This window comes from Rana temporaria, chromosome 1, assembly GCF_905171775.1.
Source record: "Rana temporaria chromosome 1, aRanTem1.1, whole genome shotgun sequence".
Taxonomy (NCBI): domain Eukaryota; kingdom Metazoa; phylum Chordata; class Amphibia; order Anura; family Ranidae; genus Rana; species Rana temporaria.
The window spans coordinates 428,176,270-428,752,985 of record NC_053489.1 but is presented as its reverse complement, the minus strand read 5'-3'; the positions used below and the strand labels follow the sequence as shown (position 1 = coordinate 428,752,985).

At 43.5% G+C, this 576,716-nt stretch overlaps 2 protein-coding genes and 1 non-coding gene across 4 annotated transcripts; 2 read left to right on the top strand and 1 right to left on the bottom strand.

Moving 5' to 3' along the window:
- Window positions 1-74,892: 74,892 nt before the first annotated feature.
- LOC120925371 lies at window positions 74,893-75,001 on the top strand. Its single transcript, XR_005746652.1, has one exon. It is a non-coding gene; the product is annotated as a U6 spliceosomal RNA (small nuclear RNA).
- A 141,406-nt stretch (window positions 75,002-216,407) lies between these two features.
- On the top strand, window positions 216,408-456,192 carry TNKS (tankyrase). Of its 2 annotated transcripts, none has more exons than XM_040325353.1 (27): window positions 216,408-217,129; window positions 236,532-236,756; window positions 269,945-270,040; window positions 323,217-323,253; window positions 324,942-325,017; window positions 364,220-364,314; window positions 369,587-369,653; window positions 370,277-370,463; window positions 372,762-372,883; window positions 376,770-376,861; window positions 382,915-382,993; window positions 394,140-394,311; window positions 397,377-397,456; window positions 406,993-407,135; window positions 407,928-408,093; window positions 411,996-412,215; window positions 415,446-415,555; window positions 420,221-420,409; window positions 421,681-421,918; window positions 425,130-425,212; window positions 426,944-427,064; window positions 435,188-435,285; window positions 441,422-441,496; window positions 442,692-442,797; window positions 451,049-451,235; window positions 452,333-452,489; window positions 455,855-456,192. In XM_040325353.1, exons 1-27 carry the CDS (start codon window positions 216,604-216,606, stop codon window positions 455,939-455,941), a joined length of 3,834 nt encoding a protein of 1,277 aa, XP_040181287.1. In that variant the 5' UTR covers window positions 216,408-216,603; the 3' UTR covers window positions 455,942-456,192. The 2 variants fall into 2 exon arrangements, with proteins under 2 accessions (XP_040181287.1, XP_040181286.1); XM_040325352.1 differs by having other exon boundaries at window positions 406,990-407,135.
- A 79,061-nt stretch (window positions 456,193-535,253) lies between these two features.
- On the bottom strand, window positions 535,254-560,308 carry DUSP4 (dual specificity phosphatase 4). Its single transcript, XM_040325351.1, has 4 exons — window positions 559,626-560,308; window positions 540,733-540,869; window positions 539,168-539,387; window positions 535,254-537,410 (listed from the first exon to the last, which is right to left on the bottom strand). The coding sequence occupies exons 1-4, from the start codon at window positions 560,119-560,121 to the stop codon at window positions 537,034-537,036; spliced, it is 1,230 nt and encodes a 409-aa protein (XP_040181285.1). The 5' UTR covers window positions 560,122-560,308; the 3' UTR covers window positions 535,254-537,033.
- Window positions 560,309-576,716: the final 16,408 nt, after the last annotated feature.

Sequence of the window (576,716 nt, the reverse complement as noted above, 5' to 3'; positions counted from 1 at the left end):
AATAAAAAAAAAAAAAAAAAACACTGACACCATCTACCCCCCCCCCCCCCCAAAAAAAAAAGCATTGAAAAAAATAACAAAATAAATGTAAATTGTAAAAAATAATAAAAAAAAATGTACAAAAAAATTGTAAACAAGAAAAACTACTGACACAGTCCACGCCTCTTCAGTGCCCACCAGTGCCACCTATCAGTGCTGCATATCAGTGCCACTCTCACATGACATTAAAAACTAATTGGGGTAATCGGTATCGGTGAGTACTTGAAAAAAGGTATCTGTACTTGTATCAGTGCAACTCAAACAATTATATATAAAAAGTATTCATACCATACCATATATGTTGTTAGTTTGTATGTTGTTGTTATGGTATATTTATTGTATTGTCTTGGAAAAAAGTAATAAAATAAAATTGTAAAAAAAAAAAAAAAGTATTCATACTGTATTTTGTTTTTAAAGCTGTCCATTTTGGTGTTGGTTTTCGGCCAAGTGCATAGTGAATTTTCGATTTCAGTCCAGAATTGTAATCTCGGTGCACCATAATTGCGATGTCTCACATTAGAAAAGATAGCAGGCATTTACAAATGTTAATATTTTGGTAAGCCCTCTACAGTATCATAAGGCAGTATTGATTATGACTAGATTCTCTTGAAAGCAGAAATAAAATATTTAATGCAGTTGTGTATTATTTAAAAAAAAAAATTCAAATGTATCTAAAGCTATTTACATATTGTTTTTTTTTTCCTAGAGTGGGGAAGAGTTAGAACCTTCATTCTGTTTTTATTTACCTCTATTTGTCCTAGTGATCTAGTCTGGCTAGGAGCCAGTCAGACTCGGGTGCATACAAACAGTATGTGCTGACAGGGAATGTACAGAGAGCAGAGCAAGCAGAGGTGATGACTTATGACCAAATCTTGTGACATTCCAGTACTGAGCAAGCACGTACATTTCTGGGATTTGGGATCCTCAGCTTTCCATTGATCCAGTAAGAAAGCCCATTTATATCACCCACCATTGCTTAGGTAGGCCAGGGTGTAAGATGAATATTTTTGTTTTTATTTTGCATTTTTTTTTTAAAGCTGAGTAGCACCCACATCTTTTTTTTTTTTTTCAATAACTAGTACTCTTTCATATTGCATATCAATCACATCTAATTATTGTCATTAGCTCTGCCTTTAGATAGATAATTATCTTAAAATATACCTAATATTTTTCATTCTTGGGGATTCCCACCTTACTTGTGGGCAGGAGAAGCCCACAAGCATATTCTTCCGGGAGACGGCGCTGCTGTATTCCCAGCATGTACCGCCCATTCTCACGCATGCGCAGTAATAGCACGTAGTGGCGCTGGAAAATATACAGGTTGCCATTCCAATGGACATCGTCCCCGTTGTGATGGAACAAAGCCCTCGTCGCTGACCCACAGATTCCTGGGAAATTATGACACACATCTTTCAGAAGGTTTACCCCCCTTAGTTTAATATGTATTCTGCTACATGTTTTTGGTATAAAAAAAAACAATAAGCGTATATTGATTGGTTTGCGCAAAAGTTATAGCGTCTACAAACTATGGGATATTTTTAAGACATTTCTTTTTTTTTTTTACTAGTACTGACAGCAATCAGAGTTTTATAGCAGGACTGTGACATTGCAGCGGACAAATCGGACACTAGGGGGGTGATCAAAGGGTTAAATGTGTCCCTAGGGGGTGCTTTCTAACTATGTGAGGGATGGTTGCACTGTGGGAAGACAGAGATCAGTGTTCCTGCTTAGCAGAAACACATGATTTCTGTCTTCCCTTATCACAGAATAGTGATCTGCCTTGTTTATACAGGCAGACCTCTGTTCTGCCTCTGTCAGGAACAATCGGCGGGTCCCGGCAGACATCGGGTCCACCGGACCCACTGATTGGCTCCCGCTGTGTCCAATCACAGCGGGACCTGGCCACCAGCGGCACGCGTGCATGCTGCAAACCCGGACGAGGCAATCACGTACATATACAGTACGTGGAGCGATCGGCAAGTGGTTAACCATGGGCACTGATAGGCGGCACGGATAGGCGACACTGATGAGCACTAAAAGGCAGCACTGACTGGCATTACTGATGGGCATTGGATGGCATCACTGCTGGGCACCGATTGGCATCACTGCTGGGCACCCATTGGCATTACTGCTAGGCACTGTTGAGGCTGCACTGATAATGATGATCAGTGCCCTGATTATTTGTGCAGGTCTTCCTTGTGAGAAAATGCAGCTGATCGGCTCTCCTCTCACAATTTCATGGTATACATGTAATCAGCTGTGATTGGACACATCATCAGCTCTTTTCCGAGATTGGTGATGCGCTGTGTTCAGGGGTGGACTGGGACAAAAATTTGGCCCTGGACTTCATCCAGACCGGCCCACTTAATTTTTGCAAACACACACACAAAAAAAGTAAACTATACGCAATTGTCAGAGGTAAAAATAGCGGCGTTTTACCGCCGACGCTATGGGCGGCTCAGTGTGAAAGGGGTCTAATACATCAGTTACTATGACCAGCGGCAGTGCATTTACCCCCCCCCCCCCCGCCTTGCTGCATATTAAAAAAATCACAGACACATACACTGACCCCCCTCCTGACACAAACCCTGTCCCCCCCCCTCCTGACACATACACTGACCCCCCTCCTTACACATACACTGACCCCCCTCCTTACACATACACTGACCCCCCCTCCTTACACATACACTGACCCCCCCCCCCCTCCTACACATACACTGACCCCCCCTCCTTACATATACACTGACCCCCCCTCCTTACACATACACTGACCCCCCCCCCTCCTTACACATACCGCCTCACCAGCGCCCATCAAATGCAGCGTCACCAGCGCCCATCAAATACAGCCTCATTAGCGCCCATCAAATGCAGTGTCACCAGCGCCCATCAAATACAGCCTCACCAGCGCCCATCAAATGCAGCGTCACCAGCGCCCATCAAATACATCCTCACCAGCGCCCATCAAATGCAGCGTCACCAGTGCCCATCAAATACATCCTCACCAGCGCCCATCAAATGCAGCGTCACCAGCGCCCATCAAATACATCCTCACCAGCGCCCATCAAATGCAGCGTCACCAGCGCCCATCAAATACATCCTCACCAGCGCCCATCAAATGCAGCGTCACCAGCGCCCATCAAATGCAGCGTCACCAGCGCCCATCAAATACATCCTCACCAGCGCCCATCAAATGCAGCGTCACCAGTGCCCATCAAATGCAGGCTCACCAGCACCCATCAAAAACAGTGTCACCAGCGCCCATGAAATGCAGTGTGGGGTGGGGGATATTTTAATACACATACACATTTTAAAATTTCATGTCAATGATCATGAGGAGGGTTCAGGGATCAGGATACTCCAAAATGACACGATTAACATAGTGAATAACAGGAGGACAATCTTCAACCTAAATCCTCATAAATGCAGTTACACAAGAAGTTGTCATCACATATATACAATATACAATAGTTTTTATTCACCACATCAGTGTCACCAGGTGACAGTCTTGGGCTCAGCAAACTTCTGACAATATGACAGGTGACCCTGTAATTGCTGCCTGTTCCTCGCTCGCATTATCAACTCTGCTGTACTGTGTGTAAGTGTACCTGCTGTTTGCTTCCTCTGTGTTTGTGCCTCTTCCAGGCTCCACCTGTCCCCAAACCCGGGAGCCGCTGCCAGGTGCCAGTGCCATGCTATATCCCATGATGCACCATCCATGGCCGCTCCAGACATGGGGGGGGGGGGAGGGGGCGCTGTGCTGCTGGACACTGTAGAGAGAAGTGAGGGAGTCATGTGGACACAGAGGGAGGGGGGGGGGGGGGCGCGGCTGCCTTGTTCTGAACGGACAGTGTAAAGGGGGATTGCTGGACACATGTGAGTCACAGAGTCAGATTCAGAACAAGGCAGCCGCGCCCCCCCCCCCCCTGCTCTCTGTCACAGTGTCAGAGCGGAGAGCTCAAGCCAGGGGGAGAGCGCTGCTGCATGACATGTCAGGGCGGCAGCCCTGGTGGATAGTGCAAGCTCCGTGGAGGACAGTGCGGCCGGTCCTGACCCCCTCCAGCAGCAATACTCTGCAGCCTGCGTGCAGTAGTTACAACGAGTGCGGCCACCACCACCTTCCTCCCCAGCCAGCAGTCAGACTCTGCAGCCGCACGACCCGATACCAATGTGCGGGGCCCTTTCGTCCAGTACATGGCAAACACTGCCTGTATACACTCTGACTGTCAGTCAGAGTGTATACAGGCAGTGTTTGCAAATGTACTGGACGAAAGGGGCCCGCACATTGGTATCGGGCTTGCTGCTGCAGTGCCAGTGAGAGTGGAGCTGTCAAATCTAAGCACTGATGTCAGGGATGGGGGTGCCCCCGCATATTGGCCCCGCCCATCCCCGACATCAGTGCTTCGTTTTGACAGCTCCACTCTCACTGTGGCCGCATGCCCCCGCTTGCCCACCAATCATCACTGGATGTTTACACTCAGGGCGGACTCCGGGCTTTTTGGGGACCCATTCGGGGCTTTAGCCACCCCCTCCCGACGCCCCTGAGTGACAACTGGCCCACTGAGCCATCGGCCCACCGGGAAACTCCCGGTAGTCCCAATGGCCAGTCCAACCCTGGCTGTGTTCCAGGGACACTACAAATTCTAGATGCAGCGCACCACTGATCGCCAAGCTGTGTGCCAGAATGGCAAGAGTGGGACCGTCATTTCACAATACCCACCGTATTGCAGGAGGTGGTTAAAGACAAAGTTTCATTGTAAAGGTATGAAATAAGCAGTAGGGTTTGTTTTTTTTTACTCTATCAATGTGCTACTATCCCTTGAAGCATATCCAAATATAAAAACAAAAATTTAATATGCTGTATTTCAGCTTACCAGTCCTTAGATTTGCATTTGTTTTCCTTTTTTCATGCTTACTTTTCTTTACTTTCTAATTGTGAGACACACTTCCTGTTCTAGGGTGACTATGCTCACTCCTCTATTGTACTGTATTGAGGGAGTGATGGATGTCACCTAGGTTGAAGTTGAAACATGTCTTCCTTTCCATCTCCATTACATTACGTGTGTGGGCTACACATCATTTTTTAGGTTCTGAAAAACGACCAAAAAAAAAAAATTCGAACATGCTGCATTTTTAAACGTCGTTTTAAACAATGTCATTTTTCGGGTTGTAAAAAATGATCGTGTGTGGGCTAAAACTACATAAAATACCCGCGCATGCTCAGAAGAAAGTTATGAGACAGGAGCGCTCGTTCGGGTAAAACTACCGTTCATAATGGAGTAAGCACATTTATCACGCTGTAACAGACAAAAAAGCGCGAATCGTCTTTTACTAACACGGAATCAGCTAAAGCAGCCCAAAGGCGAATGGAACTTCCCCTTTACAGTGCCGTCGTACGTGTTGTACGTCACCGCGCTTTGCTAGATCATTTTTTAAAAACGATGGTGTGTAGGCAACGTCGTTTCAATGATGAAGTTGGGAAAACTTCGTTTTTTGGACATGCTGAAAAACAACGTTTTTTTTCATGCATAAAAATGATCGTGTGTACGCGGCATAACATTTTTTTTTTATAGAAACACAATGATTAAAAAGAAAGGCACTCAAAAGGGTTAATGTAGTGCAGGCAGATCATTTGTTTCTTACGAAAGCTGGTGGCTTGGCCCAGGTCCAGGAGGGATGGATGGATGAGTAATCAGTCACCGCTGCTGTACAGGGGTGCATGTGAGTGTCACCTTGACATCCTATCTGGATAAACTGGCAGGCTGTGGGTAGTCAGATGTCCACAGTTCCAAAAGGGAATGGAGGATGGTAATTGTCAGGCAAGTGGACAAGTGAGGGAAGCCATCATGGTGACACTTACCTGCGCCTCTGTACAGCAACGGTGACTGATCACTCATCCATCCATCCCTCCTGGACCTGTGCCAAGCCACCAGCTTTCGTAAGAAACAGATGATCTGCCTGCACCACATTAACCCTTGTGGGTTTCTTCTTTTTAATCATTGTGTTTTTATAAATTTTATTGTTACACTTAGATGGCAGCGCTTCAAGACCAGGCCTTTTTCTGACACTTGCTTACAAGTTAAAATGTTTATTTTTTGCTACTAAATTACCGTATTTATCGGCGTATACCGCGCACTTTTTTGTCCTGAAATTCAGGGCAAAATCGTGGGTGCGCGATATACGCCGATACCCGCGCCGAGTTTGAACTACTGCGCCGGCATATACCGAGCGCAGTACACTCTTGTATAGTCGGGCAGGCTCGGGTTCTCTCGCATTCACGTCCTGGACGTACAGGACGCACAGGACGTGACCGCGAGAGGAGCCGAGCCTGCCCGACTATACACGAGTGTACTGCGCTCGGTATATGCCGGCGCAGTAGTTCAAACTCAGCGCGGGAAGCGGGGAGGACACCGCAGAAGGACGCCAAACCCGACGAGGAGGACACCACCGAAGCCGCAGATGGAAGCCGGACCCGACGAGGCCGCCGATGGACGCCGCGCAAGACACCAAAACTGTAAGTACTAAAATCTTTTTTTTTTTACAGGAATGCGGGCCCACTTTAGGGGTGCGCGTTATACGCCGGAGCGCGCAATACCCCGATAAATACGGTACTTAGAGCCACCAAAAATTACAATGGCAGTTGTTGCAATATTTTATGCCACGCTGTATTTGCACAGCGGTCTTTCAAACACATTTTTTTTTTAAAAACACACTTTCATGAATTGGTGAAAGATGATGTTACACCAAGTAAATAGATACCTAACACATTACGCTTTAAAATGGCGCACACTCTTGGATTGGTGATAAACGACAGTACTTAAAAAATCTCCATAGGTGACGCTTTAAACATTTTTAACGGTTACCAGTTTGGAGTTACAGAGGGGATCTAGTGCTAGAATTATTGCTCTCGCTCTAGCGATCACCACATGTGTGGTTTGAACACTGTTTACATTTGCGGCCACGATTTACGTATGCGTTCACTTCTGCTCACAAACACTGAGGCCCCGTACACACGGCCGAGGAACTCGACGTGCCAAGCACGTCGAGTTCCTCGTCGAGTTCTGGGATGAAGCCGCCGAGGAGCTCGGCGGGCCGCCTTCTCCCATAGAACAACGAGAAAATAAAGAACATGTTCTCTATTTTCTCGTCGAGCTCCTCGGCGGCTCCATCGAGCCAAAACTGTACAGACGACAGAGTTTCTCGGCAGAATCCGGGTTTTGACCGAGTTTCTCGGTGAATTCTGCCGAGAAACTCTGTCGTGTGTACGGGGCCTGAGGGATAGGGGGGTTTAAAGAGGAATTGCAGGCTGCTCACATAATTTGTAATAAAACCATCTTTGCCATTCTGAAGCTTCCCTCCAACCACTTTTCATATTATTTTATATACTGTATACTGTGATTCTGTACTTGCCAAATATGCTTCAGAAATCTCCCTCCACTGAGTCTGGCTGCAATAATTTTAACTGTGGACAGCTGAAGCTGCTGCCTGTTCACTTCCTGGATTAACACAGACCCTAGAGGCACACCTCCAGCTCTGCAGCTTCCATTGGCCCTCTTATGACTCATCCCCCCCTCCCTTCTTGGCAAACTCTTACGAGAGAGACAGAGAGAGAGAGAGAGAGAGAGAGAGAGAGAGAGAGAGAGAGCTGTGCATGATGTCATAAGCAAAGGCTTTTTTCCAGACAAGAAACAGGAAGTGGACTGTATAAGGTACTAGCAGAAAAAATATGTTTTACTATCCAAAGTGAAAGTAACAAGGGCAGAGGATTTATTAGATGAAAAAAAATGACTGAAGTTCTGCTTTTTATAAAAAAAAAATCTTATTTTTAAAAAAAAAATGTTTTATCACTTTTCAAACGCCAAGTTTTTCTGTTTTGAATACTGAAATTTTTCAAATCTGGCGCCTTTAATTGCCCCATACACACGAGCGGAAATTCCGCCAGCAAAAGTCTGATGTGAGCATTTCATGGGAAATTTTCCAACTGTGTGTATGCTCCATCAGACTTTTGCTGTTGGAATTTTTGCCAGCAAAAGTTTGAGAGCAGGTTCTCAACTTTTCAGATGGATGGAAAATCCGACGGGGAAAAAAAAACACGCATGCTCGGAAACAATTTGACGCATGCTTGGAAGCATTGAACTTCTTTTTCTCGCCTCATCATAGTGTTGTATGTCACTGTGTTCTTTTTTTTTTTGTAATTCCTTTTTTTTTTCAAAAAGAAAAAATTGTACGGCTATCAACCCGTACAAAATACATACAGCATCAGCACTCAGTAGCGGTCATACAGAAAGATAAAAAGGGGTCGTCAGACTAGATAAAAATAGCAAATACTCCAGCAGTATACTGTTAATAAGGCACAAAGGGCAAGGCAATAAAACAGGAGCAGCGTATAAAGCCATAGAGGCAACCAAACAGATGGGTATGTGACCAAAAACCTCTAGTAGTGCATATGGTGCTATACAATACAGTACATTTTAATAGCAGTTTGGGGGGCAGAGCAATCCAACAACTAGATGGGCCTGAACATGGGGCACACAGAGTGATCAGTAAAAATGGGTGAAAACTCCTGCGCTGTGTAGGATACGGGGAGAGGGACGTAGCAAAAAGAAATGGGGGGGGGGAGGGGAAATGAGCTAAGGAATAGGTGCAATATAGTGAGCACTGCAGCAAACAAATGGAAAGTCTATCCTTAGTAGACAAAAAAGTATATGCAACAGGTGGTGATTGTCTGCGCTGTGATATGGCTTAATCAAATGAGTGGAATGGGGAAACAGTGAGTGAACGGGCTAAGGGAGTGACAGGTGATGCAGACACATATTAGCCTTGCCGGTTTGAAACTAGGTATAGTCCTGTCTGGACTGTAAAATGATACAGTGAAATTTTACACATAAGGATGTAAGTGAAAATCAAAACAAAAAACTGAAAAAACTGAACGTGAACATAAAATCTTGAATAGGTGCAAAACCAAAAAAAAAAAGGAAAGAGAGCCCAGTTCAACACTGGAACTGGTGCAGCAGTAAGGAAATGGTAAGGGTGAAAAGGGTTCCAAATACTGCAAAGAGGATACAGTCCTAACCAATCCAAACAAACGCATGCAGCCCACACCTCAGTGATAAGTGCAGCTTACCTTCCAGCTGACATAAAGGGCCAGACACATAGGATATAAACGTTACCAGTTTTCAGTTGGGTGAAAATCTTCCTGCCAGTTCTCAGTAATTGGTCACACATAGAGAGACAAAGATAATAGAGAAAAAATGTTGTAGCCTTGTACTCCTGATACTAATAGGATTTGATTGGCAAGGTGGTAGATATAGTCTCCACTTACACAACTTACACAGTGTGTAGGGAAAAATTGCACATCTCCACGAGTGCCGAACTCGTCTCCTGGTACTTTTCACTGTTGACAGCTTGTGGCTCTTAATCTTGTGTCAGGCTGTCCACTCGTGTCAGGATAAGGAGAGCAAGGGACAGAGGGAAGAGACAGTGCACATAGCATAAAACTGTACAGAAACTTTAATAGCTAAAATCATAAAGTAAAAAACTCACATGGAGCAGTGAGGTGGCGATCATGTATCCACGAGCGCCGCGCTCGTCTGCCGTCCGTTCGGTACTGCTCACGGTTAGTGCTCTGAGTCCCGACGCGTATTCGTCACACCACGTGACTTCATCAGGGGATCATCCCCTGATGAAGTCACGTGGTGTGACGAATACGCGTCGGGACCCAGAGCACTAACCGGGAGCAGTACCGAACGGACGGCAGACGAGCGCGGCGCTCGTGGATACATGATCGCCACCTCACTGCTCCATGTGAGTTTTTTACTTTATGATTTTAGCTATTAAAGTTTCTGTACAGTTTTATGCTATGTGCACTGTCTCTTCCCTCCGTCCCTTGCTCTCCTTATCCTGACACGAGTGGACAGCCTGACACAAGATTAAGAGCCACAAGCTGTCAACAGTGAAAAGTACCAGGAGACGAGTTCGGCACTCGTGGAGATGTGCAATTTTTCCCTACACACTGTGTAAGTTGTGTAAGTGGAGACTATATCTACCACCTTGCCAATCAAATCCTATTAGTATCAGGAGTACAAGGCTACAACATTTTTTCTCTATTATCTTTGTCTCTCTATGTGTGACCAATTACTGAGAACTGGCAGGAAGATTTTCACCCAACTGAAAACTGGTAACGTTTATATCCTATGTGTCTGGCCCTTTATGTCAGCTGGAAGGTAAGCTGCACTTATCACTGAGGTGTGGGCTGCATGCGTTTGTTTGGATTGGTTAGGACTGTATCCTCTTTGCAGTATTTGGAACCCTTTTCACCCTTACCATTTCCTTACTGCTGCACCAGTTCCAGTGTTGAACTGGGCTCTCTTTCCTTTTTTTTTTTTTTTTTTTTTTTTTGGTTTTGCACCTATTCAAGATTTTATGTTCACGTTCAGTTTTTTCAGTTTTTTGTTTTGATTTTCACTTACATCCTTATGTGTAAAATTTCACTGTATCATTTTACAGTCCAGACAGGACTATACCTAGTTTCAAACCGGCAAGGCTAATATGTGTCTGCATCACTTGTCACTCCCTTAGCCCGTTCACTCACTGTTTCCCCATTCCACTCATTTGATTAAGCCATATCACAGCGCAGACAATCACCACCTGTTGCACAGAGTGATCAGTGCTCATGGGAATAAAACAGTTTCTAATCGGGAGAGCCCATGACTGGTTGACAGCTATGGGGAAGGAGCATCAGCTAAAAAGGGAGGGAGGGGAAGGGGGAAGGGTCCGGGAACCGGCCATAAAAGAGGAGAGGAGGGGCCAGAGAAAGGAGGGGGAAGAACGAGAGAATAAAGAAGAGTGGGAGAGCGTCCCCCGACCAGGAGGCAAGGCAAGCCTTGTGGTTCAGCCAGACCGTGCTACTTCACAGAGATACTCGTCCGTGTAAATAAAATGCTGCCAGGGTCTCCAAGGTCACCACGTTCTTAACGCTCGAAAGTTCCTTTGTGTGACCGTGTGTGTGCAAACCAAGCTTGAGCAGGATTCCGTCGAAAAACCATCCAACTTTTTTCCGACGAAAATTCCGCTCATGTGTACAGGGCATAAAATCGGAAGTGACGTTGTGATGTCGCTTCCTGGTTCCTACACCCGAGACCCAATCAAAGCCAATTTCGGCTTTGTGCAGGTCTCCAGCCATCTGCTGGAGGTGCCGGCTGGCCGCTTGGTCCTCCCAGTGGAACGCGAGAGGCTGGGCAGAGCAGGGGAAGCCTCATCGGTTGTTTTCACTAGAAAGCCGACTGTCATCTCTAAAAGACGGAAGCAGCAGGCATTACCCCAGTACAACCACTTGAAGTAGAATGGTGTACAGCTACGTGATTTTACAGAAAGTGGGTAAATGTTTGGTCTTTTGTTTAGAAATCATTGTCAATTAAGCACAACTTGAATACCAAAATCGATGCCACCCTCCTGGCTTTACTGTCTGGCAAAGTTGCACAAAGCACAAAAATTATTTGGCAAAAAAGGCAGTTCAAATTTACTATGTGGATTTTAAAATGTTATCTGTTTGCCTGGATTTCAGCTGTTGTGCCGCATACACATGATCGGAATTTCCAATAAGAAATGTTTGATGTGAACTTTTGGTCTTAAATTCAGACAGTGTGTAGGCCCCATCGGACATTTTCTGTCAGAATTTCCGACAGAAAAAATTGAGAGCTGGTTCTCAAATTTTCCGACGGCAAAATTACTTGTCGGAAATTTCGATTGTCTGTATGCAATTCCGACGCACAAAAATCCTGGGCCAGATTCACAAAAGAGATACGACAGCGTATCTCCTGATACGCCGTCATATCTCTGTGATCTGCCCGTCCTAACTATGCGGCTGATTCATAGAATCAGTTACGCATAGCTAGCCCTAAGATCTGACAGGTGTAATTGACTTACATTGTCGGATATTAAGGATGCAATTCTATGCCGGCCGCTAGCTGGCGAGGCCATTGCGGTCGGCGTAGAATATGCAAATGACTAGTTACGGCGATCCACGAACGTTCGCGTTACCCGTCGCTCTAACTTTACGTCATTTCCGTCGAGATGCTTGTCGTAAAATTAGGGCTGAGCCCTAGTTGTTCTAAGCCATGTTAAGTATGGCCATCGTTCCCGCGTCGAAATTTAAAAAATCACGTCGTTTGCGTAAGTCATCCGTGAGTGGCGCTGGACGCATTTACGTTAACGTCTAAACAAATGACGTCCGTGCGACGTCATTTAGCGCAATGCACGTCGGGTAATTTTCCCGACGGAGCATGCGCAGTATGTTCGGCGCGGGAACGTGCCTAATTTAAATGGTGCCCGCCCCATTTGAATTAGGCGGGCTTGCGCCGAGCAGATTTACGTTACACCGCCACAAGTTTACAGGTAAGAGCTTTGTGAATCAGGCACTTACGCTGTAAACCTGCGGCGGTGTAACGTAAATCAGATACGTTATGCTGCCGTGGAGCAACGTAATTCTTTCAGAATCTGGCCCCCTATGCATGCTAGCTATCATTGAACTTCATTTTTCTCAGCTCGTCGTAGTGTTGTACGTCACCGTGTTCTTGACGTTGGGAATTTCCAAAAACATTTGTGTGACCGTGTGTATGCAACACAAGTTTGAGACAAGATTCCTTCAGAAAAAAATCCACGGTTTTGCTGTCGGAAATTCCAATCGTGTGTACGCGGCATAAGAGAAACTATGAGAGTCGCTTTTGGGACTTGCTGGATGTGTACGTACAGAGATGGCCATTGTTTGATTCCCAAAAGCAGTGCTAAACTGGCCATAGATGGATCAAAATTTAGCTGGTTCAGCAGGGACTGACTGAATATCGATAAATGTGTGGCAGGCTGTTTCTGCTCAAGAGAAAGTAATATGTCAATCAAATTCTGTCAAACAGACTTGTTGGAAAAATGTTCTCACTCAGCGGCTACAAACAATGTATAGGACGGGATCATGTAGGTCCTATGCAATTTATCGGGATCCTCCAGAACCTCTAGAGCAGGGGTGGCCAACCAGTGACCTGGGGGCCACATGTGGCCTGCGGAGCCCTCTGATGTGGCCCGTGACCACCTTCTCTGGAATGGAGGGTTGGCAAGCCCAGATTGCAGGTTGGCGAACCCGCCATACCACAGCATCAGTGTTATGAATGAAGCTGGTGATAGAGGAAGAAAGCAACTGCAGAGCTCCATAAGCCGATGCTTCCTCTACAACGCTGGCTTTTGCCACCGGTGGAGTCTATGGCAAGGTTCAGCTAACCTGCAGGATAGACAAAGCTGCACTATGCTGTACCCATGGTGTGGGTAAACCGCAGCACATCAGTCTGAAAGCAGTCTTAGGCCCTTTTCACACAATCGGCCTGACTAAATGGGACCCTCAATTCACCTCTATAGAGCGCCAAATGTCCGTTTACGCCTGCCTACCTCCAATCCGAAAAACAGAAGAGAATTCACCCCCTTTCATCTGGGCGGATAGGAGGGCCTATAGAGTAGCCGTGACCTGTCAGCCACCTGCTCCACTTATTGTGGCCCTCAACTGGTTACCAAGTTGCTTAAGTGGCCCTCGCTCTTCAAAAGGTTGGGCACCCCTGCTCTAGAGCAAGGATCTTCAAACTTCAGCCCTCCAGCTATTGCGGAACTACACATCCCATGAGGCATTGCAAAACTCTGACATTCACAGACATGATAGGAATTGTAGTTCCTGAACAACTGGAGGGCCGTAGTTTGAAGACCCCTGCTCTAGAGGCTCCCTTTTCCCTAGAAAGGATATATATAGGACTGTGAAGTAGGTGTGGGTGGAGTCAGGTTCCAGAGTAGGAAGAAGAGGGGTTGCCCCTGTGGCAAACTTGGGCTTTCCCCAACTGTGGATTGTTCTAAATACCAGTGTTGGTCGGTGGTTTTTTTTTGAGGGGGTGGAAAACAACCAGCCCCCCCGGTCGGCCAGCAGCTGTGAGCTGGAGTTTGGCTTCAATTTGTTAGTGTATTTAAATCTTCTAGTACGTCTACATACCTCCCAAATTTTTGAGGTGGGAATGAGGGACACCTACAGTATTAGCAAAAGTATGTGGGCATAGGACACACACCCCTGCCACACCCCCTTAAAGGGGAATTATACAAAAAAAGATTAGTTAAATCCACAAGTCCTTTTTTTAACACTGCTATTCCTTTATGAATCTCTAACCTCTTCCAGACTAATGAGAACCTTTGAGGCCACAGACCGCTGACATTATTCAATATGTGGTGGGTTGTGAGGCATAGTGGGTGCAAAGGTGGTAAAAGTCATTGGGTGCCAGACACTTCTTGGATGCAAAAGAGGTTTTATTTATTTTATCAGTCCTTTTTATAGTTTGCATGGGAAAGGGGGTTAGGGTCAGGACACCCTAGAGTAGTTGCAATTTCAATTGGCAGACTCCAAGACTTTAATAGGAGGACAGCTGTACAGGGAAAAGCCCCAGTAAGGTGCCACTTCTGCACGTGCAGGATTGCTGTCTCCTATGGCAACAGCACTTAACAGTTCCTAACGCAAAGTTCAACAATTCTCTCAGCTTCACTGCAATGTCCACTTGTAGCTCTTCCGCCCCTTGAGCTCCTAGTCTCTCACTGGACTCTCATTCACTGACTCTGAATCCTGTGAGCTCCTCAAGGCTTTTGCGGTGGTATCTTCCTCAAGCGTCACCCACACTTCCCTCATAGGTCCCTAGCTTGGCACTCCAGATACCTTTCAAGCTTCACCCCTGCTGACCAGCTCAGTCCCTGTCTTGACCCACAAGGCTGCTCTGCAAGCGTCACCTCCACTAGTTGGGTCCCTGACTTGATCACTGCCTGAAGTTTCCCTATTCTCCATTGTGCCCATTTGGTGAGAATGTTGCTCTGGTACTTGCTTCAGTTACTCACTGTGGTCCCTGGTAAAGGTGGTTGGTCCCTTAATGGCGATAGCTTCCCTTCTACCTCCGACCACAACAGTTTCTCCGGCTGGCAGAACCGTCACTTTTGGTTGGACTGCAAGCCCCAGTCCCAACCCTGCGCTGCTCTCTTACTTCTGGATAGGCCCTTACATAACCTGGCAGCCAGATGCCCAATCTCCAGCCTAGCAGCCCGGGGCTGACGACACACGTCCACCCAGACAGCGGTGGCACAGAACACAGATCACCGACCCCACTTGAATATATAGGTTCTCCCAGCAGGCCAAGGGATTCAAGAAAACCCCTGCCCATTGGCTGGGACATCCCATATACCCATATACCCATAACTTGACCTTGAAGTGTCCTTCTCACATCTAATGACACCAAGTGCCTGGCCACCTAGTGGCAGAAGACAAAGGTACAACAAGGCCAAACTTAGGGAGAAATCAATGGACAACTATCTACAGTAGCTACTCCTGACATTTGAAAAAATGACAGTTTCAATTTATTTTTATTTTTTGCATTTAAGTCTAAACATGAGATCTGACGTCTTTTTGACCCCAGATCTCATATTTAAGAGGACCTGTCATGCTTTTTTCTATTACAAGGGATGTTTACATTCCTTGTAATAGGAATAAAAGTGATCAATTTTTTTTTTATTTCAGTGTAAAAAATTCTAAACTAAATAAAAATAAATAAGAAAACAACATTTTTTTTTAAAGCGCCCCATCCCGACGAGCTCGCGCACAGAAGCGAACGCATACGCGAGTAGCGCCCGCATATGAAAACGGTGTTCAAACAACTCAAGTGAGGTATAGCCCTAGACCTCCTCTGCAACTCAAAAAATGCAACCTGTAGAATTTTTTAAACGTCGCCTATCAAGATTTTTAAGGGTAAAAGTTTGACGCCATGCCACAAGCGGGCGCAATTTTTAAGCGTGACATGTTGGGTATCATTTTACTTGGCGTAACATTATCTTTCACAATATATAAAAAAATTGGGCAAAATTTATTGTTGTCTTATTTTTTAATTCAAAAAAGTGATTTTTTCCAAAAAAAGTGCGCTTGTAAGACCACTGCGCAAATACGGTGTGACAAAAAGTTTTGCAATGACTGCCATTTTATTCTCGAGGGTGTTAGAAAAAAAAATATATAATGTTTGGGGGTTTTAAGTAATTTTCTAGCAAAAAATACTGTTTTAGTCTCGGAAACACCGAATCTGAAAAACAAGCCCGGTGGGAAAGAGGTTAACAAAGGGGAAACACTTTTTGAAAGCTAAATAGTGTATTTTATATACAACTATACAGAATATATCAGACCAAAATATGGGACAAATAAAGAGGAAAAAGGGACCAAGGGACTTTGTACCAAATAAGGGACAATCCCTCAAAATCAGGGACAGTTGGGAGCTATGCATCTAACACTCCCCTCACCCAGACTGACAATGCTACTGTCCAAAGGTGCCCCTGTGCTCCTTCATCCATAGTTGGGGTCGCTCTTATACAGGTGGTGTGTTACTGGCCAGATCACCAGGTGAAAACACAGAGAGAAAAGCAAAACAGAAGAAAATTAATACAGCCACCACATCAAATGATTGGTACGCTGCAATATATTACAGTTTTGGGTCTAATACCGATTTAAAGGGTCACTAAAGAAAAAAATAAATTCACTGAAATGACTGTTTACAGGGTATAGAGACATAATAGTTAACTGATTCCTTTTAAAAATGATTACAAATAGATAAAAAACAATCATATAATGTGCCTGCAGTTTAGTTTCGTTTTTGCTGTTGTTTGCTGGTTCTCTGATGTACAGAGAGCCAATAGAGGGCAGTGAGCCAATAGTGGGCAGTGATACTTTGTCTAAAACTCCTCAGCACCAATCCAGTTTCGTTTTACACACAGTAATCACACCTCCCTGATTAGTCACCACAGAGAGAAATCTCCCAGTACTGTGGTGATCAGGAAACAGACAACCAGGAAGTGTCCAGAACAGAGAGGATTTACAGCAACATCAAAGCAAAAACGAACAATGAGGACATGAAACCAGTACTGCAGTAAGATAAAGGAAGCTATTTAGCTAAAAAAAAAAATTTCTTTAGTGACCCTTTAAGTTTCCATTTCTGTTCAGTTAAGATAATAAGAAATAATGTTTGGACTGGACTTACTTTATTTCTACAGTGGTAGCCTGTAGCTGGAATCGAGAGTAAGGCCCCTTTCACACAAATGGACCAATCTGATCCACCTGTCAGTTTTTTTTAGGCAGATCCAATCGGACCATCTATTGTCCTATATGGAGTGGTGGATGTAAATGGACATGTGTCTGTTTACACCCACCGACATCTGATTGGATCCGCTAAAAGCAGATGGATGAGGATCTGTTCCCCATCAGTTTAGTAGTGGATTGGATCAGATGGCAGTTGGGTGTAAATAGACAGGCGGTCCGTTTACACCTGACTGGACATAGAAGAGAGCAGACTGTGTCTGTGTCCGCTCTGCATAAGCGGAGCAGACACAGACCAGCCATCTCATTTGCCTGCTTAGCGTGCATCAGCAGATAGATTCCCCGTTGAATAGGTAGACCCCCTGGCAGATTCCACTCCATGTGTAAAGGGGCCTAAAGTAGGCCCCTGGATCCTGCACAGGCGGGGCAGAAGAAGTTAATGCTTTATTATGTGTTACAGGGGCATAAGGAACAACTCCCTCTGGGTTAGGGCATAAGTGGGGTACTTTTGAGTTGGGTATATTTAGAATTTAGTGAAAGTTACATTTCAGTTACCATTTGTTCTCAGTGCTGAGAGCCTCACATTGAGCTTTCCGGGCTGCTGACGCTGAATACTAGTGTACCAGTGATGGCAGGTTCCCTTTAACATTATTTGATGTAATGAAAATGCTTTTATATTTTGTTATTGTAAAATCTGTCTGTGCACTTCCCAGAACCCTGCCTTATCAGTCACATACAACTGTAAACCCTACCTCTTGTATGGGTCACTTATGCACAGATAACATTCTTAGCAAGCTGCTATCTGATTTTATTTAGGGATGAGTGTGCCACCTAGTGGACCAATGGCAGAGTTTTGAAAGAAAGTTGTACTTTTTTTTTTATTTCATGCTGAGCAGCAATACAAAGTATCACATAAGTCCCTCATTTCAAGGGACTGTCCCTCTTTTGGGACCAAATCCCTTGTGCCTCTGGTGCAGTTTCAGTTTTCCCTCTATTTGGTCTAAGATGTACATCTCTATACAAAGTGTTCTATTTTACTACCGAAAATGTTATGCTGCACTAAACTCTTTATCCATCCTATATATTACTGAATTTGTTGTTTTGAAAAGCCAATATAAAGTAAAAAATTTAAGTAAAAAACAAAACAAAAACATGTGTGTAGTTTAGCTACCGTAATTGATTTCTACATATCAGGAGTTCATGGTGTGTATATAACAGGGGCTGTGGCAGAGACATGTCCTTGCTTACATGGAATTGCAGACCCCTCAAATCAAATAGAAACAAATTCCCTGAAATAGAAAAGGCAATTAAATAAGACAATGACAAACCAACTGCTAGCAGATTTTAGGATACAGTCCTATTATTGGGGTTAATAATAAGCATATAAGTAAGACCCCTTTCACACTGGGGAGGTGCGGGCGTTAGCGGTAAAGCGATGCTAGTTTTATCAGCACTTTACTGCTGTTATAGCGGCGCTTTTCGGCCTCTGGTGGGGCACTTTTAACCCCCACAAGTGGCCGAAGAAATGGTTACGGGCACTTGTGTTGCGGCGCTGCCGAATTGCTTTGCAGGGAGTTTTGGGAGCTCCTGCACTGCCCCAAAGATGCTGCTTGCAGGACTGCAAGCGCACTGCCCCAGTGTGAAAGTACTCTGACTTTCACACTGGGGTGGCTTGAGCGGCACCTTACAGGCACTATTTTTAGCGCTAAAACGCCTAAAAAGCATCCATGTGAAAGGGGTCTAAAAATCAATAGATTTTCTGTAAACTTTAAAAAAAGAATTGCTTTTGAAATAAATGTCAAACACCAAAGCTTAGTCACCAAGACTCAAGCTGAACGTAACAGTCCACCCATAATAGTAGGCAACAATACCCCCATAAAAGCACAGCTGCGTCAATGTAAAGGGAGGGCAGGATAGCTGGTCTTGATTGAAGATCTATCTGCTGAATATCGTCTTAATATTTAAAGGTAGGTGAGAATCCTGATTAGTGGATACGTTTTCCCTCAAACAGTCCGTAGCCAATCAAGGAAGGGTCTGAAACGAACTAACCTGCCAAGTGATAGTTTATAGCAGCTGCTTGGATATATCAAACGGGAGCCTGAAACAGACAAAAAAGAAAGGCAGGAAACTTCCCAGTACAAAAATCACTAAATAGGTATTTTTTTTAAATAACTTTTAGCAATGGGTGCCAGGGGCTTACAATCCCATGGGGGCACTTAATAATACCTGTGGCCATGACATACTATGTGCTAAAAGCAATGGCGGCTGGTGCTCAGTATTTTGGGGGGCACAAACAAACCCCCCACACACACTCGCGGCGCCGCCACCAACCAGAGTTGCAACATTCCCACAACGCCTCTCCTCTACTCTCTGGGCCAGCCGCCTTCTATACTTAGAAATCCCCATCAGACATGTCTTCACCCATTAGTGCGATGTGTTTCGATCACAGCTGCTCCTATCCCCACCGATCTGATTCCCGGAGAAGTCCCAGCACGCCCCGCACCACACACCGCAGCCACCACACACTGCTGCTGAGCTTGCCCCGTCATTCTTGCTCTGCTCATAGCCATCCTCGTTTTCCCGGTCTGCTCTAAGACTCCCAACCAATCGGGTCTCAGGAGCTGCTTACTGATTGGCTGGGAGTAGAAACAGGAGGACAATAGCAAATATTAATTTGCTAATGTCACATAACTGGGTGGGCTCAGAGCGCAGTGCTCTGCGCCCTGAGCCTGTCCTTTTTTAAGCCAATTATTATGATAATGTGCCAATAATAATTATTCCAATCATGTGCTTAAAAACAAAACAACAAAAAAAAACATTGAAATTCATGCGTCCATGGATTATAGATGGGCTGCCATTGGCTAAAAAGTATCTCTCTTTATCATTTCAGAAAGTTGGGATACAGTATGAGTATTGAGTAAGTAGAAAAAATATATAAAAAACAAACTTGGCTTACACGTTTACATTTGGACCTTATTCCGGGAAAGCTGTTGCTCCCAATTCTCATGTCAGTCAAGCACAGTGCACTTTTGTAGAATTTGGGATCTGCAGTTTCTGGTGTACATACCTTGCCAATGTATGTACACCAGTAGCTGAGGATTAAGGTGAGTGTTTTTATTTTTCTTTAATTATTCTTCTGATTATTTTTTTATTTATGCATTTTTTATTGCTTTCAGTTGTCATTTCTATTTAAGAGTTAAGGCAAAAGAAGCGCACTCAGGGACGCTTGGGCTAAAATGTTGGAAGGTTTGTAGTTATACCATGATAAAAAAGTGAAATTGCTTCTTATTCCTCATGCCTGAGCATAAAAATCAAATGTATGGGTAGCGATATGTACTGTCAGCAGAAAGCATACCTCCCAACTTTTTGAGATGGGAATGAAGGACACCTATCAGCAAAAGTATGCAGGCACAGGACACACCCCTTGCCACGCCCCCTTAAAGGAGCATTGTACAAAAAAAAAAGGTTTGTTAAACCCACAAGTGCTTTTTTACCACTACTTTTCCTTTATTTTGTTTTTTGGAATTTAAAAATGCAGCAACTTAGAAATCAAAGTTTAGCACTGGTAAACACTTTGATAAATAAAAAGTGCATTTTATATACATCTATATAGATCAGACCAAAATGAGGGACAAATGGAGGGAATGAGGGACATTTCTCCAAATCAGGGACAGTCCCTCGAAATCAGGGACAGTTGAGAGCTATGCAGAAAGCACCGTACCTTTCAGTGTTTCTAGACATTGCTTGTTCCCTTTGTAATCAGTGCAATCAGTGACCACATATCTGTGCATCCAACAGAGTGAATTATGGGACATAAAGTTCTCCTTCAGACTATTACCATGTAACCATGTACCCTAAGGCCGGGTACTAACGAGCAAACATGTACGATGAAACCGGTCCGTCGGACCGTTTTCACCGTACATGTCTGCCAGAGGGCTTCTGTACGATGGCTGTACTAACCATCGTACAGAAGTCCGCGCGTAAACAATACACGGGGCGTGTCCGCGTCGCCGCCGCGACGATGACGCCGCGATGACGTGGCGACGTGGGCGGGCCTGCCATTTAAAGGCTTCCACGCATGCGTCAAAGTCATTCGACGCATGCGAGGGACGGCGGGCGCTCGGACATGTACGGTATGTCTGTACTGACGACCGTACATGTCCGAGTGGGCAGGATTCCAGCGGACGGTTTTAAAACACGTCCAGGAATATTTGTCTGCTGGGAAAAGCCCCGGCGGGCAAATGTTTGCTGGAATTCGGCCCGCTCGCGCCTACACACGACCGAACATGTATGCTGAAACTGGTCCGTGGACCAGTTTCAGCATACATGTTTGGTCGTGTGTACGGGGCCTAAGACTACACATCCCAGGAATCTTTGCAGTGACATGAAGTTTGTTGGGAGTGACTATATAAGGAGCAAGAAGCCCGCGCAGACGTCTTTTCCTCCTGGGCCTGACACGAGACGGACCTCTCTGTGTAACAGGGATAGAGAGACCGCGGCCTACCATGTGGAGCCTTACTTCCAACCCGAGGCCTAAGGGGCCTAGCTCTGTTATCCACATCCTGTCGCTAACATCACTTGGATCGCCTGCTTGTAGGTGTGGGTGCGTGGGGCAAGTTTCACTTCGGAAGACTGTGACAGCGGATCCACTGCCCGAGTGCTGCTACACGTGTTCCTGTCCAGAAGACGTCGGATCGATTTGGTAGTTGGTGAGAGGGCAAATTGCTTGACCCTTTATCTATTCATTGCCACTATTATAGAACACTGTGCACAGACATCTTTGCACCAAAAACACTTTACTGCATTGCTTGAACACTGTGCTCAGACGCCTTAGATCTTCACCACTAGGAACTTATTGTTTTATCTACAACCAAACGGATTACAGTTAACGAGCTCCAACTTGCTAGCGAAAAACATCAGATCTGCAACAGGGAACTCTTTTGTCATTACTTATAGGAAAGCCTATATATTACCTTCAGTAGACCTGCTCTTTTAGTAGGATAGCATAGGCTATAGTAGCCACATAAGTAGTTAAATTAAACATCTGCTAGGAGGTGACTTTGGATCTAAATATAGTGTACATATATGTATATAACATTGTTCGTTGTTGAACCATTGATTGTGTCTTTGGGAAGAATTTGTTTGCAGAGTTGGTACTGTTATCCCGGCTCTAAAATATTTCAGAACCTAATATTACTGAGTTCACATCCAAGCCATGGACAATGCCATAATGGACTCTCACTTCATGGGTATGCCTGGGCCACTTCAACATCTTAAGTAGGGTTAGGGACAGGACATATTCATATTGAACTTTATGCTGCATCATGTTCAGTAAAGTTATTTTAACTGTTATGAGCCTGGTCTGAAGTTACTCAAAGGGGTGCATGTTGGTTCAGGCGTGTTCCAAAGAACTTCAGTCTGTAAATGCACTTTGGGGTATGAAGTAATACTACTACAAAAAGTTAACAAGAAGAAGAATGTAGTTGCTATGGGTAACCAAGTGAAGGAACAAGTTACCAGAAACTAGGTGTGGTACCTGGTAAGGTGACAAGTCCTCCGGTAGAGAGGGGGGGGCGATGTACTGGCTCCCTCCCTAGCGGTCGGTATCCGGTGGAAACCAGATCTGAACCCGCATTATGGAGATCTATGGCCTGGTCACAAGGTAGGGGAGGGGAAGAGTCAGTAATAGCACGCATGAGGTCTGCACCTGGTGCTTGGCAGGACACCATTCTGTTAATGTGAGTGAGGTAACAGAGGTTGGCTGGACCGATGGAGTGTGCGCAGGCCTGGCACATCCCACCCAATGGAAACATACACGTTAGTGTGTAGTGACATGGAACAAGTTGCTTTTCAGGGGAACTCTGCACTTTATTAATGCACACAATGAAAGCTCATCTCTAAGTCAGGGAACTGCCTTAATGTTTCATTCTTCATATGACCGCAGTCTCAGCTGGGTCCTGGAATTTGATGAGCGTGCTCCACCCGAGAGGTACCTCCACATGTACAGGTGCAGATGAGCCCGCCCAACATACTCATTATTTTCTCTTGTACACACCCCCTTCCCCAATTTATTTGGAATAGGGAAAATATACTCTTGAGCTGTACCTGTACTACATCTGCTTCACAATCGGCAGTACAGCTCTCTTATCCGATTCTCTGACACAATCTGAAAAGAGAGGGGAGGGCTGGCTTCTCAGTACTGCTGTGTTTACACATGTGGTAGCTGGAAAATGTGAATAAGAGCCCATTTAACACAGGGGCGGCATGACTTTGGGGGCAACTTGGCAAGGCGACCTGAAGACGACTTCAGAGGTGACTTGCAAAATGACTTCTGTATAGAAGTCAATGCAAGTCACCCCAAGTCGCCCCCAAAGTCATACAAGAACCTTTTTCTATGTCGGAGCGACTTGAGTCGCTCCTATTAGAACGGTTCTATTGAACAGAGCAGGACGCGACTTGTCAGGCGGCTGTCGCCCCTGACGAGTCGCCCCTGTGTGAATGGGCTCTAAGTGCTGCACTAATGTATAAACAACAAAAAAAGTAAATTTATATAATGAATAAATCAAGCATGATTTAGCTAAGCTGAATCACAATCTCTCTTTTGTTCCAGTGAATCCACTCCCCCCACAGTTAGAAACACCTCCCAGGGAACACATTTAACCCCTTGATCACCCCTGTAGTTAACCCCTTCCTTGCCATTATTATTTATACAGGGATCAGTGCAATTATTTGACACTGTATTGGTGTTACTGGTCCCCAAAAAGTGTCACTTAGGGTCAGATTAGTCTGCTGTAATGCCGCAGTCCCACAAAAAATCGCAGATCGCCACCATTACCAGTAAAAACAATAAAAAAAAAGGAATGCTTTATTTCAGACAAAAGCAAAATACAGCATAACAGAACACAATCTGTGGCCTAGCACAGTATTCAACAAAGGGGTGTATATGCAGAATATAGTTATGACATGCAATCAAAAGCATTAAGGAACAGGTACACAGCAGAAGTAAGTTAAATATAACAAATCATGAACATGATACACACTAAAGTACCATAGAGAAAAAAAAAACTCCTACATTAGAAGAAGAGTCATCTTTTACACAGGAGCATAGCATGGTGGAGATAAAAGGGGAAGGAAGGGGGGTGGAGGGTGGGGGGAGTATGGAGAAGAAGGAGGGTAAATGGAAAAGGGAGGGAAGCAGGAGAAAAAAATCAAAGAAACCTTTGGGGAAGGATAAAGGAATAAATCTATCCAATACCAGGTCCTGCACACAACTAGGAGATCATAGATATACCACCTCAGGTCACGGTCCAGGCGGACCATACCTTATCAAACATGTAAGGGCATCCCCTATTCATATAAGTTATTTTATATAAAGGAAGAGCCACATTCACCATAGCCTCCCATGAGGACACTTCAGGTAGGGCTGAGGACGACCATTCCATCAGAATTTATTTTCTTATAGTAAAGGACATAGGATATTATAAGGATGGGGTGGGCGATAGAGCTAGCTGTAATCTAAGATTAATTTCTTCAAAAATGTCAGCCCAATATGTCACAATAGAAGGGCATTCCCAGAACAGTATCTCGGTTAAAGTCTACAATGGGGAGAGAGGGGGCCCCACTCTGGGAACCTTCTATGAGAGCAGAAATAACAAGGATGTGTTTCTGGACAGCCGCACTTTTCAACAATAGTTGCCTTTATTAAAAATTCGGACAGCACTACAAGCCACAGCAAACAAAAACTTTGGACAGCTGACGCGTTTCACACTATATCAAGTGTTTAGTCATAGCTACAATGGGGACAGAGGCTGCCCCAACATTCTATGAGAGGGTATAATACATCCAGTGGAGGAATTTAACTTGAATTGATTTTTCTTTTAGAGGAAACAGCAAGCCTATAGTCCTATTACAGGCAGTACTCCCTGTCCAAAGAGGAAATATCCCCCTTTCAGTACTTCCACAGTTTTTCTATCTTAGATGAATCAACACAAATAAGAGCACCTTTAAGGGTTGAGAGAGGTTTATCCAAAGTCTCCAGGGGTCAATAGTTCCTCAATGGGATCAGCTTGGAGGGTGTGTAACTGTGGGAACTGGGACATAAATGGTGTAGCTGAAAGTACCAGAACAGCATCCAGCCCGATGGAAGAAGTCAGATGGACTTTTTCCATTGGATTTCCTGATCATGTGTAGCCCCATCTGAGTTTTTTCATCGGAAATTCTGATGAATTCCATCGGAGTTTAGAACATGTTCGAATTTTTTACGATGGAATTCCGTCTGAATTCCGATGTGATTTGGCCGGGCAAAAGCCTGATCGTGTGTACGCGGAATTAGAGTCTTAATAACATAGCACGCCCATAGCTGAGGGTCTGTAATAGTACAGAGGTAAGGAAATGTAGGGTTACCCCAAGGGGCTTAAGCAGGTGACAACTAACCAGGGCTAAGAAATCTCCGCTTTGCAGCCTTACAAACCACTAGTTGGTATGCGTTTGCACGGAATAAAACAGTATGCCCTTGGACCCCGGTATATTACATTAAGCAGGTTCAATAGGAACCCCAAAAAAGCCACCACTAGATAAGTAGCCGCATTAGACCTAGAGCTTTGAAACCACCAATAAACAGACATCAGAATCACCGCCCCCAAAAATAGACCTGGGGAGACACCATTCAAAATAAAAGAACCCACACAGCAATCTATTTCTTTGAAAAGGGAATTAGGGACCCAGACTAGACAGTTTCTAAATATACAGTAAATTGCAGAATGAGCATCAAGAACCATGAAGAACATTTCGTTTTAAGCAATCATAATAAAGGGAGAAGGTTTCGGTTAAAATATTCGGACATGCGTCTAGTGACCTGAACCCCCAGATACATAAATTCATCAACCCAATGTAATGTGGAGGGGGGTCCCAAGCTCACAACCTGATCATCGATCAGGGAAGAGGTTCGATTTGGACCAGTTTTTCCTAATACAGGAAAATTAGCCAAATGTGTTCAAGATTGATAGGGCTGCCAGGAGTGATGGACCCACATCATTAGGATAGAGTAGATCATCGTCCACATATAGGGACAATTTATCTTCCAACTGCCCCACCCGCAAGCCCCTAACCTCGGAAGAATCCCTAAATTAAAATGACCAGGGGCTCGAATGGATAATGAATACCCCCTGCCATGTACCACCGTAAAGGGGAAATCATGGGAGGTGGTAGAAGTGAACATATTTGTGGGTAGAAGTGAAGATGGAACTATTATTTTTGATTCATATCTGCTGTGCATCATGGGAGGGGGTAGAAGTGAACATATTTGTGGGTAGAAGTGAAGATGGAACTATTATTTTTGATTCATATCTGCTGTGCATCATGGGAGGGGGTAGAAGTGAACATATTTGTGGGTAGAAGTGAAGATGGAACTATTATTTTTGATTCATATCTGCTGTGCATCATGGGAGGGGGTAGAAGTGAACATATTTGTGGGTAGAAGTGAAGATGGAACTATTATTTTTGATTCATATCTGCTGTGCATCATGGGAGGGGGTAGAAGTGAACATGTGAGCAGTGTGTTGCACCAGCAAAATCTTTCGTTTTGGTGTCATCCACAGGTGGTGATGAGGATGATGAAGCTGGGCCGTCTTCGGCTGCGGGGCGACCCACGCCATCCATACCTGAGCCAGGGGTCCAGTCAGGCCCCATGGACATTATGGCAATGCTGGTCCAGGAGGAGATCCTACCGGGGCCAAGTATGGTGGAGGAAGTGGTTTTGGAGGAGGATTCCTTTTTCCTCATCCAGGAGGACTCTGGCTCCCTCCAGGAGGATACCACCATCCCTGATCAACCCACCACCCCCCGGCCAGCACGTCATCCCCCTCCAGGGCAAGCCCCTCCATTGTGGACCCCTCCCCTTCTCCCTCTGTCCGTGCCCGAGCCTCTCCTCCCAGGAAGGCTCTGTCCAAAACCAGGCATATATCCTCCAGCCTCCGTGACGGTCTGCTGGAGGAGCAGGCCCTGCAGACCCGCCATATAGGGGCCATGGTGGGAGATGTTAGACGTCTGGCGGTGTCACGGAACCATGAACCAGACGTACAACAAGAGATAAGTGAAAATAAGAAGGCTTTATTGAAAATCAAGCTGTAAAGCAAAAGTCCAGACGGATGGTTAAACAGAGTCTTGCGAAGCCAGAGGTCAGGAACCAGAAGGGTAGTCGGACGAAGCCAGGATCAGGAACCAGCAGGGAAGTCAGACGAAGCCAGGATCAGGAACCAGCAGGGAAGTCAGACGAAGCCAGGATCGGAACCAGAAGCAGCAGCAGTCTTAGAAGCATGTGAACACAGGAGGACCAAGCAAGGAACTGAAGCCACAGACCTCCTAATATATGAGCCAGGCATCCAGCTCCTCCCAGTGGGAAGGAGGAGCCGCAGGGTGGGAGGCTACAAGAGTCCCAGAAACCAAGATGGCCGCCAGCACATGTCAAACGAAGGAGACAGGAGAGAGGTAAGACCATGACAGTACCTCCCCCTCAAGGGCCCCTCCTCCGCGGTGCAAAAAACGGTTTCTGAGGGAAACGTGCGTGGAAGGCTCGGAGCAAGGCAGGAGCATGGACATCTGCGGAGGGAACCCAGGAACGCTCCTCTGGACCGTAACCACGCCAGTGGACCAAAAACTGCACCCGACCGCGGACCAGGCGTGAGTCCAGGATATTGCTCACCTCATACTCCTCATGATTGCCCACTTGGACCGGACGAGGCCGAGGAACCGAGGAAGTGAAGCGATTGCACACCAGTGGCTTCAACAGGGAGACATGAAACACGTTGGAGATCCGCATGCCAGGAGGAAGCGCAAGGGCATAGGCTACCGGGTTTACCCTGCGAAGCACTCGGAAGGGACCAACAAAGCGAGGAGCCAGCTTGGGAGTGGGCACTCGAAGGTTGAGGTTGCGAGTGGACAACCATACACGGTCTCCGGCCTGGTAGGAAGGAGCAGGCGCTCGTCTGCGATCAGCCTGGAGTTTCTGGCGCTGCGCAGAGACCTCAAGGGACTTCTGGATCTGTACCCAAGAGGCGCGTAGGACGGAAAGGTGATCCTCCACAGCCGGAATATCCTGGGGAGAGAATGCCTCCGGTAACACGGCAGGCTGGAACCCATAATTGGCCATGAAGGGAGACGTCCCAGAGGAAGAGTTCACCGCCGTGTTCCTGGCAAACTCAGCCCAAGGCAGGAGGTCAACCCAATTGTCCTGGTGATCGGAGACATAGCAACGAAGGAATTGCTCCAAGGCCTGATTGGATCGTTCTGCGGCCCCATTGGACTGAGGGTGGTAGGCCGAGGAGAAGGAGAGATGAATCCCCAACTGGGAGCAAAAGGCGCGCCAGAACCTGGACACAAACTGACTCCCCCGATCCGACACTATCTCCTTGGGCAAACCGTGCAACCGGAAGACCTCCCAGGCAAAAATTGTGGCCAATTCTTGTGCAGAGGGTAACTTCTTGAGAGGAACACAGTGGCACATTTTGGAAAACCGATCCACAATCATGAGAATGACCGTATGGCCTCGGGATGCAGGGAGGTCCACAATGAAATCCATCCCCAGGTGTGACCATGGGCGCTCCCCGGTGGCTATGGGTTGCAGCAGGCCCAACGGAAGGTGCCGAGGGGACTTACTCTGGGCACAAACGGAGCATGCCGCTACATATGCGGCGATGTCGGAGCGTAGGGAAGGCCACCAGAACAGACGTGAAACAGCCCAGGACAGCTGATTCTTACCAGGATGCCCCGCGGTCTTGGAGTTATGGTAGGTTCGCAACAACCGAGTGCGCAACTCCTCAGGCACAAAACATCTGCCGTTGGGTCTCCCAGAGGGAGCACCAGATTGAGCCGCCAAAATCTGCTCACCAAGGGGAGAGGTCAGACTGGTGCGAATGGCGGCCAGGATCTGATTCGGAGGTATGACCGAAGTCGGTATAGATTCCTCCCTGGACAGCTCGGAGTACTGCCGTGATAAGGCATCCGCCCTGATGTTCTTGGAACCGGGTAGGTAGGAGACCACGTAATTAAAACGTGACAAGAACAGAGCCCATCTGGCCTGACGTGGTGTCAATCTCTTGGCCTCAGAAAGGTAGGTCAGATTCTTGTGGTCCGTCAGGATGAGAACCGGAACCACGGAGCCCTCGAGCAAGTGCCTCCACTCTTTGAGAGCCTGTACTATGGCCAATAACTCCCTGTCACCAATCTGATAGTTGCACTCCGCGGGTGACAGTTTCCGGGAGTAAAACCCACAAGGAAGCAGCGGACCCTCTGGTGTTCTACGCTGAGACAGAAGGGCGCCTACTCCCGTCTCAGATGCGTCCACCTCGAGGACAAAGGGCAACCCAGGGTTGGGATGAGACAGAATCGGGGCCGACACAAAGGCGGATTTTAGGGCCTCAAAAGCCCGAATGGCCTCGAGCGGCCAGACCTGGGAATTACTGCCCTTCCTGGTCAGATCCGTGAGAGGCTTGGCCAGCATGGAGAAGTCCCTGATGAACTTCCGATAATAATTGGCGAAGCCCAAAAAGCGCTGCAAGGAACGAAGACCACTGGGCTGAGGCCACTGTAAGACAGCCGAAACCTTCTCAGGGTCCATGGAGAACCCCTCAGCGGAAATGATGTAACCTAAGAAGGTTACCTGGGATCGGTGAAATTCGCATTTCTCAAGCTTACCGAACAGCTTGTTCTCTCGTAACCGTTGCAACACTCGCTTGACATCCAGAATGTGGGCCTCCATGGATTCAGAGTATACCAAGATGTCATCCAAATAGACCACCACACACTGCTGCAACAGGTCACGGAAAACATCGTTGATGAATTCCTGAAAGACTGCGGGCGCATTGCACAACCCAAAAGGCATAACCAAGGATTCATAATGACCGGTCCTGGTGTTAAACGCGGTCTTCCACTCATCGCCCGCCTTGATCCTTACCAGGTTATATGCCGCCCTCAAGTCGAGTTTGGTAAAGACCGTGGCCCCCTTAAGGCGATCGAACAGCTCGGAAATCAAGGGTATCGGGTAAGCGTTCTTGATCGTGATGCGATTAAGGCCCCTGTAATCGATGCAAGGCCTCAACTCACCGCCCTTCTTTTTCACAAAGAAAAATCCAGCCCCTGCCGGGGACGAGGATTTGCGAATGTGACCACGGGACAGCGCCTCCCTCACGTACTCCTCCATAGCCTCATTCTCCGCAACCGACAGTGGATAGACCCTGCCGCGAGGAGGAACGGCACCAGGTTGTAACTCTATGGCACAATCGTATGGGCGGTGCGGAGGTAGGGCAACTGCGCGCACCTTATCGAATACATCCCGGTACTCCTCGTAATCAGGAGGCAACAGAGAGTCCGAGGAAGTACACAGCAACTTGACAGGCCCATGGATGCAACTAGCCCCACACTGTGGTGACCATGAGAGGATCTCGGCCGATCTCCAGTCAAAAGTCGGATTATGCTTCTGGAGCCAGGGGTACCCCAAGACCACCGAGTAGTGTGGAGACGAAATAACCTGGAAGCAGACCGACTCTCTGTGAACGGCACCAATGGCTATCCCCACTGGAAGGGTCTCATGGGTCACGTGTGGCGGCTGGAGGGGTCTGCCGTCTATCGCCTCTAGAGCCAGCGGGGAACCTCGAGCCTGCAGAGGAATGGAATTGGCGGCAGCGAACTCACTATCAATGAAAAAACCACCAGCACCAGAGTCCACCAACGCCTGGGTCGTCACCGAGCCCCCGACCCAGGAGAGGACAACAGTGATCAGTGGTTTATCAACACGGGAAACCGGGGACGAGGAGACTCCACCCAAGATCTGCCCCCGACAGGATCTCAGGTGCGAGCGTTTCCCGGACGGTTCGGACATGCCAACCGAAAATGCCCACCGAGACCACAGTACGTGCATCGGCCCTCGCGTCTCCGGAGTACCCTCTCCCCCTCGGACAAGCGAGCAAACCCCAGCTGCATGGGTTCACCCCCAGACAAGTCAACCCCAGGAGGCGTGGGAGGAGAGGGAGGCACGGGTGGGACAGCAAACGTAGGCGCCAAACTGTTAGGAGGCCTCCGCAGGCTCTCCTTAAAGGAAGGTCTCTCCCTGAGTCTGGTGTCAATCAAAATCAGGAAAGAAATAAGAGCCTCGAGCTCCACTGGTAGGTCCTTAGCTGCAACCTCATCCTTCAAGGCATCCGAGAGACCATGAGAGAAAGCAGCGACCAGAGCCTCATCATTCCAGCCCACCTCTGCTGCCAGGGTACGAAACTCAATGGCGTATTCGGCTACGGATCGTGAACCCTGTCTGACGGACATAAGGAGCTTCGCAGCAGAGGCGGCGCGAGCCGGCACATCGAATACCTTCCGAAGAGAAGCAACAAAACCGGAAAACTCGGCAACCACCGGATTGTTGTTCTCCCATAAAGGGCTGGCCCAGGCCAAGGCCTTGTCCGAGAGCAGCGAGATCAAGAAGCCCACCTTTGATCTCTCAGTGGGAAAGGCATGTGGCAGCAACTCGAAATAAATGCCCACTTGGTTAAGGAAACCTCGGCACTGAGTTGGCTCTCCCCCAAATCGCTGTGGAAGGGGGGCAGAACCGGTCATACCCCGAAACACCGCAGGCGCAACAACAGGTGTCGGGGTAGACTCTGGCGCAACAACCGGAGCGGCAGTAGGAGCGGGCCCAGGAGCGACAACCGACCCATCGGCAACGGGAGCGAAATGAGCCGTGCGTTCAAGCAGGGTTTGCAACGCCACGGCGAACTGACCCAACAAGTAATCCTGCTGATCAAGTCTGGCAACCAGCGTGGGTAGCGAGGATGGCCCTGTACCGTCAAAATTCATGGCTTGGTCCTAATGTCACGGAACCATGAACCAGACGTACAACAAGAGATAAGTGAAAATAAGAAGGCTTTATTGAAAATCAAGCTGTAAAGCAAAAGTCCAGACGGATGGTTAAACAGAGTCTTGCGAAGCCAGAGGTCAGGAACCAGAAGGGTAGTCGGACGAAGCCAGGATCAGGAACCAGCAGGGAAGTCAGACGAAGCCAGGATCAGGAACCAGCAGGGAAGTCAGACGAAGCCAGGATCGGAACCAGAAGCAGCAGCAGTCTTAGAAGCATGTGAACACAGGAGGACCAAGCAAGGAACTGAAGCCACAGACCTCCTAATATATGAGCCAGGCATCCAGCTCCTCCCAGTGGGAAGGAGGAGCCGCAGGGTGGGAGGCTACAAGAGTCCCAGAAACCAAGATGGCCGCCAGCACATGTCAAACGAAGGAGACAGGAGAGAGGTAAGACCATGACAGGCGGACAGCATGGCATCCACCTCCACCTCTGTGCAGCATGCCCTCACCCTGCATGCAGACCGGGACAAACATGTCTCACAGAGCCTGGCTGAAATAAGTGGCAACTCCAAGGCCATAGTCACCTGCTTGGTGGCTCAGGAGAACGCCCCCGCTTTATTAAGCAGGATGGCAGCTGCGGTGGAGGCCAACACCGCTGCTGTGCAGGCCAACACCGCTGCAGTGCGGGAGGAGGGGAGAGTTACCCGCCGTCATCAGCGGGACACCACCACCCGCCAAATGCGGATGTTGGCCCAGACCAACACCATCCTCGCCCGTCTGGCCAACGCCATGGAGGGCATGCAGCCACCACCTGCGAGGAGTCTGGAAGTAGGGGTTGATGCTCCTCCCCCCCTCCATCCCCACCCCATGCCTCCTCCGCACCACGGAGATTGAGGAGCCAGAGCCGGGGCACCCTTGGCCCAAAGAAGAAATCAAAAAAATGATATAATTTGAACAATTATTATATGCTCAGAATATGAGTTTTATTTTTTTTGTTAGATGCTCAGAATATGAGCTTTTATATTTATTTGTAGTCCCTACACACGGTGAGGAGTGTATACTACAGTGTGACTGGTGTGTGAATGGGGGGGGTGGCACTCCTGCTGGAAAAGGGGTGTCACCCTCTGCCATGTGAAAGGTGTATGAATGGACAGCAACATAATTGGAGCCTTGACGCGGCGTTGCTGCTCCCTAATACCATGGGGTATTGTTGGGTCTAATCCAATTTGGGGTGCATGTGTCGTGTGTGTGCTAGGGACTACAGTGGTGTGCATACATGCATTATACTTGTGACAAGATCAGGGTGTGTTTAATGTGCAAAGAGACGTTCCACAAGACCATTCCGGATTGCTCTTCCCTCAGAAGATCCGGTAGTGTTTATTGGGGGGGGGGGTTTCGTGGTTCGGGGGTAAGGTCATTGCGTAGCTCAATGTGCATGCCCCTTCTCTCAGCAAAATTGTGGAGAATACAACATGCCCCGACGATTTGGCACACAAAGTTGGGTGAATACAACAGGGTCCCCCCTGATTTATCCAGACATCTGAATCGAGATTTAAGGATGCCAAATGTGCGCTCCACCACCGCACGGGTACGTGCATGGGCTTCGTTAAATCTTTCCTCTCCTGGTGTTTGAGGGTTACGAAATGGGGTCATCATGTGAGGTCCCAGGGCATATGCAGAGTCACCTGGAAGGGAAAAGACAGGAGGATGTTAGTCGTGCATGTGCCCCTTGTGATGTCTGCATCATGGGGGGGGGGGCAGTCATACCTGACACCCATGTCACTCACCAATCAGCCAGCTGTCTCCATACATGTTCTGGTCAAACTCGGTTGGGATGGGGCTGTGTCGGTAAATAAAACTGTCATGGCTTGACCCTGGGTGTTTGGCACGGACATGCCATATGAGGCCATGTGCATCCACAATCACCTGCACATTTATCGAATGCCAATGCTTCCTGTTGCAGTAGATATGCTCGAGGAGCCGGGGGGGGGGGCGTAGTGCCACATGGGTACAATCTATTGCACCCACAGTGCGTGGGAATCTGGCTATTTCATAAAAATCACTGATTGCCTTCTGCCGCAGGTCAGCCGTGGTTGGTTTGATAAATTGTGTGCCCATGCGTCTGAGTATTGCAGGGATCACTTGGTGCACACACCTGCTCATGCTGGATTGGGACATCCCTGGCACCATTCCACCTGTGCGCTGAAATGAGCCACTTGCCAAAAAATGAAGGGTTGCCACTACCTTCACCAGTGGCTGCACTGCCTGTCCCCGATGGGTCGGGCTGCTGATGTCATCCTGCAGGATTGTTACCAACTCAAGGATGACTTCAGGGCTGAAGCGAAACATGCGATACACCTCATTATCACTCATCTCGAAAAGGTTGTAGCGCCCTCTGTAAATCCTCTCCCGTGCCCTCCTACGAGTCGGCTCAGTCAATAGAATATCAAGAACCATAGCTGCCCCTGGCATGTTGGTGCACAGATGTGAGGTCCCGAAAATGTGGGTGCTCTGCTTGTTCAGCTCGTCTGTCTAGGTGCTGCTGAAGTTGCGCGCTCCTGCAGATGACATTTGGCCATCTTTTGCTAACTTGCCCCTGCTTTTAGCAGGAGCAAGTTTGCCCGGGGAAAAAAGCTTGCGCGCTTCCAGCGCAAGATGCGCATCACACGCGCATGTTTCTGAATCATCGGCAGTGCCTAATTTGCATATTCGCTGAGGGAATACCATGAAGGCGCAACTTACACCCCGCGCAAAATTGCGCAATAATTGCGCCGGAGCAGCGAGGCTGCGTGCGCGGGAAAATGGCAGGATTTCAGGCTTAACTGGTTTACAGAATCAGCCGCAAATTTGCCTGGGAGCAAATCAGTACTTGCGCGGCGCAAATCACACTTGCTCCCACGCAAGTGCTTCTTGAATCTGGGCCAATGAAGATATTTGGGACCAAATCCATAACGCTGCATAACTTCCCATAAATAGACCCACTCAACTAAGTCAAATGCCTTCTCAGCGTCAAGTGAAAAAAATGGCATGGGGTTCCCCCAAAATCTATACCAGACCCTTATCCGAGCATGCAACCTGGCAGGTCAGGATGGGGGGGACGAGCGAGCACTCCCCTCTCCCCCTAAACCATATCAGGCCGCTTGCCCTCAACATGAGGAGGGTGCTTTGGGGTCCCCCCCCCAAAGCACCTTGTCCCCATGTTGATGGGGAAAAGGGCCTCATCCCCACAACCCTTGCCCGGTGGTAGTGGGGGGCTTATCAGAATCTGGAAGCCCCTTTAACAAGGGGGCCCCCAGATCCATCCCCCCATGTGAATGAATATGGGGGTTCCCCTACCCATTCTTCCCAATAAAAGATGGTTTTTGGCAATTCCTTTATTAAAGCGGAGTTCCGCTGAAATATATATATATATTTCAGCAGCTACAAATACTGCAGCTGCTGACTTTTAATATTAGGACACTTATCTTCACAGCCTGGTTCCCTACTGTGCATGTGTGAGTTGCGCTGTGCGTCCTTACTGGTCCCTGTTGTCTTCTGGGACCTGTGTGTCTCCCAGAAGACAGCGGGGGGACGGAGGAAGGGCCAGACATGGCATAGATCGCTGCGGAATCTGCTGCGATCTATCGCCAGAAGTGGGGGCAAATACCTGTATTATACAGGTATCTGCCCCCCCCTAAAAGGTGCAAAATGGGACACCGGAGGGGGAGAGGAACTGGAAAGGCAGAAGTTCCATTTTTTTAAAGATTTGGCCTGGTATGGTTTAGAAGGGGGGGTGGCGCTCGCTCGCCCCCTCCCCCCATCCTGTCCTCCAGGCTGCATGCTCGGATAAGGGTCTGTTATGGATTGGGGGGGGGGGGCCCACACTGTTTTTGTTTTTTTTTGGTGTGAAGTTCCCAATAAAATCTATACCAGACCCAAAGTATGGACTGGGGGGGGGGGACCCACACCGTGTTTTTTTTCCTTGATTTTTATCTATATTACTGGGAGCCGGTGTTCTATCGATTTGTGCCCTCCGTCATAAAGTGCACGTCACCATAGCGCATGCGTACATCGCAGGAGTTTTTTTTTTCAACGGGAGATATCATTTCACGGCCACATAGAAATAGTACACCACGGAATGCACTGTAGGTTATAGGCTACACTGGATTCAGGGGAGTATATATATATATATATATATATATATATATATATATATATTGTAAGGGGTTAGCTCGTTAGCGGGGTGTGTGACCCCTTGGATGGGTTCACCACACACTGAATTTATACAGACTGGCAGTCGAAGACGGTTGAAAACAACGTTTTTGGTTTATTTTTCCATCTTGCTGGAAAACAAACAAAATCAAACATAAAATAAACCCTAGCCGCTCTAGGCGTCTACCTATCTATGGAGTCTGACTCAGCCTAGCGCTGGGCAGACAGTGCTGGTTGTACAGCACAAAACAATAGTCTTTTGATTTTTTATCACACAGAAAAATCACTCCTCTCCTCACCTCCTCAGGAGACTTTCAGTACGCTGCTCTCCTACTCACAAAGCCTTAGGAATGATGCAGCCATTCAGTGGTAATCCTTTGGACTACTTATAGAGGCCTTAATTGCCTCATTCTGAACAGCTGAAGTCTTCCAACACCCTCCAATCTTTCCTGGCTATTTCTCGCAGCCGACGCCTAATAATGATTAGTGTATTGTCTAAGCAAGGCAGAAATGTATGTCCCGTTTGTGACAACACCCACAGATTTACCTGACTTCCTGTCACAATATATATATATATATATATATATATACACACACACACAAGACTATATATATATATATATATATATATATATATATATATATATATATATATATATATATATATATATATTTTAATACATGGCCTGAAGTGTATTAGAAAAAGTATGCCACGGAATGCACTGTAGATATAGGCTACACTGGATGCAGAGTATATATATATATATATATATATATATATATATATATTCATATATTCATTTACTAGACTGACCATGTATATATATCAAATACACTGCCACTAACTGAATAACCTGCCTGCTTCTGTCCACACCAACAACACTACACAGGGCCGCCGTGTAGGCAGCCTTATCTAGTGTGGGGCGTGGACTTAGTCCCCCTGAGCCATGATTGGCCAAGAGCACCCTGTCTTTGGCCAATTATGGCTCTCTTAGCAGAGGGCACTTGGATTGGCCAAAGCATGCAGGTCAGGTCACATTTTCCGCGGACGCCCCATAATGTTTGCTGTTCGGCGAACGGGCAAACACCCGATGTTCGAGTCCAACTTATGTTTGACCCAAACATCGAGCTCATCCCTAGTGCATAACAGTCTGTAAAGATTCTACCCATGCTGTAGATTTATTTATCCAGTTGAGTATTGAAAGTAATACATGTTAAGCAATGTATCAGAAAGCAAGGGACAAAGTTGCATTGACTCCCAAATACCATATATGGTCAATTGGTCATGTACTAATTTGATAGACATTACGTAACTTTTGAAATATATGAATGTGAAACATCATAGGTTGTTGCTATAGCATTAATTGAGAATATACTGTATACTTGCATACTATGGTGCTTATTTTAAAGGCACAGTATGATAGGCAGTATTCAGCTGGGTTGTAAAAACTGAGTTGCATCTTCTAATAGATACAGAGCCCTTAATTCTGGATAATGAGGTATATCTATTTTTGGGAGGACTGGTCAAGGGGAAAGAGGTGCACGGGACAGAAACGGCCTTACTCAAAATATGGGACGATGCCCTCGAGGCCGCAGACGAAGGAGAATCTTGTCTCCTGGTTCTGCTGGACCTAAGCGCAGCCTTTGACACGGTAGACCACAAACTGTTACTGATGCGACTAGCCAAGGTAGCAGAAGTCGCAGAAGGTGATTTACCATGGTTTTCTTCCTTTCTTGAAAACCGATCACAAACAGTTAAATTGGGTTGTTTCACGTCGGAAAAGCGCACGGTGTCATGTGGAGTCCCCCAAGGATCCCCCCTGTCACCGGTGCTTTTCAACATCTATCTTCGCCCTCTCTTTGATATTATCAGTAGCCAAGAACTACTCTATCACTCTTATGCAGACGATACGCAACTGTATTTTCGCATCTGCAACAAAAAGGATCATCATCTCAGTTTAGAGAAATGTCTCTCTTTGATAGAAAACTGGATGACTAAGAGTTATCTTAAACTCAACAGTTCAAAAACAGAACTCCTTATGTTTCACGCCAGCCGAAAGAGTCAACTGGCAACAACCTGGACACCCCCGCCCATTCTGGGCCAAATCATCACCCCTAGCTCCAAAGTCAAAAGTCTCGGGGTCATCTTCGACACCTTCATGACAATGGACGCACAAATAGGGTCAGTAGTCAGCGGAGCGCACCATCTGTTGCGCCTACTACGCAGACTTATTCCATTTATCCCCAAAGAAGACGTAGCAGTCGTGGTGGGAACAATCGTGAATTCCAGACTGGACTATGCAAATGCCCTTTACCTCGGACTCCCAAAGTACCAAATCTCTCGTCTGCAAGTCGTACAGAATACGGCCGCCAGACTTGTGACTGGAAAAAAAAAATGGGAATCAATCTCACCTTCGTTGAGAACCCTTCACTGGCTGCCAGTAAAAGACAGAATTGCATTTAAAGCACTCTGCCTGACACATAAGTGCATCCATGGGAAGGCTCCGCAATATCTTTGCGACAAGATAGAACCTCACAATTCGAATCGCGTTCTGCGATCCACCGACCAAAATCTGGTCAGGGTACCAAAAACCAAATACAAGTCCAAAGGAGAAAGAAGGTTTGCTTTTCAGGGTCCTAGACTATGGAACGCTTTACCAACCAGCATTCGGTTGGAGGAAAACCACCTGACTTTCAGAAGACGAATCAAAACTCTGCTCTTTTGATGACATGAGACACGAACAACTAGCGCCCAGAAGCGATTCAGTTCGCATGCGCCGCGCTTTATAAGTTTTTCATTCATTCATTCATTCATTCATTCATTTTCCCAGGGCCAGAAAATACTTCCCAGTTCAGATCAATCAGAGCAAGACCTGCAAAGATTAACCAATGCTACAAAATCTTCACTGTTAGCGATCCTATAGAATATCGTAATTTCTTAGAGAAATATCACTGTAACAAAAGAAGAGTAGTCGCTGTGAAAAAAAACACTTGTGAGTCATCAGCCCGCAACAACACTCCATGGCTACCAACCACTGCGTCACTGCAAAATATTTTGGCCCGGATTCACAAAGGAGTTACGACAGCGTATCTCCAGATACACCGTCGTAACTCTGAGTGCGGGCTGTCGTAACTCGGCGCCTGATTCATAGAATCAGATACGCCTCACAGTTGCCTAGATACGAGCGGCGTAAGTCTCCTACGCCGTTGTATCTTAGGGTGCATATTTAGGCTGGCCGCTAGGTGGCGCTTCCGTAGATTTCCGCGTCGAATATGCTAATTAGCTAGATACGCCGATTCACAAACGTACGTGCGCCCGGCGTATCAAGATACATTGTTTACGTAAGACATACGCCGGCGTAAAGTTACCCCTCATAAAGCAGGGGTAAGTCATGTTAGGTATGGATGTCGGAAACGTACGAACAGCGTCATATTTTACGTCGTTTGCGTAAGTCGTCCGTGAATGGGGCTGTGCGTAGGTTACATTTACGTCGACTAAGCATTGAGCGGGCGTAATTTACTTTCAAAATTCGACGTGATACTGAGCATGCGCGCGCATGCGCCGTTTGTTCGGAACGTCATTTACGTGGGGTCATGATTAGTTTGCATAAAACACGCCCACCTCTTCCTCATTTGATTTAGGCGCGCTTACGCCGGCACATTTACGCTACGCCGCCGTAAATTTAGACGCAATTGCTTTGTGAATACTGCACTTGCCTCTCTAAGTGGCGGCGTCGTAGCGTAAATACGATACGCTACGCCCGCTTAAATTTACGCCGCCCTACGTGAATCTGGGCCTTTATGTACATTTTAAACCCAGGAGAACCTGCCCCTATTATGAAAGGGGCAGTTGGCTGTGTATGCATCTCAAGCCAAAACTCTTGGTCCCCTTCTGTTTATACTGTTACACGAATTATATTAATGTCATTTATATTGTTTTTTTGTTTGTGCATCAGTAATCTCTTTTCCTGCAGATATTAGCATATGATCCTTTTATACAGTATGTAATATTCACAATGACATATTAGGATATAATGATAATCTGCACACTTTAGTGTATTCAAAGACAACATATTTGTCATTCCCCTTTATATTTAATTTTTTGGGGTTTCAGTTGGAAAATATGTTTCTCCAGATTCAGTGACAGAGCATTAATAAATGTTACATCTGCTATCTATTCGCATAGTACATAATGTTAGTGCATTTTTCTGGAGGAAATTTTAGTCAGCAGAGTCCTAAGATGAACCCTGGAACATACTGAGCAATAAATCTGGTTTCACTTATCAGTTAATCGGTACAAAGCTGTTTTGTGCAGCCAGACGTAATGCATGTGTATATATATATATATATATATATATATATATATATATATATATATATATATATATATTGTAAGGGGTTAGCTTGGTAGCGGGGTGTGTGACCCCCTGGATGGGTTCACTACACACTGAATTTATACAGACAGGCAGTCGAAGACGCTTGAAAACACGGATTTTGGTTTGTTCTTCCATCTTGCTGGAAACAAGTGCAAGCATCCAAACAGCATAAACAAAATCAAACATAAAATAACCCCTGGCCACTTGGGGCGTCTACCTTCACCACACAGGAACCTATCTAGGAATCTGGCACAGCCTAGTGCTGGTCAGACACTGCTGGTCATACAGCAGAAAAACAATAGTCTTTTGATTTTTATCACACAGAAAAATCAATCCTCTCCTCACCTTCTCAGAAGACTCTCAGTACGCTGCTCTCCTTACTCACAAAGCCTCAGGAGGCAGCAATTCAGTTGTAATCCTCTGGATTACTTATAGAGGCCTTAATTGCCTCATTCTGAACAGCTGAAGTCTTCCAACGCCCTCAAACCTTTACTGGCTACATTTGCAGCCGATGCCTAATAACAATTGGTGTATTGTCTAAACAAGGCAGAAATGTATGTCCCGTCTGTGACAACACCCACAGATTTACCTGACTTCCTGTCACAATATACATATATATATAGGTATGGGCTAAGTGTGGGCAGTGAAGCTTCCCCCCTAGTTTCATCTGCCCTCACTCCCCCATGCCCAGCATACTGGTGCTTCCCTCAGGCCCCACATACATCTCTCCTCTACCACCAAGGATGGCAATGCCTTTTATCAGGCTCTGCTACATTCACTCTACTACCACTAAGGGTGGCAATGACTCTATTCAGGCTCTGCTACACACACACATCTACCACAAAGGGTGGCAATGCCTCCTATCAGGCTCTGCTACACACACTCATCTATTACCAAGAGAGGCAATGTCTTTTCCAGGCTCGGATACCTCACCTACCACAAAGAGGGGGTGCAACTACCTTAGGTAGGAGGTGAGGGTGGGCAGTGGAGCTTCCCCTGAAGTTTCAACTGCCCTCACCCCCCAACACCCAGCTTACCAAGACTTCCTTCAGGCCCCACCAAACTGCACTCATCTACCACCAAGGGTGGCAATGTCTCTTATCAGGCTCTGCTAACTGCCTGGGGTTGGGGTGAGTGTGGGCAGTGGATCTTCCCCCCCCCCCCAAGTTTCATCTGTCCTTACCCCCCCAACACCCAGCGTACTGGTGCCTCCTTCAGACCCCACCAAACTCAACTCATCTACCACCAAGGGTGGCAAATCCTCTTATCAGGCTCCGCTTCATGCACTCATCTACCACAAAGGGTGGTAATGCCTCTTATCAGGCTCAGCTACACATGCTTTTCTATCACCAAGCGTGGCAATGCCTTTTCCAGGCTCTGCTACCTCACCTACCACCAAGAGAGGGTGGGTAGTGGAGCTTCCACCCAAGTATCATCTACCCTCACTCCACAACACTCAGCGTACTGGTGCTCCCTCAGGCTCCACCAAACTGCACTCATCTTCCATCAAGGATGGCAATGCCTGTTTTCAGATCTGCTACACGCACTCATCTACCACAAAGGGTGACAATGCCTCTTTTGAGGCTCCGCTACACACACTCATCACCAAGAGTGACAATGCCATTTCCAAACTCTGCTACTTCACCTGCCACCAAGAGGGGGTGCTACCACCCTGGGTATGGGGTGAGTGTGGGTAGAGGAGCTTTCCCCCAAGTTTCATCTGCCCTAGGGCTCTTTCACACGTCCGTTCCGTTCGTCCGTTTTTTGGACGTCCGTTAACGGACCGCAATGCTTCCCTATGGGTTAACGTCCGTTAGCGGATGAGCATCCGCTAACGTCCGTTAGCATCCGTCTGCGTTAAGTTCCGTTTTTTTGGACGGAAGAAAACCCTATTTTTCTTCCGTCAAAAAAAACGGAACGGACGAAAAACGGATGATCCGTTTACCATCCGATCCGTGTGCGGCGTTTGGTATGAATCCTGAGGGGGAAGTCCCCGCCGGATTTTAAATAAAAATCCGGCATGGGTTCCCCCCCCCTTGGGAGCATACCGGGCCCTTAGGTCTGGTATGGGTTGTAAGGAGACCCCCCTACGCCGAAAAAACGGCGTAGGGGGTCCCCCTACAATCCATACCAGACCCGTATCCAAAGCACGCTACCCGGCCGGCCAGGAAAGGAGTGAGGACGAGCGAGCGCCCCCCCTCCTGAGCCATACCGGGCTGCATGCCCTCAACATGGGGGGGTTGGGTGCTCTGGGGCATGGGGGGCGCACTGCGGCCCCCCCACCCCAGAGCACCCTGTCCCCATGTTGATGAGGACAGGGCCCCTTCCCGACAACCCTGGCCGTTGGTTGTCGGGGTATGCGGGCGGGAGGCTTATCGGAATCTGGGAGCCCCCTTTAAAAAGGCGGCCCCCAGATACCAGCCCCGACCCTAAGTGAATGGATATGGGGTACATCGTACCCCTACCCATTCACCTGGAGGCAAAAATTTAAAGTTAATAAACACGACACAAGGGTTTTTAAAATAATTTATTAGTCTGCTCCGGAGGCCCCCCCTGTCTTCTTTATTAGCTCTTTCACCAGGGGGGGCTTCTTCTTTGACGTCTTCGGGTGGGGGCCGCTCTTCTTCGCCGTCTGGTTCTCTTCCACTGCTGGGGGGGGGTCGCTTTTATAAAAGCGCCCCCCCGGCGGGTTTCCTCCGACGTCTTCGGTGAGGGGTGGTGTGCTTCTTCTTCCGCTATCCGGGGGTCTTCTCTGCTCTCCGGGGGTCTTCTTCTATGTTTGCCGCTCTCCGCTGTTGACTCGGCGCACCCCGGTTCTTCCTCCCGCTGTCCGGTGCCTTCTCCTTCAGCGCTGAACGTCTTCTTCTTCCGTGCTGTGACGTCGTCTTCTTCTTCTTCTCTTCTCCCGATGTTGACACGTCGCCTCTTCTCGCTGCAATGACGGGTGCGCGGCTTGCATCTTACTTATATAGGCCTCACAGTCCCATCATGCTCCGTACCTACCCATGTGATACCTACCCACGTGGGTAGGTACCAGAGCATGATGGGACTGTGAGGCCTATATAAGTCCGATGCAAGCCGCGCACCCGTCATTACAGCAAGAAGAGGCGACGTGTCAACATCGGGAGAAGAGAAGAAGAAGACGACGTCACAGCACGGAAGAAGAAGACGCTCAGCGCTGAAGGAGAAGGCACCGGACAGCGGGAGGAAGAACCTGGGTGCGCCGAGTCAACAGCGGAGAGCGGCAAACATAGAAGAAGACCCCCGGAGAGCGGAGAAGACCCCCGGATAGCGGAAGAAGAAGCACACCACCCCCCGCCGAAGACGTCGGAGGAAACCCGCCGGGGGGGGGGCGCTTTTATAAAAGCGACCCCCCCCCGGCGGTGGAAGTGAACCAGACGGCGTCAAAGAAGAGCGGCCACCACCCGAAGACGTCAAAGAAGAAGCCCCCCCCTGGTGAAAGAGCTAATAAAGAAGACAGGGGGGGCCTCCGGAGCAGACTAATAAATTATTTTAAAAACCCTTGTGTCGTGTTTATTAACTTTTAACTTTTTGCCTCCAGGTGAATGGGTAGGGGTACGATGTACCCCATATCCATTCACTTAGGGTGGGGGGCCAGTATCTGGGGGCCCCCTTATTAAAGGGGGCTCCCAGATTCCGATAAGCCTCCCGCCCGCATACCCTGACAACCAACGTCCAGGGTTGTCGGGAAGGGGCCCTGTCCTCATCAACATGGGGACAGGGTGCTGTGGGGGGGGGGGCGCAGTGCCGTTTTTTCGGCGTAGAGGGGGGGGTCTCCTTACAACCCATACCAGACCTAAGGCCCGGTATGCTCCTGAGGGGGGAACCCATGCCGGATTTTTATTTAAAATCCGGCGGGGACTTTCCCCTCAGGATTCATACCAAACGCCACACACGTGTAGAATTGGCGGGAATCCAAGTCGGATCTCCCGTCGCTTCTATGACGTGCTTGCTGGAATGTGCTTTTACTATTCCAGCGAGTGTGAGATGTCGGCACCCTGTCGCCGAAAATCACCGCGATGCCGTCGTGCTAAAAACACATTCTCAGCGGCAGGCACTGTATGTAAAAAGCCCCCCCAAAAAAAAAAAAAAAAAACGGATGAAAAAACGGATGGAAAAACTAATGGAAAAACTGATGAAAAACTGACAAAAAACGGACGAAAAACTGATGGAAAAACGGATCAACTGATGAAAATAAAACTGATCTAAAAAACTGAACTGACGTGTGAAAGAGCCCCTACTCTGGATCAACTGCCTCTCCCCAGAACCCAATACCTGCGTTCATCTACCACCAAGGGTGGCAGTGCCTCTTATCAGGCTCCGCTACATCCACTCATCTATCACCAAGTGTGTCAATGCCTCTTAGGCTCTGCTACATGCACTCATCTACCAAGGGTGGCAATGCCTTTTATCAGGCTTTGCTACACACACTCAATTATTACCAAGAGTGGCAATGTCTTGTTTCAGGTTCTGCTTCTTGCACACATCTACCACAAAGAGTGGCAATGTCTCATATCAGGATCCGCTACACACACTCATTTATTACCAAGAGTGGAAATGCCTTTTCCCGGCTCTGCAACCTCACCTACCACCAAGAGGGGGTGCTACCACCCTGGGTATGGGGTGAGTGGGGACAGTGGAGCTTCCCCCCAAGTTTCATCTGCCCTCACTCCCCCACACCCAGCGTACTGGTGTTTCCCTCAGGCCCCACAAACTGCACTCCTCTACCACCAAGGATGGCAATGCCTTTTATCAGGCTCTGTTACATCCACTCATTTACCACCAAGGGTGGCAATGCCTCTTTTCTGGCTCTGCTACACACACTTATCTACCACAGAGAGTGGCAATGCCTCTTATCAGGCTCAGCTACACCCACTCATTTACCAAGAGTGCCAATGCCTCTTTTCAGGCTCTGCTACTTGCACACAGCTACCACAAATGGTGGCACTGTCTCTTATCAGGCTCCGCTACACACACTTATCTATCACCAAGAGTGGCAATGCCTTTTCCAGGCTTTGCTACCTCAACTACCACCCTGGGTATGGTGTGAGTGTGGGCAGTGGAGCGTCCCTCCCAACTTTCATCTGCCCTCACTCTTCCATGCCCAGCATACTTGTACTTTCCTCAGGCCCCACCAAACTGCACTCCTCTACCACTAAGGATGAGCCGAACATCCCCCCCCCCCCGTTCAGTTTGCACCAGAACCTGCGAACAGACCAAAAGTTTGTGTGAACTTTAGAACCCCATTAAAGTCTATGGGACTCGAACGTTTGAAATCTAAAGTGCTCATTTTAAAGGCTAATATGCAAGTTATTGTCCTAAAAAGTGTTTGGGGACCGGGTCCTGCCTCTGGGGACATGTATCAATGCAAAAAAAAGGTTTTCAAATTGCATTTTGTTTCGGGAGCAGTGATTTTAAATGACTTTTTATCCTTCAGAAATGACACTTTGTGCAGGGACAGTTCTAAGCACGGGAACAAGCGCTGCTTTACAGGCATACTATACACCCCCCCTAGGTATGAAATTTAAAGGAATATTTCACTTTTATTGTTTCACTTTAAGCATAATTAAAATCACTGCTCCCAAAAAAACTTTTTTTGCATTGATACATGTCCCCTGGGGTAGGACCCAGGTCCCCAAACACTTTTTATGACAATAACTTGCATATAAGCCTTTAAAATTAGCACTTTAGATTCCTTGCATAGACTTTTCCAGGGTGTTCTGCGGCTTTTCCAATTTGCCGCGAACACCCAAAATTGTTCGCTGTTCGGCGAACAGGCAATGTTCGAGTCGAACATGAGTTCGACTCGAACTTAAAGCTCATCCCTATCTACCACCAAGGGTGGCACTGCCTTTTTTCAGGCTTTGCTGTATGCACCCATCTACCACCAAGGGTGGCAATGCCTCTTATCAGGCTCTGCTACACCAACTTATCTAGCATCAATGGAGGCAGTGCTTTTTATCAGGCTCTGCTACACCCACTCATCTACCACCAAGGGTGACAATGCCTTTTCCCAGGCTCTGCTACCTGCCTCACCTACCACCAAGAGGGGTTTATCATCCCATAGATTAACATATTTTTCGCTCCATAAGATGCACTTTTCCCCCATAAAAATAAGGGGAAATGTCTGTGCATTTTATGGAGCGAATATTGAACAGGCCAACTGTTCCCCCCCCCCTGTTTCCGTGTTAGAATACTGGGCCGGAAGCCCAGTGCCAGGCCAGCCTTTCAGTGAATGAGCACGGCCTAGCTGCATGACGCACGAATGAAGAGGTCCACTATCGGCGGGACTGAGACATACACTCTGGCCCAGATTCACAAAGCACTTAAGCCGACGTAAATCACGTTACGCTGACGTAAGTGCAAATGTGCGCCGGTGTATGTGTGCGCCATAACCAAAAACCAATATGCGCCTAAAAACAGGCTACACCCCGCCGACGTATCTTGCACACGCCGGCGTAGCGTGGGCGCAAATATGGGCTGGACGCACGGTGCTGCTCCCATTGATTAGCCATTCAAACATGCAAATAAGGGAGATACGGCGATTCACTACTGAATCAACAGGCACGGAGGAGGGCACAGTAGAGGATATACCGAACGTGCATGAACGTCTTTGGCATGCGGGAATCGGAGGTGTACCTTATCTTCAGCTTCAGCCCTGATGCCATCCTGGAATTAGCCACAGCCCTGCATGATGAAATCTCCAGCCAGACAGAACGCTTACATGCAGTGCAGTCACTGGTCAAGGTACTGGCAACACTCCATTTCCTCGCCAGTGGATCTTTCCAACGTACAAGTGGAGTCATGTCTGGGATGTCATAATCCACCATAAGCATATGCGTGCACCAGGTTGTCCCCGCAATCCTCACACGCATGTCCCACCACATCATTAAACCCACCCATGAGCACCAGCGGCAGAAGGCAATGCAGGATTTCTACAGCATTGCCAGATTCCCACGCACCGTGGGGGCCATTGATTGCACACATGTGGCACTACGGCCCCCCGTGCCACAGAGCACATATACCGCAATCGTAAGCAGTGGCATTCCATCAACATACAGGTGATAGCTGATGTCCAATGCCTCATATGGCACGTCCATGCCAAACACCCCGGGGCCAGCCACGACAGCTACATATACCGTCAAAGCAACATCCCAACAGAATTTGAACAGAACGTGTACAGGGACAGCTGGCTGGTTGGTGAGTGACATGGGAGTCAGGCATGACTGTCCGACCCCATGATGCAGACATCACGAGGGGCACATGCATGGCTAACATCCTCCTGTCTTTTCCCTTCCAGGTGACTCGGCATATGCACTTGGGCCCCATCTCCTGACTCCATACCGGAATCCCCAAACCAGAGGCGAGAGAAGATACAATGCTGCACACATACGCACCCGTGCAGTGGTGGAGCGCACATTTGACATCCTGAAGTCCCGTTTCCGATGCCTGGATAAGTCCGGGGGGGCCCTGTTGTATTCCCCAAACTTTGTGTGCCAGATCATCGGTGCATGTTGCGTGCTGCACAACTACGCCATGAGAAATGGCCTGGAGATTGACATGTGATGACCTGACCCCCGAGCCACACAGTCCCCCCCTGCCCGAGGCTACCCCGTCTGCTGAAGAAAAAGCAGTCAGGAGTTGCCTCGTGGAACACATCTTTGCACGTTAAACACACACATTCATCATGGCACACAGACAATGCACGCATGCACACCACTGTGATCCCTAGCTCACACACCACATCCACCTCACAGTGGTTTAGCCCAAGTCCACCGCGCGGGACTTGGGAGCTGCAATGCCACGCCAAGGCCCCAATGATGTTGCTGTCCATTCATACCACATTCACACGGTCGTGGGGATAACCTCTCCCCAACGATCCAAGGTGACACGCCTTGCTGGCAGAAATGTCACACATTGGCCACACACACTCACACACCAGTCACACAGTAGCATCACCGGGCAAACCCTGCCCCTGCAAACCGGTGTCCAGTCACCACTCCTGACGGGGTGCAGTCTGATGGTGCTGTGACATCCGTGAAAAAAATAAATAAATTTGGGATCATTCCATTGTCTGCCATGGCATGCCCTTACAGGTGCACGGCACATGCATCTGTGCACGTCACCAAAATAAAAAAAAAAGCTCAGACTCTGAGCTGCAATCGTTGTCCTCAGGACAGTCATTTGTCCCTTTGCGGGCCAGGCCTCGTGCCCAGGGTTCTGCTCCTCAGTTGTCATGGCGATGACTCGGGTGGGGGGGGGCTGGGGCATAATGTGGAGGTTCATCCCCTGGGCTGTCGCTCCTGGAGCTGGTTGCAGATGTTGCCTGCATCCCCTCCAAGGCAATGGCAATGCGTGTCAGCACGCCATTTGTCTCAGCCTGCAATTGCCTCTGCCTGGCATTGTGCTGGCGCTGTAGGCGCCTGTTCTGGCGACCCTCGGACTGGATGGTGACAGTGTTGGCCTGCACTATCACACCCAGGCTCCTCACCTCCGCCACAATCCCTGCTGCTGTGGCCTGCAGCTCCCCAATTGCCGCGGTGTGACGCTCCTGGGTCGCCTGCATGTCCGATTCCTGGTCCCCAGATGTTAAAGGACCCCCCGCTATCATATGTTGATGCATGGCATCCAGGGTCTGTGACTGGTCACAGAGGCATGTGGCCATGGCTGGGCAATTGGCATTCACCTCCTGCAGGCAGTCAGAGATGGCCATGGTATGTTCAGCCTGTTGGTTGAGGCACTGCTGCATTGCGGCTGTGGTGCCCTGCTAAGCCACTGTGCACTCAGCCTGTGTCTTTGCCGAGGACCCGACAAAGGAGGGCAGGCTGTCAGCCACACAGTGGAGGTCGCTGGCTATTTCTGCCATGTGGCATGTCTGGCGTGCCTGTTCCCTCTCCAGCCCTTCTTGGATGGATCCGGCTACACCCCTGGTCTTGGTCAGAGCCTTTCTGGGAGATGTAGACGGTTGTGTCCGTCTGGACGGGGTGGCCCTCGGGGGGGTTCCTCTGGTCGGGGTAGCCCTTGAAGGGGTACCTCTGAACAGGGTAGCCTTCGGGGGGTTCCCCTGATGGGGGTTCCCCTGATGGGCGTCGAGGTGGTCAGGAGGTCCACCATCTCGGAGGGTCCGGCGAAGATGGTATCCTCATCGAGGTACAGGCATTCCTCCTGTCGGATGTCCACCTGCTCCTCCACAACGACCTCTGGATCACATGTGTGTGTACTCCCCTCCACTGTTGTTTCGTGGCTTCCCAGGGGGTCAGACTGAGGAAGATGTTCCTTGGATGGCGTAGGTCGTCCAGGGGCAGAAGATGGCCCAGCTCCCTCCAGCACATCTGTGGATGACACACAGCATTCACATGTTGGTGGACCCACACACTTGTCACATGTTCCCTTGCATCCCCTCACATGCTCCACACCGGATGGGGGATGAAACACACCTACCTCTCCTCAAGTCCTGTTCGCTGGAGTCAAATCCCTCCAGGCCCTCCACCTTCTCCTGCTCCAGGCAGCTGGCGATGACCTCCTTTTCAGCTGTCAGCTTTACAGTACTGGCTGATCCGCCTCCCGTGGCCCTGAGGTGCATTTTCATCTTGGCCAGCTTCTCCCTGACACGCCAACGCATGTCGTTGATTTTTTTTTGGACCTCCTTCCAGGTCCTGGTTTTATGGCCAAGGGTGTTTATCTCCAGGGTCACCTTCTGAAGGATCTCCATCTTCCTGGCCTTGCTAGTCCTCCCGCTCTGTGCGCCATGGAGGTAGGTGTCATATTTTGATATTGCAGAGGTCAGGATCGCCCTCTTATCCACAGAGAAATTCTTCTTCCTCTTCTCCCTGTCAAAATCTAACATGTTGGCTCAGATCACAAAAGCACGTCTGCACCAGGGAACACAAGCGGGCGTACTTTTGCGCTGAACGTGCGTCTGGCTGGGCGTACTTATGTTCTCGGCGTACGCGGTGGGCCGGCGTATCTTAGGCGGTTGTGCCGGCGTGGGTGTGAGCAGGCGCAGAGGGGTGCTGTGCATGCGTCTACGTCACGGCGCATGCGCAGTTCGTGATACGCCGGGCGTAAAACACTGCGCGGACCATCATTTGCATGGGGTCACACCCACTTCCACCTACGCCGGCCTGCGTCCTCCAAACCTACGGCACGCTGATGCAGCGTTAGGAGCAATAGCTTGCTTAATGCAATGCTTGCCTCTCCACGCTACGGCGTGGCGTACGGCGTTTGCGCTATGGCGCTGTAATGTGCGCCCACACTCTGTGAATCTGGGCCTCTGTGTCTATCGATGCAGAGTGTATGAGACGGGAGGGTGCCCACAAGGTAACCCCCTTGGGGAAGAGCTTCCCGAGGGGGTAAGCTATTGCGGGTGGAGCCGAGACAGCCACGAGGGACCCCAGAAGAGGACCAAAGGACCAAAATCCTTTTCTCTGTCGTCCATGGACAGACACAGCTCCTTAAATTTTGACATTTGGGTTATGTTCCTGTTCATAGGAGAGGACTAGGCAGAACATGTTAGTTATCTTAAAACATGTAACTTTAACAGAGTTGAACAGCACCGCCCAGGGGGCGGTCCCTCTGGTCATAACCCCTCATGCTGCAGTATGCAGCTCAGTTCATCAAAAAGCAGTACAAACTTAAAAAGGAGGGATGGGTGCTGTGTCCCTCCATGGACGACAGAGAAAAAGATTTTACGGTGAGTACAATAAATCCTATTTTCTATTTTTGTCCATGGACGGACACAGCTCCTTAAATCTTGACATTTGGGACATCCCCAAGCACTGTCAGAAAAACATGGGGTGGGAACAGCAAACAAAAACAAACTTCACCCCAAACAAGCAGAGCTCCTCAACGGAGGAGTTGCAAACTCAAGCAGCCGCCTGCAAAACCTTGTAAAATGTGTAAATTTTAAAATTTGGAAGTGTGAACGGACGACTAAGTCGTCGCCTTGCACACCTGTGAAACAGACGCTTGATGTCGGAAAGCCCAGGAAGCACCAATAGCCCTGGTCAAATGTGATGTGACAGGGAAAGAAGGCGCCCACCCCTTAAGGGCGTAAGCCTGGATGACGGTCTGCCTGATCCACCGAGAAATGGTGGCCGGCAAGACCACCAGGCCCTTCTGCGGACCATATACCACCACAAACAGTGAGTCCGAACTCCGGAACGAAGCCGTGGCAGACAGGTACTCCCGCAGAGCACATACCACATCCAAGGTATGTAGCGCAGCCTCTTTTGAATGCGACGGTCGAGGACACAAGGACGGAAGTACAATGTTCTCGTTCAGGTGAAAAGCAGAAACTACCTTCGGAAGAAAAGAAAGTTGCGGGCGTAGCACCGCTTTATCCTTGTGGAGGACCAAGTATGGAGACTTGCAAGACAAGGCCGCCAACTCAGAAACACGTCTGACAGATGTAATGGCTACTAGAAAAGCCACTTTCTGAGAGAGCATCAAGAGAGGAATTTCTCTGATGTTCTCAAAGGGAGGCTCCTAAAGAGCTGAGAGCACCAGATTCAAATCCCATGGAGGAAGTGGCGGTCTAATCGGGGGAAGCACATGTTGAGCCCCCAACACAAAAGTACCTACCAGGGAGTGGGCTGCCAAGGGACGTTGAAAGAAAACAGCCAAGGCTGAAATCTGACCCTTAATGGTGCTTAAAGCAAGTTTCTGATCCACTCTACGCTGTAAAAACAGCAGGACTCTGGAAACCGAATACGTCCGTGGCCGCCACTCCATCTCCACATGGAGATGTAGGCCTTCCAAGTGTGATGGTAGATTTTCCGTGAAGAAGACTTCCGTGCCCTCTGCATGGTTGAAATGACCGAATCCGACAGACCTCGGTCCCTTAACACCTGACTTTCAATAGCCATGCCGTTAAAGCCAGTGACTGTAAAGCAGGATGAAGATTGGGACCTTAAGAAAGATGGTCCTCCCTCTTTGGCATCCGTCAGGGTGCATCCGCCACCAGGCGGAGCGATTAGAATCACCGGGATCCCCTCTGTGTCCTCTTTGCGGAGCAGACGAGGAATCAACTTTAGTGGATGAAAGGCATAAATTAGCCGATACTGACCCCACGGGGCCACCAACGCGTCTGAGGCCTCGTACACACGACAGAGTTTCTCGGCAGAATTTGGCGAGAAACTCGGTCAAAGCCGGATTCTGCCGAGAAACTCTGTCGTCTGTACACTTTTGGCCCGATGGAGCCGCCGAGGAACTCGTCGAGAAAATAGAGAACATGTTCTCTATTTTCTCGTTGTTCTATGGGAGAAGGCGGCCCGCCAAGCTCCTCGGTGGCTTCATCCCTGAACTCGACGAGGAACTCGACGTGTTTGGCACGTCGAGTTCCTCGGCCGTGTGTACGAGGCCTCACACGTCTGCCCAGGGATCTCTGGACCTGGCCACGAACCTCGACACCTTGCGATTGAGTCGAGAAGCCAGGAGATCCACGTCCGGCGTGTCCCACTTCCGGCAAAGCAGTTGAAACACTTCTGGATGTAACGACCATTCCCCTTGATCCAGCATCTGGCAACTTAGGTAGTCCACCTGCCATTTTTCTACGCCCGGAATGTAAACGGCTGACAGAGCGGCACGCTCCTTTCCGCCAACCGCAGGATGTGAGCGACCGCCGAAGCCGCAGCCGAGCTCCTTGTTTCCCCCTGATGGTTGACATAAGCCACTGCGTGGCGTTGTCCCACTGGATCCTGATCAGACGGTCCTGTAGCCTCTGCGACCACAAGGAGAGGCATAGCCTGAAAGTTCTAGTACATTGATCGGTAGGCGAGATTCGTCCAGAGTCCAGCGACCCTGGGCCGTCTAGCCCCCCAGACTCCCCCCCAACCTGTGAGGCTGGTGTCCGTCGTGATCACAGTCCAATGGAAAGGAAGGAACGGACTAAAGAGCCGGGGATCTCAGCCACCAACTCAGGGAAGCCCTGACCAGGTGACTTACCTGAACCTGACAATCCAGAGACAATGGAGATCTGTTCCATTAGGACAGGATCTCCTTCTGCAATACTGGAGTGTGGAATTGGGCATACGGTATTGCCTCGAAGGAGGCCACCATGAGGCCCAGAACTCGTATGCAAAAACGGAGCGACGAGCATTTGCGGGATGCTAACAATTTCACCGCCGACTGGAGTGTCTGCAACTTCTCCAAAGGAAGGAAGACCATTTTTTCCGAGGAGTCCAGGATCAACCCTAGGTACTCCAGATGCTGAGTCGGTACCAACACTGACTTCTGAATGTTCAGTACCCAACCAAATTTCCGGAGGGTCTGACTGGCTATAGACACGTCATCCTCTAATTCTGAGCCAGAAACAGCTCTCAGAAGAATATTGTCTAGGTAGCCCACGATAGCAATGCCTCGCTGTCTCAGCAAAGCCATAATTGGGGCGAGCACTTTGGTGAAAACTCTTGGTGCTGACGCTAGGCCAAAGGGAAGAGCTACAAATTGATAGTGGTCTTCGCCGATCGCAAAGTGCAGAAACCTCTGATGTCTGGTGCAGATGGGGACATGCAAATCCCCCCACCCTTGAGTCGGGCGGGGGCAAAACTTCATGCAGTAGAAGACTTGTTAGCCGCCATGTTCGGCTTAGGCCCCCATTGACGCTTCTGTCCCCCAGCTGGAGCTTTGTCAGTCTGGGGAGGTCTGCCAGCTGACCCTGACTGCCAAAAATACCGCTTCTGCGTAGAATAGGAGGGCCCCGGCTTATGGCGCAGCTCCTTCCCCTTAGAGGACTGCAGAAGAAGTGTGCTCTTACCTCCAGTGACATCCTTAATAATGTCGTCCAGCGAGGTACCAAAAGCCTACCACCTTTGAAGGGCAAATCTGCCAGAGCTTTTATGGATGCTTGGTCAGCGGACCAGCATTTCAGCCAAATCAGACGGCACAGTACCACCACAGATACAGAGGCTCTGGAGATCAAGGGGGCTGCATCCAGAGTGGCATCACAGACATACACAAGGCCCTGTACAAATTGGTCAGCCAGCCTTACGCACTCTGGAGGAAGCTGATGCTCCTCTACTGTCTGTTGCAAAATCTTTGCCCATTCAGTGAGTGTCTGAGACACCAAAGTTGCAGCCAATATAGGTCGCAACGCTGACCCCAGCATGGTGAACATGGAGCGGGTCACCGCTTCGGACCTCCTATCAGTAGGATCCTTAAAGGCTGGTGTCCCCTCTACCGGGAGAGTGGTTACCTTATTTAGCCGAGAGACCGGGGGTCTACGACCGGAGGAGAGACCCATTTTTTCAAAAGGCTCTCCTCAAAAGGATAACGGACCGCCATGTGCTGAGGGACCACAAAAGACTTCTGCGGCCGTTCCCATTCCTTATCTATGAACTTATCAAATAAAGTAACATAAGGAAAAACTTTCACAGAGCGGTTAGATTTGTGTGACCCAAAGGAGACAGACCCCTCTGTGGAAGTCACAGCTGCATTTTCCAGCTTGAAAGAGTCCCTCACAGCATCAAAAAGTGCACTCACAAGTGCCCTGTCTTGCACTGACCTGGATGAGGGGTCCTCCTCACCAGGGAGGTCCTGGTCCGCATCCTCTGACATACCAGAACCGGGGTCCTAAGCCACAGCCAGGCCTGAATCTGAGTCAGAGCATTGTCCAGAAGGCAGGGGAGGGGGAGCTTTTTACCCCCCTTATGCCCGCACGCCGCTTCCACCCTGGCAACAAATGATTCCAGGACTGCCGACAGTGTATCCATGGGAACCGCAGGTGCAGGGGCACAGTTTGCTGCCTCTGGTAATTCAGCATCTAGGATCTCCTTCAGGTAGTTTTGAATTAGGGTACCGATTGAGCCTTTCAGTGTCTGGTACCCCTGGTCCCCAATGGATAGTCAGGCCCCTATCGGAACACCAGCCTCTCTTGGTACTCCTCAGGCAGACTCTCCACCGTACGGCCTCCTCCAACTGGACAGAGGACCTTCTTAGGTGGGACCCAGTCAATTACTGAGTCCCCAATCGGCAGATCAATTGCCCTGGGCCAACGTGGTCCCGAAGCCAGGATCCTTGCGTTGCATGCGCAACCCCTGGCCCATAAGGCCATTCGTCGGGGCGGCGTGAATTAGCTACCCTAAAGGTGGGCGCCACACAAGGAGAGACCCAGAAAAATGTCGTCTGCCTCATAAACACTCTCTCCCAGCATGCACTGCAAGGCCAAACCCTCCTGATAGGCTGTTGGGCAAGAGCACCCAATCCTTGACTCCACTGCTGCCACCTGCAGACCTGGGGTGAGATTAGCACCCCAGAAACAACAGAATGGACCCACAGCACAGCCAAAGCTGAGACAGAGACCCAAATTTACACAAATCAACATGGTCAGAGTTAACTAACTCTCTGACCCCACTCTAAATTTAACATAGCACCGTTACCGGAAAGTAACCAGGCACTACATGTGTATGTATGAATGTGAGTTAGGGACTTTAGATTGTAAGCACCTAGAGGGCAGAGACTGATGTGAAAGTAAATTATATATGTAGCGCTACCCCCGGAGGAGCCGCTAAATGATTTGGGACCGGCCTACCAAGTCACCCTGGCAGTGTCTAAGGGTGCAATTGTGGCCTGGCAGCCGGAGCGTCACTTCTAAATAGTACTGGGAGGAACAGATCTACCACACGGACCTGTCTCTAGGGCCCCCGCCACAGGCCAATCTCAATAGAGAACTTAAAGTAAATAAGGACAGAGAATCCTCCCAGTAAACTTCTTTTGCAAATGGTCCCCGGATGACAGCAAGCATACCTGTCAGTGGTCCGGACACCCGATCCCAAACTAGGATCCTTTCAATAGGCTTCGGAACCCAGTGGAGCACTGGGGTCCCTTCTCTCTTAAGGAAGAGGTTCGCTGCAGAGTTCAGCTCTGGCCAGGTGGAAAGTGGAAAGTGGAAAGTTTTTCGACACATGACCTCTCTCACAGATATACCCTCCCCCAGCATGCCCCACGAGGGAAAACATCCTCTAATTGGCTGCTGGGAGAAGATCTGTTCTGCCAGAACCCCTCTAGCGCCAGCTGCCGGCCAGGGGTGGCACTGCACTCCCTGACCACAGTCTGACCCAGTGGAACTTCCAGAATGACAAAGATCATCAAATTTGGGCAAACATTGAATGGGAGCAAGGTAACTCTCCCGTTCCCCACTAAATTAAAGTGTAGCGCCCATGCTGAAAGCAATGCTACATATATGTAAAGCTCTGCATGAGTTGTCAGTGCTATAAAAGTACGGTACCTCAAATAAATAAATAAAACAATAAACACATACGTCAGTCAGCATTTTATTATCTCCAGGCACAAGAGCACACACAGAAAGGTTTAGAACTAGTTTTATGAACTGTTATCTGTCAGTCACAAATAACACTTTCTAAGAATGAAAAATAATAATGATGAAGATGCCAGAATGTGCAAAACTCACACAGCTCTAAATAAATAATCTCTTGGTAAAATTAAATCCTTTGCTTTCTTTGTTCAGTCGAGCATTACAAATAATGCACTGCAGGTGACTAGTGTAGGGCAAAGTATGGAAATGTTCTCATACATGGGAAGGTACCTTTTGGCTGGGATCTCTGTTGTAATTCAATAAATCCCACACAACGTACTCAAGCTGGGAAAATCCACAACAAGCATCGCAAATAATGCACCACAGGTGACTGCTATACTGCAAAATATAGAGTGTCTCCATGCATGTGAAAGTATGTATCATTTGACTGTGATCTTCATTGTAATTCAGTAATTCCTTCACAATGTGCTCATGCTAAGAGAATTCACAACAAGGAAACTATTATACCACTGAGGTTCGAGATATGTACTGTATGTACTTAAAAACAGAGTTGCTAGCTAACACATCCGCAGTACATGCACAGAGTTTCAACAGCCCTATGAGTCATATACTGTATATAGAAGTAGATATAGAGAACACACAGTATGCCCAAATTACAGGCAAGTATCACTGTATATAAACACCAAGTCTCCATGGAAGAACAATTAAATATCAGCAGAATCACAGTCTGGGAAATTGAATTTAATTGAATGTGGTATTAGTGCTGAATGAGAGCACTGTTATCCAATGTAAGTGTGGCATACTTGTGGCACAATACCGTGTTTCCCCAAAAACAAGCCAGGGTCTTATATTAATTTTGCCAACAAAAGACACAGTAGGGCTTATCTTTGGGGTAGGTCTTACCATGTATCATGCTGTCTTCTCTCCCCCTCTCTCTCTCCCTGACAGTAATCCCCAATGTGAACTGAGATAAAATGATTGTAAAATCCTATAATCCACTCTATTACAGTAGTATATAATCTACAATGTGTGTGTTTCTGTAATATAATTGTGCCAAATACCTTCGTTATAGCACCGCTCTGTGCTTCTGTGACCCGCCAGAGCTCTCTTCGACCGCAATTATATTTCAGAAATACACACATTGTACATTATATACTTTTGTAATAGAGTAGATTATGGGATTTTACAAGCGTTTTAAACTAGAGCTTATTTTTGGAGTAGGGCTTATATCGCAGCCCTCCTGGAAAATAATGCTAGGTCTTATTTTCAGGGTAGGTCTTATTTGCGGGGAAACACAATATAAAGTACGTATGTACCCTATGCAACAGTAGCCTCAAATATGCGCTAAATAGGTCTCCAATAAAGAAAGCATTGGATATTAAATGTTATTATACAGTACTATCATCATCCGTCCAAAATCTGAACACTAAAGCCTCGTACACGCGCTCGGTTTTCTTGGCAAAACCGTGCATGTGTATGTAGCGCTACCCCCGAAGGAGCCGCTGTTTGATTTGGGATCTGCCTATTAAGTTACCCTGGCATTGTCTAGGGGTGCAATTGTAGAGAAAAACAGTGAGCAAAGGTCCAGACAGTGAATAAAGGTTTTTTCCAATGCTTTATTTTCCAGGCCAACACGGCCAATATCAACATCAATTGGGAAAGGCAAAGTTGATGAATAGAGAGAGAGGAATAACCTTGCAGTAGCAGGCCTAGATATTAAATAGAACAGTCAGTACTGCTCTGCGTAGTACCAATTTGTAACTCGTCGCCACTCCAACTGAGTGGGTAAAGTGCCCCCGGACAGACCCTTTTTTACAGGCCTGGCAGCCGAGATGTCACTTAGGATTTCTGGGAGGAACAGGCCTCTCTCACAGACCCGGCTCGGGCCTCAGGCCAATTACAATAACTGAGCTAGATAGATAGATGGAGCGAATCCTCCCAGCAGATTTCTGCATCGGTCACCAGATGACAGCAAACATACCTGTCGATACTCTGGTCACCGGATCCCCAATTGGTTTGTTCAGGCTCTGTTGGACGACCTGCCTCCGGGTCCCCCTCAAACCGACTCCCCAATCGAACGGCACCCAGCCTGGGATCCTCTCAATAGAACCGGGAACCCAGCCAGTCACTGGGGTCCCATTGTACCTCCGGATGAGGTTCCAAGTGGTCTGCAACTATGGCCAGGTGGGCCACGCCGGCGGGGTCCATGGATGCGCGCACCCTGAAGGTGGATGCCGCACCTGGAACGGGGACCCAGTGAAGATTTTAGGACACATGACACCTGTCACAGATATACTCCTCTCCAGCACGCCCCGTGAGGGGAAAACTCCTCTGATTGGCTGCTGGAGAAACTTACTCTGCCAGAACCCCTCTGGCGCCAACTGCTGGCCAGGGATGACATTGCATCCCTGGACCACAGACTGACCCAGTGGACATTTTTGGAATGACAGAAGTCCCACAAATCTCGACGAGAAAAATAGAGAACCTGCTCTCTATTTTCTTGTTGTGATTCTCGGCAGTGTTTTCCTGCCGAGAAACCCGAGAGTGTGTATACTTACCTGTCGCTGTGGAAACCCACGCATGCTCGAAATTACTTTGACACATGCGCGGTAGCTTCCTAGGCATAGGTAGGGTATAGCAAGATGGTGACGACAGCATCGAATGTGACGAGCGCATTCTCGTCGTAGTCGATGAAGTAACGCATTTGTTCCATTCAAAAGAACGGCGGTTCTTTTGAATGGGATATCTGTACACTCGTCCAGCAAGAGATTCTTTCCCAAGAATCTCGTCAGGAAAAACAACGTTTTTTTCCTGACGAGATTCTGGCCTGTGTGTACAGGGCTTGAGAATTAAAAACTTTAAAGGCACTCTTTACCTCCACATAGTCTGTAGGGGGAATAGCAAACTCCCCACTTGATAATGTTATTTGAAGTTCACATGTATCTGTATTAAGAGTTCATCATACTACACTGTGGGGGTGATTTACTAAAAATGGAGAGTGTAAACTCTGGTGCAGCTGTGCAAAGAAACCAATCTGCTGCCATTTTTTTAGGTCAATGGGTAATTGCAAATAAAAAAAATAATATAGCATATACAATTACGACACAAGTCATATTTTAATTGATTGTTATTAAGTGCAATGCAATGCGATATGGCTACCTGGAGGTGTTCTGTATGCAGAGGGGTTTATTTACTAAGACTAGAGAGGGCAAAATGAATCACAATTCTGCAGAGAAACCAATCAGCTTCTAACCTCAGCTTGTGTAATTAGGCTTTAGCAATAAAACCTGGAAGCTGATTGGTTTCTCTACAGAATTGTGACACATTTTGTCATCTCTAACTTTAGAAAATAAACCCCAGAATGTGTACAGAACAACCCCCATATATGCAATTTTCTGCTTGTGTGATTGGCTCACTAATTTTCCCAAGCAGTTTGCACTAAAAGTCAGATTTCAGCCATTCCCTGCAACAAAAATTTCATTTTTCGCAAGATACTCCCAATAGGAAATCACATCTAAAGGAATGCAAACCCTGCAATTTTCCTTATTAGAGCTTTACCCATGCAGCAGCTGCACCACAGTTTTAGTAAATCAACCCCTGTGTGTTCATACACTGCAAAACCAGGTTCTGCAAACCTAAATCCTCAGAGAAGTCTTTATGTGTAAACCAAATCTTTTTTACCCACTGTCAGTATGTGTCTCAAGAATATGTGCACGGGCATAAGAAATGTGTGCCAGTCTGATGTGTTTCATCTGCAGTGGACATCCTCAGAGGTATGGCAAGTTGTCTCTGATGCTCAGTGAATCCTGTATTAATGGGGCTCAGGTCAACCAGGGCCTCACTACCGCCCAATAATCCTTCCAACTGCGTAGGCCGCAAACTTTTGGTCTGGTGCTCTACCGGGAAACTTCTGGTTAGTGGACTACTGTTGTGTCTTAGGTGCCATTATCTGGGAATCTCAAGTGCACAGGCAGCTTATAAATACCAAAATCAAACATCAGAAAAGAGAATTTATGTAAAGAAAAGAGAATTTGTTTAACAGTTACATGTGCATGGTAGTCAATCAGCTTCTAACTTCAGCTAGTTCAATTAAGAGTTGACAAAAAGGCCGGGTTGACACTGGTACAATACGATTGTTGTACAACTGTTGATCCGACTTTACCCTGCGACATCGGTTCTACATCGGTCCTACTTACATCCAACTTAAATGAACAGCATACGATTTTGCTCTTACTTTGAGATAGTCTGGTTTGTCTTTTGACCAATCAAACTATCCTAATGTGACATAAATTACCTTTCCTGCTGCTGTAATGACCCCGTCGGATGTCACAAGTCAGATGGGTAGGACAAGGATACTACTTTAGTGATATTGAATGGGCTGAAAAGGACCAAAGTTGGACCAAAGTAGTGAAGGAACCTTTTTCAAAGTCGGCTTGTGTCGGACCAGTTAGGACGGCTCTCATAAGGAACCGTTGATATGTACATGTCATGCGGCATGTGCTCCCAAAGTCGAAGCCTAAGGCCTCGTACACACGACCGAGTTTCTCTGCAAAAAGTTTCTTGCTGGGAGATATTTTTTTGCCGAGGAAACCGGTCGTGTGTACATTTTCGTTGAGGAAACTGTCGAGAAACCACGACGAGCCAAAAAGAGAGCAAGTTCTCTATTTCCTCAACGGGAATGGAGAAACTTGCCTTGTCGAGTTCCTCGACAGCCTAACAAGGAACTCGACGAGGAAAACTATGTGTTTCACCCATCGAGTTCCTCGGTCGTGTGTACGAGGCTTCAGTCGCACCAGTGTGAACCCAGCCTAAACCTGTAAACTCATTGCTTTCTGCACACAGCTGCACCAGATTTTGCACTTTCCAGTTTTAGTAAATGAACCCCTCTGTGCCTCTCAGTTTGCAAAATGTTTGGATGAGAATCTTTTTCTAGTTGGTAAATTAATTCTTGTTCTCATTTGCAAATATTCACATTTTAGTCAAGGGTAAGTATCCACATATCTGCTGCACTGGTTTGATTTAGCACAATCTTATTTACAGCAACTCAATACATCTTTATGTGATTTGGTATTCCTATATTTTGACTTAAGGAAAATCATGCACATTTTTGGAGATGGAATCATCGGGCTAGATTCACGTAGATCGGCGCATCTTTAGAGCGGCGTAGCGCATCTCATATGCGCTACGCCGACGTAACATAGAGAGGCAAGAACAGTATTCACAAAGCACTTGCTCCCTTTGTTGTGCCGGCGTAATGTAATGTAAATGGGCCGGCGTAAGCCCGCCTAATTTAAAGTAGGCAGGTAGTGGGCGTGATGTATTACAATGAAGCGTGACCCCATGTAAATGAAGGGCCAAATGAACGGCGCATGCGCGCGCATGCTCAGAATCACGTCGCATATACTCCCTAAGATACGACGGCTCAATGCCTTCGACGTGAACGTAACCTACGCCCAGCCCCATTCACGTAGGACTTACGCAAACGACATAAAATCTGACGGCTGTTCCGACATCCATACCCTAACATGACTTACCCCTGCTTTATGTGGGTTAACTTTATGCCGGACGTACGCCTTACATAAACGGCGTAGACTACTGCGACGGGCGTAAGTACTTTCGTGAATCAGCGTATCTAGCTCATTTACAAATTCGACGCGTAAATCAATGGAAGCACCCCTTGCGGCCAGCGTAAATATGCGCCCAAGATACGATGGCGTAGGAGACTTACGTTGGTCGTATGAAGCCCAAATTCAGGCGTATCTTGTTTGCTGAATAAGGCGCATAGATACGACGACGCATCCGTGGACTTATGCGGCGTATCAGACGATACGTCGGCGTAAGTCCTTTCTGAATCCCGGCCTTACTTCTTTGTTCTCAGTGAAAGGAGGAGTTATCTGTTTCATGCCCTAGACAGATCATGTGACCTAGCTTTCCTCCTCCTAGCACTTGTTTCCCCAGTTATTAAAATAATGCCAAAGCAAGCAAACGTGTTTCAGTGTGGATTCCGTTTCAGTGTGGATCTGTGACAAACTTCTACATGCAGGTGTGTTATTAAAATCAGGTGAAACAAACTTTTTACCAAATCTATATGTAGGCCCCTCTGCTTATATATTTTGATTATGTGTTAGCATCCAGTATACATATTTCAGACAGTATCTGAGATCTGCAATACAGCAACACTGTTGTCCAGTGGTTAGTACTTCCTGGATTTGTATGTCTTCATGACAGGGTAGCAAGCATATTTGTAACTGAAAAATAATAAAATAAACTTGAAACAGTCTAAATCTAACACCTGTCTGCGCCTTCCCATACTTTTTTATACCCCTTGTACATACCTCAGATCAGCAGGCAATCCCGTTAAGGATCCACTGTCTATGCTGGGTCCAGTTCCAAACATGTGTGACTTATAGACTATGCGCTATAAAACTGTGGAAAAGCCATCTCCCTGCAGGCTAATGTTGGTGTAACCACAAAGATTTAGTTAAATATGCTAGCATTGGGAAAGGATCATACGAATCTCCCAGAAACCCAAGGACCAACCACTGAAACTCTATTGGCTGGAAGCTCTAAAACCCAATCCTGGTCAAACAAATCTGCCCCTTCATATTTTTAACACAAATACAGTGAGTAAATCGGTCATTTATGAATTGGTGAACAAGTGAGAGGATTATTATTTAGCGTAAACTTTGCTAATGGGGGTGGCAGATATACTGCATTTAATACTCTACATTGTCCACCTTCTGAGATACCCATGTAAAAACAATTGCCCAAAAGGGGGTGGTTTGGGCATTATAGACATGTGAGCAGGGCTACTCGCCCTGCACATGGGGGTACATTCCTTGTGTATGTGCTCACCAATGCCAGGGACCAGGTAGGGCTACGTTCATGTGGAAGTTAACAATAAGGGGGAACTTCCATTCTGTGTAACTCTTTTCCCATATGATTGCATACCTTATCTTCCAGTATGTAGCATTAAGAGGGGGACACCAATGAGCCTGTGTCCTGTATAACAATTCCAGCTTTCCTCTACCACCTCTTGCCCAGTGACATAATGGGGTCCTGCCGTGCACCAAGCATGGACCTCTTGAGAGCACTTAATGAACTCTTTCAGCTCTCCTGTACCATGCGGCTAGGTCCTTGGGGTCTCCGTACCATAGGTTTGGTCCCAATCGCTTTTGGGGAACCAACTGCTAGGGAGGAGCCAGATCACTGGCCCTCTCGCTACTAGAGGACCAGTCACCCATTCCTGGTACCACTCTTTGCTGTGTGGCTGTTGTTACATTCCCACCAGTTCATTGTTACCCATAGCAACTACTTCATTGAGTAAATCTAAATTCCGGATGGGAATCTTGTGACGTCACCCGCAACCATCGTACCTATTGAATGTTTTCATGCTGTTTTACCAGGCACTGTTCATAGTGTCTTGTTTGTAAGTGAATCTTTATTTTTACATATTAAAATGTCTTTATATGGCAGAGAGCACTTTGTATCTTCTTTATGCTTCCATGATCCACACTGCATTGGAGTAACTTGCGAGTTCATTAGCTGCTGCCATCCTGGGATTTTGGATTTCCTGGTCACACGTCTAAATCATTTCTAACGGGGGGGCGTGGCTTGGCGCATGGAGGAGTAGGACGTCTGTGCCTGGAGCTACCGCACACACCGCCAGACTAACAGCTTTAATCGCGGCCCTGACACGCCAAACAGGTCAGTGATGGGACGGAAGGGAGGGAGAAAGACTCACTACAACATCAATCCAGGCAGGGATGGTGAAATCGACCGCTTCTTCCCGTGGCACCCCCTCGTCCAAGATGGCGGTGGCTCGCTCCTCGGAATCACATGCGGTCTCACACGGAGCCTCCTCACAGCGCTCCACTTCTGGCATGAAGACCAGGCAGAGGGCCAGCTCTCCCCCAGATTCCGACACAGGCTCCATCCGTTCTGCTGGTCACTCCCCAGATTCTCACCGCTCCTATGCTGGCTGGGACTTGAAGGCCTACATTAAGGCCCTGCCTACTAGGCATGATTTTGAGGCCTGCGTTCAGAGGATGGAACGATCCTACAAACAGGAGATCTCTGAGCTGCGCAGGGATGTCACAGACAGGCTGGAGAAGGTGAAAAAAAGTGTGGAAGAGACTGTCTCTACCCTGCAAACTCATGAAGCTATCTTAAATGACCACACTGTGCAGATCCAACAGCTCATGCTATCCCAGGACGACCAAGAGAACAGGGCCAGACGCAATAATATTCGCATCCGTGGCCTTCCCGAGGCGGTTGACGCCAAGGATTTGGTCCCGGTGGTCATTGCCATATTTACTGACCTACTTCAGAAAGATAAGGAGGTTGCTTTAGAACTTGATCGGGTCCACAGGACTCTGGGTCCCAAAAATTCCAACCCGGATCATCCCAGGGATGTGATTTGCAGGGTTCACTTTTATGCCATTAAAGATGCCATCATGCAAGCTGCTCACACACAGGAATCCATCCACTTTAATGAAATCCGTATCCATCTGCTGCCTGATGTTTCCAAGCTAACTTTGGACCTGCAAGCCAAGCATATCAAGTACCATTGGGGTTTCCCCTTTCAACTGTCTGCCTCTCATGATGGAAAGTCGGCGGTTTTACGCACGCTGGGTGACCTCCCCAAATTCCTAGGGACATTGGAGCTTCCTCAGATACCTATACTGGACTGGCCACTGCAAGCTGCCACCCCTGTGTTTCAACTCTCCTCAGGCTGGAAGAGACAATCCAAGAAACCTAGACGTTCCAGGTCGGAGGTCTCCAAGTCACCCGCTGGATGATTGGACTTAACCCGTCCTGTGTCTTTGTCTTTCTTTTTTTTACAGATTTAAGTCCGCTGAGATCTTCTCCGGTTGAGATATATGGTTAAGATGGGACACTATGCTGAGGGCTGTTGCCTGGTTGGTCATGACGGGGAGATGCCTGCCCCTTTATTTGGGGGGGGGGTGGTTTCCCTGTTTTTCCTGTTTCTGGCCCTTTCCAGCACGGTGGTTCCTAGTTGTTCAGTTCTCATTTGTAATGCATAGTTCATACTCTCCCAATTGAGGCGGCTCCCCCCGCCCTTCCCTGTTCTCTGGGTAACTTCCCCTGGCATGTTCAGATGTTTTTCACGCGACCCTTTGGGATGCTGGGATTCTAGAGTACATGTTGGGGGTTCACCCCCCCTGACTTGTGCGCACCTTATATTTTATCACACAGCCCCATTGGGTCTCAGGTTGTTCAGTTTATTTTTCTCTGTTTATAGATCTGTCACGGTGTGTGCGGGTATCCCCCTATGCAATGACTGTGACACCCCACTTAGGAATTTCAGCTCCCCTTGTGGTACTAGCTAAAATGTTGCCAGCAACATTGTTAGTGTGGCTGTTCTTTTTTATACTTCCTCCTAATTTCCTTTGGGCTCTGTGCCCGGTGCTGTCCCTCTCCCCTTTCCCTCCCCCTGGAGACGGTGTGCTCACTCCTGGAAGGTAGCTACTCATCTCTTGTGCAGTTTCTTCCATGGCTACTCCCGCTTTCTTGACAGTTTTCTCCCTGAACTGCAGGGGTCTCAATATCCCGGAGAAGCAGGGGCATATTGTATTTCATTTTAACCTCCCTGGCGGTATGATTTTGTCTGGAATTACATACCAAAAGCGGTACAATTATTTTGCAAGGAAATTTGGCGTTTTATACTGTAGGCCTGCAATTCTTAGGAATAACTCATTTAAATCTGACCAAACAAGAGTCTAGTAGGCATCCCGGGTATGAATTTTTAAAAAAACAAAATTATAAATTATAATATAATAAATAATTATAAATAATTATAACAAATAATAATATAATTATAATAAAAATTATTCAATAATGTAATCAACTCAAAATTTACTGAAATTTGCTCAGTTGCAGAATTGTCGCTGTCATTACTTTTATTTTTTTATGACGAATGTCCCCACAATTCGCTATTGCACAATTCTGCAAGTGATTATAATTTATTATCGCTGTTTTCTAGCTGCTCTAAAACAATTTTTGACATAAAGGGACACTTTTGGTTGCTATGGACAATCTACAGTTTGCAGTCAGAAAGAACAGTTTTTATTATATAAAAGAACATGTAGGGCACTGGGCAGACCACTAGGGACAAGGGGGGTGTGTATTTTTTACATACAGTACTGTAATCTATAAGATTACAGTATACTGTATGTAATGTTTTTGTTTATTTTTTTTAATTTGGCGCTGTTATCCGCCCCCGTGCGTCGTAACGTCACAGGGAACGGTAATCGGCGGCACACGGGGACACTGTGAATCGAGCGAGGACCCTCTGGCTGTGAGCCAGCGGGGATGCATCGCAGGATCCAGGGACAAGGTGAGTAACTTGTCTGTGGATGCTGCGAGAAGGTAAGCCGCGCCCCTGCACACTCTGCACATCTACCCCGAGCGTGACTCGGGGATACTGATCTTAGCATAGAAAAACAACCCCGAGTCACGCTCGGGGATACCGCCAGGGAGGTTAATAAATTACGTACCCAAATTCTTCTCCTCCAAGAAATCCATTTTAGGTCCGATTCTATCCCCAAGCTTCTTCACAAACATCCCACTTGGTTTCACAGTACTAACCCTTCCGCAAAATCTAAAGGGGTTTCCATCGCATTTCATGCCTCATTCACGCCAGATGTTCTAGATACTTATGTAGATACTGCAGGGAAATTTATCTTTCCTAAATTGTCATATAAAAATGTGATTTATACTGTAATTAGCGTATATTCTCTGACCAAGCTGCGTACCCTATTCTCTGATCTCTCCCTAATAGATGTGTGAAGGATCTTACACCCCACTGCTAGGGACTACACTATTCCCCTGCACACTCTTCATATAGCAGACTGGACTATATACTCATCTCACAATCACTGTTGGGCCTCTCCCCTAGTGCCTCTATTGGCCTCACGCTTTGGTCGGACCATGCTCCTATACATGTATGTTTGGGGAAGGTTCCCGCCCCCAAATCCAGATCTTCCTGGAGATTAAAAAGACAACTTACTCTCAGACCTGACCTGCACTGACAAAATCATTCAGACCATCACACACTTCAATATAGATCACGCTCATGATGTCACCAATCCGCTAACGAAGTGGGAGGCTCTCAAATGTGTCCTTAGGGGCAAATTCATTCAGCATGACTCCAGACACGCGGCGGATTTCACTCGTCTTCTTGCCACTATCGCAACCCTAGAGGACTCCCACAAGCGCTCTCCTAACGATGCCAAGTTGGTAGATCTGGCTAACGCTCGGAGGGACCTCTTGCAAATTTTTGCTGACCGCTCCTTGGTGGCGAGGGATAAGGGGCGTTTTACGCACTACTCCCAAGCCAACAAATGCGGCAGACTCCTGGCGAATACACTTCAACCATGTCAGGCTAAGAAACATATACCTTTCATTGACTCCCCCAGCAAGGGCAAGTTATTAACTAACTCTGCCATCGCTGAAGAGTTTCGTCAATATTATTCGGGCCTTTATGATCTTCCCCCTCAAACTCCTATGTCCCCATCCCAGTCGGGTGACTCCTTATGCGATATGTTGTCAATGTCCTACATTAGAGACACCGCTCTTCCGTCTATCCCAGCCTCTGCTGTTGAGGAACTGAAATCCCCCCTAACTGATGCTGACTTTCAACTGGCCATTAAAAAACTCAAAAATGGCAAAAGCCCTGGCCCAGGTGGGTTCACCTCACGTTTTTATAAGATGTTTGCACCCCAGTTGGCCCCTCTCCTTGCAAAGGCTTTTAATGCCATTGATCTAAATGTTTCTCCTTCCTCTACTCTCCTCTTAGCCCAGATAGTAGTCCTCCCCAAACCCGGTAAAGACCCAACTCAATGCTCCAATTATAGGTCGATATCTCTTTTAAATATTGATTTGAAGCTTTTTACGAAAAACACTACCAAGACTCTGCACCTTATAGCTTATGCCCAACGCAACCGCATACCGACCTGCCTTCTCTCCTGTGATGCGGAGAAGGCCTTTGATAGGGTCAGTTGGCCGTTCTTGCAGTCTACCCTTGCTCAAATAGGTCTAGGTCTGAAAATGCTCTCGTGTATCTTGTCCCTGTATTCCACTCCCTCTGCCTCCATCTTAGTTAACAGCGTCCAATCGAGTTTGCTGTCGATTAAGAATGGCACTAGGCAGGGATGCCCTCTTTCCCCCCTCCTTTTTGCACTGGTAATAGAGCACTTAGAGTGAACCCGAGCATACACGGGATCCAAACACCTTCATCCCATTGTAAACTTTCCCTATACGCGGACGACCTGCTTCTTTATGTCACTCAACCCCACATTAGTATCCCGTCTATATTGTCCGAGATTGATAGGTTCGACAGACTTAGTAATTATAAATTACATTTATCCAAAACAGAAGCGTTGAACCTATCCTTACCGCAGTCTGTCCTTACCACCTTCGAATCTAATTTCTCCTTCCAATGGCGGGAGAAATCCATCTCCTATTTGGGAACAGCCATTCCAGCACAGCTATCGAAGATCTATGCTCTGAAATATAGCCCACTCCTGACTAGACTTAGACGTCTTACTGAGGACCACTTGGATCTACCAGTGTTGTGGTTTGGACGTATGAATACTCTAAAAATTGATATCCTACCCAAGCTATTATACGTGTTCCAATCACTCCCAATAGCTCTCCCATACGCTTTTTTTCTCACGTTACGCTCTATGGCCATACGGTTTGTATGGAAGGCTAAAACAAGGCTGAAACACAAACTCCTTGGCTCACCCATCACTAACTGTGGAACGGTCTCCCCGACTTTGAGCTCTACCATGCGTCGGCGGTGCTTTCTCGGATCTTGGAGTGGTTCCCTCGCCCACTGGAGAAAAATTGCCACTCTAGTTGAACAGGATTTGTCCTCAGTTGACCTTCGGGACACGTTGGGTTACATTGGTCTCTCTCGGAGCTGTCCCCCCTCACTAGAGATGCCTTGGCGATTTGGTACCGAAAGAGGGAGGTTTCCGCTCTCTCAACTGACCCAAGCCCCCTGACTCCCCTATTTGACAACCCAGCTCTCCCGGAGAGCAGATTAATCCAATTTATTGACGACTACAATAGAGCTTCCTGGCCTACTGCACAACATTTCTTGAACGTCTCCTCTGGCTCCTTCGTAATGACCGAGACTGCTGCATCCTCTAGAGTGACCTGGCTCACCCATTTGCATTTGACAGCTTACTGTAAGACGCTTCATGACTCTGGACAGGTTCATAGACCCCTAACCGGTTTTAAACAACTTTTCTTATTTTTAGACACCCCGCGGCATACTCTTTCTCTGATTTATAAAATGATTTTAGGCCACACCCATGGTTCCTTTCCTAAATTCACCACAGCTTGGTCGGAGGACCTCGGGAGAGACATTAGCGAGGCAGAGTGGCGCAAAGCTTTTTTCTATACTCACAAATCCTCTATATCAAGTTATGCTCAGGAAAAAAATTATAAAGTGATATCACGTTGGTATCGAGTGCCGACCACCCTCAGGATCATGTTTCCATCAGCTTCTGACTCTTGCTGGAGATGTACCTTAGCTACAGGTACATACTGTCATATCTGGTGGGATTGTGATATGATTCGCCCATTCTGGAACCAAATTTTCCAAATATATTCTGAACTTTATGATGAACCTCTCACCCCCTCTCCTTCTATAGCCCTCCTCTCCATTCTCCCTGGTACTATCAAATTCCAAAAACATACCCTCCTAAAATTTTGTCTTAGCGCTGGTCGACAATTGATTTCTAGACACTGTAAATCATCTTTCCCCCGACTCTAGTCGAATGGGTTAGCGAAATGAATGGCATTATGCTTATGGAAGAGTTGCATGCCAAATCCCTTGATAAATACGCAAAATTCTCCTTCACTTGGAGTGTTTGGAGGCACTACTCCACCTCAGATAAACTCAAGAACAGACTCCCGTCCAAAATGATTCCATAAATCTCTGTTGGGTTCTGGCCTACGTCCTCGCACATTGTGGGGGAATTTGATGTAATTTAATTTGAATGGATTTAATTGAATTTTAAATAATATATTCTGTGGTGGATTTGAGCACACCGTCTCCTTTTCCCACCCTTTACCCCTTCCCCCCTCCTTTTCTTTCTTGAACTTTTCTTTTTCTCCTTCCTCTTTGTCTTCTCGTCCTTTTTCTGGTCCACTCTATCTGGCCACACCGTTTACTCATATGCACTCCGTTAGTTTTATGTGTCAATTGTGATTTTTGGGTGTTGTACAAACCTTTTGATGTCTTGATGCTATCTGCACTGCTGCCTTAGTTTTCTTCCTTTTACTCCCCTGGGCCCTGGACACAGCAGGATCCCATAGGGGCATCCAGGCCGGGGGTAGTCTTTGTTGGATGCAGGTTAGCACTGTATACTTATGTATATTGTTTGTCCAGACGCTTAAGGAATCACGATTAGAGTAAGGCACCTAATCCCATAGAGAAGTATTAAATTAAGAACAGAGAAGGGAAAAGGGATATTTTACGGTGCAAGGGGTATGGCAGTAATGATGAGAAAGAACGAGTTTTTACAAAAATACAAAATATATTTATTAAATATGAGTTAAAACAGAAATCAATCAATTTAGAGATACATAGTGGTCATTAAAAAAATATGATTATGGTTTAAACAACACATGGAAAACGCATGTTCCCTACATGTTTTGCGATTTGCTTCATCAGGGGGAAAAACACAGTCCATGCATAAATGTTTGTAACTAGACAACAAAAAAATATACATAAGATTAGCCACGTACATTACACAGAAATGCAATATATATTTTTCTATAAGTAGGTATGATACAGATCTGACTGGAGGCCAAGTAATATTCCAAAAGAAGGAAGGGTAAACTGAGAAAATGCTTACCAACCACAAACCACAGAGCTGGATGCTCAACAGCTCTCTGGGACAAGGATGGAGAGGTAGACCCTGAAAGGGGTCGACACCAGGTTCCGAATAGTGTATCAAATAGTTGCTAAATGCTCAAACCAAGCGACTAGGACTGGGAAAAATAAGAAAAAATGGGAAAAAATAAAAATAAAGAAAGCCAGAAAAGTAAAAAACAAACACGAATTAATTAATTACTTTGAAAGATAAATGAATATGAAAAAAAATGAGTTGAAAAATAGAAAAATAAATAAATGAATGGCTAAATTGAACCCATAAGGATTAATAAATCAACCTAGGGTTAAAGTTTTAGGACTTTGACAAAGCGTCTGGCACGCGAAACATGTCAGTCACGGCTCACCCCCATCTCGTTTTATGCCCCCACTTGTCTACAAGAAGCCAGTGTTGAGATATTGACACTCTGGGAATTCCCCCAGTGACGCCAGCACGTTGATTTACACTGCTCGTCCATCTCTTCCACCGATTGGCCCCTGGAGTCACATGATCCCTGAGGGACGGAGTCCGGACTTCATTCCCTTCATTTTCATGTGACGCAGCGGTGATACCGCCCCTCCCTCCTCGCCTTTGACTGACGCGGTGGCGTCCTTGTACTGGCTCGGTGGTTCCCATCCAGGATCTTCCCCGCTGCCCTACATCTCTTGTTGCGAGGAGTGATCCCGCTCCCACCGGTCTCCCTGTTGGTCCAGATCCACAAGTCATATCTCCCTCGGCAGGTGAACAGCATTTATGTTTACTTTCAGCGTGGATATCTTCCTCCCACTGCTTGTTTTTCATCTCCCTGCTTAGAGGTATACAAACGGCTGCACCATCTCCACATACTACAGAGTGTACATTGGTCGGAAGCTTTTTACTACATTCTCCAAGTAGTGATTTCAGGTTGCTATCTCACCATTACCATACGGCTTCTGTTCATGTGTTGGGGACTTTACAATTGGATTCGATTGTTAAACTTTTTGCCATCAGCGCAGTTATTAATATTTTTTACAGTTCATGTATATACATTGTATTCTAAGACTATAAAGTGATTTTTACTCCACCCTTGAGCGCTGTATTTTTTGTTTCAGTTTGTTGCCCATGTTCTCAGGTGGTTGACAGCTGCACGGGATGGTTTTTGTTTTATCTTTTTTACTACACAGAACACTGTGTCCTATTGTCTTTATGTTGTAGCGCTATTAGTGGGAATTTTTTTCTTGTATCATTAAAGTTTAAATATAAATTGCCAAAATGAATACTTACGAAAAACAGTAAGTTATTTAGAGGACAGAAAAAGGAAGACGTCCAACAAGGCGTTACGTGGTTCTCAATAGCAAAATGGCTGACAATGTTCCTCCCTGATGGCAAAATGTAAAGATAGAAAAAATATATATAAAAAAATGAATAGATAAAAAGTAAAAAATAGGGGACTGAGATGGTGAGGGTAATAAACCATGCAAATAAAGGTGAACTGTATACTTATATTTGTACTACTACTATACCTGGGAGGTAACTGTCTGTACACACTTGCTTGTATGTTATGGAATGCGTGTGTTTTGCATCTTGCGGATCAGGCTGCCCTTTGTCGGGCGTTTGGTCCGATTTCTTTTGCTTTCTGTTCAAACTTGTCTAACAAAATACAATAAAATTGTATTGAACCTAAATAATTTCTAACATTACCCACAAGGGAAGGTGTATGTGACCCTCTCTAACATAAGGGTCTATAGTGCAAGGTGAGCGGCCAATCTTATTACTGTGGAAGGTCCCTCACTATTCACATTATCACCTGCATGTTACATCTATATATCACCATAAAGCACACACAGAGGGTCTTTTCGATATTTTGATATATGGACTGGAAATAGCGCTGGACTGTCTTTTATAATATAAATAACTTCAGACCAGACTTTTGAACGTTTAACAGCTTTACTTATCACGCTGCAACAATACACGTCTAAGTACACTTGGTACTTCCCTAACTATCTAGTCTCAGGCTTCCCAGGAATAGCTTTTCAGGTAGTATTCCACAACTGGTAGAGTCCTTATGAGGTAGGCTCTCATGTGGTGGAATTGTACATCTTCATAGGCAGACGTCTTGCTTCTTTCCCATGCAGTCCCTACTCCTGACTCCTTGAGCCCAGCCGTCTCCCTATTTATATGTAGCACATGGAGAAGGGCAGAACCCAGATAAGCCTATGAAGAATGCAGAACCTGCATTAACCCTCCCCCCCTGGCAACCAGCACTATAGTTGGCACCTGTCTACAGACAGGCTGTACAGTAGTGGTTTTGCCAACGTGGGAATGCAAGCCAATATGTTTGGTTATGTTTGAGTATGTTTGAGTATACAACATTTTTTTTAAACTACTGCACATTTATATGGTACGGGGATGTGCTTTACAAATGTGCATCTTGCAAGCCAGCAGAGCACAATTACCATGAATGGAGGAAAAAATATAAAAATAGAGCAAGGAGAGAGTTATGTCCTAACCTGTGAAAGTCTATGAAAGACTCTTCTTCATTTAGGAAGATTTCTCTGCATTTCATTGGGCACTGCAGAATCCACACTGCATCCTGCGTTTTATGGAGGGCTATGTTGTGGATTAACCATGTGGAGTATATAACAGTGAGTGGATATTAATATTAACTCTTCATTATAAATGGACCTCTTTGTTCTAGCTGTTGGAGCAGGGGCTAGGTGTATAGATACAGAGCCATACCTTCCAACTTTCTGAAATTATAAATTTTAAGTACTCAATAAGGTTGATTTACTAAAGCTGGAGAGTACAAAATCTGGTGCAGCTCTGCATAGAAACCAATCAGCTTTTAGCTCTTGTCAAAGCCTAATTAAACAACCTGACGTTAGAAACTGAATGGCTACCATGCACAGCTACACCAGATTTTGCACTCTCCAGTTTTAGTTAATCAACCTCATTATGTAAGCAAAAGACACATACCTGCCACGGCTCCAGTTACATGGACGACCAACATCTAATATGCAGAAACCCCACAAGTGCATTTTTGACCTCTATTTTTCCTTTTATATTGGCTTTTCAAAATAAAAAAATCAGTAATATAGAGGTTGGATAAAAAGTTTAGTGCAGCGTGCTTGCTTCGGCAGCACATATACTAAAAGAAAAAAAAATTGCAACGATACAGGGAAGATTAGCATGGCCCTTGCGCAAGGATGACATGAAAATTCGTGAAGCGTTCCATATTAAAAAAAAAAAAAGTATTTTTTTTTTAGAGGTGTACACATACCAAAAAAACATGCATGAGGGATAACAGGATTTGGTCTCAAAAGAGGAACAGTCCCTTCAAATGAGGGTCAGTTGGGAGCTATGTATACCCTGGAAATGGTGTCTTCTTATTTCTGTCTTAATTGTCTGGAAAGGATCTTATGTGAGTATGTGACATACTCATAAGTACACCTTGCTTCGGTATTTAATGACCTTTCGACATTGGATTTGCTAAGTCACAGATGCACATATATGCCGTAAGGATTTAGTAAGGAAAATTTGGATAAAAAAATAGTAAGGTAGGCGAGGGGTGGGGGGCGGAGAGGAAGGAAGAAGGATAAGGGCAAGAAAAAAAAAGGGTGTCTAGAGCTACACCCACAGATGCCGCTGTATAGATGGGTCCTTCTGCCATTTCCAGTGATTACCTGGCCTAACTGAACACAAACTCACAGACATAACTATAGTCCAAAGGAGACTTTTTTTTAAAGAACAGCCAACCCTACAGAAACAATGGGTTAAATAGTTTGCCAACAATAGCACAAGATCAATAGCAAATTCTGGACTAAATACAAACATACAAGAAAGGAAGCCACTTCCCCCACCTATACCTGGCCATTGCAGCAAGCAGCTTTGGAAGGCAACATGTTAGAAAAAAGCCAAGGATAAATCCAAGAAAAACTCCAAGTTCACTTACCGACCAGCCCACGGACAACCAAATAGTATGCGTTCAAAACAGGGGTACACATTTGCAAATACATGCCTAAGCTAGAGACCCGCCAAGGCGCCCTGGTATCTGTAGTCCTATCACTAACTCATGAGTGGCTCCACAATAGAAACACATGCATACTGATGGATAGATGGAGGGCAGATGGACTGAAGGGAGCCCACCCCATCTTAAAGGTACAGGGGCACACTGAACATCCAGCACATAGCACAATGGCTGCAAAGGTGTCAGTGCATTGTTGACCTTTAACCCCAGTTATAACCCTGAAAATGACCTAGATCAATTCCTGACCTAGCTATTTTTTCTTTATTTTTTTATTATTTTTTGTGCACGCTTTTCTTTGTTTACATTTTTCTTCTCTAGTAAGGAGAAAAAAGATACAGTGAAGCTTTTTCTCAATTTAAGAGGAGGAAAAAAAAACACAAGGGTGGGCAGTACACTAACTGATTATGGTGATAGCCAATCAGTAGCTATCACAGCAATCAAGTAATCTGGGACCAGGATCTGAGAACTTTCCATAATCAGGGGTTTTATGCCTGTTACTCTGGTATGTCAATGATGTTTAACTTATAAATAAGCCATTTAATATTTTTGGGTCACGCTATGTTTATGTCTAGCTTGAAATTTGACATTCCTGATCCTCTCCACACAGGACAATACACCAAGTTCACTATATCCCTTTCTATCAGCACATGCTGATTTTCTTATCTCTCCCTTGTGCTCCATTCGGCCATCAAGAGCCAAAGAAAAGTCATAGATATGCATGAGCCTTTGTAGTGGTGGCCTACACATGGCTATGGACTTCCTGTCTGACAGTTCTGATTAGCTCAGCAATAAAACATGGAGTGATTCACTTGCTCCTTCATAACTAAAAGTACTGGGTATGTCCTTTGGTTTATTGCACTAAACAAGGCCACTTGGAAGAGAAGGTAAAGTAAGTATATGCTAGAGAGTGCAAACCCTTTGCTCTGTCTTGAATGTGAGATGTGTACTTACAGACAAAAACATAAAAGCTACTGTGCATGGATAAAGATTTACATAAATGCATTGTCCCTGAGCAAGCGTATAACTCTAGGCCAGTGTTAATATTGACATCAAATTTCGATTTAGTTTTAGTTATAGTCTTTTGACTAAAATGCCATTTTAATTTTAGTCGCATTTTAGTAATCTAAGTTGTTTTAGTAGTATTTTAGTAGACTAAAATGTTTTTAATTTATTCGACACAATTATTTTAGTCAACAAAATTAACACTGCTCCAGGCAGTAGATCTACACCTAAGATGATGCCTGAACAAAAGATGACACTTTCTGGTGAGGGAACAGATGAAGACCTTGTCAGGAGGCATACTGTTAAGCATGGGCTTAAAATAAAAAATAAAATTAATGCTTGATCTGCTTTAGTAAGCAATTTTACCGTTTTACATTTTGTATAGATACACTGTAATGAAACTTTATATTTGTATTTTGTCTCTTCTGAGGCCTTACAATTTATATTATTAATCAGATTTTTGCAAGAGCCAAGGGTTTGTTGGAAGAGAATTGGTCAATCTACCATATAAATGATCTGCTATACTAAAGGCAGCCAACCTTTAATAAGACCGCAATTCACAGTAAAGGTCATACAACTCTTCTATGCTGGGCCCCAGGGAGCAATTAGCTTGAACAAAATGTATAGAAAGCCTAAGAAAAAAATAGGATGGTGTTGCTTTTTAAGTCATATTAAGACACTTTAACTCTGTCTCCAAGGGCCATCAAAATGCCAAAATCAGCAGTCCACTTATTCATAAGTGCAAGTCACATTTTCAGACAATGAGTTCTAATAAAATATAATATACAGGAGTCCTTGAGAGACTAAAATCCCATATACGATGGAAGGATTTTAAGGTGAAAATCTGATATAATTTGCAAATCTTAAAGTGCATGACATAAAAAGAAAGTATGCTTGAATGCAGTTTTAAAAGTCTACGTAAATTGTCCTCTAGGTAGTCATATTCATGGTTCCAATAAAAAAATGGGCACATATAAATCATACAGTGTATAGTGTAAAATGTTATTTTTGAAATGTCAACGTCTAGATCTCTATTTTTATGTAAATTTCATTATTTATGATCAAAGTTTGTCGTTATCCATTAACCACTTCAATACTTGGCACTTTCACACCCCTCCAATATTCGCTATCACACTTTGATTGAGAATTGCACGGTCATGTAACACTGTACCCAAGTTTTATCATTTTTTTCACACAAATAGAGCTTTTTTTTGTGTTATTTTTGGTGGGGTTTTTATTTTTTACGCTACAAATAAAAAAAGACCGTTTAAAAAAAAAAAAAAAAAAGCATCTTTCTTAGTTTCTGTTTTGCAAATAAGTAATTTCTCTTGATAAATTTTGACAAAAAAAGATGCTGCTGCATTTCTTTGGTAAAAATAACCCAAATCAGTGTTTATTTGGTGTTGGCAGTGATGGGGGACAGACAGATGTTTTATGGGGACCAGTGGCGGCCCGTCCATAGTGGGCGCAGGGGCGCCGCCCCCCCAAAGCTACTCATCAACAAAAAAAAAAAAAATGAAAAAAAAAATATTAAAAAAAAATGACATTTTTTTTTTTTTTTATAACATGTCCCTTTAAGTGTGTGTGTGTGGGGGGGGGGGGGCGGAGCGCCGGCCACCGAGGTGCTGTGGGAAGCATGATGTCATCGAAATCGTGAGATTGGGCAAGCCGCAAGCAAATCTATCGGCTGGCTTTTATACTGCCCACGGAGCGCAAAGCTCCGCGCTCGCACAACCACTCTGTGCTGGATGTGTCCTGTTGGTGGTTAGTGATTGGCTGGTCCATAGGACTTAGGGCGGTGCTTTTATCGGACCAGCCAATCACTTCCGGTTTTCTCAGTGACTCATCCTCGCTAGTGTGAACATCGGGACATCTCACTGAGCTGCTAGCAGGTAATTAGGCAGAGAACTCTTGTGTTGTGCTCTCAGAACGTGCAGCAGCAGTGTCCTTTGTGTAGTGGATCTGGGAGGTAGAAGGAGGGGGAGAGTACAGTGAAGGGCTGAGAAGCTTTTAGCACATTTCCTGGGGACAGTAATCTGGATGGGGCTGCTAGTGTTATTACACATCTCCAGTATGTGTAACACGAGGGTTCCCAGCTCTGCAACCTCCTAGAGTCATGCAGCTCATGCTGTGTGTATAGGTCTGTATTCTCTCATCTCTCTCTCTCTTCTATATCTCTCTCTTTCTATTCTAAATCTATCTATCTATCTATCTATCTATCTATCTATCTATCTATCTATCTATCTATCTATCTATCTATTATATCTCTATCTATCTATCTATCTATCTATCTATATATCTATCTATTATCTATCTATCTATCTATCTATCTATTATATCTCTATCTATCTATCTATCTATTATATCTCTATCTATCTATCTATCTATCTATCTATCTATCTATCTATTATATCTCTATCTATCTATCTATCTATCTATTATATCTCTATCTATCTATCTATCTATCTATCTATCTATCTATCTATCTATCTATCTATCTATCTATCTATCTATCTATCTATCTCTATCTATCTATTATATCTCTATCTATCTATCTATCTATCTATCTATCTATCTATCTATCTATCTATCTATCTATCTATCTATCTATCTATCTATCTATCTATTGATTATATATCTATAGCTATCTATCTTTCTATCTATCTATCTATCTATCTATCTATCTATCTATCTATCTATCTATATATTTATCTATTATATCTCTATATATCTATTATCTTAATCTATCTATTCTATATCTATCTATCTATCTATCTATCTATCTATCTATCTATCTATCTATCTATCTATCTATCTATCTATCTATCTATCTATCTATCTATCTATCTATCTATTCTATATCTCTGTCCGTCTGTCTGTAAGCCCAATCACGGGTGAGTGACGTTGGGGGGGGGGGGGGGTGTTTGTGATTTTGTTTGCACCCCCCTAAAAAAATGGAGCACCAGCCGCCACTGATGGGGACACTAAAATGTGTATAGGGACAGGGGTACCAGTGGTGCTTGCTGTTTGTGGGGTGATCTGTAACAGCTCTCTGTGTAAAATATTCCTCACACAGAGAGCTGTCACAGATCTGCAGACCCCCCCCCCCCCCGCACTGGGCTCTCACTGAGCTCAACGGGGAGAACTGTCACTGTTTACATTGTGGCGGCTGTGATTGGACACAGCCGTCACGTGATCAGAAGGGCCAATCACAGCACTGATCACAGGATCAAGCTGCAGCGCGCCTCGTGGCCATGCTGCGAGCACTTGTTCTGAGGGTCGTTTATGTGCAGTGGTCGGGTGGAAGGTGGTTACGGAACAAAGAAAGTCAAACTGGGTGCCATTTTTATATAGCACATAAGCTGCTATATTTTAACCGATTCCTTACCGAGTCATTGCAAAAAGGACGTCGGGACCTGGTGCACGTGCCCGGCTGGCCGCAATGTCCGCCAGGCACCCACGATTGCCCGCGATCACAGCAGGACCGTCAACACACAGATCCATGTCCTGTCAGAGGAGAGGAGACCGATGTGTGTTCCCAGTACAGAGGAACACAGATCGCTCTCCTCCACTTGTAAGTCCCCTCCCCCTACAGTTAGAATCACTCCCTAGGGAACATATTAACCCCTTGATCACGCCCTAGTGTTAACCCCTTCCCTGCCAGTCACATTTACACAGTAAACAGTGCATTTTTATAGCACTAATCAGTGTATAAATGTGAATGGTCCCAAAAACGTGTCAAAAGTGTCCGATATGTCCGTCGCAATGTCACGGTCACATTGAAAATCGCAGATTGCCGCCATTACTAGTAAAGAAAAAAAAAACATGCCATAAATCTATCCCCTATTTTGTAGATGCTATAACTTTTGCGCAAACCAATCAATATATGCTTATTGCGTTTTTTGTTTTGTTTTTTACCAAAAATATGTAGAAGAATACATATCAGCCTAAACTCAGGAAAAAAATGTTTTTTTTTAAAAAAATTGTGATATTTAATAAGTCAAAAAGTAAAAAATATTGATTTTTTTTTCAAAATTGTCTCTCTTCTTTTGTTTATAGCACAAAAAATAAAGACTGCAGAGGTGATCAAATAGCACCAAACGAAAGCTCTATTTGTGGGAAAAAAAACATTAACATTTCATTTGGGTACAGTGTTGCATGACCGCGCAATTGTCATTCAAATTGCGACAGCGCTGAAAACTAAAAATTGGTCTGGGCAGGAAGGGGGTGAAAATGCCCTGTATTGAAGTGGTTAAATGCATAAATATCTCAAGAGCAACGATGCTCCTGAACTACAAAGGTCAAATTATTTTCGCGTGCGGTATACTTGGGGTTGATTTACTAAAACTGGAGAGTGCAAAATCTGGTTCAGCTGTGCATGGTGGCCAATTACAATTAGCTTGTTCAATAAAGTGGTTGTAAACCTCAGACATGAAATGTGAACAAACCATACCCCTCCATAGTGTGTACTTGTCTCAATTAGGAGCACTAAGTGTAATTTCTGTTTGCTGCTTTGTTCTGCTATCTGCATCAATCACTTCTGATCAGTTTTTCTGAGAAAAGAGAAAAAAGGTGACAGTTGATGGATACCCATCACACAGCTTGTGCCTGACAGCCTCGGCTCTGTTCCTGTGTGCTGTTTGAAGGGGTTTGTGTCCCTTCCCTCCATCCAGCTGTCAGAGCCCTCCCCACTGATCTCTGCAGAGTGTACGTTCAGTTCTCTTCCCCTTTCTTTCTGACAGCTCAGACAAGCTTTAAAAATTCTTGCCTTTGAACTGCTGTAGAGAAAAGAAGACAACAGATCGACAGGGACAATGTATGTAGGAGGATTTATTTCATTGCTGTGTATTACCTGAGGATAGTAATTTCACTGGGTATATGTAAGAATTTACAACCACTTTAAGCTTTGAACTCGCCATTTTTAGTAAATCAACCCCAATATAATTTTTTCCTTTTCAGATAGGCAGCCCATTGGTCCCTTCTGTGGGAAAAAGTCAATGCAAGGCAACCTATGTAGCAGGGAGAAAATGTAAACTAGCAGGATTTATTTATAATAACATACAAAAACTTAAAAGTGCAGCACTTTTTGATATATATAGAGATGTAAATGTGACAACTTAAACAATAATTTCAAAGTGATATTATGTAAGTCCCAATTTTTTAGATGAAACAATATCCCTGAACAAGTGATGAATCTCCACAGAGTGTACAAATTTATGATCAGTGAGTAAATACCACTTATGCACTCACCAGAAGCTTGTGCAATAACAGTGCTGAAAACCAGTGTGTTCCACCAAGTGTAATAAAACCAGATCAGCACTGGTGAGCCTCCACAAGCAGATGCACTCACCAGAAGTTAGATGAATATAATCCTTAATGTTCACCTTTAGAGTAGGGTCCCTTCCGATTCTTCAGAAGTTAGATAAATGTACGGTAAGTCTTAATGGTCTCCCTTATGGGCCGTACACACGACCGAACATGTCTGCTGAAACTGGTCCGCGGACCAGTTTCAGCAGACATGTTCGGTCGTGTGTAGGCCCGAGCGGACAGGATTCCAGCATACATTTGCCCGCCGGGCCTTTTCCCAGCGGGCAAATATTTCCGGACTTGTTTTAAAACAGCCCGCTGGAATCCTGTCCCCTCGGACATGTTCGGTCGTCTGTACAGACCTACCGTACATGTCCGAGCGCCCGCCATCCCTCGCATGCGTCGAATGACTTCGACGCATGCGTGGAAGCATTGAACTGGCAGGGCCGCCCACGTCGCCGCGTCATCGTCGCGGCGACGGCGCGGCCACGCCCCTTGTATTGTTTACGCGCAGATTTCTGTATGATGGTGAGTACAGCCACCATACAGAAATCCCCGGGCAGACATGTACGGTGAAAACGGTCAGGCGGACCGGTTTCATCGTACATGTATGCTCGTCTGTACGCGGCCTTAGAGTGAAGTCCCTCCCAATTCCTCTTGTCGTTTAAACAAAGGGGTCAGCTAGAATAACAATAAGCTATTTAATGTGAAACTTGTGCTTGCATCATTCTGCGCAGATGCTCGATTCTGGGTCAAACATTCAGAGTAGTGCGGGAAGCATTGGAATTAGACCTCTAGTGGCGCGTTCTTCTCAGCAGCCACTTGGTGGAAAGTTGCACACGCTTTTGGTGAGTGAATAATTGAGGAGTAATTACTCACTGATCATAAATTTGTACACACGGTGGAGATCCATCCCTTGTTCAGGACTATTGATCCATCTAAAATATTGGGACTTATAATATCACTTTGAAATTGTGGTTTCAATTGTCATGTTTATATCTTTATATATATATATATATATATATATATATATATATATATATATATATATATATATATATATATATATATATATTGTGTATGTATGTATATATATATATATATATATATATATATATATATATCTCACAAAGCGCTGCACTTTTAAGTTTTGTTGCTTACTTATGAGTTGTATGTTTACGCTTTTTGTAACGCTCACTTACCTATTTTCTTGATTTATATATACATTGGGGTTGCTGATGAATTTTGTTATGCATAAAGTGATAAGTGGATGTGAAGGTGTTTTTTCCAACTAACAGATGCAAATCCAGTGTTAGTTCCGTATGAAGAATCTTATCTAGCACTGTGTTTAACATGTAGCAGCTATTTTGTAACCAAGTATAATGAAGGACTTCTGTCTTGAACAGCAATTATCCTGTGTTCAACTTCTCTTAGGACATTTCTTCATATAATTGAAATATTTTACAAATGTGTGGATGGTGTTTTTAAGTGCTTTCAATTTTCTGTTAGAGTCCTGCACAGCTTTACTCTATTTTATTGTGATTATTGCTTTTAAGGCCCCTTTCAGACGTACGGACGAACGGTCCGTTTATTACAAGTCCGTTTATGATGCATCCGCTAACGTCCGCAACCATCCGCGTCCGCAAAGATACGCTTTTGCGGACGGAAGAAAACCCTATTTTTCTTTCGTCCGGCGGAACGGATCGGATGAATACGGACACACGGTCCGCATTAATCTGATTCCCCATAGGGGAGAGCGGAGGAGAGACAGGGCCATCTCTGCACTGTGTGCGGGGACCGCCCTGTCCGCCGACAGCTCAGTGGGGATCCCCGCTGAGCCGACGGACACACACGGATCGGATCAATTACGGACCCGCTCCGTGTGAAAGAGGCCTTATGTTTATCTTCTGACTCCCAGCTATCTTAGGTCCTCATTGTTAATTTCTTGGTTGGTTTATTGGTTGGTTTGTCTCTATGGTTTTGTCCTGTTCTTTCTTGCACCCTTTTTTCAATTAAACCAATGCGCGAGATTCTTTCACCCAACTTTAAAGTGGCTGTAAACCCTGTTACACCACGTGTACCTACAGATAAGCCTACAATAAGGCTTACCTGTAAGTACTGTAAATATCTCATAAACCTATACAGTTTCGAAGATATTTACCTTATACGCTTGCGCCGATGTCATTGGCGCATGTGCACTAAAGAAACGGCTTGATCATGTCGTTTCTAAAGGGCATGTGCCGTCATCCGGACAATCACAGCACGGCAGCACGCAAAGCCGAAAATAACTCCGGGAGACATGACGCTGGTGACAGCAGTGTACAATGACCACTGCAACAGCTTTGATCTAGGGTATCGTATTTGCCGGCGTATAAGACGACTGGGCGTATGAGATGACCTCCTAATTTTCCAGCTAAAAGGTTCATTTTAGGATATACTCGCCGTATCGGATGACCGCCCTTCCGACACACCTCACTGTGCCCATTGCATACCTCACCGTTCTCACTGCATACTCACTGTGCCCACTGTATACCTCACTGTGCCCACTGCATACCTCACTGCCCCCACTGTATACCTCACTGTGCCCATTGCCTACCTCACTGTGTCGATCTCCATACCTTATCCCTGTATGCAGTCAGAGTCAGACTTCAGGCATCCATTGTTCAAAAGCCACACCTCCTCCTCGTCCTGTTCCGTGATAGGCGGAGAGCCTGTGTTCAGTTTTCCGTCTATCACGGAGGTCCTCTCATCTGAGGCCAAGGATGAGAGGACCTCCGTGATAGGCGGAACACTGAACACAGGCTCTGCTGGGAAACTGAGTGTTCCGCCTACCACGGAACAGGACGAGGAGGAGGCGCGGCTTTTTTTTATTTTTTTATTTAAGCATAAGACACAGATACAAGCATAAAAAGCAACTTCACAGTACTGATAGATTGCAATGAGCATATGAGATATAATGACCATTCAAAACCCTTACATGTGGGTAAGGATCACCATTCAGCCAGCGTCCTACTACTCGCTGAAGTCTAATACAGGGTAATCATAAACATCTGTGCTCATCACAGTTTTTTTTTCATTGAGAGAAACGATAAGAAAGAAAGAAGAAGAGAAGTAAAGAAGAGAGAGAGAGAGAAATAAGAAGAGAAGGAAAGAAAAGAGAGAGAGAGAGAGAGAGAGAGAAAAAAAAAACAGGGGGGGGGCGACAGGAGGGGGGGTGGTAATTACCCCCCGGGAGCCCAGATCGGTAACGCTGAACCACTGATCCAGCCATGTATTGGTTGAATTCGTCAGAGAAGCGAAAGAGGTTCCAGTGAATCCATCTGGCCCTATGTTCCTCTGATTTGTCTCGCAGCGCAGAGGTCAGATCTTACATTTGCTCAATGTCCCTCACCCTTGCGAACCAATGGGCCACCGTGGGCACAGACTGTTGCTTCCAGAGAGGTGGGATGCTGGCCCGGGCAGCATTAAGGAGATGTTTGAGGAGGGATTTATGGTAACTTTTCCGTGATAAGGTTAAGGAGAACTGGAGGCGCGGCTTTTGAACAATGGATTCCCGCAATCTGACTCTGAATCTGCATACAGGTACCGGCGTATATAAGACGACCCCCGACTTTTGGGGGATATTTTTAAGTACAAAAGGTCGTCTTATACACCGGAAAATACGGTAAGTATATCATCATGAGATAGTATGTGATGTATACTAGCTCATTATGCCTTTGTCTTGCAGGTTTTTTTTAATGGGTTTACAACTACTTTAAGGCTTAATTCACACCTATGTAGGTTGCAGTTTGCATATTCCAGGTGCATTTTGCATTTTTTTCAATAAACGTTTTTGATCCATTGAAGTCTATAGAACCAAAAAACAGAAAAGAGTCCCTGGCCCTTTCCATAAAATGCAGAGATGTGAACATGACCCATAGGAAACCACGTTAAATGGACTATATGGTGTTTATGCAAAACTGAAAATGCACTAAAAAATGCATAGGTGTGAACATGACCCATAGGAAACCACGTTAAATGGACTACATGGTGTTTATGCAAAACTGAAAATGCACTAAAAAATGCATAGGTGTGAACCAAGCCTAAAACATGGCTGAGCCATCTAAGATGTTGACTTCCTATTGTGGCATGTCCATACAGTTTTTTGCATATATTTTTTCTCTTTCAGAGAAAAGAGACTCTACGCTATGGTAGACATGTGCACTGCCTAAGTTTCAAGAATCTTTAAATGCCTTTTTCCCACCTTATAAGTCTGCCTACATTTGATTTTGTTAATACCAAGGTCTCTGTTAAATATTTTTCAACAGCTTTTAGAATCGTTCTTTTTGTCTGATTTTCAGATTTCTGTGACACAATCCTTGATCTCTAAATGTGTTTTAGTGAATAACATAACTAATCTTGCTTTTATTTCCTGGGGTAGATTGCTGCCATCATTTACTGAAAATTTTTGATGTGTAATCACAATTACAGAGTTTTTATTTTTCATATTTTATCACTGCACGGTATATTTCTCTTTTATATTTTCAGGTTTTTTTTTTTATTTATGTTTTTAGGTTTCTATAAATGTATATTCAAACTAACTTTTAAGGATTCGTCCTTTTACAAAAAGTTTATTTCTACTGCCACAGTATCAATAACAGTCTGGTATTCTCAGAGTGGATTAGATATTTTGTTCCCTACCTATATAGCTTTTCAAGAATAATTTGTATTTTTTTAACTTCCTTAGCGTTAATCCCGAGTGTGGCTCGGGGTGAATTTTCAGTACCAAAAGCGGTAACCCCGAGCCACACTCGGAATCGCATCGCAGGATCCAGGCAAAGTTACTTACCTTGTCCCCAGGATCCTGCGATGTCCTCCCGCTGTGTATGCGGGCTGTCTCCTCTGCACGATTCACAGTGCCGAGCTCCGTTGCCTGCGAGCGTTACGACGCACGGCGCCAAATTCAAAAAGTTAAAAAAATATTACACATACAAAAATCCTAGACCTTGAGGACCAGGAAAACAGTTTGAATTGCATAATTGAGTGAGTAAATAGAAGTAGGTAAATATACTAAACATTTCAGCTTAAAGGCTTTGCTAGCTGATTGTAAAAATTTGGGTAAACATCGGGTTGTAATAGAGATTGGCTTTGTTTTGGCAACGCCGTGCAAAGAGCAATCTGCAAGGTGCATAGCAGCCAATTAGATTTTAGTTTGAGTAGTCAGATCAGTGGAAAAATAATTTTAACTGGTTACTGAGGCCCTCTGAAGCTTGCACACTGCCTTTATTGAATCAATAGATATGAAAAAGTTTGATTGATTTGAAAATGTTGCCGTTTGATTTTAAGAACTCTTTAAAAGCTATAGAAAACTTTTGATTGAAAATGTCTCATTTAAAGCTATACTCAAGGATAAACAACTATTGTCTAAAGCAGTCTTTTTCAACCAGGGTATATTATTATTACCCCAAATTTGACAAATATTGTCAACAAGCCGGCGAATGGATCATGCCTGCCTTTTTGTTACACAAAGCCACAGGTTTTTATTGTGCAGCGTTGGGCAGGTCTTGGGCACCATGCGGGCCAGCTTCTGGCATCAGGTCAACCGATGAGGTCATTGGTTGATATAGAGGACATCAGGCCCCTGCATCATGGTTCGCCCCTCCCCTTCCCTTCTGTTAGCAATGGGGTCACATTAGCTTAGTGAGGGAGAAAAACAAGAGAAATACTGCAATACTAGTCAGTACCGGTGTGCAAAGGTGTATTTGCTTTAAAATTATAAGTCACCTCCAATGTTGGGTGGCCTACATGTGTTGATGCCACTGCATCATGTAAAACTATTAGTTTATTTTTTGCATTTTAGAGTGGGGTGCCTCAAGATTTTTCCAAATTTTTAAATGGTGCCTTGACTCTAGTTAAAATACAGGAGGCATGTTTATTCTTTTTTTTTAAGTCTCAGTGTGCTATGTTTCTAATTTCCATATCTGTACAGTAATCCAGTGTTAAACTGGTCACTGCTGCTTTCTCTTCTTGTGCAGGGTGATTGGTCTTTTATACACTTTTCCTGTAGCTATCTGTAGGCAGGCTGGACCTGCTAGGCCCCTCCCACTGCTCCGCCCTCTGTACAGGCCCTGTGAACCACAGTGGTGATGCCAACGCTACTTTCATAAGGTAATAACTCGCTTTCGAAAGGCATTTGGTTCACGTAACGTGGATTTATATCCTTTTGTGGAATATATTTAAATGAACATTTTTTGTGTCCAGAATGAAGCTTTAACCCTTTTTCCACCACCAACATATACCTTATGTTGGTGGTGGCAGGGGGGCCTTACACAAACTCAAAGCAGCTGTAGTCATTGCAAGTATGTGTAAGTCTGACAAACTGACTGTTGGATGTCAGATAAAAGTGATCCGGATGGAAGTGATTGCACCACACACCTCTGTACAGTGCCTTGAAAAAGTATTCATACCCCTTAAAATTCTCCACATTTTGTCATGTTACAACCAAAAACATAAATGTATTTAATTGGGATTTTATGTGATAGACCAACACAAACTCGTACATAATTGTGAAGTGGAAGGAAAATGATAAATGGTTTTAAATTTTTTTTTACAAAAAAAAATGTGAAATGTGTGGTGTGCATTTGTATTCAGCCCCCCTGAATCAATACTTTGAAGAACCACCTTTCACTGCAATAACAGCTGCAAGTCTTTTTGGGGATGTCTCTACCAGCTTTGCACATCTAGAGAGTGACATTTTTGCCCATTCTTCTTTGCAAAATAGCTCAAGCTCTGTCAGATTGGATGGAGAGTGTCTGTGAATAGCAATTTTCAGGTCTTGCCAAAGATTCTCAATTGGATTTAGGTCTGGACTTTGACTGGGCCATTCTAACACATGACTATTCTTTGATCTAAACAATTCTATTGTAGCTCTGGATGTATGTTTAGGGTCGTTGTCCTGCTGGATAGTAAACCTCTGCCCCAGTCTCAAGTCTTTTGCAGACTCTAAGGCCCCGTACTCACGACCAAACATGTCTGCTGAAACTGGTCCGCGGACCAGTTTCAGCGGACATGTTCGTTCGTGTGTAGGCAGTAACGGACAGAATTCCAGCAAACAATCGTCGGCCAGACCGTTTTCCAACGAACAACTGTTTCCTGGTCTTGCTTTAAAACAGTCTGCTGGAATCGTGTCCGCCAGACATGTTCGGTCGTCTGTACACAAAAGCAGCGTACAAAAACCCCGCGCATGCTCAGTCCAAATGAGGAGACGGGAGCGCTCGTTCAGGTAAAACTCGCGTTTGTTTGGGATATGGCACATTCGTCATTAGAAACCTTTTATTCTAGCAAGAGAACAATGTCTTAAAAAGGCGCACTAAACCACATTTTCTTGCCTCGTTTTATTAATTCTTCTCTTGCTAGAATAACCCCGTTCTCTTGCTGATGCAATTTCAATAGAGTTGTCCCATACTGAAATGTCACATTTCTTGCTTGTGATGTAATCCTTTAATAATGTTTTCTATGCCAGACGTGTGTTTTGGTTGGTGGTCCTCCATAATTTATAGTAGTCATTTTTGTAAAGGAATGTGCATTTTTTTTTGGTTTTTTGTTGTTTCTAGTTATGTCACCATTTAAAATATTTTTTTTTTACATTTTTTTTTTTTTTTTTTTTTTTTTTTTTTTTGTTTCATTAGAGAATATTAAACCATGTTGGCACACCAAATGTCCCCCCCCCCCAAGGAGTGTGTCCTTTGTAAATTACCCATTGTATATTTATTAAATGTTTGCTGCCTAATAATCCCCACAGTATAACAAACAATAGACATGTTTTCAAATGAAAGCAAAAAGCCTTTTATTCAGGCAAATGTCATCACAAAAAATAAACAGAACGGCAGCACTAGAATAGATAGCAAACTATATGCAAACTTGCATTTCCAACATGGTGAAGGATAAACTTCCAAGCCTCAGGAGCCAAACACAAAAATATGAAGCAGCAGCACACAAACAAAGGAACCCAAACTGTGGTAGTACAAACAATATGTCCTTTATGTGGAAGGAAATGGAAGGCAGAAAATCAACGTTTCCTCCTCTTTCCAGCCTTCCCTCCAGGCAGCCTTCCAGCGGATCTAACACGGGGTCTTGCAGGTGGGGTCGATGTGGCAGCAGGAGGATGGTGTTCCGCAAGCCGGGCCGGGTCACATAGCCCAGTCTCTGGGGTCAGCAGGCCCCTCTGCATCCACCAAAGGACCTGGTTCATCAGGGCCTTTGCCAGTCTTCTCTGGTCCTCCTCCCCTTCATTTAAATCGTGGGCCAATGAGGCACTGAAGGCCTCTGTGGGGTTGAGGGGGGCCCTCATGATGACGCTTGCCTCCTGTATCATGCGGAGGCTTGCCTCCTCCACAGGCCTCAACTGCCTCCTTCGGCCTGATGGCCTCACCTGGGGGGGAGAAGACTGGCTGGTGGTGGTTCTCCTGGCCGGGGGGACCTGCTGCAGGCCACTGGGCCCAGCCTCCTCCTGGCTGCCACTGACCCCGGCCTCCTCCTGGCTGCCACTGACCCCGGCCTCCTCCTGGCTGCCACTGACCCCGGCCTCCTCCTGGCTGACAGACACCTGAGGATCTGCCACCTCCTGGCTGATCTCTTCTTCCTGTGTGGAAAAAAAAGGACATTTTTTACAATTTCGCTAAATAAAACCACACTCATTTTCATGTTTTTCATTTAGTATTTTCTGTTCATTATTACTTGAATACACTCTACTTCTGACCCCTGCAGTTGTCATCCCTGACACCTATTTGTCTGTACACCTTTTTGTTTGCTTTTTCCCAGCTTGGCTTTTTTTTTACAATATCAAATCATTAATCCACCAAGAATTATTTACGCCAGAAATATAGAGGAAACTACTATACCTCCTCATCGAAGGGTGGCAGATCTGCATCTCTGTCAGCCAGGCCCTCTTCCTCCGACTCTGCAGGGCTGTGGTCATCTGGGGAATGTCCGCTGGAAGGTAGCATGGAGGAAAGGTTGGAAGAAAGACTCGACATCGTTTTCCTGCCTTCCATTTCGTCCCGCAAAAAAGCCATCTGTTTATAATACCACAGTTTGGGTTCCTTTGCTTGTCTTGCTGCTGCTCCCGATTTTTTGCTTTTATTAGCTTTGTATGCTCTCCTGTATGTGCTTCTGAGGTTGGCAAGTTTATCCTTCACCATGTTGGCAGTGCATCCTGGCACCCAAGTTTGCATATAGTTTGCTAGCTCTTCTAGTGCTGCCGCTCGTACCTCTTTATTGCAATATAATGCGTGTTTTGAATTCCACAGGATGGGCGTGTCCTGATATTTTTGAAGTAAGGGCTCTATAGCTTCCTTGGTTTGTAGTTGGTCCATTGAATTTTTTTAAAAATTATATTTCTTTTTGAGTCTAGATTCCAAAAACATAAACCACAGAAAAAAAAATATTCAAAAGGATCAGCGTTGACCTTGATCTAATATGTGTCTTCAAATTTATTACCTATATCTAATTACAAACGTCTCTCTTGTTTAAACAATGATTGGCAGCTCGGCCGCATTGCTTGTACCAAACATTGATTTGCTAGATGCAGAGCCATTGTTAACATTGCAGTAAATATTTTTAATATAGAAAAATAAACAATGCTTACAAATGACAGTATTCATCTAGGCACTCTTTCATGTGTAAATCTCATGCCCCTGACAATGGATGACATAAAAGACACTTCCTAATGACCTCTGTACAACCAACACTTGAACAATACTTTGCCTGATCTGAATTCAAAAACTTGTCAATGAGGTACAGCATTGTTCACATCTCTATTTTGTGAGGTGTCCAAAAGCATTTGGATACCAAAATAACATTGTGGTACCCCATAGACAGAATAGCTTAAAAAGGGTGCAACCAACAGCCCAAACCCCCATCCCATGTGTCTACATTTTCAAGGCCTCTGCTGATCACATTTTTAATTTCCTTACCTTCCTGTCTCTCGCTCCTCGTTTCTCACGCTCGCCTAATTACCGCGTAAGATGCGTAATCACGGCGTGCACCTTTTAAACACTCCGCGTATTTATTAAACCCCGCCCTCGTCACCTTTGCGAGGCCCCTAATCAATGAGTTTAGGAAATATGGCGTTAACTGTGTATGTTCTGGATGTGATCGAAGATTCTCCGCGTAAACGACGTAAACACGTTATTTGCATTCTCTACACTCCGCGTATGTATTAAACGCCGCCCTCTTCTCCGCCCATGGCGTAAGAATTCATCTTTTCCACGCCCATAATCTCTGTGGGAAAGGAAAGATGGCGATGTCACACGAGCGGGCACGATGCTCTCATGCCACAAGTGAAGGGACAGAGGCAGGGACGTCCCGATCAAGGCCAAGAAGATACAAAGCCACTAATATGCGGTTCCAGGAAATGGTGGAGTTAGTTTACATCATGCGAAAGAAGGACTATGATGGTGAATTAGGGCCATACAAGACCCCTAACCGCCGAAAGGCACATATTATGGATAAGGTGGCGAGGAGAATGCAGAGGATGTTTGGGATCACCAGGTCCAAGGAACAGCTGAGGAAACGATGGTCAGACTTAAAATTGAGGGAGCCACATCAGATGAAGAAAATACTTAAAATTCTGCGTAAAAGTAAGTAAATATATATTGGGGTTGGGGGGGGGGGGGGGGGTGGGTGATTGTCTGCAATAATGTGTTGCCATGTATATTTCACCATCTGCCTCCTTGGCCTGCTTGTAATTTTAAAGACATGTTGTCATTTATTTTTTATGACATAAATACCTACATATTTACAAATAGTGTTCTTAGTAAACCACGTAACATCACATAGTTTCTCAGAAAGGCTCGGTTATTCCAGGAACAACACACCTGGACATGGCTCACTGGCCAAAAACTTTGTTTGTAAACATTGTTTAAAAGCTAGTTCTAGAAAAAAAAAGTATGAGAATGGGAAAGGCAAACAGGATTCATTCTAAAAACAGTGGTAATAAAGCAGATGTTTTCACATCTGCAATGCAGAGCACCTGTGTCTCCCCAAACCAAAAAAGGGTTTTGGTAGGGTCTCCCAGAAATACTGTGTAGGGGGGACATCCATGTGTGTCACTTTGCTAAAAAGGGGCAGGATCAGAGCTTGCCATATAGAAGTAATTGCAAAATGTAGGTTTGGTGAAAGATAAAAGTAACTAAATGAAAGCATCTTCTAAGCAATGTGTGCGATTTATGCTCTCCAATATCTGTGTGCTGATGAGTCTACATTTTTTTTTGTTTATTTCAGGGGAAAGAAGTCGCCAGCATTTGGAGGAGGCAGAGAGGGCCAGACAAGGCCAAAATCTGCCATCTCAACATGTGGAGGAGGAGGAGGATGTGGAAGGAGAAGAGGATGTGGTAGGAGAAGAGGATGTGGAAGGAGAAGAGGATGTGGAAGGAGAAGAGGATGTGGAAGGAGAAGAGGATGTGGAAGGAGAGGAGGAAGGAAGAAAGGAGGAAGAAGTAATTTTGGACTTAGAATTTATAGCAGATGAAGGGCAAGTGGCGGAAGAACAATTTGGCGAATTGAAAGAAGGTGGATTGATGGATGAAGGAGGAGTCCAAGATGATGGGGAAGTGGTGGAAGAAGGAGGAGTGATAGAAGATGATGGGGAGGTGGTGGAAGAAGGAGGAGTGATAGAAGATGTCGAAGAGGTGGAAAGGAGAAGCCCATCAGGTCAGTGTCACCCTAGCTTGATTAAAAAAAACATATGTAGATAGGCCTCATCGAAAAATAATGTTGTAAATGACAATTTTTATTTATTTTTTAGGGGAGGAGGATGGTGTGCCAATATTTTCACGTGCAAGTGCTGCTATAATTATTCAGCAGGTAATGGAGTGCAGCACTGAAATGCACAATATGCGTGAAAGGATGGTTGTCATGGAAGAGAATTTAACAAATGTCCTTTTGGAATGCTGCACGGAAATGGACAATATGCGGCAAAGAATGATGGTCATCGAATCTAATTTTAAAAATATTATTGACATGATGGGCCGTGTCAAAGACTGAAACACCCCCCGCCCATCCCCCGCCCCCACAAACATTTTTACTGTTTTAATAATGAATACGCCAAAATTTGAAGATACACACACAGTGTGCCAACATGTGCTATCTGCCATCACAGAATATCTAGTGTCTGTGCTTTGTGGGTCCAACCCCCTCCTCCATCCTCAAGTAGTTGAGAGGAAGGGTTTGCTCCCACAGAACACAGACCTTGATCACCCATGATGTCAGATAGCACATGTGGCCATTTGTCTGTTGAACCAATGACATTTGGCGAGTTTGCACTGAATGTGTGTATCTTCAAATTTTGGCGTGTTCCAGTGTGAAAGCACACCATGACTGACTGCTGTTGTGATTTTTTATATTTTTTGATTTGGATTTTGTTAGTTTTTGACCATGTTGAACATTTTGGGATACTATAAAGTTTAGACCATAAAGAATAAACAACGCCAAAAAATAAAAAAGCTATATATATAGAATTATAAATCTCTCTAATCACTGAATTTAGTGAAGTCGAGATTTGACTCCAAAATCTCACGAAAAAATTTGCTTACTGAAAAACACACCAAAAAAAAATGGTTAAAAAAATATTGGTTTTTGTGCATAAAAAATATGCAGAAAAAAAAAAAAAAAAAGGCGGTAAACACCCCACCAAAAATAGTCTATATATATATATATATATGTAAACAATAAATCTAACTATATTTGATAAAAAAAAATGTGAAAAAATGTATAATCTGCATAATATTTTTGGTTGAATTACCTGAAAAAAAAAAAAAAAAAAAAAAATTTTTGTAGACTCCTAAGTACAAAAGCAGGGAGTAATGAAAAAAATATAAACTAATTTTTGGGGTCATGAACAAGCAAAAATTAAAATACTTGACCTCAAAATTTAAAAATGGAGTTGCTTCTTATTTCTAGACTCAATACCCTGTTTGTAGATGAGTGAATACTGTGCAAAATGTGGTTAGTTACTAAAAGTGGAGAAATCAATTATGCATTAAAATGGCAGAAGTTAGTTAGAGAACCAGGAAGACAGATAAAAAGAGAAAAAGCATTAATGACAAACAACTGTATAAAGTCCAATGGTCTAATTATTTTTTATTTGAGAGAATATTCCTTTCTTTGGGGGCCGAATTAGAAAGAAATATGATCTGGCATAGCAATGGCCCCCCGACCCATGAAGTACTCAACATATTTGTCGCGTACCTCACGAGCTGATTGGGGGGCCAAGCCAGCGCGACCAGTGTCCAGCCCGGGAAGGGGATCTGAGGGTAGTCTTGCCTCAGAACCGATGTCGGGTAGGTACGTCTGGGAGTGCCTGCGTAAAAAGTTGTGCAAAATGCAGCAGGCAAATACAACGGTGTCCAATTTATATTCCGCCAGATGTATCGATGTCCTGAACAGGCGGAACCGGTTGGTGAGTATCCCAAAGGCATTCTCGACTACCCTCCGAGCCCTGGCCAACCGAAAATTAAACACACTCCTCTCTGAGGTGAGGGTCCTCTGGGGAAAAGGCCGCATGAGGTGAGGACCAAGCCCGAAAGCCTCGTCCGCTAGGAACACAAACGGAAGTCCTTCCACATTATCTTCATCTGGTGGCAATGCCAGACCACCAGCTTGGAGACGATCATAGAAATCAGTCCGTGCGAACACTCCCCCATCAGACATCTGGCCATTCTTCCCCACGTCCACATATAGAAACTCATACTGTGCCGACACCACCGCCATCAACACAATACTATGATAACCCTTGTAATTATAATAGTAGGACCCCGAGCGGGGTGGGGGCACAATGCGGACGTGTTTCCCATCTATTGCTCCACCGCAGTTTGGAAAATCCCACCGCTGGGCAAATTGGGAAGCCACAGACTGCCATTCCTGTGGTGTGGAGGGTAGCTGTGGGGACAAACAAAAAAAGAGATTTAGTACTTTGTAACAAAAACATCCTACAAGCATCCTTGTGACACTTCAAAGTATTAAAATTGCATTTGAAAAATGTGCATGGAGAATTTGGGAAATGAAATATATAGGGCCACTTCATTAAGAGACTCCACAGCCCTCTGATGGGGACAATAAAAGTTTGAAGGGGGGGGGGGGGACACAAAAACCAAAAAGTCCTGTTTTAAAAAATGGCAAGGTGGGTTTGTCCCTAGGATAGCATGCTGGACAGGTTAATATTGGGTAAGGGACAAATATGCAGGTAGGTCAAGAATAAAACATGTAAAGCTTATATCAACATGCATAGGGAGAAAAGGGAACGTTAGTTAAACACACAGCATATCTGGGAAATTAAAAAAAAAGTTAGTTGGCCACATTATTACAGCCAGGAAACTTACCTTAATATACTCCTCATGCATAACTTTGATGATGGCAGCACACGTGTCCGGTATGATGACCCCAAGCGCCTGCGGAGAGATGCCTGTCGAGAACTTGAGGTCCTGCAGGCTCCTCCCAGTCGCCAGGTACCGCAACGTGGCAATAAGCCTCTGCTCGGCCGTGATGGCTTGGCGCATCACAGTGTCCTGCCTCGTGATATAGGGGGACAGAAGATCCAGCAGACGGTTGAATACGGGGTCCGTCATGCGGAGAAAATTCCTAAAGTCATTAGGATTATTCTCCTGGAGTTCCCTAAGCAGAGGCATATGTGAGAACTGGTCACGCTGGCGCAACCAATTCTTGGTCCAGAAACGCCTCCGCCCCCTGTTTCTGGCCAAAGTACTGGACAAATGAACATATCCAGCAGCCATCCCATAAACAGCACCAACTCGCGAAAATTGACGCTGCTGCTCCATCATGGCTTCAAACCGGCCGGCTGGTCAGTCAAGAACACACTGAAACAGAAAGCACTCGCAAATCCAGCACTACCTGCGACAAACGCGTGACAAACAGATACGAGCGCACAGGATGCAACTGCTAAAGCAGAAACAACCTGCTAGCCTATAGCCGAATGACAACTACGTTACCGCAAGCACACGCACTGAACCCGTGAATACACGCTGTCAAAGCCTGGAGACCGAGAAGCGCGAATCAGCTCTAACCAAACCTTCACTAACACGAGCAAACCCGTAACTAGCAAAAGAGGAACAGAGGGCGGCGCCATTAAGTTTGGTCTTCCCCTTTATAGTGACGTCGTACGTAGTTTACGTGCACGCGTTCCGGTACGACGGTAATTTGGTCCGCTGGTGTGTACACGCCAGCGGAACAAAACACAAATCAGCCTTGTACGCCGGAAACTGTCGGGCAGACAGTTTCCAGCGCACAGATCCGGTCGTGAGTACAAGGCCTCACAGACTCTAATGCCGCGTACACACGATCGGTTTGTCTGATGAAAACAGTCTGATGGACCGTTTTCATCAGACTAACCGATCGTGTGTGGGCCCCATCGGTTTTTTATCCATCGGTTAAAAAACTAGGAACTTGTTTTTAAATTATCTGATGGTTAACTAACTGATAGAAAAAAACGATCGTCTGTGGGCACGTCCATCGTTTAAAAATCCACGCATGCTCAGAATCAAGTCGACGCATGCTTGGAAGCATTGAACTTCATTTTTCTCAGCACGCCGTTGTGTTTTACGTCACCGCGTTCTGACACGATCGCTTTTTTAACTCAAGGTGTTTAGGCACGACTGATGAAAGTCAGCTTCACCGGATATCTGATGAAAAAATCCATCAGTCCGTTTTCATCGGATGAACCGATCTTGTGTACAGGGCATAAGATTGCCCTGTATTTGGCTCCATCCACCTTCCCATCAACTCTGACCAGCTTCCCTGTCCCTGCTGAAGAGTGGGTGTGTTCAGGGTGTCAGTGTTAGTTAGCATTTTACTTTAGGGCCAAAAACTCATCTGAACAGAGCACCTTCTTCCACATGTTTGCTGTGTCCCCCGCATGGCTTCTTGCAAACTGCAAACGGGACTTCTTATGGCTTTCTTTCAACAATGGCTTTCTTCTTGCCACTCTTCCAGATTTGTGAAGGGCACGACTAAGGCCTCGTACACACGATCAGTTTTCCCAATGGGAAAACTGTGAGGAGAGCTTTTGGCCGGGAATCCCGGCCGTGTGTATGCTCCTCGCAGTTTTTCCGACGGGAAAACTGCACAAAAACCGCCAGACAAAAAAAGAGAAAAACTGGCAGGCTTTTGCCCGGAGGATTTTGGCAGTTTTCCTATGGGAAAAACTGGGATGGAGCATACACACGGCCAGGATCCCCGGCCAAAGCTCCATCACAGTTTTCCTGTCGGGAAAACAGGCTGTGTGTAGAGGAAAGACTGAACCGAGCAGGTTCTCGGCTTTCCGCTCGGGATTTCTGACGGGAACTTTTCCTGTCGGAAATTCCGTATGTGTGTATGAGGCATAAAAGTTGCCCTGTGAACAGATTCTCCCACCTGAGCTGCAGCTCCTCCAGAGTTACCATGGGCCTCTTGGCTGCTTCTCTGATTAAAACTCTCCTTGACCAGCCTGTCAGTTTAAGTGGACGGGCTTGTTTGGGTAGGTTTGCAGTTGTGCCATACGTTTTCCATTTTTGGATGATGGATTAAATAGTGCTCTGTGAGATGTTCAAAGCTTGGGATATGTTTGTATAACCTAACCCTGCTTTAAACTTCTCCACAACGTTCTCCCTGACCTGTCTGGTGTGTTCCTTGACATTCATGATACTGTTTATTCACTAAGATTCTCCAACAAACCTCTGAGAGCTTCACAGAACAGCTGACAGCGTGAATGGAAAAAATGAGCGGGTAACCGGCGTCTGTTTACTTGCGTAATCAGCTGTCATTGGTTGAGTCCAAAGGAGTGAGTGCATGTATGTGAGCTATGAATAAGCAATGCTGTATCCTGGCCTAGGCCTACAAGGCCCAGGCCTAGGGCAGCACTTTGCAGGGGGGCAGCACGAAAAGAGTCCCTGCTGGCTTGTGCTACACTGTTAGTGTAACGCAAGCTGCTTCTAATTTTGACTGTCCTCTCAGCCTGGACCGCAAACCTTCCTCACTGTGCTATATGTTTTCTGCTGCACCATTGGCATGGTTATATCTTCTTAGTCCTCTCCATAAAATTATCAGAAATTTGTGCTTAAAGTTGAACTATAGGCAACACTTTTTTTTTTCATTTTGGATAGAGTAAGGGAGGGTTATAGCTCCTGTCAGTTTATTTTTTACCATCCCTGTCCCATTGCAGAGATTTCCCTTCACTTCCTGCCCCATAGTCAAACAGGACGTGAGGAGGAAATCTATGCAAATTAAGGGAATCCACTGCCCCCCCCCCCCCCCCCATGCCCTCAGAACTAGTGTCCCCAATTTCAGGGTGGATCTTAAACAAAAAGTGGTGTGACGTTGACAGGAAGGGGTGGGTCATATTTAAATTAGGGGGTGCACGAGTTTAGTCAGGCCTAGGGCAGCACAAACCCTAAATACACTACTGACGATAAGGGAGCGCAAAATGCGTTAGCTGGTGATGCTGTTCCCCTCTATTTGTGTTTTTCAAAATGCTTTTATGGACTTGCTGAAATAAAGGTGATTTTACTGGACGTGCGGCCAACCAGAATTATTTTTGCTCATTAGAGAGTGCAGTTCCACTTGCCCCCACATTGGGTGAAAAGCCCTGCCTATAACTAGGCAACGAAAACTTTTTTCAGCAATGACATCGCATTAGTGTTTTTTAACACTGTGGAACTGGATGGTCTCAGTATTGCTGTGCATGTGCAAGGAAAGTTAGACATTGCTTATGCAGTGAGAATGACAATGCTGGGGGGGGGGTGTCGAACATTTGTCTTGAGGCTTCATAGTACCATCAGAACAGAGACTGAAATAGTGCCAGAATTATGAAAATGGGAGGATCACCAGGTGATTTAGTGGAGTTACAAAAGGAGAATTATAAAGAGCTTTTTGAGTTTTTGTTTGGAGAGATAGTTTAAGCAGTTGCTGCCTCTGAGGTTATCTATGAAATATACTTTAGTTTTAATGCAACCATGACAATAATAAATCTGGGGGTTGAAATTGCTTGGCTTCAAAAAATATGATAACGGCGTAAACAACTGCTAGAAAAATAACAGATATGTTTATTCGACATGAGACCTTGAAAACTTGTCAGCCAGCAGCATTTGAAAGGAGAGATAAATACATTTTACAGTAAATATTTTTTTTTATGGGGACCTTGATAGAAAGGCAGTTGTATTCATCAATAGCCTGATGTTTCATATAGTGTGTATCTTATTAAAGTGGTAGTAAACCGCTGAAAAAAAACCCCCAAAAAACCCTGCAAGACAATAGCATAATTATGACTTTAGAACGAAGCTCCCGCAGCGTGCCCGGTTGCTGTTGAGGGAGCTGACATGTTCCCTCAGTGTTTCTTCCAGGATCGCTGACTCCGGTGCTGTAAGTTGACTGGGGCCGCGATGACATCTCTCCACGCAAGCGCGCGGGAGCCCTTCATTCTGGCAAGTTCTGGCAGGATACGCCGGACCTTCAGAGCGCATACGCCGCTGACATCAGCGGCTGCATGCAGGGTCAATATCTCCTAAACCTTGTTTAACCACTTAAGGACCGGACAAATATGCTGCTAAATGACCCAAGGGGTTTTTACAATTCGGCACTGCGTCGCTTTAACAGACAATTGCGCGGTCGTGCGACGTGGCTCCCAAACAAAATTTGCGTCCTTTTCTTCCCACAAATAGAACTTTCTTTTGGTGGTATTTGATCGCCTCTGCGATTTTTATTTTTTGCGCTATATACAAAAATATAGTGAAATTTTTGAAAAAAAAACAATATTTTTTACTTTTTGTTATAAGAAAAATCAAATAAACTAAATTTTAGTGAAACATTTAGGCCAAAATGTATTCAGCCACATGTCTTTAGTAAAAAAAAATCACAATAAAAAAAAAAATAGCTACCTAGCGGGAACAGCGACACTAATACAGCGATCAGAAAAATGATCGCTTAGTGACACTGGCAATAGGGAGTAAAAGGGTTAACTAGGGCGGTGATCAAGGGGTTAAAACTTTATTAGGGGAGGTACGAGCGCTACCCTGAACCTAACACTAACTGCCTGTCACACTGACACTAAATGCAGTGATCAGTACATATATGATCACTGCATTCAGTGACATTGTGACAGGGGGGTAGGGGGGGGTGATCGGGGGGGGGGGGTTAATGTGCCTGTGTGTAGTGTGTGTCAGTGTAGTGTTGGTGCGACTTACTGGTGATGTGATCTCTCCTCAGCGGCGGTTGAAAATACCGCCGAGAGGAGAGATCACATCACTTCCTCCTCCTTTACACAGGAGGAGGAACTGACACGCAGGGGGAGTGCGAGGATTGGCTGAGAGGGGGCGGGGGGCGGAAAAAAACAAACAGCCGCCCCCTCATCCCGGATCGCTCGGACAGCCACGGGGACCGCCGCAGGTACCGGGGGGGTCCCGATCGAACCCCCGACCCACATCTAGGCAGGGACGTACAGGTACGCCAATGTGCCTGTACGTGCCATTCTGCCGACGTATATGTACATTTGATTAAAAAAAAAGAGTGCTAGGCTCCACCTCCATGCTGACACAATCCTCCTCCTCATCCTCTTCCTGTCTGATTGGCGGGCCCGCAGGAAAACTGTCTGGATAAAGGGGGCCTTGAGACCCACTGGCATGGCGGAAAAAAAACAAGCTCCTTTCACCCTGTCCTGGTGCCATAGTCGCACAGGTACTCATTGATGGCCCTCTTAGGCATGTTAAATTCCTTTTGTCAGCCAGCCGAGCACTGGCATTATATGACCGGCGGAAATGCACACAGACTTTCCTGGCCTGCCTCAGGAGATCCTGTAAGCCTGGGTACCTGCCCAAGAACTGTTGCACCACCAAGTTAAGGACGTGAGCCAAACAGGGCACATGGGTCAGGTATCCCTGTCGGAGGGCAGAGAGGAGGTTGGTGCCATTGTTGCAAATCACCATTCCTGGCTGAAGCTGGCGTGGGCGTCAACCACCTCTGAGCCTGCCCCTGCAGAGCTGACAGAACCTCTGCCCCAGTGTGGCTCCTGTCCCCCAAGCACACCAGCTCAAGCACCGCATGGCTTCTCTTTGCTGCGTGTTTGCGTAGCCCCTTGAACGCCTACGGAGCACCGCTGGTTCCGAGGACAAATCAGCAAAGGAAGAGGCCATGGAGAAAGAAGAAGAGGAGGGGGTGGAGGAGAGAGGTTTGGCAGAATCACCACTAGTAGCATTTTGGAGGCGTGGTGGTGGAACAACCTCCAACACTACTGCACCCTGTTTTGCATCCTTCCCAGCTGCCAGCAGAGTCACCTAGTGCGCCGTGAAAGATAGGTAACGTCCCTGTCCATGCCTGCTGGACCATAAGTCAGCGGTAATATGCACCTTACCACTGACCACCCGTCCAGTGAGGCCAAGACATTGCCTTCCAGTAGAGAGCCGGAATAGCCTTCTGTGAAAAAAAGTGGCATTTGGGAACTGCACTGAGGTACCGCACTTTTCACAAATTTACGGAACGGGGCAGAGTCTACCAACTGAAAAGGCAGCCAGTTGAAGTGCTAGCAATTTAGTCAAGCTAGCATTCAACCGCTGGGCATGTGGATGGCTGTGGGTGAATTTCTTTTGCCCATGGAGCAACTGGGGCAGGGAAATTTGCCTGCTACAATCGGACGTTGGTGTACTGATCGCAGATTGGCCGCAAGTATTTGGCAGTGGCACATCTAATTCTACACCTTCATTCCTCTCAGTGCAGGTTTCTGAGAGGATTGAAGGTATAGTGGGGTTGGAGATCCCAGCTGATGAGGAGCAAGGAGAGGTCCGCCTTTTTCTTTGGTGTGAGTCTTTTAAGTACGCTTGCCAATGGACTGCATGGAACTTCAACACGTGTCTGGTCAAGCATGTGGTGCTCAAGTGGCTGGTGTTTTGGCCACGCTTGATACACTTCAGACATATGTTGAAAATAGCAACAGTGCGATCTGCTGCACACGTATCAAAAAAGTCCCACACCAAAGAACTTTTGGAAAAACGCACGATAGCAGCGACCTGCACATGCGGAGCTCTGCGGTGTGATTAAATCGGTTGGCTACCCTTACGCTGGCCCCTGGAGGGCATCCTGCCTCGTTGGAGATGTACCTCCTGCTCCTCCTCCTCCTCTCTCCTATCAGGCACCCATGTAGAGTCAGTGACCTCATCATCCCCTCCCTCCTCGTCACTGGAGCAAACCTGGCAGTATGCTGCAGCTGGGGGAACATGACTGCCAGTTTGTTGTGCTTCTTGGGCACCCCCTCTCTCTGGTCTCACGTTACTGCCTTCCTCAAGCTGGGTACCATCATCGGAGCCTTCAAAACGCTGCGCATCCTCCTGCAGCATGTACCCGACAGTTCAAGGGAGTCCTCCGTCCATGATGGTGGGGCTAGGGAAGAAGTAACTGATGATGACCTCGAGCCGATGGAATAGGCCGCTTTGGCACCTGCAATGGCAGGCAAGGTAGCCTCGGTGACAGAGGATGAGAAGGATGAGGACGGCTTGGTCATCCACTCTACCAACACTTCTTCATGTTGTGGCTCAACACAGCCAGCTGCCGAAAAAAAGGAAAAGCATGCTCCACGGCCACGTGCTGATGAGGATGCACCGTGTCCACGACCAGCACTGTTGCCTCTAGATACCTGCTTGCCCTCTTTTATTGGCCTGTGAGTGTCTGCCTCTCCTTGTTGGCCTTCCAGACATACTGCATTTGATGTATTGGAATAGGTACACAAGGAATGGCCTGCAGTGAGATGTAGCGGCACAAAACTGGGATATATATATATATATATATATATATATATATATACTGATTATACTGCAGCTAACTAAATCAACTGCCTGCCTGTAGTATTATTAGGAAGAGAATAACAGGAAATGTCTGCAGTGAGTTTTAGATGCACACTGTGCCCAGTATACAGTACATTGACTGAATATACTGCAGCTAGCTGAATCAACTTCTTGCCTGTAGTATTATTAGGAAGAGAATAACAGGAACGCTCTACAGTGAGGTTTAGCTGCACACTGTGCCCAGGATACAGTACACTGACTGAATATACTGCAGCTAGCTGAATCAACTGCCTGCCTGTAGCATTAATAGAAAAAGAATAACATGAATTGTCTGCAGTGAGTTTTAGCTGCACACTGTGCCCAGTATACAGTACACTGACTTAATATACTGCAGCTACCTGAATCATCTGCCTGCCTGTAGTGTTATTAGGAAGAGAATAACAGGAACTTTCTGCAGTGAGGTTTAGCTGCACACTGTCCCCACAATACAGTACACTGACTGAATGTACTGCAGCTAGCTGAATCAACTGCCTGCCTGTAGCATTAGTAGAAAGAGAATAACAGGAATTGTCTGCAGTGAGTTTTAGCTGCACACTGTGCCCAGTATACAGTACACTGACTGAATATACTGCAGCTACCTGAATCAACTGCCTGCCTGTAGCATTATTAGGAAGAGAATAACAGGAACGCTCTGCAGTGAGATCTAGCTAAACTGAATACAGTATATATATATATATATATATATATATATATATGTACACAAACCCTGCAATGTATACTGTATTTATCGGCGTATACGCGCACTTTTTTGCCCTGAAATTCAGGGCAAAATCGTGGGTGCGCGATATACGTCGATACCCGCTTTCCCGCGCCGAGTTTGAACTACTGCGCCGGCATATACCGAACGCAGTACACTCGTGTATAGTCGGGCAGGCTCGGCTCCTCTCGCAGTCACGTCCTGGACGTACAGGACGCACAGGACGTGACCGCGAGAGGAGCCGAGCCTGCCCAACTATACACGAGTGTACTGCGCTCGGTATATGCCGGCGCAGTAGTTCAAACTCAGCGCGGGAAGCAGGGATCGAGCTGGGTGGACACCGCAAATGAACGCCGGACCCGACGAGGAAGACACCACCGAAGCCGCAGACGGACGCCGGACTCGACGAGGCCGCCGATGGACGCCGCGCAAGACACCAAAACTGTAAGTACTAAAATGTTTTTTTTACAGGAATGCGGGTCCACTTTAGGGGTGCGCACTATAAGCCGGAGCACGCAATACCCCGATAAATACGGTATATATATATATATATATATATATATATATATATATACTAAATATACTGGAATACTGGATCTGACTAAATCAACTGCCTGCTCAATCTAGCTAACTGAAATTAAATGACACTCTATCTCTATGTCTCTATCTCTCCGCCGCTGCAACACACTACACAAGGCCGACGCGCAGGTGGCCTTATATAGCGTGGAGCGTGTACTTAGTCCCCCTGAGCCATGATTGGCCAAAGGCATAAAGTTCGATCTTCGTCGAACGATCGAACAGCCGATGTTTGAGCCGAACTCATGTTCGACTCGAACTCGAAGCTTATCCCTATCTTTGAACATCAACAAGTAATAAATAGTGACTAGAATAGAACTGTGAGATGTAACACTAACAGTTATATTTCTATTGTACTTTTCGCAGAACAATAAATTAGTAAGTTGACAAACATAATAAGCTTGACAGGGTAAAGGTACAATAGACCCAATGTATATTTATATTCATGATTTTTGCACTTGCTGTCCTCATTATTCTTTTTAGCAGAATGTGCTATTTTCTAGGAAATCTTCCAAGATTTGCCTTTCTGTTTGTTTATTAAAATGAGAAGCTGTTTTATTAGCTTAAAAGCATGTTTTCCAATAAATTTTGCTTGTTTTGATGTTAAAATCTTAATTACATAAACTGGAAGCCAAAGGTAATGTTAAATTGGTTTGTAGTGGAAACTGAATTATCAGTTTGAAGGCAGTTAAAGGTAAATAGGACAACAGTAGTTTTATAAATGGTAGCTCTATGAGGCTGAGAAGGAGGATTTTTTTAATTGATGCACTTTTCTTAAATAGGAATAAATACATTTCTGCTTGAATACTGTACTATAGTACCCAAAAATGTTCAACAATTCTACAATTGGTAAGTCCAATAAGTGAGCTTGTACTTTGCTTATTGTAATTTTTCTGCTTTAGACCCCTTTCACACTGAGGCGCTTTACAGGCGCTAAAGAACTAAAAATAACTTGAAATCTTAAACTTGAAATCAATGGGCAGCTGCGCTTTGCGGGCGCTTTCAACCCTTTTTCGGCCGCTAGCGGGGGTTAAAAGCGCCCCGCTAGTGGCTGAAAAGCGCCACTAAAACAATGGCAAAGCGCCGCTAATAATAGCGCCGCTTTACCTCCGACGCTCACAACGCCCCAGTGTGAAAGGGCTCTTAAGCCCAGAATAACCAATTCCTGTAACTATTTTTCCAGTATTCCCCCACCAATTGATCTGTTGTCTGAGCCAAATACAAATACCACGTATCTTCAGGTAGAGGTGAACTTATGACATTCCCCCTGCTTTTCCATATCGCAACACTTAGGCCTTGTACACATGACTGAACATGTCTGCTGAAACTGGTCCGCGGACCAGTTTCAGCAGACATGTTCGGTCGTGTGTACGTCTGACCGGACAGGTTTCCAGCGGACATTTGTCCAGCCGACCGTTTTGCAGCGGACAAATGTTTCTTAGCATGCTAAGAAACATGTCCGCTGGAAGCCTGTCCGTCGGACATGTTCGGTCGTCTGTACAGTGGAAGCTTAGAACTTCCAGGGGCGCGCACGTCGCCGCGTCATCGTCGTGGCGACGGTGCGGCCACGTGTATTGTTCTATCTAAGCTTCAAGTTCTCAAAACATCCAAACCTACAAAGGCATTTTTAGGAACCCAAGCAGTAGATATGGGTTGAATGGGACTATAGGGAAGGTAAATATAGTGTAGCGCTGTGTTGCCACTAGTTACTAACATCATATTCAATCTGCTGCCAGACATCCATACGTCACACTTGTAGACAATTACATTTTATCTGGGGGATTGAACTTGGTTGGGGGAAAGGGAGATGAGATGACCATAGAACAATTGGTATTTGCAATGCTGGAGCTGATCTGGCTTCACATTGGCACATGGTTACTCTTTATCTTCACAGAACAAAAATGGTGGACTCTAATCTTGACAGACTTTTTCACCTCAGAATTTCTCCTGCCTCTGCACTCTCCCTGCAGACTTCTACCTCAAGGACTCTTCATCTCCAGCGCAACACTTCCCTGTCACAGCATTAGACATCCTGTAGTACCCCTTCTTGATGGCCCTGAACATTTAATTATTAAAGCATACTTGACATTGGACTACTGAATCCAGCAAATCCTGAGTCCTCAGACTGCAGCGACTTGACACAAAACCCCACAGTTGGCCAGATCACAAAGCGCTGCGCTTCTTTACGGCCGGCGTAGTGTATGTCAGATACACTGCGCCGCCGTAACTTACAGCGTATTTCCTGTATTCTCAAAGAATTTGCGCCGTAAGTTACGGTGGCGTAGTGTAACTGTGTCGGCGTAAGGGCGCGCAATTCAAATGGATGAGATGGGGGCGTGTTTTATGGTAATACGTCTTGACCCGACGTAAATTACGTTTTTTCTGAACGGCGCATGCGCCGTCCGTGGGGGTATCCCAGTGCGCATGCTCGAAATTAACCCGCAGCAAGCCAATGCTTACGACATGAACGTCATTCTACGCAAAGCCCTATTCGCGAACGACATACGCAAACGACGTAAAATTTTCAAAATTCGACGCAGGAACGACGTCCATACTTAACATAGGATACGCCTCATATAGCAGGGGTAACTATACGCCGAAAAAAGCCTTACGGAAACGACGTAAAAAAATGCGCTGGCCGGACTTACGTTCGTGGATCGCCGTATCTAGCTAATTTGCATACTCAACGTGGAAATCGACGGAAAAGCCACCTAGCGGCCAGCGTAAATATGCACCTTAGATCCGACGGCGTACTAAGACGTACGCCAGTCGGATCTAGCCCAGCTTCAGGCGTATCTTGTTTTGTGGATACAAAACAAAGATACGCTGGAGCAAACTAGAAGTTACGCGGCGTATCAATAGATACGCCAGCGTAAACGCTTCGTGGATCTGGCCCAGTCTCTCCTCTGGCTCTGCACCCAGCTCCCCTGGCATGCCTCTTCCAGATCTCCACTGTGCCTCACTCACTGACTCCTGTCCTGAGTCCTTCTTGAAAGATTTACCCGGAAACAAAATTGTGTAGCACTATGGCAAATTAATATCTAGAATGGTAGTTCCTCATGGAAAAAATGGGAACATAAATAAAGTAACAAATGCAATAAAGAAGTTCTCGTGAAAGATAAAGTCCAATGGTTGTAAACACAAAGTCCATATATCTGTAGACACCACGTGCAAAATGAGGGAACTTGATTAGAATCCCATCGAGACAAATTGTGTAGTAAGTGATCACCGCCACCAGTGGTAGTAAATGGAGGCTTACCGAAGATGGTGGACCTGAAATGACGTACGTCAATCAAGTCATAACAAGCTTCAAGTACCAGACAGGGTACACAAAGTAGCAATCACCAAGAAACTTGCTAGAAGTAATCAATCAGTGTATGATCATAAATGGATAACCTTGAATCTTTGCAGCTCAGCAAGGGGTTAAATAGTTGAAAGAAAATGGAAAGAGAAGGGCCACATAGTGTAAACCGGTATAAAACTGGGTATTTATTGTAAAAAGATAGCAAGTGCACTCACATGTATCTGGATAAAAACTTGCATATTCTATAGTATGAGGCGGCAGTGGAGGCGACCCGACGGCGTTTCGTGTTATTCACCAGATGGATAAAAACTTGCATATTCTATAGTATGAGGCGGCAGTGGAGGCGACCCGACGGCGTTTCGTGTTATTCACCAGATGATGTGTGAATAACACGAAACGCCGTCGGGTCGCCTCCACTGCCGCCTCATTGCTACTTTGTGTACCCTGTCTGGTACTTGAAGCTTGTTATGACTTGATTGACGTACGTCATTTCAGGTCCACCATCTTCGGTAAGCCTCCATTTACTACCACTGGTGGCGGTGATCACTTACTACACAATTTGTCTCGATGGGATTCTAATCAAGTTCCCTCATTTTGCACGTGGTGTCTACAGATATATGGACTTTGTGTTTACAACCATTGGACTTTATCTTTCACGAGAACTTCTTTATTGCATTTGCTACTTTATTTATGTTCCCATTCTAGATATTAATTTGCCATAGCGCTACACAATTTTGTTTCTGTTTGTTCCAGCTAATGTGTCTTTGTTAGCAGTGTGAGCAGCTGGTCTTATTAATTAGTGGGTTTTAAGCAGCGCAGTATAATCACCCTTTTTTGAAAGATTTACCCGGACCGGTCAGACCAACTGGTCCTCCAGCTCCTGTTCCAGGACACCTCTCTATGGTCGTATAAGGAGAGGCTCCCTCCCAGCTCCCAAGCTCCTCCATAGAATCCACCCCCCCCCCCAGATGGGGGTGTCTCTCCAGTACACAGTCTAGCACTCCATCTTCCAATTCACCCAGCGGACAACTCCCCCCAGCAGGCTGACTGTGAGTATATGTAGGAGGCATGCCCCCTGCCAATCCGAGTGTTGGGGATTGGTTAGGGCTCCTCACATGTACTCCATGCCACTCCAACTCTCAGCCCTATACCTCTTCTAGAACATTCTCACTGAAAGCAGGGGAGGCGCCCAAGAGCTGAAGCACATGTCAGTCACACCCACTGCTACACTAACCACTCCCTGCCCCCAGATCAAAAACAAACAGGCCTAGCTCACAACATTAGGCCTGTTTAAATTTACCTGCACTGACAGAACCTCAAACACTACACATCTAGCACATACCTATGGTAGAGGGTTCTACATAGGATGCTTGTCTGCTAACGTAAAGGGTTAGTATAGGTTAACGTCTATACACAAATTTTTCAAACCAGGCAAAAAAATTCCAGTAAAGGCACCTGCTTCCAACATGGTCAGTGGTAGTCTGGCATAGCTTGAAGGTTTTATATTATGTGGTTATATTTTACAACCTACTTTCAGACTAGAAATGATGAATAAATCATTAGCAACAGTGACAGATGTGACAAAATTAATTGACTGGTATCTTCTTATGTTAAAATGACCTACATGATAGGCACCTTGCATGCTGGATCAAGCAGAAATAAAGGAAATAATACTAAGGCTCCATGCACACAGAAGCTGATAAACTGCAGTTTATTGGCTTTATGGCGTTTTTTTTAAAAAAGCCCATAAACTGAACACTATGTTAGCCTATGTGCCCATGCACACATGGGCATTTTTTTGTGATAATGAGCTTTGAAGTTTATTGGCTTTTTTCTCAACGCCCGAAATTTGCGTTTAAAGTGCCGTTTTTCGGCGGGGAAAAAACACTAAAAAAGCGCAAAATGCAAAAAAAAACACTAAAAAAGGCTAAAAAAGGCTACACTAAAAAACGCTAATAAACGCTATTGCAAAAACGCTAGAAAACGTTGAAAGGCTCCCTGCAAAGCTACTGGCGTTTTTTATAGCTTTTTTTTAGCTTCTGTGTGCATGGAGTCTTAAAGTGTATTTACAGACAAACCATCCTCATCCCATAAGGCCAGCCCTCCTACACTATAGCCACTCATGACGCTGATCTAGGGCAAACTGGTCCCATGCTCGTGGAACCCAGACATAAGCTCAGGATGTCATGAAACCCTGGTTGAGAAACACTGGTAGGAGGAAGAAAACATGATGATTGGTAGGTAATAAGTATGAGCCAATCTGTCCTGGGTTATGGTAGGTAGATCAGAAAGAGTATAACTATCTTCAGAAATTCAAATTTGAATAGAATAAATTAAGATTTGAATATAAAATAATAGAATAGAATAGGATAAAGTAGAAAAGAATAGCATATAATAGAAAATAAAATAATAGAATAGAAAAGAATAGAATAGGACAAAAAAAATGAAAAATAGAATTATAAAAACAATAGAATAGAATGAATATAACCATTTCCCAAAATTCAAATAGAATCAATTTGAATTTCAATAGAATAGAAACGAATAGATTCGATTTTTGTTCTATTCTAAAGTTTTTTCTATTCTATTATTTTCTATTCTATTTAAATTGATAAAAGAACAGAAGAGCTCAGGTCTGGGGACTGGACCATTGGTTTACATAGTATTGTACCCATACTATAAAATAACAGAAAATAAAATAATAAAATATAATAGAGTAAAACAGAACAAAATAGAACAAAAAATAAAAGAACAGAATAAAATGGAATAGATTACAATAGAAAAGAATATGATAGACTAGAATAAAAAAAAAGTATAGAATAAAATAGAATATCATTTAAAAAACGATAGAATAGAAACTCAAATTTGTATAGAATATACAATAATAGATTAGAATATGAAGATAGTTATATTCTTTCTATTCTGTTGTTTTTTTCTATACTATTCTGTTATTTTCTATTCCTTTCTATTCTATACAAATTTGAGTTTCTATTCTATCGTTTTTTTAATTATACTCCATTTTATCCTATTCTTTTTTATTATATTGTATTCTATTATTTTCTATTGTAATCTATTCCATTCTAATCTGTTCTTTTATTTTTTTATTCTATTTTGTTCTGTTTTACTCTATTATATTTTATTATTTTATTTTCTGTTATTTTATAGTATGGGTACAATACTATGTAAACCAATGGTCCAGTGCCCAGACCTGAGCTCTCATTTATAGATTTCCAGGATAAGATGTTGGCATACTTTCTCTAGAACCCACAGCCAAAATAAAGTTATCAGTTTATGATTGACTGTCACGATGAGAACAAAGTGCTATTGTCTGCCTTTTTCTATGATGCCAATTACAGTATTTGTAGAGCCACTGTAACTGCCAAATATAATCAAAAATATTGCAACATTTTACAAATGTTATTCAACCAAGTATTTTGTTTTTAAAAAGTTTTCATTCAATCTATAAAAAGAATCCTGCTGATACCAAGCCTTAAACGTTATTAGCAATTGCATCTAACTCACGTCACAATGTGCAATAAAATGTATTTTGAAAGCTAGCAGAGAGCAGGACATGGTGCTTACAGTGCTCATTAGTGCAATTTATGCCTCTTCATTTGCCATTTTAGAATTTACATTTGAAATTAACTAAGGATTCGAACTATAGGTCTTGTATCTGGCCAATATATAATAAAAGCTTGTAACTGCATCCTAAAATATGTTTTATTTTAAATGTTGCTGCTTAATGGATAGAACACAGTGTGCTCTTTTACCCTTGCAATTTTAATTAAACAAATAAATAATTTTTGTTAGAGGATAACATAGGTGCATCCATTTTGCTGTTTGTCTTGCATTTGTCAGATGAAAAATATACCGCAATTACTTAGATGATTTCATAATACAACATGAATGAATCCGCCTTTGTAAAACTATTAAGCTTTGTTAACACTGTGCATGTGAACATTACAGATGTGTGTCATTATAGTCTATAGATGTGTTCACATTTCTGCATTTATTTCATGTTGTTCCAGTGCCACTTACTTTATATCTAACTTTTTTATTTAAAAGACTAACACGTAGCGTGATGTGTCACATAAGTATACAGGTTTCAAAAATAAAATGCAACTCTCTACTTTACGACCTTAAGGTAGTACACATAACAGTAGTTTAGAGTACCAAATATGGCACAGTCTACTTTAATACAATTGGCCATCAAAAATTGAATAGTGGATTGGTATCACCCACATTAACTACTCCTGCTGCTTATGTTCTCTGTGTTGGATGGATCGGGAAGTGTTACCAAAAGTGGTAAGAGAAAAATAAGGAGTCCCAGGTGTAGGTAGTATAGAACAAACAGGAGAGTATAGGTGAGATGGAGTGGACTTACTGTATCAAGAGTTTATAAGTGTATCGAGAAGGAAAAAAAAAGAAAACTATGTACCGTATTTTCCGGTGTATAAGACGACTGGACGTATAAGATGACCCCCTAATGCTACTGTATTTCCTACGTATTTGCCTATACTCACTGTATAGGACAACCCCCCTTCTGAGGCAGGATGATCCCCCTTCTGAGGCAGGACGATCCTCCTTCTGAGACTTCATATTGCTTCTCAATCGAAGTCGAAGCCATGCGGCGCTAAGCCAATCATGGCGAGCGATGTATTCTATTGAATACAAAGCCTGCTCGGATTGGCAGAGGCCGTGACATCATCAGCCCACGCCACTCTGACTCACTGTAATGTAAAAAAATGCACGGAAATCAGTGCAAATAATGCAAAGAAATATATATTAGTGACAAACAGTGATTGAATCGTGAGCATATATGAAATTATAAGTCTTGTGAACAGTTATGGGTTAACCATAATCCACCATAAAGTCCAAAAACATAAAGCTGATTGTCACATTCCAGTGTAAAGATTCCCCAATTTCCTGGAGAGAGTGATGATAGAAGCATCTCCACCACAGTCACACACTGCCTCTTACCGAAACTATGTGATCTCTTAATTACAGGAGATCATAGACAGCATATACTGATGATATCCTTGAAGCGTGTCTCCAGAGAGGGACAGTCACAGTATTGGATTGCCTCAAACAATGTACCAATGCGGGAGAAGGAAAGAAAGAACTTGCATAGCGTAAAATCCTCGAGATTTATTGTAAGATAAAAAGATGTGCACTTACATCATAGCTGTAGATATAAAAGCATCAAAGAAAAACAACTTGGCCGGCTCCTCGAACATGCAGCCCGTATCTTCCGGGTCTGATCACTTGACGCGGTGGCGTCAGATCGTCGCCTCCCAACGTTTCGTCTCGATGGGGAGGTGGTCACGGGATACAGGCGGCGTTCTAAATCACTGCATTTAAACACAAATGGTATAGTGCGGCCTCGCTGTGAGTCCCGGAACAGCCGCACCAGCGCCATTTTAACTGAGGGAAAGGATGTGTCTCTGAGTGAGTTAACACTGGTTATCCTGCCAAAAACAGAGGACAAAGAAAAAAAACACCCAGCAATCTCACGCAGACAACCATAATCCCCTGACATCACCATGCAACGCTGCATCTAATGTCGAGCATAAACATTAAATAATGCATATATATGACAAATTTAAAAATCTATAAGGGATGGCATGTCATCTTGAGGTCTGCCAACCTATATTCGATATCCTTAATATATGGATCCACATGAAATATGAATATTCAACCATATGGATCGTAACATGCCTTATAAAGTCAGGCAGATCCGAATAGACTTCGGCAACTGCCAAACACTTCTGAGACAATGAAAACAATAAAAATAGTAAAAGGAAAAAGGGTGGGGAGCACAAAGGGGTATATGAATTAAATGGTTGCACTCAACACCCATCCCCTCAAAAAAGGGTCCCAAGGGATACCATCAAACCAATGGCATCGCGTGGTCACATGCAACTTCATGTACTAATATATTGAGTATAATAAATCTATTACACTAACGGCTGGAAGGGACTCACATCGAGTTCACAAATTATAACATTATTGGCTCATAAAATTCTCTCCTATACCATTGGGTGTCATCGGAAGGCCCAAACAAGGGGGAATCAATATATATGCCAAACAATATCAACACACAATCAAAAAAAGTCAGACAAAAAAAATATATGAATGAACCCTAAGAATTATCAATAAAACAATTGATATTGACCTCTATGTTTAGGCCAAAAGGTGTATAACATTTAAGTTTGTACACCCATGACATTTCTAATTTAGAAATATTTCGTACTAAATTGCTACCCCTCCAATGAGGGCTAAACTTGTCGATACCCAAAAAAATGGTGTTAGTTTAGCTCTATGTGTACGTTTAGCTCTATGTGTACTTCAAAAAGCTATTCCATTGAGCCATTCATTACCTGCTCTACCACTGGGGTAGTCTATATGCTCCAGTGTCCGTGCAGCCTGCAGTACGTGGTCAGAACTAAACGCCCTCTGCAGGTACACCTAAACTAACATATTAATAACATTAGAAGAGGGTATACCAAACATTCAGGCCCAGATTCACGTAGATAGGCGTAAATATAAGTGGGTAGCGTATCCTAGTTACGCTACGCCGCCACGACTTAGAGAGGCAAGTGCTGTATTCACAAAGCACTTGCGTCTAAAGTTACGGCGGCGTAGCGTAAATGTGCCGGCGTAAGCGCCCCTAAATCAAATGAGGAACGGGGGCGTGTTTTATGTAAACTACGCATGACCCCACGTAAATGACGCTTTTTTCGAACGTATCACGTCGAATTTTCAAATTAAATTACGCCCGCTCAATACCTAGACGACGTGAACGTAACTTACGCAAAGCCCTATTCGCGAACGTTTTACGCAAACGTCGTAAACAACAGAAAATTCAACGTTGTCCCGACGTCCATACTTAACATTGCGTACGCCTCACTATAGCAGGGGTAACTTTACGCCGGTCCGACACCTTTATGCAAACGACGCATATAGATACGACGGGCACACATACGTTCGTGAATCGGCGTATCTACCTAATTTGCATATTCTACGCGGAAATCTACAGAAGCGCCACCTAGCGGCCAGCATAAATATGCAACAAAGATACGACGGTGTAAGAGACTTAAGTTAGTCGTATCTAAGCAAAATTCCGCCGTATCTTGCTTTCTGGATACAGAAAAAAGATACGCCGGCGCATCCTAGAAGTTACGCGGCGTATCAATAGATACGCCGACGTAACTTCTTTGTGGATCTGGCCCTCAGTGTCTAAGCACTATTTAGCTGTACATAAAAGGGATCCGACTAACACAATTTTTTTGGGTATCGACAAGTTTAGCCCTCATTGAAGGGGTTGCAATTTAGTGCGAAATATTTCTAAATTAGAAATGTCATGGGTGTACAAACTTAAATGTTATACACCCTTTGGCCTAAACATAGAGGTCAATATCAATTGTTTTATTGATAATTCTTAGGGTTCATTCATATATTTTTTTTGTCTGACTTTTTTTGATTGTGTGTTGATATTGTTTGGCATATATATTGATTCCCCCTTGTTTGGGCCTTCCGATGCCACCCACTGGTATAGGAGAGAATTTTATGAGCCAACAATGTTATAATTTGTGAACTCGATGTGAGTCCCTTCCAGCCGTTAGTGTAATAGATTTATTATACTCAATATATTAGTACATGAAGTTGCATGTGACCACGCGATGCCATTGGTTTTATGGTATCCCTTGGGACCCTTTTTTGAGGGGATGGTTGTTGAGCGCAACCATTTAATTCATATACCCCTTTGTGCCCCCCCCCCCTTTCCCTTTTACTATTTTTATTGTTTTTATTGTCTCAGAAGTGATTGGCAGTTTCCGAAGTCTATTCGAAAATGCCTGACTTTATAAGGTATGTTACGATCCATATCGTTGAATATTCATATTCCATGTGGATCCATATATTAAAGATATTGAATATAGGTTGGCAGACCTCAATATGACATGCCATCCCTTATAGATTTTTAAATTTGTCATATATATGCATTATTTAATGTTTTTGCTCGACATTAGATGCAGCGGTACATGGTGATGTCAGGGGATTATGGTTGTCTGTGTGAGATTGCTGGGTGTTTTTTTTCTTTGCCCCAGTGTTAACTTACTCAGAGACATATCCTTTCCCTCAGTTAAAATGGCACTGGTGCGGCTGTTCCGGGACTCACAGCGAGGCTGCACTATACCATTTGTGTTTAAAATCATGTGATTCAGAACGCCGCCTGTATCCTGTGACCGCGTCCCCATCGAGACGAAACGTTGATCAGACCCGGAAGATACGGGCTGCATGTTCGAGGAGCCGGCCGGCTAATTTTTCTTTGATGCTTTTATATCTACAGCTTTGATGTAAGTGCACATATTTTTATCTTACAATAAATCTCGAGGATTTAATGCTATGCAAGTTCTTTCTTTCCTTCTCCCGCATAGGTACATTGTTTGAGGCAATCCAATACTGTGACTGTCCCTCTCTGATGACACACTTCAAGGATATCATCAGTATATGCTGTCTATGATCTCCTGTAATTAAAAGATCACATAGTTTCGGTAAGAGGCAGTGTGTGACTGTGGTGGAGGTGCTTCTATCATCACTCTTTCCAGGAAATTGGGGAATCTTTACACTGGAATGTGACCATCAGCTTTATGTTTTTGGACTTAATGGTGGATTATGGTTAACCCATAACTGTTCACAAGACTTATAATTTCATATATGCTCACGGTTCAATCACTGTTTGTAACTAATATATATTTCTCTGCATTATTTGCACTGGTTTCAGTGCATTTATTTATATGCACATTAGCGCAACTTTTTTTCCTTGTATGTTTTGTTTGATGTTGTATAACATTTTTTAGTTGCAGCTTTTTTTCTTTTTATGCCAATTTAGAATAAGCGCAGTATCTTTTTTCCATCACTGTAATGTAGCCTGCTCGGATTGGCAGAGGTTGTCTCCAATCCGAGCAGGCTTAGCAGGCTCTGTGTTCATCACAGGCTGCATCGCCCGCCTGGGATTTGCTGAGTGGTGCAAACTGTATGCATACAGTATTACCGAGCATCCCGTCGGCGCTGACATCATTCTGGCGGCTGCTTCACCCGACGTATAAGACGACCCCCGGTTTTTGGATGTGAAATTTAGATGCGAAAGGCTGTCTTATACACCGGAAAAGATGGTAAGGAGGAATAAAAGGGAAGGGAGGAACATACATAGCTGAGAACATAGGAGCATCGCTAGTTCAGGTATGCGTATATGGTCATGGTGGCCTGTTATTAGGGGATTGAAGTGGTCTCTGAGTGTCACTGATAGGCTGGAGATGTCCCTGTATTTTTTGGAATTAGTGAACTCAACCCAATAAAACCAGGTCTTGTATATATTTTTGGGGATGTTTCCTTTATAGAACTTGTAAAGTTTTACATCTGTTTAATGTAATTTATCCACTTTGGGAGGACTTGGCCAGGTAAAAAATAAAAAAGGTAAATACAGTGCAAAAAAATCTGTTAAAGGTCTACTTTAATCCTTTCATATGCACGTATGAAGTGCTTAGGATAAGTTCACATTTTGGAGCATGTTAAATGCTTCATTCATATATAGGATATAATATGTAACCTGCTCCAGCACCTCCTTCTGCACCCCGCACCCCTTGACAGTGGGGCCAGGGGTTTCTCTCCTCCACAGCCACATCCTTCATGTGCAGCCATCTGTGAATAAAGAAACTTAAAGTCCTGTCTGCCACAGCGGCAGACGGCTTGTAGTTCTTGATTTCTCTGATGATTGACCTCATAGTCTATTGACATTTCCTCCAGCTTTCAAGCAAAAAATCCTGTACAAAGGCAAGAAAGCTAGAGGATGTGTTTACAGGAGCATGACATTGTACCAGTCAACCAGTGATCGCAGGCTCCAGGGGGAAAAAATATAAAATGCACATTGGTTGAACTAGATGGACCTTTTTCAAGCAGACCAACAATGTAACTAGGTAACTTTTGTTGTTTTTTCAAAAGTGTGTGCATTTATTTTTTCTCCAAATGTGAACTTTAATCAATGTGCAGTCCCATATTCATATAGTGATACCCCTGAGAAAGTCAGTGAATGTAACACATAGGGTGGAGCTTTGATGATGGCACTATATTGGGAGGCGTCTGGGTGTGCACTAGGAAATATCAATACAGTCAAACTTGAATCCCTCATTTGTCACCACTGTCTCGGATGTGGGAATACACGCTGATTGCAGGCAGCAACAGCTTACATTACACATCAGTAGCACAGGAGATGTCCAATCCAGGATGTTTAATTGTAAGATACCAATGTCACAAAAAAACATCTTAAAGGATCTTACACTATGAGGAGTTCTTTCTTCATATATTGCATGTCTGTATACCCTGGCCCTGGAGTGCTGGAGGCTTAGTAGGAGGCAAGTTGCACAAGTTGGAGTACCCAGTGAACATCATGGTGGGACAGATCCACCCCCCAAGAGACCTAAAAGCACAGCAAACTTCTTTTTACCATAAGGTAGAGGAGTCCAACCTATCTGCAGAACCACATAGCCCCAAAAGAGGTTGATGCACAGTAACCGTTGAAGCACAGAGCACAAAAGCACTTTAACCACTTAAGACCCGGACCTTTATGCAGGTAAAGGACCTGGCCAGTTTTTGCGATTCGGCACTGCGTCGCTTTAACTGACAATTGCGCGGTCGTGCGATGTGGCTCCCAAACAAGATTGGCGTCCTTTTTTTCCCACAAATAGAGCTTTCTTTTGGTGGTATTTGATCACCTCTGCGTTTTTTATTTTTTGCGCTATAAACAAAAATAGAGCGACAATTTTGAAAAAAAAAAACAATATTTTTTACTTTTTGCTATAATAAATACCCCCAAAAAAGATATACATTTTTTTTTCTCAGTTTAGGTCAATACGTATTCTTCTACATATTTTTGGTAAAAAAAATCGCAATAAGCGTTTACACACACCTCTCCCCATTCTTCAGCTCCTGTGACCGATCACGGGACACCGGCGGCGATCGGGTCCGCGGGTCCCGCGGTCACGGAGCTTTGGCCCGGGTTGCGGGCACGCGCAACCCACGGCTGGGCACTTAAAGGGGACGTACAGGTACGTGCCTGTGCCCAGCCGTGACATTCTGCCGACGTATATCTGCAGGAGGCTAATAGAGGTTAATAGACTTTGTTCACACGTTATTTTACATGTCACTTAATTAATAAAGTTATATATCACCAGTCACTATTTATTTATTTTATTTATTTTATTTTCCAACAACTATATATATATATATATATATAGCATGTGATTATTTTATTTTTAATTCATATAGCACCAACTGATTTTGAGGTATGTTATCAGTCCAGATATAGACATAGAAGTAATCATGCATAGTTAATTGGTAAAATCCAAGGTATGGTTAGGCAAGCGCAGTTTAGATATGTTTTCTAATAAACTAGATGGACTTGTGTCTTTTTTCAAGCGGACCAACAATGTAACTATGTAACTTGTTTTTTCTTTGCAAAGGTGATACATATATTTTTTTTCCAAAGGTGAATTTAGCCTTTAATCAATGTTTAGTCCAATATTCATATAGTGATATAGTTGAGAAAGTCAATAAATGTAACACATAGGCATGGGCGTCCGCTCCATAGGGCAAGGGAGGGCATTTGCCCCCCCTTGAAATCAGTGCCATGATTCTCGGGAAGGAAAACTGTGGGCAGGAAGCAAGGCGGCGGCACGACAAATTCAATTTGAGCCGCTCTCTCTTCTAGCTTCAGCTGACAGAGAGGGGGAGGGGCAATCAGGGGAGATATACAGTACAGACAGCCCGCGGCTCTCCTCTCCCTGTCACAGCGCCGCTGCTCCATTTACCAGAAAACTCGGCAGTGGCGCTGTGACAGGGAGAGGAGAGCCACGGGCTGTCTGTACTGTATATACAGTTGTGTTGAAAATTATTCAACCCCCCAATGCTGTAAAGGGTTTTAGTGAATTTAGTGTACATTTGTAATTGTATTTAGAATGAAATCCTACAAGGACTTCTTAAAGAACCACATGCAACTAAAATGACATCAATTGGTTTTGTAATACAGTAGAAAATGTTTATTTTGTGAATTCTTCATTTACACAATTATTCAACACCTTAAAGACTACTACTCTGAAGAACAGAGGTTCATTGAAGTGTTTTCAATCAGGTATTGAAAACACCGGTGGATGTCAGGGAGCTGCAATAAAGCCTAATAAGCACCAATCAAGGAAAGCTTTCAAATGACTTTGATACTCGGCTCCTTCTAGACATTTACTAGTGTGGTTACAAACATGGTGAAGTCAAGGGAATGGTCCGGGAAGACAAGAGAAGAGGTGATTACTCTTCACAGGAAGGGCAATGGCTATACGAAGATTGCAAAGATGTTAAACATACCAAGAGACACCATAGGAAGCATCATTCGCAAATTAAAGGCAAAGGGCACTGTTGAAACGCTACCTGGTCGTGGCAGAAAGAAGATGCTGACTTCGACTGCTGTGCGCTACCTGAAGCGTACAGTGGAGAAAAGTCCCCTTGTGACTGCTGAGGAACTGAGAAAAGATTTGTCAGATGTGGGTACTGAAGTTTCTGCTCAGACAATACGGCGCACACTGCGTAATGAAGGCCTCCATGCCAGAACTCCCAGGCGCACCCCCTTGCTATCTCCAAAGAATAAGAAGATTCGACTGCAGTATGCAAAAATCATGTGGACAAACCACAGAAGTTTCGGGATTGCGTTCTCTGTACTGATGAAACAAAATTAGAAGTGTTTGGGCCCATGGATCAACGCTATGTTTGGAGGAGGAAGAACAAGGCCTATGATGAAAAGAACACCTTGCCTACTGTGAAGCATGGCGGGGGGTCAATCATGCTTTGAGGCTGTTTTGCTTCTGCAGGTACAGGGAAGCTTCAGCGTCTGCAAGGTACCATGAATTCTCTTCAGTAACAGGAGATAGTGGATAACAATGTGATGCAGTCCGTCACAAACCTGAGGCTTGGGAGACGTTGGTCCTTTCAACAGGACAATGATCCCAAGCATACCTCCAAGTCCACTAGAGCATGGTTGCAGATTAAAGGCTGGAATATTTGGGAGTGGCCATCGCAGTCACCAGACTTAAATCCAATTGAGAACCTCTGGTGGGACTTAAAGAAAGCAGTTGCAGTGCGCAAGCCTAAGAATGTGACTGAACTGGAGGCTTTTGCCCATGACGAATGGGCGAAGATACCCGTAGATCGCTGCAAGACACTTGTGTCAAGCTATGCTTCAAGTTTAACAGCTGTTATAACTGTAAAAGGATGTTGTACTAAGTACTAAGATTGAATGTCAATTGGGGGTTGAATAAAACTGATAATGATGTGAGCACAGAAAAGACATTTGTGGTAATTTCATTATAAATGTTATGTTATATTTGTTTGACCTACACGTGCCTCTTTGATTTAATTGTAAGCAGGATGACAGGATGATCAAAATCAGTGTCAAACTGGGCAAAACAATCAATTTCAGTGGGGGTTGAATAATTTTGAATACAACTGTATCCCCCGATCGCCCCCTCTCTGTCAGCTGGAGCTAGAAGAAAGAGAGCGTCTCTAATTGGATTTGCCTTGCTTCCTGCTTTCCTCACCATGATTGGCCACAGCAGAGGGCCAATCAGAAGACTCTGGGGACTGGGGGCATCATGGGAAATGTAGTCCCTTAAGAGTGGCGGCCCCAGCATGTCCACAGACACCATGCTAAAGCCCCCAGCATGCAAGGACTCTGCTGGGGGGGGGTTTACAAAAGAAAAAAAAGAGAATACTGTGCGCATGCTGCGGGAAGCCAGAGAGAGCCACGTTGTGCCCGCACCAACCAGAGAGCCACGCTGTACCCGCACCAACCAGAGAGCCACGCTGTACCCGCACCAACCAGAGAGTCACGCTGTACCCGCACCAACCAGAGAGCCATGCTGTACCCGCACCAACAAGAGAGCCACGCTGTACCCGCACTAACCAGAGAGCCACGCTGTACTCGCACTAACCAGAGGGCCATGCTGTACCCGCACAACCAGAGAGGGAGTCACGCTGTACCCGCACCACCAGAGAGGGAGCCCCACTGTACCCACACCACCAGAGACACTGTATCTACACCACCAGAGAAGGAGCCACGCTGTACCCGCACCACCAGAGAGGGAGAAAGACCGAGCCACTGCCAGGGTACAGGCATGCTACACTACTGACTAGAGTCACCGACACAGAGGGATCACTGTTGTGGTTTCACCAGGTCTGTTGGCCGTTATCCTTTACTTATCCTAGGGACTGAGTCATTAGGAAGTGTCTAACCTGATATCCCCCCATCTATGCTGGGGGCAATTATTTCAGAAAATTACACCAAATGCTGGGAGTTTTGAGGGAGGAAACTGACACTAGTGCTGAGGGTCATTATTATGTACATTGGTACACATGCTGAAGTTTTTATTCTAGAAATCTGCACCGATGTGGGGGGATATTATTGTTGCTACTGACACCAATGCTGGCGATTTTTATTGCGGAAACTGACAGCAAAGCTGGAGATTGTTATTGCAGAAACTGGCACTGATCCTGGGGGTTGTTATTTCCTTAGGGGGGAGGGGGACTTCATTTTTTGTGATATTGTTATTCAAAGTTCCTAGTTGCTTGATAGTTGCATCAGGTTTCTCAAACCTTTGCATGCCTGCACTTTATGTGATAATGACTAAGCCCCTCCCCTTCATGACATTGTCAAAAAGGGACCAAGCATGGATGACCTTAAAATTATGCCCCCCCATTAAAAAAGTTCAGCGGACGCCCATGCACATAGGTGTCCTTTTATGAAAGTGAGATCTGCGGCGATCCCAAGTCTCACCGCTGATCTCAGTTTATAAACAGTTTATGAAGCTGGGGTAATCAGCGGAGAACATGTTCTCCACTGATTATCTCAGCACAGTGAGAATCTGTAAATGACTGTCACAGAAACGGCCGATTCTCACTTTCTGATTCACCATCTCAGAGGTTGAGAATCAGAGAGAGAAGCAGGAAGCTGGCTGAGTATTGTGGAGGAAGAAGGAAGTGTTTTGACTTCCATCCTTCACACACGACCCCCCTACAGTCAGAACACATCTTCCCCACTTATTACACAACCCAAAATGAGCAGGTTAGGAATTTATAGTGTATGTATATATATCATCATATAGCATATATATGTGTGTGTGTTATATATATATATATATATATATATATATATATATATATATATATATATATATATATATATATATTATTCTACCTGCATTAAAATGCTATTATTAAAGTCATTTTTATATACATTTTCATTTATTAGAAAAAAAAATTGTAAACCCTAAAATATGGTTTTACCCATGGACTTTTCTATTACAGTTATACAGGTTTATATTTGAATACTTTATTAAAAAAAATTTAATGATTATAAATGTATTTTTCATTTATATGAATGGTGTATAGCTGCATTACATATGTGGGATTCCATTCATTTACTATACACCATTCACATTTAAATAGGAACATGTATGAGCTTTAAATATTGATAAAAACAATGGGGTAGACCTACAAAGAAATTACGCCGGCGTATCTATTGATACGCCGGCGTAATTTCAAAATTCCCACGTCGTATCTTTGTTTTGAATCCTCAAAACAAGATACGACGGCATCTCGGCTAGATCCGACAGGCGTACGTCTTCGTACGCCTTCGGATCTTAGATGCAATTTTTCGGTGGCTGCTAGGTGGGAGTTTCCGTCGAAATCCGCGTCGAGTATGCAAATGAGCTATTTACGGCGATCCACGAACGTACGTCGGCCTGGCGCATTTTTTTCCGTTGTTTGCGTTCGGCTTTTTCCGGCGTATAGTTAAAGCTGCTGTTCTGAGGCGTACTCAATGTTAAGTATGGCCATCCTTCCCGCGTACAATTTAGAATTTTTTGCGGCGTTTGTGTAAGTCGTTCGCGAATAGGAATTTGCGTAGAATGACATCACCGTCGTAAGCATTGGCTGGTTCCACCATCACTTCCATTTGAATTCCGCGCCCTTACGCCGCAACAGATACACTACGCCGCCGTAACTTACGGAGCGAATTCGTTGAGGATTCAAACCAAACAAAAGTAAGTTACAGCGGCGTAGCGTATCTTAGATACGCTGCGCCCAGGGCAGATGTATGTGGATCTACCCCAATGTTTTTTAATAATTAGATTAATGTATATTGTTTGATGGGAATGTAACTTTATTATTTTATTAACCCCCTTAGCGGTAAACCCGAGCGTGACTCAGGGTGGATTTTTTATGCTAAGAACGATATCCCCGAGTCACGCTCGGGGTGGATATGCAGAGCGTGCAGCGGCTTACCTTTCGCTGAATCCACAGGCAAGTTACTCACCTTGTCCCTGGATCCTGCGATGCATCCCCGCTGTGTGAGCGAGCGGGTCCTCCTCGCTCGATTCACAGTGTCCCAGTGTGCCGCCGATCTCCGTTCCCTGCGACGTTACGACGCACGGGGGTGGAGAACGGCGCCAAATTCAAAAAAGTAAACAAACACATTACATACAGTATACTGTAATCTTATAGATTACAGTACTGTATGTAAAAAATACACACCCCCCTTGTCCCTAGTCAGGGCTGCTGTTAGAAATCACGGGGGCCCTTTACAGCCTACCTGGCAGGGCCCCCCAATATATCAAAACAATATTTTCACAAAAAAATATACTAAAATAATTATTAGCAGACACAAACATAAAATAGAACCTGTGTGAATTAACCCTTTTTTAATTGTTTTCCTAATTTGTTGTTATTTAAATGCATATTTTTTTTAAAAATGTATACAATTAAAAAATGTTTTATTATTATTATATTTTTTTTTACAATTTATTTATTTACAGGACATGGAAGCTGGCAGTGCCACGTGAGGGGGGCAGCAAAGTGACAGTGGGGCACACTGGGGGGGGGATCAGAAGTGAGCAGAACATGGAGGGGGATTGGTGCGGGGGAAGCAATTGCAGGAACGATGCCCTGTGTCTGTGTCTCTCCCTGCAGCAGCTGAAACTGGCGGGAGGGAGAGAAACTGTCTTTTTAGCTGCTGCAGAGAGCATCTTTCTGTAATTGGCCCTCCACCCAACCACACCGATTCCTACTGCTGTTGGGCCCCCCTGTGTGCTCGGGCCCCCTACAGGAGGGCTGGTGGTCCCCCCCTATCAGCGGCCCTGTCCCTAGTGGTCTGCCCAGTGCCCTACATGTACTTTTATATAATAAAAACTGTTCTTTCTGCCTGCAAACTGTAGATTGTCCAAAAGTGTCCCTTTATGTCAAAAATGGTTTTAGATCAGCTAGAAAACAGCGATAATAAATTATAATCACTTGCAGAAATGTGCGATAGCGATTTGTGGGGAAATACGTCATAAAAAAATAAAAGTAATGACAGCGACAATTCTGCAACTGAGCAAATTTCAGTGATTTTGAGTTGATTACATTATTGAATAATTTTTTTTATAATTATATTATTATTTGTTATAATTATTTATAACTATTTATTATATTATAATTTATAATTTTGTTTTAAAAAAAAATCATACCCGGGATGCCTACAAGACTCTTGTTTGGTCAGATTTAAGTGAGTTATTCTTAAGAATTACAGGCCTACAGTATAAAACGCCAAATTTCCTTGCAAAATAATTGTACCGCTTTTGGTACGTAATTCCAGACAGAATCATACCGCCAGGGAGGTTAATATGTGGTGTATAATGTGTGCTGATTCGTGTTCAACTTTTGTATTTTTCACTTCCTCGTACTGTAATCCCGCTACATCACGCGAGATTATAGTGAGAGAAGCCGTATTCAGGAGTTTCCAGGCGTTTGTAGATCGCTTCTCATCTCAACATGAGAACCGATCTACAGAGCTTCATAAACAGGCACTCAGAGGAGAGCGATCTCCCCTGAGAATGCCTGAGAACTGAATAGCGGTATTTTATCGCACTTTCATAAAAGGACAAGATGGAGCCTTGGGGTTGACACTATATTGGGAGGGGCCTAGGTGTGAACTTGGATATATCAATACAGTAAAATTCTGGCTCAGTTCTTTTAAATGTTTTTTTAATAAAGTTATTGTTTTTAATGTAAAATACTATAGATTCCTTCTATGGTTTCTCCTAAGCATTTTTCCCTGGGAAAGCTTGAGCTTGACCAAAGTGCTTATTGGCCTTACTGTTCAAACAATGCCCATGGTTTCAGGTGAGAGTTCATTCACTGTGGGTGGAGAGGAGTTCACACATGGCGACATATTAGAAGAAGATCGGTTGTGGTCACTCGGAGGATTAAAATTGTTGATGAAGATATGAGGATTGCTGCAGAATCGCTATATGAGCTTTTGCACATCAACTGTGCTTTGATTGATTAAGCACTTCATACTTTCTTATAAGCAGCTTAAAGGAGTTGTAAAGGAAAAATGTTTTTTTTTGCTGAAATGACTGTTTACAGGGTATAGAGACATAATAGTTAACTGATTACTTTTAAAAATGATTAAAAATAGAAAAAAATTAATCATATAATGTACCTGCAGTTTCTAGTTTCGTTTTTGCATGTTGTTTCCTGCTTCTGTGATGTACAGAGCCACAGAGCCAATACAGGGCAGTGATGGTTTGGAAAACGAAACTGATTGGCAGATTCAGATAGAGATACGACGGCGTATCTCCTGATACGCCATCGTATCTCTGAGATCCGACGGTCGGATCTATGCGGCTGATTCATAGAATCAGGTTCCGCATAGATCTCCCTAAGATCCGACAGGTGTAAGTGACTTACACCGTCGGATCTTAGGCTGCAATTCCCCGCCGGCCGCTAGGTGGCGCTTCAGTTTTTTACGCGACGAATATGCAAATGCCAATTTCCGCCGATTCAGAAACGAACGCCCGCCCGTCGCTTTTTTTTTACGTCGCTTGCGTTCGTCTTTTTCTGCCGTATAGTTACCCCTGCTATGTGAGGCGTATCCTAAGTAATCCTTAAGTATGGCCGTCGTTCCCGCGCCGAGTTTTGAATTTTTACGTCGTTTGCGGAAGTCGATTCAGAAAAGCGCTGGACGCAAGTTACGCTCACGCCGAAACCAATGACGTCCTAGCGACGTCATTGGGAGCAATGCACGCCGGGAAAATTCGCGGACGGCGCATGCGCAGTTAAATCGGCGCGGGGGCGTGCCTGATTTAAATACTACACTCCCCCTAGCCGTGGAATTTGAATTCCGCCGGGGGATTTACGATACGCCGCCGCAAGTTTTGAGGTAAGTGCTTTCTGAATACAGCACTAGCCTCTCAAACTTGCGCCGGCGTATCGTAAATGAGATAGATTACGCGGATCTAAAGATCTACCCCACAGTAATCACACCTCCTTGATTAGTGACCACAGAGAGAAAGCACTGCGGTTATCAGGAAACAGACAACCAGGAAAAGTGGAGATCAGAGAAGAATTACAGCAACTTGAGAGCAAAAACTAACAATGAGGACATGAAAACAGCACTGCATTAAGGTAAAGGAAGCTATTAAGATTAAAAAAAAAATCCCTTTACAAACCCTTTAAGTCAAATATGTTTTATTATATTTATTGCACTAGCACTTTACATATTGATTTGTGCACTGAATTTGTTGTTTTTTTTTTTTTTTTGCTTCTACTATACCATGTCTTTTGCAAGATTGTTTCTTTATAGTTTGAGCTTTTTGGAAAATGTGATTGCGCTCTGCAAGGGCCTTTGCTCCAGAGCTTAGTAAATGAGGTGAAGTTTTAATTTGAAAAGAATACCCAATGAGCATCCCCTCATTTACTAAGCTCGGGAGCAAACTTCCTTGCAGAATGCAACTGTACTTGTAAAGTGCACATTCTTTTTGGCCTTAGTACATTAAGCCCTATGTGTTTTAATCCTTTCGCTGTCAGGCCCTGTGCTCCACTTTTAAAGGCCATTTTTGCAATTTTTCCATTGCTTTTTTATTTTCCCCCTCATAGGTTTCAGAGTTTGTGGTACTATAGAGATTAATAGGTTCACTTGTGTAAGCACAATGCTGCAATGCTGCAAGTGATATTTGAGCATTATTTCCTCAATTTGAGAATTGATTTCTGACCAGTAGTATATATTTTTAGTATCTGATTTTAGATTTCATGCCTTGATATGTTTGTTTCATCATTTCAGTTCTCATAGATTTTGGAAAAAACAGCCCTTTACCTTTGCAAATGTCACCATTCATAATGAACTTCTGTCGCTGCCAGAGAGCATTGATGCAGTGTTTTCAATCAGCAATTTATTATGACTCTTTTCAATGGTAAGAGCTTATTATTAAGAGCTTTTATTTTTAAAACAGATCACATCCTAGTGATCTCCATCGACGTCTAAAAGCATTGCTGGTATGATTAGAGACCCTGGGCCGAGTAGCTAAGCTGAGGCGATCCTTTTATGTTGCCGAATATTCGCAATCGCGAATATTCGATTTCCGAATATTCGCGAATACTTTCTCCGCCCTTCTTTTGCATCAGAGCCAATCAGAGTTCTCCTACCACAGTTGTCATAGGAGAGAGTGGAGTGTTTCTGTGCGTTTTTCCAGTGTATCACATCTTCAAAGAATTTTCCATCTTTTGTCCCGTGTCATCATCATTTGCATTTCACCTCTTTAATGAGAATAATAACTGTTTAACATAAAGACATTTAAGAGATGTCAACGTAAACGGTTTACTTGTATTTTCCAAATCTATGGTTATTCAATATTTATTAAACTAATCAATATACAAATTGGTCAAAGTAAACCCTCAAATCTATATAATAATGTATTTATTTTATTAATACCTTGTTAGTTGCAGGGTCCATTACGTAAAACCACACTTTTTTCAAAGGGCAGGTGAAATTGAATGTTTCAAAATTTCGCAATCAGTTTCGCATTGGCATTAGCGAAATTTCGCAAATTTGTTTTTTGATAAAATATCACGAATATTCGATTTTAGCGAATATTTCACGAATATTCGGCTATATATTGGTGATATATCGCGAAATCGAATATGGCGTATTCCGCTCAACATTAATATCCATTGTAGGCTACCAAGAACAGATGCAAAACTACTAAGGTTACCTGGAAAAGAATACCGCTCCAAGCCCTGCGACCTATGCTGTGCTCCCGCCCTGTTGTACTGACAGGTGCAGACTCTGCGCTGATCCGTGGAAAAAAGAAATGTTCCTGGACTGCCGCACTCTGATAGGCGATTTATTGAAACAAAATGAACAAAGGATAAAATCCAAAGCTGTATAACATCCAAGAATTCATGCAACACTGCAATCAATGGTAGAAAGTGGACATAGGGGACAAAAAAGCTAACATGTTTCACATCATGGATAGATGCTTAGTCATGGCTTACCTCCAAGGATCTGTGATCTGATTGCACAATTACTTGTCACCTATATATTTAATAATAAAAAACAAAAAAATCAACTACAATTGCATACGTCATCTTTTCTGTTTGTGCATATTTGATCACTATCTCTGTCACTGATTAGATGCATAAATGATTGTCTTTTCCATCTTGAAGCAAAGCAGCATTAATACCTTGTTTGAAGGCATCATTCTGAATTGTTGCTGCTTTTAAGTCGCTCGTCATATAATGCTAATGCTCTAGCATCGACAACGGGCTGCTTCATTTTCTTAAATATACTTTTTCGTTTGAAATTGTGAGTGAAAGTCAAGCAATTTCTTTTAAAACCTCTCTTTTTTAGAGGTTACTGTGTGAGCGATAGCTGAAATATTATTCAATTTTGTTCTAGGAATTTCAAATGTGGTCAAAGCTCTTGCATTCACTTGCCCACAGTCATATGCATGTTTATGTTTAACTATCACATTTAGTTTGGGATCTGTAGTCTTGTGCTGTCTCATTATAATTAGCTGTCTCATTATATATAGTAAGAAGGGTTGAAATGTAAGTGCCACGCCACTGCTAAGAGGTCCAGATTCAACGCTATTCAATTAAAGGTTAGGGGTACAGATCAAGAAATAGTCAATGCATTTTGGGGGTCTATGTGCCCCCTTCATCAGGATTGACTGGCAACCAAGTGAACAAACCAATAGGGAACTGGACCTACAATGGTATTTATTCCACTGTGCGTTGAATGCACAGGCCTAATCAGCAACTTGTTTGGCAGTGGTGTGGTGCTAACATTTTCACCCCTCTTACATTACACTACAAGCCAAGGAGACTGTGGAGATTCTCTAAGGGTGTAGAAGCCACCTGCCCAGGAACCAGATCATTTACACCAAAATTGATACCTTAAGATAACAATAACAGTAAAATAAACCTACAGGTCCAGCACTATCTTTCCACTTTCTTTATTATATATAGAACTAAATGAGTTACTTTCTTATGATATGGGATGTGGCTTCCAAAGTACAAAGTGTGAACTGAAGTATAATCCTATGGGGAAAAAAACACAGCATTAGCCAATTTATTTCCCGAATCAGAACTGTAGCACAGTTATATTCTTCTATCACATTTTAAAAAGGTTAGCCAACAACATGTACTTCGGGGACTTCGGGGACTTCCAAATGAGACAGGTAGTACCAAAATTTCACACAGTAACAGTCTCAACAAACTTATTATTGTCTTACAGCAAAGTAGAGCTTTTAGAAACCATATATGTATTCTACAAATACATTTTCTATATTCTGGTGTTGCAAAGTTGGCAAGTGTCAAAAATAACCATTTGAAAAACAGATTATTAAACCCTAATCTATATTTTTTTTGTAAAACTTTGTTTATTGCTGGGTATGGTCACATGTCTTTACATACAATCTTTATATCAGTGTAATAGTGACACAAACATTTATAATTTCGTTAGGAAATACAGTAACATATAACAAGCAGAAACAGGTAAGGTGTGAGAAGAGTTCCTCTTATTAAAAGGTTGCATGTCTCCTTTGGTGCCATCAGCCCATTGCTTAGGGTAGGTTTAGAGTTGCAACTGCCAACTGTGTACCAGCCTACAGGGGACGGGTCGCCGAGCTCAGAACCAGCCTCCTGTCTCGAATCGGCTGTAGTTAATGGAGAGGTCCGCAATGACTCAGACGCTGCCGGGCCCAAGGCTCATACGGGGAGAATGGGGTAGCCAGTACCTCCAACTAACCTCCTCCAGCATTCCGCCCAGGCCTAGGCCACAACTGAGCCACACCAGAACTCCAGGTCCCAAAACATTATTAACTTCAAAAAGAGAGGGGGGAATAAGAGGGGTATAGGAGAAGAAGAAAAGAGAAATAGGACGGAAAACAGGATCTTACCAATAATCTCTTGAGAATTTCCATCACTCGCACCGGGCTCCCACCCGCCGGGCGTCCACGGCTGCCTCCAAAGCAAAAGTAGACAATGGTTCCTGGCAATGCTCAGGTCAAGGAGGAATCAGCTCCCCTACTACTAAGGCCAGTTACGGTGTCTAAGAGCTAGCTCTGCCAGCGCTACATCTAGGCTCTAGGGAACTTGGGTGGAACCAAAAGGGTGATCCAGCCACAAGGACCATATATTAGCAAGCTTATATCTGGGGCCCTTACATGTAGCTATCCAGTCTTCCACCTCTCTGGTCTCATTCACTTTGCTTACCCACTCCTCCCGGTTCAAAACTTGTGCTCTCTTCAAGTAAATAGGAAGCAGTCTCTTGGCTGCATTCAATAAGTCAGGCAGTGCACTCTTTTTATAGTGACTGGTAGGCATGGGAGGAATGTGTAGAAGGAAATGGACTGGAGAGAAGGGAATGTCCAAACCTCGAATTTCTTTAACCTGTTCTTTAATGTGTTTCCAGAAATGTATGATCAACAGGCAATCCCACCATAGGTGTAATAGCGTTCCTCGGCCTCCATAGCCCTGCCAACATAACTCAGAGTTGGAAGGGTATATCCGTGCCAGGTTGGCAGGCACCCTATACCAGCGTGACAGGAACTTATAGTTAGTTTCTTGCATTTTAGAGTCCATAGAACTTGAATGGGTAAGCTGGTATAAGTATGTCAATTGAGACTTAGTGAATTCCAAACCCAAGTCTCTTTTCCAGGCCCGGATATATCTGGACATGGCGGCCGAGTAGGAGGACCCCAGCAGTTGGTAAAGATCTGAGACCATGTGTGGGGCCGGTTTCTCTGCTCCTTAAAATATTTTAAACAAATTAAACATAATTATAAGTAAACTGCTCATTTTTATCCAGGGTTTAGAAGGGTCGAGACATACTTACCTAACTGCAGATCTTCCGTATGCAAGACTGGTCCCCGCCGATTTTTAACCCCCCACATGCTAGCAGTTCATAGCACCATCAGGACATAGCACCATTACAATAATTATTTTGTTGTGCTTTTTAACCACTTAAGGACCGGCTAATGTACATATACATCATCACTTTAAAAATTAATATCTCGGTAACGGCAGCAGCTGCTGCCACAACCGAGATATTCATCTTTAACGTGGCCCGTCCTGTAAATGATAACGGTGGTCTCCGCAGTCTTTTTGACCCCAGATCTCACATTTAAGAGGACCTGTCATGCTTTTTTCTATTACAAGGGATGTTTACATTCCCTGTAATAGGAATAAAAGTCACCCATTTTTTTTTAAACAGTGTAAAAATGAATAAAATCTATTAAAATAAATAAGAAAACAAAAATTTTTTTTTTAAAGAGCCACGTCCTGACAAGCTCGCACGCAGAAGTGAACGCATACGTGAGTAGCGCCTGCATATGAAAACGGTGTTCAAACCGCACAAGTGAGTTATCGCCGCAATCGTTAGAGCGAGAGCAATAATTCTAGCACTAGACCTTCTCTGTAACTTAAAAGATGCAACCTATAGAATTTTTTCAATGTCGCCTATGGAGATTTTTAAGGGTAAAAGTTTGACGCCATTCCACGAGCGGGCGCAATTTTGAAGCGTGACATGTTGGGTATCATTTTACTCGGCGTAACATTATCGTTCACAATATAAAAAAACATTGGGCTAACTTTACTGTTGTCTAATTTTTTTATAAAAAAAAGTGTTTTTTTTTTCCCCAAAAAAGTGTGCTTGTAACACTGCTGCGCAAATACGGTGTGACAAAAAGTATTGCAATGACCGCCATTTTATTCTCTAGGGTGTTAGAAAAAAAATATATCATGTTTGGGGGTTCTAAGTAATTTTCTAGCAAAAAAAAAAACTGTTTTAAACACCGAGACTGAAAAACAGGCAAGGTCCTTAAGTGGTTAAAGTGGTTGCAAATCCTTTACAACCACTTTAACCTACAGGTAAGCCTAGATTAAGGCTTACCTGTAGGTGCTTGAAATATCTCCCAGACCTGCACTGTCTAGGAGATATTTGCATATCGCCGTACAGCGATTTGTTCTGTGCATGCGCCAGAGTTAGAAAGGGCCCGCTGTGCCGTTTCTAACTCGGGTCAAGCCGTGAGTGGAGGCTCCCGCGTGCATGCCATCACGCGACTCCAGCCACTCACAGAGAAAGGAAGAGGGGTGAAGAATGGCCGCTCGCTACTCGCGAGGTAGATGGGGTCATCACGGGGTTCTGCTGCAGGTAAGTGTCACATAATGGGCTACTATGCAATGGATAGTAGCCCATTATTCTTTACCTTTGCAGGGAAACAAAGAGGAAGTAACACCCATCAGGGTTTACTTCCTTTTTAATACTAGATCCAAAAAAAATGATGTTGTCTTCTTTTTACTACATGAAATCTCTACCCAAGCAAAATGCAATATGATGAAAATGGAATCATAGGTGCCATAACTATTTCAATTTCATTTAAATTCAGTGGCTAAAGATCATTTCATCTTTACAGCAAAGTGATTAAGGCTTATTGCCTGAGCAATAAGCCCTTGGATTTAAACCATGATTTGTTTGACTCCTTTCATAAAAAGCAATTATTTTTCTAGAAGCTTAAATAAACATGGACACAGTTCTGCTGATGCTTTTTAATGGGATCGTCCATTGGCTTCTCAAGTAGAGACAATCAATAGATTGCAATTAAATGTTTAAATAGGATGCAGATAGTGTTATTTGTTTACTTTAGCAGTGTTCACTCTCTATATGTCCTTTGGCTACAGAATTAAAGAAAGCCTAAATACCATTTTTATCTTTTTTTTTTATTATTATTAAATGTAGTCTACACAATTAGAATTGCAAGCCAATTTGAAATATATTCACTTTTCTGTATCATTTTAGTATAAAGGAGCAGAGTCAGATTGGTAGCACAAAGTTATTGATTCCATGTTATGGTAAACTGTGTTATGTAATGTGATCTTGTTTTTGGGATTTCCTGTGAGCTCTGGTGGCCATCTTTAAACAATAGAGCACCATTGCTTGCTCATGACAATGAACTATAGACAACTGCTATTAATGATCTGTTTCTGCAGTTACAAACAATGTAAAAAAAATAAAGGCGGAAAAAAATAAAAAATGTTTCCCCACCCTAATAATCCTCATGTCCGAAGTACTGAATCCTCTGCTTGACAAGCATCTGCAATGGCATTCAGAATTTTTGGGAACACCAGTAAAAATAGTGCCATTGTGTCAATTTCACTTACCAAAAAACCCAACTTCATCTTAGTTTATTACAACATTATGAATTTATGCCAGCATATCAGAAAATATGAAACTTCAGGGGGGCTATTTACGAAAGGCAAATCCACTTTGCAATACAAGTGCAAAGTGCACTTGAAATTGCACTGAAAGTGCACTTGGAAGTGCAGTCGCTGTAAATCTGAGGGATATTTCTGAAATGAGGGGAAGATCTGCTGATTTTATCATCCAATCATGTGCAAGCTAAAATTCTGTTTTTTATTTTCCTTGCATGTCCCCCTCAGATCTACAGCGACTGCACTTCCAGTGCAATTTTAGGTGCACTTTGCACTTGTAGTGCAAAGTAGATTTTCCTTTCGTAAATAACCCCCCAAGTGTCTGCACTTCATACTTGTAGCATTTTATTCTAGAGACATTGGGGACAATAGACTGAGCACTTTGCCTGGGCAGTTGCACTAATTTTCTCCAGAGCTTAGTAAATGTGGTAAAGATTCACTTTGTATGGAATACCCGATAAGGTGCAAGGGAAAGGAAAAAAATGCATTTTTCCTGGCCAGCCTCACGTCAGCACACCATAGGTTAATCCCTCCTCCGGTCCTCCAATACCACCTTCTTCTTAGCTGATAAATAGGGGGCCCCTCCTCCCTTGCCCTTGTTCCTTTTTTTTGGTCGGACTCCAGGCCACCAGACACGCTGAAAGAAAGAAGCTGCAGACAAGAAAAAAAACCCTGCCGAACCAACCCACCCAGGTTCAAGCCTCTCCTGGGACTGGAAGGTCCAGAACAATAAAGGTAGTTCCTTTTTATTACACTGGACGCTCCATGTGCAGGAGCAATGCGGGCAGATTAAGGCTTAAAGAGCTTACCATTTCCTGGGCTGTGGTGCTGCTGTATTATCATGCTCTCTAGATATCCGCGCCTTAGGAGCGCGCTGGCTGCCTTCCCTGTGTTTTTCTGTTGGGGGGTGTTAGGTATAGCCTGAATATAAAACTTAGAGAGCCAGAGGATTCAGTGCTGTTTGCTACAGCTAGTAAGAAGAGTTTTTCTGATGAGTCTCCTTCACAGAGAGGGAGGGGTGGCTGGGCTGTGTCAGTGTGCACTAGGCTGTCTCCACTAAATGATTCACCTCATTTGTTCACACCTGCTAAACAGATATTCTCACAAATCCACTGCCACCCCAAGAGATTCCGTTACCAATGCAAGGTAAAATTACAAAAAAAAAAGCTTATTGGCTATGTCCTGTCTTTCATCAATACAGCATGAGCTCACCACAGCCCCAAAATGCACGAAGATCGTCGGAAAGGTAGGAGGGGTTTACAGGGGCCACAAAACAAAAGAGTGCAACACCAGGAGATGTTTTGTCTTTATAGGAGCAGAAGTCCTAAAACAAGACATTCGCGGAAGAAAAAGTCCAGCCACTGTTCAAAATCTCTGCATGAGTCTAGGTCACGCACAGTACATAGATCCCAATCAATGGCCAGTCCAGGCCGCAAAGCTGATCAGACCGTGATGGCGGCAGAACCAAACACGACAAGAGGCCGTCCTGACGAGGGCCGCTGCTGGGCATGTTTAGCGCCATCTGACGCTGAAAAACTCTGATACGCAGATCCACAGATGATTCTATGTTTCCGGCATCACTGTCATGATGGTCTTGTAGCAGTATGAACATCTTGCAAACTTTTATTTTTATCTTCTGGAGATTTGGTGAACATAAAGTGGATGAATTAAGTGGTCAACTTTGGAATTCTCCACTGTGATCTGTTAAATCCGCAGCCTAGCACCTTCTGATGTTCGGTGGGCTTGAGTGTAGGATGGCGGCTTCCTTTTACTAGTCTGTGGCCATTGCCACCTGGACTTTTCCTCCTGTAAGTCGCTTAATTGCTTTGTTCAGTGTTTGGCCAAACAATAACCTCCCATTATAAGAAATGTCGAGGGCTTGGGTAGAGGTTCAGCCTGCCCTCCAGTGGCATAGCCATAAGGCTCTCATAGCAGTGACTGAGTGCGCCAGCGCTTGCAACAGGTTTACCAAAAGCATCGGCCAGAAGTCCGTTGCTAGATTCAGCTCTTTCTGAAAACTATGCCAAATCTTGTAGTTTCCTGTGTTGAATGCAATACCATTCCTGAAGTATATATAGCTAGTTTTTCTCTGTTGTTGATTGGTTGGCAAAACCTGTCACTGCATAGATTTGGTGCAAGTCTAATGGCCAGATTGCCACAATTACTGTTTTCCAGATGTGTTTCTGCATGAGTGTTTTTGATGCATTTTCAATGCGTTTTTTGCCACTTTCCAGATGTGTTCCATACAGAAACAAGGCAACATTCTTCTTTTGTTGACTGCACTAGAATGAGCTGTACTGGTGTGAACTAAGTAAATGGAATCAAAGTTGCCACTGTTAATGCGTTTCTTGATGCAGAATAAAAACTGCACTGGACTGCATCCGGTGTGAGCAAGTCCATTTTTTTTATCCATAGGATCTCTGGAAGACACTTGCTGGCAGCATCCACCCTGGAAGTGCAATGCATAAACATACGTCAGCCATCTTATTTGGATAAAGTTCAAAGAACTTGTTGCTGTAAATTGGTCTTCTGATGAGGTCTTGGTCATCCTTCATCAACGAGCGATTTACGCTCTGCCAGTATGGGAAAGGACCATCATTCACGAACGAGTGATTTACGCTCTGCCAGTATGGCAAAGGATCATCCTTCATGAACGAGCGATTTACGCTCTACCAGTATGGCAAAGGACCATCCTTCATGAACGAGCGATTTACGCTCTGCCAGTATGGGAAAAGACCATCCTTCATGAACGAGCGATTTACGCTCTGCCAGGATGGGAAAAGACCATCCTTCATGAATGAGCGATTTACGCTCTGCCAGTATGGGAAAAAGAGAAGGGTTTGGGACTTTAAATGAGATGGGTTTGAATGCAAACAGTAAGTATAAATAAATAAGGTTGTATGCGTAATAACCAGGCTAAAACTTACCAACCAAACAGCAGGCCAAATTCAACTGTCTAACTTTGTATGTTAAAAGCAGAGGATTGGTTGCACACATTTGCAAATATATGGTTAAGCTACAGGCTTCGTCAAGGCTCTCTGCATTCCTGTAGTCCTAACTAATGGGAGTATGGGAAAAGACCAGTATGGGAAAAGACCATCCTTCATGAACAAGCGATTTGCGCTCTGCCATTATGGGAAGAAACCATCCTTCATGAACGAGCGATTTACGCTCTGCCATTATGGAAAAGGATCATCCTTTATGAATGAGCGATTTACGCTCGACCGTTAGGGGTGTATGCTTGTTGCGTGGATATTTGGCAGCATACGTTCTGTTATAGCTGCTTTAATATGCCTTAGAATTTTGCACAACCACATACTTGTGAGGTAACCTGTGCGATTTCATTTCTCTGCCACTGCAGACTGCATGCAGGCCCAAAATGCACCCTGAGCTTGGCAAGGCATCTTCTATCATGCTGGTATAAACGCATGGGCCAATCTCCTTTACCTGGCAGGACTGCACAGGGAGAGAAGCCTTCCCAACTGCAGACCTCCAATATCATTTACCCTATTGCATGGGGTCTGGCAATTCATGATACGGGATGACCATTTCCAATTCAAATGTCTACCCTTCAGGATCAGCACAGCACCTCGAGTCTCTCCAAGATCTTGCCAGCTATCATCGCCGTTATACGTTTGAGGGGCATAAAGATCTTCCACTACCTAGATGACGTTTTTGTAGTGGCCCATGCAAGCAAGGAGTGGACAGCACAAGGTGGTGTGGAAGATTCTATCCGAGTTTAGCTGGATTGTCAACAAGTCCCTCCCAGGAGATGGAATACCTAGGGCTTGTTTTCGATACAAGCAAAAGGCCATGTGTCGCTACTAAGATGCAAAACAGCCGAGCTAGTAGCCTGTGTAAACAGCTTGAGGGAGTCCTCATTGCTGTCGGCAAGGGACTGTATGACGCTTCTGGGAATGTTCACCGCAGCGATCCCAGCTATTCCCTGGGCAAGATTCCATACAAGGGCATTCCAGGCAGCTTTTCTGAGCCAGTGGGATGGCGTATCACTTCACCAAAAAGTCTGCATACCAAGAAGGATTCGCCAGGGCTTAGCATGGTGAACAACACCAGAAAATCTGTCGCGGGACATGCCCCTCAGCCCCGAAAGGCTGGTTTTAGATAACCTTGGGTGCCAGTCTCCGGGGCTGGGGCGCTCACTGCCTCGGCAGACCGGTACAATGGGGAAGGGGCAAGATGGAAACCAGACACTCCAACCTCTTAGAATTGCAAGCAACATATCTGGCCCTGCGGGCCTTTGAGGATCTGGTTCAAGAGGCCCGTGTCAAACTGATGTTAGACAACAGAACGGCGTGGCATATATAGCCAAACAAGGTGGAACCAAGAGCTTGCTGCTATTGCAAGTGGTGACCAAGATATTTGTCTGTGCCGAAGCGCATTTGGAGGCCCTGACAGCAGCCTACATTCCAAGCAGCCAAAATTGCATTGCAGATCGCCTGAGTTGGGAGTTCCCCAACAAGAACGAGTGGGCACTGAGCGAAAAGGTCCTGGAAACAATCTTTTGCAAATGGGGGACACCCTCGATGGATCTAATGGCGACCCCAGACAATGCGAAGACACCCCATTTTGTCTCAAGGTTCCACTGCAACGAAGCGATAGCCCAAGATGCCTTCTCTATTGCGTGGGATTTTCCCCTAGTCTACCTTTTTCCACCTGTACCGCTGGTAATGAAAACCCTGTTGAAAATTACCATACAATTGTAATTCTACCCTTTTGGCCATGGAGACGATGGTCCCCTCTGCTCCTACAGATGACGGCAGTTCCCCCAATACGTCTGCCACTGAAGAGAGACCTCCTGCAGCAGGGCCAGTGGTATCATCCCAATCCGGGTAGGTTGCAATTGACGGCCTGGTTGCTGAATCAGCCAGACTACAGGTGCAAGGCATCTCAGAAGAAGAAATCTCAACTTTACTGAAATCTAGGAAGGCCACGACCAATGTTACTTACAACAGAATTTGGAGAAAATTCACATTTCCTTTACAACAAAATTTCTCCCCATTGGACCCAAACGTCGCACAAGTGCTGGACTTTTTACAATCGGCTCTAAAAATGGGCTTAGCCTATAACACAATACAAGTACAAGTGTCAGCCTTAACATGCTTCACAGGGCACAGATGGGCAGACCAACCACTAATAAGACAATTTTTTAAAGGCGGCCACCAAGTTGAATCCACCAAGAAAATCTCTGTTCCCAGCCTGGGACCTAGGCACGGTACTAAAAGCTCTTCTCCTACATCCATTCATGCCAGCGCAGACATGTCCACTTTGGTTCCTAACAGTCAAGCTGATTTTTCACACAGCCATAATGTCAGCAAGGAGAGTCTCCAAGCTAGCAGCTCTATCCTGCAAGGACCCATATTGCATCATTCTCCCGAATAGAGTAATCCTAAGGCCCTCATTGGCCATAACTTCTAAAGTGGTTTCCAAGTTTCATGTGAATTGGGAGGCAGTTCTACCTAGCTTCACACAACCGTCAAGGCAAGAAGAGGAGCTAGACCTCAGACCCTTAGACATGGTCAACCTGTTTTCAATGTATCTACACCGCTCTCTACAGGTGCGCAAAACGGATTCCCTTTTTGTCTTGCCATCAGGACCAAAAAGAGGACAAGCCACCTCAACAAGAATCATATCTACCTGGATCACCTATCAGTCTTACGTATGAGAAACAGGGGCTGATGCCTCCACAGGCAATAAGAGCTCATTCTACCAGAGGGCTGGCAGCCTCGTGGGCAGCGTCTGCTAAGATACCAGTCGAAGACATATGCAGGACCGCTAGCTGGAGTTCCTGCAAGACCTTTGCGAGGTATTACAGTTTAGATGTTACAACGGCTAATGCATCGAATTTCGGGAATGCTGTAGTATCGGCACCTTTTCAAGCAAAATAAAAGATTCACTAAAGCAGCATTTCCAGTTGTTGTCCGAGTCTTATATATATTTTCCCCACCCTAGTTGAGCTAAATTAAATCCCATGGTGTGCTGACGTGGGGCTGGCCAGGAAAACGGAAAATTGTTATTAATACCTATGGTAATTTTCCTTTCCTGGCCTGTCCTCACGTAAGCACAGCTCTTTTCCCTCCCTATAGGCCTGTTGTCCGCCAGTTAAGTGGAACAAGGGCAAGGGAGGAGGGGCCCCCTATTTATCAGCTAAGAAGAAGGTGGTACTGGAGGACCAGAGGAGAGATTAACCCATGGTGTGCTGACGTGAGGACAGGCCAGGAAAGGAAAATTACTGTAGGTATTAATAACAATTTTCCGTTATTTGTTTGCACATGATTGGATGATGGAAATCAGCAGAGCTTTACCACATTTACTAAGCTATGGGGAAAATGTGTGCAACTACATTTGCAAAGTGCAAAGTATATTAGCCTTTAGTAAACTCACCCCTGAGTGAAAAAACGGACTCTACAGTGAAGCACTTCCGCCCACTCCTGGTGTTCCCCTTGGATGGCTAAGATGCACTGCTGAACTGGCCGAATTTCGATCTGTCTATGGGCGGCTCAACTGAGAATTAGCTAGAGGCCTGTTGTTTTCTTTTGTCCCCCTTCACCATAAGCTAACTGGCTGTGTTAATTCTTTTGTTAATTCAAGTTTTTTCTTTCATAATTTTTTTCCTGCACTGGGCAGACTCACTTTTTCTATCATTGTATAAATCACATTTATAATATCAGTGGATATAATACACATCCACTAAAATATTTTATAAGCTTCAACTCAAGAACTAAGCTAATTCATTACGGAAACCCTGAAGAAATATGAAGGCTGCTTTTCCAATCAAACCACTTAAAAATATTTGCCACATCTCCAAAGAAAAACCATTAATATTAGTGTGGTACGTCTTCCCCACGAATTGTACAAAGTGCCCAAAACATATGAAATATTATGGGGAATTACTAAGTGCTACTAAGAACTCAAATTATCTAATACATTTTATTAATGTTAAATACCCTTATTCTCCTTTAATCTTCCTTTACTGTGACATGACATTTAAAACAAACAATTGTCTATTTTCCCCGTAGACTCACATCAGTTTGTAAGCTATGCAAGAAGTGACATACACATCCAAAAGGCTGTATAGATCCATAAATAAAAAATATCAATATATATTTGATCAAACACAGCTCTCTAGGCAAATGTCTTGCAATGATGCACTTACATTTGCTTAAAAATTAGCTATAGACAGTTCAATCGGACAACCGTCTCCCATTTCATATGTAGCTTTTCTATTTTAGGTGGTTGTAAACTTCTGATGTGAAATGTGAACAAATCATATCCCTCTATAGTGTGTACTTGTCTTTATCCTGAGCAAGTGTAATTTCTGTCTGTTGCCTCACTCCTCTGCTATCTGCATTATTTCTTCTGACAAGTATTCCTGACACTAGGAGAAAAAAGTTGACAGGGGAGGGAGCGCCAGCACACAACCTGTGATTGACAGCCTCATCTCTGTTCCTGTGTGCTATGTGGGGGTTTGCCAGAACAAAACATTTATCTTCCACGCAGTGGTGGTGCGTCCATAGAGGGCGCAGGAGCACTGCCCCCTCTCGATCCTGCACCACCACTGAAAACTAGTGATGCGCCGATATATCCGTGGCCGATACATATCGGCCGAAAATAGCAATTTGGGGTACATGCCGAAACACATTTAAAATTACCGATAATGACCGCCCTCAGTGGGCGGTACCATTTCATATAGGAGGGGGCGCAGTTCATAAACACATGCAGCCGCGGCCGCCAGACCAGTTCAGAGCGCGGGCAGCGGCAGTGGCACTGTACAAATTGTGTGCCGACTGCCGAGTACGCTCCACCGGAGTCACCTCCTAGCTCTATTTTCTGTTTTTTTTACTCCCCCTACAGGGGAGTCTCTTGGTGCAGTCCAGCGGCGTGAGCCGCGTGACGTCATGGCCGGAGGTGAGGGAGGACTCGGAGCGCTAGGCAGGGAGCTGTGTCGGAGGTCACACTGAACCTATCAGTGTGCTGCTAAAAAAGTAAGCAGAACAACAGAACCTGTTAGAAGTTAGAACTTAGATAGAACAAACTAAATGGCTGGATTGGGGGGGGGTTAATACTGACTGAGGTGACCAGTAGTGATGTACAGAACTGTTTGCTGGCGATTAGTTCCCGGCGAACGTCGCTTGTTCGCGTCCGCCGCCGCGGGCGAACATATGCGATGTTCGATCCGCCCCCTATTCGTCATCATTGAGCAAACTTTGACCCTGTACCTCACAGTCAGCAGACACATTCCAGCCAATCAGCAGTATACCCTCCCTCCCAGACCCTCCCACCTCCTGGACAGCATCCATTTTAGAATCATTCGGAACCTGCCGTCTTAGTGAGAGGAGGGACAGTGTAGCTGCTGCTGTTTTAATAGGGAAATCTATAGCTAGACCAGTGTTTTCAGTATCCACTCCAGTCCTGAAAGACTCATCTGATCTCTGCTGTAAGGACAGCGTCCTGACAGCATCCCAAACAGCCCTTTTTAGGGCTAGCATATCAGTCTGCTTTTTTTTTTTTTCTCTGTAATCTAATGCAGTTGCCTGCCAGGCAGCGTGTGTGTGTCTCAGGCTCACAGCGTATACTACTGTGCCCAGGGCTGCACCCACCACTCATATATCTAGTGGCACAGTAGATAACATTTAAAAAAATAATAATAATTTTGGCTGCAATAGAGAATAGTAGTCAGTTGTTTGCCATTGTGTGTCAGGCTCACAGCGTATACTACTGTGCCCAGTGCCACTCACCACTCATATATCTGGTGGCACAGTAGATAACATTTAAAAAAAATAATAATAATTTTGGCTGCAATAGAGAATAGTAGTCAGTTGTTTGCCATTGTGTGTCAGGCTCACAGCGTATACTACTGTGCCCAGTGCCACTCACCACTCATATATCTGGTGGCACAGTAGATAACATTTAAAAAAAAATAATAATAATAATTTTGGCTGCAAGAGAGAATAGTAGTCAGTTGTTTGCCATTGCCAGCGTGTGTCAGGCTCACAGCGTATACTACTGTGCCCAGTACCACTCACCACTCATACATCTAGTGGCACAGTAGATAACATTTAAAAAAAAATAGTAATAGTTTTGGCTGCAATAGAGTAGTCAGTTGTTTGCCATTGCCAGCGTGTGTCAGGCTCACAGCTTATACTGTGCCCAGTGCCACTCACCACTCATATATCTGGTGGTACAGTAGATAACATTAAAAAAAAAAATTGACTGCAATAGAATAGTAGTCAGTTGCCTGGCTGCCAGCGTGTGTCAGGCTCACAGCGTATACTGTGCCCACTTGCCCAGTGCCACCACTCATATATCTGGTGGCACAGTAGATTATTCTTTTAAAAAAAAAAACAATTTTGACTGCAATAGAATAGCAGTTAGTTGTCTGCAGGCATGTGTGTCAGGCCTACAGCGTCTACTCTGCCAACTTCTGCCAGTGCACAGTGCCACTCATATCTGGTGTTACAGTAGCTTGCACGCATAGTACAACTAAACCAGGGATATGCAATTAGCGGACCTCAAGCTGTTGCCAAACTACAAGTCCCATCATGCCTCTGCCTCTGGGTGTCATGCTTGATGCTGTCAGAGTCTTGCTATGCCTCATGGGACTTGTAGTTTGGCAACAGCTGGAGGTCCGCTAATTGCATATCCCTGAACTAAACAAATAAAAAAAAATGACAGGCAGAGGCAGGCCACCCCGCAGGGGCCGTCGTGGATGTGGTGCTGTGATTCCCTTTGGCCCTAGAATAATGCCCAGTGTTCAGAGGCCACGTACCCTGAACTCGAAAAGTTCTGAGGACATAGTGGACTGGCTAACACAGGACACCCAATCTTCTACAGCTTCCGCTTGGAACCTTGATGCACCATCCTCCTCCAGCTCAGCTTCGGGCACCTCTCAAGTTACCACTCGCCTGCATGCCGCCACCACCAACACTAGCATCAAAGCTGCTTCACTTGATCTGTCAGAGGAGTTATTTACACATCAGTTGGAAGAAATGAGTGATGCGCAACCATTATTGCCAGAGGATGTAGATAAAAGGGATATGACTCAGTCAGGCAGCATTACACACATGGACGTATGGTGTAATGATGATGATGTACCCGCTGCTGCTTCCTTTGCTGAGTTGTCAGATACAAGTGAAGCAGTTGATGATGACGATGTGTCCGGGGATGTCACGTGGGTGCCCGCTCGAAGAGAAGAAGAACAGGGGGAAAGTTCAGATGGGGAGACAGAGAGGAGGAGGAGACGAGTTGGAAGCAGGGGGAGGTTGTCGCAAGGAGCTAGTGGCACAGTCAGACAGCATGTATCAGCACCTGGGGTCAGCCAGACAGCACGCCAATCAACGCATGCTGTTGCCACCACCAGAATGCCGTCATTGCAAAGCTCAGCAGTGTGGCTTTTTTTTGTGTGTCTGCCTCTGATAACAGCGATGCCATTTGCAACCTGTGCCAAAAGAAACTGAGTCATGGGAAATCCAACACCCACCTAGGTACAACTGCTTTGCGAAGGCACATGATCGCACATCACAAACGCCTATGGGATCAACACATGATGACGAGTACAAGCAGCACACAAGCTCAAAGCCACCATCCTCCTCCTGGTGCAGCATCTTTAGTCACGTCAACCACTGCTGTCCTCCTTGCCCCCTCTCAACCATCCACCACTCCGTCTCTCACCTTGAGCAGTTCCTGCTCATCTGCCCACAGTCAGGTGTCTGTCAAGGACATGTTTGAGCGTAAGAAGCCAATGTCACAGAGTCAACCTCTTGCCCGGCGTCTGACAGCTGGCTTGTCGGAACTATTAGCCCGCCAGCTTTTACTATACAAGCTGGTGGAGTCTGAGGCCTTCAAAAAATTTGTAGCTATTGGGACACCGCAGTGGAAAGTACCCGGACAAAATTTATTTTCACAAAAGGCAATCCCCAACCTGTACTCTATTGTGCAAAAGGAGGTCATGGCATCCCTGGCACACAGTGTTGGGCCAAGAGTCCATCTGACCACTGATACCTGGTCTGCAAAGCACGGTCAGGGCAGGTATATCACTTACACTGCGCATTGGGTAAACCTGCTGACGGCTGCCAAGCATGTAATACGTGGCTCTGCAGAGGGGTTGGTGACACTACCATGACTTGCAGGCAGGTCTACTGCCACCTCCTCTACTCCTCCTACTCCATCCTCTTCGATAACCTCCTCGGCTGAGTCCTCTTCTGCTGCTGCGTCTTGCTCCACATCAACTGCACCCCCCCCCCTAGCTCCCCCGGAGGTATTCCCCATCCCGGATAAGACAGTGTCACGCCGTCTTGGGGTTGACTTGCCTAAAAGCAGAGAGTCACAGCGGACCAGCACTCCTGTCCGCCCTGAACGCACAGGTGGATCAGTGGCTGACTCCGCACCAACTAGAGATAGGCAAAGTGGTGTGTGACAACGGAAGCAATTTGTTGGTGGCATTGAATTTGGGCAAGTTGACACATGTCCCGTGCATGGTACATGTGTTGAATCTGATTGTACAACGCTTTGTGCATAAGTACCCAGACTTACAGGACGTCCTCAAGCAGGCCAGGAAGGTGTGTGGCCATTTCAGGCGTTCCTACACAGCCATGGCGCACTTTTCAGATATCCAGCAGCGAAACAACATGCCAGTGAGGCGCTTGATTTGCGACAGCCCGACACGTTGGAATTCAACACTCCTAATGTTCTACCGCCTGCTCCAACAAGAAAAAGCCGTCAACGAGTATTTGTATGACCGGGGTGCTAGGACAGCCTCTGTGTAGCTGGGAATTTTTTTGCCACGTTACTGGACGCTCATGCGCAATGCCTGTAGGCTTATGTGTCCTTTTGAGGAGGTGACAAACCTAGTTAGTCGCACTGAAGGCACCATCGGCGACATCATCCCATTTGTTTTCTTCCTGGAACGTGCCCTGCGAAGAGTGCTGGATCAGGCCGTAGATGAGCGTGAAGAGGAAGAGGAAGAGTTGTGGTCACCATCACCACCAGAAACAGCCTTATCAGCATCGCTTGCTGGACCTGCAGAAACGCTTTAAGAGGAGTGTGAGGAAGAGGAGTCAGAGGAGGAATGTGGCTTTGAGAAGGAGGAAGAAGACCAACAACAGCAGGCATCCCAGGGTGCTCGTTGTCACCCATCTGGTACCCGTGGTGTTGTACGTGGCTGGGAGGAAGAACAGACCTTCAGTGAGATCAGTGAGGATGAGGAACGGGACATGAGTAGCTCGGCATCCAACCTTGTGCAAATGGGGTCTTTCATGCTGTCGTGCCTGTTGAGGGACCCTCGTATAAAAAGGCTGAAGGAGAACGACCTGTACTGGGTGGCCATGCTACTAGACCCCCGGTATAAGCAGAAAGTGCCTGAAATGTTACCAAATTACCGGAAGTCGGAAAGGATGCAGCAGTTCCAAAATAAATTGAAAAGTATGCTTTACACAGCATACAAGGGTGATGTCACAGGAGGAAGAAGACCAACAGCAGCAGGCATCCCAGGGTGCTCGTTGTCACCCATCTGGTACCCGTGGTGTTGTACGTGGCTGGGAGGAAGAACAGACCTTCAGTGAGATCAGTGAGGATGAGGAACGGGACATGAGTAGCTCGGCATCCAACCTTGTGCAAATGGGGTCTTTCATGCTGTCGTGCCTGTTGAGGGACCCTCGTATAAAAAGGCTGAAGGAGAACGACCTGTACTGGGTGGCCATGCTACTAGACCCCCGGTATAAGCAGAAAGTGCCTGAAATGTTACCAAATTACCGGAAGTCGGAAAGGATGCAGCAGTTCCAAAATAAATTGAAAAGTATGCTTTACACAGCATACAAGGGTGATGTCACAGCACAACGGGAATCTAACAGTGGAAGAGGTGAAAATAATCCTCCTCCTACCATGACCATGCCGGCAAGGACAGGACGCTATACATACGTGTTGTTGATGGAGGACATGCGGAGCTTTTTAAGTCCTACGCATCGCCACAGCCCTTCGGGGTCCACCCTCAGAGAACGACTTGAACGACAGGTAGCAGACTACCTCGCCTTAACTGCAGATATCGACACTCTGAGGAGCGATGAACCCCTTGACTACTGGGTGTGCAGGCTTGACCTGTGGCCTTAGCTATCCCAATTTGCTATAGAACTTCTGGCCTGCCCCGCTTCAAGTGTCCTTTCAGAAAGGACCTTCAGTGCAGCAGGAGGTATTGTCACTGAGAAGAGAAGTCGCCTAGGTCAAAAAAGTCTAGATTGCCTCACCTTTTTTAAGATGAATGAGGCATGGATCCCGAAGGGACTGACAGTGGGCGATACATTTGACTAAAGGCCTGATGAGATGAGCTTCCTTGGGCTAAAAATGGTCCACACGCTGCTGTATTTTATCTCTGCATGCCGGATGACTTGCGTGACTTATCCGCCACCAACTAGGGTTCAAGCCACAATGTTTTAGTGCACTTTCTGCCTGGAAAACATAATCTTTTCTTGCAGCAGCGGCTGCAACAATACCTACTTTTTCAGGCATGTGTACATGCCTAATTTTTCTGGCCTCTGGTGCTGCACTGTGGCTGCTAAAACAAAACCCCCAAAAAAAGGCACATACATGTGTCAATTCCCCTTCGTGAATGTTACCTTTTTGTGGTAAAGGGGCTTGCGTATCACAATGAAGCGACCACCTCTATGAGTGTGTTGGCAATGGCAATGTTGGCACACACCAGATGATAAGGTCGTTGCTTCATTGTGAACAGACCAAAAGCGATCGGCTGGATAATTTTGCATAGAAAAAACATTAATTTTCTTTGTGATCATCTAAGGTGATCATTAAAGCCTACTAGGCCAACAATGGGCCCACACTGCAGAATCATTGTTTTCTGGGTCACTTAACTGTCACTGAACTACTTCAACACAACCATAGGCTTTGAAAAAACCCCATGGCCTGCAATCTCCAAAACGTGCGCATGAGCACAGTCATCCCTATACCAAGATTGACGCATAGAGGAATATTTTATGTCATGAGTGTGTCAACTATTGACAACTCTTTGCGGTTGTCTAAATTCTATTCCATACACGTCTCCTGATAGGGGACGTAACAGGGATTAAACTGATAGGAATAGTACTACTTAACATACCACTCATATTGGGATTGCACAGTACATTACACGGCGCACGCACAGATTTTTGTTAATTTAAAAAAAAAGAGCACAGCCTCTGCGGAGCTGGATATTTTTTGGCGCGTTACTGAATGCTCATGCACAATTGCTATAAGCTCATGCGTCCTTTTGCGGAGGTGACAAACCTGGTCAGTCAACAAGGCAACATCATCGACCTCATCCCATATGCGATTTTTCTGGATTGTGCCCTGCGAAGAGTGCTGGATCAGGCCATAGATGAGCATGAAGAGGAAGAGTTGTGCTCACCATCACCACCAGAAGCAGCCTTGTCGTCGTCGATTGCTGGACCTGCGGCAACGCACAGTGAGTGAGTGAGTGAGAAACTTATATAGCGCAGCAACATGCGAACTGAATCGCCTCTGGGCGCTCGTTGTCCCTTTCTCCTTTGTCCTCAAAAGAGATGGGTTTTGATCTTTCTCCTAAAGGCCAAGTGATTCTCCTACAACCGAATGCTGGTTAATAAAGCGTTCCATAGTCTAGGTCCTTGGACCGCAAATCTTCTTTCTGAGAGAGAGGAGTCTGAAGAAGAGGAGTCAGAGGAGGAAGGTGGCTTTGAGGAAGTGGAAGACCAACCATAGCAGGCGTCCCAGGGGGCTTGTTGTCACCTTTCAGGGACCCTTGGTGTTGTACGTGGCTGGGTGGAGGAAGAGACATTCAATGACGTCAGTGAGGACAAGGAACGGGACATGGCTAGCTTGGTATCCAACCTTGTGTAAATGGGGAGTTTGCGGTTGTGCAAATGGACTGTTTGCGGTTGTTTGCTGTTTGCTGTTAAGCGGGGAGTTTGGTCTTTCAGAGATTGGTCTGTCACTGTGAACCCTAACCCTGTTACAGACAGGGTTAGGGTTACAGATAGGGTTAGGGTTACAGATAGGGTTAGGGTTACAGATAGGGTTAGGGTTACAGACAGGGTTAGGGTTAGGGTTACAGATAGGATTAGGGTTACAGACAGGGTTAGGGGTAGGGTTACAGACTGTAACCCTAACCCTATCTGTAACCCTAACCCTGTCTGTAACCCTAACCCTAACCCTGTCTGTAACCCTAACCCTATCTGTAACCCTAACCCTAACCCTATCTGTTACCCTAACCCTAACCCTAACCCTGTCTGTAACCCTAACCCTATCTGTAACTCTAACCCTAACCCTGTCTGTAACCCTAACCCTAACCCTATCTGTAACCCTAACCCTGTCTGTAACCCTAACCCTAACCCTAACCCTAACCCTTACACTACCTGATCGATACAACATCATACCTGATGTTTTAAAGCACGTTATTCCAAACAATTTATGAATGTTAGGTTTTTTATGCCCTTCATGGATTAAAGGAACACTAAAGGTTCGTTTTTTATTAGATCAATTGATTGCTGTAAGCTAGAGCATTTAAACATCACTTACCTCGTTTTTCCTTTTGACCTTCAAAATACAGTAATCCAGGTTTGAAAATGCCATTTCCTGTCTCTCCTCTTCTTGCTTTCCACCAGCATCTGAGCCGTTTTGCATGGTGGAAAGCAGAATTTGCTCACCCCCTCCCTATGACTACAGCCCTGCGTGAAGATGCTCTCTCATCCCTCACAGGCATGGAGGCTAAGCCTAATGGGAACTGTAGTTCCCATTAGGCCGTGATGTAGCAAGAATGAATGCGCACCGCAAACCAGGAAGTCAGTGAGAATAACGATTCAGGAGTGACGGAGGTGAATAAAACAGCTCGATTTCCACAGGTATCAAACTAGTTATAATGCAAAACATTACTTTTTACTTTATCAGCTACTGTCAGACTTTAATTTAAGAGGAAAATATTTTTGTCTTTACAACCCCTTTAAAAACAGACTCTGCGACAACTACGTAATTTTCCATGGGAGTTTTGCCATGGATCCCCCTCCGGCATGCCACAGTCCAGGTGTTAGTCCCCTTGAAACAACTTTTCCATCACTATTGTGGCCAGAAAGAGTCCCTGTGGGTTTTAAAATTCGCCTGCCCATTGAAGTCTATGGCAGTTCGCCCAGTTTGCCCGTTCGCGAACATTTGCGGAAGTTCGCGTTCGCCGTTCGCGAACCGAAAATTTTAGGTTCGCGACATCACTAGTGACCAGCACTTTCCTAATGAAAAAATGGCAGATAAAAAAAAAGTTGTATCTGCCATTTTTTCACAGTGGCACAGTGAGGCTGCAATTGATGTTTTTTTTGGTAGTCAGAGAAGGCAAACATGGCTCAATAACACACAAACGTTGTTTTTTTAAAAAAACGTTTGTGTGTTATTGAGCCATGCTTGCCTTCTCTGACTACCAAAAAAAACATCAATTGCAGCCTCACTGTGCCATCACATGCAGCCACTGTGCCAACACACGTCGTCACTGTGCCCATCAAACGCAGCCACTGTGCCAATCAAACGCAGCCACTGTACCATCACATGCAGCCACTGTGCCAACACACGTCGCCACTGTGCCCATCAGATATTTTGCTAATTTTTGATTGACGCTTACAAACTGCCTTAACACTGTGCTGCTGTCTTCTTAACAAAATAGTTAAAATGTCTCATGTAATACATACAATTAATAAAAAAAAAATTAAATGGGGGAAAAAAAGAAAAGTCATTTTCGGTTTCGGTTTTGGATTGATTTTTTTTTTCGGTTTCGTTTCGGTTCTGAAATTTCCATTTCGGTGCACCCCTACTGAAAACAATACCTAGATTCATGCATTGCATGAATCTATGTATTGCACCGCTGCCGCCCACTATTCAGATGGCCGGCTGCCTGGCGAGCGCCAGCCATCTGAATAACGGCAGCTGGTTTGCCTTTGGAAGTGTCTATCAGAGCCAGCGGCTCTGATAGGCTTTCCGATTACAGCCCGTAATCGGCTTCTAAATAGTTAACCAGGTGACGCACAGGGTGTGCGTTCCCTGGTTAACACTGACACGGATCTCAGCCAATCAGGTTCACCGGATCTGGTTACCAGTAACCTGATTGGCTGAAGCGACATCGAGGGCGGGACTACATCGAGGGATCGTGGAGGAGGATCTGAGGATGGCTGACTGAGAAAGGTAAGTGGCGGGCGGGCCAATCTGGCGGCATTTTAGGGGCAAACTGGCAGCAATTGATGGGCACAGTGGCGACAATGGCATGGCACAGTGGCTGCGTTTGGCCTAGCACAGTGGTGACAATTGATGGGCACAGTGACGACAATGGCATGGCACAGTGGCTGCGTTTGGCATGGCATAGTGGCGATAATTGATGGGCACAGTGGCGACAATGGCATGGCACAGTGGCTGCGTTTGGCATGGCACAGTGGTGACAATTGATGGGCACAGTGGTGACAATTGATGGCATGGCACAGTGGCAACAATTGATGGCATGGCACATTGGCGACAATTGATGGCACAGTGGCTGCGTTTGATGGGCACAGTGGGGGCAAATCATGGGCACAGTGGCGGCAATTGGTGGGCACAGTGAGGCTGCAATTGATGGGGTTTTTTTTCGTTTGTTTGCGCCCCACAAAAAATTTTGAGCACCAGAGGCCACTGCTTCCATGCGATTGTTCTTTGCAAATGTAGCACTGCATGGAACACTGTAGTGAATAGCCCTCATTTGCCTCTTAAAAGTAAGCAATTTGTTTCTTTGATATATCCAGTTATAATGATCAGACACAGTGTAGCACTTTACAGCAGCATGACCAGCAGTAAAGGATACCAGTGGAGGGATTATCTTCCACCTGTTCCCATTTGAGAGTGAGATAACTGGAAATTAACCTACTCCTGGGGAACCAGGATAGCACACACAGTTTGATCAACCCTTTCACATACATGCACCGATAGCAATTATAGAGATCATATAGAGGTATGGACAGCAAACTGTATACTCAAATGTCACTTAAACAATAAGGAGGAGATTTACTAAAGGAACATAGCAAGTGAAGTTGCTACAGAGCTTAGTAAATGAGGGGGAGCTTTGCTGACTTCTGTCATCCAATCATGTGCAAGCAAAAAAAAATTTTTTTTTATTTCCTTGCATGTGATTGGGTATTCTTTGTAAAGTGAAGCTTTACCTCATTTACTAAGATTCAGAGCAACTGCACTTGCAAAGTACAGCTGCAAGTCTATTTGCCTTTAGTAAATCAATCTCTTAGTCTCTGTCTCTCCTTATGATAGATGGTACTGTATGAGGCAGAGGGAAATGCCAGCCAACTTCACATGCAAACATATCCATGCAGCTGAGTCTCACTCCAGGAAAGATGCTACATTAATGCATTTTGTTCCGGTCCGCAAACTCCTCAGGTTGGGTCTTCCCCATATCCACTATTGCTTTTATACAGCCTTCTCCTTGTCTTTCCATATGAAAAAAATCAACACTTTTTGCATCTATAGGGTTGAATTTGATTTTGCTTGCCTCACAAATTGACCACCCCATAGGGGGTCAAATTAAACACATAACCATTATACAAACAGAACAGGTATATTCTCCAAACTTTTTTTCAAATAAATACCCCCAATGTTAATTTTTTTTTAACCCTTTGTACCACAAGTGTAAATAGCCACTGACCAATCAATGCTACATGCTTGTTCTGAGATGGTAACACAGAACCGTCCTTAGATTTTTTTTGGGGGGGGGGGTTTATGGGCAGTGTCTGATCAGCCATAACTGTATGACCTTACCTAATTATGTAGAAATGACGCCACCTATAGTGTCTACTTTTCTTTATGCAGCTGCCATCCTTTTATAGTGTTAATGTCAGCGAACCAATGGTAGGAGAAGGACTCTAGGACCCAGCGTCTGTCAAGTCACCAACAGCAGGAGAAGGGCTCTAGGACCCAGCATCTCTACCAGCACATCACAGGGGTCTTTATAAGGAAGTCTATTAGTGGTTGAAGTTGATATTCTTTGGAGCCTCCTGTGTCTGACTTCGGCTTCCCCTCTGACCCTGCCTGCTCTGTTACCCTCCTAGCTCTGAACTCTGGCTTGAACTTACTTCCCTTTATGTCAGTGCTACTACAGACCTACCGCGCCTCACAGTTGCCACCTGTCTGCTGCCACTACTTAGCACATCAGAAACCCTTCTGAGTACTTCTGCAAACAACATCACTGGTGACCTGTGCTTCTTTGAGCCTGTTCTCACTTTCAGGGGAGTCTGGAACTGGAGAGTCTGGAAGCCCTCTCTCCATTGGCCTCCAGCAACAGGTACGTGATAGGTAACTACCTAAAAAAAAAAAAAATGGAGTAAGGCACTCCATAACTTATGTTCAAATAGTCTATGTACAAAATGTATGGAACTGGGTGGTACTCCTGCGCTGTGATGGATAGGTGTGGGGACAATGGAGTGGCAAGGGAAAATGTTAAACTAGGGGTGGGAACTGCAGCAAACAGAAAGGGAAGTCTTTCCAATGAAGGACAAAAGTAAATGCAATAGTTGTGAGTGTTTGCGCTGTGATTAAACTAGTGGAGAATGGACAGGGAAGCAGTGGTGGTGGAAAAGGGGGGGGGAGAGGGGGGTGTTTGAATCGGGGAAATCAAACGTGTTCAGATGCAACAGAAAGTGACCTACAAAAAGGGGAATCTGATCCTAGCTGGACTGGGTGATAAAACACAAAATAGACAATGAATAGGTAAAATGAGTGATATACCTATTGTGTGCTACACATGACTGTGAAATGCATGCAATTGCAGTGAGTGGGAACCCAAATCAATGGGAATCACAGTAAAGGTGCAAAAGTGACTTGAATAAACAATAAGTTGGGTGCCAAAGTCCAATAAGTGAAGGAGTGCAACCCAATTCAATCCACGGATCGTGCAACCCGCACCGTTGGGTGAAATAAACGGCTTACCTCCTGGTTATCACTCACAAATAAGGTAAATTGCTGGTACTTCAGCCTCTTGTTTATTGAATATCCTCTTAACAGATCACAATATTTGACCATACATGTAGAGAAAAAGATATATGTATATTGTAGCTTGGCCTCCTGCCACTCAAAGGAAAAAGAAAGTGTTTCTCAAAAATGCAGTGGGTAAGTGTACACTTACACAACTCACACTGTGTGTAAGGGGAAGGTGCCTGTCTCCACGAGCGCCGCGCTCGTATCCTGATCTTCTCGCTGTCAGCACTCAGCTCCTCAGATATCCGTGGAAGCGGCCGCTCATAATCGGGTAAAGGAGCAGAGAGGGGAGAGGAGAAGGAGGAGAGGGGGCGTATCGCGTGAGACTGCACAGCACAGCAAAACTTTTAATAACCAATAAAATGAAAAACTCACATTGAGCAGGGAAAAAACGGTCGCATCTCCTACGAGCACCGCACTCGTCTGCCGTCCGTTAGGTGTTGCTCCCAATCAGTACTCTAGTGTCCCGACGCGTGTTCGTCACATCACGTGACTTCATCAGGGGATTGGGAGCAACACCTAACGGACGGCAGACGAGTGCGGTGCTCGTAGGAGATGCGACTGTTTTTTCCCTGCTCAATGTGAGTTTTTCATTTTATTGGTTATTAAAAGTTTTGCTGTGCTGTGCAGTCTCACGCGATACGCCCCCTCTCCTCCTTCTCCTCTCCCCTCTCTGCTCCTTTACCCGATTATGAGCGGCCGCTTCCACGGGTATCTGAGGAGCTGAGTGCTGACAGCGAGAAGATCAGGATACGAGCGCGGCGCTCGTGGAGACAGGCACCTTCCCCTTACACACAGTGTGAGTTGTGTAAGTGTACACTTACCCACTGCATTTTTGAGAAACACTTTCTTTTTCCTTTGAGTGGCAGGAGGCCAAGCTACAATATACATATATCTTTTTCTCTACATGTATGGTCAAATATTGTGATCTGTTAAGAGGATATTCAATAAACAAGAGGCTGAAGTACCAGCAATTTACCTTATTTGTGAGTGATAACCAGGAGGTAAGCCGTTTATTTCACCCAACGGTGCGGGTTGCACGATCCGTGGATTGAATTGGGTTGCACTCCTTCACTTATTGGACTTTGGCACCCAACTTATTGTTTATGGTCGTTACCCTCTGACCGAGAGAGATGTGGATCACATAAACACGCGACAAGACTTACAACATAAATAGACCTGAAGTGTGCCTTGGTGGTCTGGTCAGTATGCCAAGAAAAGGGGGCAAAAGACTCAGATAGGGAAATAGTTTATATTGATTTCTTGTAATTATTGAGCCAGCTTGGTAAAGGCTTGTGCCATTCCTTCATGAGGATTTGGGATGTATGTGGCAAAACAAGGAGACTTCCATCAGCCTGGTATCTTGATTATGTGGTCTGGTACTCCCTGTTGGGAGACAACTGAGGCTGCTCTAATTCAGAAAGAATGTCCAGAGAACTGACTGGGGTTTGAAGCCGAAGTTACTTAGGAGGATTCTGACATGCTTGACACACTGGCTGGCACTCAGGGAGCTGGTTTAGAAAGGGTAGCAACGAGCTACCATCAGATTGGCTGGGAAGATGGAGCAGTAGTGGGTCGAGCACCGTCACTGGGCGTCAGGCGTTGTTAGTCTGAAACAGGTTGATGTCAACCCCAGGGGCTGGTTTGTTGCGTTTGCAGACTGAGAGTGTAGTGGTTCGAAAGCGAGTCGGGTGGCGTCGGAGCAGTGTCTGACTGCCGGAGCCGCTGACTAAATTCACAAGGTTGTAAGGAACCGTAGAAGGCCTGGTAGATGGCTGTTTGGGTGACTATTCTGGGCAAAGCCCTAAACAGGGAACGAGTAAGGATTTTAGACATGTCCCTAAAGAGGGGACTCTTGAAAGGTAGGCGCTTGCCACTGACTACAGGTTGGTGCTTCTGTATGCCCTGTAGGAGGGACTTGACTGCATGGGCTCGAGAATACTGACGGTTTACTGGGGTCCTGCAGGGACAGGAAATGCTGGATGCCATCTAGATATGGCACGATAGTATTGTGAGAAATGGTCAGCTGCATGTGGCAATACGATATGAAGGCTAGGATGTGTCCAACGTTGCCTATTGCTGCTCCGGGGCAAGGGGCCAAAAATTTGCGATTAGTGTTCCAAGCAGCGCGATAGGCCTTCAGTGTGTTGCGTGCCAAGTAGTGGTTAATAAGTTGGACTGCCTTGGTGAGATGCGACTTCAGTCCATCGTCAGCAATGTCCATGGTGGGACAGGGATAGTTGTTGGGTCGGCTCCAGGCTCTTGCTGGAAAAAAAACATCCATTCCAAGGTTGGAATAGGAAAGCGCATCAGCTGCTTTTTGCATTTGCCTGGAAAAGGTCTACATAAGATATTAACTGGTGACGGAGTGACAGCTGCGCGAGCCTGCGCAGGAAGTGATGGGGAGTGACTTAGATCTACCTTAATTGATGATGTCGGCTGTGGTCTGATTGTCTGTGGTGAAGAACAGTGTCTGTCCTGTTCAAGTGTGGTCCCAGACCTGGGCAGCTGCCACGATGGGGTGCAGCATGAGGCGTGATGAAGACTGGGTGAAGCAAAAATTTAAGAGAATTTCTGGGGGCCAAGGTTTGGAGAACCAGTGGCGGCCTAAAAATGGCTGCAAAAGCCTTTGGTGGCTCGGCTGACACTGCCGGGATGAAGATTGAAATGCTGTTCTATCAGGTGGGGAAGTTGTCCCACATAGCTAAGTCTGCTACTGATGCTTGGTCTAGTTTGAGAACTTGGACTGGTTCTTGCATTGGTGTGAGAAAATCAATACAATACACAGGTGCGCAACAAGATGATATACATGCACTCGCAGGCCAACGTGCACTCGCAGGCCAACGTGCATTAGCTGGTGCTGGATGAAGAAAAGATGAGTGGCCCACGTGCCGCTGAAGATGAATGGCCAACTGGGTGCCACTGTGTGTTTGTGTGGCTGATTGTTTGTCACTGAGGTGTGTTTGCAAGTTTAGTTTGTATTCGGGTTTTCACGTAGGTGCGTGCCGCAAAGTGTTTTATACTACTGCAGACAATATTGTGCGGTTGCAAGGGTGTCAGTGAGTGTCAGGTTGCTGGGACGATATTGTGTGGTTGCAGTGGCCTTGAGTATGAAGGTTTGTTTTGAGACGGCATTGCGTGGTTGCAGTCTGGTTTGCTCAGACGGTATTGTGTGGTTGCAAAGGTCTCGATGATTATGAGGTTTGTTTTGGGATGGCATTGTGTGGTTGCACGGGTCTCAACAAGTGAGGGGTTGCTGAGACGATGTTGCGTTTTGAAATGATCTCAAATGAGTGTCGGCCGCTGAGACAACTTTGTATGGCTGCAAGGGTCTGAATGGGTGTCAGGTTGCTGAGACGGTATTGCATTTGCAATGGTCTCAAATGAGTGTCAGGTTGCTAAGACGACTTGTATGGCTGCAAAGGTCTGAACGGGTGTCAGGTTGCTGAGATGAGATTGTGTGGTTGCAAAGGTCTAGACGGGTGTGAGGTAGCTGAGATGATATTACATTTAGCAAGGGTCTCAAATGAGTGTCAAGTTGCTGAGACAATATTCCCCTTTATTATTATTTTTTTTTTTTTTTAAACGACTGTGAATGAAACGCTGGTAAACATGAGTTACCGCATCTGGCAGTGTTTACAAGCTGTTACAGGCATTGGCGTTTCGAATGCCTCTGAACATCCGTCTGAACCCATTTTTTTTTATTTTTTTTCAGGAAGGTTTCTAAACTCAACTGCCTAGAAACGACTATAAATGATCCTGTGTACATGTACTGATAAGATAACATAGAGGAGAAATCAGGGGCGTCTGAAAAACACCCAACTGTTCTAAACGTCTGTTTACCAACAGCAGTGTACATGAGGCCAAAGATGATTTGTCTGGCTGCAAGGGTCTCAATGAATGCCAGGTTGCTGGGGCGAGACTGCATGGTCACAAAGGTCTTTGACGAGTGGGAGGTTGCTCAAGACGGTATTGTGTGGTTGCAAGGGTCTCGATGAGTGTGGAGCTGCTGAGACGGAATTGTGTTTGCAAGGGACTCAACAATGGTGTGAGGCTGCTGAGACGGTATTGCGTGGTTGCAAGAGTCTTGATGAGTGTGGGGCTGCTGAGACGGTATTGCGTTTGCAAGGGTCTGAACTATGGTGTGAGGCTGCTGAGACGGTATTGCGTGGTTGTAAGGGTCTTGATGAGTGTGGGGCTGCTGAGACGGTATTGCGTCTGCAAGGGTCTCAACAATGGTGTAAGGCTGCTGAGACGGTATTGCGTGGTTGCAAGGGTCTTGATGAGTGTGGGGCTGCTGAGACGGTATTGCGTCTGCAAGGGTCTCAACAAGGGTGTCAGGCTGCTGAGACGATTTTGCATGGTTGCAATGGTCTCGACAGGTGTCAGGTTGCTGGGCCGAGATTGTGTGGTGGCAATTTTCTTTTTTTTTCTGCACTTTTATATTTCTTTTTGCGTTTTTTTTTTTTTTGCGTTGTTTTTTTGCATTATTATTTTTTTTTTTATCTTTTTTTTTTTTTGCGTTTTGTAAGAGTCATGATGTGTTGCAAGGGTCTTAACAAGGGTGTCAGGCTGCTGAGACGATTTTGTGTGCTTGCAAGAGTCTCGATGAGTGTGGGGCTGCTGAGACGGTATTGCGTTTGCAAGGGTCTCAACAAGGGTGTCAGGCTGCTGAGACAATTTTGCATGGTTGCAATGGTCTCAACAGGTGTCAGGTTGCTGGGCCGAGATTGTGAGGTGGCAATTTTATTTTTCTGCACTTTTATATTTCTTTTTTTTACTGCACCTTTATATTTATTTTTGCGTTTTTTTTTTATTTTTAGCGTTTTTTTTTTTGCATTATTTTTATTTTTTATCTTTTTTTTTTGCGTTTTGTAAGAGTCATGATGTGTTGCAAGGGTCTTAACAAGGGTGTCAGGCTGCTGAGACGATTTTGTGTGCTTGCAAGAGTCTCGATGAGTGTGGGGCTGCTGAGACGGTATTGCGTTTGCAAGGGTCTCAACAAGGGTGTCAGGCTGCGGAGACGAATTTTGCGTGGTTGCAACGGTCTCAACAGGTGTCAGGTTGCTGGGCTGAGATTTCGTGGTGGCAATTCTTTTTTTTTTTTTTTTTTTTTTTTGCATTTTGTAAGGGTCATGTGTTGCAAGGGTCTCAACAAGGGTATCAGACTGCTGAGATGATTTGCATGGTTGCAAGGTCTCAATCAATAAGAATTGGGTTACTGAGAAAGGATAGGAACACCTGGTTTGTTTGTACCTTAAGCAAGCAGTATAAGGTAGAAGGACAACGCCTGTTTGAATCGTAGGTTCCGTAGGGGGCCACTAATGAACGATATGGGAGACAATGAATAGTAGCAAATTGATAGGAAATAAAGAATGTAATAACAAATCTTACTTGCGACAGTGGGCCATGCGAGTGAGTTTGCGGCGGACTGTGGCTGGAGTGAAACATGTCGGGAATGTGTAGCGTGATGCCGTGAATGGGGCAAAACAACGAGGTTTGGTGTAGAAAATAGAACACGAGAAGTGCGTATCAATACTTTGTAAGCTCCACTGCGGGAACCAAACATATGGTACAGGTGACACCACGAGTGGCCACGAATTTGAAATGACAAACAAGCTAACGAATCCTACCTGGGACAGTGAACGTGCGACTGGGTTTGCTTTGGACTGGAGTGGATGTGCAACACATCCAAAGAGTGTGGTGTGGCGCCATGCATGACGCACAGGCAATAACTTTGGTAAATAAAAGAGAGAAGAACCGTGAACAAACAATTCGTAAGTTCCGCAGCGGGAACTAAAACACGCGGCATGGGGGAAACAATGAATGACAACGGTAGAAAGTATGCAATGTATCTGATACCAAACGGTAGTAAAATGCATGAAATTAATCCGATACAAATTGATAGTAAGGAGTATTGAACGAATCTGATACTAATTGGTTGTAGAGTGTATGCTACCCCTTGCTTTGAAACCGAACACCTACCAACCACCCATCCCCCCAGGCTAATCAAGTGCAGACAAGGCACCATGTGAGTCCAATTACCACCTCAATCTGCCAAAGAACCCATACAAACACATGCTAATCTCCAAATGGATTTACAAATGAATCGTATGTTTGGCAGAAGGAAGTTACAAATGTACTACGCCTGAGCCGAATGATGTTAGAACATGAGCAACAATAACTCAGAGGCAGATTTTTTTCCAAAAGGGATGCAGGATAGGAAGCATAACGAATTACAAGATTGCACAAGATACGAAAAGGTTTGAATCCTACCTACGACAGTAAGCGGGAACCGCCGGCGAAGACCATGAAGGGAGAAGCCGCAAAGCGCTTGCGATGTCGAATGCGATTGAATGTGCAGACTCACGAACATGAGGTGAGCTGGGAAGAGTCGGCCCAGTGACGTGTAGTACCGCACACTGAACCGACAAAGAGCATGTGTGAGTGGGCTGCTTAAATACCCTCCGGGCTCCTCCCATAAACTCAGGCCACCATACTGGCCTTCTTATTTATTCAAGTCACTTTTGCACCTTTACTGTGATTCCCATTGATTTGGGTTCCCACTCACTGCAATTGCATGCATTTCACAGTCATGTGTAGCACACATTAGGTATATCACTCATTTTACCTATTCATTGTCTATTTTGTGTTTTATCACCCAGTCCAGCTAGGATCAGATTCACCTTTTTGTAGGTCACTTTCTGTTGCATCTGAACACGTTTGATTTCCCCGATTCAAACACCCCCCTCTCCCCCCCCTTTTCCACCACCACTGCTTCCCTGTCCATTCTCCACTAGTTTAATCACAGCGCAGACACTCACAACTATTGTATGTACAAAATGTAATTCTTAGGCCCCATACACATGAGAGGATCCATCCGCTGAAAAATCTCAGCGGATCGGTTTCAGCGGATAGATCCCCTGGTGTGTACGTTCCAGCGGATATTTATCCGCGGATATTTCCGATTTCCAGCAGATAAAAATTTGTAGACATGCTAACAAATCTATCTCCTGGAATCGGCTCCAGCGGATCGATCTGGTGGTCTGTACAGACTGACCGGATCGATCCGTCCGAACCCATCCCTCGCATGCGTCGTAATGATTAGACGCATGCGTGGATATCCTTATATGACAGCGTCGCGCACGTCGCCGCGTCATCATCGCGGCGACGGCGCGACACGTCACCGCGATGGGAATTCGGCGCGGATTTTGATCCAATGGTGTGTACACTCCATCGGATCAAAATCCTCAGAGGATTTATCCGCGGATCAATCCTATCGTGTGTACCAGGCCTTAGGGTGCATTCACACCACGATTTTGTCATCCTACTTTTACTCACGATTTTAGGTTTTAAATCGTCCAAATCTGTATGGCAAAACGTATCCATTCACTGCTATTCATTAATTTAGGTCCCCAAGTGCATCCGATTTGATCCGCATACGATTTGATACGATTTAAAATCGTATGAAAAAACGTTTTTTGGTCCGGATTTGAAGTTGTATTGAAATCGTGTCCGATTTTGTGTTAAAATCGTGTCCGTTTTTTTTTTTCTATTGTGGTCAATCTAAATCGTACTAAATCGGATGACTGATCCGATTACATACGATTTTGTCAGATACGATTCCATCCGATTTAACGGACCGTTTATCGGATGTTAAAATCGTGATGTGAACCTAGCCTAAAAGTTGCCAATAAAATCTGGAGAGGGGCCCCCTGCATTACACGTGGTGGAGCTCAGTGTTGATGAAGTGCACAGCTATTTTAAAAAGCACAGTGGTATGCATACATCTGCACAGTATACACGATTTCTTCAGATTTGCACTTTATGGACATTGGAAAATTGTAAGTGAATATTATATATGTTTTTGCACATAAAAAGGTTCCATACACCTGACATATTTATTTGATATTGAGCACAGTAGCACACGATTACTATATTGTTTATTGCATTTGTATATCTTTTTGATACAGCAAGTCAGTATGTGTTAAGAAGGAATATGATGGCATTTTTAGAATTTCATTTTGCACATAGACTGTTTGAACATAAGTTATGTGAGTGCCTTACCCCATATTTTATAACTTTATGACCACTGACAGTTTAAGCGAAAAACATTGATTATCTTCTTACAATGGCATCTAAAAATGTTGGTGGGATATATTAGGCAGCAAATAAGCATGTTGTCCCTAAAGTTGGTGTGCTGAACCCACAAAAATGGGCATTGCAGTTTGTTTTGTATGGGGCTGCATAGCCAGTCAGAGGGCCTATGCTGACCTGTATTCACAGCCAAAAGCACCTACAATGGGCATGTGACCATCAAAACTAGACCACAGAGCAATGGAAGAAGGTACCCTGGCCTGAGGAATTACAATTTATTTTACATTATGGGAATGGCATGGGTGCGTGTGCATAGATTACCTAGGGAATAGATGACGCCAGAATGCCTTATGGGAAGAAGGCAACCTGGCCGAGGCAGTGTCATGCTTTGGGCAATATTCTTCTGGGAATTTGTGGGTGCTGCCATTCAGGTGGATATTACTTGACATATAGGGCCAGATTCACAAAGAGATACGACGCTGTATCTCCTCTGACTTAAACTGGTCCTATCTATGCGCCTGATTCATAGAATCAGTTACGCATAGATATGGCTAAGATCCGACAGTGTTACACTGTGTTACACTGTCGGATCTTATTTTCAATTTGAAAATGGCGCCGGGGGCGTTCCCGCTGATTTACGTTGAATAATATGTAAATCAGCGAGATATGCGAATTCACGAACGTACGCGGACCCGACGTAGTGTTCTTACGACGTTTCCGTAGCGGCTTTCCCGGCGTATACTTACCCCTGCTTCTATGAGGCGCAGCCAATGTTAAGTATAGCCGTCGTTCCCGCGTAAAATTTAATTTTTTTTACGTTGTTTGCGTAAGTCGTTCTCGAATACGGATGGACTTCGTTTACGTAAGCGTCGAAACCACTGACGTCCTAGCGACGTCAGTGGGAGCAATGCACGCCGGGAAATTCCGCGGATGGCGCATGCTCATTTAAATCGGCGCGGGAACGCGCCTGATTTAAATAGTACACTCCCCCTAGCCGCGGAATTTGAATTACGCTGGGGGATTTACGATCCGCCGCCGCAAGTTTGGAGGTAAGTGGTTTGTGAATTACCCACTTGCCTCTCAAACTTGCGGGAGCGGATCTTAAATCAGGTAGATCGAGCGAATCTAAAGATCCGCTGATCTACGTGAATCTGGCCCATAGAGTAATAAATCAGATCATCACAGAGTGGGGCTGTGGATATGATGGGATATTCAAGTGCCACGTCCCGATAGAATTGCAAGAAAGAATATATACAGTACAGACCAAAAGTTTGGACACACCTTCTCATTCAAAGAGTTTTCTTTATTTTCATGACTATGAAAATTGTAGATTCACACTGAAGGCATCAAAACTATGAATTAACACATGTGGAATTATACATAACAAAAAAGTGTGAAACAACTGAAAATATATTTCATGTTCTAGGTTCTTCAAAGTAGCCACCTTTTGCTTTGATTACTGCTTGGCACACTCTTGGCATTCTCTTGATGAGCTTCAAGAGGTAGTCACCTGGCGCAGCACCCCATCACTCTCCTTCTTGGTCAAATAGCCCTTACACAGCCTGGAGGTGTGTTTGGGGTCATTGTCCTGTGGAAAAATAAATGATGGTCCAACTAAACGCAAACCGGATGGAATAGCATGCCGCTGCAAGATGCTGTGGTAGCCATGCTGGTTCAGTATGCCTTCAATTTTGATTAAATCCCCAACAGTGTCACCAGCAAAGCACCCCCACACCATCACACCTCCTCCTCCATGCTTCACAGTGGGAACCGGGCATATAGAGTCCATCCGTTCACCTTTTCTGCGTCGCACAAAGACACGGGGGTTGGAACCAAAGATCTCAAGTTTGGACTCATCAGACCAAAGCACAGATTTCCACTGGTCTAATGTCCATTCCTTGTGTTCTTTAGCCCAAACAAGTCTCTTCTGCTTGTTTCCTTTCTTTCTCTTCATACATATGTGTATATATATATTCTTTCTTGCAAGTACTTGACATATACCACCTACCTAAACATTTTTGCTAACCAAGTATACCCTGTTATGAAAACGGTATTCCTCAATGGCAGCGGTCTCTTTCAGTAGGAGGATTTATGGTGAAGGAAACCAATACACCTCTCTGGACAGTGTCTGGGAGGATGTGGTTGCTGCTGCACAAAAAGTTGATCAGCAACTGATCAAGAAACTGGACAGACTTCAAGAATGGAAGGTTTATGATTGTTATTGAAAAGAAGGGTGGCTCTATTGGTCACTGATTGTTTTTTATTTATTTTATTTAACTATCAGAAATGTTTATTTGTACATTTTGAGTTGTTTGTTTATTATTCTCACTTTAACAGATGAAAATGAGATGGGAACATTTCATTTTTTCACTAAAGCCTCATACACATGATCAGACTTCCATCCGACTTTTCCGTGGATTTTGGTCCGAAGGGCGTTGGCCATGAACCTGTTCTGCATACACACGGCACAACATTTTCAGCCAACATTCACCAAACCACGTGGTTTTTCAGCTCTTTACCGCCACCCTTTGGGCAACTTCTGCTATTGTTGTCTGATGTTTAGTATTGGTTTCGAGCATGCGTGTTTGTACTTTGGGTTTTAGTTGGACGGACTTGCGTACACATGATCAGATAAACCGACGTAACAGATTAATTGCCCAAAAGTTGGTGAGAGTGAACAGCCAACTTTTGTTGTCATTAATTCAGCCAATAATTGTCTGATGGAGCATACACACGGTCGAATTATCTGACACAACACATCTATCAGACAAATATGGCCATAAAATTGGATCGTGTGTACGGGCCTTTAGACCCCATACACACTATTAGATTTTCTGCAGATTTTTGTCTTCAGATTTACCAAAACCAAATAATATGAGGTCAAACCTTAAAGCCTAGTACACACGACCACAAGTGCGGTCTCTCCGTGTGATGAGTTTTTCTTTTTTTACATTCAGCTTTCAGCTGGGAACTGGTGACTCTTTGGCTGCTAAGGTCGTTGCAGCCGGCTTCCCGGCACCCTGCTTAGCAACCAGCTATATACAGTGGTAAAAAAAAAAAATATAGCAAAACACATAAAAAATGCACCACTTGCGTTCCTGGTGCAGCTCCATTGAAGTCTATTAGCTGCAACTCGTGGGGGAAAAGTCCCCGACCCTTTCCAAAAACGCACCGGATGTAAAACTCATAGATGTGAACTAGTACCATAGAAAACCATGTTAAATGGACTGTAGTGCATTTCTGCAAACTGCAAAATGCACACAAAAAAACGCATAGGTGTGAACGTAGGGTAAAACAAGGGATATAAGCATTGCACGATTGACAATTTTTATAGGATTTCTAAAACACTGTTCTATTGGATAAAGAATAAATTGTGTTTTTCTATCCACCTGGAGTTCAACTTTAAAATGGATAAAATCTCACGGTTTCAGAAGAGATAGGGGAAAAGAACGGCAACATGTTCTTCAAATGTCAGTCACTTGATTTAGCAGGGAGAACATTATATCAAAGACATAGACCCTCTGACATTTATCAGAACAGCATGCTTCTGCACACCTTAATTTATCATATTAGATGAAAATGTGGCTTTCAGCATACAAGTCTCTTGCTGATGGTCTGGAAATATCAAACGCCTTAGTGTGCCCAAGAGAAGCCATGCTGGTAACAATGCATTTACTAATACAGAGTTTTACTAGCTCAGGAAATCCTATTAAAAGTATAATATACCGGTAGTTAAACTATTGAACAATATCCCCACCTTGTTGGCATTATTATGTGCTAAAACTGTTGTTGTGTACATCACAGGCAGGCTGGTTTCATTTATTGATAAAAAATTAAGCAGACTTGAGGTAAACACACATAATAAGACATTCAAACTCATGTTAAATAATAGTCAGTACAAACCTGACATAATTTAAAGTGCCTCTGATTAACCCCAAATAAAGTTCAGCTGTGTTTCTCATAGGTCTTTCCTGACTTTTTCTTAGTTGCATCCTATAGCAAAAGCCATGGTCCGCAGGGAGCTTCCAAAGCATCAGAGGAATCACGTTGTTAAAAGGTATCAGTCAGGCAGAAGAATTTCCAAGGCATTAGATATACAATAGAAGACAGTCATCATCAAGAGGAGAAAATATGGCACAACAGTGACATTACCAAGAACTGGACATCCCTCCAAAATTGATGAAATGCAAGAAGAAAACTTGTCAGGGAGGCTGCCAAGAGGCCTACAGCAACATTAAGGAGCTGCAGGAATATCTGGCAAGTACTGACTGTGTGGTACATGTGACAACAATCTCCCATATTCTTTATATGTCTGGGCTAGGGATGAGCTTCGCATTCGACTCGAACCCATGTTGGACTCGAACATTGCCTGTTCGATTGTTCATCGAAATTCGAACAAAACGGGTCGTTCGCGCCAAATTTGAGTGACGCGTCACAGCCCATAATTCACTGCGGCATTGCGCGCTGATGATTGGCCAAGCATGCACTATGACCCGCATGCTTGGCCAATCACAGCGCGCAAAAAACAGAGAGTCATAATTGGCCAAAGCCAGGGTGGCTTTGGCCAATTATGGCTCAGGGCTTTAGCACACGCCCCACACTATAAAAGGCAGCTTGCAAGGTGGCCTTGTGTAGTGTGTTGTGGCGTTGTTAATGAGACGATCAGTCCTATAGAGAGAGAGACAGTGTCTTTTTTACTAGATAGATAGATAGATAGATAGATAGATAGATAGAGCAGGCAGGCTAGTCAGTTTAGTTAAATTTACAGTGTGTAGAGGATATATATACATCCCAGGTGTTGTACATATATTTATACTCTGTATAGTTTAGCTAGATCAGCTATTCCTATTTGTCAGGCAGTTGATTATGCTAGCTGCAGTCTTCTAACGTGTTGTATTGCCCGTGTGCTGTATAGGTTGCACCTAAACGTACTTGGTGTTTACTGCACTTGTGCTGTATAGTTTGCACCTAAACGTATTTAGTGTTTACTGCACTTGTGCTGTATAGTTTGCACCTAAACATACTTGGTGTTTACTGCACTTGTGCTGTATAGTTTGCACTTAAACTTACTTGGTGTTTACTGCACTTGTACTGTATAGTTTGCACTTAAACCTACTTAGTGTATACTGCAAGTGTGCTCTGTAGTTTGCACCTAAACCTACTTGGTGTATACTGCAAGTATGCTTATTAGTTTGCACATAAAGCTACTTGGTGTGTACTGCACGTGTCCTCTGCAGTTTGCACCTAAAGCTACGAGGTGTGTGTACTGATTTTGTCCTCTTCAGGCCATTATAATGTCTGGAAGGACAACAAAGAGAGGCAGAGAGTCACGAGGGCAAGCAGGCTTTGCATCTAGAAGGGCAACAGTGCTGGTGGTGGACACGTGCATCCTCTTCAGCACGTGGCCGTTGCACACACTCGTCCTTCTTTTCGGGAGCTGGCCGTGTTGAGCCTCAACATGCAGACAAATTGGTAGAGTGGATGACCAAGCCATCCTCATCCTCGTCCTCATCCTCTCACCCAGGCTCAGGGTACTTTGTCTGGCAAATTAGCTGCCAAGGCGTCCTCTTCCCTCTGCTCAATGGCATCACTTACTCCTTCCCTAGTCCCACCATGTCCTCCTGAGGAGTCCCCCGAACTGTTTCAACACAGTGTTGGGTACATGCTGAATGAAGATGCGCAGCGTTTTAAAGGCTCCGATGATGGAACACAGATAGAGGAAGGCAGTAATATGAGCCCAGAGAGAGGGGGTGCCCGAGAGGGACAGCAATCTGGCAGTCATGTTCCCCCAGCTGCAGCATACTGCCAGGTTTTTGACAGTGATGAGGAGGGAGGGGATGATGAGGTCACTGACTCTACGTGGGTGCCTGTCAGGAGAGAGGAGGAGGAGGAGGAGGAGGAAGAGGCACAGGCACATCTCCAAAGAGGCAGGATAACCTCCAGGGGCCAGCTTAAGGGCAGCACACCAACTGCATTACATTGCAGAGCTACGCCTGTGCAGGGCGCTGCTGTGTCTCAACGTTACTGCAAGAGTTCTTTGGTGTGGGCCTTTGAGACATGTGCATCAGATCGCACCATTGCTATTTGCAACATATGTCTCAAGCATATCTCGCGTGGCCAAAACATCACCCTCTTGGGCACCACATGCTTGACCAGACATATGTCGACCTGCCATGCGGTTCGTTGGCAAGCATACCTGAAAGACCCACACCAAAGAACAAAGCGGACCTCCCCTTGCCCCTCATCAGCTGGGATCTCCAACCCCACTATACTCTCAGTCCTCTCTGAAGCCTGCACTGATAGGACTGAAGGTGTAGAATTAGGTGTGTCACAACCTAGTAGTACATGCGGGCAATCTACTATCGGTACACCGATGTCAAATTGTACCAGCCAAATTTCCCTGCCCCAGCTGCTGCAGTGCCGAAAGAAGTACTCTCCCAGCCATCCACATGCCCAGCGGTTGAATGCTAGCTTAGCGAAATTGCTAGCACTTCAACTGCTGCCTTTTCAGTTGGTAGATTCTGCCCCCTTCCGTGAGTTTGTGGAATGTGCGGTACATGAGTGGCAAGTTCCTAAATGCCACTTTTTCTCACGGAAGGCGATTCCGGCTCTCTACCGCCATGTGGAAGGCAATGTCCATGCCTCGCTGGACAGGGCGGTCAGTGGTAAGGTGCATATCACTGCTGACTCATGGTCCAGCAGGCATGGACAGGCACGTTACCTCTCTTTCACGGCGCATTGGGTGACTCTGCTGGCAGCTGGGAAGGACGCAGGGCAAGGTACAGTAGTGTTGGAGGTTGTTCCGCCACCACGCCTCCAAAACACTCCTACCAGTTGTGACACACCTCTCTCCTCCACCCCCTCCTCTTCTTCTTCCTCCTCTGTGGCCTCTTCCTGTGCTGATGTGTCCTCGGAACCAGCCGTGCTCCGTAGGCGTGCGAGGGGCTACGCAGGAATGCAGGCAAAGAGATGCCATGCGGTGCTAGAGCTGGCGTGCTTGGGAGACAGGAGCCACACTGGGGCAAAGGTTCTGTCAGCTCTGCAGGGGCAGGCTCAGAGGTGGTTGACGCCACGCCAGCTTAAGCCAGGAATGGTGGTTAGCGACAATGGCACCAACCTCCTCTCTGCCCTGCAACAAGGACAACTGACCTATGTGCCCTGTTTTGCTTATGTTCTGAATTTGGTGGTGCAGCGGTTCTTGGGCAGGTACCCGGGCTTACAGGATGTCCTGAAGCAGGCCGGGAAAGTCTGTGTGCATTTCCGAAGGTCATATAATGCCACTGCTCGGCTGACAGACCTCCAAAGGGAATACAACCTGCCCAAGAACTGCCTAATCTGTGACATGCCCACCAGATGGAACTCTATATTGGCCATGCTGCAGCGGCTGCACACGCAGCAGAGGGCCATCAATGAGTACCTGTGCCAATATGGCAGCAGAACTGGGTCAGGGGAGCTTGGGGTTTTTTCCCCACGCCAGTGGGCCTTGATCAGGGATGCATGCACTGTCCTGTCACCATTTGAGGAGGCCACAAGGATGGTGAGCAGTGACAGTGCATGCATCAGTGAGACTGTCCCTCTAATTCACATGTTGGAGCACACGCTACGTGGAATAATAGACAGGGCCCTTGAGGCAGAACAGAGGGAGGAAGAGGAGGACTTCCTTACCTCTCAAGGCCCCCTTTATCCAGACAGTGGTCCTGCTTGCCCGCCTAGCACACAGCAAGGGGACGAGGAGGAGGAGGAGGAGGATTGTATCATCAGCATGGAGGGAGGTGGAGCCTATCACTCAGCATCAGCAGCAGCAGTCTTCAAGGGATCATTTACAGTCCCAAGGAACCCATGGACTTTTACGTGGCTGGGATGAGGTGGCTGCGGATCCTGTCGTCCTCAGTGACCCAGAGGACTGTGCCCCGAATGCCTCAGCAAACCTACGCTGCATGGCCTCCCTGATCCTGCAAAGCCTGCGTAAGGATACTCGTATTCGTGGTATCAAGGAGAGGGATCATTACTGGCTGTCAACTCTCCTTCATCCACGTTACAAGAGTAAGGTTGCGGAGCTGATCTTGCCGTCGCAGAGGCCTTGCAGAAAGGTCTGTGCAACGCATTCCCAGAACCTGGGGGATTACCAAATCCTGGTCCTGGACAACGTGTTGCTGAGGCTTCGGTGAGTCAAAGAAGGAGCGGTGGAGAAGGTGGCCGTTTGACCGATGCATTCAGACAATTTTTTAGTCCGCAGCCCCAAGGTATGACCGGTTCCAGCAACCATCGCCAGCGTCTGGTTTACATGGTGCGGGAGTACCTAGGGGCAAGATCAGACTTGGACACCTTCCCCATCGAAAGTCCTCTGGATTACTGGGTCTTGAGGATGGATCACTGGCCAGAGCTTGCACAGTACACAATTGAGCTACTGGCTTGTCCTGCATCCAGCGTTCTTTCAGAACGCACATTCAGTGCTGCTGGAGGCTTTGTGACCGATCACAGGGTACGCCTCTCCACCGACTCCGTCGATCAACTGACATTCATAAAAATTAATCAAGCTTGGATCAACACCAGCTACCAAGCACCTGATGCTGATGTAACTGAATAATTTTTTGGAAATGTTAGATCCCTTGGAGACTGCCTATGCTGATGCTGAGTGACTGTCCTGTTATGCTGCTGACTGAAGATCCTTTTCCTCCTCAATGATCTTGCTGATAGCTAGTAAGAACATTGTTGGTTCTGGGCACCGCCACCAGTGCCTAAGGCCCAATTTTTCTGCCCCTGTTTAACAGGGGCGTATATTAACAATTTTGGATGCAATACTTTGCATGTGGCTCTTTGCTGCGCTCCAATTACATTATCTGTGAGGGGTTGCAGTCTTGTGCCTAAGGCCCAATTTTTCTGCCCCTGTTCTACAGGGGCGTGTAATAACAATTTTTGATTCAATACTTTGCATGAGGGGCTTTGCTGCGCTCCAATTACAGTATATGTGAGGGGTTGCAGTGTTTTTTGCACCGCCACCAGTGCCTAAGGCCCAATTTTTCTGCCCCTGTTTAACAGGGGCGTGTAATTACAATTCTTGATCTAATATTTCACAGCAGGGCGTTCCAGTGCCCACCAAGACTAACTGTGAGGGCTTACAGTGTTGTGGCAACACCAACACCTAGGTCCCAAATTTCTGCAGAGTATATACGGCAGGTCCCTACTTTCAAACATCCAAATTACAAATAGGGATGAGCTTTGTGTTCGATGCGAACGTATGTTCGACTCGAACATTGTCTGTTCGTACGTTTCGACGAATTTCGAACAAAATGGGTCGTTCGCGCCAAATTCGAGTAATGCGCAACGGCCCATAATTCACTGCGGCATTGCGCGCTGATGATTGGTCAAGCATGCGCCATGACCCTGCATGCTTGGCCAATCACAGCTCGCAAGAAACGAAGAACCATAATTGGCCAAAGCCAGGGTGGCTTTGGCCAATTATGGCTCAGGGGGTTGAGTACACGCCCCACACTATATAAGGCCGCCTGCAAGGCGGCCGTGTGTAGTGTGTTGCGGCGCTGTTACAGACCACATCAGACAGTCAGTCAGTTGGAGAGAGAGAGAGAGAGATAGAGACACAGTGTCTTTTCTACCAGATAGATAGATAGAGCAGGCAGGCTAGTCAGTTTAGTTACATTTACAGTGTGTAGAGGATATATATACATCCTAGGCATTGTACATATATTTATACACTGTATAGCTTAGCTAGATCAGCTATTCCTATTTGTTAGGCAGTAGATTGTGCTAGCTGCAGTGCTGTAACGTGTTGTATTGCCTGCATGCTGTTTAGTTTACACCTAAACATAGTACTCAGTGTTAGTGGACGTGTGCTATTTAATTGCACATACACGCAGTTGCTGTTACTGCACGTGTGCTATTTAATTGCACATAAACGCATTAGCTGTTACTGCACGTGTGCTATTTAATTGCACATAAACAGAGTTGCTGTTACTGCACGTGGGCTATTTAATTGCACATAAACGCAGTTGCTCTTACTGCACGTGTGCTGTCTTTTTGCCCATAAACGCAGCCGCTCTTACTGCACGTGTGCTGTTTTTTTGCCCATAAACGCAGTCGCTCTTACTGCACGTGTGCTGTTTTTTTACCCATAAACGCATTAGCTGTTACTGCACGTGGGCTATTTAATTGCACATAAACGCAGTTGCTGTTACTGCACGTGGGCTATTTAATTGCACATAAACGCAGTTGTTACTGCACGTGGGCTATTTAATTGCACATAAACGCATTTGCTTTTACTGCACGTGGACTATTTAATTGCACATAAACGCAGTTGCTGTTACTGCATGTGGGCTATTTAATTGCTCATAAACGCAGTTGCTGTTACTGCACATGTGCTGTTTTTTTCCCCATAAACACAGTCGCTCTTACTGCACGTGTGCTGTTTTTTTTCCATAAACGCAGTCGCTCTTACTGCACGTGTGCTGTTTTTTGCCCATAAACGCAGTCACTCTTACTGCACATGGGCTATTTAATTGCACATAAACGCAGTTGCTGTTACTGCACGTGGGCCATTTAATTGCACATAAACGCAGTTGCTGTTACTGCACGTGTGCTATTTAATTGCACATAAACGCATTTGCTCTTACTGCACGTGTGCTGTTTTTTTGCCCATAAACGCAGTCGCTCTTACTGCACGTGTGCTGTTTTTTTGCCCATAAACGCAGTCGCTCTTACTGCACTTGGGCTATTTAATTGCACAATAACGCAGTTGCTGTTACTGCACGTGGGCTATTTAATTGCACATAAACGCATTTGCTCTTACTGCACGTGTGCTGTTTTTTTGCCCATAAACGCAGTCGCTCTTACTGCACGTGTGCTGTTTTTTGCACATAAACGCAGTTGCTCTTACTGCACGTTTGCTGTTTTTTTGCCCATAAACGCAGTCGCTCTTACTGCACGTGTGCTGTTTTTTTGCCCATAAACGCAGTTGCTCTTACTGCACGTGTGCTGTTTATTTGCCCATAAACGCAGTTGCTGTTAGTGCACGTGTGTTATTTAATTGCACATAAACGCATTACCTGTTACTGCACGTGTGCTATTTATTTGCACATAAACGCAGTTGCTGTTAGTGCACGTGTGTTATTTAATTGCACATAAACGCAGTCGCTCTTACTGCACGTGTGCTGTTTATTTCTGATTTTGTCCTGTGCAGGCCATTAAAATGTCTGGAAGGACAACAAAGAGAGGCAGAGAGTCACGAGGGCAAGCAGGCTCTGCATCTAGAGACAACGCTGGTGGTGGACACGGTGCATCCTCTTCAGCACGTGGCCGTTTTTTTGCCCATAAACGCAGTCGCTCTTACTGCACGTGTGCTGTTTTTTTGCCCATAAACGCAGTCGCTCTTACTGCACTTGGGCTATTTAATTGCACAATAACGCAGTTGCTGTTACTGCACGTGGGCTATTTAATTGCACATAAACGCATTTGCTCTTACTGCACGTGTGCTGTTTTTTTGCCCATAAACGCAGTCGCTCTTACTGCACGTGTGCTGTTTTTTGCACATAAACGCAGTTGCTCTTACTGCACGTTTGCTGTTTTTTTGCCCATAAACGCAGTCGCTCTTACTGCACGTGTGCTGTTTTTTTGCCCATAAACGCAGTTGCTCTTACTGCACGTGTGCTGTTTATTTGCCCATAAACGCAGTTGCTGTTAGTGCACGTGTGTTATTTAATTGCACATAAACGCATTACCTGTTACTGCACGTGTGCTATTTATTTGCACATAAACGCAGTTGCTGTTAGTGCACGTGTGTTATTTAATTGCACATAAACGCAGTCGCTCTTACTGCACGTGTGCTGTTTATTTCTGATTTTGTCCTGTGCAGGCCATTAAAATGTCTGGAAGGACAACAAAGAGAGGCAGAGAGTCACGAGGGCAAGCAGGCTCTGCATCTAGAGACAACGCTGGTGGTGGACACGGTGCATCCTCTTCAGCACGTGGCCGTCTGACACGCTCGTCCTTCTTTTCGGGAGCTGGCCGTGTTGAGCCTCAACATGCAGAGAAATTAGTAGAGTGGATGACCAAGCCGTCCTCATCCTCCTCATCCTCTCTCACCCAGGCTGAGCTTAGTTTGTCTGGCAAAGCAGCTGCCAAGGCGTCCTCTTCCCTCTGCACAATGGCATCACACAATCCTTCCCTAGTCCCACTATGTCCTCCTGAGGAGCCCCCCGAACTGTTTCAACACAGTGTTGGGTACATGCTGCATGAAGATGCACAGCGTTTTGAAGGCTCCGATGACGGAACACTGATAGAGGAAGGCATTGATGTGAGCCCAGAGAGAGCGGGTGCCCGAGAGGGACAGCAATCTGGCAGTCATGTTCCCCCAGCTGCAGCATACTGCCAGGTTTTCGACAGTGATGAGGAGGGAGGGGATGATGAGGTCACTGACTTTACGTGGGTGCCTGAGAGGAGGAAGAGGCACATCTCCAAAGAGGCAGGATGCCCTCCAGGGGCCAGCTTAAGGGCAGCACACCAACTGCATTACATCGCAGAGCTACGCCTGTGCAGGGCGCTGCTGTGTCTCAACGGTACTGCAAAATTTCTTTGGTGTGGGCCTTTTTTGAGACATGTGCATCAGATCGCACCGTTGCTATTTGCAACATATGTCTCAAGCGTATCTCGCGTGGCCAAAACATCACCCGCTTGGGCACCACATGCTTGACCAGACATATGTCGACCTGCCATGCAGTTCGTTGGCAAGCATACCTGAAAGACCCACACCAAAGAACAAAGCGGACCTCCCCTTGCCCCTCATCAGCTGGGAGCTCCAACCCCACTAGACCCTCAGTCCTCTCTGAAGCCTGCACTGATAGGACTGAAGGTGTAGAAATAGGTGTGTCACAACCTAGTAGTACATGCGGGAAATCTACTGATGGTAGCAGACAAATCACCCTGCCCCAGCTGCTGCATCGCCGAAAGAAGTACTCTCCCAGCCTTCCACATGCCCAGCGGTTGAATGCTAGCTTAGCGAAATTGCTAGCACTTTAACTGCTACCTTTTCAGTTGGTAGATTCTGCCCCCTTCCGTGAGTTTGTGGAATGTGCGTTACCTCAGTGGCAAGTACCCAAACGCCACTTTTTCTCACGGAAGGCGATTTCCGCTCTCTACCGGCATGTGGAAGGCAATGTCCATGCCTCGCTGGACAGGGCGGTCAGTGGTAAGGTGCATCTTACCGCTGACTCATGGTCCAGCAGGCATGGGCAGGGACGTCACCTCTCTTTCACGGCGCATTGGGTGACTCTGCTGGCAGCTGGGAAGGACGCAGGGCAAGGTACAGTAGTGTTGGAGGTTGTTCCGCCACCACGCCTCCAAAACCCTACTACTGGTTGTGACACACCTCTCTCCTCCACCCCCTCCTCTTCTTCTTCCTCTGTGGCCTCTTCCTGTGCTGATGTTTTCTCTGAACCAGCCGTGCTCCATAGGCGTACAAGGGGCTATGCAGGAATGCAGGCAAAGAGATGCCATGCAGTCCTAGAGCTGGTGTGCTTGGGAGACAGGAGCCACACTGGGGCAGAGGTTCTGTCAGCTCTGCAGGGGCAGGCTCAGAGGTGGTTGACTCCACGCCAGCTTAAGCCAGGAATAGTGGTTAGCGACAATGGCACCAACCTCCTCTCTGCCCTGCGACAGGGAAAACTGACCCATGTGCCCTGTTTTGCTCATGTTCTGAATTTGGTGGTGCAGCGGTTCTTGGGCAGGTACCCGGTGTGAAGGACTTTTTACCTATATGCTTCAGGTTAATCCTCCCTGCTTGTTTAAGGCTGTTAATGGTATTTACCCTTCTGCAGCTAGTCCTGTTTCAAATGTTAATTGTTCTAGCCCTGTGTTTACTGGTTACCGTGATTAGATAAGTGGCTCATGTTAATTATGCTGATTGCTTCATTGTGGTAATTATCTCTCTATATGCGGAGCCGAACTGGCTAGATACTGATTAGTTCAAAGAAATATCTTTATTTCAAAGGAGCTGTATTGAAGACCCCCCACTGTGTAAGAGGGGGGCGGAGATTTGTCATTGTAACAGTTTTGGAAATGACATATAAGCTGTGTGATATAACATTAAACTCTGTCTTGTTCTAGCAGTAAGCCTGGACTAATGTGTGGCTTAATGGGCGATCTCAGGAATATTCCTCCTAGTGGAATATTGGGGTGATGTTCTTATGGAAGAAGGGAATCTTTGACGGGGATATCATACCAATACCGTCACAAATTGGTTGGCAGCAGCGGGATTTTCCCTTCTACTCTCCTTTACACCCGGGATTCCAAGCAGACACTGGAAGAACTACTGGAAGTTCGTGGAAGGATTGCTAGCAACAAAACCGAACGGGTCATCATAGCAGAATCAATGGAGATAGACCAGGAGGACGGGATTGCAGCAACGCCAGCAGTACAAGAGATGGAGACACCAGTGATTCAGGAGGAGGAATCGCCAGCCAACAAGCTAATGAGAGAGAAGCTAGCATGGTTCGGCCCGAACCCAACGCCGGATGTGGTGCTGAAAGTGATGGAGCTACAGGAGGCTAAAGAAATAAGAGACGCAGAGCTGCAGTTAAAACTGGCAGCAGTCCAACAAGCAGCCGCACATTCTCCGAACAGTGAGTACAGCACAGCAGACACAAGGAAGATTCCGTTTAGCGCTTTTAAAGCTTTTGATGAAAAGGACTGTGAGATTGATAACTACCTCGCAGACTTTGAGCGACAATGTAACCTGCACCGAATAGCTAGAGGAGAGTGGGTTGCAATATTGTCAGGCAAACTGTCAGGCAAAGCTTCTGATGCTTTCCGGACCGTGCCAGATCAGGATATCCATAGCTACGCCAGGGTTAAAGAAGCGCTCCTGGCTCGTTATGCAGTAACCCCAGAGTCCCACCGACAGAAGTTCAGGGACTCACGCAAAACCACGAAAGACTCTTAGGCGGAATGGGCATGCCAGTTGTCCCTGTCGGCCTCTAACTGGGTTAACAGCAGCCAGGCCACCACCGCAGAGGACATTTTGCAACTAATGCTCCTGGAGCAATTTTACAATCACATCCAGACGGACGTCAAAGATTGGGTGAGAGATCGCAGGCCCATGACTCTACCAGAGGCCGCAAAGTTGGCGGATGAATATGCGGATACTCGCAAGACAAACCAGGTCACATCACGGGTACAACCTCCACGACCAACGGTGCCCTCACACCCACCAGCCGCTAGATACCAACCTCCTAACAGACCGGTGACATCTAGCCCTCGCTATCCACGCCAGGAGGACAACGAACAACGCTGCTTCCGGTGCAAACAGCTGGGTCACTTCAAGCAGAATTGCCCCATGAATGACAACACCAGGTCAAATTGGTCTCAACCGGGGTACCACCCACCAGCAGCAGCCCATTGTGTAGACTCGGCTTGGGATCTCCAGGAGCTGGGTCCGGAAGAACCATTGGACACCATTTACGAAGTCCTCACGGTACAATCTGGTATTACGGACAACAGGGAACACCATTGTCAGCTGGTCATGGGCGACAGCCATGAGCCGGAGGGGCCCTGGAGGGAGCTGGACAGAAAGAGGCACCGCCGGCTACCCCCCAAGAAGAAGAGGTCCTGGAAGCCGTATAACAAGCTGACCTGGGAGGAGAAGAAGCGACTGGAGGAGAGGGAGTCGCAGCGGGCGTCCCAGATGCGGGCCGAGATGTTCGCCAAGGGCCCACCGGTGGCCCTTTACACCACCACCCAGTTCCTGATGATGAAGGACCACGTGGAGAGCCTGCAGGACATGAGCAAGCAGGAGCTGATCCGTGAGTACATAGAGCTGGAGGAGTGCATAAGCCGCATGGAGGAGGAGAACAACCACCTGAGGTCACAGCAGGCTGACCCCCCCCAGGCTCCATGAACTGGAGATGGAGCTGGAGAAGCTCAAAGAGGAGAACTGGCGGCTGCGGAGGGAGCAGAGGGTGGCTGACCCTATGGGGCCCTGATTCCTCCCCCACCCCCCCCCCCTTCCCCCGAACTCTGAGCACCGGTGCTACAGCATTTCAACAAATATAACTTTTTCTTTTTATGAATCTCCTGTGACTGTCACTTCAGAGCCATAACCTGCCCCCTCCCATAGCGGGACACCTAGATGGCGGCGCACAGACCCATTCGCCGTCTTCACACTGACTTCTGGTGACTCTGCAGATCGCACAAAGACTTGGGGACTGAACGGCGTGTGATCTGACGACCCGGTGGCATACCTGAGTCTGAAGCAGTTGCCAAGGGAGGTCAGTCACGCCAAACGGATTTAACCTCGGACTAAAAGCTCTGAACCCGTCAACCCTACTGGAACAGGAAAGGTCCAACCGGGTTTGCCGGAGCAGGGAGAAAGGGGGGGCCATTGTGAAGGACTTTTTACCTATATGCTTCAGGTTAATCCTCCCTGCTTGTTTAAGGCTGTTAATGGTATTTACCCTTCTGCAGCTAGTCCTGTTTCAAATGTTAATTGTTCTAGCCCTGTGTTTACTGGTTACTGTGATTAGATAAGTGGCTCATGTTAATTATGCTGATTGCTTCATTGTGGTAATTATCTCTCTATATGCGGAGCCGAACTGGCTAGATACTGATTAGTTCAAAGAAATATCTTTATTTCAAAGGAGCTGTATTGAAGACCCCCCACTGTGTAAGAGGGGGGCGGAGATTTGTCATTGTAACAGTTTTGGAAATGACATATAAGCTGTGTGATATAACATTAAACTCTGTCTTGTTCTAGCAGTAAGCCTGGACTAATGTGTGGCTTAATGGGCGATCTCAGGAATATTCCTCCTAGTGGAATATTGGGGTGATGTTCTTATGGAAGAAGGGAATCTTTGACGGGGATATCATACCAATACCGTCACACCCGGGCTTACAGGATGTCCTGAAGCAGGCCAGGAAAGTCTGTGTGCATTTCCGAAGGTCATACAATGCCACTGCTCGGCTGACAGACCTCCAAAGGGAATACAACCTGCCCAAGAACCGCCTAATCTGTGAAATGCCCACCAGATGGAACTCTACATTGGCCATGCTGCAGCGGCTGCACACGCAGCAGAGGGCCATTAATGAGCACCTGTGCCAATATGGCAGCAGAACTGGGTCAGGGGAGCTTGGGTTTTTTTCCCCACGCCAGTGGGCCTTGATCAGGAATGCATGCACTGTCCTGTCACCATTTCAGGAGGTCACGAGGATGGTGAGCAGTGACAGTGCATGCATCAGTGAGACTGTCCCTCTTATTCACCTGTTGGAGCACACGCTACGTGGAATAATGGACAGGGCCCTTGAGGCAGAACAGAGGGAGGAAGAGGAGGACTTCCTTACCTCTCAAGGCCCCCTTTATCCAGACAGTGGTCCTGCATGTCCTAGTATCGGTATCGGGACCGATACTGAGCATTTACGCGAGTACTTGTACTCGCGCAAATGCTCCCGATGCTTCACCCGATGCTTTTTTTTTAGGGTAGAGTGGCCGGAGAGAGTGGGAGGAGTCAGTGGCTGGAGAGGGCAGGAGAGTGCAGGCAGAGTCTGGCTGGGGAGGACGGACATAGTCTGTGGACAGAGAGTGCAGGCAGAGTTTGGTTGGAGAGGGGGCAGGCAGAGTCTGTGGAAGGAAAGTGCGGACGGAGTCTGGCTAGAGAGGGCGGGCACAGTCAGTGGAAGGAGTCGGTGGGCGGAGAGCGAGTCCTCACCTGCAGTGGAACTTGGTAAGCTGGCAGGGGTGTAGGGCACAGCCGCATCAGGATCGGTGATCGGTGCTGTCACATTCGGTCGCCGTCAGCGGCTGAACGTCCCTACGCCCATCTTGGTACACCCTGCCCTCGGCTGCAGTAAGCAGCAGCAGACATCTTGTTACACCCAGCCCGAGCTATATTGGCTGTGTGTAACAAGATGTCCGCTACTGCTTACTGCAGCCGAGGGCAGGGTGTACAAAGATGGGCGTTGCAGCATAGTTTTTTTTTTTTGTAAATCCTGTGTCATTTTTCACAGCATTTTAGTGCCAGCCACCTGTCAGTGCCCACAAGTGCCACCTATCAGAGCAATCAGTGTCATCTATCAGTGCCCACAAGTGCCACCTATCAGTGCCAGCCACCTGTCAGTGCCCATCAGCGCCAGTCACCAGTCAGTGCCCATAAGTGCCGCCTATCAGTGCCAGCCACCTGTCAGTGCCACCTATCAGTCCCCATCTGTCAAACTGCCACATGACATTGAAAAAAAAGTATCGGAAATCGGTATCGGCGTGTACTTGTTAAAAAGTATCAGTACTTGTACTCGGTCTTAAAAAAGTGGTATCGTAAAACAACCCTACTAATAAGCACTTCTTTTCAGTTCAGATAAAAACAAACAATCTGTAAATGTTTTATTTTATTTTCATGAGAAAAGTAATATATTAAACTACAACATGAAAAATGCAGACTCTGTAAAAACGAAATATATTAATTCTAAATTTTGCAAATAAAGAGAATGGATTATTGCACAATGAACATACATAAGGCTGTAGCATTTGTAAATTAGCAGACATTGCTACTTTCAGCACAAATCAATGAATACACACAGCTAATCATGAAACAGCAGATGAGCAATTTGAGTCCCTTACTGCACAATTAGGAATTAGCTGAAGTCTGCTAAGCAGCAATTTAGCGAGGAAATTTTTTAGTAAAACTTTGAAAATACAGCACAAGCTCACATTTATTGGTCAATCCTGTGCACTTTTAAATGGGGGCTACCTAAATACTGGTGATAGGTTTCAAACATACACAACCGTGTATATGCTATATGTGGTAAGGATGCCCACAGACACGAGACAGCAGTTTCCTAATCCAGTCAGTGGAACTTCACTCTCCCAATCAACATTGATTATTTGTAATCCTCATACTGCTAGAATTAGTAAATAGATAGGAAAGTAGATCATATTTACTTGTTTTAAACTTTTTTTTCTTCCTAGGTTCCTGCCTAGGCAAATGATGTCATAAATCCCAGGCGTCTTCAAGAGGGTAGGTGAGGTCAAGGAGGGGTTTTCTCAGCTAAGCCTGCACTTCTGCATGCATGCTTGAGCTTAGGGCAGATGTATTCCAGGAAGTAAATGCTACATGAATCATTTGCCCTCACTCAAGATGGCCAGAAATGCTAGGGGGGTTGTTTTTTAAAGTGATTTTTCACCAAAATAAAGTAAAGCATAGAGACATGGATGAATGGGGGAGTTTGCTTTGAATTTTAACACGACCCCCTTGAGAACTGCTTGGATTTGCCTGCTCATCTGCACCGCCATGACCTTGTGAACATTCCAAATCACCTGACACTCTGGGTTCAGACATCTTTGCACCACCTTAAAGAAATAAGTCAAACAACTCAGTATGTTTATATTCTTTTAATGTTTACTTAAATAACTCAAAGAGAATATTGTTACACAGGTAATAGATCCACTGAGCTTTGGGTAACAGTCCCAGCTCAGAAGAGGAATTCCTCTATAATAATGCAAGTTAAGATAATTTGGGTTGCAAAGGTATATTATATACACGTATGTACAAAGGAATACCACTAGAACATAACTTGAAAGGATAAGCAAGAGTTAAGCATTAATTCTGGCAAAACCTCTGAAGGGGGAACCCAGGCCAGCCTATTTAACCTTTAATCCTAATGAGAGATCAAGTTTAAAAGGAATGATATAAGGGCCCTTAAAGTAGTAATGACAGCAATGTCCACATTGGAATGTTGTAGCCTGCGTGGTATGCTGTGACCTCGCCCTCCCTGTGTGGAGAGGCCCATCGCACACGAGGCCCAGGAGGAAGAGCGCGTTAGGTGGGTCTTTGGCTTCTTTTATAGCTCCTCCCACCAATCTCTCAAAGCAAAGATCACTGGAATATGTAGTCTATGTGTAATATTTATTCTTTAGCAGTGACATGTGATAATGGGATTGTCACGGAATGTCCCCGCACTCCGACCGAGTGCTTCCATCATATACCGCTTCCTATCAGTCTGGACATAGATATCAGATATTTCAGTTGTTTTCAACACACAACGAGACAAGACTTGTCTGTGTGCTAAGTATGGAGTCTTTAATAGAATCAAAAACACAATCTCTTATACAGTAAAGAGGAGGTGACCAGAACAATAATTAACATGAGCTAATTTATCGAATCATTTAGCCAGACGAAATGACTAGACGCCCCGGCTCTTCATTCATCTGCTGTACAATACACAATCTCTTAAGCGTAAACACAGGACATCTTCACACACACAATAGAGGCAATTAGCACAAAGAATAGAGAGATAGCTGGAGGTGAGGACATTAACATCCAGCAGTATGAAAGAGTCACATCTACAATTAACCCGTTGAGTTCAGAATCAACCAACTTAAAATAGTCCTACAGATCTTGGAATATAATGTGGATAATAAATACATAATAATCCCATCTCAGGTAGTCCAAGATATCATTCTTCAGGCATCCTATGCCCCTAGTGGTCATAGGATGATTTTAGACATAAGAAGGTCTGAGTCTGTGACAGGGATATTCCCTTGGTTAGCTTTAGCGAATAAAAAGGCAATAATTATAGTCAATGAACCAATTATGAGAGGCATCTACAAATGAATAGCTGTGATCAGTAATACATTATTTTTTAGGTTACCCTAGGGTGAAGTCAGAACCTCAGCTTATATTCAATGGTGCTACTAGGGATATACTGTGGAAATAAAAGGTGGTTTATAATGAAAGCTGTCCTGTGAATCCAATGAATGAGCTGTTATGGTATTTTTGTTGCTGGAAGAAATTAGAATGGTGGCCACTAAAGTGTCCTGTGCTGTACTGATAAATTCAGCACCAATGTTGTCTGCAGAGTGCTGTTCTGCTTCTACCAACATGGCAACCAGAGCAGTGCCGCCATACATCTAGTTTATCCTCCTTCAGTGACTGCACAGCTGCTGGTATTATAAAAGGTAATGCAAATATCCTAGCATCAAAGGGTATTTAGAATCACATAAATAAGGTTTGGGACAATAATTTTTTTTTTTTCGTATTTAAATCTTTTTCTTTATTTTAAATAATCAAGGTTACAGAGAATTCACATAACATATATCTTATATGCATTAACATATTACTATCAAACATACAGTCTGAAGGAGACCATCAGGTGAGCAGGCCGGATAGATAAAAAAAAAAAAAAAAGAAAGAAGGGAGGGAGAACTCGGATTTTTACCTTCCCGGTTCCCCTCCCCTATTCTTATATTAACCAACTTCCTATCCGAAGCCTGTTTTCCCATCTCCTCCAGACCACTGTATTACCTATTACATACTCTGTTCCCTTAACCTTCCTTATTCCCTACCTAACTCCCCTATAATCTAATAAACAAAACAAACCTCCCAAGAAAAAAAAAAGGAAAGACCCCTAAAAAAAGCAAACCCCCCTCCTCCCTCCCTTCTCTTCCCCCTCCTCCCCCCCCTCCCCGCCGGAGATGGATATGTCCTCTCTTGTTTCTCCTCTTCAACTCCTCTCAGTCTACTCCCGTACTAGCAAATTCTGCTCTTTCTCTATTCCTCTAACATCCTCTTCCCTTCTTCCGTTTTCATGTACTGATTCCACCCTGTCCATGTTTCTACGTATTGTTCCTTTTTATTCCTAGCTGAGAGTATTAAGTCTTCTATAGCTCCGGTCTCTCTCACTCTGTTAAGCCATCTCGCAATAGATGGTGGTATGCTATCTCTCCACTGTAGTGTTATCCCTTGCTTGGCCGTGTTTATCAGATGACATATCACCGATTTTTTATATTCTCGCATTGGGATTTGTGAGCAATGGAGCAGGAAAAAGACCGGATCATCCGGAATCTGGTGCTCCGTAAATTTTTGAACGATTCTCTGGACTTCTTTCCAGTAATCTCTTACTTTTGCACATGACCAGAAAATGTGTAGTAAAGTTCCCTGCTCCAGCCCACATCTCCAACAATACTCTGAATTTTCCTTGCTAAATTTGTGCAGCTTTTCTGGTGTATAGTACCATTGGGTCAATAGTTTGTAGTTGGATTCCTGTATACGTGTGGATATTGAGGAATGTAATGCTAAATGTATTATGTGTTTACGCTGGGTCTGTGAAAAATTTCTCCCCAGATCTCTCTCCCATTTTCCCAATCCCGGCAACTCAAAGTCTTCTTGAGGGGAATTCAATATTCTATACATCTTTGAACTTACTCTTTGTATTGGTTCCTCCTCATCGCAATATTGTTCAAACTTAGTTAATTGTCGCCGAAAATTAGATGGTTGTCCCAAGGATCTTAAGAAGTAACTTAATTGAAGTGCTTGCCAGACGCTTAACTCATAATTCCCCCCTCTCCTCGTCAAATCCTCTATTGATGGCCATACTACACCAGCTGTGTTTATTTGTAAAAAGTGTGATACCTGCACCTTGCCCCTTTCTTTTAGTTTGTTAAAAACTATTCCTCCTGTGCCTGGTATAAATCCTGGGTTCCCCAATATGGGATATAGGGGGGAACATTTTGTAGAAAATTTTGGATTTTTGCATATTTTAGCTTCAATTAACAGCGTTGGACCAAGTGTGGGATGTTTCTTCATCTTGCTTGGTAGTATTTTATAACACCAAGGGGCCCTACTTAGTGCCATTAAGCAAGACTGCTGTTCAACTTCTACCCACCTTTTATAGTGTCCGTTTCTACACCAGTCTATTAATCTCGTCAGGTGTGCCGCCTGATAATATTTGGCAATATCTGGAACTGCCATCCCACCAAAGCACCTGGGTACCCTCATCACCTTTTTTTTTTATCCTTGCCTTTTTCCCCGCCCAAATAAATCTCATCAAAAGAGACTCCATTTGTCGGAGAAAGGCCTGCGGTATATTCGTTGGCAGAGTTTGAAACAAATATGTAATTTTTGGCAGGATATTCATTTTAATTATGTTGTTTCTACCGAACCATGAATGAAATCCATGTTGCCATTTCTCAAGTAATGTTCTTACTGAGTTAAAAAGCGGTGGAAAATTTATTTTAAAAACTTCTTCTAAGTTTCTAAGTTTGCTGGGATCAGGGTACCCAAGTATTTAAGTGCGGTCCTCCATTTAAAACCAAAATTTTGTTGTATAATCTCCTGTTTCTGAGATGTCATTGACACGCTCATTGCTTCAGATTTTGCTTGGTTTATTTTTAAGTTAGAGAACTCTCCAAATTTAGTTATTTCTTTGACGAGATTGGGAAGAGAAACATGTGGGTTTGATACTGTGAACAACATGTCATCTGCAAAAGCTGTTACTTTATGTCTCCCCTCCCCTATCTGGATACCCTGTATATCTGGATTTTGGCGTATTTTGCTTAATAAGGGCTCCAGAGATAGCACAAATAGAAGCGGCGACAGGGGACATCCCTGGCGCGTTCCATTTGTAATTTGAAAATTTTTGGAAAATAACCCATTCACTCTCACTGCCGCACGTATGTCTGTGTATACACTCCCAATCCATCTTAACATATTTTCCCCCATCCCAACATGTCTCAGCACTGAAAACAGGAACTTCCAACTCACTCTATCAAAGGCCTTCTCGGCGTCAGTATTTAGGAACACGCAAGGGATATCCCCGTCATCCGCCCTATGCACCAAGTTGAGGACCCTTATTGTGCCATCTCTTGCCTCCCTTGTGGGAACAAACCCTACTTGATCCCTATCAACTAGCTCGGGTAGCCAAACCTGAATTCGTCTTGCTAATACTTTCGTAAAAAGTTTTAAATCGGAGTTTAGTAGCGAAATCGGCCTATAGCTGCTACACTCCGCCGGATCCTTCCCCTCTTTGTGAATAACTGTAATATGGGCCAATAAAGAGTCCGGCGGGAAAGCAGCCGTCTGGCCCACTTCATTAAAGAGCTTTGTTAACTGCCCTCCCAGTAATGTTCCAAATTCTTTATAGTATCTTATTGTGTAGCCATCTGGGCCCGGGGCTTTCCCGTCCGCCATAGTTTTTAGTGCGGCCTCTAATTCTTCTGTCGAAATCGGGGTTTCTAAACTGTCCCGGGCAATTGGTGACAGCCTAGCTAATTCAGTTACTGAGAGATATTCTTCTATTTTTGATGGCACTACTGATGACTGTTTCAGATTATATAGAGAGGAGTAATATCTACCAAACTCCTCCACTATGTCCTTTGGTTTCCGTTTTAATTGACCCTCCTTCCCCTTGATTTGTGGGACATATGTCTGTTGGCTCTTCTCTTTCAGTTTCCCAGCTAGCAATTTACTGCACTTATCTCCAAATTCATAGTTTATTTTCCTTCCTCTTTGTATGCTTGCTTTGGCTTTATAACGTAAGATATCTGTAATCTGTCTTCTCAGGTGGCTCAGTTCTCTGCCTATCTGGGGGGGGTGTGATTTTTTATGTTGGAGTTCCAGTTCCTGAATTTCTGCTAGTATATTTTTAACCTGTTGTTCTCGCTTCCTTTTTAAATTTGTTCCATGTCTAATCAGGACCCCTCTAATCACCGCCTTATGCGCTTCCCATACCATCCCTGGATTGCTCCCGGGGGTATCATTTATTTGGAAATATTCTGTAATTTCCCGAGCGACGTCTTCCCTCACTTCCTTGTTCTGCAGAAGGCTTTCATTTAGTCGCCACCTTCTCTCCTGGGCGGGCCCTGTATTAAACAGTATGATACGTAAACTGACCGGAGCATGGTCCGACCATGTTATACTACCAATGGATACCTCTACCACAGAGGAGATCAGGTAGTGGGGGATCATGAACAGATCTATTCTAGAATACACCTGATGTGGATTGGAGTAAAAAGTGTAATCCCTTTCCTCTCCGTTCATCGTCCTCCATGCGTCCACCAATTGAGCTTCGTAAAGACTGCGCAAGACCCCCCGTCTAACCCCCTCTGTGGTAGACGAGGTTCCCTTCGAGGTGTCCATTTTTGGGTTCAGGGGGATATTAAAATCTCCCCCCAGGATTAACCTCCCTTCTGAAAATTCCATCAACTCTTTCAAGATTTTCCTCGTAAAGGTATCTTGATGCACATTAGGTAGATAGACCGTAGCTAGGGTTACTTTAATTCCTCCTATCGTCCCTTTCAGGAAGAGGTATCTTCCTTTTGGGTCTTGGTGTCTATCTTCCAAAGTCCAAGGGATTCTATTTGATATCAATATAGAGACCCCTTTGGATTTTGCTTCCTGGTTTCCTGCTTGATAAGCTAATGGGAAGAACCTATTTTGCAATAGGGGATACCCCTCTGTTCTAAAATGCGTCTCCTGAATATAGGCTATGTCTGTCCCTGCTATCCGCAGGTCATTAATCAACATCCTGCGTTTTTCAGGAACGTTAAGTCCCTTAACGTTCATGGAGGTTATTTTTAATCCCTCCATCTCCGGCATTGAAGGAAGGAGGAGGGGAAAGGAAGTACCGAAAAACCCAGTAAAAAAAAAAAAAAAAAAAATCCCCACCCCTTAACCCCCCCTCCCACTCTACTTTTCCTTACCCACCCGTCCCCCCCCCCACTTCTAATTCCCCCCTAGGGAAGTTGCCCACTTTAAACCCCCCCTCAATAGTTCGGTGGGCAATAACCTAATCTGGGGACTGGTCCGATTAGGTGGCTCGGCACAAACAAAAAAAAAAAAAAAAAAAGAAGAAAAAGGAGAAAAAGGAAAAAAAGACCACTTAAACATACAAAATAAAGAAAAGAAAAATAAAAAAAGAAATAAGACACCCCAGTCTGCTCCTCTCCCTCCCCCCACCCCCCGACCATCTTTGTTACCCTACAGTCTTCTTTTTTTTCAGCTTTGAAGGATTTCCGCTTTTTCTCTTACTCCTTCTTCCTTCCCCTTACATTAACTCTCATGTGCTTCCTTGTCCCTGAATTTTCTTTTTCTTCCCCCCCCCCACTAACTCCTCCCCTCCTCCTCGTCATCCTCCACCCCCCCGACCCTCACTTCCCCTCCCCTCCCCCCAGCCCCCCCCCCAACCCTTACCCAACTATCTCCCAGCCCCATCCCTATAAGTATATTCTGTGCTCCTTGGTCAGCCGGGGGTCATGGGGGGGGGGAGGAACCTCCCCTCCCCCAACCCCAGGCCAAGTGCATAGTGTATTTATATATATTTCAACACATTACATTGTATCACTTTGTGCATAGTGCTACTTCTTATAGTATCACGGTTTAGTCTCACCATGATCCAATAACAAAAAAAAAAAAATGAAAGTGAAAAGTGATAACTACCCAAGTGGAGAAAAAAAATAAAAAAAATAAAAAAGACCCAGAAAAAAGGCAAAAGGCAAAAAAACACCATATGTCCACATAACCACATTCTGAGGTACCTTATCTGTACCCCTACATTCTAGTGCATGTATATTCAAACTTAATATCTACATCCGTGTAGTGTCCCTCAATCATGGGGGACTTATGAATTCTCCTCCAAAAAAAAAAGGGAGAATTTTAAAACCTAAACCCTCCAAACCCACCCCTCCTCCTAAGGAGAACAGTGGTTCAAAAAAAAACAACAAAAGAATAAAATTCCCCAAAAAAAAGATTAATTAATTAAGTGGATGGGCCTCCCTCATATGGTCTGGGCACGGGGGCATGACAGGACAGGGAAGGAGTGCCCTCTTCATACTCATCTATAAAAAGGAAGGGGGAAGCGAAAAAATATATATAAAAAAGAGAACGTGGGGCAGAAAAACAAAGAAAAGAAAAACCGGGGGGTGCCCCTTCCACAGGGAATCATATTATCTAGGGAACAATGAAGCACATTCACCAAAAAAGAAAAGAAAAAAAGGGGGAAAAAGGCAAAGATAGAATATACAGCTTGTCCATAAACTCTATATATAAGGGGACTGCTGCCCCCATTTTTAGCCGATCCCTGGCCTTCTTCTTTAAGGGGGTACTGTATCACTCTCCTTTCTCCACTCTGGCCTCCTCGGTCCTATAGGCTTGGGTATACCTCTTGAGATCCCTGGTAGGTGTTGTAGCCAATTTGGTACCTCTATCGCCTCTATCTCCATAAACTTAAACATCTCTGGGAGTTCTAGGGGTTGTTGTAGATGGAATGTCTGCGAGTTCCTTTTTATTATAACCGCAATTGGGTACCCCCATCGATAAGTCCCTCCTGCTTGCTTAACTCTGTCCAGTACTGTACGTAACATTGCCCTTCTCTGTAGGGTGGCGCGGGAGAGATCTGGCAGTATCTGTATCCGGGACCCCTCAAATATAATCTCTCCTGCTGACCAGGCCTTCCGACTTATAAGTTCCTTATGTGAGAAACGATGAAAACAACAAATTACATCTCTTGGCCTGTTTAAATTTTCTGATGGAGGCCCCAAGGCTCTATGCAACCTCTCAAATTCAAGGGGCTGAGAGATAGGGGGGTTCATCAGTTGGTGACATATTGCTTCAATTGTTTGCTGTAAAACTTCTGTTGTTCTCGCTTCCTTTTTAAATTTGTTCCATGTCTAATCAGGACCCCTCTAATCACCACCTTATGCGCTTCCCATACCATCCCTGGATTGCTCCCGGGGGTATCATTTATTTGGAAATATTCTGTAATTTCCCGAGCGACGTCTTCCCTCACTTCCTTGTTCTGCAGAAGGCTTTCATTTAGTCGCCACCTTCTCTCCTGGGCGGGCCCTGTATTAAACAGTATGATACGTAAACTGACCGGAGCATGGTCCGACCATGTTATACTACCAATGGATACCTCTACCACAGAGGAGATCAGGTAGTGGGGGATCATGAACAGATCTATTCTAGAATACACCTGATGTGGATTGGAGTAAAAAGTGTAATCCCTTTCCTCTCCGTTCATCGTCCTCCATGCGTCCACCAATTGAGCTTCGTAAAGACTGCGCAAGACCCCCCGTCTAACCCCCTCTGTGGTAGACGAGGTTCCCTTCGAGGTGTCCATTTTTGGGTTCAGGGGGATATTAAAATCTCCCCCCAGGATTAACCTCCCTTCTGAAAATTCCATCAACTCTTTCAAGATTTTCCTCGTAAAGGTATCTTGATGCACATTAGGTAGATAGACCGTAGCTAGGGTTACTTTAATTCCTCCTATCGTCCCTTTCAGGAAGAGGTATCTTCCTTTTGGGTCTTGGTGTCTATCTTCCAAAGTCCAAGGGATTCTGTTTGATATCAATATAGAGACCCCTTTGGATTTTGCTTCCTGGTTTCCTGCGTGATAAGCTAATGGGAAGAACCTATTTTGCAATAGGGGATACCCCTCTGTTCTAAAATGCGTCTCCTGAATATAGGCTATGTCTGTCCCTGCTATCCGCAGGTCATTCATCAACATCCTGCGTTTTTCAGGAACGTTAAGTCCCTTAACGTTCATGGAGGTTATTTTTAATCCCTCCATCTCCGGCATTGAAGGAAGGAGGAGGGGAAAGGAAGTACCGAAAAACCCAGTAAAAAAAAAAAAAAATCCCCACCCCTTAACCCCCCCTTCCACTCTACTTTTCCTTACCCACCCGTTCCCCCCCCCCACTTCTAATTCCCCCCTAGGGAAGTTGCCCACTTTAAACCCCCCCTCAATAGTTCGGTGGGCAATAACCTAATCTGGGGACTGGTCCGATTAGGTGGCTCGGCACAAACAAAAAAAAAAAGAAGAAAAGGGAGAAAAAGGAAAAAAAGACCACTTAAACATACAAAATAAAGAAAAGAAAAATAAAAAAAGAAATAAGACACCCCAGTCTGCTCCTCTCCCTCCCCCCACCCCCCGACCATCTTTGTTACCCTACAGTCTTCTTTTTTTTCAGCTTTGAAGGATTTCCGCTTTTTCTCTTACTCCTTCTTCCTTCCCCTTACATTAACTCTCATGTGCTTCCTTGTCCCTGAATTTTCTTTTTCTTCCCCCCCCCCCACTAACTCCTCCCCTCCTCCTCGTCATCCTCCACCCCCCCGACCCTCACTTCCCCTCCCCTCCCCCCAGCCCCCCCCAACCCTTACCCAACTATCTCCCAGCCCCATCCCTATAAGTATATTCTGTGCTCCTTGGTCAGCCGGGGGTCATGGGGGGGGGGGGGAGGAACCTCCCCTCCCCCAACCCCAGGCCAAGTGCATAGTGTATTTATATATATTTCAACACATTACATTGTATCACTTTGTGCATAGTGCTACTTCTTATAGTATCACGGTTTAGTCTCACCATGATCCAATAACAAAAAAAAAAAATGAAAGTGAAAAGTGATAACTACTCAAGTGGAGAAAAAAAATAAATAAATAAAAAAGACCCAGAAAAAAGGCAAAAGGCAAAAAAACACCATATGTCCACATAACCACATTCTGAGGTACCTTATCTGTACCCCTACATTCTAGTGCATGTATATTCAAACTTAATATCTACATCCGTGTAGTGTCCCTCAATCATGGGGGACTTATGAATTCTCCTCCAAAAAAAAAAGGGAGAATTTTAAAACCTAAACCCTCCAAACCCACCCCTCCTCCTAAGGAGAACAGTGGTTCAAAAAAAACCAACAAAAGAATAAAATTCCCCAAAAAAAAGATTAATTAATTAAGTGGATGGGCCTCCCTCATATGGTCTGGGCACGGGGGCATGACAGGACAGGGAAGGAGTGCCCTCTTCATACTCATCTATAAAAAGGAAGGGGGAAGCGAAAAAATATATATAAAAAAGAGAACGTGGGGCAGAAAAACAAAGAAAAGAAAAACCGGGGGGTGCCCCTTCCACAGGGAATCATATTATCTAGGGAACAATGAAGCACATTCACCAAAAAAGAAAAGAAAAAAGGGGGAAAAAGGCAAAGATAGAATATACAGCTTGTCCATAAACTCTATATATAAGGGGACTGCTGCCCCCATTTTTAGCCGATCCCTGGCCTTCTTCTTTAAGGGGGTACTGTATCACTCTCCTTTCTCCACTCTGGCCTCCTCGGTCCTATAGGCTTGGGTATACCTCTTGAGATCCCTGGTAGGTGTTGTAGCCAATTTGGTACCTCTATCGCCTCTATCTCCAAAAAACTTAAACATCTCTGGGAGTTCTAGGGGTTGTTGTAGATGGAATGTCTGCGAGTTCCTTTTTATTATAACCGCAATTGGGTACCCCCATCGATAAGTCCCTCCTGCTTGCTTAACTCTGTCCAGTACTGTACGTAACATTGCCCTTCTCTGTAGGGTGGCGCGGGAGAGATCTGGCAGTATCTGTATCCGGGACCCCTCAAATATAATCTCTCCTGCTGCCCAGGCCTTCCGACTTATAAGTTCCTTATGTGAGAAAAGATGAAAACAACAAATTACATCTCTTGGCCTGTTTAAATTTTCTGATGGAGGCCCCAAAGACTCTATGCAACCTCTAAATTCAAGGGGCTGAGAGATAGGGGGGTTTATCAGTTGGTGACATATTGCTTCAATTGTTTGCTGTAAAACTTCTTTCCCGATTGACTCGGGTACCCCCCTAAACCTCAAATTCTTTCTCCTACTGCGGTCCTCGATTTCCTAAATTTTGAGCTGTAGGGAATCAACTTGCTGAGCCTGTAATCTCTGTACTTGTTCTAGACTTGCCACCCGCCTCTCCAACAGCCCCCCCACAACTTCTACATGGGCCAACTTATCTGTCAGTTGCTGTACGTCCTCCTGTACAGTTTCCAGCTCCTTTCTGTGAGACTCCTCCATCCGCAGTACTAGAGCCTCCATCTCTGCTCTTGTGGGCAGAGCGAGTATGTCCGCACGTGTAGGGAGGGTAAGTAGCATTGCTTTCAGGTCTCTGAGCTCCGGCTCTTGGGTTATCTCTCTGCCTTCCACCTCATGGTGCTGCTGAGCCGTCTCTTCCTGGTCTGACCGCATCCCCCTCCGCATTACCCCTTCTCTCTCCTCTCTCGTAGCTGCCACTGGGGATAGTTTTCGATGTAACGCCGTATCACTTTTCCCTGACACGCTAGGTGTGTGTATGTCCGTGCTTGTAGTGACACGTGATGCCGCGGATCGATTCCGGCTTGCAGCTGCTCTGGTCTGCGGGAAATATTGCTGAATCTCAGCCTGGACGCGGACTTTGGATAGCACCTCCTCCTTCTTCATCCCAGGTGTACGCCGCTCGTAACCGACAACACCCGCCTGGGCCGCTCACGCTGGAGACGCCGCTTTTAGGTTAAGGCTGTGGGTATTCACTCGGCTTCCAATATTGGTCGGGAGGCGGACGGAGGTAAGAGGAGCTCTGGAGCTAATGTGCCTCTACTCCACCGCCATTAGGCCACTCCCCCCTCTGCACAGCTTATTTTTATCCACAGATGCCTCCTATCTGCATAGGTAGTGTTGGGACAATAATTTAACTTGATATTTCTGAAGGGCATGTAAACTTCTGGCCTGTGGCTGCCTTTGATACTGATATTTTTCTGTAGCTTGTTTCTGGTTTAAACACAATAGTACTGAATCTAAAAGTATTATTACGTGAATATTTAAACTTTTTAGATATACAGTATCTGCACTTGACTGATTGAAGATGTACTCATTTACTTTATGAACACATGCATTGGTGAATTTTAAAATTGTTCCCTAAACATACATATGTATTTATTATCTGTTTTGTTGCAGATGTCTCTTATATAACTGTTACTTTGAGGATTCTTGAAAGAGAAAAAGTCTACATACCGAAATTGTAAATCTTATTAACAAGTGCTTGGAGACGATTTTACATAGGATCTGTGCCAGGTTTGTATGAGGGTACATTTTCTCGAAGCTGGAGAGTTCTGTTCTTGCAGCCAAGATAGAAACATTCCAATAAAATATATCATCTTCAGATCTATTGCTGTGTAACAGCAGTTCGGACAACCTCTTCTCCTGACCTCTTATTAAGGACCATATTAAAGTGATACTAAAGGTTCAAATATTATTATTTAAAAATAACAAACATATCATACTTACCTCCACTGTGCAGCTCATTTTACACAGAGTGGCCCAGAACGCCGTCTTCTGGGGTCCCTCGGCGTCTCTCTCGGCTCCTCCCCGCAATAGCTAACTCCCTCTGGGAAGCTCTCTCCCAAGGGGGTTACCTTGCAGGGCAAAGATCGAGCGTGTTCGCGACGTGGGACTTTCCAAAGGCTCAGGTAAGTAAAATTGGGGGGGCAGGTATTGTCAGATGTTTTTTCACCTTAATGCATAGGCTGCATTAAGGTGAAAAAACATGAACCATTACAACCCCATTCAATTTCTACCAGATAAGATCTTTTTAAGCATGCTTCCTAACATTGTTTTGAAAGGGTTGTCCTTTGCCATCACAAACTAGGGAATTGTTTTACTTGACTTTTTTGCCTACCAAGTCCACTTTACAAGAATTTAGATGACAAAACCTAGACATTAACCAGTAGAACAGTACAGTTTTAAAGAGCTTGCAAATAGTTTCTACTGCAACACAATGGGGGTTAATTTACTAAAATCTGTGCAAAATTTTGTAGAGCTCTGTATAGAAACCAATCGGTGGGCTGTAGGAAGCGGGTACCTGGGGAGGGGGCATGTCAGTGCTAGCCTCCGCTTGTAAAGTTATACACAATGTAGAGGACTGTGGCCAGCTTCTGGTATTAGCCTGCTAAACAGACGAGTATAGAAGACATCATTCAAGCTCACTGAACAAGGGGGGCGGTAGCAACTGAGCTCTGCCTGAGCTCAACTAGGTGGTCACCCACAAATTGGGCTTCTGATGGGGAGGAGTTGATAGGCAGCAATGGAAGAAAAAAAAAAGCTTATTTTTTTAGGAGAAGCAAAGAGAGGCATTTCTACAACAATCTATAGACCAACATTACATTTTTGTTGGTGCTCAAGAGATATACTAAATCCAGGCTTCTAGAAACTGTAGGTATGCCATAAGAAAATTAGCCCATGTTTCCCTAAAGATATTAGTCAAACTGCTTTGTGTTTATCACTAATCTGCCTTTATCAATATCACAGGCTCAACCTTGTCGCCTCCATGAATACTGCCTTAGGGAGAATGGTTCTAAACAGAGCCCTTAAATATCTAATACTATTATGTTCTTTCTTAGCCATCCATACCATTTACTATAATGCAATGGCACAAAAAAAAATGGAATGTTGTCTTTGAAACCTCTTGCTTTTGCAATTCAAATAAAATCATTCAATCATTTTTGTCTTGATATTTTTTTCACACTCCGATTTTACTAAGCATGCTATTTGTCTGAGGAGGCATATTCTAGGAGGATATGGAAGCCAGAGACAGCCAGGCAACAAGAATTTTCAGAGCAAGTTAACAATGACAGTCTATACTTTCCTTAAGAAAAGTAGGATAGGTTCATAATTCAGTTCACTGTTCACTCACTGCTAAGCAGTCTCTGATGGCATCCCACAGAGCTATGGCTATAGATAAAGGTAATTTGAAAAAAATTAATTATAAGATACATGTCTACTGGTTTGATTACTGAAGATTATGCAAAAGTAATGAGGTTGCCCAGACTAATTTTAGATTTGATTTAAGGAAACCATGGCCCTGCATAAGAAGCACAAATACTGTAAGTCCCTAATGTCCAATGTAGGTACATACACGAATGAGCATGTGATTATGAGAATCTAGATTAAGTGTGTTTGAATTATAAGATATATAACTGATTTCCATTATATCCACAGACTTCACAGATGGTGGAGCACATTTCCTATTTGCTATTTGTGACTCGTTGGCAACTTCTCTTATTTGGTTGCTGAGAGAATCTGGAATTTATTTATTATAAAGGACTGAACAACACATGATGTGTTAACCCAATGTTAAGTGGGAATTGTTACTCTAAGAAATTTAGGAGTACTGAATGAAGAGGAATTATCATACAATGTACTGTATATATAGGATACTAATCGTGCTCAATAACATTTTATAGACTAGATTGATGGCTACCTCCCCCTGTAAATGCCCCAGCACGGATAGCTGGAACATTGCCTACACAGATGGTGTTAAAGATTCGAATAAAATAATTGGATTGGTATAATACTACACATGTTAGCTAGAGTTTATTTAAAATGTAATTTTATATATATATATATATATATATATATATATATATATATATATATATATATATATATATATATATATATATATATATACTGTATATATATATATATATATATATACTGTGTATATATATATATATATATATATATATATATATATATATATATATACACACACACAGTATCTCACAAAAGTGAGTACACTCCTCACATTTTTGTAAATATTTTATTATATCTTTTCATGTGACAACACTGAAGAAATTACACTTGGCTACAATGTAAAGTAGTGAGTATACAGCTTGTATAACAGTGTAAATTTGCTGTCCCCTCAAAATAACTCAACACGCAGCCATTAACGTCTGGCAACAAAAGTGAGTACACCCCTAAGTGAAAATGTCCAAATTGGGCCCAAAGTTTCAATATTTTGTGTGGCCACCATAATTTTCCAGCACTGCCTTAACCCTCTTGGACATGGAGTTCAGAGATTCACAGGTTGTCACTGGAGTTATTTTCCACTCCTCCATGACGACATTATGGAGCTGGTAGATGTTAGAGACCTTTCGCTTTGAGGATGCCCCACAGATGCTCAATAAGGTTTAGGTCTGGAGACATGCTTGGCCAGTCCATCACCTTTACCCTCAGCTTCTTTAGCAAGGCAGTGGTCTTCTTGAAGGTGTGTTTGGGGTCGTTATCATGTTGGAATACTGCCCTGCGGCCCAGTCTACGAAGGGAGGGGATCGTGCTCTGCTTCAGTATGTCACCGTACATGTTGTCATTCATGGTTCCCTCAATGAACTGTAGTTCCCCAATGCGGGCAGCACTTATGCAGCCCCAGACCATGACACTCCCACCACCATGCAGAGGAACTGACAGGAACACCAGGGATTTCATACAAAGGAAGCAATACAAAGAGGGCAGGATAACTTTCTCATACAAGTACATGGTACAGTAGGCAGATATCAGTAATATGAAATGTTGGGGTAACAAACAATTTAATTATTGTATGCAAAACTGGAATTTCGACATGCATGAGTAGGATGGGTTTGGGGTGAAGGTTTATGCAATTGCCAGACTACATCATTGTACCTAAGATATATTATATGTTGGTATAACCTGCAAAGAGAAAACCCTATAAAATCCACATATGAATATATTTTATAAGTAAAGGTAATCAATGATTTCTTTACTGGGGGTAAGCTATCAAAAGAATCGACTCAGACTTTGTGACTGTTGGGATACTTAATTGTCTGGGATTATTACTCATTTTCCAAAGATCAGGAGAATATATCTTATCTATCATAAGATTCAATTCATTAGCATTGGAGAGATTAAAGGGGTTGTAAAGGTTTGTGTTTTATTTAGGTTCCTTTAACCGCTTCCATACCGGGCACTTACGCACCTTCCTGCCCAAGCCAATTTTCAGCTTTCAGCACTGTCGCACTTTGAATGACAATTGCGCGGTCGTGCTACACTGTACTCAAACAATTTTTTTCTCATTTTGTTCCCACAAATAGAGTTTTTTTTGGTGGTATTTGATCATCTCTGCGGTTTTTATTTTTTGCGCTATAAACAAAAGAAGAGCAACAATTTAAAAAAAAAAACACAATATTTTTTACTTTTTTATTTAATAAATGAAATTAGGAGGGCGGGACTTTGAATGAGACACGCAGTCAGCAGTAAAGAACCAGAAAATGATGTATTAAAATGTAAATCAATAACAATCCATGGGTTAAATACATAAAATCACAGCAAAATTCATATATGTACATAGGAACATGATAAACATGACAGTGGGACTTGTGAGCTTTGTCTCACACCTCTCTCCGGGAACTGCGATGCGCACCATGGGACCTCCCCTCTCCCCCTATGGAGCGGGCGGGTCCTTCCTGCTGCGCATCGACGCCACGTATGACGCACCGTGCGTGTGACGTCGCCTGCACGTCTCCTCGCCGGGAGCGTCTTAGTCCATCTGCGGCCAATGAGAGGAGATCCTTGGAGTCTGACGCCGTACGACGGCCTCACCTCACTCTCTCCTCCACTGGCACGCTTGTGGCGTTTGGCTTTGTTTGGCGTGCGGACCAGCGCTGGTTCGTGTGTGGCGGCTTGTCCCCCTCTGCTGGTTCTCCTTTGGATATCGGCTAGCACCCATTGTGCACATCTTGGCTTCTCATGCTCTGTATCAGGTAATTTTTGCAGCCTATCTTGAGCTGCACTCTATGTTCTTATTTAAGCACAGGAATATTACCTGGTATCTGATCATTACAAACACTTATTGTGTTTTAGAAGCCGCTCAGATGATCTGGAACCACTATCCATTAAGGTTACGCTGAGCCATCACTGTGTGGACATGTCTCCTCCGCGTGCCCCCGTTTGGACCTCCATACGCCTTATGCTGCCACAGCTCCCGGAAAAGATGTCCTCCCAGGGGAGTCCTCGGGCCTCAGGACACCCATTCACAGAGTGTTCGTGAGTACTGCCACTTCAGGCCATTTGATATATACCATCTTCAGATACAGTAGATACCCGCTGTTCCTCCACCTCACTGATACAGACATTTCATGTCTTATTTCAGACCAGACATTGCTGCTCCTGAAGAGTGGATATCAATACTCCACGAAACGCGTCGAGCCTTTGTACATGCAATGTTTCAGCCGACCATGTGTATCTCTCTACACTCTCATGGACATTTTGCACATTATTACGGTCATTGAGATGTTATGATACGGGAAGGTTCTCAGATGGTGTAGCACATACCCCTACCCACTGTCATGTTTATCATGTTCCTATGTACATATATGAATTTTGCTGTGATTTTATGTATTTAACCCATGGATTGTTATTGATTTACATTTTAATACATCATTTTCTGGTTCTTTACTGCTGACTGCGTGTCTCATTCAAAGTCCCGCCCTCCTAAATTCCTAATTTCATTTACTACCGGGATGGAGGCTTCTGCCTCACTCAAAGTCCCAAAACCTTCTTTTTCTTGCACTTTTATTTAATAAATATCACAATTTTAAAAAAAAAAAAACATTTTTTTTCCTCAGTTTAGGCCGATACGTATTCTTCTACATATTTTTGGTAAAAAAAAATCGCAATAATCATATATTGATTGGTTTGCTCAAAAGTTATAGCGTCTACAAAATAGGTGATAGATTTATGGCATTTTTATTTTATTAATTTTTTTACTAGTATTGGCGGCGATTTGCGATTTTTTTACTGTCACCGTGACATTGCGGCGAACACATCGGACACTTTTGACACGTTTTTGGGACCATTCACATTTATACAGCGATTAATGCTATAAATATGCATTGATTACTGTGTAAATGTGACTGGCAGGGAAGGGGTTAACCACTAGGGGGCAAGGAAGGGGTTAATATGTGTCCTAAGATGTGTTATAACTGTAGGGGGGACTGGACTCTCAAGGGGAGGAGACCAATGTGTGTTCCTCTGTACTGGGAACACACATTGGTCTCCTCACCGCTGACAGGAGGTGGATCTGTGTGTTTACACACACAGATCCACACTCCTGCCGTGATTACCGACAATCGCGGGCACCCGGCGACAATCGCGGCCGCCGGGCACCCGCACCGGGTCACGAGCATCGCCGCGCCCTAGATCGCCGGGAACGCAGGACGTCCACATGACGTCCACCCGGATCGAGAAGGGGTCCCTGCCGCCGTCATTTCACAATGAGGCGGTAGGGAAGTGGTTAAGCTAGTACATTGTTGGTTCACTTACCCTTTCCTTCAATTTCCCTTCTAACTGTTTTTTTTTCTTTGTTTGAATTTCTCACTTCCTGTTTCTCCTCAGTAAGCTTTCCACCGTCGTCCGAGCAGTGGAAAGTCATTTAGAACAGCTTACTGAACACCTTACTGAGGAGGAACAGGAAGTGAGAAATTCAGACAAAGAAAACAAAGAAAAAAAACATTTAGAAGGGAAATGGAAGGAAAAGGTAAGTGAACCAACAATGCACTAGCTTAAAGGAACCCATTTAGAAAATAAAAGACGAACCTTTACAACCCCTTTAAAGTTATTCCTCCTGATAGTATGAGCTGAAACAGATACCAAAATGCATATTCTAGTTCTATAAAACCACCTAGGGACCAACTGAATATGTATATGGTCCTTGCCTGTGGTAGTTTTGCAGGGTTTGGACTTGTGATTAGGATGGTGTACAGATTTCGGGAATCCTGAATTTGAACCAGCCATCAGAACTGGCTGGTCCATATATCCTTCGGCGACATCAGAAAAAAGAACTTTCCTTACACCTAGTAAGGTACCAACCTAAAATGTGATTGGCCAAAGGGGAAGAGTCCATCCCACATCTCTACTTCTATAACATTTAAGTAGTTGTAAATACATATCCCCAGTGAAGTGGCTAGCCTCATATGATCCCCATAGATGAAAAAAATCCTCCTACGTAGGTGGAACCTGTCTATTTGCAGTTTTATCTTTATCTGTATCTCTACAGCTGGTAAAACTGCAAAATGTATACAGCTAGTCTGAGCTTTCAGAACGCAGGGGGTGGGGAGATGAAGTTACACTTTGCAGATCTTAGGGCCAGATTCAGGTAGAAGTGCGGCGGCGTATCGTAGATACGTTACACCGCCGCAAGTTTTCATCGCAAGTGCCTGACTCACAAAGCACTTGCGATGAAAACTACGCCGGCGGCCTCCGGCGTAAGCCCGCGTAATTTAAATGGGCGTGTGCTATTTAAATTAGGCGCGCTCCCGCGCCAGACCTACTGCGCATACTCTGTTTCGTAACTCCTGCCATGCTTTGCGCGAAGTGACGTCATTTTTTCGAACGGCGACGCGCGTATCGTAATTCCGTATTCCCGGACGGCTTGCGCAAACGACGTGAATTTTAAAATTTTGACGCGGGAACGACGGCCATACTTTATACAGCAATACGATTGCTGTGTAAAGTTAAGGCACCAAAAACGACGACTAACTTTGCGACGGAAAACTAGACTAGCGGCGACGTAGCGAACGCGAAAATCCGTTGTGGATCGCCGTAACTCTTAATTTGCATACCCGACGCTGGTTTACGACGCGAACTCCCCCCAGCGGCGGCCGCGGTACTGCATCCTAAGATCCGACAGTGTAAAACAATTACACCTGTCGGATCTTAGGGATATCTATGCGTAACTGATTCTATGAATCAGTCGCATAGATACTCTGAGAGATACGACGGAGTATCTGAGATACTCCGTCGTATCTCCTTTGTGAATCTGGCCCTTACTGAAAAGAGCTCTGGGAGGTAATTGGAGGAAAGGGAAACACCCTCCTTCACACAGCACACAAGAACAGAGCTGAGGCTTTCAATCACAGGCTGTGTACTGGAGCTCCCTTCCCTGTCACTTTTTACATCTTGGTGTGAGGAAAACTTGTCAGAAGTGACTCATGCATCTAAAAGAGGAACGATGCAGCTGACATAAATGACGCCTAGTGCTCTGGATTGAGACAAGTACACACTATAGAGGAATATGCTTTGTTCATACATTATGTCAGAGGTTTACACCCACTTTAACCACTTAAGGACCGCCTCACGCTGATATACGTCAGCAGAGCGTCACGGCTGGGCATATTCATGTACCTGTATGTCTCCTGTAAGATGCCCATCCGTGGGTCGCGCTAGCGCGCGACCCGGTCCTGAGCTCCGTGACTGCGCCCGTGGGACCCTCTAACCGATCGCCGCCGGTGTCCCGCTATCGGGTCACAGAGCTGAAGAACCGTGCTTCCTAGTGAGCCTGTCACTGATCGTCTGTTCCCTGTCATAGGGAACCAAGATCAGTGATATCACACGCCAAGCCACGCCCCCTACAGTAATAAACACACATTAGGTCACACTTAACCCCTTTAGCGCCCCCTACAGGTTAACCCCTTCACTGCCAGTGTAATTTTCACAGTAAACGGTGCATTTTTATAGCACTGATCGCTGTAAAAATGACAATGGTCCCAAAAATGTTTTAAAAGTGTCCAATGTGTCCGTCAATAATGTCGCAGTCACGATAAAAATAGCTGATCGCCGCCATTACTAGTAAAAAAAAATATTAATAAAAATGCAATAAAACTATCCCCTATTTTGTGGACGCTATAACTTTTGCGCAAACCGATCAATAAACACTTATTGTGATTTTTGTTAACAAATATATGTAGAAGAAGCCTTAACTGAGGAAAAATTTTTTTATATATATTTTTTTGGGGATATTTATTATAGCAAAAATGAAAAAATATTGTTTTTTTTTTTTTAAATTGTCGCTCTATTTTTGTTTATAGCACAAAAAAAGAACCGCAGAGGTGATCAAATACCACCAAAAGAAAGCTCTATTTGTGGGGAAAAATGGATGCCAATTTTGTTTGGGAGCCACTTCGCACAACCGCGCAATTGTAAGTTAAAGCGGCGCAGTGCCGAACCGCAAAAAGTGGCCTGGTCTGCATAATGGTCCGGGGCTAAAGTGGATAATTTGCATGGAACTGAACAATGTAATTACAGGATAGGTCAAGACCAACCAAAAGGTAACGTTTACATCTGTTTTTCTCCCATATTTACTTTATATCGAATAGCTATTATCTCTGTTTTTTATTTTCTTCCTTGTAATTATAACTGTATTTCTGTATATTTCCATGCACCGTTTCATGTTATTGATCTTCTGTGTACTAAGCAAAGAATGTACACCCCCTAGAGAGAACATTGTGCTACCTGTGTATTACCAGTGCCTGTAAACTCATCTGTAAGTTTGCTGCAAATCTAAAGAATTACAAATTGGGGTTGATTTACTATAGCGTAAATATGTGAATAAATATGCGCAAAATAGCGCGAAATGTAATTCACTATAGCGCTAGGGAAAAAATACACACAAAATCGAATTCACTATAGGTCACAGACAACAGAGACTGTCCAAATCATTTGTCGATGTAGAAACATGAGAATTGTTTAGAGCATGATATGATAACCTAAATGGTTCTTAAATATGTGGTATATTGTTTAATCACTTCAGCCCCGGAAGATTTGGCTGCTCAATGATTAGGCCATTTTTTGCGATACGGCACTGAGTCGATTTAACTGACAATTGCGCGGTCGTGTGACACTGTACCCAAACAAAATTTGCGTACTTCTTTTTACCACAAATAGAGCTTTCTTTTGGTGGAATTTGATCATCTCTGCGGTTTTTATTTTTTGCGCCATAAACAAAAAAACTTAAATTTTGAAAAAAAATCTATATTTTGTACTTTAGGGGAAATATTTAGGGCATTATTATTATAATTTTTTTTACAAATAAAGGCAACAAAATACGTTTTTCTTGGAGTGTGGCTGTCTAAACAGGAGATAAAAGTAGCTGGAAATTTGTTTCGGGAGGTAACTTAGAGACAGATAAGCAGAGAGCTTGTCTCCAATCAGTTCACACACCGTGTATGCTCAGACTCCCCTCCCACTGCGGAAACAGGAAGAAAAATTTGGAAGAAACACAATGGGGGTTATTTACGAAAGGCAAATCCACTTTGCAAACTACGAGTACAAAGTGCACTTGAAATTGCACTGAAAGTGTACTTGGAAGTGCAGTCGCTGTAAATCTGAGGGGTAGATCTGAAATGAGGGGAAGCTCTGCTGATTTTATTATACAATCATGTGCAAGCTAAAATTCTGTTTTTTTATTTTCCTTCCCCCTCGGATTTACAGCGACTGCACTTCCAAGTGCACTTTCCAAGTGTTCTATCTAAAGAGTCCAGAAATCTGAAGACAGCAGATATACATGTAAAACTTATGTAGGGAGATTTGTTTCATCCCTGTTTATTATCTTAGGCTGTACACTTCACTGGGCATATGTGAGGATTTACATCCACTTTAATGGAAGTTGTCTCCAAGCCGGATGCTCATCTTAATTGATGTGATTTGGATCCGACATTACAGGAAGATTACCCAGGCTTTCCCTGAAGTTGCCTTGAAGCAGTGGTGGCTGGTGCTCAAATTTTTTGGGGGGGCGCAAACAAACAAACAAAAAAAAACAATTGCAGCCTCACTGTGCAGATCAAATGCAGCCAATGTGCCCATCAATTGTCGCCACTGTGCCATCAATTGTCACCACTGTGCCCATCAATTGTCACCACTGTGCCATCAAACTCAGCCACTGTGCCATGCCATCAATTGTTACCACTGTGCCCACATCTATTGTTACCACTGTGCCCACATCAATTTTTACCACTGTGCCCACATCAATTGTCACCACTGTGCCCTGCCCGGGGTCCCCATTCCCGCTGGAGTTCCAGAGCCCAGTGCCTGTGCCCAGTGACTTGTTTTGGGCACTTGGCTCCACTAATTCACCTCCCACTGCAGGGGAGAATACACTGCAAGGGGTTACATTGGGTGCATTTATACAGTTAGGTTTACAATGGGGCAATACACTACGGGGAGTACACTAGGGGGATTTACATGGGAGGGGGGGGGATTCACACTGGGGGATTTACACTTAGGGAAGTACACTGAGGATTACACTGGGGAGGACAGCTGACAACAGGGTGAGTGTGCTGGTGGAGGGAAGGTGGGCAGAGGAAATAGAAGCAAAAAAGGCAGCTTATGGTGTCAGCTTGTGTAAGTTCAGTGACAAGCAGCAGCCCCCCTCCCCTCCCCCCTAGTTCACTCCGAGTCCTGTCATTACTTTTCAGTGACAAGCAGAAGCAGCAGCCCCCCTCCCCCCCCAGTTCACTCCGAGCTCTGTCATTACTTTTCAGTGACAACTGACAAGCAGCAGCAGCAGCAGCCCCCCCCCCCCCAGTTCACTCCGAGTCCTGCCACCCAGACCCACTCCGCTCCGGATCAGCAGTGTGCACTCGCAACAGCTTCGGGTCCCCCCCCCCTACCTCAATGTGCCGATCACATTGAGGTGGGGGGGGGGACCCGAAGCTGTTGCGAGTGCACACTGCTGATCCGGAGCGGAGTGTGGCGGCGGGAATCGGAGTGAACTCCGGGTGGGGGGAGGGGGGGCCGCCGCTGCTGCTTGTCACTGGCAGTACTAGCACCGACTCCGCAGAGAAAAGTATTCAGCTGCGGTGGGGCTCGGTGGTGGTGGCGGGGCTGGCAGGCAATGGATGCGGGGGTGCTGCTGGTGCTAGGCTGGGGGATGGAGCCGGTCTGTTCCTTACCTTCAATGGTTGGCGCCGCTCCTCTATGATGCCCCCACACGCGCTACAGATATCACAAGAATACCGGAAGTGATGTAATATTAATGGCACTGCCCACTGACCTCTCCTCCGGTCCCCGCCGAGCCAATCCCATGACAACACCATGCATGCTAGCAAATTAAAGGACAGTGGGAGTGTGTGCGGGCGCACAGCTTGCGCCCTGCAGACGCCCTAAACACGGGCAAATCAGCTTCCCAGCCTGCAATCAGCTGATTGCAGGCTGGGAAGCTTCCCATAGACCGCCACATGTCCGGCGCCTGGTCACTCTTAAAGTGACATTTAAAAAAAAAAAAAAAAAATTTTTTTTTTTTTTTTTTTTTACAGCTTGGGGGGGGGGGGGGGGCGGCGCCCGAGCGCCCCCTATGGACGGGCCACCACTGCCTTGAAGTCACATTCCTATCTGTTTATATGGACTATAGACTGAAGGACTTATGAATAAATGGTTTGTAGAACGGATCATCTGAGTTTCATATTATTTATTATGGGGAAATTCGCTTTGATATACGAGTGCTTTGAATTACAAGCACATTTCCGGAACAAATTATGCTCACAATCCAAGGTTTTACTGTATACGCAAATGTTTTGCCTGTCATTTCTATTTTAAACTGAATGGGTATTACAGTTGTAATGTTTTACAAGGTAAAGGTTTATATATACATTAATATTTTACATATTTAATGCAGTACATTTCTGGCCAAACTTAATACTTAGTGGTACCTTTGGAAGATAATGGGCTATGCAGAATATTATGTTTTTAGATGGATGAATTTGTTATTACAGAACACACCTTTTATTTGTTTCCTCCCACATATAGTAGTTCCCTATTAAATTTATATATTTATTTTTCCCTTTTTCAAATGTGCATATTGTAGTAACTAATTAATCCATTTTTAGTCTGAGATGATTCTTATTTGGTTTTGTGTTTGATGTGTTAAAAGTTGTTTCCCCTGCCTTATATGAGAGGTTTTTATGTCGCATTGCCGAGGGATTTCAATGAATTACAGCTGTGGAAGTGATTTGGCTCTTGACGCCCATTTCCTGAGGGACTGAACAGCATTTAAGGGAAAAAACAAAACACAATAAGTTAGCTATGATCAAGGCTTTGTAAGTTAAAACACAATAGCATCATGTTGCTGCACTGGATTGCCTGGATTTTTAATAATAAGGAATTTGCGGGTCCTATTTGGACTCCAGCTTTAGTGTATATTTCTGGTGTATGGAGGACTGACAGGACACTATTGTTAGATTGACATTCCTGTTAGTTTTTACAAAGGAATCTCTTACAATCATCTTCCTGGGAGCAGTTTTGTTTCACCGTTTTCCCCTAAACTAAAACCCCTAACTCTTAACCACTTAAGGACCGCCTCCTGCACATATATGTCAGCAGAATGACACGGCTGGGCACAGGCACGTACCTGTACGTCGCCTTTAAGAGCCCAGCCCTGCGTCGCTTTAACTGACAATTGCACGGTCATGCAACAGGACTCCCAAACATAATTTATGTCTTTTTTTTCTTCACAAATAGAGCTTTCTTTTGGTGATATTCGATCACCTTTGCGGTTTTTATTTTGTGCGCTATAAACAAAAATAGGGCGACGATTATGAAAAAAAAAACAATATTTTTTACTTTTTGCTATAATAAATATCCCTAAAAAATATATAAAAAATATATTTTTTGTTCAGTTTAGGTCGATACATATTCTTCTACATATTTTTGGTAAAAAAAATCGCAATAAGCGTTTATTGATCGGTTTGCGCAAAAGTTATAACGTCTACAAAATAGGGGATAGTTTTATGGCATTTTTATTATTTTTTTTTTTACTAGTAATGGCGGCGATCAGCGATTTTTATTGTGACTGCGACATTATGGCGGACACATCGGACACTTTTGACACATTTTTGGGACCATTGTTATTGATACAGCGATCAGTGCTATAAAAATGCACTGATTACTGTGAAAATGACACTGGCAGTGAAGGGGCTAACCACTAGGTGGTGCTGTAGGGGTTAAGTGTTCCCTAGTGAGTGATTCTTACTGTAGGGGGGATGGGCTACACGTGACAAGACAGTGATCACCGCTTCCAATTACAGGAAGCGGTGATCACTGTCATTGTCACTAGGCAGAGCGGGGAGATGCTTGTTTACATCAGCATCTCCCCGTTTTTTCTTACCGTGAGACGATCGTGGGTATCCCTGCGGTGATCGAGTCCGCGGGACCCACGGAACCCATGGCGGGCGCGCGCGTCCACAATGCCGTGCTCTTAAAGGGGAAGTATATATACGTCCTTATGCCTGTTCGTGCCATGCTGCCGACGTATATAGTCGTGCGCTGGTCGGCAAGCAGTTAAACTAAGCCTTTGACCCTTAAATCCCCCCTAAACTAAATTCCCTTCCTGCTAAAGCCCCCTTAATAAAGGTTGCTGATTTTTAAAGCCCTGTAAACTAAGGCAACCTAAACTTAAGTCCCCAAGCCTTAAAGCTCCCTAAACGATGGACCCTGTCCACATAAGAAACCTAAGTTTAGGCAATCGGATATTAAAGTTCCCTAAACTAAGCCCCTCAATGTTTAAAGTCCCCTGATCTAAGGCTTTAGTCCAGGGGTCTCCAAACTGTGGCCGGGGGACCCAGATGTGGCCCTTTGCTTGCCATTATCTGGCCCTTGTGGCACTATTCCTTCCACTGACACCAATGATATGTTATCATTCCTCCCACTGACACCTATGATAGGGCACTATTCTTCCCACTGACACCAATGATGGGGCACCATTTCTCCCCCTAATAATAAATATGGAGCACTGTTTACCCCCATTTATACCAGGACATTTTATACTCCCACTGGCTACCCTCTGCCCCCCTAAAGTCTGAAGCACAGTAAACTGGCCCTTTGTTTATAAAGTTTGGAGACCCCTGCTTTAGACCCTTAAGGCTTCTTATGCAACGGCCCCTAAAGCCCACTGTGTTTGAAAAATAAATGTCCCCTCCAATGAACAATACATTTAAAAAAGCAGCTCTGGGTGCAATACTTACCACCTATTTCATATACAGTATGACCAAATATAAGACCATGCAAAGAAATTCACCAGTATTCGTGAAAAATAAAACACAATAAAATGTATTGTGGACACAACAAATCCAAAAAAATAATTAACAATCCAATAAACCAACCAGTGAAACATGTTTGCAATGAAAACTAACCTAATTATATGCAAAAAAACAGGTATAAATGACAGGAAATACAAGAAAATAAAACTAAGCTGTGACAGGTGGGAAAGGTAACAGGAAGAAAATAGGTCAGGACAGGTACAGCTGACACAATATTAATTTGGTAAAAGATATAGAATAAATTCAAGTGCATTGAAAAAAATCTGAGACACTGAGGCCGCGTACACACGGTCGGTCCAAACCGATGAAAACGGACTGAAGTCCAGTTTCATCGGTCCAAACCATCCGTGTGTACGGCCCATCGGTCCGTTGTCCTTCGGTCAAAAATGTTAGAACTTGCTTTAAAATCGAACCGATGAACCGATGCCCGATAGGTCCAAACCGATGGTTAGTACACAAAAGCATCGGTTCAAAACCCGTGCATGCTCAGAATCAAGTTGACGCATGCTTGGAAGCATTGAACTTAATTTTTTTCAGCACGTCGTGTGTTTTACATCACCGCGTTCTGACCCGATCGTTTTTTTAACTGATGGTGTGTACACACATCAGACCATCAGGCCACTTCAGCGGACCATTCTCATCGGTTTGGATCGACCGTGTGTACGCGGCCTGAGAGTCTTGTAAAGGTGGAGCTATATATCCTCCCAGCAGCCAGCATAAGTAGGTGACTAAATGCTAGGCTCTACTGGCTGTTGAGAGACACCTGCAGGTGGACACTGAAAACTCTTTTGCATGCTCCAGACACCCCTGTTTTTTCTGCTCTTCTTTTCCACAAAATGTCTTTAGTTTTCTGGGGTGAATGATGCACATTAAATTAGTTAAACAAAAGGTAAAGGTAAAAGGGGTTAATTACATAAATAAGGGTGCTTAAACCTTAGAATGGGTTTCCTCAAGAAAGACCCGGGAATGATACTCTAAAAATAAATAATACAGGACTATTAGGAATTATTGATACAAAACGTAAATCACAGAATACCCATTACTACCCCTATTTTATTGCCACCCCAAGGTTTACAAGGGACTACAGAATCTTCCAGGGCATCCCATTGTGGCAGGGACAGATTCTGTTTTTCAACCCTTGCCTATCTTTCTGGACCAATTATTATGACCCAAGATGGCAGGTATGCTATCTTTTCTTCTCGATATTACACTTTTTTTTAATCATTTGGTCCATTTAGATAATATACATACTTGATGCCTATTATGCAGTATGGACATAAATAGTTTATATATATATATCCATACCGCATGATGAAAGGCTGAGGACAATAGGCACAGTATTGACGGATTTACAACTTCCTGCTGGCCTGATAGTCTGGAGATAGTCCTTACACGCAACTATTTTGTTTTCAATAACCAGTTCTTCCAGCAGCTCCAGGGCACAGCCATGGGCCCAAATGTGGTTCCCAGCCATGCCAACTTATATATGGCCCAGCTTGAGGAAAATTAGGTCTATATGTAGGAAGGTAGAAGATATCTGTGCAATTAGTTGTCTAGCAGCCGGCCAATGCTGGGGAAAGGAATAAACATTTTCAGGTTCTGCTTTTGGTTCTGGCCAGCCTACCCGTGCTATAAAAAGGGAGACAGCCAAGATCCAAGGGCTCAGGAGAATGGGAACTTGGGTACAGGTGTATCGCAGACTCACTTGCAGGCGCAAGAGTGGCACTGAAGAAACCGGGGATCACGGACAGCAACCCAGCCATGGACAATACCATTATCACGGACAGCAACCCAGCCATGGACAATACCATTATCACGGACAGCAACCCAGCCATGGACAATACCATTATCACGGACAGCAACCCAGCCATGGACAATATCATTATCACGGACAGCAACCCAGCCATGGACAATACCATTATCACGGACAGCAACCCAGCCATGGACAATACCATTATCACGGACAGCAACCCAGCCATGGACAATACCATTATCACGGACAGCAACCCAGCCATGGACAATACCATTATCACGGACAGCAACCCAGCCATGGACAATACCATTATCACGGACAGCAACCCAGCCATTGACAATACCAGTATCACAGACAGCAACCCAGCCATGGACAATACCATTATCACGGACAGTAACCCAGCCATTGACAATACCATTATCACGGACAGCAACCCAGCCATGGACAATACCATTATCATGGACAGCAACCCAGCCATTGACAATACCAGTATCACAGACAGCAACCCAGCCATGGACAATACCATTATCACGGACAGCAAGCCAGCCATTGACAATACCAGTATCACAGACAGCAACCCAGCCATGGACAATACCATTATCACGGACAGCAACCCAGCCATTGACAATACCAGTATCACAGACAGCAACCCAGCCATGGACAATACCATTATCATGGACAGTAACCCAGCCATTGACAATACCATTATCACGGACAGCAACCCAGCCATGGACAATACCATTATCACGGACAGCAACCCAGCCATTGACAATACCATTATCACGGACAGCAACCCAGCCATTGACAATACCAGTATCACAGACAGCAACCCAGCCATGGACAATACCATTATCACGGACAGCAAGCCAGCCATTGACAATACCAGTATCACAGACAGCAACCCAGCCATGGACAATACCATTATCACGGACAGCAACCCAGCCATGGACAATACCATTATCACGGACAGCAACCCAGCCATTGACAATACCAGTATCACAGACAGCAACCCAGCCATGGACAATACCATTATCATGGACAGTAACCCAGCCATTGACAATACCATTATCAAGGACAGCAACCCAGCCATGGACAATACCATTATCATGATCAGCAACCCAGCCATTGACAATACCAGTATCACAGACAGCAACCCAGCCATGGACAATACCATTATCACGGACAGCAACCCAGCCATGGACAATACCATTATCACGGACAGTAACCATGCCATTGACAATACCATTATGGATCCTCGCCTCATGGAGGTATGACTGGGCCTTGACGCGATCTTAGTTAGCATCAGGGAAAGGATGTTGTTCATTTTGTACTGTCATGCTGCATTTTTGCAGTAAAGTCATGTTAAGGGTGCATTCACACCACGATTTTGTCATCCCTTTTTTACTTACGATTTTAGCTTTAAAATCGTACAAATCTGTATGGCAAAACGGATCCATTCACTGCCATTCATTAATTTAGGTCCCCAAGTGCAACCGATTTGATCCGCATACGATTTGATACGATTTAAAATCAAAGGGGACCCCCAGATCCTGACCCCCCCCGTGTGAAATGGTAATGGGGTACACTGTACCTCTACCATTTCATGAAGGAAGTGTAAAGTATTGTAAAAAAACACACTGACACCAAAGAATAAAGTCCTTTATTAAAAAAAAAAACATCCAGCGGTGATAAATCCACTCGTTCCCGGCTTCCTGCGTTGTCCTGATCCTGCGACGGCTGCGGGTGATCTCCCGCGATGAGAAGATCCAGCGTCGGGTGATCTCCGCTCCGGCGATGTGAAGATCCATCCATCCGGCGCAGCAGCATCCCGGACCTCCTCTCACCGCTGGGCACAGCCCAGCGAATGAGCGGCTGAAGCTGTGACATTTCTTATATAGAGGAGGCAGAGCCACCCGTCACGTGACCCCGCCCCCTCTGACGTACCCTCTGCTACGTCACTGGGGAAGCCCAAGAAGAGGAAAGACCTTTCCGCAAGAGTGGCACTGAAGAAACCGGGGATCACGGACAGCAACCCAGCCATGGACAATACCATTATCACGGACAGCAACCCAGCCATGGACAATACCATTATCACGGACAGCAACCCAGCCATGGACAATACCATTATCACGGACAGCAACCCAGCCATGGACAATATCATTATCACGGACAGCAACCCAGCCATGGACAATACCATTATCACGGACAGCAACCCAGCCATGGACAATACCATTATCACGGACAGCAACCCAGCCATGGACAATACCATTATCACGGACAGCAACCCAGCCATGGACAATACCATTATCACGGACAGCAACCCAGCCATGGACAATACCATTATCACGGACAGCAACCCAGCCATGGACAATACCATTATCACGGACAGCAACCCAGCCATTGACAATACCAGTATCACAGACAGCAACCCAGCCATGGACAATACCATTATCACGGACAGTAACCCAGCCATTGACAATACCATTATCACGGACAGCAACCCAGCCATGGACAATACCATTATCATGGACAGCAACCCAGCCATTGACAATACCAGTATCACAGACAGCAACCCAGCCATGGACAATACCATTATCACGGACAGCAAGCCAGCCATTGACAATACCAGTATCACAGACAGCAACCCAGCCATGGACAATACCATTATCACGGACAGCAACCCAGCCATTGACAATACCAGTATCACAGACAGCAACCCAGCCATGGACAATACCATTATCATGGACAGTAACCCAGCCATTGACAATACCATTATCACGGACAGCAACCCAGCCATGGACAATACCATTATCACGGACAGCAACCCAGCCATTGACAATACCATTATCACGGACAGCAACCCAGCCATTGACAATACCAGTATCACAGACAGCAACCCAGCCATGGACAATACCATTATCACGGACAGCAACCCAGCCATTGACAATACCAGTATCACAGACAGCAACCCAGCCATGGACAATACCATTATCACGGACAGCAACCCAGCCATGGACAATACCATTATCACGGACAGCAACCCAGCCATTGACAATACCAGTATCACAGACAGCAACCCAGCCATGGACAATACCATTATCATGGACAGTAACCCAGCCATTGACAATACCATTATCAAGGACAGCAACCCAGCCATGGACAATACCATTATCATGATCAGCAACCCAGCCATTGACAATACCAGTATCACAGACAGCAACCCAGCCATGGACAATACCATTATCACGGACAGCAACCCAGCCATGGACAATACCATTATCACGGACAGTAACCATGCCATTGACAATACCATTATGGATCCTCGCCTCATGGAGGTATGACTGGGCCTTGACGCGATCTTAGTTAGCATCAGGGAAAGGATGTTGTTCATTTTGTACTGTCATGCTGCATTTTTGCAGTAAAGTCATGTTAAGGGTGCATTCACACCACGATTTTGTCATTCCTTTTTTACTTACGATTTTAGCTTTAAAATCGTACAAATCTGTATGGCAAAACGGATCCATTCACTGCCATTCATTAATTTAGGTCCCCAAGTGCAACCGATTTGATCCGCATACGATTTGATACGATTTAAAATCAAAGGGGACCCCCAGATCCTGACCCCCCCCGTGTGAAATGGTAATGGGGTACACTGTACCTCTACCATTTCATGAAGGAAGTGTAAAGTATTGTAAAAAAACACACTGACACCAAAGAATAAAGTCCTTTATTAAAAAAAAAAACATCCAGCGGTGATAAATCCACTCGTTCCCGGCTTCCTGCGTTGTCCTGATCCTGCGACGGCTGCGGGTGATCTCCCGCGATGAGAAGATCCAGCGTCGGGTGATCTCCGCTCCGGCGATGTGAAGATCCATCCATCCGGCGCAGCAGCATCCCGGACCTCCTCTCACCGCTGGGCACAGCCCAGCGAATGAGCGGCTGAAGCTGTGACATTTCTTATATAGAGGAGGCAGAGCCACCCGTCACGTGACCCCGCCCCCTCTGACGTACCCTCTGCTACGTCACTGGGGAAGCCCAAGAAGAGGAAAGACCTTTCCCATACTTAACATTGGCTGCGCCATCTTTTTGGTGGTTTATCTTTACGCCTGAAAACGCCTTACGTAAATGGCGTATCTTTACTGTGACGGGCGTGCGTACATTCGTGAATAGTCGTATCTTGCTGATTTACATATTCTAGGCGTAAATCAGCGTACACGCCCCTAGCGGCCAGCGTAAATATGCAGCTAAGATACGACGGCGTAGGAGACTTACGCCGGTCGTATCTTAGCAACATTTAAGCGTATCTCAGTTTGAGCATACGCTTAAATATACGACGGCGCGGATTCGGACTTACGCCGGGGGAATCGACTGATACGCCATCGTAACTGTACCTGAATCTAGCTAACAGTGTGTGGTGTCATGGGACAAGACACTTTTCAGAGGAACTCTGCACTTTACAACTGCACAGAGGGAAGGCTGATGGGCTTTACTTCCTCTATCGTTCTTTGCAAAGTGAGAGCATAATGGGCTAGTATGCATCACATATTAGCCCATTGGAGCCCATAGCGCGCGGGAGATGTCAGTCACGGCCCATACGAGTGAAGAAACGGCACAGAGGTCTGTTTCTTCACAGCGCATGTGCCGATGACATCATCGGCGCACTTCAAGGTAAATATCTCCTAAACGGCACAGGTTTAGGATAGGGTGACCAGACATCCCAGTTTCAGAGGACAGTCCCCTGATTGAGGACAATGTCATCTTTCGGTTATAGCGCGGGCGTCAAGTAGTTACTATCTGGGAATAGGGTTGCGTTAAACGTTCAGGAGAGGGTTTTAAAACGTCCCGTGTACATGAAGCTTAAGGTAGTAAAAACCTTCTGGGGCTGAGGAGGTTAAGCATGCGTCAAGCGCACTTGAAATGCATGCAGTCACAAACACGCAGTTCTGTGCAGTTTCTGGTGTCAATGGGCCCTAAGCCAAGTCCGCGGTAGAACCAAGCAGTGAACAACACACATTGTCACGTTGGCCAAGTTGTTGATAAAGCTAGAGAAGGAAAAAAAAATGCACCAATCCTCACGCTTTGCTACGCCTTCACCAATAGCGCTTCGCAGCATCAGAAAAAGTCCCGCCCACCCTCGGAAGCCCGGCCCTATCCCGTTTGGCCGCAGAACTGATTCGGGTTGATGGTATTGTTTATGCCCGCTGAGCCCCGCCTTTGCTGATGACGTCGCCTGCCGTGTATCGCTCGGTTGTTGTGGTGGTAGGCCGTACTGGAGGGGAGTGAGGGAGCCGATGACCCGGTAGTGAGGAGAAGCGGAGCCCCGTGTCGGCTATAGAAGGGAGATGGCGGCCGTGTCCTCCAGGCGCTCAAAGGAGCAACAACAAGTGTCTGTCACAGCGGGACAGCAACCTTCCCCGTCCACCTCACCTCCACCTAGCAGCCTGGCCTCCCCGCCGCTCTCTCCTCCCCGGAGCCCGGAGATGTTGGCCGCTTGTGAGAGACCAGGCCCGGATAACCAGCCTGAGGGGGAGTTCATGCCTAGGCCCCTGTCTCCTCCCCCGGGAGAAGCCGCTGCCGTGTTATCCCCGGGCACCTTACCTCCAGCCCCGGCCCCCAGCTCGGACAGTAGTAGTAGCTCGTCCTCCTCCAGCCTGTCATCAGGGGGCAGCCCAGCCGAGAGCCCAGAGAGCGGAGGAGGAGGGCTGGGGCCTGTGGGGGGTCTGAGTGCTGTGAGTGGAGCCTTCCGAGAACTGTTCGAGGCTTGCAGGAATGGAGACGTGTCCCGGGTCAGAAGACTGCTGGAGCCGGGGAATGTCAATGCCAAGGACATGGCTGGAAGGAAGTCCACCCCGCTACACTTCGCTGCAGGTGCGGGACTGTCTCTTCTATAGTCAGTGGGTCACAAACGCGCGTTAACGCTCACAGGCAAAACGCGTTGCACGGGGGGTGCCGTTATAGGTTGACATCTTCACGGTTCTGCGTGCCGCGTTTGCACGAGCGCCGCAGCCCATTCATTTATGTAGGCTGCTCTACCTTCGTTCTCTGCAGAAGAAGGTCCCCGAGGCTTCACACCAGAACGCGATGCGGGAAACCCAAATTCAGTGCCGGTTTCCCACACCGCATTCAGATTGTACTGAAAGCGGAGGCCTTAAAAAAAAAAAATTAAAAGGCAGCAGCTACGAATACTGCAGCTGCTGTCTTTTAATAAATGGTCACTTACCTGTCCAGGGTGCCTGCGATGTCGGCATCTGAGGGCTGACCCGTTGCTCAGTCCTTGTATGCTGCTGCCGCCGCCATCCTCTGTGAGGGAATAAGAAAGTGAAGCGTTGCAGCTTCACTTCCCGGTTCCCTACTGCGCATGCGTGAGTCGCGCTGCGCATCCTCAGTGGTCCCCGCTGATCCCGTGTGTTTCTCAGAAGATGATGGGGGCGCAGTAATGTATGCCCGGAAGTGGGTGCAAATACCTGTATTAAACAGGTATCTGCACCCCCCTTCCCCCCGAAAGGTGTCAAATGTGACACCGGGGGGGGGGGGGGGGGTTCAGAAAAGTGGAGGTTCCATTTTTGTGTGGCCCTCTGCTTGAACTTGCGATCTGCAGCGGGTGTAAGTGCAAAGTTAGTGTTTGTAAACCCATTTAATTAAGTCAATGCCAGCCCCTGGCATAGCACACTGTGTTAGTCTTTTATAAAAACTAGGCTCCTAAATACCTGTTTAGAGCTGTCTTCAAGCCGGTCACATGACTCGCGGCCGCTGTATACCTCCAATGCATGGATACTACAGGAGGGACCGAGATCTCCCACTGACGTCAGCTAGGGAGGTCACATGTCTGTTCAGCCCCTCCTATAGTAGTGCTGGAAACCAGCCTGAAGATTGCTCTAAATAACCTCGCTTTTATAAAAGAATAATACAGTGTGGTATGTCAGGCTCTAATAAAGGGGCTGGCAGTGAGCATTGTAACTTTTTTATTTTATTTTACTAATGGCAGCTTGGGGGCACACACAGACACAACTGACAGGCAGGGAGGAGGAGGAGGTGAGGGGGAGAGATGAGAGCAGGGCTGTGGATGACTGAGGGATCTACTTTGACCACTGATCAGGGCTACTTCAAGGGACCAGGATATACATTTTTTGAGGGTTAACAAACAATTTAACTGACAATTGCACAGTCGTGCAACACTGTACACAGATAAAATGAATGTCTTTTTTCGCACATATAGAGCCTTAGTTTGGTGGTGGTATTTGATCACCTCTGTGTTTTTTTTAAGTCTACGAGCTATGGGATATTTTTATTTATTTTTTACTGGTAATAGCGGCGATCCGCGACTGTGATATTGCGGCAGATATTCTGATACTTTGTGGGGACCAGTGACTCTAATACCGTGATTAGTGCTAAAAAATGCATTGTCACTATACTAATGACACTAGCTAGCTAGGGGTTAAAGCGGATCTCCGCCGAAAAAAAAACATTAAAAGCCAGCAGCTACAAATACTGCAGCTGCTGACTTTTATAATAGGACACTTACCTGTCCTGGAGTCCAGCGCCGTCCGCAGCAGAGGACGAGCGATTGCTCGTCACTCTGCTGCCACCCCCGCCATCCTCGGTAAGGGAACCAGGAAGTGAAGCATTGCGGCTTCACTGCCCGGTTCCCTACGGCGCATGCACAAGTTGTGTGCAAAATTTGATGAAGAAAACTAGGACAGCCGCACTCCAAAAAAGCGTTTCTTTTTAATAAAATAGGTCACAAAACTGACATGTCACAGCAGAAATCAGAAAAATAAGCTATGATTAAGCACTGTATGACAGTGTGAAACGCGTCAGTGGTATTTTTCTGATTTGTGCTGTGACATGTCAGTTTTGTGACCTATTTTATTAAAAAGGAACGCTTTTTTTGGAGTGCGGCTGTCCTAGTTTTCTTCATCAATTTTTGCATGTCATTGCATTGCCGGCACCCAGGGTTTTGGATTTGGTGAGAGAGTTCTTTTGGTCTATCGGAGCGGTCACCCTTCTTCCCACAAGTTGTGTGCGCCGTGCTCACTGGTCCCCGCTGTGTTCTGGGAGCCGTGTGTTTTCCAGAACACAACGGGGGGGGTCGGATGGGGACGAACAGGATTTAACATCCTGCCCGCAGTCTACCTGCAGACTGCGTGGCCAGAAGTGGGTGCAAATACCTGTCTTTAGATATCTGCACCCCCTCCCCCCTGAAAGGTGTCAAATGTGACACCGGAGGGGGGGGGGGGGGACTGTTCCGATTAGTGGAAGTTTCACTTCAGGGCGGAGAGAAGTGAGAGAGAGAAGTAGGCACTTTTTTTTTTATATCATACTTGCCTAGGTAGATGCAGTATTGGTGTCACCCGCCCCCCCCGGATCCAACATTGAGCACCAAGCAATCAAACACTGCTTTTCGTTCATCAGGGCTCCCAAAGCAGAGAGCCGGTGACTCCGTTTTGGGGGGAAAAAAAATTTGTTTTAAATTTTAATGCAAAAAAATAAAAAACCCAGTACATAAACCAACTTTTTGGTAAAATATATAAAAGATGATGTTACATGGGTAAATGAATACCAGACGCGTTACTATTTAAAATTGTGCAATGGCGACAAACAGCGTAAATGTTGCTATTCATAGGCAAAGCTCTAAAAGTTTTTACAGGTTACCACTTTAGATTTACACAGGAGGTCTACAGTTAGAATTACTGCCCATAATCTGACGTTCGCGGTAATACCTCACAAGTGATCGCTGTTTTTGCGTGCAGGGCTTTATTTTTTTTTGCTTTAAACTTTTTAATTTTGAACACTTTTTGTGCTGTTAAAAAATGTAAACATCCCTTGTGACGGCAATAGGCATGTGACAAGTACTCTTTACGGAGAGATCCGGGGTCTATAAAGTGGAACTTTAGTCAGAAAATGAGGTCCTGCTAGATCACTTCAGGTTGGCACCTTTTGCAGGTATAGCTATGCAAAACATTAAAAATAAGTGTCTATGCTGTTTAAAATCAGTAATACACGGTCTCGCCCTGTTATGCACATGCTCAGTTCCGGTGCATTCCAGTACAGTCCAATGCAGGAAAAATGCAGCATGTTCTATTTTTTTTTTCTGCAACTGGAAAACCCTGGAACTGACTGCACTGGTGTGAATGATGCCATTGGAAACCATATAACCTACTTTCCATGCATTTTTTGATGCAGAAAAAAAACGCATTGGACTGCATGTGGTGTGAACTGACCCTAAAAGTGGAATTAAACCCTGCTATTCTTACAGCCAAGGAAGCTGCTTCTATTCGATCTGCAACTGTCAAGGTGCTGCACATGTGATCAGTTATGACACCAGATATTTGATGGTTTGACAGTTTGGTTAAGGCTTCATTCACACCTGAGCGATAGTTTTCAGGCGGAAAGTCGCGTGATTTTTACTGCAATTTTGTACAGGTCAACAGGTGACCAATGTAAAAAGCAGAAAAACGCGTGTAATCTGCCCAAAAAGAAGCTCATGTACTTTTTTGGGCTGCAGACGTTTTGCTTCAGGCGACTGAACAGGTGCCATTTCAATGAATAGGATTTTGCTTGTTGGGCATTTTTGAACTTTGGAGATGAGCGCTTTACGAGCTGTTGTGAATGCAGCACACGTAACAGTTGGCAATCCTGGCATTTCGGGAATGCGAGGCTCTGTTCACGCCTTGGCGTTTTTTATTTTCAGGCAGAAAGTCAAGTGTTTTGTTTGCCGTGTTTTGGGTACAGGTCAAAAGGTCACCAATGCAGAAAATGCCTTTAATCTACCAAAAAAGAAGCTCCTGAACTTTTTTGAGCTTCAGGCATTTTGCTTCAGATGACAAAACGCTCAGATGTGAATAGGGGCCATTGAAATGAATGGGATTCATCTTGTTGGATATTTTTTAGACCTGAGGCTTACAGCAGAAAAATGCACAAACGCCTAGGTGTGAACAGAGCCTAACTGTTTTTTGAACCCCCCCCCCCCCCTCTATCGTTTTCAGCCAAGGAAGCTGCCATCTTTGCCTCTGTTTAATCTACAACTGCCATGATGCTGCACATGTGATCAGTTATGACACCAGCCATTAGATGGTTCGGCAGTTTGGTTGAGAGCACAACCAGTGGGAGTGTTGGACTTCTGGCACGTGCCGGAAATGAAACTTTTATGGATGAGTTTACTTCCGCTTTAAATTGATGGATGTTCTGCTTTATGATTCACTGCTGTTCAGGGACTCTGGGCTTCAGAAAAATGGCAAATTACAGCCACACTAATTTTGTAAGCATAATTATAAATGTGGAATGTTTGTTCCTTGCTAAAGAACATTACCTATAACAACTTAATAAAAGATAAAGTTCAGTTTTAAGACCCCAGATCCTTCTAAGTATGGAATCTCGCTCTTAGAAAATGTTCATTCAATTGGCTTTAAGAAACACTTAAAAGAAAGAAAGAAAGGAAACTGTAGTCAGTTGCAACTGTTTTTGCAGATCAATCAGGGGAATCACTCAATTCTGAGGCAAATATTATGGCATCACCATGTACTTTGCAGTTGTAAAACAAACATCTGATTACATCCTGAAAAATAAAGTCATCCTCATCAAACATCCTTTCAATTGATGGAATAAGAAAAGTGTCCAAAATCTCCCCGTACCTTTACCTGACATGGAACCCCATATCTTCAATGATTGTATAAATTTGCATGTTTTCTTTAGGCGGTCGTCTTCATACATTTTATTGGAACGGCACCAAAGAAAAGCTCCATCATTGTCACCCTGCCCAATGCAGATTGGTGATTCATCACTGAATATCACTTTCCTCCACCATCCACAGTCCACGATTGCTTTTCTTTAGCCCACTGTGAACATTGTTTTATTTAAATTTTTTCTGTTTAGGTGTTGGTTTTTGTTTGGCTTTTCTGTATGTATATCCTAGTTCCTTTAGAGCCGGTTCACACTGGGGCGACTCAGCCGCCTGACAAGTCGCGTCCCATTCTATTCAAGTCGCTCCGACTTAGAAAAACGTTCCTGTACGACTTTGGGGGTGACTTGCATTGACTTCTATACAGAAGTCATTTTGCAAGTCGCCTCTGAAGTCGTCTTCAGGACGTCTTGGCGAGTCGCCCCCAAAGTCGTGCCGCCCCTGTGTGAACCGGCTCTCAGGCAATGTCTTACAGTTCAGTCACAGACATTTGACTCCAGTTTCTGATCATTTGTTTTGTTGTACATTTTCTGTTTTCAAGGCATATTGCTTTAAGTTTTCTAACTTGACGCTTTGATGTCTTCCTTGGTCTACCAGTAAGCTTCCCTTTTAACAACCTTCCCATTTAATTTGTACCAACGAAAACCATCATTAACACCTGAACAGAAAAAAACAAGGTTTCAGTGGGCTAAAGAAAAGCAACTGTGGATGGTGGAGGAAAGTGATATTCAGTGATGAATCACCAATCTGCATTGGGCAGGGTGACAATGCTGGAACTTTTCTTTGGTGCTGTTCCAATGAAATGTATGACGACCGCCTGAAGAAAACATGAACATTTCCACAATTATTGATGATATGGGGTTGCATGTCAGGTAAAGGTACGGGGGAGATGACCGGCATTAAATCTATATATATATATATATATATATATATATATATAAAACTCAACGTGTGTGTGTGTATATGTATGTTCCAGCATCACGTCCAAACGGCTAAAGATATTAACATGAAACTTGGCACACATGTTACTTATATGTCAGCAACAAACATAGGATAGGTGGTTTAACCCTTACCCACCCCCATTTGCCATGGTCGGGGTTTTCCTTTAAAGTCCCATTCAACTCTATGGGAAATACATGTTACTTCATAACTTCCAAACGGCTGTAGATATTTCGATAACACTTGGTCACATGTTACTTATATGTCCACTTAAACTATAGGATAGTTAATTTATCCCTTAACTACCCCCATTTGTGAGGGTCGGGGTTTTTGTTTAAAGTCCCATGCAAATCAATGGGAAATGTATGTTCCCACATAACTTCTGTACGCCGGGAGATATTTCAATAATACCTGGTACACATATTACTTATATGCCAAATAAAAATATATGACAGTTAAATTAACCCTTACCTACACCCTTATATAAAAGATGGGTATATTTATATTACTATGATTTTCCTCCCCAAAAGGTTAAGATGGGAAGACCGGGCAACGCCGGGTATTCAGCTAGTCTTCTATAAATGAACACGTTTATATTGAGATTTTGGACACTTTTTTCTTATTCCATCAATTGAATGGATGTTTGGTGATGATGATATCGTTTTTCAGGATGTAATCTGATGCAGATTTTTGTTTTTAGAACTGCAAAGTACATGGTGATGCCATAATATTTTCCTCAGAATTGATGATTCCATATTTTTTTTCCTCTGCTTGATCTGCAAAAACAGTTGCAACTGACTACAGTTTTCTTTCCCTTTTTTCCTTTTTTTTTTTTTATTTTATTTTTTTTAACTGTTTCTTGAAGCCAGAAGGTTGGAATGTTAAATGAAAATAGTTTTAAGGCATGTCTGTGATTAGTTTTGTTTTCTGCACAATTAAACAATTCAATGAACATTTTTCTAGATTGGTTCCATACTTTTTGCCAGGGGTTGTATATGCGATCCTGTGATTTCTGCTGGAAGCATGCTCTTCCAGCACTGATACCAAGCTATTACAGGCAGCACTAGGTCTTGTAATAATGATTGGGAGCCTGAAGAGGCTCTCAATCACATGATCGCTGTAATAGCCTGTAATTGGCTATAATAGTGATCATTCGCTCTGTAGCCTGCACTTGTGTTTGTTTTCCATAAAGAAGAAAACACACATGGTATCTTTTCCTCCTCCCTAGAGAAGTCTGTTTACTTAATATTTTAATTTTTTTTTAGATTAAGGGCTTTGATCTGGTTTAGTGAGTGTCAGTGTTTTGTGTAAGGCCCCTTTCACACAGGGCGAATCTGTAGCGGAGTCTGCCAGCTCAGCGGGAGATCGCTCTGTTGATCTTCGCTGAGCTGGCGGATGACGGGTCCGTCTCTGCTCACTGAGCGGGGAGGGACCTGTCAGAGCCCTGCTCATCTCTATGGGGAGATCGGACGAAAACGGACAGCTCATCCGATTCGATCTGCCAAGACAGATGGCAGATGTATTGCCATAAGTCTGTTTCGATCGGATGGCAGACGGTTGTCAGCGGACATATCTCCGCTGACATCTGCTTGCCCATATAAGTCAATGGATGGCCCACTTGGATCAGCCTGAAAAACAGACAGGAGGATCCGAGGGTGCTTATCGCGTGAAAGGGACTTTAGTGTCAGTGGCAGTATAAATGTTAATGGCAGTGTAACAGTCTAAGGGTCAGTGTGTTTTATGTAAGGGGGGAAAAAAGGTTTTATATTTGGTGTTGGTCTGTTTAAATAGGACACAAATCAAAGTGTATATTATTTTTTTCTTGGCCCTACTATGGGTACCATAGAACAGATAACACATACATGTAATATTGCCATGATCGTCAGGAGTAGGCAAATTTATTTTGCAGGTTTTCTTGGTAGTGGGTTATGGCATAAGAATACAGTACCTTGAAAAAGTATTCATACCCCTTGAAATTTTCCACATTTTGTCATGTTACAATCAAAAACGCAAATGCATTTTATATGATAGACCAACACAAAGTGGCACGTAATTGTGAAGTGGAAGGAAAATGATAAATGGTTTTCCAAATTTTGAAAAGTGTGTCGTTTGTTTTCAGCCCCCTTTACTCTGATGCCCCTATCTGAAATCCTGTGGAACCAACTGCCTTCAGAATTCATCTAATTAGTAAACAGTCCAGTATAAATATGGCTGTTTTGTGAAGCCCTCATGGGTTTGTTAGAGCAGGGCTTGACAAATTTGCTTGGAATCTAGGAGCCAGCTAAAAAGTTAGGAGCCAGGAACGCACCCCGTCCCTCCGATCTTGCGTGCAGAAGCAAACGCACCGGTATACATGTCCTCAACATGGGGGGGTTCTTTGGGGCAGTGGGGGCTTGTCACCATGTTGACAAACCCTGGCCGTTGGTTGTCGGTAAGCGGGCGGGGGGCTTATCGGAATCTGTGAGCCCCTTTAATAATAAGGGACCCCCAGATCTCTGCCCCCACCCTATGTGAATGAGTATGGGGTACATTTTACCTCTACCCATTCACCTAAAAAAAAAAAGTGTCAAAATATAAAGCACACTACACAGGTATTTTAACCACTTAACTGCACCATAGCCGAATAACGGCTACAGCGCGGCTCAATAACTCTGGGAGGGCGTACATTGACGTCCTCCAAGAATCGCGCTCCAGTGCGCACATGGAACCTGGAGCATCACAGTAAATGGCTGCTGACCCCACCCCATGCTTGTATAAGTAGTGGCAAACTGGGCATTGGAGCGGGAGAGAGCGGCGTGTCAACATTGGAAGAAGACAACGGAGAAGACTGGGCAAGAGCGAGCAAAAGAGCAGAAGATAGCGGCGGAGACCTGGCAGAAGACATCGGACAGAGAGAGAAGAAGCGGAGAAGAGCCGGAGAGGGCAGAAGAAGTCGGAAGAGACCCCCGGAGCTGCTTAATAAATTACTTTTAAAACCTGTGTAGTGTGTTTTATTTTTTGACACTTTTTTTTTTTTTTAGGTGAATGGGTAGGAGAAATCTCCTTCACCCGTCCTCATAGCTCTGCTGGGCGGAAGTGACGTCAAAACGTCAGTCCCGCCCAGCCTCTTGAAGAAACATTTTTTTTTTTTTGTCATTTGAAAAAATGACTTTTTTTTTTTTTTTTTGCATTTAAGACTAATTATGAGATCTGAGGTCTTTTTGACCCCAGATCTCATATTTAAGAGGACCTGTCATGCTTTTTTCTATTACAAGGGATGTTTACATTCCTTGTAATAGGAATAAAAGTGATCAATTTTTTTTTTTTTTTTTTCAGTGTAAAAAATTATAAAACTAAATAAAAATAAATAAGAAAACCAAAAAAATTTTTTTTAAAGCGCCCCGTCCCGACGAGCTCGCGCGCAGAAGCAAACGCATACGCGAGTAGCGCCCGCATATGAAAACGGTATTCAAACCACACAAGTGAGGTATCGCAGCGATCGTTAGAGTGAGAGCAATAATTCTAGCCCTAGACCTACTCTGCAACTCAAAAAATGCAACCTGTAGAATTTTTTAAACGTCGCCTATCGAGATTTTTAAGGGTAAAAGTTTGACGCCATGCCACGAGCGGGCGCAATTTTTAAGCGTGACATGTTGGGTATCATTTTACTCGGCGTAACATTATCTTTCACAATATATAAAAAAATTGGGCAAAATGTATTGTTGTCTTATTTTTTAATTCAAAAAAGTGATTTTTATCCAAAAAAAGTGCGCTTGTAAGACCGCTGCGCAAATACGGTGTAACAAAAAGTATTGCAATGACTGCCATTTTATTCCCTAGGATGTCTGCTAAAAAAATATATATAATGTTTGGGGGTTCTGATTAATTTTCTAGCAAAAAAATTGTGATTTTCACATGAAGGAGAGAAGTGCCAGAATTAACCCGGTGGGCAAGTGGTTAAAGGGGGCTTCCAGATTCCGATAAACCCTCTGCCCGCAGACCCCGGCAACCAACGGCCAGGGTTGTGGGGAAGAGGCCCTTGTCCTCATCAACATAGCGACAAGGTGCTTTTGGGGTGGGTGCCATGTTGAGGGCATGCGGCCTGGTACGGTTCAGGAAGGAGGGGCGCTTGCCTGACCAGCCAGGCTGCGTGCTCCCATAAGGGTCTCATATGGATTTTGGGGGGACCCCCATGCAGTTTTTCGGCATAGGGTCTTCCCCCTTAAAATCAATAACAGACCAAAGGGCCTGGTATGCTCTTGGAGGGGGAACCAATGACGTTTTTTTTTTGGCGTGGAGTTCTTCCCAAAGATTCATACCAGACACAGTGCCTGGTATTGTCGGGTATCAAAGTCGGATCCCTGTTCATTGAAGTCGGATTTCATGTCGTAGGGCATAGTCAATCCAAAGTAGTACGACTGTTGTGACGTACCAGTGTGAATCCGACCTTGGTGAACAAACTGCATCATGAAGGCCAAGGAACACACCAGACAGGTCAGGGATAAAGTTGTAGACAAGCTTAAAGTGTTTATAAACTGAATTTCAACCTATAAACCAAACTGTGAAAATAGGACAAAAATGTAGCGCTCTTGAGATAAGTACCAATCACTAAATAACTGTAAACAAATCACCAGTGATAAAACTAATATATATAAATAGTCCCACGTAATTAATAGTCCATAGAGTGAAGCGATATTCAAACAAGATTCAATCTTCTTAAAATCTTCCACCACACCATGCTTGTGCCACCACCCCTCTGGAATCGCACTCACTAGCTAAAAATGCCTCCCACTCTCGTGTTCGGCTCAAGAGCTTGTTAATTGGAACTCCAATGGGTTAAACGACCATGCATCCACTGTGTTTTAACTCAGGACAAAACAACCATCCAATATACAACTGTGTTTCAACTCAGGGTTTATCCACACATGTAAATAAAAAAAAGTGCTCCAATAGTGTAAAAATGGTAACGACCAATTTATTAAATTCCACACAAACACTTCATTCATTGCACTCGCATGACGAACTTTAAAAACCAGCCTTGAAAAATCACAGCAAACGTGTATGTGATAGCTCTGCGGTGCTTTACGGCGGGGATATGCAATTAGCGGACCTCCAGCTGTTGCAGAACTACAAATCCCATGAGGCATAGCAAGGCTCTGACAGCCACGAGCATGACACCCAGAGGCAGAGGCATGATGGGATTTGTAGTTTTGCAACATCTGGAGGTCCGCTAATTGTATATCCCTGCTTTACGGTCACAGCGGACCCGAGATATGCGCTCAATCAAGGTCTCTCACCCCCTCCTGGATCCCAGACCGTACTGATCGTATCTTGTGCTTTAGCTGCGGTGTCTCACGTCAGTGTATATTCCTATCATGCAGCCACGCCCCCGACGTTTCGTCACTTGGAATATTCATGTGTTAGAATGCCTAGTCAAAGTCCCAGACCTAAATCCAATTGAGAATCTGTGGCAAACTTGAAAATCGCTGTTCACAGATGCTCTCCATCCAGTCTGACAGAGCTTGAGCTATTTTGCAAAGCAGAATGGGCAAAAAAAATGTACTCTCCTAGATGTGAAAAGCTGGTAGAAACATCCCCAAAAAGACTTGCAGCTGTAATTGCAGCGAAAGGTGGTTCTACAAAGTATTGACTCATGAAATTGGAAAAACCTCTTATAATTTTCACAATTATGTGCCACTTTGTGTTGGTTTATCGCAAGGGTCCTCAAACTTTTTAAACAGGGGGCCAGTTCACGGTCCCTCAGACTGTTGGGGGGCCGGACTATAGTTTAAAAAAATATAAACAAATTCCTATGCACACATGCTATTTGTAGTGCAAAAAAACAGGAAAAACTATTTAATATTTAAAATTAAACTATTTTAATCAACATAAACTTATTAGTATTTCACAGACTCCCCTCATCACAGAACCCCCTATGCATCACAAAACCCTCTCATCACAGAACCTCTGCATCACAGATCCCTCCATCACAGATTCCCCCCCATCAAAAAGCCCCCATATCGGGTCATCCATCATAAATCCCCCCCATCACAGACCCACCCATAACAAATCTTCCCACCACAAAGCCCCCCAGCACAAACTCCTCTCCATCACAGCCCCCCATAACAGAATCCCCCCCATCACAGATCCCCCTATAAGATTCCCCCCATCAGTTTCCCCCCCCCAATCACAGATCCCCCATAACAGACTCCTCCCATCACAGATCCCCCACATCGATATTACACTGCCGCCCCTTCTATAATATCACAGCACCCCCCCTTCTCGCTGCTACCTAATCACACAAGACGTGAAGCAGGGCAGGTCCGGACAAAGGCCGGGACTTTGCAAGTGAAAGGCAAGTGATTGATTGCTGGGACTGTCCCACTGCCTAGTAACCAATCACCCGCTTCTTAACTCAAAAGGTCCCGCCCTTTGTCCAGACCTGTCATGTTTCTCGTCTTGTGTAATAAAGGTAGCAGAGGGGGATTGCTGCAATGTTAAAGGGGTCGGGTAAATCACACTGGCGGGCCGGATGTGGCCCGCGGGCCATAGTTTGAGGATCTCTGGTCTATCGCATAAAATTACAATAAGATACTTGCATCTTTCATCCAGTTTCGCACTGACATTTCTGTATTCTGAGTCATGGGGAAAGCAAAAGAATTGTTAAACGATCTGCGGGAAAGGGTAGTTAAACTGTATAAAACAGGAAAGGGATATAAAAAGATATCCAATTAAATGAGATTGCAAATCAGCAGTGTTCAAACTCTAATCAAGAAGTGGAAAACGAGGGGTTCTGTTGAAACCAAACCATGTCGGGTAGACCAACTAAAATTTCAGCCACAACTGCCAGGAAAATTTGTTTCTCGATGCAAAGAAAAGCTCACGAATAACTTCAGGTAAAATACAGGACTCTGTGAAAACATGCGGTGTGGCTGTTTCAAGATGCACAATAAGGAGGCAATTGAAGAAAGATGGGCTGCATGGTTGTCGTGTCACCAGATGGAAGCCATTAATACGCACATGCCACAAAGTATCCCGCTTACAATACGCCAAACAGCACAGAGACAAGCTTCAAACCTTCTGGCACAAAGTCATTTGGAGTGATGAGACCAAAATTTAGCTTTTTGGCCACAACCATAAACGCCTATGATGAAAGGTACGGTCGTGTATCGCTGATGTTTTGGGGATGTGTGAGCTACAAAGACACAGGAAATCTGGTCAAAATGTTGGCAAGATGAATGCAGTATGTTATCAAAAAATACTGGAGGAACATTTGCATTCATCAGCCAGGAAGCTGCACATGGGACGTACTTGGACATTCCAACGTGACAATGATCCAAAACACAAGGCCAAGTCAACCTGTCATTGGCTACAGCAGAATAAACTGAAGGTTCTAGAGTGGCCATCTTAGTCTCCTGACCTCAATATCATTGAGCCACTCTGGGGAGATCTCAAACGTGCAGTTCATGCAAGACAGCCCAAGAATTTACAGGAGTTGGAGGCTTTTTGCCAAGAGAAATGGGCATTTTTACCATCTGAGAAGATAAAGAGCCTCATCCACAAATACCACAAAAGACTTCAAGCTGTCATTGATGTTATAGGGGGAAATACACGGTATTAAGGCCATACATGGTCGAATTTCGAAAGAATTTCTTTTGAAAAATCAGAAAATGTGTGCGTTTTTGTGATCCGATGGTGCCACCATTGATTTTGAAATTCAAAGTTACTACAGAAAATAAGTTTTGTGTCTGGGAATCTTTTCTTTCCGTGAACTTCTCTTTTCTTGCACGTGTGCATTTCTTTTTTGATTACATTTCTCGCACGATTCTAGCAAAGTGTCATTTCTTCAGTGTTGTCACATGAAAAGATATAATAAAATATTTACAAAAATGTGAGGGGTGTACTCACCCTGTGAGATGCTGTGTGTGTGTGTGTGTGTGTGTGTGTGTGTGTGTGTAATTTGACGGCAATAATAAAAAAGTACGTAAGAAGTGTCAAAAAGGCCTGGTCTTCAAGTGGTTAATCCATGTATGAAGTCCTCAGTTCAGTAGGGTGCATATCGGCATTATTAGGCTTCATGAACACAGGACATGGTTCAACCTCTCCTGAACAATTTAACTTGACAGCTTGAAACTGCGTCTAAAAATGGGCGTTTAGTCGCGTTTGCGTCTAGAAGGGTATGCAAATTTTTTTTTTTACTTTTTTTTTTTTTGAGAAATGTTTGTAAACGAATCGCTGCTAAACGCAGTAATTCGTTTACAAGATATTACAGGCATTTGGCATTTCATATGCCTCTGAACGTCCGTCTGAACCCATTTTTTTTGCGTTCCAAAAAAGCTTCTAAACTCGGCTGCCTCAAAACGATTATAAATGACCATGCGTACATGTACTGATAAGAGAACATAGAGGAGAGTTCAGGGACAGTGGAAAAAAATGCCCAACTGCTCCTAAATGTCCATTTATTAGCAGCAGTGTACATGAGGCCTTACAACATTGCTTTGAGTACAAATGACCAGCGATGAATAAAATAAAAACTGCTGCTCCCGGTCTGTTCCCACCAATCACAGGCGGCTGCGGGCTATTGTTTTTATTCAGAAAGGCTATTCCTGGTAGACTTGCAGTGAGATAAGAGGATCATAAAGGCACAAAGGAAATGCGTACAACCGCTCCCTTGTACATGGAAAAGTACAAACTATGCACAGAAACAAGGATTTTCATATATTGACACACACTGATCAGATTGTGTATATTAGACCAGGCTCTTTTCCTGACATTTCTCCTTTAAACCACTTGACCTCTGAAAGATTTACCCCTTCATGACCAGGCAATTTTTTTGCTTTTTGGCACTGTTATTTTAACTAACGATTGTGCTGTCATGCCAAACCCAAATTAAAGTTTTATAGAACTTTTTGTCGTGTCTTTTGATCGTGTGTTAATCACCACTGGGTTTTTTATTTTTTGCGCTATTAAGAAAAAAGATAACGTTTTGGGAAAAAAATATATTTTTACTTTCTGCTATAAAACATATCCAATAACAAAAATCAGACTGCTTCATAAATTTAGGCCACTATGTTGTATTCTTCTACATATTTTTGGTAAATAAAAAAAAAAAAATCCAGATTAAGCGTATATTGGTTTGCGTGAACATTATAGCATCCCCAAACTATGGTGTGTGTGTGTGTGTGTGTGTGTGTGTGTGTGTATACACAGGGTTCAATGAATCCCGGGCACCAGGTCGCCATTGCGACTAGAATTAGCGACCTGGCGCGGCACAGCTGGGGGTATCCTGTGTCTCCGTGTGCCCCCACCTCCCCCGCCGCGCAATCATGTCGGGCCGCGCTTGCCGGTAATTGAGGCCGCGGCTTTGCGCCCTTCTGCAGGCCTATGCTTCCCCTGTCTGTTTTCACTGCCATCTCCTTCCCTCTAATTAGAACCCCCAAACATTATATATATATATATAAATAACACCCTAGAGAATAAAATGGTGGTCGTTGCAATACTTTCTTTCACACCGTATTTGCGCAGCGGTCGTACAAGCGCACTTTTTTGCGGAAAAAATACACTTTTTTGAATTAAAAAATAAGACAACAGTAAAGTTAGCCCAATTTTTTTTTTTTATCATGTGAAAGATAATGTTACGCCGAGTAAATTGATACTCGACATGTCACGCTTCAAAATTGCATCAGCTCGTGGAATGGTGACAAACTTTTACCTTTTTAAAATCTCCATAGGCAACGTTTAAAAAATTCTACAGGTTGCATGTTTTGAGTTACAGAGGAGGTCTAAGGCTAGAATTATTGCTCTCGCTCTACCAATCGTGGAAATGCCTCACATGTCTGGTTTGAACACCGCTTTCATATGCAGGCGCTACTCACGTATGCGTTCGCTTCTGCGCGCAAGCTCGGCAGGATGGGGCGCGTTCCTGGCTCCTAACTTTTTTAGCTGGCTCCTAGATTCCAAGCAAATTTGTCAAGCCGTGTGTGTGTGTGTGTGTGTGTGTGTGTGTGTGTGTGTGTGTAATATATATAAATTACACTTTGTGGGAACCAGTGACTCTAATGCTGCATACACACGGTCGGAAATTTCCGACAACAAATGTTCGATGCAAGCTTGTTGTCGGAATATCCGACCGTGTGTAGGCTCCATCATACATTTGCTGTCGGAATTTCCGACAAATGTTTGAGAGCTGGTTCTCAAGTTTTCTTACAACAAAAGTTGTCAGAAATTCAGATCGTGTGTAGCTAAATCCGACGCACAAAATTCCATGCATGCTCTGAATCAAGCAGAAGAGCCGCACTGCCTATTGAACTTAATTTTTCTTGCCTCATCGTACCGCGTTCTTGATGTTCGAAATCTCCGACAACATTTGTGTGACTGTGTGTATGCAAGACAAGTTGGAGCCAACATTCGTCAGAAAAAATCCAGTTTTGTTGTCGGAATGTCCAAAATGTCCAATTATAGGCTTAGCTGTGGTACAAGTAAAAAATAAGACTTGACTTCCACTTTAAAGCGGATCTCCGCCCGAAAAAAAAAAATTAAAAGCCAGAAGCTACAAATACTGCAGCTGCTGACTTTTACAATTTAGGGCACTTACCTGTCCTGGAGTCCAGCGACGTCGGCAGCAGAGGACGAGCGATCGTTTGTCACTCTGCTGTCCCCACCGCCATTCTCGGTGAGGGAATCAGGAAGTGAAACGCTCCGGCTTCACCGCCCAGTTCCCTACGGTGCATGCGCGAGTCGCGCAGCGCCATCCTCACTGGTTCCCGTTTGTGTTCTGGGAAACACTCGGCTCCCAGAACACAACAGGCAGGAGTGGGAAGTGATGTACTACCCGCAGAGTCCTTGCAGAGAGGACTCCCGGAAGTGGGTGCAAATACCTGTCTTTGACAGGTATCTGCACCCCCCCCCCCTCCCCCTGAAAGGTGTCTATTCACCAGGTGAACAAATTACTTATATGTGTAAACTTCATAAACGCAAACAAACTGAAAAAAAACACATCAATTGCAGCCTCACTGTGCCCATCAATTGCAGCCTCACTGTGCCCATCAATTGCAGCCTCACTGTGCCCATCAATTGCAGCCACTGGGCACAGTGTTTGCGTTTGATGGGCACAGTGGCTGCGTTTGATGGGCACAGTGGCTGCGTTTGATGGGCACAGTGATGCTGCAATTGATGGGCACATCAATTGCCGCCACTGTGCCCTCTCAAATGCCGCCACTGTGCCCCCTCAAATGCCGCCACTGTGCCCCCTCAAATGCCGCCACTGTGCCCCCTCAAATGCCGCCACTGTGCCCATCAAAAGTTGCCACTGTGACAGGGTACAGACAATGATGATGAGACCAACAGACAGATTGGGTACAGTTCAGACAGACAGCATGTAGTAATGTACCCAAGACAGAAGAGATTGGGGGGGAAATGGAAGTATTGGTTAGGAAATTTAGGAAAGGTGAAGTGTTTGCAGAAAGGAAGAGTCGCCTATAATACTGAGCTTTTTCTGACTCGCACATTGTGGATGTTACAGGAAATGGATAAAGATATGGCCATTATATATTATAAAGTCATATGCCCATTAGTAAAAAGCTACTAAAGTTCATAGAGAACCAACCTTCAGTATGGTGGAACTATTCTAATTTTATTGATCCAGGAAAAGGCAAAGCAAAACCTCAGTAGAGCAGATGACACGTTATTTTTACAATGTAGGAAAACAAAAATAAAACTGTCAATGATACATGAACGAATAGGTCAAAATTTTGAAATGATTAATTTGAGAATATAAGCACTTTGCCATGAATGAAGAAATTCCTCCAAGAATTCATACGACCCAAGACCCATGCAGCGATAATATGGTCTTAGACTTGGGGGTGCATTGTTATAGTTTCCATGTATATATAGTTAGAGACTACCTGCTCGGCTGCTCCTCGCCTCTGTGACTTGGTCCCCTACTAAAGGCAGCAGGAGAAGCAACATGTGATGTTCTATCCCTCTCTCTGAGTGCCCTGCACCTGCAGTGCAATCTGGGAGTTGTAGTCTCTGCAGAGCACAGGCACCAGAGGGCCAAGTTGAAGTCTGTGTGCCTGTGCTCTGTGGGAGAACTTCAACTCCCGCCATGCACTGGGGCCGCCGTCGCCGACTTTAGGGGAAAGGCTAGAGGCCGGCGCTGCGGCAGTCAAGCCTGCTATTGGACGCAGGCAGCCTGAGCCATGCCCACCAGCCACCATGATCGATTGTAGTGTTGTCCCTCGTCCGCCGCCGCGGACCGTGGTGGCTTAGCTCAGTCTGCGGATGTGTGCAGCGCGCGGAAAGAGAAAACCACCACTCCAGATGAATACACCTCAGTGGTAAATGGATGGCTCAAAACCTGGTGGGTGCAGGCAATGCACAGAGCATAAATGGGAGAAGAAGTATTATGGACAGCCGCACTCCAGCGAAAAGTAAAAAGGTTGTGCCTTTTTATTCTGGTAAAAAAACACTACAAAAGCAAAAAAACAGCAAACAGTGGGGTAATAGAGCTGACGCGTTTCACATTGATGAACAATGCTTAGTCATAGCTCAATGAGCGCCCGCCGCTTGCGAGTCCCCACACAACACACACTAACCTTAAAGGAAAATTAGGAAAATCGCGCAAGGCCCTTTCTGTGGGCGAGGCCTAAGACGATCGCCTAATTTGCCTAATTAAAGAGCCGCCTCTGGTATTTTATCACAATTAATATCAGGGGAACTAGAGAGGTGCAGGGAGGAGATGTTTCAGAACTTTTCAGCTTTCAGGCAGCAAGGTACCATTGGCTTTGTAGTCCTTATAAATTTAAAGTAAACAGCAGAGGAGATGCTGCAAAGCACACAGGGAAGCCAGAAAGTTGTGGAGGAGATGGCCAGCAGACAGGCAGCACTCACAATATGAAATTCAATTTTTTACATTTGGATTGTCAATAATGACAATTTGTTGTATTATTAAAATGCTGATGGTATAAATTGAAAGCTGTGACCATAGATTCCTTTCTAACTATGAAAATGAAAGTTAGAAGATTCTGGCTGCTCCAGCCTTGGTACACTCCTCTCCATGTTGTCAGCCCACACATGAAGTTGGGAACATACTGGATTTCTGGTATATTAACAATATATATTGACAAGTATTTTTCTGCACTTAGTGCAGCTGTCACATACAGAAAAAGTGGCTTGACAGCCACCCAGATTACATTTACATCGCACTACTATATTATCTTTTTGGAGTGCCCCGTGCAGCCCAACTGGAGAAATACCTACCTTTTTTCCCTTTGTCCTTGACCCTGTGCTCCTTACAGCCTTGCTTTAAAAAAATCTTCCTGCCAGGTCCTTTTCATCCTGCAAAGGCACACCACAGTACCATTCATTCCTATAGGGCAGCCTGTACTCTGGAAGACCTCTGCAGTCTTTCATAACTATGGATCCCTTTAGGAGGTGCAACTGGGATGCTTTCTGAAGCTGTGCTGCTTTACACATAGTGAAGATTATTGAATTAAGGACTTCGCTTTGGCATTTTTCCAGGTGGGTTGCACTCAGGGATGCGGGACTGCATTAAAGGCCAACTTGTAGTAAAGATACTCATACCCTTTAACCTTTTTCTTATATCTTATCTATGTCAATAAAAAGGCAATTGCTGTATTTTTATGTACTCTAATATTTTTTTTCTGCTTGTAGGTTTCGGTAGAAAGGATGTTGTGGAGCATTTGCTGCAGACCGGAGCGAATGTTCACGCTAGAGATGATGGAGGCCTTATTCCACTACACAATGCCTGTTCGTTTGGACATGCAGAGGTTGTGACCCTTCTGCTTTGCCAAGGTGCAGACCCCAATGCAAGAGACAATTGGAACTATACCCCTCTACATGAAGCAGCAATTAAAGGAAAGATAGATGTTTGCATAGGTGAGTGTTTTTTATTAAATTGTTTCTTTTTCATGTGCACTATTGGCAGACCATTTCAAGATAACAAAATTAAAAGCAGAACTTCAGCCTCACAATTTTCTGTGCCATCTGCATCTGGTGCTTGGTAAAAAGGAATAAAAAACTGTGCTGCTTTTTTAATTTTCTCCTCCTTCCCAGTGCGATTCCATAGAAGCAGTTTATTTTAGATTAGAAAGAGTTAGCCAACCAGTCTGCACTTTCCTTCTGCACACTAAATCTTAGGACTCTGCGGTGGTTGATATGTTACTCAGACTAGTGTTTGTGCAGTGTGATCCAATATACAATGTAATTTGCTTCTTATTTTATATGGATGAGTAAGAGTTCTCTGTAGGATTCCGCCCTCTTTCCTGTGCACACTATATCTTAGACTCCTGGGAATTCCTCTGTAGCTGTGCACTGTAACTTGCTGTGACAAACTGTGTGTGTGTGTGTGTATCTCAGTGAGTACAACTGACTTGCCATTTTCCTTATTGTATTCGGTAATGGTATGTGCTGTATTATCCACTTATACATGAGCAGTAAAGGGTATGGAATCTAAAATGCACACAAAGGTGACACAAATCATCTGGTTTCCTGTCTTGTATTGTTCACATTTTAGGCTGGCTCACACATGCAGCTATCCTGCTGCCCTTCTGAAAAGCAATGTGTGGTGGATCATATTTGGAGGGTGTTTTACAGGCAGTGTGGAGGCGATGGGTCTTCTCACCACCTGCTTTAAACCGCCTAATGCTGACCAACTAATTTACCGCACCCCCCCCACCTCCCCTGGTCACCACTGCACATGCCTCCATGGATGATTAGCTTTCAATGCCCGTGCATCGATCCAGAGTTTTGAAAACCACGGTCTTCTTTCCCCTATTTCCTTAGGGATGTCAGGATAGATCTTAACCGTTCTGATTGGACATTGCTGGTGCGTGACATTTTGACACTAGGGGGTTCTGTGACATGAACTGTTGAGTGCTCTAGAGTAGTCTTTTGCTAGTACCCTCTTCTAGTTTATAGCGAGGGTTCCCATATACGTGTAATAAGGCCATATCTCAGCGATGGGTGGAGGTGTTGTAGAGGGTGAGGGGTTCCAACTGTCTTCTTTAGGTAGGAAGTAACCTGGGCACAGCCCCACTGTGAAGTGTATCTTCTGGGGGTCAGTGTGTTTTCATGTGGCTCTGATTCCCTCCATCTGGCTGTGACTCCCTCCATCTATCTGGTATCTCTGCTACCTCCCAGGGCACCTTCATTCAAATGTTTCCAGTTTCACCCTCCTCCTCCTAATCTCTGGGGAAATTTTCCCCAATCTTGGCCCTCAGCTTTCTAATTACAACCCCCACATCCGACACTCTTCCTCCTCTTGCAACAGCTGCAATACAGTCAGTTTAATTTCTATCTCCCTGATTCCAAAAACCAGCCCTCCCCCATCTCCTGGAACAGCACATTTTTTTGATGACTTCTCTGCCTGGCTCCCCTATTTTCTCTCCTCTAAAATACCCAGTATCATTCTTTGAATTTTAACGTCCCTGTTAATGTTAAAAGCCTGGCTACATCTCAACTTCACTAGATCATTTGACCTAACAGAATAGGCACACACTTCCACTCACTCCGATGGTAACACCCATGACCTTTGCAGTCCCTGCAACCTCCTCAACACCCCTTTCCTCTCTGATCACAACCTCCTCAGTTTCACAAGATTCCTACCATCCAGTCCTTGTTGGCTCTCTACCCTTTAACTCTCTACTTTGTCCCCCACTGCTTCCACCTACTAACTCGGTCACTTTCCAAAAGATTGTCAATTACTTCAAAATCAAGATTGATGCAATTCATGAGGACATCTCCACTGTACAGATATCTTCCCCACTTAACATACCCTGTCTAACAGCACATTTAATACTTTCTTCTTTTGACCTGGCTACTACTGAAATGATTACCAAACTACTCTCGTCTATGACAAGCCCAGTGGTGAACAGCTAAAAACAAGCTGAGCGTCTTACTCCCTAGTGTCGGGCAGGCACTCTTCAAATGTGAGTGGATTGCAGATATTTTTTAACAAGATCTGTTAGAGATTTTTACACTATTGAAACCTTCTTCCTTCTTTTTTATCTTCCCCCATGACATCTTGTGATCTTTGAAAGGAAAATCTGACCATAATAGTGACTGATGATCGTTTGGAGATATTGTGGTATTCCAGATGATCTATAATTTCACCAGTATATCAATCTGATGAGTCCATTTTAGTGAGAGTGGTGAAGGATTTACACAATGGTGGAGCATTCAATGCACTTAAACATAAACAAAGGCGTTTTATTTCACAAGTTTTTATGATTTTGCTCTATATATTTGTTAATAGATTTTTTGGGGATTTATACTTTTGCACTTTAATAATATTGCACAAAAGTTTTTTTGCACTTGGACACGCACTAGCACTTTATATATTTTTTGCACAATTTGTTTATTACATATGTGGTATGTAAAAATATATATATGTGTGTGTGTGTGTGTGTGTGTGTGTGTGTATATATACATAAATATGTTTGGATCACTGATTCATTTTAGATGGAGTTATTTTTGGATTAATGTGTGGACCAGCGCCACTCTTATCACTATATATGTTTTATTGATGGTTTCCTGCCATTTTTAGAGGGGCAGCTGTCCATTAGAGCACATATCTGTGGCGTGGTTACTTTTTGATAGATTACATTGTCAATGCCTGGACTAAGACCCCTTTCACACTGGCACAGCTCCCCGTTAGCGGTAAAGCAGCCGTTTTTTGACCGCTAGCAGGGCGCTTTTAATCCCCAGTATAAATGGTTTTAGCCAAACACTAACCATTGGTGAAAGATCTTTGTATTATTCATATTCTCTGAAAAATGGCAAATAAATCATAAATGCCAGGGTATGCCAACTTATGAGCACAGATCTGTGTGTGTGTATGTATGTATATGTGTGAATAAAAATAATACATTACACACACATACCCCTCACATTTTTGTAAATATTTTATTACTGTACTGTATATATCTTTTCATGTGACAGAGGTTGTCTTTGGGAAATAGACGCATGAGTGCTGCGGTGGGGGGTCTGCCTGTCGGTGCTCAGACCATATATTGCACACTGCATCAAATTGGTCTGCGTGGGTGTTGTCCCAGAAGGAAGCCTCTTCTAAAGATGATGCACAAGAAAGCCCACAAACAGTTTTCTGAAGACAAGCAGACTAAGGACATGGATTACTGGAACCGTGTCTTGTGGTCTGATGAGACCAAGATAAACTTATTTGGTTCAGATTGTGTAAAGCGTGTGGCGGAAAACAGGTGAGGAGTAGCAAGACAAGTGTGTCTTGACTACAGTCAAGCATGGTGGTGGGAGTGTCATGGTCTGGGGCTGCATGAGTGCTGCCGGCACTGGGAGCTACAGTTCATTGAGGGAACCATGAATGCCAACATGTACTGTGACATACTATAGCAGAGCATGATCCCCTCCCTTCATAACATAGGGACCCCAAGCACACCTCCAACACAACCACTGCTTTGCTAAAGAAGCTGAGGGTAAAGGTGATAGACTGGCCAAGCATGTCTTCAGACTTAAACCCTAAAACGGAAGGTGGAGGAGCGCAAGGTCTCTAAAATCCACCAACTCTATGATGTTATCATGGAGGAGTGGAAGAGGACTCCAGTGGCAACCTGTGAAGCTTTGGTGAACTCCATGCCCAAGAGGGTTGTCAGTGCTGGAAAATAATGGTGGCCACACAAAATATTGACACTTTGGGCCCAATTTGGACATTTTCACTTAGGGGTGTACTCACTTATGTTGCCAGTGGTTTAGACATTAATGGCTGTGTGCCGAGTTATTTTGAGCGGACAGCAAATTTACCCTGTTATACAAGTTGTACACTCACTACTTTACATTGTTGAAAAGTGTAATTTCTTAAGTGTTGTCACATGAGAAAAGATATAATAAAATATTGACAAAAATGTGAGGGGTGTACTCACTTTTGTGAGATTATGTATGCATGTTTGTATGCATGTGTTATATATAGGTGTGTGTGTGTGTGTGTGTGAGAGAAAAACTGGTATAAAAACAAGTCTTCAGATATCCAGACTTTGTAGACCTACCCCAAAATCCAGTTGGCAGTGCATACAGGGTGTTGTAGTTCTACAACTGCTGGTTATATTGAGAGTTGGCTGCAGAGATGGAGACTTGTATTGATCGGAGTAATGCTGCGTACACACGATAGGTTAGTCTGATAAATGGTCTGATGGACCGTTTTCATCAGACCAAACCGATCGTGTGTGGGCACCATCGGTTATTTATCCATAGGTTAAATAAATAGGAACTTGTTTTAAAATTATCCGATGGATTAAAAACCTATAGAAAAAAAACGATCGTCTGTAGGCACGTCCATCAGTTAAAAATCCAGGCATGCTCAGAATCAAGTCGACGCATGCTTGGAAGCATTGAACTTTTTTTCAGCACGTCGTTGTGTTTTACGTCACCGCCTTCTGACACGATCGTTTTTTTAACTGATGGTGTGTAGGCAAGACTGATCATCAGTCAGCTTCATCGGATATATGATGAAAAAATCCATCAGACCGTTTTCATCAGACTAACCTATCGTGTGTACAGGGCATAAGTGTTCTCCTGATGCCCTTTGACTGCCTTTTTGATTAGATTTACATTAGAGCAGAACATTGTTTATGCTATCATGATGTAAAATAATATAATTTTTCAGTTTCTTTGTTGCTATTGAATATCACACAAGCACACATTACTTTAGTAGGTACATCTTTATAAAGATGAGCTGATATAGATATATTGCTTTTGCATTTCCCTTTTCCCATCCACCTTTTATTTTCTATGTGTTCATCTGAAAATCAGGATCTCTGTTGTATTAAAATTAATCTCCTCCCAAATATTACGCTACATATAATCTGCCTAAATCATTTGATGTTTGAGATGCAATTTTCTAGTGGGGGTTATGGCTATCCTTGATCTGGCAATTTAGAAAGATAATCTTGAATAATGATGCACATTGCTACAGCTTTCTACTCTTCCACTCTACAAGCACAGAGCAGTAGCTTTGGAAATACGGCACAATGAAATTAATTTTAATTAAGAAATATAACAAAACTTGTGTTAATAGAATCTTACTTGCTGGAAACAATATCTTTTCAGGTAAGATGATCCTTTTATTTATTTTTTTTTGTTAAAGGGAATGTTTCCTTTACGCAGAGCTAGCTGAATCCTAGGAGGCACGTAGCCAATCCACCCCAAAAATATAGCTGTCCTCTAGTTGTTTGAAATTTGTTTCCATTTACAGTTAGTGAAAATCCAAGATTTAGTGCATGGGTAATAAAGATAGTTTAAATCTGGTCTCAGATCTGTTTGTGCTGTGCTTTGTCCATCCACGCAGTTTGATGTGAATGCATGGAAATTGCTTGTAAATCTCATCCTACACACCAGTATACACTAGTACTGATACCACCTGCTGCCCCCTATATGGGACTGTACCCTGAATTATTACACCTGAATCTTTTTATCCCACCTTTTTTAAGAATTTTTTTTTTTTTTTTTTTAACACTCAATGTGATTATAGTGTTCTATCAGAAATACACTGCTCAAAAAAATTCAAGGAACACTTTTGAATCGGAACTGCTGGGATATTGATCTGGTCAGTTAAGTAGCAGAGGGGTAGGGGTGTATACAGAGGGGGTTGTTAATCAGTTTCAGCTGCTTTTGCTGTTAATTGAAATTTAACAGGTGCACTAGATGGGCAAAAATGAGACGACCTCCAAAACAGGAATGGATTTTCAGGTGGAGGTGTCTATTTTTTTCCCCCTACTCATCATTTTTTTCTGACTGTTTTTCACTAGTTTTGCATTTGGCTAGGGTCAGTGTCACTACTGGTAGCACAAGGCGATACTTGGACCCTATAAAGGTTGCACAGGCAGTCCAACTCCTCCAGGATGGCACATCAATACGTGTCATTGCCAGAAGGTTTGCCGTGTCTCCCAGCACAGTGTCTCAAGAGCATGGAGGCGATTCCAGGAGACAGGCAGTTACTCTAGGAGAGCTGGACAGAGCTGTAGAAGGTCCTTAACCCATCAGCAGGACCGGTATCTGCTTCTTTGTGCAAAAAGGAACAGGATGAGCACTGCCAGAGCCCTACAAAATGACCTCCTGGTGTGAATGTCTCTGACCAAACAATCAGAAACAGACTTCATGTGGGTGCCCTGAGGGCCAGACGTCCTCTAGTGTGCTCTGTGCTCACTGCCGGACACTGTGGAGCTCGATTGGCATTTTCCATTGAACACCAGAATTGGCAGGTCTGCCACTGGTGCCCCATGCTTTTCGCAGATGAGAGCAGGGTCACCCTGAGCATATGTGACAGACGTGAAAGGGTCTGGAGAAGCCGCGGAGAACTTTATGCTGCCTGTAACATCGTTCAGCATGACCGGTTTAGTGGTGGGTCAGTGATGGTCTGGGGAGGCATATCCATGGAGGGACGCACAGACCTCTACAGGCTACACAATGGCACCCTGACTGCCATTAGGTATTGGGATGAAATCCTTGGACCCATTGTCAGACCCTACGCTGATGCAGTGGGTCCTGGGTTCCTCCTGGTGCATGACAATGCCCGGCCTCATGTGGCAAGAGCATGCAGCCAGTTCCTGGATTATGTTTCGGTCCATCCGGTGCCGCCAGGTTGCACCTCAGTCTGTTCAAGAGCTCAGTGATGCTCTGGTCCAGATCTGGGAGGAAATACCCCAGGAAACCATCCGTCGTCTCATTAGGAACATGCCCTGATGTTGTCAGGCATGCATACAAGCACTTGGGGGGGCCATACAATGTAATTTCAGAAAAATGGACTAGCTTGCTGCATAATTTTTTCACTTTGATTTTCGGGGTGTCTTTGAATTCAGCCCTCTGTAGGTGGATAATTTTCATTTCCATCAAATGATGTGCCATCCTTTCATTCCTAACACATTACCCAGTCCATATCAGTATAGATATTCAGCATGAGATTTTTGCCCATTGAGATCTGATATGTTTTCAAAGTGTTCCTTGAATTTTTTGTAGCAGTGTAAAAAGCCCTTGATTTTAGTTGTAGCACTGATGTATAGTTTTCATGTTTACTCTTTTTGGTTAATAATATACATGGCCTGATTCTTGATTTTCTGAATCGGTTCTCCAAAGGTTTTGTTGCATACATTTTGTTTAGATGAGATTTTACTGCTATGTTGGAAACAGCAATGCTGAAATTGCAGGGCTTAATTTTTGTGACCGTTTTATGTTTTTAAAAGACTAGAGCTAACAGTAAGGTAATGGGTTACATAAAAGCCCCTTTTTCGTCAGATTAGGCGACCTGTCAGAATATGTAACAGAAGTGCTACACACTGCACTCCTCCATAGTAAGGCTGCTTTCACATTGCAGCGTGCAGCGCGGTGACGGTATAGCCGCGCTATTTTTAGCGCGGCTATACCATCGTGTTTACCGCGATGTTCGGGCGCTAGCGGTGAGGTTTTAACCCCCGCTAGTGGCCGAAAAAGGGTTAATGCCGCCCGCGTTGCGGGCGGTATTACCGCGCTTTACCATTGATTTCAATGGGAAGGCGCGGTATAGGAGCGGTGAACACACCGCTCCTATACCGCGGTAAAGATGCGGCTAACAGGACTTTTGGAGCGTTCCTGCTAGCGCATCGCTTCAATGTGAAAGCCTTCGGGCTTTCACATTGAAGACTACAGGGCATGATTTTTCATGCGGTATAGCAGCGCTATTTTTAGCACTGTACCGCATGAAAAACGCCCCAATGTGAACGGGGCCTAAGGATACACTGAGAAGGGGGCAAGCGGACATCTTGTTACTCCAACTGGAGTTTTGCATTTCACGCTTGTTTTTACAGTAAACAGAGTTTATAATCCGACGAACTGTTTAGATGTTGAATTGTAAAAGCAGCGGCCAACCTGATGATCTCACAGGTTTGCTTATCTGACAGAACACCGCTGCTTTTATAATTCAACATGTAAACAGTCCGAGGGATTTCTAAATACTGTATTTCACCATATATGCTTTGTTTACTGTTTAAAAATAACTGTGAAATGCAAAACTCCAGTGGGTGTAACAAGATGTCCGCTTGCCCCCTTCTCAGTGTATCCTTACTGTGGAGGAGTGCTGGGTGTAGCAAGATGGCGGAGACGGAACATCAATTCTGTTACCAAATCTGACGAAACACCCCTTCTGCAATTGAAAAATATATCTGTGCTGGTTAGGTAATGTTTGTCTAGAGACAAAAGCATGTAATTTGTTTTGTTTCACATAGAATTGGTTTAGGTATACTTTCCAAGTAAATCTTTTATAGCTTTGTGCATAATACTATACCCTACCTTCCTCTGAGCACTCTTGGTTCTATTCCCTACCCACCACCCAGTACAGCCCCTTTCAGAGAATACAGAACCAAGTATAGGTATTGTCGTGCTAAATAATGTGTATGGAATGTGTCAACAAGAAAAGCACTTGCATAGATCCCCTGCAGCAGCAACAATAGACCCCACCCCAGCAACAATAAATTGTTCCCCACACTACAATTGGCTCCTCTCCCAGCATCAATAGGTCCCCCCACAACAATGGACCACCCACAACAAAAGATCCACCCCAGCAATGTTGGCCCCCCCATCGGCAACAGATCGCCCAGGCAGCCTACTTCAATAGACCCTCCAGCAGCTAGCAACAAAAAATCCCTTCCTCAACAGATCTCTACCAGCAACATAAGACCCCCAGCAACAGACCCTCACACAAAACAGATCCCTGACAGTGACAAAAGAGCCATCAGCAGCCAGCATCAATAGACCCTCCAGCCAGGGTGTATATGATTTAAATCCAGTCGATTGAAATCACGATTGAAATCACTATTAAAAAGGCTTGATTTAAATCATAATTTTTAAAGAGCAACTGTCATCTCTGTCCCGCAGTGGCTCCTCCTCTGACCCGCTTTTGACTCACCGACAGTCCCATTCACTTTAATGGGAGGGTTTGTGATGTGGCAGTGAGGGACGTGACTGCAGCAGGTGAGTGGATTCCCGCTAACCAGCACTGCCATGATGGATCTGATATGACAGGTGCTCTATAAATGTAAATACTAATTCTTGCTGGTAGTTAGAATCTTTAATAGTTGCAAACAAAATGAAGGTTTCCCACTAAGCTGTCAGGTTAGTAAAACAGCGATATCAGAACTGATTTAATCATACAGTTTGAAGTGTACATAGATTTGCAAAACAATGGGATAAAGGAATATTCCTGAACTTTGTTCTATCTCATGGTAACTGTGAAATTGTGTCAATGCAGTGCATGTTATATCAGCTCGCAGAGCTTGGATTCATTGAATGAATTTACCAAAAATCTAAATATTGCAGACTATACAGCCTCATGCTACATAACTAAGCTCCATTTCATCCTGAATAAACAAAATTATAATGTATCTTAAATGGGAAAACTATCTTTTAGATCAAGGGAAAACAAAAACCGCACTACTACACAGATAATCTAAAGGCAGCAGCTAGCGTGCGATACACACAATAGACAATAAGAAACAAAAAAGCCGCGCCAAAAATTTTAAAACATTATGATAACAAACTCTTAGAGTATGGTGAAAATGGTAAATTAGGATGATCCAGGAAGTCCATATAAACCGTATGATAACACTAAGTAGTAATCAAAGCTGAAATAAGTAGTTCTTTAAGCAGCAGGGTATAGCTCCATAGAAGTTGATAAACTGAGATGACAGATGACATATGGAGAGTCAGATCTGTCATCTCAGTTTATCAACTTCTATGGAGCTATACCCTGCTGCTTATAGAACTACTTATTTCAGCTTTGATTACTACTTAGTGTTATCATACGGTTTATATGGACTTCCTGGATTATCTTTTAGATCGCTTTTTTTTTTTTTTTTTTTTTTATTAAAATGAATTTGATAAAAATCTAGAAATCGATTTATATCCCAAAAATCTGATTTAAATAAAAAATAAATCATTGATTTTTATATCCACCCTACCTCCAGCAACACCCTACACCCCTTGCCATTACATATGCCTAGATTCCACTGAGCGGAACGGTTCGGGTCAGTACAATTTGGAAGGGTTAGAATGGTCCGGCCTATTCAGGTGAGCGTTTTCACTGCAAGTCGGACCTATTATCTGGACTGAACGGCAAAGTGGTGTTTGTTTTGCTTTCCTTTGACATGAGCATTGACATTTTTCTGTCCGCCAATCAGTGGAATGTATCATGTGACGCCAGTAGCTCCACCCTTATCGTACCATTTTCTATGGCCCCACATCTGAAGCAGGACCCTGAATGGTGCGGCGGTTGTATGGGCCGCTTTCATAATGGAAACACTCAAAATAGCAATTTGTGGCATAGATTCAACAAGGTGTTGGAAACATTCCTCAAAGATTTTGGTCCATATTGACATTATAGCATCATGCAGTTGTTGCCGATTTGTCAGGTGCACATCCATGATGCAAATCTTCGTTCCTCCACATCCCAAAGGTGCTCTATTGGATTGAGATCTGGTGACTGTGGAGGCCGTTGGAGTACAGTGAACTTATGGTCATGTTCAAGAAACCAGTGGTGAGTTGATTTGAGCTTTGTGACATGGTGTATTATCCTACTGGAAGTGTCCATCAGAAGATGGGTACACTGTAGTCATAAAGGGATGAAAATGATCGTGTGTGGGCTTCACATAATTTTTCGGGTTCTGAAAAACTACAATTTTTTTTTCCGAACATGCTGCATTTTTTTAACAATGTTTTAAACTATGTTTTTCGGGTTGTAAAAAATGATCGTGTGTGGGCTAAAACAACGTTAAAAACCAGTGCATGCTCAGAAGCAAGTTATGAGACGGGAGCGCTCGTTCTGGTAAAACTACCATTCGTAATAGAGTAAGCACATTCATCACGCTGTAACGGACAGAAAAGCGCGAATCGTCTTTTACTAACAGGAAATCGGCTAAAGCAGCCCCAAGGGTGGCGTCATCCGCATGGAACTTCCCCTTTATAGTGCCGTTGTACGTAACCGCGCTTTGCTAGAGCATTTTTAAAAAACAATCGTGTGTGGGCAACGTCGTTTTAATGATGAAGTTGGAAAAAAACACATTTTTTTTTTCTACATGCCGAAAAACGTTGTTTTTTTTCATGCCGAAAAATGATTGCGTGTACGCGGCATAAGAGTTATGAAGCATACAAGGCAAAAATTAGAAACTATCTGATCAGTGGAATAAGACTATGCAATGCAAAACCGTTGCTGATAAAACCTGAAATGATGTAAAGCAGGGGTTTCCAAACTGTCTAAACAAAGGGCCAGTTTACTGTCCTTCAAACTTTAGGAGGGCCTTAATGTGGCCATTGGAAGTAGAAAAGGTCCGGACATCAGTGGGGAAAAAACAATGCCCCATCCTTTGTGTCAATGGGAGGAATTGTGCCCCATCATTGGTGTTAGTGGGTGGTAGGGTTGTCCCGATACCACTTTTTTTTTAGGACCGAGTACAAGTACCGATACTTTTTTTTCATGTACTCGCTGATACGATTACCAATACTTTATTTAAAATGTGTCCATGTGTCCCCAAATGCAGCCACGTCCTCAAATGCAGCCACGTGTCCCCAAAGAGAAAGCCGAGCCCCCTCGCCGTCTAGTTGATCAACGTGGGGAACATTACAGCTTTCATTTGAATAGCTGTGTGTTCCCTGCCGCGCCTCGTCATATATAGCCCTTCCCCCTTGTCTATCAAAGTGCCCAGACAAGGGGGAGGGGCTATATATGGCGGGGAACACACAGCAATTCAAATGAAAGCTATAATGTTCCCCGCACTGATCAACTAGGCGGGGGGGGGGGGCTTGGCTTTCTCTTTGGGGACTAGACAGCGGCAGCAGCTCTCCGCCCCCTCTCCACCCGCTCTCTGAAAAAAAAAAAAATATCGGTGAAGCATCGGGAGCATTTGCACGAGTACAAGTACTCGCGCAAATGCTCAGTATCGGTACCGCTACTGGTATCGGGACAACCCTAGTGGGAGGAATTGTGCCCCATCGTTGATGGTGGGAGGAATTGTGCCCCATCATTGATGGTGGGAGGAATTGTGCCCCATCATTGATGGTGGGAGGAATTGTGCCCCTTTTATTGATGGTGGGAGGAATTGTGCCCCTTTTATTGATGGTGGGAGGAATTGTGCCCCTTTTATTGATGGTGGGAGGAATTGTGCCCCTTTTATTGATGTCATTGGGAGGAATTGTGCCCGTTTTACTGGATTCAATGGAGGGATTTGTGCCCCTTCATTGTCAGTGGGGGGGGGGGGATTTGTGCCCTATTGGTATCGTTGGATGAAAGAGTGCCCCAAGGAACCGAGAAAAGCAAGCGAAGGGCCGCATCTCTCCCCCGGGTCGCAGTTTGGAGACCACTGATATAGAGCAACTAAACCATGTACTTGCAAGACTAAAAAGTGCCTATGAAAAGTATGAGTGATTATCAAAAAAATGTCTTTTCTCTTTTGCCAAACACTTTGAAATTGTGCTACTTAGGTGTGATTTCAATGCCGCACATCAGTGCAATTTTTACACTGCCAATTTCATTGCGGCTTGGGACTTCATACAGCAGAAGTCCATGCAAGCCACAATTAAATCGTCAAAAAGTAGTTCAGGAACTTTTTTAAAAGTCGCTGCGACATGAGTCTCGGCAATATGAACGGTTCCATTGTTGACAATGGGGTGCGACTTGTTATGCAATTTGGAACCGTCAAATTGCATGACAAATTGCACCAGTGTGAACAGCATGGGCGTAGCATAAGGGGTTGCAGGGGTCACAATCACAACCCTTCCCCTAGCTCCAGGGAGCCCCTGCAGCCTCCCTATCATATCATATCCTCCACAAAGTCCAGCTCCGATCTGCCCTAGGGCCCCACAGCCACGCTCCAGTACTGGGCTTCCACTTTGCCTTCCACAGTCCACACCCCTCTGTTCTCATTGGCTGGGGAGAAGCTGTGAGCCATTTTCTGAATTTAGTGGAGCATCGGTTGAGAACAGCCCAGGATGGGGAAGTGTCTGTGCTGTGTGCTGGTAACATGGAATGGTAACTGAGCTCAGTAAGTTAAGAGAAGGAGAGTGCCATCCTGTAGCCACAATGGGACCGATGTCACTGGTGAGGTAAGACACTGCTCAGTGTCTCCTAGTCACCAGTTGGGATGTCCGCTTACCTCACTTTCCTGACAATTGAGAAAGACACACAACTCCGGGAGGTGACCTTGCCCAACACCTGCCAACACTGACAGAGAAACCTTCAGAAATGTCTAAAACAAATCCCTTAACACCCCCTGAGGGGCCCCTGAGAGCTGCAGGCTCCAAATTTTGTGTCACGTGACTTTGCCCCCCTAGATCTAAGTTGTGCCCACCAAAGCCTCCTGACCAGCCCCTCTTCCCTGGATGTTGAGCTCTTTTCCCATTACAGCACTCTATACTGCTCCTCCTCTGCAGGGCTGAAATCACATTCTTTTAGAACACAGCCAGTCAACCACGATCTGCACATTGTGTATGTGCTTACTGCAACTACACTGCCGTTCCAAGCAGAGAATTTCACAGGTCAGAGCGGCAACATAAAAGCCAGATCCACCCTGTGAATTCTGACAGACTGTGTGTAAAGGAATGTGATTTCAGCCCTGTGTAGTCTGGGGGGAGGAAGCTGTATACAGTGCTGGGATGGGAAAAAACTTTTGCATTGGGGATCACAAGCTTCAAGGAACACCTGTGGAAGAAAGGATATTACATTATCATGAAACTGAATCCAGCTACTCTGCTTCCTAAGGTCCCACACACAGCAGTCTGAGTAACCCACTGACATTAGATGGTACTAAGGCAAAGGCAGCAAAAGTGCAAGCTTTAATACAAGGAAAACCATTCTGAAAGCAGACCACAAACACAAAAATTTGGGCCAATACAGGGAATAGTCATAATACTTGCATACTAGCACATTATGAGAGACTGACCTCAAAATGAAGCCCTCCAGCGGTGAGGTAAGCCTTATTATAGAGTTACCTGTAGGTATAAATCAGCATGGAGGGACTTTACTGCCGCCTTATAGCTGAAGCTGCAAGAAGAGGCACATACACAAGCTGCAAGTTTTCAAGCAAAGGTAAAAATGGAGTATAAAGGCTGAGGCAGAAGCTCAGTTAGAAGTCCTCCAAGAAAAGGGAACAGAAGCAGTGGCCAACTGCTGCGGAGGAAAAAATGCACCTATCTCTCTGTCTTAACCACATCCTATGATTCTGCAAGACCTTGCCCTGTCACCTGCCTCCTGTTCCCTCCTATTAAATAATCAAATGAACCAGGCTGTAAATTGTTGACTGAACAGTGCTTTCCCCCAATCAGATGCAGGCACTGTTTGGATTTTTTTTTTTAAATGGGAGGAACGGCTGTCAAAATACAATTGCATGAGCGGAGAATTCATCCATTTGCTGTTGGGTATTTTAAGAAAATACTGCATTATGGCCACTAGATGGAGCTGACGGCCATAGGAAATAAACCTATTGGAGAAAATATGCAGAAAATATAATACAGCCATGCAATATTTTTTTAAGTTTTCATATCCTGGCAGAATTTATGATTTCTTGGCCATATTTTAGTGAATATGAATAACACAAAAACATTTCTTTCACTTATGGTTAGTGTTTGGCTGAAGCCATTTATTATTAATAAATTGTGTTTTACTCTTTTTAAGTCATAATGACAACAGAAACTACCCAAATGACCCTGATCAAAAGTTGACATACCCTGGTGATTTTGGCCTGAACATGCACACAAGTTGACACAAAGGTTGAATGGCTATTAAAGGTAACCATCCTCACCTGTGATCTGTTTGCTTGTAATTAGTGTGTGTGTGTGTGTATAAAAGGTCAAATTGTTTCTCGACTCCTGACAGACCCTTGCATTTTTCATCCAGTGCTGCACTGACGTTTCTGGATTCTGAGTCATGGGGAAAGAATTGTCAAAGGATCTGCGGGAAAAGGTAGTTGAACTTTATAAAACAGGAAAGCGATTCAAAAAGATATCCAAGGAATTGAGTGCCAATTAGCAGTGTTCAAACTCTAATCAAGAAGTGGAAAATTGGGGGTTCTGTTGAAACTAGGGGTGCAACGGATAAAAAAACTCACGGATCGGATCGATCCTCGGATCAGCAGTCACGGATCGGATCATTTTCGGATCAGCAAAAAAAAAAGGTCCGTTTTCATCGGTCCAAAAATGTTTTATATATATATAATATAATATATATCACACATTTTATAGTCATTGTCAGAACTGGGGGGGAAATAACATGCAGTAGTAAATAATCTTGTTAAAAGTACAATCTTGATGTTTTTACAGCAAGTCCTGTCCAAACAGTCTCACTTGCTTCCTCTTTAATCCACCTCTGTTAATTGCTACTGTGCTCTTCCCCCCTCCTCCTCCTCCTCCTCCTCCTCCTCCTCCTCCTCCTCTCACACCAGTGCTTCACTGACATTCCCTCTCCAAGTGTGCTTGCCAGAGCCCAGTGCACAGCGTGACACGCCTCCCCGGGGAGGCGGGGAGGCGTGTCACGCTGGGCTCTGGCAAGCAGACTGGGTGGAGCAAGATGGCCGCCGCTCCGGAGCTAGGCCGAAGCCGGGGACTTTACTAGGCCTAGGCTCCGGAGCGCTCCGCGGATCGCGGGGTGTGCCGATCCGAACGGGGTGACCCGTTCGGATCACGGATCGGTGACGATCCGTTGCACCCCTAGTTGAAACCAAACCACAGTCGGGTAGACCAACTAAAATTTCAGCCACAACTGCCAGGAAACTTGTTTGGGATGCACAGAAAAGCTCACATATAACTTCAGGTGAAATACAGGAATCTCTGAAAACATGTGGTGTGGCTGTTTCAAGATGCACAATAAGGAGGCACTTGAAGAAAGATGGGCTGCATGGTCGAGTCGTCAAAAGAAAGACATTACTAGAGGTCGACCGATATATCGGTTGGCCGATATATCGGCCGATATTTGGCGTTTTTAAATTAATCGGCATCGGCCGATTTGTGCTTTAAAAAAGCCGATTGATAAGTTCAGCACCGCGACTTGGAAAAGCTTCTGCAATACAAGTCAATGCAAGTGCTTCCCGTAGAAGACCTTCTCTCTCTCTCTCCTGGGCAGCCTGCCAAGTTTTAGAAAACATATACAATGTTGCTACTTATCAATTAACTGAACTCCGTGTAGGAGAATTCTCAGTTTAACCATTTAAAGGCTAAATCTTTTTTTACATTTGTTGCTTACAAGTAAAAATCCTGTATTTTCTGCTAGAAAATTACTTGGAACCCCCAAACATTATATATTTTTTTTTAGCAGAGACCCTAGGAAATAAAATAGCGATTGCTGCAATATTTAATGTTACACGGTATTTGCGCAGCGGTCTTTCAAACACATTTTTTGGGGAAAAAATATACTTTAACAAATAAAAAAAGAAAAACTAAACAGTTAAGTTAGCCCATATTTATTTATTTTCGACCAAAAGTTTTCATTACCTGTTTTTGTGTGTATATATATATATATATATATGTATATATATAATACACAAAAACAGGTAATGAAAACTTTTGGTTGAAAAAAAAAAATATGGGCTAACTTTACTGTTTAGCCCAAAAGCGCCTGAAAAAAAATCGGCTTAACATATCGGCCCAAAAAAATCGGCATCATAAATCGGCTATCGGCCGCCGTGATTTCTAAATATCGGCATCGGTATCGGCCAGAGAAAAACCCATATCGGTCTACCTCTAGACATTACTACACAAATGCCACAAAGTATCTCACTTATAATACGATAAACAACACAGAGACAAGCCTCAAACCTTCTGGCACAAAGTCATTTGGAGTGATGAGACCAAAATTTAGGTTTTTGCCCACAACCAAAAACGCTACTTTTGGAGAGGCGTCAACAAGGCCTATGAGGAAAGGTACACCATTCCTACTGTGAAACACGAAGGGGGATCGCTGATGTTTTGTGGATATTTGAGCTACAAAGGCATAGGAAGTTTAGTCAAAATTGATAGCCAGATGAATGCAGTATGTTATCAAAAAATACTGGAGGAACATTTGCATTCATCAGCCAGGAAGCTGCACATGGGATGTACTTGGACATTCCAACATGACAATGATCCAAAACACAAGGCCAAGTCAACCTGTCATTGGCTACAGCAGAATAAAGTGAAGGTTCTGGAGTGGCCACCTTAGTCTCCTGACCTCAATATCATTGAGACACTCTGGGGAGATCTCAAACGTGCAGTTCATGCGAGAGCCCCAGAATTTACAGGCTGGAGGCTTTTTGCCAAGAGGAATGGGCAGCTTTACCATCTGAGAAGATAAAGAGCCTCATCCACAAATACTACAAAAAACTTTAAGCTGTCATTGATGTTAAAGGGGGCAATACATGGTATTAAGAACTGGGGTATGTATAAACTTTTTTGATCAGGGTCATTTGGGTAGTTTCTGTTGTCATTAGGATTTAAAAAGAGTAAACACAGTTGATTGATAATAAACGGTTTCAGCCAAACACTAACCATGAGTGAAAGAAAAGTTTTTGTGTTATCATTCATATAGTGCCTTGTAAAGGTATTCACCCCCTTGGCTTGTTACATTACAGCCTTTAGTTTAATGTTTTTTTTTATTTTTTTTATCTGAATTATATGTGATGGATCAGAACACTATAGTCTAAGTTGGTAAGTAAAATTAGAAAAATGTATACATAAAACTATTTTTCAGAAATAAAAAAATTGGCATATGCGTAGGTATTCACCCCCTTTGTTATGAAGCCCATAAAAAGCTCTGGTGCAACCAATTACCTTCAGAAGCTACATATTTCGTGAAATTATGTCAACCTGTGTGGAATCTAAGTGTCACATGATCTGTCATTACATAAACACACCTTTTTGAAAGGCCCCAGAGACTGCAACACCTAAGCAAGAGGCACCACTAACCGAACACTACCATGAAGACCCAGGAACTCTCCTAACAAGTAAGGGACAATGTTGTTGACTAGTACAAGTCAGGGTTAGGTTATAAATAATATCCAAATGTTTGATCCCTAGGAGCACCATCAAATCTATTGTAACCAAAGGGAAAGAGCATGGCACAACAGAAAACCTGCCAAGATACTGGTGCACACCAAAACTCAGACCAAGCAAGGAGGGCTTTAATCAGAGAGGCAGCACAGAGACCTAAAGTAACCCTGGAGGAACTTCAGAGTTCCACAGCAGAGACTGGAATATCTGTACATAGGACGACAATAAGCCATACGCTCCATAGAGTTGGGCTTTATGGCAGAGTGGCCAGAAGAAAGCCATTACTTTCAGCAAAAAACAAAATGGCACGTTTTGAGTTTGCGAAAAGGCATGTGGGAGACTCCCAGAATGTATGGAGGAAGATGCTCTGGTCTGAGTATGAAATTTAACTTTTTGACCATCAAAGAAAAAAGCTATGTCTGGCGCAAACCGAACACATCATATCACCCAAAGAACACCATCCCCACAGTGAAAGATGGTGGAGGCAGCATCATGCTGTGGGGAGGTTTTTCAGCAGTCGGGACTGGGAAACCAGTCAGAGTTGAGGGAAAGATGGATGGTGCTAAATACAGGGATATTCTTGAGCAAAACCTGTACCACTCTGTGTGTCTTGTGATGTGGCAAGCTCATAGACTCATCCAAAGCGACTTGGAGCTGTGATAGCTGCAAAAGGTGGCTCTACAAAGTGTTAATTCCAGGTTGTGAGGAAACAAAACATGAAAAATGCCAAGGGGGGGGGGGTAATACTTTTGCAAGGCACTGTATTCTCTGAAAAATGGCCAAGAGATCATAAGTTCTAAAAGGGTATGTAAACTTATGAGCACAACTGTAGACCCCTGTTGTACATTAAAGAGTGTGAAGTAACTTTTTTAAAGCGGAGCTCCACCCAAAAGGTAAGCTCTGTTTGTTTTCTCTCTCCCCCTCCCCCTTCCGGTGCCACATTTTGACAGATAGTCTTCCCCGGTTCCGGGAGACCTCACCGCGCCCCCTCCTTTTTCCACCTCCGCTGGGCCATTCAGAAAGCGCAGCGCATTTCGGATGCGCAGTAGAGAACTGGCTGTGAAGCCTTTTAAGAAGTTGCTTGTAACGAAGAATTGTGCATTTTGATAGCACTTCACATGTCAGAGTATTTTTTTTTCAATAACTGATGAATTTAGCTGCTTTATTAGATAGATAGTATGGGTTACAGTAGGTGAATTAGTCTTTTTCTTCCACAAGTTTTTTTTATGTGTGCCCTTAATGTCTTTATTTTCTGTTATTGGTTTCATTTTGTATAATTCTTTCTTTTGTTTTATGTAAATGCCATGTTTACATTTATTGAAATATTGTGTGGTTTTGCAATAAAATGGCTCATGACCACCATAATTTGTTTCATCTTCTCATGCCGTTTCAATTTTACTTCACTTTTTATAATTTTCCTCATCACTTTGTCTCCTACATTGCTTCTGACAGTTGCCATCTACATTCCAGGCCTATGCTGCCACACTTCATTTAGTGAATCTTACAAAAATCAAACCAATTTACTTCTACTTTTTACATTTCATATCAACTGTGCTCATTCTTTTTATGAATTATGACACCTCTTGAGTTGCAATTGCACACTAAGCAAACAATTTAGAACTGGTAATTCATTATAGAATTTATGTTGTGGTTACAATTTGCTGTGCGTGTATGCAATGTTTTCGAATAATACCCACCAACAAGATTCTATGTAGATAGTGATTTAGGTAACGCATGTGATCATTCCCTGGGAAGATGGGTATTTTTTTTTTCCTTTTTATGTACAAAAATACTAATGAATACGCAAAGAAGCAAAATGTGAAAGATGAACGCCAAGCATGAAAAATTTCTTACTAGCCGAAAATAAAATAAATCCACAATTTTGGCTGCCCTGATCGCACTCTTGCATTTCTTAATACATTCTTTGTAGTTTTGGAATGATGATTGTGGCCCTTCAGTATTCAGTCATATCTTTAGGTGACAGCCTTTTCTCGTTAATATGTCTTTTCACCTTATTTAGCTGCCCAAGTTTAACTTTTGTTTATATTGTCCAGTGGAATAACACTGATGAATGCCTTTGAGGATGTCTCGCACGTCTCTTCAGTGTTCTTTGTTGCAAGAATTTGATTCCAATTAGTCTCACGTAACATTAAGTGTAGCTCAGCTTGGTATAGTTTACTATTTTAAAACTAATGCCTTGTTTCCACTGAACGGAACGGTTCGGGTCAGTAGATTTGGAACGGTTTGTCAAAGTCCTCCGTGTTTATCGGAAGTTCTAGTTTTTATTTTCTCAACCAGGCTTCTGGCATTTGTGTACATACCCTTTTAATGTTTAAAAACATATATAATCTTTTATACCTGCTTTCTCTTATCTTGGTCCTCAATACTTTTAGTATCTCCATGTCCTGTTCCTAAACATGTTAAAGGGTTTTCTCTTTGTTTTGTGGATTTAGTATACACTGTTTGAGTTATTCTCAGCTGCAACTCCTCTTTGGCAGTCCAATGCTCCTATTTTTTGTTCCTGAAAGCCCCTGTAGGGTATAGTCTGCTTATCGTTCCACTATCGCTGGGTGAAATCAACAGCTAGTTTTTAAAATGTATGACCCTCTAGCCTAGGTTCACTTTTGTGTGAACAGACATCGCATGTGATTCACAACCGCACTGCGGGGCCGATCACATGCAATGTCTGTGCAATGCGAGTTCAGCCATACAGTTGTGTGTGTAAACTTGCATTGAATGCGCACAAAAAAGGTGCAGGTACCCCCCCCCCCCCCCCCCCCGGACTGAAATCCGATTGCATGGGTGTTCTCACCTATGCGATCCAATTTCTGTGCGTGTTCACAGTTTTCAATGCGATCTGTGAACCGATCTGGGGGTGCCATTAACAATGTATTGACATCCGATGCGGTTCGCAGAAGGCAGTGTGAACTGCCTGCGGGAGAGATGTGATGCGGGAACCGGCGCTGTAATCCTGCTGCTTCCCGCATCACACAAGCGTGAACCTAGGCTTAGTGCTGCTTGTACTTTTCTAATTCAGGCACTGTTTCTCAGATTTGCAAGGCTGCCATCTAGTCTTCTGTTTTTACATTCATTGATTTTTACTGCTCAGGCCTCAGCTGAGGACGAGGTTCCACCATAAGGTATTTCAGGTGGCTTTATAGGCTCTGTTGAGCAACCTATGTTAACCTCGATACAGACAGGCTACAGACTGGTTATTCATAAACCTTGGTTAATAGGCTGAACCCCCATTCTGTGGGAATGGCCTGTAAAGTTACTTTTGGGTGCCAGATCCTGCTTGAGCACTCACCTTGGCAGTGCTAGTTAGCCACAGGGTGCCATACAGGTCCAGGACCATGGTCCATTCCTATGGTTTGCAGACCCTGAAGACCACTACAGAGATATACCCACTATAATAGAGGAAACTTGGACCCATACAAGGGCTAGCAACCTGCAATGTTAAGACTAGGGATGAGCTCTGGCGTTTTCGCACAGTCCATGTGCAGAGCCCGCCAGGAAGTCTGCACAGCGCTGCGCTAATCACAGGCAGGGAGACATTGTCCCGATGCACGGCTGCAGAGATCGGAAAATGTCTCCCTGCCTGTGGTTGGCGCAGCGCCATTTAGACTTCCTGACGGGCTCTGCACGTAGACTGTGCGAACACGCCGGAGCTCATCCCTAGTTAAGACAGGTTTGTCCTGGTTTTGGACCATTACTGAGCCCTAAAGGATAACTCCACTTTTATGGGAGATAAAAATTAGCAAAAAAAAATATAGCGTTTAAAATTGCAAACCAAGGCATATTGTATTTGATTGTTAATTTAAGGGGAGTTGCAGGCTTTTTTTTATGTTTACTAAAAGTCGGCAGCTACAAAAAAGTGTAGCTGCTGGCTTTTAATAAACAGACACTCACCTGTCCCATATTCCAGCGATGCCTCCATTCCTAGTGTGGACACCCGGCCGTGACCGCTTTCGGCTTCACGGCCGGGCACTCACTGTGCATGCTTGAACGGTGCTGCGCTCTGAGTGGTCAGGCGATCGCCTGGGACCTGTCGCATGTCCCAGGCAATCGCCTACAGTGAGGGGCCGCTATAGGCGATATGACGTATCGCCTATGCGGTCCCTGGGCGGAAGGAGGAAGTGGGACAGGAAGTCCCACTCCTACTGAAGCCCCCACTCCCCCCCCCCCCAAAAAAAAGGAAGAGGTTTAAGGGTGGAACTCCGCTTTAAAAAATTACCTTTCCTTTCCACTCTGCAGCGCTGTAATTTTCTGTTAAAATTCAATGCAATATGGCTACCTGAGGCATTGTGTACAGAACACCTGTGAAAATTTTAATTTCTGCTTGAGTGATTGGCTTACTGATTTTACCAAACGTCTGCACTAAGAAACAAATCAAATTTTGATCATCCCTCCCTAGAAGTATGTCGGGTGGCAGTACCCCGCATTGGAGTACCCTCACTGGTGGAGACCAGGTGCAAGGAAACTGCGGCAGAAACTCAGGAAAATTATGGCTTTGCTGAGAGGGAGAACCTTCTTAATGGGGGGCACAAACAGCAATATAAACTGACAGGTGTTCTAATCCCTCTTCACTCTATCCAAAACCTAAAAAGTTTTGCCTTTTTAGTTATAGTTTAAACTGTTCCGGCCCAATTCACACCTGAGTGCTTGAAACTCAAAGCTCAACAAGCCAAATCCCATTGTTTTCAATAGCCTCTGTTCACATCTGAGCCAAGCAGCTTTTAAATAAGTAGGTCTGATCATCTCCTTGGTGGAAAAATACTGTCTGGCACACTTTGCTTTTCACATTCTGGAAGTAGACAATTGGGTGAATTTTCTCATTTGACTCTGCCTGGACCAGGGACAATGAGTCCCTTCAGAATGACTACTTTAACCTCCTATGTCTGAAATGGGAGACTTGAGCAGTGGGCAGCCTGGCCTCAAGGTTAAACAACAAATGCCTTGTGTGTGGTCAGGCCAAGGATCTGCTAGTGCTTGCATTGGATGCTCTGGTTATTCCCGGGACCCTGTTCAGGATAATAAGCAGATTCTTCCCTGACTAGTCCAAAGAGAAGTAATCCCTGATTCTCATCACGCTTAAGTCACACAGACGAACTTGGGACGCAGACATACTCAAACTTCTAGGGGACGACCCCTGGCCCCTCCCAAAACAGTCCAGATCTGCTGTCTCAAGGAACCCTGCTCTATTCTGCTTCTCAGTTACATAGGTTAAAACCCTCCAATAGAAATCTTCCGTATACAGAATCCTATACCCACAGTTGATCCAGAGGAAGGCAAAAAAAATCCTAATTTTCTCCAGTGGGAAAAAAATATATTCCTAAAGATCACCCAGCAGCCAATTGGTATTCACTGGATAAACAATCCATGGTGTTCTTGCCTATAAAAGTTAATATCCAGTTGTGTTTTGTTCATTTAGGTACATTTTTACGCTAGTTCTTGCGGGAGCTTACTCCTTTAAGCGCATGGCTGTTGAAATCCAGGCCTTGAAGGACAGGGGTATATCTGACTCCCCCTATTTTTATTTTTTATTTCGGGCTTCCCAGCCTAGAGGCAAGATCTGGGGAATAATAGACCCCAGATCTCACTGTGAAGAGGACCTGTCATGCCATATTCCTATTACAAGGGATGTTTACATTCCTTGTAATAGGAATAAAAGAAAGGAAAACATTTTTTTTAAAAAGAAAGCGTCACCATAGAAAAGTAAAATTAAACAATACATTTTTTTTTATTAAAGCACCCCTGTCCCTGCGTGCTCGCTCACAGAAGCAGTTGCATACGTAGGTCGCGCCCACACATGTAAACGACATATAAACCAAACGTGAGGTATCGCCTCGAACGTTAGAATGAGAGAAGTAATGCTAGTGCTCAACTCTAAACAGATAACGTAAAAGCATTGCCTATTGGGATTTTTAAATACCGAAGTTTGGCGCCATTCCATGAGTGTGCACAATTTTAAAGCATGACATGTTGGGTGTCTATTTACTTGGCGTAACCTCTTTCACACTATGCAAAAAAATTGTGCTAACTTTATGTTGTGTGTGTGTGTGGGTTTTTTTTTTCTTTTAAATGCATGAGAGGTTTAAAAATTGCTGTGCAAATACCGTGCAAGATAAAAAGTTGCAATGACCACTATTTTATTCCCCAGGGTTTATGCTAAAAAAAAAAAAAACGTATATAATGTTTGGGGGTTCTGAATATTTTTTATAGCAAACAAATTATGATTTTTGCATGTAGGAGAGTAAGTGTCAGAATTTGCCTGGGTGGCAAGTGTTTAAGGGATATGTTTCGACCTTGTCCAAGTTTCAAACCTGTGCTTCCTTCGGATCTGGCATACTCTGCCCTGCAGAAACCACAGTTGCAACCAATTGGGTAACCCCCCCCTTGGCCTTCCTGGTGGCTACATGTCTGCTAGACATGTTTCAGAGTTGGTGGCTCTTAGGAGCCCTTCCTGATTTCTTCACAAGGACAAAGGGGTTGATTTACTTAGGCCCCTTTCACACCACCGCGACTTTGCCACGATTTTGACATGATTTTGCTGCTATTTCGGGGAGACTTGAGGTATATGAACCTGAACTTGCATCAAAGTCGGACCAAAGTAGTGCAGAAACTACTTTGAAATCGGCACGACTTGAAGTCGTACTAATATGAATGGTTGTCACTGGAAATCATGGGGAAAGCCTTGTCATGGCACTTTGCAGTCCCGAGTAGCAGGACAAGTCGTACAAGTGTGAAAGGGGCCTAACGGAATAGAGGCTGTTCACTTAGCAAAGTTAAAGTGGTTGTAAACCCATTTTGGTAACTTGAACCTACAAGTAAGCCTAGATTAAGGCTTACCTGTAGGTGCAAGAAATATCTCCTTAACCACTTCAGCCCCGGACCATTTTGCTTGTCAATGACCGGGCCACTTTTTGTGATTCGGCACTGTCGCTTTAACTGACAATTGCGCGGTCGTGCAATGTGGCTCCCAAACAAAATTTACATTCTTTTCCCCCCCACAAATAGAGCTTTCTTTTGGTGGTTTTTTATCACCTCTGCGGTTTTTAGTTTTTGCGCTATAAATAAAAATAGAGCGACAATTTTGAAAAAAAAAAATGAATATTTTTTGCTATAATAAATATCCCCCAAAAATATATAAAAAAGCAATTTTTTTCCTCAGTTTAGGCCGATACGTATTCTACATATTTTTCGTAAAAAAAAAATGCAATAAGCGTTTTATTGATTGGTTTGTGCAAAAGTTAGAGTCTACAAAATAGGGGATAGTTTTAAGGCATTTTTATTAATCATTTTTTTTTTTACTAGTAATGGCGGCGATCTGCGATTTTGTATCGGTACTGCGACCTTATGGTGGACACATCGGACACTTTTGACACATTTTTGGGACAATTGGCATTTTTATAGCGATCAGTGCTATAAAAATGCATTGATTTCTGTAAAAATGTCACTGGCAGGGAAGGGGTTAACACTAGGGGTGATTAAGGGGTTAATTATGTTCCCTCATTGTGTTCTAACTGAAGGGGGGGTGGGACTGACTAGGGGAAATGACAGATCGCGGTTCATACATTGCAAATGCAAAATCGCGTGTTATTACATGATTTTGCGCAGCTGAGCCGACCTACCGCCATGAAACTACGGTGGGCGGTCGGCAAGCGTTTAACCTACACAGTTAAGGAGATATTTTCACAGAAACGGGCACCACTGTCTATGGCACAGGCAGACTGAGCGCTGCTGTTTTTGTGAATGCCATTAACTGGGGGGGGGGTAATGCCGTGTTTTCGCGCATGCGGGAGTGACGTCATTGCCGCTCTGGCCAATCACAGCGTCGGAGCGGCGATAACAGGAAATAAGAGTCGAGGGGACATGGCGGTGGACGGGACCGAGGCAGACTTCGGGGGCTTCGATCTCAGGTAAGTGACACATAATAAGCTAGTATGCTGTGCATACTAGCTCATTATGACTTTCTCTTGCAGGTGTATTAAAAAAAATAAGGCAAAACAGAGGGTTTACTTCCTCTTTAATGTTCACTTTGCAATGTGAATAATGGTAAATAGAGGAAAACGTTCACTCTGGATACCCAAACACGTTCCAGGTAAATGAAAACAAAAACAGAATATTTATTATCATTTGACTGTGAAATTCAAAAGTGAGCTCAAATTACTAACATTTATTTTACTAAGTGAACAAACTATATTTGCATAGTAAACATTCACCTTTCTAGGTAAACATTAATTGTCCCATTAGTAAACCAACCCCACAGTATTCTTATGCCCAAGACCCTTCTTTCTACCTAAAGTGGTATCAGCCTTCCACCTCGGTGAAACCTTGTTTTTCCTTCCTTGTGCCCTCTTCCTTCAGTCATTTTTTCATATGTCATCTATTACATCTTCTGCCCTTGTTTTAACTTTGGATAGTAAAACATTTTTTTTCTGCCAGTAAATACTTTATACAGCTTACATCCTGTTTCTTGTCTGGGAAAAAGCCTTGGCTTATGACATCATGCCCAGCTCTCTCTCACTCTCGTGAGAGTTTGTCAGGAAGGGAGGGGGGGATGAGCCATAAGAGGGCCAATGATAGCTGCAGAGCTGGAGCTGTGCCTCTGTGTAAATCCAGGAAGCGAACAGGCAGCAGCTTCAGCTGCCCACAGTTAAAATGGATGCACCCAGACTCAGTGGAGGGAGATTTCTGAAGCATATTTGGCAAGTACAGAATCACAGTATATATAAAATAATATGCAAAGTGGTTGAAGGGAAGCTTCAGAATGGCAAAGATGGTTTTTATTACAAATTATGTGTGCAGACTGCCCTAGGGGGCATGTCAAAAAAAATTGTCCAATCACCTGACATTAGCGGCAAATAACCCAGGCTGTAAGGCCCTGTACACACGACCGGATCTGTCCGCTGATACTTGTCCGCGGACCAGTTTCAGCAGACAAGTTCGGTCGTCTGTATGGCCTATTGGACCGTTTTCCGGCGGACATTTGTCCAGCCGACCGTTTTCCAACGAAGTTCGGTCGTCTGTACAGACTCACCGGACATGTCCGATCGACCGCCATCCCTCGCATGCATCGAAGTGATTCGACGCATGCGTGGAAGTATTTACCTTCCAGGGCCCTGCACGTCGCCGCGTAATCGTCGCGGCAATGGCGCGGCTACATCAGCGCGTATTGTGTACGCGCGGATTTCTGTTTGATGGTGAGTACACACATCAAACAGAAATCGGCCAGACTGTCCGCTGAAAACGGTCCAGCGGACCTTTTTCATCGGACAGTCCGTTTGTGTGTACAAGGCCTTAGAATATGCAGCCTGTGTCCTACACTATACTCCCAAGATATGGAATTCTCAGGCAACTCAGAATTCCCTTTTATTTATTTTTCCCGCTCACAACCTTTTCAGCTGCCTCCTATTGCTCTCTGTTATATTTGTCCAACTCCATTTTAGTTGCCATTTGTTTTTCCAGCTCCCTGAGTTCAGCTAGAATTGCCGCCTCATCCCTTTAAAACCAAACACATAGAAATTACACAGGTTCTGAGGCTAATTTAATGCAGATAAGGTACCAAGTGAGTTTAATTACCACCTTAATCAACCACAGAACCTGTGTAATAATTAACACGTGTTCGGTTTTAAGGCTGGGTTCACACTACTACACTACTTTCATCCTACTTTGCTCTGCTACATTGGTCCTACATTTATCCTACATTGGTCCTACATCCATCCTACTTTCATGAACAGGATACTACTTTGGTCCGACTTCAATGATATTCAATGGGCCTGAAGTAGGATCAATGTAGGACCAAAAGTAGTACAGGGAGCATTTTCAAAGTCGGACCGACTTGTGTAGGACGCTACAAGACGCTCTCATAGGGAAACATTGAACACAGAGCAAAGTAGGATGAAAGTAGTGTAGTAGTGTGAACCCAGCCTAAAGGGATGAGGTGGCAACCCTAGTTCACACTCTTTATGCATTTAGGAATACATATAGGGCTGAAACACAATTTTGTGGTATGGTGCAACACAAGTTACATTGTCAGTGTAGAGGTGTGATTCATTTTACATGGATCCTCAATACACTAAGGCATTGCAGCTCAGACGCTTATTTGCTGCTGGTCTTTGGTCTGTTTCTGTGAATTGGCAGCCCATTTAAAATGAATGAGCAGCTGTAAGACAACACATGTCAACATATGATACAATGCATCACACAGCAACAGACAGGTGTGAATGAGCCTTTGAGCAAAACAATTGTGCTGACAACCTCTTGGAGCCTGCCTTTAATTTGCGCTGGCTTTACTTGTTGAAAGTACTGTATGTGCGTGATAGATTTACTTTTTAGCTGCCAAATGTCGCTGATTTGCCTTGCCTGTAATATGCTGCATTCAGTGCATACTGCTCAGCATGTTGGTGAAAATAAATGTACTAAACTTTCATGCTTGCAGCAGCTTTTGTCTGAATATTGAGCAAGAAGACTTACATTTAATTGTGCCCAGTGTTTCTTCTTTACAGTACAATAGTTTAAAAGCTATTCCTTATGTAAGATTTATAAGACTGGCAGATGTCATTGATAGGTCAGTGACAATGTCTGGAGTCAATCCAATACTAACCACAGTGTGTATAAATAGTTCTAATGTAGCATTTAGTTTTTCCCCCCAGCAATCTAAAGTTTATTTATAGATAGTAATGATTTTCCCCTTATAAAGGTAATATTGATTTGAAATGCAAAGTCTGTCTCTTCCAACTCAACCAGCACCACCATATTAAGGGACTAAAGTGTACTTCTACTCACGTTAACATGATGATATGTTAAAGCGGGGATTCCGGCCATTATTTTTTTTTTTGGAAGCTAAAATGAATCGCATATTGATAGCTCCCCAATCATTCCAGAAATCATTGTAAACACTTGCATTATATCCTCCAGCTCATGTTGTGGCCGTATCCATCATATGTGTGGGCATGTGAAGCCTAGTTCCTTTTTCTTCCTGGTTTTCAGGGAGAGGTGCATGCTGGGTGATTTTTCGGCACAGTAATGCCCAGAGAGGCAATGGGGTCTGAACCAGGAACTAGGCAGATTACGAAATCTGCCTAGTAACAGCCAGATAGACGTGAGTAAAAATTAAAAAATATATATTTTTTTTACATTAAAGGCAAGCTGTTAATAGAAAGTTCATTTTTAGGGTGGAACTCCGCTGCTGGCTCAGGGGGAAAAAAAAAATCTTTAAGCGGTTGTATACCGCTGGGCGTTTTTTTTTCTTCTTCTTCCTGCAAGTTATAATGTGCTAGTATGCATCGCATACTAGCACATTATGTGAAATTGACCTCAAAACAAATCTGTTCTAGCGCCGTAATGTCGGCTCTGTGACTGACCCGAGCCGTGATGGCGTCACTCCGGAGTCGTCGTTCACGGCACAGGGCTCGGAAGGCACGGCACCGGTGGCCATTCATAGTGCATGCGCCAGTTATGTCACTGGCTGCATGTAATGTAAATATCTCCTAAACGGTGAACGTTTAGGAGATATTTACACGAACTACAGCATAGGTAAATGTCAGCAGAGGAAGTTTACTTCCTCTTTAATATTTTCCTCCACCGTCAATACAGCGTGAATAGACAATTCTCCTGCTGTGGCTATTGCATTCTGACAGCTGTTGCCGGCAGCAGTCAGAAAATCCGCATAGCGGCTGATTGGATGCAGCGTTTGTATGACCGATAATTTTCCACCAAGCTCCTTTTTTTTTAATTTAAAGGATGTTGGGCAGGAGGGTGCTGAAGTTGTTTGTGTATTGTATCTGGCTGCTTACACACTAAACACTGCATCATGAGATTGTAGAGATACATGCCCATACCCGGAAATACCTGACATTTTAGCAGGGCACCAATAGGTAATGGAGCAGGGTGTATATAACATTTTACTGCAGAGAATTAGGTCATACTAGTATTATATTAGCAACCTAGGGCAGGGCAAGACAAACTATTACTTGCCTTACAAGGTATGTGACACATGAATTTAAATATATAGTTTACTACAGTAGGACAAATGTCAGTATTGTTAAATCCCATTATTTTGATAAAATACTTATTAGAAATCATATGTGAACTAAAGCCTGGGCAGCCTACATCATATGATTTTTGTCCAGTAGTATTCTTCATTATTATTCATGTTTTGGTGAATAGTTGAGTTGCTTGTTTCCATGTCCTATGCACTATGGATGATCACCCTGGTACCGTTTTTTTTGAGCCAGCAGTTGGCTCTCTTGTAAAGCAATCCTAGTGGCTAAATAGCTGACTACTTTAACATGCAACAGGAGGGGACGTCACCTCCCCCCTCCCCTTCTGCCACCTTCCATGGTTTTCTCATGCACCCCTGTCGCACGGGAGACCTGACCCACCAGCTGGAGCATCCACTTGCGGGTCAGAAAGCCAAACAAAGTTGTGATCGGCTCTGATCAGCTCTCTGGTAATGATAACCCAGAAGCAATGTCCTGATGTCCTGACATGTTTGGTATCTATTTACTTGTCAAAACATCATAATTTATATTTTGCAAAAAAAATGGGTTATGTATTGTGTTTTTAATGCATTAAAATGAAAAGAAAAAAATTGCGCTTGAAAAACCGATGCGCAAATACTGTGTGACAAAATATATATATAATGTTTGGGGGTTCTAAGTAAATTTCTATAAAAAATTAGAATTGTTACATGCAAAAAGTGCCAGAAAAAGACTGTGGAAGTGGTTAATCTTTTTCCATCTTTTATTAACTAGTTATGGACCGCCTGCCACAGTTGTACTGCAGAAGGTTGGCTCCCCTACACGAATCGCTGTTGTACGGCGGCCGCACACACGGCGGAGGAGCCAACCAGTGGGTCCGGGAAAACTCGATGTCTGCCTGCCACCCGCGATTAATCCAGAAACAGGCTAAACAGGGATCTGCCAGTGTAAACAAGCAGATCCCCGTTCTGTCAGGGGAAGGGAGAGAGATAGTCTGTTCCTAGTAGAGCTGCACAATTAATCGCAGAGAGAATCGCAATCTCGATTCTCCCCACCCGCGATCTCCCCACAGGATGAGCCGCGATTCTTCTGTGTCACTGCCGGTTCCACATAACCAGCGTGGAACGCAAATGGTGCCGATATCGGAACCGACGTCAACAGCCTGCGCCGCTGGATGGAGGCTTGGGCTTCTCTCACAGTTCCGCAAAACTGTAGTGTGTATTCATGCGCCACCCAGTGGTTTCTGGCGGTACTGCTTCTGATGTATAAAAAAGAGACCAGTGATATGTCTATAATATTAAAGACCATATAACTCCTATGAAAAAAGCAGAATCAAAGTTTGATTCTGTTTTTTTCATAGGAGTTATATGGTCTTTAACATTATAGACCTATCACTGGTCTCTTTTTTATATATTCATATTTTCAGATAAATCACAGGTTTATTTATTTGGGGGGGGTTTCTGGCATTCAGTTTTTGAGAATCGTGATCTTTAGTCTAAGCAAAAGTATCATGATTCTCATTTTGACCAGAATCGGGCAGCTCTAGTTCCTAGTGATCAGAATTGATATTCTCTCTCCTCCTCCATTCAGCCCAGCCCCTATACAGTTAATACCTCCCAATGAACACACTTAACCCCTTCCCTGCTAGAGACATGTATACATTAATCAGTGGCTATTTTTAGCTCTGATTGCTGTATAAAGGTCAGTGGTCCCAAAAAAGTGTCAAAAGTGTCCGATCTGTCCACGACAATGTCGCAGTTCTGCTAAAAATCGCAGATCCCTGCCGTTACTAGTAAAAAAAAAAAAAAAAGAATAAAAATGCCGTAGATCTATCAGAGTTTGGTTTGCGCAAAGGTTATAGCGTCTACAATCAATATACACCTATTGCGATTTATTTCTGAATACATATTGGCCTCAACTGAGGAAGAAGTTTTTGTTTTTGTTTTTTGGATATTTATTATAGCAAAAAGTAAAAAATATTTTTTGCTCTTTTTTTTTTTTCTTTATATCGCAAAAAATAAAAACGGCAGAGGTGATAAAATACCAGCAAAAGAAAGTTCTATTTGTTGGGGGAAAAAAGCACAACATTGCACGACTGCCCATTTGTTAAAGCAACGCAGTGCTGTATCTCAAAAAATGACCTGGTCATTAAGGGGGCAAGTCCTTCCAGTCCTTAAGTGGTTAAAGTAATACCCAGCGATCCCTCTTTTGAAGGTCCTTATTCATGCACTTCCTGTTATAGGGTGACAATGTATTGTCAGATAGGCTCTGATGTGAGCGATTACCTCACATCGCATCAGTAAACCAGCTGGGAGAAATGCCATGCAGCCACTGCTGGAGTGCATGCAGGTGTACATGAAGTGGTTGCAAAAAGGCTGCAGTTGATAAGTGGTGCTTAGATGCAAGAAAGTATTATAAAAGGTAAAATTCCCTCTTTTAGCAAAATAAATGTCGTTCAGAGTGTTTCTATTGTTTATCCTCTGACTGCACTCATTTGGTAAGTGAATTAGGTTGCTTTGGGTTGGCGTATCATATCACTTTTCTGGAAATGTTAAATATTGGATAATATTTTGTAAAATAGGTTCAAATTAGCGGTGTCCAGAAAAGGACACATACAATCTGTCTCTTTGCATGTCTCCGGTTCTAAAGGCAGAGTATTTGAAGATATATTTGCAAGGCAAAGACAGCAGACATGACTGTCAGTAATGAGTCGTGTCGGATGGAGCAGCATCAGATGCAGCTTGTGTGTCAGCATGAGCCAGTGTGCGCTCGCTCGCTCGCTCACTGCTTCTCAGTTACAGTTGCTTAAAGGAAAGGAAGGGGGAGGGATGAGAGAAACTCGCTAGATATCCAGATTTCTGTTTGTGCAGTCACATGATCTGCTCATACCTTCACTAGCCAACTTGTTGTTTTTTTATCCTCTAATCTGAGGCTGCTGTGTTGCTGCTAAGGTTCTTCAGATCTAGGCGAAGAAAAAGGGGGAAATGAATATTCATTGTAACAGCATGCCGAGGAAAGTCTCTGCTGTGAGTAACCTGTGTTTCCCAGAGATCAGACGTTGTTTCTGTTTTCCTTGTACAGTATTGCTGCAGCACGGAGCAGACCCCAGCATCCGAAACACCGATGGCAAATCAGCTCTGGACTTGGCTGACCCTTCAGCAAAAGCCGTCCTTACAGGTAGGATATGTTTTGCTTCTCTTTTATGAACCAGTTAGTTTATTTCCCTGTCTTTTTTTTCTCCTACTCTTTGTTTTCCACTCTTACATATTTACTTACCTTTTGTGTTGCTTCCCGATGGGTGATTTTAGTATTTGAGACTTGTGCGTTTTACTGAAATACAAATTCTTTCTCTGAATACATCATTTTGCAGGGACCTGTAAATAGGAGAATAGAGTTGTTTCAGAAAATCAGGACTTATTTGCCAGTCATAATAAGTGTGTATTTGTAGTGTCTCTTACGCGCTAGACCGCAACTTATTTATTTCAGCCTATTTGTCAGCTCCTAAAGAACTAATATTATCTGGGTTTCTTCCTTGGTGGGCATGGCTTTTTTTTTTTGTTTACCCCCGCTTCCCTAAAGAATATAAAACTAAACTGATAGGACAGATTTGGACTAGCAACACTGAGTGCAAAGCTTTTTTTGTAATGTCTCTGTTGGCATTTGTTTGGCCTGCACATTTCAGCTGTAGGTCGGCTGGTGAATAAAATGAGCAGAACCTTTTTCCCCATTGCCAGCAAGGATATCAAACGCATATTACAAAGTGAACAAAGCAGTCATAATATGCTGCATGGCCTGAGGGAAAAGACAAATGTATTTTTCTGAACAGACTGTCTAGTAACATTCTGCATTTCATTGTGTAGGATACTAGAATGTTGGTGGTTCATATGCTTCTTCCTGCTATTGGATGTGATGAATAGCAGCAATTGTGCTGCCACCTACAGTGGTTAATGTGGCAGCATAGAAAAACTTCTCCTCAGCAGAGCATATTTTATTGCTATACAGGACAGCTGAAAGGTGACTGCACAGTAATTGCTAAACACATTTTTTAAACAGTAGGGTGATGGATACTTGCTTGGAAAATGTGGAGGACATTCTGTGCACATAGGCATTTTCTTTTTTTATTTCATTGCAATTTACTCACTCCTATCTTCAATTTTTAAGAAAGGGTCTACAGAGGATATTAAGCCGGTTTCTTAGTTGGCCTCTAGGCTTGCAGTCCCAAGATCCAGAGTAGGGCCACTAATCCTGTATACATTTTGTATATTCTCCAAGTTTGTAGTTTTCTTCTGGGTTCTTCAGTTTTATGTGCAGTTTAAGATGCATATATTGGTAGGTTAACTTTTATTAGAAACACACTGGGGTCCATGTATGTATGACTGTAGTAATGTTATACAAATTATAAACTACGATGAAGTGTATGTTGAGTTAATGGCAGAAAGCAGCAAACATACTATGAGGTATAAACATGGTTGTAAATTGGTAACTATCACATGTCGTGCTAACCCCAACAAAAATTGAAAAGCATCATGTAAAATATTCAAGTGATAAACAGTTCATGAGTCCAATATAAAAGTAAAACTGAAGTTGGAAAGAAAAGTGCCAAGTGGTCAAAAAAAATGGACGATATTCTTTGTGGCTATGATTAATCGAAAATGGTGCTTGGAAGAAAATGGCATAAATTCCTCCACCAACGTGCATCCTGAGAGGCTTACCAGATGACCATGACCTCCTTATGATGGGAAGGTCAAACGCCTCAAGGTCCAAGTTGGTCTCCAAGCCTGGATTCTCTGAGTAATGGGACAGTGTCACTCGTCATAAACTGTAACTGAACATTCTCGGTCATGGAGTCATTGGTACGTGTATTAAAAGAAAAGTGCCACATAGTGTGTACCAATAAAAGCAAGTTTAATAGTAAAAAGAAAGGCACTCACATTAAAACAGAATGGATAGGCATTTAGTATATTAAATCCGGCATGATCCAGAAGTCGGGTGTGACGTAGGACGGAGCCTGCTATGATGTCACACAACCGAAAGTATACGTGCAGCCATTTTATTTACTGGACGGATTTGATGTACTGAATGCCTATTCAGATACATGGTTGCCGTCCTGGTAGGAAGGGGAGAGTCTCATGTTGTCTCATACACAGCATTGCACCTTGCTTTTTGTTTTTTTGTTTTTTCCTTGTTTGTTCTCCTCAGATCTAGAGCACAGACTAATTGCCTTTAGTAAATCAACCCCACTGAGTTGCATGAACTTGTTCTTTCCATAAAGCACATCTTCAAGAGAGCAAGATTCTGTGTTTATGTACAGACCAAATTCCCTAAAAATTGGGAAGCTGTCTAAAATCTACACAAGAAAAAAATGCAATGATTTACAAATCTCATAAAGCCATATTTTTTTACAGTAGAAAACAGATTAAATGTTTTAAACTGAGAAAATACAAATAATTTTGAAATGTATGGCAGCAACACATCTCAAAAGTTGGGTATGGACAACAAAAAGCTGGTAAAGTAGGCGGTACTAAGAAAGAGCAGGAAGAATATTTTGCAACTAAATAGGTTAATTGACAACAGGTCGGTACCGTATAAATAGAGCATCTTGGAGAGTCCGAGGGCCAGATTCTCAAAGGCGTTACGACGGCGCAACACCATTAGCGCCGTCGTAACACCTCATCTGGCCCCGGGTATCTATGCGACTGATTCTCAGAATCAGTTGCGCATAGGTACCCATTAGATCTGACAAGCGTAAGGCTGTTACGCTGTCAGATCTTAAAAGTAATTTTTTTTCCCGCCGCTAGGTGTCGCATCGTCGCTTTTCCCCGTCGTCTATGCAAATGAGGTAAGTACGGCGATTCCCGAACATACGCGAGGTCGACGCAGCGAATTAACGTCGTTTGCGTAGCGTATCCGACGCGTAAGGTTGCCCCTGCTAATTAGCAGGCGCAACCAATGTTAACTATGGCCGTTGTTCCCGCGTCGAATTGAATAAAAATTACGTCGTTTGCGTAAGACGTCCGTGAATGGCGCTGGACGCCATTTACGTATACATCTAGGCAAATGACGTCGGGGCGACGTCATTTAGCGCAATGCACGTCGGGTAATTTACCCGACGGAGCATGCGCAGTACGCTCGGCACGGGAGCGCGCCTAATTTAAATGGTGCCCGCCCCATTTGAATTGGGCGGGCTTGCGCCGAGCAATCTAACGCTACACCGCCGCAAGTTTACAGGTAAGTGTTCTGAGAATCAGGATTTAAACCTGTAGACCTGCGGCGGTGAAACGTTGAGCTCATACATTACGCTGCCCAGGAGCAACGCTAATGTATGAGAATCTGGGCCCGAGTGTCTAAGAATTAAAGATAGGCAGAGGTTCGCCAGTCTGTAAAAGCTGCGTCTAAAAATCATTAAACAATTTAAGAATAATGTTCAATGTAAAATTGCCCTTCCAAACGCCTGCTGCATGGGCGCCATCTTGGCACTCCCATGGGCATACATTTCTGGGCCCATCTTGGACTTGGTCTGCAAATGTCGGACTCTGTGGTGCCTGAGGGTCCCAAAGTTGCCTCAATAAATCTCTGTTGCAGCTAAAAATGTCCCTACTTTCAGCGCTTTGAGAAATTTCTCAAGGATTTGTTTTCGCCATCTGGGCTGACCTCAGAGCCTGTGTGGTTGCCATAGTGGGGTGTCAGATGCACAAGGTATGGTCAAGGCATTTGTCTAGAATTTCAGTGTTATTAACAAAAGCTTATTCCTCCAACGCTAATTGGAAGTATTTCTAGGAGTCTTGCGTTACTGTGTGGATAGCTTGAGTGATGCATACAGTCATTTATCCTGTATTATACTTCTGTCTGTACAAATTCAGAGAATTCTCCTGGTCTAAAGAAACTGGGACGAATTGAAAGAGTAAACTTCTTCCCAGTAAAGAGATGAGGGTCTCCTTTTGTTCCCCCCCAGGATTCAAGGCTCTAAACCATGCTATTTATTTCACCACAAGTCTTGATCTCCAGACTGTCCAAGCTGGGTCCAAGTTCCTTTCACAATAAAGGAACACACCACCCCCGAGATTGGTGGGGGGATGCTTGCTGGCCTTTGCAAATATTTGGTGCCAGGAGATCCTGGGCAAAGGAAATAATTTTCTTTAGTTACAAACTTAAATTTCAGAACTGGTCTTCACCTTGTTTTTTGCCCATCAAATGTGCCTTGGTCTCCTGAGCACAGAGAGAGGACTTACTGAAAGCTGTATCTCTACTTTAGGTGGAGTTCCACCCAAAGTGCTTTAAGTACTCCTAACCCCCTGACCTGCCACATTTGTCATATCGCTTTTTCTTTGGGGGGAGGGGTGGGGATACCTATTTGACAGATACCTAGGCGACCCGAGCAGAAGTTCTCCTCCCTCCCTCCAATCTTCTGGGAAACGTCACAGGTCCCAGAAGATTGCACCCAGCTGTGAAGCCGCAAGCTGTCACAGCGGGGTGCCCACTTTTGTGATGCTGGCGCCGGAGAGATCCGAGGACGATGTGGAATCCCCTTCCACAGGCGGTGGTCTCAAGGGGAAGCATCGATGGTTTAAAAAAACTGTTAGCTAAGCACCTGAACGATCATATCATACAGGGATATACAGTACAGTTTAGGAGATTAATGTTAATTGTTAAGCTGTATCTATAGCTAAAAAAAAAATGGTATAAAGTAGGGAATGGTTTTGACATCTTGCTGTTGGAGAGTTTCCTTTACTTTTGTCTGGTAAAAAAGAGGTTTCCAGGACGGTAAATGGGGGAAGTGAATCTTGCTACTGAAGCTTCGTGCAGCAGTAAAACCAGGCAGGTTCTAATCCTTTACTCCAAAATCATAAATACATTTTTTGACTATAGACGCATGTTCAGTTTCCAATTTGCATTTCACCATGCATGAAATTTTAAAGTGGAGTTCCACCCATATAAAAGTCAGCAGCTCCAAAAAGTGTAGCTGGTGACTTTTAATAATCAGACACTCACCTGTCCTACGGTCCAGCGATGTGGGCGAACGAAGCACCGCTCCTCTTCCCCTCCTCCTCTCATATACGCGGCACCGGCATTCTGACTGTGGGTGTTGCGCACTGTGATTGTCCAGGCAATCTTCTGGGACCTGTGACGTGTCCCAGAAGTTTGCATTGATTAAGGGGGGAGAGGTGAACTTCCTTCTAGCGCCGCAGACCCCCGGGAGGAAGTGTGGGCTGCATGCCTTTTTAAAAAGAGTGTATCGGCCCCCCCCCCCCCCCCAAAAAAAAGGACATGCGAAATGTGGCATGTCAGGGAGTCACCTTCACTTAACGTGGAAGTTCCATTTTTGGGTTTAACTCCGCTTTAAGCTATTGGCCTATTTAAAAAAAAAAAAAGGTTAAATGCACCCAAAAATTACTTTTAAATAACATCTTTTATAAGAACTACCTGATTCCATTTGACATTTCCTGGTGTTACTAAACACTACTTTTAAAGTGGTTCTAAAGCCTAAATATTTTTGACTTTTAATACTTTCCTTGCAATAATGTAAAAAATGTTTAGGCATCAGTACCCCCCCCCCCTTTTTTTTTTACTTGGCCGAGTCCTCAATTGATCTAGTGCTGTACCCGTCTGCAGCTCTTCTTTCCTTTCACTTTATGGTCCCACAGGCTTTGCTGATTTCATTGGTTCCCACGGCTGTCAAAGGCAATGTTGAGGGAATGGGTGGCGAACCCGTGTCCCGCTCTCTGTCTACACAGAAGCAGAAGGGTAAAGCTCAGGATTGAGCCTGCACGAGTGCCCCCATAGAAAGTGACTTTCTATGGAGGCACTTGTCAGAGGGGAGTAGCGTCGGCATTTGAGCCAAAAAGACAGGGATTGGGGCTGCTCTGTGCAATTCCACTGCAAAGAGCAGGGAAGTATAAACCTGTTTATTTAAAAAAATCCAAGCTTTACAATCACTTTTTAATTTTCTACTATTAGGGAAAAGTGTGAGTGTGTTATGACTTCAGGTGTAGACAGAACTGTGTGTGTATATGTATGTATGTATGTATGTGTGTGTGTGTGTGTGTATATATGTGTATGTATGTGTATATATGTATGTGTATATATATATATATATATATATATATATATATATATATATATATATATATATATATATATATATATATATATATATATATATATATATATATATATATATATACTGTGTGGGTGAAGGAAATGATGCATGTTCATTCCCCCAATATGTTTTACCATATTTGTAGTTGTATATAATGTAATAGCTGTCTGTAAATGTGATACAGTGTTTGAGATTCCTATCAATACCTGAACAATAATCCTAGCTTTTCATTGCACACTTTGTTGAAAAACAGGTGTTAATTTTTTTCCCCTAATTCATGGCACGGGTAGTCTTCTTCCTATCAACATAACTTGATTTTAAGTGGCTTGCTTTCAATTACTGTCAGGAGTACAATTGATTTTGCTCCCAAGCGCCCATACGATTGATGGGGTTGGTTTGAAAAGCTGCATTGTTGACATCCAAGCAATTAAGTGTGGGTAGTCTGTAAAAGCTACACAAAAAAATTGGCATTCACTTTTATTGTGTGCTGTGATTATCTGTTTTAGATAATGGCTAACTGGCAGCCATGTTTGATAACTGTAGACTGCTGGATTACAAAAAAAGAGCATTCCTAAATTTGTCAGAGTAACGTATATAGAAATTCAGTTTTAATAAAACTTATACACCTGTATTTTTTTTTTTTTTCCATTTACTTACAAAACACGAATTGACCTTAAACTGGAGTTTCGCTGATTCTCCCGATCCCCAACCCTGAAATGAAACTTTTTTTGGAAAAAGGGGCACCTTGTTTTATCAGGTCCTCCCAGCATGTCTCTTCTGCATTTCAAAATCCTGCCTGACATTCTGAAAGTGGAGTCCTGTTTTGGGCTCAAGTAGCTTATTGTGAAGCATTGGAAGTTTCTCATAATCTTGCAATTTAATAAGGTTTTGATTTCAATTGGAATGGCCACAATGGCTGAGTTCTGGGAGATTAACATCTAGTGGCCTTCTGGATTCTACACCTACAGTGGGTGACCGCGATATTGTGTCAATCTCGCTCCCTTTCTCGGCGAGATTGACCACCTGCGAGCCCCATCGCGGGAGCCAGCGCCGAGCTGGCTTGCCGCGATAGAGACAAAGCCGTCATAGAAGCAACGGGTATCCGACTTGGATTCCCGCCAATTCTAGCGTCGGCATTTGGTATGCATTCCTGAGAGGGAGACCTCCACGCCAAATTTTAAATGAAAAACCGGCATGGGTTCCACCCCCCCCAGGAGCATACCAGGCCCTTGGGTCTGGTATGGGTTGTAGGGAGACCCCCTACGCCGAAAAACCGACGTAGGGGGTCCCCCTACAATCCATACCAGACCTGTATCCAAAGCACGCTACCCGGCCGGCCAGGAAGGGAGTGGGGACGAGCGAGCGCCCCCCCCCCCCTGAGCCGTACCAGGCTGCATGCCCTCAACATGGGGGGGTCGGGTGCTCTGGGGCAGGGGGGCGCACTGCCGGGCCCCCCCACCCCAGAGCACCCTGTCCCCATGTTGATGAGGACAGGGCCCCTTCCCGACAACCCTGGCCGTTGGTTGTCGGGGTATGCGGGCGGGAGGCTTATCGGAATCTGGGAGCCCCCTTTATCTGGGGGGCCCCCAGATACCGGCCCCCCACCCTAAGTGAATGAGTATGGGGTACTACATAGGTATTAAAATATTTTATTAGTCTGCTCTGGAGGCCCCACCTGTCTTCTTTAGCTCTTTTAGCAGGGGAGGCTTCTTCCACTCTCCGGGGGGGGGTGTCTTCTGCTCTCCGGGGGTCTTCTCCTGCTTTCCGGGGGTCTTCTCCGCTCTCCGGGGGGGTCTTCTCCGCTCTGGGGGGTCTTCTTCTATGTTCGCCGCTCTCCGCTCTTGACTCGGCGCACCCCGGTTCTTCCTCCCGCTGTCCGGTGCCTTCTCCTTCAGGGCTGGCCGCCGCTATCATAGCGGCGGCCAGTCCACTCTTTTGTGATGTCTTCTTCTTCTCTTCTTCAGCCTTCTCCCGATGTTGACACGCCGGCTCTTCTCGCTGCAATGACGGGTGCGCGACTTGCATCGGACTTATATAGGTCTCACAGTCCCATCATGCTCCGGGACCTACCCACGTGGTACCTACCCACGTGGGTAGGTATCGGAGCATGATGGGACTGTGAGGCCTATATAAGTCCGATGCAAGCCGCGCACCCGTCATTGCAGCGAGAAGAGCCGGCGTGTCAACATCGGGAGAAGGCTGAAGAAGAGAAGAAGAAGACGACGACGTTACAGAAGAGCGGACTGGCCCCCCATGTTGAGGGCATGCAGCCTGGTACGGCTCAGGAGGGGGGGGGCGCTTGCTCGTCCCCACTCCCTTCCTGGCCGGCCGGGTAGCGTGCTTTGGATACGGGTCTGGTATGGATTGTAGGGGGACCCCCTACGTCGTTTTTTCGGCGTAGGGGGGTCTCCCTACAACCCATACCAGACCCAAGGGCCTGGTATGCTCCCATGCCGGTTTTTTATTTAAAATTTGGCGTGGAGTTCTCCCTCTCAGGAATGCATACCAAATGCCGACGCTAGAATTGGCGGGAATCCAAGTCGGATCCCCGTCGCTTCTATGACGCGCACGTTGGAATGTGCTTTGTCTATTCCAGCGAGTGCGAGATGTCGGCGAGATATCGGCACCATGTCGCCGAGAATCAGCGCGATGCTGTCGTGCTAAAAACACAATATCACAGTCACCCACTGTAAGTACTAGGAAATGCTTGACGATCTTTATAACCTTTGCAGCCCTCTACTACACTACTACCCTACTGGGGAGAGATTTATGCAGAGGAATGTGACTTTGTTTTTTACAGTTGATTGAACTTACCCCTGACTGTACATATCAACACCTCCGCACATCTGGGGCATTGGATGCTACTCTATGAAACATGTTGAGAAATTAGACTTCCCCTTTAGTCTTGCAACAACAGTTGTGTTAATTGTTTGTGTAGCAAATTGTCTGTATGATACTGGATGATGTGTTTTCCTGGTTTAGGCCTCTTGCACATAACTGAAAAATCGAGCGTACTGGCGTGTAGTGTAAAATACACTTGCTGCTTGTTTATCTTGGAGTGCTGGCAGACTGCCTGGATCTGCTCATGGAAACCACGATTCCCTGCCTGTGTTGTGAACTTTGAAAATTTGTTTATCCAGAATGCTTATAGATACTGAGATTAATGGAGATTTAGGCCCCATGCACACGAGAGGCTGTTAAACACTGTTAAACGCGTGTTCAGAGGCAGTTGGACACTTTTTCAACTGCCCCTGAACACATTCAATGTTATCCTATGTGTCCATGCACACAGTCTCATTTATTGCCGTTTTTAGGCAGTTGTGTTTAACCTCGTTTTTTCAGAAGCCAAAAAATGGGTTTAGACGCAAAAGTTTTCCACGTTTCAGACGCTAAACACGGTACCGGCGGTTTGCTGCGATTTTGCCGCGATTTCGTTTAGAAGCGTTTTTATTTTTTGTTTCTATTTGTTTTTATTTCGAATTTTTTTTTTAAAACATACACAATTCACATTATATTACATTTGTGTTAAACGTGTACAAAAAATTCACCTTTAAATACACTCAACATGACTTAAATATACATAACAACATTAATGACAACATTTTCGATATGGGTCTATCCTACACCTTTTTATCTTTCTCCTTCTCCTTTATCCTCCCTCTTCTCTTATGCTTTCCCTCCATCTCCCTCCAAAGAGAAAAAAAACAAAAAACAAAAAAAAAACCCACAACCCCCACCAAACCCACTTCCCTTATCCTGTTCAGTGTCAAATCATTATTTAATTCCTTATTAAATCTCTATGATGCATTAAAAATTGTATTTATTTTTTTTTTTTTTCACAAGAGATTTAATAAGGAATTAAATACGGCTTTAACACTTAATGGGAATAAGAAAGGGGGTGTGGTGGGGGTTAATTAAATTTTTTTTTTTTTTTATTAACCCCCACCACACCCCCTTTCTTATTCCCATTAAGTGTTAAAGCCGTATTTAATTCCTTATTAAATCTCTTGTGAAAAAAAAAAAGGGGGGGGGAGGAATTAAATACTACGTGTATTTTTATCCTCTTCTCCCTTTCGTGATACCCATCAAAATATCTTTATGTGTTTAACTTTATATTTATTCCCAGTGACTAAATCCATTTGTTTTCATTTTCTCTTCCTTTCCCTTCCTCTTAAGGGGGAAAAATTAATTAACATTTCTCCCCTTCAAATCCACTCGTGCAAGAAAAAAAACAAAAAAACAAAACAAAAAAAAAACAACAAAAAAAAACCACCAAACCCACTTCCCTTATCCTGTTCAGTGTCAAATCATTATTTAATTCCTTATTAAATCTCTGTGATGCATAATAAAAAAAAAAAAAAGAGGGGGAGGGAGGGAAAGACAAAGGGAAAAAAAAACCCTTTAGGGGATGACCTACTCTTCCCTGCTCAAAAGATCTTGATAGAGCTGGAATTGCTTAAAGTCCACCCAGCCTCTCCAGATCCCTGCTTCTCTCTGGTTTATTTCCCAGTACTGGTCTTCCTCCATATTTCTAATTTTTTCTACTTCCCTTAACCATTCTTGTATTGACGGAGCCTGTTTTTCCTTCCATTTTTTCGGAATCAGTAATTTTGTTATGTTTAGTAAAATAGGCACGATTGATGTTTTGTATTTTTTCCTGGGTATGGTTGTTGCATGGAACAGACACTGCCAGGGCTCCAAAATAATCTCTATTTTGCTAATCTCTTTTATTAATTCTAATATTTGTTTCCAGTATTGTTGAATTTTAGGGCACTGCCACCAGATATGGGCATGGGTTCCCACCTCCCCACACTCCCTCCAACACAAGGGTGAGACCTGGGGGTTTATCTTGTGTAGTTTTGCTGGAACATAATACCGCTTAACTAATAATTTAAAATTAATTTCTTTTATCCGGGTATTTATTGATGTTGAATGTACATAATCTACAACTTTATTTCTCATAATTTCTGGTAATATTTGGTTTAATTCCCTTTCCCAGCTTCTTGTTGGGCACATAGCTCCAACTTCTAGTTGTATTATCAGAAGCTTATAGATGGTTGAAATTCCGTAACCCCCTGTGTCCGTTTGGTCCACAAATTTTTCCCATACATTTAATTCACCAATCCCCCGGAGTGGTCTAGGAAGGGAGCCTACAAAATGTTGCAGTTGTTTATATCTCCAGACCTCCCAAGGGGAGGGCCCATATATTTCACGGAGTTCATTTAGTGAACAAAGGACATTCCCCTTCATTACATCCCTCAATCTTAAATAAGGTGCTGTAGTCCATTTTAAATATAATTTGTTGTCCTTCCCCGGAGGAAAGTAATTGTTTCCTGTTAAGGGCATTAAGGGACTATTTTGTTGTAACTGTGAACCTTTGGCTAGTTTATCCCAGGTATTCAATACTACTGAAGTAATTGGTGCCATTGGTTCCGTCAACCCTCTAAACTGCCTTGGGATCCAGATAATCTGCCCCAACACTACTTTAGAGGTTTTTTCTTCCAAATCTACTCATTTTTTTTATTTATTTTTTCCTGGGAAGCATATGCCCAATCTACAGCTCGCCTTAAAATCGCTGCCTCGTAATATTTTTCAAAATCGGGGGAAAAAAACCCCCCCCTTTTCTTTAGTCTTAGTTAGTATCCGAAAAGCAATACGATTTTTTTTGTTATTCCATACAAATCTCTGTATTACTGATCGTAATGTTTTAAAAAAGGTCCCAGGAATATCTATTGGTAAACTCTGAAAAATATATAAAGCCCTTGGGAGGATCATCATTTTGACTACATTTATTCGCCCGAACCATGATAGTCTATGGGCAGGGTATCCTTTGAGTTCACTATTAATATAATTCAGCAGGGGTATATAATTATCTTGATATAAATCTGTATTTGATTTTGATAGTAGCACCCCTAGATATTTTAACCCCTTTGTCTTCCACTTGAATGGGTACAATCTCTGAAGGTCCCTACTATGATTTGTTGGTACCGAAATATTCAAGATTTCTGTCTTATCCATATTCACTTTTAGATTTGATACTAGGCTGTATTTTCCCACTTCCTCCAAGGTTTTTGGGAGAGTTTGCATAGGATTTCTTAGATATACTATAATATCATCTGCAAAAGCCGATATTTTGTATTCTTGTCCCCCCACCTCTATACCTTGAATCTCTTGATTAGTTCTTATCGAAATCAGAAATGGTTCCAAGGACAACACAAAGAGCAGGGGGGACAATGGGCAGCCCTGTCGCGTCCCATTGAAAAGCCTAAAGCTTTCAGATAGGGTCCCATTAACTTGAATTTGCGCCGTTGGGATGGAATATAGGGCCCCTATCCATTTAATCATTTGTGGGCCTAAACCATATTTCTTTAATGTCTGTAGCATAAAATCCCAGTCTAGTCTATCAAAGGCCTTCTTGGCATCTATTGATAGAAACAAGGCTGGTCTTCTGCATTTTTTGGCTTCGTGTATTAAGAGAACAGTTTTTAAGATATTATCTCGAGTCTCTCTGCCCGGTACAAAGCCTGCTTGATCTTCCTCTATGAGGTCTGGCATAAAGGGTTTTAGTCTTTCGGCTAGTATCCTCGCATAGATTTTCATATCTTCGTTGATTAAAGATATTGGCCTAAAACTGGAGCACATTGTGGGGTCTTTTTGATTGGGTCAACCCGGAGAAAAATAAAAGAGTTAACTCCTCCTTAGAAAAATATTGTTTATATCTGAGAAATGACTCCCTTAAAAATAGTTAGTTATAATGTCAGAGGTCTAAACAACCCTAGCAAACGACATCAAATACTGCAAGGATTAAAAAGCTGGACAGCGAATGTCGTTTTTTTGCAAGAAACTCACTTTAAACACTCCACTAAGGTAGGACTGAATACTATTGGCTTTCCAGTATGGATGCATGGTTACTCCTCCGACAAGAGATCTAGAGGAGTGGCCATAGGCTTTGATAGGAATACCCCATTTAGTCTTTGATAGGAATACCCCATTTACTTTAAAGGCAATGGAGTCAGATCCAGAGGGGAGATTTTTGTTTGTAAAAGGTTACCTGTTTAATAAGGAATACACGCTGGTGAACATTTATTGCCCTAATGTTCACCCTAGTTTATTTTTAAGAAATGTATTGAAAAGGCTAGAGAACTTTAGGGAGGGAAAAGTGATCATGGCGGGGGACTTAAACTTTGTGTTCGATCCATGTTTGGATACCCAACCCATCTCTCTCCGATCAGAGGGTAAACATCTAAGGTCAGTTAAGCAAAAACTATATCAGCAGCACCTGGTAGATGCCTGGAGAGTTCTGTACCCAAAAGGGAAGGACTTTACATACTTCTCCCAGGTGCATTCTTCCTATTCAAGAATAGATTATATTTTTTTAGACCATTTGTTATTAGAGGGATTGAAAAAGGCAGAGGTGAAGTCGATCACCCTCTCTGATCATGCACCGGTCATAATCAGCCTAGAGCTGGAAGATGTACCGGAAAGGCAAGGATCTTGGAGGCTGGACGAAACACTTCTGGATAATCAGAGTATAGCAGAGGATTTGGGAAAGGAATTGAATTTCTTTTTTGTAGAGAACAACATAGAGAACATTGCACCATCTGTTTTATGGGAAGCACATAAGGTCTTTATGAGGGGGAGATTGATCGCAGAGGGAGCAAAGAGGAAAAAAATTTGCACAGCACAAAAACAACAACTATTACAGGATATTCAGGATTTAGAACAGAAACATAAAAGAATAAATGATAAAGAGGTACTGATTAAGTTGCTGGAAAAAAGGGAAGCCCTAAGAGATATGTTACAATTAGAGACTAAACGTATTTTTAATAAAATGGCTAAAAAACAGTATAAATGGGGCAATAAACCAGGGAAAATGCTGGCAGGACAGATTAAACCCAGGAGAAAACCAAATTATATAGCTAAGATTAAAAACAAATTGGGGGAAATTAAACATTCCACCAGAGATATCAGCAAGATTTTTATGGAATATTATCAACAACTATATAGAGTAAATGATGTACAGGATCCAGGGGATATCCAAGATAGAAAAGATAAAATAAGCAAATATTTAAGGGGAATTAAGTTACCAGAGATAACTGAGGATGACTCAAAAAGATTAGATAAAAATATTACTAGAGAAGAAATAGAGCTGGCCATAAAAAACAGCAGATTGGGAAAAAGCCCCGGTCCTGATGGTTATACATCCTTATATTATAGGAAATTTGTTGATATCCTGTGCCCATATTTTCACCGATATATGAATTCAATAGGGGAAGGACAGAAAATACGGGGAGAAGCCCTTGGTGCCTATATATCCCTCTTAGCAAAAGATAGAAGCGTTTTTAAACGTGACCTATTTTTTTACATTAGGAATCTCAAAAATTATGGCAAATGATGAAAAACCATTAAAAAATATAAAAAAAAACTGCTTGCATTGCATTGTGGACAATCCACAACTTGTGACAGGTGACGTGGCAGGTGACATGACAAGTGGACAAGTCACAACTTGTGGCAAGTGGACAATCCACAACTTGTGGCAGGTGTCGTGGCAAGTGGACACTCCACAACTTGTGGCCAGGTGACGTGGCCAGTGGGCAATCCACAACTTGTGGCCAGGTGATTTGGCAAGTGGATAATTCACAACTTGTGGCAGGTAACGTGGCCAGGTGACGTGGATAGTGGACAATCCACAACTTGTGGCAAGTGGACAATCCACAACTTGTGGCAGGTGACGTGGCCAGGTGACGTGACAAGTGGACAATCCACAACTTGTGGCAAGTGAAGTGGCCAGTGGACAATCCACAACTTGTGGCAGGTGACGTGGTCAGGTGACGTGGCCAGTGGACAATTCACAACTTGTGGCAGGTGACGTGGTAAGTGGACAATCCGCAGCTTGTGGCAGGTGATGTGGCAAGTGGACAATCCGCAGCTTGTGGCAGGTGATGTGACAAGTGACACGCTAAATACAAGTACACTGCTGCTCTCTCAGCTGCTACTCACTCTGGTCTCACAAAATGGCTGAAATGGTTAAATAATTCTGTTTTTTGAGCTTAGACCCCTTTCACACTGAGGAGTTTTTCAGGCGATACAGCGCTAAAAATAGCGCTGCTATAGCGCCTGAAAAACTCTTGCCCAGCAACCTCAATGTGAAAGCGGAGGGCTTTCACACTGAGGCGATGCGCTGGCAGGAGAGAAAAAAAACTCCTGCCAGCAGCATCTTTGGAGCGGTGAGAGGAGCTTGTTTTCAAGCGCTTTAACGGCTGGTTAAGAATATGTAAATACTTTAGTGTGCATTATCTGAGTACAGGTTTTCTTTAGTTTATGTGTTGGAAGGCAGAAAATGTATGGAGACTGCCTAAAATCTGGTCCAAAAGTAGCATTGGCTCTGCATTCTTTGTGTCTGAGATGGTGTGCACAAGCATTTGGGGATTGGCTAGATGTAGTTTTGACATCCGTTAATCAAGGATCATCATTTATTTAGCACTGATTATACAATAGTTTCCTTATACATTCTGACAGCCATCAAGCTTAAAGATTTTCCCACCTCAAAAGGATTTTGGTATAGAAATTGCCAGTAAAGTAGTAATTGATGAGTATCTAGCCAGTCGAATGACAGGTCAGAACAAACATTAAGGAACGGTTTGTCTTTTGGTTTTGGACAGTTCTCGTATATCAACTACAAAGTGCTGAAAAATGATAAAAAGAAAAATGATGAAGTGTGCCCTGAGAAGCTGAGATCCACATCAGTTATTAAGTCCTGAGGCTCCACTGGTATTCGCAAACAGATATTTTAGTGGACATGTTCTCCGATTCCTAATAAACTCCTTTTTTGTTAAAAACATAGTATATGTCGCTTATGACCAATTTCTAACAGATTTTCAAAGGGTCTCAAATTATCTATTTATAGATTGCCACTATTAAACATTTCAGAGGTATCTTTGTTGTAATTTTTATGTTAAAGGTAAAGTTCCTCTTTTAAATGCTTTGAGAATTCTAGCCGATACACATTGCTCTTCAGGTTAGAGTTTATAAGCCAATGCCTGTATGAAGTGGGCCGTAGGCCTTTATTGCACAGGTTTTTAATGAGGGTGCTTGGTGCATTTTCCATACATCTGCAGAGTTCCTCCAAAGGGCCAGACCAGCAAAATGTCTTTTGGAGCCAACTTATCAGTACATAAGATGAAGAGCTGCTTATCTTTGCACTTTGGCATAATAAAGTAATGGGAAATATCCTGAAATGCAGCATTCAGGCCATTGTCATTTGATACCTGCTCATTAGCTCTTTTGCTGGTAGAGAATTTTTTTTATTTCTTACCTGTTAAAACATGCCTGAAGATTACCTAACCCCCCATTTCTTCTGCAAGAGTTAAAGGAAATCTGTGGTCACAGTATACACTTTCATATTAGAAGATCAGCATTGTAATAACAATAAAAACAATAGTTGTATACCGGTAGGCTTATTTGAGAAATCTCCTTTCATGTTGTGAGTGCTGCCTGTCTGCTGGCCATTTCTTTACACAACTTTGCAGCTTCTCCTCTGCCGTTTACTATCAATGTGTAAGACTACATATCCCATGGTACCATGCCGTAAAAAAGTGTTTCCTGTACTGACTCCCCCTCCTGAAACTCCTCCTCCTGAAACTCCTCCTCCTAGCAGCTCTGTAGTTCATAAGGCAGGCTCTGTGAGTTCTGTGACACAACAGTGCCTACTCACAGGTTAGGCTGCTGCTAAGAGGGTATCCCAAGCCCTGTACCGGGCCTAGGTCTGCCAATTTAGCAGGGGGGTCCCGGAGGTAGAGCAGACAGGGACTCCCGAATTATGTGCATGCATGCGCTGATCCCCGCTGTGCAGCTATTTAACCACTTGAAGACCGAGCGGTAGCCAAAAACGGCTACAGCATGGTCGGATAACTCTGGAAGGGCATACTATAACGTCCTTTCAGAATTGGGCACCCCAGGAATGTCCACGGCAGTCGGGTCTTGCAGACCCAGCGTGTCATGGATTGGGGTAAAGGGCCAATGACAACAGCCCTTTACCACGTGATCACTTCGTCCGATGATGGAGTGATCACTTGTAAACAAACCGGGAAATTTCCGGTTCAGCTCCTCCCCTCTTATCGATCGGTACAGTGTGTGAGGAGAGGAAGGAGCTAGTACAGCATCGCTGTGGACTGGATCTTATGTTCCCATCCTTTGCTCATCCATCCACATTCATGCTCACCCATTCTCCTTCATGCTGCATCCCTGGCTCATCCATCCATCCCTGGCTCATTGATCCATATTCATGCTCAGCCATGCTCTATCCCTGGCTCATTCATCCTCATTCACCCTCCATCCCTGGCTCATTCACACACATTCATGCTCAGCCATGCTCTATCCCTGGCTCATTCATGCTCAATCCCTGGCTCATCCATCCTCAGCCTTGCTCCATCCCTGGTTCATCCATCCACACTCATGCTCCATCCCTGGCTCATCCATCCACATTCATACTTATTCATGCTCCATCCCTGGCTCATCCATCCACATTCATACTTATTCATGCTCCATCCCTGGCTCATCCATCCACATTCATACTTATCCATGCTCCATCCCTGGCTCATCCATCCACATTCATACTTATCCATGCTCCATCCCTGGTTCATCTATCCATATTAATGCTCATCCATGCTCCATTCCTGTCTAATCCATATCACGTCAGTGCTCATCAGTGCCAAATCTATGCCACTACAGTGCCCATTGGTGCCTCACAAAAGTGTAGTAGGTAGTCAAATTAGATTTATAATGTATGTCCCTTGAATACCTGATGGTGCTTCCTGCATTTTGGGCCTCTGTATGTGGTCTGGCTGTGTAAAAGTCTCACACATGTGGTATCGCCATACTTGGGAGGAGTAGCAGAATATATTTTGGGGTGTAATTTTTGCTATGTACATGCTCTGTGTTAGAAATAGCTTATAAATGGACAACTCCGTGTAGTTTTCCAAAACTTATGAAAAAAAATGACATTCAAAAGACTCATGCCTCATAGAATATACATTGGGGTGTTTTACTTTCCATAATGGGTTAATTTTTTGGGGGCGTTTCCATTGTCCTGGTGTTCCAGGGCCTTCAAATGTGTAAGAGGTAGTCTAGAAATGATATGTGTAATTTATGCTCCTAGAATGCCTGGTGGTGCTCCCTGCATGTTGGCCATCTGTATATGGCCAGGCTGTGTAAAAGTTTCACACGTGGTTTCGCCATACTCGGGAGGAGTAGCAGAATGTATTTTGGGGTGTAATTTGTGATATGCATATGATCTGCTGTGTTAGAAATAACTTGATTATAATAAGTTATGACAATTTTGTGAAGGGGAAAAAAAATCTTTGTTTTGCAAAGAATTGTGGGGAAAAAATTACAACTTAAAAAAACTCACCATGCCTCTTACTAAATAACTTGGACTGTCTTCTTTCTAAAAAAAAAAAAAAAAAGTGTCATTTGGGGGGTATTTGTACTTTCCTGGCTTGTTAGGGTCTCAAGAAAGGAGATGGGCTGTGTCAGTACATCAGGTGTGATATATTTTGAATAGAGTCTTATAGACTCTATAGAAATCTCTATTGGCGCCATCTCCTGCAGTGACTTTTTTTGATCTGCTTGAACCATTGGTTGAACATTGCACCATTTATCTGTTTTGACTTTGGTAGGTATCCTTTGAACATGGTGTTTGTCCATACCGGATATATTTGCCACTGTATGTTTAGATCGCAACGTTTTTCTGCTTTTTTTCTCTTGCCTATTAGACAAGTATTTGAACATATATTCTCCTATTAAGTACACCTGACGAAGAGGATTGAACCTGAAATGTGTCGGGTACTGAAGAATGTTTTTAAACATTGGAGAGTAACATATATACCAAATGATTTTTGTAAATTTGCTATGAATTGTTCTTGCTCCGTGTTTTACACGATCATTTGTGATTGATTCTTTTTTTAAATCAATTCCATTCCGAAAACTTAAGTCTGTGAACTGTGATGAATTCAAGAACTGCTATATTAAAACCGACAACGAGAATGAGGAGAATAAGCTTATTGCCGATCTTGAAGAAGGTGTTCTCCAATTTGAGCGTGCCTTGGACGATTTTGAATCTAGGCTCAAAAAATCATTGAATGAAGTGGCGCCTTTTCAGGTGGCTAACAACCGACCGAGATTACAGAAATCCCAACCGTGGTATACATCTAACCTCCTCCCTCTCAAAAAAAGAGCCGGTTCTTGGCACGAAAATGGCAAAAATCTCAATGCAATTTGGACAAACAAGCCTACCGTATACATTGTAGAGGCTATGCCAAGGCAGTAAAAATGCCAAAAAGAACATATACCTAAATTAGCGCCGCCCCTGACCAAACGGGAGAATTGTTCGCCATAGTCCGGGAGATTTTTGAGCCAAAAAGATTCCACTCCAAGATTATGGCGTCCCCACAATTGTGTAATGATATCCACCTGTCTTTAATTTAAAAAGTGGAGAAAATCTGTGCTCGATCCTCCTTAGCACCCCCCTGTGCAACACCAAAAGCCAAAACCATCCTGGAAAAACGTTGTAAACTTCGCCCAGTGTCAGAGGAGGAAATCAGAGCTATCATCTCAAAACTGAAACCAACCAGTTATCCTGATGACCCCTGCCCTGCCTGGTTCATTCAGAAGCATGTAGACACTCTGGTTATTGACATCTGCAGAGTAATTAATTTGTCCCTCCGCCTGAGTATAGTGCCATCTAGATTCAAGAGAGCAATCATACTCCCATTATTGAAAAAAGTGTGCCTGGACCCCACAATACTTGCCAACTACCGCCCCATTTCTCTACTGCCTTTTCTATCTAAGGTCCTGGAGCAGGTTGTGTTTATCCAGCTGCAGGAGCAGTTTGAGTCACACGGTCTGTTCCATGACTGTCAGTCGGGATTTCCACCCGGGCGCGGTACAGAGATGTCTGCCCTAGATATGAGGGAACGTCTGCTGGGTGTCCGCGACGCGGGGGGGTCCACAGCCTTGGTGCTGCTGGACCTCTCTGCGGCGTTTGACACCATTGACCATTCTATCCTTCTCTCTAGAATGCAATCCTTATTTGGCTGTGAGGACGCAGTGTTAAATTGGATTAGATCCTTCCTATCCGAAAGAACGCACTTCATAGAAATGGAGTCGTACCGCTCAAACACCCAGTCATTGACCTGCGGGGTACCTCAGGGCTCTGCCCTTTCTCCCTTATTCTTTAACTGCTATATGCGCCCACGTGCCAACCTCATTACCAGCTATGGTCTAGGCTGCCAGATCTATGCGGATGACACGCAGATCTTGGCAGACCTTGCAAGTGGACCTAATATGCCTGACCAGCTGAATAAGGGACTATCTAACATCCAACAATGGATGGATGCAAACAGGCTAGGCCTTAACGCCGACAAAACTGAGCTTTTGCTGATCGGCCCACAGGCCAACTCTACCTTTTTTCCTGTCTGGCCATCCTCGTTTGGCCCTGCCCCAACTCCAGCTAAGCAGGCTAAAAATCTGGGTATCATTTTTGATGCTGAACTAAGCTTCGTACCTCACGCAAAATATTGCATAAAATCAGCCAACTACCATCTGCAATTATTTCTGAAAATTAAGAACCTTTTCACTCAGCACAACCGTATGATCTTAGTTCATGGACTTATCCACTCTAGGTTAGATTGCTCTAATGTTTTCTTTCTAGGTCTCCCACAGAAGTGGATAAAACGATTGCAGATCGCACAGAATCATGCTGCAAGACTAGTCACAAACTGCCCAAGGCGGAATCGCATCTCCCCGGTGCTTAAGGATCTACACTGGCTCCCGATAGCAAAACGGGACGAATTCAAGGCTCTCTGTCTGGTGTTTTGGGCCTATTGGCAACTAGGCCCGATGTACTTATCAAATATGACACAACACTACTGTCCACCCAGAGAGCTTTGTTCGACTGACGCCCTGTTAGTGATTATTCAACCTAGTCGATCAGCTTCAAAGGGTGGCCGCCGGCTCCAAACACTGGTGGAATTCTTATTTGGAACCAGCTCCCTCATCAACTCAGAGTATCCTCCTCCTTGATGGCCTTCCGTAAGGGTAAGAGTAGGGATAGGCTTTTTGTGTCCTGCCCCCCCCCCCCTTCCTTTTATATTTCTGTTTATTTCTTGCTTGTTCCCCTCTTTTACTTAGATGTCCTAGTTTCTTATTTTTGCTCCTGGGAACTGGATACCCCCAGCTTGTTGGTAAGCGCTTAGACGCGAGTTTCACAACTCTCTCTCTCTCTCTCTCTCTCTCTCTCTTTCTCAAATTTTTTATTGTGGAGTACATTCCATATTTATTTATTTTGGATGGTTTCACACACATAAAGGAGACCACATAGGCGCTTGATGATATAGCTGACTTTTAAAACCCTCTATAATTAACAGATACCCTGAGTGTGGATGAAAAAAGGTTTTGCCTTATCTTTTTCTTATGTTGGAACAATTAATGTAACTTCACCACTTCAGCCCTGGACCATTTCGCTGGTCAAAGACCAGGCCCCTTTTTGCGATTCGGCACTGCGTCGCTTTAACTGACAATTGCACGGTCGTGCGACGTGGCTCCCAAACAAAATTGACGTCCTTTTTCCCCACAAATAGAGCTTTCTTTTGGTGGTATTTGATCACCTCTGCGGTTTTTATTTTTTTCGCTATAAACAAAAATAGAGCGACAATTTTGAAAAAAAAATGCAATATTTTTTACTTTTTGTTATAATAAATATCCCCCAAAAAATATATATAAAACATATTTTTTTCCCTCAGTTTAGGCAGATTCGTATTCTTCTACATATTTTTGGTAACAAAAAATCACAATAAGTGTTTATTGATCGGTTTGCGCAAAAGTTATAGCGTCTACAAAATAGAGGATAGTTTTATGGCATTTTTATTTAATAATCTTTTTTTTTTTTTTTTTTTTAACTAGTAATTGCGGTGATCAGCAATTTTTTTTATTGTGACTGCGACATTATGGCAGACACATCGGACACCTTTGACACATTTTTGGGACCATTTGTCATTTTTACAGCGATCAGTGCTATATAAATGCACTGATTACTGTGAAAATGGCAGTGAGGGGATAGACCACTAGGTGGTGCTGTAGGGGTTAAGTGTGCCCTGATGAGTGCTTCTAACTGTAGGGGGGATGGGCTGTGTGTGACGAGACAGTGATCACTGCTTCTAATTACAGGAAGTGGTGATCATTGTCATTGTCACTAGGTAGAGGGGGGAGATGCTTGTTTAAATAACAAACATGTCATACTTACCTCCACTGTGCAGCTCATTTTGCACAGAGTGGCCCCGATCCTTGTCTTCTGGGGTGATTGACAGCAGCAGGAGTCAATGGCTGCACTGCTATCAATCATCCAATGAATCAGCCGAGAAGCCAACGCGTTCAAGATGCATGACTTTCGAGGGCTCAGGTAAGTAAATGGGGCGGGGGCACTAATCGGATGTTTTTTCACCTTAATGCACAGAATGCATTAAGGTGAAAAAACATGTACCTTTACAACCCCTTTTTAAGCGAATGAGCAAAAGAAAGGGTCACTAAAAAGTAAACCTGCTACAAACTAAGGCAATTCAAATAAATCATGTACTGCTTGTTTATGGTAAGGAAAACTGGCTGTATATGAAAGAAATAGGGAAGCTGCTGTTGCTGAAATGTCTTTGAAGCTGGAGCTGTCATCTTTCTCTCCTCACTATTTTGAGTCCTAGACTTGGAACAGATATGCGCATATTCTGTTCTTTGTCAGCTTTAAAGCTGGGCTGAGTACGGCAACCCCAGAAACTATTTAAAAACAGTTCAGCTATGGGTAGCTTCCTTTTTGTACTCTTCACTTATGCTGATTTTGAGTTTTTCAGGTTTACTATGTTTTAGGTGATTACCTAAATGGTTGTCTACATTTTGTGTTTTAACTGCTTTTGGGTGGAGGCAGTGCGTGATTAAAGAGAACTTGTCAGGAATATTGGAGCTAACATTTTGACTTGTTTTTGAAGGTGCCAACTTTGGGCTCCTATACATACAACTTCACTGCACGTTGAGTTACTGACCTAAAACATGCATGCGTATATCAGTTGTTGGTGCATATGGTTCAGTGACTCAGTAAAATACGCTTGTCATGTGAAATATGTTGGCTGCCTATGCTGACCTTTCCTTCTAAACAATTCTAGTTTCTTAACGGTCTTGCTCATGCTTTGGTGTCCTTTTATGAAAGTGAGATCAGCGGCGATCCTGATTCTCACCGCTGATCTCAGGTCATTACCAGTTTATGAAACTGAGGTATTCAGCGGAGAACATGTTCTCCACTGCTTATTTAGCACAGTGAGAATCTGTAACCGACTGTCACAGAAACGGACAGTTTATGAAGGTGCGAGCTCGGCACCTCACTGGCGATCTGTGACAGAATTCTCACTTTCTGATTCACCATCTCAGAGGTGGAGAATCAGAGAGAGAAGCAGGAAGCTGGCTGAGTATTGTGGAGGAAGAAGGAAGTCTTTTGACTTCCATCCTTCACACAGGAGCCCCCTACAGTCAGAACACCTCTTCCCCACTTATTACACCCCCCAAAATGAGCAGGTTAGGAATTTAGGCCCAGATTCTCAAAGGAGTTACGCCGGCGTATCTCCAGATACGCCGTCGTAACTCTGAGTGTGAGGCATCGTATCTATGCGCCTGATTCTTAGAATCAGTTACGCATAGATTTGTCTTAGATCCGACCAGCGTAAGTCTCTTACGCCGTCACACCTAAGTTGCATATTTACGCTGGCCGCTAGGTGGCGCTTCCGTCGATTTATGCGTCAAATATTGTAATGAGCTAGATACGCCGATTCTCAAACGTACGTGAGCCTGGTGCATTTTTTTTCGTCGTTTACGTAAGGCTTTTTTGGGCGTTAAGTTACCCCTGCTCTATGAGGCGTAGATGAGGCATACCAATGTTGGGTATGGACGTCGGAACAGCGTAAAATTTGTTCACGTTTTACGTCGTTTGCGTAAGTCGTCCGTGAATGGGGCTGTGCGTAAGTTGTGTTCACGTCAAAAGCATTGAGTCTTTGCGGCGTAATTTGAAGCATGCACACTGGGATACGTCCACAGACAGCGCATGCGCCGTTCGTTAAAAGCGTCGATTACGTGGGGTCACGATTAATTTCCATAAAACACGCCCACAACTTCCACATTTGAAATAGGCGGGCTTACGCCGGCCCAGTTACACCACGCCGGCGTAACTTAAAGCGCAAGTTCTTTGAGAATACGGGACCTGCCACTCTAAGTTACGGCAGCGTAGTGTATCTGAGATGCGCTACGCCCGCCTAAAGATAGGCGATTCTACGTGAATCTGGGCCATATAGTGTATGTATATAGATATATATATATGTGTGTGTGTGTGTGTGTGTGTAATTATATATATATATATATATATATATATATATATATATATTATACAGTACAGACCAAAAGTTTGGACACACCTTCTCAATCAAAGAGTTTTCTTTATTTTCATGACCATGAAAATTGTAGATTCACACTGAGGGCATCAAAACTATGAATTAACACATGTGGAATTATACATGACAAAAAAGTGTGAAACAACTGAAAATATAGTTCATATTCTAGGTTCTTCAAAGTAGCCACCTTTTGCAGCAGACACATCTCTAGAACTGTTAAGAGGAGACTGTGTGAATCAGGCCTTCATGGTAGAATATTTGCTAGGAAACCACTGCTAAAGAAAGGCAACAAGCAGAAGAGACTTTACACATGGACTGTTCTATTAGTTATACGGGTTTATATTTGTATACTTTATTCAAAAAAATATTTAATGATTATAAATGTATTTTTCATTTATATGAATGGTGTATAGCTGCATTACATATGTGGATTACATTAATTTACTATACACCATTCACATTTAAATAGGCACGTGTATGATCCTTAAATATTGATAAAAACAATGTTTTTTTAATAATTTGGTTAATGTAGATTGTGTAGGGGGAATTTAACTTTATTATTTTATTAATGAGTTGGGGAATAATGTGTGCTGATTCGTGTTAAACATTTCTATTTTACACTTCCTCATACTGTAATCCCGCTACATCTCGCGAGATTTCAGTGAGAGGAGTAGTTTTTAGGAGTTCCCGCCGTTTGTAGATTGCTCCTCATCTCAACATGAGAATCAATCTACAAAGCTTCATAAACAGGCACTCAGAGGAGAGCGATCTCCTCTGAGAATGCCTGGGAACAGAAATTTGATGTAAGAGAAATTTTGTTGTGACATCCCATGTAACCACAAAGTGGCCTCTGTCCTACATTTTATCTGGTTATCATTGGGTTCCTACCCTACGTTACTTGTATGCACCCACTGAAAACTATTGATAAAATGATTGAAACCAGAAATGGGTAACTTGATGTTTTAAGAGACATCACGGGACACAGAGCTCTAGTTAATTACTTAATGGGTTAATCTCCACCTTCAGGTTATTGGACACTGGCATACCCAAGACAGAAAAGTCCCCCTCTTTTTTCCCCCCCCCCCCCCCATACAGGGAGTACCTGTAAATGCCAAAAATGGATGGTACCCGGTCCTTGTGGAAGAACGAGGTTTTGCTTGTAATGTCTTGTAGGACTAGACCCTGGGACCCAGCACTTTGGGCACATATCTTAATGCCCAAAGGTTTTCTGGCAGGGTGCTCTACAGGTCCAGGGAAGATATCTTGTATCTTAGGATTTTCTTCTTTGAGCAGCATGTCTCGCCTGTTTTCCGGCACTAGAGAGTGTAAAACACATACCTGATGTTTGCTGCTTACCACGCTCTCCAGGGTAAACGATCAGTGTCAGCAGGTCCATGGATCAGCTCACTTCCTGTGCTTCAAGCTCTGCCACAGGTGCAATAGGTGGTCCCTCGCCGTCTGCAGGTCCCGCGGCGGTCACCTTCCCCCCAAAGGAGTTTTTTCTCCCCCCGGTCTCCTATCGCGCGCACAGGGACACGTCTTATATCAGCAAGACGACCGGGAGGGTCGCCAAACATGCACGTGGAAATCGGCGTGCACATCGGCTTACAGCGCAGGCGCAAGGCTAGTTGTTGAAAGCCACTGACGCCAGGAGCTCTGTATGCGGTGGGACACAGGTGGGACACCTAGAGAAATCATCCTTTACAGCGACCAATAAGGCTGGAGTACCTGGGTATGGTCATAAACACAGCCCGAAGAAAAGTTTTTTTTGTTTTTTTTTTGCCCTAGTCAAAGGTCAAATCCATAAAGGAACTGGTCCACTTGGTCAAAGCAAAGAAATGGCCTTTCATTCGCCTTTGCATGAGGTTGTTGGGAAAGATGGGCTGTTCCTTATGCCCAGTTTCATTCAAAGCCATTGTAAAACAGCATTTTGTTTGCTTGAAACAAAAGGACTTGCCTATGTATCTAATGTCAGAAATGCACCAGAGCCTTAATTGGTGGTTGCTAACCAAAAATTCACAGAAGGGAAAGTCCTTCACCCCAGTTACCTGGAAAGTTGTGACAACGGATGCCAGCCTTTTGGGCTGGGGAGCAGTCCTGGAGGAGGCTACGGTCCAGGGAAAAAGGTCCGAAGCTGATAGGATCCTACCCATCAATATCCTAGAGATCCGGGCAGTACATTTGGCCCTCAGGGCCTGGACATACAGGTTACAAAAATGTCCAGTCAGGATACAATCTGACAATGACACAGCAGTGGCCTATATCAACCACCAAGGGGACTGGCTGCCCAGAGGGATGTGAACCATATTTTGGTTTGGCAGAGAAGCATATACCTTGCCTATCTGTAGTCTTCCGGGAGTGGAAAATTGGCAGGCGGATTATCTGAGCCGCTGGCAGCTTTTCCCAGGGGAGTGGTTCCTGCATCCCAATATATTTCTGGCCATATGCCAGAGATGGTGTACAACGGATGTAGATCTACTAGCCTCCAGGTTCAACATGAAGTTGGACATCTTTGTGTCAAGGACAAGGGATCCACTAACATGCGGAACGGATGCGTTGGTAGTTCCTTGGACCAGTTCTCACTGATATATGCATTCCCTCCGGCTCCGCTCCTACCGTGACTTCTTCGCAGAATCAAAAAGGAAAGAAACACGGTAGTCCTTGTAGCCCCAGCTTGGCCCAGAAGATTCTGGTATGCAGAGATTGTGAGAATGACGGTAGGAAAACCATGGGTCCTTCCGCTACACCCAGATCTGTTCACGCAGGGACCAGTATTCCATCCTTCCTTACAAAGTCTAAATTTGACGGTTTGACTGTTGACACATACGTCTTAAAACGTCGTGGTCTTTCGGATCCAGTTCTCTCCACTCTGGTCAATGCCTCCAGGCTCATTCATTTCAGAATCTGGAAGGCATATGTTTCATGGTGTGAATCCAAAGGGTGGCATCCTCAAAAGTATTCATTGGTAGAGTTCTTACCTTTCTACAGTTGGGAGTGGAAGTGAAAGCTGGCCTTGAGTACCATCAAGGGTCAGGTCTTGGCATTATCAGTATTTTTTAAAAGGCCGCTTGCTTCACATTTCTTGGTCCATGCCTTTATACAAGGGGAGGTGCGCTTAAATCCGCCAGTGAGGCCTTCCTTGTGCCCGTGGGATTTGAATTTGGTTTTGTCAGTGTTACAGAAACAGCCTTTTGAACCAATACGTCATATTCCTTTGGTCCTTCTGAAAAGGAAATCGTTTTTTTCTGGTTGCCATATCCTCTGCTGAAGGGTATCAGAATTGGCAGCTTTCTCTTGTAAAAAGCCATATCTAATTATCCACGAAGACAGAGTTTTGTGTTGCGTCCCCACTCAACCTTTCTGCCTAAGGTGGTGTCAGGACCACATCTTGATTCAGATGGAATCCTACCTTCCTTTTTTCCAGATCCACATTCTGCGGAAGAAAAATTATTGCGCTCTCTGGATTTAGTGAGAGCAGTCAAGGTTTACCTAAAAGCGACGGCTCAGATACGGAAAACTGATGTTCTGTTTGTGCTGCTAAGTGTATTTGACAAGTTATTGTTCAGGCTTACGATTTAAAGAGGAAGATTCCTCCTTTTCATGTGAAAGCGCACTCTACCAGAGCAGTTTTTGCTTCATGGGTGGTACATCAAAAGGCCTTCATGTCTCAGGTCTGCAAGGCCGCAACTTGGTCTTCGGTCCATACATTCACCAGATTCTATCAGGTGGATGTCAGAGGGCATGGGGATGCCGCTTTTGGGTGCAGTGTACTGCAGGAAGCAGTGTAGGTCCTCACATCTGGTGGCAGTCTGCCTTGATCTGTGTCTCCCTCCCCTCAAGATAGCATTGCTCTGGAACATCCCATTAAGTAATTAACTACAGCTGTGTCCTGTGATGTACGAAATAGAAAATAGCATTTTTAACGGCTTACCTGTAAAATCCTTTTCTTTGAGTATATCACGGAACACATCTCCCCTCTTGTTCGGATACTTATTGCATTGCTACAAAACTGATGTACTCCCTGTATGGGAGGGGTTATATAGAGGGTGACTTTTCTGTCTTGTGTGCCAGTGTCCAATCACCTGAAGGTGGAGATTAATCCATTAAGTAATTATCTAGAGCTATGTGTCCCGTGATGAACTCCAAGAATTTTTTTTTGTATGAAGGCTAATGGCTTCCACTTTACTATGCTGCAAATTAAAGTGCAACTCCAGTCAAAAGCATCATGACCTCTACCCCCCGCTTGTGAGAACATTATTGGATCTTCAAATGCTGATTATTGTATGTATATTGCCCCATTAAGGTGTTTATTTTTTAAGACTTTCCCCCCTCCCCCTCGGTCTTCACCTGGTGATCTGGCCACTAACACACCTCCTCTATTAGAGTACCCCTAATTTGGATGAAGGAGCGCAGGAGGCACAGCTGATAGCAGCATTGTACGTCTGGGCGGGAGGAAGGATGTGGAGTGTAGTAGCAGATTTCATTATACTAACCAATTGAAGCCAAACTTCAGCTCACATTTTTAGAATCGATTAGAGCAAAAAAAAAATTCCTTAAAGGGTCACTAAAGGCAGAATAAAAAAAAAAAAATAACAAACATGTTATACTTACCTCCACTGTGCAGCTCGTTTTGCACAGAGTGTCCCCTAACCCTGTCTTCTGGGGTCCCTCGGCGGCTGTCTTGGCTCCTCCTCGCAAAAGCTTTCTACCTTAATGCGAGCGAGCCTTAATGCGAGCACCCCCCGGCGCGTGGCGTCATCCGCTGTGATTGACAGCAGCGCCAGCCAATGGCTGCGCTGCTATCCATTCGTCCAGCCTAGCCAATCAACGGCCAGGCTGGGAACCGAAGACCATCACATGGACGCGCGTGGGACTTCCGAGGGGTCAGGTAAGTAAAACGGGGGGGGGGGGGGGGCGGTACCATCGGATGTTTTTTCACCTTAATGCATAGGATGCATTAAGGTGAAAAAACATTTATCTTTACAACCCCTTTTAAACCCTGCCAGTGTTAAATGGTTTGTCTTATCCATGTAAACTGATGCATTCTGCCAGAGAACTTGTGCTTTTGAAAAGCAACAGACTTGAGCCATCTAGTTTTTCAGTTATAATTTTTTTTTGGCGGACCTAAAAAACATGAATAAAAAACAAACAATGAAGTTAGTTAGTTGTCTGTGATCGACGTTACACCAAGTAAATACGGTAGATACTTCCCTGTCTGCAAAATAAGGCTGCACGCAGAACACACAGACAAATCTTGTGTCTCTAATAATAACACATTTCTTAATGATATAATGCATCTCACCTTTCATTTGATTCCCCATTCATCCAGATAACCAGACATCACCGCACTGCTATGTTCTCAGCTCCTCAGCATCTCTGGCCGGGAGTCCTCTGTGTCACTTTTTTTATTATCACCATCACAAAAGAAGTTACCAACAGGAAGTGATGTCACAGCATGTCACCTTCACACAGGAAAATTACCATAAAAGGACGTACAATACAATACGGTACAAAACAAAGCATCCTGATGGGTGTGTCTGAGCAGACAGTGAATGTAAGCTAAACAAACATGGATGCCATCTCTGGTCATAACCCAAGACTTCCGTTTTACTGTTGATAGGAATCCTTATTCTGCGCTATGCCAGAGAACAACGCATATCCGGATTATACTATTATTGCTTGTGGAAGGGAGGCTATCTGCAGGAGTGCGCTATAACCAATTTTATATGCATCTCACCTTTCATTCGATTCCCCATTCATCCAAATAACCAGACATCACCGCACTGCTATGTTCTCAGCTCCTCAGCATCTCTGGCCAGGAGTCCTCTGTGTTGCTCTTTTTAGTATCACCATCACAAAAGAAGTTACCAACAGGAAGTGATGTCACAGCATGTCACCTTCACACAGGAACATTACCATATAAGGACATCCCTTCAACAGGATGTCCAATACAAAACAATTAAAGGATTCTGATGAGTATGTCTGAGCAGAGACAGGGTGAATGTAAGCCAAACAAACATGGACGCCATCTCTGGTCAGAACAATCCAAGACTCCCGTTTTACCGCTGATAGGAATCCTTATTCTGCGCTATTCCAGAGAACACCGCATATCCGGATTATACTATTATTGCTTGTGGAAGGGAGGCTATCTGCAGGAGTGCGCTATGAATCCTGACCATGCTGATCAGACATAGCAGAGACAAGAGCGCACATCGGCCTATAACCAATAATGTCCTTGCAGAGCGAACATATCCCCCCCCTACACGATCGTCTGCGCTAATGCACAGGAGCCCTTCGTCAGTGGACATATCCCCACTCTGCAAACATCACTCTCCAACCTTAAAACGTTTTCCACTACCAAACGGGACTCAGCAAGCGTCAGTCTGCCCCAGTCGGCTCTTTAGAGCGGGTTGTGGGAGAACTAACACTGGGAGACACTATGACAATACATATTAAATACATCTTCATAAAATTTCCACGATACTCCCATGTCACACTTTAAAATGGTGCACACTCGTTGAATGGCACCAAACTTCGGTACTTAAAAATCTATGTAGGCGATGCTTTAAAAATTTTGCAGGTTACCTGTTTTTAATTAGAGGAGGGTCTTGGGCTAGAATTATTGCTCTCGCTCTAACGTTTGTGGTGATACCTCACGTGTGATTTGAACGTCGTTTACATATGCAGATGCAACCTACGTATTCATTCGCTCCTGCATTTGAGTACCCGCGGTTGGAGGTGCTTAAAAATGTTGAAAGCCCAGAACATCATGTGACGTACTGCTGTATGGAAGTGGTTAGTGAATGAAGGCTACAGGAAAAGGTTTTAAGTCCCAACTTAGTGTGTGCTCCTGCAAAACGTCAAACATGGTTTCAGTTATCAATAGGCAACTCTTAAGCCCCATACACATGATCAGAAAATCATACAAAAAATGCTGCATTCAAATCGATCGTACGATAATCGGATCGTTGGTACAGAGCTTTCGAGAGCTGATCAGGACAGTTCATCCGATATTATTCCTTTCGGGCATGCACAGAATTTTTTTTTGTATGTTGCCAGATCGTACAATTTTCGTTTAATCAGTACAGCTGTCGTTCGAAAATGCAATACATATGCATTACAATGACATCACTTCCAAATTTCTATTCTGTCGTACGATAATTGGATCGTGTATACGGGGCATAAGGCTTCATGCACACTGCTGCTGGTAAACTAATGTTTAGGAGCAGTTGGGCGTTTTTTCCAGCTGCCCCTGAACTCTGTTATCTTATCAGTACATGTACACAGGGTCGTTACTAGGCAGTTGAGTTTAGAAGCATTTTTTGGAAAGCAAAAAAAGCATCCAGGACGGATGTTCAGAAGCATTTGAAACTCCAAATGCCTGTACCAGCTTGTAAAACGTGGTTAACTTGCATTTAGCGCACAGGCGTTTTCAATTTTTGACTATTTGAAAAAAATAAACGCTTCTAAACACAACATGTAAATGTGGATAAACTCACGTTTTTAAATGTCGGTTACTATCTGTCAAGTTAAATCTTTCAGGAGAGGTTGTAATGCATGCCGTGTACATTGAGCCATAAATTGCTTTTACAGCTTCTTTGTTTAGAGCTAACCATACAGTGCATCCGGAAAGTATTCACAGCACGTCACCTTTTCCACATTTTGTAATGTTACAGCCTTATTCCAAAGTGGATTAAACTAATTATTTTCCTAATAATTCGACAAACAATACCCCCATAATGACAACGGAAAGAAAATGAGTTTGTAATCTTTGTAAATTTATTAAAAATACATTAAATTAGTGATGCTCATACACTAAACAAATATACTGAAATATGAAAATACAGTATAAGAAATGCCCACAACAAAAGTGCAAAGTGTTAAACTTGTAGCATTATACAAATAGACATGTGCTAAATCCAAGATGATACAGGGCTATGACAGTCCTGAAACCACAAAAAAGTCCTTGTGGAATATTCTGAAACAAGTCCTGTGAAACCAGTGTCCAGAAGTGACAACTTGCTATGTTCACCTTCACCAAAATGTAAACCAAAACACCCAAATCGTGCTCGAAGTAAGGATGGCAGCTTACCAGAAATAATTAACTCTTTTAATTAAAAAAATAAGTCAGTAGCGCTTGTAGCAAACCAATTGCTGGCATAAGTGGAGATGGTGTATATGGAGAGAAGCCCTGCCTTACCAAAGGCTCGGATCAGGATATGAAAAATGAAAGTAAACGGCAATAATGTAATCCCATTTTAATGTACTAAAAATCAATATAAAAGTACGAAAGCCAAATGCCTGCTTACATGGAGGGGTGCCACGGACCCGGCACTGAGGCTGAAGAGCGATAACATACGGACAAACAATGTCCCGAGTGGAGGTGTTCACACCTCCACTCGGGACATTGTTTGTCCGTATGTTATCGCTGTTTTGTGTATTTTAATCACTTGCCGACCGCCGCATGTACATATACGTCGGCAGAATGGCACGTACAGGCACATGGGCGTACCTGTACGTCCCTGCCTAGACGTGGGTCGGGGTTCCGATCAGGCCCCCCCCCCGCTACACGCGGCGGTCGGGTTCCCTCGGGGGAGCGATCCGGGACGACGGCGCGGCTATTTGTTTCTAGCCGCTCCGTCGCGATCGCTCCCCGGAGCTGAAGAACGGGGAGAGCCGTATGTAAACACGGCTTCCCCGTGCTTCACTATGGCGCTGCATCGATCGAGTGATCCCCTTTATAGGGGAGACTCGATCAATGACGTCATTCCTACAGCCACACCCCCCTACAGTTGTAAACACTCACACAGTGAACCCTAACTCCTACAGCGCCCCCTGTGGTTAACTCCCAAACTGCAACTGTCATTTTCACAATAAAGAATGCAATTTAAATGCATTTTTTGCTGTTAAAATGACAATGGTCCCAAAAATGTGTCAAAATTGTCCGAAGTGTCCGCCATAATGTCGCAGTCACGAAAAAAATCGCTGATCGCCGCCATTAGTAGTAAAAAAAAAAAATTAATAAAAATGCAATAAAACTATCCCCTATTTTGTAAACGCTATAAATTTTGCGCAAACCAATCGATAAACGCTTATTGTGATTTTTTTTTTTACCAAAAATAGGTACAAGAATACGTATCGGCCTAAACTGACGAAAAACATTTTTTTAGATATGTTTTTGGGGGATATTTATTATAGCAAAAAGTAAAAAATATTGCATTTTTTTAAAAAATTGTCGCTCTATTTTTGTTTATAGCGCAAAAAATAAAAACCGCCGAGGTGATCAAATACCACCAAAAGAAAGCTCTATTTGTGGGGAAAAAAGGACGCCGATTTTGTTTGGGAGCCACGTCGCACGACCGCGCAATTGTCTGTTAAAGCGACGCAGTCCCGAACTGTAAAAACCCCTTGGGTCTTTAGCCAGCATATTGGTCCGGGGCTTAAGTGGTTAATACTACAGAGACTATTATTATACCGTGTTTTTTATTTTCCTTTTAATTTTTAAACGGCTGCTCAATGGTTTTATATTGAAAAATATTTTACTATTCTCTCTGTTGGTGCTGCTTAGGGATCTGTGGGTTAGATTTAGCGCTGAGTGGGTGTTCTGCAGAGATATATATATATATATATATATATATATATATATATATTCCAATCTAGAGTAACTATCATGAGTTTGAGAACAGCAAGTATATTCTCAGGCACCTACATTGTGTGCCGCCAGAAATCTTGGAGCTGATGAGAACCGAGCAAACTATTTAGTCTTGGGAAAGACATTGGCACTACTCGGCTTCTGTCCAGTACGGAGTGTGCCACAAGGTTGGGGCCTCCTCCTATTAAATGTGGGGAGAGATATTTATCCAGGACCTGAAAAAAAGAGGTGTGTGAATCATTGGGAGCATAGACACTAGCTATTGTGATAGCCTTGCCCTGCAGAGAACCTTGAATGATCGAAAACCTACTAGCCGGGTCTTTGTACGCGTGTTGAACATCTAATTGAACTGTATTTCTAATGAATATCACAACCCCTCCTTAGACCTGTACCCAAGGGTGGTAAAATAGCACTGTCTAAATGACCAATCAAAGTAATTAGGGTGGTTCATTTCTGAAAAGTGAGTCTCGTGAAGGAGCAAGATGTCTGCCCCCATGATTGTAAGCTCTAAAGGCTTTTTTCCCGCTTGTGGGGTGAAATAAATACCCTGATGTTATGAGATATCACCTTAATACCCGTGAGAGGTCATGTAAAACTAGGGTAAATGGGTTCAGATCTTGGAAAACATGCAGTTGTGGGCAACCACATTCCAGGGGTAGTAAACAAACGAGCATATACCATGTATTGATGCAATAATACAACATACATAATACAACATTAAAAAAATGTACGTTAATATCCTTGTAAAAGAGCATGAAAAAAAAAAAAAAAAAACACAAGAAAAATGCCATTAGATCAATGTCAAATGGAGTCGGGGGGTTGGGATAACTTACAGAAAGGACTAATAAGTCCAAAACGCTTGCTTATGGTCTATGTTTTGTAACCAAACCTAATGGTACAGACTGGAGAACCTTTTTTTTGTTTGTTTCTTTTTAAAATAAACATGATTTTCCTACAGATGTTTTTCTCTTTAATTTAATATGCCAATTGAGGGAGTTTTTATAGAGAGGTGTCATTGTGCTCCTGTGTCGGTGGAAATTGTTTCCCCCAGCATTGGTGTTGATTGAGACTTGCCTGTGTGCAGGTTGAATGCCCCACACCACTTTTCTCAATAACATCACATGGCTGGAACTGTGCAGGCACCATCCGGATGCCAATGTAGTGCCTAGACACTGAAGTTATTTAGAGTTAAGCTGGCATTTTATTAAATTGTGCAGCTGCTTTAATGTTAAGTGTATTAAATGCTTTTGTAGTCAGCAGTTTCATACAATGTGCGACTTACTTTCTGAAGACGTGGGCTTGCATCTCTGGTTTGTGTAGGCAGTAGCACAAAAAAGTCTTACATTTTATTGTCATGGATTCATAATTACATGCTTGAGGGAACAAAATGTTTAATATTTAAAAAAATAAAAAGTTGTTGCTAAAATACCAGGGGGGAGATGGTCGGGCTGGGGTCACCCGAATCTGTAAGGAAGCCCAAGGTTAGTCTTCTAACTGTTTATTAGAACAATGCAACTTTTGTGCATATTCAAATAATGTATTCTTACCTCAAAGTACCTGCTATTGCTTTCAGCCGCCTCCAAATCCATAAATTGCAGTTTATTGTAGCTGTGATTCTTCTTCCTGTTAGAGGGTGGCTCCATGGTCCCATGTAGGATTGTAGCCACCCTCTCTTGCTTGCACTTGAGATAAACTAAGGACTATGGGATTTGTAGTGTGCATAGAGCAAGTGCGTATGACTGCTAACATGCATTGCTCTTCCAGCACAGAAATAAGGGGGGGAAATAGAGGTTTGTGACTTCACAGGTGGCATTACAAAGAGGCATAAAAATACAGTACTATTTAATGCAAATGGATTATAGCCATTAAGTAGAGGTACACCGAATGGAAATTTTTGGTATTGAAAATTCAGGATGCACTTGGCCAAAACCGAAAATAACACTTTAAAAAAGTATAATATATATATATTTTTTAATATATAATTGTATTATATTTGACTTTTTAATTAGTATCATGACTTTAAATTAATATTTATTGCGGGCCATTAAAGGGCACCTTTAGCGCAAAAAAAGCTCAATAAAAATGCATCCCTTTAAATTCTATGCATGTCTTCACACTGGTCCGTTGCGCTTTCGTTGTGGTGTTAAAAATCTTGCCTGCTGCAATTTTGGTTGTTAAAAAAAAAAAGCACCAAAAACGCACCTCCCAGTTAAAATGCATTGAAAACACAGCAAGAACGCATCAGCAATGTACCCATGTTATGTTTTTAATGCTTTTTTGCCAGATTTTTTTTTAGCCGCCAAAATTTCGGTGCATCTCTACCATTAAGTAGTGGATATATATAGATTATATTTCGACAATAAGTATATAATTTAATACAGGGTTCGACAAACCCCGGGCGCCAGATCGCCATTGCGACTAGAATTCGCGACCTGGGGCGGCACACCTGGAGTATCCTGTGTCTCCGTGCACCCCTACCGCCGCGCAATCGTGTCAGGCCGCGTGGGCAATTGAGGCCATGGCTTTGCGGCCTTCTGCAGGCCTATGCTTCCTTCTGTGATCTTGTGCCATCTCTCACGTATGTGCTCACTTCTGCGCGCAAGCTCGGCGGGACGGGGTGCATTCCTGGCTCCTAACTTTTTTAGCTGGCTCCTAGATTCCAAGAAAATTTGTGAAACCCTGATTTAATATAATTAACCCATATGCTGCTAGTGCCATTTTTTTTTGTGCACACATTAAAATACAAAGTTTAGTCCAAATTATATTAGTTCTGAAAATATTGGGGCAGATCCACGTAGATCGGCGCATTAATCCGCTGGGCGTAGCGTACCTAAGATACACTACGCCGCCGTAACTTATTTTTTTTTTCGAATCCTCAAAGAATTTGCGCCGTAAGTTACGGCGGCGTAGTGTATCTTTGGCGGCGTAAGGGCGCGGAATTCAAATGGATGTGATGGGGGCGCGTTTTATGCAAATACGTTGTGACCCGACGTAAACAATTTTTCATGCTCGAAAATAAACCGGAACAAGCCAATGCTTCCGACGGTGACGTCATTCTACGCAAATCCCTTTTCGCGAACGATTTACGCAAACGACGTAAAAAATTTAAAATTCGACGTGGGAACGACGGCCATACTTAACATTGAGTATGCCTCATAATAGCAGGGGTAACTATACGCCGGAAAAAGCCGAACGCAAATGACGTAAAAAAATGCGCCGGCCGGACGTACGTTCGTGGATCGCCGTAACTAGCTAATTTGCATACTCGACGCAGAATTAGACGGAAACGACACCTAGCGGCCGGCTGAAAAAATGCATCTACGATCCGACGGCGTACTAAGACGTACGCCTGTCAGATCGAACCTGAGATGCAGTCGTATCTTGTTTTGTAGATACTAGGGTTGTCCCGATACCACTTTTTTAGGACCGAGTACAAGTACCGATACTTTTTTTCAAGTAGTCGCCGATACCGAATACCGATACTTTTTTTTAATGTCATGTGACCGTTTTCAAACCACAATACAGACCAAAGATATTTTCTTTAGAATTATGAAGAACTGGTACATCATGGTGTGGGGCTGTTTTTTAGCATATGGTACTGGAAAACTACATATCATTGAAGGAGTGATCACTGTCAGTGCAGCTCATCGGTGCCAGTGCCCAAAAGTGCAGCTAGCCAGTGCCACCTATCAGTGCAGATCAGTGCCCATTAGTGCATCAGTGCAGGGAGGCAGCTTATTAGTGCATCTCATCAGTGCCACCCAATCAATGCCAGTGCCACCTATCAGTGCCATCCATTTATGAGTGCCATTCAATCAATGCCAGTGCCACCTATCAGTGCCATCCAATGGTGCCATCCAATTTGTGTTCGATGTCACAAAAAAAAAAGTATTCTATTTTGGTATCGGGAGTATTTGCGCGAGTACGAGTACTAGCACAAATACTCGGTATCGGTCCCGATACCGATACTGGTATCGGTATCTGGACAACCCTAGTAGATACAAAACAAAGATACTACGTGGGAAATTTTAAATTACGCGGCGTATCAATAGATACGCCGGCGTAATTCTTTTGTGGATCTGCCCCATTATCTCTAAAAATTATATATTTTCAGAAAGCAGTAACCTTGTAAAATGGTCCTTTAAATTTATGTTTAACAAAAAAAGCACTCGCACTAATTCTGGTACACTCATATTACACAATATAATACACCAGGCAATGACACCAACAATAAATTGCATCTGGTGCCTGGGCTGCCACCCGAATGCTTCCATGCACCATACAATGTAGACTTAGGACCACTTGGCTGGTAAAGCGAATCAACTTGCTTAAAGCGGGAGTTCACCCATTTATTAAAATTTTCCCCTTTATCCCTTAGATTCCTGCTCGTTCGGTCTAGGGGAATCGGCTATTTGTATTAAAATATGAGCAGTACTTACCCGTTTTCGAGATGCATCTTCTTCCGTCGCTTCCGGGTATGGGTCTTCGGGAGCGGGCGTTCCTTCTTGATTGACAGTCTTCCGAGAGGCTTCCGACGGTCGCATCCATCGCGTCACTCGTAGCCGAAAGAAGCCGAACGTCGGTGCGGCTCTGTACTGCGCCTGCGCACCGACGTTCGGCTTCTTTCGGAAAATCGTGACGCGATGGATGCGACCGTCGGAAGCCTCTCGGAAGACTGTCAATCAAGAAGGAACGCCCATTCCCGCAGCCCATACCCGGAAGCGACGGAGAGGATGCATCTCGTAAACGGGTAAGTAATGCTCATATTTTAAAACAAATAGCCGATTCCCCTAGTAAAAACGAGCAGGAATCTAAGGGGGAAAAGTGCCCTCTAAGGGTGAACCACCGCTTTAATATAACTTCAGTTTTAGTAACTCTGGTTTTAATTGTATGTTTTGAAATTTAATCTTGGTGATATCAAGATCATCTGTTCAGTAGCTGCTTGGAAATGTGGCCTGTAGTTATGGCAATTTTCTTAATTGTGGGAATTGTTGGCAGCTGTTCCATGTTTATCAAAATTGATTCATTAAATTAATATATTCTTGGCGCAAGAACTATTAATTCAAGGTCACGTAACAAACATAATACATTCTTGAATAAGTAAGACTTTTGATAGTACGGAAATGTTCGTAAGTGATTTACGTAGTGTAATACTGCCCCGTAAGACCAAGGCTACATGCACTAAAGCATATATGGCTGTACCATTTATGGCTCATTTACACCACAGCATGGGCTTTATTGTGAGCTTGACTCATTTTGTAATGTGTGCTGCGATGCGTTAATGCATTGCAGTAATCCTTTTTTCTCCTAATTTCTATGTTACTGTTATGCATTGCGGTGTGTGTCAAAATGCGCAGCACAAAAATGCAACATGTCCTATTTTCTTTTGTTTGAACTGAAGCTATAGGACTTAAGGGACATTGCTTTGTTCTTGCATTGGGTCTATGTTGAGCGACCTTTCCCAAATGCAGTCCCACTCTGCCTTTAGGGCCAGTTCACTCCAGACACATTTCCGTTGAGTTTGGTGTGCTTTTTTTCTGCACAAAATACACAGTGTTTTCCATGTATTCCAATGGCTCTAGTTGGCACCATGCAGTCAGTTTCTGCACCGGAAGCTGACCGGAAACTGACTGCATGGTGTGAACTAGAGCCATTGGAATACATGGAAAACACTGTGCATGCATTTTTAGTGCAGAAAAAATGCACATGATACTATACGGAACTGCATCTGGTGTGAACTGACCCTTAACCACTTGACAACCGCCGCACGACGATATATGCATCAATAGAATGGCACGGCTGGGCATAAGGGCGTACAGGTAGGTCCCCTTTAAGATGCAAGCTGTGGGTCGCGCGCGCTGCCGCCGGACTGTTCGACACGGTTGGGAGCTCCGTGACTGCGCCCGTGGACCCGATCGCCGCCGGTGTCCCGCAATCGCGTCACAGAGCCGAAGAACGGGGAGAGGCAAGTGTAAACAAACATCTCCCTGTTCTTCCTAGTGACACTGTCAGTGATCGTCTGTTCCCTCTCAACGGGAACAGCGATCAGTGACGTGCCACGCCCCCCTAACAGTTATCACTCCCTAGATCACACTTAACACCTTCGGCGCCCCTACAGATTAACCCCTTCATTGCCAGTGTCATTTTTACAGTAATCAGTGCCTTTTTATAGAACTGATCGCTGTAAAAATTACAATGGTCCCAAAATGGTGTCAAAAGTGTCCGATGTGTCCGCCATAATGTCACAGTCACGAATCGCTGATCGCCGCCATTACTAGTAAAAAAATAAAAATATTAATAAAAATGCCATAAAACGACCCCCTATTTTGTAGACGCTATAACTTTTGCTCAAACCAATCAATAAACGCTTATTGAGTTTTTGTTTTTTTTCTCCAAAAATATGTAGAAGAATACATATCGGCCTAAACTAAGTAGGGCTGCAACTAACGATTATTTTCATAATCGATTAGTTGGCCGATTATTGTTTCGATTAATCGATTATTCGGATAATAGCCTTAAACAAAAAAAAAAATGCATTTTTAGTGGGCCAATTTGTTGTTGGGAGATTACAAAACACAAATTGCAGCAAAAACACATTACATGCTTTTCTGCAGCTTCTCCATTGAAGTATATTGAACCAAAAAAAAAAATGGCACTGTTTTGCGTTAAAAAGTCCTTCCCTTTCCAAATACGCAGCAGCCGGAAAAAAAAATCATGCATGTGAACGTGTCCCATAGGAAAACATGTAAATGAACTGTAGCGTGTTTCTGCAAAAAGCACCAAAAAACAGAGGTGTGACCCCGGCCTGAGATGTTTAGTAACATAATGGGGTTAAAAAAAAAAGGAAAAAATGAGCAAATAATCGCTACTGTAAGGGGTTCATTTTTTTACTGTGGGACAGTGAAAGTAATATTTACAGTAGAAATTAGCTTTTTTTACTATAAAGGGCTAATTGTAGTTGTTTTAACCCCATTATTTTACTGGCCGATTAATCGATTATGAAAATTGTAATCGATTAATTTCATAATCGATTAGTTGTTTCGGCCCTAAAACTAAGTAATTTATTGACGTCCTTTTTTCCCCACAAATAGAGCTTTCTTTTGGTGGTATTTGATCACCTGCGGTTTTTATTTTTTGCGCTATAAACAAAAATAGAGCGACAATTTAAAAAAAAAAAATATATTTTTTTTACTTTTTGCACAAATAAATATCCCCCCAATACATACATTTATTTTTGGGGGGATATTTATTCGTGCAAAAAGTAAAAAAAATAGATATTTTTTTTTAAATTGTCGCTCTATTTTTGTTTTATAGCGCAAAAAATTAAAACCGCAGGTGATCAAATACCACCAAAAGAAAGCTCTATTTGTGGGGAAAAAAGGACGTCAATTTTGTTTGGGAGCCACGTCGCACGACCGCGCAATTGGCAGTTAAAGTGACGCAGTGCCTAATCGCAAAAAGTGGCCTGGTTTTTGATCAGCGAAATGGTCCGGGGCTTAAAGAGTAACTTCAACCTACCGAACACTTGTCTTTGTCTCAAAGGACTTTTTTATATCGTTTATTTTTTCCTGCAAATGTGTAAGATATAGGGGTAGAGGAGGCAGGAGAGAGGACCTTTCTAAAATAAAAGTAAAAGTTAAAGCAGAGCTAAATACAAAACCTTTTTATTTATTTTTTGGATAGCGTAAGGGGGGGGGGGGGGTATATGTAATTTTCTTGCCATCTGCATTCTGTTGGTGAGATTTTCGCTCACTTTCTGTCACATAGCCAAAAAAGGCAATGAGAGGAAATGCCTCCAAAGTAAGGGAAACCCTGTTTCCAACCTATCCAAAACTGAGCTTATAACATTTCCTTGCCCATGTGCCCCTTCCCACAACCATCAACCCATTCCCACATGCCAGGGTTGCTAGGTGCTATCCTGGACTCTTAGGCTGCGCATCTTCACCGGTCTCACGATTCGATGCGATTACGATTATCAAGGCCACGATTCGATTAGATTCCGCGATGCATCACGATGCATCACAAGTGTGCATGGCTTTCATAAAAAAAAAAATTGAAGTACTCCAAAACAACACACAATAACACTTCCTGCATGTAGCAAAGTCTAAACACAGCAGACATGCTACAGGAGATGGTCAGAGACTGCAGACATGCTACAGGAGATGGTGGGTCCTGCTGACCACTGACCTGTGGGTCCTGCTGACCACTGACCTGTGGGTCCTGCTGACCACACTGACCTGTGGGTCCTGCTGACCACACTGACCTGTGGGTCCTGCTGGCCACACTGACCTGTGGGTCCTGCTGGCCACACTGACCTGTGGGTCCTGCTGGCCACACTGACCTGTGGGTCCTGCTGGCCACACTGACATGTGGGTCCTGCTGGCCACACTGACATGTGGATCCTGCTGGCCACACTGACCTGTGGGTCCTATTGGCAGCTGGCTGTGAACCTGTGGGTACTGCTGGGAGCGGACAATAGCCTATGGGTCCTGCTGGGAGCCAACCATGGCATGTGGGTCCTCCTGGCAGCGGTGCGCCCAGGCCAGCCACGTCACGTACCCCAGGATTTATGGAAGATAATAAAACACAGTGGCCCGGATTCAAGTAGATTTGCGCATTTTTTACGGCAGCGCAGGGCAAATTTACTGCGCTGCCCTTGATTCACGGAGCAGTAGCTCCGTAAATTGCGTGGGCGTGCCGGCAAAATGCCCGGCGTAAGCGCGCGCAATTTAAATGATCCCGTAGGGGGCGGGAATCATTTAAATTAGGCGCGTTCCCGCGCCGAGCATAGAGCGCATGCTCCGTCGGGAAACTTTCCCGACGTGCATTGTCGCAAGGACGTCATTTGCTTCAAAGTGAACGTGAATGGCGTCCAGCGCCATTCACGATTCACTTACGCAAACTACGTAACTTTCAAATTTCGCGACGCGGGAACGACGGGTATACGTAACATTGGCTGCCCCTGCTAATAGGGGCAGCCTTGCGCGAAAACCGCCGTACGGAAACGACGTAAATTGCGTACGCAGGGCTCGCGCAGCGTTGTGAATCGGCGTTAGTATGCAATTTGCATACTATACGCTGAGCACAACGGGAACGCCACCTAGCGGCCATCGCAAGAATGCAGCCTAAGATATGCGGGCATAAGAGCCTTATGCCGCGCATATCTTAGGCTGCAGTCGGCGTAACAAGATTCCTGAATCAGGAGCATTCGTTACGCCGGGGCAAGTAAGCAATTGCGCTGTGTAACTTATGGTTACACAGGCGCAATTGCTTCTTGAATCCAGGCCAGTGTCCCAAGACCGGTAGAAAATTAAAAAAAGGTAAAAAAAAAAAAAATAGTACCTCCTGGGACATGCAGAAGGTAAAGGACCTGCCATAGGTAATTTAAAAAAAAACAGTACCCTAGGACCAGAACAACCACACAAATTATAATCTGAGCACAATATACTTTAGACCTTCTAACCATCATATAGATCTATATAGGGCATGTTTGATTGGATACAGATTGATTGGTTCGTTTACGTAGGCCCTCATAATTACATAGTTTTGATTAATCTAAAATTGTATAAAAACAGTACAGTTGAATTGCAAAAATGTATGGAGCATCCTATCTAAGTAATAAACCAATAGTGGGGATTGGAGGAGGCTGCTGTGACCAGAAAGCTGTTTGCAGGAGAAAAGTGCTCTAATATTCAGGGATCCTGGAGGCTGGCTTACTGGACAGAAGAACAATAGTCTCAAGTATCAGGATTGTTTTGCAATTTACCCACACTTGCCACACTATTTTCCCAGTAATACTCCTTTATTTCTTGATTCCCCTACCGTTTTTTCCTGTGGCAGAGGCAGGCAATGGAACTAGGTTGTAGCACAGAGGCAGGCTCTGCTCTGCTGCGCGCTTCTCATTAGACTGACTTCTCCACCCCCGGGAGCAGGGAGCTTGAGCACACTGCCAGGGACTACAACTCCCATAAACAACCGTGCCAGTGGCCGTCACTGACTCACACGTTGTCGCATCACCTGACTGACTTAGGGGGCCCTACGCAGCTTTCGTAGACTGCGTATAGGGCGGATCGGCCCTGCATAGGAGAGAGGCGGGCCAGGCAGTCACATGGCGCTGTAAAAAAAAAGGTACCATAGAACGGAGCGCTCTCCCGGGAGGGGCAGGGATGGGGGCGGGGCTAGGCATTGATTATCACAGTCGCATGCATCGGTGCCACCCGAATCGCGATGCAGCGATTTAAATTTGACACCCCTACTGGACTCTGAACTCTCCTTTCAGCCCCACATCCAATCACTGTCCAAAGCTTGCTGCCTCAACCTATGCAACATGTCCAAAATACGTCCCTTCGTAACCAATGAAAACACAAAGCTCCTAATTCACTCGCTGGTCATCTCTCGCCTTGACTACTACAACTTCCTCATCGTTGGCTTACCTTTTAAATAGGTTATCCCCTACTCAGTCCATCATGAGTGCTGCTACCAGACCCATCCACCTTATAAACCGCTCAGCGTCTGCTACCCCTCTCTCCCAATCCCTCTATTGGCTTCTGCTCACCCAACTACTTAAATTCAAAATACAAACAATAACTTACAAAGCCATCCATAAGTTGGCCCTTCAGCTATATCACTAACCTAGTCTCAAAATACAACCAAATCGTCCTCTTCGTTCCTCCCAAGACTTCCTGCTCTCTAGCTCCCTCATCACCTTCTTCCATATTCTGCTTTAGGACTTCTCCCAAGCCTCTCCCATTCTTTGGAAATCCCTACCCCAATCTGTCCGACCATCTCCATATCCACTTTTAGGCGATCCCTTAAAACTTTTCTCTTCAGAGAAGCCTATCCTGTCTCCACTTAAAGCGGGGGTTCACCCTTTCGGCAACTCGTGACGCGCTGTTTGCGACGGTCGGAAGACTGTCAATCAATTAGAAACGCCCAGTCCCGCAGAAGACATACCCGGAAGCGGCGGTGAAAATACGGTATGTACGGGGATAAAAAAACAGCCGATTGTCATTCTGACAACTCGGCTGAATCTAATGTTACATTTTTTTTTTTTGGGGTGAACACCTGCTTTAACAACTGTACTTTCAGTTTCTTCATCAGCTCATCCCTCACATTTTAAAAAAAGGAGGTACAGCGCAAAAACTAGTGATGATTGATGGTGAGAGCCTAATGAATAAACATAGGTGTACAAATAAACACAAAAAAATGTATGAAAAAATATAAAAAAGTGGCCTGAATTCACAGGCAATCAAAGGTCCGTGCTATAATATAGACGAATATGGTTAATAAAGTCCAAACATAGCAAGTGAGAAACAGTGAATAATTGGAAGTCCAAAGAATGAAAACTCCAATGTGAATCAGGTGAATCGCTGATATAATATTCAAGATGTGACATCAGAAAAGATCCATGCGATCTATCCACCAGAAAACACCCAAGTGATAAAGTGTTGTAGTCTGCTTACCAGAGCTAATGATCACTACAGCGATCAGTATGGGCACAGGATATATTTAAAGTCTCCCAACAAGACTGAGGGGAATCCGGGTCCTAGATCATGGATGTTGCCTTCATATGTGTCTCAGAAGGGAGAAAAAATAAAATCCCCATAGTGTAATATTGCTACAAACAGCGATATTTATTTAAAAAATATTGCACTTACAGAAAGGCTGGCAATGCGCACATTGAAATAAGGCATCCGCCTGTATAAACGAATGGCGTCTTCTCCTCGTGTCCTCCCGCTGTCTCTGCTTGCTGTGTGAGACGTGATGGCGTCGAGACGCAAGCCACACCTATGCGTTTCGTCACAAGATGACGTCGTCGGGGATTGGCTCCCTCACATTTATTACCTTTTGTATCACTTGACCCTCCCAACTAGATTGGAAGCTCTAACGAGCAGGGCCCTCTGATTCATCCTGTATTGTAACTGTACTGTTTGCCCTAACATTGTAAAGCTCTACGCAAACTGTTGGCGCTATATAAATCCTGTATATTATTAATAATAACATGACCACTATAGAGAGTGAATCTCCCTAGTGGGGATAGCAATAAAAACCTGACAGTGTTGTTATCCCTCTCCACTCTTTCCAATAACTGAAATTTGCCTTCAGTTATACTTTAAACAGCTCTTAACCCTAGAAAAAAATAAGTCCGCAGCTACAAATACTGTAGGTACTGACTTTTGCTAATAGAACACTCACCTGTTCAGGGATCCAGTGCAGTCCTCACCTGAGCCGGCTCTTGGGCCATGTTTGGGTCCAGGCGCCAGCATTCTTTTGGGGAGCCTGCAGTGGCTGGTTGTGGCTGCACAGCCAGCTCCCCACTGTGCATGCCCCAGCCATGCTGCACTTTAATGGGACAGCAGCTTTTAGGGACCTGTGACACGTCCCAGAAGGCTGTGGGGGGCGAACTTTCGTTTAGATTGCCACTGCATTCTGACCTGAAAGTGGGAGCAGGTACCTGTCAATGCCAGGTACCCACCCCCCAAAAAATATGAAATGCCACAATATAAACCTTATTCAGAGTGTTTTCTTTCTGGTGCTTCATTCCTCTGTTACCAGCCTGAGTCGCTTCCCTTCCTGACGCATGAGATACATTTTGTGGTGGGTAGGGAGCTCAGCACACAGCTCGTCTATTCAGAACACAGCTCTGTATCATTCCTTCACCCTTGTGTGCTGTGTGAACGGAGGTGTGCTTTTTCTCCAATTAGCTCTCGCACACTGTAACTGCAGCTCTTTACCCCCTTCTCTGTGCTTCTGACAGATAGAAAAGGATTTTAACACTATTCTGCCCTTTTGAAAGGGGTGTAGGGAAGATAAGACCGCATATAAACAAGTAAAAGCTATGTAGGAGGATTTGTTTCATCTCTGTGTATTATCTGAGGCTGTTCACTTCACTGGGTATATGAGGGTTTACAACTGCTTTAAAGAGGAGGAGACAGGTAAACCAAACTTACCTTTCTGGGTGAAGTTCCGCTTTAGCAATAGAGACAGACTAATGTAGGTGTTCATTGTTTTGACACATTGCTGATGGGAAAACAAGAAAAAAAATGTATGAGCGTTTAGCATTGTCGCAATTGTACCCATGCTAGCTATTAGAATAATTTCTAACCGTCTCTAATGTTTTCCTTTCTCAGTTGGCCCCCTTAGTGTTAATATTGGCCTATGAGTAATTGTTAATATAGGAATATCAGTAATTACGAGTCTGCATGAATAAATACCTGACACTGCATTAGTAGGATTTTTTAAAAGAATCTCAACCTTTTGTCATTACAAAGTGGGCTGTGAGTTTCAGGCCAGGTTCCAGCTTGTCATATACATAATTGCACATGCATTAAACGTATGTTATGTTAAGGCAATCCTTTCATTTTTTTTAATGGATTTCCAGCATAACCCAGTGCAGTCAAAGCTGCTCCTGACCTTTTTGTTCATGAATGCAGTGCAAAGTAGTGCATTTGTGACACTGCAGTGCAGGTGTGTTGCCTAGCATGTTGAGGTACCATTTAAAATAAATGGAAACTTGGGTACGATGGCGTCAACCCTTTCTCAGTTCAATTAGTTTGTTTAGGTGGAGATAACGTTGCCAGCCGTCAGCAGCTATATACAACTTTTTACAACAGGGGAACCCTTGAAATAATTTTAACATCTCAGTAGGAGTTCCCCAAAACCAGGGGTTGACAATTTTGCTTGGAATCTAGGAGCCAGAAAACGCGCCCCGTCCCGACGAGCTTGCGCGCAGAAGCGAACACATACGTGAGCAGCGCCCGCATATGTAAACGGTGTTCAAACCACACATGTGAGGTATCGCCGCGTTTGGTAGAGCGAGAGCAATAATTCTAGCCCTAGACCTCCTCTGTAACTCAAAACATGCAACCTGTAGATTTTTTTTAAACGTCACCTATGAAGATTTTAAAGGGTAAAAGTTTGTCGGCATTCCACGAGCGGACGCAATTTTGAAGCGTGACATGTTGGGTATCAATTTACTCGGCGTAACATTATCTTTCATAATATAAAAAAAAAAATGGGGATAACTTTACTGTTGTCTTATTTTTTAATTAAAAAAAGTGTAATTTTTTCACAAAAGTGCGCTTGTAAGACCGCTGCGCAAATACGGCGTGACAAAATATTGCAATGATCGCCATTTTATTCTCTAGGGTGTTAGGATAAAAAATATATATAATGTTTGGGGGTTCTAATTAGAGGGAAGAAGATGGCAGTGAAAATAGTGAAAAATTACATTAGAATTGCTGTTTAACTTGTAATGCTTAACTTGTAATACCAACGGCCACCACCAGATGGCGCCAGCTCACATCTGGTGGTAATAACTTGTAATACCAACGGCTCACCACCAGATGGCCCCAGCTCACAAAAAAAAAAAAATATTATTTTTTTTTTTTTGTGCCCCCCTTCCAAGCCAAGTCGCCAGGACCCTATTTCTAGTCGCCATGGCGACCTGGCGCCCAGGATTTGTCGATCCCTGCCCAAAACCAACTCATTAAGGGTCAGTGGGAAAATGCACCTTACATTGGTGACTAGTGGGAAGAATGACCTTGTAGTGGTGGTCAAAGTACCGCCCTTACATACAACTAAAGTAATGGGTGCCAATTAGCCAGTGGTGGTTGCTCTGGAAACCTGCAATCACCATAAAATAGGATCTCAGTTACCCATTTTAAATAAGAGGAACCAGAAGCAATCTTTGGAGGAACCCTAAAGTTCCACAAATCTCTTATTGAGAATTGCTGGTCTGCAGGCATCAAGCAGTTCTTTTTACATGGTAAATACTCAAATTGGAACGTTTGTTGTAGAATAGATCATAAGGTGAGAGGCTGCTCAGTGTCGGACATTTTCCAGATACAGGCAAGGAAGTCCAGAAAGTAAAACTCTAGGTAATGGCCAAACAAAGATGGATTTATCCTTATACTGTAGAAGTACCGGTACTTCGTTTTTTTTTCTAGGACATTAAAAATGGTCGTGTGTACGCGGCATAAGGACCTGTTTTTGCTGTCATGCATTTTTACTTGCATTATTTTAAGTGACGTTTTTTTTTATTTGCATATTAGTGTGTTTTACTTGTGTTTTCATGCTCTGTGAATTTTTGTTGTTATCCAATGAAGATGCTTTTCCTATAGTGACATCATGAGAAAATGTGCTTCCTGTTTTTAGGTGTATGGAGTTGAGGAAACATGGCCGATTTTTACACTGCTGCAAAAACTGTCACAGTGTTCATGCAGCTGAGCACATGGCAGGCATCTAGGGAGGGTAACTAACCATGGGATAAGAAACTGTCATGTGCTCACCCACAAGTTGAAATGCGCGCTATGTGCATTGAAACAGTTCATAGCTTTTAATGGGCCAGAAAAGGCTAATAAATGCATGTAAAATTGGACATGCTCCATTTTTTACAATGCAGCACACAGATGTGAACTTCCTTCATTACACTCAATGTATTTTTAAGACTCATGCATTTTCCCGGGGGATAGGCTATCCCCCGGGGCGTGAGGCAACATTTCCATCTTGAGGTGTTTATAGCCAAAAACCTTTTGGTTATCCAGCACTGGACGGCTTACTCTGGCTACCCTATTTGGATGTAACTCCTACTGTGGTTCTGCTCCCTGTTTCCCGTCCCAGTTTTGTATGTTTTTCTGGTTGTTAACTAGATTTACTCCCGATAAAGGTCATGATGCGACCATGATCTCACATAGAGGAATTTTCTTGTGTTTGGCATTCCACGCTCCTCTTTAAACTACGTATAAATGACTGATGGTACACCTGCGATTATAAGCGACCTGTGGTGCACGGGATGGCTAAAGACCATATTGATAAATGAAATATTTAATGTTCTACTGCAAAAATACTCCTACCTCGTCCTGAGGAAGCCAAAAGGCGAAACGCCTAGACGAGAGGATATTTTCAACCCTATTACATATTCTATATGTTTTTTTATATATCAATTGTACTTTTTGTAATAAATATATTTTTTTTCGAAATTCTGTTGTTCCTGTCTTGCCTCTAAAGTCCGCCCAATCCCTGCCCCCCAGCAGTAATTTTCCTCTATGCAGCCAGACTCAGTGGAGGGAGATTTCTGCAGCATATTTGGCAAGTACAGAATAACAGTATATTTAAAATAATATGAAAAGTGGTTGGAGGGAAGCTTCAGAATGACAAAGATGTTTTATTACAAATTATGTGAGCAGACTGCAGTTCCTGTTTAAAAGCGCTCAGGTGTTAACCAGGCCTAAACTATGACTTCCTGTGGTTGTTTGCTCCATCTAGTGGTCAAAATTATTTTCTGATGGATGTATTTTTCATTTTGGACACTAACAAATGTTTAGGCTTTAGAACCACTTTAGTTAGTTTGTAAAGGTGCTCTAAGGGTCTGTTAAATATACATCAGTTTGCGCTCCTGTCTTCAGTTCAAATCCGTTTACAGCAGTTTTTGTATCTTTTTTTTTTTTTTTTAAGATACTAGTCATAGCTGACAACAGTATAAACACAAAATGTTTCTTGCCTAAAAATGGACATAAAGGAAGCAGACGCTACATTTACATTTTATGTGTATGCCCACAAAAACAGAAAAGGCGCAGACTTTTTCCTTCTTTTTTTTTTTTTTTTTTTGCAAGCGTAAACTGTCTTCAATGTAAAACGGATGTATGTCTGTTTACATCCGCCCGCCCATAGACAAACATTGTGGTTCAGTCTGGATCCATCTTAAAGCGGGGGTTCACCCGAAAACAAATTTTTAACATTAGATTGAGGCTAATTACGGGAAGCAGAATCGGGTGTTTTTTTTTTAAATCAATGCAGTACTTACCGTTTTAGAGAGCGATGTTCTCCGCAGCTTCAGGGTATGGTCTTCGTGACTGGGCGTTCCTATTTGATTGACAGCCCTCCGACCGTCGCATACAGCGCGTCACGAGTTGCCGAACGTCGGTGCGGCTCTATACGGCACCTGCGCACCGACGTTTGGCTACTTTCGGCAACTCGTGACGCGCTGTATGCGACTGTCGGAAGGCTGTCAATCAAATAGGAACGCCCAGTCCCGAAGACCATACCCGGAAGCGGCGGAGAACATCTATCTCTAAAATGGTAAGTACTGCATTGATTTAAAAAAAAAAAACACCCGAGTGTGCTTCCCACAATTAGCCTCAATCTAATGTTAAAAATTAATTTTTCGGGTGAACCCCCGCTTTAAAAACAGACAGACAGATCCAGACTGTGTACCTGTGTGAAAGAGCCCTTGCTTTTCCCTGGTCTCTGACTATCTCCTGTTGTATATCCTGGAGAATGTCAACAGCCTCTTACTGTCTCCTGTTGCATATCTGCAATCTCTGCTTATCTCTTGCAGCATATGTCTAGTCCAGGGGTCTCTAACTGGTGGCCCCCCAGCTCTTGCAAAACTACAAGTCCCATGAGGCATTGCAAGGCTGACAGTTACAAGCATGACTTCCACAGGCAAAGGCATGATGGGACTTGTAGTTTTGCAACAGCTGGAGGGCCACCAGTTTGAGACCCATGGTCTATAGCAGGGGTCTCCAAACTTTTCAAACAAAGGGCCAGTTTATTTTCCTTCAGACTTTAGGGGGGCCGGATTGGCCAACAGGGGCAGAAAATGTAATGGGCCCATCATCAGTGAGAATAAATATGGCCTCAGGGTTGGTGGTCAATAGAAGTGGTGCCCCTATTAGTAGGAGGAATAGTATCCCATCATTGGTATCCATAGAAGAAAAAATGCCCCATGGTTGGTGTGAGCGGGAGGAATAGTGCCCCAAGGGCCGGATAAAGGCTACCAAAGGGCCACATCTGGCCCTGGGGCCGCAGTTTGGAGACCCCTGGTCTATAGTCTCAAACTAGCCTCCTACAGCATGCCCACTGTGTCAGGCCACTTCTATAGTCTGCAGTCTCTGGTAAAAGCATGTATCATGTTTTTATAGGATTACATATAAATATAATGTGTGGTTCCTTGGTGAGATCAGGGACTGTACCTGAGCCCCTACATGTCTAGCAAATTGACCCCCTCTGATCTAGACAGATCACAAGAAGTTTGCAATGGTTTTCAGCAGTGGAGTAGGTTCAAAGGCATTTTTTCTACATTTGTAATTGTGTATGCTGTTTATTTACCTTTTACATTTTTGTACTGCAGTTAAAAACGTATCTGCACCTGAAAAAACTCTTCTGCAGTCCAGTCCTTATAATTTTCCTAATTCATGTAATATATTTAAGTACATTTTAGAGGTGAGCATAAGAAAATTACACACATGTCATGTAGAAGACCTGAGTCTGTAAAGCGTATATTGAATAGAAGCAAGGGCACCTTACACTCTGACACTAATGTGTGGAGAAGCAACCTGTTTTTTTATTTATTTTTCTTAGATCTCTCATGACCCTCCCTGCCTGTTCATTTGGTATACCTATATTAAGTCACTGCTTTATTGACTGTATTTTTTATTTATTTTGCCTTATTGGCTTTTTCAGTGATCTCATGTCTGCTGTTTGATGTCCTTCTTTTTGTGTGCACTAGTTGTCATATGTTCATGTTGCTAAATATAAAGGGCAATGCACAAAGGAATTCTGGTAGCCAAATGCGTCGCGTGTCACATCCTCGGGAGATGCTTGTTTGTATAGGTTAGGGGAGGTGTACAGATGTGATTATAATTTGTATCATTTGTAGATTTGCCCTGTGACTTTCTATTGTCCATGAAGGCTTTACAATTAGCATGTATAGTGTGGTTCTTCACTAAAGCTTGCTGGAGAGGGAGCGACGAGGGAAGCAAAAGGGACATCATCGTCTTTGCCTGCCTATCAGTTATTAGAGCAGAATGTGTAACCGGACACACAATTTACCATTCATTGGCTGTTTAAAGAAAGACATTTCATGGGAGGATTGGACAAGGAGCTGCGTCAATTTGCTGTTGGTCTCCAAGGCACTGATGATGCTGCCTTCACAATCTGGCTAACGTCACTGCTCCATCACCCATCCTGGGTGTGGGCTTGTTGCTCTCTCCCCCTTTTCTCTCCTCCTTTTTTTCTCTCCTTCCTTTTTTCTCTGTCTGTTTTATTTTGTTCTTAGATAGCTTGTATATTTCTCACTCTGCCTCCTGCTCAATGCTAACAGCATGATATTTTGCAATCATTTAGGAGAATACAAGAAGGACGAACTCCTGGAAGCAGCCAGGTGAGTGCTCTTTAAATCTCTAATGCTTTCAGGGCAGTGATGGAAGGGAGGGGGGAGGGGGGTGATGATGATGTGGGGTAATGAGATAAAACCAGCTTACAATAGCATTGCGGTGTTATTGTTTTGTTGCTGTTCACTTGCATACTCCACAGCTGGCCAAGTTCATTAGTATGGATCTTGGCACCCTTGGCTGCTTGTGGAAAACGGAACCGAGGTTTCATAGACATGACATACCAAATATCGTGGCTTTAGCCTAATGTTATGTGAATCATTGCTGTAAGCAGAAATATATCGTGGCCACATATCCAAATGTCAGAGTGTGTTCTGTCATGTTCATTTCATTCTTCCATTGCTGCTGTGTTAATAGAATAAAAGCTGTTCTCCTTCGGAAAGCCTCATATTAATGTGCGGGGATCTTTTTATAGTACACACACATTTTTCTTTCACATTGCAGTGACATCTCCTTATTCTTTCATTTAAGGAACCAGCTTTCTCCATCTCTAGAGTTCCATGGTATAGTACGGTTAGTTATCACTTGTGGAATCCTTTGTTACCTTTTGGAAGGTTTTCATTAGGAAATAGCATTTTTAGAAAACCCTTATTCTTTGAATCAGGTTTAAATTTACACAAAAACAACATCATTACATCAGGCCACTGGAAAAAAAATGAAATGATAAGAATTTGTATAGAAAATGGTGAGCATAATTGATTAATGACAAAGTGATGGCACATGTTACTGAAATGAATGGTCATTCATAGATACAATTAATAAGCATGCTTATCAGATGATTTTCAAGACACATGTATATGTGTTTTTATTTTTGCTATATGTTTTATATTTGTGTTTTATATTTATTATTATTTTTATTTTTTTTCAGTGATTTGTGTTTGTATTTTTATTTATACTAGATTTTTGCAGTGATTTATATGTACATATTTTTAGTTCTGATCTGTGCAGACAGGAAGCAAAAATGCTACTAGCCACTCATGGGGCATAGCTTTGGACCTTATGACATTATTTACATCATGCACTGCATTATTTCTGATTGCAAGTGGACTGCAATGTACTTCCTTTTAAATTGATGCAGTGAATCTGGTTCTCAAATTTTAATATGTTTTAAACTAAGGAATCTTGCATTATATTTTAGCATATTTTCTCTTTTCTGTATTTTTTTTAATTTGTTTATCTAAATAGTTTGGCCAATAATAATTAAGACACACTGATTTTCCCTTATCTCCGCTCCTTGTGGATGCTTTTTTGCCAATGTACTGCAATGACACTCAACCAGTGTCATTCTGTCACAGCCTGTAGTAATGATCTCACTGTCCATTCAATTTTGATTGACCTTTAGGTTTGCACTCTGGTGCATTTGTGAGGTTCATTTTATGTTATAGGACCAACTGTTTGTAAGTTTAATTTTAAGAACCCAATACAACATATGGACCTGAGAAGATCTTATTTTGGCAACCATGTTGAAAGCTGCATATAAACTAGTATATGGCACTGCATTTATTTATGAGGGATATGTGTAGATTTTCTAAGATCAGAAGTTCATTTACCAAGGGTGCTAGTTTTTTTTTTTTTTTAATTCTTCCTAACACTCCTGGAAATGTGTGCTACATGTACCGTATTTATAAATGAGTAATTTTGTTGATTTAAAGGCATATAATGATATTTGTTGTTTTAGGAGCGGGAACGAGGAAAAACTCATGGCTTTGCTTACCCCTTTAAATGTGAATTGTCATGCCAGTGATGGACGCAAGGTGAGTGTATATGAATTGTATACAGATATCTTGTTACCTATGTTCATTATGTGCTGAAGTCCACTGATATAACATTACTAAGATATACTGTAGCATTGGAGCAAAGAAAACTATTTGCGGTGGGCAGTACTTCATCCTTTTATATGTGATGTAAAAAGGACCTCCAGGCAGATCTAAAAAAAAAAAACAGTTGTGTGTTCTAAAGGGTGTACCTTTACCAAAACAATGCATATGCAAGTAAGGGATGCCTGTAGATAAAAACAAACTGTGCAGCTTTGGTTATAGTTGGGTAATGTCCTTGCTGTAGGTGTAGGCCCCTTTTGTAGGCCCTTTACATACCTCCCGAAATCTGACCAAGAAACTCGCAGAGAAGACATCATCCCATCCTGCCTTGCTACTAGAACATTGCGAAGACATCCCTAGCTGATTCGGAAAAAAGAAATGAACACCCATGCAAGCCGTATAGCGTTGCCAACATCCCTAGTATGAATATAGAGCAGAGAATACCCCCCCCCCCCCCGGTACTATTGGGACTTTAACGTCAACATTCGAGACAATATTTAAAAATATATAGGTTTTTATTTTGAACAAATGTATACAAGAAATCTGGTGTAGAACATTACCAAACCAATAAAAACAACATATGTGATAGACTGTATTTGGTTCCGTGTAGTGGTCCAAAAGGGCCTCTTGGACCACTACACAGAACCAACTACAGTCTATCACATGCAGGCATACCCCGCTTTAAGTACACTCACTTTACATACACTCGCGAGTAAGGACATACCCGCAAGTGTATGTAAAGTGCCTTACAAGTACTGTACAGACATTTTGCAGCCGCAGTAGAAGGAGCTGAAGCTCCGAGAGCATAGCACGCCCTGTTCCAGTGTGCCCCTAACACCCCCACTACAGCCCCTGAGACATCAACTACAGCTCCTGACACCCCAAATACAGCCCATGACCCCCCCCCACTATACCCTAGAAGTGAAAAAGGGGTATTGTTTCACTTTAAGTACATTTTCGTTTTACATACATGCTCTGGTCCCATTGTGTACTTAAAAGTGGGGTATGCCTGTATGTTGTTTTTATTGGTTTGGTGATGTTATACACCAGATTTCTTGTATACATTTTTTCAAAATAAAAACCAATATATTTGAAATATTGTCTCGAATGTTTCTGTTATAATACCAGGAGAGGGGGTGGGGGGGGGGGGGGGTACTCTCTGCTCTATAGCCCTAGCTGATTCAAACCCACTCGCCCACTCATATACTGTCTCTGTAGCTCTGAACTTAGTGATGCTAGGACAGAGAATCACACATGTGCAGGATTTTTTAGCTCACTCCTGTAATGTTGGGAGCGTGTAGTAATGGCTGTGAGTTTTCTCAGCAGCAACATCCTAGCAACAAGACAGGATGGTTTGATCTCTGGGCCAGGCTTTGGGAGGCCTACAATTACAGCGATGGCATTATCCAACTTTAGTCAGAGCTGTACAGTTTTATTTTAAGTACAGACGCCCCTTATCTGCATAGGCAGTTTTGGTAAAAGTGAACTAACCCTTCAATTCAAATGGTGCCAAACTTTTTTTTTTTTAAACGTTCGCAATTATTATCCTTTTACTTAACTGCCACAGAAAACCATCACACCATCTAACTTTTTAAATGCAGCTGGAAGCCTTATTGTTGGATTACTAAGCTAAAATAGTGTCAAGTTTTAGCACTGTGATTGGATGTTAAAGGGAACGGAAGAGTTCATTTTTAAGAGGCAAAGCTTACATGCCCTGGAAAACTAATGGTAGATTTGAGTAAGGGAGTCGAACTGTTTAGGGCAAAGTAGCCCTTCTGTATGCAGAGCACTGACTAAGCCTTGGAGTAGTTGCACAGTAAAAATAAATAAATTGTAAAAGAAAATATTTATTAACGAGCATGTTAATGAAAATCTTCCCAAAGTTGTGATGAAACTGCATTTTTGCTACTGTTTCATGCTACAGCACTAATATGACAACACTGAAAGTGGAACCGAGGATAAAAAGCTAAACTTGCAGGTTAAATGCAAACCCAATTCCACATAAAAACAGAATGCGATGATTTGCATCTCATAAACCCAAATGTTATTTACAATAAAAAACCCGAAAACAAATCAAATGTTTAAACTGAGAAAATGTACCATTTAAAAAAAAAACTGATGGCGGCAACACGTCTCAAGAAAGTTGAGATACGGTCATGTTTACCACGGTGTAGCATCCTCTGTCTTTTAACAACATTCTGGGAACCGAGTAAACCCATTGACAAAGCTTTAGGAGAGGAATGTTGTCCCATTCTTGCATAACAAGATTCTAACTGCTCAACAGTCCTGGGTCGTCTTTGTCATATTTTTTTTTTGTTTCAAGTTGCACCAACTATTTTCAATTGGTGAAAGGTCTGGACTGCAGGCAGGTCAGTTCAGCACCCCGACTCTTCTACTACAAAGCCATGCTTTTCTCATAATTGTAGTATGTGGTTTAGCATTGCCCCGCTGTAATACCTATGCATGGCCTTCCCTGAAAGAGACATTGGGGGTTATTTACGAAAGGCAAATCCACTTTGCACTGAAAGTGCACTTGTAAGTTTAGTCACTGTAGATCTAAGGGAAAGGTCTGAAATGAGGGGAAGCTCTGCTGATTTTATCATCCAATCATGTGAAAGCTAAAATGCTGTTTTTTATTTTTCTTGCATGTCCCCCTCAGATCTACAGCGACTTAACTTCTAGTGCACTTGTAGTGCAAAGTGGATTTGCCTTTCGTAAATAACCCCCAATGTCTGGATGGGAGCATATGCTGCTCTAAAACCTTGATATATCTTTCAGCATTGATGGTGCTTTTCCAGATGTGCAAGCTGCCCATTCCTCACCCCTACCATCACAGATGCAGGCTTTTAAACTTGGCACTGATAACAACATGGAAGGTCCCTCTGCTCTTTAGTTTGGTGGACACGGTGCCCATGGTTGTCAAAAAAATAGCAAATTTTGATTCGTCTGACTACAGAAAACTTTTCCACTTTGCAATAGGTCATAATCACTTGTCCTCCGGAAAGGTTTTACCACCTTCATGACCAGGAATTTTTTTGCTAATTGGCACTGTGCTACTTTTTTTTCCACAAAGAATTTTATTGAGAGAAAGCTCAAAAGAGAATACAATGAAATAGTCAAATTAACATAAAAAAAGAAAAAAGAAAAACCCAAGCCTGGGCGACAAAATAGAATGCTACAAGTCATAGGCAATCTAAAATACAGGAAAGGGTTGAAGTTACTCAGTACTCATTGTTAACAGCCAAGTAAAGACTCGTATTGGAACTTTAACCATGGGCACGACTGGTAGGTACAGGTCTCTATCCCCTGACAAACCCTTTGGTCAAAAGAAGCCACATCACTAGGACCGAACATGGCAGGTCACAACAAAGACTTGACCAATGCCTTTTGGGGGATGCCTACTACAAGTGTTAAGGGATAAGATAGAGAGTGATAGGTTGAGAAGCCTACTCTGTGCCAGGAATAGAAAGGAAAAGGGGAGAAAAGAGAACCAGGAAGGGGTAGGGGAAAGGGGACCGCTCTCCAATCCAGACCCCCCCCCCCCTCTGGACACGATTATGGATTAATCTAGTAAGTCATTCATGTGCCCACATCCATAGTTGGGAAGTAGGATGGCACTGTGCTACTTTAATTGGCAATCGCACAATTATGGAACACTGTACTCCGCTTTACACCAAATGAAATGTGTAAAATATAGCTTTCTTATTGTGGTATTTGATCACCACTGTTTTTTTTTTTGCAATATGAATGAAAAAAGACAGAAAATCTTTAGAAAAAACCCTGATTTCCAATAAAAAAATATTGATGCACACGAATGCATGCCCCAAACCCAAAAGTAACATTGCAATGTACTATTATGTTGCCCGGCCTGCAGCTGCTGCCTGCTCACAGTACAACTACTGTGGGTAAGGGGTTAAATGAGCTTTGGCCCAGAGAAGACTGTGGCATTTCTGGATCCTGTTCAGATATGGCTTTTTCTTTGCATTATAGAGCTTGAAGTGTTACTAAACCCACAACCGTAACATCAGTCTGTATATGCAGCATAACAAGCATGCTAATACTCACTTTGGAAGGGGTTAATCCTCTGCATTGTGTAAAAATACTGTTTTATTCTGTATGCACAGATCCTCCCCCACCTGCAATGTCTATCTGGGGAAAGCCAGCTAACACACAGGCAACCTGCACATGCTCAGCTGTGTCTTTTATGCTAGAGAGAACAGTTTCTTGTTTTCAGAGATAGCCAGGTCACATGATATTGATATCACACATGTGGGCGTGTATACAGGCTGCAGTGAAAATCTCCACCTCCTGAACTCTTAGCACTGGAGAAACTGTGCAGTTTATCATGTAATCGTGGTATACTGATCATTCAAAAAGGTGTATAGGGGCAATATTTTATGGAAAATTAAGATTTAAAAACTGGGCTCTGTGGGGGGAAATTGACTATTTTCATAATACTGGGTTTAGTAACACTTTAACTTGCATTTCTGGATGACATTTCTGAGCCCATGCAGTGATGTCCATTACAGAATCTTGCCTGCTTTTAATGCCATCTGAGGACCCGAAGATTACAGGCATCCAATATTGTGTTTTATATCTGACCTGCATTCACAATTTCATATACATATACATACACAGTGTGTGTAAATAGCTGCTCGTTGCAGTCCAGGAGCCAGCAACTACACAAGTCTGACAGAGCCTAATCCTGAGCTGGAGACACAGACCAAATCAGAGCAACACAATACTGCCTGTGACAGAGGAAGATTATATATAAAGGATGGCACTTAATGCAAAGTACCATCTCTTAACCACTTCCCTACTGTAGCATGTCATATGACGTCCTGGACTTTAGAGGGGATATCTGAATGATGCCTGCAGCTACAGGCATCATTCAGATATCCTTCTTTTCAGGCCGCAACGGTTCCGCCGATTGATCATTCTTGTAAGCGGCAGGAGGGGACGTCGTCCCCCCTCCCGCCACCATCCGGTGCTTCTCCAGGCTCTCCCGTGCAATCGGAGGCCCGGAGAACGAATGTGCCGCCGCTGGATGAGGAGGATAGAGATTTCCGATTTCTCTATGACCGTCGAAGCCCCGGGCTCGACGTTATGACGTCACGCCCGGGTACCCGGAAATAAACAAAGCCTCAATTGCGGCTAAAAAGCATGAGATCGGTGATTTTTTTTTTTTCCCGATCTCATGTTTTCCAGCCTGGAGGAGAGATGTGGGAGATGAGGAGAGATGTCTTATTGACCCCGCATCTCTCCATAAAGAGGACCTGTCACACACTATTCCTTTTACAAGGGATGTTTACATTCCTTGTAATAGGAATAAAAGTGATCAAAAAAAAAAGTGTAAAAATAAAACTCTAAACTGATAACCTGTAAAAAAAATTTAAGTGTCCCCTATGGAGATTTTTAAGTACCGAAGTTTGGCGCCATTCCATGAGTGTGCGCAATTTTAAAGCGTGACATGTTAGATATCTATTTACTCAACATCATCTTTCACATTATAGGAACAAATTGGTCTAACTTTACTGTTTTGTTATTTTTTAATTCATGAATTCATTCCCCCCCCCCCCCCCAAAAAAAAAAAAGTTTGAAAAATTATTTTGCAAATACCATGCGAGATAAAAAGTTGCAATGACCGCCACTTTATTCCCTAGGGTGTCTGCTAAATAAATAATTACATATATATATATATATATATATGTTTGAGGGTTCTGAGTAATTTTCTAGCAAAAAAAAAAAAAGATTTTTACATGAAGTGCCAGAATAGGCACGGTATGGAAGTGGTTAATATAAGTGTACTATACTTGTACATCAGATGTTAAGAATATTAATCATTGTTTTCATCTGATGATATGGCTACTCCTTTTTTTTCTTTCTTCTTTTTTCATTTTATGTTTAGGAATAATTTTTCAAAAAAAATTTGACTCTGCTTTTTAAAGATTAGTGAACCTCTCACCATCTTTCCTTCTAAGACACTCTGACACTCTAGGATGCTCTTTTTATACCCAGTTATGTTACTGACCTTGGATTGCCAGTTAACTTAAAGTGGAGGTTCCCCTAAAAATAAAATTTTAACATTGCATTTATGAGATTAATGACTATTAGAACCGGCTGTTTTTTAAAAAAAAATACGTCCGTACATACCGTTTCCTATATGTGTTCTCACCGCCGCTTCCGGGTATGATGGTCGGGGCTGGGCGTTCCTAATTGACTGACAGGCATCCGTTCGACGCATACAGCGCGTCACGAGATGCCGAACGTCGGTGCGGCTCTATACGGCGCCTGCGCACTGACGTTCGGCTTCTTTCGGCATCTCGTGACGCGATGTATGCGTCGGTCGGATGCCTGTCAGTCAATTAGGAACGCCCAGCCCCGACCATCATACCCGGAAGCGGCGGAAACATATAGGAAACGGTATGTACGGACGTATTTTTTTTTTTTAAAAAACAGCCGATTCTAATAGTCATTAATCTCATAAATGCAAGGTAAAAGTTTTTTTTTAGGGGAACCTCCACTTTAATTAGTTGCAAAATATTCTTCTTGCTCCTCCTTGTTAGTACCACTTTACCAGCTTTTTGTTGCCCTGTCCCAACTTTTTTAAAACACGTTGCTGCCATCAATTTCAAAGGGACCTTTATTGTTTTCTTAAAATGGTGCATTTTCTCAGTTTAACCACCTCCAGCCCTCCATATAGTAAAATGATGGCTGCAAGGTGGTTCTCTTGTTCTGGGACTACATCATATGACGTCGTCCCACTCTCACTACGCCCACGGGGGTGTACAGTGCTGTGATTAGTGGTGCGCTGTGTCCCTGTGACAGAGCACATCACTGATCTCAGTAAATAGCCGATGACGAGGCTCTTCACCCATGGACACAGCTGATCACATGTAAACAAGGAAATGTCTGTTATCAGCTTTCTTCTCCTTACACTGATAGCGTTTGAGGAGAGACGATCAGCAGCATTTCCTCACAGGGGAGATCTACACAGATAATCGGGGCACTTATCAGTGCCCATCAGTGATGAAAGTTAGTGTCGCCTATAAGTGCCCATTAGTGCAGCCCATCAGTGCAGCCTCATGAGCACACATCAGTGAAGGAGAAAAATGTCTATACAAAAAGAAAAAAAGAAAAAACCCAGTCGTACTTAAATATCATCAAAAGAAAGCTCTAGCCATCTCAATTTTTTTTTTTTTTTTACATTTTGTTCGGGTACAGTGTTGCATGAACGTTCAATTGTAATTTAAAGTGTGACAGTGCTGAAAGCTGAAAATTGCCCTGGGCAGGAAAGAGGTATAGGTGCCTAGTATTGAAGCGGTTAAACATTTGATATGTTTTCTATTGTGACTAAAATTCGGTGTGTAGATTTTACACAACATCTCAACTTTTTTTAAATTCAATTGGACATTTACTGTCTAATTTGCCAAATGCCTTGTCATTTTGCAGTAAAGTGCACTTCTTTGCGGGAGTGCTTAGTCAGCAATTTTTGCTCTACTATTTCCTGGATCACCTACTGGCTAGTTGGTCAGTGGTAGTGGTGCTGTTTCACCCTTTGCCTAAGTCCATATCGCGGGACTGGCTGTATAACACGACAAAGGCTTTGACAGGTAACACTGGACACACATATGTGTTTAAAACCCAACTCAGATCAAAATAAAATTTTGGTTTTAATTACAACTGGGAAGGATTATAACAAACCTATGTCAGATTTTGATTTCCATTAATTTCACTGCTGACCAGGTTTCATGTCACTTCCTGTCCTGGTGACCACAAAAGAAGTCAGGCGATCTCCCCAGCATGAACACAAGTAGCAGTAAAAAACCTGATCTTACCAGTTGTCTTTTTGCCCCTTTTTAAGAGATTGTGCTCACTTAATTTCTTGGTGACCACACAGGAAAATAGAAAAGTCACATCAATTCAATGGCTAAAGAAACCGCAATAAAAGCCTGACAGATGTCCTGACACTTTTGCATTGTGTCCAAAATTAAAAAAACTTTTGCTAGAATTATGATTGAGAACAAAATTGTACTTTGCCCTGGCAGCACAATGTAGCAAGCTTGCTTTAAAGTGGCTGTAAACCTTGGACATGAAATACGAACAAAGTTTATGCCTCTATAGTATGTACTTGTCTCAAGAGCACTAAGTGTCATTGCTGACTACTGCATCATTCCACTGCTATCAGCATGAATTCTCCTGACACCAAAAGAAAAATGGTGTCAGGAGAGGGAGCTCCAGTGCACAGCCTGTGATTGACAGCCTTAGCTCTGTTCCTGTATTTGAATGGGGAGGGTGTCCCTTCCCTCCAGTCTGCTCTCAGAACTCTCCTCACTGAGCTCTGCCGTGTGTAATTTCCTCTCTGCCCCGTTTTCTGGAAACTCAGACAAGCTTTATAAATTCTGGACTTGGATGTATTAAAGTGAACACTGCAGATAAACAGGCACAACTTATGTAGGAGGTTTTGTTTCATTTCTGGCCCGTCACTTCACTGGGGATTTGTGAGGGTTTCTGGAAACTTTAATCCTTTTATTCCCAGCAACACATATTTAGCTTTGCTTTACTTCCCTGCTGCTGCATTCATGTATGGAGGACCATGTGTTTGATTCCATTTGACACCGTTGGTGGTTGGTCTATTGCTGTCACATGCTGGTGGAAGAAAGCCTCAGCCCTAGCGCTTTTCTGTTTTCTCAACTGATAAAAAGACTGTTGGGAAAGTGAAAGAATGGTATGTGCAACTTGGGAGGAATGCATCAACCACTTCCAGACCAGCAATGTACCCATATGTCGCTGGACTTCAATCGGTTAAACCAGAATGATGCCTGCAGCTATGTAAAAGCACTCATAGTAGCTAACTAACTGCTGGATTGCTTTTAAAAGCAGAGGGAGGTGACTCTCGCTGCCTTCTGGCTTTCCCATCCCACCAGGAAGACCCGAGCGACTAGCCGGCGTATCCACCAGCTGTTCGGAGAGCCGATCAAAGCCTGGATTGGCTATAGGACCCCGGAAGCAATGACCTGACAACACTTCCGGTTTACCTGAATGTCAATGGTGGCATTTAAAAAAGCAAACGCATTCAAAAACACTGATCTCAGTGTTTTGAATGCTTTTAAGGGCAGAGGAGTAATCTGGGGTCTTGTAAAGAGTACCTGTCACATGCCTATTACTGTCACAAGGATATTTACATTCCTTGTGACCGCAATAAAAGTGCTAAAAAAAAACGTAAAGTGTCCCCATCCCCCGATTTTCACACGCAAACAGCGATCGTCCCACGCGTTAAGGTATCGCGTCAGATCATGGGCAGTAATTCTAGCACTAGACCTCTATAAATCTAAAGTGGTACCCTGTAAAGGCTTTTTTTATTCTTTAATGGTTTGCGTCAATATAATGCGTTTGAAAAATTGCTGTGCAAGATGAAAAGTTGCAACGACCGCCATTGTATTCTCTACGGTCTCTGCTAAAAAAACATAAATAATGTTTGAGGGTTCTATGTAATTTTCTAGCAAAAAAAATATGATTTTTACAAGTAGGAGAGAAATGTCAGAATTGGCCTGGGTGGCAAGTGGTTAAAAAATTGCTGCGCAAATACCGGGTTCTAAGTAATTTTCTAGAGGAGATTGTTACATGTAAACAAAAATTGCCAGAAAAGGCCTGGTCTGGAAGTAGTTAAAGTTAACTTGTTGCATACTCCTTTGAGCAGAGTTCCACCTTAATTCTAGAGTTCAGGTTGTAAGAATTCCCTTTTAGAATAAACAGTCTAATTTAGCAACGAGTTCTTATACTTCAGTGCTAATTCTTCACTGCAGTAATCCATAACAGCTAATCAGAATTGACTAATTTACAATGGTGATCAGTTGCAGGTATTTGACACAGCTGGAAGTGAAATGTAGCTCCTGTGCCAAATTTTAAAAATAAATCTTCCATTACTTTATTTGCCGGAGATCTTTCGAATTGGGCAGTTTCAAGGCTTTGTGGAAATTTTGGTTTATTAGTAAAAAAAAAAAAAAAAAAAAAAAAAAACTTTACTCCTGTCACTGCAATTTACTGCAGAGGGACAGTAATGGATACAATGGCAACTGTGAGCTTGTTTTTACCTTTTTCCTCAAGCCTCCTCATTTTTGTAGTAGTCTGAGTGACTAAAGCTGCATTAAAAAAAAGTCCACACAGATCTTTTTGTTTCCAGCAAAACACATAGATGACATCAAAAGACACTTATGACCCGTACACACGATCCGAATATCGTACGACTTTTTTCACTTAATAGTCGCAAGTAGAAATTATATAGGTTATTATATAGGTTATTAACCACTTGCTTACTGGGCACATATACCCCCCTCCTGCCCAGGTGAAATTTCAGCTTCCGGCACTGCGTCGCTTTAACTAACAATTGCGCGGTCGTGCGACGTGGCTCCCAAACAAAATTGACGTCCTTTTTTCCCCACAAATAGAGCTTTCTTTTGGTGGTATTTGATCGCCTGTGCGGTTTTTATTTTTTGCGCTATAAACAAAAAAGAGCGACAATTTTGAAAAAAATACAATATTTTTTACTTGTTGCTTTAATAAATATCCCAATTTAAAAAAAAAAAATACTTTTTTTTCTCAGTTTAGGCCGATACGTATTCTACATATTTTTGGTAAAAAAAAAAAAAATCGCAATAAGCGACTGGTTTGCGCAAAAGTTATAGCGCCTACAAAATAGGGGACAGAATTATTATTTTTTTTTTTACTAGTAATGGCAGCGATCTGCGATTTTTATTGGGACTGCGACGTTATGGCGGACACATCGGACACATTTTTGGCGCCATTCACATTTATACTGCGTTCAGTGCTATAAATATGCACTAATTACAGTATAAATGTGACTGGCATTGAAGGGGTTAACACTAGGGGGTGAGGAAGGGGTTAAATGTATTCCCTGCATAGTGTTCTAACTGTAGGTGGAGGGGGGTGACTGGGGGAGGTGACCGATCTATGTCCCTATGTACAAGGGACACAGATCGGTCTCCTCTCCAGAGACAGGACGCTGTCTCTGTGTAAAACAGCAATGAGAGATGATCTCCTATGTTTACATAAGAGATCATCTCTCATTGGCCGCACAGATCGCATCGCAAACGGCCACTCTGATTGGCCGTTCGCGGCGATCTGTAATTGGCAGTGTCCAAGGGACACGGCCAACACAGTTTCCCCGCTGCGCGCTCTGGAGCGCGCGCGGGGACCGCCCAAAGGGGCGGATGTCTATTGACATCCTGTTGGATTTTGGGATCCACGCTGTAGCCGTCATTTGACTGTAGCGTGGGTCCCAGGAGGTTAAAGTAGAGAACCTGCTCTCTATTTTCCTGTTGGGAAAACTGCTAGGGAGCATACACATGGCCGGGATTCCCGGCCAAATGCTCTCCTGGCAGTTTTTCTGTCGGAAAAACTGGTCGTGTGTACACAAGGCTTTAGTCTTGGAAGGTGGATAATGGAATCTGATACCACTCTTCTTGCAAAAATCCAGGTCACAATCCTGCGCAATATACTTTTTATTTATTTGGTTCAGTTGACCATGTCGTCCGCACTTATGCTTATCAGACGTTTCCCCGGAAACTGTATATGCCTTTTTGATACTGTACCTCGTGATACGACGGATAAATTGGCAACTTTAGTCACCAGCTAGGCTGGCACCAACAATTTGACCTCTTTGAAACTCGGCAAGCTCACGACTTCATATTACTACCAGCGCACCCAATGAATGGTGAAAGTAAGGCTTCTCCCCTGTTAGCTAGGTGTCTCATCACACAGTGCAAGCAAAAGAATGTTAATTTGCTTCCGCTTTCAACGCAAAATGTAGTAATTTTCACACCTGCTAATCATGTATTGTATGTTTTCTATATATGCCCTTTATTCTGTTTCTACTATAAACCTCAAAAACCTGGGGATCCTGCCAGTAGCCTCAGCTTCCTGGATCATCACTGCAACAAAAACCAAAGTTTCTTCTGGTTTTGTGTTGTTGTGCCACCCAGCGAGTTCTCTGCATGGCTGTACAGGGCACTATACTGCCATATAGTGTCATGTATGCTGTTGTAGTTTGCCTATAATTGCTCAGCCCCTCCATGCCCATCCTTGCTGTTAATTAACAGGGATTCCTATATGGAGTATCCCTGTCAAAGCAGCACCTTTTAGCACAGAGCCTGACTACCCCTAGCTCTCTAAAGCTGCTAAAGAAGTTAACCTAGCAGTTACGGATTTGCAGTTCAGTGAGTAGAACACGGAGGGAGACACGGAGAAGAGAGGGGGACACGGAGCAGCATGGAGGTGGACACGGAAGAGAACCGAATCAGAAAGCAACATGGAGAAGGACACAGCAGAATGGAGGGGGACTGGAGGAGCATAGGGGACAGTCAGCGGTGATTGTATGTGGGAGAGAAGCACCGATCACTGCTAAAGCCGCGGGGGGGGTTTGAGAGAGAGGATCGGCTGTCAGACTTTTAAATCTATACAGGGTGATAAGTGCTTGTAACTCCCCCACCATACTGATCACCCTGACTGGCCAGGTATTGGGTAAAGCATCGGAGCAAGTACTCGGCCAAATGCACGGTATCTGTACCGATACTAGTATCGGTATTGCAACAACCCTAATAATAACCCTACCTCGATTTTAATGTCCATTTATTTTGCCTGATCATGGCACATCATTTGTTTATGGTTTATGGTGTTTATGGTGTTCTCTCACATTCTGTTACCTAAACATCTTACTGTGCAGCTCCCATCCAGTGCTCATTTACCATAAAACCCTCAGTAAGGGTGCTTGCACTTCAAATTGTTTTAGTTACGCATTGGCCTTCGCTGTCACTAGAACAAGTAGCCCCATTGGAAGGTTTTTCCCCTGTTTCAAACGTTACAGCTCACAATTTTGGACTTTCCCTCATTTTGTACTCATGGTGAAATGACCTCCAGGAAAAACAGAGCAGTTTGAAAAAGATAGCAGAAGAACCAGACTGAAGTAAGTTCTAACCCTCTTCTACTCTGTCCACGGTGGGGAAAAAGGCTAATGCACTTTTAAATATGCCACGCTGGTCAACTTTATACACTATTCTGCACATTATATATTATACAATACTCAGGTGTTTACTCTTTGCTATATTTTTTATGCTCCATATTGTTCAGCTGTATGTTGAGCCATAAATTATGTACTCCACAACAGTTGGACTAGTACACTGTGCTGCACTTTACACTGTCCATAGAAATATGTTTTTTTATAAATGAAGGTTTACTTATTTTAATACACTTGAGAAAATCTGCTATACGCTTGACTCTTCAAACTATACCTTCATTCCCTCTGGCTGACTTCATACATTATAGACTGATTATGCTGCGCTGTGCCTTTGTATGCATTCCCCCTTGCTCCTGAAAAGGGCACACTTCAATTACTGGTCCCCGATGTTCTCCCTCCGAGTCCCTGATAACCGAATTTCTTTCATCATCATGATGCCTCTTATTTATTCTTTGAGTTTTTATTCTGCAAGGTTTCACAATGTATAGTTTTTTCTGTGTGTATAATGCTTGAATCCCAGTTGCATAGACTGGCAAAGCGTAAGAATAATGTTCTAAAAAATCGATAGTCAAAGTGCTACATGTCACCCCAGCTCTTTAGTGCTGTATTGATTTACATGTTGTGCCCTTGTGTTACATGTGTACCCTAGTGTGTGTGTGTGTGTGTGTAGCGCCTGGCTACTTTCATAGCAGGTGCTCTTGTAAATTTAGAAGGAGGTCAGAGAGTTTATTGACTCTGACCATGTTTATTTAGCTAAATTTGAGGCCTGTGTTCCAGCTTTGGCTGTACTGTGTGCCTGTGCTGCTGTCTGGGGGACTTCAGGCACCCCCCAGACGTAGGTGGCAGCAGTAGGAGTCAGGGTCGTGTGGATGCTTCTCCTTGGCAGCCAATCAGGAGGGTTGATCGCTTTGCTGTGCATGCTGGGGAGGGGTATTTAGGGGGCAGACACCATTGGTTGGGCGTCGTCGCCCTGCCGCTCTTCACCTGGGCAGTCGTCCCACTACCCCGTATGGGGCCCTCTTGGTCGGGGTGTGTGTCGCAGTGTTCCTGGCTCCGGGGCATTAATCTACCTTGTAGACTCAGTAGGCAGACTGAGTCTACAAATTGCAAGTGGTCCTGTGCTGTCCGTCCAAAGTGGGAGGAAGCCGGTCGATGGAGAACCTGTCTGAGGGACACCGAGCACGAGGCTGGTGTCACAGGAGAGGCCTATCTGCTCATCGAAGGACACTTTGTATCTGAGAGGCTGGACGATGGTCGCCTATCAGTTTCCTGACGTAACTAAAGCTGTTAGAAGGAGATCCGGGTGCTAAATCCAGTTGAGAAGGATTTTGGACCAAGATTATCTCCACCTTTAGGAGGGTCTGTGGCAGAGACTTCCGCCTAAAGTTTCCGAGTGACACTCTGGCTGCTAGGCTGGTGAGAGAGGCCTATCCAGGTGCACTGTACCCACTCTGTCTAGAGTGGCAAAGAAGTTTGTCTTTGGAAGCAGGACTGTTTCCAGTTCCAGTTAACCCTGAATCTGCCATTTCCATTACTTCTATGCCTTCACCTATTTTTACTTTCATCGTTTTTACCTGGCTGGGTAATAAAAGCACAGAAAAGACACCTGTCATGTGGACATTGACTTTATTGCAGCTCTCATCCAGTACCCTAGATGGCGGGGATACAGAGGTAACATGCCACTCAAATCAAACCAGCAGCTCCTTCGGGGGTAGTGCTACATGTCTTTCAGTATACAGTTATCAGCCTAGATTGGCTGATGACGTCTGCATATATAATTTGAGCCAATTGTATGAGAGAGCAGAGAAAACAGACGGTACACTCCACAAGAACAATAATGGACTAATAACCAGCTGTATAACTGGCTTCAACTAATAACCATAAAAATCACGAGTCATGCACCATTTTTTATAACTGAAAGGCTGATCATTTTGTTATAGCTGCACAGATTAAATTGAATTGGTAACAAAGTAAACATGATCACTCTCCATTGCCTAACCACTTGGTGACATTAAGGCTTCATTTCCACTGGCGTTTTTACAGCCACTTTTGTTAGCCTTTTTTACAGCTTAAAAACGCCTGTCCATGTTGTTTTTTTTGTTTTGTTTTTTGTGAGCTGGAGCTTTAAAAAAACGTTTTTGAGCGTTTTCGCGCGTTTTTTAACGTCTGGCGTTTTTACAGCTCTACTCTGGAGCTTCAGAACGCCCTGGTCCTGCGTTTTTTTTACAGCTCAAAAACGCCTATGCCATTTGCAGCTCAAAAACGCCTATGTGGGCATGATGCCATAGAGTAACATGGACAGACGTTTTTAAGCTGTAAAAAACGCTCAGAAAGGTGGCTGTAAAAACGTCAGTGGAAATGAAGCCTTACTGTTGAGGGAGAAAGCTTTCTATGTTCATGTATTTAGGAAATTATGACAGTAATCTAGAAATGTAATAATTAAAAGATAAGTATGGGTTTTATCTTTTTTTTCAGAATCCTACTTCTCTAGGTGTATGCAGCATCGGTTCCCCTCAGGGCTTCTAAGACTGACAACCGCTTTCTTAGGCCCCTTTTACATTGGCGCGGGAGCCGCGGTGGCGGTATAGCACCTCTAAAAATAGCGGCGCTATACCGCCGGGATTGCCGCGGGAATCGGCCGCTAGCGGTACGGTATTAACCCCGGCTTGTGGCCGATAAATGGTTAATACCGCCCGCAATGCGCCTCTGCAGAGGCGTATTGCCGCGGTTTCCCATTGTTTTAAATGTGAAGGAGCGGTATACATGCCGCTCCTCTCACCGCTCCAAAGATGCTGCTGACAGGAGATTTTTTTTCTCTCCCGCCAGCGCATCGCCTCAGTGTGAAAGCCCTCGGGCTTTCACATTGAGTAGGCAGTGAAGGAGTTTTTCAGGCGGTATAGCAGCGATATTTTTAGCGCTGTACCGCCTGAAAAACTTCTCAGTGTGAAAGGGTTCTTAAAGTACTCTTGGTCAGCTATTAGGATAGATTTGAGTTCCCCTCTCAGATTGGAAAGTTGACGTTCTAAATTAATATCTCGAGGATTTTTTTTATGTAATTCTTCTTGGTTTGCTATTTCGTTTAGTAATGACTTTATTTTGATGTTTCTATTTTTTTTTTCCCTGGCGGATAATTGTATTAGGGGGCCCCTAACATAGGCTTTGTGGGAACACCATAAGGTAGTATTGTTAACATTGTTATTGTCGTTCAGTACAAAAAATTCCTCAATGAATTTCTTCATCACAGACTGATGTTTCTCCTGAGAAAGAATACATGTGTTATTCTTCCATAAATAATTGTTGGGGTGCGTGGTCTGAGTACGTTAAATTGTGAATTTTGGCGTTCACTATTTTCGGTAGGAGATTTTTGTCTGTGATGAAATAATCCAATCTGGAGTATGATTTGTGAACATTAGAAAAAAGGTGAAGTCTTTCTCTGTAGTGTGTAAGCATCTCCATGGATCGTACATATCTTCTGTTGAGAAAATGTCAGCTAGACCTTTCCTGGGAGTTTTCCCTTTTCTTGATGTGTCCATATCCGGGTCCAATGGTGCATTAAAGTGTCCACATATAATGAGATATCCCTTCTGGATTTTCTTTGCCATCTTGATCACTTTCTGGATGAACTGGTGGGGATTTTTGTTGGGGGCATAAATGTTGACAATAGTATACGTTGAATTATCTATTGAGGTCACTAGTATAATATATCTTCCATGGGCATCTGTTTTAATTGCTGAAAGGAAACCGAATCCATTATAGCCTTAATCACACCTCTTTTCTTTTTATTGTTGTTGGAATATTTGTGGACATTTATGGTGTTGAAATTTAGGAGACTTATCCTTGTCACCCACTACACACTCCAATTCACATCTTCAATCTCTCTTCTGGCATCTTATCAAACTCCCTAAAACATGCACTAGTTACCCCATACGTAAAAAGTCTTCCTTGGACCCCTCCAGTTTTAACAACCTACGTACCATCTCCTTATTCCCCCTGTCCTCCAAAATCCTTTAACGCCTTGTCTACAACCAAGTGACCACCTCATTAGGAATGACCTTCTCGATCCCCTTCAGTCTGGATTTCATCCTCAACACTCCACACAAACTGCTCTCCTAAAACTCGCAAACTATTTACTTACAGCAAAAACCAATAGACACTATTCTCCACTCCTACTCCTGGACCTTTTGGCTGCCTTTTGATACGGTTGACCCACCCCCTCCTCCTTCTCAGGAAAAAAGTTACACCTTTTGTCTCCGTGACTGTGCTCTTCATTGGTTCTCATCTTAACTATCCCACTGCACCCTCAGTGTAATTTACAGTTCTACTCTACCTTTCTACATCCATTTTCCCCAAGGTTCTGTTCTTGGATCTCTCCTATTCTCAATCTACACCTCCTCCCTGGGTCAGCTGATAGCTTCCCATGGCTTTCAATATAATTTCTATGCTGACAACACCCAAATCTATCTCTCTACTCCTCAGTTCACTCCATCAGTCTCCTCACGCATCACTAACTTACCAACAGACATATCTGTCTGGATGTGGCACCACTTCCTCAAACTCAACCTGTCCAAAACCGAGCTCATAATATTTCCCACTTCACGTGCCCATTCCCCTGTCTTCTCTGTCAAGATCATTGGCACAGCCATCAACCCGTCCCCGCATGCCAGGGTGCTAGGTGTAATCCTGGACCCTGAACTTTTGAACTCTCCTTTGGGCCCCACATTCAATCACTTTTCAAACCGCCAACATTTTCAAAATACGCTCTTTCCTAACCAATTACACCACAGAGCTCCTAATCCACTCCTTGGGTATCTCTCGCCTCAATTACTGAAACTCCCTCCTCATTGACTTACCTTTTACAATAGGCTATCCCCACTTCAGTCCATCATGAATGCTGCTGCTAGACTCTTCCACCTTACAAACCGCTCAGTGTTTGCTACCCCTCTCTGCCAATCCCCCTACTGGCTTCCGCTCTCCAGTTTATCCAGTTCAATAGATTTGTATTGTAACTGTACTGTCTACCCCCACGTTGTAAATCTATACACAAACTATTGGCACTATATAAATCCTGTATAATATTAATATAAGAATATGCCAAGTTTCAGTTTAATAGGTTTGTGGCTTGTTTGCTTTAACCCCTGCCATTTCCGTCACTGCATCTTAGGTCATCAAGGCATAAAATAGTATTGTACAGTATTTTTCTTTGTTTTCACCCTCTACCCCTCAAAGCTAATGTCACCAAATTGCATATAATATGTCTGTATGACTGCTGCCAGGTTGCATTGCTGTATTCTTAAATATCAGTTTAAAGTGGTATGCTGCTTGCCGTCCCACAAGTGCACCACCGCAGTGTGAAAGCACTCAGGCTTTCACACTGGGGAGGCATGAAAAAGTACTTTTCAGTGCTAAAACACGTGAAAGAGGTCTTAAAAAAAAAAATGCTGCGCATCTACTGTGGAACATAAAAATTTGCAACACCCACCATTTTATTAAAACAGAATAACCTCTAAATTCCATATCCTGGAGTACAGTACATTGCAAAGTCCACCTTCCCTTATATTCCTGTGTTACAAAACTGAGGACACGCAAAGTAGGGTAGAGTTATAGGGGAAGGCCTCAGAGGGCATCTCTTCAAGGCTTTTCCAGTGGCTAGTCACCTGAAAGTACTGGCCTTAGACCCAGGGTCTATAAATATTCAGTCTTTGTCCTGTACTTTACTCCGTCAAAATTCCTTATCTTTAGCCAGATAATTAAAATGTGTTTTTGCAGCTGTTGAACTTTTTCACATTGTGATCACTGTTTTAAGACGTTATGCGCTTGCTTCAGAGACTGCCCAGCAAATGCAGCTTGCTTTTAAGGTTGTTTGATTGAAACCTCAAACTAAGTTGTCTGATAGATAAATAATCATTGATGTCATGACTCATTAAATTTTGTAGAACGCTAGCTTCTTTCCTTATAGGTGAGAATATAACCATGTAAAAAAGAGGCTAGAACTCCACCTGCTTTTGGCATAGAAGATTGCATTATAAATAAGTGCTAACTAAAAAAAGGAAAAATAAAAACTTTTTTAAAACTTTTTTTTCTTTTTACATTTTTTTTTTTTTTAGACCTTACCATAAATAAGAAAATTTGTAGAAAACAATTATATATTAACCTTTTATAGCGTAAAAAAACATGCTTAAGCACTTTAGCCCCAGACTATTAGGCTGGCCAAAGACCAGAGTACTTTTTGTGATTAGGCACGTCGCTTTACCTGACAATTGCGCGATCGTGTAATGTGGCTCCCAAACAAAATTGACGTCCCTTTTTCCCCACAAATAAAGCTTTCTTTTGGTGGTATTTGATCACTTCTGCGGTTTTTATTTTTTTTATAGAGCGACTTTTTGCTATAATAAATATCTCCAAAAAAATATATAAAAAAAAGTTTTCCTTTTAGGCCGATATGTATTTTCCTACATATTTTTGTTTTAAAAAATCGCAATGAGCCTTTGGTTTGCACAAAAGTTATAGCGTCTACAAAATAGGGGATAGTTATGTGACATTTTCATTCATATTTTTTTTTTTTACTAGTAATGGCGGCGATCAGCGATTTTTATCGGGACTACAACATTATGGCTGACACATTGGACACTTTTGGTGCTATTTTGGGACCATTCACATTTATACAGCAATCAGTGTTATAACAATGCACTGATTACTGTGTAAATGTGACTGGCAGTGAAGAGGTTAACCTGTAGGGGGCGATCAAGGGGTTAAGTGTGTCCTAGGGATGTGTTCTAACTGTGTGGGGGCAGGGCTATATGTGACGTGACACTGATCACCGCTCCCGATGACGGGGAGCTGTGATCGGTGTCCTGTCACTAGGCAGAATGGGGAAATACTTGTTTCCCCGTTTTTTCTCTCCGTGAGACTATCGCGGCACTCCCGACGGACAGCAAGTCCTCGGGACCCACACTCACGCGCAACCCCAACAATGCCGCATCTTAAAGGGGACGTATATATACGTCCATATGCCCAGCAGTGCCATTCTGCCGACGTATATAGTCATGCAACGGTCGGCAAGGGGTTAAAGCCGCATTTTGCAAATGCACTCATCCATTCTAATGTTAATTTATTCTCGCCATTGGAATGAATGCTCAAGTGCTAAATGAGCTTGGCATTTAGGGGCATTTACACAAATTTAGGTGCATTTGTGTAATGAGCCAGTGATGTTTCTCAATTCTTTTCTGCCTCTAAACGCCTGTAAATGCCTATTTGTGCAAAGACACATAGGTAAACATGGAGGTATATTTAGAGGCAGAAAATAAGTCCTCTAACGTCCACGTTTTTAACAACCTGTTTGCATGAAGCCTTAATATTTCAAGGCTGTCAATTTTTTCTTAGGTTTACTGTGCCATGTGTCACAAGCGTGCACATTTTGATGCCCTGACATATATAGATTCAGCTTTGGTTGAGTTTTATGTGAGATCTGTAACCATAGAGGCATTTCTGATCAATAGCTAATAGGTGTTCATCATTTATAATCATTTAATCAATGTAGGAAAAGACCTGAGGGTACTGGTAATTGAGTCTGATTTAGATGTCCCTGATAACCTCTCACCCCCATTTCCAATCTAACTTACATCATTTATTGAAATTGATCATTCCACCTTCTAACAGGGCACAGTATGAAGTAACTTAAATACCTTTCTCAGAGGTATTCTTATAACAGAGGTAGGCACCATTACGTCTGGAAATAGAAGTAGGTTTGCCACCAGATTCTCGCAGTGGAGCTGTCTAACTCGCCAATCCCAACCCATCTATGGACTGTCGTACTGGAAACCCATAGTTTTACAAGCACTTGCAGTAAAAGGCTGTAGTGCTGATCTGTGTGTTCTAATGGAAGGGAAGTCCAACTTTCAGAAAACAATACAACAGCGGGAGGTATCCCTGCATCAGCACTGCTTGTTTTGATGCAGGGATCTGTGAGTTTTTGTATTTGTTTAACCTGCTGGTTGAACCAAAAAAAAGAATAAGGAACTCAACATGTATACCCTGCTTTAGTCTTTTATTTTTCAACTTTAACAGACCAAGCTGTGCAGGAAAAAAAGCAGAGGGTTGAGACAACCCATTTAGCTGTCAAATCATTTACTGACAGGTGCTTGCAGTGGTCAACTTTTATTAATTTATGTAATACCTTTATCCCAAAAGGAAAAAACTGTTTGGTGTAACAGCTTATAATGTGTTTGCTGGAGTTCAGCTTCAAATTTGTTAGTCATGTTTGTCTAAATCGATGGTCCAGCACTACTTTCTCCACAGATAAACAGTACTACTGTCCAAAGGTATTTGCTTTACTACTTGATCCAGAATGCAGACACCCTAATACAGAAAGGGTTTAAATGGTAGGATCACCAATTGCATTAAAGGAAAAAAGCCTAAATAAAAAAAATCAAATGCTGCCACCACATCTAAAAATTGTTAAACCGCAAAGCTCTAGATGTCGGGATCCTCCCCCCAACGATGCGAGAGGCTTTGATTGTACTTCTATTAAAACCCCGTAAGGGCCCACTTACCGTCCAATTTCTCTTATTAATGTGGACGTTAAGATTCTGGCCAAAATATTGGCAAACCGTTTGAACACTGTAGTCATGTCCTTGGTCAGTAGTGACCAAGGGGGCTTTATCCCCGGCAGGTCCACCAGAATGAATATCCGCAGGCTGTTTCAAAACCTGCAATATCCACACGACTGTCCTTCCACTCGTGCTATTGTGTCTTTGGACACTTGCAAGGCATTCGACAGTGTGGAATGGCCATATCTGTTTCGGGTGTTACAGATGTATGGCTTTGGCCCCCGTGCTGTAGCATGGATAAAACTCCTTTACCTACTGAGATTACTCTATATACTTGCCAATTCCTCTTGCAAAAATACCTAAATCTATTTTTAAATGCATAGATTCAATATGTACACTACGGTTGCCAGCGCACTTGGCAGGCCTGGCATTTCCCAACTTCTTTCTATATTATTTGGCATCCCACTCGGTGCACATCCACGATTGGCTGTGCCCGCTTCCGGCCAATGCCTGTACCCCCACAGAGGGAGCCATCGCATCTTTTCTGGAAACCCTACATAATATCTACAGAGGCTGGGTCCCCGATCGCCCTGAAACCTCCCTACTTGCCACTTCCCTTTCCTCTTTTCGTTCTATTGCCACTAAAGTATCCAGGCACACCTGGCTGAAATCCTCCTGTGGTTTAACCCTAATCTGCAGGAACTATACACCCTTCCTGATCCCAATCGCTGGTACTCCAAAGGGGGTTAAATATTTATGCCACCTGTACAATGCTCAGGGCGTTAAATCTTTTTCTCAGCTACTTTTAGACTTTGATCTACCAAGATCGTACCTATTTTATTACTACCAGCTCCGGCACGTTTGGCTCCCTGGATGATCCCACTGGCCTGCACCCATTGGAAAAACTGCTCAGACAGCCAGATCCCACTAAACTTGTCTCCACCTATTATGCAGCCCTAATGACTGACTTTAACCCCAGGTTTCACAAAGCTCAGGTAAAATGGACCTCTCTGGACATCTCCCTGGTAGACGAGGACTGGTCAGAATTTAGTGATACGTATAAAACCGTTGTTATTGATTCCCGGGACCGCATCATACAGGTCAAAATTTTCCATCAAACCCACCTCACTCCGGCTAGGTTACACAGGATGGGTCTCCTGCCCTCAGCTGCCTGTTTCCGCGGCTGTGGCCGGGAGGCCGATTTCTTACACTGCTTCTGGACATGCCCGGTAGTCCAGGACTTCTGGGAAGAAGTGGGTGCTTTCATCTCATCAGCGCTAGGCCTCCCAAACATAATCCACCCCAAGAACTGCCTATTAGGCATTTTTGGCGAATTACTAGCATCACATGCCAAGAGACTGCTCCGTATACTCTTCTCCTATGTTAAAAAAGCTATTTTACTGTCCTGGAAGGGCGCACAGACCTCTCTGAATTCCCTCTGGTTAAAACGTATTAATGACGCTATCCCACTGTATAAACTTACTTTTGAACTCCGGAAACGAAACAAAACCTTCCACAAAATTTGGGGTAGTTGGTTGGCTAGTCCGCTAACCCTCTCCCAGCACTGATTGTACTACTCTTGCTTGACCATTGATGGGCCGTGCCTCACGGATCTCTAATGTCTGCTTTTGCTATATCCAGGTATTATACCTGATCCTTTTACCACTGTGCCTACTTTATATTTTGCACTGATGTCAGTTTATTTTTCTATGTTTGAGTGTATTGCCTAACGTTTATGACCAGGTTGTCTGGTGGGTTTTTTTTGTATGTTTTTCTGTTTGTTGGTTTGTCTTAAACCAAATTAAAAATATCTTTAAAAAAAAAAAAATTGGTAAACCGCAATATATCATTTTTTTTGACTGTTTGGGTTCAGTAAACTTTTTTGCTACCATATAGGGGACCATTAGCCCTCTATGCGATTGCATATTTGACATTACTGAATCTTAAAGAACACAGATCGTGCTCCTTGTCCTCTGGCCACTGCAGCTGCGAAAAGTGACAAGTGGAACCGGAAGTTGCATAATACACCTTGCATCAAGGTCCTTATTAGTTAGGGCAGGGGTCGGTAACTTGCAGGCCACACCCGGCCTGCCCCCGCTAATCGTCTGGGCCGTCAGTGCTCATGATTAATTCACGGGCACATGGCCTGCGGATATGTTCACCACTGTTCTGTCCATTGGACAGGAGTGAGCGGCTGGTATCACAGGGCTGCACGGTGGCGGAACCTCTAAAGTACATTTTTTACATTAAACAGCAAGTTATTGGTTGCCCAGTGTCCTAGCAACCAATCAACAACCTGTTGATGTAAAAAGTTAACTTCAGTGGTTCACGCCCCCATCCAGCCCTGTGATACCAGCCGCTGTGCTCTACACCTGTGTAAGGTATGAGAGCTCTACCTACACAGTGTGTTTTTATGTCCATGGGGTGAGGTGCAGGGGGGGGGGCAGAGGGGACTCTATGGGTGCAGACACAACAGTAGGGGGGGGTGCAGGGACAGAGGACACTTCAGTAGGACCCCTTCTCACTTGGGGACGGGGCCCCCATGTCCAGACCATGCTGGCTGGCATCAGCCACCCTTGGGTGCCAGGATGGGGGAAAAGGACAGTAAAATCCGAATCCCCAGCCACATGCTGAGAGACAGGGTGAACTTGCTTTGTATTAGCGAAGCACCTTAAAGTGAGGTAAACCTGTACTGTTGTTATTACTATGTTAGAATTGTTATTATCTTAATTTATTAGATGAATGTGGCCTTCCACGCATTCACATACATTAAATCCAGCCTTTAAGTGGAAAAAGGTTGCTGACCCCTGAGTTAGGGGGTGCACATTTGCTGGTCCTCAACAGATGTTAAAAACGTGGCTAAAGTGTTGGGCAATCTCAAAAAAACATTTAAAGTTCATTCACATTTTTGCGACTTGTCATGCAACTTTGGGCACAATTTGCATCCCATGTTTCCTAACGATAATCGTTCATATCTGTGCGACTTCAAAGTAGTTCCTGCACTACTTTGGTTTGGCTTTCATGCGACTTGAGGTCCATAGACCTCACTGTAAACTTGTGAAAAGAATGCTGGCAATGAAAAAAAAAATGGTGTGGGTTCCCCACTCCCAATGTATACCAACCAGGCCCTTGGAGTCTGGTATGGATTGTAAGGGGAACTCCATACCAAACCCTTACCCGAGCATGCAGCCCGACAGGTCAGAAAAGAGGGGGGGGGGCGAGGGACTCGCTCGTTCCCCCCCCTTTCCTGGCCTGCCGGGCTGCATGCTAATATAAGGATCTGACCTGGATTTTGGAGCGGGACCTCACGCTGTGCTTTATTTTTTTTTGGCATGGGGTTCCCCTTAAAGTGGATGTAAACCTGATTCATGAAGTTTGAGCTGGGCACATATATCTGCAGTGTTTTGTTATCTCTCTTTAAAGCACTGTGTCCCATAGCTGTCTCTGTTCTGTTATCAGCCTGATGGATCTTCACACAGAATTAGAATCGGGCCATCCATTTTTACTAACCATGAGTGAAAGGAAACGTTTTTGTGTTTATTCATATTCTCGGAAAAATGGCCAACGAATCAGAAATTCTGCCAGGGTATGTAAACTTATGACACAACTGTTTTGTAAATGGGGTTCTGAAATAATTTAATCAAATGCAAACAGAGTTTGGACACTGGGGTTGATTTACTAAATGTTGAGAGTACAAAATCTGATGCAGTTGTACATGGTGGGCAATCGGCTTCTAATTTCAGCTTGTTCAATTAAGCTTTGAAAAAAAAAAAAAAAAACTGGAACTTGATTGGTTTCTATGCGGAGCTGCACCACATTTTGCACTTTTTAACTTTTAGTAAATCAACCCCACAGTTTTTTTTACCAATACTTGCAGCCAGTGGCTGCTGGTGTTTTTTTTTCTGTTTTCCGGTCAGTTTGGCACTTACCCCATCGGTGGCAGTCAGCGTGGTGCGGCGGCTTTGTGTCCTCTCCTCCATGGCGGCTTCTAACTCCTCCTCCTAGGCAATAGGATCGCCTGTCCTTACAGCCAATCGGGTGACCAGTGTCGAAACGGGCTTCCTGATTGGCCAGGAGAAGGATCAGTATTACAACAGCGAATGTTCATTTGCTGTTGTAACTCACCTGGGTGGGATCGGGAGCGCACTCTGAAACCCGATCCCACCATATATTGAAGCCTCTGGCTCTAATCGGTTCTTCAAAAAATCAGCCCCTCCACTGTAACGGTCACCACCGTTTACGACCTTCCATCCCATCCACGACAGCTCATCTGACACACAGACAAATCAGCAGGCATCCCATTTCCCCAGAATCAAGACGAGACACAGCTCTGTACTTGTTCCAAATGTAATGACACTTTAATGGTTTCTTCTCAGCTTTTTATACAGTACAAGGCATTAAAGCAACAATGAGATCTCCACCCCCCTAATCACACACTAAGGCTAATTACTAAACATTCCTTAATTAACAGCATAACGACCAAAACATCATCACACACTGAGTTCCCTAGGCAGACGTTCTGTCTCCGCATACAGCTTGACACCTATTCACACCTCTGAGCATCACTAGGCTTTAGACAGTGTTATCACACATAAACAGTATTTAGCATGCATAATTAGAGTTCTGGGAGCAGACCTGGGTTAACACCTTTACACAAGGACAATGGAATGTCTTCCAGGCCCTTACTCAATTAGCATGTCACTAGTCAGGGCTAATCATAGAATGAGTCACTATTGACTGGTTGGGCCAACATCTTGCAGTATCTCAAAATCCTGCAATACGAACTATCAGTGATGCCCTATCTCATGTAATACATGAATTAATGATTCACTTGCCACCCCATGCCCAAAAGGCACAGGGTGGACTCAGACCCAAGAGTTATCAGTGACGCTGACACAGGAGTATCCCCCATCCTCACAAAGTCTCTGGGTGTCACGGGTCATTCCGTTACACCCACATTGGCGTCCCAGAGGATCAGTCTGCAAAGGGAGCTGTGAGAAGCACATTGCTTCATACTGTGCAGGTTGGGACAAAGGCATGAGCTTGTAAACATGTAGCAGTTGGGAGCTGCAGTAGAAACTGTCAGAGCTGAAAAAGATAACAGCATTTTGTTACTTGAGCACTGGGACTGTGTGATTGATGGTCTGGAGGACTAAGGCAGGGGGCCTAAGCAGTGAAGCTGCAAAAAAAGAGGCACAAGACTGAATATTCTATGTTTATTGCATCAATGCTGAGAACCCCTGCGTGGGAAGATATCCATGTGAACCTTTTGTGTTTCTTTTGCTTTGTTTTAAATAAAAGTGGGCAGAAAAAGCCCTGAAACATACTTCTGGCGTGGAGTAAACTCCCTGTTTGGCACTACCAATGAGCTACAAATTTCCCTACTTGTCACAATAGGACCTGTCATATTCACCATCAGGTTAAATACATAGGCCCAGATTCTCAAAGGACTTACGACGGCGTAGCGCCATGTACGCCGTCTTAAGTCCGAATGAGAGCCGTCGTATTTATGCGGCTGATTCTTAGAATCGGTTACGCATAAATTTGGCTAAGATACGAGCAGCGTAAGTCTCTTACACCGTCGTATCTTAGGGTGCATATTTACGCTGGCCGCTAGGTGGCGCTTCCGTAGATTTCCGCGTCGAATATACTAATGAGCTAGATACGCCTATTCACGAACGTACGTGCGCCTGGCGTAGCAAGATACGTCGTTTACGTAAGACATACGCCGGCGTAAAGTTACCCCTCATAAAGTAGGGGTAAGTCATGTTATGTATGGACTTCGGAAACGTCGGAACAGCGTCGTGTTTTACGTCGTTTGCGTAAGTCCTCCGTGAATGGGGCTGGACATAAGTTACGTTCACGTCGACTAGGCATTGATCGGGCGTAATTTAATTTGAAAATTCGACGTGATACTGAGCATGCGCCGTTCGAAAAAAGAGTCATTTACGTGGGGTCATGATTAGTTTACATAAAACACGCCCCCCTGTTCCTCATTTGATTTAGGCGTGCTTACGCCAGCAAAATTACGCTACGCCGCAACTTTAGACGCAAGTGCTTTGTGAATACAGCACTTGTCTCTCTAAGTTGCGGCGGCGTATCGTAACTACGATACGCTACGCCCGCCTACATTTACGCCGCTGACTGTGAATCTGGCCCTAAATGTTTTTTCCTTTAGAGTGCAATCCCCTTGGTTTACGTGGCTCATTTTCCTTCCCACTCCCCACAGCTATTCCGATTGGGTAACCGTTTTTTAGTAGGTACCCCAATGTTTATGGCAGATTTGGGTAGTGGTGGTGTGTGTAGACAAAAATGATTGGACATACATTGAGGTAGGGTGGCATCTTATTTTGAAAAAGAAGGTATCTGCTCTGCAGTCCCAAAGAGGACGTTCTTGTAATGAGTTAATCGTTTTTGGATGCATGTGTTTTAATGTAGGGAATGTTTGCTACTCCATGTCAAACTATTCTTCTTTTTCTTTTCTTTTCTTTCTATTCTTTCTTTTATTTTCGGATCAAATAACCTATGTAAAAAAAAACTTTGAAAAAAAAAAATATTTATTGTGGGTGATGATTATTTACCTGAACAATTAAACACCTCCCTGCTTCTTCCTGAGAAATGATAGTGCTGGAAATACATACTAAAGCATTGTTGGGCAGGGGAACAATTTGCCACTGCTAAAGGAACCCCAATATTCCTTTAAAGAAATGCTAAAGTTCCTTGGAACCCTTACTTTTTTTGTAGCAGCAGCAGTTAAATATTGATTCACCATGGAAATAATCACTGCCTTTTCAATAGTTTTGGGACTATATTAATGATAGAAGAATATTGTTTTGTCTCTGCTCTAGAGTAAATAAGGTTTATAAAAGGATGTCACAGCAGTACAGCAAAACATAGTAGCTCTGAGATGAAAAAAGGCTGTTATTTTGCAGACTGTACAGCAGATGGTGTCAGTATGGTTCTATCTACAGCTGAAGAAAAGGGAAATATGTTGTATTCAGCTCAACACATACAAGCCTCCAGCAAAATCGAGCTCTTACGCAAGCTAGAATCTGGTTGTATGCCAATACACATTTTACATTCAAAACAAATGGCCCATTTTTAATTTAAATGTCTAAAGTCACTATTTAAAAATGACTAGGTTTGAATCCATGATTAGATTGATATACAGTGCCTTGCAAAATTATTCACCTCCCTTGGCTTTTTACCTATTTTGTTACATTACAGCTTTTAGTTCAATGTTTTTTTAATCTGAATGATAGGTGATGGATCAGAACACAATAGTCTAAGTTAGTGAGGTAAAATTAGAAAAATATATACATAAAACAATTTTTCAGAAATAAAAAAATAATTGGCATGTGCGTATGCATTCACCCCCTTTATGTTCATAAAAAGCTCTGGTGCAACCAATTACCTTCAGAAGTCACATAATTAGTGAAATGATGTCCACCTGTGTGCAATCTAAGTGTCACTTGATCTGTCATTACATATACACACATTTTTGAAAGGCCCCAGAGGCTGCAACACCTAAGCAAGAGGCACCACTAACCAAACACTGCCATGAAGTGCAGGAACTCTCCAAACAAGTAAGGGCCAGTGTTGAGAAGTAAAAGTCGGGGTTGGGTTAAGAGAAAATATCCAAATCTTTGATGATCTCTAGGAGCACCATCAAATCTATCATAACCAAATGGAAATAACATGGCACTACCGCAAACCTGCCAAGAGACAGCCGCACACCATAACTCATGGACCGGGCAAGGAGGGCATTAATCGGAGAGGCAGCACAATAACCCTGCAGATTTCCACAGCAGAGACTGGAGTATCTTTACATAGGACGACAATAAGCCATACGCTCCATAGAGTTGGGCTTTTTGGCAGATTGGCCAGAAGAAATCCATTACTTTTATCAGAAAACAAAATGGCACGTTTTGAGTTTGCGAAAAGGCATGTGGGAGGCCCCCAAAATGTATGGAGGAAGGTGCTCTGGTCTGATTGGACTAAAATTGAACTTTTTGGCCATCAAAGAAAATGCTATGTCTGGTGCAAACCCAAGAGATCACATCACCCAAAGAACACCATCACTACAGTGAAAGATGGTGGTGGCAGCATCATGCTGTGGGGAGGTTTTTCAGCAGTCGGTACTGGGAAACTGGTCAGAGTTGAGGGAAAGATAGATGGTGCTAAATACAGGGATATTCTTGAGCAAAACCTGTACCACTCTGTGTGATTTGAGGCTAGGACAGAGGTTCACTGTCCAGCAGGACAATGACCCCAAACACACTGCTAAAGCAACACTTGAGTGGTTAAAGGGGAAACTTGTAAATGTGTTGCAATGGCCTAGTCAAAGCTCAGATCTCAATCCAATGGAAAATCTGTGGTCAGACTTAGATTGCTGTTCACAAGTGCAAACCATCCAACTTGAAGGCGCTGGAGCAGTTTTGCAAGCAGGAATGGGCAAAAATCCCCGTGGTATAATGTGACTTATCCAAAGCGACTTGAAGCTGTGATACCTGCAAAAGGTGGTTCTACAAAGTATTGACTTTAGGAGGGTGAATAGTTATGCACATTGACTTTTTCTGTTATTTTGTCCTATTTGTTGTTTGCATCACAATAATAAAAAAAAATCCTCAAAGTTGTGGGCATGTTCTGTAAATTAAATGGTGCAAATCCTCAAACAATCCGTTTTTAATTCCAGGTTGAGGCAACAAAACACAAAAAATGTACAGAAACTCGAAAGACAAATATAATTGGAAATTGGCATCAACATTAAAGTACTAGGAGTATACCAACATGTGTAGCACTGACCTCTTGTATGCTATCAAAGAATAGAGCATAGAAAAAAGAGTAGGTAAGGAGTGAGGGAAGACGAAAGAAGGTAGATGATGTGCTCAGTAGTATAAGGTGAAGTAACATAGTAAACTAATCGGTAGTCAAACCTAAATGGCTCAGTTCGTTCCAGGAGATGGACCGTCGTAGTTAATTTAGTCAAGGACCAGGCAGAGCTCTATGATCTGATAGTCAGAATTGCCAGTGGTGATGGAATTTATCAAGTGTCATCTGTTTCTTTGCAAACAGAAATTCCATTGTTAGGTGGTCGTTGAGGATATCAGTGGTGTTATGGAGAGTAGGTGGACAGACCGGTTTCCAGTGTCGGGCAATAGATAACCAGTCAGCATTGAGTATGTGTGTAATGATGGGGTGAAATTTTGAGGGCCTATTGGAGAGGCCTAGTTCGAAGAGAGACATTTGTGGGGGTTAACTCAATGGGTATGTTAATAACATCCTGAATATTTGTGTAGATACTCGTCCAGAAAGCGCCCATAGACGAACATGCTCACCAAATATGAAAAATATGTCCATCCATGTCACAATTTCTCCAACATTTGCTAGAATGGGTCAGGAACATTCAAACCAATTTCACAGGGGTGTAGTACCACCTTGACAACATTTTTCATTGAGGTTTCTCAGTGGGAAATGTTTTTAGACTACATGGATGAGCGAAGTGCTCAATACCAGATGGGGGAGGGATCTGGATTTTTAACTTGGATTCCCAATAGTTTATAGTTGCGGTCTGTTCCTCCCAGATTTGGTTTTGTTAGTAGGCCATAATGATGAGATATGCCATGAGTTTTGTTGCTGGTTGAGGTAAGAAATTGTAGGATGTCCTTTAGTCTAAGTGTTGTGTGAGGTTGAGACGACGGTGAGTATGTGAGGGAGCCTTAAGTACATATAGAAGTCCTTATTGGAGATGGTAAAACGGTCTCTAATTTGGAGGAAGGATAAGAGTTGGTTATGTTGGAACAGGTCTCCAATCTTTCGAAGACCCTGTGAGGACCAGTTCAGATATGGAAGGTCTGGTGATAAGAACGACAAGGCTGTTAATAGGAGTTGGTGAAGGGTCTTCACATGTAGTCCTCCAAAGGCTTGTGGAACTGATCTCCAGGTGGATAATGTAGCGTTAACCATTGGGAGGAAGGAGCGCAGAGGATAGCATTCCATCCAGATGGCAGCCAATAAAAGTGAAGGGGTTTGGGCAAAGGAATTTGTTTTGATGGGGGTCCAAGGTTGCGATGAGGACATGTCACATAGCTTTTTTGTTTGATCTAAGATTATTGCTTTTTTAGTACATATGGAGGTCAGGAACTCCGAGGCCCGCATAGGCTTTGGTTGTGTTGAGTAGAGAGGCTTTGATGTATGGCTTGCCCAAATTAAGTGATTGATTGATCCGCGAAGTAATGGTTATTTCTGATTGTAGGATCGGTATTGGCAAAGTCCTAAAGAAATACAGAATGTGTGGCAGGAGAAACATCTTGGACAGGGCTATTTGGCCTGCTCAAGAAGCATTGGTAGAAAGAAGTGATTTTACAAAATCTTGTAATTTCTGGCTCAGAAGAGAAATGTTAGTATGGAGAAGTAGAGTAAAAGGGGAAGTCAGCTGGATACCTAAATAGGTCATGGAAGAGCTGGGGGCCGAGGAAAAGGGGAAGATGTAGTAACAGCTGCTTTAAGCTGTGGAAATAGGTAGACTCCTAGCATAGCTGATTTAGAGTGATTTAATTTATACATCTATACCTTACTAAACTGTTGTAGGAGATCACACATTGGGGGTAGGGAATGTAAAGGATCGGTGAGCCAGATGATTATATCGTCGGCGTAGAGGCCAATCTTGTGGGGGATTGGTCAACTAATAGGCCAGCAATATTTGGATGAGCCCCGAATTGCTTGTGCCAGTGGTTCAATTACTACAGCAAATATTAGGGGCAACCCTGTCGTGTCACGATGGGGAAGGGGGTAGATAACGTGCCTGAAGTCAAAACTCTTGTGCTCGGTATAGAGTAGAGACCCAGGATGGCTTGGCGAAATGGGCCATTGATGTCAAATTTCTGAATGACTGAGTCGATGTATAACCAATTAACCCTGTTGAACGCCTTTTTTGGTGGACCAGATTAGGCATGTAGGTCGCAAGGCGGGTAGCCAATAATTTTGTATTGAGATTGAGATATGGGGCTGTAATTGGCTGGATCATGGGAGGGTTTGCCGGGTTTGTGTATGGTAGTTATCACCGCTTCAAGGGATTCGGATGGAATCTCACATGTTGATGAGAACCTTTTAAAAGTGTTACATAGGTAGGGTACTAATTGATCTGCATATAATTTATAATAATCATTAATGAAACCATCTGGTCCCGGGGCTTTGTGGGGGAGGAGATCTTTTGATAGCTTGGAGAATCTCTCGATGGTAAAATGGATGGGATAGCGATTCGAGTTGAGATGGCGATATTGAAGGGAGTTGGAGAGGGTCCAAAAATTATTGTATTAATTGCAGAATGGGGTGGGGCCAGTGTCATCTTAAGAGCATTATAGGCCCCCGGGCAATACAGTGCACTGGGGCCCTGTCTACACAATCACGCACGAGAATTTACTGACAAAAATCATAAAATCTACTGGCAGAACCATATTTTTTACTGCCGCTGCAAAAAAAGTACCTAAAATTATAGTTTTCAGTGCCGAACAATGCAAATGTCAGTATTTAAACTATAAACATATAGCTAGTGCTATTAGCAATGTGTTTAAGTTAAACAAAAGTAAAAAAAAAAAAATAATATGTTTTCATTGACATGAAGGTCAGGTTACTATAACCCAGGCAGCACAGAGTTTCCTCTTACATCAGAGTCTGCAGGATTCCCCCTTACAGTGAAAGGGAACTCTTATGTAAAGGGGAACGCTGCAGATCATGATCTAAGGGGGGAACTCTGATGTGGAGGGGGGCTCTGGTGACCAGAGTCCACTGCTTTCTCTTTCCCACTTACATCAGGGTCCGCAGACTGATTTCCCCCTTGCATTGTAAGGGGGAATCCTGCAGACTCTGATGTAAAGGGGAACTCTGATGTGGGGGGCACTCTGGTGACCAGAGACCACCTTCCGTAGAGTAAATACACTAAGGTAAGGGGGGTCACTAATATAGGAGGGGGAACCTTTATATCAGTGCCCCCCTTACATTTTTGCATTCACTCCCCCCTTACATCAGCAACCCCCCATACTCGTGGAGGACCAGATCTTCTCTGTAATTTTTTTACTGGGCAGCCGGTGGGGCCCCCCAGGCAAGCAGGGCCCCCGGGCAACTGCCCAGCGTGCCCAATGGAAAAGATGGCCCTGGGTGGGGCTCAGGGATTCATAGTGAGAGATTGTATAGTTTTGAATAAAAGGCGCTAAATCCGTCTGCTATATCTTTGGGGTTTGTTAGTTTATGTTCCTTAGCATTTAGAAGGAATGGGATTCTGTTTTGCTCTGCTCCACATTTATTTTGCTGGGCTAGGAGTTTCCCAGCTTTATTACTCTAGGAGTACCAGGTGAGGCGAACGCGCTTAAAGGGGTTGTAAATCTTTGTGTTTTTTCACCTTAATGCATCCTATGGGTTATTGGGCTGGGTTATTAGTTGTGGGATATGCTGCAAGGGATTGTGACGCTGGCTGATCTGCTGTGGGACTACAGGTCTCAGCGCTATATTGCTTCTTAGTGGGAGGCTGTTAGGGGATTTTGCAGATATGTCAGCTAGTCTCTTACCTCTGTCTCCTGGAGAGGTGGATTGCTCTGAGGATTGATAAATGTCGTCCTCTATGTCAGGGTTGGTTGGTTAGTGTTCTTGCTGTGCAGGCTTCATGTAGTAGTCCAGCAGCCTCGAGCTGCGTTCTTTTGCGGGACATAGACCGGGGGGGTACCCTGAATGTGGCCCTCTGTTCCGGAGGGTGTGTGCTGGCTACAGAGGGGCTGGATGTGCCTGTTTGGTCTGTGGAGGAGCAGAGCAGCAGATTCAAGCTGCCATCTCCAGTAGTGGCCAGGCCATGCCCCCACACACATTTTTCAGTGCCTATTCCACTGCTTGGAGGTTGTAGTGTCTGCCCTGGTTCACACTGGGTACGATTTGGAACGATTTGAGATGCGATTTGACATGTCAAATCGCATCTCAAATCGGCGGCAATTGTCGGCAATGGCACTGTCCTAATCAGTGCGACGCCGCATCTGCGATTTCAAAAAGTAGTTCCTGTACTACTTTTTGCAATTTCGGGCCGCGATTTACATTAAATTGCGGCCGAAATCGCGGAAAATCGCGGCAAAATCGCGGCCGCGAAATCGCAGTAAAATCTTTTGAATTTGAATTTTGAATTCGCCGCAGTGTGAACCTAGGCTCTAGGTTTTTAAAATACTTTGTGTAAAAGGTAAAAAATCACTTTAGAAAAATGTGATGCCACCTGTTAAAGAGCTATGCTAAATGTTCTGGCAGACATGTAACTGGAGCTTACAATGTACACTTATGTGCCTTTTCAATACTAACACATTTAGGCTTAATATAGAAGCTAACTCCAAAAATAAAAGATAAGACAGAAGTTCTTCGTGACTGCCATTTTAAGTGTATAGCAGTTCTAACAATAGCGTGATCAAGTGTTCTTTCTCCCCAAGTTAATTTGGTAAAAGCCTCATTTTTTGGAAGTAGTGATGTTTTAGCATTAAAGAAAATACTTGATGTATTTGGGATAATCTTTTAGTTAATCTACCACCTAATATTTGTATAAATTGTGTGAATTTAACCACTTCCCCTCTGGAGAAGTGTTTTCATTTTTCACACACATTTTAAAATATTAATTTTTGGTTCTAAAGTTGCATAAACTCCCAAAACATTATGGCCCGGATTCACAAAGCACTTACGCTGACGTATCTCCAGATACGCCGCGTAAGTGTAAGTATGCGTCGTCGTATCTATGCGCCGTGCCCATAAACTGAGATACGCCTGAAAATAGGCTTCATCCGCCGTCGTATCGTGGGCGCATTTGCCGCTCCCATTGATTTTCTATGCACATATGCAAATGAGGGAGATATGCCGATTCACAAACCTAGTTGCATCCGGTGCATAATATACGCGGTTTGCGTAAGTCGTACGTCCGGCGTAAAGTTATTCCCCATATAGGAGGCGCAACTCATGCAAAGGTATGGACCAGGGAACACAAGCCGTCGTATCTTTTGTCGTTTACGTTGTATACCCAGTATATGTTGTACAATTGCTTGCACGCCATTGCACTTTTACATCTGTGTGTACAACGGGGAGGGAGACATTTTTCGTTATATATTTTTTTTATTATTTGCTATCAAAAGGAGGAACTAAAAAGCCCCCTGTGTAATAGCACTAAGCAGGTGACTGGTAGTGAGGAGGTTCAGATTGGGGAAAAAAATCCATGTTCTGTCTGAACTTTACATGTTTAGACTTTAGCAAATAGCCAAACTAAATTAGGTATTTTGCCGAGCTGAACCTCTGGTTGCAGCTTGAAGTTAAACATTTAGCAGCAGTAATACTACCACTGATACATTTGACAGCGTCCCACTGAGGCTGGTTGTTGGGTAGCTGACAAGCCACCAACTAGATATGTATTCCCACCCGGTCTATTCAGCTGTCAGCTGGTTGAATTGTTTTGTTTTGATTCAATACATCTCCTGGGATTTTGCTGTCTTTTTCTGTTTTACAAGAATAGAAACCATGGTGGAGTACCTTCATCCCAATGATGAAGAGAAGAACAAATACCATCCAAAAAGGAAATTAAGGGACTATTATTGGCAGCACAGACAGATGGACTCCAAAAGAGTGTATGTATATATATATATATATATATATATATATATATATATATATATATATATATATATATATATATATATATATATATATATTAGTAAATGGGTTAAAAACATCTGAGTGGCTGATACAGGAGAGTTCAACACAGTGATGGTAATGTGAACATGACCTTGATATTAGGTACAGATTACAGAGCCATCCAACGCAAAGTTATATGCTCTTCTTCTGAAAATGGTCTGTCTAGGAAACCACCATCAAAATAGCGGGATGGAGTGTTGAAGGAAACTGGAGTGCTAGAAATGCAGACCGGCATATGTTGGAGGTGTATACGTTGCAGCATGTGGGTATCAAATCCCCAGCAGAATGGCTGAATAAGTATTAGGGGGGCTGAGGCTGATCGAAATGGGGCTCATGTAAGTATTAGGGGGGCTAAGGTAGGCTGCTGTACAGAGAGGGCTTTTTATCTTGTTGCATAAAATGCATTAAGATAAAAATCCTTCTACCTTTACAACCACTTTAAAGGGGTTGTAAAGGTACAATTTTCTTTTCCTAAATAGCTTCTTTACCTTAGTGCAGTCCTTCACTTACCTCATCTTTCCATTTTGCTTTTAAATGTCCTTATTTCTTCTGAGAAATCCTCGCTTTCTGTTCTTCTGTCTGTAACTCCACACAGTAATGCGAGGCTTTCTCCCTCGTGTGGAGTGTTGTGCTCGCCCCCTTCCCTTGAGGGGGTGAGCAGGAGAGTCAGGATGCTCTACGTTGCAGAAAGAGAAAGGAGCTGTGTGTTAGTGGGTGTCCTGACTCTCCTGTAGTCCAAAGAAGGGGGCGAGCACGACACTCCACACCAGGGAGAAAGCCTTGCATTACTGTGTGGAGTACTAGAACAGGAAGTGAGGATTTCTCAGAAGAAATGAGGACAAAAAGTCGTATAGGTGTGAAAGGGGCCAAAGTGGGAATGTAGTCCTTTTCAATATGTGTGTGTGTGTGTGTGTTTTTTTTTTTTTGTTATCCATAAAATGGTCGTATACATATTTTTTTTTTTTTTTGTGTGTGTTTGATGTTTTCCAATTTTTAAATCAATTGTATGTAATATTATAAAGTATGTACATGGAGGTAGCTTTTTTGTTCTCTACACATGCAGGCTCTGTTTCATGTTTGTTACCCAATGATTGTTCTTTACTGGTTTAAAACAATGCACTCCTATGTGTGTGATATCTTATGTCACCATTTTTAAGAAACGGCTCCTTCCAATGCCGCATACACACGATAATTTTTCGGCTTGTAAAAAACTATGTTTTTTAAAAATGTCATTTAAAATGATCGTGTGTGGGCTTCACAGCATTTTTCGGGTTCTCTAAAACGACAAAAAAAAATTGAACATGCTCTATTTTTTAACAACGTTTTAAACCATGTCGTTTTTCGGGTTGTAAAAATTGATCGTGTGTGGGCTTTAACGACATGAAAAACCCACGCATGCTCAGAAGCAAGTTATGAGACGGGAGCGCTCGTTCTGGTAAAACTACCGTTCGTAATGGAGTAAGCACATTCATCACGCTGTAACAGACAGAAAAGCGCGAATCGTCTTTTACTAACACGAAATCAGCAAAAGCAGCCCAAAGGGTGGCGTCATCCGCTTGGAACTTCCCCTTTATAGTGCCGTCGTACGTGTTGTACGTCACCGCGCTTTGCTAGAGCATTTTTTTTTTTCACTATCGTGTGTAGGCAACATCGTTTTAATGATGAAGTTGAAAAAAACTTTGTTTTTTACAAGCCGAAAAATGATCGTGTGTACGCGACATAACGGCTCATCTACAAATTTCTAAATGAACAAAAATATGAAGTGCATACTGTACATACAAACATGTGCAGGTCACATACAGAAGCACTTTTTGCTGGTCAGTAATTTAAAAATGAATAAAACCACAGGGTCAGCTAAGCAGCCAGACAGCAAGCACATTTAAAGAAAAGCAGGGCTAATACCTTCAAGACTCAAATATTTGAGGAGAGACCACAGGTGCCATGGCTCAAAACCACTACAGGCTCTCTGTACATGGCAATCTGGAAAAAGGTAACGGAGGTAAGAGTCTGGTCAAAAGACCTATGAGTTTCAGCTCATAGGGGCCCCATAGTAAGCCTATTGGTGACATCACTGCCCAGGCATTGCAGCCGTTGTCATTGGCGTCTCCTCTCTTCCTGGAAGCTGGCTACTGGGGAGATCACTTGAACAGACTGGAGTGCCCAGAGAATAGGTAAGTATAGGCAGTTTCCTTCTATAGGAAGAATAGGATTTACAAGGGGGGTAGTAGCAGGTTTAAGCTTAGCTAATAATAGCCTGAACTTTTCCCCTTTGTTAAACCAGGCAGTGTTTAAATCTACTTTACAACCAATGAGACCAATGAGATCTATCAGCATAGTACAGATAGAATTAATTATGGTAAACATAACTCCACAGCCTTCCTTTGCATAGCAGAGAAACACCCCAGAAAAGATTATTTAAGTTGTGCTATGTGAATGAGAGCAAATCTAACAAATGTAAAGTGGGTGTCATCCCAATTTGCCTGCAAACGTGGAAATACACATTAATCGTTCATTAAGAGACACAGCCACATCAAGTACGGTATATCTGTGAGTTTATGGTGCCACCTACATGTCTAATAAATCTGACTGTGTTTCTCAACTCCGAGTAAAGAATTTTACGGTGAGTGCAAAAATGCATTTCTTTTCATTTTATAAAAAAAAAAATATGTAATGCACTCCTAAAAAAGAAATGTGTTTCTGCATATACATAGCACAGTATAAAACACTGTTAAATGTATATTCTTCTGTCTGAAGTATGGGCAAAAAAAATCCCTTTGTGATATATTTACAGTATGTAAGATGAACAATTTTTGGGTAGTGTATGCAGAAACATTAAACCATATATTTTTTTTTTTACCAGTCTACACCTTTACATTTAGCAGCGGGATACAACAGAGTCAGGATTGTACAACTCCTCCTTCAGCATGGTGCTGACGTTCATGCAAAAGACAAAGGGTAAGTAAATGTGATTTATCCGTTTTTATTTATTCAGAATAGCATAGATTTGCATGTGATCTAAAAAAGCATTGTTTTCAATGAAGGCTGTTGAAATATATGCAGTGCAATTCTGATCAGGTTAAAAAAAAAGGGTCCTATGCGAGTTTAGTGTGGCACGGTGTGAATTTCAGCTCCTTAGACTTTAATGGGACCATATTGAAATTGCAGTCCTGTGTTCACATCAGTGCAAATCCAGCAGGTTTCTTTCTATTTCCCACCTCCTGCTCCTCCTCTCCTCTCCTGTCAATAGCAAATTGTGGAGCAGGGCCGCCATGTCTAAATGATAGCTCATCAGCTGGCAGCGGGGTACATGCTGATTTTTTTTTTGTTCCAAGATTTTTTTTTTATTAAAGGTTTTTACAAATAAAGTAAATTCCAATCTTAATTTCAAACAATACGCAATATCCACAATTTATACTGTATGTAAGAATTTATATATCTTTGCTCGGTTAAAGAATCAGCAGCTGAACACTATAACCAAGATATTGGGCATGAAAAAAATACTGCAAAAATAAAAAGTGCGGCGCTAAATTAAACTGAAAACTTAAATGACACAATGCACTGGCATGTGATAAATAAAGTTCAATGTGCAATATCTAATGTGCAATAACACTGTAGCTAATATGCAATATTTAAATAATAATGAAATTGGTGAGAGCAACTAACAATATAGCATATTATATACTATAGTATTCAAACGTGCAATAAACAAATTTGAAAATTGTGCAATATTAAGTGACAAAGTTCACGCGACTGGTATGCAGATATAAAAAGTCCAATAAAAAAAATCCAGAAAAAGGAAGAAAATGAATATGAAAAATTCTTGAAACTAATGTTCAGTGTTCAGCCGTGCTGACCCGACCCGGAAGTGACATCATCTGAAGTGTACCGCCGATTGCAGTCCTATCCCAATTTTTTTAAATGTCAGTGAAGAAGATCCTAATAATGTTCAATGGAGGAGAACCCACAAGGAGTGGACAGCGTTGGTCAGATGTTTGGCAGCGTGTCACCCATCACCATAGTTAAGATAAAAGGCTTACCAGAAAGCTTACTCAGGGGGGTCACAAAGCACTTGTTTGGATACCAAGATCCACTGGAAGGATGTCCAAGCATCTCTCACCAGAAGCCTAAGCAGCGCAAGGAGCATGCTGATGAGAGGAGCGAGCAAAATGACAGGGTTGAGGAGGGACAAGACCTGTAAGTGTTTCTTGCACAGAGCTGTGTGATTTTCAGAACTGTCATTGACTGTTAAGATGTTGTCTCTCTGCATGACTGAATCGCAATCGGCCTTTGCGATTCAGGCATGCAGAGTGACAGCATCTCATTCCTCATCAGCATGCTCCTTGTGCTGCTTAGGCTTCTGACGAGAGATGCTTGGACATCCTTCCAGTGGATATTGGTATCCAAACAAGTGCTTTATGAACCCCCCTGAGTAAAGGTGGTAGCTGGCTTTCTGGTAAGCCTTTCATCTTAACTATGGTGATGGGTGACACGCTGCCAAACATCTCACCAATGCTGTCCACTCCTTGTGAGTTCTCCTCCATTGAATATTATTGGGATCTTCGCTGAACATTCGTTTTCATGAATTTTTAATATTCATTTTCTTCCCTTTTTCTGGATTTTTTTTATTGGACTTTTTATATCTGCATATCAGTCACATGAACTTTGTCACTTTATATTGCACAATTTGCACATTTGTTTATTGCACGTTTGAATATAGTATGCCATATTGTATTATGTTAGTTGGTTGCTCTCACTAATTTCATTATTATTCAAATATTGCATATTGGCTACAGTGTTATTGAAAATTGTACTTTATCACATGCTGGTAGACATTGTGTCATTTAAGTTTTCAGTTTAATTTAACGCTGCACTTTTTATTTTTCCACAATTTATATTGGATAGAAAATAAACCAAAAGGTTACACAGTGTAAACTGCACTAATACTGACCGAAATACCTAATTACATTCAATTGGCAAGGGACCATTCGCTCTAAGATGGCGGTCCTCAGCATATAGCTGAAATATAGAACTGCAAGCTACATAATCAATTCTCAATGAACCACAATCCAATTTGGTAGTTTGTAGAGAGGCCATAAAAAAAATGTCCCAGCATGTCTTTCTATTGTATGATAGCAATGTGATGGGGTTCAGACTACGTCATACACCTCAACCACAGAAACTTAATCACATAAGCAAGGAGAAGAAAAGAAAAGTAGGAAAAAGGAGGGGAAGCGGAAAAGACTCCACACTCTGGTCCATCTCATTCAGACGAGACCCTAGCAGAGTATGGTCTGGGGATCATTGGTCAAGTATCTTGGATATTGCTGTTAACCATTAATTTAGCATAAGCTAGGAAAGCTTGTGTTTAGGCTTGTCAAATAGTATGGTAGCCAACTTCCAATTTCTCGCTACAGAGACAAATATGAAAGTAAAGCCTCGTACACACAGGCCAGAATCTCGTCAGGAAAAAAAAACGTTGTTTTTCCTGACGAGATTCTTAGCAAGAATCTCTTGCCGCCTGAGTGTACACACACTCCTTTCAAAAGAACCATGGTTCTTTTGAAAAGCAAGAACACGTGATGTCATCGTATACGACGAGCATGCGCTGATCACATTCACCCTACCTATGCCGTGGAAGCTACCGCGCATGCGTCAAAGTCATTTCAAACATGCGCGGGTTTCCACAGCGACAGGTAAGTATACAGACGCTCTGGTTTCTCACCTGGAAACAGGCAAACAAGAATCTCGACGAGAAAATAGAGAGCAGGTTCTCTATTTTTCTCGTCGAGATTCTGGGCAGATTTCCAGACGAGAAACCTGAACGCCCTCGTACACATGCTCGGTTTACTCGGCCGAGCGTGTGTACGAGGCTTAAGAAGTCGTCTCTGCATGTTTCGGTGACTTGGCCAGATTAATTTGAGTAAGCAGAAAAATTTGAATCCAAAGCCTCCTTACTTGAGGACATTGCCATTATATATGATAGTACGTACCTTCCTGACCACATCCCCTGAAACATTTAGACGATTCTCCCAGGATATAAGTAACCATTCCGGCCGGTACCATATACCAACCGGTGTTGATGAGCGACCTCGATGCTACCTGTTCAAGATCTTCTTGGATATCCTGTTCCCATTTGACCATATAACTCAGTTTGACTGATTGAATATGTTAAAATGGTATATATTTCAGATGTATGACCATGGCTTTTATCATACCTGTGGCATAAATATTCCATAGGTAACATAGTTACAAGATTACATTTGTGAGATAAAGTATGCATGTAATGTGTTCTTTGAGTGTATCGAAATTGTTCAGAGTCCGGCATTTGGTGTTTTTCTATTAAGGTTTGTTTAAACAGCAATCCCTTGTGATCGTGTAGGTCTGCGATGTGCAGGAAGCCCCTGTTGGACCACCATTTGAATGCCAAAGGGGTGAGGCCTGGGGTGAAGTCCTTATTTCGCAACAAGGAAGCTAATGGACTATGGGGCGATTTGAAATTATAGGGCTTAGACAATCTGTCCCATATACTAAATGATGAAATGAAAGAAATGGGCACAAGATCAGAGGCCGGTCTTTTTCGTTGGCAACCACATAGTATGGAAAATTGGCCTATACTAACCAAAATATCCACAATGGATGAGGCTGCTGAGAATGTAATTTAGTGAATTGAGCTAACTGCACAGCATAGAAATATTTTATCAAATCAGAAACTACCAAGCCCCCCTTTTGTTTTCGGGTAAACCGTATGCATTTATTCACCCTAGGCCTTCTTTCCCCCTCAAATAAATTGAATAAGTTTCTTTTGAAACCAATTTAGATCAGATCTAATCAATGACACTGATATTGTAGGAAAAAAGTATAAAAATCTTGGGAGGACATATATTTTTACAGATAGTAGTCTGCCGAACCACAACAGAGGGTGTAGTTGCCATCTAGCCATGTCCGCTGTTAGGCATTTATACAGTGCAGGATAGTTCTGAGAACATAAGGTGTTTAACGAGGATGTTAAGTAAATACCGGTACCTAAATACGTTTTTTCTGAATAAAATCAACATAGGGTCCCCCCTTCCCCCACCTGTTCAAAACTTTGAGACACGTCACAGGTCCCGGAAGTCGGCTTGGTCATTAACAAAGCTCAGTGAGACTCGCATATACGCAGTGGGGAGCTGGCTGTGAAGCCACAAGGAGTCACAGCTGGCTTCCCACAGTAATCATGGCAGTGCCGGTGTCTTGTCGATCTAGTTCCCCTATCGATATGGTTCCCTGCGTGACTGCGCAGACGAAGCCCACGGAAATCTCTGAACCTCGGGCGGCATCCAGGCTCATTCCTTAACATCCCCGTGGATTGGAGGATGTTAAAAAAAGAGCCAGAAGGCCGAGCGATCGCAGCGAGGCATCTGAGCGAAGCGAGGACGTGAGGCCGACTGGCCACTTGCAGCAAATTCCACGTTGCCCTGGACCTCTTGCTACAGCTGCTCATGTTCAGTGATTTCCATCGGCTCGGATTGCGCCTGCGCAGTCGAGAGGCGAAAACCGGCAACGTTGAATCCCTGGACAGGTAAGTGTCTTTTTATTAAAAGTCAGCAGCTATAGTATTTGTAGCTGCTGACTTTTTGTTTTTAAAACAAACTGAATATCCTCTTCAAGCTTGCCACCTTTATTTCACTGAAAACTATCATTGTGGCTGTGTTAAATCTCACCTAATAAAATCAATTTTTTATTTTTAAAATTGTTTAAATTTTAGGACTATATTACAAGATAATGGCAAAAAGGGGCATTTATCAAGCAAATTGATACATACAATAAGATGCAATCATGCTGTGTCTTCTTTACCAAAGTCTATGTAAGAGTTTTCTTGTGCTTTTGTGACCCTTGCACCTGTAATCCCAGAAAGCCAACTAAAATAGATTTGCAAATGTCTACAGCAAATTTAGAACTGAAAATTAGATTGATGCGTCTAGTGAACAGTTGAGAAGTTGTCCGAGTCAGGTGTCATTGTGTTGTGCTAATTCTGGGAGGAATTTATGAATCAAGTTGTAACGTTGTAGTGAATCTGTCATACAGTCTTGCAGCTCTTGTTTATCAAGGTCTTGCTGTGCAACACAATTAATAAATTCTTCTCTCCTCCTTTTATAATATTGTGTGCATGCAATACAATGTACATACATTTTATTAACACATGTTAGACAATATATGAAGAAAAGCTTTTTTTTTTCTTTGCATCTAGTGGTCTGGTGCCTCTACATAACGCTTGCTCCTATGGACACTTTGAAGTAACTGAGCTGCTTCTCAAGGTAAAAATGTTTTTTTTTTTTGTTATTATATATTATCCCAAGTACCCCTTATATTTTTTGTTTAATACAGTATGACCTTGGTTTGAGAGCGTTTTGCAAGACAAGCAAAATGTTTTAATACATTTGTGCCTTGATATACAAGCAATGTCTTGATATAAGAGTAGCGTCACGTCACAACTGAGTATAAAAAGAGAAGAGAGGAGCCTCTAAGTGTAGCAATATGGTTACATTTAATGAAGGTACAACATTTAGCAACTTATTGCTACACTTAGAGGTGCCTCTTCTCTTTTATACCCTGTAAAAAAAATGCTTTGATACACAAGTGCTTTGGATTACAAGCATGTTTCTGGAACGAATTATGCTCGCAATCCAAGATTTTACTGTATAAGCATTTTAACTTACTGCCTGTAAACTGATTTCACTGTTGCCAGTTTCATGTCTTTTGGTTAATTACTGTATTTTAAAAGTGTGCTTCTGACCAACTTACTGTTTGAATTTGTTGTATCTTTATGTTTTGCAAGTACATTTGTCAGTTGTTTTTTTAAATAATTAAGCTAACTGTAATGCAAGTTCTCCTCCAAGCAGAATTTTATGTTTTCTTACAAATTTTTACTTGTTTTCAGCATGGCGCTTGTGTTAATGCCATGGATCTTTGGCAATTTACACCACTACATGAGGCTGCATCAAAAAATCGTGTTGAAGTATGTTCCTTGCTGCTGAGCCATGGAGCTGACCCAACACTTGTCAACTGCCATGGGAAAAGTGCTGTAGATATGGCTCCTACGCCAGAGTTGAAGGAGAGATTAACTTGTAAGTATAACAGTGACCAGCAGTTCATAAAATTATATTTGTATATTCGCTTTTGTTTGTACGAGGAAAGGGAAAAAATAGAGAGAAATGATAGCCTCATAGGATAAATAACTTGGGAGTAATATATATGGTTTGGGGCAGAATGTCATGTATGCAAATCATTCTTTAACCAATTATGACTACAGATATATAAAATAATGTTTAATTTATAATCGTTACAGGGTTTATATAGGGTTTTACTAAATAAAGGAAGATAGTACAGTTACAGTAAAATTCAAAACAAGAGGAGGGTCCTGCTTATGAGAGTTTATGATCTGAAAGTGAGGGGTCTGTAATACAAAAAGTAATAACTGTGAGAGGTATGAGTTAATGGAGAAAAAGCACAAGTGCACATTTTTATATGAGGAAGGATATGCCTCCCTGAAGAGATACATTTTCAGCGATTGCCTGAATGTGAACATGATAGATTATATTGGGGTAGGGAGTTCCAGAGGTAAGGAAATGTTCTGGAGAAGTCCCGGAGGCGAGCATGGGAGGAGATGACGAGGGAGCTAAAGAGCAAAAGGTCTAGGAATAAGCAGAGAGGGCGTTTTGTCCTAGACTGTTCATTTCATGTGCTGTATTTAGTGAGAGGTAATCTCTCCAAAATGCATAGAATTGTCCTCTTGGTATCACAGGAAAAGTTGGCCCCCGATGGGAGATTTTTTTTCTTCTTTTTGTTATGGCAACAACTGTAAACTTTTTCTATTTCAATTAGGTTTCTGTCTTCTGAGAATGGCAATGAATACAAATAGAGATTGAATCTATCCAGCGGGGACACAACAGGGTTAAAAACCCTGCCTGGGGTTCTCCACCTACTCCTATCCAAAAGAAAAATTGTTTTGTTTTTACATACACTTTAACTGCATTTTATTTACACACACACACACACACACACACACACACACACACACACATATATATATACATACATATATATACACATTAAAGAGGAAGTACTAGCCCATTATGTTGCACTTGCCTACAAACGAAGCCTGCGATGTCCCTGCTGGTGGCCACATCCATCTTCACCCTTCTTCTTTCTGGGCCGTAAACTCTGGCTCTGTGACTGGTCGGAGTCACGTGACTTCACTCCCACGCATGTGCGCAGGAGTCGCCGGTCACGGCACAGGCCCTTTAGAAACGGCACGATCGTGCCATTTCTTTGGTGCAAATCCGCCGATTACGTTGGCGCAAGCGTACATGGTAAATATCTCCTAAACCATTCAGGTTTAGGTGATATTACCAGTACCAGCAGGTAAGCCTTATTATAGGCTTACCTGTAGGTAAGAGTGGTGTAACTAGGTTTACAGCCACTTTAAGGCAGTTGGGCTGCTTAAGGCCTCGTACACACGATCAGTCCATCCGATGAAGCTGACTGATTGTCTGATGTGCCTACACACCATTGGTTAATGAACTGAACGTGTCAGAACGCGGTGACGTAAAATACAACGACGTGCTGAAAAAAACTAAGTTCAATGCTTCCAAGCATGTGTCGACTTGATTCTGAGCATGCGTGGGTTTTTAACCGATGCTTTTGCATACTAATGATCGGTTTTGACCTATCAGTTAGGCGTCCATCTGTTCAATTATGAAGCAAGTTCCTATCTTTTTGACCGAAGGATAACTAACCGATGGGGCCCACACACGATCGGTTTGGACCGATGAAAACAGTCCTTCAGTCCGTTTTCATCGGTTTTGACCGATCGTGTGTACGCGGCCTTAGTGTTTCCTCTCACCCCCTAATTTAGAGAGGAGTGTCTGCTATCCCCAGCTTTTTTTCTACTAAATGTTATTTGCTCATTCCTTACACTGGCCTGTACACATGGATATATTGCTAGAAATTTTAACCAGTTTCGGGAACTACTGTCAACTCTTAATAAAGATAAAAGTCAGCAGCTACAAATACTGTAGCTGCTGACTTTTAATAAACACATGCTTGCCAGGGATCACACAGTCCAGGGATCCGCTTTTATCACCCAGGCTGGTTCTTTGCCGGTCTTCGGGTCCCTGGTGCTGCCATCATGCTTGAGGGATCCCCACTGCGCATACGCAAGTCACGCTGCGCTTTCTGAATGGACACTCAGGCTCCTGGGACCTGCGATAGTGGTCAGTGTTATGTTTCTTCCACAACTTGAGAAAAGGTGACGAAAAGTTTGTGTAATAATATTGTTGTCTTTCACTTTAATTGTTTCTCTATTTGTAAAATTATACTCAAAGTCCCTTAATTGATCATATCATTTTATCTTTGAATTTCAGATGAATTCAAAGGGCATTCGTTGCTGCAAGCCGCCCGAGAGGCAGACCTGGCGAAAGTGAAAAAAACACTAGCTTTGGAGATCATTAATTTTAAGCAACCGCAGTCTCATGAGACAGCATTGGTAATAACAAAGGGCTTTGTCCCTTTTTCTTTGGAAAAATTATTAAAGTTCTCCTACATGAAAATCATTGTACTTAAATCTGTGTAGCATTCACCTGGACATATTTTCAAATCACTAGGTTATATTTTCAGTATATTATTCAGTAATTTTTCTATCAGATTGGTTTATTTTTTTCTTTGTGTGTGTGTTGTGTTGGGTTAACGTTTATAATATGCAGAAGAACCCAAATATAGGGCCAGCCATAGACCATTCGAATTTTGGCCAGTTCAGCAGGAACCGGCCGATATTTGAACCGTGTGTGCGCAGGCTGAATGTACCAAGTTGATTGATCTATCAACTTGGGTACAACCAGCCTTCCAGATTCACTTGCGATTATTGCTAGCAATAATCACTGTCTTCTCCTGGCAGGGACAACTTCCCCCGCCCACTGAAAGGGGGGGAAGACGACAATTGTCGGTGTTGATGGGGGAATTCGCTAAAATTTGCATGAAAGGAATTCGCATCATCTATGGCCTGCCTTACTCATCTTAGCAAAGCAAATTTTTAGATATGACAGGCAACAAATATATCCCTTTTGGTTATATAGATATTTTATATGCAGCCTTTTAAAATTAAACATTTCCACTTTTGTAGTCAAATTTGATAAAACCCCATGTGTTGTATGTTCTCATTCATACAGCATACCAAACAATAAATTAAAAAAAATGTTTCTTAGGACAGACAGTGTTCAAATCCAATTTACATATGATAATGCGATCTACGCATCAGCGCAGTACAGACAGGATGGATTATGGCAAACACAGCTCTCCAGCCCCTCCCAAGTCTATTTTTCATTTATTGCATGAAAAACACCTATGTAATAAATAGTGTTGTCCAGACCAAGGTAGTTCCATCCATTCTCAGCTTTGTTCCTGTGAACTTCAAGTGAATGGACATTGAGCATTACAGAAAATTATGCAGATGTGTTTATCCTGAATCACATTGTTGTCTTCTTTTGCTGTATGTTGGCAGTAAAATTGAGATCAAAAATATTTCTTTTGTATTTGAGCCCTAAATTTGTCGGGGAAAGCAAAAGCATGAGTACTGAGTAATTTAGAAGAATCTGGTCATATTAATTAAAATTACACCACCTAGAGATTTAGTAACGTATTGCAAAACTGAGGTGAAAGATCACAAGCTAATAATCGTGTTGTTGCTCATAGTAATTATTATATTTAAAATATCTGTCAATATGGAATTAGTTTGTACATTGTATTCACACAACACAATTTGAAATGCATAAAAGGTACAGCTGACAGCAATTCGTTGTGTACCACGTTAGCAGCCATTCCAGAGTGTTAGCTGCTCGTGCAGGTATTTTTAATATTAAGAGCTCATACACACAGGCATTGGCTTGTGTTTTGCGTGCTGACCTGCTTTTTCTGCATCCGCTTTGGAGCTGTACACAGGCAGTCTATAGAAATGGATGCAAATGCAGTGACGGCACAGGCACAGCCGCATGCAGGATTGGGTGCATGGATCCAAATGCACGCCATCTATGTTCGGATCTGTACACTTGTCAAATTTTGTGATGCAGCTGCTGCCTGCACACAGCTTCAAGGTGGATTCAGGTACAGAAAAGGGTGGTTCAGCATACAGGATGGGTGCCAGGGCCTGTCTGAATAAAATGTTTTTATTTTATTTTTTATTGTAGATAATATTGCTAATGCAGGTATTTTTTATTTTTTTTTATCTATGCGTTTATGGATGTGAATACATAAATCCATGCAACTAATTTCATACAAGGCCTCTGTCACACAGGCGTAGTTCAGTGTACATGTGACAGTCGTGTTTGCCCACACTGGAAACACACGTGTTTCTTTCCATAGGTTCATGAAGGCTCCTGAAATGAAAAAACATTTTTTCACTAATATTTGTTTAACCTCTTGACCACTGGGCACTTAAACCCCCTTCCTCACCAGACCAATTTTCAGCTTTCAGTGCTCTCACAATTTGAATGACAATAACTCAGTCATACAACATTGTGCCCATCTGAAATTTTTGTCCTTTTTTTCCCACAAATAGAGCTTTCTTTTGGTGGTATTTGATCACCTCTGGGTTTTTTATTTTTTGCGCTATAAAAGAAAAAACACTGAAAATTCTGTAAAAAAAAAAAAAAAAAATCTTGTTTCTGTCATATTAGCAGGTATTGCGGAGTGTGGGGGGTATTGCAGAGTGTGGGGGGTATTGCAGAGTGTGGGGGGTATTGCAGAGTGTGGGGGGTATTGCAGAGTGTGGGGGGTATTGCAGAGTGTGGGGGGTATTGCAGAGTGTGGGGGGTATTGCAGAGTGTGGGGGGTATTGCAGAGTGTGGGGGGTATTGCAGAGTGTGGGGGGTATTGCAGAGTATTGATGGTACTGCAGAGTATTGCACAGGGAGGGATGGATGGATCTGTGACTGCATTTGTCACAGATCCATCCCACAGCAGCTGCTGACACCCCGCGCTCCCCCCCCCCTCCTCTCACACTGTACCGATCGGTACATGACGCCGGTTTGTTTACAAGTGATCGCTCCGTCATTTGACGGAGCGATCACGTGGTAAACCGCTGCTATCAGCGGCGATTTACCGCGATCTGTAATGATTCTGGGAGCGCGCCGCAGGGGGCGCGCGAGTGAAGGATTCTGGGAGGACGTCCCAGGGACGTCGTCCCGGAATAACTCAACCGCTCTGTAGACGTCTTTTGTCTATGGAGCGGTTGGGAAGAGGTTAAATACTTTCATTGCTTATGTTCTGCCACTATATACTATATGGCATATAATATGGCTTTGCCAAAAAGTATTTCTTTATGCGTGCCTGTTTGAAGACATTATTTAAAAATTTGGAAAATATCGTTTAGTTGTGCTGTTGATATTTGATTGTCTGTAGAGTTACCCACAGTTTAACACCTAAGGGCCCTTTCACATGTACGGACAGTATGTCCATATTTCATCCATCCATTTTCAGATGAAATACAGACATACATGTATCCCTATGGGATAGCGGGTGTCGGCGGATGAACATCCGCTGACACCCGATCTCATCGGTGTCCGCTATGGTCCGATTCTGCAGATGGAGGAAAATCCTATTTTTTCATCCGTCTGCAGAGTGGAACGGGTGAACACGGACAGACGGTCCGTGTTCATCCGATCCCCCCCATAGGGGAGAGCGGAGATCTGACAGGGCGGTTTGTGCACAGTGTGCAGGGACCGCCCGGTCATCTGCCGGCTCAGTGGGGATCAACAGAGCGATCCCAGCTGAGCAAGCGGATAAGAAAGGTACGGATCCTCACGGGATCCGTACGTGGGAAAAGGGCCCTAAAGCAATTTATCATTTTTTTTTTTTTTATTATTATGCACTGTGTGTTTCTGGAACTCCTTTTTGCCTTAATCCATAAATCTTTTTTTACTTAACATATCTGAATGTGCTGAATGGCAATATTTTAAAGATCTTTGTCTTGTTAAATGAAAAACACCTTTTAGCATTCTGTTTCCTCATATGATTTGTTCTTTTCATTACATAAGAGAAAGTTTGAGTTTCTGGAGGCAGTGTTTGGATTGAGGCCTAGTGTACCAGAAAACAATTTATTCCCTGACTTCTTGCTTGCAGAGATGACGCAGGCATTGCTCATCCATGACACTGCAGTTACAAAATCAAAATGGTTTTCAGAGAGGCATAATTTACAATTGATCACTCTTGCGTTTTTGCTCAATATGTTGTTTATCTGATCCAGACTTTTGATAAATGACTGAAGGATTCCATCTGTGTACTTTGTAGAAAGACTGCCCTAGGTATATATAACAAATATAGATGATCTCTATATAGATATATATTTTTTTTGCATAACTCACATTTGATACATTTTGCAGCACTGCTCGGTGGCTTCGTTACATCCCAAACGGAAGCAGATAACAGAGTTGTTGCTTCGGAAAGGAGCCAGCGTCAATGAGAAAAACAAAGAGTATGTTTTCTGTTTGTATTGCGTGATTTCATTGCACTGTTAATATTATATTGTTTCAGGCCTTTACAAGCCTTAGTCTTAAATCATGTCAGTAAAACCTGGGTTCTTGCAAAATCTAGAATAGGTTTTAATTGTTAATCAAAAGAATATCTTTTTCAGTAACTATGCTGGAATTTTATCCTAAAACTTTAATGTCATGTTTCATCTGTGAATTTAAGACCAAAGAACTGAAATAGAACTTCAGTATCCTGAAGTAGAAATATTTTTTTCAGTTGATTATGGGTGGTTTTAAGCTGAAATCTATGCACATATATGAAAATCAATGTAAATGAAATGGGTGAAAAATAGTTAGGTCGTGTATATTTGGACACAGGTACAATTTGTTTTTTTTCAGGTATTTACCAAAACATATTCACGCTGTAGGTATATAATGCATATGAACTGAAAGTGCACATTTTAAGGTTTAATTTTAGGGTATGTACAGTGGGGATCGGAAGTTTGGGCACCCTAGGTAAAGATTTGTATTAATGTGCATAAAGAAGCCAAGGAAAGATGTAAAAATCTCCAAAAGGCATCAAATTACAGATTAGACTTTCTTATAATATGTCAAAAAAAGTTAGATTTTATTTCCATCATTTACACTTTCCATATTACAGAAAACAAAAAAATGGCATCTGCAAAAGTTTGGGCACCCTGCAGAGTTAATATCTTGTACTGCCCCCTTTGGCAAGTATCACAGCTTTTAAATGCTTTTTGTAGCCAGCCAAGAGTCTTTCACTTCTTGTTTGAGGTATCTTTGCCCATTCTTCCTTACAAAAGTCTTCCAGTTCTTTGAGATTTCTGGGCTGTCTGTCACGCACTGCTCTTTTAAGGTCTATCCATAGATTTTCAATTATGTTGAGGTCAGGAGATTGTGAAGGCCATGGCAAAACCTTCAGTTTATGCCTCTTGATGTAATCCCCCGTGGATTTTGAGGTGTGTTTAGGATCATTATCCATTTGTAGAAGCCATCCTCTCTTTAACTTCAGCTTTTTCACAGATGGCATCAAGTTACCATCCAAAATGTTCTGAAATGTTATTGAATCCATTTTTCCTTCTACTCGTGAAATGTTCCCTGTGCCACTGGCTGCAATACTACCCCAAAGCATGATTGATCCACCCCCATGCTTAACAGTTGGACAGAGGTTCTTTTCATTAAATTCTTGTTTCCAAAATGCATCAGGCTTGTCTATATGTTCATTTGCAAAGTTCAAACGCTGATTTTTGTGGTGAGGACGTAGTAGAGGTTTTCTTCTGATGACTCTTCCATGAAGACCATATTTGTACAAGTATCTCTTTATAGTGGAATAGTGTACCACAACTCCAGTGTCTGCCAGATCTTTCTGGAGGGATCGTGCAGTCAAACGTGGGTTTTGAATTGCTTTTCTCACAATCCTGCGAGGTGTTCTGTCTGATATTTTTTTTGGTCTTCCAGATCTTGCCTTAACTTTCACTGTTCCTGATGACTGCCATTTCTTACATTACATTCCGAACAGAGGATATTGACATCTGAAAACGCTTTGCTATCTTCTTATAGCCTTCTCCAGCTTTGTGAGCGTCAACTATTTTCAGTTTTCTAGACAACTGCTTAGAAGAACCCATGGTGCTGATTGTTGGGACAAGGTCAGAGGAGTCTGGGCATTTAAAACCTTTGAGATTGACATCACCTGGTCTTCCCAGACGATGATTGAGAACAATCCATGACACTGGCAGGTCTTAGCTTTGCAAAGGGGGCAGTGCATGCTATAAATTCTGCAGGGTGCCCAAACTTTTGCTGACGCCATTTTTTTGTTTTCTGTAATTTTGAAAGTGTAAATGATGGAAATAAAATCTAACTTTTTTTGACATATTATAAGAATGTCTAATTGTAATTTGATGCCTTTTGGAGATTTTTCCATCTTTCCTTTGCTTCATATGCACATTAATACAAATTTTTACCTGGGGTGCCCAAACTTTGATCCCCACTGTACATCCAAATTGGAGGCAAGGTTTAGAAATTACAGCTTTTAAGATCAGCCATCTCCCCTTTTCAAGGGACTACAAGTAATTGGACAATTGAATCGAAAGCTGTTTCATGGCCATGTATGGGCTACTCCTTCATTATTTATTCATCAATTAAGCAGGTAACAGGTCTGGAGGTCTGTTGTTGTGAACCTACATGATGCGTTCGAAGGAGCTGTCCATGCAAGTGAATCAGGCAATTATAAGGTGTCAAAAAATAAATAGAATCCATCAGAGAGATAGCAGCAACATTCGGAGTGGTCAAATCAACAGTTTGGGACATTCTGAGGAAAGAAGAATGCACTAGTGAGCTCAGTAACATAAAAAGGCCTGGACGTCCACAAAAGAAAAATGGTGGATGACTTTGTTGGACTTTATTTTATGTACCATACTTTGTTGCATCATTGCATCATTGTCTTGTGCGCTACTGTGAAACTGTAATTTTTTTTATTTTTGTTATAGCATGATATGTTTCACCTATTTCATTTGTTTACTTTGTTTAAATAGAAGCACAATTGTATTTTCATTCAGGAGCGTAGTGCGCACATTTAGAATGAAAAAATCAATGTATTTAAAGTTGAACTACAACCCCCTAAGATTTATTTTTGCCATCTGTGTCCCATTGGGGAGATTTCTCTTTGCTTCCATTCCCATTGCTAAAACAGGAAGTGGCAGAAATCCCTCTAACGTGAGGAAATCCCTGGTTGTCGCCAGAACTAGTGTGGGGAACAGATCGTAATAAAATTCTGACAGGAGTTCTAATCGCTCTCCACTCTATCCAGACTAAAAAAAAAGAAGTAAACTCTTGTCTTTTTATTTATACTTGTAGTTTTCACGAAAAACTTCTCAAATGTGTTATCTCAATAATAAAGTGCAGGACACAGGCTAAGTACACTCAGACCCTGAGATTTTGGCTTGTACCTTCAGGGGATTGGACACTGACAAGCTTTTGAGGACAGGCCAGCTGAGTGCCTCCCCTATAACCCTACCCTACTCTTGTGGGTCTTCAATTTTTTGCTAGTGTCCTAGGGTGATGGACTCCTTCTTTCTCACAGAAAAATTGCTGGTTACCTAGCTTAATATTTTATCTTCGGATTCTATAATCAACTCATTCACTTTCTTCTAATACAGCAATAGAAACTGTTCATTCCAATCAGTGTAACCTCTCTAAAACTTTGGGAGACATACCTGGAGCCCACGCTTTGGAGATGGCCTATAATGTTGTTTTGGACACTGGATCCTGCATTGACGCTCACCTCTGCACTTTGTGGAATGCATATTGTCACCCGCAGGGTTCTATACAGGTCCAGGGCCATAACCCACTTAGCTGTAACCCAGTCCCCGAAGACCATTTATTCGGAATGCCCACTGTGATGGCTGAAGCCTGTACTGCGAATCTTAGGCAAACGTTCATTCTTCTGAAGGCAAGCACGACACTCCACCTCAGAGTGATGATGATTCCTTTGCAATTGAGCAGGATCCAATATTAACACCAGTCTGTGCATCTGACTCTAGTTCCATTTCAGGCATTCAGCATGCTACCTACCTGACAAAGACAGATTTATCTGTGTCACAATTCCTCAGACAACTGATGGCTTCAATACAAACCTTTCTGTCCAGGGCTCTAAAACACTAAACTGCTGTCTCCACCTGATATGCTTGGCCTAGAGCAGTGATGGCAAACCTTGGCACCCCAGATGTCTTGGAGCTACTTTTCCCATGATGCTCAACTACACTGCAGAGTGCATGAGCATCATGGAAAATGTAGTTCCAAAACATCTGGGGAGCCAAGGTTCCCCATCACTGGACTAGAAGATGTGGGCTTAGAAGAGAATGAAGGAAGACACAGAGACCATGTTGGAGGAGGCTGCCGAAAATATTTCACTCCCAGACTCTACACTTGAATCTGTAGCTTCATGAAACATGCTTGCCAATGTGTATATGATCAGTGCTGCTGTGCACAAAATTGTGTTGCAGTTGATTTTTCTCCATCTCGCCATACCCTTACACAGAGACCTGCAAAATCTATAGACATTCCCTGTCCATAAACATATAGAATGGGCACTCTATGACTCCAAATATGATTTTTATCCCTCCAAAAATCTTTGCCGAATTTTATCCAGTGTATGGAAATTGGTCCAGAATATGCTACACAAATATACTCCATTTCATGGCAGACAAGCCTTGGTCTTCTGCAAACAGAACAGACTTACTGCCTCAAGGACTCCTATTTGACCCTACTTCTCAGTCCCCGACTTTAACAGCATGGCTGTTGACACCCTGTTCCTGAAGAAAAGGAGTGTATCTAATTTGGTTTTTCCCACTTTACTCAGAGCAGGACAATCTGTCTCCCATAGGACCCAACCATTGCACGTTAAAGGTTTACTTTGCCTGGTGCGAGAACAGACATTCAAGTCCCAGGGAATATTCTGTTCATATTTTGGTCTTCCTTTAATCTGTCCTTGACCAGTGCCTGGCCCACCTTTTACGAACAGTTTATACTATATCCATCCCTCATTGCAATCTGTGATCTTTCACAATCTCTGTTAAAACCAGGGATCCTTTAGCATTCTCAGTAGATGTTCTGATGATTCCTTGGATTTAGTTTGAACTGGTATATGCCTTTCCCTCTGGTGAAGATACTCTTTGTCTGCTGTACAAGATAGAGGTGGTACACCGACATACTCAGACATCTAGCGGACAAGCCCTGACCTCTTTCATGCAGGTCAGACTTATTGGTCCAGGGCCCCCTGTTCTATCCCGCTTCTCGGTCACTCTAATTTTATTATTCTCACCTTACTCACAGCAAAGAAATCTTACTTGTGCAAGATTTGCCATCGCACAGGGAAAGCCGCCTTTGCATGATACATGGACAGATGGTTTAATTCTAGCCATTACTCATACTTTGGCCTGCCTTCTGTCTGGTTTTTCTTCTGTCTGGTCTGTCTTCTGATCTTGAACAGCATATCACCCTGTGTACCCTCAAAGAATAGGTTTCTGCCTCATCCATCCTCTTCCAGAAACCTCTTGCCCTGCAATCCCTTATTAGGACTTTTTTTTACAGGCTTCTGCCTCAACCAGGTGCGCTTTAATCTTCAGAACTGATTAGAGACATTCTGTAAGAAAACCTCACCTTTTAAGGTTGCCTTCTTGGTTGCCGTCACATGTTCTGTGTGTTTCAGAGTTAGCAGCTCTATCTTGTAAAGAGCCCTTTAAAGTTTTGTACAAGGTGGTTTTGAGACCAATATTTTTTTCTCATCTTGGGTAGTCTGCTCTTTCCACCTCAATGAGGACATGGTCCCTGTCCCAAAACATGACAGGCAAATAGCCTTACATTGTTTTGATATGGTTAAGACTGTCAGAGTCTACCTTTCACAAGATGTAGTCCCTTTTTTGTTCTATCTGAAGGGCCTCTGAAGATTACCCTGCTTCCCACTCCACCATTACCAGATGGTTTAGAAAACCCATGTACAGAATCTTCGCCCATGAGAAAAACGTTCCTCGCTTGCTCATCGGAACACATTCCAGTAGGATTGTTTGTGTCTCCTGGGCTTTTCAGCCACCTGGTCTTCTTTTCATACTTTTTGCAAGTTCTCCTAGGGGTTGTTTAAGCTTCAGCGGATGCAAGCTTGGGCCGCAAGGTGCTTCGAGCTGTAATTTGGTTATTTTTGTTCTGGTTCTTATAGTATAGTGTTTCTTGTGGGCCTCTTGGCAGTTTCAGGCGGCTATGTTTCTCATTCCCTAAGTTTTGTTGCTTGGGTATGTCCCAGTCTATGAATGCCATTTTTGTGTATTGTACTGTATAATTAAGATGACAGAGATATTCCCTCTACTCTGTGCCTTCATCACATTTTATTGCATGCTAAAAAACTAAAACCTCACAGGCAGAGTTATATGGGTACTCCCTAGCAAAAGTTTTTGCCAGTGTCCAATAGTCTATGTACTGTACCCCAAGATGAGCAATTTACATATATATAAACAAAAATGACTTTCTATTTCTTTTTTTATTTTAGTTTTATGACACCACTTCATATAGCTGCTGAAAGAGCACACAATGATGTCGTGGAGGTTTTGCATAAGCATGGAGCAAAGGTAATACTAAGCTAATTTGTGTGTATATTCTCTAAAACATTTCTGTGTGTTTCTTACTTGCAAAAAAAAAGCATACCTTGTAACTCCACTCAAACTTTTTTTTCATGTGGAAGGGTTGCATTCTTTTGGTGTTTTGAGCTATCAACCAATTTGGCCCAACCGTTTAAAGTAGCTTAAGAGTCAGCGTATCGGATCAAGGAAGTATGGAGAGTGGAACAGTGGATATTAATAATTTGGTTTTGTCATGTTACACCAATCTACAATACACCAAAGATGTAACACAGTTTGATAGAGTTTCATATCAGGCAGGGATAAACCACCCACCCTGGCTTTTAACCTTTTGTAGTATACCATGGTTCACCTTGCCTGGCTTGTTGGCCCACACAAATTAACCGCTTAAGGGCCGCCACACGACGATATACGTCGTCAGAATGGCACGACTGGGCACAAGGGTCGGCGGCACGCTCGCGACGCGGCCCGAAGCTCCGTAACCACGGACCCCGATCACCGCCGGTGTCCCGTGATCGGGTCACAGGAGCTGAAGAACGGGGAGCAGTAAGTGTAAACGAACCTTCCCCGTACCCTCCTTTCATTTTTTCCATACTGCTTTTAAAATGTAAATGTAAATACTGATTGCCGGCTTTCCAGTTTGGACATTTGTTATTAAGCTCCTCCAAAGTTTTTATTTAGTTAACGTGCAAGAAAAATTAAGTTTACTCGCAAATCAACAATTAGTTTTTTTTTCCTCACTTTGGATCATACTTTGATTAAGAAGAGTGAAGTTTATTGTACAAGAGTTTTAGCTTATTTATTCTTTGAGTGAGTGACTGTCACCATAACAAGATTTTTCTTTTGGTAACCACCTCACTACTGCTGCATGTTTAAGAATGGCGGAGGGGTAGTTGTAATATCTAGTTTATTATTGCACACTGCCCGGATTTTCATGATATGCTGGATTAGGAGCATTCTGTTATCGGTGTTGTAGTTTTTGTTTGTGCCTTTTGTTTTATGTCTGTATGTCGTAAAACTGCAATAAAAATATCTATAAAAAAAAAGTTGGAGCACTTGCAGAGTGCTAGAGTGGGTGGGAGCTTCCATGTTTAGTAGCACAGGAGAACCGCTGGGAAGTCTCTATTGAGGAGTCCACGAGCGCCGTGTGTTAGCGGCAGCTGGGTCGTGCCTTCAAAATGCATTCTGATTGGCCAGAGTGTGGGGCGGCTCCCCAGTTTGACAGCCCTGGACCACTCCCACCCAGAGAGATACAGCCAACGTCTCCACTAGGCTTACCGAGGCTCCAGCTGCGGCTAACACACTGCGCGCTTGGATCCCTCAATAGAGACTTTCCGGGGGTCCTACTGTCCTCTTGTGACAATGCACGTGGAAGCTCCCACCCGCTATAGCACTCTGCAAGTGCTCCAACACGCAAGTTTTTAGTGTTTTTGTTACCTATATACTGAATAATTCCTAAGCTGTTTGAAGGATTGGCTTAGCGCTTCTCTCCTTCTTATTTTACTGAGTAGTTCAGCTCAGATCACAATGATAGTCCCAGTTCAGTGGCAGGTGCCATATTTCTATGCATACACATTTTGTAAGATGTGAAAGCTTTATTTTCACAAGAAAAAGATTTTGGCAAATGTTCATGCAGATCCTTAACCTGCCTTTGTTTTGTATACTCTAAGAAAGGTCATTCCAGTGCACTTAAATGGGTTGTAAAGGTTAGTTTTTTATTTTCTAAATGGGTTCCTTTAAGCTATTGCATTGTTGGTTCACTTACCTTTTCCTTCGATTTCCCTTCTAAATGTTTTATTTTCTTTGTCTGAATTTATTACTTCCTGTTTCTCCTCAGTAAGCTTGCCCCCACCATCCAAGCTGTTCTGACTGGGGGTTAGTCAGCCAGAACAGCTTACTGAGGAGGAACAGGAAGTGAGAAATTCAGACAAAGAAAATAAACATTTAGAAGGGAAGTCGAAGGAAAATGTAAGTGAACCAACAAATCCCTCAGCTTAAAGGAACCTATTTAGAAAATAAAAAACAAACCTTTACAACCCCTTTAAGGAAAAAACAAATTGGCTGCTATGTTTATTGAATTATGGGTTGAATTGAATTGAGGATTGGGAAATTTAGCTCAATGATACGAAGTGGTTGGAACTGTGTGGTAATGCCACTGTAAAAATTCTAAGAAGGATGTGGTCATTTAGATGTTTTTTAATGCTTGTGGTGTGTTAGAGGTAATTATTCATACAATTTTGATTCTTAAATACAGATGCTTCTGTAAAAAGACTGCTAAATAGATTTTAATGTGCTTGAGAATTGCGTACACTTTACTGTTACTTATAAGAAAATTAGGGTTTAATAACCATGTACATTTAGTTGTGCTTCAGTTAGCAAATGAGTCAAAACACGCATTCATGGCAGAAATTTGCAAGCCTACTGGAAATTTCCTAGATGATCTTGGCTGGAAAAACAAGTTTGGAAAAAAGGATGGTTCATATAAGGACTGAAATGTTTCACTTCAGTGAGTGTCAATTAGGCAATTCTCTCTGATCTTTTGTTACGGCTAAAGCAAGGTCTCCCTGTGTAAGAATAGCATAAAACTTTGTTTAACCACTTAAGCCCCGGACCAATATGCTGCTAAATGCCCAAAGGCGTTTTTACAATTTGGCACTGCGTCGCTTTAACAGACAATTGCGCGCTCGTGCGACGTGGCTCCCAAACAAAATTGGCGTCCTTTTTTCCCCACAAATAGAGCTTTCTTTTGGTGGTATTTGATCACCTTATTTTTTTATTTTTTGCGCTATAAACAAAAATAGAGCGACAATTTTTAAAAAAATTCAATATTTTTTACTTTTTGCTGTAATAAATATCCCCCAAAAACATATATATATAAAAAAAAAATTTCCTCAGTTTAGGCCGATACGTATTCTTCTACCTATTTTTGGTAAAAAAAAAATCGCAATAAGCGTTTATCGGTTGGTTTGCGCAAAATTTATAGCATTTACAAAATAGGGGATAGTTTTATTGCATTTTTATTAATTTTTTTTTTTTTTTACTACTATTGGCGGCGATCATCGATTTTTTTCGTGACTGCGACATTATGGCGGACACTTGTGACACATTTTTGGGACCATTGTCATTTTCACAGCAAAAAATGCATTTAAATTGCATTGTTTATTGTGAAAATGACAGTTGCAGTTTGGGAGTTAACCACAGGGGGCGCTGTAGGAGTTAGGGTTCACCTAGTGTGTGTTTACAACTGTAGGGGGGTGTGGCTGTAGGACTGACGTCATCGATCGAGTCTCCCTATAAAAGGGATGACTCGATCGATGCAGCGCCATAGTGAAGCAGGGGGAAGCCGTGTTTACATACGGCTCTCCTCGTTCTTCAGCTCCGGGGAGCGATCGCGACTAAGCGGCTATAAACGAATAGCCGCGCCGTCGTCCCGGATCGCTCTCCGCGGGAATCCGACCACCACATGTAGCGGACCCCCCACCCGCTAGAAGGCAAGGACGTACCTGTACGCCCATTTGCCTGTACGTGCCATTCTGTGGACGTACATATACATGCGGCGGTCGGGAAGTGGTTAAAGATATTAGTTATTTTCCACTTTGCACCAGAACATAACATTCTACCTAAAGGTATTGTACATTTTCAAATGTTTTCATTGCTTTAACTAGGTATTAGTTTGGTTTCCCTTACCTTGTAATGATGGGCTCACATCTTGTGACTGCAGTGTGTAGTGTCATAACCAATCCTAGGTCCATGAATTCATTCAACTAGCCTGCACCTATTCACTAAGGAGACATTTTGTTGCATCACAAATGATGGCGTGCTAATGTGATGAAAACGCATCTCTTACAGCATGGCGATTTGTTAATTGCTCTGCCTGTCTGTGCTTGTGTCAGATCCAATTACTGGTTAAAGTGGTTGTAAACCTGCAGGTTTTTTTTTAAACCTGTAAGGAAAAATGCATAATGAGCTAGTATGCACAGCATTCTAGCTCATTATGCCTTTTGCATAAACTGGAATATCTCCTAAACTGTAAAGGTTTAGTAGATATTCTTTTTACCTACAGGTAAGCCTTATTTATAGGCTTACCTGTTGGTAAAAGTGAAAAAAAGGGTATACAACCGCTTTAACTCTCAGCTGCCCAAGCACTTGACCGAGAAATCAGGGGCTTGTGGGATATGTAGTTTCTTCCTAGAAAATTATCAGTTTTTAGACTGCAGACAGAGGTCATGCATTAACCCGTGCAGTAGCATGCTGCATGTTTGAGCTAGGCAAACAAACTTTTGAAAGCAGAATGTGGAGAATAACTCTACTTAAGGCTGAGTTTGCAGCTTAGTGAATCTGTGGGGTAAGCAAAACAAGACTGAGAAATGCAGTGTGGATTGTGGCTTTAGATATTGATGTTGGAAATTGGTTACTTAGTGTTTGGGAGGTAGTGAGGAAATTGTTAGTAATGTAAAGGGGCAGTGACTTGGGTAGTAATGGTGAGAAATAGAAGCTCTCTGGGTTGTGGTGTTAGAGAAGAGAACTAAGGCTAATTTTGTAAGGTGAAGGGAAAGCTGCATTTTTTGTATTCCTGGAAGAGAATAGCCAGTGATGCTTAGATGATCATGGCTCAGATTGGTGATTTCGGAGGAGGGAGGTGGTGGTTCATCAATGATGAAGAAAGGAGTGATGCAAGGGAGTCTTAAAGGAGTGTTGTGCTTATTGGAGGAAAGGATACTTGGGTTAATGATGCAATGATGTAGAGCAGTGGTCTCCAAACTGTGGCCAGTGGACCAGATGTGGCCCTTTGCTTGCCTTTATCCAGCCCTTGAGGCACTATTCCATCCACTGACACCAATAATGGGGCACTATTCCTCCCACAGACACCAACAATGGGACACTTTTCCTCTCCTAAATACTAACAATGGGGCACCATTCCTCCCACTGATGCCAACAATAGGGCACTATTGCTCCCACTAAAACAAATGGTGGGACATGGTTTATTTCCATGTTTTTGTAATCCCACTGGCCACAGTCTGGCCCCACTAAAGTCTGAAGGACGGGTAATTGACTCATTGTTTATAAAGTTTGGAGACTCCTGATGTAGAGGTTGCATTGCTTTTAGGTGGAAGTTGTATGGGGATGTTAATACGGAGTACAGCAGTGGGTAGAGAGGTCTATGACACTTGTTAAGAAATTAGATGTGCAATCCCTTTAAACTATGATCATCCAAAAATTACAAATACAGTGAGATTTAGAATGACAAATTGCTAAACACCCAGTGCCACATTAATAATCATGTAAATAAATAAAATATTAATAATATAGTCAATATAATCAGTGAACTACATTTTCCCACATTCATGCAGACCCAGTGCTCCAATACTACATCAGCGCTCCACTTGCTTACCAGAGGATTTGACCTCAAGAGTTAGAGGTCAACAGCGCTTGTGTACAGGTCTCTTCCTGACATCCCATGGATAGCCCCAGGGTGGAAATCTGGCTTCATATCCTGCAGCCTCAATCAAAGCCACAGTAGGCTTAGATGCAAGATAAGTATTGCAGGATAGCGGAAAATCACACAAATAATGGCTCTGGCAAAACCCTGAGCAGCTTGTGATGTGCAAATTAAAAGCGATATCATTTACTTGGCCATCAGGTGTTTCAGATATGTGGAGTTCACATTCACCTGTTTCCCCTTCTTTGTCAAGTTTGCATTCATTTGAATCTTTGGTTTTAAAATTTACGTTTTGAGTAGTTTTGTCTTTTTTTAATTTAAATTGTTTTTATTCATTTTAGAAAAAAGATGTATAGAAACAATGCAGTACAATAAATACCCAGGACAACATTCATGAAATATACAAACAGAAATAGAAAAACATTTAAAACCCATATGCACATTACATACAGACCATTGCCAACATATAAAAAAGGCATATATCCTAGGTAAGGGACATCTTGAGAGCCGGAGGCTCCCCAAATCAAAATACAGATAATCTAGTTGATCTTTCTCCCTAATAGGTCTAAGGGGTACCCAACCTCTCTACCCAGATTTGTCTCTTGCATCCTCACCCCCCACCTTCTTTCCTCTCCTCCCTGCATCACTCCTATCGACCCCTTACTACCTGTGTTTGTGACAAATCAAAAATCATACCAAAAACAATCCAATTGTGATATTAGGGGGAAGATGTTCACAACTTCTTTCATAATGCTTCCTTTCTCTCCATGCCCCATATTCCCTTTATCTCTCCCCTCCCTTACTACCTATGTTTGTGGCAAAACCAAAAATAGTTGGTTAACATACTCCCTTACCCTATTTGTTCCTCCCCCTCTCACTTTTATTTGTTTAAACCTGTTGTGGGTATTCTATATCAGTGAGTATGCCACTTATCCAAATTACTGTGTGTCCAAGTATCTTGTGAGAGAAAAAGAAAGGTGATTTAAGGGGTTGTGTATGAGTGCCTAGACAGACCTTGTTCTGTATCCCATCCACCATCTTTTTTGCATATTATGGGGATTCCTCCCCTGCTTCCTCCCTCTCCTCATCTGACGTACTTTTGTTGCCTGCATATTTTACAGGTGCATCCCAAAAAATGTGAATATCATCAAAACGTTTTTTTTGTTCAGTAATTCAATTCAAAAAATATTTCATATAGATGTGTTACACACAGAGTGATATATTTCAAGCATTTATTTTCTTTTCTTTTTGATGCATATGGCTTACAGCTAGTGAAAAACTCAAAATTCAGGATCTCAGAAAATTATAATCTTACATAAGGATTCTTACAAAAAAAAAATGAAAATGATGTCCATGTACGATATGAAAATGATGTCTATGTACGATATAGTATGCACTATACCAATACTTGGTCGGGGCTTCTTTTACATGAGTTACTGCATCAATGCAGCGTGGCATGGAGGCAATCAGAATGTGGAACTGCTGAAGTGGTATGGAAGCCCAGGTTGCTTTGATGGTGGCCTTCAGCTCGTCTGCATTGTTGGTTCTGGTGTGTCTCATCTTCCTCTTGACAATACCCCACAGAGCACAGTGATGCCATTATACCAGGTATTTTGGAATTTTTTGAAGTGTGGGCAGGTGCCAAGTCCTGCTGGAAAATGAAATCGGCATCTCCAAAAAGCTGGTCAGCAGAGGGAAGCATGAAGTGCTCAACAATTTCTAGGGCTGTGCTGATTTTGGACTTGATAAAACACAATGGACCAACACCAGCAGATGACAGAGCTCCCCAAATCATTACGGACTGTGGAACATTTTGCATTTAGTTTGGAAATCAAGATCCCAGAGTCTGTAGAAAGAGTAGAGAGACACATATTGCAAGTTGCATGAGGTTCAGTGTGAAGTTTCCACAATCCGTGAGGATTTGTGGAGCATGCCATCTTCTGGTGTTGGTCCACTCTGTTTTAGGTCCAAAGTCAGCACAGCCCTCTACCAGGAAAATTCTAGAGCACTTCATGCTTCCCTCTGCTGACCAGCTTTATGGAGATGCTGTCTTCATTTTCCAGCAGTACTTTACACCTGCCCACACTGCCAAAAGTACCAATACCTGTTTTAATGGTCATGGTATCACTGTGCTTGAATGGACAGCAAACTTGCCTGACCTAAGCACCATAGAGAATCTGTGGGCTTTTGTCAAGAGGAAGATGAGACACCAGACCCACTATTGCAGACAAGCTGAAGGCTGCTATCAAAGCAACCTGGGCTTCCATAACGCCTCAACAGTGCCACAGGCTGATCGCATCCATGCCACACAGCATTGAGGCAATAATTCAGGCAAAAGGAGCCCCGTTATCGTGCATACTATACTGGATATGGACATACTTTTCAGTAAGCCAAAATTTCTGTATTAAAAATCTTTTTTTTTTTTTTGGTTTAATGTAAGAACGTAATTTTCTGAGATACAGATTTTTGGATTTTCACTAGCTGTAAGCCATAATCAAAAAAAAGAAATGCTTGAGATCTGTCACTCTGCGTGTAATGCATCTATATAAAATATGAGTTTCACTTTTTAATTGAATTACTGAAATAAATTAACTTTTCAATATTATTATATTATAATTTTTTGAGATGCTCCTGTATATAAACCAAAGACTGTTTAAACTCAAGCCAACTCCTCCAAGTTCCGTATAATTTTGACTAGGCGTCATTTTGTATATGGATCAATCAGCTCTTCCATAAATCTGGTTATATCTACCTCCCTGAACCTCTCCATCATAGATGGTATTTTCTTTGATTTCCAGTATTTCGGGATTAGTACCTTCGCAGCATTCAACAAAAATTGGCTTATCGACTTTAATGTTTCTTTCTTGACTCACTGGTAACATGAAACATTACCAGGGTTCTTGCCCAATTTCACAATTACGAATTGTCTTGATTGTATTTTCTCCCAGCAAAACTGGATCATTGGGCAATGCCACCAAATATGGGCGTGTTTTCCTTCACCCCCGCACTCTCTCCAGCACTCCAATGATTTCTCTGGATTGGTCTTATGCAGGGGCGGACTGACCATTCGCGCACTGCCCGTTAGCCCTATGCCACTATCAGCTGGTGTCTCATCTTCCTCTTGACAATACCATGTCTAGCTATTCCCCCCTAGTCTGAGTCTCTCCTTTGGGTTGAGCTCACGGATTGAATGCAGTGGTCTCGGTAGAGAGTCCACAAAATGCTGGAGTTGCCTAAATCTCCAGGCATACCATGGTGAAAGGCCATACCTGCCCCTTAATTCTAATAGTGAACTGAGGGCATTCCCATTCAACACATGTTTTAAACTCAGACACTCTGAAGTTGTCCATTTTAAAAATTCATTGGTTTTTTTTTCCGGCTGAAAGTAGTTTGTGCCTGAAAGTGGCTTTAAGGGGCTATTATACTGCCATTTCATGTTTTTGTAAAGATCATCTCGAACTCTCAAAGTTTCTGCTGTAATATAGGCTACATCCTTCGACAAGCCTCTGAATTACCTTGGCAACCATATGGTCTGGCCCAAGGGTATTTATTAGGGTTGTACCGATACTGATACCAGTATCGGTATCGGGATCGATACCGAGTATTTGCGGGAGTACTTGTACTCCCGCAAATACCCCCGATACTGAAATAGAATACTTGTTCCCCCTCCCCCGCCGCAAACCCGTCACTGCAAAGCCGCCGCCGTTAATCAGCGTGGGGGACATGGCTGCAATATGTGGGGGACATGGCTGCAATATGTGGGGAACATGGCTGCAATATGTGGGGGACATGGCTGCATTATGTGGGGGACATGGCTGCATTATGTGGGGGACATGGCTGCATTATGTGGGGGACATGGCTGCATTATGTGGGGGACATGGCTGCATTATGTGGGGGATATGGCTGGAATATGTGGGGGACATGGCTGGAATATGTGGGGGACATGGTTGCATATGGGGGGGACATGGCTGCATATGTGGGGGGACATGGCTGCATTTGGGGGCACATTTAAAAAAAGTATCGGTATTCGGTATCGGTGAGTACATAAAAAAAAGTATCGGTACTTGTATTCAGTCCTAAAAAAGTGGTATCGGGACAACCCTAGTATTTATAGTTTCCTCATGCTGTACCCAGTTTTTAAAAGAGGCACTGTGTGTCTAGTCAACGATTCTCGCCAGGACAACTGCCTTATGATATGTCTCAAAATCTGGTAAAGATAGTCCCCCGGTTGACTTGGGTCTAACAAGCATTTTATAAGCGATACATAAATCTCTTTAACAATGGCCTGAGAGTTTTAAAGTAGGCCCCCAGTATATTTATCGGGAGAGTCTGGAATATATAAAGAGCCTTCAGGAGGGTCACCATTTTAATCAAGTTTATCCTGCCCAAACAGAATAATCTACCGGCAGGGTAACTGTTCAAGTCTTGTTTGATTATAAAAAATGTGAGCACACGGCCGTGACAGCTTTCGGCTGTCTTGGCCGGGCACTCACTGTGCATGAGCGAGTCGCGCTGCGCTCTATGAATGGACAGGTGATTTCCTGGGACCTGTCACTTGTCCCAGGAGATCGCCTAAAAGGAGGGGCAGCCTAAGGCGAGAGGAGGAGTCGCCTGGGTGGAAGGAGGAAGTGGGACAGGAAGTCCCACTCCTACCGAAGCTGCTATCAATCTATCCAATGCTGAGACTCCTAGGAGTAGAGGACGCCATGGACGCGCAGAGCAGGTGAAGGTAATGGGGGCTATATTCTAAATATAAAGTCAGTGGAATAGGATAGATTTTCATCTGGGGTTCCAGGAATACACCATTTTAGTAACAAACCTAGAGACACATAATACACACACAATACATATCCCCAAAAGACCCTATTAAACCCCCCCAAATGTATATTCCTATGTATTCCTTACACTAAATTCTGCTATGATCACTAACATCCAGTCGAAATCCAGAAAAGTAACCACATGACTTCAGAAAAGGAGTGGTGGTGGGAATTAAAAAAATAATGCCTGTCTCCAGGCTAGTGCATGAGATTTGTAAATAACCTGTCACTCACAGCAAGGGGGCGGAACGGACTAAGGTTTTTTCTCTGCAAGTCCATTTTATTTCACTGAACAATAAAAGAGGATTGCTCAGAGCTGGATTAACTCTGTGGCAAGACTGGGCACAGGTGATAGGAAATCTTATACTGTACATTGTGACATCAAAAAAATAAATATACATTTTCGGTTTACATCCACTTTAAGGCTCCTGTCACACTGAAGCACTTTGCAGGTGCTATAGCTCTAAAAATAGTGCCTGCAAAGCACCCTGAAAGAGCCTGCAGCGGCGCTTTGCGGGTGGTTTCAACCGTTTTCTGGGCGCTAGCGGGGGTCAAAAGCGCCCCGCTAGAGACCGTATAGCGCCGCAATAACGACGGTAAGCGCCGCTAAAAATAGCGCTGACGCACCCCCGCCTCAGTGTGAAAGTAGCCTTATTGTAGAAATCTTACCATAAACTCTCATTTTGATTTAGGATTTTGCAGCTACTTCAGTTCTGATCTTTTTTTTAAGCTGCAGATCTAGAAATATGTTAAAAAAAAAAAATTGTTTATTTAGAGTTGTCAGTGACAAATTACCAGTTCTTCAGTTTGGGATTGCACATTATTTTTCACAGAGTTTATTATGCGTTTGTTATAATGTGTTCTTGTGTTTACTGTTCAGATGAACGCTCTGGATACGCTTGGGCAGACAGCATTGCATAGAGCTGCTTTGGCAGGGCACCTGCAGACCTGTCGTCTCCTGTTAAGCTTTGGCTCAGATGCATCGATCATCTCTTTGCAAGGATTTACAGCTGCACAGATGGGAAATGAAGCTGTGCAACAAATTCTAAGTGGTAAGTAAACATACCTTGTAAACGTTAACATAAGTTATTCACTAGGAAAGCATAACGTATTGTACACTGCATAATTTTAGATGATACAATCATTGGATGAAAACATATTGAAGTATTGCTGAGTGACTGTGAATGTTTAGTCAGTTTTACAGTACGCAGTGCTAACCTGTTAGCTGTTAGAGACCCTGTAGCCAGACCATTCATCCCAGCAACAATCTTCCCTTAGGGTTTCTGTGGTTTTGTGTAGAGCTATATATATTTATTTTTATTATTATTTCTAAGCTCTTATTTAATCATTTATTCTATTTTTACACGATTTCAGCCCTGGTTCACATTGATGCTACTTTGAAATCAGGTTATCGTCAATAAGACCCCACATCTCACCTCTAGGCTGGGAAGCCTGAAATAATTGCTTTTTTTTTTTAATGCAGAGGCCGTGTGTGATGTCATAACATTGCGCCCGGCCTCCGACGATCATAGAAACTCCGGTGACCAGCTGGTCTGCCAGAAATCTCTATGGTGGACATCTGGGGCCGGCGGATCCATTTCTCCAACTTACTGATCGCAGAGGTAAGTCGGTAGAAGTACCAGAGGGCAGCAAAAGGGGGGGGGGGGTGTCCCCTCTCGCCGCCGGTAAGAACGATCAAGCGGCTGACCAGCCGCTATGATCATACTTATGGTGTAGGAAATCGCCGGCTGAAACCGCCGATATCTGAATGATGCCAGTAGCTGCACCCATCATTCAGATATACCACCACAAAGCCAAGGACATCATATGATGGCCAGCCATCGGCAAGTGGTTAAAGAAGTGGAGATCTGGCTGGACAACATGGGAGAAGTTAAAGCTCGCCGGGCACAGTGTTGCCTCATTACACCTGATTTAAAACTCTAATTGCTGTACTACTGTGCCGCAATCACGTGCATTGCACAGCAATCATGGGTTTAAATCAGGCGATGAGGAGGCAACATATCCCCTCCTCGCCACCTATCAGACACACTCGGATCGCTTTTCAGAGGAGCAAAGATGCCTGCTGCACTTGTGAATGAGCCCTCATTTGCATTCGGCAGCGACACCCTTAGGGCTCGTTAAAACATAAAGTTTGGGGTAGCAAAAACCCTGTGGTTGATTGTTTTACCACCCCAATACCTACCACCTATAGCTGCTGAGGCAGCAGCCAATGGCGTACACATGCCGCAGCAGGAATTAAGCCCCCTGTTGCTTTTGGTGGGTGCTCCTGCCTGCCAATTGTGGCCCATTCAAGTAAATGGGGCCACTCTGCAAGCGCTTGCACCTGCATGCTTCTGCTGGGTCCAAGGGGTTAAAGCAGGTGTTGAGAAAACAACACAACGCTGTATTTATGCCCAGTGTAATGCTTCACACTGACCTGAAGATGTCTTTTTTTTCTCCTTGCTGCTGGCACCACTCTGGAGGCCGCTATCTGGGATGGAATGCAGTTTGTATCACTCTGCATGGGACAGGAGTCAGCACTACAGAGGAGGCATCAGCTTATGTGGCTCTTGCCCCCTACTACCGCTCCAACTTTACAAGTAGTCCCTCCTGCATTGCACTCTGTTTAATGCTCTGGGATGGTGGGTCAGAAAGCCCAGACCGCAATCTACCAGTCACCTGTCCATGAGCTACTGGTAGATTGCGATCTTGAGGTTGCCTTAGAGGATTGGTTTGCTTAATAAAAAATACTGCCACAAATGTAGTTGGGGCCCTTTTAAAAAAAAATGTTTTTGGAGATTTGCTATGGTAAATGTATGTGCGGATATTAGGTCAAATGCCTTACAGGCTGTAGGCCACACCGTAACATGCGAGATTTCCACATAGATAAGGTATGTAGTCCTCTTTGATTTACTTTTGCAAATGCCTGAAAGTCGTAATAGCCATTTCATTACAGTGTGCCTAGTCTTTGGGGAAAAAACAGGACCATGTTTTCCAGTTTCTAAGAACCTGTTGACCCCTAGGAATTGAATGTTAATTTGCAGTCTCCTTGAAAATGTCTACATCTGTGAAGTCAAAGTTTTGGTAAAGATTTATTTAGCCCATTTATGACTAAGCCTATATCTGACATTTGGTGTTTACAAGTTAAAATCTGTATTGTTTGCTCGAAAATTACTAAGAACCCCCAAACATTATATATATATATATATATAATATTTTTTTTTTTATAGCAGAGAATCTAGAGAATAAAACGGTATTTGTGCAGCGGTGTTTTAAACGCAACTTTTTGGGAAAAATTTACTTTCATGAAGGGGTTAAAAAAATCAGAACAAGGCACAGTACTTTTAAGTTCTCTGCCCAACCCCCTCCCCAATACCTCCGCAGCTGTTGATAACATTGCTGTCACAGGCAGCCGTCAAGAATGCAGACTATGTATGTTTTTTCCACCTCCATTCCTAAAAGCTGTATTATGGCTTCCATGTGTGAAAAGTGATCTATAAATGGAGGACAGGCAGGTGAATGAAAGGTCCGCCTCCTCCATTCATGAACACGCTTCATTCATGGAAGCTATAGTACCGGGGCGGGGGTGAAAATTGAGTGCATAGTCAGCACGCAGCACTGGAAGGTAATGGCTAGGGGGAGGAGGACTTCCGTTTTCAGTTAGAACAGCACAAAGGGCACTTCTCATTAAATGTACTATCCCTGGGGGTGACAACATTATTATTATTTTAAATTTTTTTTGCTTTTATTTTCAGCAAGTACAGAAAATGTCTGTTAATCTTGCCAATCTTACTAATCCTCCCATGCCCATATAATGGGGTTGAGGAGAGGATGACATTTGAAATCCATCCTGGGTGTCCATAGCTCCCTCTATAGATACAGTAGTTTGCATTTGTGTAGCAAATCTAGGACAGGGATTTGGTTATTCATGGTTTTACCAGGGAAATCTACAGACTGGAAACCTGCAATTTATGAAATTTTTTGGTTTGGGGTTTTCATGGACGTTTGCTAAAGTGTCTTTCAAATTTCATTGGTCTCTAGATAGCTTTACCAGGTCTAACATTTTATTTTTATGTGTATACATATATATATATATTTATTTTATTTATTTTAACAGAGAGCACACCGGTCCGTACATCAGATGTTGATTACAGACTACTTGAGGCTTCAAAAGCTGGAGACTTGGATACTGTAAAGGTAAACTACAATTGTGCCTTGTAAGCATTCCTAGTAATAATTATAGTAGGATTTGAAGAATTCCACCCAGAAACTGAGCTTAGTTTTGCATATGAGGCAGCAACCTTGTGGATGTTTTCTGAAGTAATAATCATATATTTATATTGAAAAATATATTTGTTTGCAACAGTAACCTTCAAAAGTTTCTATCTTTTGTCAGTTGAAGGTGGTGTTGGTTTAAAGAGGATCTAAACTCTGGAAACTGTGCCCATAGAAAGGCAGGCAAAATAAATGAAATCCTCTTTTAGGTAACTCCAAGAGGAAGTAAAGCTCACCAATTTTTCTTTAAAAAAACAAAACCCCTGCAAAGTAAAGGCATATGGTGCAAGTATGCATCGCATACTAGCACTTTATGAAATACTTGCCTTAGAACGAAGCCCTGCACCGCCGCACTGTGAGCTCCTAAAGATGCTTCCATCTTCAACCTTCCAGGTTTGCATCTTCCTGCCGTCTCATTGACTGTACTGTGATGACATCACTCCCGCCCATGTGCACAGGAATGCGCGAGAATGCGATGGCCACCCACGAACGCTCCACAGAGAACCAGAACGGGGATTTGTCAATGTAAACAAACCGATCCTAGTTCTTACAGGACAGTAGAGAAAGATAGTCTGTTTCTAGTGATCAGGAACAGTGATCTCTCTCTACTCCTAGTCAGTCCACTCCCCCTGCAGTTAGAAACACCTCCCTAGGTAACACTTAACCCCTTGATCGCCCCCTAGTGTTAACCCCTTCCCTGCCAATGTCATTTATACAGTAATCGGTGGCTTTTTTCGCACTGATCCCTATATAAATGTTACTGGTCCCAAAAAAGTGTCTGATCTGTCCACCGCAATGTTGCAGTCCCGCTAAAAAACACTGATCACCGCCATTACTAGAAAAAAATATATTTATAAGAAAAATACCATAAATAAGTTCCCACTTTTGTGGAAGCTATAACTTTTGTGCAAACCAATCAATATACGCTTATTGTGATATTTTTTTTTGGTTTACCAAAAATATGTAGAAGAATACATATTGGCCTAAATTTATGAAGATTTTTTTTTGGGGGGGATATTTATTATAGCAAAAACTAACAAAATATTTGTTTTCAAAAATTGTCTGCCTTTTTTGTTAATAGCGCAAAAAAAAAATACTGCAGAGGTGATTAAAGACCACCTAAAGAGAGCTCTATTTGTGGGGGGAAAAAAAGGACACATTTTGTTTGTGTACAACATCGCATGACCCCACAATTGTCGGCTAAAGGGACACAGTGCCATATCGCAAAAAATGGCCTGGTCATTAAGGGGGTAAATCCTTCCGGGGCTGAAGTGGTTAAACACAGTGCTCGATTAATTCTATCTTACTTCCTGGACAGACTTAAGGTCATGATATACAGGAAGGAGTTGACCAGCTGATCTCATTAGCACACACCCCGCATCATATACTCTCAGCTGGTCAACTCCTTCCTGTGTCATGGCCTAAAGTCTGGCCAGGATGAGACGCTGACGCTAAGATTCCGACGGTGCCCTAAGGATTTAATTTCTACCATTTACTCCCAATTATTGGCTACCTCACTTAACACAAATCCTCTGGAGGTTCACAATGAATGGCAAACACTGATATCTGATTTGTCGGATGTGGACTGGGAGGAAGCATGTACCTCCCATTTAACCGTTTCGTTGGCTATTAACAACAAGCCTATTCAACTAGACATCAGTCTTACCTGACCCCGCTAAGGTTGCATGCAATGCATCTTATCCCAACACCGCCGTGTACTAGATGTACCAGCCAGCATGCAGACTTTTTTCACGTTATGTTGCTATGCCCTGTTATTGATTTATTCTGGAAACGGGTGATAGATCTGTCTAAAATTCTCTGTGCCATGTGATCCGCGCCTCTGTCTATTTGGGTATACTAGAACATTCTTTTTGTTACTTTGGTTTCTCCTAGTACTGGGAAATATCTCTAGTTTTGCAACAATTTGGGCAAGTACACTGAGAAAATACATTGTAAATTACCATTACCATTGCTATTGCTGTAATCAAATGTGTACACGGTTTCACTGCCACTTCCTACCTGCATTGGTTTCTTTTTGTGGTTCTAAAACTATTTATTGTGCTGGAATCAGAAAGACTTTATGCTTGCTTTGAATCTTCATTATGTTGTATTCATGGCAATTTTTTTCGTTGGATTCTTGTGATGCATCATGTCTTTCGTGAGATTGTGCAGCATTTTGTTAACAGGGTGTTGTACTCCTTAACTCCATTCTTATCACTGGCAATTTGTAGTTACAGGACTTAAAGTATATGTAAACCCTCACCTTGTAAAACAACCTTTCTTTCTCGTACATCACGGGACACAGAGAAGCATAGTACTACTATGTGGGTTATAGAGTCTACCTTCAGGTGATGGACACTGGCACACTCCTTAAGGCAGGAAGTTTCCTCCCCTATATAACCCCTCCCATACCGGGAGTACCTCAGTTTTTTTGCCAGTGTCTAAGGTGTTGGTCACGAGTGAACATGTGCTCTGAGGAGCTCCACTGGCGGGATCCATGCTGGATGTAAAAAGCCTCCATAAAATCCGTATCCGTCCAAAGTGCTTCTTAGCCAAAGTGGACGGTACCCGGGCCCCAGTTGAGAAGAATGGGGTTTGGCCTGTAATGCTCCTCTTTTGAGGGCTGGATCCTGGGTATTCAGTGCTTTGGTCAATTTCCTAATACCAAAAGCTTACTGACAGGGTGCGATATGGGTCCAGGGGTGTGGTGTTCCTGTCCATGCACCCCAGTCCCTGAAGGTCTGCAGACTTTGCTCTCCGTGATGGGCGAAGATTGGGCTGTCTGTGTGTGCAGAGTCCTGCGGCGTTGGATCAGGTAAGTGAAGGTGCTTTCAGAACTTGGTTCTGAAAGTTTCCTTCTTTTTGAGCCATTATGCTTTGCCTAAGCTGTCTGTCTGTGCCTCTCCTATCACTTGTCCTGGTAATGCTGTGGGGAGAAGGGGTGTCTATGCTCAGTCGTTTAGCCCCTCCTGTGCAGGTAATAGCAGAGAAAAGTTGTCCAAAAGTTTTGGCTACAAATTGTCTTACCTGGTCCTCACATGGTAGCTGCGGTAGCTCCAAACCTTGTGCACGGGCAAGTCAACATCCTGGTTGACGGTGGACACAGAGAGTATTTTTGCACAAGTTTTATACTACTGGATGGTGGACAGTGACATTTGCTTAAGGCGCATAGTGGGCTCTGCATCTTGCTGACCATCAAATAGCAGCGTCAGTACTGGTCTATACGTCTGGCAAAAGCACACTGTTACCAGTGAAGAAAAGGTTTAGGGGTACCCCTCCTTTAAAAAGTCTTCCTCTCCTATTCCTAGCACTTCCACTGCCAGGCAATTCCGACAGCCTCCCGGACGGTTTAGTGCGGGTGGAAAACCGCAGGGCCAGCCTCAGGCCTCCAAAAAACCTTGGAACCGTAAGCCGGCCAAGCTGGCATCCAAGTCGGCATTATGAAGGTTCACCCCCACTCAGCCGGGTGGGGGGAAGACTTCAGCTGTTTGCGGAAGCTTGGCAAGGGAGGACCCAAGACAATTGGGTCCTCTCTACAGTCTCCAAGGGCTACAGGCTGGAGTTGACTAAATGGCCTCAAGCGTCCCGAAAGACCCGGGAAAAAGAAAATCTCTAACATTGGCCTTGGATCATCTATTATCCCAAGGGGTGATCGGGGAACTGCCGCTGGAAGAACAAGGTTTGGGGTTTTAGTCAAATCTTTTCACTGTCCCCAAACCAAACGGAGATGTTAGACCCATTCTGGATCTCAAGGCCTTAAACCAGTTCCTAGAGTTCTTTCTGGATGGAATCGATCCGGTCGGTGGTCGCCTCCTTACAAGGAGGGGAACTTTTGGCGTCCATCGATATAAAGGACGCATACTTACACATTCCTATCTTCCTCAACCAGCTTCACAGTAAATCAACGCCACTTTCAGTTCGTGGCCTTACCTTTTGGTCTGGCCACCGCACCTCGTGTATTCACGAAGGTACTGGCCCCCCTGTTAGCCAATCTAAGATCTCAAGGCATATCTATAGTAGCCTATCTGGACGATCTGTTGTTGGTAGATCGTTCAGTTGCCGATCTAAACTCAGCGGTACACAGAACCGTGAGATACCAGGAATCCATGGGTTGGGTTCTCAACCTGGACAAGTCGGCCTTGGTGCCTGTGAAAAGACTTGAGTATTTAGGTCTACTCATAGACACAGATCAAAGAAAGGTCTTTCTGCCCCAGATAAAGATCGATTCTTTAAGGGAGCTAGTTCAGTTGGTCAAGTCAAAGCGTCAGCCCTCCATTTGCCTTTGTATGCGGCTGTTGGGGAAAATGGTAGCCTCTTTCGAGGCCGTCCCATTTGCTCAGTTTCACTCAAGGGGACTTTAACACGTCATTCTATCCGCTTGGAACAAGAAAATCCAAGCCTTATGCCGCGTACACGCGATAATTTTTCAGCATGTCCAAAAAACGACGGTTTCCCAACTTCATCATTAAAAACGATGTTGCCCACACATCATCGTTTTTAAAAAATGATCTAGCAAAGCGCGGTGACGTACAACACATACAACGGCACTATAAAGGGGAAGTTCCATTCGCCTTTGGGCTGCTTTAGCTGATTCAGTGTTAGTAAAAGACGATTCGCGCTTTTCTGTCTGTTACAGCATGATGAATGTGCTTACTCCATTATGAACGGTAGTTTTACCAGAACGAGCGCTCCCGTCTCATAACTTGCTTCTGAGCATGCGCAGGTTTTTTACGTCCTTTTAGCCCACACACGATCATTTTTTACAACCCGAAAAACGACATAGTTTAAAACGACGTTAAAAAATGCAGCATGTTCAATTACTTTTTTTGTAGTTCTTCAGGATCTGAAAAATGATGTGTAGCCCACACACGATCATTTTAAATGGCGTTTTTTAAAAACGTTTTATTCATGCTGAAAAATGATTGTGTGTACGCGGCACTAGACCTCCCTATGTCCCTCTCCCAAACAGTCCGGCAGAGCCTTTGCTGGTAGCTAGTTCCCCAGAATTTACGAAGAGGGAAGTCTTTTGTTCCCATATCTTGGCGGGTTGTGACCACAGATGCCAGTCTTCTGGGCCGGGGTGCAGTTCTGGAGGGGCTGTCTCTCCAGGGAAAGTGGTCGATCACCGAGAAGTCTCTACCCATCAATCTGCTAGAGATTCGGGCAGCTCGTCTAGCCCTATCAGCTTGGACGGACAGGTTGCGGGGTCACCCAGTCAGGATTCAGTCCGACAATGCCCCAGCTGTGGCATACATAAATCACCAGGGGGGCACAAGGAGTCGTGCAGCCCAAAGAGAAGTGGATAGAATCCTGATCTGGGTGGAAAAGTATGTCCCGTGTATATCTGCGGTTTATACGGGGATAGACAATTGGCAGGCAGACTTTCTAAGTCCCAGTTGCTCCCAGGAGAGTGGACTCTTTACCCCGACATCTTCCAGGGCATTTGTCAGAGGTGGGGAACACCAGATGTGGATCCCATCATCCCTGTGCTGTGCTCATTATGAGGGGTTCCCACCATCCCTGTGCTGTGCCGAGTTCCTGGGTTTGTACCCCTGCTGTGCTCATTATGAGGGGTTCCCACCATCCCTGTGCTGTGCTCATTATAAGGGGTCCCCACCATCCCTGTGCTGTGCTGACTTCCCGGGTTTGTACACCTGATGTGCTCATTATGAGGGGTTGCCACCATCCCTGTGCTGTGCTGACTTCCTGCTTCCTCCTTCCCCCAGCACAGCACATTGTCACCATAACATCACGCATCGCATTGCCCCGCCACCAAATCGCATCGTGCCCCCCCCCATCAAATTGCATTGCATCGCCCCACCAACAAATCACATTGCCCCAGCACATCGCATTGCCCCACGCTAATTTGCATCTCCCCCATCGCAGCGCCCCCCGCCAAATTGCATTTCCCCATCACATCACCCTGCAACCAAATCGCAGCGCCCCTGCCAAATTGCATTGCATTGTCCCAGCACATCACCCCGCCACCAAATCGCATCGCCCACCTCCCCACCCATAAAATTGCATTGCATCGCCCCTGCACATCACCCCGCCACCACATCATATCGCCCCCCCCATAAAATTGCATTGCATCGCCCCAGCACATCACCCCACCACCAAATCGCATTGCCCCCCACAGTGAAGCAGCATTTGATGGGCACAGTGGATGCGTTTGATGGGCACAGTGGATGCGTTTGATGGGCACAGTGGATGCGTTTGATGGGCACAGTGGATGCGTTTGATGGGCACAGTGGATGCGTTTGATGGGCACAGTGGATGTCTTTGGGCACAGTGGATGCGTTTGACGGGCACAGTGGATGCGTTTGACGGGCACAGTGGATGCGTTTGACGGGCACAGTGGATGCGTTTGACGGGCACAGTGACTGCGTTTGACGGGCACAGGGGATGCGTTTGACGGGCACAGGGGATGCGTTTGACGGGCACAGTGAAGCAGCGTTTGACACAGTGGCTGCATAGGATGGGCACAGTGGCTGCATGGGACGGGCAGGCACAGTGGCTGCATAGGACGGGCACAGTGGCTGCATAGGACGGGCACAGTGGAAGAAAATGATGGCAGAATTATTGTCACTAGTTGCTATTGCACGGGCCCCCTCCCAGCAACTCCTCCGCCTCTGCCCGCCCCCTCGAGTTTCCTTATTTGTGCATACTGGTATCAAGCGCATGGTGTATTAGTGGTGTGGGCGGGACGTTTACCATCTCTCCGCCTCCTCCTCCGCCCCCCCGCTCGCTCGAGACAATGTTATCTACTGCGGCTAGCTTCCGCGCATGTGCTGTAAAGCCCTGCAATACCACGGACCAGCATTGAATCCTGGGATTGATCTCCCAGGAGGCGGGGGCGGGGGGAATGGAGCGCTCAGCCTTGGGCCGCGGCTGGAACAATAAGGATGAGACTATAACACAGTGAGTTTTCAAAAAATATATATGCCAAATGTGTTTAAGGGGAAACAGAATCAGGGGATGCAGAGGACTTGTAAAAGAGGGTGGAGCTCCACTGGAGTGCCTTACTGTGCTAGCACTGGCAAATGTCAGTGCAGATATTCTGATCAGGAAATCAACTATGGCTTAACATGTCGTTTTCATCTCGTATGCATTATCACGTAAGCTGCTATTGAACTACAAAATATTCTCATTTTAGGAGTGTTTAGTGATGACTGTAAATCTTGTACCTGTCATGGGTAAGCTCCAGTGGGCAGAGCGAAACATGTTGGGGGCATGGCCTGATGGGGGTCCAGGCTGTGACTGAAACTTGTGTACACATGGCCGATCTTGTTCTGATGTGTGGCTCCCGGGACCTTTTAGCTCTTGTCTATCATTGTCTGGAGAATGCTATCATTGTCTGGAGAATGGGCAGGCTCCTTCCTGGCCAGCACTCACAGCAGCAGGCACATGACTTCACTTCCTTGCAGCCTGAGCGGCTCACATACACACAATTGTTAACCACTTAACCCCCGGAAGATTTAGCTGCTCAATGACCAGGCCATTTTTTTCGCGATATGGCAATGCGTCGCTTTAACTGACAATTGCGTGGTCGTGCAATGCTGTAGCCAAACAAAATTGACTTCCTTTTTTCCCCACAAATAGAGCTTTTTTTTGGTGGTATTTGATAACCTCTGCGGTTTTTATTTTTTGTGCTATAAATAAAAGAAGGGCTACAATTTGGGGAATAAAACATCTTTTTCTTTTTGTTATAATAAATATCCCAATTTAAAAAAAATAATAATAATAATCTTATCCTCAGCTTAGGGCGATATGTATTCTTCTACATATTTTTGGTAAAAAAAAATCACAATAAGCGTATATTGATTGGTTTGCGCAAAAGTTATAGTGTCTACAAAATAGGGGATAGGCTTATGACTTTTTTTTATTATTATTATTTATTTACTAGTAATGGCGGAGATCAGCGATTTTTATCGGGACTGTGATATTGTGGCGGACAAATCGGACACTTTTGGGACCAGTAATATTTATACAGCGATAAGTGCTCTAAAAATGCACTGATTACTGTATAAATGACACTGGCAGGGAAGGGGTTAACACTAGGGGTGATCAAGGGTTTAACTGTGTTCCCTAATGTGTGTTCTAACTTTAGGGGGGATGGGACTTACTAAGGGACGAGATTGATCGGTGTCCATACATTGTATGAACACACGATCGGTCTCCTTGCCCCTGAGAGAACTGAGATTTGTGTGTTTATACACACGCATCCCCATTCTCGTTCTGTAACAAGCAATCGCTGTTGCTCGCATCGACCCTGGGGACACGCTTCTGGCATGCGCGTGCCTCCGGAGGCGTCTTAAAGAGCCGACTACATAGCATTTTGTATTCATGAGCTTTGTTATAGTTTTGTGGAAACTGAAAATGCTTTTATTGGTCCATTTATATATATATATATATATATATATATATATATATATAAGTAAGTTGGTCAATTCTATACCATTCTAAGGCATATATATGGAGAACAGACAGTCTACTAAAATAAACAAATGAATAAATAATGTGTTTAGCGGCTTCAAAACATTTTTGAGGTAATGATCACCATATTTTAAATGGCCTTTCTGCTTCTACTTTAAGGATGCTGCAGACAGTGCTGATGCTGAATTAGTGTAACCATGACAACCAATAAGTTCAGCTAAAGATGCATCTTTAGCATCCTTAAAATATAGCTAAGAGCCCTTCTAAAAATAGTTTTGTTTCAATAGCTTTCTCTGCAGGTGTAAAAGACCGTTTGTTTATTGCTAAAATGCATACTGTCCATGATACTTTTTTTATTTTTTTTTATTTGCACTAACATTACATTTTTCAGGACAGGCTTTTTTTTCGTACCCACTTCTTTTAGGATTCAAGCAGTACTGCTTGGATCTTAGAAGAAGGGAGAACACCGCAAAATTTGATTGACAGTCTTCCGACGGTCGCATACATCGCGTCACGATTTTCCGAAAGTAGCCAAACGTCGGTGCGCAGGCGCCGTATAGAGCCACACCGACGTTCGGCTTCTTTCGGCTACTCATGACGCGATGTATGCGACCGTCGGAAGCCTGTCGGAAGACTGTCAATCAAATAGGAACGCCCAGTCCCGAAGACCATACCCAGAAGCGGCGGAGAAGATCGCTCTCTAAAACGGTAAGTACTGCTTAGATTTTAAAAAAACTACCCGATTCCCCTTTACAAAATGAGCATTAATCTAAGGTTAAAAAAAAAATTCCGGGTGAACTCCCGCTTTAAGGGGTTATCAGGTGGAACATGCCTATGTATACAAAATGGCAATGGACAATATACAGATATAATGCATATATAATGTTAACAATAATGTAGAACCCGTAGTCATAGAAAGATCATTTACATATAGGAATCGACCAGATTGGTAATTTTGTGTATATATGGACACGTCTCAAGTCATTTGTTTTTGTTCATTTTATTGATTTTTTTAACAGCAGCTATGCAGCCCACAGAATGTAAATTGCAGGGATCTTGAAGGTCGTCATTCAACTCCATTGCACTTTGCTGCTGGTTATAACAGAGTTTCTGTTGTGGAATATCTACTGCACCATGGTGCTGATGTACATGCCAAAGACAAAGGGTAATCGTGAACTCAAAATGTGTCGCTTGTTTTCTCTGCTTGTCATGTCACTATATTTTGCTCGAGAATTACGATTGTCATGGAAATACTGTATTAAACTCTAAACTTCTATGGAGTATAAGTATATTGATCAAGTGAATATGCTAACCCCTTTCCTAGTGCATTTTTTTAATATTTGTCCTTTGTCCTGTGTTCAGTTTTCTTTTAAACCATATATATTTAAAAAGGAACCTCATTACCATGGGGTCCATCACTCTTGATAGTGCCATATTTGAGGATATTGTGCTGGTACTGATCCTGCAGTAATGATGTGGTGCATTTGTGCGAGAGCTGCGTTGCTAATTTAAGAAAAAACACATTAGGTATAAGCAAATTGGTGCAAATAGAATGCTGCCTGCCTCATTTTTTTCAAGCCACGCCAATTTGTTGACGCAAACTGACACAATAGAAAGCTATTTTTTTTTTCTTGCTTTATGCTTTTGGACTGCATTGGCCAACATGTATGGTGTGAACAAACACATGGGATGTTACAAAACATCTTTATGCTTTCATTAGTACTTTCCTGGCCATAGTAATCCCTATTAATCTTCCAGATATTTTTCATTCAATGTTTTGCTTTGCTTATAGACCTTTGCAGTAGGATGTGCATTGATCAATGAAACTGAAGCATATTTAGGACAGTACTATTGTTGCTTTTTTTTATTTCTAAATTCATGTTTAGATGTTTTGCTTAACAGATGATCCTATTTTACTGTCTTTATTAATGTTGTCAACAATTGTCTCATTGAACAGAGGTCTAGTTCCGTTACACAATGCTTGCTCCTATGGACACTACGAAGTAGCAGAGTTATTGGTGAGGCATGGGGCTTCTGTCAATGTTGCAGATCTCTGGAAATTTACTCCATTACATGAAGCTGCTGCTAAAGGAAAATATGAGATCTGCAAACTTCTGCTAAAGGTAATGTGATATTAGTTATGACTTATGGCCAGCTTTGTTACAATAAGCTTTCAAATATTTTATGGGGCCTTTCATTTGTAGCTTTTGAAAACACATTAGAAAGCCGAAAGCATAATCTTTTCTGAAAAGGTTGTATCTGTAAAGTAGGCTTAAAGTACAACTCCGGACCTGAGTGTCATATAAATGGGTAAGTATATATACATATTTTTTACACAGTTAGGAGAAAGATATATTTTTAAGGCAAGTTATGTTTAAGCTGGAATACTACTTTAATAAAAGAAAATACTGATTGCTTAGCTTTGTATCTCGTTGTAAAGACCAAAATGTATTTCTTTTGAAAGCCTTGGAATGAACAAATTATACATTCTATCCCTCACTGTACTGTAAAGAGCACAAAATGATGGGGAAAAAAATTGACAAAAGGAGTTTGAGATATCAGTCAGATATTAACGTTGAAGGTTTTCCAACTTTAGTACCTCTCCAATACCACTACAGCTTTATTGCTGTCTTGTATGCAACACAAATACACATGAAAGTTAGACATAAAAGAAACAAACAAAGAAAGCTGTATTCAATACCGTAGTAAAACATGTCATTACGTTTTGTGCAAATGCAATTTGTGTAAGTGCTAGAATTTGACTTGATATCAGCCTCTTGCTCCCTTGCACAGACTTATGGAGGTGGGCTATCTAATTTTCCTATTACAAATGCACTGACAAGGAACCTATTGATAGGAGGAGAGAGTAGAATGAATAAAGAGGAACTGTGCAGCTAGAAGGCATGCGGGTGGGGAGAGGACACCAATATATTGCTGAATGGTAATAATGGAAGGGAGTTTAATAAGACACGTGGCCACTCATTAAGATTGGAAGAAAAGAGGTTTAGACTGCGTAGAGAGTTCTTTACTGTAAGAGCAACAAGGATGTGGAATTCACTTCCACAGTTGGTGGTTTCAGCAGGGAGCATCAATAGTTTCAAAAAAATATTAGCTAAGCACCTGAACGACTACAACATACAGGGTTATACAATGTAATACTGACATATAATTGCACACATAGGATGAACTTGTGTCAATAGACTGAGTGCAGTGATCACTGGACTCGTGTTCCATTGAGAACTACAAGTCATGCTGTGTCAGTGCATGTCACTGGCAGCTAAAACTCCTGAGGGGGCTTTTTAAATATCTGGATATCTCAGACAGAAAAACTGTCATCTGCGCCACGATAGGTAGCTGCCTAGACTACTGCAACTCTCTTTATCTGGGATTGCCAAAGATGTTAGTGCAGAAGCTTCAACTTATTCAAAATGCTGCAGCTAGGTTACTCATGGATGTCCCACTGAGGGATAATATCACCCCTGTCCTCCGCGCCATGCACTGGCTGCCGGTCCGCTATCGCACCTTATTTAAGGCTGGATGTATTATGTTTAAGATTATGAGAGGCCTGGCCCCAAGCTATCTCTGCTCTTGTTTTCATAAATGAGCTTTTGTTAAATCACTCAGATCCACCGGCAGAGATCTCCTCTACATCTCGGTGCCCAAGAAGATCCGGCACCAGGGTGCTGTTCAATGGAATGGCCTCCCTGTTGAGCTCCAGGAGGCCCCTACTATACGGGTCTTCCGCGGGTTACTGAAGACTTGGATTTTCACGCAAGCCTACCCTGCGTAGCCTCTCTCTTCCATCCTTTCTGCCGCTCTGTGCTGCTTCTGGTTTCTGGGTCCTCTTTTCCCAGGAACTCTGCAATGCGTGTCGGGTCCCTTCGGGGTAAGACCGTGCTATATTAAGATACCTCTCAACTCAACGAAGCTTCCAGCAATACAGTCCAAATGCCAGTATGGTTTTAGCATATGAGCATTGTGACACATGCTACGTTACTGTGGTGTTTAGGTTATCAGTAAATTTGTGTTTCTGTGTAACTCCACATTTAGTATTTACTTATAAAGCTAAATGCTACATTAATGCATTTGTGTATTCATTAAAAAAAAAATATTTTTAAATGTGCAAGCACCTGAAACTGTTTTGATATCGGTCTTATGCCATACCCCCAGCACTCAGCCTGGAAGATGAAGGGCCAGCAGTAGAAGCCAATTGGGCTCTTCAGGAGTGTGCGTGTGCTGACAGCGACCATGCCTTTTGGTGCATAGTGAGCTGAAAAATTATGTCCTGATTGTACTGCTTCTCTTTCATGGTTCATGGCCTGTTTACACCATGCCCCTTAAGCCAGCAGTCCCCAACCTTTTTGGTACCGGGGACCGGCTGCATAGAAGAAAATTATGCCAAGGCCCGGGGGAGGGGGGCAATGCTGTTTTTCGCAAGCAATTTGTCAGGTCAATGGCTGGTGTTCAATCTTTACAGCACCCTTTTTTTTGGTCCTCCTCACTACACTCACACTATCCGTAGACTGACACTAAACTAATATTCTACACTGACAATTGAAGCAAAATAGCACAGTATAGCACACTAACTAACTAATAGCACTAAACAGAGCCCTGTTATATCTCTCTCCACACCAAAATCACACTGAAAATGGCTGGCATTGAAAGAATACTTTTATACTGTTAGGCGGGAATGAGCCATGATTGGATAAAGTGATGACGGTGTCCAATCATGACTCTGATAGTGCTCTGTGCCCTGATGGGCTGAAGATTTCCCTGCTTCAGCGAATCAGGGCTTGCAATGCACTGTTCAGTGCCACAATGAAAGTTCGTTACGAAATTATGCTCGAGCCGAACTGTTCGCCCATCCCTAAAAAATAGTAGCTGTGAATATTCTTCAAGTTGTTCTTTGTTAAATTATACATTTTACACTGAAATACCTAAAGTAATACTAAAGGCGGCTTTTCTTTTCTTAAAAGATAACAAACATGCTATACTTACCTGCTCTGTGCAGTAAGAGAGAGTTACCGCTCCAGGTGGATTGTGTTGAGATGATCAGTATGGTCTCAGGAGATCAAGGGTGCTGGCAATGCACAAGGCAATAAGTAAGACAAGGATATATGGATAGCCACACTCCAAAAACCTTGATGGTTGTCTTTATTTAAAAAAAGGAAAGATGCACTACAAGTCACAGCACACGACACAGGGGTGAATACCTGACGCGTTTCGCACTATTGACTATAGCTATGATTAAGCACTAGTCAATAGTGCGAAACGCGTTAGTGTTCACCCCTGTGTCGTGTGCTGTGACTTGTAGTGCATCTTTCCTTTTTTTAACTAAAGACAACCATCAAGGTTTTTGGAGTGCTGCTGTCCATATTTCCTTTTCTTACTTACTGCTCTGTGCAGTGGTTTTGCACAGAGCAGACACGATCCTCCTGTTCTCAGGTCCCTCGCTGGCACTTCTGGCCTCTCCCTCCTACCGGGTTCCCTCAAAGAAAGCAGCTTGCTATGGGGGCACCCAAGCAGGCTCATTACCGAGCCTCTTCTCTGTGTGTCTGTTCAGAGAGCGGCCCTGCCTCCGCTCTCCCATTGGCCCACTCGCTGTGATTGACTGTAGCGGGAGCCAATGGCTCCTACTGCTGTTTCAGCCAATGAGGAGGGAAAGACCCAGGGTAGCAGAGGCACATTGTTGGATCAAAATGGGGTACAGGTAAGTTTGTTTTTTTGGTGGGAGGGGGGCTGGGGGTTTGCTGCGCATTGAATGCATAAAGGTAAAAAGCCTTCAGCCTTTACAACCACCTTAATTTTTACAGTAGAAGCTTTTTTTCCTGAGTCTGGCACATGTGGAAGAATATGCCAATATATTGTAATATTGTTATATGAATTACTTTTTTATTTGCAAAGATGGACTCTCTCTCTTATGCGTTTTTTGGTATCCCATTTTCAAAAGAAGTGGAAGCCAACACAAAATTGACAGATGAAAGAATCTCAAAATATTAATAAATTCACTGTTTCTGTCTTCTAGCATGGAGCTGATCCAACAAAGAAAAACAGGGATGGAAACACACCCCTAGACTTGGTAAAAGATGGTGACACAGACATTCAGGATTTGCTGCGGGGAGATGCAGCATTACTTGATGCAGCAAAGAAAGGCTGTTTGGCTAGAGTTCAAAAGCTTTGCACACAGGAAAACATTAACTGTAGGGATACCCAGGGAAGAAACTCCACCCCTCTTCATTTGGCAGGCAAGTATTACGACCCATGTGTACAACATTTTATTATATGTGCCTTTCTGTTTTTGTCTTTCTTTTTATGTTGAGCTCGAAATTTAACGTAACATTCTGGTTGTTAAAAACATTGCTTAGGATAATAATTTCTTTAGTCGCATTACATTATTTGTATTAGGATATATCCCATAGTTCCAGTTATTTTCGAAGTCCATTCATATACTCAACTCAGCTAGTATTTGTAGCAAGACACAGGAAAATCAGAGCTGGTTTATTCCCTTACCTGTGCTGATTAGTCTACCAGCACAAAAGTGATCCTGAATGTTTTTGACCCTACTATAGGCTCCTGCTGCTGTCAGTCAAACTCCTGTAAGGAAGGAGCTAGGGCATGGCTTGCGTCAGAGGGGGACGGGGTCACGTGATGGGTGGCCCCGCCCTCACTACATAAGAGCTGTCACTGGCTGAAGCCGCGTCATTCGCCGAAGTGTGCGCTGGATCCCGGACCTGGATGAAGAGATCTTCTCATCGCTGGACCCCGGAAGAGAGGAGATTACCCGTCGCAGGATAACGACAGCGTTGGAGCGGAGTCCGAGAGTGGATTACCACCGCTGGATTTTTATTTATTTTTTTAATAAAGGACTTTCTCCGTGTGTGTGTGTGTGTGTGTGTGTGTTTTTTTTTACAATTCTTTACACTTCCTTAGAAAAATGGTAGAGGTACAATGTACCCCATTACCAATTCACATAGGGGGGGCCGGGATCTGGGGTCTCCTTTGTTAAAGGGGACTTCCAGATTCACAATCCCCCAAAGCATCCTCCCAAGGTTGAGGGCGTGTGGCTTGGTACTGTTCAGGGGGGGGCGCTCTCTCGTCCCCCCCCCCCTCTTTTATTGCAGCCTGCCGGGTTGCATGCTCGGATAAGGGGTCTGGTGTGGATTTTTGGGGGAACTCCACGCCATTTCTCTTCCGTTCATGGACGGACACAGCAGCCTTTGACCTTAGCGGATATAACCCTAAGGTCAAAGGCTGCTGTGTCCGTCAATGAACTCAGAGAAATGGATTTTACGGTGAGTACAAAAATCCTATTTTCTCTTCCGTTCATGGACGGACACAGCAGCCTTTGATTTTAGGGTTATATCCGCTAAGGTCAAAGGTTGCTGTGTCCGTCCATGAACTTAGAGAAATGGATTTTACAGTGAGTACAAAAATCCAATTATTTTTTTTTTTTTATTTGGGTGGAGTTCCCATTAAAATCCACACCAGACCTGAAGGGTCTGGTATGGACATTTGGGGGGAACCCCACTTTTTTTTTTTTTTTGGTTTTTATGGCGGGGTTTCCCTTAATATCCATACCAGATAACAACAAAACCTGAGGAATGCCCAGGAAAAAAACAGGCCTGCTTACCGACCAGCCTGCAGAACAACCAAATTAACCTGTCTAACAGTATGCGTTAAAAACAGGGGTTTTGTCCGCACGCATTTGCAAACGCATGCTTGAGCCACAGAGCCGCGCCAAGGCACCCTGTAATCTGTGGTCCTAACACTAAACAATGAGTGTCCCTACAGTTTTTTTTCCTGGGCATTCCCCATGTTTTGTTATCTGTTTTAGCCTTCCAATGCCACTTACTGCGATTGCCAGCAATAGATGGGGGCGGTGGACATGTTTTTGTTTTACCTGTGGTGTTTATATTGGTCCAGCAGTACACCAGCACCTATGCAGCCATTGTGCTACATGCTAGGTGTTTGGTGTGCTCCTGTACCTTTAAGGAGGGGTGGCTCCCCTTCAGTCCACCTGCCCTTATCTATCCATTAGAATGCATGTGCCTCCACTGTGGGGACACTCATTGTTTAGTGTTCGGACCACAGATTACAGGGTGCCTTGGCGCGGCTCTGTGGCTCACGCATGCGTTTGCAAATGCGTGCGGACAAAACCACTGTTTTTAACGCATACTGTTAGACAGGTTAATTTGGTTGTTCTGCAGGCTGGTCGGTGAGGAGGCCTGTTTTTTTCCTGGGCATTCCCCAGGTTTTGTTGTTATCTGTTTTAGCCTTCCAATGGCACTTACTGCGATTGCCAGCAATAGATGGGGGCGGTGGACACGTTTTTGTTTCACCTGTGGTGTTAATATCCATACCAGATATGAGGGGCCTGGTAATTGAATTTGGGGGGAGCCGACAATTCATTATTGCCGCAAGTGATTTTAAATGACTTTTTTTCCTTCAGAAATTACACTTTGTGCAGGGACAGTTCCAAGCACGGGAAACATGTGCTATTTCACAGGCGTACTATACACCCCCCCCCCCCCCCTAGGTACGAAATTTAAAGGAATATTTCACTTTTATTGTTTCACTTTAAGCATTATTAAATTCACTGCTCCCGAAAACAATGCAGTTTTTAAAACTTTTTTTTGCATTGATACATGTCCCCTGGGGCAACACTTTTTAGGACAATAACTTGCATAATTAGCCTTTAAAATTAGCACTTTAGATTTCTCTCAGACTTTTACAGGGTGTTCCGCGGCATTTTGAATTTGCCGCGAACACCTCGAATTGTTCGCTGTTCACCGAACAGGCAATGTTCGAGTCGAACATGAGTTCGACTCGAACTCCAAGCTCATCCCTACTCTCCTGTAATGAACAGCATGCACTCTTTCTTCTCTGAAAATTGTGATAATACTATGATGCAAAGAAACATAAGTGCTTTTCCTTGTATAGTATCACAAATATTGTTTAAGAACATCATTGTACTCACAAGCAGATCTGTAATATAGGCTTATCAGAATAGGTATTCATTCCCTCTAGGTCAGTCCAATGGAAGCCAGCACTTCTGTTGCAGTAACCAAGGGTTCATCAGCCCCACTAATAAAGGTTCTACCTTCAAAACATATATGGGTAAAGGAGAACAGAGTACTGTAGCAGTGTCTGAATTGGTTACCCTTGTATCATACCCTTGGTACTGATTTTCCACAAAACAAAGGCATGCTGGCAGTAGGAAGGGTTATACTGGCCTGGCTACTTTTTTTGTTTGCTCCTGTCTCTGTGTTTACCTCCATAGCTTATGGATTTTATGGAAGATACAAAAAAAATTTTTTTTAAACCTAATGAACGAATTTTAGGTTCACTGGATTTAGATTTCTAAACCTATTTTTTTTTAAATCATTTCACATAGTACAATGTGTCGATTTACTTTGACATGCAGTTGGCCTTTTGGTTTCTTATTTGAAATATCTTCTTTTTTTTTTCTTTGCAGCTGGCTATAACAATCTTGAAGTCGCTGAATATCTCTTAGAACATGGTGCAGATGTAAATGCACAAGATAAAGGAGGGCTTATTCCCTTACACAATGCAGCATCATATGGGGTAAGATTTGATATTTGCACGTTGTTAAAAAGATTCACAGAACTGATAGTGAAACAGATAACTGAGAGACCGGAATCCAACATACAATACCGGTTTTCTAAAAAAAAAACAGGTGTGTTATCTGTAGTATTCTGTGTTAGGGGCTCAAAGTATTAATGCAGGAGGGTTTGCAGCAATGTCAGCCTCCATATTCCATGTGAATGCTTATTATTATTATTATTATTATTATTATTATTATTAGAGGTGCACTGAAATGGAAATTTCAGAAACTAAACCAAAATAAAAAAAAATTGTCAGGCCGAAAACGAAAATTACTTTTCTTTTTTTTTTTTTTATAATTGTATGTTAAAACACCACCCCCACCTCCTGCCACCATCACCTCCTGCCCCACAACCTCCTGCCACAGTGCCACCATCACCTCCTGCCCCACAACCTCCTGCCACAGTGCCACCATCACCTTCTGCCACCATCTTCTGTATTACCTTGAAGCTGGGCTGTGCTGTCACGGCTCCGTCCTCTGCCTATGGCGAGTGTCACTGCCAAAGTGTCCCTCCTGAGTCCTCCTGAATGAAATAAAAAAAACTACCAATCAATGGCGATCTTAACTCAGAGAGGTTATTTCCTCCTCTTGGCATATTTGCTGCCTTGTGACCTATGAATGAGAAATTCAAAAAGAGATATACTGTTCCCACTGTGGAATCAGCCATTCTAGTACTAAGTAATCAATCTCCTTTTTGTATTAAGGGCATTTGCTCCTTTAAAGTGGATCTAAGCCCGCCTATCCTTTATAGTCAAGGAAGCTGTCATCTTAGCCTCTCTTTGATCTGCAGTTGCCATGGTGCTGCGCATGCGACTAGCTATTACATCAATCATGTGATGGATTGATGGTTCGTTTGAGAACTAGCATAAGCACACTAGCAACTGTAACCGTTATTATTCAAGGCATGCCTTGAATATAACTGTTCTGGAAAACCATTAAATCAGTGGGTTAAGTTTTTGTTAACAGGCAGGCCCAGCAGCTGTCCATTGCCACTCTGTCAGTTACCCAAACTATACCCTGGTACACACTATTCGTTTTTTTTTTCCATTCATCCCAGCGGGTTGCACAAAAAAAAAAACTGTCAGTTCCAGTCTGAGCCACTTTACTAACGATACGAAGTTAGCATAGAGATCTCCCCCGCTAAGCAAACAGACAGACATACACATGGGCTGAATGTTTCCCGACATTCGGCCCGTGTTTACTGGGCTTAAGACAAACTGGACGAGAGAATTCAACAATAAACTTTCTCCTTGAATAGATAATCCTGGTCTTTCTGCAAGACTACAGCCCTTGCCTTTAACTCTACTATTCTGTGTAGATGTCATAGAAAATTTGACTCAAACCTCCAGAATGTCCTTCCTTTTTTGCATTTACGATCCTGTTCAACCAATACAAGGGAACAAACCATATACAGTTGTGCTCATTAGTTTACATACCCTGCCAGAATTTTTGATTTCTTGGGCGTTTTTCAGAGACTATGAATAACACAAAAACATTTCTTTCACTCATGGTTAATGTTTGGCTGAAGCCATTTATTATTAATCAACTATGTTTACTCTTTTTAAATCATAATGGCAACAGAAACTACCCAAATGACCCTGATCAAAGGTTTACATACCCTGGTGATTTTGGCCTGATAACATGCACACAAGTTGACACAAATGGGTTTTAATGGCTATTAAAGGCAACCATCCTCACCTGCGATCTGTTTGCTTGTAATTAGTGTATGTGTATAAAAGGTCAATGAGTTTCTGGACTCCTGACAGACCCTTGCATCTTTCATCCAGTGCTGCACTGACGTTTCTGGATTCTGAGTCATGGGGAAAGCAAAAGAATTGTCAAAGGGTCTGCAGGAAAAGGTAGTTGAACTTTATAAAACAGGAAAGGGATATAAAAAGATATCCAAGGAATTGCGAATGCCAATCAGCAGTGTTCAAACTCTAATCAAGAAGTGGAAAATTAGTTGTTCTGTCGGTCAGGTAGACCAACTAAAACTTCTGCCATATCTGCCAGGAAAATTGTTCGGGATGCAAAGAAAAACCCACAAATAACTTCGGGTGAAATACAGAACTCTCTAAAAACATTTGGTGTGGCCGTTTTAAGATGCACTATAAGGAGGCACTTGAAGAAAGATGAGCTGCATGATCAAGTCACCAGAAGAAAGTCATTACTACGCAAATGCCACAAAGTATCTCACTTTCATTACGCCAAACAGCAGAGCAGAGACAAGCCTCAAACCTTTTGTGAACTACAAATGCACAGGAAATTTGGTCAAAATTGTTGGTAAGATGAATGCAGTATGTTATCAAGAAATACTGGAGGAACATTTGCATTCATCAGCCAGGAAGCTGTGCATGGGACGTACTTGGATATTCCAACATGACAATGATCCAAACACAAGGCCAAGTTGACCTGTCATTGGCTACAGCAGAATAAAGTGAAGGTTCTGGAGTGGCCATCTCAGTCTCATTGAGCCACTCTGGGGAGATCTCAAACATGTAGTTCATGCAAGAGAGCCCAAGAATTTACAGGAACTGGAGGCTTTTTGCCAAGAGGAATGGGCAGCTTTACCATCTGAGAAGATAAAAAAAAAAAGCCTCGTCCACAAATACCACAAAAGACTTCAAGCTGTCATTGATGTTAAAGGGGGCAATACATGGTATTAAGACCTGGGGTATGTAAACTTTTGATCAGGGTCATTTGGGTAGTTTCTGTTTCCATTATGATTTAAAAAGAGTAACCACTAAACACTAGATAATAAATGGCTTCAGCTAAACACTAACCATGAGTGAAAGAAAAGTGTTTGTGTTATTCATATTCTCTAAAAAATGGCCAAGAAATAATAAATTCTGCCAGGGTATGTAAACTTAGGAGCAACTGTAGCAGGAGAGATTAGATTTTACACTGCTGATGAATGACCAAAATGAGTTATTCCCGCTCCCCATCTCTCTCAGCATAAAAAGGACCAGCTGGTTTAGTAGGTTACACACAGACTGCCAAAAATCATGCAGTCTGTTATGGAATTTAAACAGCATAATTTGCTAAATGAAATCCAATTATTGAATTGTTTGTAAAATAAAATCTCAGAAATAAGTGTTTTATTTCAACAAAAAGCATTATACTTTGCTATACCGTTCAAGTTTGGCCCAACGTACTATTTCAGTAAATACATTAAAGGGTGACTCTACTTTTGAGGGGAAAAAAATGGCAAATAATATAGCATATACAGTTGTGACATAAAACCTATTGTAATTGATTGTTAATAAAATGACCTTTCCTTTTCAATCTGCAGCTCTGTCATTTTCTGTAAAATGCAATATGGCAACCTGGAGGTGTTCTGTACACTTATAGGTAGATTCACAAAGAGTTAGGCCGGCTTATCAGTAGATAAGCCAACCTAACTCAGAATCTACTCCGACCTAAGTTTAAGCGTATGCTCAAACAGAGATACTCTTAAACTTATCTAAGATACGACGGCTTGCGCCGTCCTATCTTAGATTGCAATTTTTCTGATGGCCGCTAGGTGGCGCTTCCATTGCGGCCGGCGTAGATTATGTAAATGAGGGGATACGCCGATTCATGAACGTACGCCAGGCCGACGCAGTACTTTTACGCAGTTTACGTAAGAGATAGGCCGCGTAAAGTTAGTGCTAGGCTCTAGTGGAATAGTAATGTTAAGTATGGCCGCTGTTCCCGCCGCAAAATTCAAAATTTTTACGCCGTTTGCGTAAGTCGTCCGCGAATCGAGATTTACGTCGTTTACGTCCACGTCGAAATCAATAGGCCCGTACGGCGTACTTAGCCGCAATGCACACTGGGAAATGTAGTCACCCGGCGCATGCGCAGTGACAAAAAACGTCAAAAACGTGAGGTCAGGCCTCATTACCATGAAACACGCCCCCCCCCCAACCCATTTGAATTAGGCGCCCTTACGCCCGCTCGTTTTAGGCTACGCCGCCGTAAATTAGCAGGTAAGTATATTGAGAATCATTACTAGCCTAGCTAATTTACGGCGGTGTAGCCTAAACAGGCTACGCTACGCCACCCTAAATTAACGCCATTGTACCTGAATCTACCTAAGAATGTTTACAGAATGCCCCAGAGAAATGTTGTTTCCTGCTTGTGTGATTGGCTTACTAATTTGCATTAGGATACCAGTCAGATTTTGGACAACCTCTGCAACACAAATGTCATTTTTGGTAAGATGCTCCCAGAGCATGTAAAGAGATTGCAGACCCTAACACTTTCCTCATTAGAACCCTGCAAGTGCAGCAGCTGATTAATAATTATAAAATCACTCCCATCCACATTGCACATGGACACATACAAACAGCAATTTCTTCAGAATATCAAAAGGTAGGAATAAAGTTTGTTAAAATCCTTGCTATGTACATAGATCACCCAGAGGAGAATGTTTTTTTCTCAGCAAAAGTGGAGTTACTCTTTAATGTATCAAAAACAAGTTCACAGGAAAAGTGGTCAGTGCAGTGATACAAGCATGTAGCATTATTGCAGCTCTTCACACTTCATTGCCTTCAACGCCCAAAATGTTTGATGATCCACTTTAAATCATATGCAGTAAATGAATTAAGTACTGAACAACATATTTCTTTCTTTCTCTCCAGCATGTTGATATTGCAGCTTTGTTGATAAAATACAACACTTGTGTAAATGCCACAGATAAATGGGCATTCACTCCTCTCCATGAAGCTGCTCAGAAAGGAAGGACGCAACTATGTGCTTTACTTTTGGCCCATGGTGCAGATCCCACAATGAAGAACCAGGAAAACCAGACGCCATTAGATTTAGCTACAGTACGTATTACTCTTGGTCATAAGACGATAATGTGACCTCCTTACAGACCTTTGTATCTGCATTAAGTGCCATTTTAGGAAAATATAGAGCTGTTTTCGGCGCTTAGAAATGCAGCATTCAAGTTTTAGAGATTATTCATAAGCTGTTTGTCAAGAACTTTTGGGTGCTTTCAGTACTCGGGTAGCCTCAGTGCTGCACGCAACAGGTCCTCTGGTTTTCTGAGCTTGGGAACAGATTTTGTAAGTAGTTGCTGTAAAACTGTAAAGCCGGGTCTACATGGGTCCATTTTTTTGATTAGTCAGAGGGCTGATCGAAAAAACTCAATGGATTCCCTCATCTACACAATTAAGGTGGATTGAGAAATCCTCCTGCTGTGTTATTTTTTTCTGACAATGGTCACTCCTCTGCTGTCAGAATACACTAATCTGTGCTGCAGCCAATTTCTGCAGCAGTGATTGAACAAAAATTTCCAACAAGTACATTCGTAAGATGTTCTCATGAACTGGAACAGCCATAGATGGATCAAAATTCAGCTGGTCCCTGCTCAACCAGTTGAATTCCAATGCATCTCCAGCTGAATCTCCAGTTTAAAGCATTACTAAACCCACAACAGTAAAATGTGGAACCTAATGGGTTAATGCTGCGCATTGTGTAAAAAGGCAGTTTGATCCTTTCTCTAATCCTCCCCTTCTCCTACAGTCCCCAAGCCATCTCCTGATAAAACAGAGCCTTGAGGGCACGCTGCACATGCTCAGTTTGGTGTGTTTTCAAACAAATTTTTTTTTTTTGGGGGGGGGGGGTGCATGTGATCATGACAGGGACAATCAGCAGGTCCTGCAAGGCTCTGAAACGTTGCTATTTGCTGTAATGATGTGATCGCTGAATAAAGCTTCAGACTCATTCTGGAAATCCATGATGTGCTGGTGAAATGTTTTCACTCGCAGACCATTAATCTTCCTGCTCTCTGCCTGCCCATACAAAGACCGCTATCCTGAGAGTCTGAAGGAACCTGAAATTTCAGCAGATCGTGGGTGCAATACTCATGGGCTTCTTGGGGGGGAAAATAATGCACATTTTTTACCTGCAAAATATATGCATTTATTATTTTGTTTCAAAAGGTGAACTTATTCTTTAAGGACCTAATTATGTTGTTTTATTACTGTTAGGATTGACTTTTTAACAGAAGAAAGTACGGTATTTAACGTTAATGGGAATAAACCAGTGCATTTAGGGAGAAACCTGCACATAAATGTCTCTTTATATATTTTAGGCAGATGATATTCGAGCTTTGCTGATAGATGCAATGCCTCCAGAAGCCTTGCCCAGCTGCTTCAAACCTCAAGCAACAGTAGTCAGTGCCTCAATCATCTCTCCAGCATCCACACCCTCTTGTTTGTCTGCAGCTAGTAGTATTGATAATCTGACGGGTCCCCTCACTGACCTTGCAGTTGGAGGAACATCAAATGCTGGTGATGGAGCGGCCGGCACAGAGAGGAAGGAAAGTGAAGGTAAAATAGTTAATAGGAACAATGTAAATGTATGTATTAATATTTCCTTGAAAGAACTATATCTTGCAGTTAACTGTTTTTCTTTTTCCCCCTTTCATTTTTGAACCTTTCACACACTAGATTTTAAATAGATTTCACAGCTACATAAAGCCCATTAATTAAGAATTATTTTTTCATAATAGATACATCTAGCCAAGCACCGCCTCTCAGAGAATTGCAGTAATGAGCAAAGTTTTTTGCAACTTGTAACTTTTGATTCTTAAAAAAAAAAAAAAAAACTGTATAAACTCGAGTATAAGCCAAGTTTTTCAGCACATTTTTTTGTGCTGAAAATGCCCCCTTGGGCTTACACTTGAGTCACCTTTTTCCGCCTGATCTCCCGGACTTTGGGGACCCGGTACCGGCCGGCCGCACACATGTAGCCCCACCCTTCTACAAGTGTACAAAGTTACGGGAGCACCGATTTTTCAAAGCCGGGCACCCCTTCCATAGACTCCCATGTTAAACGGTAATTTCTCCGGTGACTTTGGGGGCTCAGTACCGGCCGGTCTTTGGTCCCCTGGACCCGGAACTTGGCACACATGTAGCCCCTCTACAAGTATACAAAGTTTGTTGTCTGGGCGACCTACGGCTGGGAGTACTGATTTTTCAAAGCTGGGCACCCCTTCCATAGGCTCACATGTTAAACGTCAGTCTAGTCATGGGCACAGTGAGGCATGCACATGGACACAGTGAGGCATGCACATGGACACCCTAGGCTTGTACTCGAGTCAATACGTTTTCCCATTTTTTTGGGGTAAAATTAGGTGCCTCGGCTTATATTCAGGTCGGCTTATACTTGAGTATATACGGGGTGTGTGTGTATATACACACACGACATTACCAAAAGCATTGGGACTCCTGCCTTTACACGCACAAACTTTAATGGCATCCCAGTCTTCGTCCATAGTGTTTAATATTGAGTTGGCCCACCCTTTGCAGCTAAAACCACTTCAACTCTTCTGGGAAGGCTGTCCACAAGGTTTAGGAGTGTATCTATGGGAATGTTTGATCATTCTTCCAAAAGCGCATTTGTGAGGTCAGACGCTGATGTGAACGAGAAGGTCTGGCTCGCAGTCTCCACTCTAATTTATCCCAAAGGTGTTCTATCGTGTTGAGGTCAGGGCCCTGTGCAGGCTAGTAAAGTTCCTCCGCTCCAAACTTGCTTATCCATGTCTTTATGAACCTTGTTTGTGCACTGGTGCACAGTTATTTTGGAATAGGAAGTGGCCATCCTCAAACTGTTTTCTACAAAGTTAGGAACAGAAATTGTTCAAAATGTCTTGGTGTGTTGATGCCTTAAAGGGTCACTAAAGGAATTTATTTTTTTAGCTAAATAGCTTCCTTTACCTTACTGCAGTCCTGGTTTCATGTCCTCATTGTTCTTTTTTGCTGTAATCCTTCTCTGTTCTGAACACTTCCTGGTTGTCTGTTTCCTGATGAAAAAAGTCATGGGAGCTTTCTCTCTGTGGTCACTAATCAAGGAGGTGTGATTACTGTGTGTCTAAAACCCCTCAACACCAATCAGTTTAGTTTTCCAAACCATCACTGCCCTGTTTTGGCTCTGTGCAGCAGAGAAGCAGGAAACATGCAAAAACGAAACTGAAACTACAGGTGCATTAAATGATTGATTTTTATCTATTTTTAATCATTTTTAAAAGGAATCGGTTAACTATTATGTCTCTATACCCTGTAAACAGTCATTTCAGCAAAACAAATAATGTGTTTCCTTCACTGAAATTAAGGGGCCAAGCCCAACCCCTGAAAAACTACCCCACACCATAATCCCCCTCCACCAAATGATTTGGACCAGTACACAAAGTAAGGTCCATAAAGACATGGATAAGCGAGTTTGGGGTGGAGGGACTTGTCTGGCCTGCACAGATTCCTGACCTCAACCAGATAGAACACCTTTGGGATGAATTAGAGCAGAGACTGCAAGCCAGGCCTTCTCGTCCTCATCAGTGCCTGACCTCACAAATGCGCTTCTGGAAGAATGGTCAATTATTCCCATAGACACACTCCTAAACCCTGTGGACAGCCTTCCCAGAAGAGAAGAAGCTGTTATAGATACAAAGGGTGGGCCAACTCAATATTGATCCCTATGGACTAAGACTGGGATGCCATTAGGATGCCTACCTTTACATGGGCGTGTAAAGGCAGGCATCCCAATACTTTTGGTAATATAGTGTATAGTCCAAACCAATGCAATAAACAGCACAATGGATATAGATTGAGTGTAAAGCAATCAGACCATCCCACTGGTCATTTATAGAGATTCAATCAGGGATTGCTGCACTTAAAATGTATTAAAGTGCATAACAATGTTCAAAATTTGCATAGTATGTTCTAAAATGCATGTATGGAGAATATATAGGGAAAAGGGAATAGCCGCTCCAGGTGGGAACCCAGATGAATATCCTCCGTTGCAGACAACTCAGGTGCAGGCAATGCACTTAGCAAAGCAGGAACAAAGATTGTCTCTGGACAGCCGCACTCTGAAAGCACTACAAGTCCCAGCAACATAAAATAAAACCCGACTGTTGACGCGTTTCGCACTGAAATTAGTGCTTAGTCATAGCATATATAATATGTATGTATATAGAGCTGGAGAAGGCAGTGATTTTGTGATCAAATCAGGGGAATCTTCAATATGCAAGTTTTTGGTTTACCTGAATATTTCAATGCAGATCTGTTAAGAGTCACACATGCCAGAAATCTAGGTAATAGTGATGCAAGAATGGTATTCACAGATAGGACAGGTCTGCATGAATATATTTAGGTGAATAGAAAATGGGATACTGCATTGTTGGCACACAGGAGATCTCACTGTTTGTTATACAGATACAGTATATTTGCTACAAAAATCTTCCTGAATGGCAGGTTTTAATTTTTGGCATTTTATTCTTTAATACCAACAAACATCTTTCATATCAATGTCCAAACTTGCTTTATGGGCATATATAGATATTGAATACTACAGTATGTCCTTGGTGGTAGTTGGTTATTATTTTTTTTTTTGTATAGCAGAGCAGCAGGTATAATGCCTTGTGGCTTTTAATCAGTAATGAGCCATAAGACATTGTGTAAGAGATCAGATTGGTTTCTGTAGATGTCTGCATATTTCCTCTGTGAGAAATACATTGTTCTATATATATTTTTTTTTCTGCAGTTGCAGGTCTTGACATTAACATCAATCAATTTTTGAAAAGCCTAGGCCTAGAACACCTTCGGGATATCTTTGAAACTGAACAGGTAGGAAATGTGCCAAGTCTGTTATCTCTACGCTTAACAGCAGAACAGAAAACATTCTATTTCAATTTTTTTTTTTATTGTTGGTTTGCATAGGTAACTAGTGTTTTGAAGAACATTTAAAAATACTTACAAAGACATAGCTTGATACATGTCTTGCTGAAATGCAGACATAAAATTTAGAGTGCACAGAGTTTTTCTGGGTTAAATCATATTTTAGTAAAAAAAAAACATACTTGGTGTTTCTGTAGAAAAACTAGGCAATTGAGAGTGATCATATGAAGAAAACAAATTACAAAAAGTTATCGGTGAAAATAATACATTCAAATGATTAATGATATATCCAGCTGCAGTTATATGTAAATCTTCATTTGTATTGTCCTGTTATGTCAAGCTTGGCCCAATGTTCCTGACTCTCAAGTCTCCCCAGTGGTTTGAAAGGCCACCTATCACATTAAAAGAGCAATGGGGAGTGCGTGACTTTTACATGAATAATAGCAATTTACATATAACTAGGGTGGCGCCATACCACTTTTTAAAGATCAAGTCCTGATACTTGCCGTTCCCAATTACCGATACTTATTTTTTTTTTAAATGCAACGGTTGCACTGATGAGGCATGAACCGTATTTTGTTGCTTTAATTTTATTTACAATTTTTTTGATTATCTTTTTTTATACAATTTATATATTTTTTTTTTTTTTTTTTTTTTTTTTTTTACAATGCTTTCTTTTTTTAGGGGGGGGGGTGGTGCAAGTGTTTTTTTTTATTATTATTTCATTATTAAATATTAATTTATTACATTTTTTTTTTTTTTAATTGCCTCATTGTGGGGGGGTTTGGTGAGATATCAGGGGTCTAAACCAACCCCTGGCATTTTCATTTTGAAACGGGGAAAGGGACTGAGGACACAGTTTTTCCATTCCCTTTCTCTGCAGCCTCAGCTGCACTGAAGATGAAAGGTCAGGAGACAGAGGCTCCTCCCCATTCAGGGGACAGTCATGGGTGAACGGTGCGGCGGTGAGTGCAGTCATAAGCACCAATCTCGCTGTATAGCTTTCAATAAAGTAGCTGACCGCTATGGGAGGGAGAAGAGGAGAAGCGGCTGTCAGGTGCTTTATTGAAAGCTATACAGGGAGATCAGTGCTTATAACTGCCCCCACTTCTGCTCCGATCACCTGTGAGGCTGCCTGGTCCCCCTGCTACACTGAGGATACCTACAACAGGTATCTGATCAAGCATCAGAGTATTTGCACAAATACAATTACTTATGCAAATGCTCGGTATCGGTGCAACCCTACATGTAATTTCAGCTGCGTAACTCTTTGGAGCGACTGATTGTTTATAAATTTGCAGACTTCGATGTAACATGTTACCGTCTACATTTAAAATGAAATGTGTCGTACATATAGACTGAATAAACAAACATTAAAGGGAAATTGTTAGCATGTTGTTGTACCTGTGTTTGTCTTCAAAGGCCATATTCACACAGGCTTTAGGGCCCAGCATTGTGAATTGGCTTTGTGTTTTATGCGGATTGAACTGCTAGGTGCTGCGTGCAGGTGTATGGGTTACTATGGTTGGGGTTTGCAGACAAAATAAGCACAGTGGTTTAGGTTCCTTGAAGTAGTAATTGCCCTTTGATGATGTATAAATCTGTCAGGCTCCAATTATTGTTTAGGTATGATAATCCTGCACATGGTAATGTTTGTGGGGGGGTTTTGCCATTTTTTAGATAACATTGGATGTACTGGCAGACATGGGTCATGAAGAGCTGAAGGAAATTGGAATTAATGCATATGGCCACAGACACAAGTTGATAAAGGGAGTTGAGAGGCTGCTAGGAGGCCAGCAAGGTAAGCTAGTATCTGTGTCAACATAATTGTTATTCCACATTTTATGTTTCACAATTTCCAATAGGGCTGCAACTAACGATTATTTTCATAATCGATTAGTTGGCCGATTATTGTTTCGATTAATCGGATAATAGCCTTAAAAAAAAAAAATGTAATGTTTGGGTTTTTTGAGCCAATTTCTTGTTAGGCGGTTACAAAACACAAATTGCCACAAAAACACATTACATGCTTTTCTGCAGCTTCTCCATTGAAGTATATTGAACCAAAAAAAACAAAATAGCACCGTTTTGCATTAAAAAGTCCTTGCCCTTTCCAAATACGCAGCAGCTGAAAAAAAATCATGGATGTGAACGTGTCCCATAGGAAAACATGTAAATGAACTGTAGTGTGTTTCTGCAAAAAGCACCAAAATACAGAGGTGTGACCCCCAGGCCTGAGACGTTTAGTAACATAATGGGGTCAAAAAAACAAAAATAAGTACAAAAAGCGCAAAAAATCGCTACTGTAAGGGGTTCATTTTTTTACTGTGGGACAGTGAAAGTAATGTTTACAGTTGCGATTTGCTTTTTTGTACTATAAAGGGCTAATTTTTGTTGTTTTAACCCCATTATGTTACTGGCTGATTAATCGATTATGAAAATTGTAATCGATTAATTTCATAATCAATTAGTTGTCGATTAATCGATTAGTTGTTTCGGCCCGAATTTCCAATTATGCAAATAATGCAAGTACGGCTGATGCCTGTAAATCATAAAATAACAAACATGAATTGGAAGTTTTTCAGTATTAAAGAACCAGTGTCATAAAAATATAAATACATTGCTGCAGGTATAAAGTGCATGCACATACCTGCAGAAGCCTCCCAAACCTTCCCATCAATCCTGACAGGCTAAAATTCCACACTATTTACAATAGTTGCATTCGATTTTGAATTTTTATATATATATATATATATTAACAAACACATAACTGCAGAAACTGGATTTTTTTAAATATCTGACTGGAGTTCATATTTAAGTGCAATCTAATGCTGGCCATGCACTATAAGAAAAATGGGCCGAACCCATTTTTGAAAAACGAAGATTCGGCCGCAAACGATGGTGCCACTATGTAATGACCGATAAATCGTTCAGTGGACATAAATGAATCAATTTTATGTTTGTTTTTTTACATATACCTAGTGCAAACAGTTCGGAGGGGAAACACATTAACCTTTCAATTTATCGTTCATTCGGCAGAAAATTTCCAAACTTGTCCTTCATTTTTTTCAGCTCAAAAACGTCCCGATTACTGATTTTGTGCCCATTGACTGACCGGAAAACGAACGAACTGGCCAAATGACCAAATTTCAGAAGATTTTTTTTCATATAGTGTATGGCCAGCATTAGAATATATTTCTTTTTCGAGATTATATAATCTGTTCAGTGAAAGTAAGCTGCATAGCCTCCTTTTTTACGTATCCATTCATTTAATCTGTTAGGCATCGAAACTGATGTTTAAAGCGGAGGTTCTCCCTTGGAGAGCACTTTTTAGCCTTAGATTCCTGCTCGTTTTGTCTAGGGGAATCGGCTATTTGTTGTAAAATATGAGCTGTACTTACCCGTTTACAAGATGCATCCTCTCCGTCGCTTCCGGGTATGGGCTGCGGGAATGGGCGTTCCTTCTTGATTGACAGTCTTCTGAGAGGCTTCCGACGGTCGCATCCATCGCGTCACGATTTTCCGAAAGAAGCCGAACGTCGGTGCGCAGGCGCAGTATAGAGCCGCACCGACGTTCGGCTTCTTTCGGCTACCAGTGACGCGATGGATGCGACCGTCGGAAGCCTCTCGGAAGACTGTCAATCAAGAAGGAACGCCCGCTCCCGAAGACCCATACCCGGAAGCGACGGAAGAAGATGCATCTCGGAAACGGTAAGTACTGCTCATATTTTAAAACAAATAGCCGATTCCCCTAGACCAAACGAGCAGGAATCTAAGGGGAAAAAAAAAAAAATTTAATAAATGGTTGAACTCCCGCTTTAATGGCTTTTAAATAAATTGGCTTTAAGGTGACGGTTACGATTCTGAAAATCACTTTTAAAATAAACACTACCCAACAATATCGCTGTTGCACAGAGTTTAACATTATTTAGTACAGAACTGCAATTACCTTTCATGCGTTTTCGATAAGGCATTTCAACAGTGGCACAAAAGATGTGATTTTCCAGTGTTTGGTTTACTTGGGAACATTTTAAATAAACTTCAAACTTTCTTTTCAAGGACTTTGCCGTTTTTGTTCAGATTCTGCTGCTATTTCTCTTTTGTTCATAGAGGGACACAGCATTCTTTGACATTAGGGTTATATCCGCTTTCACTAGGAGAGTTTAGGCAGAAAAAAAGCACTTAAAGTGTTAACAAACACAAACCTCAGTGCAGCTCCTCCCAGGGGGCGTGGCCCCCCCGGTATAACCCACACCCTGCTAGCAGCCTCAGTTTTTTCCTGCCTAACGTCAGGAGAGTCAGGCACTCTGGAGTTCCTGTACTCTGGAGATTTTTTTCTTGCGATTTTCTCGCTTTTTATTATTTTGTTCCTGCATTTTTGGAATCCTGTTATTCTTCTATCAACAGCCGACTGGGTGACAGGCTGGGTCCTCGACTCTTGTAGTCCCCCCAGGTTCGGCCATCGAGCGTGTGCCGGCCCTCAGCTCAGCTTTGGGACGTCCACGACAGGCCCCATTGCTCCAGGGGCGGCTGGGGAACTTTTTGTTCTAGGGCACACATATGACCGGTCTCTATGATGGCCTTGTCACATTGTGTCTGGCCGACAGCCATGCCGTTTAGCGGACGTTGGATCTGTCTGGGATACCTCCAGCCGGTGGTCGCAGGACGGGTAAGTAGTGGCCTCTTGCTCAGGTAAGTGGTCTGGCTGGAATTTTCCCCTGGGGAGGTCGATTGAGGGTTTGCCCTGCTTTCCTCTCTCCCTTTTTTTCCTCTCCCTCCTTCCCAGTTTCTGGGTGACGGCCGTGAGGTGGGGGCCCCGCTTGGGGGGCTCAGTCTGACCTGGGGGCTGCTACTGCTGTGGGTGCTGTGTTTTTCTGGGCTGCCATGTGTGCGGAGGGGGTCCTGTGGGCCTGTGTACTGCGTGTGTCACTGGGGCTTTGCTGTGTGTTTTTTGAAAAAAACGCAGTTTTCGGGCGCCATTTTGCCGCTGACGGCGGTGTTTTATGGCGCAGTTGTAATTGCGGCGGCCATTTTCTCTGAGCCCGCAGACATATCGGCGGCCATCTTGATACAGCTCTTGTGCCTAGGATGACGGCGCGTACGGCTCTGCATTTTTTCCTTTGGATGGCGCGGCACAGGCAGCGTTTTTGGCTCTCGGCAGCGGCGGTCTGGTCGGACGGTGAGTCCTCTGGGGGGGGTTTCCCTGTTCTCTGTGGCGGCTGGGGGGATGTCCTGTGGAGCCTGCCAGTACTAGGGGATGTTAACCCTTAGTGTCCCTATTCCTGCGGCCTCCAGGGATGCTGTGCTGGCAGTCCCTGAGGCGTTTTGGGTCAGGATGGGAGTGTTGGAGGGATGTGGGAATTGCACTTGTTCCCCCCTCTGCCTCTCTCTGGGTATTTTTTCTGACAGGGAATCAGGCCTCGCTGAGGCGTCTGGTTTTGTTTTTTTTTTGTTTGTTTTTTGTCAGTAGCTGCTGGCTGAAGTCCACACGGACTGTGAGGATGGCCCTGTTTCAGGGTCAGCACTTGATGGTGCTGTTGTTGGGGCTCTTAACACTGCGGTGCGGGTTACCATGGTTAGCTATGGTGGTTTCGGAGGTGGTGTCAGTCCCTTTTGGGTTCCGTGCCGACCCGCAATATGTGTTTTTTCCTTGTGTTCCATGTCTGGAATATGTTGTGCAAGGATTGGGATCAGTCGCAGGCAGGGTACAAAATGCTTTGCGGTCTGTCCCCTCTTTTTTGGGGAGGATTCCTGTATCAGGGTGTCTCTCTCTCTCTCTCCCCCCCCCCCTGTGTTCAGCTGGGTAGCTTGTTTTTGAAACAAGGCTGCCACATTACCTGTGGAAGGGGCTCCCGCTTTTGGGGACCCCGCTGATAGGGGTGCTGTGAATGTGGTCGCTCCATATTCACAGCGGGGGGGGGGGCGGTGGTGAGTCCGGTTTTGGCCGGGACTCTGGTGTCGCAGACATTTCCCGGATGGGGAGCTGGAGGCGCAGAATGCTTCTATGACCTGCGTGGTCCTGACCGACCAGTTGGTACTAGGTCAGATATTTGTCTGTGTGTCGACCCTGGATATGCTCCCCTTGCTCTCCAGGGCCTCCGCCTGCGCCATGTTTTCTGCCCTGCCTTGTATGGCTGGGGGTTGGTCTGCGGACGGTCTTTTCAGTAGTCCCTGGTGGTATTGCCCTGTGGGGGTGTACGCAGGGGTGTCTCTGATTGTCATCATAAAAGATGCCACGGGCGGTGTGAGCACTCTGCTCCCGCAATCTAAAAAAGGGTAGGTGCCTCACTGTAGGCGAGGGCCCTCATTTACTGTTCCCCATGCGTTTTGGTTTTCGCCCGCCAAGTGCGGCAGGAAAACATTTTCAGGGGGCTAGGACGTCCACTGAGGACACAGGCGCCCCGGGTGCCGCAAGCCTGCTTCCGCTTGGAGGTTTGCCTCCGCTCGCATCTCGGGTGGGGGGCTGGCTCCGCGAATTCGCGGCTCGGTGGAGGTCTCTCCTCTCCGTCCGTTGGGGTTGCGAGGTAGTTTCCTCTGGGTGCGAGATAGGATTTCTCTCTTGTCTACCAAACAGTTTTTTTCCCTCCATCCTCTGGCTCGCCGGTTGGCTCTGTCAGGGGCTGTCCAGGATCTTCTGGTCAGGGCAGTGATTGTGCCAGTTCCCTCGTGGAACAGGCTCTGGGGTTTTTCTCCAATCTGTTTTGTGGTCCCCAAAGGAGGACGGGGTCCGTCCAATCCTGGGCCTCAGGCCCTTGTTTGTTTTTTTTGTAAAAGTGCAAACTTTCAGGATGAGGTTTTTCTGGCGTCCTTGGATGCCGTGAACGCGTACCTGCATGTTCCCATATGCTCAAAGCACCAGAGATTCTGGACTTTGCGGTCAGAGAGGACCATTTTTCATTTGTGGCCCTCCCGCTCGGCTTGGTGTCGACACCACAGGTTTTCACCGAGGTGCTCGTTCCGATACTGGCCCGGCTGTGGCAGCGGGGGTTTGTTATTGTGGGATGTCTGTACGACATTCTCCTACGAGCTTCCTCAAGCTCTGAATTAGTGGAGCCGTGTCTGTCACGTGTCAGACTCTCCAAGAGTTTGGCTGACTTCTGTTTTGTCCAGAAGTCAGTGTTGGTCCCGTCTCAGGGACTGGAATTCCTGGGACTAGTCCTGGATTCCGCCGGGGCGGAAATTTCTTTCTCCTAACGGAAAGAATTCAGACTCTGCAATCTGCTGGGCAGCAGTTGTCGACCTAGTAGTGGTCATCTCTGCGATTCTGCATGAGGGTTCTGGGTCTGAAGGTGGCCTCTGTCGAGGCGGTTCCGTATGCCCAATTCCACGCCAGGGTGCTACAGAGGGAACTGCTGTCTCGTGGGGACAAGCTTCCGTCATCCCTGGATTACCAGGTTCAGTTGAGTCACCTGGTCCCTGGTGTGGTGGCTGACTTTTCCGGTGCTTCGGGCTGGAAAGGCATTTCTGCCATGTCACTGGACGGTGGTCGCGACGGATGCCAGCCTCTCCGGTTGGGGAGGGGTTTTTTGGGGCACCCAGTCAGCCCTGTGGCGCTGGACTCAGGTGGAGTCCCACCTACCAATCGGTGTTCTGGAACAGGCTTTGCCTTGCCTGGTGGTCCCTGGATCTACAGGGCTGACCATTCAGGACCCTGTCCGACAACGCTGTGGCGTACGTCGACCATCTGGGAGGCACACAGAGTTCTGTTGCAGCGACGAGGGTCGCGCACATCCTTCGGTGGGCCGAAAGGTCCGTTCCGGCTCTATCGGCCGTGTACATTCCGGAAGTATGGAATTGGCGGGCCGATTCCTGAGTCGGACTGCGCTAGACCAAGGAGAGTGGTCTCTCCACCCGTAGGGGTTTTCAGTGTCTGTGCCGAAAGTGGGGCACTCCATGCGTGGACCTTCTAGCGTCCCGCCTCAACCGGAAGGTGCCATGTTTTTTGGCCAGGTCAAGGGACCCATGGGCAGACGCGTCAGGCGCGTTGGTGGCTCCTTGGGGTCACTTTCGCCTACTTTGAATCCCTCCTCAGTATCTTCTTCTTCGCCTGCTGCGTAGAGTGGAAGCCGAGGGAATTCTATCAATCCTGATTGCCCCAGATTGGCCGCGTCGCTCATGGTACGCGGACCTGGTGCGTCTGGTGGCAGACACCCCCTAGCGTCTTCCCCTGGGGGTTGATCTTCTGTTACAGGGTCCGATCATCCACCCTGTTTTTACAGCCACTGGCTTAGCGGCGTGGCTGTTGAGAGCCTGGGGCTGTGGGCCCGAGGCCTATTGGGCTCAGTGGTCTCTACCGTGCTGCCTGCACGGAAGTCTACCTCACGTAGGTTTTACATCATACGTGGAAGGCCTGCATCTCTGTGTGTGAGGAGATGAAGTGGCACCCTCGGACATACGTGGTGTCCAGGATTCTGCTGTTTTTTACAGCAGGGAGTGGATCAGGCTCTCGCCTTAAGTACGGTTAGGAGTCAGTTTTCTGCTCTGGCTGTTACTTTCAATGAGCCTTGGCGTCGCACTCCTTGGTGCGTACGTCTGGTCTGGGGGTCTGGCATGTGGCCCCTCCACTACCCCCATGGGACTTGAATTTAGTCCTTTCGGTACTTCTGTATGCTCCCTTTGTGGACATTCGGGAGGTTTTTTGTTGACTGTCACAAAAGGGGAGCAGGTTTAGCTCAGCGCTAGAGTACCTGCCCTTCATGCATTTGACTCTGGGTGCTAGCCCAGGAAGGTCTGCGTCGTCACGTGGCCATGGCTCAGCGTGGGCATTTCCACTGTGATTTTTTCTGGTAGCAATTACCTCGATCAGACGAGTGTTTGTCTGTTCTGGCGGCTTTGTCTTGCAAGGCTCCCTACTTGGTCATCCATAAGGATGAGGTGGTGCTGCGGCCGCAGCCGTCTTTTCTCCCCAGGGTCGTTTCGGCTTTTCACGTTGATGAGGACATTGTTCTTCCATCCTTATGTCCTTGGCCGAAATGCAGGGAGGCGGCCACTTTACATCCTCTGGATGTGATTCGGGTCCTACGAGTGTACTTATCTGCTACGATTCCGTTCCGGAAGTCGGACTCACTGTTCGCGTCGCTGGCTGGTCCTACAAGGGGCCTGGTAGTCTCGTCAGCCACCCCTTTTTTTCGGGGTGGATCCGACGGATTGTGCTTCAGGCCTATGCCCTGAAGGGGCTGGCGCCTCCCTTTTGGGTTACGGCGCATTCGACCAGGGCGATCGGAGCCTCTTGGGTTTTCTGGCATCAGGCCTCTGTGTTACAGGGGTATATGGCAGCGACCTGGTCGTCGATCCACACTTTCAAGGTCTTACGAGGTGGATGTGTGTGCATCTTCTGATGCCTCCTTCGGCCGCAGATGTTGCAGGCGGCGTTTTATGGTAGGAGTTTCTCCGTTGAGCAACTCCCGGTTTTGTTTGGGGTATAACCTGTTTTGCTGTGTTATTTCCCACCCCTCGAATTTTTTGACACTGCTTTGGGACGTCCCTAATGTCAAAGAATGCTGTGTCCGTCTATGAACGAAAGAGAAAATAGGATTTTTGTACTCACCGTAAAATCCATTTCTCTGAGTTCATAGACGGACACAGCACCCACCCCTCCTTTGTTTGTGCTGCTTGTTACGAACTGAGGCTGCTAGAGCAGGGTGTGGGTTATACCAGGGGGGGCCACGCCCCCTGGGAGGAGCTGCACTGAGGTTTGTGTTTAACACTTTAAGTGCTTTTTTTCTGCCTAAACTCTCCTAGTGAAAGCGGATATAACCCTAATGTCAAAGAATGCTGTGTCCGTCTATGAACTCAGAGAAATGGATTTTACGGTGAGTACAAAAATCCTATTTTTCTGTATTGGGACTTTTTTCTCTATTTTCTCTGCCCAGCTACTGTAAAAACGTGTTTGACTGAGTTAACCGTCATCTTTCCTCATTTCAGGAACCAACCCTTATTTGACGTTTCACTGTGTTAGTCAAGGCACTGTTTTGCTGGATCTTGCGCCAGATGACAAAGAATACCAGTCAGTGGAAGAAGAGGTAATCATACAGACTATTCCTTTTTGCAAATACATTTGCTGGCATAGAATATCAAAATAAATATTTATGTTTATCTCCTTTTGCTGACAAACTCCTTGAAGGGGTTTTACTCCAAGGCAGGGGTTCTCAACCTTTTGAAGAGTGAGGGCCACTTAAGCAACTTGGTGACCAGTCAAGGGCCACAATGAGCGGAGCGGATGGATGACAGGTCACGGCTACTCTATAGGCCCTCTGATCCGCCCAGATAGAAGGGTACAAATGTTTTTCCGATTGGAGGTAGGCTGGCGTAAACGGACATGTGGCGCTCTGAAGAGGTGAATTGAGGGTCCCATTTGGTCGGGCTGATTGTGTGAAAAGGGCCTAAGACTGCTTTCACACTGTTGTGCTGCGGTTTGCCCACACCGCGAGTGCCGCTGTGTCTATCCTGTGGGTTAGCCGAACTTTGCCTTAGACTCCGCCTGTGGCAAAAGCCGGCGTTGTAGAGGAAGCATCGGCTTATGGGGCTCTGCTCCGCAGCCGTTTTCTTCCTCTACCACCAGCTTCATTCACAACACTGATGCTGTGGTATGGCGGGTCGGCAACCTGCAATCTTTGCTTGCTAACCTGCCATTCCAGAGCAGGAGGTCGCGGGCCACATCAGAGGGCTCCACGGGCCATATGTGGCCCCCGGGCCACTGGTTGGCCACCCCTGCTCTAAGGCTTCATTTCCATGGACGTTTTTACAGCCACTTTCTTTAGCCTTTTTTACAGCTTAAAAACGCCTGTCCATGTTGTTTTTTTTTTTTTTATTTGAAAAAAAATATTTGAGCTGGAGCTCAAAAACGCTGCGGTAGCGTTTTTGAGCGTTTTTTAACGTCTGGCGTTTTTACAGCTCTACTCTGGAGCTTCAGAATGCACTGGTCCTGGTTTTTTTTTGCAGCTTAAAAACGGCTCAGCCATCTACAGCTCAAAAACATCATGGTGGGCATGAGGTCACTAACATGGAGAGCTGTTTTTAAGCTGCAAAAAAACGCTCAGAAAAGTGGCTGTAAAAATGTCCAAAAACGTCCATGGAAATGAAGCCTAAATGTTTTATCATTCTTCCATCTCTTGAAAACACAAAACATCATGCCAAATATGTAATAACTAAATCGCTGCTCCCCTGATAGTGTAGACAATCTACTAAATGAAAAAGAAAAGGTGATAGGGGGCGCTAAATATTAAACCCACTGTGTGAATAGGCTGGTGTTAAATATACAGATTGTGACCACCTATAATACATGGAAAACAAGTGCTAAATTATATTAGGAAACAATGAAGTTACAAGTATCTTTTAGACGGTCCATAACATCTTCAGTGAAGTATTTTCAATTAGCCAATGACGTGTAATAAAATTCCTCCATCATTCAACAATAGAGTCAAACCACACACCTGCTCACCAGACAGCCATGACCTCTTTAAGACCCCTTTCACACTGGGGCAGTTTTCAGGCATTTTAGAAAACTGCCACCCCAGCGTGAAAGCCTGAGTGCTTTTACACTGGGGCGGTGCGCTTGCAGAACATCAGATTTCTGAATGGATGCCAAAACCTTCCTGGATAGTCTTTCTGCCAGTAGGTCTTGTATAACCAACTCCCTCCTTCCCTCCCTCCCTATCAGCACAACTGGTAAAAAGAGCTTTGGTTCTTGCATATAACCCGAGGAACATCATCATTTGCCCATTCACTGAGAAATTATCTTGTATGTGAGTGTGAATGTGTATGACTAGATAAATATGTGTGTGTGTGTGTGTGTGTGTATATATGTATGTGTGTATATATATATATATATACAGAGCTTTTTTTCTCAGAAAATAGGTGCAGGAACTCAACCACGACTCCGTTTAGATTTCAAAAACGGTAGAAGGGTATTAAAGGGGCATTAAATACCAGGATTGCATTACATACACAGTGCAGAGTTCAGGGGGTTACACACAGAATGCAGAACTGTCACTTGTAAACACAGAAACCAGACTTCTGTGTTTACAAGTGATTGTGATGAGCACGCACCAAAGGGTCTGAGCCAGAGGTGGTGGAACTGAGTTCCCCCAAGTTCCCCCTGAAAAAAAGCCATATATATATATATATATATATATATATATATATATATATATATATATATATATATATATATATATATATATATATATATATATATGAATATATAAATCTCCAACCCAGGCATAATCTCTCCTGCTCAGCACAACCTCAGTTTTTTGCTAGTATTCTTGGGCAATTGTCATGTCTGTGTAGTCTCTGCACAATTACTCTTTTCTAGCTGGTGTTTTCTCAAATTACCCAATGGACCAGCAGTGTGCTCTACAGGTCCAGGCTGGTGATCCCCAACTGAGAATTCATGTCTCTGAAGTCCCTAGTGGCGTGCCTACCGAGATGGGTGATGTTTGACCCCCCTTGCAGTCCTGCAGTGTGGAATTGTGAGCGCCTCTAAGGGGTTGTTGATTTGATGTACTAAATGGGATGGTTTCCATTCCCCATGTCTCTTGTCCTGTGTTCCCCCTCCCTTCCTATGTTTTCATGAATAGTTGAGTTGCTTAGCCTTGTTTCCATGTCCTGTGCATGAAAACTTAGGATTTGGGGTGCAAAAAAATGGCAGCAGGTGCTGTGATCAGAGTCAGAATTTGAAATATATGGCTGTAGCAGGAAACAGTTTGTTTGCCAAAGGGCTGGAAGCGATACAATAATGAGTGTCTGCAACAGTGAAGCATTGTGGAGGTTCCTTGCAAGTTTGGTGCTGCATTTCTGCAAATGAAGTTCGAGATTTGGTCAGGTGCTGAGAAATACAGGCTTTATCCATGATGCCTTACCATCAGGGAGGCATGTGATTGGCCCCAAATTTATTCTGCAGCAGGAAAATGACCCCAAACATGCAGCCAATGTCATTAAAGGGGTTGTAAAGGTTTGTCTTTCATTTTCTAAATAGGTTACTTTAAGCTAGTGCATTGTTGGTTCACTTACCTTTTCCTTCCATTTACCTTCTAAATGTTTTTTTTCTTTGTTTGAATTTCTCACTTCCTGTTTCTCCTCAGTAAGCTTTCCGCCATCATCCGAGCGGTGGAAAGTCATTTAGAGCAGCTTACTGAACACCTTACTGAGGAGGAACAGGAAGTGAGAAATTTAGACGAAGACAACAAAGAAAAAAAACATTTAGAAGGGAAATCGAAGGAAAGGTAAGTGAACCAACAATGCACAAGCTTAAAGGAACCTATTAAGAAAATGAAAAAAAACCTTTACAACCCCTTTAAGAACCATCTTCAGTGTAAGGAACAAGGAGTCCTGGAAGTGATGGTTTGACCTCCATAGAGCCCTGATCGCAAAATCATCGAGCCTGTCTGGGATTACATGAAGAGACAGAAGGTTTTGAGGCAGCCACAGAAGATCTGTGGTTAGTTCTCCAAGATGTTTGGAACAACCTACCTGCCGAGTGCCTTCAAAAATTGTGTACAACTATACTTAGAAGAAAGAGTGGTCACACAAAATTTTGATTTTAATTTCTCTTCTGTTTATTTACTTTCCATTTTGGTAATTAATAAAAAATAAACTATTAACACTTTTTTTTCTTCTGAAAGCATTCCTAATTTACAGCATTTTTTCACACTTGCTTAGTCCTTTTGCACAGTGCTGTACATGTAGAAGCTATTGGGATTTTAGCACAGGTATACTGTATCTTCTATTGCTTTGCAGGTCAGTGACCTAAACCTTGTAGCTTTCCTACAATTCGTGTCCATCTGGAAAAATGCCTGCCGCTGGGAGCGCAGGTGACGTTGCTTCGGACTCTGCAAAACCCCTCTATACCTTTCTGCATTGGGCTTCTGGGAAAGTGGGTCGCCTCTTTTTAAAGCGGTACCCATTGCCCAGCATTCGTGTTGGAACCCTTCAACTGAATATCTTGTCAGCATGGGACAATAAAATTAAGTCGCTGGACTCCCCGAATGCGTCTGCACTGCAAGACAAAACTGTCACTGACTTAGGGAATCTGTATGCAGATGTACAGTAGATGGGAAAGACATTAATTTCTCTTTCCTGGAAAATTCTGATGATAAATGCCAGACTGACTATCTGGGGCGGTGTTTAGTTCAGGAACTTGGTCGTTGCAGGAAAGAACATTGCCTATCAACATCCTGCAATTGAGGACAAGCTCTACTGCATTGGTTGGTACAACTGTGAGGTTTCCCAGTGAGAATTCATTTGGATAATTCCATGGTGGTGGCATGCATCAATCACCAGGGAGGAACGAGAATTTGCACAGCTCAGGAGGCGGTATATCTGATTCTGTTTTGGGCCTAAGTCACGTTCTAGTCTTGTTCGCTGTAGACATTCCTAGCCTTGAAAATGGCAAGTTGCCTTCCTCAGTCATTAACGTCTGAATCCAGGGAAGGAGGCACTGTCTGCCATCTTTATTCACCCAGAGGTGCTTGAGGTGCTCTGCCAGAGGTGGGGGCATGGTGGATGTAGGTCTCCTAGTGTGCAGGTTCAAGGCAAAAACTAGACAGATCTGTATCCAGGGATAGGGACCCTCAGGCATTTGCGGTGGTTAAACTTGTTCTTTCTACTTTATGCTCTTCTTTGCTGCAGCTTCTGCCCTGTTTGCTTCACAAGATACTTTTGGGAATGATTTACACTCGCCTGGCTCAGAACATGGTACTAAGACATAAACTTTTTCGTGGATGATCCATGGATTCTGACAGATCAGCCCAACCTCCTTTTTCAGGGTCTGATTTTTCATCCTTCTGTACAGATGCTGTCATTAACAGCCAGCGTCTTGAGACAGAGGTATCTCTGCAAAGGATTTACTATTGGACTTTAAAGTCTTGCTTTGCCTGGTGTGAGGCTTTGAGGCTTTACCCTTGCAAGTACATAGTGGGCTGCATGTTGGCCTTTCTCCAGTCAGGAGTTGACCAAAGTTGGTACCATCCAGGGTCAGATTTTAGTCTTGGTAGTTTTCTTACAGAGACCCATTACTTCTCACTCTTTGGTACGTGTGTCCATACAAGGTATTGCATGCATTGTTCCACCGGTTAGAGCTCCATTAATTCCATGGGACCATAACTTGAACCCACATTCCATGAGTTTATTAGGTTGTCTTTTTTTTTTTTGTAACCTTAATATCAGAGCGCAGGACTTCTGAGTTGGCTGCTCTTGCCTGTAACAAAGAATTCCTAGTCATTCATTAACATAAAGGGGTCTTATGACCTCAGTAGCCTCTCATATCTTTGATGTGGTTCATGTGCTAAAGGTTTATCAAAAGTCAACAGCTTTGATTCAACAACCTGATGTTGTCTTTTGTGCTGCTTGAATGCCCAAGGAAGGGAACTATTTCTAAATGGATCTATCAATTTATTTCTCAGACTTGCAACCTTAAAGGAAATGTTCAGCTGTTCCCTTTAACGGCTCTTTCCACCAGGAATGTTGGTGCGACTATTTAACATCAAGTTTCTGTGGCTCATGTTTGTAAGATTGCTTCCTGGTCCTAAATGTATACTTTTACTCAGTTCTAGCAGGTAGACATTTGGGCCTCTTCAGGCGCATCTTCTGGTCGGAGGGTCCTGCAGGCGGTTGCGTGAGGTTCTAAGCTGTTCTGTTTTTTTTTGGGCGGGGCGCCTGTTGGCTTGTTGCTGTGTTACTCTCCATTCATATCAAGTGCTCGGGGATGTTCCTTTTGTAATGGATATGAAGATGTCCTGTGATGTACAATAGAAAAAATAGGATTTTTGGTTTACATGTAAATTTGATTTATTGAGGTACATCACAGGACATAGCTCTCTTCTTATGCTGCTCTGGGCTTGCTACAAAACTAAGGCTGTGCTGAGCTGGAAGAGGTTTTGCTTGGGCGGAGATCCCTGCCTTTTTTTTTGCAGTATTCATTCACCTGAAGGTGGCAGCATAACACTATTTTAATAGATATGAAGATGACATTGTTCTGTGATGTACCAAAATCCTATTTTTCTTTCCTTTTATGTTATTGTTCATTGTGTAGAAATTGTGTTCTTTTATTCTTTTAGGTGCTTATAATAAGTCATCTCTGCTTGTGAAATACTGCCTAATATTATACATGAGTTAGTATATGCCACTTCAGTATACTTTTGTTTTCTACATGTGTAGATGCAGAACTCTATCCGTGAGCACAGAGATGGGGGCAATGCTGGAGGAGTTTTCAACCGATATAATGTCATAAGGGTAAGTGGACATGTGTTCAGTTAAACAGTGTTCTTTATTAAAATTTAAAAGGGACTGGTGATATTTATGTTAGTGACACATGCTTTGTAGTGAGAGAAAAATACTTTGTAACCCTTTTCTGAATGAAGTAGGACAAAATAATATGTATGCAGTCTATAGTTTTATTTTCAACAGGAATGTGTAGGATAATGTAAATTTACTGGAGTGATTTCAGTTTTAATTTGTTCTGACTTGCTTTGCCATCACCACATGAGCAAAATTATAGTATATCTTTAGTTGGTCCATATTTTAAGCTATTACAGCAGCGTTCAATAAGAAGTAAAGCTAGTGTGACTAACATTTTTAGATGCTTGGCATTCCATATTTTTTTTTTGTAGAGTAGCCACTAGAAGGAGAATATTTTATACTCCTGCTTTAAGAGGAACTCCAGGCTCCTTATGAAAAAAATTAAAAGTAGGCAGCTACAAATACTGTAGCTGCTGACTTTTAATATAAGGACACTTACCTGTCCAAGGATCTTGTGATGTCCTCACCCGAGCCGATTCTTCAGTTGGCTTCGGGTGCAGGCTCCGGCATCTCTAGTAAGGGAAACAGGAAGTTGAGCCTTCCAGCTTTACAGCCCGTTTCCTATTGCGCATGCTCAAGTCGCGCTGTACCTTGTGAGTAGTCCTGTAGTCTTCAGAGACTTGTAATGTGCCCCAGAAGACTGCAGGGGAAGAAGGGGGAGGCAAACTTCCAGCTCAGATCTCAGCGGCGCTGTCAAAACCAGGTACCCTCTCCCCCTCCAAAAAGTGACAAATGTGGCAGTGGAAGGGGGGTTGTGTGCTAACACCTTTTGGGTGGAGCACCACTTTAACTGTTGAGATAAAGTAGCAGGAAAAAAGAAAGCAGGGCCTGCATATGTAGTGATTAAAAATGGCATCTAATTACAAAATATACATTGAATCAAGTATTTTTTTTAACTGTACCACAGATTTCAGTATTACCCTATTATAAATTTATTTAGATGTATAAATCTAGAAAAATAAATACCTTTTGATTCTCCCATGTAGTAAAAAATATACTTGATCATGCAAGCATGACATTTTTATGGTATAAACATGTAAAAGGTTAGGAAATAAGTAGAACCCTTTGATTCTTATCTTCTAAATATTGTTTTTTCCTTTTTTGTGATTTATTTCTGGGGTGAAAATAGATTCAAAAAGTAGTGAACAAGAAGCTCAGAGAGAGGTTTTGTCATCGCCAAAAAGAAGTGTCTGAAGAAAACCACAACCACCATAACGAACGGATGCTTTTTCATGGTATGTCTCCCTTTTTCAGCATGTATTTGTTTTTTCAGGGGAAAATCCATGAAAGGGTTCTGTGGGGCTCTGCTACACAGGCTTTTTCTTTGTTGTGTGAAACAAACACAAGAAGGTATCTCCTTTTTGTTTTTTTTGTTTTTTTTTTCCTTTTACCTGTTTCATACACCCCTGCTGAGGAAAGGAAAGGCTTTATCCAGATTGGTCACTTTTGGCCCTGGGGCACAGAGGGGGGGACAGTATCTACACCCTTCTGAGAAGATTGGGGACAGCCTGTAGTATTGCCTGTCAGCACTTGATCCTGCCGGCAGTGCTAACCAGTGTACCCGAGGAGAGGCAGTGTGACTACAGCCTGTTCTGAGGAGTGATACTGGTGTGCTGTCGCTGCACTGCTCACTGCAATTTGCTATGTGCATTCCACTGTGGTAGTGTTCAATGAGGGATTTGGTAACAGGAAGCATTCACAATGGCATTGACCAATAAACACCCAGGGCGAGCAACGCACACATGGGAAGCACTGTCCAGGTCATTTAGTGGCAGAACAACTTCTCCCCAACAGACAAGTAGCACTGGTGGTCTTTCTTCCTGGCTGCCTTGGAAGAGTCCAATAGGAAACGTGTCCGTCCGTATGTGGAGAATTCTGTTGCTGGTCTGTTAAATTTGCTGTAAGAAGTTAATCAAGTTCTGCCCTTTAGGCGTGCAAGCATTTGTTTGAGCTATTGGATGCCTTCATCAGAAGTTAAGTTGGTAAAAGCATTGCCACTACTTCTGAAGAAAGCTAATCTGATGAGTGGAGAAGCCTTCTTCGACTGTTAAGAAGCAATCGTTTTGTCAGCCTTGGGCTTCAAGCAGAAAATTGCCACCCTGTTTTGTCAAGGCTTCACAGCTGTCTGTATTCAGGACACTGCAGACAAATGGGTCTGCAGTGTGCTATCAAGAAGTTGTAAACTGGATTTGACACTGTACCCCTCCATACTCATGCACTCAAATATTTGATACCTCAAAAAAGAGCAGGATTTTTTTTTATATTTATAGCACTGTGAATGTTGCTGTCTCAGGGTGGTATTGTACCCGATCTGGAAGGGTAGAAGTTTCTTTGCAAACCTCTTTACATTTCCAAACAGAAACGTCTGACCTAATTGGACCACAAGAGCCTTGGCAAACTTTTTTGAGTGCAAAATTCAGAATGAAGTCCATCTGACTGGTGGTTGCTTCGGTTCATCAGGGGGAATTACTGGCGTCAGTGGATATCAAGGATGTCTACATGCACATCCTGATTTTACAGCCTCTCCAGTGGTTTCATGCGGTTTGCAGTAGTGGACTAGCACTTTCAGTTTGTGGTATTGCCTTTCTTTCTTTCCACAACTCCCAGAGCTTTTATGTAGGTGTTGACTCTTTCTGGGATTTCTGAGCACACGGCGTATTCCCACTGTGGAGTACCTGAACGACCTGCTTCTCAGAGAGCAATCGACTCAGACCATGGCATCAAATTTCATCAGATGGGGGAGGTTCTAAAAACATTTGGATATAACGGATCGTGCAGAACTCGGCCTTGGCTCTGACACATCTAGAGTATTTGGGCTTAGTCCTAGACACAGCACAGTCAAAATTGCTTCTGCAGGAGAAATGCCTGTCCCTTTGCTTATAGGTGGAGTCTGAGGTTTCTGGAAAGTCCCTCAATTTGTTTCTGCATGACAGTGCAGGGGAAGATGTGAGCCGCCTTTGATGTGGTCCTGCATGCCCAGTTTCTCTTGAGGGCTCTAAAGCTCTGTCACTATGGGCAGAGGCTGCTCTAGGCTTTGTGAGGCCTTAGGCAAAACTTACACATGAGGTCCCACTCACGCCCATAATGGGAAAAAAGGGGGGCCCAGGCATTTTAGACTGAGCAGTTCATGAGACTGGTCTCTTCTGTGCTCTCCATCCTAACAGATCCACTGCAGCAGTCGCAGGAGAATGGAACTGTACAGAGCTGTGGGTGGTGAGGGGGCCGGAAAAGAGCACAGGGGTGGCGGATAGCTTGGGGGTGAGGCGGAGAGCACTGGGGGGTAGAGAGCATGGGGGGGGTGGAGAGCACTAGGGGGGCAGAGATTAGGGGGGAAGCTGGAGAGCACTGGGGGAGCGAGAGAGCACTGGTGGGGCAGAGAGCACTGGTGTGGAGGGGGGCAGAGAGAACTGGGGGAAAAGAGAATGGGGATTGAGAGCACAGTGGTGTGGAGAGCACTAGGGAGAGGAGCCAGGGAGCACATGGGGGGGTCGGAGACCACGATGCTGCGGAAAGCACCGTGCGAAGCCAGGGAGCACATGGGGGGCAGAGAGCACTGGGGAAGCTGGAAAGCATGGCGTTGGTGGAGAACATGGGGGCGGAGAGCAGTGGGGGAGGAACTGGAGAGCACAGTGGGGTGAAGAGCATAGGTGGAGCCAGAGAGCACTGTGGGGTGGAGAGCACTAGGGGAGGGGAGCCAGGGAGCACATGGGAGGGCTGAAAAGCAGGTGCGGCGAAAAAAAACTAGGGGGAGCCAGGGAGCACATGGGGGGCAGAGAGCACTGGGGAAGCTGAAAAACACTGTTTGGGAAGCTGGAGAGCAGATTGGGGGGCCGGGAGCATGGTGGGGTGGAGAGCGCTGGGGAGGGAGCCAGAGGAGATCATGGGGGCGGAGCAAGGGAGCACATGGTGGGGTGGAGAGTACTGGGGGGTGGAGGGGATCATGGGGGGTGGAGCAAGGGAGCACATGGTGGGTGGAGAGCACTGGGGGGTGAGAAGATCATGGGGGTGGAGCCAGGTGGCACATGAGGGGACCGAGAGCATGGTGGGGTGGAGTGCACAAGTGGGTCGGAGGAGATCATGGGGGGCGGAGCCAGGGGGCAGCAAAAGAAGCTGGATAGGAGGAGCTGCAAGGCTGCTGCATTTAGAACAATTGATCTTTTCATATTCCACCTGCAGCCGGTGAATGCATGTTTCTCCCCCCATAGTCCTCCTGCAGACATTCAGTGGCTGCAGGAGGACTATGGAAAGATCTATTCTATATGCAGCGGCCCGCCGCTCCTCCTATCCAGGACTCAGAGCACAGGAGGGCTGCATGGCCAGGCACTCACTCTCTCTCCGGAAGGCCAGGCAGCATCAGAAGATAGGATCCATTGAAGCTCTGCCTCTGTTACAGTTACTAGTGTTTTTGTTCGCTCTCAACTGAACTGTCAACCAATGAAATGGCTGGTATCATAGCTGCAGATCAAACGGAGGCTACGATGGCAAGTTGTGTTTTGTCTATAAATGATAGAATGGTTTAGTTCTGCTTTAAAGCGGTGGTTCACCCTAAAAAAAATGTTTTATATTACATTGAGCTCACTTCAGAGATTGCCCGTATGCTGATCAACCGTATGCTGATCTTTTTTTTTTGTCATACATACCGTAGAATCGCTATTTTCACTTCCGGGTGGTGAACCCTGCGGGACTGGGCGTTCCTATCCAGCAGGCAAGTGATTGATGTGATGACGAACACTACCCCCGTCGCATATGGAGCGTCACAAGTTGCCGAAAGAAGGTGAGTCGGCGCTATACGGCGCCTGCGCACCGACGTTCGGCTTCTTTCGGCAACTCGTGAAGCTCCGTATGCTACGGGGGTAGTGTTCGTCATCACGTCAATCACTTGCCTGCTGGATAGGAACGCCCAGGCCCGCCGCATTCACCACCCGGAAGCCGAGGGGGAAAATAGCGATTCTACGGTATGTACGACAAAAAAAAAAAAAAAATCAGCATACGGTCAATCTCTGAAGTGAGCTCAATGTAATATTACATTTTTTTTTTTTTTAGGGTGAACCCCCGCTTTAAGTACGAACAAGGGGTATGCATTGGCTGTTCTGTTTCAGAAACCCATTGTGTCTCATTTCTTGGTAAAAGCCTTTGTGTAGGTTGTCATGCAGATTTTTCATGCTGTGTGGCCCCTATTGTCTCTGTGGTACCTTGATTTGGGGTGTCTCTTTTACAGACTTCCTCGTTTGAGTATGACTGAGAGACCTTATGCATGAGATGTTCTGTTTGGTTTCCATTACGTTGTAACATTATAAGTGTGTTTTTTGTCTCTGAAGCTTCTATCGAGCTGACTGCCTATTGCCCTGAGCTATCTAGCAGTTTCTGAATCAGTTACCTTCTATGTGCACTTTGGGGACCTTATCCAGACATAACTGCATTAGGAGCTTACCTTGGCAGAGTGTGTAGTTACCGGCAGGGTGCTATACAAGCTAACTACAGGGGATTCACAGACCCCGAAGACCCCTTTAGGGGTATGCCCACAATGACGGGCAAAGCCTCGATCTCTAATAGTTCAAGTGTCATGGATAAGTTAAAGAGATTCTATAGGGCTTCTGTGTGGGCAAGTGACCGTAGTGAGCGGCGGGCGAGGAGCTAGTGCTGGAGGTGGCAGAATTCCATTTGGGCATGCTCCAGCTGAAAAAAAAAAGCACTGGGAGACTGACCCTTTTACTTTGTAGCACTGACATCCAGACTGTCCCCTGTACCCTCAATGTTCAAACATTTTTCTTCTACAAATCCAGATTTTCATGTCACAGGTTACCTGGACAAACTTCCTTGCTACAACCTAGGCTACCAACGTCCAGAGGACAATTCAGTTCCTGTTAAAGTGTATCTCCACTTTCGTGGGTAAAAAAATATCAAAGAAAAAACAATATAGCATGTACAATTGCGATACAAGTCATACAAGTCAATTGAATGTTATTAAATTTTGTTTTCAATCTGCAGCCACTGTAATGTTCTAGAAGTGCAAAGCAATATGGCTACATGAAGTTGTTCTGTACACGGACTGTGTACTGACCATGCCCCAGAAACATAATTTCTTGCTTGTGTGATTTGGCTCACCAATTTTCCCAGAAGTCTGCCTAAGATGCAAGTCAGATTTCAGGCATCCTCTGCAACAAAAATTTACATTTTGGTTAGATTTTTCCAATAGGAACGTGTCTAAAGGGATGCAGGCCCAGCAGCTTACCTCATTAGCGCCCTGCAGTTGCCACTGCTCACTGGTAGCTATGAAACCACTCCCATTAGACCCACATTAGACCCACATGGAGGCACAGACAAACACACATGGATTTCTTCAGAATATCAACAAAAGTGGAGTTGCGCTTTAAACTTCTAAAGCCTGCTCTCTAGCCCTCACGCCTCCGTAAAGATCCGATATTGCAGACGGAAGAAAACCGTATTTTTCCTTCGGATCGAATGAACGCGGACATACGGTCCGTGTTCATCCGATCCCCCCATAGGGGAGAGCCGAGAAAAGACAGGGCAGTCCCTGCACAGTGTGCGGGGACTGCCCTGTCATCCGCCAGCTCAGCGGTGATCAACGGAGCGATCCCCGCTGAGCAGACGGAGCATACGGAGGTAGATCATTACTGATCCGCCCCGTGTGAAAGGGGCCTAACACAGCCCAAGCCAGAATTTTCCTTCCCCCAACAAGTTTTCTTCCCTAAGGCCCCAAACAAGCCTTTTGCTTTATCCAATTTGTTCCAGAAACCTCTTGCCTCACTATTCCCCTGCAGGACGTTTCTTCAGGGAGTTGCTCATATAAATCTCTGTATTTTAGAGACCCCACCTTTTAACCAATTAGAGATAATCTGTTGGAAGACCTCACTTGTAATGTGTTCCTGGTAGCCATTACATCTGTTTCTGAATTGGCAGCTCTTTCCTGTAAAGAGTCCTTTCTCATTTTACACAAGGACAACAATTTTTGAGACCAAAACCTTCCTTTTAACCCAAGGCAGTCTATTCTTTCCATATCATTGAGGACGTTATTCTTCCTTCCTTTGTCCTGCCCCAAGACATGACACGTGACAGGGAAATCATCCTACATTGCCTATATGTGGTCAGGACTGTTGTGGTATACCTGAAAGCCAACTGATCCATTTGCAAACAATTCTAATTTATTTTTCATACATCATGGGACACAGAGTTAGGCTAATATTCATTACCTATTGGGTTATACGTCATCTCCATGTGAATGGACACTAGTAGACCAAAGGTATTTAAACAGGAAGTGATCCCCTATATAACCCCTCCCACACAGGAAGTACTTAATTTTTGTAGCAAGCCCTGAATCCTCAAAAAAGAGGGGAGGGACCTCTGTGTCACATGATGTACTCAAAGAGAAGGATTTTACAGAAACGTATGACGAAAAAATCCTATTTTTTTTTTTTTTCATACATCATGGGACACAGGCTAATATTCATTACCTACTGGGATGTCCCAGAGCAATAGCTTCAAGGGGAGGGAGACACCCTGACAAACAATAGCCATTAGACCTTATACGGCAGCCCGCAGTAAACTCGGCTGCTCGAACATCCACTTGATAAACTCTGAACATATGCACTGAAAGACTAGGTAGCAGCCTTACAAATCTGAGCCACAGATACCTGATGGTGAAAAGCCCAGGCGGTTCCTAAACCCCTGGTAGAATGAGCTTTACTTTTCAAACCATAGGCCTGAATGGTCAATTGATGGACCCAATTGGCAATGGAAGCTGCCTGCCCCTTCTTGTATCTTTTTGGTAAAACAAAAAAGGAGTCTGATCCTCAGCTAGTTGAGGTGACCCACTCATCCTGAACTATTGTTCTACAAATGGAGTGGGTTGAGTTGTATGGATTTTGTCAGTGTCCAGTCACCTGAACATAGCTGCTTATAATCCACTGTCTTTGAACTCAAGTACTGTACATCAAGATAAGGAATTTACAGGTAAGTTAAAATAATTTTTTTTACTCAGCATTTAAAGTTGGCACAAATGTTATATGTGTACAGTGTATGGATCCTTTTTTTTCACATGCATTCCATGTCCTATGTGCATGAGCCATTAATGTTGAAAATAGCTTTAACCTATCTTGAATTTTGTGACCCATTTAAACCAAATACATATTTTCAAAAAGTGTAACTTGTGTAAAATGTGCACAAACAAAGCAACTGTTTAATTAGCTTGGTTGTTCTTGTTTAATGTAGTAATTACTTATTTTCTTTTTTTGTATAATCTTTATTTTTCGTTTTCAAATTACAAGGAAAAAAACAAAACAAACTAACATAAGAAAAAAGAGAAAACAGTATGATATCACAACAAAGCCAAAGCAACCAGGGAGGGAGGGGAAGGGCAGGAGGCCAGGGAAAGAACAGAGGATGAGGGGTGTGGGGGTAAAAGGGGGGTGATGAGGAGGGAAGGAACCCCAGGGGGCATGTTTAGCCTGGTCCAAGCATGGACAACCATTTCATGTCTCCAGGGAGAACTACTGTCAGTAACGGTCAAACGCCGGGGCACCCTGCCTGTCCCGGCCTGACCCAGATATTCGATCCATGTGGACAGGCCTCTCCCCCAAACTTGAGGAGGGCAAGACGGCCCAACGTTTGGCTCTAGGTTGGCGACAATCTTGGCTCCCCTATGCACAAGTAACAATAAAAATTTGAAGTACCCAGACGGCTAGAAACCTGAGGGCCGTCTAGGTAGCCCAAAAAAAAAGGACACCCCCGTGTCCCGCAGGTAAAAGCATAGTAAAACAGCACAAACGGTACAGAAAAAGAAATAAATAAAAACACAACCAACAGTGAAAGTGGGGGGGGGGGGGGGGGGGGGAGTAAGAAAAATAGAGTTAGATAAGAAACAGATGAGAGGAAGGAGGGATAGAGAAGGGCATGAAGGCATGTGGAACAGCTCCCACCGGGTTCGCTAGCGTGATGGGCCACTATGAAGTGGAGTCTGTGGTTGCTGACTGGCGGTGCACCCGAACGAGCCTCCCAAAGGAAGGATCTGCCAAGGTGAGCAACGCAGCATCCAAGCTGGATGATACCGTGGCTGTGTCATGCACGTGGGCTCTCCACCCGGCCCAAGCAAGTGTCTCTGCAGTTAGCAAGCCAACTCTCAGCCTCCATGATCTCCCCCTCCTTCCCCAGCCAATCCTGCTCGCTTGAAATATGCAAGCTTTTGCAATGTAGTGGTATAAGGCGTTGAGAAGGTGGGGGAGAGCACTGCGCTTGTAACGAGACAGGGATATAGGGGGAAGCAGAAAATGTTTTGGCAGGGCCGGGATATCAACACCCAGGCCATCATATATATGTTTTCTGACCATCTCCCAAAACGGCTGCAACATTGGGAACTCCCACCAAATGTGGAGGAACGTGTTCTTCTGTCATTACTTATTTTCAATAAAATCTATAGTAAAGATTTTGTATGATTTTAAATTTTTTGTCTTTTTTTATTTTTTGGTGCAGGTTCTCCATTTATTAATGCAATCATTCACAAAGGCTTTGATGAGCGACATGCATACATTGGGGGAATGTTCGGAGCTGGTATCTATTTTGCAGAAAACTCTTCCAAAAGCAACCAATATGTATACGGCATAGGTGGTGGAACTGGCTGCCCAACACACAAGGACAGATCGTGTTATATTTGCCATAGGTTTGTTTCTTAAAGACTCTAAAATACTTTGCTTGATTTTTATTTGTATTGCAACAAAACAGGTCAGAATGGCTGTTATTTGACAATGTTAAAGTGGTAGTAAACCCACTGGGTGAGTGATCCTGGGTATAATCAGCATGTATAAATACATAGGTGGTCCTTATAGTGAACTTACTATAGTTATTCACTTTCAGGTCATTAGAGGACAAGAGAGACACTCTGTACTTCTGGAGGAAAAAAGATTTAACCTCTATTTATGGAAAGGCTTTTTTTTACAGTAACAGCCATGAAAATGTGGTATAGACTTCATCCAGAACTAGTTCTGGCCAGCTCAGTAGATCGTTTTCAAAAAGGGATCTGCATGCATTCCTAAATGCACAGAATATAATTGGATTTTAACATTTATTAGTAACAACAACAAAGATTGTTGATGCAGGTTATATCTGATTGCATCAGGAAGGATTTTTTTCCCCCCACCGGAGCAAATTGGAGCATGCTTCAGTGGAGGTTTTTTTTTGGCCTCACTCTGGATCAGCTGGAAGAAGTGTCTACAGGAGCCTAGCATTGTAGCCGCTATCCACTGAATCGCAAGTGAAATGCTTTGCAGTGTCACATAGGAAAAAATAATACATGCACATTTATTCATAATAAATAAATGTGCATTTATTATTTTTTCCTGAAATGTGAACTTGGTCTTTAATGAAAAGGATTGGGAGATTTAGAATACCTGGAGATATTTTGTGGGTCAATTGTAAGCTCCTGCTGCACGATTTAATTTATGGTGACACTTTCAACAGTTGTACATCATATTCAAATGTAGTCTGAAAAAAGGTGCACTGAGTACTGATCTACATTTTACCGTAGACCATAAAGCACCACTAAAACTAGCGCCATTTTACCACCGACACCCCCGCACTGGCATTGTAAAAGTGCTCTAAGTGTAAGAGCATTCTGAGTACCATTGAGTATCATTACCAAAAATACACATCAAGTTGGAAGGAAAGGCTGCAATGCAAAGTAAATCTAAAATCAAACTTGAATGTTCTGTGAAATTCATCTTAACTGTTCTGTTTTGTTTGTCTTTTTATCTCTCTCAGACAAATGTTATTCTGCAGAGTGACACTTGGCAAATCGTTTTTGCAATTCAGCACAATGAAAATGGCCCACGCTCCTCCAGGGCATCACTCTGTTATTGGCAGGCCAAGTGTAAATGGACTAGCATATGCAGAATATGTCATCTACAGAGGCGAACAGGTATCCAATATGTTCCATTATTTAGCATTTGCAATTCATTATGGCGTATGAATCAACATTAATGTAGTCAGAAAATTACACATTTAACGCGATTCATTAAAACTGAGAATTGCTCCAGGTTTATATCTGCCAGGGATATGTAATATGTTTCTCTCCTTGAATATGTTTACTTACCATATTTGCCGGTGTATAAGACGACCCCCTAATTTTACAGTTTTTTAAGATTTTTTGCCTGTACTCACCGTATAAGACGATCCCCCTTTCGAGGCTTCCGACGCTTCATATTTCTTCCTTCTGGAGCCATATTCTTCTTCCTTCTTGCTGGAGCTGGAGCCAATCACGGCGAGCGATGTATTCTATTAATGAATACCATCATCAGCCCACACCTCTCTGACTCTCAAAGCCAATCCGAGCAGACTACTGTATGTAGCTTGCTCGGATTGGCAGAGGTTGTTACTCGAATCATTTGAATACATCGCTCACCAGGATTGGCTAAGCGGTATATACTGTATGTAGCCAAAGCTACATACAGTATTACCGCACATCCAAGCAGCTGACCCGGCGTATAAGACGACCCCTGCTTTTTGGCCAGTTTTTTTTTTTTTTAAGTGTAAAAGGTAGTCTTATACGCCAGCAAATACAGTAGTTTTAAACTTTTATGTTTATTTTTTGACTGAGCAGTTATCTCTGTGTGCTTGCAAGTGAAGTGCTGTGATCAGTCCAGTATTTCTAGTGTATACCAGGCCCCTCATGTGCTACCAGGCAATCCACCCTGTCCAAACGTTAGATCACAAAAGGGGAGCGTGACTCTCCTAATTGATTGGCCTCTATACAAAGTTAGAAATATTGTTGATTTATATCATCCAGATGTCATTATTACTGTGTACAAACATTTTAAATGAAAATTCTTCTTCCTGGAAAACTATTATAACATGCCATAGCAAGCCATTTTATAGTCGATGTTTTTAAGAATTACCTTTGATTTTAATCTGCAGCTATCCATTATTTTCTAAAGCTGTAAGGAAAGCCTGTAAATGTTTCTATCTTGTAACTGCAACAACTGTGGGGTACAGAACACCCCCAAGAATATATATTGTTTTTCTTGGGGTTGACACACTCTCATCCCCTGCATTTTTTCTTTTGAATACAAGTGCAACGTCTTATAAAGGAATACATTACAGAAATGCAGGTAATCGTATCAATAACAATAAAATAAAGCAGTAACAAAGTAAAGATTTGATGTAACAAGTAGTCCATGTTTTAGTTTCGAACCTGTCTATTATTGGACCTTAAAAAAGAACTTTACAATAATTGAAATTGAAATCGTTTTAAAAACAAGCATGTTATACTTACCTGCTCCGCAATGGTTTTGCACAGAGCACCCTTGATCCTCTCCTTTTTTGGCTCCTCCTCTGGTGGTCCTCCCCCCAGTCTAGTGCCCCCGATTGCAACTTGGGGACACTTGGGCAAGCTCACTCCCGAGCCATGCTCCTCTGACTGGACATTGTCAATTTACATACAGTGTGTGACTTGTCCCCACCCCCACTCTCTCCTCAATGGAATAGATGGTACTCTGGTAAGTATAAGGGGGTGCTGGGGGGAGGAGCTGCACCCAGAAGGTTTTTCTTTTTTACCTAAATGCATAGAATGCATTAAGGTAAAAAAAACTTGCTGCCTTTTAGAAAAACTTTCACTTTTAAATGCAGGCTTTCCTGTAATATTTTTGTGTTTATCATTTTACAGCTCTCATCACTGTGGCTATTTTACAATAAGGGCAGAGGGAGGAATTCCTCTCCGTTTTAGTTCCTGGACTCACTATCCTGTGCACATGTATTCAGCGCTCTACTCGGAAACCTTTTTGTTTGATTCCCCAGCTAGAGTTGTGGCTGTGCAAGTGGGGTATTGGCAGTGTGCATGTGCAATCTAAGTAGTTAAATTCTTGCAAGCTACCATACAGTGTATACACTTATAAACAAAGTCTTTGTAAAGTGCTCCAAATTCTTCATGAGATGACGTGCGTTAATGTAAATATGAAGTCCATTCCAATTTAATCAGATTCGTAGATTGTATTGGTAATGAGCAAATGTGTATTGGTGACCACTCAAGTTCTCCCCCTTCAGTGTGCGCGCTCACCTTGGAGCGTGTGACCTTGCAGTTAAGCTTGGTCAAATCACTGGAACACTTTTGCTTTATAAAATTGGAGCACATTACAAGGACTTTGTTTATAAGTGTATACACTGTATTATATAGTTGCACATAATTACTTTTTTTACTAGGACACCTTAAATATTAGACTAAGTACTAATATTTTTAATTTTAATCATATGATTTATAGTGATTTGGTGAAAGCACATATGGAAGCATAAATTTGTATGGTCCTCACATATTTAGATCAAGATATTGCGGCACTCTCCTTTTGTATTATAGTGTGCATGCGCAGCCAGTGCTCTGAGAGTTAGCTTGGACCTTTGGGATATGTAATGTACATATTCCAGATGCCTGTAGACGTTGGGCAATCCTGGCCACGTCATTGTCACATAGGGAAGAAAAGAGCGAGTGGGGGAACATTAACTCTGAAAAAGGTACTTAAAGAAAAGAAAATTTTGTTAAAGAAGTTAAAAAAACAAGACTAAAGAATGTACAAACTGAGGGCGGGGATCTGCTTTAACACCAAGGGAAAAATAAAATAGAAAAACTGTTAGAGGAAGGAAAATTGTTCTTACTAATAGGAAAAAGAAGCTTCTTGGTATTGGCACCAGTTTTCATAATAAAGTGTATTTGTTTTTACCATGACATATGAGCCTTGGAAATGCTAGGCCTCATGCACACAGGGTGTTTAAAAAAAATGAGCTGCCAGTCCCTGATGCCAAGGTGAAGTGGCTGTAAAAACGTGCTTTTAGAAGCGTTGCGCATTGGTGTTAATGCGCGTTTAGCCACGTTAGCATTGAGCAGCGTTTCTCTGCCCTCTTTCTTCTATTTTCCACTCCCAGATCCAATTGCTACAGCTTAAAAATTCTTCACGCGGCTTACCGCTGCATACAGAGTTAACACACGTTTAGCAGTTTTACAGCGGTAACACTGCTGCTTCAGAAAGCACTGGCCCCGAGTTTTCTATGCAGCTTGAAAAGGCCTGTGCCACTTACAGCTCCTAAAGGTTTATGTGTGCATGGAGACAGATAAATAATGGAGAGGTGTTTTTAAGCTGTAAAAAACATGTCTGATGCTCCTATGAGCAGCTGTAAAAATGCCCTGTGCGCATGAGGCCTTAAAAGTAGCCATGCTCGGGTAGTGATTCCAGTGTGAGTGAAATTCGAATTTCATTGATGTAAAATGGTGTAGTAATACTTTTTTAATTCTCTGTACAGGCATACCCGGAATATCTCATAACATACCAGATTGTAAAACCAGATGCACCATTACAAGCTGCCACAACAGCAGAACAGAAGACTTAGTATTATGAGTGGACTCTATAAAACCAATAGCTAGAAATGAATTGTTACCTGAATGACTAGGAAACTTTTCCATAAAAGAAAAAACGGAAAACCTGGAAATAAATTATAAATTTAAGTATTACATTGATGGTTTGTTCTGGGTAAGGATGCTCCCAGTTGCTACTGGTCCTCAAAAGGAGATGTTTACAAGGGGCCACCTTATAGTAAAGTTTCTCAGGCCCATTTTCAGTTGGTAATCTTTGGCAAAAAAATAGAGGGAACAGCAAGGATTGTCTAAGATTTCAGTAATACTACAAAATATTACCACAATAGCATTTCCAAGGTGGTATGGACGTTACTAGTATTGGTAACATTTACGTGAGCATTTTAATATACTTTCATCTTAAGTACCTTGAAAGTGGGATTCATTGTAATCCACTATTTATTTTTTTTATATTTGTGTATAAATGATGTAAACCTAGCTGAAATTAAAAAAAAAAAAAAAAGCATTTTATTTCTTTTGCACAAAGTTCATTAGCAATGCAATGTTTAATGACCAAGAAACAAATCAGATTATTTAATGATCCCTTTTTGTTTTTATCCCTCCTGCCCCTTTCTTTCTTTCTTTCTTTCCTTCTTTCTTTCTTTCTTTTTTTCTTTCCCGCTTTTTCTCCCTCCTTCCCCTTTCTACTGCTACCATCTTTCACTCTCCCAACTCCCTCTCTCTCCTTCCTTACTCATTGTCTCTTGCATCTAACATTTCACACACATTTTTTCCCTGCTTCCTCCCCCTTCTACCACCTGCACCTTTTGCCCCTCTCCCTCCCCCTCTCTCTTCTCTCTTCTCTCTCCCCCTCTCTCTTCTCTCTTCCCTCCCCATCTCTCTTCCCTCCCCATCTCTCTCTCTCTCTCTCTCTCTCCCCCCCCCCCCTCCTCTCTCTCTCTCTCTCTCTCTCTCTCTCTCCCCCCCTCCTCTCTCTCTCTCTCTCTCTCTCTCTCTCTCTCTCTCTCCCCTCCTCTCGCTATCTCTCTCTCCCCTCTCTCTCTCTCTCTCTCTCTCTCTCTCTCTCTCTCTCTCCCCTCCACTCTCTCTCTCCCCTCCACTCTCTCTCTCTCTCCCCTCCTCTCTCTCTCTCTCTCCCCTCCTCTCTCTCTCTCTCTCTCCCCTCCTCTCTCTCTCTCCCCCCCTCTCTCTCTCTCCCCCCCCTCTCTCTCTCCCCTCCCCTCTCTCTCTCCCCTCCCCTCTCTCTCTCTCTCTCTCTCTCTCTCTCTCTCACCCCCCCCCCCTCTCTTGTTCTTTTGTTCTTTTCTCCTCCTTTTCTATTTCTCCTTGCTTTTCACTCTCTCCACCCACCTTTATTTCTCTCTCTCTCTCTCTCTCTCTCTCTCTCTCTCTCTCTCTCTCTCTCTTCCCTCAATTAAAAGAACAATTAGAAATGAAGGAGGCGCATTAACACTAAAATTCAATTACAAAAGTTTACAGTGGTTTCTGCCACACAGAGAACCCTCTGGCAAGTAAATTGTTAATCTGGGTTTTTTTTTTGTTTTGTTTTTTTGTTTGCTGAATTAAGGATCAGTTGTTATATGCAGATACAAAGACATATTTAATAAGATGGACTATAAGTTTTGTGACCCACAGCAACCACTCTGCTTTTTCATCATCTCAAGAGTCAAATACCAACTAAATGTCTGGTTGCTGTGAGTTACAGCACAGTTGACTGTTTAATGCTGTGTTATTAATAAAACAGTTTTGTCTGTTCTGTTTAAGTTGTGACTTTTTTTCCCTTTGTTTCTGTTTGTTAGCAAAAAGATTTTGTTGAAAGGCAGAGAGTAGTAGCCTATACCTGTATAATGATATCAATCCTGAAAAGCTCCCATTATTCTTCCGATCCCTAGAAAATCTTGTTATATTGAGCCAGTGAGTCTGTCTTCATTAAGGAACAATAATGAAAATCTGTTTTAAAGTGTATGTATGGTCAAAATATAAAATCATATATTAATTTCTACATTGTATTTTAGTTATTTCTAGCCTACTCCTATTTGAATGATCTTTAAGTTTGTAAACTTACATTGTGAATCTCCCCAACACATTTACTTCCTTGGCATGTTTTCGCTATGCCTTGTGAATAGACACTACTGTGCCACACATTTCACAGAACTGTCCTTCTGAACAACAAAGATGATTCAAAGATGCCATTTCATATTTACGTGTCTCCGCACTCATTTGTAGAATCTTGGCTTCACTGCTGTGCAAAACTGCCCTGAGGATCATTATTTATGATATAATTCCTGGTTTTTCAGGAAATATGTCGTGTACTGTGGCTCTGCCCGCCAGCCTCTTGGTCTCTATTGTGTCCTGTACCACCCAACACACTGTTGGGTGGTATAGGTGTCCAACACACCATGAAGTGTGTCTGATATGAAAATCCTCTGGGCAGCCTTGTACAGTAGTGACGATTCTACAAACAGGTGCTGCTATGGGAAATTGTAAAGTGTGTTCTAACAGGAACTTTTTTATTGCTATGTAAACTTTTTTTATTGCGGTGATAGTCATTTTAGATTTATTTTTTTTGCATTCAGAATTTAAAGTAGACTTTACTGCTATAGACACTTCAGAGGTGTAGCACAGAGTTCTTTCTATTAAGGAAAGTCAGGACCTTTGCTATCAGTTTTGTTTGTGGATTATGCATGTATTTTCCTGGCAAAATAAGGGGGCCTTGTGCCTACTTAAATTTTTAATGTGTAAGGCTTGGCCATACATTATACAATTTTCTTGTTCAAAATATTTTAGATTTACCTTCAACTATGTTGTGCAAGGGTCTGCTTGATTGCATACAATTTGAAAGTTTTTAGGTTTGAGCTCATATTATATGGTTTTGATAAATCTAAAGGAAAATTGTATAATGTATGGCCAGCTTAACTCCAGTCAAAAGTTTTTCTCTCCAATTGGAATACAGTGGGTAATGATTACAATCATTGGAATCCCAATTTAGAACTCCCCATGATGTATGTGTGTGTAATGTATCAATCTATTGATGCAGGAGCATCAGAATATATGTACATTTATACATATTTTGGATACTTCAGAAATACAGTCAGGATACATTTAGCTCTAGGTATTGGATGGTAATTTTGCTATTTTCGTGTCATGTAAATGTGTACATAGTATTTTATTTTCTGTGCTTCCAGATTCTTAAGAGGTTAGATAAGTTCTTATCAAAAAAGGGTTGTGTTATAACTTGTATTATAAAGGAGAATCTATATAGTGTAATTATAAGGGCTTTCTTCTTAATTTACAATTAATCTATACATGGCAGACAAATTAATTTTTTTTCTAAAATTTGACTGCACTGTGCATTTCCTCTAGCCCTTTAATAAATGTTTTTATATGTTTTAGAAACAAAGTAGTCATATGTTTTTGTATATAAAATTGTACTTTGTGTGTTTGTGCTGATTTTTTCAGTAATAACCAAAGCAATGCTATACATATTTCTTTAAATCTGCAGTTTGGTTGCATTTTTACGATGTATTGGTTGCGTAGATTGCACTGGAAGTTAAAGGTCAAGTTTGAGCAGAGTTTTTTGGCACATTCAGCTGTCGGTGACCAGTAGAAGGTCGCTTTTAATGCCAATGCAATGAGAATTCATGAATTCTGCAGTTAAAGGCATGTATTTTACTGCATTGAGATGCATTTGGGGTCGAAATGTTATTGATTCTAACTTGGATAGTCAACATTAATGCAATGCAGAGAAGTATGTTTTTAAATGTTGCTGCATTTTTGTGCATTTGGGTTAAGTAAGCCAGTAAAAAAAAAATAGTATGTGCACAAAAATATTTTCACAATGGAAAATCTCTATTCTCTCAGGAGTCAGCAGCTGGGATGACCAGATATATATAGCTACACAAGGAAACTGGGAGCAAACAATGTGTGAGGAAGTAAATTTATTAACAGAAAGCAAGAAGCCATGCACATAACCGCAAATAGTGAACATAAACAATAAGTGACCCACAACAAAAAATGCCTATGTAACAGAAACCTAGCAAACTATATACAATATGTCTAATCTGGTAGGCAAGGGTGACAGGGCAATGCAAGAAAAAGGGGGAAACGGGTCTGGGTACAGGAACAATGCGAACAGCAGTAAGGGAACAGGATGCAAGGATAGCTCAAGAGCAGGATGAATCTGACAGCAAGTAAGGCATTCAAAACACTGACACAAATTGCAGTAGTATAGGTGGTATTTAAGTGCTCTTCCAGCAGCTGAGGCTAGGTGGAACTGATTTCAGGAACCTACTGACTGCTGGGAGACACTCGCTGGTGGTCACTGGAGCCTACAGCTTTTCAGCCCAGAGAACCAGAGTTCCACCAGCAGACGAACAAGGTCCTGACATATTGTAAATGTTTTCCTCTGGTTGCATGAATGCAAAAAATTAACATTAACTGCACCATTAAATGTTCTACTGTGAACCAAACAATTGTCATGGAATGGAAGCAATAATGTATTTTTAGTACACATTTTGAGTAATTGTTTTAGCATTTACCAGAAAGTAATTGTTGTCAAAACGTTCGCATTTATCTGGCTTAAATACGATTCGTTATTAGAATTGGCTTATTTTTCTTCTGCAAGTTTTCAGTTTGTTTGCTGACCTCTCCTGAAAAAATACTAGCGATCTTTCTTTTATAGACCCTCTTGATTTAAAGAGAATGTATAATGGTTTTGTACGTATTTTCTTTCTTTGTGTCATCTGGTCAGGACTTAAACAATTTCCTAAACAGTGACTTTTTTTTTTTCATAAAGCATCTGGTCCTCTTTCTTCATCTTTGACTCCAGTTCCAGCACCGCCTTTGTAGAACTGAAAGTGCTATTTCAAATGCTTGCCTGCTTCCCCAACTGGCCAATAATTTAGTAAGAATGAGATTTTTTTTTTTTCAACATCGCATTTTTAAATCATAAATGTCACCAGTGGAGCAAATTTAAATCTGGCTCAGTACAATGGGGCCACTGCTTTCTCAATTCTTGGTCCCTGGAAACGCTTCAGTATAGCCCACAAATCTTGAATGTTATTGTGCTTTTGACCCCAGGCTGTGCACTGTTTCCAGTTGATCTGTAACTTTGCCTTCCTTTCTGTGTTTCAGCTCTACCTAAATTTCTGCAGCCTTGACTTCTTATTTTATTCTGTATAATTCCTCTTGCTTTTACTCTGTGTGAATATTTGATTCTTTGCTTCAGTTGCCTCATACAGCAAAACACAGACATCATCAAAGGAGTCTGTGGCCTTCCCCAAGCGTAGCTTACATCTGTCATGGGTGAAACGGGGTCCACATTGATCTGTGACAGTGGCTTTGCAGTGCTTGAGACCTGGGTTCATCTGTTATATATACACAGGGGTTGGACATAAATATGGAAATGCAGGTAAAACAAAATCGTTACCTAAAATGGTGTTGGACCGCCTTTGGCATCCAAGATGTCCTGAATTCATCTGAGAATTGACACATATTATTCCGGGTCACAATCCTGCGCAATGTCCTTTTTGTCTCTTGCGGTCAGTTGATGCTGTCGACCGAGCTTATGCTTATCATACAATGTTTTCCCAGAAACTGCATATGCAATCATAACCTTAGATAACGTACCTCACAAAACTGCAAATAAATTGGCAACTTCAGACATAGAGGGACCAGCTAAGCGGGCACCATCTATTTGCCTTCTTTGAAACTCAGTAAGCTCTGACATTACTAGCAGCGCACGCAGTGAATGACGAAAGTGAGGCTTCCCACCTGTTAGCTAGGTGTCTCCGCACACAGCGGAAACAAAAGTATGTAAAAAAGGAGGGAATAGCCTTTTTAGGGCCCCCTTTCCTTTATGGGATGGTCGCGGTAGGAGTTTCAAGCCCACTGATTGATTTCAATGGGGGGTTTTATGATGGGTTAGCTGATTGGCAATGTTCTGGGGGTCCTCTAGGATAGGTAATTTAAGGGTCCCCTGACCCCCCCCCCCATAAATTCCCAGGACCCCTATTTAAGCAGGAAGCTGAGTGGGGTCTTTTCCAGTCGCCAAAGGGGTATTTGAAGAGCGCCCCACTGATTTTGGTTTATTTTATTTACAGTTTTAAAGTATTTATTCAATAAGAGTTTTGGTGACTTGGTAAATGTTTATATTTGTGAAAACCAATAAACAAGGCAGAGGCCGTTATTAATCCAGTTTGTGTCTAGTGTTCTTTGTATGTTTTGGAGTTTATGCCACTTGCCGTCCCATGTTACATCACTTCCGCTTTCATCGTGAAACATATCATCACTTTCACTTTTATCACTCAAATCATGTAGTGTCATGTATTTGTCCGACTCCTGTGTGTATGTCTATACAGTGTATATCAAAAGTCTACACACCCCTGTTAAAATGTCAGGTTTCTGTGACATAAATAAATGAGACAACAATAAATAATTTCAGAACTTTTTCCACCTTTTAATGTGACCTATAAACTGTACAACTCAATTGAAAAACAAACTGAAAAGCTTTGGGGGAGGGGGGTAAAAATAAAAAATGTGGATGCATAAGTGTGGATATAGCTGTCTTCAGAATTTAGCAATCACATTCAAACTCATGTTAAATAGGAGTCAGTACCGACCTGCCATCATTTAAACTGCCTCTGATTAACACCAAATAAAGTTCAGCTGTTCTAGCTGGTCTTTCCTGACATTTTCTTACTCACATCCTACAGCAAAAGCCATGGTCCGCAGAGAGTTTCCAAAGCACCAGAGGGATTTTTATTGTTTAAATGTATCGGTCAGAACGGTAAAAAATAATTTCCAAGACATTAGCTATACCATGGAACACAGTGAAGACCCCACGATGAACAGTAGTCCTCAATCAATCCGGGCACACGCTTCCTACACACAGACCGGCCGGCTGTGCGAGATTTTACATGTCCAGACTGTCTGGATTGATTGAGGACTACTGTTCATCGTGGGGTCCTAGTGGATGAATGCTTTGACCTGTTCCCTAGTGGAGTTGGATATCGTTCATGCTGTTTATTGTCTGATTTCTGGTAAGAGTCAGTGTTAGCCGTTGGTGGAGGTCTCCTGTCTATCAGTCATCACAATGTCTGTGGAGTTCTTTGGCACTTTCGGGAATTTTTTTTCTATCAATTTTTTGGGACTGTGTTTATTACTTCATTTTTTCAGTTCAATTTTGCTTTGGCTTCTTCTTTTCATTAATTGCATTGTGGACTATTAATATGTTTTGCACAGATATAGCATCATCATTTATGCTTTGCACATATCAATTATTGTGTTTTATCACATTATTATTTCACATTTAGTTTAAAATTTAGCGCGACTCCTTCCTTGTTTATGAAAATGTGTTATGGTCTGATGAAACCAAGTTGGAACTTTTTGGCCGTAATTCCAACATATATGTTTGGTGCAAAAACAGCACTGCACATTATCAAAAGAACACCGTGCCCACTGTGAAGCGTGGTGGTGGCAGCATCATGCTTTGGGGCTGTTTTTCTTCAGCTGGAACAGGGGCCTTAGTCAAGGTAGAGGGAATTATGAACAGTTCCAAATACCAGTCAATATTGGCACAAAACCTTCACACTTCTGCTAGAAAGCTGAACATGAAGAGAAACGTCGTCTTTCAGCATAACGACCCAAAGCATACATCCAAATCAACAAAGGAATGGCTTCACCAGAAAAAGATTAAAGTTTTGGAATGGCCCAGCCAAAGCCCAGACCTGAATCTGATTGAAAATCTGTGGGGTGATCTGAAGAGGGCTCTGCACAGGAGATGCCCTCGCAATCTGAAAGACTTGGAGTGTTTTTACAAAGAAGAGTGGGCAAATATTGCCAAGTCAAAATATGCCATGCTGATAGATCCATACCCAAAAAGACTGAGTGCTGTAATAAAATCAAAAGGTGCTTCAACAAAGTATTAGTTTGAGGGTGTGCACACTTATGCAATCATATTGTTTTAGTTTTTTATTCTTACTTCCCTCCGCCTAAAAGATTTCAGTTTGTTGTTCAACTGAGTTGTACAGTTTATAGGTCACATTAAAGATGGAAAAAGTTCTGAAATTATTTGTGTGTGTGTATTGGGATGATTTCTTTCAAATACCACTTGAGCAAAAATTACTGTAACCTACAAATCCAGCATGGAAAAAAAAAGCAGTTTTTTTTACAGAAAATATTTCATTTGCGTAACCCTATTTTTCTGGCATTTATAATTTACCACCTTGTTACTACGTACAGTATGTGGCGCTGTGCTCCAGCAGCAGTACAAGTGACTTCCCATCTGCTGCTAAAACAAAGTAAAGCCACGTCTGGATTTGACAGACAGGATCAGAATGGATACCGGTGGATGTCGACGGGCATGTCACTGCTGCCATCTGCCGCTCCATTGAGGTGCATGTTATATTACAACCAAAAACGTAAATGTATTTTATTGGGATTTTATGTGCTAGACCAACACAAATTGCACATAATTGTGAAGCGGAAAGAAAATGATAAATGGTTTTACAAATGAATATCTGAAAAGTGTGGCTTGCATTTGTATTCAGCCCCCTTTACTCTGATACCCCTAACTAAAATCTAGTGGAACCAATTGCCTTCAGAAGTCGCCTACAGTTGAAACTCAAAGTTTGAATATCGTGCAAAAGTTCATTTATTTCACTAATGCAACTTAAAAGGTGAAACTAATATATGAGATATACTCATTGCATGCAAAGCAAGATAATTCAAGCTGTGATTTGTCACAATTGTGATGATTATGGCTTACAGTTCATGAAAACCCCAAATCCACAATCTCAGAAAATTAGAATATTGTGAAAAGGTGCAATATTCTAAGCTCCAAGTGACGCACTCTAATCAGCTAATTAAGCCATAACACCTGCAAAGGGTTCCTGAGCCTTTAAATAGTCTGTCTGGTTCAGTAGGAATCACAATCCTGGGAAAGACTGCTGACCAGACAATTGTGTAGAAAACCATCATTGACACCCTCCATAAGAAGGGAAATTGCAAAAGAACTTGAATGTTCCCAAAGTGCTGTATCAAAGTACATTGATATAAAGTTATGTGGAAGGGAAAAGTGTGGAAGAAAAAGGTGCATACGCAGCAGCAATGACCGCAGCCTGGAGAGGATTGTCAGCAAAGGGCCATTCAATAGTGTTGGACTTTCACAAGGACTGAGGCTGGAGTCGGTGCATCAAAAGCCACCACACACAGACAGATCCTGGACATGGGCTTCAAATGTCGTATTCCTTTTGTCAAGCCACGCCAGAACAACAAACGACATCAGAAGCATCTTACCTGGGCTAAGAAAAAACAGACCTGGTCTGTTGCTCAGTGGTCCAAAGTCCTCTTCTGATGAGAGCAAATTTTGCATCTCATTTGGAAAGCAATGACCCAGAGTATGGAGGAAGAATGGAGAGGCACACACTGCAAGATGAGTGAAGTTTCCACAGTCTGTGTTGATTTGTGGAGCCATGTCATCTGCTGGTGTTGGTCCACTGCTTCATTAAGTCCAGGGTCAGCACAGCCGTCTACCAGGAGATTTCGGGGCATTCCATGCTTCCTTCTGCAGACGAGCTCTATAGGGATGCTGACTTCATTTTCCAGCAGAACTTGGCACCTGCCCACACTGCCGAAAGCACCAGAACCTGGTTCAATGACCGTGGGATTACTGTGCTTGATTGGCCAGCAAACTCGCCTGACCTGAACCCCATAGAGAATCTATGGGGCATTGCCAAGAGAAAGATGAGGGACGAGACCGAACAATACAGAAGAGCTGAAGGCCGCTATTGAAGCATCCTAGTCTTCCATACCACCTCAGCAGTGCCACAGGCTGATGGCTTCCATGCCATGCCGCATTGAGGCAATAATTGCTGAACAAGGGGCCCAAACCAAGTACTGAGTACATATGCATGCTTATACTTTTCAGAGGTCCGATATTGTTATATGTATAATCCTTGTTTTATTAATTGCATGTAATATTCTAATTTTCTGAGATTGTGGATTTGGGGTTTTTATGAGCTGTAAAGCCATAATCATTACAATTATGACAAATCACGGCTTGAACAATCTTGCTTTGCATGCAATGAGTATTAGTTTCACCTTTTAAGTTGCATTAGTGAAATAAATGAACATCTGCCCGATATTCAAATTTTTCGAGTTTCACCTGTATACTAGTGTACAATCAGTTGTGGACAACACAGTGCTACTAATTAATCTGTCTGGGAGAAAACTAGCTACAGTGGGGATCGAAAGTTTGGGCACCCCAGGTAAACATTTGTATCAATGTGCATACCGAAGCCAAGGTAAGATGGAAACATTTCCAAAAGGCATCAAATTACAGATTAGACATTCTTATAATATGTCAGAAAAAGTTAGATTATTTTTTTCCATCATTTGCACTTTCAAAATGACAGAAAACAAAAAAATGGCATCTGCAAAAGTTTGGGCACCCTGCAGAATTTATAGCATGCACTGCCCCCTTTGCAAAGCTGAGACCTGCCAGTGTCATGGATTGTTCTCAATCATTGTCTGGGAAGACCAGGTGATGTCAAGCTCAAAGGTTTTAAATGCCCAGACTCGTCTGACCTTGCCCCAACAATCAGCACCATGGGTTCTTCTAAGCAGTTGTCTAGAAAACTGAAAATAGTTGACACTCACAAAGCTGGAGAAGGCTTTAAGACGATAGAAAAGCGTTTTCAGATGTCAATATCCTCTGTTCGGAATGTAATTAAGAAATGTCAGTCATCAGGAACAGTGGAAGTTAAAGCAAGATCTGGAAGACCAAGAAAAATATCAGACAGAACAGCTCGCAGGATTGTGAGAAAAGCAATTCAAAACCCACGTTTGACTGCACGATCCCTCCAGAAAGATCTGGCAGACACTGGAGTTGTGGTACACTATTCCACTATAAGGCTGCATTCACACCTGAGCGTTTTGTTGCCTGAAGCGCGACGCTCAGACGCTAGAGGGGAAAAATAACTTTATTCTCTATGGAGATGGTTCACATCTCCAACGCAAAACACCGAACGCCTGAATTTCAAACAAGTCCCGGACCCTTTTTTGACGCACGAATCGGGCGGCTTGGGCGTTTTACATTGATGCCAATGACCTGTACAAAACCGTGGGTAAAAACGCCGCAATTTTTCGGGGTAAAAAACGCCGAAAATCGCCTACGCCTAGGTGTGAATGCAGCCTAAAGAGATACTTGTACAAATATGGTCTTCATGGAAGAGTCATCAGAAGAAAACCTCTTCTACGTCCTCACCACAAAAATCAGCGTTTGAACTTTGCAAATGAACATATAGACAAGCCTGATGCATTTTGGAGACAAGTTCTGTGGACCGATGAGGTTAAAATATAACTTTTTGGCCGGAATGAGCAAAGGTACCTTTGGAGAAGAAAGGGCACAGAATTTAATGCAAAGAACCTCTGACCAACTGTTAAGCATGGGGGTGGATCAATCATGCTTTGGGGTTGTATTGCAGTCAGTGGCACAGGGAACATTTTACGAGTAGAAGGAAAAATGGATTCAATAAAATTTCAGCAAATTTTGGATGGTAACTTGATGCCATCTGTGAAAAAGCTGAAGTTAAAGAGAGGATGGCTTCTACAAATGGATAATGATCCTAAACACACCTCAAAATCCACGGGGGGATTACATCAAGAGGCGTAAACTGAAGGTTTTGCCATGGCCTTCACAATCTCCTGACCTCAACATAATTGAAAATCTATGGATGGACCTTAAAAGAGCAGTGCGTGACAGACAGCCCAGAAATCTCAAACAACTGGAAGACTTTTGTAAGGAAGAATGGGCAAAGATACCTCAAACAAGAATTGAAAGACTCTTGGCTGGCTACAAAAAGCGTTTACAAGCTGTGATACTTGCCAAAGGGGGCAGTACAAGATATTAACTCTGCAGGGTGCCCAAACTTTTGCAGATGCCATTTTTTTGTTTTCTGTCATTTGGAAAGTGTAAATGATGGAAATAAAATCTAACTTTTTTTGACATATTATAAGAATGTCTAATCTGTAATTTGATGCCTTTTGGAGATTTTTCCATCTTTCCTTGGCTTTGTTATGCACATTAATACAAATTTTTGCCTGGGGTGCCCAAACTTTCGATCCCCACTGTATTCCTATCGAAGAAAATCAGATTACGTTCACTTATTTCTCAGTCTCTTCAACCGAGAGTTTCTCCTTGGAACTTGATATACGTTGTACATTCAGTCTCCAGTCAGCCATTGTTAACCACTTTCCTCTGGTAATTGCTCACTTCCTCAAAAGGTCATCTTTTTGGAGTCCTTAAAACCGAAATTTGTTGAACAATAAACATTTTTTTACCAAAATATTTATATTCAATGGCACAGATGGCAGTCACTTGAAGTTCAAGTAAATCCAAAGAAAGGTAATGCTGCTCTTGTAGATTGTAATCCAATGAATCAAATGGCCTGGGTGCTAGCCCTGGCTTGCCACCCCAATAAGGAATAGAAAAATATGTAGCTGCATACCCCCAAAGATCCAATATTGATTTATTCGTAACATGACTGCCACGAAGATGAGGGACACAGAAGAGGTGATGCGTTTCATACTAAACTCGTTATTCTTCAAAACCTTAAGGTTTAGATATTATAAATGGGGACACACAGAAGCACCTGAAATTGTTCATGCCACATGGAGGACCAAGAGCTTTCCTATTTCCCCTTACCTCTCTAGAGAAGGCTCACTGAAAAACTAATAAGTACCCTATAACTGGTGGGCGGGGGAACGCAAACACCGACTTCATGGTGACTTCTCACCTGCAGACTCTCTTCTCCTTTGAAATAAAAAAAGAAAATGCTGCATTTTATATGTAAATGTAAAGACCAGCACAATTTCTACATGTTTTAGTCATTCTTTATTTCCTGACATAACACAGCAGTCTAACATGGCAACTGTAATAGCCAAAATTACTTACAAACTATATTCCTTTCTTTATTTACCTTTGCAGTGAGTAAATTGTTTTCAATTGCTTATATTGTCCTAAAAGAACCGAGAAACTTTGTACATTTATATAGCTGAAACTTGATTCAAAGTTAGCTGCCCAGCTTGCTGAGGAATATTTTCCGAACCTGGCTGATAATCCCTAATCGCAAGAGAAACTGCAAAAGAAAGATTCCAGCAACTCTGTTGGAAAGTGTATTTGAACATTCTCACTGTGCAGTCAACAGCCAGTCAAACAGCTAATTTCTATACCTCATTTTTATAAATGTCAATAAATATATTTTTTTATATATATATATATATATATATATATATATATATATATATATATATATATATATATATATATGTGTGTGTGTAAAGAATACTGTGCTAACATAGAAAATAAAAAACAATACATATAACATCAATCGATGAGCAGCAGCTAGAAAGTGAAATACAAACATATGCAGAATAAATAATTAATAAAGCCACACTATAAAAAAAATGAGTTAAAATGTATATGTGAATATATATGAAGTAACCAGTTAGCCCATGAATAAAGGATAGGTGTGTGTACACCACCGAATAATGTATATTAGTCCATAAACCACAAAAGATAGGTATAAGTGGTCCTTCTCAACACCAACCAAACTTGTGCATCTCCACAACATAAAGTGCAAGCTGTGAGAGCTTGCGGCTATAAACTCAGCCAGGACATATGGTAATTAGAGGCAAACCACAGCAGATAGCCAAGGATGATCAATCGCTCAATAGTCATGAACGTAAGCCAATCATTTACCAAAAAATGAAAAGGAACTTAACATAATGTAAATCGTAACTAAGAGCCTTTAACCACTTGCTTACTGGGCACATATACCCCCTTCCTGCCCAGGTGAAATTTCAGCTTTCGGCACTGTCACGCTTTGAATTAAAATTGCGCGGTCGTGCGACGTGGCTCCCAAACAAAATTTACCTCCTTTTTTTCCCCACAAATAGAGCTTTCTTTTGGTGGTATTTGATCACCTTTGCAGGGTTTTTTTTGCGCTATAATCAAAAAAAAGCGACGCTTTTGAAAAAAACACAATATTTTTTACTTTTTGCTATAATAAATATCCCAATTTTTTTTTCTTTTTTAATTTTTTTTTTCTCAGTTTAATAGGGGATAGAATTCTGACTTTTTTATTATTTTTATTTTTTACTAGTAATGGCGGTTATCTATTTTTGTCAGGACTGCGATATTATGGCGGATACATTGGACACTTATCGCACATTTTTGGGACCATTCACATTTATACAGCGAACAGTGCTATAAATCTGCACTGATCACTGTATAAATGTGACTGGCAGGGAAGGGGTTAAATGTGTTCCCTGGGAGTGATTCTTACTGTGGGGGGAGGTGACCGATCTGTGTCCCTATGTACAAGGGACACAGCATCGGTCTCCTCTCCCTATCAGGACGTGGATCTCTGTGTTTACACACAGAGATCCATGTCCTTGGTTGTGTAACGACCAATCGCGGGTACCTGGCGGACATCGCGGCCACCAGGCACGCGCATCGGCATCTCAGTGATGCGCCGGGCACGCGCGCCCACGCCCCCCAGTGGCCGGAGGAGCCGAGGCCGTAAAAAGACCTCCCAGACCTGTAGAGCCACCTTGTGGCCATCTTTTTACAATGACCCGGGTCTCAAGAAGTTAATAAAATGCAAGGTTGCACGTACAAGAAATAAAAACATCAGAAGTAGTTAAGGGCCGGCTAGCGAACACCCGTCCACTGCAAAGATACAACGCAATGAAGTCCCAAAAGGAGGAGTGACGTGCTGATGTCATTGCGTTGTATCTCTGCAGCGGGTGGGTGTTCGCTAGTTGGCTGGCTCTGAACTGAAAGTCTCCGGAATCATTGGCACCTGGGTCCCATCTATTGAATCATTCTTAAGTCCAGTAAAAGTCAGCAAGGTTGGGGTACTCATTGCAGGGAAAGAATGGTTTCATTAAGATGGCGTTTCAGACAGCAGGAGTGGTTTCCAACATTCTAAAGCTCATAGCAGCCTGGATAGCCATATCGCAGATAGTTATCAAATGAAAAAAAGTGGGGTAGGACTTTACTTGTACCCTGTTGGGTCTAATAAATACACATACCAAAAAATAACCACATGTTTAACCCCTTCCATGCAGGGCATTTTCACCCCCCTTCCTGCCCAGACCAATTTTTAGTTTTCAGCCCTCTTGCACTTTGAATGACAATTGCGCGGTCATGCAACACTGTACCCAAATGAAATCTTTGTTTTTTTCCCCCCACAAATAGAGCTTTCGTTATGTGGTATTTGATCATCTCTGCGTTTTTTTTTTTTTTTGCACAATAAACAAAAGAGCAACAATAAAAAAAATATATATATATTTTTTGATTTAATAAATACCACAATTTTTTTTTTAAAAAACTTGTTTTCCTCAGTTTAGACCGATACGTATTCTTCTACATGTTTTTGTTAAAAAAAATATCGCAATAAGCGTATATTGATTGGTTTGCGAAAAAGTTATAGCGTCTACAAAATAGGGGATGGATTTCTGGCATTTTTATTTATAATTTTTTTTTTTACTAGTAATGGCGGCGATCTGCGATTTTTATTGTGACCGTGACATTGCGGCGGACATATCGGACACTTTTGACACATTTTTGGGACCGTTCACATTTATACAGCGATTAGTGCTAAAAAAAACTGCACTGATTACTGTGTAAATGTGACTGGCAGGGAAGGGGTTAATATGTTCCCTAAAGTGTGTTCTAACTGTAGGGGGGAGGGGACTCACAAGGGGAGGAGACCGATGTGTGTTCCTCTGTACTGGGAACACAGCATCGGTCTCCTCACCTCTGACAGGAGGTGGATCTGTGTGTTTACACACACAGATCCACACTCCTGCCGTGATCACCGGCAATCGCGGGTGCTCGGCGGACAACGCGGCGGCCGCCGGGCACGCACGCCGAGTCATGCACCCTAGATTGCTGGGACGAAAGGACGTCATATGACGTCCACCCGGATCGAGGGAGGGTTCCTGCCGGCGTCATTGTACAATGGCCCGGTAAGGAAGAGGTTAATTTCCATATACAAATGGTTAGATTTAGAAAAAAAAAAGTTGAATACAACTGGTTAAAACCACAGTTACTGTAAGTCTATCCAGGATGTGCTGGTCCTGGCTGAAGAATCGAGAAAACTGGCCTACTCGTTTCGTGGGGAGTCCCGCTTCATCAGGAACTTAGATTGAAGCACATATTTTTACATATACTGCAAAGATATATTAACAAATGACGTATATAAACATTAATAATTATATTATCAAGAAAAATTAAACATTGAAAGCTTTCAATATACTGAGTCATGTTGCTTAAAATTTTTGGAATGGTATCCGAATAGAGCTTGTTGCATACACCACAGCATGTCATGGGCAAAGGGATTGAACAGGGAGGACAAATTATCTCAAGTAAAATATAAGTAGAAGTATAAACATAAACTGTATTCTAACATCTACATTCATACCTAGAAGACTGCTGATTCGCCTGTGTAATTTTTGTCAGCCAATCCGGTGGAGGAGAAGCCTGGGGATTAGGTCTGTGTTCTCACCAAGAGAAAACAGACTCCTATGTGATGATGGTGATAAAATAAACGTGATATCAGAGAAATGGGGTCTAGGGAAGTAGAAGGAAAGAGAAAAGGGTGGGAGGGGAGATAAAGGAAGGAAAAGGTGGGGATAAGGGAAAAAATGAGGGAGGTGGTGAAGGGGGAGCAGAAGGGAATGGTAAAGACTAGTGGAAAGAAAGGAGGGTGAGGGAAAGGGAAAAAGGGGTGCTGGGCTGAGGAAGAAAAAAAAGTGAGGAGCAAGAAAATCTTACCTTAAACTGTCAAAAGGGGCCAGGAGAGTGTTCCTCACCCATATTAATGGCTTACTGGGTGTGCATACTTCTTTGTCTGTGTCTTCAAATTAATGACCAGCCACATGCGTCATGGGTGGAGGTATTTATTGACCAGCCACATACAAGCAGTCATGGGTGGAGGTATTTATGTGTATAAGGGAGTCTGTTTCTATTGGAGGGGGAGGGTGGAGGAATCCCTGAGACCAGCCCTGCATCCTGGATCACAAGTCCAGGAGGGCCATATTGGATCCAGAGGGATGGGAGCAGGCTCATCTGTCCACTGACCTGCCAGTGTGTGTAGACCAAGGCAGTGGTATACACCCCATAAAAGACCCTCTCCAGTGCGTACCACCCGCCAAGTAGGCGGTGTGGTGGGTCTCTCCCAGCTGATAAGCTCAGAGGGAGAGACGCCCGCAAAGATGGAAGGGATGGGGGACAGGAACTTGGTGCACCGGAAATACTGCAACTAAGGGGGTGCGTCTAGGTGCTTGCGTTCCAAATAGGCGGAAATGACACGGACCGAAGGCCGCATTATGCCAGGACAGTGATGGAAAGTGTATTCCGCCCTGGAAACGTCTCTGTGGGGTCCCGGATGTTACAGGGATAGAAAGTGAGGTGGATACTATAACCACAACTCCACCAACACCCACAGGCAATAGGCAAACACGGGCAGGGTCATAACCAGCATGTTGACAAAATACTGGTAACGCAAATAACAAAATATCTAAATTAATCTCAACACGAGAATGGGTTTAATTTAAGGTAATTGATAACAAAAATCATGTTTAAGTATGTAACCATATAGCCCATAATCTGCCAAAAGTGCATTTATAGTACAAGCTTTAATACAGACAGTGTAACAAGATATACAGCGTATTAATGTGTAATTTCTGGCTAGAGGGTCTGGTATAGGAAAGGCAGGGGCGGTAAAAGGGGGGAGTGAGGGCAGTAAAAAATAGGAGGGGGCGGTAAAAAATAAAGAGGGGGAGGGGAAAAGAATGGTCTGGAAAACATAGGTTACAATTGTAAATAAAGAAATGGAGCATAGCTAATAGCGTTGTTTAACCCCGGCGGAACAGTAGTTTTTAAGTCTGTAAATCCATTTGGCCTCTATTTGTAAATATTTTTGGTCAAAGTCACCCCCCCCCCTTTCTGGTGGGTGAACTCTGGCCAATACTAGAAATTTGAGAGAGTCCGTTTCATAGTTATGAACCTGAGCAAAATCTCTAGGTATGGGTTTCTCTGTAATACCACCACATATGTCCGTGATACGATCTTTGATCTGTCTCCAAAAATTTTGCTTGGTTTTGCCCACATAGTTGCATCCACAGCCACATGTGAGCAAATACACTATACCAATGGTTTTGCAGTTCACAAATGATACATAGTTAAGTTTTCACCTGATGGTAGACATACAAATTTGCCTGGTTGAATGAATACAATAGTCTCATGCACAACAGCAGTAAGTGCGGCGGAGAAGCGAACCACAAGGATCCTGATTTTCTGGGTAGAAAAATGGCTTGACACCAAAATATCACGGAGGGATTGATTACATTTGAATATAATCTGTGGTTTACGTTTTTTAAATAGACTCAACGATGCATCATTTTTCAACAGGTGCCAGTGGGGTTTCAAGATGCGTTTCAATGCTAAGTGTTGATTTTTATATTTAGTTATAGGGCATAAGTTTTGCACATTGGAAGAGGATGCCAAATTACCTTCAAATAGTAAAAGATCACAGGGATTATTCTCTGCATTTCTTTAAGCCTTTTTAAGTGACTTTTGGCTATAACCACAGTCCCGTATGCTTTCCCGTAAGTTTGAAGCTTGTATTTGAAAATCTGCTCCATTGCTGCAATTGCACTTAACTCGCAAATATTGCCCCTTTGGGTATTGACCTTATCAGATGCGAAGGGTGGGCACTTTGAAAATGTAACAGTGAGTTGCCCGCTGTATCTTTACGATAGAGATTGGTGGCAATATCTCCCTCTGGGCTCTTATGAATAAACAGGTCTAAAAATGGAAGAGTATCAGCATGCCAATTTAAAGAAAGGACAAATTGTAGTTGTTACAGTTTAATGCTTCGATAAACGTCAAATTGCGCCACAATAAGGTGTGGCACAGGTACATTGAATACTGATGCAAACACCTCATGCACCCACCCCCCCCCCCCCAGGTAGAGGTGTGCGTACAATGGGGCACACTTGGTACCCATCGCCACTCCCTGCACCTGGAGGTAGTGGGAGCTGTGGAAGGTGAACGCATTATGTGTCAAGATGAAATACAACATCTCTAATAAAGGCATTGATATGTTGTGGAAATCCCTTTATCGTGTGGAATACTAGAGCATCTCTCCAGTACAATCAATAAGTAAATTGTGTCCTTTAGATAAGTTGGCTAACTTTCGACGTGTGGACGTAAACTATAAAACTAACTCAAATTTCAAGTATTGGGCAAAGTTCACCCCCCAGAAAGAGGCTAAATGGATTTACAGACTTAAAGCTACTGTTCCGCCAGGGTTAAATGACGCTATTTGCTATGCACCGTTTCTTTAGTGACAGTTGTGACCTATGATTTCCAGACCATTTCCCCCCCCTTTTTTTTCTTTACCACCCCTCCCTTTTTTTTATTACTGTCCCCTCCCTTTTTTTTCCCAACCCCCCGCCCCTTTTTTTTACCACCCCCCTCCGTCTTTTTTACTGCTCCCCCTCTCTTTATTTTTTACTGCCCCCTACCTTTTTTTAACCACCCCTCCCTGTTTTCTTACACCCCCTCCCTTTTTTTTACTGCCCTTTCTCCCTTTTTTTAACCACCCCCTCCCTTTTTTATTTTTTTACTGCCCACCCCCACTTTTCTTTTTTTATTATTTTTTTTTTAATTACCACCCCCTCCCTATTTTATTTTACCACCCCTCCCTTTTTTACTGCCCTTCATATGGGTAAAGAACCCTTTAAAAGGGCTGAAGTTTCTAGTACATTTCCTCTATCTGTGTTCTGCCTTCTGGGTTCGCTTTACTTAGAGTGACTTAAATAGTCTTTTATTGATTTTCATATAGATTTTTTTTCACGGTTCCATCTATGCTGCAAGGATAAGCAAAAGTTTAGGTGTGGCTGGATTCACTATTCAATTTTGCCTCTTGTACTTTGGGACACTCTTTTGACCCAGTTCTGGACCCTTTTGACTGTTTAAGGTAAGATTTTTTCACTCCCCACTTTTTTTCTCTCTATCCAGAGAAGTTGCACAAATCATTTCTTGGGCAGAACAGAATCTGACGGCATCTTATATCCCAGCTTTTTGAAATCACCAAGCAGATTACTTAAAAAGGAATTTTAACATCAACGAGTAGTCCCTCATGATTTGCGAAAATTGGGGTATCTCTTCAATAGACCTTTTTACAGGTCCAGTGAGCACCAAGATTTCTGTGTTCTTCACCAGGTATGCATGGCAGGAGTTGGTAGGGGTGGATGCGCCGACTCAGCCATTGAGCTGAGTTGGGGTATGTCTTTCCTCCTATTCCTCTCATCATCTAGTGGATGAGGGGGGTAACTCTTTGGGGTGGTTCCATACTGGCTAATTATGATGGTTCACAATGTTGATGCATCTATTATTTCAACCCTCTACCTCTGTCGATTGCTCCAGAATCTGCTTTACCAGAGAGTTTCTCCATTTTCATCCAGGACTGCTGAATTTAAGGGCCATGAAAACTGAACAGAAGAGGCTGGAATATCTAGTTTGTACACACCATTTCATAGAAACACTACTGTGAGCACGCAAGAGCTCCACAAGTGCCACTTATAACATCTGGCATAAATTCTCAGCTTTCGCAGTCAAGGATATATTTGATCCTCTTTTACAGGAAGTGCAGAATGTCCCCCAGTTTTTGTAAGTAGGTCTAGACCATGGGTCCTCAATTTTTTTTAACAGGGGGCCAGTTCACGATCCATCAGACTGTTGGGGTGCCAGACTATAGTTTGAAAAAAATATAAACAAATTCATTTGCACACTGCACATATTTTTTTTTGTAGTGCACAAAAAACTGTTTTAACCAACATAAACTTATTAGTATTTCACACAATCCCTTCATCACAGACTCCCCCCCCCCCCTCCCAGTCACAGACTCCTCTCTATCACAGAGCCCCCCATCACAGACTCCTCTCCATCATAGATCCCCCATCACAGACTCCTCTCCATCACAGATCCCCCCATCAGACTCCTCTCCATCACAGATCCCTTCAGCAGACTCCTCTCCATCACAGATCTCTTCATCCGACTCCTCTCCATCACAGATCCCCCCCATCACAGACTCCTCTCCTTCAAAGATCCCCCCATCACAGAGCCCCCAATCACAGACTCCTCTCCATCACAGATTCCCCCATCACAGACTCCTCTCCATAGATCCCCCATCACAGACTCCTCTCCATCACAGATCCCCCCATCAGACTCCTCTCCATCACAGATCCCCCCATCACAGACTCCTCTCCATCACAGATCCCTTGAATGAATGAATGAATGACTTGTATAGCGCAACGCATGCAAACTGAATCGCCTCTGGCCTTCATCAGACTCCTCTCCATCACAGATCCCCCTATCACAGACTCCTCTCCATTACAGACTCCTCTCCTTCACAGATCCCCCCCATCACAGAGCCCCCCATCACATATTCCCCCATCACAGACTCCTCTCCATCACAGACTCCTCTCCATTACAGACTCCTCTCCATCACAGATCCCTTCATCAGACTCCTCTCCATCACAGATCCCCCCCATCACAGACTCCTCTCCATCACAGATCCCTCCATCAGACTCCTATCCATCACAGATCCCTCCATCACAGACTCCTCTCCATCACAGATCCCTTCATCAGACTCCTCTCCATCACAGACTCCTCTCCATTACAGACTCCCTTCCTTCACAGATCCCCCCATCACAGACTCCTCTCCATCACAGATCCCTCCATCAGACTCCTATCCATCACAGATCCCTCCATCACAGACTCCTCTCCATCACAGATTCCTCTCCATGACAGACTCTCCCCATCACAGACTCCTCTCCATCACAGATCCCCCCATCACAGACTCCCCTCCATCACAGATCCCCCCATCACAGACTCCTCTCCATCACAGATCCCCCCATCACAGACTCCCCTCCATCACAGATCCCCCCATCACAGACTCCTCTCCATCACAGACTCCTCTCCATCACAGATCCCCCATCAGACTCCTCTCCATTACAGACTCCTCCTTCACAGATCCCCCCATCACAGACCCCCATCAGACTCTTCTCCATCACAGATCCCTTCATCAAATTCCTCTCATCCCAGATCCCCCCATCACAGACTCCTCTCCATCAAAGATCCCGCCATCACAGACTCCTCTCCATCACAGATGCCCCCATCAAAGACTCCTCTTCATCACAGATCCCCCTTCACAGATTCCTCTCCATGACAGATTACCCCCATCACAGACTCCTCTCCATCACAGATCCCCCCCCATCACAGACTCCTGTCCATCACAGATCCCCCCCATCACAAAGCCCCCATCACAGATCCCCCCAATCACAAAGCTCCCCCAATCACAGACTCCCCCAATCACAAAGCTTCCCATCACAGAGCCCCCATCATCACAGATCCCTCCCACCACAGACTCCGCCATTAAAAATCCCCCATCACAGATCCTCCAATCATAAAGCCCCATCACAGATCCCCCCAACCACAGACTCCACCATCACAGATCCCCCAATCACAAAGCCACCCATCACCGATCCCCCCATATCACAGAGTCCCCCATCACAGATCCCTCCAGCGATGTTACACTGCCCCTTCCATAAGATCGCAGCACTTCCCCTCCGCAGCACTCCCCTACCTTATTCACACAAGATGCGAAGCATGACAAAGTGCAGGACTTTTTAAGTGAAAGCCAGATGATTGATTGCTGGGACCGCCCCTAGTAACCAATTACCCGCTTCTTAACTCGAAAAGTCCCACCCTTTGTCTGGACCTATCATGCTTTGCGTCTTGTGTGAATAATGTAGCAGAGGGGAGGGGGGAGTGCTGAGGAGGGGAAGTGTTGTGATCTTATGAAAGGGATAGTCTGTGCCATGGGCCGGATAAATCACCTTGGCGGGCCGTAGTTTGAGGACCCCTGGTCTAGACCTAGATTTGGGTCAGAATACTTTAAAAGTTCAGTTTTAGCCTTATTGCCCTCACATGTACTAGTTGGGCTCTTAGTCATTTGATAGAGGGGTTTCTAAAGGCAATTCCTACGATGAGGCCATCTAGGAAGATCCTTTAGCCCTTCATTTGCTCCTACTGAGAACTGTTCGTTGGAAGACATACAGTGCCTTGAAAAAGTATTCATACGCCTTGAAATTATCCACATTTTGTCATGTTACAACCAAAAACATAAATGTATTTTATTGAGATTTTATGTGATAGACCAACACAAAGTGGCACACACTTGTGAAGTGGAAGTAAAATAATAAATGGTTTTCAATTTTGTTAACAAATAAATATGTGAAAAGTGTGGCATGCATTTGTATTCAGCCCCCCTGAGTCAATACTTTGTAGAACCACCTTTCGCTGCAATTACAGCTGCAAGTCTTTTTGGGTATGTCTCCACCCAGCTTTGCACATCTAGAGAGTCACATTTTTGCCCATTGTTCTTTGCAAAATAGCTAAAGCTCTGCAAGACTGGATGGAAAGTGTCTGTGAACAGCAATTTCAAGTCTTGCCACAGATTCTCAGTTGGATTTAGGTCTGGACTTTGACTGGCCCATTCGAACACATGAATATGCTTTAATTCTAAACCATTCCATTGTATCTCTGGCTGTATGTTTAGGGTCGTTGTCCTGCTGGAAGGTGAACCTCTGCCCCAGTCTCAAGTCTTTTGTAGACTGTAACTTGGTTTCTTCTAAGATTGCCATGTATTTGGCTGCATCCATCTTCCCATCAACTCTTACCAGCTTCCCTGTCCCTGCTGAAGAAAAGCATCCCCTCAACATGGAGCATTTTTCTTCCTCCAAACACGGCGAGTCCCCCTCCTCAAGAAGGCACATGTACAGTCATGTCAATGAACATCTAAATGATTCCGAGAAGGATTTAAAAAAAGTGCTGTTGTCAGATGAGTCCAAAATTGTGCTCTTTGGCATTAACTCGATTTTTGGAGGAAGAAAAATGCTGACTATGACCCTAAGAACACCATCCGTACAGTCAAGCACAGAGGTAGAAACATGATGCTTTTAGGCTGTTTCTTTGCTGAAGGTACAGGCTGCCTTTGCCGTTTAAAGGGGCCAACGGACGGGGCCATGTATTGTAAAATCTTGGATGAGAACCTTCTTCCCTCAGCCAGGACACTGAAGATAGATCGTGGATGGGTCTTTGAGCATGACAATGACCCAAAACATACCGCCAAAAGCAACAAAGGAGTGGCTCAAGAAGAAGCACATTAAGGTCATGGAGTGGCCTAGTCAGTCTGCAGACCTTAATCCTATAGAAAATGTATGGAGGAAGCCGAAACTTGCCAAGAGACAGCCTAGAAACCTTAAGGATTTAGAGAAGATCTGTAAGAAAGAGTGGACCAAAAATCCCCCTGGGATGTGTGCAAACCTGGTCACCAATAGTGATGTACAGAACTGTTCATATGCGATGTTCGATCCGCCTCCTATTAATTAACATTGAGCAAACTTTGACCCTCTACCTCACAGTCAGCAGACACATTCCAGGCAATCAGCAGCATACCCTCCCTCCCTGACCCTCCCACCTCTAGGGCAGCATCCATTTTGGATTTATTCTGAACTTGCATTCCTAGTGATAGGAGGGACAGTGTTGCTGCTGCAGATTTCATAGGGAAAGCGCTAGCTAGGGCATTGTACTCCAGTCCTGAAAGACTCATCTGATCTCTGCTGTTAGAACAGCACCCCAAACAGCCCTTGTTAGGGCTAATCAATCAGTCTGCTTTTTTTTCTCTGTAATCTGTGCTGCGTGGTTTACAGAGAAAGAGAGTGTCATTTTTTTGAGTTAGGCAGGCTAGTCCGTTAATGTTACAGTGTGTAGAGGATATATATACATCACCAGGAGTTGTGCATATATTTATACACTGTATAGTTTAGTTAGATTAGAGGTGCAGGGTGTAATATAAAGGGGTCCAGTGGTGCAGGGTGCTATGTAAAGGGGCCCAGAGCTGTGGGGTGCTGTGTAATGTAAGGGGCCCAGTGGTGCAAGCTGCTGTGTAATATAAAGGGGCCCAGTGGTGCAAGCTGCTGTATAATATAAAGGGGTCCAGTGGTGCTGTGTGCTATGTAGAGGGGCCCAGAGCTGTGGGGTGCTGTGTAATGTAAAGGGCCCAGGCTCACAGGGTAAACTCTGCCCACCTGCCTGCCAGTGCCACATCTCATCTATATTGTGTTGGCACAGTTGATAAGATATAAAAACAAAATTCACTGCAATACTAAATAGTAGTCTTTTGTCTGCCAGGGTGTCTTTGCCTCACAGGGTAAACTCTGCCCACCTGCCTGCCAGTGCCACATCTCATCTATATTGTGTTGGCACAGTTGATAAAATATAAAAACAAAATTCACTGCAATACTAAATAGTAGTCTTTGGTCTGCCAGGGTGTTTTTGCCTCACAGGGTAAACTCTGCCCACCTGCCTGCCAGTGCCACATCTCATCTATATTGTGTTGGCACAGTTGATAAGATATAAAAACAAAATTCACTGCAATACTAAATAGTAGTCTTTTGTCTGCCAGGATGTCTTTGCCTCACAGGGTAAACTCTGCCCACCTGCCTGCCAGTCAGGGCCGTTTGAAGGAATTTGGGGGCCCCAAGCAAAATGGACATAGAGGCCCCCCAACCCCCCTGAATGCACACAAAGCCTACAGGAACCGCAGCATAGCGATACAGTTTAAGTTCACCCACACTCAAAGACTGGTGCCCCCATCACAGACTGGTGCCCCATCACAGACTGGTGCCCCCATCACAGACTGGTGCCCCCATCACAGACTGGTGCCTCCATCACAGACTGGTGCCTCCATCACAGACTGGTGCCTCCATCACAGACTGGTGCCCCATCACAGACTGGTGCCCCCCATCACAGACTGGTGCCCCCTTCACAGACTGGTGCCCCCCATCACAGACTGGTGCCCCCCATCACAGACTGACCCCCCTTTACAGACTGACCCCCCATCACAGACTGATCCCCCATCACAAACTGATGCCCCATCACAGACTGACCCCCCATCACACTGGTGCCCCCATCATAGACTGAACCCACATCACAGACTGGGGGTCTAAACCCTTCAGTTTAGACCCCATTTAGTGCATACCCCCACCTTCAGTTTAGCCCCCATTAAGTGCAGACCCCCACCTTCAGTTTAGCCCCGTTCAGTGCAGATCCCCGCTTCAGGGTAGCCCCTTCAGTGCAATTTCCCGCTTCAGGATACCCCCCTTCAGTGCAGATCCCCCACCTTCAGTTTAGCTCCATTCAGTGCAGATCCCCGCTTCAGGGTACCCCCCTTCAGTGCAGATCCCCGCTTCAGGGTACCCCTTTCAGTGCAGATCCCCACCTTCAATTTAGCCCCCCTTCAGTGCAGATCTCCCTTCAGGGTACCTCCCTTCAGTGCAGATCCCCCATTTAGGGTACCCCCTTCAGTGCAGATCCCCCCTTTAGGGTACCCCTTCAGTGTAGACCCCCACCTTCAGTTTAGCCCCCCTTCAGTGCAGACACTCACCTTAAGTTTAGCCCCCCTTTAGGGTACCCCCTTCAGTGCAGATCCCCCTTTAGGGTACCCCCCTTCAGTGCAGACACCCACCTTCAGTTTAGCCCCCCTTCAGTGCAGATCCCCCTTTAGGGTACCCCCCTTCAGTGCAGACACCCAACTTCAGTTTAGCCCCCCTTCAGTGCAGAATCTTCTTTAGGGTACCCCCCTTCAGTGCAGACACCCACCTTAAATTTAGCCTCCTTCAGTGCAGATCCCCCCTTTAGGGTACCCCCCTTCAGTGCAGACATCCACCTTTAGTTTACCCCGATCAGTGCAGGACCCCCCCCCCCCCATTCAGTACCTCAGATCAGCGCAGCGGCCACAGCGGCACATGCAGGTGGGGTCCCCCTCCCCTGTGTACACATAACAGAGGAGGGGGAGGCGGCTTCTCTCTGCGCGGCTATATGTGTGATATCCGGGATGGGATCGCTCAGGCACACAGCGGCGGCCGCGAGGGGGAGGATGGTTGGTGCAGCGGTGTGTCACCCTGCACACGGCAACCCCCCCCCCCCCCCTTCCATCGATTCGCCTCGCCCCTGCAGTCTACTGTTTCATCGATTCGCCTCGCCCCTGCAGTCTACTGTTTGCCTGATATCAGGCGCCGGGCGGGAATCGCTCAGACACAGCCGCGCCGTGAGAGGAGGGGATGGTTCGTGCAGCGGTGTGTCACCATGCACCCAGCACAGCCCCCCTACCACCATCGCCACTATAGCTTGCCTCTCCCTGCGTGCCTGTGCCTTTCACCGCAGCGCTGTCATTGACATAATTGCGGAGGGGGTGCGGTGTGAACATAGCAGCAGGCAGACAGACAAGCTAGCTTGGGGGCCCCTTTCTAGCTCGGGGCCCCCAGCAATTGCTTGGTTTGCCTGTCCTGTTGCGACGGGCCTGCTGCCAGTGCCACATCTCATCTATATTGTGTTGGCACAGTTGATAAGATATAAAAACAAAATTCACTGCAATACTAAATAGTAGTCTTTTGTCTGCCAGGGTGTCTTTGCCTCACAGGGTAAACTCTGCCCACCTGCCTGCCAGTGCCACATCTCATCTATATTGTGTTGGCACAGTTGACAAGATATAAAAACAAAATTCACTGCAATACTAAATAGTAGTCTTTGGTCTGCCAGGGTGTCTTTGCCTCACAGGGTAAACTCTGCCCACCTGCCTGCCAGTGCCACATCTCATCTATATTGTGTTGGCACAGTTGATAAGTAGTGTTGCTCACGAATATTCGTATTGCGAATATTCGGCTCGAATATGGCATATTCGAGTATTCGCGAATATCTCGAATTTCGCGGCCAATATTCGCTATTCCGAATATAAAAAAAAAAATTCGAAATTTCGCTAATGCGAATTTATTGCGAACATTTTGCGATTTTTTTTTTTTTTTTTCTGATTGGCTCTGATGCAAAAGAAGGGCGGAGAAAGTATTCTTGAATATTCGGAAATCGAATATTCGGAATATTTTATCAAAAAAAAAATGTTGTGAAATATTTTGACAACTGTGGTAGGAGAACTCTGATTGGCTCTGATGCAAAAGAAGGGCGGAGAAAGTATTCGCGAATATTCTGAAATCGAATATTGGTGATATTTTATCGAAATTTCGCTAATGCGAATGCAAAATTGATTGCGAGATTTTGACAACTCTGATTGGCTCTGATGGCTCTCGATTTCAGAATATTTGCAAATACTTTCTCCACCCTTCTTTTGCATCAGAGCCAATCAGAGTTCTCCTACCACAGTTGTCAAAATATTTCACAAAATTTTTTTTTTTGATAAAATATTCCGAATATTCGATTTCCGAATATTCGAGAATACTTTCTCCGCCCTTCTTTTGCATCAGAGCCAATCAGAAAAAAAAAAAAAAATTCGCAAAATGTTCGCAATAAATTCGCATTAGCGAAATTTTGCAATTTTTTTTTTTTTTAAATATCACGAATATTCGATTTTAGCGAATATTTCACGAATATTCGGCTATATATTCGTGATATATCGCGAAATCGAATATGGCGTATTCCGCTCAACACTATTGATAAGATATAAAAACAAAATTCACTGCAATACTAAATAGTAGTCTTTTGTCTGCCAGGATGTCTTTGCCTCACAGGGTAAACTCTTCCCACCTGCCTGCCAGTGCCACATCTCATCTATATTGTGTTGGCACAGTTGATAAGATATAAAAACAAAATTCACTGCAATACTAAATAGTAGTCTTTGGTCTGCCAGGGTGTCTTTGCCTCACAGGGTAAACTCTGCCCACCTGCCTGCCAGTGCCACATCTCATCTATATTGTGTTGGCACAGTTGATAAGATATAAAAACAAAATTCACTGCAATACTAAATAGTAGTCTTTGGTCTGCCAGGATGTCTTTGCCTCACAGGGTAAACTCTGCCCACCTGCCTGCCAGTGCCACATCTCATCTATATTGTGTTGGCACAGTTGATAAGATATAAAAACAAAATTCACTGCAATACTAAATAGTAGTCTTTGGTCTGCCAGGGTGTCTTTGCCTCACAGGGTAAACTCTGCCCACCTGCCTGCCAGTGCCACATCTCATCTATATTGTGTTGGCACAGTTGATAAGATATAAAAACAAAATTCACTGCAATACTAAATAGTAGTCTTTGGTCTGCCAGGGTGTCTTTGCCTCACAGGGTAAACTCTGCCCACCTGCCTGCCAGTGCCACATCTCATCTATATTGTGTTGGCACAGTTGATAAGATATAAAAACAAAATTCACTGCAATACTAAATAGTAGTCTTTGGTCTGCCAGGATGTCTTTGCCTCACAGGGTAAACTCTGCCCACCTGCCTGCCAGTGCCACATCTCATCTATATTGTGTTGGCACAGTTGATAAGATATAAAAACAAAATTCACTGCAATACTAAATAGTAGTCTTTAGTCTGCCAGGGTGTCTTTGCCTCACAGGGTAAACTCTGCCCCCCTGCCTGCCAGTGCCACATCTCATCTATATTGTGTTGGCACAGTTGATAAGTAGTGTTGCTCACGAATATTCGTATTGCGAATATTCGGCTCGAATATGGCATATTCGAGTATTCGCGAATATCTCGAATTTCGCGGCCAATATTCGCTATTCCGAATATAAAAAAAAAATTTGAAATTTCGCTAATGCGAATTTATTGCGAACATTTTGCAATTTTTTTTTTTTTTTCTGATTGGCTCTGATGCAAAAGAAGGGCGGAGAAAGTATTCTCGAATATTCGGAAATCGAATATTCGGAATATTTTATCAAAAAAAAAATGTTGTGAAATATTTTGACAACTGTGGTAGGAGAACTCTGATTGGCTCTGATGCAAAAGAAGGGCGGAGAAAGTATTCGCGAATATTCTGAAATCGAATATTGGTGATATTTTATCGAAATTTCGCTAATGCGAATGCAAAATTGATTGCGAGATTTTGACAACTCTGATTGGCTCTGATGGCTCTCGATTTCAGAATATTTGCAAATACTTTCTCCACCCTTCTTTTGCATCAGAGCCAATCAGAGTTCTCCTACCACAGTTGTCAAAATATTTCACAACATTTTTTTTTTTTATAAAATATTCCGAATATTCGATTTCCGAATATTCGAGAATACTTTCTCCGCCCTTCTTTTGCATCAGAGCCAATCAGAAAAAAAAAAAAAATTTCGCAAAATGTTCGCAATAAATTCGCATTAGCGAAATTTCGCAATTTTTTTTTTTTTTTAAATATCACGAATATTCGATTTTAGCGAATATTTCACGAATATTCGGCTATATATTCGTGATATATCGCGAAATCGAATATGGCGTATTCCGCTCAACACTATTGATAAGATATAAAAACAAAATTCACTGCAATACTAAATAGTAGTCTTTTGTCTGCCAGGATGTCTTTGCCTCACAGGGTAAACTCTTCCCACCTGCCTGCCAGTGCCACATCTCATCTATATTGTGTTGGCACAGTTGATAAGATATAAAAACAAAATTCACTGCAATACTAAATAGTAGTCTTTTGTCTGCCAGGGTGTCTTTGCCTCACAGGGTAAACTCTGCCCACCTGCCTGCCAGTGCCACATCTCATCTATATTGTGTTGGCACAGTTGATAAGATATAAAAACAAAATTCACTGCAATACTAAATAGTAGTCTTTTGTCTGCCAGGATGTCTTTGCCTCACAGGGTAAACTCTGCCCACCTGCCTGCCAGTGCCACATCTCATCTATATTGTGTTGGCACAGTTGATAAGATATAAAAACAAAATTCACTGCAATACTAAATAGCAGTCTTTTGTCTGCCAGGGTGTCTTTGCCTCACAGGGTAAACTCTGCCCACCTGCCTGCCAGTGCCACATCTCATCTATATTGTGTTGGCACAGTTGATAAGATATAAAAACAAAATTCACTGCAATACTAAATAGCAGTCTTTGGTCTGCCAGGGTGTCTTTGCCTCACAGGGTAAACTCTGCCCACCTGCCTGCCAATGCCACATCTCATCTATATTGTGTTGGCACAGTTGATAAGATATAAAAACAAAATTCACTGCAATACTAAATAGTAGTCTTTTGTCTGCCAGGGTGTCTTTGCCTCACAGGGTAAACTCTGCCCACCTGCCTGCCAGTGCCACATCTCATCTATATTGTGTTGGCACAGTTGATAAGATATAAAAACAAAATTCACTGCAATACTAAATAGTAGTCTTTGGTCTGCCAGGGTGTCTTTGCCTCACAGGGTAAACTCTGCCCACCTGCCTGCCAGTGCCACATCTCATCTATATTGTGTTGGCACAGTTGATAAGATATAAAAACAAAATTCACTGCAATACTAAATAGTAGTCTTTAGTCTGCCAGGGTGTCTTTGCCTCACAGGGTAAACTCTGCCCACCTGCCTGCCAGTGCCACATCTCATCTATATTGTGTTGGCACAGTTGATAAGTAGTGTTGCTCACGAATATTCGTATTGCGAATATTCGGCTCGAATATGGCATATTCGAGTATTCGCGAATATCTCGAATTTCGCGGCCAATATTCGCTATTCCGAATATAAAAAAAAAATTCGAAATTTCGCTAATGCGAATTTATTGCGAACATTTTGCGAATTTTTTTTTTTTTTTCTGATTGGCTCTGATGCAAAAGAAGGGCGGAGAAAGTATTCTCGAATATTCGGAAATCGAATATTCGGAATATTTTATCAAAAAAAAAATGTTGTGAAATATTTTGACAACTGTGGTAGGAGAACTCTGATTGGCTCTGATGCAAAAGAAGGGCGGAGAAAGTATTCGCGAATATTCTGAAATCGAATATTGGTGATTTTTTATCGAAATTTCGCTAATGCGAATGCAAAATTGATTGCGAGATTTTGACAACTCTGATTGGCTCTGATGGCTCTCGATTTCAGAATATTTGCAAATACTTTCTCCACCCTTCTTTTGCATCAGAGCCAATCAGAGTTCTCCTACCACAGTTGTCAAAATATTTCACAACATTTTTTTTTTTGATAAAATATTCCGAATATTCGATTTCCGAATATTCGAGAATACTTTCTCCGCCCTTCTTTTGCATCAGAGCCAATCAGAAAAAAAAATAAAAATTTGCAAAATGTTCGCAATAAATTCGCATTAGCGAAATTTCGCAATTTTTTTTTTTTTTTAAATATCACGAATATTCGATTTTAGCGAATATTTCACGAATATTCGGCTATATATTCGTGATATATCGCGAAATCGAATATGGCGTATTCCGCTCAACACTATTGATAAGATATAAAAACAAAATTCACTGCAATACTAAATAGTAGTCTTTTGTCTGCCAGGATGTCTTTGCCTCACAGGGTAAACTCTTCCCACCTGCCTGCCAGTGCCACATCTCATCTATATTGTGTTGGCACAGTTGATAAGATATAAAAACAAAATTCACTGCAATACTAAATAGTAGTCTTTGGTCTGCCAGGGTGTCTTTGCCTCACAGGGTAAACTCTGCCCACCTGCCTGCCAGTGCCACATCTCATCTATATTGTGTTGGCACAGTTGATAAGATATAAAAACAAAATTCACTGCAATACTAAATAGTAGTCTTTGGTCTGCCAGGATGTCTTTGCCTCACAGGGTAAACTCTGCCCACCTGCCTGCCAGTGCCACATCTCATCTATATTGTGTTGGCACAGTTGATAAGATATAAAAACAAAATTCACTGCAATACTAAATAGTAGTCTTTTGTCTGCCAGGGTGTCTTTGCCTCACAGGGTAAACTCTGCCCACCTGCCTGCCAGTGCCACATCTCATCTATATTGTGTTGGCACAGTTGATAAGATATAAAAACAAAATTCACTGCAATACTAAATAGTAGTCTTTGGTCTGCCAGGGTGTCTTTGCCTCACAGGGTAAACTCTGCCCACCTGCCTGCCAGTGCCACATCTCATCTATATTGTGTTGGCACAGTAGCTTGCACGCATAGTACAACAAAACTAATCTAAAAAAAATGACAGGCAGAGGCAGGCCACCCCACAGGGGCCGTCGTGGTCGTGGTGCTGTGATTCCCTTTGGCCCTAGAATAATGCCCAGTGTTCAGAGGCCACGTACCCTGAACTCGAAATGTTCTGAGGACATAGTTGACTGGCTAACACAGGACACCCAATCTTCTACAGCTTCCGCTCGAAACCTTGACGCACCATCCTCCTCCCACTCAGCTTCGGGCACCTCTCAAGTTACCACTCGCCCGCCTGCCGCCACCACCAACACTAGCATCACAGCTGCTTCACTTGATCTGTCAGAGGAGTTTTTTACACATCAGTTGGAAGAAATGAGTGATGCGCAACCGTTATTGCCAGAGGATGTAGATAAAAGGGATATGACTCAGTCAGGCAGCATTACACACATGGACGTATGGTGTGATGATGATGTACCCGCTGATGCTTCATTTGGTGAGTTGTCCGATACAAGTGAAGCGGTTGATGATGACAAAGTGTCCGGGGATGTCACGTGGGTGCCCGCTCGAAGAGAAGAGGAACAGGGGGAAAGTTCAGATGGGGAGACAGAGAGGAGTAGGAGACGAGTTGGAAGCAGGGGGAGGTCGTCGCAAGGAGCTAGTGGCACAGTCAGACAGTATGTATCGGCACCCGGGGTCAGCCAGACAGCACGCTAATCAACGCATGCTGTTGCCACCACCAGAATGCCATCATTGCAAAGCTCAGCAGTGTGGCATTTTTTTTGTGTGTCTGCCTCTGATCTAACAGTGATGCCATTTGCAACCTGTGCCAAAAGAAACTGAGTCGTGGGAAATCCAAAACCCACCTAGGTACAACTGCTTTGCGAAGGCACATGATCGCACATCACAAACACCTATGGGATCAACACATGATGACGAGTACAAGCAGCACACAAGCTCAAAGCCACCATCCTCCTCCTGGTGCAGCATCTTCAGTCACGTCAACCACTGTTGTCCTCCTTGCCCCCTCTCAACCATCCGCCACTCCGTCTCTCACCTTGAGCAGTTCCTGCTCATCTGCCCACAGTCAGGTGTCTGTCAAGGACATGTTTGAGCATAAGAAGCCAATGTCACAGAGTCACCCCCTTGCCCGGCGTCTGACAGCTGGCTTGTCGGAACTCTTAGCCTGCCAGCTTTTACCATACAAGCTGGTGGAGTCTGAGGCCTTCAAAAAATTTGTAGCTATTGGGACACCGCAGTGGAAGGTACCTGGCCGAAATTTCTTTTCACAAAAGGCAATCCCCAACCTGTACTCTATTGTGCAAAAGGAAGTCATTGCATCCCTGGCACACAGTGTTGGGGCAAGGGTCCATCTGACCACTGATACCTGGTCTGCAAAGCACGGTCAGGGCAGGTATATCACCTACACTGCGCATTGGGTAAACCTGCTGACGGCTGCCAAGCATGTAATGCGTGGCTCTGCAGAGGAGTTGGTGACACTGCCACGACTTGCAGGCAGGTCTGCTGCCACCTCCTCTACTCCTACTCCATCCTCTTCGATAACCTCCTCGGCTGAGTCCTCTTCTGCTGCTGCGTCTTGCTCCACATCAACTGCACCCCCCTAGCTCCCCAGGGGCTATTTCACATCACGGATACGACAGTGTCACGCCGTCTTGGGGTTGACTTGCCTGAAAGCAGAGAGTCACACCGGACCAGCACTCCTGTCTGCCCTGAACGCACAGGTGGATCAGTGGCTGACTCCGCACCAACTGGAGATCGGCAAAGTGGTGTGTGACAACGGAAGCAATTTGTTGGCGGCATTGAATTTGGGCAAGTTGACACATGTCCCGTGCATGGCACATGTGATGAATCAGATTGTACAACGCTTTGTGCATAAGTACCCAGACTTACAGGACGTCCTCAAGCAGGCCAGAAAGGTGTGTGGCCATTTCAGGCGTTCCTACACAGCCATGGCGCACTTTTCAGATATCCAGCGTCGAAACAACATGCCAGTGAGGCGCTTGATTTGCGACAGCCCGACACGTTGGAATTCAACACTTCGACCGCCTGCTCCAACAAGAAAAAGCCGTCAACGAGTATTTGTATGACCGGGGTGCTAGGACAGCCTCTGTGCAGCTGGGAATTTGTTTGCAACGTTTCGCATGTGTCGAGCTATATAAGTTTCTCATTCATTCATTCATTCACTGGACGCTCATGCGCAATGCCTGTAGGCTCATGCGTCCTTTTGAGGAGGTGACAAACCTAGTCAGTCGCACTGAAGGCAGCATCAGCGACATCATCCCATTTGTTTTCTTCCTGGAACGTGCCCTGCGAAGAGTGCTGAATCAGGCCATAGATGAGCAGGAAGAGGAAGAGTTGTGGTCACCATCACCACCAGAAACAGCCTTCTCAGCATCACTTGCTGGACCTGCAGAAACGCTGGAAGAGGAGTCAGAGGAGGAATGTGGCTTTGAGGAGGAGGAAGACCAACCACAGCAGGCATCCCAGGGTGCTCGTTGTCACCTATCTGGTACCCGTGGTGTTGTACGTGGCTGGGAGGAAGAACAGACCTTTAGTGAGATCAGTGAGGACGAGGAACGGGACGTGAGTAGCTCGGCATCCAACCTTGTGCAAATGGGGTCTTTCATGCTGTTGTGCCTGTTGAGGGACCCTCGTATAAAAAGGCTGAAGGAGAACGACCTGTACTGGGTGGCCACGCTACTAGACCCCCGGTATAAGCAGAAAGTGTCTGAAATGTTACCAAATTACCGGAAGTCGGAAAGGATGCAGCAGTTCCAAAATAAATTAAAAAGTATGCTTTACAAAGCATACAAGGGTGATGTCACAGCACAACGGGAATCTAACAGTGGAAGAGGTGAAAGTAATCCTCCTACCATGACCACGCCGGCAAGGACAGGACGCTTTACAGACGTGTTGTTGATGGAGGACATGCGGAGCTTTTTAAGTCCTACGCATCGCCACAGCCCTTCGGGGTCCACCCTCAGAGAACGACTCGACCGACAGGTAGCAGACTACCTCGCCTTAACTGCAGATATCGACACTCTGAGGAGCGATGAACCCCTTGACTACTGGGTGTGCAGGCTTGACCTGTGGCCTGAGCTATCCCAATTTGCGATAGAACTTCTGGCCTGCCCCGCTTCAAGTGTCCTTTCAGAAAGGACCTTCAGTGCAACAGGAGGTATTGTCACTGAGAAGAGAAGTCGCCTATGTCAAAAAAGTCTAGATTGCCTCACCTTTATTAAGATGAATGAGGCATGGATCCTGAAGGGACTGACAGTGGGCGATACATTTGACTAAAGGCCGGATGAGATGAGCTTCCTTGGGCTACAAATAGTGCTGTATTTTATCTCTGCATGCCGGATGACTTGCGTGACTTATCCGCCACCAAATAGGGTTCAAGCTGCAATGTTTTAGTGCACTTTCTGCCTGGAAAACATCAATTTTTCTGGCCGCTGCTGAGGCAGCAGCTGCAACAATACCTACTTTTTCAGGCATATGTACATGCCTAATTTTTCTGGCCTCTGGTGCTGCACTGTGGCTGCAAAAACAAAACCAAAAAAAAAGGCACATACATGTGTCAATTCCCCTTCGTGATCTTTACCTTGTTGTGGTGAAGGGGCTTGCATATCACAATGAAGCGACCACCTCTATGAGTGTGTTGGCAATGTTGGTACACCCCAGATGATAAGGTCGTTGCTTAATTGTAAACAGACCAAAAGCGATCGGCTGGATAATTTTGCATAGAAAAAACATTAATTTTCTTTGTGATCATCTAAGTTGATCATTAAAGCCTACTAGGCCAACAATGGGCCCACACTGCAGAATCATTGTTTTCTGGGTCACTTAACTGTCACTGAACTACCTCACCACGACCATAGGCTTTGAAAAACCCCCATCGCCTGCAATCTCCAAAACGCTCATTGACGTCAGTGAGGACAAGGAACAGGACATGGCTAGCTTGGTATCCAACCTTGTGTAAATGGGGAGTTTGCGGTTGTGCAAATGGACTGTTTGCAGGTGCGTTAAACGGGGAGTTTGGTCTGTCACTGTGAACCCTAACCCTATTACAGACAGGGTTAGGGTTACAGATAGGGTTAGGGTTACAGATAGAGTTAGGGTTAAGGTTACAGATAGGGTTAGGGTTACAGATAGGGTTAGGGTTGCAGACTGTAACCCTAACCCTATCTGTAACCCTAACCCTGTCTGTAACCCTAACCCTGTCTGTAACCCTAACCCTATCTGTAACCCTAACCTTAACCCTTACACTACCTGATCGATACAACATCATACCTGATGTTTTAAAGCACGTTATTCCAAACAATTTATGAATGTTAGGTGATTTATGCCCTTTATGGATTAAAAACGGACTCTGCGACAACTACGTAATTTTCCATGGGAGTTTTGCCATGGATCCCCCTCCGGCATGCCACAGTCCAGGTGTTAGTCCCCTTGAAACAACTTTTCCATCACTATTGTGGCCAGAAAGAGTTCCTGTGGGTTTTAAAATTCGCCTGCCCATTGAAGTCTCTGTGCTTGCCAACAAGGGTTTCTCCAAGTACTAAGACATGTTTTGCTTGGGAATCAAATACCTATTTTACTCACTGAACTGCAACTTAATTCATAGCATATGTTTTATGTGTTTTTTTTTCTGGATTTGTGGTTGATATTCTGTCTCTATCATTTACAGTGCCTTGCAAAATTATCCCCCCCCCCCCTTGTATTTTTACCTAGTTTGTTACATTACATTTTAGTTCAATGTTTTTTAAATCTGAATTATATGTGATGGATCAGAACACAATAGTCTAAGTTAGTGAAGTAAAATTAGAAAAATATATACATAAAACTTTTTTTCAGAAATAAAAAACTGATAACCGGCATGTGTGTATGTATTCAACCCCTTTGTTATGAAGCCCATAAAAAGCTCTGGTGCAACCAATTACCTTCAGAAGTCACACAGTTAGTGAAATGATGTCCACCTGTGTGCAATCTAAGTGTCACATGATCTGTCATTACATATACACACCTTTTTGAAACACCTAAGCAAGAGGCACAACTAACCAAACACTGCCATGAAGACCAAGGAACTCTCCAACTCTCCAAACAAGTAAGAGACAATGTTGTTGAGAAGTTCAAGTCAGGGTTAGGTTATAAAAAAATATCAAAATCTTTGATGATCCCTAGGAGCAAACCTGCCAAGAGACGAGGGCATTAATCAGAGAGGCAGCACAAAAATCTAAGGTAACACTGGAGGAGCTGCAGAGTTCCACAGCAGAGACTGGAGTATCTGTACATAGGACGACAATAAGCCGTACGCTCCATAGAGTTCAGCTTTATGGTAAAGTGGCCAGATGAAAGATATTACTTTCAGCAAAAAACAAAATGGCACGTTTTGAGTTGCGAAAAAGCATGTAGGAAACTCCCAAAATGTATGGAGGAAGGTGCTCTGGTCTGATGAGACTAAAATTTAACTTTTTGGCCATCAAAGAAGCGCTAAGTACTAGCGCAAACCCAACACATCACATCACCCAAAGAACACCATCCCCACAGTGAAACGTGGTGGTGGCAGCATCATGCTGTGGGGATGTTTTTCAGGGAAACTGGTCAGAGTTAAGGGGAAAAATGGATGGTTCTAAATACAGGGATATTCTTGAGCAAAACCTGTACCACTCTGTGTGTGATTTGAAGCTAGGACGGAGGTTCACATTCCAGCAGGACAATGACCCCAAACACACTGATAAAGCAACATTTGAGTGGTTTAAGGGGAAACTGTAAATGTGCTGGAATGGCCTAGTCAAAGCCCAGACCTCAATCCAATAGAAATCTGTGGTCAGATTTAAAGATTGCTGTTCACAAGCGCAAACTATCCAACTTGAAGGAGCTGAAGCAGTTTTGCAATGAGGAATGGGCAAAAATCCCAGTGGTAAGATGTGGAAAGCTCATAGAGACTTATCCAAAGCGACTTGGAGCTGTGATAGCCACAAAAGGTGGCACTACAAAGTATTGACTTTAGGGGGGTGAATAATTATGCACATTTACTTTTTCTGTTATTATTTTGTCCTATTTGTTGTTTGCTTCACAATAATAAAAAAAGAAAAAAAACGTCAAAGTTGTGGTCATGATCTGTAAATTAAATGATGCAAATCCTTAAACAATCCATGTTAATTCCAGGTTGTAAGGCAACAAAACACGGAAAATACCGGGGGAGGGGGGCAGGGGTAAATACTTTTGCAGGGCACTGTAAAATACACCTATGATAAATAAATTATAGACCCTTCATTACTTAGTAAATGGGCAAACTTACAAAATCTGCAGGGGATCAAATAATTATTTCCCCCATTGTATCAATTGCAGCATACCTCCCTCCCTTCTTGATTCTAGTTATGGGAATGGAGTGTAGGGGTATATCTTTCTTTTATAGATTTAGAATAGTCCTGGGGGTTGTAAGTGGGCAGAGTGACCAACTATGTGTATGCTTGCCATGGCTAGGCACCAGTAAAGGAAAATTACAGAAAGAGAAGTATTCAGTTTTCAATTTTGCTGCTGGGATTGGCAAATACAGATGAATTCTAAGTTGATAGGGCACCTTGGACATGAGAAAGAAGATATGGTCAATGCAAATACTTGCCAGGAAGCAGGAGATTTATTTGTAATTAAGGTCACCTTTGCTACAGAATCATCAAGGTTGTGATTCCTGTAAATGCCTAGAACATTTTTTATAGAGTAAACCTTCCATTTCTTGGCTATTATCTTCCTCATTTTGTTGTGCATTGGTGGCCATGCAAGGCTGTCCTGCATGCATTTCATGAATGGTATTGGAGGTCAATTACAAATTAAATACTAAATCCATTTCTTTATCATTCATTATCATTAGCTGATTGTTTAAGACCAACAAGACTTGTTTTCCAATAAATGTATTTATTTATTAATACTTTAAACTGCTGTTGTATTGCATGGTATACTGTATATAAACAAGTGTAACTTTATGTCAAACATTTAAAATGGGCAAACAGGCTGGATTTTTAATGCAGAAGAGACCTGCACATCTGCCTCCATAGCAAGCAATGATGGCAGATACAGAAGAGAAGGAACAGAGAACACAGGCAGGGGACCCCAGAAGAAAAGGTTCAGGTCCACTCTGTGCAACGCTATTGCATAGAGCAGGTTAGAACAGTCCTGATCAAAAGTTTAAGACCACTTGAAAAATTGAAAAAATCATATTTTACATTTGTTGGATCTTAACAAGGTTCCAAGTAGAGCTTCAACATGCAACAAGAAGAAATGAGAGTGAGACCAAAACATTTTTAAGCATTCAATTAATTGAAAATAATGAATAAACTGAAACAGGCTGTTTTTCAGCTGATCAAAAGTTTAGGACCACATGCCTTTAAAAGGCCAAATCTGTTCAAATATGTGGATTCATTGTCATTTTCTGTCAGGTAGTCACACATTGTGATGGCAAAGACAAAAAAACTCTCCCTTTTTGAACGTGGTCGGGTTGCTGAACTGCATAAGAGGGGTCTCTCATCAAGACACTGGACGATCCTCGACCCAAATTAAGGCCCTTACTGGTGCTGACTGCAGCCCCATAACCATCAGATGGCATCTGAGACTGAAGGGCTTCAAAAACAAAAAACGTCTTCCAAAAGCTCATCTCCTTGAATGCCACAGAACTGCTCGCTTGGACTTTGCAAGAGAACACCAAACATGGGACATTCAAAGTTGGAAGAAAGTTGTATTCTCTGGCCCAGATTCAAGTAGATTTGCGCAAAATATTTGCGCAGGCACAGGGCAACGATTTTACCCTGCGCCCACGCAAATATTTTGCGCTGCCCTCGATTCACGGAGCAGTAGCTCCGTAAATTGCGAGGGTGCGCCGGCAAAATTGCCCGGCGCAAGCGCGCGCAATGTAAATGATCCCGCTGGGGGCGGGAATCATTTAAATTAGGCGCGCTCCCGCACCGAGCGTACAGCGCATGCTCCGTCGGGAAACTTTCCCGACGTGCATTGCGGCAAATGAGGTCGCAAGGACGTAATTTGCTCCAAAGTGAACGTGAATGGCGTCCAGCGCCATTCACGATTCACTTACGCAAACGACGTAAAATTCTAACATCGCGACGCGGGAACGTGGGTATCCTATAGCATTGGCTGCGCCTGCTATTAGGATGTGTAACGTTACGCGAAACCCGACGTACGCAAACTACGTAATTTGCGTACGCAGGGCTCGCGCAACGTTGTGAATCGGTGTTAGTATGCAATTTGCATACTATACACAGATCACAATGGGAGCGCCCCCTAGCGGTCATCGCTAGAATGCAGCCTAAAATCTGGGTGGCATAAGAGCCTTATGCCACGCAGATTTTAGGCTGCAGTCGGCGTAGCGATGTTCCTGAATCAGGAGCATTCGCTACGCCGGAGCAAATAAGCAATTGCGCCGTGTAACCTATGGTTACACAGGCGCAATTGCTTCTTCAATCTGGGCCTCTGATGAGAAAATTTTTTACCTTTTGGTCCTGATGGTTTCCAACGTTACTGGCATGACAAGCAGATCCCACCTGAGATGTTTTCTATGCGCCACAGTGGAGGGGGCGCCATAATGGTCTGGGGTACTTTTTCCTTCAGTGGAACAATGGAGCTTCAGGAAGTCCAGGGGCGTCAAACGGCCGCTGGCTATGTCCAGATGTTGCAGAGAGCATTCCTCATGACTGAGGGCCCTCTTCTGTGTGGTAATGACTGGGTTTTTCAACAGGACAACTCTACAGTACACAATGCCCGCAGGACAAAGGACTTCTTCCAGGAGAATAACATCACTCTTTTGGCCCATCCTGCGTGTTCCCCTGATCTAAATTCAATTGAGAACCTTTGGGGATGGATGGCAAGGGAAGTTTACAAAAATGGACAACAGTTCAAGACAGTAGATGGCCTTCGTGCAGCTGTCTTCACCACTTGGAGAAATGTTCCCACTCACCTCATGGAAATGCTTGCATCAAGCATGCCGAAACAAATTTTTGAAGTGATCAACAATAACGGCGGAGCTACTCATTACTGAGTTCATGTTTGGAAGTTGGACTTCTGTTTTGGGGGGGTTTAGTTTTTTTTTGGAGGTGTGGTCCTAAACTTTTGATCAGCTGAAAAACAGCCTGTTTCAATTTATTCGTTATTTTCAATTAATTGAATGCTCAAAAAAATTTTTGTCTCACTCTCATTTCTTCTTGTTGCATGTTGAAGCTCTACTTGGAACCTTGTTAAGATCCAACAATGTAAAATATGTTTTTTTGCCATTTTTCAAGTGGTCTTAAACTTTTGATCAGGACTGTATAATGCCCCGTACACACGATCGGAATTTCCGATGGAAAAAGTCACAGACTTTTTCCATTGGAAATTCCGACCATGTGTATGCCCCATTGGATTGATTCCATCAGAAATTCCGATCAATTCCGTCGGAGTTTAGATAGAGAACATGTTCTCTTTTACTCCGATGGAATCCCGTCGGAATTTCAATGTGATTTTGGTCGGACAAAGGTCCGACCATGTGTACAGGGCTTAACATGTTTGTTATGACTTACAACTGCTTTAAGATAATTTAAAGTACTATAGTGAATAATAGTGGGCAGGTAGGAGTGCCGTCAATTCTAGGGTTACAGTCCTTTTCAATCTACAGTGTAATGCTGGCCATAGATGAATTGAAATGTGCCTGGTTCAGCAAGGGACCAAATCTAATGAGTGACTTTTCTCATGAACAGGCTTGTTGAAAAAAACTTTTTTTCAATCAGAACTGCAGTAAATTGCCAGAAGTGCTGATCAGTGTATTCTGACAGTGACAGTCTAACCACTAGACTGTTTCTTAGCATTTAGAGTGCACTAGCTTGCATGTGTAATTTGTGTCTGCCCATATAGGGCAAGCCAGCTAAATTTGGGTGAAATATTCCTTAATTTGTGTCCAGAGGTATTAAAATTAGCTCCCCTCTCATTCCCTTCTACACCAAACTGGGTCCTTGCCTCGGTTACCTTATCACCGCTGGCTTGTGTCCTTGACACTCCAGCGAACATGTAGAGAGATATAACAACTCCAAGCCTGTATAAATATCCCTTGCCATTGAAACTCTGGGTGCTCGTCAAAGGAAGCCCGACCATGCTCCACAAATTCAGTAGGGAGTCGCACACTGATAATGTCTGATCACATCCAACTTTACCCAGTACAGGCTTTATCACAGATCTGGCATCATAAAAGTGTGAATTCTGCATTCCTACTGCATCTTTAGTTACGTTTGAGTAAATTACTCAATGTATCCGCTCTTTCCAGAAGAGGGGAAGTCTGCAACAGTCCCACCAAATATGTAGGTATATCTCCCTTTGACCTCATCCTCTACTGCAAAGTTCTGAGGTTTGTAGATACATCGTTTTGAGCTTGGAGGGGACCCTGTACCACGAGTTAAGTTCTAAACAAGATTCCTGCTTTTTAGTGGTAAATAAAGACGTGTGGGTCAAGGTAAGCATTTTATCAACTTGATATTTGGAAATGATTTATACTAGTTTGCTTTCCTATTGCTTACTAAAGTATTAGCCCAAACGTTGGTAGTGATGGAAAGGTAGCTTATACAATAAAGAAATGAGTGTGGTCAGGTTTCATCTTCCCCACAATAAAGGGAGTAATCTATGGCCACAGGATACACGTTTATATTTATAACAGTAGCATTGTAATAGCAATACAAACAGTAGTTATAATAGGAAGTGAAATAGAATGTGGAAATTAATATGATTTTTTGTTTTGACCATTGCACTGCAGTTGACTGTTGCAGTTGCCATATTACACTGAATTTTACTGTAAAATTTAACAACATAGGAGTGCTTTATTGAAGTAAATTATATTACACCGTATAAATTATACACAGTGACATGGTACAATGCTGTACAAATCCAGCTAATAATAATCAGAAAACAGACAACTAGTCAGCATAAGGAGACGATACCAAGGAAGAGAAATTCCATTTGACACAATAAAGCCTGGTACGCACCAATGCTGAGCTTTTATATTCTGTTAGGGCCCCCCCAGAACACTCTGATCAGCGCTCTCTACCATTGGCTGAGAGCGCTGAGTGGGAGTCAGTTTTTTTGAACAGGTAAATGTCTCTCAACATGCGGCCCGTGTGTACAAGGTTTAAGAGTATAAGCGATGTATACGAAAAAACAGTCAAGTTGTCCATACCAAGTATAAAGGATTAAAGAGCAATGAAGAGGAAAAAAAGGGTAAAATGCGCAACTGCAGATGACGGAAAAAGAAAAAAGTTGGGGAGAAGAGTTGAGGGAAGGGAAAAAAAGGGAGGGGGGGAGTGCAACCCCTTCACCCTATCCAATGCACTCCATCTTATCATCACCAATAGAGTATTGAGAAGGCACACTAATCGGAGGCCCAAGGGGACCATACCTTTTCATATTTCCAAGGACAACCAAAGGCAGGCAAAATTTATGAGAGAGTTGGGAAAATGGTAGGAGGCCATCTGAGGACATGATATCTTCCAAAGTTTTAACACCATAGCATGCCCAAACCCGGAGATCTGGAATAGTGCAGAAATGTGGAAGGAAGGATTACCCCACAGCGGCTGGGTGGGTGCTGGAAATGACGCAAAGCAGCTTCACATATTCTCCAGGTAGCACACGTCAGACCCAGGAACCTCATCATAGGCCTTTGGCCCTCTGTAGATCAAATTACATAGGTCTGACAAGGATCCCAAAAACATATTGTGACATTCGATTTGGAGCCCTTAAACCACCAGTAGGTTGAGAATAATACCGCTGTCCAAGAGTATATTTGAAAATTAGGAAGGGCCAGCCTGGAAGGAAGCCAGAGAGTAGACTTCGCCAAACAAGGAAGCACACCATTCCAAATAAACAATCCCACATATTTGTTAACATCACAAAAAAAAGAAATTGTGGATCCAGATCGTAAAGTTTAAAAAAATATAGGTAAATTTAGGTAAGATCATCACTTTAATAAGATTAATGGATCCCAAGAGGTTCAAGGGAAGTCCAGCCCAGGGGGAGCACTGCGCTTTCAGTGCCGAGAACAGGGGAAGAAATTTCTTATCATAATAGCCAGACAGATTTCTAGTCACCTGAACCCCCAAATACCTAAACTCATCGACCCAACACAAGGGAGAGGAGCATGCTGACGTAGCCGCGCTGTTGTCGAGAAAAATAAGTAACTTGGATCAATTCATCCTAATACCATAAAAAGATCCAAAGGTGTCAAATATTCGCAAGGTTGCCAGGAGCGACAGGTCTGCATCATTGAGATAATAATAAGGCATCATCCGCATATAGGGACAGTCTCTTTTCCAAATTCCCCACTCGCAGGCCCTGGACCTCTGAAGATTCCCCAACTAAGATAGCCAGGGGCTCCAAAGCCAGGGACAATGGACAGCCTTGATGGAGCCATGTTGGAGCGAGAAGGAATCCAAAAGCCAACCATTAGTTCGGACATGTGCACCGGGGACCTTGTAGAATAACCCCAGAAAAGGCAATTTTTACTAAACGTAAATTACCACATGGCTTTAGAAGCAATTGTATTTTGCAGTGCTTCTGAACCTTTTTCTAGTCAGGGTACCTTGGAAAAATATTTTCAGTCTCGAGGCACCCCAGTCTAAAGACTTGGTTCACATTACTGCGTGTTGTTGAACTTGCAAAATCGTGTGTGTTCCTGGCACGCAAACGGCTGATTTTAAGCAGTTGTGCAGGGATGCCATTAATTCTTAATTCTTCTTTTACTCGGGATAGGCTAAAATGTCAGTACAAAACTTTATGTCTACAAGGCTCTAATGGAGCCTTAGTTCTTAAAAGCTCTCCAGCAGAGGATGTGTACTGGCCTTTCAAATTTGTCTTTAATATGCAGCCTCAGGTGACATCTGCAGAAAGCAGAATGTAAGGATTTAAAAAATAAAGTACCCTAACTCTTTGCCAAGAAATGAGTTAAAAATAGCAGTCAGTTTGTAATGTGGAACTAAGCCACATAGGTGCACTGACAGCAAAGGCTTAGATCCACATTATAAATATTTCATTGTGCTAAAACCGGACTTGTAGAAAATGCAGAAAATTACTACCCAAAGGCAGAAAAAAATGCAAGTGGGCCAAAACGGCCTCTGGATGTCACTATTACTCAACGGAGAAGAGACAGATTTAATTTCTTGGATACGCTTGAGAGGAAAAATCACTTTCTGAATGAATGAACCAGTCAGCAGGGTACCAAGTTATTCGCTGTCTCTTCTATCAATTCATTCATCTTTTCTGACCCCAGTGCAGAGGGCTGAGCAGCCTGGCTGTTTATTTTTACACTTCACTGTTTCCTTATATTATAGCATTTATAGACTCTACATTGCAGAAGGAACACAAAATGAAATAATCATACACATGTAATTTGTTCAGACTTTCTTTTCTGTCCAGGAGTGTCGTTTATAGCCATTTTTGTTTTGTTCTGCAATTCAATAGGGGGTCTGTGTCTGTGATTTCGTTTTGGTCACTAGAAGGAAAAAACTTCCCTGCAACGGTGGTGTCACTGACAGGAAAAATGTCCCTACCAAACTGGTGTCAATGAAAGGTAAACATCCCCCTACCTCAGTGGTGTCATTGAAAGAAAAAAATGTCCCTGCCCCAGTGGTGTTGTTGGAGGGGGAAAAAGTCCCTGAGTCTGCAGTTTACTAGAATAAAAAAATGTCCTTGCAATGGTGGTGTCACTGGAAGGAAAAATGTCCCTACATCAGGGGTGTCACTGAAAGGAAAACATTTCCCTGAGTTGGTGGTATCAATGAAAGGAAAAAATTTCCCTGGGTCAGTGATGTCACTGAAAGAAAAAAATGTCCTGGTGTCATTGGAAGGAAAAAAAATGTCCCTACATCGGTGGTGTCACCTGAAGGAAAAAATTTCACTGCGTCCGTGGTTTCACTGGAAGGAAAAAATGTCCCTCTACATAGAGAGCTGCACACGCCTTTTCTACTCCCCATTGACCCGGCCCTGCCTGTATTACTCTAGTTTCACAGTGTGTATTAGACGCTGCAAAAAGTCACAAAGAGCTGTCCTCATTTTCATCTTGGGAAAGGTTTCATTTGGGGGAGAGCAGGTTGCTGTGATGTTTTCAGGAACCTATGTACAGAACCTTCTTGGCCCCTCCCACCAGTCATGATCTGCCTGCACTGTATAGAAAAGCACAGACCCACAGATGGCATCGCTAGGATGAAAAAAAAAAAACATTAGCATTTTGATGAGGGGGGAGGGGGGGGGGGACAGAAGAACCAGGAAACGCAAAATATAAGCAGATGAATCACTTGCCACCCAAGTCAATTCTGGGATTCCTCTCCGACATGTAAAAATCATATTTTTTTTTCTAGAAAATTACTCAGAATCCCAAACAATATATATATATATATATATATATATATATGGACATGATGGATGGGATTTTAACGGCACCAAGAGAATGAAACAAACATATAAAATATAAAAAGTATATTGTACATCATGATTAAAAACATAAAAATAGGTATACCCCCAGAGAACCACACAAGTGGACGTCTGAATATTCAGTACAATAAACTTTTTCTATTTCATATAGTTGTTACATTCTCTTGGTGCCTTTCAATCCCATCCATTATGGTCATATACAGTACTTTAATTCAATATAAATCAAGTGATACACAGAATACAATCCAAAAAAATTTCCATATATAATAAAACTTAACGCAGTCATTTTACACTGACAGTCCATGCAGTGATATATGTTTTCCACCATTATATAACTATATTCCAAGTAAAATTTTCAACAAAAATGAGTGATCCCAAGACCAGTGCACTCCAGCCTCTTACCTGAATTATTTTGACCCCTGCATTACCAGTAGATCACAACTCGCTGTGTTTTTCTTTAAGAGAGATAAGGTGGGTGGTCTGATGTTTAAAATTCCTTATCCTCTTATACCACAACAGTAGTCTTCACTCGTAGTAATGAGAACGTGAATCTCTTATGCCTCATACACACGGCCTGACTCTCCGAGAAAAAAAAGTCAGACTTTTTTTTTTCTCTGAAAGTCTGGCCATGTGTAGCCTCCATCTGACTTTTTTTGTCGGAAGTCCGATGGACCTTAGATAGAGAAAGGACTCACGGTGGACTTTTGCATGATCAAAAGTCCGACCGTGTGTATGGCATTATAGTCACAAACTCTGTGTAAAAAAAAAAAAGCCAACTTCGTGGTATTCAGGTATTTGAAACTTACTCCCTCTGAAGAGCCAAACATCTCCTACTGCTGCCCTTTGAAGAGTACATTGGTCTATGATGCTCCTTTAATGGATCTTTAGAGTATCAATTGAGAAGCAGGTGGCAGTACAGATGTGGTGGACCCTATTTCAATGGTTCTCTCCCACCCTCCCGTGGTACACTGTCCCTGCATTAGTATTGATGACATCAGAACCTTGGACCGCTGGAGCATAGGGGAGAGGATGCTGTGGGGAGCAGTCTAGCTAATTTTTTTGTATGTCTCCTAGACCGAAACATGCAGTTACGTTTTGTAGTGCGGGCACAGCCCCACTGCAAGGGAGCGTTTTCAAGCCCCCCCCTCCTGAATAAAAACAGTAATTACAGTATTGTTTCACCTTTAAATAAAACAGTTCATTAAAAATGGAACTCAACTATTTTGTGCTGGGTGGAAGGACTGGGACAAGGGGTGGGTACGAGGGGTGGCTGCCCTAGGCACTGTGGTAATATGTGAGGTGAAGGGGGTGCCACAAGGAGATTGGGGGGGAGTTTGTTTTGGGAAGGGGAATTTGGAAGGCAGAAGGGGGTACGAATTGTTCTATGAGAGAAAATTTAATGTGGGGGTGCGAGGGGTGGTGATTTTTGGGGAATTTGTGTTGGGAGGGGGGATGGAGAAAGATAATTTGTGCTAGGAGGTGGGATTTGGGGGGGGGGTTGTGCTAAAACAGGTGATATGGTGGAGGAGGGAGGGGATTTGTGATAGGAAGGGTATTTATTTTTGGGTTGGTGTGCTAGTAGGGATGATTTGGGGGATTTGTGCTGGGAGGAAGGATTGGGGGGTAGGATGTGTACCCGGAGAGTAAATTTGAGGGCTAGAGAACTTATGTTTCCTTTTAGGGGGGTGGAGGTTTGTACTGTGGGGATTTAACCACTTCAGCCCAGGAAGGTTTTCCCCTTTTCCTGACCAGAGCACTTTTTACAATTTAGCACTGCGTCGCTTTAACTGGTAATTGCGTGGTCAACGAAATTTGCGTCCTTTTTTTCCCCACAAATAGAGCTTTCTTTTGGTGCTATTTAACACCTCTGCTGTTTTTATTTTTTGCGCTATACACAAAAAAAGAGCATCAATTTACTGTGTAAATGACACTGGTAGGAAAGGGGTTAACACTAGGGGGTGATCAAGGGGTAAAATCTGTGTTCCAACAGTGTGTTCTAACTGTATGGGGACAGGACTGAGTAGGAGAGGAGACATATCACTGTTCCTATTTCCTAGGAACAAACAACATGTCTCCTCTCCTCTGACAGCACATGGATTTGTGTGTAATTTAAGAGTGCGCCCTCTGGTGGCTCTTAATGGAACCCTGTACCATTCTGCCCCGTAAATACACGTGAGCCCTTCGGGAACCGGTTAAAGAAAGAAAGCGAAGATTTGAGCTGGGAGAGAGGATTTGAGCATAGAGGAGGGGGAATTTATGCTTAGAGGGTTTTTTGGGGTGGGGGGGATTTTTGCTGACACATAACGCTCATACATCTTGAGGGGGGGTGCAGTTTGATATGTTCGCCCTGGGCTCTAGATGACCTTGTCCCTGGCACTGCTGGGCGATGTACTATAAGGCCCCATACACACCATAGAATCTATCCGCAGATAAATCCCATCAAATGGGTTTCTGCGGATAGATTCTATGGTGTATACACTCCGTCGGATATTTATCCGCGGATAAATCTCCCCTGGGATGGATTTCCAGCAGATGGATATTTGCTGACATGCTCAACAAATCCATCTGCTGGAATCCATTCCAACGGATGGATCCGCTCGTCTGTACAGACTTACCGGATCCATCCGTCCAAAGGGATTCCCCGCACGCGTCGTAATGATTTGACGCATGCGTGGAATTCCTTATATGACAGCATCGCGCCCGTCGCCGCGTCATAATAGCGGCGACGGTGCGACACGTCATCGGCAGAGGATTTCAGCGCGGATTTCAATGCGATGGTGTGTACACGCCATCGCATAGAAATCTTCTGAAATCCTCGAGAGGATTTATCCGCGGATACGGTCCGCTGGACCGTATCTGCGGATAAATCCTCTCGTGTGTATGGGGCCTAATAGTGTGCAATTATAGAACATTTACCTTCTCCAACGCATTAAGTCTATGGGGCCAAAAATACGCAGAAAAAAGTAGATGGTAAGGGGCACAATGCGCAGGGGTAAGTGGACCTATTGGAATTCTTCATTTTATGCATTGTTGTAATTGAGGAATCGCACATCCAAATGCTCAGGTGGGATTGGGGGTTTATGTAGCATTTCCACTAACTCAAAAATCCTGCTAATAAGTCAAAGAGAAAAATGTTTTGAGAGCCAAAATAATCCATGCGTCATACAATAGCAAAAAAAATGCATCAATAAAAGATGAGGGCACTATGTAAACAGCTTCCTCTTTAGAGTTCACGGCCTTTTGACAAAATAGGAAAGCTTTTCTGTGATTGTGAAGCAGGGTATTTGTCGTCATCCTGATCCGAGTTATGAAATAGCCCTGATTCCCTCTTGTTTGTGTTACATAATTCCACATCTGCTGGCTGTAGCTAAGCGCTATGTGAATGTTGTGATACAAATGCAGAGAGACCAGGCAGAATCAGATCATCCGGACTTACATAAAAAAAATCTAAAAAAAATCTCATTGGCACATTCATTTGCTTTAACTGTCTCTGACTGAAAGCCTATTGTGCAGCACTCTGTTTAAAGCTAGACTCCAGGCAAATAAAAATAAAAAATAAACATTTCATTTTAATTAAAATGTCATTAAATGTTTTTTTTTTTTTTTTTTTTATAACGCAAGCAGTTTGGTACCTGAATATGCTTTTACTTATCTTCCTGCAATCTCTTGCACTGCATTAGAGAGAGAGAGAGAGAGAGAGAGAGGGAGGGAGGGGGCCACCTTTCTGCACCAATGCTCTTGTCAGTGCTGTCAGTCTAACACTGTGAACATGCTTACAGTAGGAAAGGTCACAGAGATGGCCTGAACAGTTACATAGTTAGGATGAAAAAAGACACAAGTCCATCTAGTGCAAATAACAGAAATAAATACATAGAAAACCTCCATATACACATAGAAAATACATAAATAGAAAACCTCCAGTGTGAAAGGGGCCTAAGTGTAGCAATATGGTTACATTTAAAGAAGGTACAACATTTAGCAACATATTGCTACACTTAGAGGTGCCTTTTTCTCTTGTATACTCTGTAGCTTCTGCTGGATTTTGCTTCTTATGCCCTTGTGGAGGCTTCCAATTGTGGATGGATATTTTATACACAACTTATCACATTGCTATTATCTTTTTATATGGACCATTTTATTTTTTATTTTACACCCACAGTTGATCCAGAGGAAGGCAAAAAGCTCCCAATAAAGCATGAACCAATTTCATCAAGCGAGGGAAAATTTAATTCCTTCCTGATCCCCCAGAAGGCAGATTGATATTCCCTGAGTCAACAAGAGAGCGTTTTGCAAGACAAGCTACAGTTTTTAATAAATCTTGACTTGATATACAAGCGATGTCTTGATATACAAGTAGCGTCATGTCACAACAGAGTATAAAATAGAAGAGAGATGCCTGTAAGACCCCTTTCACACTGGGTTGTTTTGCGGGCGCTATTGCGCTAAAAATAGCACCTGCAAACCGACCTGAAACAGCCGCTGCTGTGTCTCCAGTGTAAAAGCCCAGAGGGCTTTCACACTGGAGAGTTGTGCTAGCAGGATGGTAAAAAAAAGTCCTGCTAGCCGCATCTTTGAAATGGTGAAGGAGCGGTGTGTATACCGCTCCTCCACCGCTCCTGCCCATTAAAATCAATGGGCTATACCGCCGGCAAAGCGCCTCTGCAGAAGCGCTTTGCAGTGTTTTTAAAGTGGGCGAATAGCGCAGCGAAATTGGCGGTAAAGCGCAGCTAAAAATAGCGCCGCTTTACCGCTGATACCGCTCCCACCCCAGTGTGAAAGGGGCCTAAGTGTAGCAATATGGTTACATTTAATGAAGGTACAACGGATATAAATGACAGAAATAAGGCTCCAGCCCCCCATTCCGGGGGGAGGGGGGATGAGGGGTAATGGGGTGGGGGGAGGCAGGGATGGGAGGGAAGGTGGGACGGGGGAGTGGGGCGACCTCTACGAAAATATATGACAGAAATAAGGCTTCAGCTTTAGAAAGCTACCTCAAAAATATTGGATGCTCAATATAAATATAATTTCATATAATGTCCGTGGAATGAACGCCCCCATCAAGAATGCAAATATAATGCAGGAATTAACTTTTTTAAAAGCTGATGTGATCTTTTTACAGGAAACTCATATGCGTATGGGTACAAATCGTAGAATTATGTCAAATAAGTTCCCTTTGTGGTTTTATGCAGACTCCCCCATTTTTCGTGCTAAAGGAGTGGCCATAGGGTTTGCTAGAGGTGTCCGGTTAATATTAGAAGAGAGAAAGGCGGACCCAGAAGGGCGTTTTTTATTTATAAGGGGAAACCTGAATGGTGACGGGATCTCATTGGCAAACGTTTACAGACCAAATAAAAAGTCTGCTCAATATTTGGCGGGAATTATGGAGGAGTTTGTGGAATTTAAGACTGGGGGGTCATTATGGGAGGGGATTTCAACTTGTGTCTAGATCCAAAACTAGATAGTACGTCACATGCACCGGGCACTGGAATGGCTCAGAGGAATAAATTAAAAAAGAAGATGCAACAATATCAATATAATTCCACTCCCCTGTACATGGGACGTATACAAGAATTGATTACATTTTGGTAGAACATAGGCTACTGGATGTGGTGGAAGATACAAATATTGGAATCACAACATTCTCTGATCATGCACCTATTACACTTCAATTGAAAATGGGAGAAACAGAAAATAGGAAAAGTAACTGGAGGTTGAACGAAGAACTTCTACTAGATAAGGAGATAGTAAGGAGATAGAAACGAGAATAAAGAACGAATTAGAACAGTTCTTTAAGGAGAATAGTACAGAAGGAATGTCTGAGGCGATAATATGGGAAACCCATAAGGCTTACATTAGGGGTATATTGATTAAGGAGGGAGCTGAAAAAAAGAAAAGAAATAAAGAGAAAAAAATAAGCTTAACTAAAGAAATTTTCAAATTAGAACAGCTACATAAGGAAACTAGAGAGAAAAAACTCCTATTGAATCTTTGTATTAAAAGAGAGGAAATGAGAGGGGTAATTGAACAGGAATCCCGAAAGGCTCTGAGTCTGGTTAAGAAAGAAAGATATCAATGGGGTAACAAGGTGGGAAAATACCTGGCAAATCTATTAAAAAAGAAAAAAACAGCTAACTACATAGAGAGAATACAGACAAATACCGGGGAAATAAGATATAAGACATCCAAGATTGTTAAAAATTTTCAAGAATTTTATGGGAAACTCTATGCAAATAACATAAATAATACTAAAGAAGAGGTAAAACAAAAAGAGGAGAAAATAAAAATGCATCTGAAGGAGATGGATTTAAATAAAATTCCAGAAGATAAATGTAATAATCTCGAAACCCCCATAACAGAAGAAGAAATACTTTAAATCATTCAAGAACTGCCAAATGGGAAAAGTCCCGGCCCAGACAGTCTGACTATACTGTATTATAAAAAATTCTCAGATATACTAATTCCGAAACTGTGGGCCCGATCCACAGCCAGCGGGCTTAACTTAAATGTTCCTATTTAAGTTACACCGCCGCAAAATTTCTACCTAAGTGCCCGATCCACAAAGCACTTACCTAGAAATTTGCAGCTGTGTAACTTAAATCCGTCCGGCGCAAGGCGTGCCCAATCTAATGGGGCGAGAACCATTTAAATTAGGCGCGCTCCCGTGCCGGACGTACTGCGCATGCTCCCGACGCTATTTTCCCGACGTGCTTTGCGCGGATTTACGTTGCGCCGAGTTTTGAGAATCGCGACAGGTGTAAAAGAAAAAAAAAGAGTTGCGGCGGGAAAAATTTTTTTTTAAAAAAATTTGACAGCGACGCGGGAAAGAAGGGTCTACTTTTACATGGTGTACTAAGTTTACACTTTGTAAAAGCAGCCCTAATTTTGCGACGGCAAACTAACACTTACGGAAAACAAACGAAGGGAAAAAGCTTTGTGGATCTCCGTAAGTGCTAATTTGCATACCCGACACGGAATTTCGAACAGAAATTAATGAATGAATGAAAACTTATATAGCGCAGCACATGCAAACTTAATCGCCTCTGGGCGCTTGTTGTTCCTGTCTCCTTTGGTATCAAAAGAGATGAGTCTTGATCTTTCTCCTGAACATCAAGTGGTTCTCCTCCAACCGAATGCTGGTTGGTAAAGCGTTCCATAGTCTAGGCCCTTGGACCGCGAATCTCCTTTCTCCTTTGGACTTGTATCTGGCTTTGGGTATCTGGAGGAAATTTTGATTGGTGGATCGCAGAACGCGATTGGGATTATGAGCTTTTATTTTTTCGCATAGATAATGGCGAGCATTTCCATAGATACATCTATGCGTTAGACAGAGTGCTTTAAAAGTGATTCGGTCTTTTACTGGTAACTGGTAAATCTAGCGGCCATATTTTGAACGACTTGTAGACGAGCGATTTGGTACTTGGGGAGTCCGAGGTAAAGGGCATTTGCATAGTCCAATCTTGAGTTTACAATAGCCCCCACCACGACCGCTATGTCTTCCTTGGGAATAAAAGGAGTAAGTCTGCGTAGTAGGCGCAGCAGATGGTGAGATCCGCTGACTACTGACCCTATTTGTGCGTCCAATGTCATGTGAGAGTCAAAGATGACCCAGAGACTTTTGACTTTGGCGCTAGGGGTGATGATTTTGCCCAGAATGGGCGGGGGGGTCCAAGTTGTTGTAGGTTGATTCATACGCTTGGCGTGAAACAGGAGACGTTCTGTTTTCTCTCCGTTGAGTTTAAGATAACTCTTTGTCATCCAGTCCTCTATCAAAGAGAGGCATGTCTCTAGATTGAGGTGATGATCCTTTTTATTGCAAATGCGGAAATATAGTTGCGTGTCGTCTGCATATGAGTGGTAGAGCAGTTTTTGACTGCTAATAATCTCAAAAAGAGGGCGAAGATAGATGTTGAATAACACCGGCGACAGGGGGGATCCTTGAGGGACTCCGCACGATAATGTGCGTTTCTCAGAAGTGAAAGGTCCTAACTTCACTATTTGCGATGGGTTTTCCAAAAAAGAGGAGAACCAAGATAAATCGCCTTCTGCGACTCTGGCTACTTCAGCTAGCCGAGTCAATAAAAGCTTGTGGTCTACTGTGTCGAAGGCTGCGCTTAGGTCCAACAGAACCAGCGGCGGCCGAGGTACTGCATCCTAAGATCCGACAGTGTAAAACTATTACGCCTGCCGGATCTTAGGAATATCTATGCGTAACTGATTCTATGAATCAGCCCCATAGATAGAAACAGGGATCCGACGGCGTATCAGTAGATACGCCTGCGTATCCCTTTTGTGGATCTGGCCCTGTGTTCCTATTTTAACGGGATCGGAGAGAAGTGGGAGATGAGGAAATAGGCTCTAGAAGCTTTAATAACTATAATCCCTAAAGATGTTAAAGACAATTCTTGATGCTCTAGTTATAGACCAATTTCTCTCCTCAATACTGATTTAAAGTTATTTTCAAAAATTCTCGCCAATAGGATGAAAAAAATAATGAAGGATGTGGTCCACACGGACCAAGTGGGATTCATTACAGGAAGGGACAATGGAATTAGATCCCTCCTGGTTATAGAGGAAATCAGAAAAAGTGGAGCCCCAGGTCTACTCAATTGATGATGAAAAAGCCTTTGACAGGGTAGACTGGGACTTCATGCAGGACACACTAAGAGGGATAGAATTGGGACCCAGAATGAGAGGCTGGATTAAATCACTATATAATAGACCTACAGCAAGAATAAAAATTAATGGGACCATCTCAAAACCCTTCGAAATGAAAAATGGCACCCGACAGGGGTGCCCCTTGTCACCGCTGTTGTTTAATCTCGCACTAGAACCCCTGTTAAGGGGTACAAGGCGAAATGTGGATATTAACCAGTTCCCGACCCCCGCATGTACATATACGTCCACAATATGGCACGTACAGGCACATGGGCGTACACGTACGTCCTCGCCTATTAGCGGGTGGGGGGTCCGATCGGGACCCCCCCCGCTACATGCGGAGGTCGGGTCCGCTCGGGGAGCGATCCGGGACCACGGCGCGGCTATTTGTTTATAGCCGCGCCGTCGCGATCGCTCCCCGGAGCTGAAGAACGGGGAGAGCCGTATGTAAACACGGCTTCCCTGTCCTTCACTATGGCGGCGCATCGATCGCGTCATTCCCTTTATAGGGAAGACACGATCGATGACGTCATTCCTACAGCCACACCCCCAAACAGTTGTAAACACATACTAGGTGCACCCTAACTCCTACAGCGCCACCTGTGGTTAACTCCCAAACTGCAACTGTCATTTTCACAATAAAGAATGCAATTTAAATGCATTTTTTGCTGTGAAAATGACAATGGTCCCAAAAATTTTTTAAAATTGTCCGAAGTGTCCGCCATAATGTCGCAGTCACGAAAAAAATTGCTGATCGCCGCCATTAGTAGTAAAAAAAAAAAATTAATAAAAATGCAATAAAACTATCCCCTATTTTGTAAACACTATAAATTTTGCGCAAACCAATCGATAAACGCTTATTGCGATTTTTTTTACTAAAAATAGGTAGAAGAATACGTATCGGCCTAAACTGAGGAAAAAAAATGTTTTTATATATGTTTTTGGGGGATATTTATTACAGCAAAAAGTAAAAAATATTGCATTTTTTTCAAAATTGTCACTCTATTTTTGTTTATAGCGCAAAAACTAAAAACCGCAGATGTGATCAAATACCACCAAAAGAAAGCTCTATTTGTGGGGGGAAAAAGGACGCCAATTTTGTTTGGGAGCCACGTCGCACGACCGCGCAATTGTCTGTTAAATCGACGCAGTCCTGAACTGTAAAAACACCTTGGGTCTTTAGGCTGCATATTGGTCCGGGGCTTAAGTGGTTAAGGGGTTAATAATTGGAGGGGAAGAGCATAAACTTGCCGCCTACGCGGATGATATTTTGTTTTTTGTAACAAACCCTAGGATAACCCTGCCTAATATAATAATAGTGATTGAAGAGTTCGGCAGGATGTCCAACTTTAAGATAAATCCAGCCAAATCAGAAATTATGGGCCAGATTCACATAGAGATACGACGGTGTATCTCCTGATACACCGTCGTATCTCAGAGTTGCGTCGGTCGTATCTATGCGACTGATTCATAGAATCAGTTACGCATAGATATGCGACAGGTGTAACTGTGTTACAACGTCGGATCTTAACTGCAATTTTAAAATGGCCGCTGGGGGCGTTCTCGCTGATTTACGGCGAGAATATGTAAATCATCGAGATACGCAAATTCACGAACGTACGCGGGCCCGACGCAGTCACTTTACGCCGTTTATGTAAGGGTTTTCCCGGCGTATAGTTACCCCTGCTTCTATGAGGCGCAGCCAATGTTAAGTATGGCCGTCGTTCCCGCGTCAAAATTTTAATTTTTAACGTCGTTTGCGTAAGTCGATCGCGAATACGGATGGACGTAATTTACGTAAACGTCGAAACCAATGACGTCCTTGCGACGTCATTTGGAGCAATGCACGCTGGGAAAATTTCCGGACGGCGCATGCGCTATTCGATCGGCGCGGGGACGCGCCTGATTTGAATAGTACACTCCCCCTAGCCGCGGAATTTTAATTCCGCCGGGGGATTTACGATACGCCGCCGCAAGTTTTGAGGTAAGTGTTTTGTGAATTACCCACTTGCCTCAAAAACTTGCGGCGGCGGATGTTAAATCACATAGGTTACGCGGATCTAAAGATCCGCTAACCTATGTGAATCTGGCCCATTGAGTATAAACATCCCTAAAACAGAAAGGCGCGCTCTTCAGGAAGACTTTGGCTGGAAAAAAGAACTAAAATATCTGGGAATTAGGCTGGCAACCTCCATGGAGACCTTATATAAAAAATGTATTCCATTGTTAAACGAGGTCAAAGCAGAACTTAATAGAATTACACCAGGGCAACTATCTTGGAGCGGCAGAATAAACATCTTTAAAATGGCAATATTAACTAAAATAGTTTATAAAATGCAGATGCTCCCAATTCCAATACCACAAGCATATTTCAAAAAATTACAGTCAATGGCCCAGATTCACAAAGGAGATACGACGGCGTATATCTCCAAATACGCTGTCGTATCTCTGAGTTGTGTCGTCGTATCTATGCGCCTGATTCTTAGAATCAGTTACGCATAGATTTCTATTAGATCCGACCGGCGTAAGTCTCTTACGCCGTCGGATCGTAACTGCATATTTACGCTGGCTGCTAGGGACGTGTACGCTGATTTACGCCTAGAAATATGTAAATCAGCTAGATACGCGAATTCACAAACGTACGCCCGGCCGACGCAGTACAGATATGCCGTTTACGTTAGGCTTTTCTCGGCGTAAAGTTACCCCTGCTATATGGTGGCGTACATGCGGCGTACCAATGTTAAGTATGGACGTCGATCCCGCTTCGAATTTTGAATATTTTACGTTGTTTGGGTAAGTCGTCCGTGAATGGGGCTGGATGTAATTTACGTTCACGTCAAAACCAATACGTCCTTGCGGCGTATTTGGAGAAATGCACACTGGGATATGTCCACGGACGGCGCATGCGCCGTTCGTGAAAAACGTCAATCACGTCGGGTCATGGTTATTTTACTTAAAACACGCCCCCCTGTTCCACATTTGGATTAGGCGGGCTTACGCCGGCCAATTTACGCTACGCCGCCGCAACTTACGGAGCAAGTGCTTTGAGAATACTGCACTTGCACGTCTAAGTAACGTAAATCGGATACCTTATGCCCGCCTATAGATACGCCGCTGTACGAGAATATGGCCCAAAGTTTCTAAAATTTATCTGGAGAGGGAAAATAACGCGTATTAAATTAACACTATTGATTAAAGATAAGGCACAAGGGGGGTTAGGGGCACCCGATGAAATTATTATCACGCGATTGTAATATCACAAATAATTGATTGGGCTAAAAATAATACAGAAAAAAGATGGGAATATGGAGAATAAAATGAGTAAAATAGCACTAAGGAGATTAATTTGGATTCCGGCACAGTATACAGAAATCAGTTCTCATGCCCACTGCATCACTAGGCACGCATTAAAAATATGGGATAAGATTCACAAGAAGGAAAATTGGGATCACAACTCACCTTTTATACCTCTAAGGCCCCGTACAGAGGACCGAACATGTCTGCTGAAACTGGTCTGCGGACCAGTTTCAGCAGACATGTTCGGTCGTCTGTACAGCCGAGCGGACAGGATTCCAGCATACATTTGCCTGCCGGGCCGTTTTCCAGCATGCAAATATTTCCAAACTTGTTTAGAAACAGCCTGCTGGAATCCTGTCCGTCGGACATGTTCGGTCGTCTGTACAGACCTACCGTACATGTCCGAGCGTCCGCCATCCCTCGCATGCGTCGAATGACTTTGACGCATGCGTGGAAGCATTGACCTTCCTGCGTCGCGCACGTCGCCGCGTCATCGTCGCGGCGACGGCGCGGACACATCACCGCGCTGTCTGTCCGCGCGGATTGCCTCTCATTTATGTCTGATGGTGTGTACAACCATCAGACAGAAATCTCCGACCGGACATGTCCGATGAAAACGGTCCGGACCGTTTTCAGCGGACTGTCCGGTCGTGTGTACAAGGCCTTACTGATACAAAATTCTTTCTACCAGGAGTAGAAAAAATGTTCGGTAAATGGATAATTCAAGAAAACATACAATTAAAAGATGTAATGGAGCAAAACAAACTGTTAACTTTTCAGGAACTAAAAAATAAAAAGGAAATGATTTTGATTGATGCATGGCGGTACGCGCAATTACATTTTCTTTTCGAAAAGACTCCCCCAGCCTATTCGATCAGAAGTAAATCTACGACGCCTTGAAAAATTATGCGAGGGAAAGGCTGAAAAGGGGACAATTTCTAAGATATATAAGATCCTGAATGAGTCAAAAATGCGGGACGTCCCGCCATACAGCAAGAAATGGGAGGAGGAGCTGGGCTCATATGTAAATGAATACGAGATCAGTCAATTAATAAAGAGAGTATATGCTACGTCAGTAAACTGTAATATAACAGAATTGAATTATAAATGCCTGGTGCGCTGGTACCTTACTCCGGATAAGGTACATAAATACTCAGGAAATACATCACAGCTATGTTGGAGGGGCTGCAGTGAAGTAGGAAGGTGGACCTGGTGGACCTGCTCCAAAATTATAAAATACTGGGGGGAGATGAGACAAAAAAATTGAGAAATAACAAACGATGAACTTCCAGACGACCCGTGGGTATTGTGTGTTACATGGGTCTCAAATGCCAACTATACACTACCTGAAGACATTACTCCCACAGCTCTTGAACCCTGCAAAGAGACAAATATCCTGTCACTGGCAAGAACTGGAGAGACCCTCATTGAGAGGGTGGTGCAATAAAGTAGACAAATTTTACAATATAGAATATCTGAGATTCAGTGAAGGAGAAAAAAGGGAGCAGAAGTGATGGGCGCATAACATAACTTAATTTAATATCTAATAGCATGAGGTAGCGTTTTGGATGGGTAACATATGGTATTTTTTCCCGTGTTCGACTCGTTCATTTTTGATGGGGTACAGGACAGGACATTATAAATTAATTCGGAGGGAGAGGGGGAAAGGGGAAAAGGAAAAAAAAAACAAGAAAGAGAAGGAGGTAGAAGAGAGAGGAGGTAGGGAGGTGAGAAAGAGGAGTACACATTAAAGAGAGAAGCTGGGAAGTCGGTGATATACGGGAAGGGAGAGGTCTGGGAGGGGGGGGGGGTGGGAATTGGGGGACTTTTTATTAAGATACATTTATATTAACAATCCTTTTGATATTTGGGCATCAGGTATCTATGAGATGCGCAATTGGAAAATTGGAAAAGTGTTGAACACTAGCTTCTATGTACAGACAGTCCCCTTGTTACAAACATCCGACTCATACTTATGTAGCACTTTCTACCATAGGTAGGTGCTAGAAGTGAGTTTGTTTGTGTGGTAGCTGCCAGGCAGGTAAATTTAGGCAGGCCTATGCTTCAGGCTAGGCCTGATTGTTTTGATCTGGGGGCTAGGGAAGTGACTGTGAATATTAGAGTCTATCAGTTCTTCAAAAGCTCAACTCATTTAACCAATTAAGCAATTCTGTAAACATGATGGCAAAGTGATCTGTTTTATTGGCAAACCATATCCCCTTTCCCCAACCAAGTTATATCCCCAAAATAAACAAAAAAAACAAACAAAGCAAATGACTGCTCATTGGGCCAGATTCACAAAAGAGATACGTCGTATCTCTGTGATCCTCCCATTCTAACTATGCGACTGATTCATAGAATCAGTTACGCATAGCTAGCCCTAAGATCCGACAGGTGTAATTGACTTACACTGTCGGATCTTAATGATGCAATTCTAGGCCGGCCGCTAGGTGGCGAGGCCATTGCGGTCGGCGTAGAATATGCAAATGACTAGTTACGGCGATTCCCGAACGTCCTCGCTGCCCGTCGATCTAACTTTACGTTGTTTCCGTCGAGATACGCCGCGTAAAATTAGGGTTGAGCCCTAGGTGTTCTAAGCCATGTTAAGTATGGCCGTCGTTCCCGCGTCGAAATTTAAAAAATCACGTCGTTTGCGTAAGTCGCCCGTGAATGGCGCTGGACGCCATTTACGTTAACGTCTAAACAAATGACGTCCGTGCAACGTCATTTAGCGCAATGCACATCGGGTAATTTTCCAGACGGAGCATGCGCAGTAAGTTCGGCGCGGGAACACGCCTAAATTAAATGGTGCCCGCCCCCTTTGAATTAGGCGGGCTTGCGCCGAGCGGATTTACGTTACACCGCCGCAAGTTTACAGGTAAGAGCTTTGTGAATCAGGCACTTACGCTGTAAACCTGCGGCGGTGTAACGTAAATGGGATACGTTACGCTGCCGTGGAGCAACGTAAATGTATCTGAATCTGGCCCATTGTCTCTGAGAGTGATATATGGAGGTCTGGCAGCAACCATCCGCTAGACTTACAAAAGGAGGAAGACAACAGGAAGTGAGAGGAAATCTACCCCAAGGAAGGGAAATTCTCTCCTGTAAGTGTTATTATGGGAAAAAGGTGTCTCCACTGAAGCTTTATCACCAATCCTTGTTTCCACAACAACACAACATTTTCAAAATCTAATTGTCACAGGGACAGAAAATTAGGTGAAATCTTCTGAACAGGGACACAGATAGCAAAAAAAAATGTTACAGGGGTGTAAACTCTTCCCTATGCCATTCATAAAACTTAAACATTATTATTTTGTCTGGAGTTGCACTTATAAAATTACCTGTTCCGACTTTTTTTCAAATTCAACTTAAGAACAAACCTATCTTGTTTGTAACTTTGGGACTGCCTGTATTATGAACAGTGAAATTCTGCCCGAAAAGGTGAACTTTGAAGCCTTTATCTGCTTCCCGCCCACCGTATAGTGACATGAGCACTCTCGTTCTGGGAGGACATCATATGAGGTCCTCTCACTCTTGCCACGCATGCATGCCACATGGTCCGCTGTGTCCCAAGGACACAGGGCATCACCAATCACGGTAAAGAGCCTATGACATAGTGTAAATAGAAAATTCCAGTTATTGGCATTCCTCTCCTCACGCTGACAACGCGTGAGGAGAGGAGGGCCGGTAAGCGCCATTTCTCAGTGGGGACATCTGCACTGACAATCAGGGCACTGATCAATCATCAGTGCCCTAATTATCAGTGCAGCCCCATCAGTGCCTATTATGCCCTGTACACATGATCTGTCAATCCGATGAGAACGGTCTGATGGATTTACACACCATTGGTTAAAAAAACGATCGTGACAGAACGCGGTCACGTAAACCACGTACGACGGCACTATAAAGGGGAAGTTCAAATCCAATGGCGCCACCCTTGGGGCTGCTTTGGCTGATTTTGTGTTAGTAAAAGGCGATTTGCGCTTTTCTCCATAACGAGCGCTAATTTTACCAGAACGAGCGCTCCCGTCCCCTAATTTAGTCTGAGCATGCGTGGATTTTTAACCGATGGACGTGCCTACGTGCCTTTCTATCGGTTAGGTATCCATCGGTTAATTTTAAAACAAGTTTCAAATTTTTTAACCGATGGATAAATGACCGATAGGGCCCACACCCGATCGGTTTGGTCTAATGAAAACAGTCCATCAGACCATTCTCATTGGATTGACCGATCGTGTGTACGCGGCATTAGTGTTGCCCTTCAGTGCCCATCAGTGCCACCTATGAGTGCCTATCATTGCCGCCTATCTGTGCCGCCTATCACTGCCCATCAGTGCTGCACATAAGTGCAGCCTATCAGTGCCCATCAGTGCAGCCTCATCAGCACACATCAGCAAAGGACAAAAATTACTTATTTACAAAATTATATACCAGAAACTATGAAAAACTTTTATTTTTTCAGTTTTTTTTTTTTTTTTTATTTGTTTAGCAAAAAAAAAAAACCCAGTTGTGATCAAATGCCACCAAAAGAAAGCTCTATCTGTCCCCCAAAAAATGACAACAATTTTGTTTGGGTACAATGTTGCATGACCGCACAATTGTCATTTAAATTGTGAGAGCGCTGAAAGCTGAAAATTGGCCTGGGCAGGAAGTGAGTGAAAGTTCCCAGTAGGCAAGTCGTTAAAGGTAACAAGCACTTCTTTGACCTGTATACGTACATAGGCCAATACACAAAGGTGACAGCATTGTGTGCACAGAGAGATATTTGGAGTGGAACACGGAGGATTAGTAATTGCTTGTGAATTTGGACAGTTTGAGTCACAGAAATGTGGGTTTATACTTTAGACCCATGACATATTTCATATCACTTTTTTAATTGGATGATTAGAGCTAAGGGGTTGTTTGTTCACACCGGTTATTACATGTGGTGGTTGGGCAAATGTTTTTTCTGTATATGATTTAAATGTAATATGAATACTTATTAAAAATTTTGGTTATTCTTCATAAACAGTAGGTACACATAGTTAAAGGAGCACTAAAGGAAACATTTTTTTTTGCTGAACTGACTGTTTACAGGGTATAGAGACATAAAAGTTAAAGCGGGAGTTCACCCATTTAAAAAAAATAAAAAAATCTCCCCTTAGCTTCCTGCTCGTTCGGTCTAGGGGAATCGGCTATTTATATTAAAATATGTGCAGTACTTACCCGTTTTCGAGCTGCATCTTCTTCCGTCGCTTCCGGGTATGGGTCTTCGGGAGCGGGCGTTCCTTCTTGAGTGACAGCCTTCCGAGAGGCTTCCGACGGTCGCATCCATCGCGTCACTCGTAGCCGAAAGAAGCCGAACGTCGGTGCGGCTCTATACTGCGCCTGCGCACCGACGTTCGGCTTCTTTCGGAAAATCGTGACGCGATGGATGCGACCGTCGGAAGCCTCTCGGAAACCTGTCAATCAAGAAGGAACGCCCATTCCCGAAGCCCATACCCGGAAGCGACGGAGAGGATGCGTCTCGTAAACGGGTAAGTACTGCACATATTTTAAAATAAATAGCCGATTCCCCTAGTAATAACGAGCAGGAATCTAAGGGGGAAAAGTGCCCTCTAAGGGTGAACCCCCGCTTTAACTGATTCCTTTTAAAAATGATTAAAAATAGATTAAATTCAATCATATAATGTGCCTGTAGTTTCACTTTCGTTTTTAAACTGGTTTCATGTTTATGTGAAGTAAAGAGACCCACATAACAAAAACAAACAAATCCAGGGCAGTGTTTTGTTTTTAAAATGAATCTGATGAGTTTTAGACACACAGCTTGGACCACAGTGAGAAGCTCCCATGAGATTTTTCATAAGGAGCCAGACAAGCAGGAAGTGTGGAGATCACAGCAGAATTACAGCAACTTCAAAGCAAAAACGAACAATGAGGACATGAAACCAGTACTGCAGTAAGGTAAAGGAAGCTATTTAGCTAAAAAAAAATCCTTTAGTGATCCTTTAAGCAGCATGACACTGTTTTGTATATTTATAACAAACCATAGTAGAAAGTCCAGCACATTTTCCCTTTGTCATGGCAAAAAAAATATCTACATGCATCTTGTATGTTACTGTATGTGAATAATTACAACATTGTATTTAATGGAGAAAGCATTTCATCTCAATATGCAACTATGCTTGTATTTCAGTCATTCAACAGCAAAGTCATTGAGGAGGACAAGCACCTGTTCCACTTAAACAAGGATTCTACAGGTAGCAACATACCACCCAGAAGTTATGCATTTCAGGAATTTTGGGCTCATTAGAACATGACATTGACCCCTGCATGCTGATATGCTTATGAAATCATCACCAGGCGGCTTTTCCCCCCTCACCATTCTCCCGACATTCAATTTTTTTTCCTTTCTCATTCAACACCCTTGCTTGTACCTTTTTTTTTTCATTATACACTCATAACTTCAGGTTGCACACGGAACAATTTTTTTTTTATATAATACAAATTTCCCCAGGAGCCTACCACAGTATTAACTCCTATGCAGGGGTCAAGTACCCCTATATATACAGTACAGACCAAAAGTTTGGACACACCTTCTCATTCAAAGAGTTTTCTTTATTTTCATGACTATGAAAATTGTAGATTCACACTGAAGGCATCAAAACTATGAATTAACACATGTGGAATTATACATAACAAAAAAGTGTGAAACAACTGAAAATATATTTCATATTCGGGGTTCTTCAAAGTAGCCACCTTTTGCAGCAGACACATCTCTAGAACTGTTAAGAGGAGACTGTGTGAATCAGGCCTTCATGGTAGAATATCTGCTAGGAAACCACTGCTAAAGAAAGGCAACAAGCAGAAGAGACTTGTTTGGGCTAAAGAACACAAGGAATGGACATTAGACCAGTGGAAATCTGTGCTTTGGTCTGATGAGTCCAAACTTGAGATCTTTGGTTCCAACCCCTGTGTCTTTGTGCGATGCAGAAAAGGTGAACGGATGGACTCTACATGCCTGGTTCCCACTGTGAAGCATGGAGGAGGAGGTGTGATGGTGTGGGGGTGCTTTGCTGGTGACACTGTTGGGGATTTATTCAAAATTGAAGGCATACTGGACCAGCATGGCTACCACAGCATCTTGCAGCGGCATGCTATTCCATCCGGTTTGCGTTTAGTTGAACCATCATTTATTTTTCAACAGGACAATGACCCCAAACACACCTCCAGGCTGTGTAAGGGCTATTTGACCAAGAAGGAGAGTGATGGGGTGCTGCGCCAGGTGACTACCTCTTGAAGCTCATCAAGAGAATGCCAAGAGTGTGCCAAGCAGTAATCAAAGCAAAAGGTGGCTACTTTGAAGAACCTAGAATATGAAATATATTTTCAGTTGTTTCACACTTTTTTGTTATGTATAATTCCACATGTGTTAATTCATAGTTTTGATGCCTTCAGTGTGAATCTACAATGTTCATATTCATGAAAATAAAGAAAACTCTTTGAATGAGAAGGTGTGTCCAAACTTTTGGTCTGTACTGTATATACACACACACACACACACACACACACACACACACACACACACACACAGTATCTCACAAAAATGAGTACACTCCTCACATTTTTGTAAATATTTTATTATATCTTTTCATGTGACAACACTGAAGAAATTACACTTTGCTACAATGTAAAATAGTCAGTGTACAGATTGTATAACATTGTCAATGTGCTTTCCCCTCAAAATAAAGCCCCATACACACTATTCGATTTTCTGCAGATTTTTGTCTTCAGATTTACCAAAACCATATAATCAGTGGCGGTGCGTCGATAGTGGGCGCAGCAGCGCCGCCCCCTCTCTCTCCTGCATCGCCACTGAAGTCAACAATACATAGATTCATGCATTGCACAAATCCATGTATTGTCGCCGCCCAATATTGAGATGGCCGGCCCCCTGGTGAGCGCCTGCCATCTGAATAACAGCAGCTGGTTGGCTTTGGGAGTGTCTATCAGAGCCAGCGGACAATCAGGTTCACTGGGTCTGGCTACCGGTAACCTGATTGGCTTAAGCGACATCAAGGGCGGGAAAAGACATTGAGTGACAATGAAGGGAGGATGGCTGACCTGAGAAGGGTAAGTGTTGGGCAGGGGGGGGGGCAATCTGGTGGTATTTGAGGGGGCAATCTGGCAGCATTTTACAGGACAAACTGGTGGTTTTGAGGGGGCAAACTGGCAGCAATTGATGCGCACAGTGGCGACAATTGATGGCATGGCACAGTGGCGACAATTGATGGACACAGTGGCGACAATTGATGGACACAGTGGTGACAATTGATGGACACAGTGGCTGCGCTTGATGGCATGGCACAGTGGCAACCATTGATGGGCACAGTGGTGACATATGATGGCACAGTGGCTGTGTTTGATTGTATGGCACAGTGGCTGCATTTGATGGCATGGCACAGTGGCGACAATTCATGGAACAGTGGAGACAATTGATGGGCACAGTGGCTGCATTTGATGGCACAGTGGCGACAATTGATGGGCACAGTGGCTGCAATTGATGGGCACAGTTGCGGCAATTGATGGGCACAGTAGCTGCGTTTCATGGGCACAGTGAGGCTGCAATTGTTTTTTTTTTTTTTTTTTCGTTTGCGCCCCCCAAAAATTTTGAGCACCAGCCGCCACTGCATATAATATGAGATCAAACCTTATGGCTGGGTTCACACCTATGCGAATTTCAGTGTGGCTTAAACCGCATACAATTCGCATAACATTATAAAATACATTGATTTTAATTAGGCTGGTTCACATATGTGCGATGCATTCGCACTGCACATTGCCCAAAAAACATTTGGGTTTTCTAGGCATTGCGGTGCGGCTCAGGTGCGAATTCAGGCCCATTATCTTCTATGGGCACGCATCTGATTCGCAGATGTGTTCAGTTCTCATCAGGATTTCTCTCCTTCTCCTTAATACACTTCTCCCCTTCCCCCTCCCCTCTCCCAGGTCTCCAAATTCACAACTAAAACGAAGATGATCTGCTGCACAGCTCTGTTATCTCTTTGCAGAGATAACAGAGCTGGAATTCGCACCGCACAAGTGTGAATCCAGCCTAAGGCCTCGTACACACGACCGAACATGTCCGCTGAAACTGGTCCGCGGACATGTCCGACTGTGTGTAGGGCCTAGCGGACAGTTTTCCGGCCTAACGGACAGGTTTCCAGCGGACAAATGTTTCTTAGCATGCTAAGAAACATGTCCGCTGGAAGCCTGTCCGTCGGACATGTCCGATGGTTAGTACGACTCATCGGACATGTCCGCTGGGCCGAAATGCCTCGCATGCGTCAAAGTGATTTGACGCATGCGTGGGAGCATTGAACTTCCTGGGTCGCGCACGTCGCCGCGTCATCGTCGCCGCCACGTCACCGCGTTTTCTGTCCGCGGGATTTTGGTCTGATGGTGTGTACACACATCAGACCAAAATCTGCCAGCAGACATGTCCGATGAAAACGGTCCGCGGACCGTTTTCATCGGACATGTCTGATCGTGTGTACAAGGCCTTAGAGTTTCTGTTTGTATGCAATCAGGCAGGCCCTTACACTACATGGGTTTGGTAAATCTAAAGACAAAAATCGGCAGAAAATCCAATAGTCTGTATGGGGCTTAACTCAACACACAGCCATTAATTGTCAAAACCACTGGCGACAAAAATAAGTACACCCCTAAGTGAAAATGTCCAAATTTGGCCCAAAGTGTCAATATTTTGTGTAGCCACCATTATTTTCCAGCACTGCCTTAACCCTCTTGGGCATGGAAATCACCAGTACATCACAGGTTGCCACTGGAGTCCTCTTCCACTCCTCCATGATGAGCTGGTGGATGTTAGAGACCATGCGCTCCTCCGTTTGAGAATGCCCCACAGATGCTTAAAAGGTTTAGGTCTGGAGACCAGTGGCGGCCCGTCCATAAGGGGCGCCCGGGCGCTGCCCCCCCTCCCCCAAGTCAGTAAAAAAAAAATGTTTTATTTAAACATGTCCCTTTAACCACTTAAGCCCCGGACCTTTAGGCAGCTAAATGCCCAGGCCAGGTTTTGCCATTTCGGCACTGCATCACTTTAACAGACATTTGCGCGGTCGTGCGACGTGGCTCCCAAACAAAATTGACGTCCTTTTTTTCCCACAAATAGAGCTTTCTTTTGGTGGTATTTGATCACCTCTGCGGTTTTTATTTTTTGCACTATAAACAAAAATAGAGCGACAATTTTGAGAAAAAATCTATATTTTTGACTTTTTGCTATAATAAATATCCCCCAAAAACATATATAAATTTTTTTTTCCTCAGTTTAGGCCTATACGTATTCTTCTACCTATCTTTGGTAAAGAAAAATCGCAATAAGCGTTTATCGATTGGTTTACGCCAAATTTCTAGCGTTTACAAAATAGGGGATAGTTTTATTGCATTTTTATAATTTTTTTTTTTTTTACTACTAATGGCGGCCATCAGCCATTTTTTCCATGACAACGACATTATGGCGGACACTTTGGACAATTTTGACACATTTTTGGGACCATTGTCATTTTCACAGCAAAAAATGCATTTAAATTGCATTGTTTATTGTGAAAATGACAGTTGCAGTTTGGGAGTTAACCACAGGGGGCGCTGAAGAAGTTATGTTTCATCTAGTGTGTGTTTACAACTGTAGGGGGGTGTGGCTGTAGGTCTGATGTCATCGATTGTGTCTCCCCATAAAAGGGATCACACGATCGATGCAGCCGCCACAGTGAAGCACGGGGAAGCCATGCTTACACACGGCTCTCCCCGTTCTTCAGCTCCAGGGAGCGATCGCGAGGAGGCGGCTATTAACGAATAGCCGCACCCTCATCCCGGATTGCTCCCCGACAAAATCCGACCGCCGCATGTACCGGGGGGGGTCTCGATCGGACCCCCGACCCGCGGAAAGGCAGGGACGTAGATGTACGCCCATCTGCATGTACGTGCCATTCTGTGGACGTACATATACATGCGGCGGTCGGTTAAAAAAAAAAATTATTGAAAAAAGGTCTTTATGTGCACTGTGTCCGGGCGTCGGGCACCGTGCGGTATAAGTAGCACCACGTCTGTGCAATCACGAGATTGCAGACGTGGCGCTACATTGGCAGCAAACAAATGCCTTTGTGGCTGAGCCCATCGCGCCACAGCTTCCGGCGCAATGGACTTGGACTTGTGGCCGGGCACGTGCACAGCACCCAGTATATTTCTGTGCGTGTGCGACGTCAGGAAGTGACGTTGGCACTGTGCAGCCCAGAGGAACGCACCTCCATGAGCCGAGCAAGGAGCTGAAGGTAAAGCAGCCGTACACCTCAGCAGTGTCCCCCCTAATGTTACCGCCCCCCCCCTTATTTAACTTAACTTATTTTCTCTTAGGTTCGGCGGAAATAGCGGCCGGGAGCCAGCTTCATGGATTAATAGTTCCTTCCCACTGTGCCCAAGCTGCCTCAGGTACTCTGCAGTCTCGGTGGTAAGGAAAGAGCACATATGAATTGCTGTATTTATGTCAAGATATAGGACTGGGGAATCATTTACACTTGGAGGGACATTACTCACTTACAAAGGCTTTTCTTACTGCTTAGGTAAAGTAGGGAGTTTTTCTGATTGTTGACCACAGAAACTATTACCATTTTCCTTTTCATTCTCCCATGATTCAAACTTTGTAAATGGATTAGAAGGATTCCAAAAGGTATTAAAATCGAGATTTTGCCTGTACAGTCACAGTGTCAATTCCTCTGTATATACAGTAACACAGGTTTGGCGGAAATAGCGCCCGTATCCCCCCCCCCCAAATGCAGTTATTTCCGCAGCCTCTGTTAATCTCGTGCAGTCAGTATGTCCGCAGTCTTTGGTAATCTCATGCAGTATGTCCGCAGTCTCTGGTAATCTTGTGTAGTAGGTCTGCAGTCTCTGGTAATTTCGTGCAGTATGTCCGCAGTCTTTGGTAATCTCAAGCAGTATGTCCGCAGTCTCTGGTAATCTTGTGTAGTAGGTCTGCAGTCTCTGGTAATTTCGTGCAGTATGTCCACAGTCTTTGGTAATCTCATGCAGTATGTCCGCAGTCTCTGGTAATCTTGTGTAGTATGTCCGCAGTCTTTGGTAATTTCGTGCAGTATGTGTCCGCAGTCTCCGATAATCTCATGCCCATTTAGAGTCCTTCATTACTAACAGTGTAATTTTTTAGTTTGTTTGCGCCAATCTGTAAGACTGCGCTATATACCATGATTTGTGATGCTGGGGCTATATACTCTGCCCTGTGATGCTGAGCTGTAAACTCCTGACACTATGAGTGGGAGCAAGTGGTTTATGAGAAGTGGGAGGGACCAAATGTGGAGGGGCAGGGTCTTGCACCCCCCATCCTAAAACGCCACTGCTGGAGACATGCTTGGCCAGACCATCAACTTTACCCTCAGCTTCTTTAGCAAGGCGGTGGTCATCTTGGAGATTTTTATTTGGATTATGTTGAAATACTGCCCTGCGGCCCCGTCTCCAAAGGGAGGGGATCATGTTCTGCGTTGGTACGCCACAGTACATGTTGGCATTCATGGTTCCCTCAATTAACTTAAGGTTCCCAGTGCCGGTAGCACTCATGCAGTCCTAGACACTCCCACCACCATGTTTGACTGTAGGCAAGACACACTTGTCTTTGTATTCCTCACCGGGTTGCTGCCACACATGCTTGGCACCATCTGAACCAAATAAGTTTATCTTGATCTCATCAGACCACAAGACATGGTTCCAGTAATCCATGTCCTTAGTCTGCTTGTCTTCAGCAAACTGTTTGCAGGCTTTCTTGTGCATCATCTTTAGAAGAGGCTGCCTTCTGAAACGACATCCATGCAGACCAACTAGATGCAGTATGCAGCGCATGGTCTGAGCATTGTCAGGCTGACCCCCCACCCTTTCAACCTCTGCAGCAATGCTGGCAGCACTCATACGTCGATTTCTCAAAGACACCCTCTGAATATGATGCTGAGCATGTGCACTTAACTCCTTTGGTCACCATGGCGAGGCCTGTTCTGAGTGGAACCTGTCCTGTTAAACCGCTGTATGGTCTTGGCTACTGTGCTGCAGTGCAATTTCAGGGTCTTCGCAATCTTCTTATAGCCTATGCCATCTTTATGTAGAGCAACAATAATTTTTTTCAGATCCTGAGACAGTTGTAGCCATGAGGTGCCATGTTGAACTTCCAGTGACCAGTATGAGAGAGTGAGAGCGATAACACATTTAATACACCAGCTCCCCATTCACACCTGAGACCTTGTAACACTAATGAGTCACATGACATCGGGGAGGGAAAATGACTAATTGGGCCCAATTTGGATATTTTTTTACATAGGGCTGTATTCACTTTTCCTTCCAGTAGTTTAGACATTAATGGCTGTGTGTGGAGTTATTTTGGATGGGATAACAAATGTACACTATTATACAAGCTGTACACTCACTACTTTATATTGTAGCAAAGTATAATTTCTTATTTTTTGTCACATGAAAAGATAATAAAATATTTACAAAAATATGGAGGGTGTACTCACTTTTGTGCGATATATAAAAAAATAAATAAATGGAGTGCCAAGTCCCCAAAACGTATTGTCTGTTGCAAAATAAAAGCTTGTGTGATGCTCCCATTCTTTAAAAACTTCAAAATTATATAAGGACATGGAGCAAAATTTGCAAAAAACAGCCAATCAAGATGCTAGAACTACTAAGTGATTAAGCAAACAGACAGCTGGCAAAAATACAAGAAATGTCATGATAGACTGCAGAAAAGAAAAGTCACAGATTCTGTCAGGCAATGTAATATTTCTTAGGAGGAGTACAGTTTATATCACTTTTTAGCTTTGTTGCATTTTGTGTAGAGAAAAACAGCAAAACTAATAGACCCAAGCTTATAACAGTCCAATTTACACAGTAGAATACATTATACTCTGTATATCAACAGGTATTGAACTTAAAGCATAGGGAAGAGAAAAAAATAAATAAGGTGGTGTATTCATAGCAACCAGAGTAATCTGATCAGTGAAGATTCAAGGAGAACTACTGAAACTTGGAAGGCTATTAGGGAAAGCTCTATACTTTGGTTTTCAAAGAATATAAGTTTTTTTTAAAGGGCATCCATTCTAACAGCTGTAAGGAAAGTACTCGTTTCTGACTTAAGCCTCTAACACCCGATCCGATCGTTGGCAGGGGATTGTCTGATGACAGACTGTTGGCCTAAAATCCGACCACTAGTACGCTCCTTCAGACAATTGTTGGCCAACTTTCGGCCAAATGTTGGATGGCAGGGTAGTAAATTTTCGGCGGACAACGGTCTGTTATCAGATTTTTGTATCATCTGTACAAAAGTCTGTCGCACAAAAGTCCAAAGTACAAACACACCATGCTCACCAAACGCGACATTAGCAGAAGGTGCCCAAAGGGTGGCTCTCAAGAGCTGAAATTCCACGCAGTACGTCACTACGTTTGCGTTTGTTGGCCGACAATTGTGTGCCATTAGTATACAAGACAAAATCCGGGCACATGCCCTTTGACAAACGTCCGACGCTCGGTTGGCCGAAAATCGGATCGTGTGTACGAGGCTTAAGTTCTGGGATCAGTGAGACTAGAATATAATTAATAAATGTTAAAGGGCAATACATAGGAAAACCTGCAGAGCTAGGATAATGTTTTATTATGCACTCGTTTGTGAAAAGTTTTTACTGCTGGATTTGATCCAAAGCTAAAATACTGTAGTCAGCCAGAACAGCTGGGGCAAAGCAGTAGGATGATGATGCTTGTCCATGGACCTAGGCTCTTCTCACACATGCAGCAGCAATGCAAGATGAACATCGAAGGAACATTTTTCATGGGGCAAAACAGGTCATACATGTGCTCATTTCATTAGTCCTGGTAAATATGTGCATGTGCCAACAAAAGCTACATGTCCTAAACTTTAAGCCAGTGTAGTAATGAATGCAGGCAAGTGTGATTGGCTCATAAGGCTATACCGTGGGTTTAGTTTCATTGAATTTTGCTGCCCGAATTCTGTAATATGGAGATGATTCAATAAAGCATTACAAAAAGCAACTATTCAAAATGGAATAATCCATTGCAATAAGATTTCAGTTTGTGTTGGTTACTCTTTCACTTGGTGAATGAATATTATTAAAACAAAAAAGAATGGATACCATTTTTCATTTTTTTAATTGGGTTTTTATTTTTTCTTCAAACAATCTTTCAGGCAATAAATTAACATTTTAAATAATCAGAAAACAGAGACATATATACATAATAGAGCTGCCCTGATACAGAATGAAATAAAACCACTTAAAATAACAAGATACTTCCACTAAAATATAGAATTATGCTATTGCATTGATTTTAGAATCTCATGCTTCCAGTGGTGAAGACTAGTCTCCCTACCCTCCTGCACACATCCTCCTGCAGACATTTTCACCAGGTTTAAGTGCATGAATAGTCCTCTTTATTGTATCTGCAGGACATTACTTATATGAAATTAATATATTTAAAAAATATATTTTTCATGTGGTAAAGCACTTTCGCTACAACTAAATTACAACACCCATGATGCTTATGAAGTCTGTGGAACCTTAGTAATCTGTTAACTTTACATTAAAAAGTTCTACCTCATAATTGAAATGCAGTTTAAATATTTAAATAATTTAGGCTGATCAGACATGCTACAAAAGGAGGACATTTTAGAAAACTGATGCCAGGAACTCTAGCACTTGTTGTCATGTGTATGAATAGAACTAGGTGTTTTTGTATGCAATGATTTTCTTTAATAAAAGCCTTGGCATACTTTGTCAATGTTGAGCTGGATAATACTCCATCAGGATTATGTTGGTATATGCCCTATAATGTAAAAGACGGAGATATTCCTCTAAAGCTGTGGTCCTCAAACTATGGCCTGCGGGCGGATATGGCCCACCAGGATGATTTATGCAGCATGCGGACTGCCTCTTTAACCTCTCAGCACTTCCCCTCCCCTCTGCTACCTTAATCATACAAGACGGGAAACCTGACAGGTCCAGACAAAGGGCAGGATCTTTTGAGTTAAGAAGTGGGCGATTAGTTACTAGGCAGCAGGGCTGTCCCAGCAATCAATCACCTGCCTTTCACTTGCAAAGTCCCGGCCTTTGTCTGGACCCGCCATGCTTTGTGCGATTAAGGTAGTAGAGGGGAGGCGGAGTGTTGCGATGTTGTAGAAGGGGCAATGCAATATGCTGGAGGGCTCTGTGATGGGGGGGGGGGGATCTGTTATGGAGGGCTCTGTGTTGGGGAAATCTGTGATTGGGGCTCTGTGTTGGGGAAGTCTGTGATAGGAGGGGTTCTGTGATGGGAGATATGTTATGGTGGAGGTCTGTTATGGAGGGCTCTGTGTTGGGTGGATCGGTTATAGAATGCTCTGTGTTGGGGGGGTGAGTCTGATGGAGAGGAGTATGATGGGAAGGGGGAGGAGAGGGTTTTTTGTGATGAGGGGATTCTGTAAAATACTAATAAGTTTATGTTTAAAATTGTTCTTTTAAATATTGTATTGGTTGTGTGTGCATAGGAATTTGTTCATATTTTTTTTAAACTATAGTCCAGGCCCCCAACAGTCTGAGGGATTGTGAACTGGCCCCCTGTTTAAAAAGTTTGAGGACCCCTGCTCTAAAGCCTCCTACAATGAGCTGACACAGAGTTCTCACAACAGTATGGGGTAGCACAACAGTGCCTTCATAATCAAATAAAAAAAGACTAATACCTGTATGATACTGTCTATAAGGAATGAACCACCAAACATGTATGCAGCCAAACTAAATGTTATTGTTGTGCAAACACAGCTTTATTTCCTTGAAGCACATTAACATTTCTACTTGTTAGTTTATTTAGAAACCTGACATACGCTTCAATTGTTTCAAGTATCCCAATTTAATTGCTCCCTAGAACAGATATGTTGTAGGTCAATAAAAAATAAAAGACTGCTAAAATTGCCCAACAAGCGAGTTCAGGACCAGATTTACTTTCTCCCCTCCCCACCCAGGCCAACATGCTTGCTGCCCCCCTCTTCCAACCAAGTTGCTTGGTTAGATTTAATATCACACCAATCTTGTTCTAGCCACACGATAAGCCGATGCTGTGGGTGGAAAAGGTAAAAGGTTTGCCTGCTCTTCCTCAGTGACCTACAACTAACTAGATAAATAGTCAGTTCAGGTATAGGAGTACAGAGCAAGAAACAGTAGCCAATCAGCTTCTAACTTCAGCTTGATCAATCAAGCTTAGACAATAAAACTTGGAAGCTGATTGATTTCTATGTAGAGCTGCACTGGATTTTGCACTCTGCAGTTTTAATAAATAATTTCATATGGATGCCTCAGTAAGTGTGACTATTGCTGCACATCAACAGTGAATAGTGGAAATTGTAGTTCTGGACTGGTGCTCTACAGCAGTGGTTTTCAGCTTCCGTCCTCAAGTACCCCCAACAGGCCATTTTTGGGGAATTTCTCTTAGATAAAATAGCTGTACAATATACCAAGCCATTGACTCAGATTTAAAGCACCTGTGCAAGATCAACGAAACATGCAAACATGGCCTGTTGGGGGTACTTGAGGGCTGAGGTTTAGAACCACTGCTCTACAGCAATGAATTGTGAAATAGCGGCAAGATTTTCTTCTCTTGACCAGCTACGTGTGAGATGCAATGGATGATTTAACTGGGATTTCAGATTAGAAATAAAAAATAAAAAGGCATTTTTGGTAACATTTTCTATGAATAATCCAATAAGAGATACTTGGCAATGAAAAAGGTACTTTTGTGAAGTCCCAAATGCAAGCTTTAAGCAGAGATACAGAATATACCCCACCTCTCAGCCCAAGAAAATGTAACAAGTGCTAAAAGAGACCATCTTGTGATGTCATTAACTAGCAATGCCATTAAAACATGAGTTAATGTTTGACTAATTGGACAGAATTTTCAGTGGTATTACAATTTATGTAACCAGCATAATACTTGTCTGGCATGGAAAGGTTATATGAGTATTTACTTTGCCAAAAACATAGCAAGTGACAGAATAATATTTAAGGGGTTATTTAATAAATGCATGTAATGGGTAATAATAGTGTACTAAGTGCAGTAGACTGTCAAATTTCTATTTGTTTAGTCAACTCTTTGCCATATATTTCTAATACCGTAACCTAGATGCCTGAAAATTTTCCTTCCTTCCACTAAATTAATTTTATGACTGTAGGAGTCATTTATAAACATGCGCTCAAGGACAAATTCCACTAGATCCATTACAGCCAATCATTCAGCTTTTTGCATGCACCAATTTAAAAAGCATGTGTTGCCTACTGGATCATGACTTCTGTAGATGTAGGAAAGCTGGCCCTTCCTTTTATGTCTGTGGGTATCTTAACATGCATGAATGGTCTTGTGTTAATAGGCGGATGCACAGGACCTGCATATGTCTGGCAAACAAAAACTATCCTGTTCACATTTTATGATCCATACATAGATTGGGAACTGCTGAAGAAAATTCAACTACCTTAAGTTCTCAGACATTGATGTTCTAAAGATTTTTTGGCAATGGGTTGTAATCCATGCAACATTTTCTAGTATTAGGAAAGGAGAAATTCATATTTAGGAGTACCTTCAAGTATAAATAGGGCTATAAGTGAAACTCATGGGTGCAACCCCCTGTATCTACCTTCTTACAAAGACACAAAACACAACAGATAAAACTAAAGATGCAATATCATTTTAAAAATGATATTTAAAAGCCTACCATGCATCTTCAATGGAAGACTATATGAACTAGTTCAGAGCAAAAGCTGCCTTATTCATGTCTTTTATATGCTTTGTTATGGCATAGTTTAACCACTTACCCCCCGGACCATATTGCTGCCCAAAGACCAGAGTACTTTTTGCGATTCGGGACTGCGTCGCTTTAACAGACAATTGCGCGGTCGTGCGATGTGGCTCCCAAACAAAATTGGCGTCCTTTTTTTCCCACAAATAGAGCTTTCTTTTGGTGGTATTTGATCACCTCTGCGTTTTTTATTTTTTGCGCTATAAACAAAAATAGAGCGACAATTTTGAAAAAAATGAATATTTTTTACTTTTTGCTGTAATAAATATCCCCCAAAAATATATAAAAAAACATTTTTTTTCCTCAGTTTAGGCCGATACGTATTCTTCTACATATTTTTCGTAAAAAAAATCGCAATAAGCTTTTATTGATTGGTTTGCGCAAAAGTTATAGCGTTTACAAAATAGGGGGTATTTTTATGGCATTTTTAATAATATTTTTTTTACTAGTAATGGCGGCGATCAGCGTTTTTTTTTTTGGTATTGCGACATTATGGCGGACACTTCGGACATTTTTGACACATTTTTGGGACCATTGGCATTTTTATAGCGATCAGTGCTATAAAAATGCATTAGATTACTATAAAAATGCCACTGGCAGTGAAGGGGTTAACACTAGGGGGCGGGGAAGGGGTTAAGTATGCCTGGGTGTGTTCTTACTGTGGGGGGGGGGGGTGGCCTCACTAGGGGAAACACTGATTTTCTGTTCATACATTGTATGAACAGAAAATCAGCATTTCCCCTGCTGACAGGAACGAGAGCTGTGTGTTTACACACACAGCTCCCGTTCCCCGCTCTGTACCGAGCGATCGCGTGTGCCCGGCGGCGATCGCGCCCGCCGGGCACACGCACGGGAGTCGGGGGCGAGCGGGGAGCGCGCGCGCCTCCGGCGGCGCGCACGCGCCCCCTAGTGGCGGCTATACGATAGGACGTATAGCTACGGGCTCTCGCCCAGGAGAGCCGACCTGCCGCCGTATAATGACGGTGCGCGGTCGGCTAGTGGTTAAAGGAACTACCATAAAAGGAATTCATCACAAAAACAAGCTGGGCGTAGAGTTTTTCTTCTGTATTCTTTATCAATAGGAAACAAAATAAGTGTCCTTTGATATGAGAGTGTATGGACAAGGGCCATATTCAGATTTTTGCTAAGCTGGTCATGTAGATTACAATCTAGATCGTTAGGTTTGACCGCAAAATCCGATCTGCAATGTGGAAATGCTCCTAAACAATTTAACTTAATCAAATTTTTTTATAACAAATTCTAAAAAACTTGGTCTAATCTTATTACACCTATGTTTTAGGTATATTTTATAGGTTTTAGTAATATATCAAGTCTTAACATTACACTAAATCATTCTCTTTTTCTAATGCATACATGTTTCTGGAAATACGTGATGCCTACCACCAAGTGTCAAAGTACAGAACTGAATTATCCTGCAGATAGGATGCATTGAGATTTCAGTGACCTGTCACTAGACACCTAGGCCTTTTAGAAAATATAGATCCACAAACTCAAAATTGTGAAAAATTTGAATATCTTTAGATGACTCAAACTACTGTTTAGCCCTCTTCTTTTCCGATACCTCTAACCAAATTTTTAGAAAGGATCTTGACTAATAATGTATGTGCATGGTTTAAAAGCAGTAGACATCAAAAAGGCAGCTCATATGAAGGCATTAAAATGTTACTGTATGAGAAGATCATGAAAGGGAACTTAAACTGCCCATTTCTTTATAGATCAGATATAGGTCAGATTACAAAGCCCAACACTGATGAAAATACTCTGGTAAAATGTATATGCTACCTTTTGCATCATATACCCAATGTGTTTTTAGAACAAAAAGACATCACTCAGGTTAGCGGAATACTGACAGCATTGCTAAGGTGTGCAATGCCCATGGTTAATGAAACTACACACAGCACTAATTAGTTGCAAACGATGCAGCAGACTGGCATCCACAACCATACAAATACATAATGTGGGTATGAACAGGATGGAATCAACAGTAATCCAAACAGGAACCACTGTCTAAAGCATTAAATAGAATGTATGTCTGCCTACTAAAAGCTTATTATATGAGTATAACATATCCAGTGTCATTTTCCAGACTCTAAAAAAAAAAAATGCCTACTAACAGGCTAGCTTATGCCAAGAACATTTAAAATCCATCTTGTATCATAGGTATGAAATACTAGAGAAACGCATACAGAACACCGCAAGTTGAGCTTCAGAAACGATGGCCATTGATAATATTCAGTTGTGCTCTCGATTACAATATCTAGTAACCTTGATGTTCCAGAAATGTTGCTTTTCCCTTATTGCATTTTGATACTTTGGAGGACAGAATACAAAATAATTTAAAATACAATACCAGATTGAAATTGGAGGAACATATAAATAAAAATAGGCACTTTGGGAAAATAAAATACAAAATTCCCAAAATGTTTTTGCTTTAAAGACAAAAAAGCTGCCCTTAAGCCACTCTGTTAAGAAGAAAAAAGAAACGTAAAAAGTTATAAATACAAGTTAAAAACATGAAATATCCATGTTTATATATATATATAAATATTTATAATAAAAGTCAAAATCAAATGTTGAAATAAAAAGCGACAACTACACCTCAGATGGCTTTAAAGATGGAAAACTGCTAAATTATTATTGCTTGTGGGGTTCCACCTATTTCAGGATTTACATTTTCTGCAGTGTAAGTTTTTCTTTCTATATAAAAGGTCTTTTGGGCCTAAAGTGGCCAAAGCCAGTCAGTTTGCTCGTCATATTCCATTCACTTCTAGCAACTGGGAGAAGTCGTGATGGGACTGTGAAGAAAAGGGAGGCTGTTTGGAGCTGCTACTGACACAGGAAAGCTGAAGACAAAAGGAGATGTGGGTGAAGAGGAAGCCTTACTGCATTCTAAAAGTGTGGCAGAGGGACTGGCAGCCTCTGTCGCACAGGTAGTGGTCAAGACCTGTGTTTCAAATTGTAGCAGTTGTCCCATGAAACTGAAGTTGGGAGAGATTATACTCCTGCGTTGCTTGACAAATTCAAAAGCCTCTTCCAATTTCACCCTTTTCTTCATCATCAAGTAGGCCAAGCATATGGTAGCAGATCGGGAAATGCCAGCTTGGCAATGCACCAGCACACGTCCGTGATGATCCTTGATGGAGTCTGAAAAAAAAAAAAAGCAATAACTTTAGCGGCAAAGGAAAGTTGTGACGATTCCACACATGTATGCTCGTCCATATCTATTTAGGGAAGCGTTAAAAAAATAAAAAAAAATCCTCTATCTGCACATTTTAGTACTGAGCTGTCATGCAAAGTACAATAATGTGCATCACAGACAAGGGAAGTTCCCCTTTGTAACAAAGAATTAGTAAGTAAGGATAATTATCTTTTGTAATGCTTTACAGTTATTTAAGCATAAATAAAATATCAATAAACAAACTAAAAAAATTCCCCTTATGTTGAGAACAGAGGTAAACGACAAATATTAACAGAAGTAACTAGGCATCAAAAGAATATAAACATTTCAAAGGTATATTTTAAGTCAATGACAGAGTTATACCTAATAACTTATTCAAGTTAAGGTTTCCAAAAGAATGCATATTAGTCTCTTTACACCTACATTTTCCCAATAACATTTTAATTTTTCTTTAATGAAGAAAATTATATTGAATATACATGAAATGGGAAGCAAATGTTAAAAGGATGAAAAAGGAGAAAGTCAAAGGGGTTTAAAGAAACGTGGAGGGCACTCCAGGGGCTGGAGAGGTAAATGGACAGTGGTTTGTGACATATTATTAAGTTTAGTCAATTATTGGTACATAAGACCTCCTGCTGTGATTCATCCAACACATAGGGGAGTCTGGCTTTAGCGACCCAGTGTTGAACGCATAAGGTTTGAATACTCTGCAGTGGCACTAAATTACTTCAAGTAAAACCAGGTTTAAAGAGAAGAAGGATTCTGCACTACCTTTTTTAATCCTATTGTTAGGCTTTCTAGATATCTGAAGTTTACTTATTGACCCAGAATGTTATGGGTAAGGTTGTGGTTTCCTCCATCACGCTGGATTCACACCAATGCATTTTTAGTGCTTTTTGCATATTTGCATTCCAAATGTGTTCCATAGGAAACCATGTTAAATGGGCTGTAGTGCAAATCTGCAAAAAGCACTAAAACTGCATAGGTGTGAATCCAGCCTTAAAAAGAGAGAAGAAAGTTCTAGGAGCATTGACCATCTAATTGTACAATTTTCTTATTGATTATGTAGTGTCTATGTAGTTTGAGGGCGTGTCTGATGAATATTGAAGTGTTTTTTTCCCCTTCATGCATTCTCTATCCCCTCAATCACAGCCAGTGAGCCATTGGCTCCCACTGCTGTCAATCACAGCCAATGAGGAGAGAAAGGGGGCTCAAGACATGTGTGTGAATGGGCAAGCTGAGCCACAGCTCAGGAGCAAGCCTGCTCAGGTCCCTTCATTGCAAGCTGCTTGCTGTGGGGGCACTTGTCAGGAGGGAGGGGCCTCTGTTATTTGTAGAATTTGTATATATTAAACCCAAAGTCAAAAATGTAATATATTGCAGCTTACCAATCAGATGTGTCAGCCACATTTTTATTTTTTTTCTTAGACTTTTCTCCTTGTTTTTAAAATGATGAAAATAAAATAAAGCAAGCATAAAAAAGAAAAAAAAAAACGAATGCAGCCATTACATCTATGAAATGGCTGCAATATAATAAAGGTTTGCTTTGAATGCCAATTTAATAAACCTCTGGAAATGTTTAAAAAATGTTTATGACAGTCTTAATATCACTGTGATAAATAAGTTGAGATAATTGTATTGGTCCATTCAGAAGCAACTTCATAGCAGCCAAAATATACATGTACACCAATGGTACTTTTGATATTACAAAATAAATACTTACCAATATATTCTATTGCCTCCATAAACCAGGAGCTAATGTCAGCTTTATGGTTGTCTTCCACTGGAATACATTTATACTGGAAATGACCTTCAAAATGGTTTGGACAGTCGGAAGATACGTTCAGCAAGGCTGTGATACCTAAGGCATCCAACATGTCTCTTCGGGCAGCATGATAAGCACTACCGAGGTAAAGGAAGGGAAGGATGTCCACTGGACCACCCTGTTCCAAAAGGAAATACAAAACAATTGTTTCTCAGCATGGAGGAGGAAACATACTAGATATGCATAAGAATATTTCAACAAATTTCTCAGTTGAGCTAAACAGACCACCCAAACATTGGTTTCTCTACCGTTAGAAAACATCTAGCTTACAACATGCTTTTATCTTGTAATTTTTGTTATTAGTCCTGCACTCATCTGTGCTGCATGGTTTAGGTGTGTTGCATTTTAGATGCCTTATGAACGGTATAAGCACAAACAGGATTTTTTCTAACGCAACCTAAAATGCACAGTTGTGAATTGGGCCTATAGTAAATTAAGAGTGCATCTAAACAGAAGAACAAACATTTTGCTGCATTCATGCTCTTATCTCAGGTTATGAAAACCTTTTTATTTTGATCCTGCTAGTAAAAACACTGTCTGTCCTTAGGTTACAGGAAGTTTGAAGCCAACTGGCAGGATCAACAGGTATTTAAGTAGCCATTTAACAGACCAAAATAGAGCAAAGAAAAGTGCATTGTTCGGGTTTACATGCACTTTATTTTTTAGAATGTGCCAATATAAAACATAAGGCCTGCTGCATATACACTGCAATCACTACAGTTGTATAGTTCACCAGTCAGAAACTTGTGGAAAGGCAGCTCTACATTACTTAAAGCAGGAATTCAGCAGACATACTAGTAACAGAGGTGCAACCCACCGACTGGACTTATTGCTTTAAGTTTACATTGGACAGGTTTACTGCTCCAGGAAGATGGCTTCCATAGCTTCCATGCTGGATGATCTGGTCTCAGCTCCTTCAAGTGCAGAGTCAATGCAGATGCCATGCCTGTCCCTGCCCTCCTTCTGCCCACGCTCTAGGTTATGTGAAATCATTCACAAAATACAAAGGCTTCTGTGAATGGGCAGTAGAGAGGAGTGGGGTGAGAAGAGCAGACACGGACAGCTCCAGGTCTCCCAATCATGTTCACCCTGACAGCCAGTGGCAGGGTAACATATTTGTTGGCAAACTTCCCGCCTAGAGGCTTGATTAAATTTTTTATTTATTTTATAATAAGAAACACTGAGCATGGTAGTGATTAGAAAGAAAATACGAGCCTAATAAGTCTTTAAAAGACACAATGGAAAATGTATTTAGTCAAGAAAGACTTAATATTTGATTTTATTGACTTCTTAATTTGGTTTGAGCATGCAGCTTTCAATAACAAATTCCTCACATCTCTATTCAGAACCTGTAACCCTAATCCTTTAACTTTGCTGCTAGACAGCATACAAGCATGCCATGAATCTGTTTAGGAAACATTTGAAACAATTTTAAACAAAACTAAATATATATGGCCCTTTACCTGATCATGAAGTGGTGTTGTACAGGAACTGTAACCGGTTTCAGTAGGCTCTAAGCTGGCAGGCAGGGAAATACTGTTTATAGATCTTGTCTTTGCACAGAATTCTGGGTACTCCGAGTGAAATCTTTCATAACCTCCTGCAGCGAAAAGAAAAATAATGGTGAAATCCTTTGCAGCTGCAAACCCAAATGTAATCCGCTAGGTTTAAATACATTCTGTAGACAAAAAATAAATAAAAATAAACTGAAAAAAAATAAAAAAAGGAAAAATAAAATTATAGGCATCGCCTTAGTCTTATGTACGTAGGTATATTATGTAGGAGATAGAGGATCAAGTTATATGGTATATGTTATGTTTATATATATATAATATATATATATATATATATATATATATATATATATATATATATATATATATATATATAAACACACATACATACACACACACACACACACACACACACACACACACACACACACACTACAGACCAAAAGTTTGGACACACCTTCTCATTCAAAGAGTTTTCTTTATTTTCATGACTATGAAAATTGTAGATTCACACTGAAGGCATCAAAACTATGAATTAACACATGTGGAATTATACATAACAAAAAAAGTGTGAAACAACTGAAAATATATTTCATATTCTAGGTTCTTCAAAGTAGCCACCTTTTGCAGCAGACACATCTCTAGAACTGGTAAGAGGAGACTGTGTGAATCAGGCCTTCATGGTAGAATATCTGCTAGAAAACCACTGCTAAAGAAAGGCAACAAGCAGAAGAGACTTGTTTGGGCTAAAGAACACAAGGAATGGACATTAGACCAGTGGAAATCTGTGCTTTGGTCTGATGAGTCCAAACTTGAGATCTTTGGTTCCAACCCCCTTGTCTTTGTGTGACGCAGAAAAGGTGAACGGATGGACTCTACATGCCTGGTTCCCACCGTGAAGCATGGAGGAGGAGGGGTGATGGTGCTTTGCTGGTGACACTGTTGGGGATTTAATCAAAATTGAAGGCATACTGAACCAGCATGGCTACCACAGCATCTTGCAGCGGCATGCTATTCCATCCGGTTTGCGTTTAGTTGGACCATCATTTTTTTTTTTTTAACAGGACAATGACCCCAAACACACCTCCAGGCTGTGTAAGGGCTATTTGACAAAGAAGGAGAGTGATGGGGTGCTGCGCCAGGTGACTACCTCTTGAAGCTCATCAAGAGAATGCCAAGAGTGTGCAAAGCAGTAGCGTAAATAGGCCGGCGTAAGCCCGCCTAATTCAAATTTGGAACAGGGGGGCGTGTTTTATGTAAATAACTTGTGACCCGACGTGATTGACGTTTTTCACGAACGGCGCATGCGCCGTCTGTGGAATAGCCCAGTGTGCATTGCTCCAAAGTATGCAGCAAGGATGTATTCGTTTCGACGAAAACGTAAATGACGTCCAGCCCCATTCACGGACGGCTTGCGCAAACAACGTAAAATATTCAAAATTTGACGCGGGAACGACGTCCATACTTAACATTGGTACGCCGCATGTACGCCACCATATAGCAGGGGTAACTTTACACCGGGAAAAGCCTAACGTAAACGGCGTATCTGTACTGCGTCGGCCGGGCGTACGTTCGTGAATTCGCGTATCTAGCTGATTTACATATTTCTAGGCGTAAATCAGCGTACACGCCCCTAGCGGCCAGCATAAATATGCAGTTAAGATCCGACGGCGTAAGAGACTTACGCCGGTTGGATCTAATAGAAATCTATGCGTAACTGATTCTATGAATCAGGCGCATAGATACTCAGACTCAGAGATACGACGGCGTATCTCCTTTGAGAATCTGGGCCTATATATATTATATATATATTACACATGCACACACATATCCCACAACATTGCCACAGTGTGAGTGTATAACAAGAGTATATAATGTTATATATTTAAGATACACCATATAAGCGTTTACGCATTTTCTGGTTTATGGGCAGCTGTACGCGGCACCTGGGTGCAGGGGAGATACGTAGCACGTTTGTGAGAGCTCCTGTATTATCAGTTTCACGGTAGCTATAGTCTTATCCCAGACTTGATACTCAGAATGTCACATTTTACACACAAATGTATAAAAAGGTGAAATTTATAGTCTATATCTATAAAGCAACGGTAAAATATTATGATTACATGGGGCACTGCTATTTGCACTCACAATTACAATTTCTTATTTTTTTTAAGAAGGGGTCAGCAATGACAGCCTCCATACTTCCTATGGACCCTCTAACCCCATACCTGCAAGAGTCTATGTGCTTTCATCATGCACATTACTATTTTTTTTCTATTTAAATGTTAACCTCACAAACAACCTTTTTTACGTAACGTTTTCCATGGTTCGATTACTAATTGCTATATTTGCAAACATTATCTTGAAAAGCAGACATTGTCAAGCTTGCCGAGAGCTGTTATTTACACTACAGCTGTCCAAAAAAAAAAAAAGAAGAACGCTGGTCTAATTAAAAAGAGACACTGTAATCCAAATCTCCAAGATCTTATAAAAGCTTTGTGTTCATGTCATTTAAATTTTTTTTTTTTTTTTTTAAACTACAACTTTCATTAAAAAGAATGAATACCTGGTGAGCCTGCCATAAAGGCATTATCTGCTAATGAGAGGGGGCAGCACCCAGTCACTTCTCCTGCACTCTCCCCCCTATTGTATGTGCTTAAAGTGGAGGTTCCATCAAAAAAACTATTTTGCTTTAAACTCTAGCTTACGACTAAAAAAGTTTTTTTTACTCATCTGGAAATGCCCGTTGCTATGCGGTCCCACGAAATCTGCCTTTGAATCCACCTAGGATTCTGACATCTCCCTCTAATGCTCCTGGGAAATGTGTGTCATCATTTCCCAGGATGCAGTGTGCTGTCCAATTATCACTCCCCATCCAAGACTTCCAGGAAGTAAGTGCCTGTAGGCTTCACAATGCCCACAAGCAAAATGACAACGGTGTAGACATAGTTTTATAAACTATCTTTTTTGAATATCTATGCGGATCGGCGGCGGATTGTAAAATAGTAAGTGACCAGATTTAGATTATAAAAATGCAGGATGAAAGGACATACATTTAAAAAATGCTAATTGTGGTTGGAACTCCGCTTTAAGTTGGGGACTATAAGGAGCAGTGACGACACACATGGGAGACAGACATGAGCTGCTACTGTCAATCTAGATATAGACAGAATTGGCAAGAAGAGGCTGCAGGGAAACAGCTGCACAGAGATGCAAAAAAGGATAAAAATAGGAGAAAAGAAGAAAAAATAAATAGGAGCCATTTACATCACGATGCTTTATCAAACTAAATGCCATACAGTCAGGGTTTACGTTCTTTTTAGTATGGGAGGGAGCTGAAATCACTTAATATATTCAGTTAACGGTTTGCAATAGGACAGATAGAGGGGTACATGTTTGTCCGAAATTAAATAAATGGGGCTTTGCTTGGTTCTAAATTAAGTGAAGTGCTTGAATGTTAAAGGGGTTGTAAAGGTACAATTTTTTTTTCTTAAATAGCTTCCTTTACCTTAGTGCAGTCCTCCTTCACTTACCTCATCCTTTGATTTTGCTTTTAAATGTCCTTATTTCTTCTGAGAAATCCTCACTTCCTGTTCTTCTGTCTGTAACTCCACACAGTAATGCAAGGCTTTCTCACTGGTGTGGAGTGTCATGCTCGCCCCCTCCCTTGAACTACAGGAGAGTCAGGACGCCCACTAACACACAGCTCCTTTATCTGCAACGTAGAGAGCGTCCTGACTCTCCTGTAGTCCAAGGGAGGGGGCGAGCACGACACTCCACATCAGGGAGAGCCTCGCATTACTGTGTGGAGTTACAGACAGAAGAACAGGAAGTGAGGATTTCTCAGAAGGACATTTAAAAGCAAAATGGAAGGATGAGGTAAGTGAAGGAGGACTGCACTAAGGTAAAGGAAGCCATTTAGGAAAAAAAAAAAAACTGTACCTTTAAGGCAGGCTTTCACTCAAGAAATGTCAGGTTTTCTACAGAAACCCTTTCTGCCCACTTTAAAAAAGTTTTTAGGTATGTTTGGCCTAATCCCTGCTGCCATCCTCCTAGGTATCCCCATCATGTATGCAAGGAGGCTGCAGCAGTAGGAACTCATAGTGGCTGGTGGGCAAAGTTAGTGTTGCATCATCAGGTACTTGGCTGCCTGAACCCAGAAAAGACAGCCGTCTCTCGATATCAGAGAAGATAACAGGTAATGGGAGATAGAAAAACGAAGGAAAAAAAAAAAAAGGAGGAGGGAAGGGAACTGCAGTACATATTAAAAAACTAAAAGTACTGTGTATCATGCACATCATACCTTTGTAATGATTTATATAGTTAAATACAAATTCTGCTCGTATATTCTAAGATACTATGAGGTTGGTTTACTAAAGGCAATTTGGCTGGTAACTTTGCAAGGGAAGTTGCACTGTGCAAGAGAATTTCCCCCCGGAGCTTAGTGAATGTGGTGCCATGTCACTTTCCCCAGAATACCCAATCACGTGCAAAGAAAAATAAAACTAGCATTTTTCCTTGAACATGATTGGATGATAGAAGCCATTTACCAAGCTCTGGGGGTAATTCCATTGCAAAGTGCATTTTCCTTGTAAAGCAATCAGTCCATTTGCCTTTAGTAAAATCCACCCTCATGACTCTAAGGCAGGCCCTGTACACCTCACGCAGGAATGAGATATGCAATATCAGTTACACAGGAAAGAGCCTCTAGTCACAAGGCACAATTTATTTAACTGATGCTCCAAACACTTCCCCATATGATAAAGCTCTAAGAACTCTGTAATCCAATGTACCATATTTTCTTTTGTTTCTGCTCTATGTTTGAGCCAAGCTGCAACAATATTAGCCCAGGAGAACTGCCTTCACATTTGTGAAAGGAACCATGAGGAAAAATCTGAGTGGGAGGCAGGATTAACACCTCAGCTACAACTGGAAACACAAGCTCAGGAAGGAAGCAGAGCAGCTGCCCCGCTTTAATTTCCCTAGGGTTGCTCAGAAATTTCTGAATGGACCCACGTTACAACAGCATCCAAGGACAGACTTCCCGTGTCCATTAATTATCGCCATCACAGGGCTTGAAGAGAGGAGCCGCGCTGACTGGTATCACTACAATTATTCATATTTTCATGCACAGCTTTGCCACCACTTTAAAATATACCAATCGCATAGGCCAGTTTCTATGGCAGCATATCTGTTGTATCACAATGCACGCTCCATGAAAATAAAATAAGGAAGATGGGTGTCTGGCAAAGAAAACAAAAACAAAAAAAACCCCATGGCATTTCCCCTCAAGCATTCAGCCAGTAGAGTACTTTTTCATTATGTATTTTTGCTACTTTGGCATTGCGGTCCTTTAAATTACACAAAAAAAATGGTCTGTAAATAGCAGTGGTAAGACTCTATAATTATGAACAGCAGAAAGGCAAGACCGGGCAGAGCAGGTTTGCTTGCTAGGTCAGACATTTAAAACCAGACACATCAAATATTCATGCTCCAAGGTTGTTTTACAATTAGTCCTCCATACTGGCTACAGTTCTACTTGCTGCTATGTTAGTATGTATCGGAATCAGGCAAGCATGGGATTTTATGAGTGTCCATTTTTAATTAGCTGACCTGGCAACCAATGCTAATTCGAGACTGAAAAGTAAGGCGTCTGTCTCCGGTTATCTTCAGCGCAAATAAATATACTAATAATGATATGATTAACTATGTACTGCAACAATCCCATCTGCCACAACCACTCAGTTCAATGTTAAAAATACCTAAAAAACAAGCGCAATCATGTAAATAGAAATACAGATACAGTGCAATTTGATCAATTGTATTCCTATTACTTCTGTACTGTATTGTAATTGTACTGTTTTCCCTTTACATTGTAAAGCACTGCATAAACTGTTGGCACTATATAAAATCCTGTGTAATAAAAATTAATTTTAAAATTATTTTTGCAGCTTCGCAAAATAAGGAATCACACTTTATATTTTTGACAACATTGCCCTCTAGTCAGATTTTTTTAAATGTAGATAGTTTAGCTTTGCTGCACAGCATGGCAGGGAAAAAAAGGAACAGGCAGGTGTACAACATCAGTGCTTAATTCAATTTAAAACATGCTCCTGACCACTTCCAAAGCTTGTGTTCTTTAAACCCTATATAAAAGCCAATTATTTTTTTCTGGTTGGCGATAGAGTGGAAAACGATTAGAACCACAATTTTTTTTTTTTACTGCTCTCTGGGTCTCCATTCGAGAGATTTACACCTTGTAGGGCACAGGTGTCAAACACAAGGCCCGCGGGCCGAATCCGGCACTCCTGGCCATTTCATGTGGCCCTCACACCTCTCCTGCAGCTGCAGGAGAGCTCCAGACCCCCTCCAGACCCTTACTTTCTGCTTTCAAGCAATGCATCCAGCTTCTTCCCAGCAGCAGCATAAGGAAAGGGGGTGCATTGTGATGTAAGGGAGAGTGGGGGGACTCAACTTCTGATGGTGGGGGGCTCTTGACATGTAATATATGGGGAGGGGATGCACTGGACATCTAATCTTACATATATAAAAGGCCCTTTTGAGGACAATCATAATGCTGATGTGGCACACGAAGAAATTGAGTTTGACACCCATTGTAGAGCAAGGGCACAGATAGGCTTAGAGTAGTTCCCCTTTGTGGCCATAAGATGGCGGTAAAGGGCCATCTGGATTAATAGGCAATGCAGGAGCTGCTAGAGGTCCCCACATGTAGGATAGTTTGGGGGAATTTAAAGTTAATGCCAGCCCTGCAGTTCCTTGTGAAGAGGGCTAGAATACATTGGTAATGAGCCAGAGGTTTATCGTGGAAAGTGTCTGAGGACCAGGCTACAACAAGGTTTCGACAGCAAGGTTCCACCTTACCCTTTCTCGTTAGGGAGTGGGAAAAAAGGGGGATGCAAGTAATCCTACAAATCCTTTATCTTTCCTCCCTGTCTAAGGATGCAGGACTCTGGTAAAGTCTACTCCTCGACTCTCTCTTATCTAATGACTGTTGGTAACTAAGCCCCTTTTTGGGACCAGGATGGCTGTGTGTGTGTATAGATGGATTTGACTGACTGTTCAGGAAAGCATAGAAAAAAGGTCTTCTACTTCTGCACGCATTCTTCCACTAATCTCTAATGGAAACATCACCTGCTTGTGCGAGCTGCTGTGGGACACACTTGTTGCTGTAAGCCCTGTAGAGGGCATGTGGAAGCGCTGCTGGCAAATACTGCTCAGGCCAGGCTTCTCTGAAGAAATGAGCTCAGGCAAAGGGGCAAGTAATGGAGGCTTCCAAAGTCCCCAGGTATTCTGAGGAGTCTTGTGCCCAAAGTATCCCAGGGTGCTTAGGGGAATCACCCCATGTCCAGCCATGAATAGTTTAAAAGAACCATGTGGTGATGATCATGCAGCCCAGCACAGGGCACATCACCATTACACGAAACACTCACTTCCTGTCCCTTTAACAACAGTATCAGACAGGAAGGAAGGTAAATCTTTAAAAGGGACACAGACTTTCTTTCTAGCCTTCCTCTTAACTCTACAAAAGTAAAACCTTTTTATATACTACATCCATTAGCTCCCATATTCAGGAGTCAGCGTATAAATCTCACTAGGTGCTACAAGACCGCTGTGACCAACGTGGCACATTTCTCCACCTTTGGTGGTCCTGTCACAAAATTCGTTTTTTGGGAAGCCATCACCCCTTGGATTAAAAAAATAAATAAAAACACCCTTAGGCCGATAAAAAGTTCTCCCTTTCAATTTCTTTTTCATGGGGTCCCCTCCTCGATGAAACTTCTTTATAAGAGAATTCGTTACTCCCCACCTGTTAAATGCAGGCAAATCCTTAATCACTAGGTTCTAAAAACAGAACGCCTGTCCCACACTTTGATTGGAAGAGGGAGGTAGAACGTTGGGAACACATGGCCAACAACCAATAGTAGGAGAAATGTAAAGACGCGTGGACAGGCTGGATCCCAGATGATTGATAATTTCCCTATGTGTTGTTTCGCTAGCTTGATTAATGGCAATACTCAATTATCTCATTGTTTTTTCCTTCTACCCAGGTACTAGTTGGACAGGATGATGTTTTTCTCCTTTTGTTTTCTCGGGATGTTTTTATTGCTTAGTTATTAGTACGCAAGTATACGTCACCAATTATACATTTTATGAGGTCTGTCCAGGGATGTTGATAATATCTTACCAGATACCTAGACTATACCTGGACCTTGCTTATTTAGGTTTTGTGGGATCTTCTGTACAATGTCTGTACTTGATATCAGCCTCTCATTGATTTCCTTTTGTGTTCTTTTTTTAATGTCTTTAAACGTAAAATTTTAAAATTCTGTGAAAAAAATATCAAATTCTCCACACAAAACGAATATATGTGGATTCTGGCAATATTAGCTGCAGGCTAGCCTGGTAAATCCTTTGGAGACTTCAGTGGTTGGAATTCCCAGCCTAAAGGGGCCATTTTACATTAATGTGTTATGCAACTTATGTTTCCACATACAAATTTTCCATAATCTACAATGAACAAATGCTCTGTAAAGTTATGAGTGTATGACACCTTCCTTCTTGGCCCTATGGGTGGGGAGACAGACAGACTATAACTTATAAAATACTAGTAGCAAATATTAGCAATATTAGTCTGTTGTGTACCTTAAATAATTTGGATATGGCATGGACCTGTTCATATTTGTGTCTTGCTGGTATGGTTCCAAGTAGGCACTTTGGGTTTGAATTACTAAAACTGGAGTGCGCAAAATCTGGTGCAGCTGTGCATAGCAGCCAATCAGCTTCTAACTTCAGCTTGTTCAATTCAGCTTCGACAAAAAATAAAAATGGAAGCCATTTGGCTACCATGCACAGCTGCACCAGATTTTTGCACTCTCCAGTTTTAGTAAATCAAACCCTTTGTGTGTTAGATGCATTTTACATTCATTACCATTGAACTCCAAGTAATCTGTGTTTTGTTGGAAACCACAAAGATGCAGCAAGCGGATTTTACAAATGCATAATTCCAGAAATGCATTTTTAAATGTTGGCATCGATTCGTCAGAGAGTCTAGACTGTATGTGCTTTTGCTACTAAGGACAACAGGTATGTTTATTTAATAAACTTGGCAATGAGTAAAGTGGAAAGTACAATAACCCACAGCAACCAATCAGAATTCATAAGATGGCTGGGATCGGTGCAGCATGCATGTTTGTTTATTCGAATACATGCCTATTTAATAAACTGTGAGCAGAACAAATTTGAAAGTATTGTATGCAGAAAGCAATCAGAAAAAAAAAAAAAAAAACACTATCAAGCAAGACCAACGTGAGGATGGTTGGTAATGGCCCATCAGGTTGATTCTTGCACTGCTAAATCAAATGTTTCACAGTGTTCAGAATAGCTTTGAAAATAAAAGGGAGTAATCAATTGGTGAATCCACTAGATTTAACCAAATATAGCTCACCTATCACAAAAATGTTCTATAAAATATTAAATAAAATTAGGTGGCCAAAAAGGCCACCACTGGACCCATTTTATCATAGAATTGCCTTCTTATCCACAAAATAAAAAAATTGAAATAATATCTGAGTTTTACTCCAATGCTACTTTTATGTAATGAACTAAATAAACAAACACCAGCTACTTGCCAAAAAAATTATATATTTGACATTTAGTAGGTTGCCACAAAATAGCAATGTTCCAGACAAGTATTGGGGTGGTAAAGCCAAAAGTAAAAAGTGCACCTTTCCATTTAGATGCATTGTTTCGCCTTTCCTATCCCATAATGACATACTGTACGCAAGACATAAAATATTATTACGTTAGGCTTACATGCACAGAAACAGCCTTATTCATTAAAAAAAAAAATACCTTAAAGTGGAGTAGTTGCCCATAGTGACCAATCAGAATTCTTGTTAAAAGTCTAGCTTTGCCGCAAAAAGAAAAACAAAATCACCTTTGTAGTGATCTGTTGCTGCACAGGGAGGCGGGGCAGAGTTTGGTCCACGTTCAAGATGGCTGCTAGAGCTTGCAGGGACAATGTAAGAGAAATTTTGTTGGGACATCCCATGTAACTACAAAGTGTCCTCTGTCCTACATTTTATCTGGTTATCATTGGGTTCCTACCCTACGTTACTTGTGTGCACCCACTGAAAACTATTGGATAAATTAAACTACTACAAGTTGGCCAAAAAAAAAAATGTCTTTAAAGAAACACATACAATAATCTTAATGCAGATATTGATGTGTTTTAACATAAAAAATTATATATATATATATATATATATATATATATATATATATATATATATATATAAAATGTTGCCACTTACTAATAAAGTTATATATTTACTGCATAAGAGTATTATTCTTAGACTTGTGAGTCTTATTTGCTTGCCACAACTGCTTCCTGTTGTGGAAGTGTTGTGCAAAAGATGTGGCTTAATTTTTTCCTCTGTTTAAAACACTAAGTTGACTCAGAATGACTTAAAACATTACTGTATACGATGTGTGGTGTATTCTTTATCACAGAGGCTCTGCCACAGGGCTAATTATTTCATACATACAAACAGACATTAAAGCTGGGTAAACAGGCATAGTTTTTTTTTTTTTTTGGTTCAGCAAAAAGGGCTAAAAAAAAAAAAAAAATAAATAAATAAAAAAAACACACCACACACGCACACCCTAATGCCCGGTACACACGATCCGATTATCGAACGAATGATCGTCCGTTTTTTTTTGTATGCTAATCTCACGTCGAATCTGATGAGTTTACTAAAGTCACGAAAATTCTCGTACGGCAGAATAAAAAATTGGAAGTGATGTCATGTGTTGTAATGCATTTGTATTGCATTTTCGAACGACAGCTGTACTGATTATACGAAAATTGGACAATCTGGCATCGTACGAAAAAAAAATTCGTGCATGTCCGATAAATAAAAAAAATCGGATGAACTGTCCTGATCGGCTCTCGGAAGCGCTGTACTAATGATCAGATTATCGTACGATCGTTCCGAAAGCGGCATTTTTCGTAAGATTTTCGGATCGTGTGTACGGGGCAATATCCTCTGCTGTCAAGAATACACTGGTCAGTGCTGCAGCAGCTGATTAATGGAAAGTTTTCCAGCAGTACCGATCAAATGCTGTTGGTCCCTGTTGAACTGGCTGAATTTTGATCTGTGTGTACCCATCTTAAAAAATACAAATCTGGGATTAAAAGATTATCTTAAAAAGCTACACCAACAAAAAAGTACACTTAGGCAAAATGTACAGTGCGTGCTAAAAATTCATCATGGCTTCTGTTTAAAACAGGAGGTATTTAAGCTTCAATTTCTTAGAAATAAAATAATAAATAATAATAATAATAATAAAAGAGGTTTAGACCCAATTTAAGAAACCAAATGGTATGCTATGAAGCAATGCATGCAGCATACACAAGCATCACAAAACAGTTCCATATCAACTATACCACATAGTAGCAGACATTCTGTATGCAGATTTGAAAGCAACCTACATTCATTAAAAATGTGTTGTTTTTAAGTTACAATCAATGTTTTTCCCACTTCCTGGTTGAGTGAGGCACTGTAAGCAGGGCTTTATATGCGACATCATCAGTGCCTTTCTGGGAAAACGCATCTCTAAAACTCCAAATGTGTAAGATATCAGGGGAAAGGTAAAGACACCCCACCCTTACTTCCAAGATGATATGCTCTGTCACACATACTAGGAGACAGTGCCAGAATTCCAGTAAAAGGGAGATACATTTGTCTGCCCTTAGTAAAAATGTCCACTGTGGAAAAATTGGGGAGGAAAAGAAAAATAGGTATACAAAGAGTAAAAAAAAAAAAAAAAAATGTAATTAACCTTGCTCTTCCACTCCAGTGCTATCATATAAAAAGCCAACACTTTATTATAAGCATCTCATTACAGACTTGTAGTGCTGAAGAATAGAGTGTATGGGTTTCTCCAGGTCGGTAAAGCAGCCCCATAGAGGACACGGTTTTCTTTCCTTCCACCACGGGAATACCTCCCACAACAGACAAGCTGGATGGATCGCCTTTGGTACAACCAGCCTGCCCATACATGGATCAAATCCCAGCCGGTCCCTGCTGAACCAGCCAAATTTGATTCCTGTATGGCCACCTTTAGATAAGAGTGCACTGGGCACCATGGTCAAGATCTGCTGTCTACTGAATGGCACAGATATATTTAGACACACTGTGCAACCGCTATAACAGGGACGCTGGGGTAGGACTACAATATTGATGTTTGCCAGTAAAATGTCAAACTGACTGAAAACCTATTTGGGCTTGTTAATACACACGGCTGATGATGATTGAGTTGCGGTTTTACTGCCTCCTAACTGCTCACATTAACATAGTGGCCAGAAAAGGGTGTTGTACAAGTATTCCCTTTTTGTACTTATAAATGGGCCTGTGCAACATATTGCCTCCCAGCCCTCGGTCAACCGCCATTTGAAAAGCAATCCACCACAGTGTAAACAAGTCATTTCTGTGACTTTAGCTTTATTATATCTTTTATATTTACAGTGCTGCACTAAAGCCCCATACACACGATCAGAATATAGTACAAAAATACTGCTTTTAAAGCAGTCGTATCATAATCCCATTGTTAGTACAATTTTCCAAAAGGGACAAAAAAACACTAAATATTTTCATGTTCAATACCAATTTGAAAAATACATTACATCACTTCCGAATTTTTATTCTATCAAACGAGAATTTCCGTACTTTAGTAAGCTCTTCATTTTCGATATAGAGACTAGCACGCAAATAAAAAAAGAAGAGGAGAGAAGAAAACCAGACAAACATTTGTCCACTAATCTCATAGTGTGTACTAGGCTTAAGAGTAGAATGTTCTACTCCCAAATACACACACACACAAAAAAGTGCTATAAAAGTACATAAATCTCATCCAAACTAATGGCTCAAATCGCACTGCAAAAAAATTGCATGTGAATGAGTGCGATTCCTGTTCAAAAATCGCATGCAGTTCCCACACTGCATCGTGTGAACGGCCACTGAATCCTGGAAGGTGATTGGTTACCATGCACAGCTGCACCAAATTCCGTGTGCAAAAGTTTTAATGAAATCTCCAATGTTCCTTCCTGCCTAGAAAACAGTAGGTTCATACACATGTCCTCCAATTCCTACTGTATAAAATCGGATTTTAATTGCACTGCCTGCCCTTATGTTGTAAAGCGCTATGTAAACTGTTGGCGCTATATAAATCCTGTATAATAAATGTTAATGTCAAATGGCTGAATATTGGACTATCCTGTGCCAAATATGATATGCAGGAATTGTATTATAGTCAGTTATATCCCGTCACATGTTTTATATACCGCTGTTCCCAGGTAATTGGTCTCTTTTCAAAATGAAAGAAACACATTGAATGTGGTAAGAAGGGGAAGTCTGAAAAGGAAGTGGAAGTCTGTAGGTTTAGAAATGTGAATGAAACATTAGAGCTACTAACATGATGACTAATCTAGCCCAACATGTCTGAAAACAATACCCTTAGTATGCTCATGTAATGAGAAGATTATATATATATATATATATATATATATATATACATATATACACACATACAACTCTCTCTCTTCACAGGTGTGGTAGACAGCACACAATATACATCCAAGTGCCAACAGTAAAGCCTTCCCAAAGGCCATATATAAAAGAATCCCTGAACATTATAATTTTTTTTTATAATTGTGTGTGTGTATATATATTATATATACACACACACACACACACACACACACACACACACATATACATACACATATATATACACACACACACACACAGTACCTCACAAAAGCGAGTACACTCCTCACGTTTTTTAATTTTTTTTATTATATGTGACAACACTAAAGAAATGACACTTTGCTACAATGTAAAGTAGTGAGTGTACAGCTTGTACAAGAGTGTAAATGTGCTGTCCCCTCAAAAATAACTCAACACAGCCATTCATGTCTAAACCACTGGCAACAAAAAGTACATCCCTGAAAATGTCCAAATTTGGCCCACTTAGCCATTTTCCCTCCCCGATGTCATGTGACTCAGGTCTCAGGTGTGAACGGAGAGCAGGTGTGTTAAATTTGGTGTTATTGCTCTCACTCTCATACTAGTCACTGGTAGTTCAACATGGCTCCTCATGGCAAAGAACTCTGAGGGTCTGAAAAAAAAAAAAAAAAGAATTGTTGCTTTACATAAAAGATGATCTAGGCTATAATAAGATTGCCAAGGCCCTGAGCTGCAGTACGGTGGCCAAGACCATACAGCGGTTTAACAGGACTGGTTCCACTCAGAACAGGCCCCACCATGGTCAACCAAAGAAGTTGAGTGCACGTGCTCAGCGACATATCCAGAGGTTGTTTTGGGGAAATAGACGTATGAGTGCTGCCAGCATTGCTGCAGAGGTTGAAGGGGTGGGGGGGTCAGCCTGTCAGTGCTCAGACCATACACCATATGCTGCATCAAATTGGTCTGCATGGCCGTCATCCCAGAAGGAAGCCTCCTCTAAAGATGATGCACAAGAAAACCTGTAGTTTGCTGAAGACAAGCAGACTCCGAACATGGATTACTGGAACCATTTTCTGTGGTCTTATGGGACCAAGATAAACTTATTTGGTTCAGATGGTGGTGGGAGTGTCATGGTCTGGGGCTGCTGCCGGCACTGGGGAGCTACAGTTCATTGAGGGAACTATGAATGCCAACATGTACTGTGACATAATGAAGCAGAGCATGATCCGCTACCTCCGGAGACTAAACTGCAGGGCAGTATTCCAACATGATAAACGACCCCAAAACACACCTCCAAGATGATCACTACCTTGCTAAAGAAGTTGAGGATATAAAAGGTGATAGACTGGCCAAGCATGTCCCCAGGTCTAAACCCTGTTGAGCATCTGTGGGGCATCCTCAAACGGAAGGTGGAGGAGTGCAAGGTCTCTAACATTCACCAGCTCTGTGATGTCATAATGGAGGAGTGGAAGAGGACTCCAGTGGCATTCTGTGAAGCTCTGGTGATCTCCATGCTCAAGAGGGTTAAGGCAGTGCTGGAAAGTAATGGTGGCCACAAAAAGTATTGACACTTTTGTCCCAATTTGTACATTTTCACTTAGGGGTGTACTCCCTTTTGTTTCCAGCAGTTTAGACATTAATGGCTGTATGTGGAGTTATTTTGAGGGGACAGCAAATGTACACTGTTATACAAGTTGTACACTCACTACTTTACATTGTAACAAAGTGTAATTTCTTCAGTGTCGTCATGTGAAAAGATATAAAATGTTTACAAAAATGTGAGGAGTGTACTCGCTTTTGTGAGATAGAGATTATATATATATATATAATCTCTATCTTTATTTTATTTAGTTATTTTCCTGTAAAAGCAGGAACATAGACTGGCAGCACAAAATAAAAATCTGAATCAAAAGTTCTGTTACCTATATGAACAGAAAGCATCAGTAGATCAGACTATTGTAATATATAAGATGTTGTAAATACCTTCCCTTTGTATCCCATTCTCACTACGTGCACCAATAGGCTTAGAAGAGCGAGCACATATTTTATTTTGATGGCTCCAGCCTCTGAAATCTGCTCTGCATTCTCTTTGTTTGTAACACATGTAGGAAGAAAAATTATATTCTGACCATGCCATATTTTAAACGTTGAAGTCTTTGAATAAATACGCAAAAATTAAACAGAGTGCCATAGTTGTTGATATTGACGTTTCATTGATTAAGAAAAAAAAGGTAACAATTGTGGTCTTTTTTCATTGGATAATAACAGGGTGGGCTGAGGGGGGGTGGTCGAGGGCTGTTCACACACACACTCACGCACACACACACACACACACTCACAGACAACAAAGGCTGACAAGAATGTATGCTAAATATTCAGCAGTAAAAAAATAAAATTAAAACGAAAAAAAAGTCAAAGGCGGAATTTCTAAAAAGAATGCAAAGCAAGTAAAAAGGTCTTGTGATCAGCGAGCTCTTCCGTTGTAGAAAATCATGAATGGGCATAGCTGGATATCAATGAGAAACCGTGAATGGACGGGTAGGTTTACAGACAGCAATGAATTAAATATAAAACACAGCGCCATCCATCACGTATAAATAGAAATTCACGATCTCCGATTTCACAGGAGCACTGCATCTAACAAGTATTAAACACAAAAGCAAAATCTAGCGATTGTATTTACTGAATAGAGTCAGTTTAAAAAAAAAAAATTGTCTGCAGCTAGCAGTTTGCGTTGTTCAACCGATACATGATATAGCGAGACAAAGATTTGTACGGCTGTCCACCATACAGGTAATACTTATTACTCTTAAACATAAACCTCTATATGGCAAAAGATTAAAGTGATAAAAAGAAAAAATAGAACCCGACCTAGCGACATATGGCATTTTCCCACCCTGGTTCATTGGGGTCAAGGCTTGTTTGCACAATGAGGTCTAGCCATTAAAATAAAAGCTGAGCATGTCTGTATTAAATATGGGTGGCAGTTTGTGGAACCCCAATATTACCCAGCCTTTAGGAGTCTGAATGACTTCATTCTACAACCAAAGTCAAACTGATTGTTGGCTAGAAGGAATTCCAAGTGTATGAATGAACAATGACATACGTTTGTTTTGGAACAAAATCATACGGTTGTGTGTCCACTGTTAAAATCTGCTAAAATTTCCGTTCTAATATTTATACCACATAAAAAGAAATACAAATGTAAATGATAAAAAAACATGGCAATAACATTTGGGTAACCATAAAGGAAAGGAAATAACTGTACTTGACAGCTCATTTCAAGAACTGCAAGCTCAATATTCCTGGCAGTAAAGGTAATTCATGTATGTATACTGATATAGAAGTATATGGTTAGTCTCCCCTTGCACTACAATGTTATAACATTTTATCACTTGTTTTTAAAAATAAATATTTTTAGTTGGTGCACACAAAAGAAAAATATTATAAAATTCGAAAGAATGACAAAGACGTGTTTATACAACAATATTCTACAAAAGAAGAATCACCAGAAAGCCATATGAACAGGATTTCAATTTACTCAAATCAGTGAAGGATCTATTCCTAGTTGCTGCAAGATACCCCTGCGTTACACTGCCTTACTAAAGGAGGACCACAAAGGCCTATTAAAGATGTCCCTTTAAACTTTAAAATACAGCGATGGTCGAAGGGTATATGCTTTCTCGAGTATAACTTGTGTGGCCTACCACACAACAGCAAACCTTCCAAGAGAAATGTTTTAATATATTGTTATATCAGTTATACTGAATTCACAGACGCCATGTATGGTAACCATATGGTGTATAAAACGTAGACTGATGTATAGAACAAAAATGTGATGGTCTAAAATGTAGATTGGTGTATGGAGCAAACAATGTGAGGGTCGAAAAAAACGTAGATTGATTCGTGATGCAAAAATGTGAGGGTCGAAAAACGTAGGTCGGTGTATGGAGCAATAATGTGAGGGTCGAAAACGTAGGTCGATGTATGGAGCAAAAATGTGAAGGTCTAAAAACGTAGGATTGGTGTAGGGGGCAAAAATGCGAGGGTCGAAAACGTAGGTTGGTGTATGGAGCAAAAATGTAAAGGTCTAAAAACGTAGGTTGGTGTATGGAGCAAAAATGTGAAGGTCTAAAACGTAGGTTGGTGTATGGAGCAAAAATGTGAAGGTTCAAAAACGTAGGTCGATGTATGGAGCAAAAATGTGAAGGTTCAAAAACGTAGGTCGATGTATGGAGCAAAAATGTGAAGGTTCAATAACGTAGGTCGGTGTATGGAGCAAAAATGTGAAGGTCTAAAAACGTAGGTCGGTGTATGGAGCAAAAATGTGAAGGTCTAAAAACGTAGGTCGGTGTATGGAGCAGAAATGTGAATGTCTAAAAACGTAGGTCGGTGTATGGAGCAAAAATGTGAAGGTCTAAAAACGTAGGTCGATGTATGGAGCAAAAATGTGAAGGTCTAAAAAGGTAGGTCGGTGTATGGAGCAAAAAATGTGAAGGTCTAAAAACATAAGATTGGTGTATGGAGCAAAAAATGTGAAGGTCTAAAAACATAGATTGGTGTATGGAGCAGAAATGTGAAGGTCTAAAAACGTAGGTTGGTTTATGGAGCAGAAATGTGAGCTCCTAAAACCTTGATTGGTTTTAGATATTTGACCATAAGGGGCAAATAATGTGAGCTTCAAAAACCTAGATAGGTGCAGGGATCAAACATGTAAGCTTCTAAAGCCTAGGTTGCCGAAGATCAAAAATGTGAGCTTCTGAAACCTCGATTGGTGTAAGAAGCAAATATGTGAGGTCCAAAAACCTAGATAGATGTAGGGATCAAAAATATGAGCTTCGAAAACATTGATTGGTGTAGGGGTAAAAAACGTGAGCTTCTTAACCTAGATTGGAGGGCTGACAACCTGTCATTGTTTTCAACAATTAGTGGCCAGTAGATACCAAATAAGTCACAACATGACACTACTAGTAGTAGTGATCACCTACCTAGTCTACTCTACATTTAAAGTGGCAACATGTATAGAATGGATGTTGGTGTTCTCAGGGAACCCAAGCTACGCCAATGCTATTGTTCTGACTCCCCAAAAAAAGATGGCTACCGATACAAGGCAGTCATTTTGGGTTCCCCCCCACCTGGTCCAATACAGGTGATTATTATTACTATTCTTCCTTTTTGCATGAATGGACCATATGCTAACAGACTTGTGAATGGAGCTGGTGCCTTGGTTGATAAGGACCCCCCTCCTCCCAGTGTTGTGGTATGTGAATGGTACCCTGTGCATTGTTGTACCTTTGAGTAGACAGATGTCAGTGGTGTCGTTGTCCTTGCGCAGAGCCTGCACCACCAGTGACACCGTGCTGTCTTCCCGCAGGCACTCGGCTCTGGGGCTCCTCTCATCATACACAATGATAGCAGAGTATAGTCCTGAGCGGAGCCGGGTCAGTACCTCCTCCTCGTCCTTACTCCCCGCCGGTAGGATCTGCTCTAGGCTCACAGAGCCCTTGGCCCTTCTCCGGACTATGGTGTTACACCGCACGTTCACCGATCCCTGGATGAAGCCTGCACTGTGCGCCAAGAAAGGTCTACAGTCCAGAAGCAGGCAAGTGCCTCCGACACCCACACTGCCGCCGCCGCCTCCTCCGCTCGTGTTATTACTATGGCTGTTGGGGCTGGCATGCTGCTTGTGGCCGCTCTCCGTAGAGCTCCGGTTGGGTATGCCGTCTCTTTTTAGTAGCCGTTTCAGTACGCTGCAATCCATCTCCCTCAGCTCATCCATGATCAGCATAATAGAGAGCGGGAGGAAGGCAGGCTGCTACTAAGGTAGGTACCTGGTGGTGGAGAGGAGACAAGGGAGCACTACTCTACCTCCCTCACTGACGTCTTGTCTGCAGCCAGAGAGATGAGTGAGAGCAATCTGCTGCACGTTGTCCTTCTCTCCGCCCTACACTGGTGACTAGGAGAGAGAACATTGCATCCCCAGCCTCCCTACAGACGTGTCTTCTCAGGGTCCCCTAACTTTGACACTTGGGGGCCTTTAACCAGTCCTCTACCAACATGGGGCTTATTCCCTATACCAACACCAAATATGGCACATTATTCCCTCCACCAACACCAAATATGGCACATTATTCCTTCCACCAACACCAAATATGGCACATTATTCCCTCCACCAACACCAAATATGGCACATCATTCCTTCCACCTACATCAAATATGGCACATTATTCCTTCCACCTACACCAAATATGGCACATTATTCCTTCCACCAACACCAAATATGGCACATTATTCCTTCCACCAACACCAAATATGGCACATTATTCCTTCCACCAACACCAAATATGGCACATTATTCCTTCCACCTACACCAAATATGGCACATTATTCCCTCCACCAACACCAAATATGGCACATTATTCCTTCCACCAACACCAAATATGGCACATTATTCCCTCCACCAACACCAAATATGGCACATTATTCCTTCCACCAACACCAAATATGGCACATTATTCCCTTCACCAACACCAAATATGGCACATTATTCCTTCCACCAACACCAAATATGGCACATTATTCCTTCCACCAACACCAAATATGGCACATTATTCCCTCCACCAACACCAAATATGGCACATTATTCCTTCCACCTACACCAAATATGGCACATTATTCCTTCCACCAACACCAAATATGGCACATTATTCCTTCCACCAACACCAAATATGGCACATTATTCCTTCCACCAACACCAAATATGGCACATTATTCCCTCCACCAACACCAAATATGGCACATTATTCCTTCCACCTACACCAAATATGGCACATTATTCCTTCCACCAACACCAAATATGGCACATTATTCCCTCCACCAACACCAAATATGGCACATTATTCCCTCCACCAACACCAAATATGGCACATTATTCCCTCCACCAACACCAAATATGGCACATTATTCCTTCCACCAACACCAAATATGGCACATTATTCCTTCCACCAACACCAAATATGGCACATTATTCCCTCCACCAACACCAAATATGGCACATTATTCCTTCCACCTACACCAAATATGGCACATTATTCCTTCCACCAACACCAAATATGGCACATTATTCCTTCCACCAACACCAAATATGGCACATTATTCCTTCCACCAACACCAAATATGGCACATTATTCCTTCCACCAACACCAAATATGGCACATTATTCCTTCCACCTACACCAAATATGGCACATTATTCCTTCCACCTACACCAAATATGGCACATTATTCCTTCCACCAACACCAAATATGGCACATTATTCCCTTCACCAACACCAAATATGGCACATTATTCCTTCCACCTACACCAAATATGGCACATTATTCCCTCCACCAACACCAAATATGGCACATTATTCCTTCCACCAACACCAAATATGGCACATTATTCCCTTCACCAACACCAAATATGGCACATTATTCCTTCCACCAACACCAAATATGGCACATTATTCCTTCCACCAACACCAAATATGGCACATTATTCCCTCCACCAACACCAAATATGGCACATTATTCCTTCCACCAACACCAAATATGGCACATTATTCCTTCCACCTACACCAAATATGGCACATTATTCCTTCCACCGACACCAAATATGGCACATTATTCCTTCCACCTACACCAAATATGGCACATTATTCCTTCCACCAACACCAAATATGGCACATTATTCCTTCCACCAACACCAAATATGGCACATTATTCCCTCCACCAACATCAAATATGGCACATTATTCCTTCCACCTACACCAAATATGGCACATTATTCCTTCCACCAACACCAAATATGGCACATTATTCCTTCCACCAACACCAAATATGGCACATTATTCCTTCCACCTACACCAAATATGGCACATTATTCCTTCCACCAACACCAAATATGGCACATTATTCCCTCCACCAACACCAAATATGGCACATTATTCCTTCCACCAACACCAAATATGGCACATTATTCCTTCCACCAACACCAAATATGGCACATTATTCCTTCCACCAACACCAAATATGGCACATTATTCCTTCCACCTACACCAAATATGGCACATTATTCCCTCCACCAACACCAAATATGGCACATTATTCCTTCCACCAACACCAAATATGGCACATTATTCCCTTCACCAACACCAAATATGGCACATTATTCCTTCCACCAACACCAAATATGGCACATTATTCCTTCCACCAACACCAAATATGGCACATTATTCCCTCCACCAACACCAAATATGGCACATTATTCCTTCCACCTACACCAAATATGGCACATTATTCCTTCCACCAACACCAAATATGGCACATTATTCCCTCCACCAACACCAAATATGGCACATTATTCCTTCCACCAACACCAAATATGGCACATTATTCCTTCCACCAACACCAAATATGGCACATTATTCCTTCCACCAACACCAAATATGGCACATTATTCCTTCCACCTACACCAAATATGGCACATTATTCCCTCCACCAACACCAAATATGGCACATTATTCCTTCCACCAACACCAAATATGGCACATTATTCCCTCCACCAACACCAAATATGGCACATTATTCCTTCCACCAACACCAAATATGGCACATTATTCCTTCCACCAACACCAAATATGGCACATTATTCCCTCCACCAACACCAAATATGGCACATTATTCCTTCCACCAACACCAAATATGGCACATTATTCCTTCCACCTACACCAAATATGGCACATTATTCCTTCCACCGACACCAAATATGGCACATTATTCCTTCCACCTACACCAAATATGGCACATTATTCCTTCCACCGACACCAAATATGGCACATTATTCCTTCCACCTACACCAAATATGGCACATTATTCCTTCCACCAACACCAAATATGGCACATTATTCCTTCCACCTACACCAAATATGGCACATTATTCCTTCCACCAACACCAAATATGGCACATTATTCCTTCCACCAACACCAAATATGGCACATTATTCCTTCCACCTACACCAAATATGGCACATTATTCCTTCCACCAACACCAAATATGGCACATTATTCCCTCCACCAACACCAAATATGGCACATTATTCCTTCCACCTACACCAAATATGGCACATTATTCCTTCCACCTACACCAAATATGGCACATTATTCCTTCCACCAACACCAAATATGGCACATTATTCCTTCCACCAACACCAAATATGGCACATTATTCCCTCCACCAACATCAAATATGGCACATTATTCCTTCCACCTACACCAAATATGGCACATTATTCCTTCCACCAACACCAAATATGGCACATTATTCCTTCCACCAACACCAAATATGGCACATTATTCCTTCCACCTACACCAAATATGGCACATTATTCCTTCCACCAACACCAAAAATGGCACATTATTCCTTCCACCGACACCAAATATGGCACATTATTCCCTCCACCAACACCAAATATGGCACATTATTCCTTCCACCAACACCAAATATGGCACATTATTCCCTCCACCAACACCAAATATGGCACATTATTCCTTCCACTGGCTGTGATTAGCGCAGCGCCGTGCAGACTTCCTGGCGGGCTCTGCACGTGAACCATGCAAACACGCTGGAGCTCATCCTTAATACCAACCATGGGGCACTAGTGATGGAGCACTATTCATCCCACTGATACCAACCATGGGACACTATTCCTCCTACTGATACCAACTATGGGACACTATTCCTCCTACTGATACCAACCATGGGACACTATTCCTCCCACTGATACCAACCATGGGACACTATTCCTTCCACCAACACCAGTGATGGAGCACTATTTCTCCCACTGATACCAACCATGGGGCACTATTCCTCCCACTGATACCAGCCATGGGGCACTATTTCTCCCACTGATACCAACCATGGGACACTATTCCTCCCACTGATACCAACTTATTCCTTCCACCGACACCAACAATGGAACACTCTTCCTTCTACCGACACCAACGATGGGGCACTATTTCTTCTATCCACACAACTGAGAACTAGATCTTCCAACGCACCAACAATGAGACACTATTAATCCTACTGATACCAGTTATGGGGCACTATATCTTTCATTGCCACAAACAGTGGGGCACAATTTCTCCAACTGACACATAGATTGATGGAGCACAATACCTCCCACTAATACCAACAATGAATCACGCTGACACCAACAATGAGGCACACTTTCTCCCTTCAACACAAATAATGGTGTACAATTCCTCCAACTAACATCAACAATGGGGTGCTATTGCTTCCTTTGATACAAACAATGGGGCACTACTCCCCCCAATGACATCAATAATTGGGGACTATATCTCCCAATGATGAGGCACTATTTCTTCCACTGACACCAACGATAGAGCACTATTTCTCATATACTGTATATTGAACTTTAGTCATTCAGGGCAACTGCCCAACTATTACAATCACTTAAGGTCCTGTAAGCTGTGAGGTGGGGCCCCCATGGATTGGACTTGGTTTTCCAGCACTTCCCACAGTTGCTTAAGGCTGGGTTCACACTATTACAAATTGGATGCAGGTTTCCCTGCATCTAATTCGCATGTCAGGAGACTGTGACCAGCTCTCAATGGAGTCGGTTCACCCAGTTCCAGGACAGCTGCAGAGCAAAATGCACTGTGCGTCTTCTGGTCCATTTCAGGTTCGAATTCAGCCAAAAATTTGGCCCGAAATCGTTCCTGAAACGGTGAACAAGGACGCAGTGGACCCCTGCTGTGAGCCGCTCTGCACGGCAGTGTGAACCCAGCCTAAAGGATAAGTTCACCTTTTCACAAAAAATAATAAATGCACATTTTTTTTGCAGGTAAAAAAAAATGTGCATTTATTATTTTTTATTTCTGGAGCCTGTAAAGCATTCAGTAGTGCCATGCAGGTCTCCTGCAGATCTGTCAGTGTATCGGCTTCCTTGTACCTCATACGAGGAAGCCGATTCATGCTGACAAAAAGAATGAATGAACTACCACAGCACTCGAAGCTCCGTGGTAGTTCATTGAAAACTACAAGCTGACAACCGATAAGCCCCCCGCCTGCAGACCCCCACAAACACAAACCTGGGCTGTGGGAAAGAGGCCCTTGTACCCATCAACATGGGGACAAGTTGCTTTGGCTCTGCCCCCCCCACCACAAAGCCCACACCCATGTTGAAGGCATGTGGCCTGGTATGGTTTGGGGGGGGGGGGGGGGGGGGCGCCCGCTCATACCCTCCCTTTCCTGACCTGCCGAGCTGCATGTTTGGATAAGGGTCGAGTCTGGTATGGATTTTGGGGAAAGGACCCCACTAAATATTTTTTTTAATTTTGGTGTGGGATTTCCCCAAAATCCATACCAGACCTGAAGGGCCTGGTAGGTTTTCGGGGGGGCCCCACACTGTGTAGAGAATACCATGGACCGGATGATCCCCAGCAGTCTCTATGACCTTTGGAGACTGGGAGCGATGTTATGACGTCACGTCCGCCCTCCGCAGATGTAAACACTGCCGTTTCCTCAGCTGGGGAGCCGAGATCATTTTTATGTTTTTTATTTCAGGCTTTCCAGCCTAGAGGGAAGATTTGGGGACTTATAGACCCCAGTTCTCGCTGTAAAGAGGACCTGTCATGTCCTATTCCTATTACAAGGGATGGTTACATCCCTTGTAATAGGAATAAAAGTCATAATTTTTTTATTTTAAGGGAAAGTGTCAAAATAAAAAAATAAAAGTAAAATAAACAATAAAAAATGTAAAGCGCCCCATCCCTGCGTGCTTGCATGCAGAAGCAAATGCATACTTACGTCGCACCCGCATATGTAAATGGCTTTAAAACCTGTGAGGTATCGCTATATATATATATATATATATATATATATATATATATATATATATATATATATTAGGGCTGTGCATTAAACGCGATATTAACGGCGTTAACGCAAACCCATGTTAACGCCGTCAATATTTTTATCGCGCGATTAACGCAGGAGCCCTCGGGGTGGACATGCAGAGTGTGCAGCGGCGCGGCGCGGCTTACCTTTTCGCTGGATTCACAGGCAAGTTACTCACCTTGTCCCTGGATCCAGCGATGCCACCCCGCTGTGTGATCGAGCGGGTCCTCCTTGCTTGGCGGGTCCTCCTTGCTTGGCGGGTCCTCCTCGCTCGGCGGGTCCTCCTCGCTCGGCGGGTCCTCCTCGCTCGATTCACAGTGCCTGTGTGCCGCCGAGCTCCGTTCCCTGCGACGTTACGACGCACGGGAGCGGAGAACGGCGCCAAATTTAAAAAAGTAAACAAACACAATACACACAGTATACTGTAATCTTATAGATTACAGTACTGTATGTAAAAAATACACACCCCCCTTGTCCCTAGTGGTCTGCCCAGTGTCCTACATGTACTTTTATAAAATAAAAACTATTCTTTCTGCCTGAAAAACTGTAGATTGTCCAAAAGTGTCCCTTTATGTCAAAAATGGTTTTAGATCAGCTAGAAAACAGCGATAATAAATTATAATCACTTGCAGAATTGTGCGATATTTGTGGGGAAATTCGTCATAAATTAGAGCGATTAATCGTGAGTTAACTATGACATTAATGCTATTAATCGCGATTAAAAATTTTAATCGTTTGACAGCACTAATATATATATATACACACACACATACAGTACATGGTATCAGCACACCTAATATACACAGCCCCACCTGGAGGTCATCAGGAGGAGTGCGGCACGTCTGGAGGTATGCAGGGATGCTGTATGAGATGCTCTCAGCTTTGTTGCTGTGTGTGTGTTGGGGAAGGGAGGGGGTGAGGAAAGAGAGGAATAGGAAGAATGGGGGGAGGGGAGAGTGCTTTACCCTTCACCCTCTCTACATCCTGTCTTTTCTTACACACCTCCGAAGCCTGTGTCTGCTCTGTTACACACAGGTCTATAGGAGTACTAGCAATGTATATAGTAGCGTGACTTTTTTGTCCACACGTCAGGTAGAAGTATGTGTGAGGAGTAGGTTTGCCACCTCATCCCTTTAAACCTGAACACATGTTAATTACACAGGTTCTGTGGCTGATTAAGGTGGCAATTAAACTCACTTGGTGCCTTATCTGCATTAATAATTAATTCATGTAATTCATATGTGTTCGGGTTTAAAGGTATTGGCCTTTGTCTGCCGTACCTTCTTTCCTTTCACAATGGCCGGCCCGTGAATGAATGAGCCGGAGCTGGAGCCGTGACGTCACCGGGCCGAGCGGCCCAACAACACGTATGTGTGGGAGAGCTCCATTCATAAGAGTGTGCAGGGAGGGAGGAGGGGAGTGGTCTCGTGTGAATGGACGCCAGGGCTCTGCAGTCGCTTCCTGCTGTCACACGCACACTCCATCTCCCATTCACAGAACAAGCTATTGTCAGCTACATGCTGTACTATCATGTCATCCCACCCCCTCCTCTGTCATCACATTCATCGGGGAAGAGAGTGTGCTCTGCTTCTTTTATACATTCATGCCTTTCCTTTCCCTATTCTGCACGCCTTTTATTTTAAATTTTTCTGCACCATGTCGTTAACCTCTTCCTGACTGAGAGAGCAGAAAACGTGAGCCTTAGAAGAGTTGTGTGAACATCGGCCCCCGCCACTTCTAAGCGAAAACTGAGTGATCAAAGTCCACAAATCTCTCAGTTCTGTCTTTATTGAACAGAGAGCCTCTGCTGTGGAGGAGGCAGAAGCGGCTGGCTTTGGCTCTCAGTGGCTCACTGTTGTTGGTCAGGCATCTGGGTGGATCCCGACATTAAAGTCGAGATCTCTCCAGAGTCTAGCCAACAGCAGACTTTAGCTCACTATTGAGTGAATCTGGGTCACAGGAGTGCAGATCCAAGTACCCTCCTATGACCCTCAGGAAAAGTATGGCCAAAAGAGCTTTGGCCATCCTTCTTTAAAAGAGAAGTAAAGCCAAAGCTTGTTTGGCTGTACTTCCCCTGTGAAAAACAGGACTGCAGTTCGTTCTGTACTCCTGTGACCCGTTTTCAGCAGACAGCGGGCTAAAGCCTGATGTTGGCTGATGTCACAGATCCAGTCCAGGCATGGGCAAGATCACAACAATATGGTTGGGATCTGCCCACAACCCTGAACCGGCACCTGGCACAGCCTCTCAGTGAGCTGCTGAGAGCCTGAGCCAGCCGCTCCTACCCCCTCCACAGCCCAGCGCTCTAGTGAGAGTGGGGGGGGGGGTTAAAGCAGAGAGCAGCTGGCTGACAGTCACCAGCTCTCTGCTCGGGAGCTCTGAGAACCGGGTGATCAGCGGTGTTTGATTTCAGTCTTACAGACGGCAGGGGACAGATGCAGCATCATACGAACATATTTGCCAGCACACCGCGGATCGTACAAAACGTCCAAAAGTTCAATGCAGTGAAAACATCACAAGGATTGCAACGTTTCGAGGCCACGCAGGACCTCTTCTTCAGGCAAGTGATGCCTGATGAAGAGGTCCTGCATGGCCTCGAAACGTGGGCTGGCGAATATGTTCGTATGATTTGTTGTTCCAGTTCCCAGCTGGTGATCGCTTCAGCACCCATTTTTGCACTTATTTGCCGTTTTTCCAGGAAGGTGTGCGATTGGAATATTAACTAAGATGCAGCATCAGACTGATGCTGCATCCATCTAAGTATGATTTTGAACCCCCCCCCCACTTCTCTTTTAACACCGATGACAGCACATATACAGATTGGCCATACCTTCATGAACAACCACATAATATTCACTAGGCCCCCCTTTTGCCACCAAAACAGCCCTGATCCATTGAAGCATGGACAACAGGGCCGGTATGGGGGGGGGGGGCGGGAGGGACATCTGCCCTGGGCGGTGTCCAAATCTGTAAGGAGGGGGGGGGGCGCACTGGGAGCTTCTCCTGCCCAGCAGGAGTTACTCTAATTCTCCCTCCTGTTACTGCACAATGTATCGATTCTGGACTCCTCTGTTCCAGCAACTTCAACTGTGCCTTATCTCTCCTGCACCCATCAGACAGGGGCTTCTCTGCTGACAGCTTGAATATAAAATAAAAAAATTGCGGCTAAAAAAAAGAATGCCAATTTTTTTTTAAAGAAACGGTATCGGGTTCCCCCAAAATGCATACCAGACCCTTACTGAGCATGTAGCTCAGCAGGTCAGGAAAGGGAGGGGACGAGCGAGAGCCCCCACCTCTCCTGAACCAGACCACATGCCCTCAACAGGGGGGGGGTGGGTATGATTCAGGGGGGGGGGCTTGCTCGTCCCCTTCCTTTCCTGATCTGCCGGGCTGCATGCTTGGCTAAGGGTCTTGTATGAATACCCGGCAATTTTTTTTTCACATTCAGCTGTCAGTGGGGAAGCCTGCTGGCAGCTGATGACTCATGTTGCTAAGGACGCGACAGCCGGCTTCACAACCCACTCCTTAGCAACCAGCTATATACAGTGAATGTAAAAAAAAACACAAAACATGTCACAATTGCAGTAACAATGCAGTACAGTGGAACCTCGGATTGCGAGTAACGCAGTTAACGAGCGTTTCGCAATACGAGCACTGTATTTTTAAAAATTCTGACTTGGTTTGCGAGTGTTGTCTCGCAAAATGTGCAGGATTCTAGCCAAAGTGGTGTGCAATAGCAAGTTTGGCCTGAGGTGGGGGAGTGCCGGAGCAGAGGGAGCTGATCGGAGCTGTTTGGAAATGCTTGGAAAACCTCAGAAATACTCCCTCCGTTCCTGAGCTGTCCTCGGGCCTTTCCGAGTGTTTACGAGGCTCTCCGGTGCCCCCCCCCACCTCTGGCCACATGCGGTATTGCATGCCACTGAAGTCAATACGGAACAAATTATTTTCGTTTCCATTGACTTCTATAGGGAAACTCGCTTTGATATGCGAGTACTTTGGATTACGAGCATTCTTCTGGAACGGATTATGCTCATAATTCGAGGTTCCACTGTACTTGCATTTTGGATGCAGGTCCATTAAAGTCTATTACATGCAAAACACTACATTTTGCAGGAAAAAAAGTCCCTGACCCTTTCCAAAAATGCAGAGGCACAAAAAAAAAAAAAAATTCCCTGCATTTCTGCAAAATGAACACAAAACACACATTAGTGTGAATCAAGCCTCAATGCTGGTTACAGACTTGCTTGCATCATATCCTAGTTCCAATTTAATACACAGAATACTTTGTATAGGTTAGGGTTTGTATTATCTTGTAATGACAGGAAACAGAAAAAGAGGAAACCGTTTCTATAATTTGCATATTGTATTCTTATCTTTCTGTGTGCAGTGTAAATTATGACACAGTCAGTTAAAATAGTTTGCATGTTATTTTGATGATTAAAAAAAAAACACAGTAGTCATTGTGCAGAAAAAGAGCCCACATACAGTAGAGTAGATCATGAATTATATGTCTCATTATATGTATTAACAAGGAGTGTCACTCATGCAAAATGAAACATCAGCGCATCAACATTGCTATAACGTGCTTTATGGCTTTGTTACATAAAATTTGGTTATCTGTTTGGCTTCACAATACCATATTAGGTGGTAAACAGTTAGACCGATTTGCATGAAATGACAGTTTATGATGGGAAATTTCTCAGATTTCGGCACTATTTATTACGTTTTTTTATGTAGTCATTGTGAGGCTTTTATGAATCATTGTTTCATGTGGTGGCCACAACTGGATATTTGTAACCAATTCTCAGTGGTCACTGCAAAAATTTAGCTCGCCATAAATAATATTTTTTTTTTAACCTGAGGGCTGATTGAAAAAAAAAACGTATAACTCCATTTGCACAAATGAGGTGGTATAAATTTTGATCCATCTATGACCAACTTAACACATGCAGCATGCTAATGACACCGAGGCTGCAGTCACACATCTTTGGTCATTTTTTGGTCAAGTTGGTCAATTTTTTGGTCAAGTTGTACATCTTTGGTCATTTAAAAAAAAAAAAAATTCCATTTTAAGTATTTGTACAGGCATTTTTTTTTTATTGTTTTTGCAGGCATTTTTTTTTTATTATTTGTAGCCAATGCGTTCTAAACTAGGAAAACTAGGAAAACAAGGGACAAAAAAAAAAAAAAACCCAGCATGATAAGTTTGTTTTCACAAATTTTTCAGGTATTCCCAATAAAGTCCACTGGGGCCAAAAATGCATGATGCTTCAGTCCACATTCACACTATGCAACGTATCGCGAATATGCGCATTATCAATGACTTGCCCTACAAATGCAGCAAAGAAGCACAATTATCTTTTTGATATTTGCCCATTTTTTAGCTGTGCGTTTTGCAGCACATTATCACACTACACAGGTGTAAAGGCTGCCTGAAGCTTGCAGTTTAAAGTGATTTTAAATGAAAGGCAGAAAGTATTTTTTTTTTTTTTGATGTCACAATGTAGAGAATAAGATTTCCTATCATCTGTGCCCAGTCTTGCCACAACGAGTTAATCCAGCTCTGAGCAATCCTCTTTTATTGTTCAGTGAAAATTAACAGACTTCCAGATAAAATCCTGTCTAAATAAAAAGTCCTTTCCGTCCCCTTGCTTCGAGTGACATACATTACCTCTCACAATGAACTGTGGATCACCCCCCATATTATGATAAACATCCAGGAATATGCATGTGTCCAAGCTAGTGCACGAGATATGTAAAAACCCTGTCACTCGAAGCAAGGGGACGGAAAGGACTTTTTATTTAGACAGGTTTTTATCTGGAAGGCCGGGTACTAAAGAGCAAACATGTACAATGAAACCGGTCCGTCGGACCGTTTTCACCGTACATGTCTGCCCGAGGGCTTCTGTACGATGGCTGTACTAACCATCGTACAGTAGTCCGCGCGTAAACAATACGCGGGGCGTGGCCGCGTTGTCGGCGCGACGATGACGCGGCGATGACACGGCGACGTGGGCGGGCCTGCCATTTAAATGCTTCCACGCATGCGTCAAACTCATTCGACGCATGCGAGGGACGGCGGGCGCTCGGACATGTACGGTAGGTCTGTACTGACGACCGTACATGTCCGAGCGGGCAGGATTCCAGCGGACGGTTTTAAAACATGTCCAGGAATATTTGTCTGCTGGGAAAAGGCCCGGCGGGCAAATGTTTGCTGGAAATCTGCCCGCTTGCGCCTACACACGACCGAACATGTATGCTGAAACTGGTCCGCGGACCAGTTTCAGCATACATGTTTGGTCGTGTGTACGGGGCCGAAGTCTGTTAATTTTCACTGAACAATAAAAGTGGATTGCTCAGAGCTGGATTAACTCTGTGTGGCAAGACTGGTCACAGATGATAGGAAATCTTATTCTCTACATTATGACATCAAAAAATAAAATGTTTTCGGGTTTACATCCACTTTAATGCATTCTATGCATTAAAGGGGTTGTAAAGGTTCGCTTTTTATTTTCTAAATAGGTTCCTTTAAGCTAGTGCAATGTTGGTTCACCTACCTTTTCCTTCTATTTTTCTGCAGGGAGAAGAGGAACCTTGGTGCCCTGTGTGTAAAAAAGGGGGATCCGTTACTCTGTATGAGAGAAGAGGTGCAATAGTACTCAATTAAGAAATCGGGGTCACTGATTTTCTGTGGAGGGAGAAGGATGCACTAGTAATCTGTAGAGAAAGAGGGGTGGCGCCTCTGCTCGGTTGAGGGGAGGGTGTCACTGAGGCTCTGTACAGAAAGGAGGGGATTGGTATTTTGTGGGGTAAGAGGGGGGCACTGATTCAGATAGTGGAGCACTGGTGATTGGTGAGTGAGATTAGGGTGGAGGACATTGGTATCAGAGTGGGCTAATGGTGTTCAGTGGATTACTTACTGGTCCATGCTCTGCATCCTGAATTGCTGCCTTTCTCTGCTGGAACTATAGTGCTTATGCTGTGCAATAAATCACTCCATCCAACAGAGCAGCATAAGAGCTGAAGATTGGTTTAAGAAGGTGTGGAAACAGCTTGGATCTGCAGGACACCAGAATTCTGTTTAAATCCCTGGAAAATCCTGTAAAATGTGGGGCTGTTGAGAAGTATGTTATTAGTTGAAAAAGGAACTTTACTCTACCTAATACCTGTCCCAATATGCTGCTGAAAAAAACATAACTACTAATCCTGCTGCATAGAGGAAGGAGAGGTATTTACTATGGAAAAGAAAGTTTGCAAATGAGCAAAGACCCTGAGAAGAGAATGCATTATATGTGTAAGGGTTCATCCCTAGTCTTTTTCATTATATGAAGGGATAGTGCAGTCCCAAATTAGTAAGCTCTAATGAGCAGGGCCCTCTGATTCCTCCTGTAATGAATTGTAATTGTACTGTCTGCTCTCATGTTGTAAAGCGCTACACAAAATGTTGGCCCTATATAAATCCTGTTTAATAATAATTAGGGTTGTCCCGATACCGATACTAGTATCGGTATCGGTATCGGTACCGATACTGAGCATTTGCCCGAGTACTTGTACTTGTACTTCACCCGATACTTGTACAGTCAGTGGTGATTAGTGCAGTGGGGGAGTTACAAGCACTGATCACCGCTGTATAGATTTAAAAGTCTGACAGCCATTTCTCCGTCCCCTCACGCGCGGCTTTCAGCTGCTTTAGTGAAATCAGCGGTGATCGGTTCTTATAACTCCCCCACACACAATCACTGCTGACTGTCCCTGTATCCTCCTCCAGCCCCTCTCCATTCTGCTGCTGTCTTCCTCCCTCCGTGTCCCCCTCTATGCTGCGGTCTCCCTCCGTGTCCCCCTCCATGCTGCGGTCTCCAGCCCCTCTCCATTCTGCTGCTGTCTTCCTCCCTCCGTGTCCCCCTCTATGCTGCGGTCTCCCTCCGTGTCCCCCTCCATGCTGCGGTCTCCCTTCGTGTCCCCAACAGGGCTGATAAGAAAAAAAAAAGAATAATACAAAAATGTATTGTAGAAAATAATAAAAAATAAAAGAAAAAAACACACTGACACTGTCCCCCCCCCCCACCTTAAAAAAAAAGAAAGCATTGTAAAAAACAAACAAAAAATAAATGGTAAAAAATAAAAAAAAATTATTGTAAAAAATAAAAAAAACTAACACATGAGATTAAAGTATCGGTAATCGGTATCGGCAAGTACTTGAAAAAAAGTATCGGTACTTGTACTCGGTCTTAAAAAAGTGGTATCTGGACAACCCTAATTAAAGTGGAGTTCCACCCATAAATATAACATTACATCAGTAGATGCCTTCAAAGTGTTGTTGCTAGGCAGAATAGTTAATCTTCCCACTTCCTGCACCTAGGTGCTTAATGCTTCCTAACCTACACCGCACAGACTCCTGGGAATGTAGTGGGTGTAACTTTCCAGGAGTCTGTGCATTCCCCAGTCTCAAAGAATCATGTGACTTGGACAGTACAGGTGCTGAAACCTGATCTGACACTGCTTGTGCAGCACTGAGCATGTGCGAGATTTGCAAGGCTGAAATCCAGGAAGTCATACAGTCTGGCTTCATGATGCCCACACTTAAGATGGCCCCAGTCAATTTCTATTTTATAAAGTGTCTAAATGCTGTAACAACCTAACAAAACGGACCTTAGTTTACAGACTAACTTTACTAGAATACATTAAGCTTGTGTATTATAGGGGTATTTATATTTAAAAAGTGAAATTGTGGCCGGAGCTTTAATAATAATACAAAAAGTGCACAGAATGAAATCTAGCCAAACACCCTGTATAGATATTAGATCTTGCGGGCCTTGGTTCACACCTTTAATAGATAACTGAATCATAAAACATTGTTTTAGAAGACAGTATTTGTTTTTATTTTAAAATTGGATTAAAAAAAAAAAAAAAAAAGTTAAATCATGGTAGATGAATAAAATATAAAATGTAGTCATTATTATGCACAGTTATTGAAGGACAGCAATTTAAAAATGAAAACACTGCAGTGAATCTAGAATAATACATTATGCATTTTTAATAAACATCCTGCATTACGATAAAATAATCATTAAAAATTAACCATTTTTTTTGTATTTGGAATACCTGGTACATAGTGCTAATACAAATGTAGTTCTTTATTTTAAAAAGCATGTTGTATGTTTTGCTATTTTAACTGTCACCGCCTGTTTGTTTGACATACCTGTAAGGATAACAAGTGCTGGTATCCTTTAGGGCATTTGTTAACAAATGTGTGGATTTGCACAGGGAACAGACCCACAACTAAGTGAAAATAATGTCATTCATTAGGAAAACAGCACAAATGACAAGCAATATAAACACAGCAATCAATACAAACATCAAAATACACCAAAAATACAAAAACGCATGAACCTTTTAAAAGTGAACCTAACAGGGACCTGCGGTGGCTCAACGCGATTGGCACTGCGCTGACAAGCCATTCACCTCTGCAGCTAGGGGTTCGGATCCCGGTCTCAGCTACATGTGAATTGAGTTCGGTGGTCTCAGCCCGGCTCCCGGTGGGTGTGCTATGCCAGGTAAGCCTGCGCGTAGTACGCTCACCCCCCTCCCACAAAAACCACCACACTTACACGCACTCAAAATTGGGTTTAACATGCATGCACTTTAACCACGCGGTCTCTAAAAAGAGAGGCGAAGGACTGGTTGAGCGGGCTAGATCCTCTCACTCCCTCTGCCCCATTGGGTTTCAAAGCAGAGCAGGTAGGGTGGGCTATGTGGGGGCTATTTCTCCATGCCACCCGGGGCATGGAGAAAGGTGGCAGATTGCCTCTGGGGGAGGCCTGCCTACTCCCAACTCCTGCAGTCCGGCTCCTCTCTCGAGTACACGCACAAAATACACTTTAAAAAAAAAAACCTAACCAGTAAAAAATGAAAATGAAAATGAATCAAGCTGGGAAGTAAGGAACAGCAAGTCAGGAAAAAGCCAGGACAAGAGGATGGTACACAGTAGCAGCTACATTTACAGGAACAAAACACACAGGTAAAATGCAGAGGCTCTGTGGAAAGCTAGATGAAGGCCTTAATACCCTCCCATTAAGCAGCATCAGGTGGGAAATAATTGCTGGGATGTGTTAACTACTTGGAGACCCCCTTTGGACACCGGTTCCTGGAGATCCAGGAACCACAGTGCCACAGCATATAATCCAGCTCCCTCTTCTTAGAAGCGGCCTCTGGACGCTCTAACCAGCCTTGGTTAGTCTATAACAAGTCTATAAGGCCTCGTACACACGACCAGACATGTCTGATGAAAACGGTCTGCCGTGGTGACGTAGTGGCGACGATAACGCGGCGACGTGCGCGAATCCGGAAGTTCAATGCTTCCCCGCATGAAAACGGTCCGCGGTGACGCATGCACGGGATTTCGGGCCAGCCGACATGCATGCT

Bases quoted from the DNA above. Each gene is read 5' to 3' on its own strand.
- TNKS (XM_040325352.1), top strand. From the start codon at position 216,604: ATGGCGGCCGTGTCCTCCAGGCGCTCAAAGGAGCAACAACAAGTGTCT. The intron at 270,041-323,216 runs GTAGGATATGTT...GCAATCATTTAG, and splicing joins AGCAAAAGCCGTCCTTACAG to GAGAATACAAGAAGGACGAA. The intron at 364,315-369,586 runs GTAAGTAAATGT...CTTTGCATCTAG, and splicing joins GTTCATGCAAAAGACAAAGG to TGGTCTGGTGCCTCTACATA.
- DUSP4 (XM_040325351.1), bottom strand. From the start codon at position 560,121: ATGCTGATCATGGATGAGCTGAGGGAGATGGATTGCAGCGTACTGAAA. The intron at 540,870-559,625 runs GTACAACAATGC...TTTTCGCTGCAG, and splicing joins TGACATCTGTCTACTCAAAG to GAGGTTATGAAAGATTTCAC. The intron at 539,388-540,732 runs GTAAAGGGCCAT...CTTTTGGAACAG, and splicing joins CAACACCACTTCATGATCAG to GGTGGTCCAGTGGACATCCT.